The sequence below is a fragment of the Lithobates pipiens genome, unplaced genomic scaffold, assembly GCF_037356315.1.
Source record: "Lithobates pipiens isolate NorthernLeopardFrog02 unplaced genomic scaffold, aLitPip1_a1.2 Scaffold_27, whole genome shotgun sequence".
In the NCBI taxonomy this organism is placed as follows: Eukaryota; Metazoa; Chordata; class Amphibia; order Anura; family Ranidae; genus Lithobates; species Lithobates pipiens.
The window spans coordinates 50,555,976-51,132,691 of NW_027507788.1; positions in this window are offsets into that span (position 1 = coordinate 50,555,976).

The following is a 576,716-nucleotide window of genomic DNA, read 5'->3' on the forward strand; positions in this document are numbered from 1 at the left end:
TATATAGAAAAAAAAACACTTGTTACACTATCCATTGCTGCCATGATTGGACCTTGCCTTACCTTTCTCTCACTTATCGTTGATCTCTCGACTCCACTGATGACGTCATATACGCGGGATGGTCCACGCCTTACATCAAAACTTCCTGATTCCTTTGAGGTTCCAGGGATTGCCTCCCTCCTTCCAACTGAGCAGGTGGAACATTTACTGATGGCATGTACCATGATGAGATCCATACGCTGATGAGCCCATTTACACTGTTATCTTTTAAGTGTTCCGTTTTATTTAACCTCCCTAGCGGTAATCCCGAGTCTGGCTCGGGCTGGTATTTCAGTACCACGAGCGGTAACCCCGAGCCAGACTCGGGATCACATCGCTGGATAGAGGGAGAGGTTACTTACCTTGTCCCCTGGATCCCGCTGTGTGTGCGAGCTCCTTCGCTCTAATCACACAGTGCCCGAGTGCCGCCGAGCTCTGTTCCCTGCAACGTTACGACGCATGGGAGCGAAGATCGGCGCCAAATTCAAAAAAGTAAAAATACACAAAACACATACAGTACTGTAATCTTACAGAATACAGTACTGTATAAAAAATACACACCCCCTTTGTTCCTAGTGGTCTGTGCAGTGCCCTACATGCACTTTTATATTATAAATACTGTTTTATCTGCCTGGAATTTGGAGATTGTCCATAGCAACCAAAAACTGTCCCTATGTCAAAAGTGATTTTAGACCAACTAGAAAACAGCGATAATAAATTAGAATCACTTGCAGAATTGAGCGATAGCGATTTGTGGGGAAATTCGTCATCAAACACTAAATCTAATGACAGCGACAATTCTGCAAATTTCAGTGTTTTTGGATTTGATTACATTATTGAATAATTTTTATTATTATTTATTATCATTATTTATTATATTATAAATTTTATCATACCTGGGATGTCTACTAGACTCTGGTTTGAACAGATTTAAGAGAGTTATTCCTAAGAATTGCAGGACTACAATATAAAACGCCAAATTTCCATGCAAAATAATTGTACCGCTTTCAGCACCTAAAATCAGAAATAATCATACCGCCAGGGAGGTTAATAAACATCTGGAAAACTACACTTAGCTGTCCTGTCCTTCTCTCAGCTCTTGAAACAAAGCTTTGGTGACATGCATGGGCTGTCTCCTGGACCCTCACACACATCATGAGGTTGAAAAAAGAAAGGAAGAATCTAGAAGCCAGTGAAAACATCATGATCTCCGCAAAAAGTATGTTTTTAACAAGTTTTCACATTTTTCACAAAAAAGATATACATCATTGTGAATAGGGAGGTCAAGGGGTTGAAGGAATGCATTTTTTTCATACTTTCGGGTGCATCAGATGCCTGTGTCCAATGATGCACTTAGTGGTTTCACTTACTAGTTGCTACATGACTACAGCTCTGTTTGGACAGAGTAGTGACAAGAAAGAAAGTGAAGGGAAATCTCCTTAATGGGACATAGATATAAAAATAACTGATATGGATTTTATCAATCCCATATTCTATCCTAGACTAAAACGTTTTTTGGAAAAAGATAGACTTTGACACCACCCATGAAATATACAGAAAGCGTATGCAAAATGTAAATTGACCAATTACATTTATCGTTATCCTCTAACCAATTCAGAGAATCCTAATGTTTGCAAAACTGTTTTTAGTTTTGGGTATGTGTGTGGGTCACACGTGTGTGTTAAATGTATGTATGGTAATGTTATGTGTGTGTATGTTGTGTGTATGATGTCAATTTGTATATTATATTTGGTTTCATGTGTTTTTATTTTTACTTTGAATTGCATTGATTTTGTTATTTTTACAAGGGAGCAGATATATACTCATATAACACATTACCTTTACTATGAGAAAAAGTATTTTTCTCAGAGGAGCTACTTGAAATGAGTCAATCATATGACTGTTAAATAAGATGAAAAAGTCTAAATACAACTTTTAAAACAAGAAAATTAAAGGCATCTAAAAATGTTCCTGTATGTTTTTTACGAAAGCTAACCAAAACATTATCATTATATAGAAATAGATTCACTGAATACTGAAGAACAATTTTGTTCTGGGATCACTCATCTTTCCCTGGTCAGCACAAGAAGGGTCTTGAGCCAAAAGCTTATCATTTTCTGAAATGCCCTAATTTACATAATACAAAATCATGGAAAAAAAAGCAAAATATGAACAGTCTATTCTGAAAACGACATAGGAGTTCTAGTGCATGTGAAATATAATAAAAACACAAATAATTGATATCATTAACAGTACACATCATGCATAATACAAAAATGTTATTTTTAAAAACATTTGTAGGTATTTTACAACATTTATAGGTTTCAAGCTTTGAAATTTACAGTGGTTGTCTAGAATAATGACTGTGAATAAATACTGTATATAAACATTTAACAGTTGTGACCAGCATTTTTAAAGCTCTCCTGGCACATCTCCCTGTGTATGAATGCCTCTGAGAAAGCCAGGAAAAATAAACACCAACTTGGGCAACACTACCATAATTGCCTGTACCACAGGCTCAAAAGTAGTGAATTAGTAAGTGAGCATATACTGTATATAACTTAAACAAGCGAAACTATGCATAGAACCTAACTCAGGACTGTTTAATTTCTTAGGAATAGTTTATTCAATAACTTCTATAAACATCAGATGTCTCATTATCACCACAATGGAAATTTAGCAGGCTATTAAATATTTTGTAAACAACAAAAACCCTGGTTCCGAAATCTACCTGACCGATCTCTCTAAAATATCCCCTGGTACTCACTTATCTCTATCCTTCCCATCATATCCAACACATCATATACTGGATTTAACAAAGCCTACTCCACATTAAGCACACATATGGCCAAGCAGTGTAATATAGAAAATTTGGTTAAAAAAATATGGAACAACATCCATATGGATGAACCAATCTTTGTATGCTTTGTGCTAGCTCAAATTTTGAAACATACAATAATAAAAACAATTCCAGTGTTTACTCAGGGTTATGAAAATTTAAAAAAAAAATCATTAAATGACAGATAATGATTGTGAATAAGTTCTAGTATCCAATGTAGATAAAATTATTAATTCCTAAGTGGGCTGCTATATATCGCAGTGTAACCCAGATTAATTGCTTTAATACATTGGGATTTCAATTAAGTCTCAGTGAATTCAAGATAATTATTTTTCCAATGGAAAAATGATAAAGAATATTTCTCTACTGATAGTGTGGGCAGAATTGAAGAAAGCTATGTATACCAATCAAATAATTTCAATGTTCCGAGGAAGTCCGCGGATTGGCAGACGAAACGCAAGCATCGACAGAGTGATGTAATCATACCCGAATGTGTAACCTGGGTGCCCCCATACCACGCTGATACACACACACACAGACAGTCTACTGCATAGATGGCTGGCTTCTACATTTACCCGTGATATGTGAGGATACATCGGCTATCTGTACAAAAGGGAGAGTGCCTGAGCCATTCAATTCTGGCAAAAACATAGCCACCAACCATCAAGCAACTGCTCAGAAGGGACTGGCAATCAGAACTATATCAGAAAAGGTAGAGCAGTAAGTCAATCTTATCATTCCATTTTGACACAAACATCTGCAGGTTGCAGTATTTTTCACTATTTGACTTGCTCCCTTCCTGAATACCTTGTGAAAGGTATCTGAGACATTATAAGTAATGAAGATGGAGCTACATACTGTCACACCTCATAGAGGTAACATTAACACAAATTACTTTGCCAAAATCACCTCATGCCATCTCCTACACCTGTTTCTGCTATTGCCTCTCATTACTAGTGATGGACGAACTTCCGACGGGACGTTTCGCGAACGCGAAACGCGAACGGACACAAACGTTCGCGAAAACGACCGTTCGCCGCGGGCTCCATTGACTTCAATGGGAGGCGAATTTCGCAAACCTTTAGGTCGAATTTGCGGCCACGGGGTAATTATTAGGGGGTAGCACGTAGTCCCACCACCTGGACAATAGCATAATACATGTATGAGGTGAATTTGGGATCGATAACTACAAGCATTTTTTTTTTATTTGGGAAATTGTTCTGACAATTCAGGACTATGGAGCTAATGAAGGCAATGGAGGAGAGGGAAGGTCAGGGACCAGGGTAGGCAAACAAGAGGGTGCAGGAGATACAGAGCACTGACAGCAGCACCGTAATACAGAGCACTGACATCAGCACCGTGACATACAGCGCTGACAGCAGCTCCGTGACATACAGCGCTGACAGCAGCTCCGTGACATACAGCGCTGACAGCAGCTCCGTGACATACAGCGCTGACAGCAGCTCCGTGACATACAGCGCTGACAGCAGCTCCGTGACATACAGCGCTGACAGCAGCACCGTGACATACAGCGCTGACAGCAGCTCCGTGACATACAGCGCTGACAGCAGCTCCGTGACATACAGCGCTGACAGCAGCTCCGTGACATACAGCACTGACAGCAGCTCCGTGACATACAGCGCTGACAGCAGCTCCGTGACATACAGCGCTGACAGCAGCACCGTGACATACAGCGCTGACAGCAGCTCCGTGACATACAGCGCTGACAGCAGCTCCGTGACATACAGCGCTGACAGCAGCACCGTAAGCAGCCCCAGGAGGAAGTCAGCACAGCACAGGGATGGTGTGATCCCCTCATAATAAGAACCCCCAGGAGGAAGTCAGCACAGCACAGGGATGGTGGGAGCCCCTCATAATAAGAACACCCAGGAGGAAGTCAGCACAGCACAGGGATGGTGGGAACCCCTCATAATAAGCAGCCCCAGTAGAAATATGACACCGCTCAACCTCTTCAAAGAGGAGGGTAGGGGCATATAGTACGGTGTGCTTTTTTGGGTCAGGGAAGTGAGCCAAATGAATTAAGAAGGTCTGTGTGCTTGATTCCAAAAATTGTTTATAGACATATACATGGTCTACTGATCACATGTGTTGAATTCCTCCGAGATCCATGCCTCATTCATTTTTAGAAATGTGAGGTAGTTAACACTGTCGTGAGCTAGGCGAGTACGCTTATCGGTCACAATCCCCCCTGCTGCGCTGAACGTCCTTTCGGACAGGACACTGGATGAGGGGCAAGCCAACAGTTCGATTGCAAATTGGGCAAGCTCTGGCCAGAGGTCAAGCCTGCCCACCCAGTAGTCTAGGGGTTCATCACTCCTCAGAGCGTCCACATCGGCCGTTAACCCAATGTAGTCGGACACCTGACGGTCTAGGCGTTCCCTGATGCTGGATCCGGATGACACCTGTCGATGGGTCGGCTGAAAGAATGACCTCATATCCGAAGTCACCAACACATCTTCAAACCGGCCTCTTCTTGCAGGCGCTGTTGGATTGGTACCCGCAAATCCTTCTCTGGGAGTGGGAATTGCTCCTCTGCCAGCGCACGCAAAAGCAGAATGCAGCATTTCTCGAAGCAAGGCCTGGAAGTGCTGCATTCTGACAGCCCTCTGCGACGGCGGTAACATTTCCGCCATTTTGTGTTTGTACCGGGGATCTAAGTACGTTGCCACCCAGTACTGGTCCTTGACCCTCATGCTTTTTATACGGGGGTCCCTATTAAAACACTGGAGCATGAAGGCCCCCATTTGCACTCAAGCGGAAGGTATGTGGTGGTGGTGGTGTTGTTGGTGGTAGTGTCTTTGGGGGTGCACATAGCAGAGAGTGAAGAAGAGGGTGCAGATCGAGAGGATGAGGAGGGTGCAGAAGAATAAGGCTGAGTGAGCCACTCAACCAAGTCTGGTGCGTCCTTTAAAGTAATTGAACGCACCTTCTGCAACTTCCCACTTTGGCTCAAGGCTGTTGCTCCTGCCCTACCCCTACCACCCCTGCGGAAGGGCCTGCCTCTTCCTCTGCCTGTCATTTTTTAAATCACCCTGTGACAAAACTCTTAGTCCCTATACCGCTGAAGGACTGCTGCAGTATAGGGCAGCGGTCAGCAGTAGTGCACGTCAACCCTATGTATTGTGGACCGATAGCGGTCCTTACAGAACAGCAGACTGTACTGCACTCAGGCCTATGTACCGTAGCACCCTATACCAAGTTACCAGTCCTTATAAAAACTTTTGTGGACCAAGCAGGTTGTGTGTTAGTGTTTAGCAGACTGTGCGTCAGTCCCTATACCGCTGAAGGACTGCTGCAGTATAGGGCAGCGGTCAGCAGTAGTGCACGGCAACCCTATGTATTGTGGACCGATAGCGGTCCTTACAGAACAGCAGACTGTAACGCACTCAGGCCTATGTACCGTAGCACCCTATACCAAGTTACCAGTCCTTATAAGAACTTTTGTGGACCAAGCAGGTTGTGTGTTAGTGATTAGCAGACTGTACGTCAGTCCCTATACCAATGAAGGACTGCTGCAGTATAGGGCAGCGGTCAGCAGTAGTGCACGGCAACCCTATGTATTGTGGACCGATAGCGGTCCTTACAGAACAGCAGACTGTACTGCACTCAGGCCTATGTACCGTAGCACCCTATACCAAGTTACCAGTCCTTATAAGAACTTTTGTGGACCAAGCAGGTTGTGTATTAGTGTTTAGCAGACTGTGCGTCAGTCCCTATACCGCTGAAGGACTGCTGCAGTATAGGGCAGCGGTCAGCAGTAGTGCACGGCAACCCTATGTATTGTGGACCGATAGCAGTCCTTACAGAACAGCAGACTGTACTGCACTCAGGCCTATGTACCGTAGCACCCTATACCAAGTTACCAGTCCTTATAAGAACTTTTGTGGACCAAGCAGGTTGTGTGTTAGTGATTAGCAGACTGTACGTCAGTCCCTATACCAATGAAGGACTGCTGCAGTATAGGGCAGCGGTCAGCAGTAGTGCACGGCAACCCTATGTATTGTGGACCGATAGCGGTCCTTACAGAACAGCAGACTGTACTGCACTCAGGCCTATGTACCGTAGCACCCTATACCAAGTTACCAGTCCTTATAAGAACTTTTGTGGACCAAGCAGGTTGTGTATTAGTGTTTAGCAGACTGTGCGTCAGTCCCTATACCGCTGAAGGACTGCTGCAGTATAGGGCAGCGGTCAGCAGTAGTGCACGGCAACCCTATGTATTGTGGACCGATAGCAGTCCTTACAGAACAGCAGACTGTACTGCACTCAGGCCTATGTACCGTAGCACCCTATACCAAGTTACCAGTCCTTATAAGAACTTTTGTGGACCAAGCAGGTTGTGTGTTAGTGATTAGCAGACTGTACGTCAGTCCCTATACCAATGAAGGACTGCTGCAGTATAGGGCAGCGGTCAGCAGTAGTGCACGGCAACCCTATGTATTGTGGACCGATAGCGGTCCTTACAGAACAGCAGACTGTACTGCACTCAGGCCTATGTACCGTAGCACCCTATACCAAGTTACCAGTCCTTATAAGAACTTTTGTGGACCAAGCAGGTTGTGTATTAGTGTTTAGCAGACTGTGCGTCAGTCCCTATACCAATGAAGGACTGCTGCAGTATAGGGCAGCGGTCAGCAGTAGTGCACGGCAACCCTATGTATTGTGGACCGATAGCGGTCCTTACAGAACAGCAGACTGTACTGCACTCAGGCCTATGTACCGTAGCACCCTATACCAAGTTACCAGTCCTTATAAGAACTTTTGTGGACCAAGCAGGTTGTGTATTAGTGTTTAGCAGACTGTGCGTCAGTCCCTATACCGCTGAAGGACTGCTGCAGTATAGGGCAGCGGTCAGCAGTAGTGCACGGCAACCCTATGTATTGTGGACCGATAGCAGTCCTTACAGAACAGCAGACTGTACTGCACTCAGGCCTATGTACCGTAGCACCCTATACCAAGTTACCAGTCCTTATAAGAACTTTTGTGGACCAAGCAGGTTGTGTGTTAGTGATTAGCAGACTGTACGTCAGTCCCTATACCAATGAAGGACTGCTGCAGTATAGGGCAGCGGTCAGCAGTAGTGCACGGCAACCCTATGTATTGTGGACCGATAGCGGTCCTTACAGAACAGCAGACTGTACTGCACTCAGGCCTATGTACCGTAGCACCCTATACCAAGTTACCAGTCCTTATAAGAACTTTTGTGGACCAAGCAGGTTGTGTATTAGTGTTTAGCAGACTGTGCGTCAGTCCCTATACCGCTGAAGGACTGCTGCAGTATAGGGCAGCGGTCAGCAGTAGTGCACGGCAACCCTATGTATTGTGGACCGATAGCAGTCCTTACAGAACAGCAGACTGTACTGCACTCAGGCCTATGTACCGTAGCACCCTATACCAAGTTACCAGTCCTTATAAGAACTTTTGTGGACCAAGCAGGTTGTGTGTTAGTGATTAGCAGACTGTACGTCAGTCCCTATACCAATGAAGGACTGCTGCAGTATAGGGCAGCGGTCAGCAGTAGTGCACGGCAACCCTATGTATTGTGGACCGATAGCGGTCCTTACAGAACAGCAGACTGTACTGCACTCAGGCCTATGTACCGTAGCACCCTATACCAAGTTACCAGTCCTTATAAGAACTTTTGTGGACCAAGCAGGTTGTGTATTAGTGTTTAGCAGACTGTGCGTCAGTCCCTATACCGCTGAAGGACTGCTGCAGTATAGGGCAGCGGTCAGCAGTAGTGCACGGCAACCCTATGTATTGTGGACCGATAGCAGTCCTTACAGAACAGCAGACTGTACTGCACTCAGGCCTATGTACCGTAGCACCCTATACCAAGTTACCAGTCCTTATAAGAACTTTTGTGGACCAAGCAGGTTGTGTGTTAGTGTTTAGCAGACTGTGCGTCAGTCCCTATACCGCTGAAGGACTGCTGCAGTATAGGGCAGCGGTCAGCAGTAGTGCACGTCAACCCTATGTATTGTGGACCGATAGCGGTCCTTACAGAACAGCAGACTGTAACGCACTCAGGCCTATGTACCGTAGCACCCTATACCAAGTTACCAGTCCTTATAAGAACTTTTGTGGACCAAGCAGGTTGTGTATTAGTGTTTAGCAGACTGTGCGTCAGTCCCTATACCGCTGAAGGACTGCTGCAGTATAGGGCAGCGGTCAGCAGTAGTGCACGGCAACCCTATGTATTGTGGACCGATAGCGGTCCTTACAGAACAGCAGACTGTACCGCACCCAAGCCTATGTACCGTAGCACCCTAGACAGACCAAGTTACCAGTCCTGATAAAGAGCTTTGTGGAACAAGTGAGTTGTGAATGATTAGCAGACTGCAGCAGAAGGGCAGCAGTCAAGTATAATATTCTTTCTATATTTGGAAGAAAGAATATTATACGTGTACAAGCCTATTACCGTACCACTGATACCAGTCCTGAAAAGAACCTTTGTGGAACTAATAGTAACAGCAAGTCTTTAAAATTATCCTCACTGCCTGACACACTGCTTCCTGCCTGTCCCTATACAAATTGGCAAAAAAGAGTAGGCTGGAACGATTAGCTGGAACAGCTCTTTTGTGGACCTGATAGTAACAGCTAATGATGATGATGATGATGATGATGAAGAAAGACTAATCTGGCTGAGCTGTCCCTAAAATAGCAGCATACAGCGCTCTGTCCCTTTATCTAAACTGACAAAAGAAACTCAGGCTGCTGACCTAACACCTATACCAGTCCTGAAAAGAACTTTTGTGTACCAAATAGCTAGCGTTTTCTCTGTCCCTACTCCACACAGGATCCTTTCCCTACAGTGACAGAAGAAAGAATGTAAAATGGCCACCGGATCGGGTGTATTTATAGGTTAGGGGGAATGTCCAAGTGTCCATGAGCTGTCATGTCTCAATTGGTTGTCCTGTAACACATGATAAACGTGTCACGAAAGGTTAAAGTTCTTGTATACATTAAACACGTAAGTCCGCCGGGGCGAACGACGGAAAAAGGTGTTCGAACCCGCGGACGGCGAAAGTCGGAAATTCGCCGCGAAACGACCGCCGGGCGAAACGTTCGTCCATCACTACTCATTACTAACAAAGATATTGGCATTAACCAGCACTAGCCCTATTTTTCACCTTAGGCTACAGGAGATTACTCCCATACCAGCTTCCATTCTTTTTCATTTATCTATAATGATTTTCTGGATAAATATTATGTTCTTGAGCAGCACTACAATGTGATTCTTGATAGATACTTATCTCTGAAATTATTTGATTGGATACATAGCTTTCTTCAATTCTACCTACACTATCAGTAGAGATATACTCTCTATCATCTTTCCATTGGAAAGTAATAATCTCGGATTCACTGAGACTGCACTGAAATCCCAATGTATTATAGCAATTAATCTGGGTTACATTGTAATATATAGCAGCCCACATAGGAATTAATTATTTTATCTACATTGAATACCAGAACTTATTCACAATCATTATCTGTCATTTGATGATTTTTGGGGAATTTTCATCACCCCGAGTAACCACCGGGATTGTTTTTTATTTATCTTTTTTTTTTTTTTTTTTTTTATTATTGTATGCTTGCATGTTTTGTGCTATCTCCAATTTTGGAAGATTGGTTCATCCATATGGATGTTATATTTTTTAACTAAAATGTTCAATAAACTTATTTCTATATTATACTGCTTGGTCATATTTGTGCCTAATTTACAGTGTGTACTTCACAGCTGTCCCCTTTTTGTCAATTAATTTCTTGTTTTGGCATAGACCACACCTAATTTGGTGAGTCAGTGAATAGTTAACCCCTCATCTCCCTGGGTTCCACCTACCCACCATATTCTATTCTTCTACTCCATATTAATCTTAATGTTAATTACACACTATTCACCCTCAGCAACTGGGATTCCTTAATCACAAGCACTCTACCCAGGGTATACAAACTAATATTGTAGCTACAGTATAAGAGAAACAATATTTTTTTCTTTGTTTCCCTCCATGATACTTCTAATGCCGCGTACACACAGTCAAACTGTATGGCCGCGTACACACGGGCGGATTGTCTGCCCAACTAAGTTCGTCAGACAATCCGACAGACAGTCCGTCCAACATTTGAATGAACGGACTTGACCACACACGATGAACAGACAGTCCGCTGAAAGCTTGCGCGATGATGTGTACAGCACGTACGACGGGACTAGAAAAACGACATCCAATACACTGCAATGCAACATTCGGCCGTGCAAATCCTTTCTGAGCATGCGCCATACTTAGTCCGTCCAACTTGCCTACACACGAGCGGACTGTCCGCTGAAACTAAGTTTGGACGGACAAAACCAAGTTTGGACGGATAAAATTACGGAAATTCCGAAAGACTTAGTCCGCCAGACTGTCCGCTGAAAAAGTCCGCTGAAGCCCACACACGAGCGGATTGTCCGCTGAAACACGGTTCAGCGGACTAAGTTGGGCAGACAATCCGCCCGTGTGTACGCGGCCTATGACACACTTAGTCTGGCGGAAAAGTACGCCAGACTGTCCGTCGGAATTTCCGAACGGGCTACTTGCCCACACACGGCACTTTTTGAGCGGACTAATACGGCGTACTAAGTCCGCCGTACTATCCGCCCTACTTTTGAAATGAACGGACTCGCCCACACACACGGAGGAAAGTCCGCTCATTTCGCTCATGGCTTTATGGCTTTATGTCACATGGGTTGGTCACATGGGTTGATGTCACATGGGGACTATGACATCGTAAGGGGGCGGGGTCACCATGTGACACCAACCCATGTGACATAAAGCCATGTGACACCGCCCCGTGTCCCTATATAAGTGGCCGCGCAGCACGGCCCTGGCATTGTGGCCGGAGAGAGCGTCGAGTCAACATCTCCTGGAGAAGAAGGAGAAGAAGAAGAAGAAGAAGAGCGGAAGGCGGCGGCGACAGAAGACCGGGCCACCGCCTGTAAAAGAGCTATAAGAAGGCGCGGTGGCCCGGCAGAAGAACCGAAGAGGGGGACAAGACCCCCGAAGTCGGTAGAAGAGGCCGGCAGCGAGGAAGAAAGCCGGACTCCTCCGCTAGCAAAAGAGCTACAAGAAGATAGCGGAGGAGTCCGGCGAGAAGACCCCCGAAGATGGAAGACCCCCGGAGCTGTGCAATAAAGTATTTTATCTCGTGTGTTGTGTTTTTTTTGTACTTTTATTTTACAGGTGAATGGGTAGGGGTATATTGTACCCCATACTCATTCACATAGGGTGGGGGGCCCCCTTATTAAAAGGGGCTCCCGGATTCCGATAAGCCCCCCGCCCGCAGACCCCGACAACCAACAGCCAGGATTGTCGGGAAGAGGCCCTTGTCCTCATCAACATGGGGACAAGGTGCTTTGGGGTGGGGGGGCCGTGCGGCCCCCCCTTCCCCAAGTCACCCCCCCATGTTGAGGGCACCCGGCCTGGTACGGCTCAGGAGGGGGGGGCGCTCGCTCGCCCCCCTTTCCTGGCCGGCCGGGTTGCGTGCTTGGACAAGGGTCTGCTGTGGACTTTGGGGGGACCCCCACGCCGATTTTTTTCGGCGTTGGGGTTCCCCTTTAAGTCCATACCAGGCGGCGGGGCCAGCGACGTCTCCTTCGCGGGCCCCGCCTACCTGGATACCCGCTCGAAATGAGCGGACTTTTCTCCAGGCGGGAAAAGTCCGCTCATTTCAAAAGTACGGCGGACTTGCATACACACGGCCGGATTGTCCGCCGAAATGCGAGTACGACGGACAGAATTTCGAAAAAAAACGAAATTCTTAGTACGCCGGACTGCGCGCTGAAAAAGTCCGCTGAAGCCCACACACGAGCGGACTGTCCGCTGAAATGTGTTTCGGCGGACTAAGTAATAAGTCTTCATAAGTATACTTTTAGGAGGAGCCACCGAGAGTGGACTAAGATATAGTTGCCAGAAATCTCCAAGTGTCAATCCCATGAACCATAGTATATTCATATACTGTATACTGCAAGTGCTACATTTGAAGTAATTGTGTCTTAGAGAATCATAGGGAAAAACCTGAAAACACATCCCTAAAAGGACTAGCAAAAAAATACTTTAAAAAATCATAATCTTGATTATATCTTTCAAGGTGAGTTGGGGGAAGTGTTCCATTCATTTGTTAGGCCCACAATGTGAGACATATATTATTTGGTTGCTATACAAATGGAACCCCCCTGTAAAGGCATTACCCCCTAGGTATATACCAAATCAAAAAATTCCAGTCGACCAATGGAAAATTAATAGTTAAAAAGAATTACAGGTTGGTTTTCATTATTATTTAGCACCTTTGCAATATTGTGATAGAGGAGTATTTTTCATAGTTAAGGTGGTTTTCATTTGAGCACGGCACTTTTGGTTAAAGAAAAAGTAAAGATAGCACAACCCACGCTTTATATACACAAAAAGAATTACAGCTTTATTTGCACATTAAATAGGTCTAAAAGACATATCCACAGAATCACCATATCAAATGTATAATATTCATCATAAAAGACTTGATGGATGCATTTTGAGTGCAGTCTTGCTACCTCAGGGTGAACTTGCTTGTGTAGTCTTAAGATAGGATAGCTAATAGCAAACCTTCAATGAACAAACATTATAATATGTTCGACATAATACAATCCTTTTGAAAACAAGTGTTATTTCTTAACAGTTCATTATGCCAAAGGGGAGAGGGACAGAGAAGAAAAACAGGAAAGAAAAAAAAAAAATCGTTGCCACCTTCAAATGGCCAAAGTCCGGGAACCCAGAAAGAAGACCAAGTGAAAATGGAAGCGCCACGAAGCCATGACAATGCTGCGCCGGAGGGCTTAGTTTGCATTTAAGTCTGTCATAATGTGTTGGTATGTGGTGCATACTAATACATTATGACTAAAACCTGCTGGAGGACCCAACTTTTTTATTTTTGTGGCAGTTTACTACCGCTTTACGACTACACAAGCATGTGGATCCTGAGGAAGCAAGACTGTACACAAAACACGTCCATCCACCAAGTCTTATATGATGTGTATTATACAGTACATTTGATATGGTGATTATGTGGATATTGTTTTTAAGTGTATTTTAATGTACACATAAAGCTGTATTTTTTTTTAACTATTCATTGTTATGTTGGCACACATAGAATCTCCATTTTCCAGTCCTCCTGTTGTTCGAATTGAATTTTTTACTAGAGATATATTATTTATTGCTGCATAGGATTGCTTTCTTAAAAAAAAAAAAAAAAATTATGAATGAATTATCTAAACTGAATTAAAACGAACAATTGCAGATTAATTTAATGAATACATTTATTTTATAACATATCCATTGACGTAAAAGTTAAACTGGATGCAAAAATTGCAAACAAGAATAATTGATATGGGATCTGCCTACAACCTGCTAGCATCTCTGAGATAGGATCCGATTACAATCTATAGCAAAATACATTTTTAAAAATAGGCAAATGTTTTGCTAGGAGGTCACATGAAATTATTTTTTAAGCATGATTGGACAGCAAAAAAAGCTGAAACTACCTCAAACAATCTACAGTAGATGTAAACTAGATGTAGATGTAAACAAAGAACATTGCCCTATATAGGATGCATTTATCCTTTAAAATGTACATCATTTCACTATCGAATGAATAGTAATTTGAAATTAATTAATGCATGAAATTAAAAATTAATATCAAATATGTATTAACGTTTTTTATAATGTGTATTATAATCTGAGGATGATATAGAACATTCGTTAGTCATTTTTACTGCATTAATTTTACCTTTCCAGAATATTTATGAACTTGAACAAGTATTTCAATTTATAGAAGGTCTTTCTCTATAAATATTTCACTATTTGTACAGTATGGCATATAATAGAAGCTTGACATTTTTAAGGCTATATGTTAAAAGTAAGTTTTGTCCAACACACAGGGAATAATATATAATTAGGCTGAATGAAAAATATGATTAATACATCTGGTGTATAGAATATTTCTGAAATCAAGGTTAACTGACAATAATTTATTACACAATATCAAGCAGCAAAGAAAACCATTCTTTATTGTTACAGTGGACTTAAAAAAATGGCCATAAATATTATTAGATAATTAATTATTTAATGATAATTATGTTTACGGAAACTAACACAAAAGTTAAGCGTACATCCAGCCATTTTTCTTAGTATTGGTAAGAGTTGGGAAATATTAGAACCCCTGCTTTGTTTAAATTGCTATGTAGAGACAACATTTACAGAGATTTCCCCTGACGTCCTGCCCTGGTGACAATAGTTTCATAAGTGAAGAAGTGATGCAAAAATCTCTAACAGCAGATATACAGTATATTAATAAAGTAAGGAAAGACACATTTCCTGTCAGCTTTTTATTGCTGTTTTGTATTCATATAGTAATTTTTCCCTCATTTTCTGTCTGGTAAAGTCATTGTTCACTTCGACAGGAATAGGTTGATTTACTAAAGGCAAATAGGCTGATTACTTTGCAAAGGAATTTTTCTTCAGGTCAGAGGTTAGTGAATGTGATAGCATTTCACTTTGCCAAGGATAGCAAATTACATGCAAGGAAAAAAAATAAAAAAAATGATTTTTTTCACATGATTGGATGATGGAGGCCAGCAGAGTTTCATCTCATTCACTAACCTCTGGGGAAAACTCCCTTGCAAAGTACAACTTTCCCTGCAAATTTTTTCACATCTACATTCAATTCACATGACAGGAGAGTATGAATGACTCTCAATGAAGCTGGTTCACAAAGCTCTGGGACGGCCGCCGTCCGCAATTGGAAAGGGTCCAGTGCATCTTTGGTTCTGAGTCAGGTGCGAATTCAGGCAAAAATTCAGACCTGATTTGCACCTGAATCAGTGAACAGCGATGCGCCAGACCCCTTGCTGTAAAACGCGACTGTAGCATGTGTCAGCCTCAAAGTGGTTCTAAAGTTAAAAGTTTTTTTCAGCTGGTATTTTTCAGGCATTTTCAGCTGCAAAATACTAAACCTCTACAAATAATATATTGATAAACTAGACCAGCGTTTCTCAACTTCGGTACTCAAGGGGCCCCAACAGATCATGTTTTCAGGCTTTTCATTATTTTGCACAGGTGATTTGATCAGTTTCACTGCCTTAGTAATTACCACAGCCATATAGTTTTAGGGAAATCCTGAAAATATGACCTGCTGGGGCACCTTGAGGACTGTAGTTGAGAAACACTGAACTAGACAATATATAGGGGTTTATTTTCATTTTTCAAGCACCTAAAATATGTGGTTCTCAAAAATGTATAGCCCCGCTCCTCTATTAAATCAGACTTTTTTTACACACATATACATATATATATATATATATATATATATATATATATTGTATGGTGGCCTGAATTTATGGGAGGAGCCAGGGGCATATATATTCAGCACGCTCACCTGTATCCCTCGTTGGTTCCAGTGTGCGATTTGTTATGTCACTAGGCCGACTCTTCCCAGCTCACTTTGTGGTTGCCGCTCTTCCATTCGGGGAGATCATTAGCGTTTCTCACTCGCTGTCGCAGGTAGGGTTCAAACCTTTTTCGTACCACCCGCTATGTTGCGATTCGTTGTTTTTTCTATCTCGCAAACTTAAAAACTCATCTGTAGTTTTGCAAGCCTGTCAGTCAGTCGTTGTCTATCACGACTCTTCACAGGCTTAGTTGATTCATAGTTTTTCATTTCTGCAGCCTCGTTAGATTACCTATCCTGCAAACGTAAAACTCATTCAGAGTTTCATAAGCTCTGAGTCGTTGTCCGACATGACTCAGCACAGGCTTCGTTGCTTCGTAGTTTGTCATTTCTGCAGACGTTGGTTTACCTATCCCACAAACATAAAACTCATTCATAATTTTGCAAGCCTCTGATTTGTTGTGAGTCACTGTCTGACATTACTCGACACAGGCTTCATTCATAGTTTGTAATTTCTGCAGCCTTGTTTGTTAAATCCACAAATTCATCCATGACAGTCCGATTCGAATCACGGTCAAATCGGCGACACAGCAATTCGAATCCTCGGCAAAAGCTCCCACAGCCTGGCCTCCCCCTTGAGGCACCTGCCAGAATCACCCAGTCACTACTCGTACCACTTATTTGTACGTTCGCAGTCACTCGAAACTCCTACGATGCCCCAGTTCGCAGTTCCTATGCAAGTCGGCATGCTCCCTTCTCACTTTACAAAAATACTATCATGATACACGACTAGCATGGTTTATGGTTCCTCCCCAGTCCCCACACACATTCTGATTTCTCAGCTTTCTTGGCTTTCTGCCTCCCTCATGGGGTTCCTTTTGTGCAATACACTTTTTCAACTCTTCTACCAGTGGCACAAGTTCACAGCTACTCGGATGCTACTCGCATGTCTGTCTTTTCTCTCTTTAGGTCAGTTGAGTGCGGCTTGATCCATCCTGCACAAGATTGGACATTCTCTTACAGGAAAAAAAATATATATATATAAAGTGGATCACATACAGTATAGTATATATACACACACACACACACACGGTGGGGGGGTGTCTAGGGGACACTTCCACGCCAGGTTTAAACCTGGGCCTCCATATCACCTTTTCCACATGTTTCCCAGTCATTTGAGTAGTCTCGGCTACAACCAGGACTTTCGATACCAGGGTTTTGAGTCAGGTGTGTAGTGCACAGGTTTCCACTCTAACAGCACCTTTACAACTCGTTGACTTCATATACACGATTTGGCTGCTTGTCTGGCGTTTAGCTACCGTCACAATCTTTTCTTGCTTTGCTATCTTCTGAAGGTCACCGCCTTTTTCTCATGCAGACATGGGTGTTAAATGGTTTCTTGTAGACAGTACAAGCTTTAGCATTTCTACCATATGTCATGTACTACAGAACGCAACATTCCTACTTAGGCTGCAACCAGACATCAGGATCTCACCCCAGCACACCTTGGGGCTCTGGTTTCACACGTCTGTGCATGACATATCTCCTGGCCAATCTCGGTGGCCCTGCACCCTTGAGTTTTCCAAGTTCCCACTCCATTAACCCCCCTAGCGGTAATCCCGAGTCTGGTTCGGGTTGGGATTTTACTAACAGGAGCGGTAACCCCGAGCCAGACTCGGGATCGCTTCGCTGGATGCAGGGGAGGACACAGGGAGAGTTACTTACCTTGTCCCCTGGATCCAGCGATGTCCCCCGCGCTGTGTGATCGAGCCATCCTCCGCTCGATTCACAGTGCCGAGTGCCGCCGAGCGACGTTACGGCGCACGGGAGCGGAGAACGGCGGCAAATTCAAAAAAGTAAAAAGACACAAAACACACACAGCACTGTAATCTTACAGATTACAGTACTGTATAAAAAAAATTTACACATTCCCTTTTCCCTAGTGGTCTGTGCAGTGCCCTGCATGCACTTTTATATTATAAATACTGTTTTTTCTGCCTGGAATTTGGAGATTGTCCATAGCAACCAAAACGTGTCCCTTTTTCAGTGTTTTAGGATTTGATTACATTATTGAATAATTTTTATTATTCTTTATTATATTATAAACTTTATCATACCCGGGATGTCTACTAGACTCTGGTTTGAACATATTTAAGAGAGTTATTCCTAAGAATTACAGGACTACAAAATAAAATGCCAAATTTCCATTCAAAATAATTGTACTGTTTTCAGCACCTAAAACCAAACTGAATCATGCCGCCAGGGAGGTTAACTGTTCGCCAGAATGCATAATTTCTCCTGTCGTTTTTTTTCTCTGTCTTTCACGACTGTCTTCACTATTCTTGCATATCCCATTCTTCTCTTCTCTCCTTGACTTCTCTCACTCTTCTTAAAACATTCCACCCCCTCCCCCTTTATTTTTTTATAGCCAGGGTCATGTCATGGCAGACAGTGAAGACCTTGCCTCCGCCCCTCTGTTACCCTTTGCGAGTTCAGAGCACAGCAGCACTCAGTCCCAGAGGGGATGGACCATCCCCAAACTTACGGTGGAACTACAGTGCAGATCCATTCGCTTCCTAGCCACAGCCAGGAAAGCCGAGCTGTTCAGGCTGTTGTTCCCACCACCAGCAGCAGCTGCACCCTGAACTCAGCAGGCATCCTTACAGTCCATCTCCTCAGCTCTCTCCCAGTTGCACATCATGGTTCATACCTTGGCCACATTTATCTTCAGTGTCCAGGCAAGAGTGGGAGACCTAGAAGTTTGCCTAATAGCGGTCTCCCCAAGCACGGTTACAGCCCCTACCACAGTACTCCCTCCTTCAGGTACGATAGATGGCAGTCCCACTATCAACCCTGCACATTTCATCCCAGTCGGCATTAGGAAGGACATTTTAGAGCACAAGGATGTGAACTTGGCCTCTCTCCTAATTTCACTGCACGATAAAACCAAGAACAATTCTTACACCTGGGAGGTTGTCTCAGTGGTGGTGAGGTCCAAGGATCCCAGACTCAATCGGAATTTATCCATCCCCGAGTTTGTTCTGGCTTTTGGCATTTTCAGAGATGTCCTATGCTCAGTCACTCCTAGCAGGAGGGTAGAGCTGGACATGTACTTCCATGCCATAGTTGACCTGGGATACGAGTATGGGGGCTTTGCCTTCTATGACTACCATTGCTGGTTCACAGTGAAGGCAGCAGACAAACTCTCCCAGCTTCAAGTCGGCACTAATTGGAGCGTTATGGACACCGAGCTCTTCTGCTGCCACTTTGCAGGCTTACGTTCCCTGCTCTGCTCCATTTGCCAGTCCTTTACACACACGGCAAACTGGTGTTTGAATGCATACCAGAGGCTCCCCGACCCTTCCCTCCACCTCCAATGTGGCCCTTACTCAGCATTCCCAGGTGGACAAACTGGGGCGGCCTGTCCAGTCACTGGAGAAAGCACAGATCTGCAACAACTACAACTATGCTACCTGCATTTTCTGTCAATGCCGGATGCTCCCTATCTGCATCATCTGCCACAGAGTACATCCCAAGACTGCATGCACCCTCAAACACCCCAACGCTTCATGACTAAGATGAGTGGATGTACAGTGGTTGGGGTTTTACCTCTCCTCTCACCAATCTCCTTCGCTCGCACACTTCCTGGAGCACGGATTCACCTTCGGGTTCCACACCGTGCTCATCACCCTGTCTCAAAACCACCCACGAGTGCAGGAACCTTTGGTCGGCCTCCACTTAAGAGCAAGCTATAGACACTCTGCTACAGACTGAATGGGACCAGGGGTTTCATCGTCGCCCTCTTTTCTGTAATGCTATTCAGCACCTGGAGAGTCAGCCCAATTGGGCTTGGTAAGGATAAGTTCTCTAATAAACTCTGCTTGATTTATGATTTGCCCATGCCTTAATTCTTCCCACATTCCTAGTCTAAAATCCTTAATTCCTTCTGAAGAGTTCTCCTTCAAGTACGCGTCTGTTGACCTAGCTATACAGTGCATCATTGGCAAAGGCACGGGCGCATGGCTGTCCAAGGCCAACATTTTGGATGCCTTAAAACAATTGCCTATCAAGTCGTCCTTATGGCAATGGCATGGCATCGAGTGGAAAGGGCCATACTATTTCGCCACTAAACAAACTTTTGGCTCAAAGAGCAGTCCGTGGCTTCTCAACACACACTTTCGCAAAATCCCTCAACTGGATTCTGTCCCATCAAGTGCAGTGCCAGAAAGTCATCCACTACCTTGATGACTCCTTGCTGATCGAATGGCCCGGCAAGTCCATTTTTATTCTTACCACCATCTGATACTGCTGTCCTCTGTTTGTCTCTTCTATCACTCATGTCAAATGTACATTTGTTAGCCTGGTCATTTTATTATTGACAGGAGCACTACTTATGATTCATTTTTCTGATGCTATTTGAGTATTAGGAATATTTATCATATGAGAATATATATATATATATATATATATATATATATATATATATATATTATATATATATATATATATATATATATATATATATATATATATATATATATATATATATATATATATTTATATATATATATTGTTGGGGATCAGGGGGTAAAGAGCTGGCTCAGAGGCAGTCCAGTAAAATAAAATTGGCTTTTATTCAGCAAAGCAACAAAACAAAACATAAGATCTGACAGCCCCTGTACACACGGTCGGAGATTTCGACAACCAAATCAGTCGGATTTTGTCCGTCGGATCTTGTCCGAAACACGGTTGGACTAAGTTGTCGAAAAATCCGATCATTCAGAACGTGATGACGTAGCCAATAGTAGCCAATAGCTTTGATGTCTGAGCATGCGTGGCACTTGGTCCGATCAAAATTCTCTACACATGATCGTATGTATGTCCGATCAAACCAGTTGGTCGGGAAATATTTCCAACATGTTGGAAAATTGGGTCCAATGGATATTCCGACGGAATCCGTCCGATGCATACCCCACACAGTCGGATTATCCGACGACACGGTCCGATAGGACACATTCTGACGGATTCTCCGACCGTGTGTACAAGGGCACAGACTTGTCTTATCAAACGGATGTGCACACAGGTACAGCTCACAGTTCGTCAGCCCACAGGCTTAGAGGTAACAGTTCATAGCTCCAAACACAGCTAAAGTCTTTTTTGTGGTTTAAGCTCACCCAGCAGGTACACCTTCCAGCAATGGATGTTTCCACACAGCGTGCTGCTGTGTCTCTCTCTCCTACTCAACAACTTCCCACTGACACTTTCAGCACACCTGATAATAAGCAGGCCTGAAGGGGAAGTACTTGCCTTCTTCAATTAACCCCCTCTTAACCCTGCCCCAGGTTGACCCTCTACAATATATATAGCTAAACTAAGAATATATGTATATCAGTTGGTACTATACCAACAGAGTAACCATGAAGTATACAATGCAATGAAAAAAAAAAATTAAATATATATATATATATATATATATATATATATATATATATAAATCAATGTTGTTCAAAGCTAGATAGACTTGGAGACAGTGAAATAAATTAGATGAATGTGTAATGGTGTGTGCATGAATGAACCATGTGAGTGAACATACAGTGGGGATCGAAAGTTTGGGCACCCCAGGTAAAAAATGTGTATTAATGTGCATAACAAAGCCAAGGAAAGATGGAAAAATCTGCAAATGGCATCAAATTACAAATTAGACATTCTTATAATATGTCAAAAAAGTTAGATTTTATTTCCATCATTTACACTTTCAAAAATACAGAAAACCAAAAAATGGCATCTGCAAAGGTTTGGGCACCCTACAGAGTTAATATCTTGTACTGCCCCCTTTGGCAAGTATCACAGCTTGTAAACGCTTTTTGTAGCCAACCAAGAGTCTTTCAATTCTTGTTTGAGGTATCTTTGCCCATTCTTCCTTACAAAAGTGTTCCAGTTCTTTGAGATTTCAGGGCTGTCTGTCACGCACTGCTCTTTTAAGGTCTATCCATAGATTTTCAATAATGTTGAGGGCAGGAGATTGTGAAGGCCATGGCAAAACCTTCAAGTTTACGCCTCTTTATGTAATCCCCTGTGGATTTTGAGGTGTGTTTAGGATCATTATCCATTTGTAGAAGCCATCCTCTCTTTAACTTCAGCTTTTTCACAGATGGCATCAAGTTACCATCCAAAATTTGCTGAAATTTTATTGAATCCATTTTTCCTTCTACTCGTGAAATGTTCCCTGTGCCACTGGCTGCAATACAACCCCAAAGCATGATTGATCCACCCCCATGCTTAACAGTTGGACAGAGGTTCTTTTCATTAAATTCTGTGCCCTTTCTTCTCCAAACGTACCTTTGCTCATTCCGGCCAAAAAGCTCTATTTTAACCTCATCGGTCCACAGAACTTGTTTGAAAAATGCTTCAGGCTTGTCTATATGTTCATTTGCAAAGTTCAAACGCTGATTTTTGTGGTGAGGACGTAGAAGAGGTTTTCTTCTGATGTCTCTTCCATGAAGCCCATATTTGTACAAGTAGCTCTTTATAGTGGAATAGTGTACCACAACTCCAGTGTCTGCCAGATCTTTCTGGAGGGATCGAGCAGTCAAACGTGGGTTTTGAATTGCTTTTCTCACAATCCTGCGAGCTGTTCTGTGATATTTTTCTTGGTCTTCCAGATCTTGCTTTAACTTCCACTGTTCCTGATGACTGCCATTTCTTAATTACATTCCGAACAGAGGATATTGACGTCTGAAAACGCTTTGCTATCTTCTTATAGCCTTCTCCAGCTTTGTGAGCATCAACTATTTTCAGTTTCAGTTTTCTAGACAACTGCTTAGAAGAACCCATGGTGCTGAATGTTGGGGCAAGGTCAGATGAGTCTGGCCATTTAAAACCTTTGAGATTGACATCACCTGGTCTTCCCAGACGATGATTGAGAACAATCCATGACACTGGCAGGTCTCAGCTTTGCAAAGGGTGCATGCTATAAATTCTGCAGGATGCCCAAACTTTTGCAGACGCCATTTTTTTGTTTTCTGTAATTTTGAAAGTATAAATGATGGAAATAAAATCTAACTTTTTTGACATATTATAAGAATGTCTAATCTGTAATTTGATGCCATTTGGAGATTTTTCCATCTTTCCTTGGCTTCGTTATGCACATTAACACACATTTTTATCTGGGGTGCCCAAACTTTCGATCCCCACTGTAATAATGTGTGTGACGATGTATATGGCAGACCATGTTAAAGTTAAGTGCTGAAATGTGAAGGGAAGGAATGGATGATTAGCATGCATCAAGGAGTGTGGACTCATCTTGAATGAAGTGAAACTGCTGCATTTGAGTTAAACAGGAAACATGAAGTGACAAACAGATCACAGCCATGACTAGCCCCCAATTTATATCCCCAGAGGTCCCAGTGGACTCTGCCTTCAACGTCATGTGTGCGTGACAAGACACACAAACGTGGATGATGCTCGCCGCCAAAAGGGCTGACATATCACGCAATAGCGAGCCAGCGCCACAGCCATGGATGTCGCCCAGTGGGTGTGGTTGCATGACACCGATGTGTGGGTGACCCCGCTTGTTCAGCACATTCATTCACCTTCTTAGCCATTAATCTCAACACCTGCTCCATGCAGGCCAGCTTACAAGTTGTCACGGATCAGGTCAGTCATCCATGCCTTTACTCATTCACGAATCTGCACCAAGAAACAACTACAGTCCTTGCTAAGGATGCTTAACCACTACAGCCCCGGACCAATAAACACCTTAAGGACCAGAGGTCTTTTTCCAATTTCGCACTGCGCTGCTTTAACTGGTAATTGCGCGGTCATGCAATATTGCACCCAAACGAAATTTGCGTCCCTTTCTTCCCACAAATAGAGCTTTCTTTTGATGGTATTTGATTGCCTCTGCGATTTTTTTTTTTTGCGATATAAATGGAAAAAGAGCGAAAATTTTGAAAAAAAAAGATATTTTCTTCTTTTTGTTATAAGAAAAATCGAATAAACTCAATTTTAGTCATACATTGAGGGCAAAATTTATTCAGCCACATGTCTTTAGTAAAAAAAATGTCAATAAGCGTATATTTTTTGGTTTGCGCAAAAGTTATAGCGTCTACAAACTAGAGTAAATTTTCTGGAATTTACACAGCTTTTAATTTATGACTGCCTATCTCATTTCTTGAGGTGCTAAAATGGCAGGGCAGTACAAACCCCCCCCCCCAAATGACCCCATTTTGGAAAGTAGACACCCCAAGGAAATTGCTGATGGGTATGTTGAGCCCATTGAATATTTATTTTTTTTGTCCTAAGGGATTGAATAATGACAAAAAAAAAAAAAAGTTGTCACTAAATGATATATGCTCACACATGCCATGGTTATATGTGGAATTGCACCCCAAAATATATTCCGCTACTTCTCCCGAGTATGGGGATACCACATATGTGGTATGTTTGGGAGTCTAGTCGCGCACGGCACCCCGAAAACCAATCACCATCTTCAGGATTTCTAAGGGTGCAAATTTTTGATTTAACTCCTCACTACCTATCACAGTTTCGAAGGCCATAAAATGCCAAAATAGCACAAAACCCCCCAAAATGACCCCATTTTGGAAAGAAGACACCCCAAGCTATTTACTGAGAGGCATGTTGAGTCCATGGAATATTTTATATTTTGCCACAAGTTGCGGGAATATTACAAACTTTTTTTTTTTGCACAAAGTTGTCACTAAATGATATATTGCTCACACATGCTATGGGCATATGTGAAATGACACCCCAAAATACATTCTGCTGCTTCTCCTGAGTACGGGGATACCACATGTGTGGGACTTTTTGGGAGCCTAGCCACGTACGAGACCCTGAAATCCAAGCACCGCCTTCAGGATTTCTAAGGGCATACATTTTTTATTTTACTCCACACTACCTATCACTACCTATCACAGTTTTGAAGGCCATAAAATACCAAGATGGCACAAAACCCCCCCAAATGACCCCATTTTGGAAAGTAGACACCCCAAGCTATTTGCTGAGGGCCATGTTGAGACCATTGAATATTTTTTTTTTGTCCCAAGGGATTTAATAATGACAAAAATAAAAAAAAAATTTTTTTTTACAAAAAGTTGTCACTAAATGATATATTGCTCACACATGCCATGGTTATATGTGGAATTGCACCCCAAAATATATTCCGCTACTTCTCCCGAGTATGGGGATACCACATGTGTGGGACTTTTTGGGAGTCTAGTCGCGCACGGCACCCCGAAAACCAATCACCACCTTCAGGATTTCTAAGGGTGCAAATTTTTGATTTAACTCCTCACTACCTAACACAGTTTCGAAGGCCATAAAATGCCAAAATAGCACAAAACCCCCCAAAATGACCCCATTTTGGAAAGTAGACACCCCAAGCTATTTACTGAGAGGCATGTTGAGTCCATGGAATATTTTATATTTTGCCAAAAGTTGCGGGAATATTACAAACTTTTTTTTTTTTGCACAAAGTTGTCACTAAATGATATATTGCTCACACATGCTATGGGCAGAAGTCAAATTACACCCCAAAATAAATTCTGCTTCTTCTCCCGAGTACGGGGATACCACATGTGTGGGACTTTTTGGGAGCCTAGCCACGTACGGGACCCCGAAAACCAAGCACTGCCTTCCGGATTTAAATATAAAATGCTACCAAAAAAACTGTTAGCGATCGCAGGGATCAGGCCTGACTCTGCGATCGCTGCAGTTATGTGTTTAGTGTTTTGTAAGTGACAGTGATCGATCGATACTGCACTTGGGTGGGCTGGGCAGAGGGGCAAAACGCAGGTGCTAGCAGGTATCTGGGCTGATCCCGCTAACAATGCGTTTTTTTGGAACCCTGAACTGCTGGGGACGCTAGTATAGATCTGATCAGATCAGATATTGATCTGTTCAGATTCTATACCACTACGGGAGGTGTATGCTTTGCGCGTGGGTGTTAGCGGTACTGGCACTAACCTAGCGCTGCCTGGGGCGACGCAGACCCTGACCCTAAAACCTAATTGATATCACCCGCCGGGTGATCAGGGGGTTAAACCTTTATTGGGTAATAAATGGTGGGTGCCCTGATGCTATAAAAAGCAAACTAACCAGAGTCACCCGTAACACTTATACGGTGATCAGTGGTGAAAGGGTTAACTAGGGGCAATCAGGGGGTTAACATTTTTATTAGGTAGTATATGGGGGTCCCTGGCGCTATATAAAAACCTGACGGGGAACCTAAATAACTAACTGGCTAACCAGCGTCACCAGTGACACTTATACTGTGATCGCTGGTGAAAGGGTTAACTAGGGGCAATCAGGGGGTTAAAACCATTATTGGGTAGTATATCGGGGTACCTAGCGCTATAAAAACCTGGCAGTGAACCTAAAAAAATAACTAGCTACCTAGCGACAGTAGCGACACTGATGCAGCGATCAGAAAAATGATCGCTTAGTGACACTGGCAAAAGGGGGTGAAAGGGTTAACTAGGGGCAATCAGGATGTTAAAACCATTATTGGGTAGTATATCGGGGTACCTAGCGCTATAAAAACCTGGCGGTGAACCTAAAAAAATAACTAGCTACCTAGCGACAGTAGCGACACTAATGCAGCGATCAGAAAAATGATCGCTTAGTGACAGTGGCAAAAGGGGGTGAAAGGGTTAACTAGGGGCAATCAGGGGGTTAAAACCATTATTGGGTAGTATATCGGGGTACCTAGCGCTATAAAAACCTGGCGGTGAACCTAAAAAAATAACTAGCTACCTAGCGACAGTAGCGACACTGATGCAGCGATCAGAAAAATGATCGCTTGGGGGGGCGTGGCCAGCGCGTAGCGGAATGGACGCCTGACTCGAGAGCCCCGCTCCAGCATAGAGGGAAAAACACATTCCGAGGCAGCGGAATACACCCTAACTCACGGAATCGCATAGCTGAATCACCGCTCGGTCTCCGGAGATGACCCGCAAGCGGAACAACGCTTCACAGCCGAGGAAACTTCAAGATTTCTTCACCACCATAGGCCGCGATGCCCAAGATGGCGCCGGCGGCGAATCCCTGTCTCCCGCGGGCGGATCCCCTTCGGAGACGCCGAGCCCGGGCTCGGATGGAGGCTCGCAGCGGCACTCTCCTGCTGCCTCAACTACTCTTTCCGGCAGTCCGGCAAAATCGAGACCCCGTTTGGCGGCTGATCCACCGGATAATAAGGTCAGTGCACATCAGAGCTCCCTGGACGACACGAGGGAACTGGCTGACACCATTAACTCCTTCCCTACCACGAACCAGCCTATATCAGACACTACCTTAAAAGATATGTTGATTTCTCTCCGTGGATCATTGCACACAGATTTATTGGAGTGTATGAGAAACTTTAAATCAGACGTGAATGAACTGGGGGGTAGGATTGACCACGTGGAAAAAAAGATGGGGGAATATGCGTCCTCTTATAACACTTTGGTGGACTCTCATAATGAACAGGCAGATGAGGTGGCCTGGCTTAAAACTAAACTTGCCGACCTCGAGGACAGATCTCGCAGGAACAATGTTAAGCTAAGGGGAATTCCTGAAAATGTCCTCCCTGCTCACCTTCATCAATACGCTAGAGATCTTATGCTAGCGTTTTTACCCTCAACACCGGACACCGAACTGGTTATCGACCGGATCCACCGTCTGCCTAAACCATCCCATCTCCCAGATAATACCCCCAGAGATGTTCTGATGAGGGTAAATTTTTACCACGTGAAGGAACGTCTCATGGCGGCTTACCGTAAAATCTCCAACCCTCCAGCACAATATTCAATCATTCATTTATATGCGGACCTTTCGCAGTTCACCATGCAAAAGCGCAAGTCCCTCTTATCAATTACCAAAGCGCTTAGAAACCACAACATCTTGTACAGATGGGGGTACCCAACCAATCTTATTATTACAAGAGAAGGCAAGGCAACCGTAATCTCCACCTTGGCCGAAGGTTTGGAATTGCTCCGCACGTGGGACATCCTCCCAGTCCCAGATAATACTCCAGCTGCCTCGGAGTTGAACACTAGTGATGATTGGCAAGTGGTATCTCGCAAGAGACATAACAAAAAACATGACAAATAATTGCCTCGATCATACCATTGCTTACACTTAGCAAGTTGATCAACTAGATCCCTTTTGCTTTGGAGCTCTCAGCCTATGAGTCTCCCTATTACCAATATGTGCAGTTCACCTGCCACCGGATTCCGGACGGAGTCTACTTTTTTACTTCTTTGCCATTTGATTGTTGGCTTTCCTTTGACTTTTGTTTTTCTCTCGTTTACTATCTGTGTTTTCTCCCCCTACCCCTCGGAGATGGATGAGGACGGTTTATCCAAGAACAAGATCGACCTTGTATCTACATTCCCAATCAACACATCTTGGACTGCCTGGAGCAGGTATGGATTCCTTAAGGATCTTTGTTTAATACTTTTTCTTTATGTCGACCCATGTCGTTGACACTAACATCCTTTAATGTCCAGGGCCTGAACCACCCAGCCAAGCGTGCCTCGCTGTGGAAGGAAGCTCTGAGGTTGGGCTCTGATGTATTGTGCGTACAAGAGACACACTGGGCATCTTCATGTGAACCCACTTTTAAACACCACAGATTTCCTCATATTTTCCGGGCCTCTTTTTCCACAAAAAAGAAGGGAGTTTTAATTGCCATAAAAGACTCGGTAACCTTCTCGCTGCAAGAGACGTACGTTGACCCTGATGGTCGATACCTGATCATAGTGGGCACCTTCAACCATAGACTGTATACTTTAGTCAACGTGCATGCTCCTAACACCCACCAATTACGCTTTTTTTAAAAAAACCTTCGTAGAGTTGACCTACTTAAAAAAGGCGACTTGATAGTATGTGGGGATTTCAATATCACACCCAATTCTAAAATGGACACAACTTCGACTTCGAAACGATCCCTGCCTACTTTACAGCCTCTACTCCATATAGAGGAACTGTATGATGTCTGGCGCTGTCAACACTCAACTGAAAGAGACTACTCCTACCACTCTTCCAGACATAACTCGAACTCCCGTATCGATCTAATTCTGACAGATAAACTACTTCTACAGAGACTCTCATCTTCGACCATTCATGACATTACATGGTCGGATCACGCTCCAGTGTCCGTCACTGTGGATGGGAAGCGCCCTCCGACGTGTACAAATATCTGGCGTGCCAACTCCCATCTTCTTCAACAACCACAGCATGTAGCTTATTTATCAAAGCATCTGCAAGAATATTTTGCTTTTAATAACAAATCGGTGTCTAACCCCTTCACTATGTGGTGTGCCCATAAGGCCTATATAAGGGGTATTCTAATCCAACTGAGCTCACGGGTTAAAAGGCAGAGGACACAAAAGATGGATTTCCTTCTGTCTGACATCAGACAGCTAGAGGCCCAAAAATAAAACTAACAAAGACTTTAAAACGATGAATGCATTGAATAGACTTCGTTTGGATCTCAGGCTCCTACTGCTAGAGCAGTATGACAAACATGTCCAGTACTTGAAATTGTCACACTACTCGTCCGGCAATAAGGCCGGTAAACTGTTAGCCCGCAGATTAAAAGAGCACAAAACTAAATCTAACATTCCCTTTTTAATCCGCAACAGTGATAACAGTAATCTGTATAACCCTATGGATATTGCAAATTCTTTTGCGGATTACTACTCCTCCTTATACAATCTTAAAAATGATCCGACCACCCCACAGCCCACCGAAAATGACATTCAAAAATTTTTTGCTGATCTTTCCCTTCCTACCCTGACACAAGATCAATTAGATGTCCTCAACTCACCTATCACGGAGCCTGAGATCCGACGGGTCACTAAGACCCTCCCAAATGGGAAATCCCCTGGCCCTGATGGCCTTCCAAATTGTTATTACAAAGTTTTCTCTCAGATTCTATCCCCGGCCTTGAAGGAGGTTTACTCTGCAGCAGTGTCCTTTGCCTCGTTCCCCTCGGAGATGCTCAAGGCATTTATAGTCACTATTCCAAAACCTGGGAAGGAGCCCACTACCCCGGCCAATTTTCAGCCTATCTCCTTACTAAACACTGATGTGAAATTATATGCCAAGATTTTGTCCTCTAGGCTTCTCCCTATCCTTCCGTCGCTGATCGGACCGGAGCAGACGGGCTTTACGAAGGGACGACAAGCGTCCGATGCCACTAGGAGGGTTGTGAATGTTCTGCAGTTTGCCACATCCTGTCGGATGCCTTCTCTGCTGTTATCTTTAGATGCGGAGAAGGCATTCGACAGGATACACTGGGGATACATGTCCCAGACACTCAGTAGATTTGGGTTTTCGGGACCCATTTTATCTGCAGTTTTAGCCCTATACTCCTCCCCTTGTGCCCAGGTTTACACATCTAGCATGCTTTCCTCCCCTTTCCATATTTCCAATGGGACTAGACAGGGTTGCCCCCTTTCTCCCTCCATTTTCAACCTCCTCATAGAACCCCTTGCAGAAAAAATTAGAAACCATCCTGATATACCGGGCTTTCTATTTGCGGACAAATACCATAACATAAGCCTTTTTGCGGATGACATCATTCTTTTCTTATCCTCCCCGCAATCCTCCCTTCCACAGGCCCACTCTATACTCAATCATTTTAGTTGCATATCTTACTATAAGGTAAATTTTACAAAGTCCCTTATCTTAGGCCTCAATCTTACCCCTCAACTTAAGCTTAGTTTACAAGATAATTTCCCCTACACATGGACGAAGTCTAGTCTCCCCTACTTAGGGCTACAAATTACAGATGATCCACTCAAACTAGCGGACGCTAATTACACGCCCTTAATTGCTAAATTAGAAAAAGAAACACATAGACTTGCTAAAACGGAGCTTACCTGGTCAGGAAGATTAGCGTCCTTCAAAATGTTGCTACTCCCTCAAATATTGTATATATTTCGTACATTGCCTATTCCACTCAAACATACCCATTTAAAGGCGCTTGATGCCATCCTTAGGCGATATATTTGGGGAACTAAACGACCCAGATGTTCCAGACATCTGTTGATCAAACATAGGTCAGTAGGAGGAATGGGATTGATTGACCTCAAGGATTATCATAGAGCGGCCATACTTACCTCACTCAAACACTGGCTCTTTCCTTCGCCAGATATTCTCTGGTGTAGCATAGAGCAGGCCCTTAGCCCGACAAAAGATTTACGTTTACTCTTATTATCGGACATATGGAGACCCTTCTCTCTACACCATTTTCCACTCACCCTGCAGGCCTCGCTGTTAGCGTGGAGGGACTTACACAAATTGTCGGATACATCCTCCGACACCACAGCGGTCCCTGTACCCATAGAAATCTTATCTCAAATAATTCCAGACACAAACTATTTGAGATGGAAAGCGAAAGGTATCTCCTACATCTCTGACCTATACCAAGATGACCATCCTAAAACTTTCGAATTATTGCGAGAAGAATTTGCGCTGCTCCCTAGAGATCACTACGGACATTTGCAAGCAACCCATTTCCTCAAATCACTAGAGCCCTCTCGAGTTCATATTTATATCCTAGAAAAATTATGGAGATATTATACTGCACCCCTCCTACTGCTAAAGGGATTTCCCTTTTTTACTCTGCATTTCAGGATAAATCTACATTCACTAATTCCCGTCCCTACATTAAATGGTCATCTGACTTCAACAAAGTTTTCACCCCTTCTAAGTGGCAAAAAGCATTCCAAGCTATTTACAGATCCTCGAGGTGCGTGAATCACTGGGAGCTCTCACAGAAAATAGCCTTGCGATGGTATTTGACACCATACCTTTTGGCGAAAATCTCGCCATCTAACTTTCCCCTCTGTTGGCGAGGGTGTGGTGAGATTGCCAACATCTCACACATGTTTTGGTTTTGTAAACACCTTTCCAGTTTTTGGGGGAGCATATTCCGGTGTATTTCGCGCATCTCGGGAATCTTAACACCTATGAGTCCCGAACTAGCGGTTTTGAATTTGGGTATTGAAAACTTTCCCCCCCATTGTCGTACAGTGATCACACATCTACTATTAGCGGCCAGATTAGTGATCACCAGAAACTGGAAATCTGACCGTTCTCCTAACATCTCAGAAGCTCTTGATATCACCAGACAAAATTACAAATTAGAGTCCTTATTAGCTGATAAGAATGGGTCTAGAGTGAGTTTTGACAACCAGTGGCGGATTTGGGTTGATTGGTCTACACTGAACTGATGTTAGAACAGATGCTTTCCCTTCTTTTTTTTCTTTTCTTTATGATGCTGATTGCGAATATTGTCAACCTTACCAGTTTATTAACGAATATAGAGATATCACTATCCATTGGTCTCCTCCTTGCTCACCCAATCCCTAGTTTACTAACTCTACTTCACTATTCTCCTCCATCTCATCCCTCCTCTTTCCCAACTCATCTTTTCTTTCTTTTTCCCCCTCTATCCTTGCTGATCATATGGAAATACACTTTGTAGGCAAATTTCTTTTATTTTTGCAATGCAAGATTGGTGCTTTGTCATTTTCATGTACAATGTGTTGAGTTGCTCACTGTATTACTCCTTCTACTATGTGATCATTGTATACTCTCTGTATTCTTACACCTGTTGTAATTTTATTTCTGTTAAAACTCTTAATAAAAACTAATTGAAAAAAAAAAAGAAAAATGATCGCTTAGTGACACTGGCAAAAGGGGGTGAAAGGGTTAACTAGGGGCAATCAGGATGTTAAAACCATTATTGGGTAGTATATCGGGGTACCTAGCGCTATAAAAACCTGGCAGTGAACCTAAAAAAATAACTAGCTACCTAGCGACAGTAGCGACACTGATGCAGCGATCAGAAAAATGATCGCTTAGTGACACTGGCAAAAGGGGGTGAAAGGGTTAACTAGGGGCAATCAGGATGTTAAAACCATTATTGGGTAGTATATCGGGGTACCTAGCGCTATAAAAACCTGGCGGTGAACCTAAAAAAATAACTAGCTACCTAGCGACAGTAGCGACACTGATGCAGCGATCAGAAAAATGATCGCTTAGTGACAGTGGCAAAAGGGGGTGAAAGGGTTAACTAGGGGCAATCAGGATGTTAAAACCATTATTGGGTAGTATATCGGGGTACCTAGCGATATAAAAACCTGGCGGTGAACCTAAAAAAATAACTAGCTACCTAGCGACACTAGCGACACTGATGCAGCGATCAGAAAAATTATCGTTTAGTGACACTGGCAAAAGGGGGTGAAAGGGTTAACTCTAGGGGCAATCAGGGGGTTAAATCTTTATTGGGGGGTGATAGGGGGCTACCCTGGACCTAACACTAACTGCCCTGACAGTTTTTACTTTTACAACTGACACTGAATGCATTGATCAGTAAAGAAATGATCAATGCAATCAGTGACACTGTGACTGGGGGGGGGGGGGGCGGGGGGGGTTTGTGTACCTATGTGTACCTATGTGTCAGTGTAGTGTTTTGGTGCACTTACTTTTAGTCTTCTCCTCGTAGTCCGGTCAAAAAGACCGCCCCGAGGAGAATGACATCACTTCCTCCTTCCTGTGTAAACAATACACAGTGGGAGGAAGTTCGTCATTGGCCAGGAGCGATCGAGAGGGGGTGGCCAGAAACCAACGGCCATCCCCTCATCACGGATCGCTCCTGGAGGGAAACGGACCGCCGTATCCAGCGGGAGGGGGTCCGATCGGACCCCCCACCCGCTGGAAGGCAGGCACGTACATGTACGTGCTTGTGCCTGCCTGTGCCATTGTAATGACGTACATTGGCAATACGGCGGTCCTTAAGTGGTTAATTTCACAATGAAAATTATTCCTCAGGGGCATTCTTTCATTTCACACCTCCTGGTTTTCCTATCACAGGCACAGGACCCTGATCAAATCCTCAGACTGGACCAAGCAGCAAACACTGATCTGGCTATGTGGGACAAGTTCCTGGAAAACTGGAACAGTGTGTCCACGTTTATCCCGGTAGCATCTGCCTCATCACCTCATGTAGTGACAGGCGCTATTTTTGTCCGTCACTGGTTCGCAGGACCATAGATACAAGAGATTCTGCTGATCCTCGGGTTTAGCCAGTCATCCTCATTATTCAAACCCCATTGTTGAAGCAGCTCAGGTTTGGGGACACACCTGGATAGAGCAAACAATAGTCTTCTCCACAAACAATCTGGCCATGGCAGAAATTGTCAACAAGGCAGGTCCATGTCAGTGGCGGCTGGTGAAGTTTTAGAAAGGGGCTTAGCCAGACCCCGCCCTTCCTTTTTGACCACTCCCACTTGGTGAAAATGGGGGTGGTTTCAGAAAAATAGCAGACGTGGCTCTAAGGTGGCGTGGTTAGCATCTGAGATGAACGAGGGATGGAGGGAGAGGGAGAGAGGGATGGAGGGACAACAGGCCCAGATCCTACACAACAATAGAAATGTGTATTCTAGAAAGTTTAACAATCAGCAGATAAAGATGCCCCAAACACCTGGTGTTAGCACTTCAATCACCCCGACACCATGGTTTTTATGGTATCAGGATGTTTGAAGTGCATTATTTCTATTATTACATTGTAATATAAAATGAAATCATTCAACTCACCATAATGCAGAATCAGTGAGAATGTCACTAGCCAAGTAGCCTGCCACCAGATGCCATTAGGTGTCCCCAGCAGAGTCCGTCCTTACATCAGGTGCCCCCAGTGGAGTCCCTCCTTAGATGCAGCCTGTGTCCCACCAAATTCAGCATGTGTCCCACTAAATGCAGCCTGTGTCACATAAAATGCAGCCCCTGTCCCACCAGCCTGTGTCCAAATGCAGTGTGTGTCCAAATGCAGCCTGTGTCCCATTAAATGCATCCTGTGTCCAAATGCAGAGTGTGTCCCATTAAATACAGCGTGTGTCCAAATACAGTGTGTGTCCAAATGCAGTGTGTGTCCCATTAAATGCAGCGTGTGTCCCATTAAATGCATCATGTGTCCCATTGAAATTCAGCCTGTGTCCATATGCAGCATGTGTCCAAATGTAGTGCATGTCCCATTAAATGCAGCCTGTGTCCAAATGCAGCATGTGTCCCCTGGGCAGTCACTAAGCATCCACTTTGTCAGGGCACAGGGAGATGATTTAGTAAAGTTTTGGAACATTATTATGGGAAAACTCAGAGTAAAGAATGTGGCGCTCTCTCTCTCTCACCTTCCTGCAGCTCTGCTCGGGCTGAAGAACGGAGCTTCCGACATCACTTCCGGCTTTGGTCTGTTTCACGAAACACGGAAATGACCTCGAGATTTGAACAACAATGCTCCCACTCATAGATTCACAGTGATTCTGCGGGCGGAAGCTACTCTGTGTTTTGTATTGTGCAGCAAGGTGGTTTAAAAGCATGCAAAGGAAGCGCCATGTCTGCAATCTCGTGATTACATGGCGCTTCCCATAGTGCACTGCGTCTGGTGCCCGAACGCAGTGCACTATGTTAAAGGTTTTTTTTATTATTATTTCTTAAAGGGGCCGTTTAAATTATTATTATTATTATTATTTTTGTGACTACAGGAGAGCAGGCGGCGTCTGGGCACCCCCTATGAACGGGTCACTACTGGTCCAGGTCCTTGGCCATCATGTCCTTCCTATGCAGGCAGATAGGGACATCCCTTCAGTACAAATTCAAAGTGCACTGTACCAATATATCAGGAAAATGCAACCTTGCAGCAGTGCACTGTCCCACCTTAACTTCCTGTTATTTTTACTTCAAAATCCCGGAGCTGACCTCAACGATTCTCCTGTCCTACCTTGGTTGCAGCCAGTGGCGTATCCAGGGTATGGCAGATATGGCAAGTGCCATGGGCTACATGAAGTGGGCTCTCGTGAGTGGCTGGACAGCACAGGGTGTGTCGGGGTTCGGGTGTGCCTGGATGCACACCCTAATCAACCAGGGTGTTATGGCTTTTTTTCTTGCGGAGCTGCCAAAGATCTATTCCAGCATTTCAATGGAAACTCTGGACAGGAGATCCTGCAGGGGAGGAGAAGAGGTACCTGGCGGATACTGAGAGCACCCCAGCCCTGGACGACGTTACTGAGATTTGAGCTTATGCTGAGGAAGAAGCCACTGAAAAAGAGAGATTCTGGCAGTGAACTCGGTCCAGCCCTGCCCTTTAGAGCCTGACCGGTAACCTGTAAGATCACTCTGCACAGTGCTGAGGTGTCAGTGAAGAATTATGGGACATTGGGGCTGGATCAGAGATGGAAGCTCCATGATTGGCTGATGAGCATGATGTTTATGTACAGACGGCCGACCAGGAACAGAACTTGCAAGAGACCTACCACAAAGTCAGCCACAGTAAGAGAAACAACAACCTGAGGAGCAGGAGGAGGGGGACGGGTGAGGGGGGAATTCTGAGCACTCTTTGTGATTACTTTGTGTTGTGTGTGATATGAGGGTCAGCGCCAGAACAAAACACCATGCCCTGCACATGAGAGAGAATTGTGTGGGCACTCCATGTGTCCTTATGTTACTCTGCCCCTCCTCTTGTTATCCCCCCTCCTGTCACACTGCCGAGGTACCTCGCTCCTGGCACACTGCCCAGGTATCCCCCCACCTGTTACACTGCCCAGGTGCCCCCCTCCTGTCACACTGCCTAGGTACCCCCCTCCTGTCACACTGCCCAGATACCCTCTCCTCCTGTCACACTGCCCAGGTACCCCCTACAGCCACACTGCCCAGGTATCCCCCCTGTCACACTGCCCAGTTATCCCCCTCCTGTCACACTACCCAGGTGCCCCCCTCCTGTCACACTGCCCATGTGTCCCCTTCCTGTCACACTGCCCAGTTATCCCCCTCTTGTCACACTGTCCAGGTACCCCCCTCCTGTCACACTGCACAGGTACCCCCCTGCTGTTACACTGCCCAGGCACCCCCTCCTGTCACACTGCCCATGTACCCCCCTCTTGTCACGCTGCCCAGGTACCCCCCTCCTGTCACATTGCCCATGTACCCCCCTCTTGTCACACTGCACAGGTATCCCCCTCCAATCAAAATTCTAGGTCTCCCTCTCCGATTGCCAAGGTGCCATCTATGTCATACCAAAGAGTCACCCCAATTCCTGTGCCCCACCGTTGTAAGCTGTATGTTCAGCTCATACTGCACTGTCTCAAGTAAACAGCACACTGAGCCACTGAACACTGGGATAGAGATCACCTTGCTAATCCTTCTGGCACCCAAAGAGGGAAGAGCAAATGTTTTACACAGGACAGTGCACAGTGTACATATAGCAAGTCTGTTTTGCCTGGCTTTCAAAAAAGTGGACCTTCATATGCTGAGATTAGAGATGAGCTTCGAGTTCAAGTCAAACCCATGTTCGTTTTTAACATAGCCTGTTCAGATGTTCGTTGAATTACGTACGTTATGGGACATTCGTGTCAAATTCGAGTGGCGCGTCACGGCCCATAATTCACTGCGGCATCGCAGTGCATTGCTGGCTGATGATTGGCCAAGCATGCACTATGACTCGCATGCTTGGCCAATCACAGTGCCATCTGTACAGAGAGACGTAATTGGTCAAAGCCAGGGTGACTTTGTCCAATTATGGCTCAGGGGGTTTTAGGTACCTGGGTGGGGAGCCTGACTTGGTGGGAGAAGACTTCTCTTACGACTCTGGTTCAGGGCCCACTGGAGTGAAGACAGTGGTCCCATGAGCGCAGTAGGGTAAGAGTGTCTGAGCCAGAAGCAGCAGCTGGTGCAGGCAGTGGAGATGGTCCACCGGAGGGCTGGAACTGCAAAAACTGGCAGAAGCTGGCAGAGCAGAAGGATGGTCAATCAGCCGGGTTGAAGCAGGCACAGGAACAGTGGCAGCGCATCCTGGATAGAGCTCAGAACACTTGGGACAAGCAGAGGGTTAGTCAAACAGGCCGGGTCGGATCAGATAGGCAATAGGCAGAAGTGGCAGGCAAAGGCAAGGTCACAGGCTAGCAGAGGTTCAGCATCAGAGATAAGCAGTCCATAAAACAGGGTCAGACAGGCCGGGATCAGAGCAGGAGAGATCAGCAGAGTCAGACGTAAGCCGGGTCAGTAATAGCAATCAGATTGGCAGGTAACAGGAGTCTCTGGTACAAGCTGCAGACAAACAGCACTGAACAAATGCAGCTTTCACCTTTAAATAGGGCCACTGGCGCCAAACCGCGCTAGCGCGTGAACGCGCACGTGCGCCTGAGGTGCACACTGGCATGCACACACACTCTGATGCCCAGATTGCCTAACAGCGTGTGTGCGCGCATGCAGATTCGCCCACACAGCACGAGCAGAGCCCTGACAGGGGGTTTAGTACATGCCCCAAACTATATAAGGCCGCCTGCGTGGAGCTAGAGAGACAGTGTCATTTGATTTACGTTAGATAGAGCAGGCATGTGAGTTAGTTAGCTGCAGTTACAGTGTATGGAGGATATATAGGCATCCTAGGTGTTATATATATATAATATATATATATATATATATACACACACACACACACATACATACACATATATATATATATATATATATATATATAGTATTCAGTTTAGCTAGATCCATTCCTGTTATTCTCTTCCTAATATACTGACAGGCAGGAAGGTGATTGTGGTAGTTGTAGTATTTACAGTAAGTGTACTGTGTCCTTTGCATAGTGTGCACCTAAAGCTACCTGAAGCCAAATGCTGGTGTTCTTCTGATCCTATTAATACCACGGGCAGGGAGCTGCAGTATTTACAGTTAGTGTATTGTGTCATCTGCACAGTGTGTACCTAAAGCTACCTGAAGACACTTGCTAGTGTTCTGATCCTATTAATACCACAGGCAGGCAGCTGCATTACTTACAGTTAGAGTACTGTGTCCTCTGCACACTGTGCACCTAAAGCTACCTGAAGACAATTGCTGCTGTTCTTCTGATCCTATTAATACCACAGGCAGACAGCTGCAGCAGTATTTACAGTTAGTGTACTGTGTCTTTTGCACAGCGTGCACCTAAAGCTACCTGAAGGCAATTGCTGGTGTTCTTCTGATCCTATTAATACCACAGGCAGGCAGCTGCAGCAGTATTTAAAGTTAGTGTACTGTGTCCTCTGCACAGTGTGCACCTAAAGCTACCTGAAGACAATTGCTGGTGTTCTTCTGATCCTATTAATAGCACAGGCAGGCAGCTGCAGTATTTACAGTTAGTGTACTGTGTCCTCTCCACAGTGTGCACCTAAAGCTACCTGAAGATAATTGCTGGTGTTCTCCTCCTAATAATACTACAGGCAGGCAGTTGATTCTGCTAGCTGCAGTATAATCAGTATATATATATATATCTATATATATATATATATATATATATATATATACATCCCAGCTTTGTGCAGCTAAATCTCACTGGCCATTAGTATGTCTGGAATGCCAACAAGGAGAGGCAGACAGTCACAAGCCAATAAAAGAGGGCAAGCAGGCTCTGTGTTTAGAGGCAACAGTGCTGGTCGTGGACATGGTGCATCCTCATCAGCACGTGGCTGTGGGACACACTTGTCCTTTTTTTTGCCAGCTGGCCGCGTTGAGCCGCAACATCCTGAAGACTTGGTAGAGTGTATAACCAATCCATCCTCATCCTCCTCATCCTCTCTCACTCAGGCTCAGGGTACTTTGTCTGGCAAAGCAGCTGCCAATGCGGCCACTTCCCTCAGCTCAATGCCATCAGTCACTCCTTCCCTAGCCCCACCATGTCCTCCTGAGGAGTCCCCCAAACTGTTTGACCACAGTGTTGGGTACATGCTCCGGGAGGATGCCCAGCATTTTGAAGGCTACGATGATGGTATCCATCTAGAGAGAGGGGGTGCCCAAGAAGGACAGCAGTCTTGCAGTCATATTTCCTCAGCTGCAGCATACTGCCAGGTTTGCTCCAGTGATGAGGAGGGAGGGGATTATGAGGTCACTGACTCCACGTGGGTGCCTGATAGGAGAGAGAAGGAGGAGGAGGCACATCTCCAATGAGGCAGGATGCCCTCTAGGGGCCAGCTTAAGGGCAACACACCGACTGCATCACACCGCAGAGCTTCACATGTGCAGGGTGCTGCTGTCTCTGCGCGTTATTCCAAAAGATCTTTGGTGTGAGCTTTTTTGAGACGAGTGTATCAGATCGCACCACTGCTATTTGCAACATATGTCTCAAGCGTATCTCGCGTGGCCAAAACATCACCCGCAGTTCATTGGCAAGCGTACCTAAAAGTCCCACACCAAAGAACAAAGCGGACCTCTCCTTGCGCCTCATCAGTTGGGATCTCAAACCCCACTATACCTTCAGTCCTCTCTGAAACCTGCACTGAGAGAAATGAAGGTGTAGAATTAGGTGTGTCACAGCCAAGTACTTGCGGGCAATCTGCTATCGGTACACCAAAGTCAGATTGTACTAGGCAAATTTCCCTGCCCCAGCTGCTGCACCGCCGAAAGAAGTTCACTCCCAGCCATCCACATGCCCAGTGGTTGAATGCTAGCTTGGCTAAACTGCTAGCACTTCAACTGATGCATTTTCATTTGGTAGACTCTGCCCCCTTCCATGAGTTTGTGGAATGTACGTGTCAGAAACCATGAATTAGATCGAGACAGAAGTACAATTAAATCACACTTGTTTATTAATAAAAATAAAAAGGTAAATAGAAAAAGCGTAGTCAAGCATAGCCAGAGTCCAGTAACTGGATCGAGTAGTCAACCAGGCCAGAGTTCAATAACCGGATCGGATAGTCAGCCAGACCAGAGTCAGGGATCCAAGTAGAGCAACAGCAAGAAGGATAAGGAGCCAGAAGGGATGTCAGCAAGCCAGTCTTAAAACAAACTGCAGGAGATGGTTTCTTGTGATGTGACCAAGGCGAAGGCAGAGGTGAAGTGAGCTGGATCACTTTAAGTAGGCAGGTCAGACGAGCATGATCAGGAATAGGGATGAGCTTCGTGTTCGAGTCGAACGTACGTTCGACTCGAACATTGGCTGTTGGTCCGGTCCGTTCGGCGAAACCTGAACATTTTGGTCCGTTTGCGTCAAATTCGTGTGCGATGGCGCAGTGCATTGCTGGCTCATGATTGGCCAAGCATGCACTGTGACCCCGCATGCTTGGCCAATCGCAGCGCCAGCAGCGAGGAGAGCCATGATTGGCCACAGGCAGGATGCCTGTGGCCAATCATAGCTCAGGCTGTGTAGTGCACGCCCCACACTATATAAGGCCGCCATCGCGGCGGCCTCGTGTAGTGTGTTGGCGTCTGAAGCAGTGGGTGTTCTGTGTACCTTCAACACAGTACACACCGATCGTTTTCGGCCGATTTTCTATCTTGCTGTTGTGTAGTGGTTATTGTCTGTGTGCCCTGACCGCAGTATACACCGCTATATTCACCTCACCTATATAGCTAGTGATCTATCTTTTATAATAGAGCTTGCAGTCAGTAGTGTTAGGAGATAGTGCGTGCTGAGTTAGAGTAGGATTTTCCAATATCAATCAATTGGATCGCTCTGCAAATGCTGTCTCATGTACCCCTCAAATGGACAAAGCCTACTTGATCTTTATGCACAGCCACTGTGCCCATCAAGCGCAGCCACTGTGCCTATCAAGCGCAGCCACTGTGTCCATCAAACGCAAGTACTGTGCTCATTAAACGCAGCTACTGGTGCCACTAGCGGCTGGTGCTCAAAATTTTTGGGGAGGCGCAAACAAACTGAAAAAAGAAAATCAATTGCGGCCATTGTGCCATCAAACTAAGCTACTGTGCCCATCAAGCCCAACCACTGTGTCTATCAAACGCAGCCACTGTGCCCATCAAGTGTAGCCCCTGTGCCCAGCAAGTTCAGCCACTGTGCCCATCAAATGCAACCACTGTGCCCATCAACCACAGCCACTGTGCCCATCAATTGCCACCACCGTGCCCATCAAATGCAACCACTGTGTCTATCAAACGCAGCCACTGTGCTCATCAAGCGCAGCCACTGTGCCCATCAAATGCAACCACTGTGCCCATCAAACGCCGCCACTGTGCCCATCAAATGCAGCCACTGTGACATCAAACGCAAGCCACTGTGCCCATCAAATGCTGCCATTATGCCCATGAAACGCAGCCACTGTGCCCATCAAAGGCAGCTACTGTGCCCATCAAGAGCAGCCATTGTGCCAACTACCATACCTATCAATTTCTGCCAGTATGCCCATCAATTTCTGCCAGTGTACCCATCAATTGCCGCTCATGTGCCCCATCAAATTCTGCCAGTGTGCCCATCATTTGCCGCTGCAACTGTGCCCCATCAAATGCTGGCAGTGTGTATCACCCCGGCACTTGCCTGTCTCGCAGCGGGTCAGTGGCGGTGTCCTGCGTGCTCCTTGATGTCTTCTTCCGTCCTCTCTATCAGGCGTCCAATCACAGCGTCTGATGTTTCAGCCAATCAGGTGACAGATAACAGACCCGAGCACCTGATTGGCTGAGAGGTGGTTCAGTGTTAGCAAAGTGAATTCCTTCGCTTTGCTAACAAACAATTGAGTGAGCAGCAAACGCACAGCATTGCACCCGCTGTTCACCTTTTTGGGTGCCTATTAGAGTCTACGGCTCTAATCAGGTGCTTCCAAAAAAAAAAAAAACACCACTATAATTCAGGTGCCCAGCGCCAGAAAAGGGGCCAGACACCTGAATAGGGGGTGTCAGCAGGGACTATAAATAGATTCATGCAAGGCATGAATCTATCTATGGTGATAGAGCGGTGACAGAAGAGAGGGGGCAGCGCTCCTGCGCCCTTTACGGATGCACTGCCACTGTATGTTATACTTTTCATTTAAAGCCCCTCTCAGAGATAAAATCCACACCCCTGCCTGTTGTAGCCACTTCCTATTGGATGGGCTATGGTAAAAAAAAGGTGGACGTCAGCAGAGAGGATTGGAGGAGACTGGTGGTCCCCTGGGTCGGTGGTACTCCTAACAGTGGGGATGTGGGATCTAGTTTGGGGATTTACGTGGGTATATCTGGCTTCACACAGTAAGGGGGAAAAGGCCTAATAGAAAAAGATAGTGGGTATTTAAGTCAAATAATGAAGAGGTAGAGAAAACATTTTGGGAGCCCAATGGATCCAGCAAATTATGCATTCTAATTATTTTCCTATTGCATTCTTCTTTCTTTTCTCCAGTACCACTACATTAAACTCCCACTTAAATTAATATTTTATTGCTTCATAGGCAGAACAAATGTCATTTGTAATTATATGGCAGAGGTTGCAGTGTGGTGGCACCAGCACCAGTGCCTAAGGCCCAATTTTTTTGCCCCTGTTTAACAGGGGCGTTTAAGTACAATTTTTGATGCAATGCTTTGCAGCAGGGCTAATTCCTGCAATAAAACTAGAGTATATGGGAGAGGTTGCAGTGTGGTGGCACCAGCAGCAGTGCCTAAGGCCAAATTTTTCTGCCCCTGTTTAACAGGGACATGTAATTACAATTCTTGATATAATATTTCACAGGAGGGCCCCTTCCTGTGCCCACCCAGAGTAACGGTGAGGACCACAACCACCAAAGGTCAATTTTTATACCACTGTTCAACAATGGCATGTAATTACAATTCTTGATATAATCGTTCACAGCAGGGCGCTCCAGCGCCCACCAAGAGTCACTTTGAGGGCTTACAATGTTGTGGCAAAACCAACACCTTGTTCCGCCATTTCTGCAGAGCATGTAGGGCAGGCCCCTACTTTCAAACATCCAACTTACAAACATCTCCTACTTGCAAACGGAAGGAGACAACAGCAAGTGAGATGAAAAAAGATGGACGACAAAACAAATTATACAGGGGTGATAACCCTTCCCTATGTTTTCCAAAAAGCTTAAAAATAGTTTTTTGGACTGGAGCTACACTTTAAAAATGTACCAGTTGAAAATTACAAACAGATTCAACTTAACACAACAAACCTACACAGTTCCTGTCTTGTTTGCACCGCCTGTATACTGCTGTTCTGAGTATATAGGGCCTGGGGGCCACACGCATTTCCTTTTTTTAATATGGGTACAGGGTTCCCCTTAATATGCGTACAAGACCCAAATAGGCTGGTAATGGGCAGGGAGGGCTACCCATGCCATTTTTCTCAATGATTTTCAACCATATTGCAGGAACCAGATATAACATTAAAACCGCAAGCAGTTTTAAATGGTGTTATTTCCGTTAAATGTCATTTTGTGCAGGGACTGTTCTAAACACGGGAAAGACGTGGCACTTCACAGGCATACTACAGACACCCCTCAGGCACGATATTTAAAGGAATATTTCACTTTTTTTTTCACTTTAATTGTCATTAAAATCAGTGCTCCCGCCAAAACGTCCGTTTTTAAAACTTTTTTTTGCATTGACCCATGTCCCCTGGGGCAGGAGTCAGGTCCCCAAACCCTTTTTAGGACAGTATCTTGCATATTAGCCGTTAAAATTAGCACTTTTCATTTTGAACGTTCGAGTCCCATAGACTTCAATGGGGTTCTAACGTTCGTTCGAATTTGGGGTCCGTTCGAACGTTCTGGTGCGAACCGAACCGGGGGGTGTTCGGCTCATCCCTAATCAGGAACAGCTGGTAACTGTGGAGAGAGAATAGAGCTGGCAATTAGCCAACAGCTGAGCAGCCAGCCCAGAGAAGGAAGGGCTAGGCCAGCCCTGACAGTACGATTCCTCAGTGGCAGGTTCCCAAACTGCACTTTTTCTCACGGAAGCAATTCTGGCTCTCTACCGGCATATGGAAGGCAATGTCTTTGCCTCGCTGGACAGGGCTGTCAGTGGTGAGGTGCATATTACCGCTGACTCATGGTCCAGCAGGCATGGACAGGGATGTTACCTATCTTTCATGGCGCATTGGGTGACTCTGCTGGCAGCTGGGAAGAATGCAGGACAAGATGCAGTAGTGTTGGAGGTTGTTCCGCCACCACGCCTCCAAAATGCTACTACTGGTGATTCTGACACACCTCTCTTCTCCACCCCCTCCTCTTCTTCTTCCTCCATGGCCTCTTCCTGTGCTTTGTCCTCAGGAACCAGCAGTGCTCCGTAGGCGTTCAAGGGGCTATACAAGTACTGAGACAAAAAGATGCCATGAGGGGCTTGAGCTGGTGTGCTTGGGGGACAGGAGCCACACTGGGGCAGAGATTCTGTCAGCTCTGCAGGGGCAGGCTCAGAGGTGGTTGATGCCATGCCAGCTTAAGCCAGGAATGGTGTTTTGCGACAATGGCACCAACCTCCTCTCTGGTCTCAGACAGGGACATTTCACCCATGTTCCCTGTTTGGCTCACATCCTTAACTTGGCTGTGCAGCAGTTCTTGGGCAGGTACCCGGGCTTACAGGATGTCCACTTCCAATGACTGACCTCCAAAAGGAATTTAACCTGCCCAAGAACAGCCTTATCTGTGACATGCCCACCATGTGGAACTCAATGTTGGCCATGCTGCAGCGGCTGCACACGCAGCAGAGAGCCATCAATGAGTACCTGTGCGACTATGGAACCAGGACAGAGTCAGGGGAGCTTGGTTTTTTTCCCCATGACAGTGGGCTATGATCTGGGATGCATGCACTGTCCTGTCACAATTTGAGGAGGCCACGAGGATGGTGAGCAGTGACAGTGCCTGCATCAGTGACACTGTCCCTGTTGTCCACCTGTTGGAGCACACGCTGCATGGAATAATGGACAGGGCACTTGAGGCAGAACAGAGGGAGGAAGAGTAGGACTTCCTTACCTCTCAAGGTCCCCTTTAGCTACACAGTGTTCTTGCTGGCCCGTCGATCACACAGGAAGAGGACGAAGAGGAAGAGGAGGAGGATTGTCTCAGCATGGAGGAGAAGCCTAGCACTCAGCATCAGCAGCAGTCTTCAATGAATCATTTACAGTCCCAAGAAACCTATGGACTTGTACGTGGCTGGGAGGAGGTGGCTGCTGATCATGTCATCCTTAGTGACCCAGAGGACTCCGGACCGAATGCCTCAGCAAACCTATGCTGCATGGCCTCCCTGATCCTGCAAAGCCTGCAGAAGGATCCTCGTATTCATGGTATCAAGGAGAGGGATCATTACTGGCTGGCAACCCTGCTTGATCCACATTACAAGGGTAAGGTTGCGGGCCTTCTCTTGCTGTCGCAGAGGGAGCAGAGAATGAAACCTCTTCGGGAGGCCTTGCAGAAAGGTTTGTGCAACATGTCTCCAGAGCCTGGGAGGTTCCAATTCCTGGTCCTCCTGGACAACATGTTGCTGAGGCTTTGGTCAGTCACAGAAGGAGCGGTGGAGATGGTGGCCATCTGACCGATGCGTTCAGACAATTTTCTAGTCCACAGCCCCAAGGTATGATCGGTTCCAGCAACCATCGCCAGCGTCTGATTTACATGGTGCAGAAATACCTAGGGGCAAGATCAGACCTGGACACCTTTCCCACCAAAAATCGTCTGGGTTACTTGGTCTTGAGGATGGATCACTGGCCAGAGCTTGCACAGTATGCAATTGAGCTACTGGCCTGTCCTGCATCCAGCATTCTTTCGGAACGCACATTCAGTGCTGCTGGAGGCTTTGTAACTGATCACAGGGTTTGCCTGTCCACTGTCTCGTTCAATCGATTGACCTTCATAAAAATGAATCAGTCTTGGATCACCACCAGCTACCAAGCACCTGATGCTGATGTAACCGAATAATTATTTGTCTGAAATGTCAGATCACTTCAAGACCACCTATGCTGATGCTGAGTGACTATCCTCTTCCTCCTCAATGATCATGCTGTTATCTTGTAAGAACATTTTTGGTTCTGGGCGCCGTCCCCAGTGGCTAAGACCCAATTTTTCAGCCCCTGTTTAACAGGGGCGTGTAATTAAAATTTTTGATGCAATACTTTGCAACAGGGCTCATTCCTGCGCTCCAACTACAGTTTCTGTGAGGGGTTGCAGTGTTGTGGGACCAGCACCAGTGGCTAAGACCCAATTTTTCAGTCCCTGTTTAACAGGGGTGTGTAATTACAATTTTTGATGCAATACTTTGTAGCAGGGCTCATTCCTGCGCTCCAACTAGAGTAACTGTGAGGGCTTACAGTATTGTGGCAACACCACCACCAAAGGCCCAATTTTTTTGCCCCTGTTCAACAGGTGCATGTAATTACAATTCTTGATATAATAGTTCACAGCAGGGCGTTCCAGCGCCCACCAAGAGTATCTGTGAGGGCTTACAGTGTTGTGGTAACATCAACATCTAAGGCCAAAATTTCTGCAGAGTATATAGGGCAGGCCCCTACTTTCAAACATCCAACTTACAAAAGACTCCTACTTGCAAACGGAAGGAGACAACAGGAAGTGAGATGAAATCTACCCCTAGGAAGGGAAATTCTTTCCTGTAAGAGTTAATATGGAAAAAATGTGTCTCTTCTCCACTGATGCTTTATCACCAATCCTTGTTTCACTAAAAACCCCAAATTTTCTAAAAATATTTGTCATTGGGACAGAAAGTGAGGTGAAATCTTCTGAAGAGGTGCAAAGACAGCAAAACAAATGTTGCAGGGGTGATAACCCTTCCCTATGTTTTCCAAAAAGCTTAAAAATAGATTTTTTGGCTGGAGCTACACTTTAAAAATGTACCAGTTCAAAATTACAAACAGATTCTACTTAACAACAAACGTATAACAAAAAGTATATAGGGTCTGGGGTCCCACGCCATTCCTTTTTTATTTTGGGTGCGGGGTTCCCCTTAATATCCATACAAGACCCAAAGGGGCTGGTTATGAGCTGGGTGAGGGAGGTACCCATGACATTTTTATCAATGATTTTCCTCCATGTTGCCGGGACCAGACATTACATTAAAGTGGATGTAAGCCCGCCTTTTTTTTTATGTCATAATGTAGAGTATACGATTTCCTATCATTTGAGCCCAGTCTTGCCACAAAGAGTTAATCCAGCTCTGAGCAATCCTCTTTTATTGTTCAGTGAGATATATCTTGACAAACAGAGAAAAACTTTGTCAAATCCTCCCCCTTGCTGTGAGTGACAGGTGATTTACATATCTTGTGCACTGCCCAAAGAGACATGCATTATTTTTTAATTCCTTCCCACTCCTTTCTTCTGCTGCTCTGCCAGGATTAGATGTTCACCACCTCAGCATAATTGGGCATGCTGAAGTCATGTGGTTACTTTCCTGTCTTTTCACTAGATGTTAGAGATCATAGCAGAAGTTCAGTGCAAGAAATACACAGGAGAAAATGCATATTGACAAGGGAAGTGTAGAGGTGGGCGGGGAGTCTACTGACATCACAACTCCACCCACCGAGCTCCAGACAACAGACCCACCCACAGAATCTGCAGTTTTTCGGTTCTCATAACATACAGACGGGAGACATTTGACAGGTAGGGATACATGCAGGAGGCATGTATATCCTTATAGATAACCCCTATGGCAGTAGTTTAGAAAGGATGACATTGGGCTTACATCCACTTTAAAGCCACAAGCAGTTTTAAATTACTTTTTTTTCTGTAGAAATGTCATTTTGTGCAGGGACAGTTCTAAACATGGGAAACACATGCCACTTCACAGGCATACTATATACACCCCCAGGTACAATATTTAAAGGAATATTCACGTTTTTTTTTCACTTTAAGCATCATTAAAATCACTACTCCCGAAAAAACTGCCATTTTTTAAAACCTTTTTTTTGCATTGATACATGTCCCCTGGGGCAGGACCCGAGTCCCCAAACCCTTTTTAGGACAATAACTTGCATATTAGCCTTTAAATTTAGAACTTTTGATTTCGAACGTTCGAGTCCCATAGACTTTAACGGGGTTCTAAAGTCCGCTCAAACTTTCCCTTCCGTTCGCAGGTTCTGGTGCAAACCGAACCGAGGGGTGTTCAGCTCATCCCTAGACCTTATCAGGTTTGTCACATGAACCTATTATGGGACTGGGGACCCAAGTCTCTTTAACCACCTCTGTCTGAGCCTCAGTCAGGATTTCTGCTGTTTTCTGGTCCATGCTCGGCCCTTCCATCTCATATGGTTTGTCCACTGGTGCAGAATACGCCCCCTTTACCATCATCGACAACTGACCAGCACTATCCTGGGCCATAACAGCAGAAATGCTTTCCATCTGTCTGTTAGGAGATGAAACCTGAGCCATTTTTGACTCACTTTCCATTTCTCTAACGCCTCTCTCATATACTACTTTTACCGGAAATAATCCAGCAGCATACCCAGTTTCAACTTTTAGCAAGAGTAATAAATTCAGAAATAAACCATTTTTATCTTGTTTTTCTTGTTCTCCTTTGTTCTGTATTGCCTGCCATTCAGTGCTCCACCTAGTGGTACGCCGCAGTACCAGACCACCTGACTGTGGAGGAGACACCCCAAAATAGATTGGCTGTACAGCCCAAAGTTCAAGCATCTCCTTTATTTAGACTTTAGAGAAGTTGCAAGGTTCAACAGAATCCTCTCCCAGCTTAAGACAACCACAGCCTGATGCTCTAGCAGAGCGCTGCTAGGTGCTGGACTCATACTCAAAAATACCAAGTTGTACCGGCGCTCAACCTCCCTCCTTCTGTGCTTAAGGGTCTGCTGCTGGACTCATACCCAACTTCTCAGGCTCAGCATCATTGAACTGCTCGAGATCATTAACCATCACTTTGAGACTCCACGTCAATATCGCTTGTGTGGGTCACAGACAAAGTCTCTGCTGTGTGCTCACCCTTAACTGGTCCTTCTTTCTCGCGAGGGTTAACCGCTGCATCATCCAGCATAACTTCAGCTACAGGCTGCTCTGCAGTCCTTTCTGCTGGCACAGCAGAAACAGTGTTCACCTTGTTTTTGTGCATAAAAGCCTTATCTATCGGGGAGATTAGATTTTTACCCAAACTATCCCAATTCATTATAAGTGTGCGCCATTCATTGGTACTCCTCAGCACCGATTCATCCGCCCAAGGAGACATATAAGAACAGATGAGCTTACAGTAGTTGAAGACTCATTGTACAAGTCATTGTGAATCATGTCAGACTTTGGTAATACATGTTCTAACATGACAGGTTGCAATACACCACATCCCCCACCTTTCTCGGGTGGCACTTCATAAACCTCACACACATTTGCATTATCCACAGATTGTATTAACCCACTATTTACATGCCATTTTTAGTATTAGCATCTTGCACTAAGACGTTACCATTATAAAGTGCAGTTCCCCTCTGCCCCGCCAGAGTGACATCGCAGTTGTCCAGGGCAACCTCTGGCTCCAATACATGAAGTTTCCTGGAGATTTCTAGGGACAATGGTGCTGCCTTACCACCAGTTGCTATGGGCAAAGGCCCATTTTTGAACCTGGGGTTTTCCCAACAGCAGTACATTTTCCATAATCACCAACATTAACAGCATTTTTAGTTTTTGTGACAGATTTTTTTTTTGTACTAGATGTCCATAGGCACTGAAAACTGGAAAAACAAAGAGCCTCTATGAAAGGAGGATCAGCAGACAGAATTGTGAGAAAGTATTGTTTGAACACCTAACCCCTGAGACATGTACTGTATATAGTGAGATGGCAACTTTTAGTCAAAATACTCCAGACCTATTGCCACATCCTAAATATTTGGAAAGAAAAACAAGAGAATGCCCCTCGGACTTATTGGGCAGTGGTCATAACCAGTGTAAGGGTTAATTCTGTTTAGACCTGGACAATCAGTAGAATTCTTTCAGTTCCCCAGAAGCATTCAATGCTCAAGACAAGATACTCATTAAATGAATGCTTGGCTTTAATGGTAAGACTTGCATCTTTATACTAATTATGGACAAAGAATATTGCACAGCTCACAGAAAAAAGGAGGGAGGAAGGGAGGACAGAGTTCATCACATGACACATAATTCCTATACAAACACCTAGCTTCTCAGACATAGTCTTAAATGAGTATTTTAACTGGCAAGGGATATTACCTGAAAACATCATTTAAACTATTTAATGCTGATGTTCTGACTTTGTCTGAAGACATCATTTCAAAACCAGTTGTTTACCAGACCTTATCTATAACTGTGGTCATTATGAAAATTAAGACCCTAAAGTAAGAAATATTCTTCTGTCAGCTATATTCAAGTTTCAGTCACTCTTTCTCCTTCTTCAACCAGATGAAAGATTAATAAGGTATGATAAAAGTACAATATTTTATTATAAGATAGCTAGATGTAGCCATGAATAGCACAATTGTTTTCTTGAAGAAAATAAAAAAAAGGAAGTCAATAGTATACAATACAGAGCTGTCATCTTAGGCATATGATTGCTCTCTAGGTGGGAGGCCAAACCACACACAATTAAAGAGAAGATTCCAACATGTTTTGGAATATAATGAATTCCTTCTTCAGGGAATAGTCAAAACAAACTGTATATTCTGGTGGTACAATAATAAGATGTCAGTATAAGCATATAATATACAAATTTATAATATAACATTTATAAAGGCAGTAGTATATGGGTGGTGGAAAGCAATATGGCATCATATAGACTACCCTTCGAAAATACAAGATTAATTGGATATTTACCCCATAACATCTAAATTCACCCCAAAGGGAATATGCCCCAATGGCAAAAGGGGTGATGTCCCTAATCCAGGACAAACTCCACATGAGATAAGGGAAGGAAATGTGTGTGGTAGCGCTGCTGCAGTTTGATAGGCACTCACAAGGATTGAAAATGCGAAGACGGCCCTGGCATTAAAAAACATATGCTCTAAGGGCTGGAACACAGAGCCCCATAATCAAAATAGCATTCAAAAGAGTAAGTATTGATTGGACAAAAAAGACCAAGGTTACAAATATTATCGAAGTAAAAAAGACCAAGAGGTTTGCAGAGGAACGAGTGCCTCTGGGGTATACAGTGTAAACAGATATAGCTTATTTACAGTGCACATCCAAAAAAGTAGTTTGTCCTGGTTGTGAGAGTCTCAAGTTGTCCAGCTTATTGGATGATTGGTCCATTTTATATAGGGGTTGAGGTGTAGCAGACATCTACCCACAGTGTATGTGCAGACCAATAAAAAGACACGTTAATCCCTGACCATCACCTGGAACTGGACAGGGCTCATAGAGCCTTACAACCGCCACGTACAGATGGGCTCCCGAGGGACAGCATAGTCAAGCCCCACTTTTATGTGGTGAAAGAAGTAGTGATGAAAAGGTCACGAGCAGCGGAAATGCTTGTCTTCCAAGGTCATCCAATCCAGATCTTCACGGATCTCTCCCCTTGCACCGTACAGAAATGGTGGTCACTAAAACCTCTCCTCCAAATACTGGCACAAAAATAAATCTCCTACAGATGGTCCTTTACATTACATCTGAATTTCTCCTACTGCAACAAAGGCTATGGTTTTTCCTCTTTTCATGAAGGAGAATGTCTGCTTCTACACCTGGGCCTAATATCGCAGGAAATCCATCCTCCATTGACCAGCAGAGGTTCATCCTCATTTAACAAAGAGTCCATCTCCCCCCAGTCCTCTCACCCCAGTCTGGCAGAAGCAACAGCCCAAGAGGTCGAAGGAATCCCAGCCACCATTAAATCATTTCACCAGGCAATGTTGTCGCATTCATGGCTTCATTTTTCTTTGAATGGACAATTTAGAAGTCTGTGCATACTTGTTGACTGCCGCTCCATCTCCACCCTGGATGTCCACTAACTCTCCCCCCTTTTTTTCTAAGAGACAGTTTTATTTGTCTTTTCTCCAAAAGTCTAGTTACATGTTGCTTTAGGTCTGGTTCTCATTAATACTGTATGTGTGACCACACTGAGCTGCCTGGTAGGTTTCAGGGCCTTCTCTTCTTCATGGGGAGTACTGGGCTCGACTATAGGCCACCAGATGTTCTTCAGTTATGCTGGAATGCTACTATGGGCCTGGTGTGGTGGTTTCCTTGTTGCCCTGGATCTCCCGGGGGGACACCGTATGTTGCGGTGGCCATCCCTGATGGGGGCTTTGGGGAGGCAGGGACACCATTACACTAGAAATTGAACCATCAGAAGGACAGCGCATCAGAGAGACTCATAGTCTGATGTAAAAAGCATAAAGACAATTTATTAAATGAGAAAGATTAAAGACTCAATAAAGGACGTTTGATCCTCCTGGGATCTTAAAACCTTTACATCAGTCAATCACGACAATAAAACAACAGTTGCTTGATGACAAATTAGCCCTGGCATCTTCTATTCGTGACTTTGAGATGTTGGTGACTACAAGGCTGTGTTACCAATGTAGTCTATTGTGCACGTAGATAAAAGGACTGTGGGTGATTAACTTCCAGAGGCAGGGGGAACCAGTAGAGTTCATATACAAATGAAAATAAATGATTGGAACTGAGTTCCCAAAGTCACTCACTTTTATGAATGGCTGGACTGTAGGGCTGGGGCGCCGTCATGCTGGGCTGGAGGCTCTCTGATGCGCTGTCCGTCTGATGAGTTCAATTTCTGCTTTCTTCCACCACGTCCAAAGTGGTCTAGCAGCTGCACATTGAGACTATTTACAGGTCCTCCTTGAGACAACAATTAACCTAACATTTGGACAAAGCGTTCTCTACAAAGGGTTTTATTCATTTGTGCGCCAATAACTTTTGTTTTTAACACCATTACACTAGCCAGGCTCTAACCACATTTTTCTAGTTAAAGACTTTCTGTTCTGTTTTTGTTCTGTTTCTGTGTGACCACACGGTTTTAGTCTTAGGATTGTTCTAAGGCCGGGGTGACCGTAGTGGCCTCAGTGTGCCTCCATCTGTCTCTGCAGGACATATGTTTTCCTTTCAGAGACAAATTGATGTTCCCTTTTCCAAGGGTCATCACCCTTTTCAGGTCATGGGCTGGGGAGTGGCAGGTCCCTTCCCAACCTGGGTGGTTTTTTCCAACTCTATCAATCCCTGAAATCCAATGTTCACCTTCTACAGTAGACTCACTTCCCTATATCAAACATCCCCACCTTTATCCACCAGAACTATCTCCAATTCTTCATAGCTAACACAGAGAATAAAACAAAGGGAGTGAAAATATGCTTCTCCAAATGCCTTCATTTTCCCCGTCTAGAGTAACCGCAAATTACCATCCCCACATTACTCCAAGAGCTTGACCATTTCGAAGCAAACAGTAATTTCAAATTGAATCTCACTAAAACTGAGGCCCTGAATACAAGGTATTTGTACATAAATAATTATTTATATGGTGTATCTCTAGTGCCTTCCCCCAAGACGGCCCTCTTATCCATACTACCAGGGTCTACCAGCTCTCACAGGAAAAGCCACATCAGGTTCTTCTTGTCTCTAGCTTGTCATATTTTGGAAAACCAAAACCATTCCCCCTATTACCAGATGGATAGACACCCTTAATGACATCAGGCTTATGGAAGAGATACAAGCAAAGCTGGGAGACCCTTGGGACAAACATAAACAACTATAGTACCCATGGCTTCACCATTCCTCCTCGTACCTCCTTCTTAATAGAGTGTCTATTTGAGGACCAGGCCCCATATATATTAAATACGGAGACAAGGAGAGTTATTAATTACTAAGCATGAGCCGAACACCCCCCCCCGGTTCGGTTCGCACCAGAACCTGTGAACAGACCTAAACTTCGTGTGAACTTTAGAACCCTATTAAAGTCTATGGGACTCGAACGTTCAAAATCAAAAGGGCTAATTTTAAAGGTTAATATGCAAGTTTTTGTCCTAAAAAGGTTTTGGAGACCTGGGTCCTGGCCCAGGGGACATGTATCAATGCAAAAAAAAGTTTTTTCGGTAACAGTGATTTTAATAATGCTTAAAGTGAAACAATAAAAAGGTAATATTCCTTTAAATTTAGTTCCAGGGGGGTGTGTATAGTATGCTTGAGCATGCAACCTGGCAGGTCGCAGGAAAAGGGGGGGTGAGAGAGCGCCCCCCTGATTCATACCAGGCCACATGCCCTCAACATTGGGAGGATGCTTTGGGGGTCTGTGACCCCTCAAAGCACCATGTCCCCATGTTGATGGGGACAAGGGCCTCATTCCCACAACCCTGGCTGGTGGTTGTGGGGGTCTGCAGGCAGGGGGCTTATCAGAATCTGGAAGCTCCCTTTAACAAGGGGACCCCCAGATCCCAGCCCCCCTGTTTGAAATGGTAAGGGGGTACAAAGGTACCCCTACCATTTCACAAATAAAGCGTAATTTAAAAAAAAAACACACACACACACAGCATTGGGAAAAGTCATTAATTAAAAAAAAAAAAAAAAAAAAACGATTCCAGCGGTGGTAATCTACTCTTGCTATCCAGCGATGGATGATCATCTCTCCGGGATGGGTGATCTGATCCAGCGATGGGTGATCTCTCCCTCTAGCGCAGAGCATCCATCCTGTCTCCACCGGTAGGGGTACAATGTACCCATTACCATTTCAAACAGGGAGGGCCGGGATCTGGGGGTCCCCTTGTTAAAGGAGGCTTCCATATTCTGATAAGCCCCCCGCCCTTGGATATTTGGGGGGAACCCCACATCATTTTTTTTTTAAATTTGACACGGGGTTCCCCTTAATATCTATACCAGACCTGAAGGGCCTGGTAACTGAATTTGGGGGAACCCCTCACTTTTTTTTTTATCAATGACTTTCAATGACTGTTATCTGTATTACGGGGAGCCGACAATTCATTATACCCGCGAGTGCTTTTAACCACTTTCAGACCGGACTATTTTGCTGGTCAATGACCAGAGGTCTTTTTACAATTTGGCACTGCGCTGCTTTAACTGGTAATTGCGCGGTCATGCAATGTTGTACCCAAACAAAATTTGCGTCCTTTTTTTCCCACAAATAGAGCTTTCTTTTAAAGGTATTTGACTGACTCTGCGATTTTTATTTTTTGCGATATAAATGTAAAAAGACCGCAAATTTTGAAAAAAAAGGATATTTTCTACTTTTTATTATTAGAAAAATCCAATAAACTCAATTTTAGTCATAAATTTAGGCCAAAATGTATTCAGCCACATGTCTTTGGTAAAAAAAAAGTCAATAACTGTATATTTATTGGTTTGCGCAAAAGTTGTCACATCTACAAACTAAGGTACGTTTTCTGGAATTTACGCAGCTTTTAGTTTACGACTGCCTATCTCATTTCTTGAGGTGCTAAAATGGCAGGGCAGTACAAAACCCCCCCAAATGACCCCATTTTGGAAAGTAGACCCCCTAAGGAAATTGATAAGAGGCATGTTGAGCCCATTGAATATTTTATTTTTTTGCCTCAAGCGATTGAATAATGACAAAAATTTTTTTTTTTTTTTTTTTACACAAAGTTGTCACTAAATGATATATTGCTCACACATGCTATGGGCATATGTGAAATGACACCCCAAAATAAATTCTGCTGCTTCTCCTGAGTACGGGGATACCACATATGTGGGACTTTTTGTGAGCCTAGCCGCGTACGGGGCCCCGAAAACCAAGCACCGCCTTCAGGCTTTCTAAGGGCGTTACAGTTTTGAAGGCCATAAAATGCCAAGATGGCACAAACCCCCCCAAATGACCCCATTTTGGAAAGTAGACACCCCAAGCTATTTGCTGAGAGGCATGTTGAGTCCATGGAATATTTTATATTTTGCCACAAGTTGCGGGAAAATTACAAACTTTTATTTATTTTTATTTATATATATATATATATATATATATATATATATATATATATATATATATTATATATTTACATATGTGGGACTTTTTGGGAGCCTAGCCGCGTACGGGGCCCCGAAATCCAAGCACCGCCTTCAGGCTTTCTAAGGGCGTAAATTTTTGATTTCACTTCTCACTACCTATTACAGTTTTGAAGGCCATAAAATGCCAAGATGGCACAAAACCCCCACAAATGACCCCATTTTAGAAAGTAGACACCCCAAGCTATTTGCTGAGAGGCTTGTTGAGTCCATGGAATATTTTATATTTTGCCACAAGTTGCGGGAAAATTACAAACTTTTTTTTTTTTCACAAAGTTGTCACTAAATTATATATTGCTCACGCATGCCATGGGCATATGTGAAATGACACCCCAAAATAAATTCTGCTGCTTCTCCTGAGTACGGGGATACCACATATGTGGGACTTTTTGGGAGCCTAGCCGCGTACGGGGCGCCGAAAACCAAGCACCGCCTTCAGGCTTTCTAAGGGCGTTACAGTTTTGAAGGCCATAAAATGCCAAGATGGCACAAACCCTCCCCAAATTACCCCATTTTGGAAAGTAGACACCCCTAAATTTAGGGGTACACTAGTGAGACTAGGTAATAAATGGCGGGTGCCCTGAAACTATAAAAAAATAACTAACCAACCAGCGTCACCTGTAACAGTTATATGGTGATCACTGGTGAAAGGGTTAACTAGGGGGCAATCAGGGGGCTTTATGCGGTAGTATATGGGGGTCCCTGGCGCTATAAAAAGCTGCGGCGAACCTAAATACCTACCTGCCTAACTAGCGTCACCTGTGACACTAATACAGCGATCAGAAAAACGATCGCTTATTAGGCTGGGTTCACACTGGAGCGATGCGGGAACGCCACGAATCCGCGGCGGGTTCCCGCATCGCATGCCTCCCGGCGGCAGTTCACACTGCCCTATGCGAACTGCTGGGAGTGTCAGTGAAATGTTAATGACACCCCCAGATCAGTTCGCATATCGCAGTGCGATCTGCAAACTCGGATCGCATGGTGTGAACACCCATGCGATCCGATTCTGCTGCGGACCAAAAAAAGGGTCCTGTGCGAGTTTGCGGCGGGTGCGGTGGGTGCGATGCAAATTCAGCCATACTATCTGTATGGCTGAACTCGAATCGCACAGAGATCGGATGTGAATTGCACTGCAGTACGGTGCGAATCACATCCATTCTCATAAACCGCTGCAATGTGAACCCAGCCTTAGTGACACTGGCGACGGGGTTAAACCTTTATGGGGGGGTTAGGGGGGTACCTTAGAACTAAAGGGGGCTAACCCTAACTGCCCTAACAGTTATTACAGTCACAAATGACACCCGCCGGGTGATCAGGGGGTTAAACCTTTATTAGGTAATAAATGGCGGGTGCCCTGAAACTATAAAAAAATAACTAACCAACCAGCGTCACCTGTAACAGTTATATGGTGATCACTGGTGAAAGGGTTAACTAGGGGGCAATCAGGGGGCTTTATGCGGTAGTATATGGGGGTCCCTGGCGCTATAGAAAGCTGCGGCGAACCTAAATACCTACCTGCCTAACTAGCGTCACCTGTGACACTAATACAGCGATCAGAAAAACGATCGCTTATTAGGCTGGGTTCACACTGGAGCGATGCGGGAACGCCACGAATCCGCGGCGGGTTCCCGCATCGCATGCCTCCCGGCGGCAGTTCACACTGCCCTATGCGAACTGCTGGGAGTGTCAGTGAAATGTTAATGACACCCCCAGATCAGTTCTCATATCGCAGTGCGATCTGCAAACTCGGATCGCATGGTGTGAACACCCATGCGATACGATTCTGCTGCGGACCAAAAAAAGGGTCCCGTGCGAATTTGCGGCGGGTGCGGCGGGTGCGGCGCGAATTCAGCCATACTATCTGTATGGCTGAACTCGAATCGCACAGAGATCGGATGTGATTTGCACTGCAGTGCGGTGCGAATCACATCCGTTCTCATAAACCGCTGCAATGTGAACCTAGCCTTAGTGACACTGGCGACGGGGGGTGATCACGGGGTTAAACCTTTATTGGGGGGGTACATTAGAACTAAAGGGGGCTTACCCTAACTGCCCTAACAGTTATTACAGTCACAAATGACACCAATGCAAAAAAAATAAAAAATGCAATTGGTGTCACTGTGACTGGGGGGGTGAAGGGGGGGGTGAGTGTGCCTGGCATGTTCTACTGTGTAGTGTCGTGTTGGTGCAACTCACCGATCCTCTCTCCTCGGTGCCGGAACGAAAAATACCGACACGGAGGAGAGATTACATCACTTCCTCTGCCTGTGTTTACATTACAGGAGAGGAAGTGATGTCACGGAGCATTTCCATTCGTCGGGTGCGATCGCGAGGGGGTGGCCATGAATGAATGGCCGCCCCCTCATCCCGGATCACTCCCGAACGAATACCGACCGCCGCAGGCACCGGGGGGGGCCCGATCGGGCCCCCCACCCGCGGGAAGGCAGGGACCTACAGGTACGCCCATATGCCTGCCCGTGCCATTCTGTCGACGTATATCGTTGTGCGGCGGTCGGCAAGTGGTTAAATGACTTTTTTTCCTGCCAAAATGACACGAAATGCAGGGACAGTTCTAAGCATGGGAAACATGCACACCTTTACAGGCCTGCTATACACACACCCTAGGTAGGAAACTTAAAGGAATATTACACTTTTATTGTTTCACTTCAAGCATTATTAAAATCACTGCTCCCGAAAAAACTGCAGTTTTTAAAACTTTTTTTTGCATTGATACATGTCCCCTGGGGCAGGACCTAGGTCCCCAAACACTTTTTTATGACAATAACTTGCATATAAGCCTTTAAAATGAGCACTTTAGATCTCTCCCATAGACTTGTACAGGGTGTTCCGCGGCTTTTCAAATTTGCCGCGAACATCGCAAACTGTTCGCTGTTCGGCGAACAGGCAATATTGAAGCTCATCCCTATTAATTACTAATGAAAATGATTTGACGGCCATGTATAGCTTAATCTATGAGTAATTAAAATGCTATTAATCTTTCTGCTGAGCCCCCCCCCCCTCCCCTTCCCAGATCACTCCTCCCTACTTAATCTTCCCTTCCCCATACCCTACTCCATCCAACAGTTTGAACATAAATTGTATATTCCAGACGGTGCCCTTAGACAGATGGTACTGCATGGTTGGGTCTTATATTGTACTGTTCTAAACATTCATATATATGTAAGATATAATGTTCTATATGTTGACCGGTATGTGAGAACTGCTTCCCCCATCCTCACCCCCCCCTTTTCCTTTTTTTTTCTTCTCATTCTGTACCCTCCCCCTTTTTCTATCATTGTTTCATTTGTGTTATTTTTGTATCTTTAAACAATTTTAATAAAAACTATATTCAACCTTAAATTTTTTGAATCCCTGACACAATCACCACAGTCTCACTTTGAGGGCACGGTCATTTTCGGAGGCGATTCCAATATAACCTATGACCTTTCCTTGGATAAATTATGACACGGGAAACCAAAATCCAAACGGCCACCTTGACAAAGCTTAAAAATAGTGCAGCTCTTACATTTTCTTGGATTAGTTGATATATGGAGAGGAACCATAGTTTTTTTTATTGTTTTACCTATATAGTAACAGCCACAGTCGCACTACAGGAGATAGCCAGACCCCCCCCCCCCCCCCCCCCTGAGGTTTGACAGTTGGCAAAATGTTTGGGGGTGAAGATCCAGACATTGGGTAGTATGCACAAGAGCCACGTGCAAAAGTGCATAAAAGTCTAAAAGTGACTGGCCTCGAAGATGTGAGATGATAACCAGAAGCATACTTAAAATAAAAATGAGCTCAATTCATGGAACCCAAAATCTGGGGCTGGTGAATGAGCAAATCAATGCAATTGTGCAGTGAAAATAGCAAAATGGGAGGGGAAAGAAAAGTAAATCCTCCAAAAAAAAAAAACATGAATGGTGCAGATTGCTGCTATGAAAACCATGTGGTGATATGAGAGTGAAAAGAGAGTCAAACATAATATCCCATAGAAAATAAATAAGAGTAAAAATTTGGGGGCGTGGCTACCGCACGCTGGTGGATGGCAGCGTAGGAGAAGAGCTCCGCTCCAGCGACGGGATTTTATCCTCATTGTGGACTACCTGCGCCGGTGAAACCTCACTAACTTACTGCGGAAAGCCTCCTCACTCTCCGGAGATGTCGCCAAAGTGGAGAGGGTCCGGGCAGCCCAAAAAACTCCCGGATTTCTTCCCGCCCGCGGCCCGCGAATCCGGCCAAGATGGCGCCGGCGGCAGCACGCGCTCCTCCCTGGGTCCTTCCTCGGCCTCCTCGGGGAGTCCGGCACCCTCAGACAGACAGGGGAGGAGGTCGCCAGGGACTTCCACGCCGATCAGCAGCAGCCCAGTGAAGTCCAGGCCAAGACTCTCAGGGGATGCATTGCAGGTGAGCGCTGAACAAAACTCCTCTGCTGACACTAGAGAACTGCATGATTACATATCTGAGTTCCCTGCCACTAACCAGCCTGTTTCTGAATTCACCTTGAGAGACATGTTAGTTTCCCTGCGCGCCTCACTTCATACGGACTTTATGCAATGTGTTAGTAATTTTAAAGCTGAAGTGGGAGTACTGGGTGGCAGGTTGGATCATGTGGAGCAGAAAATGGGGGACTTTGCGGTTGCTCATAACACTTTGGTTGATGCACACAATGATCAGTCTGAGGACATTGCGTGGCTTAAATCCAAGATGGCCGACCTGGAAGACAGGTCCAGGCGCAATAACGTCAAAGTCAGAGGGATTCCTGAGACTGTCCTCCCTACCCAGCTGGCCCATTATATTCAGGACCTCATGAAAACCCTGCTGCCCACCCTGTCGGACCAGGATGTGACTATTGACCATATTCACAGACTTCCTAAGCCCTCTCACCTGCCTGACAATATTCCGCGGGATGTTCTCATGCGGATTCATTTCTTCCACACTAAGGAGCAACTTCTTTCGGCGTTCAGGAGGGAGACCCATCTCCCAGAGAGATTCTCCCACCTGCAGCTGTTCGCTGACCTCTCCCAGTTTACCTTACAGAGACGCAAAGCTCTTCTCCCTGTCGCTAAAGCATTGCGGAACCATGGAGTTCCATACCGCTGGGGATATCCTCTGAAGCTTCTTATTACCCATGAAGGTAAATCCTCGGTGGTCTCCACACTACAGGAAGGGCTAGATTTGCTACATTCCCTCGACATCATCCCTGAGGAACCGGCGGCTCCGTCGGCCTCATCTCCTCCTGCCCGGCTGGAGACTCAGGGAGACTGGCAGGGGGTTCAGCGGAGACGCCGGAAGAAAAACAACACAAAGATCCCGTGAGAATTCTGCTGCAACTCAGTGTTTGATTCTGCATTCCCGGTCGCTGGAGGACATCCAGCGCTCTCTTTTTGTACCCCCCAAGTAAATGGGCATCTACAGTGCCTTCGGATCTTACCAGAGATCCCCTTTTTTATTGACTTCTGTTTTGTTCTTTTGTTCCATGTTTTACTGTCTTTTCTTACTGCACTGCGGCAGTTTTACCCTGGTCTGTCATTGCCCGAACGTTCTAGTACCGCCTGGCTCTGACCCACATATATCCTACACTGCCTGCCCTTGGAAGCCTGCCTTACCGGGAACCCTGTGGTTCCACTCTGTATATGGTTGCCTTTTCCCACATTTGCACCTGTTAGCTACCTTCAATGCCACTTAAATTAGTCTCTTTCAATGTTCACGGCCTCAACCATCCAGTTAAGCGGAATTCCCTGTGGAAGGAGGCACAAAAACTGGAGGTGGACGTACTTTGTGTCCAGGAGACTCACTTTCTCAACAAGGCTGCTCCCTATTTCCGGCACAGGAACTATCCGCACATTTTCCTGGCTTCTGCCTCCGAGAAGAAAAGAGGGGTGGCTATTGCTATAAGGGACTCGGTAGCTTTCTCCCTTACTGAAGTTCTTACGGACCCTGATGGGAGGTATTTGATATTACTAGCTGTACTGAATAATAGGCCTTACACCATTGTTAATCTGTATGCCCCCAATGTACATCAGCTGCGATTTTTGAACAGGCTTTTTCGCAAAGTCAATAAGTGTCGTAAGGGGTCTCTAGTGGTCTGTGGGGACTTCAACGTAACGGTCGACTACGCACTGGACACCACATCCAGGGCGAGTCGGCCTTTGCCGAAGCTCGAACCACTACTTGCTGCTGAGGATGTATTTGATGCCTGGAGGTGTCAACATGCGAGTGAAAAAGATTTCACATTTCATTCTGCGAGACACAACACGTACTCTAGGATCGATTTGATCCTAGTAGACAGGTTGCTGCTACAGGCAGTGTCTTCCTCCACCATCCATGACATTTCCTGGTCGGACCATGCTCCTGTTTCCATAGAGGTGGTGGAGGAACACACTCCGCGCTCTGCCTACGTTTGGAGGGCGAACTCTCAACTCTTTCAAAATTCCTCGCATGTTGCCACTATTTCTAAGAATCTGGCAGAATTTTTTAAATTGAATGCTCACTCTGTACAGAGTCCCACTACCCTCTGGTGTGCCCATAAGGCCTTTATGCGGGGCATAATGCTCCAAATCTCCTCCAGGGATAAAAAGGTCAGAACCCAGAAATTGAATGACATTCTGGCGGATATTCAGTCTTTGGAATCCTCTAACAAATCGACGCCAGACTTCAACAGGACTCATAAGTTTACTCAGCTCCGTGTTGAACTTTGCCGCCTATTGTTAGCCAGGTACGACAAATATGTGTATTCACTAAAGTTGTCACACTACTCTTCCAGTAATCGTGCTGGAAAATACCTTGCCAACAGAGTGAGGGCTGCTAGGATCAAAGCCAAGAACGTCAAAATTTACGCTAAGATTCTTGCTCAAAGACTCCTCCCCTTAGTCCCCCAGTTGATCCATCCGGATCAGTCGGGGTTCACACCCGGTAGGCAGGCCTCAGACGCCACTAGACGTGTAATAGGAGTCCTCCAATTTGCAGAGGCCCGTCGATGCCTTCTCTGCTCCTCTCCTTGGATGCGGAGAAGGCGTTCGACCGGATCCATTGGGGATATATGGACAGGGTCCTTCGGAAGTTTGGCTTTGGCTGACCGTTCCTATCAGCCATTCTTGCCTTATACTCGGCCCCCTCAGCACAGGTCTTCACCTCTAATATGCTATCATCTCCCTTCTCCATTTCCAATGGCACTAGGCAAGGGTGCCCACTATCCCCTACAATTTTCAACCTCCTTATTGAACCGCTGGCAGAAAGAATTCGCTCCCACCCCCTAATTACAGGTATCCCCATGCAGGATGGCCCTCATAAAATCAACCTCTTCGCGGATGATATCATCCTTTTTCTGACTTCCCCAACCTCCTCCCTGCCGCAGGCCCATCGGATACTCCAAGAGTTTAGCCTGATCTCCTACTATAAAGTGAATTTTTCCAAGTCAGTAATACTAGATACCGGCCTTAGACCTCCTCTCGGTTGATGTCCATGTTTCCATACAAATGGAGTGACTCCACCATCCCGTACCTGGGCATACACTTAAGCAAATCAGCTCGCCAACTAGCGGAGGCAAACTTCCCCCCTCTTATTGACAGACTCACAGTAGAGGCCAACAGGTTAGCCAAGTATGAACTCTCATGGTCATGGCGACTAGCCTCCTTTAAGATGCTATTACTCCCCCAAATTTTATACATATTTAGAGCATTGCCTGTCTCTCCCTCTAGGAAGCATCTCTTCGGTCTCACTCTCTTGATGAATAAATTCATCTGGAGTTCTAAAAGACCTAGATGTTCTAAATCACTCTTACTGAAGCACAGGTTGGCTGGGGGTATGGGCTTGGTGGATTTAAGAGACTACTACCTTGCATCCAGACTGGCGCAAATCTCCCACTGGTTTAACTCGGCTACAGAACCGAAATGGTGCTGCCTTGAACGAGCCCTTACCCCCACCCAAGACCTAAAACTTCTTCTTCTCACTGATTTAATTAAACGCTGGCCTCTCCAGTCCCTCCCTCTCACAGTTCGGGCTTCCCTGCAAGCCTGGCGAGATCTTCTTAGGTCCACACCTCCGTCCTATAAATTGGTCCCTCTGCCCATTCCCCTACTGTCCTTAGAATTCTTAATTCCTGATCTTTCCGTCAAAGAATGGATTAAGAAGGGGATGCAGTGGTTGCAGGATCTTTTTCAGGGACCCTCCATGATCCCGTACCACTCCCTAAGGACACACTTCCAATTAAAACCTACCGACATATACAAACATTATCAAATAGCCCATTTGCTGCGGGGTGGTGGAGTCACCAGTGTTTTAGTAGCCGAACCTCTTTGGCACTTTCTTAATGCTAATCCCCCCCTACCTAAAGGAATTTCCCTATTGTACAACTTCCTACAGCAAAAACGTGTTTTCAGCAAATCTTGTCCCTTCTTGCGCTGGGAGGAGGACTTAGGCTGCGCCTTCTCTGAGGCACAATGGTGCCAAGCATTCAAGGCTAATTACAAGGCCTCCAGGTGTGTTGGGCACTGGGAACTAGCCCAGAAGATTGCCCTACGATGGTACCTCACTCCCTTTAGGATTTCTAAATTTGGCCTGGCTGAGTCCTCCCCCCTGTGCTGGAGGAACTGCGGAGAGGTTGGTAACTTACTTCATATGTTCTGGTCCTGCAAACATCTTCGAAGCTTTTGGAATACTATTTTTAGAGCTATTTCTGCTATTACAGGTTTCCTCTCTGCCCCTGAACCAGGTCTGGCAATTCTCAACTTAGGTATTGAAAAATACCCGCCTAACTTTAGAATTGTTATTTCCCACATCCTCCTGGTGGCTAGGTCACTGATAGCTAGATTCTGGAAGAATGACCAAGCCCCCAGTGCTTCCGAGGTCTGGTCGACCACCTCCCTACATTACTCCTATGAGCTAGTCCTGGCCCTCAGGATGGGGAAAAAAATTCAGTTTGATAACAATTGGCAAATTTGGAACACATGGTATAAGAATACTCACTTGTTGTAATCTCTCACCCTAGAGTTTAGCTATCCTTGATTTAACGTAACAAATACTTACTGCAGCCCACATTCCTATTCATATAGGCTTTCCCTTTCGGACATGTGACAGACCAACCTTTTCCAGTTATTTGTTGTTTTGTTTACTGTTATGTTTCTTTTTGTTAAGCAGTATGTTCATCAAAATGCTCTCTACTTCTCCCTACTGTCTGATTTGTAATATGCTATGTAATGCTGGGACAGTGTGGGGGAGACACTAATGACTATTTCCTCATTGTACTGTAAATTTCTTGTGAAAACCTTTCAATAAAAACTATTTACAAACAAAAAAAAATATATATAAGAGTAGAAAGAAAATTGAGGAGACTAAGTCTTCCCATGTAGAAACATATAAACCACGTGACACATAAAGGTGAACATAAGCCAATGATCATATACATAGTGAAAATAGGAAGTTAAGCCAGGTAAAAACCAACATAGATATATCATCATACGTAGCATAACACTTACCTTCCAAGATGTGCCACTAGATATGTGCAAAATCAAATTGCCAGAATCCAAGCAGAGAAATGATCAGGCTGACCCTGCATCTGATTACATCTGCTAATTAGTCTATATTTTAAAAAAAAGTGCTTGCACACCTTGGTGAGCTGTTGCACTAATCTGATTGACATGAATCATGGGTCCAACATGAGAGATGTCAGTTGAAACAAAGGAGAGGATTATAAAACTTCTTCAAGAAGGTAAATCACCAGGGAATGTTGAAAAAGATGTTGGTTGTTCCCAGTCAACTGTGTCTAAAATCTGTACCAAGTACAAATCAAATGGGAAGGTTGTTAAAGAGAATCATACTGGTAGACCAAGAAAGACGTCAAAGATAAAAAACTTAAAGCAATATGTCTTGAAAACAGGATATGAACAACAAAACATGAGGAACAAATGGTCAGAAACTGGAGCCAAGGTCTGTGACCGAACTGTGACCGAACTGTAATGCCGCATACACCCAACCAGACTTTCCGGCAGAAAAGGTCAGATGGAATAATTTCATCGGATATCTCGATCGTGTGTGGGCTTCAGCAGACTTTTTTTTCAAAAAGTCTGACGAAGCTAGAAATAGAACATGTCTTAAATCTTTGCAATGGAAGCAATTCCTATCTGGAAAACCGTTTGTCTGTATGCTAGTTTGACGGACCAAATTACGACAGAAGGGCAGCTATTCGCTACTGGCTATTGAACTTCCTTTTCTAGACCCATCGTACGTCATCGCGTTCCAAATGAACATACTTTGCTGTGATCATGTGTAGGCAAGTCCATTCAGTCAGAACTCCATCGGAAACTCAGTCAGAAAGGCCGTCAGAGTTTATTCTAATGGACAATCCGGTCGTGCGTGCATGGCATTAAACATCGCCTAAAGGAAATGGGATTTACATACAGAAAAGCCAAATGGAAACCATCATTAATACCTAAACAAGGTTATAGTGAACTAAAGAAAAACAATCACGGACTGTGAATGACTGGATGAAAGTAATATTCAGTAATGAATCACAAATCTGCATTGGGCAGGGTAATGATGTTGGAACTTTTGTTTAGTGCCATTCCAATGAAATGTATGAAGACAGCTGCCTGAATAAAACATGCACATTTCCACAATCATTGATGATATGGAGTTGCATGTCAGGTAAAAGTAGGGGGGAGATGACTGTCATTAAATCTTCAATAAATGCACATGTTTATATTGAGATTTTGGACACTTCTCTTATTCCATCAATTGAAAGGATGTTTGGTGATGATGACATAATTTTTCAGGATGATAATGCATCTTGCCATAGGGTAAAAGCCATGAAAACCTTCCTTCAAGAAATACATATAATATTAATGGCATGGCCTGCAAATAGTCTGAACCTCAATCCAATTTAAAATCTATGATGGAAATGAAAGAAAATGATCAATGACATGGCTTCAACCTGCAAAGCTGATCTGGCAACTGCAATAAGAGAAAGTTGGAGCCGGATTGATGAAGAATACTGTGTATCGATAGTTAAAGTGATTTATAAACCCTGTACTACCACCTATACCTACAGGTAAGCCTATAATAAGGCGTACTTGTAGGTACTGTGACTATCTCCTAAACTTGCACCATTTAGGAGATATTCACTGTATCCGCATGTGCCAACGCCATCAGCACATGCACACTAAAGAAAAGGCTTGCTTGTGCCATTTCTTCAGAAGCTGTGCTGTGACCAATAATTATATGGTCTAAATTCCAACAGCATTATTGCATTAGTGATCCTAATGTGTATAAGTCAAAATCTTTCCACCACATATACATTTCTCTTTATAAGTTATCCAAGTCTTAAAAAACAAATGTGTTTTAATGTACTTTAGGCAATTGCTTTTGTGCATTTTGGACACACATATTTGTTCAAAAACTGTGCAAAGTTAGGGAGAAATATTCAGTATAAAATTTTCCATGATGCACAACATTATATGATACATGCATGTTTGTGATTTCAAGATGCACAAAAAATTATGAATATAGTTTAAAAATGCTCTAAACTGCAGTGCATTGATGTAAACTAGCCAAATACAAATGGGTGGTATTTTTCCGTGAAATACATTTTCATCAATAAAATGCATACATCTTTCAATAAGAAAACAGCAAGTGTGAATGACTTTAATGCCACGTACACACGATCAAACAATCCGGTGGAAAAGTCCGGCAAACTCAAGTCCACCGGACAATCCGCCCGTGTGTAGCCTCCGGCGGACTTTTTTTACCCAAAAGTCCGGCGGACTAAGAAAGTATTTTTGCACTCCAATCTGTCAACCGGACTCGCTTTTCTGCGGACAGTACGGCCGTGTGTGTGCTAGTCCGCCATACTTTTGAAATGAGCGGACTTTTCCCGCGCGGAGAAAAGTCTGCTCATTTTGAGTGCATCTCCAGGTAGCCGGGGCCAGCGAAGGAGGCGTCGCTGGCCCCGTCACCTGGTATGGAGTTAAAGGGGAATCCCTACACCGAAAAATCGGCGTGGGGGTCCCCCCTAGGTCCACATCAGACCATTATCTGAGCACGCTACCCGGCCGGCCAGGAAAGGGGGTGGGGACAAGCGAGCGCCCCCCCCTGAGCCGTGCCAGGCCACGTGCCCTCAAGATGGGGGGGTGCCTTGGGGAAGGGGGGCCGCACGCCCCCCCCCCACCCCAAAGCACCTTGTCCCCATGTTGATGAGGACAAGAGCCTCTTCCCGACAACCCTGACCGTTGGTTGTTAGGGTCTGCGGGCGGGGGCTTATCGGATTCCGGGAGCCCCCTTTAATAATTGTACCCCATACTCATTCACATAGGGTGGGGGGCCAGTATCCGGGGGCCCCCTTATTAAAGGGGGCTCCCGGATTCCAATAAGCCCCCCGCTCGCAGACCCCGACAACCAACGGCCAGGGTTGTCGGGAAGAGGCCCTTGTCCTCATCAACATGGGGACAAGGTGCTTTGGGGTGGGAGGGCCACGCGCCCCCCCCTTCCCCAAGGCACCCCCCATCTTGAGGGCATGTGGCCTGGCACGGCTCAGGAGGGGGGGGGGGCGCTCACTCGTCCCCACCCCTTTCCTGGCCGGCCGGGTAGTGTGCTCGGATAAGGGTCTGATGTGGACCCAGGGGGGGACCCCCACGCTGATTCCCCTTTAACTCCATACCAGGTGACGGGGCCAGCGACGCCCTTTCGCTGGCCCCGGCTACCTGGAGACGTGCTCAAAATGACTTTCCTCCGCGTGTGTGGGCGAGTCCGTTCATTTCAAAAGTATGGCAGATAGTCCAGCGGACTTAGTACGCCGTATTAGTCTGCTGAAAAAGTGCAGTGTGTGGGCAAGTAGCTTGTTCGGAAAGTCCGGCTGACAGTCCGGCGGGAAGTCCGCCAGACTAAGTCCGTCGGATAGTTGGCTACGTGTGTACGCGGCATTAGACAGCCGAATGTTTTATGGATACTGACTTACTCTTGACATTTCTTAAGTTCCAGTCTCTTAATGTTGAATTTTAAGACTTTAGTATATTAACACACTGTTTAAAGTGAACATGCGGCCATGCCATAGACATTCAATTCACATGCTGTACATACATATTTGTAACAAGCAGCAAATGAGCTTTAACTGAAGTTCTTTCTGACCTCTGTAGCTGCAGGCAATTTGAAACAATTTATTTACAAAGTTTACTGCAAAAGCACTGAAGTCCTTATCTCCAATCAGCTCAGCTCATCCTGCCCACCCCACAATGAACTCCAGCTTTTACATTTCTAATGTACATACAGAGCAAGAGGAACTGATCTCCTAAAAGAACTGTCTTGAATGACTTTAGTGATCCAGTTATGATCTTTAATGGTTTTAGTGGGCTGCACAGTGGTGTAGTGGTTAGCACTCTCACCTAGCAGTAAAAGGGTCGCTGGTTCAAATCCCAACCACGACACTACCTGCCTGGAGTTTGCATGTTCTCCCTGTGCCTGCATGGGTTTCCTCTGGGTACTCCGGTTTCCTCCCACACTCCAAAGACATGCAGGTAGGTTAATTGGCCTCTGACCAAAATTGGCCTTAGTATATGAATGGGGACCTTAGATTGTGGGCTCCTTGAGGGTAGGGACCAATGTGAGTGTGCAATGTACAGGGATAGGGGTAGACACTCACTCAGGTTGAACTGGATGGACTGGTGTCTTTATTCAACCTTACTAACTATGAAACTATGAATGGTGAATTGCTCTGAAGTGTCCACAGCTACAAAGGTAAAGGCTTTTTTCAAATCCCATTAACTGCTTGATACAAATTTGTAAATAGATGTTCATAGTCTGGATACACATTATTTTAAATTGTAGATGCATAAAAAATTTGAACTATTTATGAAAATGCAAAATATCTTATTTAAGATTTTGATTTACCATGCTTAGTATAACTTAATATGACATGAGAATAAATGTGTGATTGTTGGAAAAATTTCACCCTCGGGATGGTATAGTCAGTTATTTAACTTTTGAAAATGTCTTTAGCACATTCCACTTTGTATTCAGTTTCATCAGCCTGAAATTGGCACATTAAGCATCACTAAGAAATGTAAGCAAATGTGTTTATATGAAATAACAGCTGCAAAAATAACAACCAATGGTAGACTTTGGCAAAGTAAGCTTCATAAAATGTTATCTCATGACATTCACTGTGCAACAGCATATTTCATTATTATTTTAAAACTGTTTGTTTCATTCCTATTAAAGTGGTATCCATATGTATATATTTTTCCACTGAGAATTTTATAAGATGTTATGTGCAGCAGGTGTCATTAAAATGATTTACACTTGAAATTCTATAAGCATTCATAAATGTTATCTGTGAATGTTGTTTGATGGAAGTTTTTTATTTTTTTTTAACAGATAGAAATTAAAAAGAAACTGGCTAAATATTAACACATATTACCCACACCCAATGATTCTTTTTGTAGACTAGACTGCATACTTTGCACACCTATTATTTTGGCTAATTCTACTAAGGATACCATTCACCCTTGCCCATGGTTGGATCTCCACGGTACTTCCTTGTCCACCACTAGCCTAGCTGATACACCCTGTTCCTGGGGTGTGAATGACCCCCTCCTCACTGATCCAGCTATATGTCGGGAGATGTCTACCATAATATAAGAATAATTTACAATAAATTCCTTTCCAGAGATGGAACTCACTACACCATGGGTATCTCACAAGGCAGTACTCATTAACATTGCTGCTGCTAAGAATATTTGCACAAAATTGTTTACCCTTTACTAAAGAGCTTGAAGAATTATATAGAGCTCAAGTTAGTAAGCATTTGCCATCCCCTCTTCAAATTGATAACTCAGAAGCTGTTGGAATTGGACACCTTACTATCAAACATAGAAACAGCAGCTTGCTGTTGCTTTCAGTCTGAGTCTCTCCTCTCACTGACATCATCTCCACCTTCAAGTGTGTGCCCCAAGCCAGGTTGAGACTCCTCCAGGATCCCGTCCAGCATCCCCGGCTCTATGCAGCACTGCTGACAGCTGCTTCATTGCTCCAGGTGGACCCGTCAGGACAGATGCTTCCTCACATTATGATAAGCGTGTCTTACATTTTTATCTTGTACATTTTCATAAATGTTGCTACATTAAATTATCTGAACTACTGCACTTAGATGGGGCTTCTTCCTTTCTTACTTTGTTTGTGCCATTAAAGGGGTTGTAAACCCTTGTGTTTTTTCCCCTTAATAGATGCTATGCATTAAGGTGAAAAAGTACCTGGCAGTGACGGCCCCCCAGCCCCCCATTTTACTTTCCTGAGCCCTGGAACTTCATCCGGCGGGGACGCGCTCTTCCTCTGCCTGGGGTTCTCGGCTCTTGATTGGATAGATCGATAGCAGTGCAACCATTGGCTCCTGCTGCTGTCAATCAAATCCAATGACAGGGGTGTCAAGGGGCGGAGCCGAGTCATACGTGTGCGATTTTGAAGCGTGACATGTTAGGTACCTATTTACTCAGCATAACTTCATCGTTCATATTATGTAAAAAAAATTGGACTAACTTTGTTGTTTCGTTTTTTTTCATAGCACACATCAGTTTTTTTTCTAAAAATCGCTAGGCAAATACTATGTGAGATAAAAAGTTGCAAAAACCACCATTGTATTCTCTAAGGTCTTTGCAAAAAAATATATATATATGTTTGGGGGTTCTATGTAATTTTCTAGCAAAAAAAATATGATTTGTACATGTAGGAGAGAAATGTCAGACTTGGCCTGGGTGGCAAGTGATTAAAAACAGTATCTCACAAAAGTGAGTACACCCCTCACATTTTTGTAAATATTTTATTATATCTTTTCATGTGACAACACTGAAGAAATGATACTTTGCTACAATGTAAAGTAGTAAGTGTACAGCTTGTATAACAATGTCAATTTTCTGTCCCCTCAAAATAATTCAACACAGCCATTAATGTCTAAACCGCTGGAAACAAAAGTGAGTGTCAATATTTTGTTTGGCCACCAATATTTTCCAACACTGCCTTAACCCTCTTGTGCATGGAGTTCACCAGAGCTTCACAGGTTGCCACTGGAGTCCTTTTCCACCTCTCCATGACAACATCACGGAGCTGATGGATGTTAGAGACCTTGTGCTGCTCCACCTTCCATTTGAGCATGGCCCACAGATGCTCAATTGGGTTTAGGTCTGGAGACATGCTTGGCCAGTTCATCACCTTTACCCTCGGCTTCTTTAGCAAGGCGGAGGTCACCTTGGAGGTGTGTTTGAGAATGTTACCATGTTAGAATACTGCCCTGCGGCCCAGTATCCGAAGGGAGGGGTTCATGCTCTGCTTCAGTATGTCACAGTACATGTTGGCATTCATGGTTCCCTGTGTCGACAGCACTCATGCAGCCCCAGACCATAACATGCCCACCACCATGCTTGACTGGAGGCAAGACACACTTTTACACACTTTGTTCTCCTCACCTTGTTGCCGCCACATGCTTGACACCATCTGAACCAAATAAATGTATCTGTCTCATCAGAGTACATGACTTGGTTCCAGTAATCCATGTCCTCAGTCTTCTTGTCTTTAGTAAACTGTTTGCAGGTTTTCTTGTGCATCATCTTTACAAGAGGCTTCCTTCTGGGATGACAGCAATGCAGACCAATTTGATGCTTGTAAATTAAAGACATTGTGTAAGAATGTTATTCCACTGCATAGCTTGGTGTCATCTGCAAAGACAGAAGTGGTTCTTTTAATCCCAGACCCTATATTACTTATAAATATATTAAAAAGTAAGGGTCCCAACACTGAACATTGAGGTACACCACTGATAACCTTAGACCATTCCGAGTAAGACTAATTAACCACTACTCTCTGATTTGTTTTTTTTCTAGCCATACTATCCATTTACAAACTGACCTTTCCAAGCCTGTAGACTTGTCAAAAACAGTTTTCTGTGGTTATTACTTTTTGACACTTTTTTGGTGAATGGGTTGGGGTTCGATGTACCCGATACGCATTCATGGGCGGGGGGGGGCAGGATCTGGGGCTCCTTTGCCTGCCTTCCCACAGACCCCAGAAACCACAGCCAAGGGTTGTCTGGAAGAGGCCCTTGTCCTCATCAACATACCAGACCCATGTAGTCCAAATATTAACCTCCCAGTGTCTGCAAAGGTGTTACACATATTTTTCTTCAAGGAGTCCTAAATGTGGATCAAGAAATGTAACAAATAGGTGCAATGCTCAGATACCTCAATATTACTTATGTAGGCACATGCGTGGCTTGTGAGATGGTGGACGTGTAGAAAGCTCCGGTCCCTGTAGCCCCAATAACCCCAGGAGTAACCCCAACACATGCTTGAAGCGCTGGGCAGCTTATGGGCAAAATCGGCTTCCAAAAAGCGATTTACAGAGGCTTTATACCACCGCCATCCTCGATGCCTAACCACGCCATGGAGCGCTTCCTATATAGGCCACAATCCCCGGCCTTGAGTACCGCAGCCGGCCCATTGGACACCGCCGATCCTCATCTAATGGCTGAAACTTCACCTCCAATGGACTACAGATCCAAGCAATCCCTACCATTGGATACTGCAGCTATGGTGACAGTAGCTGCGCTGGACCTAAAGCTACAATCGCTGCTTCAAGACCTGACCCACAACATAGCTAAAGAGGTGGGTAAAATTGCACATGAAATCCGTGGGGGGGGGGGGATAGATCAATTGGGGGAATGCACTGACACTCTGGAGAACAAATTTGATGAGCTGACTCATTATATACATGTCCTAGAGGAAGATAATGCTGAGGATTTGGAGACTAGGAAGAGACAGCAGAACCTCCGGATCTGTGAGGTGCCTGAATCGGTTATTGATGAGGACCTGCGTCCATATCTCCTGGGCCTATTTGTTACTCTGGGCCCCCACATCCTGGACATAGACTGGAGCCTTGACCAGGCTCACAGGTCATTGGCCCATAAACCTCCCCCTGGGTCCAACCCCAGAGACATCATTGTCTGCTTCTACTATTACGAAAGCAAAGAAGCCCTCAAAATCACGACTCATAATAAATCTTGCATTGAATTTAAACAGGCCAAGATTCAGATCTTTAGCGATCTTTCCCCTATTACTCTAGCAAAGAGGCGTAGCTTTTGCACTGTTACCACTCATCTGCAAAATCACCAAGTGCTGACAAACTCTTCCTCCTCTTCCCCCTGTGTGTTTGGCAGCCCCACAAGAATGGTATCTGCATAAAGGGGATGATTGAAAGGAAGTCCTTCTCTTCCTCCCACTGTTCCACCCTGTCAATGATTCCACAAAGCGTGGGTTCCAGCAGGAAGACTAAAGGGATAGTGTGACTGATGTATGCATTGTTGCTGCTCACCATCCTTGTGGCCTTCTCAATTGGTGACAGGACAGTGCATGCATGCTTTATTAACAGCCACTGGCATGGCAAAAAGAAGTCAAGCTCCTCTGAGCTTATCCTGGTGCCATACTCACACAGGTACTCATTGCAGCATTGCCAATGTTAAGTTCCACCTGATCGGCATGTCACAAATGACATGGTTGGTGGACAGGTTGAATTCCCATTGAATGTCAGCCAGCTGAGCACTGTCATTGTATAAAAGCAAGAAACAGCCACAGACTTTCCTGGCCTGCCACAGATCTTGTAAGCCTGGGTACCTATTCAAGAAACACTGCACTACCAAATTCAGGACATGTGCCAAGCATGGAACATGTGTCAAGTCAGACATGGGAGGTTACCATTTCCTGGAAAATGTGTTGCTGAGGCTTTGTTTGGTCAGAGGGAGAGGGGTGGAGAAGGTAGTCGGCTGACCGATGACTGTAAACAATTCTTTAGGGAAGATCACAGTGTCATCCCGGGTGGAATCGTCACCTGCCTCCTAAGTTAAGGAGGCCCTCCACCTTCCCGTCCATTTGTCTCCAACTGGGGGGGGGTGGTGGTGTTGGTGATCGCCGCCTTCATGTCCGTCTCCCGCGAGGGGTAATGGACCCCCTCACATCTTCCACTTGGGGGGTGGCATTGATTTGCCACCAACCCCACAAAAAATATTGAGCACCAGCCGCCTCTGGCTGGGACAGTATTTTTTTTTTATGGTTCAGCAACTGGGTGTAGCGAAATTTGCCTGGTGAAATCAACAGTTGGTGTACTGATAGTAGATTGGGTGCAAGTACCCGTGGAACCCACTGCTATACCAGCATCCCTCTCAGTGGAGTTTTTTTTAGAAGACTTGAGGTATAGTAGGGGTAGTGATTCCAGATGGGGAGCAAGAATTAGTCTGCATTTTTAATGATGTGGGTCTTTCAGGTGCTGTTGCCAATGGACTGCATGGCAGGTCATCACATATCTTGTCAAGCATGTGTTGCCCAAGCGGCTGGTGTTCTGGCCACACTTGATCTTTGACAGAGATTGCAAACAGCAATGATGCTGTCTGCTGTACATGTGTTGAAAAAAGCCCACACCAATAAACTTTTGGAAGTCAGCAGTGAGTCAGCAGCGGTCTGCACCTGTAGAGCTCTCTGGTGTGATGCAATAGGATGGCTGCCCTTAAACTGGCCCCTGAAGGACATCCTCCAACGTTGGAGTTGTGACTTCTCCTCACTTTCCTCCTCTGTTCTCTCAGGCACCTAAGTATAGTCAGTGTCCTCATCATCCCCTCCCTTCTCGTCACTGGAGAACAATTTGCAGTATGCTGCAGCTCGGGGAGCATGACTGCTAGGAAACAGACACCTGCACCAGCAGACTTTACTTTCTGGCCATGATTCCTGTATCAGCAACATGATTGTGATTGCTTGTTTGCTCTGCGAGACTTGCACTCAACTACACTCCGGACACCTGTAGTAATTCAACTAACCACTGACTAGTGCTGTCTAATAACATTATAATAGCCTGTGTACGCTGAATGTAATGATTGCATGGCATGCATTTACTATTTTTTTGTGATGACATTCTAACTTTGTGCGCTGGTTACCAGCCTTCTCCCTCCCCTTGTGTGGTGAACTGCCTAGATAGAGAAATTAAACCTCTTGGTCTTTTTATATACATATACTTACTATTTGTGAAAATATGGATAAGCTCCCGAAAAAGTGTCATATCATGAAACATGTCAAGCTTGTACCTCTAAAAATGGTATTCTGCTCCCACTCTGTTCAGGAAACCCAGGCCCAGGTTAGAGTTGGATATACAGATTACCGCCTATATAAGTGACATAGTTACACAGTTAGTTAGGTTTAAAAAAGACACAAGTCCATCCAGTTCAGCCATAAAAAAAATAAAAAATAAAATAAAAAATGTTGTACAATCGAATATACCCAATTCTATACCCACAGTTGATCCAGAGGAAGCCAAAAAACCCCAGCAGAGCATGTTCCATTTTGCTACAGCAGGGGAAAAATTCCTTTCTGATCCCCCAAGAGGCAATCGGATTTTCCCTGGATCAACTTTACCTATAAATGTTAGTACCCCGTTATATTATGTACATATAGGAAAGTATCTAGGCCTTTCTTAATGCAATCTACTGAGCTAGCCAGAACCACCTCTGGAGGGAGTCTATTTCACATTTTCACAGCTCTTACTGTGAAGAAACCTTTCCATATTTATAGATGAAATCTCTAGATGTAAAGAGTGCCCCCTTGTCCTCTGTGTTGACCGTAAAGTGAATAACTCAACACCAAGTTTTCTAGATGGACCCCTTATATATTTGAACATGTTGATCATATCCCCCCGTATTCCCCTCTTCTCAAGAGTGAATAAATTCAGTTCCTCTAATCTTTCCTCATAGCTAAGTTCCTCCATGCCGCTTATCAGTTTAGTTGCCCTTCTCTGCACTTTCTCCAGTTCCCAATATCATTTTTGAGAACTGGTGCCCAAAACTAAACTTCATATTCCAGATGAGGTCTTACTAATGATTTGAACAGGGGCAAAATGATATCTCTCTCTCTGGATTCCATACCTCTTTTAATACAAGAAAGGACTTTGCTCGCTTTGGAAACCGCAGCTTGGCATTGCATGTTATTATTGAGCTTATTATTTACCAAAACCCCCAGATCCTTCTCCACTATGGATTCCTCCAGTTTTACTCCCCCTAGCATGTATGATGCATGCATATTCTTAGCCCCCAAGTGCACAACTTTACATTTATCAACATTAAACCTCATCTGCCACATAGTCGTCCAATTAGACAGTGCATTGAGGTCGGCTTGTAAATTGGAAACATCCTGTAAGGATGTTATTCCACTGCATAGCTTGGTGTCATCTGCAAACACGGAAATGTTACTTTTGATCCCAGACCCAATATCATTTATAAAGATATTAAAAAGTAAGGGTTCCAGCACTGAACCTTGGGGTACACCACTGATAACCTTAGACCATTCAGAGTAAGAATCATTAACCACTACTGTCTGAATTCCGTCAATTAGCCAGTTTTCTATCCATTTATAAACGGATATTTCCAAGCCTGTAGACATTATCTTACACATGAGCCGTGTGTGTGGAACTGTATCAAATGCTTTTGCAAAATCCAAGTATACCACATCCACCGCCACCCCTCTGTCCAAGGTTTTACTTACCTCTTCATAAAAATAAATCAGGCAATCAGGTTTGTCTGACAACTTCTGTCATTCATGAATCCATGCTGTCTGTTGCTTAAAATTATTTTTTTCCAGCAAGAACTCATCTATGTGGTCTTTTATTAAATGCTCCTGTATCTTCCCAACTATGGAAGCTAAACTAACAGGTCTATAGTTGCTTGGTAAAGACTTTGTTCCATTTTTAAATATAGGCACCACGTTCACCTTGCGCCAATTCAGTGGTACTATTCCCGTCAAAATGAGTCCCTAAAAATTAAATACAATGGCTTTGAAATTACAGAGCTCAATTATTTTAGGATCCATGAATGAATGCCATCAGGTCCAGGTGCTTTATCCACCTATATTCTGTTTAAATATTTCTGGACCATATCACTTTTGAGCCATTGTGGATCATTTGGGTCTGTGTCACTACCACCCCCAGGTACAAGTCTGTACCTTAGTCTGTACCTTATATGTTTTTAACCACTTAAGGACCGCCGCATGGAGATGTACGTCGGCACAATGGCACAGACAGGCACAAGCACGTACCGGTATGTGCTTGCCTTCCAGTGGGTGGGGGGTCCGATCGGACCCCCTCCCGCTGGCTGCGGTGGTCCATTTCGCTTCAGGAGCAATCTGTGATGAGGGGATGGCTGTTGGTTTCTGGCCATTCCCTCTCGATCGCTCCTGGCAAATGAGAAGCTTCCCCCGCCTGTGTAGTGTAAACACAGGCAGGAAGGAAGTAATGTCACTCTCCTCGGGGTGGTCTTTTTGACCGGACTGCGAGGAGAACACATAGTAAGTGCACCAATCACTACACTGACATGTAGGTACACATAGGCACACAAATCACCCCCACCGATTTCTCCATTGGATGATTTACCTTAAACTATAGTTTTGGTAATGACTCTAAAATGTTGTGCTTTCACTCACTTTCGGTTTTAGTGACCATGATAAATCTGCTCAGTGGGGTCATCAACAGCAAAAAATAAATAAAGAAGGTCTAACCATTTCTTATTCTATACAAAACAAAAAAAAATGCTCTTACAAACATTCATCTCCCCACCGTTTGCAAAAATGGGTATATCAATTCTGAGTGGACTTTATAAACAATGCAATGTATGCATAGTAGTATCATATTTAACCTCTTCCCGCCCACCCTATAGCCGAATGACAGCTATAGAGCGGGCGCTTTCATCCGGGAGGCCGTCCCTGGACGTCCTGGTGTTTACTTCCGCAATGTGCGCCGCCACGGGCGCGCATCGGGGAAGTTTTGTGTTTGCCGTGTCCCCCGGAGATAGGCAAACACAGATCGCTGTAAACGGCCAATCACAGCAGCCGTTTACAGCGCGATTGGTGTGTCCAATGCGAGATGATCATCTCTCAGCGCCGCTCTCCCTCCTCACACAGACAGCTTGTGAGAGGGGAGAGATGAACTGCTGCAGCGGCCGTAAGTGGGAAAATAAAAAATAAAATTAAAAAAAGTGCCATCTGCCCCAGTGCCATCCTCCCCCAGTGCCAAGCTCCCCCAGTGCCATCCCACCCCAGTGCCACCCCGCCCCAGTGCCATCCACCCCAGTGCTACCTGCTCCCAGTGCCACCTGTTAGTGCTATCTGTCCCCAGTGCCACCTGTTTGTGATATCTGTCCCCAGTGCCACCTGTTGTCAGTGCCATTTGTCCCCAGTGCCATCTGTCATCAGTGCCACGTATAAGTGCTATCTGCCATCAGTGCCACGTGTCATCAGTGCCATACAGTGCCATCTGTCATCAGTGCCACCTGTCAGTGTCACGTGCCATCTGCTGTCAGTGTCACGTGTCATCAATGCCACTTATCAGTGCCATCTGTCATCGGTGTCACGCATCATCAGTGCCACGTATTAGTGCCATCTGTCATCGGTGCCACATATTAGTGCCACGTATTAGTGCCATCTGTCATCAGTGCCACGTATTAGTGTCATCTGTCATCAGTGCCACGTGTCATCAGTGCCACGTATAAGTGCCATCTGTCATCAGTGCCACATATTAGTGCCATCTGTCATCAGTGCCACATGTCATCAGTGCCAGCTATAAGTGTCATCGTTTCCACGTATCAGTGCCATCTGTCATCAGTGTCACGTGTCATTGTCCTGGTGCTCCAGGGCCTTCAAAAGTGTAATAGGTAGTCAACAAGTTAGATGTGTAATTTATGCTCCTAGAACACCTGATGGTGCTCCCTACATGTTGGGCCTCTCTATGTGGCCAGACTGTGAAAAAGTCCCACATATGTGATATTGTAATACTCAGGAGGAGTAGCAGAATTTTTTTGGGGGTGTCATTTGTGGTATACACATGCCACGTGAGAGAAATAACCTATTACAATGGCAATTTTGTGGAGAAATTAAAAAAATGAAAAATCTTAATTTTGCAAAGAATTGTGGGAAAAAAATGACAACATCAAAAAGCTCACCATGCCTCTTACTAAATACCTTGGAATGTCTACTTTCCAAAAAGGGGTCATTTGGGGGGTATTTGTACTTTCCTGGCTTGTTCGGGTCACAAGAAGCGAGATAGGCCACCAGCACATCAGATGTGATCAATTTTGTGCGATTCGCACCACAGCTTGTAGACTCTCTAACTTTCACAAAGACCAAATAATATCCACTAATTTGGGTTATTTTTTTACCAAAGATATGTAGCAGTATAAATTGTAGCCAAAATTTATGAAGAAAAAATAATAATTTGCATAATTTTGTCACAGAAACAAAGAAATATGCGTTTTTTCAGAATTTTCGGTCTTTTTTCATTTATAGCGCAAAAAATAAAAACCCCAGAGGTGATCAAATAACACCAAAAGAAAGCTCTATTTGTGGGAAAAAAAGGACAAAAAATTAATTTGGGTACAGTGTTGCATGACTGAGTAATTGTCATTCAAAGTGTGAGAGCACCGAAAGCTGAAAATTGGTCTGGGCAGGAAGGGTGTTTAAGTGCCCAGTAAGCAAGTGGTTAAGACAGATTTTGTTTGGTAATTGCACAGTACTCCCACAAGCACTAATTCAAATATGCAAAAAAAAGAAAGGTTTTAGTAGCAAAATACAACATGTAATGTCCAATCTTAGCATATAAACAAGGTCATTTGTATACCATGGAGTTAATTAGTGAAAATGTCTGAGAATGATTGAGCCTGTATGTATCAACATGTGTGATAAATTTGTTGTGAGCACTGGCTAGTGGGAACCCGTCATGATGATAACTGTATTGTGATATGCTCTGAAACATGACAAAAGAATTATTTGAAGGAGGATCTGTACTGTCACTATGTATTACTGCGTTCTTTGACAGTGCTATAAGATGAAGTATGAACATCTGCATAATATTGATTAAAGAGCAGTGCTGTGTTAAGTTAATAAACAGAAATGAGTGTTACATGATTAGGTCTTCGCGAATCAATAGGGGAAGTCGGCATTTTAAAAGCAGCTGTACAATAAATTGCTCTCCTCTCTCAGAGGAAGGCTTGTCCTTGAGTGTACGGTCTGCAAAGTTATTGAGTTGTCCATGGAGGAATTTTAATAGTAATTCTTGAGTTCCAGTTCTCTGAGTTATTTTAACCTGTCTGCAAAAGGTAATTTCTATTGCAATAAAAAAAAAAAAAAAAAAATTAAATGATTATTATATTTTTTTCCTCTGAGCCTGTCCTCATTTGGATATTAGATCATAATTCTTAGTCCATTATTTAGAGCCTAGCTAACCGATTAATTCCAGAATTTTCTGTACAATCTGAAATTTATATTACTTAAGTTTTGAGTCAGCACTATTGTCTTTACTACTCAATAACAGGATATCATTTACAGTGAATAGAATCTACCATGTAACTATAGTAATACAATTATATGTGGATCCAGAAAAGGGCAGTTAAAAAAAATAACACCCACAGAACATAGAAGTGAGCCCTCTGGTGAGGAGTCACTACTGTAATCAGACAAAGTGGGGTTAATTTACTAAAACTGGAGCATGCATAATTATGTGCAGCTCTGAAAATAAACTCAGCTTCCAGGTTTTATTGTCCAATCTTAATTGAACAAGCTGATGTTAAAAGCCAATTGGCTGAGTGGCGTGTCCAGACGTGAAGCAGGGAAGACGTGTTGTTGCTGAGCTCAGCACATTCAGCGAAAATCCACTGCTTATTTCACCGTGGTGAAACTCTAAATTTCTTCCACATGTTCCTGGGCATCCTCTTTCTCAGCTCCAGCTGATATTGTGGAGTTTTGGCCAGCTGTATCCGCACCTGACCTCCAGTTGGCATCACATTGCCGAAACCCGCTGTTATCTTGGGGCCTCTTGCATCCTCCGCTCCTGACTGCCATTATTTGTGGGGTAAACAGACACTACATCCTTGCCGACCAACCACTATTCCTCCAGAGACAGATCCGCAGCAGGAAGAAAACGCTGGAAAAGCCCTGATGGATATATATCCGGTATTCCGAGGCCTGACATCATCCCGCTGCCAGCAGCCTCCCCTCTCAAGCACAGTGAGTATCAGGGCACCCACTCATTCCTTACTTAGCTGATACCCCTGCAGGTAACTGTACATCTAAACACAGGCTGGGACCTGACGCCTATCCTTGGGGGGTAAACTGTGGCCCGAACGGAGCAGAGCTCACTCGTGTTGTTGCCATATTTAGGAAAGACAGTGGCTTCGGCCTACTCCCGGAAGACGACGGCCATTTTGCTACACCCAGCTCCCCTTTCTATAGGGCTTGGTGAACTATTAAGACTTCTACCCTCTTCCCACAGCCACTAACGTAGTCCCCTTTCTAACTGGCAGGTATGTCCTGCAAGTGAATAGCGGCCAGCTTTACTAACATGGAGGATGCCATTTGAATAAGCTCTGGGCCTTGTCTGCTCTCAGAGACCTCCGAGATGCTACTTTAGCCATTTATAGCTCCGGGGGTAAGCCTGACCAACCACTACCCTCCCTGGGCACCTCATGGGCAAAGTTGACCAGCAGCAGCGATACTACAAGCCGCTGTTTGGGCCACGTGAGGGATCAAACATGGAACGCTTTGTCACTAGGTCACAATCCGTGGGCTCGAATAATCATATGGACCCTTTTGGCACGATGGATCCATCCCTGGGAACAGAGAATGCTGCAAACTCTCCACTAGCTAACACTCAGAGTCCAGATCCAGCTCCTTCCTCTCCACATGTGATTTTCACCCCAGACATCTTAGATACCAAGTTGGATGCTAAACTACAACTTTTACTTCAACAAATCACATGCAACGTTTCAGCAGAGGTGAGAAAATTAGCTGCAGAACTGAGAGGAAAAATAAATCAAATTGGGGAGCGTACAGATACTCTTGAATATAAAATGGATGAGATGATAAACTACGTACAGGCTATTGAGGAAGAAAATCATAATTTATGTTTTTCAGTTTCTCAACTACAATTACAACAAGAGGACTTGGAAAACAGGGAAAGAGGGCAGAACTTGTGCTTCAGAGGTATCCCTGAAACAATAGGGGACCCTGATTTACGCACCTATCTTCTGGGTCTTTTCAATGCCCTGGCCCCCACAGTGGTGGATATAGACTGGTGCTTAGATAGAGCCCACCGCTCTCTGAGCCCAAAATCTCCGGCCGGAGCCAGACCCAGAGATGTAATAGTGAGGTTTCACTTTTTTGAAAGCAAGGCGGCACTAACCCTAGCTACACGTAATAAATCCCAACTTATGTATAAAGGGGCAAAACTGTAGATTTTCAGTGACCTTTCCCCATTGCCCTTGCTAAACAGAAGAATCTGCGCCCAATCACGTCCCGTTTACAACATCATAAGACTCAATACTACTGGGGATTTCCCTTCTGCCTTATTGTATCCAAAGATGGAGTTCATTATAACCTGCGCAAAATGCTTGAGGGTGAAGCATTTTTGAAAAATCTCAACCTGCCTCCTCTTCCAGAAGAAGATTTGATCCTTCCTTCTGCCCAGGCTCATCTACCTCCTAATATTCCCGGACGCATCTGGACCCCGGTGACAGTCTGTCCCTGGGTAGGGTTTATCCATGGCTTAACCCCCTCTCTTTCAGCTCCAAAATTTAGTCCATCCAATCAAGGGGAGACTACATACTTTTGATACTCTAAGTGAGAAACATGATATATCCCCCAACTTTTTCACTTCTATTTACAGGTTAGACATTTATTTCACTCCAAGTCTCCAACGCTGACTCTCGATAAACCAACCGAATTTTATGCACCCAGGGTCCTTGCCAACTACATTTAATATCCTCTATCCACCGTATCCTCCAAGTGTCGACCCCTCTTACGAGACCACACATAACTACACAGGGAGATGGTCCAATTTAATAGGTAGACCTATTACAGTCCAGGTATGGTACAGGATCTGGTCCTCTATTTTCAAGCCCTCCAAATGTGTAACCCAAAGGGAAACATCCATTAAGATTCTCCTGTTTTGGTACAAAACCCCTGATGTCATTCACAAATATGATCCCTCTGTCTCGTCACACTGCTGGCACTGCGGAACTGACACAGGTTCTTTATTTCATATTTTTTGAAAATGTTCTATGACCCAACCCTTTTGGTATGAAGTAAGGCTCCTAATACAAAAGGTGGGGGACGTGTCCCTTCCGCTTGATCCTTTAAACTATCTACTGGGCCTCCCTTTTTTAGGCATAACCAAAAAAGCCAACTGGCTAATTTTCCTATATTCTGTTAGCTGCCAAAAGGTTTATTCCACTGTGCTGGTTGTCTAACACAACTCCTCCATGGTCCAGATTTATTCACCTGGTGGCTGAGATTCAGAGGATGGAATATCTAACGGCCTTTGTACATGATTCCATCTTGTAATTTGATAACGTCTGGGAACCTTGGGATCAATCGGGATATGGGACCCCTATGCCAACTGTCACATCATAAATTGTATTAACATTGTATTATCCTTGATCATGTCACCTCCTCCCCCCCCCCCCTTGTTTCTATGTATGCCCTTTGGTACCTTCCTGAGTCTTTTTGTTTCTTATCATATACCCTCTACAAAAACCCTTTGTCATTTTACTTGCTCTTTGTTTTTGATTTCTACTACTTACCTATAAGTTATGCAGATCACCCCTGTGCTCTGAATGTATGGACTCTTTTTAATGTTCCTCATATCTCTTTGCTTGGTGTCATTATGTTTTTCTTGATATTTGTGCATGTAACAATTTTGTATCCATTCTTTTAAAAACCCAATAAAAATACAATTAAAAAAAAGACAATTGGCTACCGCGCACATCTGCACCAGATTTTGCACTTTCTAGTTTTAGTAAATGAACCTCTATGAGCTGCAAAGCAAGATTTATCTGATGTGTTGTCTCTCCAACTCTCCTGAGGAGGCTACTAGTCAGAGGCAGCAGTGCCTTAGGCTTCCCCTTTCACACGGACAATCCGTTCAGGTCAGCCTGTCAGTTTTTTAGCGAACCTGAAAGGACACTCCATAGAGGTCTATGGAGGGATGGATGTTAGCGGTGACATGTCTGCTGACATCCGACCTGCTCCGATCCAAAAAAGTGTGACGGAGCAAAACCTATTTTTCCATCCATCTGCAGATCGGATTGGGTGACGACGGACTCTACGGTCCGTTTTCATCCGAGCAGAGTGGGCTCCATACATGTCAGTGTGAAGGAGCCCTTAAAAAGTCACTGGAAATGAGTCTTGGCTTATCAACATAATTTCATGACTAAATTCATTATACAGTTTGATGAATACAGCTTCAAACCTGGGAATAAAGCACATGATTATCCACAGGCTGGTTATCAATGTGTCTTACTCCCAAAGCAGCACAACAAGGATCTCCAGCACACTTTTAAGCCAGCCAGCAATTAAAACAAATGTGTTTCATTACTCTGGCTCAAAACAGTGATTTTAGCTGCATACATTTGAAAATACTCATTGAAGCCACACTGTTGTGTCAAGGCACCTCCATGAACAAGCTCATCTGGTGGCAGGTCCCCTCATTCTTAAAGGAACAGCAACACACCAGAAGGCCATACAACACCTTTCCAAGGCAACTGCAGACTTTCAATATCTATCTGCTCTTAATCAAAAAAAGCAGCAGGGCAGGCAGCTGTTCTGATAAGGTTGAAGCTAGAAAAAAGGGAAAGGTGCGCATGAGCTTATTTATGGAAAACATTACATGGGCATTATATGCAAAACATTACAAAGGGGGTCCCGACCACACTTTCAAATGTCGGAAGTTTTAGTTACTTACATTTGGATATACTTCATGTGTAACTACTCCCACAGAAATTCCAGCTTCAGGTTCCTTGTGTCCTGGGTATGGAGAAATTGTTTCACTTCACAGTATGCATATATCACTCATTGTTTGGTGATGGTAAGGGTAAAGACACAATAGAGGAGGAGAGTAAGAAAGACTTCTATACCATTTTGCCTTTTCTCTTAGATACCAAAACCAATAGCCCTGTTCAGAATGATATTGCCCCCTTCTGCCTTCTCTAGACATGTCTTGTGCACACCATCATCATTACTGCCTTTGTTACCACCAGTCCCTGCTATTGCATTCACTTACAAAAGTGATATTCATTTCAATTATATACCAAAAGAAAACTGGATTTAGGTCAGAACATTAAAAAAAAATCTCTGTCATGGATAGGAATACTCCAGTAGGATCAATACACTTTTCATCTGATCCTTTAGGATCCTTTCTAGCTCACAGAGTTCAGAAATAACTACACGCCTGTGATCAACAGAAAACGTTTGGCCACAAGAGCTTTGGCTATACTTCTCCTTTAAAGAAAAGCCTGCAGCAAAAAAAAAAAAAAAAGTGTAGTGTAGAGGAGAGGCCAGGTGTGCAGACATCCGGCATCCGGTCAGCACACGAGGAAAGAAATATTTTTGAGACTGGGTAGCAATGGGTAATATGCTGCTTTTTCTGTGTTTTTTCCTATTTTTATTTTCTCCTAGGGGGTGCGGTTGGGTCTTTGGAGGCATTTGGAAGTAAACTGATGCAATTAATGGATTGGGGCACAACTGCGGTATGGGTTCCCAGTGAAAGCCAGTTATGTGGTTAACTGGGAGTGTATGGTATCTGCTGAAGGTGGTTTGTCCCCGAGTCAGTACAATGCGACAGGGACCATGGAAATGGTTAAGCAGATATAAGGTAAAGAGTTGGTAAAGTAGTGCCTCCAAGGATCGGCAACCAAAAAAGTTTATGCCATGTTTTTGTTGATATTGTTAATTATTTTATTTTAATAAAGAGGCCGTTAAATGGCCAATTTTATCCCAAACTTTGGTGTCAGACTATTTGTAGTAGCAATAATAAGGGGCTTCAATATGGGGATGTAAACATGGGTAGTAGAGGGTAAAATAGGACAGGATACATATGGGTTACCTTTTCAAGTGTTTTGTGTATAGGTAGAAGAAATTGCTAGGGCCAGGGCTTTAATGTGCAAGTTCTAGAACTATCTTTTTTACTCTTCCTTCAGTCATTGATGGATCACTATTCTAAAGCATGTTAGGTTTCCCCAACTCACTAAGTAGTGAAGGAAAAGATATGCATGTTTACCCAGAAGCATATGTTTTCAAAAAAAATCAGCAGTTAAACTCCCATATTTTCTGGAAGACGAAATCTTTACTTCTTAAAGGTATATTTGTGTTAAAAAAATAACATTGCTGACAAAATGTAGTTAAAACGTGTTCTTCTCTTGGTCTACACTTCAATAAACTATTGCAAATCATCTTAGCAGAACTTCAGAACATTTTTCTTTCTTCTGATGCATATCTTCTAGAAAAGGAAATGTGTATTGCAGCATCCTAAGTGTCCCCTGCTCTCTATCAAATTAATAAATTTTGTTAATTGTGTTCATTTTTCATTTTTTGGCAACAAATTCCTCCGCTATTGTTGACCCAGAGGAAAGCAAAACAAACCAGTTTTGTTGCACACAGTGGGAAACACAAATCTTCCAGACTCATTTTATGGCACTCGGGTTAATTTCACCAATTGATCAATTACCACACTCAAAAAAATATAAGAATTACAGCTAGAGATACAATTCATTGTATATAAAGCATTTAATCAATTTTAATTAAGTTATTGCCTTTTCCATGACCACTTCCCTGAGGCTTAAGTTTTTGACAGGTCCATCTGCATACATCACATTAAAAAGCTTATTGAATAAAATATTTTACGCTAAATATAAATAAATGTACAGTATACAAGAAAGTGCTAATTAAAAGTTTCCATGAGTTTTACAATCTCTTGTTTCTACAAATAAAGGTTTACTGTCCCTTAAAATCAAACTGAAGTTTCAACTGAAAGTATCATTAAACATAGTTTTAAAAAAAAAAATCATATTCTATAAGAGAATTCTGTGCCTGGTAATATCAGCAACTGTTAGAGCATAAAAAAATATAGTTGTTAAAATTTGTTGCATTGTAAGGGTTGAAACTTGGTCAAACTGTGTTTGGGAGCATTGCCACTCGTCTCAGTGCACTCCAAAAATGACATACTGTAGTTTGTGCTGATGCATCCAGATTCAGCACATACTAACCCTTTGGACCCCTCATTCATTAAAACTCTGCATTCAATGTAAATGAGGGCAAAAGAGAAAGAGCCTTCCATTTGGAGTGCGAGGACAGAAGATTTATAAAAAGGCTTGTTAAAGTAATTTTCAGATTTTAATAAACTGATGTATATTAAGGACAGTATGCTGTTATTACGGAGTTATTTTGATGGAGCATTTAGTGACACTTTACTTTTTAGAAAGCAGCCACAGCCTGAGTAGAAAAACCTTTTGGCACTATGCTAGAGAGTTGGGCTTTGCCTTTTATGTGGAATCTGTAATCTCTCTGCAGAGGTCTGAGATGCTTTCTAGGATATGAGGGCTTGGGCTATCCATTAAGAAAAGTTTATGCACCCTACTCATTGAAGAGCTCTAGTTTTGACTCAGCAATGAGTAAACCCCTGTAAATAAAGGATATCACTGTTTTTTTTCCAAGTATGCTGACAGGGGGCAGACTTTTCTGGATACAGGATGATATCATACACAGCAGGTGCATTCGCCCTGCACCATCTGAAGCCCGGGAACCCGGGACACTAAACATTGAGAAGGAGAGAAGGGGGTGAGCCAAGCCAACCCTGCCCCACCAAGGACCGGCCAGGAACCCACAGTTGACACATATAAATGGAAATATAGAGAAGATAAGTATACCATACAGAAACAAAACAATAAACAAAGAAAAATAAAGACAAAGAAAAGCAATACCAAATAGTGGTAGACAAATCACAACACTGCCACACGCATACCCGCACAATTTACAAAAAAAGACACTATCCATACCGCAAACTAAAGTGAACATTTAAAACAACCCCCAGAGAAAACACCAAGGCAGACATTAATCAGAGCAAAACAACACAAATACAGCAGAATGCAGCAAGCACCACACAAACAACACACAACACCACAAAACAACACAAAAGCACACACAATATAAAAACAAAATTAAATAAAAAGCAAAATAAGACAAACAGAAAAACAGAAATAGGGAACGCCAGGCACCTACAATACAGTCTGACCTTCCCTATGTACCCTCCCTCTGATATACAATAAATATATAACATACTAAGTTAAGTTGTCATATTCTGGGGTCAGGCTCAAAGACCAGTAGCTATAGCAGTAGGGGGACTACCACTGACCAGCAGGATTGGTATACAAGCTGGCTACCCTGGTAAATAACGCAGGCTCACCCAAGATGTGGAGTCTAAGTACTAACTGGAGTTTACTAGACCTCCTGATGGTAGAGATGGGTTTAGCTGCATGTTAGTACCAGGCCACAGTCCTCAGGATCACCCCCACCAGGAGGTGTGCAAGCTGGGGTCCAGTAATGGATATAGCAAGTAAGGATCAAACAAAAGTGTTGTCAGTAAACAAGCCAAAGGTCGGTAACAAGTAGTTGCTGGTTGGGATCAAGCTGAAGCGTAGTCAAGGAACAAGCCAAGGGTCAGTAATGAGTGGTAGCACAATATGGACAGCAGCAAGCAAGACAAAGATGAGATACTAACTGGAGAGAGCACAATGATTTTGCAAACAGGAAGTACAGAGACATGGCTTAAATCAAGAAGTTCATGGGAGGAGCCAGTGGTGTATTTAGGTTTTGTGCTGCCCTTGGTCTGAATAAACTCATGTACCCCCTAATTTAAATATGACCCACTACCTTCCTATTTAAGACACGCCCTGTCATCTGGTGTTTAATGAGCACTGTGGTTTGATGGCACATTGGTGGCAATTGATGGGCACAGTGGCTGTGTTTGATGGGGCACAGTAGCTGCATTTGATGGGGCACAGTGGCTGCAATTGATAGGCACAGTGGCTGCGTTTGATGCGGCACAGTGGCTGCGTTTGATGGGGAACAGTGGCGGCAATTGATGTGCACATTGGCTGCGATTTATGGCACAGTGGTTGTATTTGATGGCACAGTGGCTTGCGTTTGATGGCACAGTGGCTGCGTTTGGGGGCACAGTGGCTGCGTTTGGGGGCACATTGGCTGCGTTTTATGGAGCACAGTGGCTGCGTTTGATGGAGGAAGGTAGATAAGCTTTCCAGACCTCTAACAACTGTAGAACTTGGCACGGGATATCTCATAGGGACTCATCATGTGAAAAGCATAAAAAGGTGCCTCTCATGGTGAAATTCCAAAGGTAATGGTTTATTGAAAATACTTTCTTAAGTAAAAAGCATATATTACATAAAATCACATGATAATTCAATAAAAACAGAAAGGAAGCAAAAAGAAATATGGGGAGCAGGAATATGCTAGCCCTACACGTTTTGACCGCAAAGTCGTCTACTGGGGCATAACCTGAACCCCCTATATTGCCATATTTTATATACTGAGTAATTAAGCAGTAATAGGAGCTTGTAGGAAGTAACCACCCACAAAATTAACCCATGAGTGTGCTAACACAACGTTAAGGACGCATCCAGACAAGGCACTCTGCATCACCGCGTACACATAATCACACATACCTGGCCAACACACTTCTGTGCCAAATGCCGCAGTACGTTATGAGTTCAAGCCCCGAATTACTAGCCCCGGCAAAATATTCAGTTGGAACACAAACAACCACAAAATGTCCGCTCTGCTTGCATACCATCATGGAAACTGGAAGTGGATATATTCTCCATTCATATGCCGGTTTAACTATGTAAAATCTGACCTATAAACCACATGCAGCGCCAAACCCTAATGGATAAACAGTGCACCGCCACACAAACATCAATTAAGTGGCGGCGCAAGTGTAATGCCAACGGCGTCACCGATCTGCGCTTCACGCCTCGGTATGGTAAAAGGAAGTGACGACGTCATCATCATCACATGCCACGGTCATATCCAGAATCGCCCCATTGACTTTATCTGTACTCCAATGACTGGAACGCAAACAGGAAGTGGCGTCACTGGCAAATGAAATTGCTTAAACACACACGTCGCTTACGGAAATGTAACCAATATCTCCTCCTGCATTCCAGAAAAGGAACGCAACACAGAGGGGGCCACCAACGTCATGCACAGCCTGTTGATGGTCCCAGTAATATAAAGAGAAATAAACAATACTAAAATATAAGGGAAAAAAACACAACTCAAAAATGTTATACATTTTATAAACATTTTACAATTACAATAATTAATATGGGACAAAAAGAATAGCATCCAATAAGGATGGGCCATGGCGACACAGCCAATCCCTGTGGAGTGTTTAAGATAGCCATTTTAAAGGCTTATCTATATAAAACATGGAAAAAAAAAAAGAAGAAAGAGGAGGAGGAGGAGAGGTGCCGCTCACCCCCGGTCAATAAAACAGTTGATGTCCCAATCAACATTCATGCCATGGGGCAAGTAGCACCTCAACTCATATATCCAGTATGTTTCAAGTCGGGACACACCCCTGACATTTGGTTCACCCCTCCAATGATGGATGAATTTTTCTATCACTTGAAACATGGTCCCTTTAGGGTCCCTTTGATGATATTCCAGGTAATGGGGGGGTACTGTATGTTTGTCACAGCCTTTCTTAATTTTCGCAATGTGTTCATTAACACGAACAGAAAAAGCCCTTTTAGTGCGACCCACATATTGAATTTTACATGGATGTGTAATTAAATATACAATATATTTTGTGGTGCACGTGGTAAAATGCCTCATTTTGTAAATGTGAGATGTGACGCTCGGCGCAAAAGTGTCAGATATACGCCTCAAAACATTGTGTGAGCACACATTATATTTCTTACAGGGAAAGTAGACCTTACACTCGGAAAAAAATGTGTTTTTTTGGGAGGGTCGATAGTGTTAAGGTCCCCTCTGACGGAGCGGGCACCCCTAAAAATGATGCCCGCTCGAAATCTCAGGAGTTCCATTATAGTGGATATTTTTTCTTGGGACTTTAATTGCTGGTGGACTGTCTCTATTTATACTCTAAGGCCGCGTACACACGGGCGGATTGTCTGCCCAACTTAGTCCGTGTGGGCTTCAGCTGACTTTTTCAGCGGACAGTCTGACGGACTAAGTCTTTCGGAATTTCCGTAATTTTGTCCGTCCAAACTTGGTTTTGTCCGTCCAAACTTGGTTTCAGCGGACAGTCCGCTCGTGTGTAGGCAAGTTGGACAGACTAAGTATGGCGCATGCTCAGAAAGGATTTACGCGGTCGAAGGTTGCATTGCAGTGTATTGGACGTCGTATTTCTAGTCCCGTCGTACGTGCTGTATACGTCATCGCGCAAGCTTTCAGCGGACTGTCTGTTCATCGTGTGTGGTCAAGTCCGTTCATTCAAAAGTTGAACGGACTGTCTGTCGGATTGTCTGACGAACTTAGTTGGCCAGACAATCCGCCCGTGTGTACGCGGCCTAATTTTTGTATTTCACCCACACCAATTTTCACATATAGGTGTACTTTAGCGCTGCACTTTTTTGAATTATTATACTTTGACATTTGGTTTGTCTGCGTGCCAGTGGCTTGACTGTGTTCATTCACAGATGTTTTATTTGAGATATTTTCCTTTTGTTTATATTTGTTGGGTAGTGCGGTGTTTTCCCCTTTACACAGTAATTTTATTTAACCGGGTGTTTCAGAGGGGATGAGGTCATTCTTGGAGTTGAGGCAGAGATCAAAGACTACAAATTCACCAAGCGGCTCCCTCGGGGGTGGCGCCCAAATTCACCAAGCGGCTCCTTCGGGGGTGGCGCTACATAGGTAAAGTTGATCCACTTGCCTCTTGGGGGATCAAGAAGGATTTTTTTCCATTTCTTTCCCTTTCCATTTCCCCTATATCTTCTCCTAGTGGGGGTGGGGGAGACACTGTGTGAGGCTAACAGGGGGAAGCATTGTGGCAGGCTAGTGGGAGGGATGTGAGAACCATGTTTTACCGCACCAGGTGACACCAACCCTAGCGACACCATTGCTTTATCCTCACACTATCACTCTATTCCTCATTAACATACAATGCAGGAGTTCAGTTTCTAAATCCTAAAAACCCTGTTAGGGCAGACAGTGTTCAAATCTAGTTTACAGCTGATAATGAAGATTTAAGAACACAGTATAGGCACAGAGCCTCTCCTAAACATTAAAAAACAGGGAGAGCAAGTAAGAAGTAAGTAAAAAGCACTTAAAAAAGGTAACCGGTAATTTTTAATATTTATTTATGCTATGTTAATGGCAACATGTAACAAATATAGAGTAGGTGTTATTCATAATTTTGCTGCAAAAGTGGAAATACACTTTAAATTATTTCTCCTAAGGGCATATTGGTCAGATAACAGCATCAACATCGTCAACAACTGGAAGTAGGCAGGGGGGATAATGAAGATGTTGAAAATAAAGATAGACAGGCTGGGATGGACTGGTTAGTGATATGACCTGTGCAAATATGGATCCTGAGGTGACAATGGCATGGGTATATAACTGGTCCCAAGCCAAGAGAATCACAAGGACCTTTAAAGCAGAATGACGTGCAGACAATTATCTTGAACTTGAAACCATGAATCAAACTGTTATTCTTGTGACCTTGTAGAAACCATTTGCTGTATTCACATCAAAAAAACGTTTTCTCAGACATCTTACTTGGTTTGAATATGTTAGGGAAGTCATACTGCAGTATCATAGACAACTATTTTATATTTTCCAGAAATAAATACTTCTAATACTGTATGTACAATAAATAAAAATATGCTTTGGCCAACAGTTGGTTGATATGGAGCCCTAAGATAATTGTATCTAGATGGCTACTACTAAAAAAACTTTGATCAGAGGCAGGTACGGTTTATGGTAGTTATTTTAGTTCCATTTGTTATAGAAAAAGATGTGCCTTATACTGTCTGATTAGCTCCATTGGTCCACTAATGCCATATACACATGATCGGAATTTTGGTCGGAAAAAGCTCTTATGGTTTTCCCAAGGGAATTCCGACGGGATTTCGCTCAAGATGTCTTGCATACACACAGTCACACCAAATTCTGACCGTCAAGAACGCGGTGACGTACAACATGTACTGTGCGACTAGAAAAAAGAGGTTCAATACCCAGTGCTCCACCCTTTGGGCTCCTTCTGATAATCTCATGTTAGTGAAGTTTGGTGAGAGACAATTCATGCTTTTCAGACTCGTGCTTATTCCAATTGTTTTACTGCTGTTCAGTTTGTGCTTGTGGGTTTGTATCTGGTTTTCAGTGCATGTAAATTCGTATCTATTTTTCAGTGCGTTCTTGTCTGCTTGTTTCTGATTATGAGATCGCTCTTTACAGGCCTTGCTGTTCTTCAGTGCATTCGGTTAGTTCGTTCTGACCAGCTGACCGCTTTGAAGCCATGTTGGGTTACATACTCATCGTAGAGTTTGTGCTATATGGGGGCTTGGTGTTGGGGTTGTTACTTTGACACAAGCCCAGTCCATGAACAGGGCGAGGAGGAGTTCATGGACCAAGAATTGGTTACTCCAGCATGACCAATTCTCTCATAAGCCTCTGCTGCATGAGATCCAGGAGAATAACCCTGATGATTTCAGGATTTTTCACCATTTGTTGGCTTTGCTCGCCCCTTATATTAGCAGGCAGGAGACCTGCATGCGGCAAGCCATCACTCCGGAGCAGAGGCTAGTCACCACCTTACGGTACTTGGTGACTTGGAGAAGTCTACAGGACCTCAAGTTCTCTACAGGCATCTCCCCCCAGGCTCTGGGGATCATTATTCCATAGACCTATTCTGCCATCATTCAGGTCCTGCAGAAGGACTATATTAGGGTAAGTTTTATCCTTTAACATCACATTCCATGTATTTAATGTTTGCTAATGTTTTGTATTTATTTCATCATTCCATATTAAATTCCATTCATTCCATGTAAAACCTTTTTTTTTTTTAAAGTAACACATTTTGAGTTATCTATTTTTTTTTTTTTTTTAGGTTACATAAACAACCATGTTACAAAACATAACATACACAACTCTGGAACTTACAAAGTTCAACACTGAAAAACTTTTAAGGCAAGATCAGACACTATATTATTCAAAATGTGTGAATCTTGCCTTCAACAGATAGGGTGATGTCACCCCTGTAAAAGCCAAATTTTGAAGATGTACACAAATCGGGAGTCAAACGGGAGATTTCCATCCTGATTTCCCATGCATAATGTCAACATGTGCTATCTCCCATCATGGGGGATCAATGGACGTGTTTTGAGGGTGCAACCACTTCCTCTTTCCTACTTGAGTTACGAGGAAGGGGTTGCAGCCACAAAATGCGTACATTGATATCCCCTGATGGCAGATAGCACATGTTCACACACTGTGTGCATCTTCAAAATTTGCCTTTGATAAAATGTTTCAAAAATTTTAAATTTACAAAAAAAGTGGTGCCAGTTTTTTGGGAAATTAGATTCTTCCGAGGATTGCAATCATGTTCTTAAATTTTTGTTCAATCTCCAGAGTTTTTTGTTTTATCAAGTCTACAGTGGTGTGAAAAAGTGTTTGCCCCCTTCCTCATTTCCTGTTCCTTTGCATGTTTGTCACACTTAAGTGTTTCGGAACATCAAACCAATTTAAACAATAGTCAAGGACAACACAAGTAAACACAAAATGCAATTTGTAAATGAAGGTGTTTATTATTAAAGGTGAAAAAAAATCCAAACCATCATGGCCCTGTGTGAAAAAGTGATTGCCCCCCTTGTTAAAACATACTATAACTGTGGTTGTCCACACCTGAGTTCAATTTCTCTAGCCACACCCAGGCCTGATTATTGCCACACCTGTTCACAATCAAGGCATCACTTAAATAGGAGCTGCTTGACACAGTAAGGTCCACCAGAAGATCCTTAAAAGCTACACATCATGCCGAGACCCAAAGAAATTCAGGAACAATTGAGAAAGAAAGTAATTGAGATCTATCAGTCTGGAAAGGGTTATAAAGCCATTTCCAAAGCTTTGGGAATCCAGCGAACCACAGTGAGAGCCATTATCCACAAATGGCGAAGACATGGAACAGTGGTGAACCTTCCCAGGAGTGGCCGGCCACCCAAAATTACCCCAAAAGCGCAGCGACGACTCATCCAAGAGGTCACAAAAGACCCCACAACAACGTCCAAGGAACTGCAGGCCTCACTTGCCTCAGTTAAGGTCAGCGTTCATGCCTCCACCATCAGGAAAAGACTGGGCAAAAATGGCCTGCATGGCAGAGTTCCAAGGAGAAAACCACTGCTGAGCAAAAAGAACATCAAAGCTCGTCTCAATTTCTCCACAACACATCTTGATGATCCCCAAGACTTTTGGGACAACATTCTGTGGACCGATGAGACAAAAGTGGAACTCTTTGGAAGGTGTGTGTCCAAGTATATCTGGCGTAGAAGGAACACTGCATTTCATAAAAAGAACATTATACCAACCGTAAAATATGGTGGTGGTAGTGTGATGGTCTGGGGCTGTTTTGCTGCTTCAGGACCTGGAAGACTTGCCGTGATAAAATGAACTATGAATTCTGCTGTCTACCAAGAGATCCTGAAGGAGAATGTCCGACCATCTGTTCGTGTACTCAAGCTGAAACGAACTTGGGTTCTGCAGCAGGACAATGATCCTAAACACACCAGCAAGTCCACCACCGAATGGCTGAAGAAAAACAAAATGAAGACTTTGGAGTGGCCTAGCCAAAGTCTTGACCTGAATCCTATTGAGATGTTGTGGTATGACCTTAAAAAGGCCATTCATGCTCGAAAACCCTCTAATGTAACTGAATTAGGACAATTCTGCAAAGATGAGTGGGCCAAAATTCCTCCAGGACGCTGTAAAAGCCTCATTGCACGTTATCGCAAACGCTTGGTTGCAGTTGTTGCTGCTAAGGGAGGCCCAACCAGTTATTAGGTTTAGGGGGCAATCACTTTTTCACACAGGGCCATGATGGTTTGGATTTTTTTTCACCTTTAATAATAAACACCTTCATTTACAAATTGCATTTTGTGTTTACTTGTGTTGTCCTTGACTATTGTTTAAATTGGTTTGATGTTCCGAAACACTTAAGTGTTACAAACATGCAAAGGAACAGGAAATGAGGAAGGGGGCAAACACTTTTTCACACCACTGTAAATCCCGACTACACCACATTATGTCCCGAATTAGCCATTGGGCACTGTCCCTGGTGAAATTATGAGATTATTCTTCCACAACCTGTACATCATCTAAAAATAAAAATACACACCATGTATTATGCATATGCAGGAATACATCTCTTTACTTGAATCTGTGGTGTCAGACACTCACCTGTTGTGGTGTTAATCTCGACCACCTCTCCTTCCTCCACATCCTCAGATTGTGGTCACCTCTGTTGCCCTTCTTCAGGAGGTGGGGGAGGGGGGTCCCTGATGACCTCATATTTCCCCATTCTTTGGTCCCCTTTGAGAATGAAACAAAAGGTATATTAGCACACAGATATTTGAAGCAACAAATATGAATGTGAAACATTGCTTGGAAGTGGGGTACAATTGTCTTTTTGGGCAGAGTTCAAAGCTGAAGACATGATTTATCCCCTTACTAAAGCTGGAATACTTTTTTTCACACCTGGAGACACCCCAAGTGTCCACCTGTGTGGGATACCCTAAAAAGTTTGTTCTTGTGTCCCACACTAGTGCACCTGAGTTCAGATGTGTAAATAGCTGCTGAGTGTCCTCTCCTTACATTACACTGAATCTAGTTTGCTATTTCTTTGAGATTCAAACACATCTAGACAACAATGTCCTAAACTTCTTTGAAAATAAAAATTAGCATGAGCAAATATATTTAATCCTGTATCTGGGAAAAACATTGTATTTATTTGGCAAATGAATGATGTTTACTACGACCGATTACTGTGCCCATGAACATGAAAGTAGCCATTATAAAATGTCCAACAGTAAAGAAAAGCACATGGCGCAGCATGCAAGTAAATAATAATAGGAACACATGACAAATACTTACTTTTTTTAAGAACTTTCTTGACTCTTCTGTATTCATCCTGCTCCCTTAATTTGAGGTCCGACCAGTGTTTCCGCAATTGATCCTTGGATCATCGTACCCCAAAATTCCTGTGCAGACACTCTATTCATGATTTTGGCCTTTCTCAGATTTGGGTTTGGGTATGGACCATAATTCCTGCCATACTCGTTCCTCCTCAAGATGTCGACCATTTGCAACATCTGTACAAGGACATATTTGTGGCCTTTAATCTCCTCTTGGATCATGACATTTCTGACTCTGGGCTTTCCTCCTCCTCGTTATTACTATTATGCACCTGCTGTCTATCCACCATGTTCCTCTCCCACTGTGACAAAAGAAACGAGGCGGGGAATATTCTAAAAAGAACGTCAGGGGCAGGTGACGCGGGTGGAGTTTCATGCATGCGCAGTGTATATAAAGCTAACAAGCGTGTGTCGTCACTACATTCTGTGTGCGGAGGAAGGAGGAACAGAAGTGCCGAATGTTATAATGAAGGTAAGATTTTAACTTGGGACATGAGCGGCCTATACTGAATCTAGATAGGATTACCCTGAGATGAGTGTTTTTGTCTTTTGTTTGGTCTTGCAAAGAAAATGTATCAATTTAAAGATCAAGAATTCCTGGGAGAATTCCTTGATAAATATTGAGATATGAGAAATTTATGGGAGGTGAAAAACCTGTTATATCACAATAAAGCAGTTAGGAAGGTATCACTTGAGAAACTGCTTGATTTGTAAAGACTCGGACCCCCAACGCAGACATGAGGGCTCTGGAAACTAAAATTGGTAGCTTGAGAAGCACCTATAGGAAGGAGTGTCAGAAGGTCCAGAAGTCCGTGAGGTCAGGAGCAGCAGCAGAGGATGTTTATGTACCCAGTCTGTGGTACAACAACAGGATGGGGTTTCTGGATGACCAGATTGAAGCCAGGGAATCGCTTTAGATTCTTCCTGCCCCCCTTCCCTCCACCCTTCCGTCCAGCCTTCCCTCCACCCTTCTCTCAACACCAGCTGAGGCTTCCGAGGACCAACATGGGCCTTCTATTCAGGAAGAAATTGAAGAGCCCAGATGGATCCAGGTATAGTATTTGGAAACATATTTTTGTGGGAAAATTATTGTTGGTAAATAGATGTTGTTATTGATAACAAATGAATGATTTAACAAAAAGTGTTTGACATATCAATAGATAGTAGGAGCCAAAAAAGATTGTGACAAGAATGAAAAATGCTGGACTCAGAATGATAGTCTTTTCTATTTATTAACATTCAGTTTGCAAGTCATGAGCTGAAAATGGTGTGTGATTGATGAGCCAAAAACTAAAACTATGTCCCTTCTTCATACACAGGAAGACCTCAGCCAGGACGAGGCTCTGTAATGTGGCACACAGGTGGAGGCAGAGGCAAGTGTCAGCCAGGAGGTAGCAGGGCCCAGTACACCCAATCCCAGGTCCCTCCCCTCTGCCTTCCACCCAAAAGGCCCAGAAAGGGGAGTAAAATGGAGGTGGCAGCCCTGGCCCTCATTAAGGAGGCTAATCACACCCTGCAATTCCCCCTCAATACTGTAGAGGCCTATGGCATCTACATAGCCTCTAATTTACAGAAAATGGAGGAGGGCCAATGCCTCAACCATGAAAAAATATTTTGGAGACCATCCACAAGGGGTTGAGGGGCCAAATGACGGATGATGTCCACCTGTGTGTGCTCCCCCATCCTCCTCCTACTCCTCCTGCCACAAGTCCACCTCCAGGGAAGGCTGCAGGGAAGATGGCAGAGAAGTTTGCATGGAAGAGCCGAAAGTGATTGCCTGGCTTCAGTCTGGTCTGACACAACACATTGCTTGTTGTAGAACCACAGCCAAAGGCTTCGCAAATTCAAGCAGTTTCTCCAGCGTTGCCTTCCTCTTTATTTTGTTATTATGATGTAAAATAAATTGTGATTTTTGTTTTAGAAAATACTTGCCTATGTGTTTTTCTTCAAATAGCAAATAGCAAATTTTGTTGGTGAGTACAATGTCAAAATTAACAAGGAATACCAACACCAAGCAACCTTCAGCGTGGAGAATCTGCTATCTCCATTATGAAAGATAGTTTTACCAGACAGAGTGGTTCCGTCTCATACTTGATTCTGAGCATGCAGGATTTTTGGAGTTTTGGAATTGCATACACATGATCAGAATTTCCGTCAGAAAATTTGAGAACATGCTCTCAATTTTTTTTTTTCCCGATGAAAAGCTCTCATCAGTCTCTTGCTGGCTGAAATTCCAATCATGTGTACGCGGCATAAGAGGTAGTCAAAACATTTAATGTGTAATTTATGTCCCTAGAATGCCTGATGGTGCTCCCTGCATGTTGGGCCTCTGTATGTGGCCAAGTTGTGTAAAAGTCTCACACATGCGGCATCGTCATACTCAGGAGGAGTAGTAGAATGTGTCACGTGTGGTATGCATAAGCTGTGTGAGAGAAATAACCTGTTAATATGACAATTCTGTGGAAGAAAAAAAAATCTTAATTTTGCAAAGAATTGTGGGAAACAATGACAACTTCAAAAAAATCACAATGCCCCTTACTAAATACATTGGATTGTCTACTTTCCAAAAAGGGGTCATTTGGGGGGTATTTATACTGTCCTGGCTTGTTAGGGTCTCAAGAAATGAGATTGGCCTTCAGTACATCAGATGTGATCAATGTTCAGTGATTGGCACCATAGCTTGTAGACTCTATAACTTTCACAAAGACCAAATAATATACATTGATTTGGGGTTATTTTTTACCAAAGATATGTAGCAGTATACATTTTGGGCAAAATGTATGAAGAAAAATTACTCATTTGCAAAAAAATGTAACAGAAACAAAAAAAACATTTTTTTTTTTACAAAAATGTCGGTCTTTTTTCATTTATAGCGCAAAAAATAAAAAACCCAGTGGTGATCAAATACCACCAAAAGAAAGCTCTATTTGTCTAAAAAAAAAAGGACAAAAAAAATCATATGGTATCAATGTTGCCTGACTGAGTAATTGTCATTCAATATGTGAGAGCACCGAAAGATGAAAATTGGTCTGGCTAGGAAGGGGATTTAAGGGGCCAGTGGGCAAGTGGTTAACAATGTCAGGTAGGGTCAGGGATAGATAGATGAGTGCATGGTCTGATCAGAAAATATTACCTATTTTACATTGTGGTTGTAACATCAAAGCAAACTGGCTCATCAAAAAAACAAAAATCTATGCGCGAGTAAGAGTCATGTGCTGTTGAGTAAAAAGTGTAGTCCCTATCTGTGGGGCAAGGAATCCTCCACACACCCACTAGATTGTATTGTATTAAGAATGTTTTCAGTCTAGTAATTTGGAGATGCGAGATTGAACTATGTCCCGTAGTGGAGTCTAGTGGGTCAAGAACACAATTAAAGTCTCCTGCCATTAGGACAACTGCCTCGGCAAAACCCATGAGGATATGGAGATACATAATACATTGAGTGATTTGGTTCCGATTGGGGATATGCATTTTTTGCCGAATAATGTGATTTTGAGAAGAGGTATCAACCCTCTGGGTCTGAGCAGGTGTCTATGAGTTGATAAGGATGGGATTTGAGAGGCTATGGAGACACTCCTTGACACCCCTTGACTTCGACTGAGCACAAGTACTGTGGTACCAAGAAGGGAAATATTTGTTGCGTAGTACTGATATGTGCTTTGAGTGAAAATTAGTCTTTTTGAGAGATAATATTCTAACCTTAGATTTTTGAAAGCCATAGAGGACTTGTGATCTCTTGGATGGTTCGTTAAGGCCTCTGGCATTGAAGGAACACATCTGGAGTGATGCCATTATGGGATGGTCCCGAAATCAGTAGGTCACAGTGCTTTGGCTCCTGGAAAAAAAAAAAAACTCCCATTGACGCTCTAAAGCAGGAAAAGAAAGAGGATGGCTAAATGTAGCCTACAGATATCTGTCCAGCCCAATATTAGGGAGCTAGAAAGGATCCTTGTCACCTAAAATGGAGGAGAAGTAAGCTAGCACATAAACAGGTGAGCAACAGGTACCGCAGGTTAGCATAATGTGAGAAACAAAAAAAAAATGAGTGAATTGTGCATTGGTTGTAAACGTACTAGTGAAGCACTTTAACCACTTGCTTACTGGGCACTTAAACACCCTTCCTGCCCAGACCAATTTTCAGCATTCGGTGCTCTCACACTTTGAATGACAATTACTCAGTCATGCAACACTACCCAAATTAATTTTTTGTCCTTTTTTTCCCACAAATAGAGATTTCTTTTGGTGGTATTTGATCACCTCTGGGGTTTTTATTTTTTGCGCTATAAATGAAAAAAGACCGAAAATTTTGAAAAAAAACGCATATTTCTTTGTTTCTGTGACAGAATTATGCAAATTATTAATTTTTCTTCATAAATTTTGGCCATAATTTATACTGCTACATATCTTTGGTAAAAATAACCCAAATTAGTGGATATTATTTGGTCTTTGTGAAAGTTAGAGAGTCTACAAGCTGTGGTGCGAATCGCACAAAATTGATCACAACTGATGTACTGGTGGACTATCTCGCTTCTTGTGACCCTAACAAGTCAGGAAAGTACAAATACCCCCCAAATGACCCCTTTTTGGAAAGTAGACATTCCAAGGTATTTAGTAAGAGGCATAGTGAGCTTTTTGATGTTGTCATTTTTTTCCCACAGTTCTTTGCAAAATTAAGACTTTTCATTTTTTTTTTCTCCACAAAATTGTCATTGTAATAGGTTATTTCTCTCACATGGTATGTGTATACCACAAATTACACACCCCAAAAAATTCTGCTACTCCTCCTGAGTATTACAATACCACATGTGTGGGACTTTTTCACAGCCTGGCCACATAGAGAGGCCCAACATGCAGGTAGCGCCATCATGTGTTCTAGGAACATAAATTACACATCTAACTTGTTGACTATTTATTACACTTTTGAAGCACCAGGACAATGACATGTGACACTGATGACAGATGGCACTGATACGTGGCAATGATGACACTTATACGTGGCACTGATGACACGTGGCACTGATGACAGATGGCACTAATATGTGGCACTGATGACAGATGGCACTAACATGTGGCACTGATGACACGTGGCACTTATACGTGGCACTGATGACACGTGGCACTAATACGTGGCACTGAAGACACGTGGCACTAATACGTGGCACTGATGACAGATGGCACTAATACGTGGCACTAATACGTGCCACCGATGACAGATGGCACTAATACATGGCACCGATGACGCGTGACACTGATGACAGATGGCACTGATAAGTGGCATTTATGACACGTGACACTGACAACAGATGGCACGTGACACTGACAGGTGGCACTGATGACAAATGGCACTGATACGTGGCACTGATGACAGATGGCACTAATACGTGGCACTGATGACAGATGGCACTAATACGTGGAACTGATGACAGATGGCACTATGTGGCACTGATGACACGTGGCACTGATGACAGATGGCACTGGGGACAAATGGCACTGACAACAGGTGGCACTGGGGGCAGGTAGCACTGGGGTGGATGGCACTGGGGGCAGGTAGCACTGGGGTGGATGGCACTGGGGCGGATGGCACTGGGGCGGATGGCACTGGGGCAGGATGGTACTGCTGGGGGAGGATGGATGGCACCGCTGGGGGAGGATGGCACTTTTTTTTTTTACTTTTTTTTTTTTTTTTCAAAACACAGCAAAGCAGAACGGCTGCCGCTGCAGCCGTTCATCTCTTCCCTCTCACACTCTGTCTGTGTGAGGAGGGAGAGCGGCGCTGAGAGATGATCTCATATGTTTACATATGAGATCGTCTCCCATTGGACACGCCGATCGCGCTGTAAACGGCTGCTGTGATTGGCCGTTTACAGCGATCTGTGTTTGCCTGTCCCCGGGGGACACGGCGAACACAGAACTTCCGTGATGCGTGCCCGCGGCGGCGCGCATTGCGGAAGTAAACATTAGGACGTCCAGGGACGGCCTCCCGGACAAACGCACCTGCTCTACAGCCGTCATTCGGCTATAGGGCGGGCGCAAGGTGGTTAAAGTACCAATAAAGAAAGGTATTATGTATAAACACCAACCTATAATAAAAGGCTAACATAAGGGGGGGGGCCACGGGAGACCCAGACAGGGCAGCTGCAGGTGTAGGAAATTGACAGATTGCAATACAAGGCAGGTACCATTAGGAAGATGTAATCCGCTGCCCTGTGGTGCAATTAAAAACAAAAGGTGTAAGGGGCAATAAAGAGGTTGCTATTAAAAGGAAGCTGGTTATGCCTAGGTCTCCCATATGGAACTCCTCACCTCTCATTGGGAGATATATTAAAGATATATTAAAGCTCAAAGTGCATCTGGAATGGAGGAGGGAAGGGAGATTAGGAAAAATAAATAAATAAGGGAGTAGAGAAGAAAAAAGAGGGGTGAGGGGTGAAAGGAGAGACAAGTAGGGATAACAAGTACAAGTAGTAGTAGTAGACATTTCCATATACACAGAAGGTCAATATACACAGAAGGTCAATGCATAAAAAAGAGCACCTTGACGTCTGTAAGCTTAAAAGGGCGAGGGTAGCTAAGTGCCCTAGGGAATCAGCCATAACAATCACAGGTCATGTATAAAATGATAGTGTTTTATTCCTGCGCTACCACTGGTGATCTATCAAATGTCAAGGGCTGCTGCTACTACCGGAATGGATCACACCGTATCCACTTAATATGAAACTTAAGATATGTTGGTATTGCGCTGCCCCTATATTAAATAACTCTCCGAGGGTGATAAGTATAATGCCTAGTTACATAAATCAATAGTGTAATATAAATATATATATATGAATGCCTACTGAATAATATCAAAAAGTGCAAAGTGCTACATTAAATAAAATAAAATAAACACACCACAGAGGTGATAGAATCGAAATAAATGAAAATCAAGTGAACAAAGGTAAGTAACTAAAAACAGTCTCTTAAAAATTACTATTTTGATAAAGTGCAGAGAAAATGCAAAAAAAAAGTAAATGCACTACAGAGCCAATTGAAAACCTCCACGGAAACACAACTGCTTCAATTGAGTGCAAAGCCAAAAAACAGCGAATTGATCATAAAGTGCCAAGTGCGTCTTATAAATGTGCAAATAAGTAAACACTCTCCAGAAGTGATATAAGTGAACCACCCTAATAATAAACAAATGATATACAAGAAAATAAGAAAAAGTATACCTAGACCAAAAAGAGGGTACCCTCTCCTGATCACATGGAAATAAACTTTAGAATTAAACAAAAAATATATATAGTAGTAAACGCACTACAGAGCCGGCTGTAACATACGTTATATCAGAATGAATCCGGCCTCTATAGATTAAATATACATATTGCAATCCATCAAAAAGAAAAAAAAGAAAAGATATAAATATTCCAGTCCATAAATAAACAACAGTCTCCTTTAAGTGCAAGTGCTTTGTGCAAACTTGTGCAAATTCAACTGAGGTGTGGATCTCCCAGTGCTTAATCCCGTTGTGATCACACTTTAGTGGGCAGTGGCCCCTTACCTATAGCAAGGAGGGATTCGCATAGAGGTATATAGATTTCTTTATATGTATTCTCCCCTGGTAAATTCGGTCACCTTCTCCTTTAAATTGTATTCTTATTGCTCCATAGGACCCAATAGATTAATAGAGAGGGAATACCATAGTGTAGTATTTCACAAATAGCATTTATTAAAAATTTTTATACACAGGGTACTCACACATTAATAGATATAAAAAAGCCTTTTTCTAGTAATCAGCAGAAAGTGCATCCACAGTCAGCTTCCTTCCCGTCCCTAAGCGTGACATCACATCACGTGACTTCATCAGGGGAATACCCTCTTCACAATGCCATGTCCAGCCACGCCCCCTGCATGCTATTTTGTTTTTTTAAAACACCCTTGCCTATTAGCCAAGAAAAATGCAATAAACGTATATTGATTGGTTTGCACAAAAGTTATAGTCTACAAAATAGGCGATAGATTTATGGCATTTTTTTTATTATATTTTTTATACATTTTTCAAAGAAAAAGGATACAAACAAAACAGAGTAGATATCAAACATGTAGTATATCCTATAAGAATATTGATTTAAAAGGTAGATAACATATGTTAAAACCATATATATGTTGCTACAGTGCTACAAAATTCGCAAGGAGCAAAATATTTCAACTATATAGACCAGGAAGGGGGGAAAGGGGGAAGGGGAGCCAGGGGCATGAGGCATAAACAGGAACAATATTTCACATAAAACTAAAAGTTGCTCTCTGGATCCAGTGTCAGTGGGGTCTCCAGGGCATCCAAACTGAGGAACCAGAATGCCTCAGGAGGAACCCACCTGGGGGGGGGGGGGGGGGGGGGTGGGAAGAAAGGGAGGGAGCACCATGGAATCACAAAAAACATAGAATTTAGAATTTAGCACCTATGTTTAAAAGTGTACTGTATTACTGAGGGAACAGTGAAACGGCACCTGGATTAAGCTTTGACTGATCCCACAAGTTCCAAATCCTGGAAAATTGAGGAAGTGTATCATGGACTGTCGCAGTCATGTGTTCCATCCTGCGAATTTGTTCCAATATTTGTAGAACCTGTGTAAGGGTGGGGGGAGGGGGTCAACCATCTCAAAGGTATTGCCCTCTTTGCTGCCAGGAGAAAAAAGGCAGCTAACTTCTGGGCATGTCTGGAGATACTAGGGAACAGCAAGCGCAAAAGATATTGGATCAAGTCTAGAGGGAGAGTAGTTTCAAAGAGTTCTTGTAGATGGGTTTGGATAGAGCACCAAAAAGTCTGAATAATAGGACATTCCCAGAAGATGTGGAAATGGGAGTCAATATCACTCCAGCATCTCCAGCACACTCGAGAAGCTTTAGGATCGTATCTATGCAAGATTTCCGGGGTCCTATACCAAAAAAGTAGTATCCCTCTGCTCCACACACCTAGAAGACCTGGAAGTGGTCTCCCAAATCTTCTGCCACTGAGGGAGTTGGATAGGTTGTTTAATAATCTGGGACCATTTCTGCATGTAGGGTTTCATGCAAGTATCTATAGATATCTGAAATAAGATGGGCTTGGTATGGGCCCTGGGAACATAATAGTTCAAATGAGGTGGGTTTATCTAAAGTCAAGATAGAGGATTTAGAGGAAAAATTATGTTTGAAATGGAGATAAGTGTAAAATAAATGCTTAGGGATCTGATATTTATGCTCTAGTTCATTAAAGGGTAAAAGTGTGTGAGTAAGTGGGTGTACAAGATTTCTGAGCTGGAAAATTCCTGCTTGTGTCCATGGGAGCATTCGAGTATAAGAAAGGCTATCTGGTACATTGGGGTTGAATAATACATTTAATAGAGGCGAACACGTAGAAGAGAGGGAGACTTGGCGTGAGCACTTCTTCCATATGGAAGGAGTGAATAACATCGGGTGTAAGCACAGTCTTCGGAGTTCAGTCATAGAGGTCTCTAAGTTTGTCCAAACCATAGAACAGAGGTGGAATGGTCTAGTGATACTCATTTCAATCTCTGACCAAATGCTGGATGTCATTCGAGAAGACCAAGTGAAAACTGGCTTGAGGTGGGAGGCAAAGAAATATTTAATAAGGTCTGGGGCCCCCAATCCGCCCCTAGATCTAGGGGCCAATACTACTGAGCTGGCTATTCGGTGGGCCTTATAGTCCCAGATAAAATTAAGAAAAGATCTCTGAGTGGCTTTGAGCTGTGACATAGGGACAGGAATTGTCAAAGTCTCAAATAGATAAAGGAGTCTCGGTAGGATGGACATCTTCAGGACATTGATGCGACCCAAGAGAGAGATCGGTTAAGTGTCCCACTGTCACAGGAGTCGGTCAATGTCACGGAAGAGTGGGGGAAAATTGGCCTAATAGAGTGTTGAGTATGAAGGGCCGAGATGTATCCCCGGGTATTTAAGAGAGTTTGAGCACCAGTGGTTGGAGTAGTTTTGCTGTAGGGTGACAAGGTCCGAAGGTGGGATGAGTATTGGTAGGGCCACTGTTTTGCTTGTGTTGATTTTTTTACCCTGAAAGGAGGCTAAATTCTTTAATTAAGGCATGTAAACTTGGGAGAGAGATGTGAGGTCTGGTCAGAGTCAATAGAATATCGTCTGCAAACAATGATAGTTTGTATTCGTTATGGCGCAGGGAAACCCCCGAATGTCAGGGTGGATGTGGATGGCTGCGGCTAAGGGTTCTAGACAAAGGATAAAAAGTAAAGGGTATAGCGGGCATCCCTGTCAGGTACCATTACTCAGGGAAAAGGATGGGGATAAATAGGAAGACAGTTGGACTTGGGAGGAGGGTTGGGAATATAGAGTATGCAGCGCTGCCATAAAGGGGCTGCTGAAACCATAATTGGAAAGTGTGGCAAACATAAAGGGCCAACTGAGCCTATCAAAGGCTTTCTGCACATCAAGGCTCAGTATTAGAGCTGAACGATTCATTCTGTTCAACAAATCTATAAGATCTATGGTGTGCCTTGTGTTGTCACCTGCGTGTCTGGCAGTTACAAAGCCTACTTGGTCTTTATGCACTAGTCTAGGTATGAATTCTGCATTTTTGTAGATATCTTGTAATCAGAATTAAGTAAAGTAATGGGCCTATAGTTGTCAGAGAGGGAGGGGTCTTTACCAGGTTTTGGAATTATGGAGATATATGCATGAAGGAATTGAGGGTGGGGGACAGTACCGCGAAGTAGGTTGGTAAAAAGAGAAAGTAAATGTGGGCTTAAAATTGGCAAAAAGGTTTTATAGTATGAGTAAGGCAGGCCATCTGGACCAGGGGACTTTTGAGTAGGGAGGTTTTTGACTACTTCAGCTAATTCTTCAGGGGTGATTGCAGAGTTCAGAGAAGAGAGGTGGTCAGGAGAATGTAGTGAATTAAAGAATGAGTCAAATTTCTCTTGTGTAAAATTGTAATTAGGGTCTGTTTGTAGACAGTTATATAATTTGCGGTAAAATTTTACAAAAACTTTGGACATAGTGATAGGGCAATAGGTAGGAGTACCGTCAGTTTGTCTGAGGAAGTCTGGGGATGAGAGAAAGGGGCGGTGTTTCAGCTTATTTACTAGCATTCTGTGGGGTTTATTTAAAGCGGTTTGGTACCTAAAAATTAAACTTCATATTATTAAAATCACAAGATAGAATACTTACCTAAATGAACCCTGAAAAAAAAAAATATTCTTTACTTACCTTTTATTTCAGATGTTTCTGCTGACTTCCTGGTTGTCCTCCCGTGGGAGTAGGCGTGGTTATCGTCCTCGCAATGGTCCATGGGAAATTTCCCAAGAATCCATGGGGGGACAATGAAATTGCGAAATCTCGTGAGATTTCGTTAGGATGCCGGTCACGTGACGAGGGCGTGTCCGAATTTGCCATTTTTAAAGTGGGCAGGCAGCTGTATCTGCCATTACCACCATTGCACACTGAGCATGTGCGAGATGGAGTGGAGCATGCTGGGAGCCGAGCGTCATCGATATACAGGAAGTAAATGCCTGTGGGCTTCAGACGCCCACACTTAAAATGGAAAATGCCAGAGCACTTTTTTAAAAGTCATCCCAAGGAAAAGAATCGTCGCGCCGGGGGTCAAAAAAACGCCGGACGTGGATGCTAAGCGAAGGTAGCAGTCGCCCACCTGTAACACAGGTAAGAAAAAAAAAAAAAAAGAGCGGAATCCCGCTTTAAGTATTCATAGAATTTTTGTTTGGACCACAAAAGGGATTTATCAATCTTTTTCATGTCCAACGACCTGAGTTGATTTTGCAGGAAAGTAACGGCCCGGAGCCCAGCCACCATAGGGGAAGACAGCAAGAGGCTCTCAGCTTTACGCAGTTTGGACAGGATAGAGGAGCATTGAAACCCTGCAACTTTTTTCAGACGAGAGCCAGTAGCAATACAATTTCCTCGAAAGACGGCCTTATGGGCCTCCCACAGAGTGGAGGGCCCAAAAAACAGTATTCTCATTAAGCTGGAAGTATTCAACCAGGCCGCTGGACTGAAGGTCTCTAGTTTCAGGGATATGAAGCAAGGTCTCATTGAGGTGCCAATGACAGGCTCTGGGAGATGAGGAGGAAAGGGAAATATCTAGGTGTACAGAGGAGTGATCTGACCAGGTTATAGGGTTAATTTTAGAGGAGACCGTGGATGTCAAAAGGGGTGAAGAGATGAAGAAATGGTCCAGTCTAGGGTAAAGTTTGTGAGGGTGTGAATAGAAGGTGTATTGTCTGTGCATGGGGTGTTTAATCCTCCAAATGTCCAGAAGATTTTTGGCTCTAATGAGTTTGCGGAAAGATTTGGAGAGGCGGTCAGACGTAGATGAAGTTGTGGGTGGAAATAATATGTGTTTGTCTTTCCTGGGTGACATGGTCATATTAAAATCTCCGCCTATTACCATAAAGGGTTATGAAAATGAATCTAGCGTGTCAAACATGTTGGTGAGGAACTGGACCTGACCATTAACATTAACTATAGTGAGGCATTGAGTGAGAAACGAACAGTTTAAAATAATAAATCTGCCCTGGGGTTCCAGGTGAGAGGATCTGACTCTTAAAGGGCAGGAGCGTTTAATTAAAATCGCTACACCTGCTCTCCTAGATGGGCCAGAGGCCAACCATCTCTTTTGAATAGAGTTTAGAAATAGGTAATGTTCACAGTAACAGAGCACGTAACGTGCGTGCAAAATCAGTACAGTCCAACATACAGTACATATTAAAACATATCACAAATATTATGCGTCCGAGTACAACATATTTCCAGGTTGAGTTTCCGGAGCAGAACCTACTCACACCATGGGAAGGTCTAACCTTCTGCTATCATGTATAAAGTATCTCTTCCCTTTCCATTCAATCAGCTGTCATAGTGTTTTTAACATGTCTCACTGGAATGGTCTAAGTAAAGGGTCTTCTGTCAAGTCTAAGAAGAAAAGTAGGGTTCTGTTCCAAAGCAAGTCAGTCATCTCACGCGAGGTCGTTTGTGGGCAAATTGGTAGACCGTCCAAATTATCATAGTCTACTGGAAGCGAAAAGTGAGTAGTTGAGTAAGCATGAAGGGTTATCTACGTAGGTAGAAGAGGGGAGGGGGGGGGGGGGGTAAAGAGACAGAGGGGTATAAGAGGAGGGGAGGGTGTAGGGAATATGATTGCCTCTCCGGCTTCCGCCGTTCATAGCACGTGGGCCCAGTTTCTCTGGGTCTCTGTGTTGCTTGCGATGCAAATGGGATCGAGTAGATCCCAGTCCGTCTTAGCCTAGGAGGAGGAGGGGTATTGTCCATGTGGTCATCTAAAGATAGTGTGCGGGTCACAAGAAACTGGACTTTAATGTGGCTGATATCTCTCTGAGTTTGTGAAATCTCTCCATTGTCCCCAAGTTCTGGCAAACTTATGTGGGGTATCTTTCACAATGTGGATTAGCTCTTCCATTTCTGCCATCTTCTCGATGCGTTTAAACCATTCTGAAACAGAAGGGGTATCCGGGGAACCCCAGTGAGCTGGTACGCATAATTTGGCTGCGTTAAGCAGGTGCATAGACAGAGAGTTTTTGTAAACTAGAGCAGGTATATCAGAATGGTGCAGAAGAAATCTCTCAGGCGAGTAGTCTAGCTGGGTATTCGTGATTTGGGATATGGTGGTGTGAACTAGCATCCAAAAGGTCTGTAATCTGGGGCAAGACCACCAGACATGAAGGAATGTGCCTCTCTCAATGTTGCATCTCCAGCACCTGTCCGTGATCTCTTTGTTGTATTTTTTTACCAAAGCTGGTGTCCTGTACCACCTTGAGATTGTCTTATAGTTGTTTTCCTGTATTGTGACATTAAGTGATGCTTTGTGGGCGATTAGGAAAATCTTCTCCCAGTGTTCCTCTGTCAATTCCATCTGCAAGTCTCTCTCCCATGCCCTGCATGCTGTCCCCTCTTTCGGTGAGATCGAGGAAAAAAGAAGTGAGTATGTATTTGAGATTACATGCTGTTGCGGCGTGGTTTGGGAGCAAAGACTCTTGAATGGGGTAAGTGAGCGTCCAAGTGAGTTGTCTAAATTTGTCTTTAGGAGGAAGTGACGGATTTGGAAGTAAACCCAATAGGGGAGGGGGTCTGCTTCGGGAGTCTTGGGAATTGCCTCGCGTTCTAATAATTTGCCCCTTTGGAAAAATTGATGGGCCTGTACGTCCGGATATGGCCAGCTGTTCCTGAGAAAGTGGGTGGACATTCCCGGTTGGAAGTCCGGATTTAGCCTAATCGGGGTGAGAGGATCCGGGTTTGAGGAGATCTTGCCTCCTTTGACTGCTTCTCTGAAACTGAATAACGTTGCGCTGATGAGAGGGTGTTCTTTTGAATAGAGTTTAAACCTTTCACATTGCAAGTTAAGAATTTTAATGCCATAGCCTTTCAACCTGGTGGATAAGCATAAGATAAACTTCAAAACATACATTAAATGAAAGATTCCATGGTGCATGGGTCACATAGTAAGTAAAAGAGAACATAACAGTTAGTATAACAGTAGCATTATAGCTGGAAAATAACCAGTGTAGAAAATGTAGCAGCCTCAGTTCAGGAAAAAAAGACCGGAGGAAAACAAAAAACAAAAACCAAAATGAATAGTTGAAAATAAAAAAAACAAAGAAAAAAAAACGAGAAAAAAGAAAAATTGTGCTATATTCAAAAAGAAGCCTGGGAGGCCAAGCGCCTCCAGAAAACCCAGGTCTAAGCCTGGGACTGAGAAAGGGAGCTTGAGGGCCACCAGAAATGGAGAGGATGGTCCCCCGTCGCCTTCCAATGTTTCGAGGCCTGGACCCCAAAAAAAACAGTGGTAACAAACAGATTCTCGGGCCAGGGTGACATTTAAAACAACAGGCAATACGGGCAAGGGGCGACCAAGCCCTCTCGAAAAGAGATGGGCTAGACAGGAAAATCAAAAAAGGAAAAAAATTGGTAACCAAGGCTATAGCTTTGTGTATGTATCTTCAAGTCAAGAATCTGGAAGAAGGGCGCCTCTGCAGTGTAAAGTTAGATTTAGATGTTTTCTGCTGTGCTGGGGTCCAGATGCGGCCTGGAGCTGTCGGTGGTTTAGGAGTAGCAGGAAGCAGCACAGGATCTTCATCAGGGAGAGGCAGCAGGCCTAAGTTACGCAGGAAGTTGTCACTTTCATGGAGGTCATGTAAAGAGTACTGTATGCCGAATGTCAGGGTGGATGTGGATGGCTGCGGCTAAGGGTTCTAGACAAAGGATAAAAAGTAAAGGGTATAGCGGGCATCCCTGTCAGGTACCATTACTCAGGGAAAAGGATGGGGATAAATAGGAAGACAGTTGGACTTGGGAGGAGGGTTGGGAATATAGAGCATGCAGCGCTGCCATAAAGGGGCCGCTGAAACCATAATTGGAAAGTGTGGCAAACATAAAGGGCCAACTGAGCCTATCAAAGGCTTTCTGCACATCAAGGCTCAGTATTAGAGCTGAACGATTCATTCTGTTCAACAAATCTATAAGATCTATGGTGCGCCTTGTGTTGTCACCTGCGTGTCTGGCAGTTACAAAGCCTACTTGGTCTTTATGCACTAGTCTAGGTATGAATTCTGCATTTTTGTAGATATCTTGTAATCAGAATTAAGTAAAGTAATGGGCCTATAGTTGTCAGAGAGGGAGGGGTCTTTACCAGGTTTTGGAATTATGGAGATATATGCATGAAGGAATTGAGGGTGGGGGACAGTACCGCGAAGTAGGTTGGTAAAAAGAGAAAGTAAATGTGGGCTTAAAATTGGCAAAAAGGTTTTATAGTATGAGTAAGGCAGGCCATCTGGACCAGGGGACTTTTGAGTAGGGAGGTTTTTGACTACTTCAGCTAATTCTTCAGGGGTGATTGCAGAGTTCAGAGAAGAGAGGTGGTCAGGAGAATGTAGTGAATTAAAGAATGAGTCAAATTTCTCTTGTGTAAAATTGTAATTAGGGTCTGTTTGTAGACAGTTATATAATTTGCGGTAAAATTTTACAAAAACTTTGGACATAGTGATAGGGCAATAGGTAGGAGTACCGTCAGTTTGTCTGAGGAAGTCTGGGGATGAGAGAAAGGGGCGGTGTTTCAGCTTATTTACTAGCATTCTGTGGGGTTTATTTAAGTATTCATAGAATTTTTGTTTGGACCACAAAAGGGATTTATCAATCTTTTTCATGTCCAACGACCTGAGTTGATTTTGCAGGAAAGTAACGGCCCGGAGCCCAGCCACCATAGGGGAAGACAGCAAGAGGCTCTCAGCTTTACGCAGTTTGGACAGGATAGAGGAGCATTGAAACCCTGCAACTTTTTTCAGACGAGAGCCAGTAGCAATACAATTTCCTCGAAAGACGGCCTTATGGGCCTCCCACAGAGTGGAGGGCCCAAAAAACAGTATTCTCATTAAGCTGGAAGTATTCAACCAGGCCGCTGGACTGAAGGTCTCTAGTTTCAGGGATATGAAGCAAGGTCTCATTGAGGTGCCAATGACAGGCTCTGGGAGATGAGGAGGAAAGGGAAATATCTAGGTGTACAGAGGAGTGATCTGACCAGGTTATAGGGTTAATTTTAGAGGAGACCGTGGATGTCAAAAGGGGTGAAGAGATGAAGAAATGGTCCAGTCTAGGGTAAAGTTTGTGAGGGTGTGAATAGAAGGTGTATTGTCTGTGCATGGGGTGTTTAATCCTCCAAATGTCCAGAAGATTTTTGGCTCTAATGAGTTTGCGGAAAGATTTGGAGAGGCGGTCAGACGTAGATGAAGTTGTGGGTGGAAATAATATGTGTTTGTCTTTCCTGGGTGACATGGTCATATTAAAATCTCCGCCTATTACCATAAAGGGTTATGAAAATGAATCTAGCGTGTCAAACATGTTGGTGAGGAACTGGACCTGACCATTAACATTAACTATAGTGAGGCATTGAGTGAGAAACGAACAGTTTAAAATAATAAATCTTCCCTGGGGGTCCAGGTGAGAGGATCTGACTCTTAAAGGGCAGGAGCGTTTAATTAAAATCGCTACACCTGCTCTCCTAGATGGGCCAGAGGCCATAAAGGATATCGGGAAGTGTTTACTAGCAAATTTAAGGGATCCCCCTTGACAGAAGTGCATCTCTTGGACCAAAATTACATCAGCCCTGGAAGCTTTAAACTCTTTAAAAGCCAACCATCTCTTTTGAATAGAGTTTAGAAATAGGTAATGTTCACAGTAACAGAGCACGTAACGTGCGTGCAAAATCAGTACAGTCCAACATACAGTACATATTAAAACATATCACAAATATTATGCGTCCGAGTACAACATATTTCCAGGTTGAGTTTCCGGAGCAGAACCTACTCACACCATGGGAAGGTCTAACCTTCTGCTATCATGTATAAAGTATCTCTTCCCTTTCCATTCAATCAGCTGTCATAGTGTTTTTAACATGTCTCACTGGAATGGTCTAAGTAAAGGGTCTTCTGTCAAGTCTAAGAAGAAAAGTAGGGTTCTGTTCCAAAGCAAGTCAGTCATCTCACGCGAGGTCGTTTGTGGGCAAATTGGTAGACCGTCCAAATTATCATAGTCTACTGGAAGCGAAAAGTGAGTAGTTGAGTAAGCATGAAGGGTTATCTACGTAGGTAGAAGAGGGGAGGGAGGGGGGGGGGTAAAGAGACAGAGGGGTATAAGAGGAGGGGAGGGTGTAGGGAATATGATTGCCTCTCCGGCTTCCGCCGTTCATAGCACGTGGGCCCAGTTTCTCTGGGTCTCTGTGTTGCTTGCGATGCAAATGGGATCGAGTAGATCCCAGTCCGTCTTAGCCTAGGAGGAGGAGGGGTATTGTCCATGTGGTCATCTAAAGATAGTGTGCGGGTCACAAGAAACTGGACTTTAATGTGGCTGATATCTCTCTGAGTTTGTGAAATCTCTCCATTGTCCCCAAGTTCTGGCAAACTTATGTGGGGTATCTTTCGCAATGTGGATTAGCTCTTCCATTTCTGCCATCTTCTCGATGCGTTTAAACCATTCTGAAACAGAAGGGGTATCCGGGGAACCCCAGTGAGCTGGTACGCATAATTTGGCTGCGTTAAGCAGGTGCATAGACAGAGAGTTTTTGTAAACTAGAGCAGGTATATCAGAATGGTGCAGAAGAAATCTCTCAGGCGAGTAGTCTAGCTGGGTATTCGTGATTTGGGATATGGTGGTGTGAACTAGCATCCAAAAGGTCTGTAATCTGGGGCAAGACCACCAGACATGAAGGAATGTGCCTCTCTCAATGTTGCATCTCCAGCACCTGTCCGTGATCTCTTTGTTGTATTTTTTTACCAAAGCTGGTGTCCTGTACCCCCTTGAGATTGTCTTATAGTTGTTTTCCTGTATTGTGACATTAAGTGATGCTTTGTGGGCGATTAGGAAAATCTTCTCCCAGTGTTCCTCTGTCAATTCCATCTGCAAGTCTCTCTCCCATGCCCTGCATGCTGTCCCCTCTTTCGGTGAGATCGAGGAAAAAAGAAGTGAGTATGTATTTGAGATTACATGCTGTTGCGGCGTGGTTTGGGAGCAAAGACTCTTGAATGGGGTAAGTGAGCGTCCAAGTGAGTTGTCTAAATTTGTCTTTAGGAGGAAGTGACGGATTTGGAAGTAAACCCAATAGGGGAGGGGGTCTGCTTCGGGAGTCTTGGGAATTGCCTCGCGTTCTAATAATTTGCCCCTTTGGAAAAATTGATGGGCCTGTACGTCCGGATATGGCCAGCTGTTCCTGAGAAAGTGGGTGGACATTCCCGGTTGGAAGTCCGGATTTAGCCTAATCGGGGTGAGAGGATCCGGGTTTGAGGAGATCTTGCCTCCTTTGACTGCTTCTCTGAAACTGAATAACGTTGCGCTGATGAGAGGGTGTTCTTTAGAATAGAGTTTAAACCTTTCACATTGCAAGTTAAGAATTTTAATGCCATAGCCTTTCAACCTGGTGGATAAGCATAAGATAAACTTCAAAACATACATTAAATGAAAGATTCCATGGTGCATGGGTCACATAGTAAGTAAAAGAGAACATAACAGTTAGTATAACAGTAGCATTATAGCTGGAAAATAACCAGTGTAGAAAATGTAGCAGCCTCAGTTCAGGAAAAAAAGACCGGAGGAAAACAAAAAACAAAAACCAAAATGAATAGTTGAAAATAAAAAAAACAAAGAAAAAAAAACAAGAGAAAAAAGAAAAATTGTGCTATATTCAAAAAGAAGCCTGGGAGGCCAAGCGCCTCCAGAAAACCCAGGTCTAAGCCTGGGACTGAGAAAGGGAGCTTGAGGGCCACCAGAAATGGAGAGGATGGTCCCCCGTCGCCTTCCAATGTATCGAGGCCTGGACCCCAAAAAAAACAGTGGTAACAAACAGATTCTCGGGCCAGGGTGACATTTAAAACAACAGGCAATACGGGCAAGGGGCGACCAAGCCCTCTCGAAAAGAGATGGGCTAGACAGGAAAATCAAAAAAGGAAAAAAATTGGTAACCAAGGCTATAGCTTTGTGTATGTATCTTCAAGTCAAGAATCTGGAAGAAGGGCACCTCTGCAGTGTAAAGTTAGATTTAGATGTTTTCTGCCGTGCTGGGGTCCAGATGCGGCCTGGAGCTGTCGGTGGTTTAGGAGTAGCAGGAAGCAGCACAGGATCTTCATCAGGGAGAGGCAGCAGGCCTAAGTTACGCAGGAAGTTGTCACTTTCATGGAGGTCATGTAAAGAGTACTGTATGCCGAATGTCAGGGTGGATGTGGATGGCTGCGGCTAAGGGTTCTAGACAAAGGATAAAAAGTAAAGGGTATAGCGGGCATCCCTGTCAGGTACCATTACTCAGGGAAAAGGATGGGGATAAATAGGAAGACAGTTGGACTTGGGAGGAGGGTTGGGAATATAGAGCATGCAGCGCTGCCATAAAGGGGCCGCTGAAACCATAATTGGAAAGTGTGGCAAACATAAAGGGCCAACTGAGCCTATCAAAGGCTTTCTGCACATCAAGGCTCAGTATTAGAGCTGAACGATTCATTCTGTTCAACAAATCTATAAGATCTATGGTGCGCCTTGTGTTGTCACCTGCGTGTCTGGCAGTTACAAAGCCTACTTGGTCTTTATGCACTAGTCTAGGTATGAATTCTGCATTTTTGTAGATATCTTGTAATCAGAATTAAGTAAAGTAATGGGCCTATAGTTGTCAGAGAGGGAGGGGTCTTTACCAGGTTTTGGAATTATGGAGATATATGCATGAAGGAATTGAGGGTGGGGGACAGTACCGCGAAGTAGGTTGGTAAAAAGAGAAAGTGAATGTGGGCTTAAAATTGGCAAAAAGGTTTTATAGTATGAGTAAGGCAGGCCATCTGGACCAGGGGACTTTTGAGTAGGGAGGTTTTTGACTACTTCAGCTAATTCTTCAGGGGTGATTGCAGAGTTCAGAGAAGAGAGGTGGTCAGGAGAATGTAGTGAATTAAAGAATGAGTCAAATTTCTCTTGTGTAAAATTGTAATTAGGGTCTGTTTGTAGACAGTTATATAATTTGCGGTAAAATTTTACAAAAACTTTGGACATAGTGATAGGGCAATAGGTAGGAGTACCGTCAGTTTGTCTGAGGAAGTCTGGGGATGAGAGAAAGGGGCGGTGTTTCAGCTTATTAACTAGCATTCTGTGGGGTTTATTTAAGTATTCATAGAATTTTTGTTTGGACCACAAAAGGGATTTATCAATCTTTTTCATGTCCAACGACCTGAGTTGATTTTGCAGGAAAGTAACGGCCCGGAGCCCAGCCACCATAGGGGAAGACAGCAAGAGGCTCTCAGCTTTACGCAGTTTGGACAGGATAGAGGAGCATTGAAACCCTGCAACTTTTTTCAGACGAGAGCCAGTAGCAATACAATTTCCTCGAAAGACGGCCTTATGGGCCTCCCACAGAGTGGAGGGCCCAAAAAACAGTATTCTCATTAAGCTGGAAGTATTCAACCAGGCCGCTGGACTGAAGGTCTCTAGTTTCAGGGATATGAAGCAAGGTCTCATTGAGGTGCCAATGACAGGCTCTGGGAGATGAGGAGGAAAGGGAAATATCTAGGTGTACAGAGGAGTGATCTGACCAGGTTATAGGGTTAATTTTAGAGGAGACCGTGGATGTCAAAAGGGGTGAAGAGATGAAGAAATGGTCCAGTCTAGGGTAAAGTTTGTGAGGGTGTGAATAGAAGGTGTATTGTCTGTGCATGGGGTGTTTAATCCTCCAAATGTCCAGAAGATTTTTGGCTCTAATGAGTTTGCGGAAAGATTTGGAGAGGCGGTCAGACGTAGATGAAGTTGTGGGTGGAAATAATATGTGTTTGTCTTTCCTGGGTGACATGGTCATATTAAAATCTCCGCCTATTACCATAAAGGGTTATGAAAATGAATCTAGCGTGTCAAACATGTTGGTGAGGAACTGGACCTGACCATTAACATTAACTATAGTGAGGGGGCGTGGCTCGGCACCGCACCAAGATGGACGTGTGAATCCTTAGCTCCCGTCCAGTTGGCCCTGCAAATTCAGCTATCAGCTTGTAAACCACTGATTAACGGCGGAATTATGGAGAGACAGGAGGACAAAACAGCGGGGGCACGATCCCGATCACCGGCGGAACCGGAATCGCGCTCGGCCCGGCACATTCCTGAGATCTTTAAAACGCGGCCTAGAGGCAACTCTCAGGCCTCCATGGAAGCGCCGTCGCGTGCACACCGCTCCCACAGCAGAAGCCCGCACAGGGACAGAGGAGATCCGACGCCTCGCGCACAATCAACCATCAGCATAGAGGATCTCCGGTCGGTGGCGGCGGACATTAAATCCACCCTAGCTGCGGCAATAGCGGACCTCAGGGATGACCTACATTCCATTGCTGAGAGAGTGGAAGACATGGAGATCACACAAGCCCGCCATGATGCCTCCCTCTGCCAGGTCCAGCAATTAACAGAATCCCACGCCATCCACCTGCGGGAGATCAACCGCCATATGGAGGACCTGGATAACAGGGGGAGACGTCGGAATTTGAGGGTGAGGGGTATTCCGGAGTCCGTTGAACCCGCCAACCTTAACCAAACGGTAACTACAATTTTTAATGACATTTTGGAAAGGCCTGCAGAAACACCGATTATCTTTGAGAGATTGCACAGAGCCCTGCGGCCTAGAAACAGAGAAACAGACCCTCCACGTGACATCGTGTGCTGCCTCGTGGAGTTCCCGATCAAAGAAGAGATACTCCGTAAGGCCAGATCAAGAAACCAAGTAATGTTTGAAGGAGTGCAGATAAAGGTATTTCAGGATCTATCCAACATCACGCTGCAGCGCAGAAGAGAACTCAGGCCGCTGCTGGATGCCCTACGAGCCAGAGCGATACAATACAGATGGAAATTTCCCTTCTGCCTATCGGTAAGTCACCAAGGCCGTACGGCGAATTTGAGGGTACCGGAAGACATAGAACACTTCTGCGCTACCATTGATATTCCAGTGGTAAGCTTACCAGACTGGTACAGCGACTTCAGACTCCCAGCACCCGTCAGATCCACCTCAATGGAAGGTCTAGAGGAAGCAGGAAATTTCAGCCTTGGAAGACGCCGCAGGCCACTTCAAACCCCTTCTTTCCGACAACCACACTTGAGGGAAAGAGATATACCAAGGAACGGCAGCCCCTCAGCTTCTCCGGTCCATCGTAGAGCTCGGATCAATTGAGCGCAGGATACGTAAGCTTGCACGAATTATTTTTGCTCCGAAATGTTGTTGACCTCACAGTCCGATTTAGTCTCAACCTTCGTTTAGTTACTATAACTGTGCACATGTCTCTGACTTAGTCTCCTGTCAGATGTAACTATAGCCACTATGCAGTTTTATAGATATTCGAACGTTTCCTGATTTATCCTTCCTTCCCCTATGGCAACCGAGAATTCGACCCTGAAGACGAACCAACGAAGCCCTTGTAACTCTATGCGTACGGATCGACTCCCTATTCTCAGAGGTATCTATCTTTGTTCCGAACGCTTAGACAGTTTCCTCCCACTCGTTGAAGGTGAACGTTTCTACGAACTATGAACAAAACAGAGTTTATGTAAGCCGGTGATCGTTCGTATAATCCAGGTACGATGTATTGTGTCCCACACTTCCAGGTGCATGTCTTACAAATCGTTCAGACGATCAATTATCCTCGATGATCCCCCTCGAAGGAAGAAGAGAAAAGAATAACAAGTTGAGCCGGAACTGCGTTTTTCTCTACAGCCAGCAGGAAAGAAATGGAACTGAAAATGAAGGTCCCCACTTTCCTAGAAATGCTGATCTATTAGAACCTTATTAAGAATCGTGGGAAAGACGATGCTCCCCTCCCTCCCCCCCCCCCCCCTTTTTTTTTTTTTTTTTTTCTTTTTCTTTCCGTTGTTGTGTGTGTTCAACACTCACATAGGGTATATTGACCCCCAGTATTGTTGCTACCCAACCAGGTATATGAACCGTACCTTACCTCTCAATTTGTAGTTCTATTCCTTCGAAATTAGCACTTTTTAGCTTAATAAGAGGGAAGCTTCTCACGAAAGGACTCCAGTCCTTCAAACTAAATTTAGTTCCAATTTGCTGGGGAACATACATCTGATGGCACGTATACTACCTCCCGCTGCCATATTAGATATATACACGCTTGCAGGGGGGTGTGCAATGGGGGAACAGGATTTCTGAAGTTTCTATCGATTAATGCTATGTTAATAGGAAGTCATTGAGAAGCTTTTCTCTTCTTCCACTGACAAGTTAGCGTCAGTGGTTGTCATGGGTGGAAGGAGTAGATCCATAATGGTTTGCGCTTGTTATTATGAAAATGTTTTATGAGGTCCTTTCGATCCACTTATGCAGGTACTCACTCTTCGGTTACTTATTTAACCTACCTACAGGTTGCCGAATGTTGTTATGGCCTGTGAGGTCTCAAATGTTTTGTTTATCACATTCCATGTTCTGTTTTATCGCATATACTAATGTCTTCTCCTCTTTAGTCCTCGTACGGATTACATATATGTTTTCACCAGATAGGTCTGTTTCTTTCTCATCCTTTCTGGTTATTGGGATCTCTCAATTTGTATGTAACTTTTCACCGGATTCCTCAGGGAGTCCTAGCTATCCAAGATTCCACGAGACCCATATTTATGTTTACTGCCTCGTTTGCTATCTTGTTTAATATGTTTGTGCATTTCCCATCAAAAGGCTCATCTAGAGCCCTATGGCTTATAGTCGCACAGGGCTCACCTATACACTCGCATCCTGTCACTTAACTGACGCAAGTTGATCCACTCTGCCTTTTGGCCATTTCTGGACACCAGAGCAAATACATTTTGGTACTTTGCACACCACCCCCACAAGATCGACGCAGGTAGTCACGGTCGACTATCCCGGTATACAGCACATTGTCTCATAGGGACGACTGGTTCGCCCCCATAACCGGTATCACCCTTACCCCCTTCCTCTCTTAGGTTACTAGTTCTCACAACACTTCATTTTTTTTCTACTAATCCCCCCTTTTCCCCCTTTTTATTTCTTCTCTTCTTTTTCTTCTTTCCTCTTCTTTTCTTTGTTTCTCTCTTCCCTCTTTCACTTTATCTTTCTCTTCCCATCCCCCCCCCCTTCACACTTACAGCCTCTCTTTAATATACTTTGCCTCCCGGGATTCCCTAGACTCCCTTATATAGCTGTATCTTCTTTAATTTATCATCAGTCTAATCACCCTGATCATCATGCCCTCTCCGCAATCTCCTAACAAAAACACCTCCCTTAAAATAATTTCATTGAATACAAAAGGTCTGAACTCCCCAGAAAAACGTTCCCAAGTACTGACGAACATGAAAGCTATGAAAGCTGATATTATTTTTTTACAGGAAACGCACTTCCGACAGGATTCCATACCCAAATTACAAAACCAGGCATACCCCCATAGCTTCCACGCAACCTCACTCACCTCCAAGACTAAAGGGGTCTCCATTCTGCTCTCCAAAAATGTATCGATCCAAATTGTGGACACTATCGCAGACACAGAAGGTAGATTCCTCTTCCTGAAAGGGACCATCAATGGTAAACCCGTAACCCTAGCAAACGTTTATAGCCCGAACACGTCTCAAGTCAAATTCTTTCGGGAGACAATCAATCGATTATCCTCCTTTCATGAAGGTCTTTTAATTTTTGGAGGTGATCTAAATGTGCCTCTGGAACCAATTCTAGATACCTCCTCAGGTACTTCCCATCTCCCTTACAGGGCCATTAAACAGATAAGAAAAAGTCTCCAAACTCTCTTACTCCATGACACTTGGAGGACGCTTTTCCCCCAAGAAAGAGACTACACTTTTTACTCTGCACCGCACAATAAATATTCGCGCATAGACGGTATCTTTATCCAACAAGAAACTCTGGACTTCTTATATTCGGCCACAATTGAACCTATGACCTGCTCTGACCACCATCCGGTCTCAGCAACGCTTGTTTTCCCTGATGAGAGATCCGGCAAATATATCTGGAGACTAGATGCAAGCATATTGACTGACCAGATTAACACATCAGACATTAGGGAATGCCTGACGAATTATTTTAGAGAAAATGACACGCCTGATGTTTCCCATTTAACACAATGGGAAGCTCACAAAAGTGTGGTTAGGGGGAAGATTATCGCTATTGCCTCAGCAATTAGGAAGAGGAAAGCAGCTAATCTAGCGACCCTATTCTCCAGACTCAAATCTTTAGAAGCCACACACAAACGCACTCTAGCTCAAAACACACTCACAGAACTTTTGGAGGTACGCTCTCTCATCAGGGAAGACTTAGAGCTCAGAATGAAACGTAAGTTTATTCTCACGAAAAAACTTTTTTATGAATTCGGAAATAAATCGGGACATCTCTTAGCCCAGGCCCTCCACACAAGGAAAGCAAAACACACAATTCACTTACTTCACTCTCCGAAGGGTAAACCTATTACGAAAAATCAAGAAATTGCACGGGAATTTTAGAATTACTATAAATCTTTATACAACCTTGACGGTACCAAACCTGACAACCTCCCCTCCCGACTGAAATCCGACAAATTGCGTTCTCTCCTTGACAATCCGTCTCTAAAAAAGATTTGCCCAACTATAGTAGACACTATAGACGCCCCTATCGCCATTTCGGAATGGAAACAAGCGGTGAAACAACTAAAGCCTGCAAAAAGCCCAGGCCCGGACGGCCTCACGGCGGCCTATTATAAAACATTTACGGACAGCCTACAAAATCCTTTTCTTAAAGCTTTTAATTCGATTGCTTCCACTGGATCACTCCCCACTGGGCTTCTGGAAGCCCACATTGCAGTAATCCCGAAACCAGACAAGGACCCCACTAATACAGGGAACTATAGGCCAATCTCGTTACTGAACGTGGACCTAAAGATTTTCTCAAAGATTTTAGCGAATAGATTGCTCCCTCTGATCCCAGATCTCATCTCAAACGACCAAGTGGGTTTCGTCCCTGGACGCGAAGCTAGAGACAATACTCTCAAGGCCCTTAATCTACATCATCTCATCACTCATTCGGGCCAAAAGGGGTTTTTCTTGTCCCTAGATGCAGAAAAGGCGTTTGACAGAGTGTCATGGGAATATATGGAAGCTGTGCTCCGCGCATTGGGTTTGGGCCCTAACATGTTGAATTTTATCCTAGCATTATACTCTAACCCAATGGCTAGAGTAAAAGTTAATGGCACTCTGTCAGACGCCTTTCACATACGCAACGGCACGCGACAAGGATGCCCGCTGTCCCCCATCCTTTTTATATTAACGCTAGAACCTTTTCTTGAACAGCTAAAAAACAACCCAAACATCAAAGGGATAAGCACCAGATTTAAAGAATTTAAGTATGCCGCCTTCGCGGACGATATCCTACTTTTTTTATCTGAACCTATAACTACCCTCCCGAATCTCCTAGCCGAGTTCCAGTCATTCCAATCTATATCTAATCTCAAAATTAATTTCACGAAGTCATACGCACTAAACATTTCCTTAACGCAGGACACGGTACAACAATGCGAGAGTAACTTTCCTTTCAAATGGAGAACCGACCACATAACATACCTCGGTATTCAAATTCCCCACAAACTAGTGGACCTATATTCCAAGAACCATTTACCCTTACTGAACAAGCTAATCCTAGACCTCCAACGGTGGAATAGGCCGTTTTTTTCCTGGTTCGGCAGGGCGGCCATTCTCAAGATGAACGCTCTTCCGAGACTTCTTTATATCTTACAGGCAGTTCCGATTCGACTCCCAACAACATTTTTCAAAACATATAAATCTGTCTGCTCCAGATTTCTCTGGAATGACCGAAGACCTAGGATTAGCTTCAAATTTCTAACACGCCCAAAAGCTCTAGGTGGCATAGGCCTACCTGACATACTTAACTATTGCTACGCAGTTCACATGTCCCGAATTGCTGATTGGAATATACATGCTACCTCAAAAGATTGGGTTTCCATAGAATCGTCCTTCTCATGTGCACCCCTTGGCTCCACTCCGTGGTTCAACCCGAACAAAATCCCATTGACTATGAAGGGTCATCCATTAATTGGCCCGACTCTACATTATTTTCAACTAATTTGCAAGCGATCACAGATTTCATCTATTCCCGGCCCGTTAACGACATTCAAACTAAACCCAGACTTTCCCCCAGGTTTATCCACCCACTTTCTGAGCCCAGACTGGACACCAACCCAAACCAGAGCAGGCAACTTTTTTTCCAGAGGTGAACTACTATCTATATCAGATATTACAGCTACATTAGAGATGCCCCCCATCCCCCAATGGCCGTATATCCAAATCTCCCATTTCCTCCGCTCACTGAATAAAAATCGTGACTGTTCCCGTACACAAACTCCCTTTGAAAAATTATGTTCCCAACAGTCCCCACAAAGACACCTGATAGCCCTTACGCATGCATTGCTCTTTGACCATTTAAGCCCTAGGGATTACGTCGCTTACAACCGCTGGGAAGAGGACCTAAACCTCTCCTTGACTGACGAACAATGGAGGAACATTTTCTTAACCACACATAAGGGCACATTAAATGTTAATTCCCAAGAGAATAATTACAAAGTCCAAACTAGGTGGTATCATACACCAGCGAAACTAAACAAATTATTCCCGAATTCACAAAATAGATGCTGGAGGTGTCTCTCGGACACCGGCACATTTCTACATATTTGGTGGTCATGTCCCTTGTTGGTCCCTTTCTGGAAAGAAGTTTGTGACATAACTACCCAGGTCACTACATACAATATCGAACCTTCCCCAGCTCAGTGTTTATTGCATGTCTCTTCCGGATCTCATAACACTTACCATAAATCACTAGCTATGTTTATGATAAATGCAGCTAAACAATGTATCCCGACCAAATGGAAATCCACCCAGGTACCCACCATCAAAGAATGGTTTTGCAGAATTGATCACTCGGCAAAGATGGAAGAACTGATCCACATTGCGCGTGATACTCCTTCAAAATTTAGTTCGAAATGGGCCTGCTGGATCCACTTTAAAACCACACCAGCCTACACTACTCTCTTGACTAGTCGTCCTTGATAACTGCAAATACAATAGACACGAAGGATGTTCTACCTTCCCTTGAAACCGTTAGAAACACAACTCCCCTCTTAAGACCAATTGGCTAATTGAAGCAATCCCGGGAGGCGAACCCCCTAACTTAGCCTTTATCTCTTCTATATATGCTATCTTTCCCCCACCCTCTCTACATCCCCTAACTACCCGTTCCTTTATTCCCTACTCTCCTCTTTCTGATCCCACTCTTCTGAACATATGATCACCTCTTTATGCACGTTCATGATCCTCCACAGCCAGCTCCCCTTGTAAGACCCCGAATCCCTTGTTGATTTTCGTTGTAACGTAAGACCCAACTCAATCCAAACTGGGCGATTTCAGTCTTATGTTTCTATATGAGACACAGATAACACTTTCCCTTTAACTTAATAGACACAGGATTCAAGGGTCTTCTGTTTGGTATATGAGAATTTGTATGATTGTTTTCTCCTTGAATCCGCATTGTATATATAAAATGGTATGTACACAAAATTTACTATTCCGATAGGAGATAGCCCTGGGATTGGAGCCTGATTCTCAGGCCCACCTAATTTCATCGGGTCCGATATGTACATCTCACTCTTGCTTTTGCTGGCTATGATATAATAATTTGAACTTGTGAGGTCTATATGTTCGTTTAACTTTCTTGACTGAAGTTCTGGCCTCGCTGTATTAACAATGCTCGATATTTTGTTTAACGCAGAAGAGATCTGTTTGTATGTATCGTTTTTCAATATGTATTGATATAAACTTTAATAAAATTTTCTTTAAAAAAAAAAAACATTAACTATAGTGAGGCATTGAGTGAGAAACGAACAGTTTAAAATAATAAATCTGCCCTGGGGGTCCAGGTGAGAGGATCTGACTCTTAAAGGGCAGGAGCGTTTAATTAAAATCGCTACACCTGCTCTCCTAGATGGGCCAGAGGCCATAAAGGATATCGGGAAGTGTTTACTAGCAAATTTAAGGGATCCCCCTTGACAGAAGTGCATCTCTTGGACCAAAATTACATCAGCCCTGGAAGCTTTAAACTCTTTCAAAGCCAACCATCTCTTTTGAATAGAGTTTAGAAATAGGTAATGTTCACAGTAACAGAGCACGTAACGTGCGTGCAAAATCAGTACAGTCCAACATACAGTACATATTAAAACATATCACAAATATTATGCGTCCGAGTACAACATATTTCCAGGTTGAGTTTCCGGAGCAGAACCTACTCACACCATGGGAAGGTCTAACCTTCTGCTATCATGTATAAAGTATCTCTTCCCTTTCCATTCAATCAGCTGTCATAGTGTTTTTAACATGTCTCACTGGAATGGTCTAAGTAAAGGGTCTTCTGTCAAGTCTAAGAAGAAAAGTAGGGTTCTGTTCCAAAGCAAATCAGTCATCTCACGCGAGGTCGTTTGTGGGCAAATTGGTAGACCGTCCAAATTATCATAGTCTACTGGAAGCGAAAAGTGAGTAGTTGAGTAAGCATGAAGGGTTATCTACGTAGGTAGAAGAGGGGAGGGAGGGGGGGGTAAAGAGACAGAGGGGTATAAGAGGAGGGGAGGGTGTAGGGAATATGATTGCCTCTCCGGCTTCCGCCGTTCATAGCACGTGGGCCCAGTTTCTCTGGGTCTCTGTGTTGCTTGCGATGCAAATGGGATCGAGTAGATCCCAGTCCGTCTTAGCCTAGGAGGAGGAGGGGTATTGTCCATGTGGTCATCTAAAGATAGTGTGCGGGTCACAAGAAACTGGACTTTAATGTGGCTGATATCTCTCTGAGTTTGTGAAATCTCTCCATTGTCCCCAAGTTCTGGCAAACTTATGTGGGGTATCTTTCGCAATGTGGATTAGCTCTTCCATTTCTGCCATCTTCTCGATGCGTTTAAACCATTCTGAAACAGAAGGGGTATCCGGGGAACCCCAATGAGCTGGTACGCATAATTTGGCTGCGTTAAGCAGGTGCATAGACAGAGAGTTTTTGTAAACTAGAGCAGGTATATCAGAATGGTGCAGAAGAAATCTCTCAGGCGAGTAGTCTAGCTGGGTATTCGTGATTTGGGATATGGTGGTGTGAACTAGCATCCAAAAGTTCTGTAATCTGGGGCAAGACCACCAGACATGAAGGAATGTGCCTCTCTCAATGTTGCATCTCCAGCACCTGTCCGTGATCTCTTTGTTGTATTTTTTTACCAAAGCTGGTGTCCTGTACCACCTTGAGATTGTCTTATAGTTGTTTTCCTGTATTGTGACATTAAGTGATGCTTTGTGGGCGATTAGGAAAATCTTCTCCCAGTGTTCCTCTGTCAATTCCATCTGCAAGTCTCTCTCCCATGCCCTGCATGCTGTCCCCTCTTTCGGTGAGATCGAGGAAAAAAGAAGTGAGTATGTATTTGAGATTACATGCTGTTGCGGCGTGGTTTGGGAGCAAAGACTCTCGAATGGGGTAAGTGAGCGTCCAAGTGAGTTGTCTAAATTTGTCTTTAGGAGGAAGTGACGGATTTGGAAGTAAACCCAATAGGGGAGGGGGTCTGCTTCGGGAGTCTTGGGAATTGCCTCGCGTTCTAATAATTTGCCCCTTTGGAAAAATTGATGGGCCTGTACGTCCGGATATGGCCAGCTGTTCCTGAGAAAGTGGGTGGACATTCCCGGTTGGAAGTCCGGATTTAGCCTAATCGGGGTGAGAGGATCCGGGTTTGAGGAGATCTTGCCTCCTTTGACTGCTTCTCTGAAACTGAATAACGTTGCGCTGATGAGAGGGTGTTCTTTTGAATAGAGTTTAAACCTTTCACATTGCAAGTTAAGAATTTTAATGCCATAGCCTTTCAACCTGGTGGATAAGCATAAGATAAACTTCAAAACATACATTAAATGAAAGATTCCATGGTGCATGGGTCACATAGTAAGTAAAAGAGAACATAACAGTTAGTATAACAGTAGCATTATAGCTGGAAAATAACCAGTGTAGAAAATGTAGCAGCCTCAGTTCAGGAAAAAAAGACCGGAGGAAAACAAAAAACAAAAACCAAAATGAATAGTTGAAAATAAAAAAAACAAAGAGAAAAAAACAAGAGAAAAAAGAAAAATTGTGCTATATTCAAAAAGAAGCCTGGGAGGCCAAGCGCCTCCAGAAAACCCAGGTCTAAGCCTGGGACTGAGAAAGGGAGCTTGAGGGTCACCAGAAATGGAGAGGATGGTCCCCCGTCGCCTTCCGATGTATCGAGGCCTGGACCCCAAAAAAAACAGTGGTAACAAACAGATTCTCGGGCCAGGGTGACATTTAAAACAACAGGCAATACGGGCAAGGGGCGACCAAGCCCTCTCGAAAAGAGATGGGCTAGACAGGAAAATCAAAAAAGGAAAAAAATTGGTAACCAAGGCTATAGCTTTGTGTATGTATCTTCAAGTCAAGAATCTGGAAGAAGGGCGCCTCTGCAGTGTAAAGTTAGATTTAGATGTTTTCTGCCGTGCTGGGGTCCAGATGCGGCCTGGAGCTGTCGGTGGTTTAGGAGTAGCAGGAAGCAGCACAGGATCTTCATCAGGGAGAGGCAGCAGGCCTAAGTTACGCAGGAAGTTGTCACTTTCATGGAGGTCATGTAAAGAGTACTGTATGCCGAATGTCAGGGTGGATGTGGATGGCTGCGGCTAAGGGTTCTAGACAAAGGATAAAAAGTAAAGGGTATAGCGGGCATCCCTGTCAGGTACCATTACTCAGGGAAAAGGATGGGGATAAATAGGAAGACAGTTGGACTTGGGAGGAGGGTTGGGAATATAGAGCATGCAGCGCTGCCATAAAGGGGCCGCTGAAACCATAATTGGAAAGTGTGGCAAACATAAAGGGCCAACTGAGCCTATCAAAGGCTTTCTGCACATCAAGGCTCAGTATTAGAGCTGAACGATTCATTCTGTTCAACAAATCTATAAGATCTATGGTGCGCCTTGTGTTGTCACCTGCGTGTCTGGCAGTTACAAAGCCTACTTGGTCTTTATGCACTAGTCTAGGTATGAATTCTGCATTTTTGTAGATATCTTGTAATCAGAATTAAGTAAAGTAATGGGCCTATAGTTGTCAGAGAGGGAGGGGTCTTTACCAGGTTTTGGAATTATGGAGATATATGCATGAAGGAATTGAGGGTGGGGGACAGTACCGCGAAGTAGGTTGGTAAAAAGAGAAAGTAAATGTGGGCTTAAAATTGGCAAAAAGGTTTTATAGTATGAGTAAGGCAGGCCATCTGGACCAGGGGACTTTTGAGTAGGGAGGTTTTTGACTACTTCAGCTAATTCTTCAGGGGTGATTGCAGAGTTCAGAGAAGAGAGGTGGTCAGGAGAATGTAGTGAATTAAAGAATGAGTCAAATTTCTCTTGTGTAAAATTGTAATTAGGGTCTGTTTGTAGACAGTTATATAATTTGCGGTAAAATTTTACAAAAACTTTGGACATAGTGATAGGGCAATAGGTAGGAGTACCGTCAGTTTGTCTGAGGAAGTCTGGGGATGAGAGAAAGGGGCAGTGTTTCAGCTTATTTACTAGCATTCTGTGGGGTTTATTTAACCACTTCCCACCCGGCCAATGCATATATACGGCCGGGTGGGAGCCGTCTACTCCTGATAGGACGTTCAGGAACGTCCTTCAGGAGTAGCGGCGCGATCCCGATGTGCTCGTGTCACCCGGACACGGCACATCTCAGATCGGCAGGAGGGCTCTGTGATTGGCCCTCCTGATCACATGACGGCCGTGTCCAATCACGGCCGTCATGTGATGTAAACAAACAGCCGGTTGCTAGGCAATCGGCTCTCCTCTCCTCACACGGAAGTCACCGCTGAGGAGAGGAGAGCAGAACGCTGCAGCCGGCTGATGATCAGTGAGTATGGGCTGCTTTTTACAGCTTTTTACTCACTGATCATCAGTGTAGTGTAAACACACAACACACCACACAGTACAAACACAGTCCCCACATATGTCCCCAAAACACACATGTCCCCAAAACATACATGTCCCCAAATAATAAAAACACATGTCCCTAATAATAAAAACATGTCCCCCACATATGTCCCACTAAAATCACATGTCCCAATGATTATCTGCAGACATATGTACGTGATCACCTGCACACATATGTACATGATCATTTGCGTACATATGTCCGTGATCACACAAACCAATTATTATACACTTAACGGAATTTTTTTTACCAAAAACATGTAGCAGAATACATTTTGGCTTAAATTTATGACAAAATTTGATTTTATTGGATTTCTTTTCAAATAGAAAAAAGAAAATATTGTTTTTTTTCCAAATTTCCGCAATTTTTGCGCTTATATCGCAAAAAAAAAAACGGAGTCGTGAATAAATAACACCAAAATAAAGCTCTATTTGTGCGAACAAAATGATAACAATTTCATTTGGGTACAGTGAAGCATGACCGCGCAATTGTCACTGAAAGCGCTAGAGCGCTGAAAGCTGAAAATTGGGCTGGGAAGGAAGGGGGTGAAAGTGCCCTGTATTGTAGTGGTTAAGTATTCATAGAATTTTTGTTTGGACCACAAAAGGGATTTATCAATCTTTTTCATGTCCAACGACCTGAGTTGATTTTGCAGGAAAGTAACGGCCCGGAGCCCAGCCACCATAGGGGAAGACAGCAAGAGGCTCTCAGCTTTACGCAGTTTGGACAGGATAGAGGAGCATTGATGCCCTGCAACTTTTTTCAGACGAGAGCCAGTAGCAATACAATTTCCTCGAAAGACGGCCTTATGGGCCTCCCACAGAGTGGAGGGCCCAAAAAACAGTATTCTCATTAAGCTGGAAGTATTCAACCAGGCCGCTGGACTGAAGGTCTCTAGTTTCAGGGATATGAAGCAAGGTCTCATTGAGGTGCCAATGACAGGCTCTGGGAGATGAGGAGGAAAGGGAAATATCTAGGTGTACAGAGGAGTGATCTGACCAGGTTATAGGGTTAATTTTAGAGGAGACCGTGGATGTCAAAAGGGGTGAAGAGATGAAGAAATGGTCCAGTCTAGGGTAAAGTTTGTGAGGGTGTGAATAGAAGGTGTATTGTCTGTGCATGGGGTGTTTAATCCTCCAAATGTCCAGAAGATTTTTGGCTCTAATGAGTTTGCGGAAAGATTTGGAGAGGCGGTCAGACGTAGATGAAGTTGTGGGTGGAAATAATATGTGTTTGTCTTTCCTGGGTGACATGGTCATATTAAAATCTCCGCCTATTACCATAAAGGGTTATGAAAATGAATCTAGCGTGTCAAACATGTTGGTGAGGAACTGGACCTGACCATTAACATTAACTATAGTGAGGCATTGAGTGAGAAACGAACAGTTTAAAATAATAAATCTGCCCTGGGGGTCCAGGTGAGAGGATCTGACTCTTAAAGGGCAGGAGCGTTTAATTAAAATCGCTACACCTGCTCTCCTAGATGGGCCAGAGGCCATAAAGGATATCGGGAAGTGTTTACTAGCAAATTTAAGGGATCCCCCTTGACAGAAGTGCATCTCTTGGACCAAAATTACATCAGCCCTGGAAGCTTTAAACTCTTTCAAAGCCAACCATCTCTTTTGAATAGAGTTTAGAAATAGGTAATGTTCACAGTAACAGAGCACGTAACGTGCATGCAAAATCAGTACAGTCCAACATACAGTACATATTAAAACATATCACAAATATTATGCGTCCGAGTACAACATATTTCCAGGTTGAGTTTCCGGAGCAGAACCTACTCACACCATGGGAAGGTCTAACCTTCTGCTATCATGTATAAAGTATCTCTTCCCTTTCCATTCAATCAGCTGTCATAGTGTTTTTAACATGTCTCACTGGAATGGTCTAAGTAAAGGGTCTTCTGTCAAGTCTAAGAAGAAAAGTAGGGTTCTGTTCCAAAGCAAGTCAGTCATCTCACGCGAGGTCGTTTGTGGGCAAATTGGTAGACCGTCCAAATTATCATAGTCTACTGGAAGCGAAAAGTGAGTAGTTGAGTAAGCATGAAGGGTTATCTACGTAGGTAGAAGAGGGGAGGGAGGGGGGGGGGGGGTAAAGAGACAGAGGGGTATAAGAGGAGGGGAGGGTGTAGGGAATATGATTGCCTCTCCGGCTTCCGCCGTTCATAGCACGTGGGCCCAGTTTCTCTGGGTCTCTGTGTTGCTTGCGATGCAAATGGGATCGAGTAGATCCCAGTCCGTCTTAGCCTAGGAGGAGGAGGGGTATTGTCCATGTGGTCATCTAAAGATAGTGTGCGGGTCACAAGAAACTGGACTTTAATGTGGCTGATATCTCTCTGAGTTTGTGAAATCTCTCCATTGTCCCCAAGTTCTGGCAAACTTATGTGGGGTATCTTTCGCAATGTGGATTAGCTCTTCCATTTCTGCCATCTTCTCGATGCGTTTAAACCATTCTGAAACAGAAGGGGTATCCGGGGAACCCCAGTGAGCTGGTACGCATAATTTGGCTGCGTTAAGAAGGTGCATAGACAGAGAGTTTTTGTAAACTAGAGCAGGTATATCAGAATGGTGCAGAAGAAATCTCTCAGGCGAGTAGTCTAGCTGGGTATTCGTGATTTGGGATATGGTGGTGTGAACTAGCATCCAAAAGGTCTGTAATCTGGGGCAAGACCACCAGACATGAAGGAATGTGCCTCTCTCAATGTTGCATCTCCAGCACCTGTCCGTGATCTCTTTGTTGTATTTTTTTACCAAAGCTGGTGTCCTGTACCCCCTTGAGATTGTCTTATAGTTGTTTTCCTGTATTGTGACATTAAGTGATGCTTTGTGGGCGATTAGGAAAATCTTCTCCCAGTGTTCCTCTGTCAATTCCATCTGCAAGTCTCTCTCCCATGCCCTGCATGCTGTCCCCTCTTTCGGTGAGATCGAGGAAAAAAGAAGTGAGTATGTATTTGAGATTACATGCTGTTGCGGCGTGGTTTGGGAGCAAAGACTCTCGAATGGGGTAAGTGAGCGTCCAAGTGAGTTGTCTAAATTTGTCTTTAGGAGGAAGTGACGGATTTGGAAGTAAACCCAATAGGGGAGGGGGTCTGCTTCGGGAGTCTTGGGAATTGCCTCGCGTTCTAATAATTTGCCCCTTTGGAAAAATTGATGGGCCTGTACGTCCGGATATGGCCAGCTGTTCCTGAGAAAGTGGGTGGACATTCCCGGTTGGAAGTCCGGATTTAGCCTAATCGGGGTGAGAGGATCCGGGTTTGAGGAGATCTTGCCTCCTTTGACTGCTTCTCTGAAACTGAATAACGTTGCGCTGATGAGAGGGTGTTCTTTTGAATAGAGTTTAAACCTTTCACATTGCAAGTTAAGAATTTTAATGCCATAGCCTTTCAACCTGGTGGATAAGCATAAGATAAACTTCAAAACATACATTAAATGAAAGATTCCATGGTGCATGGGTCACATAGTAAGTAAAAGAGAACATAACAGTTAGTATAACAGTAGCATTATAGCTGGAAAATAACCAGTGTAGAAAATGTAGCAGCCTCAGTTCAGGAAAAAAAGACCGGAGGAAAACAAAAAACAAAAACCAAAATGAATAGTTGAAAATAAAAAAAAACAAAGAGAAAAAAACAAGAGAAAAAAGAAAAATTGTGCTATATTCAAAAAGAAGCCTGGGAGGCCAAGCGCCTCCAGAAAACCCAGGTCTAAGCCTGGGACTGAGAAAGGGAGCTTGAGGGTCACCAGAAATGGAGAGGATGGTCCCCCGTCGCCTTCCGATGTATCGAGGCCTGGACCCCAAAAAAAACAGTGGTAACAAACAGATTCTCGGGCCAGGGTGACATTTAAAACAACAGGCAATACGGGCAAGGGGCGACCAAGCCCTCTCGAAAAGAGATGGGCTAGACAGGAAAATCAAAAAAGGAAAAAAATTGGTAACCAAGGCTATAGCTTTGTGTATGTATCTTCAAGTCAAGAATCTGGAAGAAGGGCGCCTCTGCAGTGTAAAGTTAGATTTAGATGTTTTCTGCCGTGCTGGGGTCCAGATGCGGCCTGGAGCTGTCGGTGGTTTAGGAGTAGCAGGAAGCAGCACAGGATCTTCATCAGGGAGAGGCAGCAGGCCTAAGTTACGCAGGAAGTTGTCACTTTCATGGAGGTCATGTAAAGAGTACTGTATGCCGAATGTCAGGGTGGATGTGGATGGCTGCGGCTAAGGGTTCTAGACAAAGGATAAAAAGTAAAGGGTATAGCGGGCATCCCTGTCAGGTACCATTACTCAGGGAAAAGGATGGGGATAAATAGGAAGACAGTTGGACTTGGGAGGAGGGTTGGGAATATAGAGCATGCAGCGCTGCCATAAAGGGGCCGCTGAAACCATAATTGGAAAGTGTGGCAAACATAAAGGGCCAACTGAGCCTATCAAAGGCTTTCTGCACATCAAGGCTCAGTATTAGAGCTGAACGATTCATTCTGTTCAACAAATCTATAAGATCTATGGTGCGCCTTGTGTTGTCACCTGCGTGTCTGGCAGTTACAAAGCCTACTTGGTCTTTATGCACTAGTCTAGGTATGAATTCTGCATTTTTGTAGATATCTTGTAATCAGAATTAAGTAAAGTAATGGGCCTATAGTTGTCAGAGAGGGAGGGGTCTTTACCAGGTTTTGGAATTATGGAGATATATGCATGAAGGAATTGAGGGTGGGGGACAGTACCGCGAAGTAGGTTGGTAAAAAGAGAAAGTAAATGTGGGCTTAAAATTGGCAAAAAGGTTTTATAGTATGAGTAAGGCAGGCCATCTGGACCAGGGAACTTTTGAGTAGGGAGGTTTTTGACTACTTCAGCTAATTCTTCAGGGGTGATTGCAGAGTTCAGAGAAGAGAGGTGGTCAGGAGAATGTAGTGAATTAAAGAATGAGTCAAATTTCTCTTGTGTAAAATTGTAATTAGGGTCTGTTTGTAGACAGTTATATAATTTGCGGTAAAATTTTACAAAAACTTTGGACATAGTGATAGGGCAATAGGTAGGAGTACCGTCAGTTTGTCTGAGGAAGTCTGGGGATGAGAGAAAGGGGCGGTGTTTCAGCTTATTTACTAGCATTCTGTGGGGTTTATTTAACCACTTCCCACCCGGCCAATGCATATATACGGCCGGGTGGGAGCCGTCTACTCCTGATAGGACGTTCAGGAACGTCCTTCAGGAGTAGCGGGATCGCGCGCGCGCGTGCCCGCGCAGCGGCGCGATCCCGATGTGCTCGTGTCACCCGGACACGGCACATCTCAGATCGGCAGGAGGGCTCTGTGATTGGCCCTCCTGATCACATGACGGCCGTGTCCAATCACGGCCGTCATGTGATGTAAACAAACAGCCGGTTGCTAGGCAATCGGCTCTCCTCTCCTCACACGGAAGTCACCGCTGAGGAGAGGAGAGCAGAACGCTGCAGCCGGCTAATGATCAGTGAGTATGGGCTGCTTTTTACAGCTTTTTACTCACTGATCATCAGTGTAGTGTAAACACACAACACACCACACAGTACAAACACAGTCCCCACATATGTCCCCAAAACACACATGTCCCCAAAACATACATGTCCCCAAATAATAAAAACACATGTCCCTAATAATAAAAACATGTCCCCCACATATGTCCCACTAAAATCACATGTCCCAATGATTATCTGCAGACATATGTACGTGATCACCTGCACACATATGTACATGATCATTTGCGTACATATGTCCGTGATCACACAAACCAATTATTATACACTTAACGGAATTTTTTTTACCAAAAACATGTAGCAGAATACATTTTGGCTTAAATTTATGACAAAATTTGATTTTATTGGATTTCTTTTCAAATAGAAAAAAGAAAATATTGTTTTTTTTCCAAATTTCCGCAATTTTTGCGCTTATATCGCAAAAAAAAAAACGGAGTCGTGAATAAATAACACCAAAATAAAGCTCTATTTGTGCGAACAAAATGATAACAATTTCATTTGGGTACAGTGAAGCATGACCGCGCAATTGTCACTGAAAGCGCTAGAGCGCTGAAAGCTGAAAATTGGGCTGGGAAGGAAGGGGGTGAAAGTGCCCTGTATTGTAGTGGTTAAGTATTCATAGAATTTTTGTTTGGACCACAAAAGGGATTTATCAATCTTTTTCATGTCCAACGACCTGAGTTGATTTTGCAGGAAAGTAACGGCCCGGAGCCCAGCCACCATAGGGGAAGACAGCAAGAGGCTCTCAGCTTTACGCAGTTTGGACAGGATAGAGGAGCATTGAAACCCTGCAACTTTTTTCAGACAAGAGCCAGTAGCAATACAATTTCCTCGAAAGACGGCCTTATGGGCCTCCCACAGAGTGGAGGGCCCAAAAAACAGTATTCTCATTAAGCTGGAAGTATTCAACCAGGCCGCTGGACTGAAGGTCTCTAGTTTCAGGGATATGAAGCAAGGTCTCATTGAGGTGCCAATGACAGGCTCTGGGAGATGAGGAGGAAAGGGAAATATCTAGGTGTACAGAGGAGTGATCTGACCAGGTTATAGGGTTAATTTTAGAGGAGACCGTGGATGTCAAAAGGGGTGAAGAGATGAAGAAATGGTCCAGTCTAGGGTAAAGTTTGTGAGGGTGTGAATAGAAGGTGTATTGTCTGTGCATGGGGTGTTTAATCCTCCAAATGTCCAGAAGATTTTTGGCTCTAATGAGTTTGCGGAAAGATTTGGAGAGGCGGTCAGACGTAGATGAAGTTGTGGGTGGAAATAATATGTGTTTGTCTTTCCTGGGTGACATGGTCATATTAAAATCTCCGCCTATTACCATAAAGGGTTATGAAAATGAATCTAGCGTGTCAAACATGTTGGTGAGGAACTGGACCTGACCATTAACATTAACTATAGTGAGGCATTGAGTGAGAAACGAACAGTTTAAAATAATAAATCTGCCCTGGGGGTCCAGGTGAGAGGATCTGACTCTTAAAGGGCAGGAGCGTTTAATTAAAATCGCTACACCTGCTCTCCTAGATGGGCCAGAGGCCATAAAGGATATCGGGAAGTGTTTACTAGCAAATTTAAGGGATCCCCCTTGACAGAAGTGCATCTCTTGGACCAAAATTACATCAGCCCTGGAAGCTTTAAACTCTTTCAAAGCCAACCATCTCTTTTGAATAGAGTTTAGAAATAGGTAATGTTCACAGTAACAGAGCACGTAACGTGCGTGCAAAATCAGTACAGTCCAACATACAGTACATATTAAAACATATCACAAATATTATGCGTCCGAGTACAACATATTTCCAGGTTGAGTTTCCGGAGCAGAACCTACTCACACCATGGGAAGGTCCAACCTTCTGCTATCATGTATAAAGTATCTCTTCCCTTTCCATTCAATCAGCTGTCATAGTGTTTTTAACATGTCTCACTGGAATGGTCTAAGTAAAGGGTCTTCTGTCAAGTCTAAGAAGAAAAGTAGGGTTCTGTTCCAAAGCAAGTCAGTCATCTCACGCGAGGTCGTTTGTGGGCAAATTGGTAGACCGTCCAAATTATCATAGTCTACTGGAAGCAAAAGTAAAAGAGAACATAACAGTTAGTATAACAGTAGCATTATAGCTGGAAAATAACCAGTGTAGAAAATGTTGCAGCCTCAGGTCAGGAAAAAAAGACCGGAGGAAAACAAAAAACAAAAACCAAAATGAATAGTTGAAAATAAAAAAAACAAAGAGAAAAAAACAAGAGAAAAAAGAAAAATTGTGCTATATTCAAAAAGAAGCCTGGGAGGCCAAGCGCCTCCAGAAAACCCAGGTCTAAGCCTGGGACTGAGAAAGGGAGCTTGAGGGCCACCAGAAATGGAGAGGATGGTCCCCCGTCGCCTTCCGATGTATCGAGGCCTGGACCCCAAAAAAACAGTGGTAACAAACAGATTCTCGGGCCAGGGTGACATTTAAAACAACAGGCAATACGGGCAAGGGGCGACCAAGCCCTCTCGAAAAGAGATGGGCTAGACAGGAAAACCAAAAAAGGAAAAAAATTGGTAACCAAGGCTATAGCTTTGTGTATGTATCTTCAAGTAAAGAATCTGGAAGAAGGGCGCCTCTGCAGTGTAAAGTTAGATTTAGATGTTTTCTGCCGTGCTGGGGTCCAGATGCGGCCTGGAGCTGTCGGTGGTTTAGGAGTAGCAGGAAGCAGCACAGGATCTTCATCAGGGAGAGGCAGCAGGCCTAAGTTACGCAGGAAGTTGTCACTTTCATGGAGGTCATCTAAAGAGTACTGTATGCCTTCACGAGATGCAGAGAGGTGAAATGGGAAGTCCCACTGATACATGAAGATGAAGCATCAGTGGGCGTAGATTCCTTCGTCTGGCTAGGGTGATAGGTGAGAGATCATTAAAGATCTGGATCTTGGATCCTTTAAAGTCCAGCCTAGATTGGTTGAGGGTGGCAATAGTGAGTGCCTCTTTACTGTCATAGTAGTGAAATCTGACAATCACATCCCTCGGGTTGGCTCCATTCGGGGGTTTAGGGGCAAGGGATCTGTGGGCTCTGTCCAGGCGCCAGTCAATGTCAGGGATGTTGGGGGGTACCACATTAAACAAGCTTAAAAGATAGGAACGGAGGTCTCTGTCTTCCACTACTTCAGGAATACCTCTGGTTCACAAGTTCTGTCTGCGTTCCGTATTTTTAAGGTCCTCCTGTTGTGCTTGGAGCTGTGTGATTGAGTGTTTCATGGTGGAGTTGTCCTCTTCAATGACCTGGACATACTGTACAAGCTCATCAAATTTAGATTGCAAGGTGTCTGTGCGTTCTCCCAGTTGGCCAATTTCTACCCTCAGTTCTTTGGCAAGTTTACCCACCTCTTGAGCAATGTTATGTGTAATGGCCTGAAGTAGCGATTGTAGTTTGGCATCAAGTATGTCAGCCGTCACTGGGGGAGGTGACCCCTGTATATGTGTAGGAACAGTATCAAAGAGCGTACCTGTCACAGGCACGGAGCATTGTGGAGGGTTCGGCACTACACTCTGGCTATTTGAGGTTGTGGAAGAGAGCCTGTCTTTGGTCTCCAATCTTGCCCATGGGGTGCGCACCCATTTCAGGAGTCTAAGGAGGTAACCCTCAGGGCTAGCAGAGCGTCTGATTAATCAATGGGAGTTCCAGGAAGGCGGCGGGGGACAGAGCAATGGGTTCCCAATTTAAGAAAACATGCCCAATTTAAGAAAATTACCTGTCCATTACTGGGGGGGGGGGGGGGGTGGTCATGGCCCAGGCGTTTAGAGTGGTCTAATCCCCAGGGTTGTCTTACCAGTCATAAAGAATGCAGGAGAGTACCAAGATGGCTGCTGTATGTCGGGTTAATACTCTTTCTGCAGGTTGCTATGGGGGAGTGCCAGTGGAGGATACAGGCAAGTGGTAGCAGATGAATGGCCTGAGGAGGGTATATGGAGGTAGAGTAATGTCCAAGTCAGTCTGAGATTCAGTATTAGTGCTGATCTGGGTGTAGCAAGATGGCCGCCGTATACTAGGCCTGAGTTGGCACACCTCCTGCAGGTCTTTGAGGGGAAGGACCTGTGGGTGGTATGGGTAGTGAGTGGCAGGGAGGGACAGGCTCCAGGGGTTGTAGAATATCCAGGCTTGCCCGGGGGACCCGAATTATGATTGTACTCCGCGGCCAGGTGTAGCAATATGGTCGCCATTTCCAAGGCTAGGCTGGAGCCGCAGCCTGTCCTCCGGGCAGCCGGGGGTGTTGTCTCCGCACAGCCCAGGCCTCTCCCGGGAGTAATCCGCCCTGGTATGGATGAGCTGGTTGCCTTCTGTCCCGCCGATTGCGGAACTCAAGCCCGGGGACGTCGTAGGCCCTATAGGCCACAAGATGGCGCCGGCTTCTGCTTTGTGGAGCCGGCCATGCCTGGGGAGAAGGCTTGATTGGCCGGTCAGGCTCCACAATCTCTCCTGGGGCTGATAAGGAAGGTACCCAGCAGTAGATGTGGAGAGTTTGGAGGCTCACCTGGGTCTCCCTCCCGATGGATGCTGATGGATCCTGGAAGGGACGGCGGAGCTCTCCAAAAACACATCCGTTCCCCTCAACTTCCGGACATGCCCCCCCGATTTATGTCATTTTTATTATTATTTTTTTACTAGTAATGGCAGTGATCTGCGATTTTTATCAGGACTGTGATATTGTGGCGGACAAATTGGACACTTTTGACACATTTAAAAATGCACTGATTACTGCATAAATGTCGCTGGCAGGGAAGGGGTTAACACTAGGGGACGATCAAGGGGTTAAGTGTGTTCCCTAGGTGTGTTCTTGTCAGGGCTGGGCCCAGCCCTTCCTTCTCTGAGCTGTCCGCTCAGCTGTCGGCTAATTGCCAGCTCCTATCTCTCCACAGTTACTCAGCTGATGATGATATCCTGCTCGTCAGTCCTGCCTACTTAAGCTGTTCAGCCCAGAGGAGCTCTGCCGTCACCTTTGTCAACATCACAGAAACTATCTCCTGCGATCCTGTTCAAGACTTGCTTTGCTGACATCCCTTCTGGCTCCAGATCCTGCTTGGTGTTCCACTTAATTCATATGAATTTCCGGAAATTCGTACGAATCCAAAATACAAATTTTTACTTTCAAATATTTTTATTGATAACAAGCAAAGAAAGCGAACAGTCACTGTTACAAGCATATGCTCAATAATACATTTTCCAGTAGAGCATCAAACATAAAGAAATAGGCAGGCTATATTCAGATTTACAAAGTGGACTTCACGTTGAAGCGCAAAGTAGATCTTAAGCCTACGGTTCACAACATTAGTAGTAACACGGGGGCAAAGCCCAGTAAGTACAGCAAAGGAAATAAGTGGGCGGGGCTCTGCCCAGGCTACTGTGGCAACAGTGATCAGAAACGTATTACGCAGATTGAGCTTCATTATCAAGAGTGCATAACGGGTAAAAGGGAAGGGTGAGACAGAAAAAGATAAAAGAGGAAAGGAGAAAGGAAGAACCGAAACTAAAGATAGACCGTAGAGGAAAGAAAGGAAGAAAAGAAAGAGTAGAGTTGGGGACGAAAATAGTACTGACCAGGTGGCTCAAGCTTGTCACAAAGGGGTATGGGCCTCTCCGAACCTCCATGGGTAGAGCTCAGGGCTCCAGGAGATGTCTATCGAATCCAGGGGGAAGGAAATGATCTGACCATGGGCGCCAAATTTTAAGATGTCGGGGGATCCTATCCACTATTGTGGCCTCTATTTTGCTGTGTATCATGGCCTGGGTGACCCTATTCTTAACTTCCGTAATGTGCAGAAACGGGGACTTCCATGCTTTCGCTATAGTCTGCTTGCCAGCTGTAGTAAGTTGCAAAAAGAGACGCAGTTACGACTTAGTAAAGTCTTGTGGTGGGAGGTTAAGTAGGGCAAGATTTGGGTCGGGGGAAAGGGCCACGTTAAACATGGTTGAAACCATTCGAAATATTGTCGCCCAGAAGCGCTGTACCACAGGGCATGTCCACCATATATGGAGGTGGGTGCCACCAGTGTCACAACCACGGAAGCAGTTAGAGGAGTAAGATGGTAAGTATCTAGCGATCCTAGTCGGAACCAGATACCACCTCATGAGGACTTTATAACTGGCTTCTAGTGCGACAACATTCTGTGAGGAAAGTTTGGTAGTTGCCCATATCGTTGACCAATCGCTGATATCTAAGTCCGTGACTAGGTCCTTGGACCAAGCAGAGGCGTACGAGGGAAGTAAGGATGAGGTAGACGTGAGATATGCATAGAGGCTGGAGATTATGCCCGGAGCATGGGGGTCTGAGTCACATATATCCTCAAAAATAGATAACTTGTTCAGCACCCTTTGTGAGCCCAAAAGAGTTTGGACAAAGTGGGAAATTTGGAGGTACCTAAAGCACTCTCGAGAGGGGAGTTGCGATTGGGCTTGTAGGGATGGAAAGGATTTCAGGACACCATTCGAAATATAGTCCCGCACACGTTCCAGGCCGGCACGAGTCCAGGCCAGGAAGGAGGCAGGCTGAGTGAATGCGGGATAGAATAGTGGGTGGCCAAAAAGAGAAAGTAGGGGTAAATGCGGAGAGATCAATTTAAATGGTCTGCATAATTTGTCCCAAATTTTTATAGAGTGTAGGGTTATAGGATTAGAAATAGGGCCCCGGGCAGTGGCGGGGAGCCACAAAAGATTAGTGATAAGTATAGGATGAAGATCTATTGCCTCCAGGGCCACCCAGAGAGGGATCTCCGTTTTCGCGTGGTAGAGAGTTAGTTGAGCTAGCTGAGCGGCCTGAAAGTAACGGAGAAAATTGGGAACACCAAGACCCCTGTTGAGTTTACTGCGAAGTAAAGTCGATCGTGAAATTTGGGGGGCCTTAGTACCCCAAATGTACTTATGCACCCGACTCTGGATCACCCTGTGGAAATAAGGTGGAATCGTGACCGGAAGGACCCTATATAGGTACAGCAACTTCGGCAACAAGGACATTTTCACGGCTGCGATCCGCCCAAGCCATGAGACGTGTAGAGGCAGCCAGGTGTCAAGCAGTGAGGACAGGTGTTTTAACATTGGGAGATAATTAGAGTGGAATAGGTGGGCAGGGTCGTTAGTCAACAAAATACTAATTTTTATGCATATGAATTCCATACGAAATACGAAATTTAATTTACGAATTTCGGATCCAAGTTCATAACGAAAATTCGTAATTAACGAAAAGTTAACAAACCTAAAAGTTAAAAACCCAGGAAGTCAGCACAGGGATGGTGGGAACCCTATGAGAATTTCTATGTTTACGAATTTCATACGAAATATGAAATTTTGTTAACGAATTTCGGAATTTCTGGTCCAAATTAACAGAAACATGACTGGTGTTTGTTCACCAATCAGAGGAAGTCAGCACAGCATAGGGATGGTGGGAACCCCTCATAATGGGCCCAGCGAGTGTACACTCAGACCCGGGAACTCAGCACAGGGATGGTGGGAAGCCTATGGGAATTTCTATGCTTACAAATTTTGGATCCAAATTAACAGAAACATCACTGGTGTTTTGTTCACCAATCAGAGGAAGTCAGCACAGCACAGGGATGGTGGAAACCCCTCATAATGATGAATTCATCATAACGATCTTTCATTATTTTAACGAAAAGTTTACGAAAATTCGTAAATTCGTACGAGTCTGAATTGAATTTTGTACACGAATTACGATACGATACAATTTTTTTTGTACGGAACAAAACTAAACAAACTTTTTGATGGTGCCCATGTCTAGTTCCACTACATTGATCTCTGACTTATGGCTTGGCTGACTATCCATTCCAGTTACTGAACTTTAGCTATGTTTTGAATACGTTTGTTCTTTTTAATTTTATTATTAAACAAGTGTGATTTAATTGTACTTCTGTCTCAGCCTGATTATATCGTTTCTGACAGTAGGCGAAGGCCATAAAGTCAAAAGATGCAGTCAATCCATTTGTTGATAATATTTTTTCCAGATTGGATGAACTGGATCACCGCATGGATCATGGTTTGCCATGGCGTTACAAATGCTCCTGAGTCACATGGCTCATCTGGAATCTTCCACTGTGGCTGCTCCGGTACAACCTATGTTGCAGGCCGACCCTGCTGCTGCTCCAGTCTCTGTGCAGGCACCCATCTCGTGCATTACTCTATAAGAGTTATGTCTGGTTCCGCTTTGCTTCCCCAGCTATTTGGGGGAAAATCAGTCCAATGCAGAGGATTTCTCAACCAGGCTGAGATATACTTTGAGATGCTGCCCAAGGCATTTCCCACGAACAGAAGCAAAGTAGGTTTTGTGATATTTTTCTTTTCTTTTAGAGAGCCTTGGCCTGGGAAAACCCTCTATGGGAGACGCAAATACCTGTTGTCTTGCGCTACCCTGACTTTGTGACTTTGTTTAAAAGAGTATTTGATGTTCCTGTATGCTCCGCTTCTGCTGCTAAGTGTCTCATGTTCATCGAACAGAGTACGAGAACTGTTGCGCAGGTTTCTGTTACATCAGAGGAGGGCGAGGTCACCCGCTCATCATTGGGAAAGCCGGGCTTTCCCCTTGCGTCATTGGGGGTGGGGTCAGGTGATGGTGGCCCCGCCCTCCTCATATAAGAAGTGTCAGGGTGCCGGGATCCCCACAGTGTCTCTGCTGGAGACAGAAGATGGATGCACTGCGCTGGAGGGAGAGATCTCCCATTGCTGGATCAGATCAGCCATCGCTGGACCCTGGAGAGATGATCATCCATCGCTGGATAGCAAGAGTGGATTACCACTGCTGGAATCTTTTTTTTATTATTTTTATTTTTAATTGTAACAAATTTTATTTGTTGCAACAGTGTGTGTGTCTTTTTTAACTATTTTTTACACTTTCTTTGTGAAATGGTAGGGGTACTTTTGTACCCCCTTACCATTTCAAACGGGGGGTGGGATCTGGGGGTCCCCTTGTTAAAGGGGGCTTCCTGATTCTGAAAAGCCCCCCGCACGCAGACCCCCACAACCACCAGCCAGGGTTGTGGGGATGAGGCCCTTGTCCTCATCAACATGGGGACAAGGTGCTTTGGGGGGACCCCAAAGCACCCTCCCAATGTTGAGGGCATGTGGCATGGTACGGTTCAGAAGGGGGGTGCTCTCTCGCCTCCCCTCTTTTCCTGCAGCCTGCCAGGTCGCGTGCTCAGATAAAGGGTCTGGTATGGATCTTTAGGGGGAACTCCATTCCATTATTTTTAATTTGGCATACAGGTCTGGTATGGATATTTGGGGGGAACCCCACAGCATATTTTTTTTTAAATTGACTCGGGGGTTCTCCTTAATATCCGTACCAGAACTGAAGGGCCTGGTAATTCAATTTGGGGGAACCCCACGCTTTTTTTTTTATCAATGACTTTCAATGACTGTTCTCTCTATTATGGGGAGCCAACAATTCATTATAGCCGCGAGTGATTTTAAATAACTTTTTTTCCTGCAGAAAATACACGTTGTGCAGGGACAGTTCTAAGCACGGAAAACATGCGCCCCTTCACAGGCATACTATACACACCCCCCAGGTACGAAATTTAAAGGAATATTACACTTTTATTGTTTCACTTTAAGCATTATTAAAATCAACGCTCCTGAAAAACCATCAGTTTTTAAAACTTTTTTTTTGCATTGATACATGTCCCCTGGGGCAGGACCCAGGTCCACAAACACTTTTCATGACAATAACTTGCATATTAGCCTTTAAAATTAGCACTTTTGATTTTGAACGTCGAGTCCCATAGACTTTAATAGGGTTTATGTATATGAAATGTAGGTCTGTTCACAGGTTCTGGTGCAAATCGAACCGGGGGGTGTTCGGCTCATCCTTATTCTCCAAGCTCGGTCAGTGAAGGTGAACCCTTGCACTTGGGATTCACGCATCTCTCTGCGGATGAGGGAGCCTTTAGGAGGAGGGAGAGATTGTGCCTTTATTGTGGCCAGGCAGGTCACTTTTTAAAGTCTTGTCCTACCCATCCAGGGAACACCCGAACCTTGAGGTCCTGTCACGGACAGACCATAGGTGGCATTGTTTCATCCCCAGTTATCCAGAAGGATAAGCTCTGGTTTCGGTCACCCTTTCTTGGGCTGAGTCGTTCAAGATACAGGCTCTAATTGACTCTGGGGCTGCAGGCCTGTTCATTGATGCTGCCTTTGTATCCCAGCACTCGATTCTGCTGCAGCTGCATGACACTCCACTTGCCATTGAGGCTCTTGATGGGAGACCTCTACAGCCTGCCCATGTGACTCATGAGATGGTTCCATTGTCCATGGCCATAGGGATCTTTACCATGAGATAATCCAATTCCAAGTTACACCTAAGTTTCCACTGGTTATTGGTTATCCTTGGTTACAGAGGCATAACCCCTCTTTTGATTGGCTCTGTGCTGAGGTTCTCTCCTGGTCACCACAATGCAGTGAGACATGCTTCCAGAAGGTAGCCAAGGTCCTGTGCACATCTTCACTCTCCTCCCTGCCGGAGGAGTACCATGATTTTAGCAATGTCTTTGACAAAGGTCAAGCCAGTTTGCCTCCACACCAGCTGTATGATTGCGCAATTGACCAAAGGGCATGAAGGAGTATGTTGTAGATGCACTTTCTCGAGGTTTCATCTGCAAATCCTGGTCTCCTGCTGGTGCTGGTTTCTTCTTTGTGAAGAGGAAAAGTGTTAAACTGAGACCTTGCATTGATTATAGGGGTCGCAATCATTTCACGATTAAGAATGCCTATCCAATTCCGTTGATTACGGAATTATTTGACCACTCAAGGGAGCAATGATTTTCACAAAGCTTGATTTGAGAGGGGCATAAAATCTCATGAGGATTAAGGAGGGTGACGAGTGGAAAACTGTGTTTAATACCAGAACAGGCCATTATGAGTACCCCTTAATGCCTTTTGGCCTTTATAACGCCCCAGCAGTTTTCCAGGAATGTATTAACAACGTCCTCCCAGATTAGTTGCAGTTATGTGTGGCGGTTTATCTTGATGATATCCTCATATTTTCCAAGTCCCTGGAGAGCCACCACACAGATGTCTGTTGTGTGCTTCAGAAACTAAAAGAGAACAATCTCTATGATAAACTGGAGAAGTGTGAGTTCCATCGTGAACAGGTTAAATTCCTGTCATTTCCACTGCAGGTTTTTCGATGGACCCAGAGAAATTTTCGGCAGTTCTACAGTGTCCCCGACATTTGGGTTTACGCCCTCTTATTATCGGAAGTTTATCCATAACTTCTTGTCTCTGGTCAAGCCCCTGACTGATATGACCAGAAAAGACGGTAACCCACAGAGTTGGTCTCCGGAGTCCATTAAGGCCTTTGAGAGTCTCAAGGCTGCCTTTGTTTCTGCTCTTGTGTTGGCACATCCTGATCCTAAGTTACCTTTTATCCTTGAGGTTGATGCTTCTGAGACTGGTGTTAGCGCCCTTCTGTCTCAACGTCCTACCTCTGAGAGCGCTATGCATCCTTGTGGCTACTTTTTCAAGAAATTGTCACCTGCGGAGTGCAATTACGAGATTAGTGACAGAGAGCTGTTGGCAATCATTTTAGCCCTGAACGAATGGAGACATCTCCTTGAAGGTACCACTGTGCCGGTTCTCATTCTTATTGACCCTTATAACATCACATTCTTGTCTGAGGCTAAAAACTTCTCTCCCAGAAGGGTTTAATGGTCTATTTTCTTCTCAAGTTTCAATTACATTGTCTCATTCTTACCCGGTACTAAGAATGTAAGGACTGACGCCTTGTCACAACAATTTTCCTCCACTTCCAAGTTGGAGTCAGTTCCTGTGATTCCTCCAGATCATATTCTGGCTATGGTTCGCACCAGTCTCACTTCTCCTTTGGGTGACAAAATTATTTCCTCTTTAGGTCCCTGTGCCTTTTGAGAAACCTTGTGATCGCTGCTTTGTCCCAGTGAGTCTCCATACTGCCATTCTCCTGACTTACCATTCTCCCAAGGCTGCTGGCCACTCTGGGAGGAATCCACTCTTTTGAGCCATTTCCCAACAATTCTGGTGGCCTAGTATATGTGCTGCTGTAACTGCCTTTGTAGCTGTGCCACATTGTCACCCTGTACAGGTTGTGAACCATGAGGAGTATGAAGTATAGTGCATTGTTGACTCCCGTAGGTTCTGAGGTGCATTAGAAAGGGTATGGTCCGGAGGAGCGCTCTTGGGTCTCATCCTCAGACGTACATGCCCCTGTCTACTCCATGATTTACATAGACGTGATGGCGAACCTTGGCACCCCAGATGTTTTGGAACTGCATTTCCCATGCTGCTCTTGCACTCTGAAGTGAAGTTGAGCATCATGGGAATTCATAGGAAATGTAGTTTCAAAACATCTAGAGTGCCAAGGTTCGCCATCACTGCCATAGACATTTTCCCCTCAAGTTTGGTGGTCCTCTGAGGGGGAGGGGTAATTGAGGAGGGGTTCTGTCAGGGCAGGGCTCAGCCCTTACTTCTCTGAGCTGGCCTCTCAGCTGTCAGCTAATTGCCGGTGAGAGCCTGGAGTGTGGCTTTGTGGGTTCCGTTGCTCCCACTGGGCTCGGTGATGGCAGCTCATGTGCCTTCTTAAGGCAGTTGTCCTTGGTGAGTGTTAGGCTTACCGCGACTTATGCGTTGACTGCAAAGATTGCAGATGGCAACACTAATGTCAGCAGCGGACACGTTAAACCACCTATACCAGTCCTTAAAAGGACCTTTGAGGACCTAATAGTAATAGCTAGTGATTAAACTGACTGTCCCTGCTCCACACAGCGCCTTGTCCCTACACTGACAAAAGACAGCTGCAGAATCGGTCAGCAGTGCGCTCAGCAATCAGCAGCACAGCAGTCAGCAGCAGTGCACCAGAACCCTATATACCAGTGATGGAGAACCTTGGCACCCCAGATGTTTTGGAACTACATTTCCCATGATGCTCAGCTACACTGCAGATTGCATGAGCATCATGGGAAATGTAGTTCCAAAACATCTGGGGTTCCAAGGTTCGCCATCACTGCTATATACTGTACACCTATACCAGTCCTTAAAAGGACCTTTGTGGACCTAGTAGCTAGTGATTTGCAGACTGTCCCTCAGTCCCTACACTGATAAAAGACAGCTGCAGAATTGGTCAGCAGTCAAGTATAATAGGCTTTCTATATTCGAAAGAAAGTATATTATACATGTACAACCCTATATACTGTACACCTATACCAGTCCTTAAAAGGACCTTTGTGGACCTAATAGTAATAGCTAGTGATTAAACTGAATGTCCCTGCTCCACACAGTGTCCTGTCCCTACACTGACAAAAGACAGCTGCAGAATCAGTCAGCAGTGCACTCAGCAATCAGCAGCCTCCTATTCCAGTCCTTAAAAGGACTTTTGTGGACCTAATAGTAATAGCTAGTGATTAAACTGACTGTCCCTGCTCCACACAGCGTCCTGTCCCTACATTGACAAAAGACAGCTGCAGAATCGTCAGCAGTGCACTCAGCAATCAGCAGCACAGCAGTCAGCAGCAGTGCACCAGAGCCCTATATACTATACACCTATACCAATCCTTAAAAGGACTTTTGTGGACCTAATAGCTAGTGATTTGTGTCACTACAGTCTGTCCCTGCTCCACACAGCAACCTCTCCCTACACTGGCAAAAGACAGAATGTAAAATGGCCGCCAGATCAGGTCTATTTATAAGGTAGGGGGAATGTCCAATTGTCCATGAGCAGAGATGTTTCAATTGGCTGTCCTGTACCCCATGATGGATGTATCATCATGGGTCAAAGTTCTTTCACAATGTAAACGCATATGTCCGCCATGCGAACAGTGCCAGAGGTCCGCCGGTTTGGCGAATTGCGAACACGCAATATTTGCCGCAAACCGACCGCTGGGGCAAACCGCAAGGCCATTCCTATGTGGCACCCTCTGCAAAGTGCAGGGTGCACACAGAAAACACAGGTGCAAAAAACAAACTGAAAAATATTAGTCCATGAATACAAAAATAAGCAAAGTGACTTGTGCTCTCTAACAGTGTCTGGTGCTATGCAAGGTTAATGCTGTTTGTAGTGCTGGTGATCTTATCCTTGCTCGTAATGAAATTGCACTCACCAGATGGCCCTACTGCGCAGCCACAGAATATGCCACAGTCTGTAAATTGCTAATGGCCTTCCGCTGGGTTACCACATGGAAGAGAGAGGAATGCCCATAGCATGATTTAGTTTATTTATAAAAAGTTTGGAGACATACTCACATTTTGATTAAAAATGACAGGCAAAGAGTTTAAATGATGTAGGTAAACAAAGTTAACAAACATTTGCAGCCCTGACCAGAAGTGACGCAAAGATGTACTGTAACTTATCCCTACATGTTTCGTCACTCAAGACGTCATCTGATGGTCGGCGGGCGGCAAGCGGTTCCGCTAGATTTTAATTAGGGGTATCAGGGTAAAAGGGGCTGAATACAAATGCACTCCACACTTCAGATATTTATTTGTAAAAAAAGTTGAAAACCATTTATTTATTTCCTTCCACTTCACAATTATGTGCCGCTTTGTATTGGTCTATCACATAAAATCCATACATACATTTACGTTTTTGGTTGCAACGAAAATGTGGAAAAGTTCAAGGGGTGTGAATACTTTTTCAAGGTACACCATGTGATAGAATCACCTGGAGCAGAGGAACAGAAAGTATACTATAGGTTGTTCCAAAAGAAAGGTGACTGAGCTATGTTTATATGAACTCTTACCACAGTTGCAATGTATATAGAAATTTCTGTCACTTCTGAGGATTTTGAACATGCAAAGCTGTTTCCGATATTTTTCTCTTGCTATGTCTGATTGTCCTCTCTGACAAATGCTGATCTTGATATCTGTTTGTACTGATGGATACAATTAGGAAAGAGCAATCACTGATCATGTCTCTGCCTTGAACAGCACATCCTATTAAATTTGCTTCACTGCTCAGATTGAAAGAGGTGACAAGAGGATATGACAGGTAAAGGAACATCAGTCAGAATAAAATTTGTGTATGTGATATGAAGAAAAAGAAATAGTTTGTTTTTCTGATTTGTATATCATCAAATTACCACGGAAGAATGAATTTAAGTGAATAGACTAAACTGAGGAGAGTTAAAAAAGTAAACTATAAGAAGTGGTCACAAGATATATATAGTGCCTTGAAAAAGTATTCATACCCCTTGACATTTTCCACATTTTGTCATGTTACAACCAAAAACGTAAATGTATTTTATTGGGATTTTATGTAATAGACCAATACAAAGCGGCACATAATTGTGAAGTGGAAGGAAAATGATAAATGGATTTCCAAATTGTTTTACAAATATGTGAAAAGTGTAGCATATTCAGTCCCCCTGAGTCAATACTTTGTAGAACCACCGTTCACTGCAATTACAGCTGCAAGTCTTTTTGGGGATGTCTCTACCAGCTTTGTAAATCTAGAGAGTGACTTTTTTGCCCATTCTTTGCAAAATAAGAAGAGGAGAAGAGGTGCCTCTGGGTGCAGATTTTGTACAGGTTTAATATAAAGTAAAGAATAGTGAAATGGTAGTTCACATTTTAGGAGTTAAAACCATACAATGTATTGTCCCAATAACTGGGGTGTCTTCAGTGTAGTCAATCCCTTATTCTCTTGTTAAGACACCCCCGTTGTTGGGACTGTACATTGCCTGTTTTGACTCCTAAAATGTGAGTTGCCATTTCACTATTCTTTACTTTATATTATACCTGTACAAAATCTGCACCCAGGGGCACCTCTTCAACTCTTCTTGTTTTTTCAGTGTACTGGGAACATGGTTTCTACTCCCCCTGGGTGGCTGCCATGAGCGTGGATGATTCCCCCCCCCTTTTTTCCTCCCCATCCTACTTTTATTACTATTTCGTTTGACTTATAGACTTCCTCTAATACAATCATATAGATTGTGGGCTTGGGGGCTTTATTGCGTGCAAATATTACTATACTCACCTAGCACATTGATTAAATATTTAAGGGATATAAAATGTTTTTGTTTTTTGCGCCTTGTATATTCTTTGCAAAATAGCTCAAGCTCTGTCAGATTGGATGGAGAGCGTGATTTTCAAGTCTTACCACAGACTCTCAATTGGATTTAGGTCTGGACTTTGACTGGGCGATTCTAACACATGAATATGCTTTGATCTAAACCATTTCATTGTAGCTCTGGCTGTATGTTTAGGGCCATTGTCCTACTGGAAGGTGAACCTCCACCCCAGTCTCAAGTATTTTGCAAACTCTAAGCCCTTGTACACACAGTCGGAGATTCTGACAGGATATTCCGACTGTGTGTAGTCTACATCGGACTGTTTCCATCGAAGTATCCGACGGACCAAGTTTTCCAACTTGTTGGTAAAATTTTCCGACAAAATGCTCCGATCGGATATACCTCTTCTAAAGATGATGCACAAGAAAGCCTGCAAACAGTTTGCTGAAGAAAAGCAGACTAAGGACATGGATTACTGGAACCATATCCTGAGACCAAGATAAACGTATTTGGTTCAGATGGTGTCAAGCATGTGTGGCGGCAACCAGGTGAGGAGTACAAAGACAAGTGTATCTTGCCTACAGTCAAGCATGGTGGTGGGAGTGTCATGGTCTGGGGCTGCATGAGCGCTGCCAACACTGGGGAGCTACTGTTCATTGATGGAACTATGAATGCCAACATGTACTGTGACATACTGAAGCAGAGCATGATCCCCTCCTTTCGGAGACTGGGCCACAGAGCAGTATTCCAACATAATAACGACCCCAAACACACCACCAATACTACCACTGCCTTGCTAAAGAAGCTGAGGGTAAAGGTAATGGACTGGCTAAGCATGTCTCCAGACCTAAACCCTATTGAGAATCTGTGAGGCATCCTCAAATGGAAGGTGGAGGAGTGGAAGGTCTCTAACATCTACCAGCTCAGTGATGTTGTCATGGAGGAGTGGAAGAGGAATCCAGTGGCAACCTGTGAAGCTCTGGTGAACTCCATTCCCAAATGTCAAGGCAGTGCTGGAAAATAATGGTGGACACACAAAATATTGACACTTTAGGTGCAATTTGGAGATTTTCACTGCCCTGTTAAACTGCTGTATGGTCTTGGCCACTGTGCTGCAGCTCAGATTTAGACATGTGCACCATCAATAAATTTGTTTCATTTCGTTCCATCACGTTTCGTATTAACCGTTAATTCATATTTCGGAATTTGTGTTCGAAATTCAATTTGGATTTGTACGAAATACACATTTTTGTTAGGTTTATTAACTTTTCATAAAAATTACGGACGTTCGTTATGATGAATTTAAAAAGCAAAAAATATCTTTCTCAATATGGCAGTCGTCGACTCATTATGCTCATCATGAGGGGCTCCCACCATCCCTGTGCTGTGCTGACTTCCTCCTGGGGCTGTACCCCTGCTGTGCTCATTATGAGAGGCTCCCACCACCCCTGTGCTGTGCTGACTTCCTGGGTTTGTACCCCTGCTGTGCTCATTATGAGGGGCTCCCACCATTCCTGTGCTGACTTCCTCCTGGGGCTGTACCCCTGCTGTGCTCATTATGAGGGGCTCCCACCATCCCTGTGCTGTGCTCATTATGAGGGGCTCCCACCATCCCCATGCTGTGCTGACTTTCTGGGTTTTTAACTTCATCATAATGAATAATCGTAATTATTATGACAATAATAAAACAATCAAAAGCAAGAATCAAAAGCAAGAGAGGGAATTAGGGATTTTGACGGTGCAAATAGTGACTAGATAATAGACATTATTGAGTAGGATACAAAATTATGATACACATATTTATTAAATTCAAAGTTAAAATTCATGAACAATTATTAATGAAATATAAAAACACAGGCCAATACAATGTAATGGTTGTTCTCATTAAACACACGTGATCCCAACATGTTTCCCTAATTCCCTCTCTTGCTTTTGATTCATGTTTCAATTCCCAGGGATGTGGTGCCTTATCTATTAGGTGTTTTGTGATGTTGAACCACTAAAATTGTTCCAATAATAAAACAATATTAACTATAATTCTTATTTTGTCAGATTCTGAATCTCCCATCGACTACCAATACCAGTCTCCCACTCCCATATTAAAAAAGGTAATTTTCCCAACCCTCACTTAGCAGCAGAAGAAAACCTCTGATTGGTCAACAAAACACCAGTCAAGTTTCCGTTGTAATGGAATTTGGATCCGAAATTAGTCAATGAAATTTCATATTTCGTATACAATTTAGAAGCATAGAAATTCGTATTTCGGATGCTTCCAAATGTACGAATTGTTGGAAGTTCGTGCGAATTTTCGATTCATACAAAACGAACCGCACATATCTACTCAGTTTCAGGGTCTTGTCAATCTTCTTATAGCCTAGGCCATCTTTATGTAGAGCAACAATACTTTTTTTTAGATCCCCAGAGTTCTTTGCTGTGAGGTGCCATGTTGACCTTCCAGTGACCAGTATGAGAGAGAGTGAGAGTGAAAAATACCAAATTTAACACACTGTATTCACACCTTGTAACACTAACAAGTCACATGACACCAGGGAGACAAAATGGCTAATTGGGCCCAATTTAGTTGACATTTTCACTTAGGGGTGTACTCACTTTTGTTGCCAGCGGTTTAGACATTAATGGCTGTGTGTTGAGTTATTTTGAGGAGACAGCACATTTTCACTGTTATACAAGCTGTACACTCACTGCTTTACATTATAGCAAGGTGTAATTTCTTCAGTGTTGTCACATGAAAATATATAATAAAATATTTACAAAAATGTGAGGGGTGCACTCACTTTTATGAGATACTGTGTATATACAGTATCTCACAAAAGTGAGTGCACACCTCGCATTTTTGTAAATATATATATATATATATATATATATATATATATATATATATATATAGTACTGTGCAAAAGTTTTAGGCAGGTATGAAGAAACACTGTAAAGTAAGAATGTTTGGGGGCGTGGCCAAGATGTGAGCAGGGCTGGTTCCATTTCTCCAGAGCCCTAATTCATCCTGAGTTTCATCTGGATTGCTGCCTATCAATACCCTGTGATCCTGCTCTCTCAGCTTTCTACTGAATCCTAGTTTCCCAAGGCTCTTAAATATAACATTGAAAGGCAGAGCAAAGGTGCCAGCAGACCCCCAGTCCCAAAGATCTAGAAGGGGCCATAACATAGAATCCTCCTCTTCCATCTTGGTGCCTGCGTCTTCCACCCCTTACTCTGCTTGGCATGCCATGCAAATGGAGTCAGCTGTCCTTGATCTATCAACTTGCCCGAGTGTCTCAGCGCCTCAGCAGCGTCTTTAACAGGAACACAGCAGAGAGTCTCCAGATATGTTTGACCAAGACAAAGGCATGGAAGAAATGAACCAGGCAGTTTAAATAGCCAGGAGGGGCTGGCTGTAGGCTGGGCTGACGAGCAGGAAATTATCACCAGGTAAACCACTGTGGAACGATGATTGCTGGCAGTTAACCAACAGCTGAGAACTGAAAAGGGAGGGCTTAGAGCCCCATGGAACCTATGGGAGTCAAGGATCAATTGTATCTTATACCCTTCATGGTTCTCAACCTGAACCGAGGGGATGGTACAGAGGTGGTGAAATGGTTGCAAATCTAAAGTTTTACTGATACATGGAATATATTTGTAATAAGCATGTTAGAAGGAAGGTCTATTGTGTAAGCCACTGAGTTGATCCTACAGAGAATACGGAAAGGCCCAATAAACTGAGGTGCCAATCTCAGTGAGGGAACATGGAGTCGAGGTTATGAGAGACCCTCTCCCCAACCTGGCACAGGTAGGCGTCTGAGGTAAGCATGGAGTCTGTACTTCTTACTGGCACACTGCAAGGACTCTTGGACCTTCACCCAATTGTAACAGAGATCATGGAGAGGCTCCTCCAATTCAGGAATTCTTTGAGGAACAAAAAGCTTCAATTCATGTTCTAGCATGCCTCCAGAGGAACCGAAAAAAGAAACAAAAATGCAACAGCTCTGCCTCTGTCGGAGGCTCCCACTGAGTGATGCTTCTACTTGGTGACAGCTCTTATATAGCTAAGGGCAGGGCTACTCGGTGACGTAAATGGGTGACCCTGCCTTCCTCTGATGTCACAAGGCATCAGGGGGGGTGGGGTCACCCATTTATGTGGCTTTCGAATTTGCCATGAACACCGCATATTGTTCGGTGTTCGCCAAATGTCCAAACAAACAAAGTTTGGCCCAAGCTTGTGCTTGGGCTGAACCATTTGCCCATCACTATTGGGTAACTCCACAATATAATCGACAGGTGGGTCCAAGGCCTCTCTCCATTGGGTATGGGTTGTAGGAGGCCCACTATAAGTTGTGTTGTGGTGTCTTACGAAGGCGGTCACATCAGCGCTAGGAGACTAGGCCACCAGAATTGTTGAAAAATAGCCCAAATGAGTTGATTATTCTCTGGGTGGCCAGCTGCCTTTGGATAATGCTAAGTCTGGAGCAAAGCAGTGCAGAGATTTCGGGTACAAAGCAGCAGTAACCAGGTTTCTCGGGAGGAGCATGGATCTGAGCAGCAAGAATTCTCTTACCCAAAGGTGAAGTTAGACTAGTACGAACAGTGGCCAGAATATGATCGGGAGGTATCACAGGAGCAGGAACCGACTCCATATTGGGAGCGGAAGAAAACTGTTGTGACAATGCGCCAGCCCTTACATTCTCAGTACCAGGTAAGAATAATGTAATTGAAGCTTGACAGAAAAAGAGCCCATCACACCCTTCTGGGAGTTAAGTGTTTAGCCTCAGACAAGAATGTGAGATTGTTATGGTCAGTCAAAATGAGGACCAGCACAGTGGTAACATCAAGGAGATGCCTCCATTCTTTCAAAGCTAAAATGATAGCTAACAATTATCTGTCCCCAATCTCATATTTGCACTCTGCAGGAGACAATTACTTAGAAAATTAGCCGCAAAAATGCATAGCGCTCTCAGAGGTAGGACGTTGAGATAGAAGAGCACCTACTCCATTCTCAGATTCACCAACCTCAAGGATGAAAGGTAACATAGGATCAGGATGTGCCAGCATGAGAGCTGAAACAAAGGCAGCCTTAAGAGACTCAAAGGCTTTAATGGAATCCGGAGACCAATCCTGTGGGTTACCGTCCTTTCTGATCATATCAGTCAGGAGTTTGACCAGACAAGAGAAGTTCTGAATAAACTTCCGATTAATAATTGGCAAAGCCAAAAAACGCTGTATCGGGCGTAGACCTATGGGTCGAGGTCATTGTAGAACTGCAGATAGTTTCTTTGGGTGCCTTGAAAAACCAGCAGTAGAAATGTAACCTGTTCACAATGGAACTCGCACTTCTCCAACTTACAATACAGATTATTATCTCTCAGCCTCTGTAGCACACGGAAGACATCTGTGTGGTGGCTCTCTAGGGGTTTAGAATATAGGAGGATATCATCAAGGTAAACCACCACACATTGCTGCAACATATCTTGGAGGACATCGTTGATGAATTCCTGAAAAACTGCAGGAATGTTGCAAAGACCAAACGGCATTATGAGGTATTTGTAATGTCCTGTCATGGTATTAAACACAGTTTTTGATTCAACGCCCTCCTTGATCCTCATGAGATTGTATGCCCCTCTCAGATCGAGCTTTGTAAAAACTGTTGCTCCCTTGAGGCGGTCAAAAAATTCCATAATCAACGGAATCGGATACGCATTCTTAATCGTGAAGCAATTGAGACCCCTATAACCAATACAAGGTCTCAGTTCACCAACACTTTTTAACAAAAAAGAAGTCAGCATCAGCAGGAGATGAGGATTTGTGGATGAACCCTTGAGAAAGTGCATCAGCAACATACTCCTCCATGACTTTATCCTCCGAGACAGACAAAGGGTAAATTCGGCCACGAGGGGGCATGGCACCAGGTTGAAGGTCAATTGTACAATCATGCGACCGGTGTGAAGAAAAACGACTGGCTTGACCTTTATCAAAGACATCTCTAAATTTGTGGTACTCCTCTGGCAAAGAGTATAAAGTACAGTCTATTGTTGACTCCCAGAGGTTCCATGGGCGCATACAGTACCTGGTGCATTGGAAAGGTTAAGGTCTGGAGGAACGTTCTTGGGTCTTGTTCATAGACGCACATGTTCCCTCCTTTTCTGTGATTTCCATAGACATTTTCCCCTCAAGCCAGGTGTTCCACCAAGGGGGAGGAGTCGTTGAGGAGGGGGTACTGTCAGGGCTGGGCTCAGCTCTTCCTTCTCAAAGCTGGCCACCCAGCTATTGGCTAATTGCCAGCTCCTCTCTCTCCATAGTGACTCACTTGTTGATGATATCTTGCTCGCCAGTACTGCCTACTTAAGCCATCCAGCCCAGATGATCTTTGCCTTCGCCTTGGTCACATCTCTAGGGGCACTCTCCTGTGTTTGTTAAAGACTTGCTTGGCTGACATTCCTTCTGGCTCCAGATCCTGCTTGCTGTTCTACTACGCTCATCTCTGGCTTCCTGATGTTTTGGCTTGTCTGACTATCTGTACTGGCTCCTGAACTTTGGCTATGTTTTTGACTACATTTACTCTGTTTATCTTTTTATTATTATTATTAGTAAACAAGTGTGATTTAACTGTAGTTCTGTCTGATTCATGGTTTCCTTACTCCTTTTTTTTCTCTGTGGAGAGAGCTCATAGGATGCCACCCGGGCACCGCCACCAGGGGACAACAACAGATCATTTTTGCTGAAGCTCCTAAATTGCAAGGATAAGGACATTATCCCTAGACTGGCTAAACAACATCCCAATATGGAAATACAACGCACAAAAATTTATATTCACCCAGACTTCTCAGCACCATTCAAAAAAAGAGAGCAACGAGGGGCGTGGCTACCGCGCGCTGGTGCATGGACGCTTAGGCAGTGAGCTCCGTTCCAGCGTAGGTTCCTCAGCGACATAGCAGCGACGGACAGCATTCCCGCCTGTGTTCCCGGTGACCGGAGACTCCACAGACTCGGCCGGCATGTCTCGCAAGCGGAAAGACGCGGCCAAACCGAAGAAATTAGCGGATTTCTTCAAGCCGGCGGAGCGAGGCCTGCGGCAAGATGGCGCCGGCGGAGCTGACTCGCCTCCGCCTCCCTCGTGTAGCTCCAGGTCGGACGAATCCAGCCCTGAAGCGACAAGTGCTCAGCGAGGACGTTTGCCAGCCGCATCCACTCCAAACTCATGCAGCCCTGTGAAGTCCAAACCCAGGCTGGAGGAAGACTGCAGACAGGTGAGCACGGAGCAGGACTCTTTGGAGGACACAAGGGAGTTAGCAGACCCCTTTAGTGCTTTTCCTACTACTGACAGACCTGTCTCAGACACCATGCTCAAGGAGATGCTGCTCTCCCTCCGCACCTCCATGCATGCAGACATGTTGAAATGTGTCAGTTCTTTTAAAACAGAGGTGGGGGAGGTGAGTGGCAGAGTTGATCATATTGAATCAAAAATGGGGGAATTTGCAACTTCCCACAACACCCTGATTGACGCTTTTCATGAGCAGGCAGATGAAATCTCCTGGCTAAAGAGCAAAATCGCAGACCTTGAGGACAGGTCGAGAAGAAATAACATCAAAATAAGGGGAGTCCCTGAAACCGTCCTCCCTGCGCATCTACAACAATATGCCAGAGAACTCATGTGTGCGTTCCTTCCCTCCACTGATGAAGCGGAGATGCAGGTAGATCGAATACACAGGCTGCCTAAACCATCCCATCTGCCAGATAACATCCCTAGGGATGTGTTAATGCGAGTACACTTTTTCCAAACCAAAGAGAAGCTCATGATGGCGTTTCGGAAACAGCAGGTCCCCCCTGAAAAATTTACTCACATTCAATTGTTTGCGGACCTCTCGCAGTATACGATGCTAAAAAGAAAATCGTTGGTTTCAGTGACCAAAGCCTTGAGGAATCACAATATTCCGTACAGGTGGGGCTACCCCGTGAAATTGACTGTCACTCACGAAGACAACACCACTGTTGTGACCAACATAACAGAGGGCTTGGCCCTGCTACGCTCCCTAGCCATCCTACCGGTACAGACGGATGACGAGCCTGCTTCCGCAAGGGTGGCACATTCTCCGGATGGTTGGCATACAGTGTCGCATAAGAAGAAGAAAAACTCCAAGAAAAGTAATCCTTGACATGCTTTTATCCCTTGCCGTGACACGGGCGGATACACATTGGGACCTTGCCGCACTAGGGAGCATTAGTGCGTTCTTTTTCCCCCCCCCGCAATAATGGACGGTTTTTCCGCCCTCTGGTTCTTGTTGAAACCTACCTTTTTACTACTGTTTTGTTTTTCTTACATAGACACTACTTTCTCCCCCCTTTTCCCCCTTTTCCATTTACGTTCTCCAGGGTCCGGTGATTCTCTTCTTTTTTCAAGATCAGAAAGTCTGTTGAAAAGACTCATTTGTCCGTGTGGTCGCAGTAGAAGTCTGTGGGTCGTCGCTGGTATCTCCCCCAGATACCGTGAGTATCATCAAATACCTGTTAAATTATGTCTTTCAAAGTAGTTTCATTTAATGCTAACGGGTTGAATCATCCTGCAAAGCGCTCTTCGGCCTGGAGAGAAGCTCTCAAACTTAAAGCAGATGTCTTATACATACAGGAGACGCATTTCGAAGCGGGCAATGCACCAAAATTCCAACATAAAAGTTTTCCATCCCTTTTCATGTCCTGTGCACCGAAGAAACACAGAGGGGTCCTTATTGCTATTAGGGACTCGGTATCTTTTGTCCTGAAGGAGTTACATACGGACCCATTGGGTAGATACCTGATTGTTCAAGGAGAGCTTAATAACAAGCCGTATACCCTGGTCAATCTCTACGCTCCCAACACCCACCAAATTCGGTTTTTGCAAAGACTGTATAGGAAGATTGAAAATATGAAATGGGGTTCCCTAATTATCTGTGGAGATCACAATATTACTCCTGATTTTGATCTGGACTCCACTACAATCCCCAAACGGCTCCCTCCCAAGTTGCAACCTCTTTTACATGCGTCGGATGTGTATGATGTCTGGAGGTGCCAACATAGTGAAGAGCGAGACTATACATTTTATTCTCCCAGACATAACTCGTATTCCCGAATTGACTTGATACTTGTGGATAAACAGCTGTTACAGTTAATCTCTACATCTACTATTCATGACATTACGTGGTCTGACCACGCCCCGGTCTCCATGGTGGTGATGGAGGGCCGTGGTCCTGGTCCAGCCTACATTTGGAGAGCCAACTCCCGTATCTTTCAGATGCCAGAACATGTTACTAGTATTAGAGCACATTTGAAGGACTACTTTGCTTGTAACGAAGGTTCGGTAGATGACCCGATGGTTTTATGGTGTGCCCATAAGGCATACATTAGAGGGGTGTTGATTAAGATATGTGCAGGGGAGAGGAGGCGGAGGACACAGAAGGTTGACCAACTGCTTGCCACCATAAAAACTCTTGAATCCCTCAATAAAGCCAATACTGATTCCCAATTAGCTCAACAACTTTCTAGAGCCCGCTCGGATCTCAGACTTTTGCTCATAGACCAAAGTGATAAATATATACGTTCCCTGCGTATGTCCTTTTATGCCTCAGGGAATAGAGCGGGCAAATTTCTAGCTCAAAGGCTTAGGGGCATTAGGACGAAATCTAAAATACCATATCTCTTAGGATCTCCAGACAACAGAAAATTAATTAATCCACAGGAGATAGCAGAATCATTTGCCGAATATTATGCGGCACTTTATAATCTAGATAGAGACCCAAACACCCCCAACCCTACCGACGATGCTATTCAATCGTTCCTGGCCAAAATTCGGTTGCCAAAGCTCACGGAGGAGCAGTTAACTCTCCTCAACTCCCCAATAACGAGGTCTGAGATTGAAAAAGTCATCGGCACGCTCCCATTAGGAAAGTCTCCGGGTCCGGATGGCCTATCAAATGACTATTATAAGGTTTTTGGTGAGCAGTTGTCCCCGACGCTCCAACAGGTATTTGCAGCGGCAGTGTCCTCCGCCTCCTTCCCCAGGGAGATGCTTAAAGCATATGTTGTCACGATCCCGAAGCCGGGTAAGGAGCCTACAACTCCGGCCAATTTTAGGCCGATATCTTTACTTAATACCGATGTTAAGGTCTATGCAAAAATTTTAGCGCTCAGATTACTCCCGATACTTCCATCCATCATTAACCCTGATCAATCGGGCTTCACTGCGGGCAGGCAGGCCTCGGATGCTACCAGACGGGTCATCAACGTGGTCCAGTATGCAAAGACCTGTCGGACGCCTTCTCTGCTCCTATCTTTGGATGCGGAGAAGGCGTTCGACAGGATCCACTGGGGATACATGAAGCGGGTTTTGATGCAGTTTGGCTTCTCGGGCCCTATACTTTCGGCAGTCCTTGCCCTGTATTCTTCCCCCTGCGCACAGGTTTACACATCTAATATGTTGTCATCAGTTTTTGATATATCGAATGGAACGAGACAGGGGTGTCCGCTGTCCCCCTCCATCTTCAACCTCCTCATTGAGCCACTGGCGGAGAGGGTGAGATCCGACCCCTCCATCACTGGCTTTAAAGTCCAGGGCAGGGAGCACGTGCTGAATTTATTTGCAGATGACATTATCCTATTTTTAACCACCCCAGCCATCTCTCTTAGACAGGTACATCAGACCCTGAAGGAGTTTGGAGATATCTCTTTTTATAAGGTTAATTCAACTAAATCCTTAATCCTGGGACTAGACATTCCCCCCCCCTTAGAGACCGCATTGAAACAGGAATTCCCTTATAGCTGGTGCAAGGAACACATTACCTACCTGGGTATCAAAGTAACGAAAGAACTGAAACAACTAGCCCCTTCTAATTTCTCCTCCTTGTTGACAAAACTTAAAACTGAAACCGCTCAACTGAATAAAACTGAACTGACCTGGACAGGTCGGCTAGCTACCTTTAAAATGATTATCCTGCCACAGATTTTGTACATGTTTCGAACCCTTCCGATCCCCCTAGGGGAGGTTCATTTTGGTCCCTTTAATGCACTACTCAAACAGTTTATTTGGAGAGGCAAAAAACCGAGATGTGCCAAATCACTACTGGTAAAGCATAGACAGGCGGGAGGAATGGGACTGGTGGACCTCCGGGATTACTATAGGGCCTCACTTCTTACACAACTCAAACACTGGTTTAGTCCTTCCTGCGAAAATCCTTGGGTAGCACTGGAGAAGGCCCTATGCCCGACAGATGACCTAAAACTATTGCTTTTCTTAGACACTTTGAAACCTCACCCTGTGCATACCCTTCCTCTTACTGTCCGGGCCTCCTTGATGGCCTGGAGAACTCTTCTGAAACTTGCTTCGGAGGGTCGGGAAATTCTGGAATTACCTGTGCCGTTGGAGGTGGTTTCTTATATAGTTCCCAACCTTTCCATGGTTAAATGGCATAACAAAGGAATTAAATTTATTGCTGACTTATACACTGACTCAGGTCCCATTAAATTTGATATGCTTCAGAAACAGTATGGTCTTCCCCCGGCAGACAGATATACCCACTACCGAGTGATACATTGCTTGGGTTCCATAAAATCACGCCAAGTGCTTGTTCCTAAGGCGGCTTGGAAGTTCTACAACTCCAGTTTCCTAGCTAGAGGTGGAATTTCCCTTTTTTATAATCTGTACCAAAACAAGTTAGAATTTATTAAATCCCGCCCCTACCAATTGTGGGAACGGGATATGAATACTACCTTTACGCTTCAGCAATGGAAAGAAGCTTTCCGAGCTATCTATACCTCTTCCAAGTCCGTTAACCACTGGGAACTATCTCAAAAGATTGCCCTTAGATGGTATCTTACCCCCTACAAAATATCTAAGTTTGGTGGTGGAGGGTCCCCGTTGTGCTGGAGGGGGTGCGGAGACATTGGGAATTTATACCACGTGTTTTGGAGCTGTAGGAGCCTGACGAGCTTCTGGAATTCCTTGTTCCGCGTTGTCTCCAGCGTATCGGGGATCATAACTAGACCTAACCCCTCCTTAGCTATACTGAATATAGGTATAAACAACTTCCCCTTGGAATCTAGAGTAGTGATAACACACATTCTTTTGGTGGCCCGTACATTGATAGCGAAATATTGGAAATCCGACTGTGCCCCGAAAGTATCCGAAGTCCTGGTTACTACCCAAACCCACTGTGCATATGAAACCTTAATTGCTAGCAGGCAGGGAAACAGAATGAGGATGGTTAGTAGATGGCAAGTGTGGTCAGATTGGTACAAACCTGCTTGACCCTACTAAGGGATACTAAGTGATACTAATTGATACTAAGTGATAAAGATGTACTGTTTAGGGGGGATCACTAGACCCTGGACCCTTTACCCCCCCTTAACCCCCCTTTATTCTTCTCTTTCTCTTTCTCTTTTACCCCGTTTCCTCTCCCTCCCTCCTTTCCCCTTACCTTCACTTTGACTATCCACGACCATATATCATACCAGAGAGAATAGTACTTATTATCGAGAAAACATTGGAAAGCATGATATATAGTATATAATAGCGTATAAATGAGGTTCTGATATCATATTTGTGCTATACCAATTGATATGTGTACTTTTTTCAATTTAAAAGAATTGTACATTTTCTTGCCAACACTACTATTGGTCATATTCATTTGTTTGAGCTTTTTTTATTCATTCTTTCCTGTATATGTTATATGAAAAATCTCAATAAAAAATAATTGAAAAAAAAAAAAAAAGAGAGCAACATTTACAGAAGTTAAATATCTGTGTGCTATACCAGTAGTTTATTCAATGCTTTTATCCTGAAAAACTATGCGTAGCAGCAGATGGTTCTGCTCACTTCCTTGAAAACCCTGTTATGGCAGGCTGGATGGATTGGCTGGATCACCAGGAGAGACAACTACGGACGGCTACCTACTAAAGTGTTGCAGCCTGAATTGAATTAAATTGCCTGTTTACACTGCTGCTTTCTCACCTTTACAAATGATGGAGCCCAGAGAGAAACACAAGAGGATTTGCTGTCTTTACTTCCATCGTTTATTGGCAACCTTTGTGATTGACTCTGAGGACACAAGGACCTAGCCCTCGCTAACCCCCCCTTTAACTAGCTCTGTGGGACATGCCCTGGTTGTTTGGGTACTACCTCTGCAAATCACCATATTGTTATGGACAAACATACACTTCTATTTTTCAAAGATGGATGACTAGTATGTGTTGTTTCATATATTTACTGTGCCCTGATAGGTCCGGTAGGCTGTTTGACACGGTATTATATGGAGAACTAACACTGGATTTGTTGTTTCCTAATTATATGGATACATATAGAGTAGACAGACTGAATCGATCCTCTCTTGGAATGTAAGAGGCTTGCATTGGTGCTAAAAAGAGGACTGCTATTTTTAAAATCAACAGGCTCCAACTATCATTTGTCTACATCTAACTAAAGATACCACTAGTTTATTGCATTACTCGAAATATCCTGTGCAGTGCCATAATGTGCATACACAGTATTCTAGGGGTGAGGGCATTCTGTTCTCAAGGAATGCTTAATTTAAGGCACTGGATCAAATAGATTCTGAGGGAAGGTTTATTTTTTGTTGGATACTCTGGATACTCTGGACTCTCCTACATGTATAATTGCAAATGTCTATATATCTCTGCCTTTTGGCATGGAGGTGGTACAGTGTCTGTCTGTGTTAACAATGTTCTTGACATGTCCCTGGATGTACACAGTAAACACTGTCCTTAGGGACCCAGAGTACTTACATTGTTTGCCAAATACATACATTATAGAGCTTGGGCTAATAGATCTCAGGCGATGTAAGTTTCCTCTTAAAGTCCAGTTTTCATGCCATTCACTCTACCAGTGCCAGGACAAGGTCATCCAGTGCCCAGGGCGAAAATGGAAAACTGCACCCCCCTCCCCTCTGTGTAAAGAGGTTCCATTCAGTGCAATGGAACCGTTCTAATCAGAGCAACTCCAGTCACTCCAATTTAGAAAAAGGTTTCTGCACTACTTGGGGCTGACTTTGGAGCAACTTGCATTGACTTATATTAAAGAAGTTGTTTGCAAGCTGCTCAGAAGTCACGCTGTGCGAGGCGGCTTCAAAGTTGGGTGGCACTGGCTGGCAAGGGCTTAACTGTGTGTCTAACAATGTGTGATTCTTTTTACTATCAATTTTATTATTTTCCCAGCTTTTCATGGAAAATAAAAAAAATAATTGTTCCCTCTGTCCAGAGCCCTGTGTTGATTGTCAACACAGAGCTCTGGCCTGTGATCGGACATAGCCAATCCGCAGGTCCCAGCCATGAATCAGTGGTTGGGATCTGCCGACAGACCCCCGCTGTGTACAATCACAGGGGAGTTGGCGGGAGGAGCATGCGCCCGAAACAGGCAGCGATGTGTGGGTACCTCCCGATGCTTGTAGCTGCCACTTGCGGCAGGTTGGCAAGTGCTTCATTTTAATTTTATTTGTAATATGTAGCATGAAGGTTGCCTAATGTACTGTCACTGATGCATTAGTGACCAGTGGCAGTTAATTAACCCCTTTGTGCAGCATTAGTGGCACCAGTGTCAGTGTTAATTAACCCACTGGTGTCACTAATGCAGCACAAAGAGGTTAATTAACTACCACTGGTCACTAACGCATCAGTAACAATACATTAACCCCCTCCTGCTGCATATTACAAATAACATTGCTATTTAAACAACCTCCCCTCAGCAGCTGACCCCCACTATTCAAAGTTAATCATCTGCAGATAGCAATCTGCTTACTTGGGTGATACCCTGCTTGGTTCCTCCTCCTCAATTACACTTGCAGGTCTGGCAGGCGGCAGCTCTCTATACTCCTTTATCATATCTCGTCTCCCGGCCTGCCTCTCGGTGATGTCACGCCAGCTGGGACTAGGAAGTTGCTGTTGGGCGGAGATTACTACACCTGACAGGGAAGTGAGCGTGGCTGGTTTTAGGCTTGTTTTCAGCCCTTTTCTGTTTTTAGGCACGTTTCAGCTATTGTCTATGTAGCACGGCTGGTGTGTACAGCACACTGCCTGCAGTTCTCCAGCGCCCCCCTTCCTGCAGCAAATGGTCCTGCCCAGGGCTCCTTCTGCCCCCCTCTTGTACTGGCCCTGCACTCTACTCTGTCACACAATTCTTGCATTAGGTACTGAGTTGACCCCCTCTTTTGAACCCCAGGTCTCCTATCTGTGATCACTCCCCCATCCAACTAACTTTAAAGTTACATACAGTTAAACTAACTGTTCATTGGAAATTAAACAATTTTTTGGCTCTCTTACTAATACAGACCATATGTGGTTGGTGTTATATGGGATACTTTAAAAGCAATTATTAGAGAATTATGCATTCAAGAGATATCAATTATTAAGACCAAGAGTAAGCAATGGGTGATGGATGCCAGTACAGCAGTAGATAAGGCAGAAGAGGAATTTTTACAGGCACCTACCGCTGATAATGAGAGAAAATGAATAGCTGCACAAAGATTTTACCTCACTATACAACACTGACAGGCAGAATAATATTTTTTTTTACCTCTCAAACATATTTTGAAGAGGGGGAGAAAACTGGACATATGCTATCTATGATAGCCAGGTCACAACAGCCCCCCTTGGTTATACATAGAATAGCCATATCCTCAACTCAGGTTGTCATGAATACTCCTTCAATTATAATCTTTTTGTATGGATTTTTATTCCTCAAAGGTTTTCTATACTGCAGAGTTTTGGTACCCAACTCCCAAAGCTTAAGGGAAAAAAAACTGAAGAATGCGCCCATTACTCTAGAGGAGTTACAAACTGCAACTGCAATTCTAAAGCCCTGGGAAATAATAAACTCCCAATAGAGCTGTATAAATGTTTGGAGATATACTGTTACCAAAACGATTCCATACAATTATTGATGCACATGAATGGGGTACTCATTGTCCATGTATGAAGCAGTGGTGGTTGTCTTTTTGAAGCATGGGAAGAATACTGATCAACCTGAGTCCTATAGACGCATCTCACTTCTGACCACTGACCTGAAGTTGTTTACTAAGGTCATAGCCATGAGGTTCTCAAAAGTTAGAGCCAAAATCATCCAACAAGACCAGTCGGGATTCATACCTATCTGATCCGTGGCAAATAATCTTTTCAAAAAGGGGGTATGGTGGCCCCCCTTGGAGGGGGAGAGGCCAATATCCCAAAGGGAGGGGGAGAGACCAATATCATCAGTCGAACAGAGGGGGGGATTGGAAACCTTGGTACCCCATGGCACCCCTCAGACCACACAGGGCAGAACCAAGCATGGAAAACAGAGAGGTTGTAGAGGAGGCAAAAGGAAAAAGAAAGAGAGAGACCTAATGCAGGGCATTTTAAAATTTAAGTGATGCTACTTTTATGTTAGATAAGCTGGTCCTTAAGTTCGCTCCTGACAAGGAACTCAACAAATTTGATCTTCTTTGACTTTCAGAAGTTCATGAGGAAAATAAATATTTAGAAACATTTTAGTAAGAATTTACCTCAGGCAGGACAGAAAGTCCCTTATTAAAGTCATACCAATTTGAGAAATAATTCGGTGTTTAACCCTAAAAAGGGTCTTCAGGTCTCTGGTTCAACAGGACCTAGTAGATCTACCCATCAAATCTAGTAGGCACAAAACAAACCTTGAAAGAGGTATCAAATCTCTAGAAAAAAATAAACAGATTTTGATTATGAGTGCAGACAAAGGGGGGGTCTGGTTATTCTCAATAAATCTAATTATCTGGCGGAACTTAATAGACTTGTGTATGATGCCGAAACCTATGAAAAATTGGGGGGTAATCCCACCAAAAAATTCAAACCTAAGCTGAGACGTTTGGTAAAAAATGCTCAGGATGAGGGTATTGTTACCAAGAAAGAGGCCAGATATTTGGTACCTGATGCTCCGAGAGTATCGGTAATCTACTAATTACTAGGGATGAGCTTCGTGTTCGAGTCGAACATACGTTCGACTCGAACATCGGCTGTTCGCCCATTCGACGAATTCCGAACATTATGGGCCGTTCGCGCTAAATTCGTGTGTCGCTCACGGCCCACAATGCACTGCGTCATCGCAGTGCATTGCTGGCTCATGATTGGCCAAGCATGCACTGTGACCCCGCATGCTTGGCCAATCACAGCGCCAGCAGCGAGGAGAGCCATGATTGGCCACAGGCAGGATGCCTGTGGCCAATCATAGCTCAGGCTGTGTAGTACACGCCCCACACTATATAAGACCGCCAGCGCGGCGGCCTTGTGTAGTGTGTTGGCGTCTGAAGCAGTTAGTGGGTGTTCTCTGTACCTTCAACACAGTATACACCGATCGTTATCGGCCGATTTTCGATCTTGCTCTTCTGTAGTGGTTATTGTCTGCTTGCCCTGACCGCAGTATACACCGCTATATTCACCTCACCTATATAGCTAGTGATCTATCTTTTATAATAGAGCTTGCAGTCAGTAGTGTTAGAAGCTTGTGCGTGCTGTTTGCGTTCTCTGTACCCAGTACACACCGCTATATCCACCTACATGGCTCTTCTCTATTTGAGCCCACTTGCCATCTGCAGGAGTTATTGAAAGTTGTGTGTGCCTCCAGCACAGCACAATATACATCTGTATATACCCCTTTATCTCTGGTGTTCTATTAAAAAGGCATCTGCAGGAGTTAGTGGGTGTTTTGTGCCTCCAGCACAATATACACCTGTATCTACCCTTTATTGCTGTTCTCTAATAGAGCCATCTGCAGAGCTTAGTGGGTGTTGTGTGACTCCATTACAGTATACCCCTTTATCTCTGGTGTTCTATAATAAAGGCATCTGCAGGAGTTAGTGGGTGTTGTGTGCCTCCAGCACAATATACACTACCCAACTGCTGTTTTACCCAACTCCCTTCAGGCCATTACCATGTCTGGAAGGCCAGCAAGGAGAGGCAGACAGGCGCGAGCCGATAAAAGAGGGCAAGCAGGCTCTGTGTCTATAGACAACAGTGCTGGTCGTGGACGCGGTGCATTGTCATCAGCACGTGGCCATGGGACACGCTTGTCCTTCTTTTCGGCAGCTGGACATGTTGAACCGCAACATGCCAATGACTTGGTAGAGTGGATGACCAAGCCCTCTTCATCCTCCTCATCCTCTCTCACCCAGTCTCAGGGTACTAGCAAAGCAGCTGCCAATGCATTGTCTTCCCTTGTCTCAATGTCATCATCAGTGGCTCCTTCCGTAGACCCACCACGTCCTCCTGAGGAGTCTCCTAAACTCTTTGAGCACAGTGTTGGGTACATGCTCCAGGAGGATGCCCAGTGTTTTGTAGGCTCTGATGATGACACTCAGCTAGAGGAAGGCAGTAGCGTGAATGCAGAGAGAGGGGATGCTCAAGAAGGACAGCAATCTGGCAGTCATGTTCCACAAGCTGCAGCATATTGCCAGGTTTGCTACAGCGATGAAGAGGGAGGGGATGGTGAGGGCACTGACTCCACATGGGTGCCTGGTAGGAGAGAGGAGGAGGAGGAGGAGGAGGCACATGTCCAACGAGGCAGGATGCCCTCCGGGGGCCAGCTTAGGGGCAGCACACCGACTGAATCACACCGCAGAGCTCCGCCTCTGCAGGGTGCTGCCTCTGCGTGTTATTCTAAAAGTTCTTTGGTGTGGGCCTTTTTTGAGACGAGTGCATCAGATCGCACCGCTGCTATTTGCAACATATGTCTCAAGCGTATCTCGCGTGGCCAAAACATCAGCCGCTTGGGCACCACATGCTTGACCAGACATATGTTGACCTGCCATGCAGCTCGTTGGCAAGCGTACCTCAAAGACCCACACCAAAGAACAAAGCGGATCTCTCCTTGCTCCTCCTCAGCTGGCATCTCCAACCCCACTAGACCTTCAGTCCTCTCTGAAACCTGCTCTGAGAGGAATGAAGGTGTAGAATTAGGTGTGTCACAGCCAAGTTCTTCCGGGCACTCTGCTAGCAGTACACCCACGTCCGATTATAGCAGGCAAATGTCCCTGCCCTAGCTGCTGGACCGGCGAAAGAAGTTCACTCCCAGCCATCCACATGCCCAGCGGTTGAATGCTAGCTTGGCTCTCTACCGGCATGTGGAAGGCAATGTCCTTGCCTCGCTGGACAGGGCGGTCAGCGGTAAGGTGCATATTACCGCTGACTCATGGTCCAGCAGGCATGGACAGGGACGTTACCTGTCTTTCACGGCCCATTGGGTCACTCTTCTGGCAGCTGGGAAGGATTCAGGACAAGGTGCAGTAGTGTTGGAGGTTGTTCCGCCACCACGCCTCCAAAATGCTACTATTGGTTGTGACACACCTCTCTCCTCCACCCCCTCCTCTTCTTCTTCCTCCATGGCCTCTTCCAGTGCTCTGTCCTCGGAACCAGCGGTGCTCCGTAGGCGTTCCAGGGGCTATGCAAGTACGCAGGCAAAACGATGCCATGCCGTGCTTGCGCTGGTTTGTTTGGGGGACAGGAGCGACACTTGGGCGGATGTTTTGTCAGCTCTGCAGGGACAGGCCGAGAGGTGGTTGATGCCATGCCAGCTTAAGCCAGGAATGGTGGTTTGCGACAATGGCACCAACCTCCTCTCCGCCCTCCGACAGGGACAACTGACCCATGTGCCCTGTGTAGCTCACGTCCTTAACCTGGTGGTGCAGCGGTTCTTGGGCAGGTACCCGGGCTTACAGGATGTCCTGAAGCAGGCCAGGAAAGTCTGTGTGCATTTCCGCCAATCATTTAATGCCTGTGCTCGGCTGGCTGAGCTCCAAAAGGAGTTGAACCTGCCCAAGAACCGCCTTATATGTGACATGCCCACCAGGTGGAACTCAACGTTGGCCATGCTGCAGCGGCTGCACACGCAGCAGAGGGCAATCAATGAGTACCTGTGCGACTACGGCACCAGGACAGGGTCAGGGGAGCTTGTTTTTTTCTCACCACGCCAGTGGGGCATGATCAGGGATGCATGCACTGTCCTGTCACCGTTTGAGGAGGCCAAAAGGATGGTGAGCAGTGACAGTGCATGGATCAGTGACACTGTACCTCTTGTCCACCTCCTGAAGCATACGCTGCGTGGAATAATGGACAGGGCACTTGAGGCAGAACAGAGGCAGGAAGAGGAGGACTTCCTTGCCTCTCAAGGCCCCCTTTATCCAGACAGTGTTCCTGCTGTGCCACCCATCACACAGGAAGAGGATGAGGAGGAGGAAGAGGAGGAGGAGGATGATTGTGTCAGCATGGAGATGGAGGCTGGCACTCAGCATCAGCAGCAGCAGCAGCTTTTTACTCCGCAGCCCCAAGGTATGATCGGTTCCAGCAACCATCGCCAGCATCTGATTTACATGGTGCAGGAATACCTAGGGGCAAGGTCAGACTTGGACACCTTTCCCACTGAAAATCCTCTGGCTTACTGGGTCTTGAGGATGGATCACTGGCCAGAGCTTGCACAGTATGCAATTGAGCTACTGGCCTGTCCTGCATCCAACGTTCTTTCGGAACGCACCTTCAGTGCTGCTGGTGGCTTTGTTACCGATCACAGGGTGCGCCTGTCCACCGAATCAGTTGATCGACTGACCTTCATCAAGATGAATCAGTCTTGGATCACCCACAGCTACCAAGCACCTGAAATATCACATTCCTTCAAGACTGCCTATGCTGATGCTGAGTGACTGTCCTGTTATGTTGATTGTCTATCCTCTTCCTCCTCTGCTGATATGTTGGAAAAACATTTCTGGTTCTGGGTGATGCCATCAGCCCAATTTTTCTGCCCCTGTTTAACAGGGGCGTTTAATTAAAAGTTTTGATGCAATGCTTTGCAGCAGGGCTAATTCCTGCAATAAAAATAGAGTATATGGGAGAGGTTGCAGTGTGGTGGCACCAGCACCAGTCCCTAAGGCCCAATTTTTCTGCCCCTGTTTAACAGGGGCGTTTAATTAAAATTTTTGATGCAATGCTTTGCAGCAGGGCTAATTCCTGAAATAAAAATAGAGTATATGGGAGAGGTTGCAGTGTGGTGGCACCAGCACCAGTGCCTAAGGCCTAATTTTTCTGCCCCTGTTTAACAGGGGCGTTTAAGTACAATTTTTGATGCAATGCTTTGCAGCAGGGCTAATTCCTGCAATAAAACTAGAGTATATGGGAGAGGTTGCAGTGTGGTGGCACCAGCACCAGTGCCTAAGGCCCAATTTTTCTGCCCCTGTTTAACAGGGGCGTTTAAGTACAATTTTTGATGCAATGCTTTGCAGCAGGGCTAATTCCTGCAATAAAACTAGAGTATATGGGAGAGGTTGCAGTGTGGTGGCACCAGCACCAGTGCCTAAGGCCCAATTTTTCTGCCCCTGTTTAACAGGGGCGTTTAACTACAATTTTTGATGCAATGATTTGCAGCAGGGCTAATTCCTGCAATAAAACTAGAGTATATGGGAGAGGTTGCAGTGTGGTGGCACCAGCACCAGTGCCTAAGGCCCAATTTTTCTGCCCCTGTTTAACAGGGACATGTAATTACAATTCTTGATATAATATTTCACAGGAGGGCCCGTTCCTGTGCCCACCCAGAGTAACTGTGAGGACTTATAGTGTTGTGGCACCAGCACCACAACCACCAAAGGTCAACTTTTCTACCACTGTTCAACAATGGCATGTAATTACAATTCTTGATATAATCGTTCACAGCAGGGCGCTCCAGCGCTCCCACCAAGAGTCACTTTGAGGGCTTACAATGTTGTGGCAAAACCAACACCTTGTTCCGCCATTTCTGCAGAGCATATAGGGCAGGCCCCTACTTTCAAACATTCAACTTACAAACATCTCCTACTTGCAAATGGAAGGAGACAACAGCAAGTGAGATGAAAAAAGATGGACGACAAAACAAATTATACAGGGGTGATAACCCTTCCCTATGTTTTCCAAAAAGCTTAAAAATAGTTTTTTTGACTGGAGCTACACTTTAAAAATGTACCAGTTGAAAATTACAAACAGATTCAACTTAACACAACAAACCTACACAGTCCCTGTCTTGTTTGCACCGCCTGTATACTGCTGTTCTGAGTGTATAGGGCCTGGGGGCCACATGCATATCCTTTTTTTAATATGGGTACAGGGTTCCCCTTAATATGCGTACAAGACCCAAATAGGCTGGTAATGGGCAGGAAGGGCTACCTATGCCATTATTCTCAATGATTTTCAACCATATTGCAGGAACCAGATATAACATTAAAACCGCAAGCAGTTTTAAATGATGTTATTTCCGTTTAATGTCATTTTGTGCAGGGACTGTTCTAAACATGGGAAACATGTGGCACTTCACAGGCATACTACAGACACCCCCCAGGCACCATATTTAAAGGAATATTTCACTTTTTTTTTCACTTTAATCGTCATTAAAATCAGTGCTCCCGCCAAAACGGCCATTTTTAAAAACATTTTAGGCATTGATCCATGTCCCCTGGGGCAGGAGCCAGGTCCCCAAACCCTTTTTAGGACAGTATCTTGCATATTAGCCGTTAAAATTAGCACTTTTAATTTTGAACGTTCGAGTCCCATAGACTTCAATGGGGTTCTAAAGTTCGTACGAATTTGGGGTCCGTTTGAAAGTTCTGGTGCGAACCGAACCGGGGAGTGTTCGGCTCATCCCTACTAATTACCAAAAATTCATAAAAATCCATCCAAACCACCTGGGAGACCCATCGTAAGTGGGGTGGACTCTTTGTTTGCTAGGATTGGTGAATACTTAGACAGCTTTTTACAGCCATAGGCACAGAGCTAACCAGCTTATCTTAAAGATAGTAGGGATCTCATGCAGTTATTACGGGGGTCGAGGACGATGAGGGGCATATATTGGCCAGTATTGACGTCGACTCCATGTATGCTAATATTTAATTGTATGGGCCTTGAATAATACTAAAATGAAAAACAAACAAAATGGCTTTTTTGTACATGCCTTAGATCTGGCCAGATCTGGCCATAACTTTTTCTGGCATGACAAACAGTTTTTTAGGCAAAAAAGAGGGGTGGCCATGGGGGCCAAATATGCCCCCTCAGTGGCCAATTTATTAATCCACTGGGAAAAAGATGCTATTTTTGTGCTAACATACCTCAGCTTAAGTTTTACAAGTGTTATTTCAATGACATTGTTATTATTTGGGCAGGATCAAATGAGTAGTTTTTACGTTTTGGCAGTTTTGGCATCTCTTTCTCTGCAGCTTCTATCAGACTATTTCTTGATCTTGTCATTTTGAAAGATAACCACCAATTGTCCACAAAAACTTATTTCAAAGAGGTGGACTGTAATGGCTATATTCCCTTGGGGAGTTGCCATCACCCTGATGGCTTAGCTCAATTCCCAAAAGCCAAGAGAGAAAGACATTGGATTTTACATCCTATTCCTATGGTGAGCCCTTTAAAATTAACAAATGTATTATGTGTGGCACTACCCACGTTACCTATCTTTTGTCCTGCCCATGTGGACTCCAATACTTGGGAAGGACCACCAGAGCATTGGCAGTTCATTTATGTGAGCATGTCAACTGGATAAAAAAGGGTTTTAAACATCACAGCTTGTCCAACTACTTCAGGTTATGCCATGGAAGGGACCTGAGTGGTCTCACTTTTTGTGGTATAGATAGAGTTGAGGGCCATTGGAGAGGAGGTAACCTCAAGAGAGCCATCTCTCACAATGAGACCCAATGGATTCATTGTTTGAGGATGATGAGTCCCTTGGGGTTAAACATCAAATTACATTTAAATCGTTTTTTGTCCAACTTTAATACACAAATGTTTATATTGGTGTTTTTAGGTATGGTCAAGATAGAGATAAAGGAAAAGGTCTGGTGTCCCCAGTGACACACTTCCATCCCTGTAACATATAACAAACAACAAAGGATTCACCCTGGGACTTTAAATGAAGTGGGTACTGTTTCCGCCAGTAAACATAACAGTAGTAAATATAGTATATGGTTTATTCAAATACAATTGTTTACATGGATAAATAACACCAACGGTTGCCAATTAATTAGGTATGGTCAAGATGTCTGGTTTTGTTCAGATTTATTACATTGTTGGTGTTTTTTATTTTCATTATCTTCCATTTTTATTTTCATCTTTATTTTCATTATATTCATTTTTTACATTTTTATTTTTTTATTTTATTTTTTTTCATTTTTATTTTGTTATATATATTTTTTCACATTTTCCTATTTTTTCTTTATTTTATTTTTATTATTATTTTTTATCATTTTAATTTTTACAATTTTTTCTATTTATTTGTATCATTTTACTATTTTTATTTTTAATTTTACTTTTTATTTATTATTTTTCTTTATTTTTATTTTTATTGCTACTATTTTTCCATTTTACTGTATCCTTTTCAATTTCTTTATTTTTTCGTTTTTTAGGTTTTATGTAATTTTTGGCTTATTTTCATTGTTAGTCCACTATGCTACTGGAATTGACATCAAGTTGTGTCTAGTAATCTCTGTTGGATTTTATCCAACCAACAAGATGACGTTTTAGTCTCCCCAGTGGATTGTGCTCTATCCACAGGAGCGACGCGTTTTTCCTACCAAGAAAATTACTGCCTTGTCATTACTGATTGGTGGGTCAAATGGGAGTTTTTTTTTTTCTCCTAGTATTTAAAGCTAGTCAGATCAAACCAGAAATTAGGTCCTTTGATGACTCCCTGTAGGAGGGCGAAATGCATTGACGCAGCTTCCGGTAGGATTGACGTCACTTCCGGTCTCATGGAAAAGAACGCCAGGAAGGGTGTTTGCTGTATTACTGTTTCCATTTTATGCCTGTTTTTAACTTATGCCTGTAAGTATGCATTTTCATGCGCAATAAAACTGGTTCTTAGCTGTACTTCCCTATCAGTTCATCTTCTTTCATTCTGGGTATTAGGGACATAATGGGCTGTCTGTTCTATGCCATTTATGTAATTTATAGGGGGTAAGATATGTGCAGTGAATGATACATAGTTGGGTTAGTTTTTAAGCTGAAAAAAGTGACACTTTAAGTACATTATCCCATATACTGGACCATTCCTCATCAGAAATTTGACCTATATCTTCTGACCACCTGGCTAGTTGGATACACCTCACACATATGTCGCTATTCTTAGTGTCCTATTTATTGCTGGAAAGCTCATAGCACATAAATGGCTCTCTGCATTACCTCCTACATATATGCAGAGTGGGTTACTTCCATAAATTAAGGAAACAACTAACTTACAAACATAGAGGTAACCTGACAAAATTCAAACATCTGTGATGCCTGGATAGATGTTCCCAGGTTAGCTCCTTTACAGTTAGTTCACAATAGAATTATTGGTGGCAGAGGGGCATGGCCTAGCACCGGACCAAGATTGCGGCTTGATCAGCGTGCTCCGACATCTAGGGAGAACACAACAGCCCTCATCAGCAGAACAGCAACGTTCCACAGGCAAGGAGATGGCAGAGAGAAGCGGCCCGCTGCCCGCTCCCAGGCGGATCAAGCCACACAGTTGAGCATGGCAAACCTGCAGTTAGTGGCGCTTGACATGAGAAACAAATTATTGGTGGCAGAGGGGCATGGCCTAGCACCAGACCAAGTGCCATGTGGGCAATCTGCAATACCCTCCTTGGCAGACCCCCAGATTCCCCCATAGAAATGGAGAGATGCCACAGGGCCCTTAGACCCAGAGGCTGAGACAGGGACTCCCCCAGGGACACAGTGTGCTGCCTAGTCAGTTTCACTCAAAAGGAGGACATATTACGCATAGCCCGTAACTATGGGAAACTGCAGCATGAAGGCTCTACCATACAGAGCTTCCAGGATTTATCGGCCATCACACTACAACACAGAAGAGAGCTCCGCCCCTTCTCAACATTTTGCGAGACAGAAACAATATGTATCTCTGGAAATACCCATTCTGTCTGGCAGTGACAATGGGAAACTGTACAGCTCTCCTATGCACACCGATGGACCTGTGTGCATTCTGTGACACCCTGGATATCCCGGTGGTTGCCGTCCCTGAACGGCACAGTTCGTTCATGCAACCTGAACCCTGGATCTCCACACATCCAGGAGCAACCCCTCGCTCACAACGCTCTCACCGGAGACGTCACAGATATTCCTCCAACTCACAGAGGAGACACGCAGATGACATTAAGGATCGCAACCAGAGATCCTCAGCGTGGAAGACAGCACGCTGAGCCCACACCAGCTGAATCTGTGAGTAGCCCTGCACTTTGAACCCTCCCACACCCCTTGTTGGCATGTTTGCGGCTGCCTACAGTTTCTGTGTTCTACCTGGATCCCCTATGTTACCCCTCACTGAGACTCCTGCGAATGCTTAAATGCCTATGCTGTTTTGCGGACAGCTTTCAAGCTGTCTTCTGAAGCTATGCACAAGGAGTTACATGTGGAACTACCGTCCATGACTCATACGGCTACCTCCTGAAAAATGTCTACCTCTCATTAGCCGCTAATACTGTCTTAGCCTCGAGAGGCCCTTATGCCATTGACACTATGCGGCTTTGTATTGTTATTCTCTTGTTTCTTTCCCCCCCGTTTTGCTCTCCCTCAGGCCTGGACTGCTATCTGAAGAACCACATAAGAAACCTCCTTGGCCTAACGGATAGAACTAAGGCACATGGGCCTTACTCAGGTTTATTAAGTTTATCTGTAACCCTTTTACAAGTTGCACCCAAACTAAATACCTGTAAGTAAGCTAACATTTTTGTGATGGATGTTATGTTCAACAGCTATTCCTCATCAATATTTAGATATGATTTGTAGCAATTGAGCCCCTCGCAACACTATCACATACCATACATTTTGCTATGTTTGACAATGAGGCAATGAGGTTATCTGCATAGGGTTTTGCAACTACTGGCTGCTTCCCATGGCCTGTGACAAATCGCAGGGTACTGGAATCAAACAATGGAAGGAAAGGTACTCTGTGCAGACTGCCGATCTGTCTGGGCTCTGCAGGGGGAGATGTCACGACCCCACATAAAGACCGTTTAGGGCCCTAAAATACCCACCCTTGATCACAAGGAGTTAGATAGTGGGAAGGACAGTTGACCTACTGTGCCCATATGGGCTTGACATCTCGGACTGCAGCGTCCTCACAGCAAAACTTCAGACAGCCAGAGGATCATGCGCTCTGACCGGGGCCTAAGGGTGTAGAGGTCATGGTGTTCTATCACACTCCTCTCGTTTCGGGTACCACATTGGGACACTGATTCTAATGTAGCCCAAAAATCTAGTTTATGCTATTTTCCGAGTGCCCCTTTAGCCCTCAAATCCCCCCTCCTTTTTTTTTATCTTTCTCTTCTCCTCCCTTTTTTCCTCCCTCCCATCCCTCATTCATTACCCTCTCCAGCTCCACGTAACCCTGGTTATCCACTGATACAATTATCCCAATATATCCACCACACAACTAGACCATGTCGCTCAACCCAACATGCTCAGCTCCCTTTTCTCTTAAAATGTATTCTCTAAATGCAAAAGTATTAAATATCCTGTAAAAACCAAGTAGTGTGCTGGCGAAGGCATGCTGACTTAGGGCTCAGATCCTTTTTATCCAAGAAACACACTTTACATCCAAGGCCACGCCACGATTCCATAACAACCAATATTCCACTGCCTACCATGCCACCTGCCCTGACTCCAAGACTAAAGGAGTCTCCATTCTGCTCTCTAAAACATTAACCTTTGACCAGATGATAGACCTGGAAGGCAGTTTCATCTTCCTGAAGGGTTTATGGAGAAACAGACCGGTGACGTTAGCCAATATATACTGCCTCACCTCCAGACAAGTCACATTTATTCGGGACGTCGTTGCGAAACTCACACTTTTCCACACGGGCCTGCTAATCTTAAGAGGCGATTTCAATGGACTGCTGGACCTTCTAATACCTCTACTGGCTCTTCCTCCCTTCCATATTCTGCCCCAAGCCAAATTAAGCTCCAACTCGCATCCCTGACATTGCATGACACCTGGAGAACCCTCTACCTCCAAGACAGACTACACCTTCTTTTCCCCCACACAATATGTATTCAAAATTTGATTATATCTTTGTGACACAGGCAGACCTATCATATCTTCATAGCGCCACTATAGAGAGCATGACATTATTTGATCATCACTCTATCACCACCACTTTACGATTTCCCGAGGTAGTCACCTCCACCAAAATTTGGAGAATAGATCCGTCCCATCTTGCGGATCCTGGAGACGTGGTGAATCTTAGCCCTTGTACACACAGTCAGAGATTCCGACAACCAAATCTGTCGGAGTAATTACGATGGATTAATTTCCGGAAGAGGTCCGGAAGTGATGTTACAAGTTGTCGGAATTTCCGGTTGCCAAGAACGCGGTGACGTAAGCCGTGTACGGTGGCACTAGAAAAAGGAAGTTCAGCACCACGTCCGGCACCCTTTGGGCTCCTTCTGCTGATCTTGTGTGTATCGCGTGTTAGTAGAAGTTTGGTGAGAGACGATTCACGCTTTTCAGATTTGTGATTCAGTCCGCTACTGCTCTTCAGTTTCTGCTTGTCTTTGCGCATCTGATAATCAGTGCGTGTGGTCAGTAAGCATTTGTTTCTCATTGTGGACTATATCTTGGTATAGTACGCTTTGATTTGCATTGCTTATTGTCTACTTGTTTCTGCTATTCAGGTCGTTCTTTCAGGCCGTGCTGTTTATCAGTGCTTTCTGTTCTGACCAGCCGACCGTTTTCAAACCATGTTTTGTCTACGTACTCATCATGCTGTGCAGGGGCTTCATGTTGGGGTTCTTACTTTGACACAAGCCCGGTCCATGAACAGGGAGGGGAGGCGTTTGTGGACCAAGAATTGGTTGCGCCAGCGTGACCAGTTCTCGCACATGCCTTTGCTCCGTGAGATCCGGGAGAATAATCCTGATGATTTTAGGAATTATCTCCGGATGACGGACCCCGTTTTTCACCGTCTGCTGGCTTTGCTGTCCCCTTATATCACCAGCCAGGATACCTGCATGCGGCAAGCCATCACTCCGGAGCAGAGGCTCATCGCCACGTTGCGCTACTTGGCGACAGGGAGAAGCCTTCAGGACCTCAAGTTCTCCACAGGCATCTCCCCCCAGGCTCTGGGGATCATTATTCCAGAGACCTGTTCTGCCATCATTCAGGTCCTGCAGAAGGACTATATGAAGGTAAGTTTTATCCTTTAAAATCACATTCTATGTATTTAATGATTGCTAATGTATTGCATTTCTTTCCTCATTCCCTAATTACCATCATTGCAATATGCTCTAATTCATATGCTCTGCCCCTTTGTTCTCACTAACTTCCCCACCATGCTCTTCTTGGCCCATAAAACTATAGTCTAGTCACTTACCAATGTCTTTTGTCAGCTTCATAGTATTGCTTTCCCCTAAACACCCCCTAAAATGTCTACAAATGTTATGTGTGTGCTTCAATTCATGCAGAGTGACTTTTTTTTTTTGGGTTGTGCGAAACTCATTAGGAACCTCCCTCCCCCCCCAACTGCTAGGTCAGCTGATAGCAATCCTCTATCTGCTGACTTTACCAAACCCAATACACACTCTACCTACCTTTTGATGGTCACATTTATGGACGAGTTCACCAAAGCATGTAGTGCAAGGGCCTGCCTCAATACTTTCAAATGCTATCATTTTTTCCCCCCTATTATCTTGATATGTAATAGGAGAATGTCAAAATATGCTTCCATTTTTTAAAATTTTTGGTATTATGACACTTCTTACCTGTCCGGAGGGCTGCCAATATTGTAAGTAAGGAGGGACTTTCCAAAGTATCACACATTATTTAGGCATTCAGCTCTCAATCAAGTGGAGATGGTTACCTGTCCAAAACATCCCCCTCTCATTTTTAGCAAGGGCCCATCAGATGGGTGGGGGGATGGGGGGTGATGACTCTGATAAGGGGACCTTATACTTTAGGCTTTAAATACTCAGTTCCCAAAATGTTATACTGATCTTGGCCAAAAATTGGTGTTTAATCTGCTTGCAATGTTGATTTGCAAAATTACTAATTTTTGGTCTTGTTTCACTCCACGGTTTCCTTCAACGCCACAGGAATGGCAGACTGTGGCCTCCCACTTTGCCAGTCGTTGGGACTTTCCCAATTGTGGAGGTGCAATTGATGGAAAACACGTCCGCATCATCCCACCACCCAACTCGGGGTCTTACTATTATAACTACAAGGGGTTTCATAGTATCGTGATGTTGGCGGTGGTGTCTGCGACCTATGACTTCTTGTATGTGGACGTGGGGCAAAATGGCCGGATGTCGGATGGTGGAGTGTTCGCACGGACAGAGTTCTACTAGCGTCTCCAGAGTGGCAGTCTGGGCTTGCCACCCCCAGAAGAGAATCAGGAAGGACTCCCATTCGTCTTCTTCGCGGATGAGGCGTTTGTCCTGGCAAACCATCTGATGCGGCCTTTCCCGATGAGGATCCTCACCCCGGACCAGAGGATCTTTAATTTCCGGCTGGCCAGAGCCAGAAGAGTGGTGGAGAACACTTTTTGAATCCTGGCCAGCCAGTTCCGCCTTTTTTTAATGCCTATCCACATGGCGGAATATAAAATAAATCACATAGTGCTTGCCTGCTGTGTTCTGCAGAATTTCTTAAAAAGACATTCAGCTAACTATGCGGTCTCAGTTGGACAAGATGCAGACTTGCTTGAAAATAAAAACCTCACGGCCATAGAAGCTGCTCGTCCTGGCTTGCCCCCCCAAAGCGCCCGTGAGGTCCGAACCCAATACATGGAGTACTTTGTGGGTAGGGGGGCCATTGATATGCCAGACAATGTCTGAGCGGCATTTTTGTAATACATTTTTCTTTGAAACTCCAATAATCTTTGTTTTCATTTACTGCTTGGCTTGGTTTTAGGTGTCTCCTAGGTAAATTTTTGTTTTTTGTTGTTGTGCCTTTTTCTACAACAGTGCAAACACAAGTTCTGAGCGAGATGAGAGGACAGTCTCTTCTTCAGATAATCTTATTATGTTGTGGGTCTGCTATACACACACACCTTGTTTTTGTTAAATAATGTATGTAGTGCATTACTGACCAAAATCTTGCTAATTTTCAGCACCATGTCAGAAATATGTGGGGTCAGGAAAATGGCATGATTGTGAAAATTAACACATCACTGTGGGTGTTATTTACTAAAGGCACATCCACTATGCACTACAAGTGCACTGCATAAGTGCACCTGAAACTGCACTTGGAGTGCAAAGTGGAGTTGCCATTAGTAAATAACACCCATTTTCACCGAAAACAACAATTTTACTCCAAATACTGCTTTTGCACATTCAAAAAGGAAGCCACACATTGTTGATAATTTCACTTTTTAATCAAAGCACATTCACATGTGCATTTAGAAAAGGGTTTTTACAACAAACCAACATATTGGGTGTATCAAAAACAGTTCAACTTTGAAAAGTGAAGACAATATCAGACATTATATGTACAAACTGGGCTGATATTGCCTTCATCACATTGGGTGTCACCCCTGGAAAATACAAATTTGGAAGATGCACACAGTGTGTCCACATGTGCTATCTCCTATCATGGGGGATCAATGTACATGTTTTGGGGCTGCAACCCCTTCATCTCAGCCACTTTCCACAAAACACGTACATTGATCCCCCATGATGGGAGATAGGGCATGTTGACACACTGTGTGCATCTTCCAAATTTGGCTTTTTGTAAAAGACAAAAGTTGTTGTTTAAAAACAAAAAAATAAAACCCTAGCTAGTTTTGGGTGTTTCACACTCTCCCCAAAACATCAATGATGTTCTTCATTTTATTTTGAACATCATTGATGTTTTGCTGTATATTTTCTAAATCACGATTGCACCCCATTATCTCCCCAATCAGGATCTGGGCACTTTCACTGGTAAAATGTGATTCTTCTTCCACATCACCTACAAAACAAAGCAAAAAAACACACCATGTATTATAAATATGCCGAAACACATTAATGAGCTTACCGGAAGCTGTGGTCTCCGACACTCACCTGTTGTGGTGGCAATTTGTCCAACTTCAACGATCTCTCCTTCCTCCTCCTCCTCCTGCTCCTCTGCTTCTGGTGTTGGAATTTTGCCTTCTTTGTGAGGTGTGGGGTCCCTGGTGTCCTCAGATTTCCCAAGTCGTCTCTCCCTTATGAGAATGTAAAAAGGGAAATAGGAATATGAAACATTGCTAGGAAGTGTTGTACAATTGTGTATGTGGGCCGAGTTCAAAGGTGAGAACATTATTGTGGACACTTTCTAAAGCTGGAATACTTACCTGCAGAACAATGTTTCTTAGGAACGAATGAAACCATGAACTTGAAAGTGGCCATTTTAAACTGCACAACATGAAATCAAAGCACATGGAGCAGTATGCAAGCAAGAATAATCATATGAACACACGACAACTACTTACTTTTTTGAAGAACACGCTTGATCCTTCTGTACTGATCGTGCTCCCTCACTTTCAAGTCTGACCAGCATTTTCTCAGTTGATCCTTGGATCGGCGTACCCCAAAATTCTGCAGAAGACTCTTCACAACTTTAGTCATGATCTTGGCCTTTCTGATATTTGGGTTTGGGTAAGGTCCATACTTCCCATCATAGTCAGTCCTGTTCAGTATGTTCACCATCTCCAACATCTCTCCAAAAGACATATTTGAGGCCTTAAATCTTCTCTTCCTGGATGGGAACGTTTTAGGCTCCGGGCTTTCCTCACCCTCCTCCTCGTTAGTGGAACTCTGATTGCGCACCTGTGCTCTCCCCACTGCGCCGAAAGCGAAGGGGCGGGAATAGTCTAGAAAGAACGTCAGGGGCGGGCGGAATTTCACGCATGCGCACTGTATATAAAACGCAACACGTGTGGGTCGTCCATACGATCTGTGGACAGAGTGAGGAGCTGACACGACGATCGTGCAAACGAAGGTAACATTTTGAACTTGGTATATAACTAGACTAGACTGCTTCTATCTAGGCCTATGTTGGGACAAGATTAGGAGGGTTTATCATGGCATTATTAGTATTTTAGGGTTTGTCTTGTTTTGTGTCTTGCAGACAAGATGGATCCCTTCAAAAACGCCAATTTTATGGGGCTATTCCTTGAAGTGTACAGGGAGCTGCCCTGCCTGTGGCAGATCAACAACCCCTTTTATCATGACTGAAGAAAGAGAAAGGCAGTGCTGGAGAAACTTCTTTCTTTGGTGAGGATCATGGTCCCCACGGCAGACATGGCCTAAGTGAAGTTGAAAATTGGTGCCATGAAGATTACATATCTCAGGGAGAGAAAGAAGCACCTGGAGTCCCTGAGATCAGGAGATCCAGATGCCATTTATTACCCCAGGATGTTGTACTTCGAGAGGCTGCATTTTCTGTTAGACCAGGGGGTACCCAGGCCACCACTCGACCATCTTCCTTCAAGGCTTCCTTCACCCCCAGCTGAGTGCCCAACGCCCAACCTGGGCCTTCCAGGCAACAACATGTGGAGGGGCCCAGCTTGAGACAGGTATTGCATTGTTGAACATATTTCTTGTCGTACATTTAATGATGTTAACTAGATGTTCTTATTGATCAGTAAGTTGCGATTTAACAAAGTGGTTTACATCTCAATAGACAGTAGTGAGCAAAAATGATTGGTACAAAAATGAAAAATGCTGGGCTCAGAATGATAGTCTGTTCTATTTGGTAACATTCAATTTTCAACAGACATGAGCACCAAATTGTGTGATTGATGAGCAAAAAACTAAAACTATGTCCCATTTTCATACACAGGAAGACCTCAGCCGGAGGAGGCTGTGGCAAGTGGCAGCCAGGAGGTCGACCATCGCCCTCCTCCTCCTGCCACAACTACAGGAGCCCAGCCACAGCCTGGAAGGATGCCTGGCGGGAAGTGCCTAAGGAAGACGAGAGAGTGATGGCCTGGGTTCAGTCTGGTCTGACAGAAGATGCAGCCTCTTGAAGAACCACATCCTGGGGACATAGATGGCATCTGCTTTTCCTGATCTCTAGGACTTCTGGACCAGACTTCTCTCCCTGAGATATGTACTCCTCAGGCCACCAATTTTTCTTTTTCAAATTAGTTCATGTCTGCCTTGGGGGCCAAAGGCTTCGCCAAATTGCCAAGTTTCTCCAGCGCTGCCTTCCTCTTTTTAGTTGTTTGAGACCTAAATAAAGGTTTGTTTTGTTTGAAGAAATACTTGCGTATGTGTTTTACTTCAAAAAGGACAGTTTATTTGTGAGCAGGCAGGTACATTTCAAAAATACAAAGTGACATGAATAACAAAGAGCACCAACACCAAACAACCTCCTGTAGATTAAAAAATAAAAATAAAATACAAAAAAGATAATAATGGTGTTGTGGTAAGTTGACACACAAAACACACCCCAAAAAATGCAAAGGTGAGCAAACTGTCAAAAAAGCAGATGTTTATGAAAAAAAACAAACACAAAATTCCCCCCAAAAATAAATAAATGTTTAGATGTGACAATTTAAAATATTGTATTGCTGAAATGAGTAAAAAAGACTGAAGAAATACGTTCGGGAGAAGTGTGTGTGAATATGAGCATCAAAAGAAGTTCATTCTTGCAGCAATGTAAAGAACAAGAGAATGCGCTTCATGAAAGAATTTTTAACATTGCAGCGTGGCGAATGTGCTAGATCGATTACGAGCAGTAGTTTTACCTGAGTGAGCGCTTCCGTGTCCGAATTTGATTGTGAGCATGCATGGCACCTTGTCTGTCGGAGTAGGCTACACATGATCGGAGTATGTCCGATCGGAGCATTTTGTCGGAAAATTTTACCGGCAAGTTGGAAAAATTGGTTCCGACGGAAACAGTCCGATGCAGACCACACACAGTCGAAATATCCGACAAAACCGTCCGATAGGAAACATTCCGACGGAATCTCCGACCGCGTGTACAAGGGCTTACACTCAGAACGTGCCTACTGGGAATCTGCCCTTGGATCTGAGATAGACGAGAAGAGCTGGGGCCGCATCCATCTATACATCCATAAAGGGTCCCTGAATGTTTCTGTTCAAGAGAATGGATATAAACTGAAAACTCGTTGGTACAGAATGCCAGACCTGATACATAAATTCTCCCCCTCTGTCTCTGATCGCTGCTGGCAATGTGGTACAGAACCAAGCACATTCCTTCATATTTGGTGGAATTGCCTGATTCTCCAACCATTCTGGTGTAAAGTACACAGACGAATTAAACAAGTGACACTGCTTCCGCTAGACTTTTGTCCAGCGCAATATCTCTTACATTATGCTAAACTCCCTAAAAAACGATATTACAAGTCGGGTTGCCATGCACATGATGATCAATGCTGCAAGGATGTGTATACCGATCCACTGGCGATCCACATCCCCACCTTCCACCCCTGAATGGCTTAACAGAATAAATCATGTTGCTGAGATGGAGGAGCTGATTTATACTACCTTGGATAATGTCTCCAAATTCACAGACACCTGAGAAGCATGGATAACCTTCAAAATAACTCAATCGTATCAGGATCTTAGGAACGTCTCAAACTAACTCCTAACTGGGGTGATTCCACCCCTGCCCTTGAAGCCAAATTCAGACTCAAGCCCACCTGTGATACTTTAAGGGTACTGAGCACTAGAAGCTGGAGAGGGTAACTGGTGCAGAAGGCACGCAGTGACGCCACCACGTTGTAGGAGAGGAGGACGGGCTCCTGTTTGCCGGCCGGCTTTTTACATTGCTCCTATATGCTGTGTTTTATCTACGTACTTGTAAGTGCAATACTTTTATTTATTAAACTGTTCCTACGTTATTACGCTATGTCAGTCCCTTTCTTTTCCGTGGGCCTCTGAGTGCTTTTTATCGAGACCACTGAACAGATTACTATCTTGGAAATATCGCTAAGAGATGGAGTGCTGACCCAGCTGAGGAAGGTTAACCTGGATGTTATCCACCGACCATTCATATATGCTTCATTTCTTATATTTTCTGGTAAGCGCATTCAACATATGGTGACGGGCACTTCACGCGCTTTGGAAAGTGTTGAACCACTGTGGTGCTGTCATTTAAGAACACTAACGTCCGTTATTTGGATTCACTTATGAACTCTTCTTAGATTGGACTTTTTTCTCTCTTTTTGCCATTTTGTTGGCCCTTTTTGTTATTTACACATTATTTGAGGTTTTTTTTTGCATAATTGTATCAGTCTTATTTTATTATTTATTATTTATTTCACATTGTATCTATTAGAGTGTTGGCGCAGCTTTATATATACCTGTAACTGGTGCAGACTTTACCCCCTCTCTTCAGCAGCACTCCTTCCTTGCTCTTCACTTCAGTGCCTTCCCTCCCCCTTCTCTTTCTCTGCCCCCCCCCCCCCCCCACCACTTTTTTTTTTCTCTTTCTCCCCATCTTGTCCTCATGTAGCCCTCTTTCTCCACTTAGATCCTCTTTTCCCCACTTATATCACCGTTTGAAGATATATACAAGTAGACATCATAACCACCTCTGACTCTCTGCTCATAATCTAAAGATGTTTAATCCTGGTTCAGAATGCTTCTGAATGAATTGTAATCATATATGTATTGATAAGACAGGCTCACTGAGCCATAGATGTTTATGCTAAGTTTATATTTTCTCAAGAAAATGTTTATGCAAAAAAAACAATTATTGGTGGCAGGATTTCATCTACCTAACTGAGCAGATACTAATTGGGTAGGAAGTAGCTGTAGCAAGGGTGGGAAAATATTGGCATTCTCTCTACAGCTCTGTTCAAAGCAATACATCTGACAAGGTAGTACTTTGACGTGCAGAGGTCAACTGCTTTGTTTTTGTTCCTATGTTTATTGTGTTTTTTTTTTTTTGTTTTTATTTTACCCGTTTGGTAAATGTTTGAATTGTATGAATCACGCCCAGTTTCTAGGGGTAAGTGGTTCCCTTGCCCCGCTCTTTGGACCTATAAGAGTTCTTGGAACCAAGTTGGGGTAAAAGATAAGCAGGAGACACAAAGCTTCTGTTGTAACTCAAAAATAATAGACTCAGCTATCACTTTATAATATGTTCCTTTATTTCACATGGATTGTTTTCTTATATACAGTGATAATGTAATTACTCTAATGCCGGATGGCTACGCAAATGAATAAGATTGTGTCTCCACAACATTGTGTTTTGTATGTTGAAAAATGTTTTCTTTTCTCTCAATAAAAGCTATATGATTAAAAAAAAGGACTTCTTACTTATAAGGTTGAAGGCTTAAACTCGGTTCAAAAAAGATGGTTGGCATTGAAGGAGTTTAAATCCTTGGCAGCTGATGATCCAGGAAACTCACTTTCGCCACAGAGGGTCCTTTAAATTTGCTAGCAAATATTTTCCAACTGTCTACATGGCCACCAACTCTTTGGGAAAAGCAGATGTGGCAATTTTAGTTAGACACACATGTCCCCTGTGAATTAAGTCCTCGTACCTGGACCCCAATGGCAGGTTTATTTTCCTTGATTGTGACTATTTAAAGCAATCTGTTACGTTAGTCAATGTATATACTCCTAATTCTGGTAAAAATGAAAGTCCTTACTGATATGTACCTTGGTGTATTTGAACCAGGATGTTCCTGGCCCCACAGCTGCAGTCTTACTTGTGCCACAGAAGAGCTCTGGCTTATGGCTATGTTCTCTCAGTTTGATGCATTACCTTGGATTCACTAGCCCCACCTGCTGCCAGCTTTGGACAATCTACAAAGCAGCCCATAAATAGCAGCACTTCCTATCTCTCAGTGCCATTTGTGTTGACTAGCTCCCTGGGTGTTGAGACTGCTTTGTGACTCTGAATACCGTATATGAACTTCTGCCTGAATTCCTGACTACTCTCTAGTCTGCTGATTTTGTACTTCACCGCAAGCTCATGCATGACCTTTGCCTGCCTGACCACTCTCTGGATTTCAATTGTGTACCGCTTTGCCTGATCTGTTGCCATCCTGATCTGCCTAAGTTTTCACCTGAATCCTCAGCACACATGCTCCACTTCGGACACTACCTATCACAAGTACCTTACATTACAAACAGGCCACAATGGCAGTGGACCCTGCTGAGATTGTTACGGTGATTTTAAATCAGGGAAAATTGGCTGGAGCTCATGAACAGCATATTTCTTCCCTGGACGCCAAGTTAGATGAACTTTATACTATGCTTAAATCTTCCATTCCTGGTACTTCTGCAACGGTCCAGACTCCTGCTACAATCCAACCTACCTCATCTGTACCACCCAAACTTCCCCTGCCTGAAAAATTTGGTGGTGATACTGAGGAATGCAGAGGCTTTTTAAATGTTTGCTGTTTGCATTTCCAAGACAATCCAGGGACTTTTAACACTTTGTCTGACAAGGTGACTTTTGTAATTGCCTTGTTAAAAGAGGAAGGCCCTGGCCTGGATCTCTCCTTACCTGGAATGCAATGATCCAATGCTGCAAGACGCTGACACATTTCTGGCTTCTTTCCAGACTGTATTTGGCAAGCAAGATAGAGCTTCATCAGCTGAGTACTCACTTTTGGACATACAACAAGGTACCAGGTCTGTGGCACAATATGTTATTGAATTCTGTACCCTGGCTGCTAAGACTAATTGGCACTCAAGGGCATTACGTGCAACCTTCCAAAAAGGTCTTACAGATCGTATCAAGGACGAATTAGTCTATAAGGATTCCCCAGAAGACCTTGAGAAATCCATAGAGCTGTGTGTTCGTCTGGATGTCCAATATCATGAAAGGTGCCAAGAGAAACTTAGAACTCACAAGTTTCCTAGACCTGTTTACTGTTTGGCCCCTAACTTCCAAACACCACTTCAGCCAGAACCTGAAATCTCAGTTGAACCCCAGGCACCTGTGGAACCCATGGAAGTAAGCCGTATTTACCTGAGTCAGGGGAAACAAAGGAGGCGTGCATTAGGCCTATGCCTGTAGTGCGGACTTAAAGGACATTTATTATCTGTCTGCCCTTCCCGTCCAGTAAAAGGCAGGGTCTAACCAGTGTTGGAGGAGCTGGGTTAGACCTTACAGGTATATCCTCTAAGACCAAGATTAACGTCCCCGTAATTATCAATTTACCCTCTAAACTTGTCTCCTGTGAGGCTTTTGTGGATTCTGGAGCAGCTGGCATATTATTGGACTACACTTTTGCTAAAGAAAATAAAATCCCATTTGTTCCAAAGTCTAGACCCCTGAACATCACCACCCTGAATGGACAACCCTTGGGAGATGGCATTTTAAAATTTGAGACTACTACAATCACCCTTCAGGTAGGTGTACTAAACAAAGAGTGTCTTGTCTCTTATTGATTCTCCACTTCTGCCCATTATTCTTGGATACCCATGGTTACAACAACATAACTCTTCTTTTGATTGGGAAAATAGAGAACTAACCTCTTGGGGGTCATTCTGTCATCTAAACTGTTTGTCTTAACCCAAAAGACTTTCTGGTTATCTGTTGGCTTTCGTGGCCATCCCACCTACCTTGCCTCATGAATACCATGAGTTTGCAGACATATTTTGCAAGCAAAAGGCAGAGAATTTAGCTCCACATCTTCACATCTGCGCAATTAATTTGATTCCTGGAGCACCTCTTCCCAAAGGAAGGACCTATCCCCTGTCTTTGCCTGAACAAAAATCCATGGAGGAATACGTAAAAGACAACTTGGAAAGACATTTTATCCGACCCTCTTCTTCTCCAGTAGGGGTAGCTTTTTCATTTGTTGAAAAAAAATATGGGGTCTTCCACCATGCATAGACTATCGTGGGTTAAATCAAATCACTGTAGAAGACTCCTGCCCTTTGCCTCTCATTCTTGAACTGTTTGGTGTACTTAAGGGAGCCATTATCTTCTCTAAGCTGGACCTATGAGGGGGTAATAATCTGATTAGAATTAAAGACAGGGATGAATGGAAGACCACATTCAACACTCGCAATGGACATTTTGAATATCTGGTTATGCCATTTGGGTTATGTAACGCCCCTGCTGTCTTCCAACGTTTCACGAATGGCATTTTTCACGATTTCAACAACAGTTTTGTGATCATCTACTTGGATGACATTTTAATCTTTTCCAAGACTCATCTAGAGCACATCTCACATGTAAAGCAGGTATTACAATGACTGAGAGAAAACCATCTTTACGCGAAGATTGAGAAATGCAGTTTTGATCACAGCTGTATTTCTTTCCTTGGATACATTATAAGTGCTGTCGGTTTCCAAATGGACCCTCAAAAACTTTCCTCTGTCTTGCAATGGCACCAAGTGACTACTTTAAGAGGGCTCCAAAGGTTTCTAGGGTTTGCAAATTACTACAGACGCTTCATCAAAGGTTTTGCCTCCATTGCGGCCCCCCTTACTGCTATAACTAAGAAAGGTACAAATCGAAAGGTGTGGCCCTCAGAAGCGGAATCAGCTTTCCAGCAATTACAAGACATATTCAACAAGTCTCCAATTCTTCAGCATCCAAATCCCGATCTCCAGTATATAGTTGAGGTTGATGCCTCTGAGGTAGGAGCAGGTGCCATGCTGTCCCAGAGACAGCCTAAGTGCGGTAGAATACATCCAGTAGTGTTTTTTTCTAGAAAGTTTTCTCCAGCGGAGATAAATTACGATGTTGGCAATCGAGAACTACTGGCTATCAAATTGGCATTGTCTGACTGACAACATCTTCTGGAAGGGGCTCCCAAACCTTTTTCTATCCTCACTGACCATTAAAATCTGCTGTATCTTCAGACTGCAAGACGTTTGAACTCACGTCAGGCTTGATGGGCTCTGTTTTAAGTTTGTTCTTTCTTATGTTCCTGGACATAAAAACAAGAAATCCAATGCTTTTTCGAGACAGTTCACTACCTCTGAAGAAGATCAACCTACTGAGCAGTATATTATCCCCCCTCACAAAATTGTCACACAGATCTCTACAGCTCTTTTCCAACAGTTACAAGAAACCCAGAATTGTGTTCCCCAAGGCTTGAAGATACCACCAGGTCGCCTGTTCATAGCCCCTAGCCTCAGAAAACCTGTACTCCTCTGGGCACATGATGGTGTGTTATCCGGTCATCCTGGTGCCACCATCACTCTTAAGACCTTGCAGCATCATGTCTGGTGGCCTCATATAATAAAGGGATGTTACTGACTATGTGGCTGCCTGTCCAACTTGTGCTGCTAATAAAGTACCCCACACATTGCCTACTGGACTGTTACAACCACCTCGCCAGCCTTGGACCCATTTGACTATGGACTTGATTACAGACTTACCCAAGTCCCAGGGCATGACTGCTATATGGGTCATAGTGGATCGCTTTTCCAAATTGTCTCATTTTATGCCACTCCCGGATTACCTACAGCGGAAGCACTGTCTACCCTCTTCCTTTCCCATAATGTGAGATATCATGGCATACCTACCAATGTCTCAATGTCTTCTCAGACCACACATCCCAGTTTGTTTCCAGATTCTGGAGAGCGTTATCCAAGAAATTGGGAGTAACGCTCTCACTCTCTACCTCACATCACCCTCAAACAGATGGTCAAATTGAATGCATAAACCAGACTCTGGAAACCTATCCTCAACATTATTTCAATGCCTTACACTCTAACTGGTCTGAGTATTTGCCTTTGACTGAATTCGCCATTAATTCCTGTTGGCACAGTGCCCTTCATACCACACTGTTCTACGCAGCCCTAGGCTATCACCCTCAGACTTTTCCCCTACTTCAGCTGCCTTCTTGTGTACCAGCAGCAGATCAGCGGGTGAAAAATATTCTGGTACACTGGAGAAAATGTGCTTATTACTACGGAAGTCAGCAGGCAAGTATGCGCTTTTTTCCAACAAACAAAGACACCATATACCTCCATATGTGGTGGGGGAACAGAGTTTGGCTATCAACCAAATATGTGAGACTGAACCAACCTTCTACCAAATTGGGCCCTTGATTCTTCGGTCCTTACAGAATTATTGCTCGAGTCGGGTCTCCTATCGGTTGAAATTGCCCTCCTCTCTTCTGATACACCCTGTATTCCACGTTTCCCTCCTCAAAAAGGCAACTTTCAACCGCTACTCCAGAATGCAACAGCTACCTCCTCCTGTTCTTGTTGATGGACAAAATGAGTTTGAAGTCTCTAAGATTATTGATTCCAGAAGAAAGGGGTTGTGGCCTATGGTATCTGGTTCATTGGAAGGGACATCCCGTCACAGACCGTTCCTCGTTTCCAGCCCTGCTCTTATTTGAGACTTCCATGCCTCCTTTCCCACCAAGCCCCACTAGCCCCCTGGAGGGGGCCCTGTCATGTACCTGGGTGTATTCAAACTGGGGTGTTCCTGGTCCCACAGCTGCAGTCTTACTTGTTGTGCCACAGAAGAGCTCTGGAGTTATGGCTATGTTTTCTCAGTTTGATGCATTGCCTTTGACTCACTAGCCCCACCTGCTGCCAGCTGTGGACAATCTACAATCAAAGCAGGCCATAAATAGCAGAGCTTCCTATCTCTCAGTGCCATTTGTGTTGACTAGCTCCCTGGGTGTTGTGACTGCTTTGTGACTCTGAATACCGTATATGAACTTCTGCCTGAATTCCTGACTACTCTCTAGCCTGCTGATTTTGTATTTCACCACAAGCTTGTGTATGACCTTTGCCTGCCTGACCACTCTATGGATTTCGATTGTGTACCTCTTTGCCTGATCAGTCGCCAACCTGATCTGCCTGACTAAATTTTCACCTGAATCCTGAGCACACAAGCTCCACTTCAGACACTACCTATCACAGGTACCTTACAATAGGAGGTGATTTCAATATGACTATGTCACCTGGTAAGCATAGATGAGTATTATTTCCATCCACCATGGTTGCCAAAGTAAGCCACCTGTCCACATCCTTTCATAGACTTATTAGAGCACATAACCTTCTTGATATCTGGTGAATTAAGCACCCTAATCATAGACAATATACATTCTATTCACCTCCCCATAAATTGTACTCCAGATTAGACCATTTCTTTAGAACTTCTCCTTTGTTGACAATGACAGCTGCCATGGAAATGAATCCCATACCATGGTCAAATTACTCATCTGTCCCTGGGGCCTGCCAGGTTGCGTACTCGGATAAAGGGTCTGATTGGATTTTTAGGGGGACCCCCACGTCATTTTTTTTTTATTTGATGCGGGGTTCCCCTTAATATCCATATCAGACCTGAAGGGTCTGGTATGGATATTTAGGGGGACCCCCACGTCAATTTTTTTTTATTTGACACGGGGTTCCCCTTAATATCCATGTCAGACCTGAAGGGCCTGGTAATTGAATTTAGGGGAACCCCCACGCTTTTTTTTTTTTATCAATGAATGAATGAATTGTCGGCTAATACAGAGAACACTCATTGAGTGTTCTCTGTATTACGGGACCCGACAATATAGCCGCAAGTGATTTTAAAAGACTTTTTTTCCTGCACAAATGACACTTTGTGCAGGGACAGTTTTAAGCACCAGAAACATGCGCCCCTTCACAGGCATACTATAGATACCCCCCAGCTACGAAATTTAAAGGAATATTACACTTTTATTGTTTCACTTTAATCATTATTAAAATCACTGCTCCTGAAAAAACTGCCGTTTTTAAAACTTTTTTTTGCATTGATCCATTGACCCAGGTCCCCAAACACTTTTTAGGACAGTAACCTGCATATTACCCTTTAAAATTAGCACTTTATATTTCTCCCATAGACTTGTATAGGGTGTTCCGGCTTTTTGAATTTGCTGCGAACAGCCCAAATTGTTCACTGTTCACTGAACAGGCGAACAGGCAATGTTCGAGTCGAACATGAGTTCGACTCGAACTCGAAGCTCATCCATAATTATGAATATACTCAACTCTGATTACAAAATAGTCACTTAAATCTTGGCTAATTGACTTACTCAAATTCTCCCTAGACTCAAGCATAAAGACCAGGTGGGCTTTGTGCCAACCAGACATGATAGTGACAACACAAGGCATACCGTCAACCTCATTTGACTTGCTTAGGACCACTCGCTTGACTCTTATTTTGAGCCTAGATGCCTAGAAAACCTTTGCTATGCTTAGCTGGCCCTTTCAAAATACGGATTTTCCAGGCCATTCATAGCACCTGTACCCCCGACCGCATTCCCAAGTATGGCTGTCTTCTTTTCTGTTGCTATCATTCCCCCTGAGCAATGGCATGAGACAGAAATGTCCCTTGTCTCCTCTGCTTTTTATTCTATGCTTAGAACCCTTGGCCAAAGCCATTCACTCTCATCTTAATATCTGTGGGGGGTTTTTTGCGACAGAGGGAATATAAGCTGTCTCTTTTCGCTGCCGATATTCTTCTGACATTGACTAGTCCTAGTCATGGGCGTTCTCAGGTAGGGGCAAGGGGGGTCAAGTGCCCCCTCCGGAATCAGGGATCAAATCTTAAATTCAGCACTGTTGCATCATTATTGGGGTGTGGGCAGCCCACACCCAGGTGCCACCTGCCAGTGGGGTGACACCATCAAGGTGCTGTCAAGCCCCCCATCAGTGTAGTGTGACTTTGAATCTTTTCCCTGCTCAGATTAGCAGAGAACTCACCAGTTCCCTGCCCAGGTTCCTACATGCTCCTTTCCTTCCCTATTGGCCATAACTGAGGGACAATCAAAGGAGACTAGGAGAGGAGAGCATCATGGGACATGTAGTCCCAAAGATTGGTGGCCCTATTTTCCACAGGGAGGAGGCTACAGCTTGATCAAGAGAGGGATTGAGAGACTGCAACCTGGAAAAAAGCTGAAGGAGAGAGTGCTACAGGACAAAAGAACGAGGAGTGTGCTGGGCAGCAGCCAGAGAGAGCCACACTGCCCAGTGCCACCAGAGAGAGAGCCACGCTGCCCAGCACCACCAGAGAAAGAAAGACTGAGCCACTACCAGGGTACAGACCTGCTACACTACTGACCAGAGTCGTCCCCGGGGAACCCAGAATGAGCGATCGTCCAGCCGGAGGGATCACTGCTGTAGTTTCTCTGGGTCTGGTAAGAGGGCCTGTTGGCCATTATCCATTACTTATCTTAGGGACTATACTACGTCTGCAGTCTATGACCATGATAATGTGATAATGACATTGTTGAAAAGGGCCGATGCATGAGTGACCCTAAAATGATGCCCCCCTGAAAAAAGTTCTGCGGATGGCCATGGTCCCCATACTTCCCTCCCAAACTTTCATGACTTACTAATGACCTTTTGGTTATAAGATTAACATGAGCAAAACAGAGGCTCTACCATTACATATCCTCCTCTTTTTAGGAATATTGATCACCTCCTACGCCAATGGGATACCTACCCTCTCTCCCTTCTGAGATAGATCAATGTCCTTAAGATGTCTATTTTGCCTAAACATCTGTATTTATTTGAAACATTACCAGTCCCCAAACTGATGAAACAGCTGAAAGTTACGCAGTGGCTATTCCTTATTTTTCTTTGGCATAACTGAGCTCACTGCATAGCTAGCTCAGTGGTATTTGCTCCTCGTTCTAGAGGTGGTCTGGGCACCCCAGATCTTATTAAATATTACTATGCAACTCACCTCAGGGAGACTATTTCATGACCAAATGTGTAGAAACAGAAAAAAACTCTGGATAGCCGCACTCCGGATTGGGTAAAGATTAGGTGCCTTTATTTCTTCAAATGCAAGTGCAAAACTCCATTGAACAACACATCACAGCAAAGGGAAACAAAAAAAGATTTTTGAACAAGGTTTCTGACGCGTTTCACGCTACAAACAGCGCTTACTCATAGCTCATTTCATGACCAAACAGAATGGCATTCAGTAAATGGTTGGAGATTGAAATGAGTGTTACTTGCCCAGTACACCCCCTTTCCACGTTGTGGTCAACCCTATATATGTCCATTACCCAATTAAGAAGCTTATGTTTATACCCAATGTTGTTCACTCTCTATATATGGGAAAAAATGCTCAACGGTTATCACTCTTTTCTCCATGCCCAGCCCTGCTAAATGTGTTTTTAACCTAGACATCTCTGACAGCCTATTCTATAGCCTAATGTACCCTTGTTTGCAAGCTGGCATCTCAAAGTTTCGTAATATGGTACACCCACTTACATGTAGACTTTATTCATTTGCAGAGATTCAACACAAATATCAGGTCCCTAAGCAACTTTTTACTCCTACCTTCAATTTAAACATTATCTTCCAAATAACCAGCCCTAACCTTAGATAAACCCCTAACAACCTAATCTTTTATCTTCTATTTACAAATTCCTCCATGATGCTTCTCCTCTTAATGACTCTTACCGTTTATATGTGCAAAAATGGTCCCAAATCATCCAATGACCTATCTCTCTCCCACGATGGCAGAAAATATGTGAGTTTCTAGAGCCTGAAGATGCCTGGAGCAGAGAGACGGCTTATAAGATATTGTTTTTTTGGTATAGAACCCCAGAGGTTCTCCACAGATATGATCCTAAGGTTTCTCGGGTGTGCTGGAGGGGTCATGGTGACGTGGGTTCACAGTAATACATCTTTTGGGAATGTCCTCAATTCAAACCCTCCTACAAAGCCTTTTTGAGATAATGCTTCCTCCCAATTCATTATCTTTTGGACCTTCCTATCCCTGGCATCTCCAAGCATGCCCAAAAGCTGATTGCATTTATTTTTTTTAGCAGCTAAACAGGTAATTCTCTTAGGGTGGTTATTTACCTCTCCATCCACATTATTCCAACTACAACTGCAGATCATAGCTCACATACATAGAATGGAACATCTTACTGCTGTGGTAACTGACTCCCTACCCCAATTTTCCAAAATTTGGGAGTTATGGGATAATTCTGAGCTTAACTCTGACTCATTGCCTCTAATATCAGAATAACAGTTTTTCTCCCCACCTATGTATTTAATTGAACTGACTTTTGTCCCTTCATTTCCATCTTCCATGGTATATCTCTTCCACTTTCCCCTCTCAGTTTACAGGTGACAACTCCCTCCTTTGTCTTAACCCACACTAGGAATTTTCTAAGAGGTTTAATCCATGGAGCTGTAATAAATGTTATGTGTTGGATTTGCCCTGCCTTTAATGCCTGCTCTAATGGGTCGCCATTTCTACAAAGTTTTGCTTTGTTTCTTTGTTTTTTTCTTGCAGTTTGTCAAAATCTTGTTTTCTTAGTTATACTGTTATATTTTTCAATGACTCTTCTTCTGTATATGTATTCCTTTGGAAATTTTCAATAAATATACAATTTATAAAAAAAACATACCTTTTACTAGAATGGTAAAAATTTTACAAATAGTAGATGTAGACAAAACATAGCCAGGGTACGTTAGCCAAAGCGGGTTGTCAGGAGTCCAGTTTGAGGTCAAGGTGCTGAGAGGGTTCCCCTTGCAATACCTCTTGAAACACTGAAGGGGAAACAGGGAATGTAATGTCCAGAGAAGCATGGTTTGCCAGTGGCCGTGGTTTGAAGACTTGATGACTGGAACAAGTGAGGTGCACTGTATGGCAGGTGTGCATGTGGAGTACCAGGTCCAGGGGCCTGGAGTGCCAGGCCAGGGGTCATACACAGCAAGATCAGTCAGTAGCAGATTCAGGATTCAGGCAGTAATACTGGAACAAGCCAGGGTTGTTAATGGTGAGACAGGCAGAAGTAGAGTCACTAAGCCAAGCTGGGATTGAGCAGGGGAGCAGGCAGAAGCAGTCAGGATACAAGCCAGGGGTCAAACCAGGAGAACTGGATAAGCAGGAGAAGGAAGCTGGGTCAGTAGTGGGAAGTCCAAGATCGGCATACATCAAGCTGACGATAATCCAGCAACTCAGGGATCACAGTAGTAGGATTATATAGGGCAGTGAGCGCCAACATCTATCACAACCTGTGTAAGTTTGCGCCATTGCACCTCGGTGTGCACCAATTTGCGTCATCTCACATCTAATTAACCGACAGCTGAGCAACCTGACATTAGCATAGGTAAGAGAGTTGAGCTGTTGTCCAAATTGTTGCCTAATTAGTGTTGTATTTAAGAAGGGTTGAATCTCTGTAGAGGTTTACTCTGTAGACTTTGCTCTTTCAAATTGCAGCAGTACAGAAGTACAGCAGGGCAAAAGTGCTTTTCTTAAATTGTTTACTTTGTTAAAACCTTGGTATTTTGGCTGTGTTGCTATTGGTGATTGTCTTTTACTGAGTTGTTGAGTACTGGGTGTTATCAATTAGCATATGTAAGAGAGGTAAGCTGTTGTTCAAATTGGTGCCTAATTAGTGTTGTATTTAAGAAGGGTTGCAGCTCTGTAGAGTTTTACACTGTAGACTTTGCTCTTTCGAATTGCAACAGTACAGAATGAATAGATTTGAACAGCAGTAGTTTGAAAACAGCAGGAGTTTGCAGACAGCCAACTTCTTTGGTTGGTACATGTGTTTGAATGTAAGTAAATATTTTTAAGATTTCTGGTTTAGTTTCAATGCAATACTTGTTAGGCATATGTTTTTGTGGTACTTTTTGGAAGTTGGGATGCTGTCCCATTTGTATTCAGATTTCTAGTCTACATGATAGCATCACTTGTCTAAATTCCTTGGTTTGTTCCATTCAGTCTGAGATCAGAAGGTTGTCTAAGCCAATTTGTTCTGTTGAGCTGCCCTGCAAAAGGCCGTGTCTTCCTCAAAGACTGTGTAGGAGAAGGGCAATGTGGACAATGGTTGGGTCTGGAAGAGTGAGGCCTGTGGACCATAAACACGTAGCTTTTGGTGTAACACTGCATAACCCCTATAGTGTTCTTTTTGAGCTGGAAGAAGATACAAAGCTTGCAAACATAGCTACTTGAGAGATTGGCAACCCTTCACTGCAAAGGAAGGAGGAGATTGAGAAAAAAAATAGCAATTCCAAAATTAACTGTTTTATCTGAGGTTGCAAACCAAGCGAGTGTTGTGGATAAGGCTTCTAAAGGGAAAAGTAATATTCTTGTTGGTGATTTAATTGCAAGAGGAGTTTCTTTAGGAAATCACGAGGAAGTGTCAAAGGAAGTTAGATGTGTGCCTAATGGTATTGTAATTCAATTTCTTACTGTGTAGTATACAGAAATTTCTTCACATCTGTGATCTTGTGTTATGTTAGGTCCTCATTGTATGCCGTTTATGGTTTTAACAAGTTGTTATACAATAAACAACAAAATGGATGGATACCATTTAGAGTCGGTTCACACAGGGGCAACCCGGCTTACAGCGTGACTTTGCAAGCCGATTTGGAGGCAACTTCAGTGTGACTTCATTGCGACTTTAAGTAACTTACAACGCGACCTAAAGTTGCCTCCAGGTCAGGTGACTTTGGCTGTGGCCAATCAGAGAATAATCAGCCCTCTGGGAGGAAGGGGTTTGCCTGGGTAAACTAATTTCTTTTCCTGTAAAGTCGCTATAATATAGATCGAGATCTGACTTGGAGGCGACTTCCATTGAATTCTATGGGTACAAGTCACCTAGAAGTCGCCTTGAAGTAGTATAGGAACCTTTTCTGAAGTCGGAGCGACTTCAGTAGTGTACATTAAGCCAGTTCTCATTCACTTCAATGGATTTTCTTATGTCCAGCGACTTGGGGTGACTTGAGGTCTGACAAGTCGGATCCCAAGTCGCTGTAGTGTGAACCGGCACTTAAAGTCCTTTGTTGGTTTTTTGTGCATTTTTTTTTTTTTACATACTGTCACCAGTGCAGTGCAACCTCATCATATAACTGGTGTGGTGGTGATAAGGGACACTGACTGGTGACATAATAAAAGAAAAAAAAAAGTTGTTAAAAAAAAATTCTTTTCTTTTTTTTATAACTTTTTTTGTTCATTTTTTTAATTTTCTAACACACTGTGCCCAGAGCAATATAATGTTACCATAGTAACATTGTACTACTCTAGGGAAGTGATCAGGATTTATTTTTTATTTTCACATGATTGCTTGAAGCAGTGAATAACAAAAGATTTACTAAAAGCAAGCATTCTACTGAATTAAACTTATTCAAACTTATTCATTCAGTTTTTGTTGTGATTAGCTGTGATGACAGATGGGCTGTGATTGGCCTTGTCTGTACCATGTGATCACATTGACCAGTCACAGCAAGTAACGGGCTCGAACATCAGCTGGTCGTTTGTTTGTAGAACAAATTAACATATGGGTCACTCGCGGCAAGTTTGCCCGCCACAGAGACGTAGTGTACATATAATACAGTCCAGAGTCTTTAGTGCAGTCCATGTAGTACATATAATACAGTTCAGAGTATATAATGCAGTCTGTATAGTACAGAGATATGCAACTAGCGGACCTCCAGATGTTGCAGAACTACAAGTCCCATGATGCATAGCAAGACTCTGACAGGCACAAACTTGACACCAAGAGATAGAGGCATGATGGGACTTATAGTTTTGCAAAAGCTGGAGGTTTGCTAATTGCATATCCCTGGTATATTATATATATATAATATGGTAAATAGTGCAGTCTGAACTGTATTATATATAGTACACAGAGTATATAGTGCAGTCCGTGTAATATATATAATACAGTTCAGAGTATATAGTGCAGTCCGTGTAGTATATATAACACAGTTCAGAGTATAAAGTGCAGTCAGTGTAGTATTTATAATACAGTGCAGAGTATATATGCAAAAGATTTAAATAGATGGGGTTTGATCAAAAAAATAAAATGGTACCACATCCCTAATTATGAATTTTTAAAGATAAAGGGAAGAAACAAACAGGGGACTGGAGGGTGACCAACCCCCGGGACTTTTAAGACGGTACCCAATATCAAGACAGAAAGTAAAATCAATATAATTTTATTGAAAATACAGATATGTAAAACATTTCCGGAAAAGGAAAATATATAAATAGAAGTAACAAGTCCTTCAATACAGGAACTAGTGCAAAATCATACAGAACTACACATGTTACCGAATTTGTACATTATATGTGCTGCATTTTTCTCTACATGTTTCGCTCGTCTGAGCTTCTTCAGGACATTGCAGCGTGTACATTTACACAGAGAAACTGAAAAAATATACAAAATAATCAATAAATTTGTTAAATGCATCCCAAAAATTTGAAACACATATTTTTCTGTTTAAATAGGTATCTGCTCTGACCAACCACAGTTGACCAAGGCAGACACCTACCGCATTAGTTAAATATTCAAGCAAGGACATTAATGCAGAATACCATAGAATAAGTACAGATTGATATATCATAGAATTATATGTACATAAACTTCAACATTAGAATAACATAGGACAGTTTCAAAACGTATCCAATTGGAGATTTAAATTAAACTATCCAAAATGGCCACCTTACCCAATGGGTCTTTAAATTCATGCTTTTCAAAGGGTTAATAAGATCAAATGTTGATGTCTGGAGAGGATCACAATATGAAAATAATATATAATGAAAACACCGCTAAGGATCCCCGATATTCCCCGGCAGTCTGTAGAGGCACGAGAAATAAGATAGAAAGTAAGATAAGTATAAGTCTATAAATTTAGGATTGAGGAAAGGCAAAAAATCATCAGATAAAAACGTACCTGAGAAATGTCTAAAGAAATAAATATATATTGAGCCAATTCTAAATGTGGAGACCACAGTGTCTCAAAAAAGCCAGAGTGTTGTCAGACGGTATTAGAAATTCAATACCTTTGCAGAAAACGTTTGCCTGCAAGGGTTTAAAACAGAAAACAATTCCTTATAAATAAATTGCTATCAGTTGAATTAGGACCAACGGAAAGCTCCCCAGCAAATGCCAAGCAAAGTCTTCCATGTCCCAGGGAGCTCACATACAGACCAAAGCCCATAAAATTTATCCGAAGAGTTAGCATCAGAGCGTTACATAGGTCCTTCTCCATCAATTGCCAAAACGGCAATGACAGAGAAGGTGTTTTAAGCTCGTGGCTCCAGCCCGGCGGTGTCTGACGTCACCGCCAGGCTGCGGGCGTGTCTCTAAAGAGGATTTCCCTTACTGGCGAGATGGAGTTGGTGCGCATCTAGGAGGAAGTGATTCACGTCACTCCAACGCAACGGCCATTCTCAAAAAGGGCAAACGTAAGTGACTGCCCGCCTCAGTCTGTTGCGCCTGCGCGAGCGACGAACGGGACATCTTTCACACGCAGGCAGCCATGATGGAAAATGGCACTATGCCCATTTGTATGACAGACAGAAAGCAAGCTGAACACCAAGGGAAAGGAGTGACAGAATGACACGGCCACCATCCAAAAATTCCCAGGCTCCAAGAAATAACAAAAGGAGAGGCAGCAAGTGGGCAAATTAATCATCTAGTAACGAATGGGGGCAAGCTGGTGAAACTTTTAATTGGCTAAACAAGTTATAAGCAAATCTTGCCCCGGGGGGCCCGTACAGACTGCCTTAAAGGGGAAACAGAGAAATTCACCATAGCGGTTCCAAAATTGAATCATCATTCATTCAAGGTTAGTATTCGATAAACACAATTTCATTTTAAACATTGGTATATATTGAATTAAATCCATAGAAAGGATTGAAAGCATGATAATACCCAGTAGGGCAGCGCGGCAAATAGTAAATGAAGCAAAACTGAAAAAATACGAAATGTTAAAACTAAAACAAAAACACAACAGAAACAAAACAGAAACAAAGCAAAAACAAACCAATATACAAAAAAATCAGGTTTAAATGATGCATTCAGTTTCAAACCCTTTCTCTAGAATGAGCCATGACTCTGAAACAGGGTCTTTTTCTTTCTTCTTTCCTTTTTTCTTTTTCTTTTCTTTTTTTGTATATTGGTTTGTTTTTGCTTTGTTTCTGTTTTGGTTCTGTTGTGATTTTGTTTTAGTTTTAACATTTCGTATTTTTTCAGTTTTGCTTCATTTATTATTTGCCGCGCTGCCCTACTGGGTATTATCATGCTTTCAATCCTTTCTATGGATTTAATTCAATATATACCAATGTTTAAAATGAAATTGTGTTTATCGAATACTAACCTTGAATGAATGATGATTCAATTTTGGAACCGCTATGGTGAATTTCTCTGTTTCCCTTTTAAGGCAGTCTGTATGGGCGCCCCGGGGCAAGATTTGCTTATAACTTGTTTAGCCAATTAAAAGTTTTGCTAGCATGCCCCCATTCGTTACTAGATGATTAATTTGCCCACTTGCTGCCTCTCCTTTTGTTATTTCTTGGAGCCTGGGAATTTTTGGATGGTGGCTGTGTCATTCTGTCACTCCTTTCCCTTGGTGTTCAGCTTGCTTTCTGTCTGTCATACAAATGGGCATAGTGCCATTTTCCATCATGGCCGCCTGCGTGTGAAAGACGTCCCGTTCGTCGCTCGCGCAGGCGCAACAGACTGAGGCGGGCAATCCCTTACGTTTGCCCTTTTTGAGAATGGCCGTTGCGTTGGAGTGACATGAATCACGTCCTCCGTGCATGCGCACCAACTCCATCTCGCCAGTAAGGGAAATCCTCTTTAGAGACACGCCCGCAGCCCGGCGGTGACGTCAGACGCCGCCGGGCTGGAGCCACGAGCTTAAAACACCTTCTCTGTCATTGCCGTTTTGGCAATTGATGGAGAAGGACCTATGTAACGCTCTGATGCATTTGAAATGTCCAGAAACTTTTTCCTTAGGAAAGGTATAGTCTGCTAACTCTTCGGATACATTTTATGGGCTTTGGTCTGTATGTGAGCTCCCTGGGACATGGAAGACTTTGCTTGGCATTTGCTGGGGAGCTTTCCGTTGGTCCCAATTCAACTGATAGCAATTTATTTATAAGAAATTGTTTTCTGTTTTAAACCCTTGCAGGTGAACGTTTTCTGCAAAGGTATTGCATTTCTAATACCGTCTGACAACACTCTGGCTTTTTCGAGACACTGTGGTCTCCACATTTAAAATTGGCTCAATATATATTTATTTCTTTAGACATTTCTCAGGTACGTTTTTATCTGATGATTTTTTGCCTTTCCTCAATCCTAAATTTATAGACTTATACTTATCTTACTTTCTATCTTATTTCTCGTGCCTCTACAGACTGCCGGGGAATATCGGGGCTCCTTAGTGGTGTTTTCATTATATATTATTTTCATATTGTGATCCTCTCCAGACATCAACATTTGATCTTATTAACCCTTTGAAAAGCATGAATTTAAAGACCCATTGGGTAAGGCTTGGATAGTTTAATTTAAATCTCCAATTGGATACGTTTTTAAACTGTCCGATGTTATTCTAATGTTGAAGTTTATGTACATATAATTCTATGATATATCAATATGTCCTTATTCTATGTTATTCTGCATTAATGTCCTTGCTTGAATATTTAACTAATGAGGTAGGTGTCTGCCTTGGTCAACTGTGGTTGGTCAGAGCAGATACCTATTTAAACAGAAAAATATGTGTAACAAATTTTTGGGATGCATTTAACAAATTTATTGATTATTTTGTATATTTTTTCAGTTTCTCTGTGTAAATGTACACGCTGCAATGTCCTGAAGAAGCTCAGAAGAGCGAAACATGTAGAGAAAAATGCAGCACATATAATGTACAAATTCGGTAACGTGTAGTTCTGTATGATTTTGCACTAGTTCCTGTATTGAAGGACTTGTTACTTCTATTTATATATTTTCCTTTTCCGGAAATGTTTTACATATCTGTATTTTCAATAAAATTATATTGATTTTACTTTCTGTCTTGATATTGGGTACCGTCTTAAAAGTCCCGGGGGTTGGTCACCCTCCAGTCCCCTGTTTGTTTCTTCCCTGTATCTTTAAAAATGCAGAGTATATAGTGGCATCAGTGTAGTGTATATATAATATGTAGTGCAGTGCAGAGTATATAACACAGCGGGGGTTATTTACTATAGAGAAATCCACTTTGCACTACAAGGTCACTACAAGGGCACTCGAAAGTGCACTTAAAGTGCACTTGGAATAAAGTCAGAGGGGGACATACAAGGAAAATAAAAACAGCATTTTAGCTTGCACGTGATTGGATGAAAAAATCAGCAGAGCTTCTACTAATTTCAGATCTACCCCTTAGATTTAGAGTGACTGCACATCCAAGTGCACTTGCAGTGCAAAGTGGATTTGCCTTACGTAAATAACCCCCAGTGTATCAAAGTGGTTAAGGGAAACCCTATGACATAATTAAGAAAAAAAATGGCGTGGGGTCCCCCACAAAATCCATATCAGGCCCTTTGGGTCTGGCATAGGTTTTAAGGGGAATTCCATGCCAAAATGTTTTTTAAAAATGGTGTGGGGTCCCCCAAAATCCATACCAGACCCTTATCCAAGCATGCAGCCTGGCAGGCCAGGAAAGGGAGGGGACAAGTGTGTGCCCTCCTCCTGATCCATACCAGGCCACATGTCCTCAAAATGGGGAGGGTGCTTTGGGGTGCCCCCAAAGCACCTGGTCCCCGTGTTGATGGAAACAAAGGCCTCTTCCCAACAACCCTGGCTGATGGTTGTTGGGGTCTGCAGGCAGGGGGTTTATCGGTATATATAAGCCCCCTTTAACAAGGGATAAGACAAGTATTTGGCGCAAATCAAAGATATTAGGTTCCCACTAGAAAAAAAGTCTATAAAATTACATATAGTAGTGAGTGCAGGGAATGCACTACTTTGTCAAGTCCAAAAAAGGAAAATTAAATGTTCTTTAGTTCGTGAGGAGAGGGGGGGGGGAGAGGGATGGAGAGGGGGGATGGATCCGCATGCAGGGCTGCCACCTTAAAAGAGCTGAAACTTAAGCTCCTGGATTGCTGCAGATAAAGGAGAAAAAAGAGAGAGAGGGGCGCCTCTGGGTGCAGATTTTTCAAAAGGTTTTATTTTCAGTGTAAAAACATAAAATTTTGCACTCACATTTAGTAGGCAAAAAGTAAGCATTAAACACAGGGGGTCATCTGGTATATCTGATTATGGGACGTCAGCCAGTGATCCGGTCCACATCTGTCATCTCGTTGTTCCTGTTCCTCTCACATGAGGTCCACTACAGGTGTTTTTTATGAAGCAGCCGGCTTATGGTGGACACGAGATGTGCGGTCTTCAGAACGAGGCTTGGGAGGCAGAGATGACCAGGGCGCGGGGCTGTGACGTCAGAGGGTGTGCGAAGCGTTTCTTGAGCGTGCGGGTCGAGATTGTCGGACGACCGCGCTCTTTCATCAGGCAGAATCAGAATAAAGTGAAGGGGACTCAGGATTTAAATAGGGGCAGGCTAAGGACAGTAGGCATGGCTGGAGGTGGACTAGGAGCAAGTGAAGGGGCGTGGCTACGGCCGAATATGGGGAAGGAAACAATGAGTAATGAGGGGGGGAGGGAAATGGGAGAGAGGGAGAGCAGCAGCGGCTTGGTATAAGGAGGAAGAAAACGTCTATGGGGAAATCTTATGTACATATCGGTAAAAATGTCTATGGAATAAAATTCTATGGGAAAAAAAATCAAAAATAAGTGGGAAAATGAGTAAAAAAGGGGATGGAAAAAATTATAAAAAAATATATATATAAAAAAAGGATAAAAAAGCTTAAAAAAGCTTAAAGGGAGGGGAGTAAAAAAGGAGGTAAAAAGAGGCAATGAGCATAACATGAAGTGTGTAGATATAATTGTATTGGGGATTGGACATGCAGGACATATGTGTGCAAGGGGATAAAAATAGTGTATGTGTATACACACATATATAAATACACATATAGATACGTACGCTTACCCATGTTTAAATGAAAAAAAACGGGATGTATAAAATGAAGATGAGAATAAAAACAGAAGTAAAATCAAAAACGTACACCCGCACACATATGCCTACATGGACACATGTGTGTATGTGTGTACGCACATACATGAGTGTGGGGAGCGGGGAGAGGAAAAGGAGTACGAGGGAGTAGATTACGAGGGGGGGGGGGGAGGAAAAAAGGAAAGGAAAGGGGGGGGGGGCTTGGGGGGGTGGGCAGGGGGGGAGGGATAGGAAGTATTACACTAATACAAAATGATAAGAATTATTTTCTAAATATGCATGGGTACATATACAAGCCAATATCAATACATCATTCTTTGAAAGGAGAAAAGAGAATATAATCGCTTGAGAAATGCAGTAATGGTAAAACAGTATGCATAATAATATATTTGCCATAAATATCGGTAACTAGAACGAGCGGATAGATTGAGAGGATATCTATATAGGTGAGGGGATGTTTTTTTGTAGAGTCATGTTGTGTGATAAGGACGGCACCATGGACGAGGGGTGTCGTATGGGGCAGTTCGAGCTCTGCGACAGATGATAACGGGTGGGTTATAAGGTAGTGGTACATCAGAGGATGGTGGCAATTTCGATACACTCGTTGATTCCCCCTGGGGAGAGTGTGTCGAGGGTATAGATCCAGAAGGTTTTGCGAGAGCATAATTTTTTAAACCTTTCCGCTGGAGGGAGATGGTTGGGGATCTGCTCGATAACCCAGACCTTGAGGCCTGATGTGGACCCCTTATGAGAGAGGGTGAAGTGTCTAGGCACGCTATGGGGGTCTGTGCCTCCTTCTATTAATCTACGATGCTCACCGAAACGTTGTCTGAGTGTCCTAATGGTTCTCCCTACATATATGAGACCACAGGGACAACTCAGACCATATATTACGAAATCGGATGAGCAGTTATAAAATTCTTTTAGTTCATAGGTTTTGCCCTTGGTGGTGAATTCTTTTTGTCCGTGATTGACAAATTTACATGTTTTACAAAGTGCTTTGTGGCATTGATACATCCCAGTTAGGGGTATCAGTTGGAGGGTTTTGGGAAAACTGGATTGGGTTTTTAATTTACTGGGTGCGATTTTGTTTCTCAAGTTTGGGGCCCTACGGTAAGTGACAGATGGTCGGGCTGGGAGTTCAGTTTTCAGGTGGGGGTCCTGCTGTAGGATACTCCAGTGTTTTTTTTAAATTCTTTCCATAGTTTTGTGTTCATTATGAAAGGTGGTGATGAATCTACTAGAGAAATTCTGTGGGGAGCGGTCTGTTTTTGTCGCAGTTTTTTCTGAGAGGCACTGTTTGAAAGCGTTTTCTATAAGAGGTGCAGGATAGTTTTTTTCTTTAAATTTAGTTTTCAGGGTGTTACTGGATTCGATATAGTCAATTTGTTTGGTGCAGTTTTTGCCTTAGGTGCCAAAATTGTCCATTTGGGATATTTTTAATCCATTTTGGGTAGTGACAGCTATTAAAGTGCAGGTAGGAGTTCCCCGCGGTTGGTTTCGTATAATTTTTTGAGATAATAGCATGACCTTCGTGTCCCAGTTCTAGGTCTAAAAATGCTATGGTCTCGGAGTTGGTATTAGACGTAAAGGATAGGCCATAGGGGTTATTGTTGCAATGTTGAACAAAGGGGGGGATTGAGTCAACTGCTCCATCCCAGATGAGGATAAGGTCATCTATGTATCTACCGAAAAAGATTATGTTTTCTGAAAAAGGATTATTTTTGTAGATGTAGTGGGACTCCCAGAGGCCCATCGCAAGGTTCGCATATGAGGGCGCAAAATTGGCGCCCTTAGCTGTACCTTGGATCTGTTGGTAGAAGTCACCGTTGAAGGTAAAATAGTTATGTGTCAAACAAAAATTAACGGCCTTTAGCACAAAGTCAGCTTGCCTCATATTCATTAGGGGCTCATTGATTAAGGAGTCTTCAATGGCTTTTAGGCCAAAGTCATGTGGGATAGAGGTATACAGTGAGCTGACATCCAGTTATATGACGTTTCCCATCTGTAAGGGGCCAGGAGTTCTAGGAGGTGATGACCATCGCGAATATAGGATTGCAGTTGTGTCACCAAGGGCTGTAGGAATTGATCAATGTATAAACTGAAGCCTGTGGTGACACTATCCATAGCAGCCACAATTGGTCGGCCGGGAGGGTGGTGGAGATTTTTATGTACTTTGGGTAGATGGTAGAAGTAGGGGATTTGGTAGAATTTTTTTTGTAGGAAGGCGGCTTCTGTTTTTGTGAGGATCCCTTCTTGGAGGGCAGATTTGGTTAAAGCCTCGGCTTCATTTGCAAATGTATTGGTTGGGTCATAAGTCAGTTTTTTGTAAGTGGAATCATCTGCAAGGAGGCGGAGAGACTCCGCCACATAGTCGGATCTGTCTAGGAGGACTATTCCTCCCCCTTTGTCAGCAGGCTTGATTACTATGTCTTCTTTATGTATTAGCTTGTCTAAAGCTAAGATTTCGGAGCGGGTTAGATTGTTTTTATATTTTTGATTTTTTGGGGATTTTGAAGTGGTGGTACATAATTTGATCATGTCCGCATAGACCACTCGATAGAAGCTTTCAATGTATGGGCCTTTTGAATGAGTGGGAAAAAAGATGGATTTAGGTTTCAGTGATGTATGGATAATGGGGGGGGGATGAGATGAGATGTTGAGTGAGTAATTGTGATGTCATTTCATCGTCATTAGAGATTTCTAGAGTGTCGATGTCAATAAAAGATGAGTTGGAAATGGATCCTGTATGGTCATGAAGTGGAGATGTGATCGGTCCAAGGGGGTCCCCAGATCCTATCCTCCCTTATGTGAATGGGTATCAGGTACATTGTACCCCTACTCATTCACCAAAAAATCAAAATGTAAAAACCACAACAAACTGTTTTTGGCAATTCCTTTATAAAAAAAAATGTCCCGTGTACCCAAAAAATAGAATTTTTTTTTAAAAGCTCCACCTCTATGGGAGGCCTCCCGGCAACTGCTGTCTCTTGGCTTGATAGCTGTTATATAGGTGAGGACGGGGGCCACCCAGTGCCATAACCGAGTGACCCTGCCCTCTTCTGATATAATGTGGCATCAGAGGGGGATGGGGTCATCCATTTACATCAGTGGGTGGCCCCTTGCCTGTATAAGAGCAGTAAAAGGTTAAGACAGCAGTCTCCGGGAGGCCTCCCATGGAGGCAGAGTTTTTTTATTTTTCGCCTCTGTCGAGCGGCGTGATTGACGATAGATTTACATCTGGGGACATTTTTTTTGTAACCACTTGAGGACCAGAAGAATTTCCCCCTTAATGACCAGGCCATTTTTTATACTGCACTCTGTCGCTTTAACTGACAATTGCGCAGTCATGCGACACTGTACCCCAACAAGATATATATCCCTTTTTCCCACAAATAGAGCTTTCTTTTGGAAGTATTTGATCACCTCTGTGGTTTTTTTTTCTGCGCTATAAACAAAAAAAGACTGACAAGTTGTATTTGTAGGAGGAGCCTGAGAGGGCTATTTAAACCTCCTCCTCTGTCAGGGCCAGTGTTGTTAGGATTTCTGGGTGGAGGCAGCTGGGGCTCATGGGGGGAGGGCGGTCTATCTATCCTCCACCACTTTATTCTCTGCGTCCATGGCGGCTTCCAATTTGGGGGGCGATTCTTCCGGTATGGGAGGAGGGGAAGGGGTGATCGACTACCCCTAACTCCTCTCTCTCCCATGTGTATAGCTCCGTCCGCCCACCGTTTCTGCCGGTGTGGGGGGAGAGGAGGGGGGGTGATTGGCCACCCCCAGCTCCTCTCTCCCTCATGTGCATTGCGCTGTCATGGCTCCTCTTTCTCTCCCCGCCCGCCCTCTCCCCATGTTCATGGCTCCACATGGTTTTCTCCCTTTGTGGGGGGAGGGGGGTCGGCTGGCTCCAGCTCCTCTTCCTCCCAATTGTGCTTTTGCTCCACCCGCCGATTTTCCTGGTGAGGGGAGGGGGAGGTAGTCGGCGGCTGCCGCTGGTGTTCTGGCAGATAGTGTCCTGCCATCATATAGTGTCCGCCCCGTACTGCGCATGCACAGTACGGGGCAGAAGAAGCTTCGGAAAATCTCCGAAACTGAACGGCGCCTGCGCCGTGAGTGAAGGTGGTAGCCCCACCATCCAAGCGGACATAGGGTTCGGAAAATCAGAGGGCCCCACGTGGGCGAGCTTAGCTCGCCACGCTTTTGGCTCGGCCTCGCTGAGCTGGGCTCTTTTTTATTCCTACTCTATGTCCACTTGGATGGTGGGGCTAGAACCTGGACTCACGGCGCAGGCGCCGTTAATCCTCGGCTATTTTCGGAATCTGTGTTGCTGTGTACTGCACATGCACAGTACACAGCGGACACTATCTGATGGGGACCTTATATGATGGGACACCGGCTCCCCTTCTTTCCTCGCAGGTTCGGGCGCCCGCCTTTTCTCCTGGCGGGGGGAGGGGGAGGTGGTCGGCCGCCGCCGGCTCCCCTCTCCCCTCGCACATGCAGAGCGCCCACCGGTTCTCCTGGCGGGGGGAGGGAGAGGTGATCGGCCGCCGCCGGCTCCCCCTCTCCCCGCACACGTGTTCCAGCCTGGGCCATGCCTGCCGCCCACAGTCTCCCCTCTGCTCTCCTGCAGGGGGAAGGGGGCGAGCGGTCGTCATCCTCCTTACGATCTCCCCTCAGCTCCGGGTGGCCAGTGTGTAGCCGCCGGGCGCTCATGGGGGTTGGTCATCCACCTCCACGCACCTACTTCATGGGCTCAGTTTCATGGATGTCTATGGAGGGTTCTGTCTAAACAAATTATTAGGTTGATATTTGGTTTTAATAACTTGCATATGCTACCTCATTGGATGGTATGGTTTAGAGAGCAACCTTCCAAAGGGGTATAGAGAGATAAACGCGGGGGGGGGGTATGTCCGGGGTTGTTGGGATTTCCCCTAAGACGCCTAGAGTAAATGTACAAACGCACTATCAGCAAATTAAATCTGTACTTATTTTCAGTCAACATTTTCCGTCATAGACAGTAGTCCGCCCAGCTTTCTCCGTCATTCGGTCCAGGATTTCTGTCATAGAGCTCAGTCCAGCATTTCTGTCACAGCGTTCTGTCCAGCATTTCTGTCACAGTGTCCTGTCCAGCATTTCTGTCACAGTGTCCTGTCCAGCATTTCTGTCACAGCGCTCAGTCCAGCATTTCTGTCACAGCGCTCAGCCCAGCATTTCTGTCACAGCGCTCAGTCCAGCATTTCTGTCATAGCGCTTAGTCCAGCATTTCCGTCATAGCGCTCAGTCCAGCATTTCTGTCACAGCGTTCTGTCCAGCATTTCTGTCACAGTGCTCAGTGCAGCATTTCTGTCATAGCGCTCATCCAGCATTTCTGTCATAGCGCTCAGTCTAGCATTTCTGTCACAGCGTTCTGTCCAGCATTTCTGTCACAGCGTTCTGTCCAGCATTTCTGTCACAGCGTTCTGTCCAGCAGTTCCGTCACAGCGTTCTGTCCAGCAGTTCCGTCACAGCGTTCTGTCCAGCAGTTCTGTCTAGCTTTTCCATCATAGCGTTCTGTCCAGCATTTCCGCCATAGCGTTCTGTCAAGCATTTCCGTTACAGCGTTCTGTGCAGCATTTCCGTCACAGCGTTCTGTGCAGCATTTCCATCACATTGTTCTGTCCAGTTTTTCCTGTCATAGCGTTCTGTCCAGTTTTTCCTGTCACAGCGGTCTGTCCAGCATTACTGTCATAGTGGTCTGTCCAGCATTACTGTCATATCGTTCTGTCCAGCATGTCTGGCATAGCGTTTCTGCCCCTGGATGCCTGTCATAACGTTCTGCCCCGGCATGTCTGTCATAGCGTTCTGCCCCTGGACTGCTGTCATAGAGTTCTGCCCCTGGACTACTGTCATGGCGTTGTGCCCCTGGACTGCTGTCATGGCGTTCTGAACCAGGATTTCTATCATGGCGTTCTGAACCAGGATTTTTGTCATGGCGTTCTGAACCAGGGTTTCTGTCATGGCATTCTGAAGCAGGATTTCTGTCATGGAGTTCTGAACCAGGATTTCTGTCATGGCGTTCTGCCCCAGGACTTGTCATGGCGTTCTGAACCAGGACTTGTCATGGCGTTCTGAACCAGGATTTCTGTCAGTGTTTCACCCCCAGGATTTCTGTCACAGTAGTCCGCCCAGCATTTCTGTCACAGGGGTCCTTCCGAGCATTTCTGTCATAGCGTTATGCCCAAGGTTTTCTGTCTTTGCGTCTCTACCCCAATGTTTCTGTCATAGTGTTCTGTGCCAGTTTTTTCTGGCTCAGCGTTCAGTCTCAGTGTTCTGGCTCGGCATTCAGTCTTAGCATTTCGGTCATAGCGTTTCTGCCTCACGATTTCTGTCTTTGCATTTCTGTCTCAGCGTTCAGTCTCAGCGTGTTTTTGGGCTTTGCATTCCTGGCCAGGATTCTGCTGTTGCGTCGCTGTCTCAGTTTTCCTGTTATAGCATTTCTGCCCCAGGATTTCTGGCATTTCATTTATGCCTCAGAGTTTCAGTCTTGGTTTTTGCTGTCATTGCGTTTGGCCCCTGGTTCTGTCACTACGTTTCTGCATCAGCATTAAGTTTCAGCGTTTTCTGTCATGGTGTTTTTCATCATGGCGTGTTGTGTTTCTGTCTCAGCGTTTCTGTCTGTGTTGCTGCCAGCATGTCTGTCATAGTATTTCAGCCTTGGTGTTCAGTCTCAGAGTTTCTCAGGGGGGCGTCGTTCACTCAGGGCATACTCTGGTAGTCTTTCGTCTTTCTTGATTGTCATGTCCCATCGTGTCTGTGTCATGTTTTGTACCTGGGTCAGGTAGCTAGGGATCACACGTCAGGATCTGTCACGTCTATAGATCCATACGGGCTGAGGTTTTGTTTGTTAGTTGATTGTAGTTCACAATCTTGTCGCCCGTATACCATACGTCACACGTTGCATGTTCATTCACCACATCTATACGACTACCCACCATTGCCTGTGGGTACACTAGCCCTGAGTTTTCAGTTAATTACCTGTCTCTGCACTGCAGGTTACTCAGGCTCACTTACCACTTACATGTGGGTGGGGGGGGGGGGGGTTCGTCCATCAGGTTTTTTTACGCACAGTGGTCTTGACGTTTCTGCTCATGTTTCATTCTTAGTTAGGCAGGGGGGTATTGTTGTTCTCATGTCTGGTTGTCTGTCATTTCTCTAGTTTGTGTTTCAGGTTGGGCCGTCTTGGCAACCATACCAAGATCAGCTTGCTATCGCTTCCATCAGCCCGGCCGTTGTTGGGGGCTAGTTGATTGGTGCTGATGTAATTTCACCACTGGGCTCACCCTTGGGTCAGAAGCAATCGCAAATATTTCTTCAGTTGATGTCCTGTTGTGTTGAGGCCCTGGTTACCACCCAGGGATGTATAGTCTCTCTCAGGGTGTTTGCTAAGCCATGTCCCCATGTCGGTCCTTGGGGGGTAGATTGGGCAGATGTCATAATGGTTTTGGATTCCACTCTTGGCTCTGATCTTGTTTAAACTTATTGCCTGGAGTTCTACTTAGGGACATCAGTCCAGTCGTCTTTTCCGATCCCCAGCTTGTTCCATGTAGGGGGGGGGGCTTGGGTATGTCTGTATCATGCCATGGGACTATTTCCCCGGGAGGGAGTCTGGCCCTCCTTGGTTCAGAATTCTGACCCAGCTGTTCAGCGGTTCAGGCTGTAGCATGACCTGATCGTATCCGGTGGGACCTGGGTCCTGCGTCCGGCATGGTTTCTCCATGTTGACAATATTATTGCCATGGTGCATGGGCCTTATCCGCTTACTCCATCACATCCATCAGGTATCCAGCTTTTCGCACTCCTGGTCTTTTTGCCACTCACCCTCTTGGGCTATTTCACTGGTGTTCATTGAGGTATTTCGCCATCATTTGCAGGGGTTCCTCGGGCCAGGCCTTGTTCCTTTCCCCTCACGTATCCTCTCATTTCACAAGCAGTTCATTCTCGGGTCTGGGTGTCGCAGGCATCGGGCTCAATTCAATCTTTCGGGGGATGTTCAGTTGGGTTCAGGGTAGTGTCACAGGTTCGATAGGGGGTTCCTTCTCATCACCAAGTCAGGAGTCGGTGTGTTCTTTTGCCACAGCGAACACTTTCCGGTTACTTGCTGGATACTTACTGTTGCCGTCCGGGAGCATACCTTTATCCGTGATGGTTCATTACTTCCCTTCTTCACCTAAATTTTGTGTCTTTTTGCCCTCTTTTCAGGCATACTGACCAGCTAGGCCAAGGCACACCTCAGGCCTTGGTTCTTAGGAGTATCGCATTTCCCGCTTGAAGACTCTGACTACAATTTTGAAAAAAAAATATAAAAAATATTTTTTACTTTTTGCTATAATAAATATCCCCAAAAAATGTAAGAAGACATTTTCTTTATCAGTTTAGGCTGATATGTATTCTTCTACACATTTTTGGTAAGAAAAATCACAATAAGCGTATATTGATCAGTTTGTGCAAAAGTTATAGCGTCTACAAAATAGGGATATATTTATGGCATTTTTTATTACTACTATCATTTTTTTTACTAATAATGGCGTGGTCAGCAATTTTTAGCAGGATTGCGACAGACAGATCTGACACTTTTGACACTTTTTTGGGACCATTGACATTTATACAGCGATCAGAACTAAAGCCACTGATTACTGTATAAATGTCATTGGCAGGGAAGAGGTTAAAGGGAAGGTGGCGATCAAGGGGTTAAACGGATGTCCTAGTGAGTGTTTCTAACCATGGGGGATGGGACTGCCTGGGGGAGGAGACTGATTGTTGTTCCTAAACATTAGGAACAACTGATCAGTCTCCTCACCCCTGACATAATGAAGATCTGTCTATTTACATTGACAGATCTCTGTTCTGTCTCTGTGTGGATCGATCGTGGCTGCCCGGCAGACATCGCGACCGCCGGGCACATGCCTCAGCTCAGTCATTATGCCATGGATGCATGCACCCTCTAGTGTTCTCAAAGCAGCCGAAATACAGCTAAGTCGGCTCACCAAGGGGGAGCCAGTATAACTGCCGGGGCTGGTCGGGAAGCAGTTTAACAGTTTTATTTAAGGAGTCCTGCAATAATAACAAAGTTCTCCCATGTGCATATTAAGTTCGATATGTTCATAATAGAATTCCACGTGCAGTGATTAGCCTAAACTTCCATAAAGATCTCAAATAAAAAACCAAAGGCAGAACAAAATAATAGGAATGGATGTTTCATTTTTACTTAAAGGGGTTGTAAAGGCAGAACTTTTTTTATCTTAATGCATTCCATGCATTAAGACAAAAAGCCTTCTGTGTGCACAGCCCCCCTAATACTCATCTGACCCCATCTCTGTCCAGCAATGTCAATGAGTCCCTCGGTCATCCGGGACTCTCCCTCCTGATTGGCTGAGACACAGCAGCAGAGCCATTGGCTCCTACTGCTATCAATCAAAGTCAGTTAGCCAATCAGGAGAGAGAGGGGGTAAGGCTGAATCACAGCTCCATGTCTGAATGGACACAGAGCTGCAGCTCCAATCGGGTGCTCCCATAGCAAGCTGCTTGCTGTGGGGGCATTCGACAGGAGGGAGGGCCAGGAGCAGCAAAGAGGGACCTGAAAAGAGGAGGATCCAGGTTGCCCTGTGCAAATCTACTGCACAGAGCAGGTAAGTATAACATGTTTTTTTTTTTTTTTTTTTTTTAAATGAGATTTTACAATCACTTTAATTACAATATGTAACTAAACCATTTATATAGCCAAGTTAATTATTTAAAGGTTTAACCACTTGCCGCCCGCCATATAGCAAAGTGGTTTTAATATCCTGACCGGACGTCATATGATGTGATCAGGATATTAAGCCGCTGCGCGCCCCGGGGGCGTGCATCGCGGTGATCGTTGTTGTGGTGTGTCAGTCTGACACCCCGCAACTACGATCTCGGTAAAGAGTCTCTGACGGAGACTCTTTACCATGTGATCAGCCGTGTCCAATCACGGCTGATCACAGTGTAAATGGGAAGAGCCGGTGATCGGCATTTCCTCACTTGTGTCTGTCAGACGCGAGTAGAGGAGAGCCGATCGGCTGATCCTCTGACAGGGGGGGTCTGTGCTGATCGATTATCAGCACAGCCCCCCAGGATGCCCTCACTGGACCACCAGGGATGCCAGTCAATGCCCACAATGGATGCCAATCAATGCCCATAATGGATGCCAATCAGTACCCACAATGGGCATCACTGATTTCCATGTATTATTGTTTGGCACTGATTGGCATCCATCCCTACAATACTGTACACTACAATGCCCATCTATGCTGCCTATCAGTGCCCATCCGTGCCACCTATCATTGCCCATCTGTGCCGCCTATCAATGCCCATCCATGCCACCTATCAGTGCCCATCTATGCTGCCTATCAGTGCCCATCCATGCCCATCCATGCCGCCTATCAGTGCCCATCCATGCTGCCTATCAGTGCCCATCCATGCACATCCGTGCCACCTATCCATGCCCATCCATACTGCCTATCAGTGCCCATCCATGCACATCCGTGCCACCTATCCATGCCCATCCATGCCACCTATCCATTAAATTCCGTGCCACCTATCAGTACCTATTTTTGCCACCTATCAGTGTCTATCTTTGTCGCATATCAGTGCCATCTATCAGTGCCGCCTATCAGTGCCACTTTATTGATGCCACATCATTGGCGCCCATCAGTGCTGCCTTATCAGTGCCAGTCATTGCGGCCCCATCAGTGCCCATCAGTGAAGGAGAAAATTTATTTATTTACAAAGTTTTGTAACTGAAACAAAAAAAAAAATTTCAAAATTTTCGGCCTTTTTTTATTTGTTTAGCAGAAAATAAAAATCCCAGAGGTGATCAAATACCACCAAAAGAAAGCTCTATTTGTGGGAACAAAATGATAAAAATTTAGCTTGGGTAAGGTGTAGCATGACCGCGCAATTGTCATTCAAAGTGCGACAGAGTTGAAAGCTCAAAATTCGTCTGGGCAGGAAGGTGTATAAGTGCCCAGTATTGAAGTGGTTAAGTGATAATTTAAAGGCTGGTAAGTAAAGCTGTAATATGTGTGCTTCTTTATATGATAATGGTACAACATAAGCTGCATTCCCTAGCATGAGTTTTGCACAGGTTTTCTCTATGTGGCTGCATGCGGCAGAACCCCCACTCAGACCTTCTGAATTATTACTACAGAGAGGAGAGTCCTGGCTGCAGTTTCTCACTTACCTGAGACCAAATAAATGGGCACTGTGTGATCCGCTTCTATTAACATTTAAAAACAATTACACTCTGGGAGAGGCAGCTTGTGCCAACACTGAGAGCTGTCATTATGCAGCAGAGTGAGGAAATAAAGCCATTACACTTGCAAAATAATGAGTAGTATTTTCATTGCTCTTAAATGATTTTGCTTTTTGGCTAATGTCTTCCACCTGTAGTGCTGGAACTTAAGTTACACTGCTTGGGGCCATCCAAAAATACTATTCACTCTGTGTATCTTGGCTAAACAAATATGACTTTAATGGTTTGGTTTCAATATCAGAAAATGTTATTCCATTCTGAAATACATGTGACACCTGTCTAGAGCTACGACAAAATAATATCCAGCTTTATAAAGAGTCAGACCCTAAATAGTGAACTGCAAGTTGACTGCCCCTGAAATGGGCAGGAGGATTTTTCAGTGGGCCCTGTTGTTTGCAAGTATAGTATTGGGATGGGCTATCATGCATTTTTGTCTCTTCTCTGCACAGAAGGGTCTACCCCAGCTAATCCTCTGATTGGCTGTTATGCCCCGTACACACGAGAGGGATTAAGTCTGACAGACCTCCAAAGGAGTTCCGACGGAGTTCCGACGGAGTTCTGGCGGACTTTTCGACCGAACGGACTTGACCACACACCATCACACCAAACTCCGACGGAGTCGAACGTGATGACGTACGACTGGATTCGACGTAGGAAGTTCATAGACAGTAGCCAATAGCTGCCCTAGCGTCGGTTTTAGTCCGTCGGAGTAGCACACACACGAGCGAATTTTTCGAAGGGGACCGGGTCCGGCGGAGTTCCGTCGGGAAAATTTGAAGCATGCTTCATTTCTAAAGTCCGTCAGACTTTTGCGAAGCTAAAGTCCGTTGCAGCCCACACACGATCGGATAGTCTGACGGACTCGGTCTGACGGACTTTGGATGTTGAAAAGTCCGCTCGTGTGTACGGGGCTTTAGACAAACTTCCATGCAGATCAATCCTTCCTATTCTAATCTTCAGAATTTGATAGAAGTGGCTGATATGAAAAATAGCCCCAGGCACTGACTGCAAGGGAGAAGCTTAGAAAGGAGGCTACATCTGTAAGTTTTTTCTATACAACAGAGTATTTATAAGTTGGATGTTTAATTTTAATAAGGTCCTGTTCTGGGACTTTACATCAAGAGGGCCGAGCCATTCTGTTTTATGCTCACCGTTTGATACAAACAGGACACTTGAGCTCTCTTAATCTGAGACTTTCGGACTCTTGTTATGATGTTAAATGGAACTCAGAAACCCTGTAATCCTCTTGATTTATCCTTTTATTGGGATCTTTTTTTTTTCTTCGTTTTTATTATATACAGTGTAACTGTCTCATTGATTTCTTCTCTTTTACCTGTTTGAATTTCTTTGCAAATGAAATCTTTTATAAAACAGAATGTTTTCAAGTTTATATGTGGGAAATCTATCTGCATTTGTTTCTCAAACTGTTTTGAGAATCTTGCTCAGAGTTCAAAGGTAAGAAAACTTTGCAGTGTACCTGTCTGAAGTCTATGCAAGCAGGGCCGTCTTTAAGACAGGGCAAAAGGGGTAGCTGCCCTGGGCCCTGGCATTGTTGTGGGGCCCAAAGCAGCTGCCTCATACTTGCCAACTATCCCAGTTTACATTCCCTTGTCCCTTGAGGTTTAGTCCTGTGCTGTCTCCTGATATCTCAGTGTGAAGTGCTGCCCAGCTCTGCCCTATTGTTGTGTACAGATGACTCACCTGCATACCCTGTGTTTACATGCAAATAACCGGCATTCATATGTAAATAGCAGTGACATGCATATGTAAATAGCTGAGGCCAACGGCATTGATATGTAAATAATGCAGCATTCATATGTATATCATGCCCCCCTGCAATGAGGAGATGATGTGCTGTAACCTATAGCAACCAGTGAGCAGTATTACTGTACAGTAATCTCTAGAAGCCAATCAACAAGCAGAAATGTGCTGTAACCTCTAGCAACTAATCAGTGAGCCTTAAGGAGTGCTGTAACCTCTAGCAACCAGTCAGTGAGCAGTAATGATATTCTGTAACCTCTGGCAACTAATCGCAATCGCTGCATGATCTGATACAGTAAACTGATTTTAAGTCTAGCTGCTATTTATTGTATGTCTCAGAGAAGGTGGAGAGCAAAATTGCATGGGGGGAGGGGGGCCCTAAGAAAAATTTTGCCCAGGGCCCAATCAATATTAAAGATGGCCCTGTATGCAAGTCAAATCTCAACATTCCTATCTGCCCAATTATAGAGATAATAAGCAAGCTATTATCAAACAAAATGTATCTGAAAACAGGCACAGCTATGAGGGCCATGGATCAAAGAGAAAATTAAAACAAATTTAAATATGAAAAAACAATATCTCTCACTACAAAGAATAACCATCTCTCGCTAACAGCTCCTACTTTGTCTAGGTTAAAGCACCAGTCAAAAACTCTTACATATGGAAGCAAACAAAGGTAAACAACTACCTAGCATGTCTTTTTAAAGTCTGGTTAACTTTGTCATACGTTCATACATTTTGCATTTAAGAAAAAGCATTTTTTTTTTGAGTAAACACCAATTAAAGCACCATTTAATTATGTACTATTATATATATATATATATATATATATATATATATATATATATATATATATATATATATATATATAATTTCACAAAATGGAAGTGAAATTATTAATTTCCCATGTAGAATGGCAAAGTGATATTTGCTGAACACCACAATCATTATTTTTCAGAGTGAAGTCCAATAACAGATCCCCTTAACTTGTTGTACCGCTGTTCTAGAATAAAAGGCAAAAGTAGTGAAGCAAGGAAAAAATTCTATATTTAGGATGTGTTTCAGAAACCTTTTTCTTCCAGGATAATATCAGGGACCGCAGGTTCTGGGGAATTGTGAATTTCTGTCATCTGTAAACTAGGTGAGTAGCAAAATGGCTGAAGTCATTTCAAAGATTCCAAAGTCTACAGTCATTAAAATGAGTGATTCTTTTGAATTTGCAGTCAGCAACAAACTAAAAGCAGAAAAAGAGGAAAATGGAAAGAAAAGCAACCACAAGAAAATGTGTGAATTTAACAAAAAGATAATGCATACCCCATTCTGGGAAGAGGGATTGCAAAGTTAACTCTTTTCAATTTTCAATTGTTACAATTTTACAAAAGAATTGTGCTGCCTGATGAAATTTAAAGGAATAAATATAAATTAACCAATTGTTTGCCAGAGATTGGTATGGACATAGTAAACATTATTCTCATTTCCCATTAAAAAAATAAGCGTGCAGAACAAAGATAAGATATGAAGAGGAATGCCAGCAAAGAATAATTTTGTATTTTAGCATAACCCTGAGTCAAAAGTCTTAAATTTGGTTCTCAAAGCTAAGCACTAAGCACAATGAATAGTACTGGCTCCCTTCCTTACTCTAAGGCCGCGTACACACGGGCGGACTGTTCGCCCAACCTTGTCCGCTGAACAGTGTTTGGACGGACAGTCTGCCCGTGTGTGGGCTTTCAGCGGACAGTTTCAGCGGACAGTTGGACGGACAAAGTCTTTCGGAAATTCCGAAAAACTGTCCGCTGAAACTGTGTTTGAGCGAACAGTCCGCCCGTGTGTAGGCTACTTTCGAAATGAGCAAACTGTTCCCGCTCGGAAAGTCCGCCCATTTCGAGCGCGTGTACAGGTAGGCGGGGCCCGCGAAGGAGACGTCGCGGGCTCCGCCGCCTGGAATGGGCTTAAAGGGGAACCCCAACGCCGAAAAAAATCGGCGTGGGGGTTCCCCCAAAGTCCACACCAGACCCTTGTCCGAGCACGCTACCCGGCCGGCCAGGAAAGGAGGGCGAGCGAGCGCGCCCCCCTCCTGAGCCGTACCAGGCCGCGTGCCCTCAACATGGGGGGTGCCTTGGGGAAGGGGGGGCCGCGCGGCCCCCCCACCCCAAAGCACCTTGTCCCCATGTTGATGAGGACAAGGGCCTCTTCCCGACAACCCTGGCCGTTGGTTGTCGGGGTCTGCGGGCGGGGGGCTTATCGGAATCCGGGAGCCCCCTTTAAGAAGGGGGCCCCGGATACCGGCCCCCCACCCTATGTGAATGAGTATGGGGTACAATGTACCCCTACCCATTCACCTGTGAAATAAAGTACAAAAAAAAACACAACACAGGGAAAAAATATTTTATTGCACAGCTCCGGGGGTCTTCCGTATTCGGGGGTCTTCTCGCCGGACTCCTCCGCTATCTGTGTGTAGCTCTTTTACTAGCGGAGGATTCCGGCTTTCTTCCTCCCCGCCGCCGGCCTCTTCTCCCGACTTCGGGGGTCTTGTCCCCCTCTTCGGTTCTTCTGCCGGGCCACCGCGCCTTCTTGTAGCTCTTTTGCAGGCGGTGGCCCGGTCTTCTGTCGCCGCTGCCTTCCGTTCTTCTGTCGCCGCCTTCGGTTCTTCTGCCGGGCCACCGCGCCTTCTTGTAGCTCTTTTACAGGCGGTGGCCCGGTCTTCTGTCGCCGCTGTCGCTGTCGCCGTCGCCGCCTTCCGTTCTTGTTCTTCTTCTTGTTCTTCTTGTTCTTCTCCAGGAGATGTTGACACGTCGCTCTCTCCGGCCGGAATGCCAGAGCCGCGCTGTGCGGTCACTTATATAGTGACAATGGGGCGGTGTCACATGGTATATGTCACATGGGTTGGTCACATGGGTTGATGTCACATGGGGACTATGACATCGTAAGGGGCGGGGTCACCATGTGACCAACCCATGTGACATATACCATGTGACACCGCCCCATTGTCACTATATAAGTGGCAGCGGAGCGTGTCCCTGGCATTCCGGCCGGAGAGCTCGTCGAGTCAACATCTCCAGGAGAAGAAGAAGAAGAAGAACAAGAAGAAGAACAAGAACGGAAGGCGGCGGTGGCGGCGACGACAGCGGCGACAGAAGACCGGGCCACCGCCTGTAAAAGAGCTACAAGAAGGCGCGGTGGCCCGGCAGAAGAACCGAAGGCGGCGACAGAAGAACGGAAGGCAGCGGCGACAGAAGACCGGGCCACCGCCTGCAAAAGAGCTACAAGGAGGCGCGGTGGCCCGGCAGAAGAACCGAAGAGGGGGACAAGACCCCCGAAGTCGGGAGAAGAGGCCGGCGGCGGGGAGGAAGAAAGCCGGACTCCTCCGCTAGTAAAAGAGCTACACACAGATAGCGGAGGAGTCCGGCGAGAAGACCCCCGAAGACGGAAGACCCCCGGAGCTGTGCAATAAAATATTTTTTCCCTGTGTTGTGTTTTTTTTGTACTTTATTTCACAGGTGAATGGGTAGGGGTACATTGTACCCCATACTCATTCACATAGGGTGGGGGGCCGGTATCCGGGGCCCCCTTCTTAAAGGGGGCTCCCGGATTCCGATAAGCCCCCCGCCCGCAGACCCCGACAACCAACGGCCAGGGTTGTCGGGAAGAGGCCCTTGTCCTCATCAACATGGGGACAAGGTGCTTTGGGGTGGGGGGGCCGCGCGGCCCCCCCTTCCCCAAGGCACCCCCCATGTTGAGGGCACGCGGCCTGGTACGGCTCAGGAGGGGGGGCGCGCTCGCTCGCCCCCCTTTCCTGGCCGGCCGGGTAGCGTGCTCGGACAAGGGTCTGGTGTGGACTTTGGGGGAACCCCCACGCCGATTTTTTTCGGCGTTGGGGTTCCCCTTTAAGCCCATTCCAGGCGGCGGAGCCCGCGACGTCTCCTTCGCGGGCCCCGCCTACCTGTACACGCGCTCGAAATGGGCGGATTTGCCTCCGCCTTACGTGGGCGAGTCCGTTCATTTCAAAAGTTGAGCGGACTGTTTGGCAAACAGTTCGCTGAAACAGTCCGCTCGTGTGTGGGCAAGTCCGCTCATGCAAATTTTGAGCGGACTGTTTGCCGAAACTGTTTGACGAACAAGGTTGGGCAAACAGTCCGCGCGTGTGTACGCGGCCTTAGCCTCTACAGATGCATCCAACTTTATTTATCAAATCCTCAAAGACTACATAAAATATTTCCAGGTATATATTTCCTACAGAACTAGTGTTGGAACCTTGTTATGTAGGTATCGCCTGCAAATTAAGTAAATCTCAATAAATAGAAATGTATTTTCAAAGTGAAATAAATGAAACAGAAAAATGGCTTAGAACAGAATAACAACGTTTTTATTTAAAAAGTATTAAAGTTTGTGCTGCCTGTTATTAAAGCCTGGGTAAACAGCAGTTAAAAGAATCCATAGTGTTTTATGTATTTTCTTTTTTATGTTCAGTGCTAAAAATATATCTTTTTTTCATTTTAGGAAGGTAAATAAGAAATATTGTTTATGAAGTTATCATGTTTAGAACTTGAAGCTGACAGGTGGAACTCTTTGCCAAAGTTGCATGCTCTATAAAATTTTACAGAAAATTGTGGCTCTACAAATGAAAGGCCTAAAAAACTGATATTTTCCTTTCTAAAAAAAAAAAAAAAAAAGTAGAGTTGTAAAAGCATACAGTAATGGCAAAATCATGGTACCCTTGTAGAAGCCATCCATAACACGTGTGCATTTGTAGTCTGCATAGTTCCAGGTCACTGAATGAAAATGTATTAAAGCCAGTGGGACATCAGGGGGCATGACAGTATGTTGTGAGGCCACCCAGCCTCTTTGTGAAGCCATACCCCTTTCTTGGAATGCTGGTCTATTTATGCTCAAGTTTGATTAAGAAGCACAGTGGGAATAAATAAATGTGGCTTGTAGCAAAATTATGCGGTGTGGTCCTAATGGCTTTGTGCTATAAACAACTAGTCTAAAAGACCATATAAGAACAAAGAATTATTGAAATTAGAAGAATAGGTGGAAATGAGGAGGGACAGACACGACTTAAACAATATTGTGTGGTGCTATATAGGCAAGATATGAGTAAAATTGGAAACATTGCATAGCACTACTAACTTTGAGGCACAACACACACTTTACCAACAAACCTTAAATATTTTTTAGCTGAGGTTGAGCTGCAGAAACATTGTGTGCCACCTTTACAGCACTAGGGCACCAGAATAAGCTGTAAAGTTTGAGACAGAACACAGAATTTACAATGCAGCATATATTTACAGGGCCAAAGCACCAGAATAGAGAAAGAGAGGTAGCAGGAAATGGTAATGTTGACAGTTGTGAAATAAATATATAAACAAAAAACTTCCAAAAAAGATAGATGATAGACTCATGAGTAAATAAACCAAATAATTGCTAGCAATTAACAGTGAATAAATAATACAAATACATCAAATTCAATATATCATAATTCGCATGAAAGTCGATAGTCAAATCTTCTTAACCACTTCAAAACAGGACATTTATACACCCTTCCTTCCCAGACCAATTTTTAGCTTTCAGTGCTCTCACACTTTGAACGCCAATTACTAAGTCATGCAACACTGTAACACTGTACCCAAACAACACTTTTATTTCATTTTTTCATATAAATAGAGCTTTCTTTTGGTGGTATTTAATCACCACTGTTTTTTTTTTTTTTTGTGTCATAAGTGAAAAAAGAGCAAACATTTTGAAAAAAACACAATTTTTTTTAGTTTATATGTTAAAATTTTGCAAATAAGTCATTTTTGTTCAACAATTTGGACCACAATTTATACGGCTACATCTCTTTGGTAAAAATAACCCAAATTAGTGGATATTATTTAGTCTCTGTGAAAGTTATAGAGTCTACAAGCTATGGTGCAAATCATTGGAAATTGATCATGCCTGATCACACCAGATGCACTGATGCCATTCTCATTTCTTGAGGCCCTGAAATGTCAGGAAATGTCATGAAAGTACAAATACCCCCCAAATGTCCCCTTTTTGAAAAGTAGACAGTAAAAGGTATTTAGCAAGAGGCATGGTGAGTTTTTTGAAGTTGTAATTTTTTCCCACAATTCTTGGGAAAATTAAGATTTTTTTTCACAACATTTTCAAAATAACAAGTTATTTCTCACACACAGCATATGCATACTTCCAATTACACCCCAAAATACATTCTGCTACTCCTCCCGAGAATGGTGATACCACATGTGTGTGACTTTTACACAGTTTGGCCACACAGAGAGGTACAACATGCAGGGAGCACCATCAGGGGTTCTAGGAGCATAAAATTACACTTCTAATTTCCTAACCACCATTACATTTGTGAAGGCCCTGGAGCCCCAGGACAGTGGAATTACACACAAAAATTACCCAATTTTGGAAAGCAGATACCCCAACGTCTGTTCTATGAGGCATAATTAGTCTTTTGAATGGTTCATTTTTTTCCATAAGTCTTTGGAAAACCTGGAAAGAAAATTAAAACATGTTTTTTTTTTTTTACATAAAGTTTATAAGATATTTCTAACTCAAAGCATTATATAGCAAAAATGACACCTCAAAATACATTCTGCCACCCTCCTGAGTATGGTGATACCATGGCACCAGTTCTCAAAAAGGATATGGGGGAACTGGAACTGATCTCATTTCATTCCCACCCATCGCACTTTTGAAGGTCCTAGTGCACCAGGACAGTGGAATTACCCACAAAATGACCCCATTTTGCACTGGTGATGGATTGCATGAGCACCTGCTCTTGATTAATTGTGATTGTTGAACACAGAAGTGGCAAGAATATTCGATCTAAAGCCTCATACACATGATCCGATTGTTGGCCAACCGAGTCTGAATTTTGTCCAATTTTCGGCTAACAAACATAAACGTAGTGACATACTAGACATACTACAAGAATACGAAGAGGAAGTTCATTTCTCAAGTGCCACCCTTTGGGCTCCTTCTGCTAATTTCATGTTAGTAGAAGTTTGGTGGGTGTTGATTTGCGATTTTTAGTTCATGCTTTTCAGTTTGTTTCTGAACGGCCGTTCATCAACCAGCCATGTTGCGAATCAGAGGAGAGAATGTGGTATAATTGGGCTTGGAGTTATTGCTTTGACCTAAGTCCAGTCCAGGAATAGACGGACGAGGAGTTCTTGGGCCAAAAATTGATTGCTTAATCGTGACCAATTATGTCATATGTCATTGCTGCAGGAGCTCCAAGAGAATAATACGGATAATTTTTGGAATTATCTCCAGATGATAGACCCCTGCTTTCACGAACTCTTGGCATTGGGGACCCCCTATATTAAAAAACAGGACACATGCATGAGGATTGCCATCACTCCAGAGCAAAGGCTCAATAGCCACCTTGTAGTACTTGGTGACGGGGAGAGTTTACAACAGGGATCTCCCCCCAGGCTCTGGGACTCATTATTACTGAGACCTGCTCAGCCATTATTCAAGTGCTGCAGAAGGACTATATTAGGGTAAGTTTTTACCTTTTAAGATCGCATTCTACATATTAATGTTTGCTAATGTATTGTATTAATTTGTTGATTACATAATTATCAATATTGTAATATGCTGTGAATGCTCTTTGTCCTCATGAATGCTGAAACCTTTACCTGCTCCTTTTTCAACCTACATGCATATTTTCCATAACTAACTTCCCCAGCATGCTATCTTGGGCCCATACACACCTAGCCAAGTAACTTAACAATGATTTTTGTCAGCTACATTTTGGGGCTTACCCTAAAAACCCCTAAAATGTGTACACATGTTATTGTTGTCCTAAAATGTAAAAGACCATTTTTTGGGACCCAAACTCATTTTGAACCCTCCCTCCCCCCCAAAAAAGTCAACAGATACAAATACGCTATCTGCTGACTTTGCAAAACCCATACACATTATCCCTCTTTTGTGTTGATATTTCTGTATAAATTCACAAAACAATGTAGTGCAAGGGCCTGCCTGATTACCTACAAATTATAACGTAGAAAGTTTTTGTCTCCTATTATATTGATAGTTTTTTTTCAGAATGTCAAAATGGGGGGCGGAGCCGGCAGCCGGAGCGCATGGTGGTGTGAGGAGAGAGCTCCGTATCAGCGGATCGATTTAAGCGGCCCACAGCGACCTTTTTGGCCCACATTCGGTATCCTCCGGTAGAGGAATACCTCAGGCACACGCCGAACAGCATGGCTAAACGAAAGGAGAGAGAGGGGCCCCGTCGGCTGACCGATTTCTTTCCGCCGGCGGCGGACAAAGAGGCCCAAGATGGCGCCCGTGCAGCACACAATGCGGCGGCCTCCTCGGGACGCGCTGCCCCTGCTGATCGAACGGAACAGGAGAAAGGTAAGGAGCTCCTCAGAAAATGGCGCCTCCTCCCTACCAATGGAGAAGCGGCGGACCCGGACCCTCTTCCTGACAGAAGAAGTTATCATCGACTCAACAGAAGAAACAGATACGTGCCAGCCTGATACCAATGTGCCTTTTTATTGTGTCTCCGGGCTACACTACTCTATTGCCCCTCAATTTGGTCATCGCCCAAGTGCCTTATTTGCAGCAGTTAATTACTCGGGCTTAGGTTCAACTAAGCACCCGCTGAACGGCCACTGTTCTACGTTTCTTTCCCCCAGGAAATTTTGCAGGATGAACCCTGCACACTGTTCATTGGATTTTCCTATGTCTATTCTCCCCAAGTTCACTGTTGGCCGTTGGAGGCCCAACTCCCGGTTTCTGGTTTTCCAACCACAACTATTGATGTCACTGACATGTAACACCCTCCTGAGAGTTATGCTCGCTTCTTGGGCTCTACTTCTTCAACTTATAATTGGATGGCAACTAACGGCTGTACTGTTTATGAATGAACATTAAAGTTATGTCTCACAATGTGAGAGGCCTCAACAGCCCCTACAAACGTAGATCACTTTGGAAGTCTGCTATGGATATGCACTGTGACATCCTGTGCATACAAGAAACTCACTTCCCCAGTGCTAATCCACCTAGATGCACACATGGGAAATTCCCCCATGTTTTTACTGCCAATGACTTGAAGAAAAAAAATGGGGTTTTAATAGCTGTAAGAGACACTGTCACCTTTTCTTTGTTGCAAGATTATATTGACCCTCATGGTCGGTATATTATTCTGATTGCTGAAATTAATCACTCTATATATACGTTAGTGAATTTATATGCTCCAAATGTTAGACCTGCACGATTTGTCCGCAAAGTTGTACGCAAAGCGAAATCTATGCAAAAGGGTAATCTGATTTTGTGTGGTGATTTTAATATAGTATTGAATGCTGATCTGGATTCCTCCTCTGTGGCCCTCAGGCAGCGCCCCTGTCTAGGTAGCTTCTGTCATGAAGAAAGGCTTTTTGATCCTTGGCGCTGCACCAGGGCTACGGAGAGGGACTATACGTATTTCTCTGCAATACATAACAGCTATTCGAGGATTGATTATTTCCTCACGGATATGCATTTGCTGCAAAATGTGATTAAATCAGAGGTTCATAGTATCACTTGGTCAGATCACGCACCTATAACACTGGAAATTGTAGATTTTAACAAGACTAATAGTAGGCCACTTTGGCGCAACAACACCTTCCTACTGTCTCGCCCCGCTATTAGGGATGAAGTGGCAGCGAAGGTCAAAGAATTTTTCCACTTAAATGACAATGGAGAATCCTCTCCTGCAATGGTATGGTGCGCTCACAAGGCCTTCACCCGAGGTGTCCTCATACAAATAGCCTCGAGGGAACGCAAAAATAAAACCCGCCGCTTAACGCAACTCCAAAATAAAATCATTGAATTAGAGGGAATGCATAAAAATCCGACCCTCACTTCCCCCGCCATACTCCAACAGCTCAATCAATGTCGGGAAGACCTACGGCAGGAGATCAAAACTGACCATGACCTGTACTTCAAAAGACTGCAATTGTCATACTACTCTCAAAGTAATAAGGCTGGTAAACTATTAGCCTCCCAACTTAAAAAACGACAGACTAAAGCTAACCTACCTTTCATCAAGCACCATCAGTCACATTTGACTTTCCGTAATCCTAAAGACATAGCGAATACCTTTAAAGACTACTACCACTCCTTGTATAACCTTAACCAGGACCAGGACACTCACCAACCCTCTGACACGGAAATTGATCGTTTCCTTGGCACTTTGAAACTACCTAAAATAGATATCCCTACATTGAATGCTTTAAACTCCCCCATCACTTGTGAGGAAGTGACCGCAGTGATTAAGTCGTTGCCCATGCATAAGTCCCCAGGGGCGGATGGCTTCTCAGCTGAATACTATAAAGCATTTTCGACTATCCTGACACCTCAACTTGAGACAGTTTTCAATTCTGCCATATCCGCAGGCTCCTTTCCCAAAGAAATGCTACAAGCTATCATAGTCACGATCCCTAAACCAGGAAAAGACAACTCTCTCCCCCAGAACTTTAGGCCGATATCACTCTTGAACTCCGATTTAAAAATATATGCTAAGATACTGGCAAATAGATTGATGAATGTTACCCCTACCCTGCTAGGTTTAGATCAAGTAGGCTTTGTTAAGGGTAGGCAAGCACCTGACGGAACAAGACGCATGATCGATCTCCTGCGATATTCTGAAATTAATAAAATTCCTAGTGTATTTTTAGCATTAGATGCAGAAAAGGCCTTTGATAGGGTACACTGGCCATATCTATCTAAAACCCTTCAAAAATTTGGATTGTCGGGCCAAATTCATACAGCTATCATGTCCCTGTACTCTAACCCATCAGCAAGTGTCTATACTTCAGGCCTTCTCTCAGACCCCTTTAATCTGACTAATGGTACAAGACAAGGGTGCCCACTGTCTCCCATAATTTTCTCACTTGTCATAGAACCGCTAGCAGAAAGTATCAGAGAAGCGACGGAAGTGAAAGGTATTCGGATAGGTGCAGAAACCCATAAAATAGGACTTTTTGCTGATGACGTCATCCTCACAGTTACTGACCCTGTCACGTCCCTTGCTAAAATTCAAGAGCTGATTAACAACTTCGGGAGGGTATCCTATTATAAGGTTAATACTAATAAATGCTATGCCCTAGGGTTGCACTTGACATCAAGTACACTAACCAAACTAAAAAGTGTCTTCCAGTGTAACTGGAATCCTCCCTCGATCACATACTTGGGAGTACAACTTTCCCCCTCTGCCTCTGCTATATACTTGCACAACTATCCTCCCTTGTTAGATAAACTGACTGAAGAAATGAATCAAATAGCTAAACTACACCTCTCCTGGGTAGGCAGAATAGCGGCGTATCAAATGCAAGTACTGCCTAAACTACTGTACCACTTCAGGACGTTACCAATCCCTATACCGTGCAAATTCTTTACTCAGCTATCCACACATCTGAATAAATTCATATGGGCAGGTAAAAAACCTAGACTAGCCTTAGCGAAACTCTATAAGCCAAAATACCTTGGTGGTATGGGTCTCCCTAACGCCCAGGATTACTATCACGCAGCCATATTGGACCAAATGAAGTACTGGTTCTCCTGTCAATCCGACAATAAGTGGTCAAACATAGAACGTACGGTCACCCCTGGGCATGACCTCCCTGCTCTAGCTATGGCGGCTAGCATTCATCACAAACCAATTGTCCCTGAGTACCCTACTATACAAGCCTCAATTAGGGCATGGTCGGGCCTGACTCACAGTAAAGTCACTGACGTACCGCTAAGCAGACTACAAATCCCATTAGCAACCTACCAATACCTAATACCCGACTTCTCCACACAGAAATGGAAGCAAACAGGCAATCATTACACTGCGCCCCTCGGCGAACACATAGACCTAGCTGACCGGTATAAGCTACACCAAATTCAGCACCTCAATGTGACCAGCACTCCTAATCCGATTGAAATCCCACAAGCACTATGGGATTTCCTACTAAACAAGAGCTCTAATGGTAGAAAGGGGATCTCACTTTTCTATAGACTAGCAAACCCTCTGTATCTAAACACTAAACTGCCCTGTATGTTACACTGGGAAAGAGAATTGAAGAAGGACTACTCACTTTCGCAGTGGCATATGGCGCTAAAATATAATGGGAAATCCTCAGCGTGTATAGATCACTGGGACAATGCCCAGAAGATATTACACAGATGGTACCTCACCCCGTTACGCCTCCACAAAATGCATACAGATATAGGCCCTATGTGCTGGAGAAACTGCCAGCACATGGGGAATCTTTATCATATCTTATAGAGTTGTGAAATTATTGCCCCATATTGGAAAAAAGTGGAATCCCTGATCAGAGACATCACAAAGTCTAACTGTACGATAGAGCCAGGTTTGGCTCTTCTTAGCCTTTCGATAGAACACTTCCCTCCAGTAATGCGGAAAATAGTGATTAATATCCTCTTTGCTGCCAGAATTTCGCTGACAAGACATTGGAAGACCCCCATACCCCCCTCTCTAGAGGAGGTTGTTACCAGAGTAAACAACATATACCTTATGGAAAGGATGTTGGCTTATAAAGAAGGGGCAATCCTGAGTTTCCATAAATACTGGGAGGCTTGGGACTCTTCCAAACATGTCTCTCCACATTTGTGATCTAATTCATGGATATTCATGTTGAATTGTATCTTGACTTTAAGTTGCCTGAACCTGAAATGCGTAACATCCAATTGAAGTATGAATAGAGGTAATAGCATTCATGTTAACCCAGGAGTAGTGCCCAAGGAGGACTAGGTATCTTTGTTTGTGTTGAAGTTCCCTGGTTACCGTTTTCCCTATGCTGTATGGACAAGTTTTGCCGTCCATTATGTGCACACAAATGAGCTAAGTACTTACATGTATCGCCGCCCTTGACCCTCGGTAAGGTCAAAGGATACTAATACTCAAGTAATCCTACTCCAGCCCTAAGCCTGCTCACAGTGTGTACCCGTTTGGGGTGACAGGCTAGGCCTACTAGTGGGCCATCTGTGGTTATCAATCTATTGTAGCTCTAATAGGATACTATTATTTATGTTTTTTTTTTTTCTTTCATGTAAGTATATGGAACACTGCTTTCAATATGTATAACAACGTTACACATATCTTTGTCAAATGCTGTATACTTGTTTAATGCAAAACCTAATAAAAATCTTTGGTTAAAAAAGAATGTCAAAATGTGCTGCAATTTGGACAGTGTGTATCCAGGTTTTGATTATGACACTTCTTATCTGTCCACTGGGCTGCCAGTAGTGTAAGTAAGGAGGGGTTGGCTAAAATATCACAGATTATTTATGCAAGCAGCTCTCATGGAAATTGAGAGGGTTACCTGTCCAAAACATCTACCCTTTACATCCCCCCATCCTAAAATTTTGCTAATGAGCCATCAGAGGTGGCGATGAATCAGATAAGTTAAACTTACACTTTTGTCTTTAAATACTCATTTAAATGTTATCCTAAGGTTGGCTAAGCGTGTTTGTGTCAAATCTTCTTGCAATGTTATGTGCAGCAGTAGTAATTTCTTTTTTAATCCACAGTTTCCTTTCAACCCAGAGCAATGGCAGGAAGTTGCAGCCCAATTCCACCATCAGTGGAATTTTCCCAACTGTGGTGGTGCTATTGATGGCAAGCAATATCCGGATTGTCCCACCACCCAACTCTGGCTCATATTATTTTAATTATAAGGGCTTTTGTAGCATAGTCATGCTAGCTGTAGTGTCTGTCAACCTATGAGTTTTTGTATCTGGATGTTGGGAAGAACGGCCGCAACTCTGATGAAGGAGTAATTATGCGGACGGAGTTCTACAAGTGGTTCCAGAATGTCACCTTAAACTTGCCACTTGCTGAGAAAAATATTGAGGGCCTCAATTTTGTTTTTGTTGCAGATGAGGCCTTTGCTCTGGAGGAATATCTGATGAACCCATTTCCTATGAGGACCTCACCCCAGAGCAAAGAATATTCAATTACAGGCACTCTCATGCCAGAAGAGGGTTGAAAATGCCTTTGGAATCCTAGCGAGTCCTTTCAGGTTGTTTTTGACTCCAATCAACCTGGCACACTATAAGATCAACCATGTGGTCCTGTGCTGTTGTATTTTACATAGTTTAAGGAGGAATACTACCAGCTACCTTGCCTCACTGCCAAGTGACGTGGACCCTGCAGTGGCAGGCCCAGCTGAAGAGGCTGCAGCTTGGCCATCTGTGGGCCCGTGCTGGATTGAACTCACAAATTGCCAGAGATTTACAGCAGAAATACCTTGATTATGTTGTGGGTGGAAGGGCAGTGGCTTGACAGCAAATTGTAGCTGATTATGCCTAATATAATTTTGAGATCATAAACTAATACTTCATTTGAACTACTATTGCCTATGTGTGGGTTTAATCCCGCCTCCACTACCCTATGGGACTATACTCCCATAAATCTTTACTTCCTGCAAGAGGCTGTGTTTGGTAACTAGCCTACTCCAGCTATTTGTGAGGGAACTCCTGCTGCCATGGAGTCCATCAGGAAAGGAAAATTACGGTAAGTATTTTGATAGGAATTTTCTGTTTTCCTGACAGAATCCATGGCAGCCTACATGTGGGAAATAACTTGTCGTACAAACCCAGGTGGGAAAAATGTAGAACAAACAAAGATTTATTTAATACTATCAACCGACAATACTTTAACACCAAAGTCAACTGAGGAGAAAGGCGCTGGCTCATCACAATAATGAGTCATAAAGGTATGAATCGATGACCAAGATGCTGCTCTGCAGATCACTTCAGGAGCCACATGGCGAGACGCTGCCCATGAGGTTGAAAGACTTCTAGTTGAGTGCGCTGTTACTGCCTCAGGAGGAGCTAAGCCCATTTTATATGCCCACTGGATTGCTTGTACGATCCACGCAGCAATTGATCAGACGGATGCCCGAAGGCCCTTGTTTTTCCAATAAAACAGAACAAAAAGATAATCCGACTGACGGAAAGAAGCTGTTACTTCAAATATTGCTTCAGGGAGCCACCAACATCAAGAGGGTGAACATTTGAGATTCCGGTGGATTTAAAGGTGGGGAGCGAGATTTCTTGGTTCTCATGAAAAATGTAAGTGACCTTAGGGTTTGACCCTAACATAGTGACCAGAACTACCATGTCCAGGAAAAAGGTAAGGAAATGTTCTTTGGCTCCTAGAACCTGAATTTCAGACACTCTCTTCACTGAGGTGATGGCCATCAAAAAGGCAGTTTTAATAGTAAGCTCTCTGATGGATAGTGGCTTAGCGAGATGTGAGAAAAAAATCCAAAACTAGAGGCAGATCCCATTTGGGAAACCTGGGTTTCCTTTGAGGTCTTAATCTAACTGCTCCTTTGAAGAATTGTTGAATAAGAGCGTGCCTGGCCCACGACACCCCAGTAAAGGCTGAGATAGCTGACACCTGTACGTGAAGGGAACTAACAGATAAGGGTAAATCCAGACCTGACTGCAGGAAACTCAAAATGTCTTGAACTGTAGGTGTACCACATGAACTGGTTCTGGAAGACATATGAGACAAGAATTTTGCCCAAATTCGTTTATACACTCTGTTAGTACTCCGTCTTCTTGCATTCAGGAGAGTGGGAATAACTTCCTTGGGACATCCTAATGCTTCTAACCTTCCCCTCTCAAAAACAAAGCCCTCAACTGTAGGTGAGCTGGGCACGGGGAGAGAATTGTATCTTGGGAGAACAGATCCCCTCTGACCGGAAGAGGAACAGGCTCTCGGAAGCTGAGAAGATAAAGGAGAGGAAACCAGGCCCTGTTGGGCCAATGAGGAATCACGGCTATTAATTCCACCTCCTCCCATATGAGTCTCCTCGGGAAATGAAAGACAATGGGAATTGGAGGGAAGGCATATGCTCTGTGGAACCACCAACTCTCTGCCATCCCATAGGCTTGAGGGTCCTGGAAACTCGAGTAGTACTTCTTCAGCTTCCTGTTGAACTGGGAGGCAAAGAGATCTACTTCTGGAGAGATCCCCAAGGTTAGGATCCATTTGAAAACATCCTCGTGTAGAGACCACTCGTTGTTGTCTAAGTGGACTCGCGACAGGAAGTCCGCTTGTACATTGAGAGTTCCAGGAACATAAGTTCCCGTTAGGTTGGCCAAATTCTTCTGCGCCCAAGACATGATCGGTTCCACCTCTTGTAGTAGGGACCGACTTCTGGTGCCCCCCGATTTCCTTATACAGGCAACGGCTGTCGTATTGTCCAATCTGAAAACTACAGATGCCCCGGTTATCAGATGATGAAATGCCAACAGCTCTTGGAAGGCTGCACGCAACTTTAGGATGTTTGACACTATTCCCCGAGAGGGGAAATCCCAAGTGACCTGAGACACTTCTGTTAGACAATGAGCCCCCCAGCCTCTGTTGCTGGCATCCGATGTTACTGTGATACACGTAGTTGGCAGAATTGAATGACACTTTTGAAGATTCTCCTGTTGAAGCCACCAGAAGAGGGAACTCCTCATAACCTGAGTGATGCGAATAAGTTGGGCTTTGTCTCCTGACTACTGGTGAAGAAACCCATTCTGAAAGGGACGCATCCTCCATTGCGCCCACTTCATAATTGGTATTGTGGACACCATGGTGCCTATGATCCTTAGATAATGAAGTGCATTAAGATAAGGAGACGAGAGAGCCAGACGAATCCTGTCCCAAACTATTACAATCTTTTCCCCTCGAGTAGAGAGATGGTACCTCTTACCGTGTTGAAGAGAGCTCCGAGGAACACAAGTGACTGAGAAGGATCTAATTGATTCTTCTCCAGGTTCAGGAGCCAGCCGAATTCCCTGGGAGTTGAGATAGCTTGATCTCTGTGTTCCAAGAGACGATCTCTGTCCTGAGCCAGAAGGAGTAGATCCTCTAGGTAATGATGGATATGTATCCCTCTGACCCTTAACAGGGCAACAATCACCAATAGGACCTTTGAGAAGACACGTGGTGAAGTCGACAGACGGAAGGGAAGGCATGTAAATTGTAAGTGAAAATGGCCTACGGAGAATCGCAGGAATTGTTGGAAGTTTGTTGCCACGGGAACATGGAAGTAAGCGTCTTTGAGGTCTATGGAGACAAGCCAATCTCCCGGCTGAACTGACTGTTGGATCGTGGACAGAGTCTCCATCTTGAACCTTTCTTATTTGATGAAGCAATTCAGATGTGTCAAATCTATTACCAGTCTCCAAGCCCCATTCTTCTTTTGGACAATGAAAAGAGGAGCATACATTACCATACCGTGTTGATCGGCTGGAACGGGAATAGCAGTGCCTTGATCCCATAAAGATCTTACGTAGGCTGATAGGATTTGCCTTTTTTCCTCTGAAGCTGGATGAGACGTGGGGACACAACTGAGTTTGGGAGCACTGCTGAAGGTCCAGGTGTGGCCTGAAGAAACCTTTCTGACGGTCCAGAAGTCCTGGATCCAGGACGCCCAGACGTGCCGAAAGTGGAGAAGATGAGCCCCCACCCCAATTTCAAAAGGACTTGGTCGATTTATTCTCTCCCATCGAAATGCTCTTTGCTGACTTCTTGAAAGATGACTGCCTGGACTTCCATGACCTGGAAAATTCATATCCAGGCCTATAACTATGCGCCTCTCTGGCACGATCTTGATTCTGTCTCCTTGGAAAGGATCTTCTTTGGCCTTGTAGATGCCTGTCTTGAGGAAGAAATCCTTGCCCCCAGTGGCCCTAGTTATGGCACTGTCTAACTTATTGCCGAAAAGAGACGATCCATCAAAAGGGATCCGGCACCAAACCTGTTTTGAAGCAGGATCAGCCAACCAAGGATGAAGCCACAGGGCATGCTTGGCAGTGACAGAAGACAACATAACTCAAGCCACCAGGCAGATTATATCAATCAAGGCCTCCCCCAAGAAGGCCGAAGCCAACCTCAACTTTTGATAGGGTGAGCTCTTGGCCAGGTCTTCCGAGACATTTCTGAGTGTCTCATTCACATTGTCAGACCAAATCTCCATCGCTCTAGACAATGTGGCAAGAGCCAAGGCAGGTTTGCAAGCCATGCCTGCCATAAGATAGACCAGTTTTAAGTCAGAATCTATCCTTCTATCCAGGGCATCCTTGAGTGAAACCGTGTCTTCTAGAGGAAGGGTCACATGCTTGACCAGCCTCATTACTGCTGCATCCACTATGGGAGTTGACTCCAACTGCTTGACCTCATCCTCTTTGAAGGGGTAAAGCCTCTAATTTTAGAGAGGAGGGATTTCTTCTCCACCTTCTCCCATTCGTCTGTGATAGCTTCACCCAATTCAGAAAGAAAAGCTGATATGTTCCTTCTTTAATTGCTTGAAAAATGTCCTCTGTTTTGCAGGAGCCCTCTGGAGTCAAGGAGAATACATCACCCACTATTTGACACATCTCCTAATTAGCCACCCCTCTCCATGTATATCTTCCACATAAAGACTTTCTTTTACTTTCCAAGGCTCTGATGAAGAGTGAACACCTTGAAATGTGTTAGCCTACCTTGATCATTTGCCCTTGTATGGGCATAACTAATTTTTTATGAATATCTTGTAACCTAGTTTGTATGAATTTGTTGTAATTTCCTTGTACTCATCTATTTTGTTTATGAATAAACAATATCACTTTGATTCATGCGTTAGGTCACATGCCTTCCATCTCTCATTTCCATACAGAAATACAACTCCTTTGGCAGGTAATACAGCTCCCATATTTGTATTTGATTTTAGCTGTTTGTATTTGGTTCAGCTAATGGGTCACCATAACATCTAGTTATTTTCAGAAAAAAATTCTCCATTTGCAACCCTCATTTTCTTCTCATACCATGTTTACTCATCGTTTCTTTAACACATTATTGTAATTTCAAAAGTCATTTTCAGCACTTTTGGATCTGCAGATTTTAATAAAATAATACCTGGTGATCCTACCATGAAAGTGCTCATTCTTGTTATAGGGTTTCAAAATTGTCACTATCTTACAACTTCATGGAGTTATCACATGTGCTTCCAAAGGGGTTTGGCCAATGATGTTATAAAGAACTTCATCCCAAATTACTATGGGCACAGAAAACCATGTCTAGCATTGGAAATACTAATCAAACATTTCCTGCATGAGCAGGGCCACCATCAGGAGGGTACAGCCCATACACTTGTAAGGGTCCCCAGTGTCTGGACGGGCCCAGTTGACTGGCAGGGAATGTAAGAAGGCAGGGTTGGGTGCAGAGGAGCTCTGTGGATGCTCCTGTATGTGTGTGAGTTGGCAGGGTCCTGCTTTTTCATTGAGCTGACAATGGGCTCTTTGCTGCTACCTTTGGCCATTTCCTGCATGTGCACCCCTCTGCTTGTGGAAACAAGAGCTGGGACTATTAACACCTTACAAGTAAGGGCTGTTGTGCAGGGGGAGAGGGGTGTGTGTGTGCATGTCTGTGTGTGTGTGTACATGTCTGTGAGTGTGTACACATGCCTGTGTATGTGTACATGCATGTCATATATACACATAAGTGGTGCTGGAAGCGTACAGGTGTGAGGGGGGCTGAGAGCGTACAGGTGTGAGGGGGGCTGATAGCGTACAGGTGTGATGGGGGCTGAGAGCGTACAGGTGTGAGGGGTGCTGAGAGCGTACAGATGTGAGGGAGGCTGAGAGCATACAGATGTGAGGGAGGCTGAGAGCATACAGGTGTGAGGGGGGGGGGGGGCTGGGAGCATACAAGTGTAGGGGGGCTGAGAGTGTACAGGTGTGAGGGGGGCCAAGAGCATACATGTATGAGGCGGGCTAAGGCACTGAAGGACTTGGTGGGATGGTCAGTGGGTGGGACCCTAGGGAATGTTGGTGGTCAGGTTTGGGAAGGGGCTCCACAATTTCTGATGGCTGCCCTGTGCATGAGTGTTATAGAGCTGCAATACCTCTAATGCCCTGTACACACGGTTAGACATTCCGACGACAAAATCCGTCAGATTTTTTCTGACGGATTTTGCCCCAAATTCATCTTGCATACACACGGTCGCACAAAGTTGTCGGAAAATCCGATCATTCAGAACGAGGTAACGTAAACCATGTATGACGGGACTATAAAGAGGCCAGTAGCCGATAGCTTTTGTCTAATAATTTACTCTGAGCATGCGTGGCACTTTGTGCGTTGGAATTTAAACGATCAGATTTTGTTGTCGGAAAATTTTATATTCAGATCTCAAACTTTGTGTGTCGGAAATTCCGACGGAAAAAGTCAGATGGAGCCCACACATGATCGGAATTTCCGACAACACAGTCCGATCGTACGTTTTCCATCGGAAAGTCCGATCATGTGTACAGGGCATAAGTGTTTGTATTAATTTATCTAGTGCACCAGGTTATAATTTTTAAGAGGACGGTCCTCAAAATAATTCTGAGGGGCATTTTTATCTGTTGCCAGGGATTGCATTTATCATGATTTCTGGATCATCTATGGGGATAGGATAGGACATAATATGAAAGTTTTCTGTTTTTTTTTTTCTGGCTAGGACTAGTCTTTTTTTCAACCTGGCTAACTGTGTAACTACATAAGAATTCATGTGGAACTACATCATTGATCAACGTGATTGACGTATTTATATTGTGGGGCTTTTTAGCACAATAAAGGGCTTGTAAAAGTGTATCTGTGTGTTGATTTACTTTACATTTTTTTGTGAACGAGTACCCCTTAGCCTTTGTACACACGGTCAGACATTCCGACAACAAAATCCGTCAGATTTTTTCCGACGGATTTTGTCCGAAACTTGTGTTGCATACACACGGTCAGACAAAGTTGTCGGAAAATCCGATCGTACGTAACGTGATGATGTTATTTCGTTACAACGGGACTACGTTCAGGCTAGTAGCCAATAGCTTTGGTCTAGGAATTTGATCTGAGCATGCCTGCCACTTTGTCCGATCGGAATTCTCTACACACAATCAGACAAAGTCCGATCAGATCATGTTGTCGGAAAGTTTTATAGCCCAGCTCTAAAACTTTGTCGGTCAGATATTCGGACGGAAACAGTCAGATGGAGCCCACACACAGTCGGATTATCTGACAACACGGTCCGATCGGACATTTTCTGTCGGAATGTCTGACCGTGTGTACAAGGGCTTACACATTCACATGGGGGGGGATATTATGTGGGATTTCCTTAATTAAGGGTGCTTCCAGATTATAATATGCCCCCCCCCCACCCAATGGCTTCCATAAACAGCAAGACTTTTTTGTTAAAAAGAGACCATTGTCTTCCATGTTGAGGGCATGGGACCTGGTATGGTTCAGGAGGGGGAAGCTCACTCATTGGTCCCCTTTCTTAGGCTGCAAGTTTGCATGCTTAGGGAAGAGGGGAAGAGTCTGATATAGATTTTTGGGAGTACCCATGATTTTATTCCCGCTTAAAACCTATATCAGATGCCAATGTTTTTGTTTTTTGCATCGGGTCCCTCTTGCTATCCATACCATACCCTCATCTAGGATAAAGGTCTGGTATTGATAAAGGGAACCCCCTGCCACTCTGTTTACAAATAGGGATGAGCTGAACTTTCTATCTGAACTTGTGAGCATCCCAGTGACATCATTGACCAAATATTGTCATGTCAATATATGGTCAATGGTGTCACCCAGGAGACCAGGAATGCATCCCTTTGTATATATGACCTGTCATTCTGTGGAAGTAAAGCAAGGGGATGAGATGTGCATCAATAGGCAGAGTGTTTTCTTTTAGCTGTCATTATAAATGGCATGGATCTACATCACTGGATGACATGATTGATAAAGAATGTACATTGTGGAACTTTTTTTTTGGGGGGGGGTCCTAAAAAACTGTGTGTGTTTGTGTTGTTATAGTTTACATTTCTTTGTGAATAAGTACTAGTAACCCCTTACTCATTCACATGGGAGCCGTATCTGGGAGACCCTCTTATTGTAAAGGGGGCTTCCAGATTTTGATAAGCCCACCTGCACTACAACAGAAGACATCCAAGCCAATCTAGAAAGTCACGTGTCTATATGCAAGTTTTGATACAGATGTTCCCTGAAAAACAGTGCATTAGCAAGGAGAAGTTATGGGAATCATTGACTGTCATTGGTATACCTCACCACCTAGAGCAAGTTCCCCCAGCTGAATCTACATTACAGCTTTTGTTCTCCTACCGGGAAGCAGACTTCTTCCATACAGACAACTTGCTTTTTTTGTCTTCCTACTGTAAGTGTAATTACCTGCAGTAAGGTTTGGTCCAAAGTGGAGCTTTGGCTGAGGGTTGAGGTGTCAGCATAGTCAGGCAAGTTGAGTCAACAACAAGTATTGGCAGTACATTACAAAATCAGGATCCAAAAGAGTAGTTAGAGGCAAGCAAGGGTCATACATAGACTGGCAGCAAAATGTAGAATCGTCAGGAAAAGGCATAGTCAGAGAATCAGGCAAAACTCCAGAAATCCAGTAGTTCAGCAGCAAAGCATACTTCCAGGGAATTAATCCACAAATGGGCACAGTGCACAGGAAGTGCAAATTACAAGTAGAACTGATTGCAGATTGACTGCAGCTGGAAGGCAGGTGGAGCTAAGAAATCCAAGGGGCAAAAGCAATGAGCAGAGTATTTGCTGCACTGATTCGGATCCTCCAGTGGCAGAGTGGACAGAGCTTCAGCATGGAACCAGAGGGGTCCAAGTTCAAATCACACAGACACATGGCACTAAGCCCTGTTGGTTCTGTTATACTATTGATGGTTAAGGTTCTAGCATTTAAAATTCCCAGGAATTCCCAGTCCGCACACTGTCATAGGTCTTAGTACTTATTATTGCTCCTGTTGGGCTTCAGAGACATTGCCAATCTCATGCACTATTCTTTGTTAGCCCTATGCTTTAGTAGTGCTAGCACCAATCAATATCCGGAGATATAATTTTAATACATTGTAGAGATTTTAAATGCAATAGGCCATATTGCCTTGATGCACTTATAACTGCTCTATTGATTAAGACACAGATGACATTCTATCTTTTCATTACTATGAAGAAAAAAAATGTAACTGCGCTGGTAAAACCAAAAAAGAAAGATTAAAAAACAGCAGTAATACAGTGCGATAACTCAGAAAATACTAGTACAATCAAAAAAAAATGCGCTACTGATTAAAACCTTGCAGTTACCATGAGCACCTCTTTAAAATACTTGGGATATATTGTGTACACTTCCTGCTTCTAGTCCATTCTTCAGACTCCAATGTATGTAGAATATATAGGTTGAACGCTATGTCTCTTCAACTGAAGAAGCTTCGCCTCATACATTTGCCATGTCGTTTTTCAGTGTGTAGATTCTTTGCAGAGAATTGTGCAGCTCAGCTGACAAAACCCTTTCTTTGAAATTAGGGATGAGCATGTTGTTCGAGTCCAATGTAATCATCGGGTGTTCGCCCGTTCACCAAACAGTTAACATTATGGGGCGTTCACGGGAAAGTCAGGTGCCGTGGAATACCCCATGATGCACTGTGAGTTGTGCATCGCTGTATGATGATTGGCCAAAGCATGCACCTGACCTGCATGCTTTGGCCAATCACAGCAGGCTCTGCTGTGAGAGGCATAATTGGCCAAAAGCAGGGTGCCTTTGGTCAATCATGGCTCAGGGGGACTAAGTCCATGCCCCACATTATATAAGGCTATATAGTGGCCGCATGTAGTGTTAGTGGACACGGCGGCCTTGCATAGTGTGTTACATCACTAACAGAGAGAGAGAGATAGATGGAGAGACAGTGTCTGAATTTCCTTTTAAGCTATTGCAGTTACAGTCGGTGTATTGTGTCACCTGCACAGTATAAACCTGAAGCTACCCCAATTGCTGGTGTTCTTCTGGTCCTATACCACAGGAAGCTGTAGCAGTTATAGTCGGTGTATTGTGCCACCTGTACAGAGTATGCCTAAAGCTACCCCAATTGCTAGTGTTCTGCTGATTCTATCCACAGGCAGCTGTAGCAATTACAGTCAGTGTATTGTGCCACCTGCACAGTGTACACCTGAAGCTACCCCAATTGCTGGTGTTCTGCTAATCCTATACCGCAGGCAGCTCCAGTAATCACAGTTGGTGCATTGTGCCATCTGCACAGTGTACACCTAAAGCTACCCCAATTGCTGGTGTTCTGCTGATTCTATCTGCAGGCAGCTGTAGCAATTACAGTCGGTGTACTGTGTCATCTGCACAGTTTGCACCTAAAGCTACCCCAATTGCTGGTGTCCTGCTGATCCTATACTGCAGGCAGCTCCAGTAATTACAGTTGGTGTATTGTGTCATCTGCACAGTGTGCACCTAAAGTGACCCCAATTGATGATGTCCTGCTGATCCTATACCACAGACAGGCAGCTGCAGTAATTACAGTTGGTGTACTGTGTCATCTGCTCAGTGTGCACCTAAAGCTACCCCAATTGCTGGTGTTCTTATAGTAATAATACTAAAGGCACGCAGTATATAAGTCACAGCTTTGTGCAGCTTCATCTCCCTGCAGGCCATTAGTATATCTGGAAGGCCGAGAAGGAGAGGCAGAGAGTCACGAGCCAATAAAAGAGGACAAGCAGGCTCTGTGTTTAGAGGCAACAGTGCTGGTCGTGGATGTGATGCATCCTCATCAGCATGTGGCCATGGGACACGCTTGTCTTTATTTTCGGCAGCTGGACATGTTGAGCCGCAACATGCTGAAGACTTGGTAGAGTGGATGACCAAGCCATCTTCATCCTCCTCATCCTCTCGCACCAAGGCTCAGGGTACTGGCAAAGCAGCTGCCAACGTGGCCTCTTCCCTCCTCTCAATGGCATCAGTCACTCCTTCCCTAGCCCCACCATGTCCTCCTCCTGAGGAGTCCCCCGAACTGTTTGAGCACAGTGTTGGGTACATTCTCCAGGAGGATGTTCAGCATTTTGAAGGCTCTGATTATGATACCCAGCTAGAGGAAGGCAGTAACGTGAGCCCAGAGAGAGAGAGGGGATGCCCAAGAAGCACAGCAGTCTGTCATGTTGCAGCATACTGGCAGGTTTTCTCCAGTGATGAGGGGGGGGATGATGAGGTCACTGAATCCACGTGGGTGCCTGATAGGAGAGAGGAGGAGGGTGAGGAGTAGGAGGAGTAGGAGGAGGAAGCGTATATCCATGAGGCAGGATGCCCTCCAGGGGCCAGCTTAAGGGCAGCACACCAACTGAATCACACCGCAGAGCTCTGCCTGTGCAGGGCGCTGGCTCTGCGCGTTATTCCAAAAGTTCTTTGGTGTGGGCCTTTTTTGAGACCAGTGCATCAGATCACACCTCTGCTATTTGCAACATATGTTTTAAGGGTATCCTGCATGGCCAAAACATCAGCTGCTTGGGCACCACATGCTTGACCAGACATATGTCGACCTGCCATGCAGTTTGTTGGCAAGCGTACATAAAAGACCCACACCAAAGAACAAAGCGAACCTCTCCTTGCTCCTCATCAGCTGGGATCTCCAACCCCACTATACCTTCAGTACTCTCTGAAACCTGCACTGAGAGGAATGAAGGTGTAGAATTAGGTGTGTCACAGCCAAGTACTTGTGGGCAATCTGCTAGCAGTACACCCACGTCTGATTGTAGCAGGCAAATTTCCCTGCCCCAGCTGCTGGTCCGTCAAAAGAAGTTTACTCCCAGCCATCCACATGCCCAGCGGTTGAATGCTAGCTTGGCTAAATTGCTAGCAATTAAACTGCTGCCTTTTCAGTTGGTATTTTCGGCCCCCTTCCATGAGTTTGTGCAGTGTGCGGTTCCTTAGTGGCAGTTTCCCAAACGCCACTTTTTCTCACGAAAGGCGATTACGGCTCTCTACCGGCATGGGGAAGGCAATGTCCATGCCTCGTTGGACAGGGAGGTCAGCAGTAAGGTGCATATTACCGCTGACTCATGGTCCAGCAGGCATGGACAGGGACATTACCTATCTTTCACCGCGCATTGGGTGACTCTTCTGGCAACTGGGAAGTATGCAGGACAAGGTGAGGTAGTGTTGGAGATTGTTCCACCACCACACCTCCAAAATACTACTACTGGTGATTGTGACACACCTCTCTCCTCCACCCCCTCCTCCTCTTCTTCCTCCATGGCCTCTTCCTGTGCTTTGTCCTTGGAACCAGCGGTGCTCTGTAGGCATTCAAGGGGCTACGCAAGTATGCAGGCAAAAAGATGCCATGCTGTGCTTGTGCTGGTGTGCTTGGGGGACAGGAGCCACACTGGGGCAGATATTCTGTCAGCTCTGCAGGGGCAGGCTGAAAGGTGGTTGACGCCATGCCAGCTTAAGCCAGAAATGGTGGTTTGCGACAATGGCACCAACCTCCTCTCTGCCCTTTGACAGGGACAACTGACCCATATGCCCTGCATTGCTCACGTCCTTAACTTGGTGGTGCAAAGGTTCTTGGGCAGGTACCCAGGCTTACAGGATGTCCTGAGGCAGGTCAGGAGAGTCTGTGTGCATTTCCGCTGGTCATATAATGCCAGTGCTCGGCTGGATGACTTCCAAAAGAAATTGAACCTGCCCAAGAACCGCCTAATCTGTGACATGCCCACAAGGTGGAACTCAAAGTTGGCCATGCTGCAGCGGCTGCACACGCAGCAGAGGGCCATCAATGAGTATCTGTGCGACTACGGCACCAGGACAGGGTCAGGGGAGCTTGTTTTTTTCCCCACACCAGTGGGTCATGATCAGGGATGCATACACTGTCCTGTCACCATTTGAGGAGGCCATGAGGATGGTGAGCAGTGACAGTGCATGCATCAGTGATGCTGTACCAACTGTTGGAGCACACGCTGCGTGGAATAATGGACAGGGCACTTGAGGCAGAACAGAGGCAGGAAGAGGAGGACTTCCTTGCCTCTCTAGGCCTTCTTTATCCAGACAGTGTGCCTGCTGGCCTACCGATCACACAGGAAGAGAACGAGGAGGATTGTGTCATCATGGAGGTGGAGCCTGGCACTCAGCATCAATAGGAGTCTTTTAGGGATGATTTACAGTCTCAAGAAACCCGTGGACTTGTACATGGCTGGGAGGAGGTGGCTGCGGATCATGTCGTCCTTAGTGACCCAGGACTCCGGGCCGAATGCCTCAGCTAACCTACGCTGCATGGCCTCCCTGATGCTGATGCTGAGTGACTATCCTGTTATGCTGACTGACTAACCTCTTCCTCAATGATCCTGCTGATAGCTTGGAAGAACATTTTCAGTTCTAGGCGCCACCACCCATGGCTAAGGCCCAATTTTTCAGCCCCTGTTTAACAGGGGCATGTAATTACAATTTTTGATGCAATACTTTGCAGCAAGGTTCATTCGTGTGCTCAATCTAAAGTATCTGTGAGGTGTTGCAGTGTTGTGGCACCAGCAACAGTGCCTAAGGCCCAAGTTTATAGCCCCAGGGGCATGTAATTACAATTTTTGATGCAATACTTTGCAGCAGGGCTCATTCCTGCTCTCCAACTAGAGTTTCTGTGAGGTGTTGCAGTGTTGTGGCACCAGTGCCTAAGGCCCAATTTTTCTGCCCCTGTTTAACAGGGGCGTGTAATTACAATTTTTGATGCAAGACTTTGTAGCAGAGCTCTTTCCTGCTCTCCAACTAGAGTTTCTGTGAGGTGTTGCAGTGTTGTGGCACTAGTGCCTAAGGCCCAATTTTTCTGCCCCTGTTTAACAGGGGCGTGTAATTACAATTTTTGATGCAAGACTTTGTAGCAGAGCTCTTTCCTGCTCTCCAACTAGAGTTTCTGTGAGGTGTTGCAATGTCGTGGCACCAGTGCCTAAAGCCCACTTTTTCTGCCCCTGTTTAACAAGTGCATGTAATTACAATTCTTGATATAATATTTCACAGCAAAGCCCATTCCAGCGCCCAACAAGAGTAACTGTGAGGACTTACAGTGTTATGGCACCAGCCCCACCACCACCACCAAAGGCCCAATTTTTCTATCACTGTCAACAATAGCATGTAATTACAATTCTTGATATAATAGTTCACAGCAGGGCGTTCCAGCACGCACCAAGAGTCACTTTGAGGGCTTATAGTGTTGTGGCAACACCAACACCATTTCTGCAGAGCATACTTTCAAACGTCCAACTTACAAACGTCTCCTACTTGCAAACAGAAGGAGACAACAGGAAGTGAGATGAAAAAAGACAGACGACCAAAAAAATTATACAGGGGTGATAACCATTCTCTATGTTTTCCAAAAAGCTTAAAAATAGATTTTTTGACTAGAGCTACACTTTAAAAATGTACCAGTTAAAAATTACAAACATATTCTACTTAACACAACAAACCTACACAGTAGACATGTGCAGACTGAAATATTTTGTTTTTGTCTGAAAAATAAATTTATTTAGTTACTCCCGAAATTCGTTTCTATTTATTTAGTTTTTCGTAAAAAAAATTGCATTCGTCTGAAAATCCAAATGAATTACGGTTGAATATGTCATTGAAGGCTTATGGTGTCTGTCGAATGTTTAAAGAAGATTCGACGGAGCAGCGAAACTCACTTGTGATTCTGCAATCATACATTCCCAGTCGAATATTTCGACTACAAGCTATAGTAGGATTCTAATGTTGAACTTCTTCTATGGGGTTTATTTTTAAGGCTATTTGCATTGCACACAGGTCATTAGCATTAAGAAAAAAAATTAAGAAATTAAGAAATTTTGGGGGTTCCCCAAAATTCCATACCAGGCCCTTTGGGTCTGGTATGGATATTAAGGGGAACCTCGCGCCAAAAAAATGCAGTGGGGGTCCCCCTCAAAATCCATACCAGGCCCTTCAGGTCTGCCATGGATTTTAAGGGGAACACCGCTCCAAAAAAAAATGCTGTGGGGGTCCCCCTCAAAATCCATACCAGACCCATATCAGAGCACGCAACCTGGCAGGCTGCAGGAAAAGGGGGGGTGAGAGAGCACCCCCCCTCCTGAACTGGACCACACCACATGCCCTCAACATTGGGAGGATGCTTTAGGGGTAGCCCCTCAAAGCACCTTGTCCCCATGTTGATGAGGGCAAGGGCCTCATCCCCACAACCCTGGCCAGTGTTTGTGGGGGTTTGCGGGCGGGGGGCTTATCGGAATCTGGAAGCTCCCTTTAACAAGGTGACCCCCAGATCCCGGCCTCCCCCCTGTGTGAAATGGTAAGGGGGTACAAAAGTACCCCTACCATTTCACCAAAAAAGTGACAATAAAGTGTTAAAAATGACAGGAGACGGTCTTTGACAAGTCCTTTATTAATATCTTCTTTCATCCTCTTTCTTCTGGTCTTCTTCCTTCTTCCTTTCTGCATCCTTTGGTTTTTTCCTCCATCTTCTTCTTCCTCCGATCCTCTTCTACCTCGGATCCGCTTCTTCTTTCTCCGGTGTTCTCGTCCGGCATCTTCCTCCATGGCATCTCTTCTTCGTTTTCGGCCCGCTCTGCACAATGGGAGGCTCCCGCTATGTGACGCTTCTCTTCTTCTGACAGTTCTTTTATAACACAGGGTGGGGCCATCCGGTGACTCCACCCCCTCTGACGCACGGTTCCATGCATCAGAGGGGGCGGAGGCCTGCCAGGTTGCGTGCTCGGATAAGGGTCTGGTATGGATTTTGAGGGGGACCCCCACTCCATTTTTTTTTTGCTCGTGGGTACCCCTTAATATCCATGCCAGACCTGAGGGGCCTAGTATGGATTTTGAGGGGGACCCCCACAGCTTTTTTTTGGTGCGGGGTTCCCCTTAATATCCATACCAGACCTGAAGGGCCTGGTATGCTCTTGAAGGGGAACCCATGCCGTTTTTTTTTTTTTCTTTTTTTATATTAAAGTTGTGTTGTAAGTCGCCCTGTGATTCACACTCAAGTCGTGTCCAAGTTGCCTCCCAAAGTCATGCTGGAAGTCATGTTGCCCCTGTGTGAATGAATGGACTGTTATGATACAAGTTCAATAGACACAGATTGTTATTATCAGAGTCACGTCGAATCTCCTATCTGTATCGAACTGTGTCAAAACGAAAATGAAAATAAAGCATTTATTTATGTTGAATCTTTTGTTTTTCAGATTCTGTGCTTTCGTTATCGTTTGTCAAAACAATAACAGAAATACCTGAAATTCGAACAAAAACAAATGCACATGTCTACTACACAGTCCCTGTCTTGCACCGCCTGTATACTGCTGTTCTTAGTATTTAGGGCCTGGGGGCCCCACGCCTTTCCTTTTTTTAATTAGGTTCCTCTTAATATCCGTACAAGACCCAAAGGGGCTGGTAATGGGCAGGGGGGCTACCCATGCCATTTTTCTCAATGATTTTCATCCATATTGTCGAGACCAGACATTACATTAAAACTGCAAGCAGTTTTAAATGACTTTTTTTCCATTAGAAATGTCATTTTGTGCAGGGACTGTTCTAAACACGGAAAACACGTGCCACTTCACAGGCATACTATAGGCACCCCCCAGGCATGATATTTAAAGGAATATTTCACTTTTTTTTCACTTTAAACATCATTAAAATCAGTGCTCCCGAAAAAACATCCATTTTTAAAACTTTTTTTGCATTGATACATATCCCCTGTGGCAGGAGCTGGGTCCCCAAACCCTTTTAGCACAAGAACTTGCATATTAGCCTTTAAAATGAACACTTTTGATTTTGAACGTTCGAGTCCCATAGACTTTAATAGGGTTCTAAATTTTCGTGCAAATTTTCAGTCCGTTCACAGGTTCTGGTTTGAACCAAATGGGGTGGGTGCTCGGCTTATCCCTACCGAGCAAGTGAAGCTTTTTATAATCGACATAATTCACTTGGGTACTATGGTCCGTCGCATCAATTATTTTACTCCTGATAATGCGTGTGTGCGGAAAACAGCTGTAGAGGTTTACTTTTATATACCCCCTGAGGTACTGCAGCCATTCTGTTCCAGACTGTTAGCATATTATGTAAGTGTTTTCAACCATTTATGCACATTGTTTGACTTTTAAGGTCTTTCCACCATTCTCTGTGTGGATTGGTGGCTGTATATAGACAGTCCTCTGGATTGGGAATCGCTTGAAGCTTTGTGGAAAGAACAACAGTCTACATCTTATGACCTATACCTTGTAATATGCAAGATTTGCTGTTCTTTATCCTAGAGAGAAACTACATCTTGTGAGTGTGGATTTCTACTTATGGTGGAGGAAACACTGGGTGTTATGCCCTGTACACACGACCGGTTTTCCCAACGTAATAAACTCTGAAGGTTATTCCGATGGAGTTCCGACAGATTTCCACTGAAACTTTCTTGCGTACACATGATCACACTAAAGTCCGACAGTCAAGAACGCGGTGACGTACAGCATGTATGACGGGACTAGAAAAAGGAAGTTCAATAGTCACTGTGCCACCCTTTGGGCTCCTTCTGCTAATCTCGTGTTAGTAGAAGTTTGGTTAGAGATGATTCGCACTTTTCAAACTCCTGCTTTTTTAGATCGTTTTACTCTTCAGTTTGTGCTTATGGGTTTGTATCTGGTTTTCAGTGCATACAGTCAGTTCGTATCTGTTTTTCAATGTGTTCTTGTCCGCTCGTTGCTGATTTTCAGCTCACTCTTCACAGGCCTTGCTGTTCTTCAGTGCATTCTGTTAAGTTCGTTCTGACCAGCCAACCGTTTTGAAACCATGTTGCGGGTACATACTCATCGTACAGTTCATGCTGTGTGGGGGTTTGGTATTGGGGTTTATACTTTGACCCAAGCTCAGTCCATTAACAGGGCGAGGAGGAATTCATGAATTGGTTACTCCAGCGTGACCAATTCTCGCACATGCCTCTGCTTCATGAGATCCAGAATAATCCTGATGACTTCAAGAACTTTCTCCAGATGACAGACCCCATTTTTTACCATCTGTTGGCTTTGCTCACCCCTTATATTATGAAGCAGGACACCTGCATGCGGCAAGCCATCACTTCAGAGCAGAGGCTAGTCGCCACCTTGTGGTACTTGGCGACTGGGAGAAGTCTACAGGACCTCAAGTTCTTTACAGGCATCTCCCCCAGGCTCTGGGGATCATTATTCCAGAGACCTGTTCTGCCATCATTCAGGTCCTGCAAAAGGACTATATTAGGGTAAGTTCTATCCTTTAACATCACATTATATGTATTTAATGTTTGCTAATGTATTGTATTTATTTCATCGTTCCCTAATTACCATGATTAGAATATGTTTTGAATGTCTCCTTTATCCTCATGCATGCTGCAATATTTTTAAATGCTCCTTTTTTGACCTACATGCATATTTGCTTTCACTAACCTCCCCAGCATGCTATCCTGGGCCCATATAAACCTATAGCCTAGTCCCTTAACAATGTATTTTGTCAGCTCCATTGTAGTGCATTACGCAAAACACCCCCTAAAATGTGTACAAATGCTATGTGTGTCCTTAAATTCAGGCAGAGTGCTGGAGGCTTTTTTTTGGCTCCCGAAGTCACCTCAACCCCCCCTAAAATGTTTACAATGGGCCATCAGAGGGGGGGGGGAGGAATATTATATAAGTGGACTCTAGATTTTTGTCTTGAAATACTCCTTTAAACAGATGTTATACTGATGTCGGCCAAGAATGTTTTTGTTTAATCTGCTTGCAATGTTATGTGCAAAAGTACTTTTTTTTCTGTTTTGACTCCACAGTTTCCTTCAACACCACAGGAATGGCAGACTTTCCCAACTGTGGATGGGCTATAGATGGGAAGCATGTCCACGCCATGCCACCACTACTTACTATTATAATTATAAGGGGTTTAATAGTATAGTTTTAATGGAGGTGGTGTCGGCATAATATGAGTTCCTCTATGTGGACGTGGGGAAGAATGGCATGAGGAGTCTTTGATGGAGGAGTCTTTGCCCAGATGGAGTTTTACCAACAATTCCAGACTGGTGGCCTGGCATTGGCACCTGGTGCGGACAACGTGGAATGACTCCCCTTCGTCTTTCTTGCTGATGAAGCATTTGGTCTGGGCGAGCACCTGATGAGGCCATTCCCCCAAAGGATCCTCACCCTGGAGAGGAGGGTTTTTAACTACCGGCTGGCAAGAGCGAGAAGAGTTGTTGAGAATACTTTTGGGATAATGGCCAGCCTGTTCCACCTGTTTCTGACAGAAATCCATATGATGGACTATAAAATCAACTATAACGTGCTATCCTGCTGCATATTGCACAATTCTTTAAGGAAAAATGCCCAAAATGTTATTGCCTCAGTTGGGCATGAGGCCGGACGTCCTATTAATCCCCTGATGGGCCTGAATACTGGCCGTACTGGCTTAGCCCCCCAAAAGCACCCATGAAGTTCACGCAGAAATATGTAAATTATTTTATGGGTAGGGGGGCCATTGCTATGTCAGACAATGTCTAAAAAAAAATTGTAATAAAAAAAAATCTGATAAATTCTTGATTTTTCTTTATTGCTTGAGTTCATTTTTGGCTGTCTCCTAGGTTCTCCTAGTGCACTTGTAGTGCCAAGTGGATTCCCTTTAGTAAATAAGACCCATTGTCATTTAAACACAAAATGACTTAAAAAAATGGTATTGACCATTGAAATAAGAAGCTACACATTCTTGATGAGCAAAGTTTTTACTCCGTGCACATTCACACATGCTGCATGCATCATTACTGCTTACCGACTGGTTGCTAGAGGTTACAGCACTGATTAGTTGCTAGAGGTTACAGCACATCATCTCCCCCTTGCAGGGGAGCATGATATACATATGAATGCTGCCTTTATTTACATATCATTGCCGCTGGCCACAGCTATTTACTTAGTAATACCGCCCCTATTTACACATGAATGCCAGTTATTTACATGTAAACACAGGATCTGCAGGTGAGTCATCTGTACACAACAATAGGGCAGAGCTGGGCAGCATTAGTACCAGCACTTCACATTGAGATATCAGGACACTGCACAGGAATAAAACTTCAAGGGTCAAGGGAATTTAAACTGGGATAGTTGGCAAGTAGGATGCATCTGCTTTGGGCCCCACAACAATGACAGGGCCCAGGGCAGCTGCCCCTTTTGCCCTGCCTTAAAGACGGCCCTGCATGTTGATATACTGTGCGCAGCTTTAAAATTTGGCTTTTACCAATTACTAAAAAAGTTGGTTTAGAACAATAATGAAAATGTTTGCATTTTCAAGAACTTTTAAATTCTCCCCAACACATCAATTGTGTTCTTCATTTGTTGTTCAAGAAAATGTAGTTTGTTTCTTATGATGTCGATTTCATGATTCGATGTCCTGGATTAGAAGTTGTACACTTGTACTTGTGAATTTTGGAGCTTGCTCTTCCACAACCAGCAAATCACCCACAAATTTTGGGAAAAATGTGCATTATAAATATGCAGGAATACATATATTACCTGAAGCTGGGGTGTCAGACACTCACCTGTTGTGGTGACAAGTTTGCCCATTTCCTCCACCTCTCCTTCCTCCAGATACTTGGGGTGTGTTTTTTTTGGGGAGTGCCCCTTCTTTGTCAGGTCGGGGGTTCCTGGTGTCCTCTGTTGAGAGGTGTCCTCCAAGTCTTTGGTCATCTATGAGAATGAAACAAAAGGTATACTTTAGCACACAGATATTTAGGCATGACCAAATGTATTTAACCTGTATCTGCCAAAAAGCATTGCATTAAATGAACAAACAATGTTTCCTATGACCAATTACTGTGCCCACTAACCTGAAACTTGCCATTTTAAAATGTCCTACAGTAAAGAAAATCACATGGCGCAACATGCAAATAATAATAAAGAATCGGAACACACAACAACTACCTACTTTTTCTAAGCACTCTCTTGATCCTTTTATACTGATTCAGGTCTGACCAGCGTTTCCTTATTTGCTCCTTTGTTCGTCATATCCCAAAATTTGTATGCAGACTCTTTACAACTTTGATCATAATTTTGGCCTTTCTCACATTTGGGTTGGTGTACGGTCCATTCTTGCCATCATAGTTGTTCCTCCTCGAGATGTCCACCATCTCCAGCATCTCAAGAAAGGACATATTTGTAGCCTTAAATCATGGCCTCTGGGATTGGGACATTTCGGCCTCTAGGCTTTCCTCCTCCTCGTTACTCCAATCACACATCTGCTGTGTCTCCACCATGTCACTCCTACTGCGCGCCAAAGAGAAGGGGCAGGGAATACACTAGAAAGAACGTCGGGGCGGGCGACGCATTCGCAGTGTATATAAAGTAACACGTGCATGTCGTACGTACGATTGTTGTGCCGAGGAAGGAGGGTGAACGTTCTAACACAAATCTTAACTTTGGTACATCAGTGGCCTATACTGCTTCAAGATTGAGGCCTATATTGAGATAAGATTATGAGAGTTTAGGCAGACATTAGTGTTTTTGTCTTGTGTATTGTCTTGCAGAAAATATGAATCACTTTAAGGACCTGAATTTATTGCCACTTTCATTGACAAATACAGGGAGATGAGGAATATGTGGGAGATGAAACACAGCTTATATTATAATAAACAAGCTAGGAGGTCAACGCTGAAGAAACTTCTGGAATTTGTGAAGACTCGGGTCCCTGATGCAATCATCTTGTTCTTGGAAAAGTAGAAGTATAAGAAGGAGCATAATAAGATCCAGAAATAACTCCAATCAGGATCATCAGCAGCACAAGTGTATGTCCCCAGGCTGTGGTACTTCAACAAACTGCAGTTTCTGGATGACCAGACTGAAGGCTTTCTACCCTTCCCTGCAGCCTTCCCTCTACCCTTCCATCAACCCCAGCAGAGGCTGGCGAGGAACAACCTGGGCCTTACATTCTGGAAGAAGTGGATGTGCCCGGCTGGAGCAAGGTATATTATTTTTATACATATTTATTGCCCTAATATTAATTATGTTAACTAGATGTTATAATTGATAGCAAATTAATGATTTAAAAAAGTGATGTATACATATCAATAGATAGTAGTGGCCAAAAATGTTTGTGACAAGAATGAAAAATGCTGGGGCCATTATGATAGTCTTTTCTTTTTATTAACATTTAATTTGCAAGTCATGAGCTGAAAATTGTGTGTGATTGATGATGCAAAAACTAAAACTATGTCCCTTTTTATTAAGGATGAGCCGAACACCCCCCAGTTCGGTTCGCACCAGAACCTGCAAACAAACCTAAACTTCGTGTGAACTTTAGGACCCTATTAAAGTCTATGGGACTCGAATGTTCAAAATCTAAAGTGTTAGTTTTAAAGGCTAATATACAAGTTATTGTCCTAAAAAGTGTTTGGGGACCTGGGTCCTGCCCCAGGGGACATGTATCAATGCAAAAAAAGTTTTAAAAACTAACGTTTTTTCAGGAGCAGCGATTTTAATAATGCTTAAAGTGAAACAATAAAAGTATAATATTTCTTTAAATTTCCTACCTGGGGGTTGTGTATAGTTTTCATTTGAAGGGGCGCATGTTTCCCGTGCTTAGAACTGTCCCTGCACAAAGTCTAATTTCTGCAGGAAAAAAGTCATTTAAAATCATTTGCGGCTATAATGAATTGTCGGCTGCCCGTAATACAGAGAACAGTCATTGAAAGTCATTGATAAAAAGAAAAAGCGTGGGGTTCCCCCAAATTCAATTACCAGGCCCTTCAGGTCTGGTATGGATATTCAGGGTAACCCCGTGTCAAATTTAAAAAAAAATGACGTGGGGGTTCCCCCTAAATATCCATACCAGACCCTTCAGGTCTGGTATGGATTTTAAGGGGAACTCTACGCCAAATTTGAAAAAAAAATGGCGTGGAGTTCCACCTAAAAATCCATACCAGACCCTTTATCCAAGCACGCAATCTGGCAGGCCGCAGGAAAAGAGGGGGGGGGGGGCGAGAGAGCACCCCCCCTGAACTGTACCAGGCCACATGCCCTCAACATTGGGAGGATGCTTTGGGGATCTGTGACCCCTCAAAGCACCTTGTCCTCATGTTGATGAGGACAAGGGCCTCATCCCCACAACCCTGACCAGTGGGGATGAGGCCCTTGTCATTTTTTTCATCACTGACTTTCAATGACTGTTCTCCGTATTATGGGGAGCCGACAATTCATTATAGCCGCGAGTGATTTTAAATTACTTTTTTCCTGCAGAAATTAGACTTTGTGCAGGGACAGTTCTAAGCATGGGAAACATGCACCCCTTCACAGGCATACTATACACACCCCCCAGGTACGAATTTTAAAGGAATATTAAACTTTTATTGTTTCACTTTAAACATTATTAAAATCACTGCTCCCAAAAAAACTTCAGTTTTTAAAACTTTTTTTGCATTGATACATGTCCCCTGGGGCAGGACCCAGGTCCCCAAATACTTTTTAGGACAATAACTTGCATATTAGCCTTTAAAATTTGCACTTTAGATTTCTCCCATAGACTTGTACAGGGTGTTCTGCGGCTTTTCAAATTTGCTGCGAACACCCCAAATTGTTCACTGTTCACCTAACAGGCAAACAGGCAATGTTCGAGACGAACATGAGTTCGACTCCAACTCGAAGCTCATCCCTACTTTTTATACATGAGATGAGCTCAGCCAGGAGGAGGGTCTGGAAAATGTCAGCCAGGAGGAGGCTGTGCCCAGTGTCAGCCAGGAGGAGGCTGTGCCCAGTGGCAGCCAGGAGAAGGCCATGCCTATTGGCAGCCAGGAGGAGGCCATGCCCAGTGGCAGCCAGGAGGAGGACAGGCCCAGTAGGAGCCTCAGCCAATCCCAGGTGCCTCCCCTCTGCCTTACAACCAAAAGGCCCAGGAAGGGGATGATGACGGAGGAGGCAGCGCTTGGCTTCATTATGGAAGCAAGCAATGTCCCCAGGAGCCCCCCCAATGCTGAAGAGGCCTAAGGCTGCTATCTAGCCACAAGATTGCTTGAGGGGCCAGTTGACTGAGAATAGCCACATATATGAGCAAGCCCATCCTCCTCCTCCTCCTGCCACAAGTCCACCACCAGAGCCACAACCTCCAAGGAAGGCTGCATGGAAAGGGACAAGGAAGGCTGCAAAGAAGCATGGAGTGAAGGCTGCTATGAAGAGAAGAAAATGATGGCCTGAGTTTAGTCTGGTCTGATAGAAGATGCAGGCTGGTGTAGTACCACAGCCGGGGAACAGATATGTCATCTGTTGCTGGTCCTAATCTCTGGGAGTCCTGGACCAGATTGTGCTCCTCAAGCTACCAATTTTCTTTTCCACAGACTTGATGTGTGCCCTGAGGGCAAAACGGCTTTGCAAACTCCAAAAGTTTCTCCAGCATTGCCTCACTCCTTTATTTTGTTACCCAGAATAATGGAGATTTTATTTTCTGAAAATATTTTTCTATGTGTTTTTCTTCAAATAGGACAGTTTGTGAGTAGGCAGGTGCATTTCTAAAAGACAATGTCTAATTAACAAGGAACACCAAACTCCTTGTGATTAATAATAAATACAAGCTAATAATGTTATTGTGGTAACTTGACACACACAAAAAAATATATTTATATATGGAGATCACTAGAAAATAATTTTTCAATAATCCAAAAAAAAGGAGATCTTGATGAACTTAAAACAAATAAAAGATGACTATAAAAGTGAACTGTAAGCATTATTATGGAGATTGTGACTTCAAAAAATAGATTATTATTCATGAGATGAGGAGAAATAATTCTCCTAGCATTAAAATAAGAAAAGAATGAGCTGCATTAAAAGATCACAGAATTTGCTGCACGAGGAATGTGCTAGCTCCATTACGAACGCTAGTTTTACCACACGCAGCGCTTCTGTCTTGTACTTGCTTCAGAGCATGCATAGTTTTTTGGTCCATTGGAACAGCATACGGACAAGCGGTTTTCCCGATAGGAATTGGTTCCGCCGGAAATATTTAAAACATGTTCTATTTCTAGGTCCATCAGTTTTTTCGACATAAAAAGTCCAATGGGGCATACACACGATTGGACTATACTATGAAAAGCTCCTGTCTGACTTTTTCTGTCAGACATTCCGCTTGTGTGTATGCGACATTAGGAGCACTTTGGTGGGGGATCTCCCTTGGATCACTTTTCACAAGATTCACTTTTTACTGCTTTAATAGTTGAATTTTGGACTTGTTTCTAATCACTTCAGGTGGTATCCTGCTACTCATAACCTTGAGAATTTACATTGTGCTTATATGTGTTTTTAACCCCAAAACACTTATTGTGCTTATATGTGTGATGGCTGCAGACTTGATCAGTGTTCGTTCTACTAGTTGGTTGTATTGCATTATCAATACATTTAAAATGTATTGATAAAAAAAGGAATAATGGCATGAAAAAAATAAAATGAACAATGAAAAGTATTTAATATTTGACAGAGAGAAAATCATATGATATACTAAAATATTTTTTTTATTTTTCAAACACTTAAACATAAAGATTTACACCTAGACACCGTCCCGTATTACTATTATCTGTAGGCTAATATAGCATGAACACAAAAGTGCATATTATTAAGTGTTTAACGCTAATCATATGCCAAAACAGCACAACTTTTAGCAATAAATAAAAGCAAAGTTAAGGCAATTTTATTTGGCTTGCCTTTTAGCAAATAGTAGATCATGTTCCCAACAGGGCATGCCACTCACTTCTGTCAAATGCCTGTCTTTTATGCAATTGTGCTATTTTACAATTGCTTGACCTTTTTTCAGATTCCTACTTGGGCTTAGACATCTTGCTGTCTGTGTTTAATATTTTTTATTTGCTGTGCTTCAGCAAATATTTTTTTCCAAATGTACATTTTATAAAGCAATGTTTACCATAAATTTTTTGCAGTGAAATATATTTGAAGTTATATTTAGAGCCACTGTGTTGCAAGTGCCATTTTAAAGATTAAAACATTTTAATTTGCAAACAAAATCAGTCTATCTGGGCTACTAATCAGTGCAAAACGGTTTGTTAGGCATTTCAGTAGTCAAGACTGCTTTGTGTTTGAAGACGACAATTGTAGTTATAGAAGAAAATATAATTACAATTCATGGAGTAGCTTTAAAGGTAAATTAGTACACATTTTGGTTTTGGGATAAATTATCCATTTCATTTAATCTGCAGCTTGTATTGGCCATTAGGGACTAGCAAACTGATTTCATCTACATTTTTTTTTCTTATTTCACTTTTTGTTATACAATGAGCAAACGTAGATTGTCCTTCACACACCTGAGAAATCAAGGCTGTCTTACTAAAGGAGTTAGGGATGCTCACTCAATAAATTAAGTGAATAATCTCTTCAGTTTTTTAATGTGGAATGCAAATTCCTGTTCACATTGAATGCTCAAATATATGCAGATGAAATAGGTAAACAGAAATTTGCTGTTCATATTGTTAGATTACTGAAGTAAATATTCACTCAATTTATTCTTAACTCACTTTTCTCTCAAAATTTTCACCTCTGATGAACATAGGACATAAATGAGTATAGTACTGTACCATAAACTCATTAGCATTTATTCTGAAGGGAATACCAGCACTAAATGCCTGATGTGGAAAAGGAATGAGGCTACTTGATACTAAATAGCGGGCTCTTGGCCACATACTGAAATATTGGCACACCACTTCTTCCGCGATATCACTCTCTTATACCACAACACTCTGTCAACAAGTCTAAACAACAATCCCTTCCCCTACTGGATCTACTTTCAGGTCCGCCATTTCCTTCAAAACATTAACTGCAACTCCTCAGTGTCTCGTTCCTTTACTCTATTAGAAACTCTCTGCACCCACACCTCACCGCAACAACACATGATTTCTAATATGCATACCATGTTCTTTGAATCAGCTTCCCCTAAATCTGGGAAAGCATGCCAGACCTGGGAAAGGGAAATGCAAGTAGACTTATTTGAGGAGCAGTGGGAGCGTATTTTCACTATAGCCCATGAAGCTCACCCAATGTCACGACCGAAGAGAACAATTATAAGACCCTCACTCAATGGTACCGAATGCTGGCATTGCTCAACAAATTTAATCCAGACATTTCAGACAGATGCTGGAGTAGCCCCAGGGAACCAGGCACACTTATGAACATCTGATGGTCACGCCCAATAATACAACCATTTTGGACACAAGTTCATGAAATAACATCACAAATTTTCACATACTCCCTAGAACACATCCCAGTTCATTCTTCACCATTCCACTACATATGTTCACTCATACTGGAATTTCCTAGCCGTATACATAATCAACGCAGCCAAGTTATGTATTCCACTTTATTTGAGAACACTCCATGTTCCAACTATCCCTGAATGGCTTAACTGTATTAGTAAAATCGCAGAAATGGAGAAACTTGGATTCCCCATCCAACTTCTCTCTAATTTGGGCCTGTTGGACACACTTCTGCCCCACAGAGAGATATTTAACCCTGATATGATTAAACCATGCTGACCCCCGATAGCTTGTTGACTACCTCCACTGATACTTGTAACTAGGTAATTCCTTTGACCTGACACAAAGAACCTCCTGCCCCCACCCAAGGGATGAGCCTGGGAGGACCCCCTTTAAAGGAGATCCCTCTTGAACAGATCCAAGTACTGATATTTACCCATATGCTGCCCTCTGTGGAGACTGAGGAGATGACACCCTCATACTGCCTTCACCCCCACTCCCCTACACCCCCTCCTTTTTTATTTTTTTCCTTTTCTCTTAAAACATCTTCACATGTACTTTAGCTCAGGTAGTGAGACAGTAAGCCATCATCTTTACATCCAACACCAATAATCTGACAAGCTTAGAATGCCTCCCTTACAGTTACAACCCATTTCCAGGGCTCAACCCTTCCATACCCAGCTAGACAACTAAATATGTATATCAGCCCTCTTGGGCTAGTCTTACAGTAGCTCAAGGACTAAGAAGTATCATTCCAACGTGCACCGCACTTTATAAGTTATGGTTTGGTTGAATCCCTTGTCTTAATTAATGCATAGGCTCCTGTTGAGTGTTAGGACTAATGGTTACTTTAACTGTTCTGATATGCTCCAATGATTAATGCTACACCCACTATATATAACTTTCTGATGTTCAATTAACCTTTGTATGTTTGACATTGTATATTTTCTACTTTTTACAATAAAACGTGTTTGGAACAATAAATAAATAAATAAATAAAATTCTGCCTTTACAATCACTTTCATTGAGAGGATCAGAGTTCCTCAAAATTCATTATTTGCAGTTCTTATCATTAAGTTAAAGGTTTTTTTTTTGCCTACTCTTAAGATGCCAGCCCCGAGCTGGTGGGCAAGGCATACAAGGGAGTATTAGTACAGAAGGGAGTCGCATACTTTTTTTAAGGGATTATCAGACTATATGTTTGGTGTGCTAGGATAGTATTGTTGCAGTAATGTTGCTACCATACTGCCACTAATATGTGATTAATGCGGGTAAAAACAAAATCTGCTGTCACCGATATGACTCTCAGCCTCATCCTGCACTGAGATTTTCCAACTTGCGGGATCCACAAGCTATGTGTCAGGAGACTGAGAGTGATTGTTACTGGGGCTCAGCTAACTCTGTAATTTACCCTTTACATGCATCAATTGCAGCCACTGTGTTTTTTTGGGGAAACATGAATCTTTCAGAATAATCACTGTAATGCCGCGTACACACGGTCAGACTTTCCGACGTAAATTGTGCGATCGGAACATGTTGTCAAAAATTCCAACTGTGTGTAGGCTCCATTAGGCAGTTTCCATTGGAATTTCAGTCGCACAAAATTTGAGATCTGGTTCCCAAATTTTCCAACAACAAATCCGTTCGCGTAAATTACGATTGTGTGTACACAATTCCGATGCGCAAAGTGGCACGCATGCTCAGAATAAATTACGAGACAGAATCGATTGGTCTGGTAAAACTAGCGCTCGTAATGGACATAGCACATTCGTCAAGCTGCAAATTTTGAAATCTTTGTTGTTTTGCTGCTCGTATTCACATAGAATTCTAACAAACTTATTTATTTATAATTTCTCGTGATCTCATGAATAATATTATTATTATTTTTTTCGTCAGATCTCCATAATACTTTTTTTTTGTTTTTTTTATCAAGATCTGCATTTTTTTTCTAGTACTCTCCATAACATTTACATGTTACATACAGTTTCCTGTTTTTTTTACTTTCAAACTATTTTTTATTTTGTGAAAAAGGCACTTGCAAGAACATACGTACAATAACAAACAGACTCCAGCAGGGTAGGCCTGCTGCCATAGTGCAAGTAAGAATACAAATAGACAGTGTTATAAACAAGATAATGACGAAAAGGAACAGACATCATACCCCTTCAAGGCGAAGGGCCAAGTGAGAAACCAAAGGGTAGCGCCCCGTGAGAAGCCCGCCAATAACATCTATCCAGGGGAGCAGCCAGGAGACCCCCCCTCCCCGACACCCCTAAGAGGGAACTTGCTGTGTCAGGGTAGGGGTGCAATCTCCCGGATCCCCCCCTCCCACAGGGAGGAAGAACTCAATGGGCAACTCACAGGGAGCCACCCAAAAAAAAAAAAACAATCTGTCTGTGTGGTAAACCTGTCATCTATTGCTCTGTTGATGTAATCATAAGAACAGATGATCGAAAGGGACAGAAAAGAAAAGAGAGGAAGGAGAGATTAGGACAGAGGGGCAAAGGGGAAGGCTACTTCCGAAAAAGGGTGGAAGGCGTGGGGCTAGGTTGTCAACCGCTCAGTTAGGAAGAGTGAATTCTAAGGTTTAGGTCTTGTCGATGGAGAAAAGCCTGGGGGCACTCCCGGCAGTAAGGATATTCCCATGTAACGGGCCCAAGGATCCCACACCTTTCTAAATTTAGGCGTGGTATCCAACAGGATGCCCGACAGTTTTTCTTGGGACATAATCCAGGATATCTTCCTCTTAACTGTGAGGAGGGAGGGTCTGGGTTGTTTCCAAGCGGAGGCAATCGCAATTTTGGCACCTAAGAGGATAAAGTGGGTTAGTTTCTGAATGTTTACAGGTAACGAAGGAACAGGGGCATTGAGCAACGCAACCTCAGGATTGCTTGGAACCCGGCAGCCTGTTACCCTGTGATGATAAATATTTTAGACCAGAATGATCGCAGCCTAGGGCATTCCCACCATATGTGGATCATGGAGCCACGGAGTTGACACCCTCTAAAACATAGGGGGTTTGCCGTGGGATAAATTTTGGCCAACTTGGCAGGAGTGAGGTACCACCTAGTGATCAATTTAATGCTAGCTTCCATAAGTGATATGTTTTGGATCCCCCGAAAGGATCTGGCTAGGGCTGTCTGCCAGGTTTCAAGACTGCCGGAGGTCATTTTCCAATGCTATCATGTATGGGGATTTGCACGTTGGGGCAGTGAGAGCCGAGTAGATTACTGATATGCCACCCCTCTGCTCCCCAATCCTACCGCACCAGGTTTTGTATTTAGTAAAGGGGGGAGGAAGGGGCTTGTTCTTCCAAAGCGAGTGTAAAAAAATGAGATATTTGCTGGAAGCGGAATCTCTCTGAATCAGGTAGCTCTAAGTGTTCAATACAATAGGCAAGGGAGACTGGACCCTTTGAGGTGAAATAGTGTCCTATCCGGTATAGTCCCTTGTCCAACCACCATTTGAAGGCGACAATAATAAGGCCAGGGGGAAAATCATGATTGCGAAAGATGTGAGCAAGGGGCCTTAGTGTGGAGACCAGTGAAGGCTCCCTGCATAGGCCGTCCCATAGGGCGCAGGAGTGAGAGAGGGTGGGAGAGAGGATGGGCGGCCTAGCTTTTGATGGGCACCACAAAAGATAGTCTAGCGTGAATGAGGGTACGGAACAGCGTTCAATGGACATCCAGTCTGGTTTCTCGTCTTCGGAGTAGATCATGGATAGTTGGGCCAGGCGGGCTGCCAGGTAATATTTGTGGAGATTAGGGAGACCCAACCCACCCCTGCGCCTGTGAAGGAATAGCGTGTTTTGCGGGAGGGGATACCCCTTGTTACCCCATATGTATTTCAATATCTTGCTTCGCAGCGAACGAAGATGGTCCTTACGGACAGGTATGGGGAGAACTCGGAAATAATATAAGATTTTGGGGAGAAGGGTCATTTTTATGGAATTAATCCGGCCAAGCCAAGATAATTCATGTTTAGACCATAAACAGAGGTCAGCTTCCAAATGTCTGTATAGTTTAGGATAATTTTGATTATACAACATCTCAGTCCTAGACGTAAGGGAGATACCCAAGTATTTGATGGCATTGTCACTCCATTGAAACGGGAAGGATTGCTTGAGTGAGTTGACTAGATGGGTGGGGAGAGATATATTAAGCGCCACCGACTTAGAGTAGTTAACTTGTAAGCCTGAGATCTTGGCAAAATCGTCTAGAACTCGGGACAAATTGGGCAAGGTGGTGTGGGGGGAGGTAAGGAATAACAATATGTCGTCAGCAAAGAGCCCACATTTGTGTGTTTGGATGCCACACTGGACTCCTCTGATGTCCGTATTGTGACGGACTGCTATTGCTAGCGTTTCAATCGCTATTGCGAAAATTAGGGGTGAAAGGGGGCATCCTTGCCTGGTCCCTCTAGTGATGGGAATGGGAGTGGAGTGGTAGCCCTGAAGTCTAATTTGGGCCCTCGGATGAGAGTATAAGGCCTGTAATAAGCCAAGGAAGCGAGCCCCAAATCCCCACCTTTCAAAGAGCTGGAAGATGTACTGCCAGGAGACCGAGTCAAAGGCCTTCTGGATATCTAAGGAAATGAGAAAGCCAGATTGTTTGGGTCCCCCCTCCCAATTAGACTGCAATATGGAGATAATGTCAACCGCCCTCCGTATTTGGTCTGGACCCTGCCTGCCAGGGATAAATCCGACTTGGTCCTTGTGGATGTATCGCCCGATAAAGGAAGCCAGCCTGTTGGCCATTACTTTCGTGAGAATTTTGAGATCATTGTTAATGAGAGATATCGGTCTGTAGTTACTGACATCCTCCAAGTTCTTATCAAGTTTGGGAATAACCATGATGTACGCTGTATTCAGGTGGGGATCTAGGGGGCTTACATTAGCTTTGTGATTGCCGAGATTGGCTAGGTGGGGGGCAAGCGTGTTAGCAAAAGCTTTATAATAGGGGATCGAGAGTCCGTCAGGACCTGGGGCTGAGCTTTTTTTGAGTTCCTTTATGACTCCCAGGATCTCCTCTGTCTGAATGGGGGATTCCATTATTTGTTTGTGGGTATCCGATAAGACGGGAATGGGGAGTCCCTCCAAAAACTGTGGAAGAAGATTTGTGTTGGGAGATGGAGCGCTACTGTAAAGAGAGGTGTAAAAGTCCCGAAAGGCATTCAGAATTGTGATCGGGTTGGAGGTGGGCGGGTGGCCCGCACATCTGATTCTAGGAAGGGTGCTTAACTTGGTTCTAGGGGAGAGTCTATTGGCTAGTAGTGTGCCTATTTTGTCAGCCTGTGTATAAAACTTGTGACCGGACCGCCTGACTGATTTTTCAGCTTTCGTGGTTAGGATTAGATTGAGTTCTAGTCGAGTCTTGTCAAGCAAGGCGGTGGGGACTCGGAGAGGGTCCCGTTTGCGTAGAGCTCTGAGATTAGAGTATTCCTTTTCTAGCTTAAGGATATCTGATTGCCGTTCACGTTTGATTTGAGTGCCTAGCTGTATGAGTTTTCCCCTGATAAATGCTTTGTGTGCCGCCCACAGGGTTTCGGGGGAGACGTCAGGTGTCACATTGACAGAAAAATATTCCTGTAGTGCTTTGTCAAGTTCCACTAATCTTGTTGGCTCAGACAGAAGAGATTCGTTTAACCTCCAGTGTCTGGGGTGTCTCCCACTCGATCCCTCGAGGACCGTCACAATTACCAGTGAATGGTCCGAGACCACCGTGTCAGTGATGGATGCTTTGACGACCCGGGGCAGGAGCGAAGAGGGAACAAGAATGTGGTCAATCCTCGCATAGGACTGGTGTGGTGCTGAAAAGTGAGTGTAGTCTCTCTTTGAGGGGTTTAATTCCCACCAAGTGTCGGACAAGCCATATGCGTGGAGCAACTTGGCAATCCGCAAGCTTGCTTTAGTGGGCCGGGTCAATCGGGAGTGTAAGGTAGAGGATTTGTCGAGGCCTTGATCAAAGGCGACGTTAGAATCCCCTCCGACAATAACTGACCCTTCTAAATGAGGTGCAAGGGTGCGCAGCAGGGACTCAAAAAATTTGACTTGGCCCGTGTTCGGGGCATAGTAGGAGACCAGGGCGTAAAGGTGGTCCCCCACAGTGCCCTTTAGAAGTAAAATTCCTCCCTCCGGGTCCACCAGCTCAAAGCTTTTGTTAAATTTACACGTTTTGGCTATCAGTATGGCTACCCCCTTGGTTTTAGATTCTGCGTTGGCGAGGAAGAACTGAAGGAAGTGGGCATGAAGGAACTTGGGACTATACCGGACAGGAAGGTGCGTTTCCTGAAGTAGGACCATATGCAGTTTCAGGGACTTATAGTAGTCAAGAACTTTTCTGCGTTTAATGGGGGAATTGAGGCCCTGAATGTTGTGAGAGGCTATCTTGAGCCTAACATCCTGTTGGTCAGTCATGGAGCAGAGGGGGAACCCAGCATCTAAAGACGGCCCCACTTACCCAGTCAGTGACGAAGTTCCCGGCAGCGGAAGTGGGATCAACAGCCTGTGATGTTCTCAAGGAGTGTAGTGCAGACTGGGTGTGCCAAGACATACCTGAAAAATATGACAGTGTCAAGCAAACAGTACATAGGAGTAGCTTATTATCTAGGGGGAAGACAGGAAGGGATAGAGCAAGGAAAGAGACCGTTCCTTGGAAAAGAAAGAGGAGATCAGGGCAGGAGACACCCCCCGAAATCCTAAGAAAGGTCAATGATAACAACTGACCCATAGGTCATATGTCCCAACCCTCAGGCACCCGAGAGAGACCGAGGGTGGGGGAGTTGCGCAAGTGGTCCCTCGCAGAACCCGGGACCCCTAATCGGGAAACGTCCCGATCTGTTAACTTAAAATCAAACAAACAAAGATAAAAATTCAACAATAGGAAACAACTTGAGGCACGGCCAAACATTGCGTGTAGGGGGTGCGGGGATAGGCCAGTAGAAATGAAGCAAAATCCATGAAGTGAGTCTCCATATCTGGGGCAGATGCTGTAGTCTGCAGCCCTCTGTAGTGGTTGTTCAGCGATCTGCAGGGCTCAACAAGAGGGGGCGCGGGACATGAGTGGAGTCATGGACAGACCAGAAGGGGGTATGGGAGGCTGCAAAGCGTCCGGGGGTATTAAGAGTAAGGGGAAATGGGGTCCGCGTAGGTCCGAGGAAGGAACAGGGCAACAATGGTGGAGAACCAATCTCCCAATGGTTGGAGAAAAGTCCTCTGGCCCTCTCCTGGACCTCGGACGGTCAGTCACACAATGGAGAGTGGAAATTGAGGCCTGGATGTGTCTCAGGTGGGTGCATTGTCCTTGACCTTCTTGGATCTTGGAGGTCCACAGCGGCAATTGTGGGCTGTTGGGTGTGGGCCGTTTGTGTGAGCCTTGCCCAGAATTAGAAATGTCCATGTCAGCTTCTTGAGAAATAATTTTCAGCCTGGTGAGGAGCTTCTCCCCCTCAGGAAATGTGGAGAAAGCGTATGTTTTTCCTTTGTCAGTGAACCGGACAGCGAATGGGAAAGCCCATTTGTATTTTATGTCTCTTTGCATCAGTGCAATCAAGAGGGGTTTCAGTGCTCTTCGTCTCTGTATGGTGGAGGGGGAGAGGTCCGCGAATATCTGAACCTGGTGACCCTGACAAGTGACGTGTTGCAGGGATCTGGCTCTCTTCATGACTTCTTCTTTCACAGAAAAATGGTGGGGCTTGGCAATCACATCATGTGGAGTGCCGTCCTTCCTAGGGGGGGCAAGGGTTCTGTGGACCCTGTCAAGTTCCAGTTTTGGAGCTGGGATGTCAGGGATAAGCTGTGTTATTAGGTCTTGGACTGCTTTGGAGACATCAATTATCGATTCCGGAAGCCCGCGGATTCTGATGTTGTATCTGCGTGACCTATTTTCAAGGTCATCTATGCGGGCCATGGCCAGGTCCAGTTGCTCCTGCACCGAGTAAATGTGCCTGGAGTTTTGGTTGAATCTAGCAATAGTGTCCTCCATTTTGTGTTCGATCGTTTCAATCCGGGAACCCAGGTTAATAAAGTCAGCTTTCAATTCCCCTGTGATTTTCAGGGCAGTTTGGGAGAGTCCCCTTTCCAGCAGTTCAGAGAACTTACAGAACAGGGCATCCATGTGGGATACTGGGTCTGCAGGAGCAGCCTCATGGGAGGCCATGGCTGCCTGGGATGCCATGTGTGTCCCTGAGGGGGATGGGGAAAATTCCTGAAGGGTGCGTTCCAGCAGGGAAACCGTGGAAGCCGGGGACGGCGTGGTATCCTTGGGAGGGCCCCTGAGATTACTAGGGGTGGCATGGAGAGGTGGAAAGTCTGTTTCTGACCTGTAGTCTGCCAAGCCTGTGGAGCGGTGTTCCTGGGATAGGAGCTGTGCTGCGGTGGCCATCTTGGATTTCTCCCTCACATCCAGCGATGCGAACAGCGGGCCCAGACTTCGTTTTGCCGGTCCCCCGAGCATTTGGCGGTGTGCCTCAACTCTCAGGGAAGCTATCCCTGCTGCTCGGTAAGCGGAAGGGTGGCCGTGCCGTGCGGTAGGGGTCCCGTTGTTCCGCGAGGCAGTGGGGCTCTAGATGATCGCGGCCATCTTGGAAGCCTCGCGCATGCGCACTCCCAGTTTCCTGTTTTAAATACTGTTTTCTCTTTTAATGATTTTTATTAAATGTGAGTACCCATCCGTATTATCAATACATTTTTGGATATTTGTATGGTAACATACTATGGAGTCTCTTTCCTCTCTACATGTGGGCAACATCTAAGAGGTTAACAGTAAGGAGACCACTTACATCGCAGACAAGGAGACACTTGGAGAACACAGGACAGGAAGTTTCCTTCCACTCTACAGGCTGCACAGTGGCTCATACTGTGAAGGTGAAATACCTCCTTGTGGGGTGAATAATAGCGGTGAGTGAGTTTCTTATGGGGCACTGTTTTCCAAGAAGCACAGAACAATTTGAAGCAGCAACAATATACACCAGTCATATATGTTGGATTTGTTTGCACAGAAATGTCATTTTGAATTGCAGGTTTTGCACAGGATTGTGTTTATTATCTATTTATTTTATTTCTGTTTGAACATAACAATATGCATTAAATATAAGTGGTTAGGAAGTTTACACGGTAGGATTTTTTTGTGGATTTTTGTGAATATACACATACCGTATTTGTTTTCTGCGCTTTTAGTCACTTTTTTCACTAAATGCACCCGTGACACACACCCTCAAGTATTTCGAGGTTGTAGGTCACCTCTTAATAAGAACGGCGCCATACCTATCTCCTCCTTTTCACATCTATGTCCCAGGCTGTGGTCATACCACAACCTGCAACTTTTGTCAGACCAGACTGAACCCAGGTCATTACCCTCTGGTCTTCCTTACACTCTCCCTTCCAGGCTGTGGCTCTGGTGTTGGAGGTGTGGCAGGAGGTGGAGGAGAAGGAATAGGAGGAGGAGGAGAAGGACCTCGAGGAGGAAGAGGAGGGCCATGGTTCAACTCACAAATGTGGCTTTGGCTTGTGAGTTCGCCCCTTAACCCCTTATTTAGGGCTTGCAAGATCACTTCCTCACATAAGAGGCGTTGGCCCTCCTCCATTTCCAGCATTTTGCAAGCTGTCATGTAGGCATAGTCCTCTTGAACACTGGGGGGGGGGGGGTTCTGAGGGCTGCAGTAGCCACCTCCTGGCTGTCACTTTCCATGGACTCCTTCTGGCTGAGGCTTTCCCGTGTATGAAAAAGTGACAAGTTTTTGGTTCATCAATCACACACAATTTTCTGCTCCTGACTGTTGCAAATTGAATTTAATAAATAGAAAAGACTACCATTCTGACCCCAGCATTTTTCATTCTTGTCACAATCATTTGTGGCCACTACTGTCTATTGATATGTAAAACACTTTGGGAAATAAGAAATTAGTTATCAAAACTAACATATATTTACCATCATTAATTTGATAACCAGAAATATTTTTGAAGAATGCTATACCTGACTCAAGCCGGAGCCCTGAACCTCCTGATCCCGGAAGAGATTGAAGGCCTCAATTATGGCCTTTAATCAGATGGTGGAGATGGTGGACATCTTCAAGAGGGCTGACTATGATGGGAAGTATGGACCTTACCCAAAGCCAAATGTGAGAAAGGCCAAGATCATGCCTAAAGTTGTGAAGAGTCTGCACAGGAATTTTGGGGTATGGCGATCCAAGGATCAACTGAGGAAACGATGGTCAGACCTCAAATTGAGGGAGCACGATCAGTACAGAAGAATCAAGAGAGTGCTGCAAAAAGTAAGTATTTTGTCATGTTGTCCTATTCTTCTTCTTAACGTTCGTGCTGCTCCATGTGCTTTTCTTTACTGTTGTGAATTTTAAAATGACAACTTTCATGTTCATGGGCACAGTAATCGGTCATAGGAAACATCTGTTCACACTTATTTGTATCAAAATAAGTTTGTTGTCTAGATGGGTATGTGTAACTATAATAAAATGCACACTCGATTCAGTGTAAGGAGAGGAAATTCAGCAGCTGTCCACACATCTGGATGCAGGAGCACTAGTGTGGGACACCAGAATCAAACTTTTTAGGGTGTCCCACACAGGTGCTCCAATGGGTACTAGGGGTGTCTCCATATGTGAAACTTGTAAAAAAAAAAGGGAAGTATTCCAGCTTTGGAAATTAAATAAAAATATCTTCAGCTTGGAACTCTGCCAAAACAGACAATTGTACGACACTTCCAAGCAATGTTTCATATTCCTATTTCTGCCCTACAATATCTGTGTTCTAAGTATACCTTTTTTTTCACATAGGGGAGAATAAACTCAGGACGTCTGAGGTCACCAGGGACCCCCACCTCCGAAAGAAGGGGAAGTTACCAAAACACAAGCAGAGGATGAGGAGGGAGAGGTTTTGGAAGTGTGCAAAATTGCCACCACAACAGGTGAGTGTATAAGACCACAGCATCAGGTAAGATATCTGTTCCTGCATATTTATAATACATGGTGTGTTTTTTTTTTGTTTGTTTTTAGGTGATGTGGATGTTGTGGAAGAAGAATCTCATTTCACCAGTGAAAGTGCACAGATTCTCATCAGGGAGAAAAAAGGGTGCAATCGCGATTTAGAAAATCTAAAGCAAAACATCAATGATGTTCAACAAAAAATGAAGAACATCATTGATGTTTTATGGAGAATCTAAAACATACAAAAATGTAACCTTTTTTCGTGTATTTTTTGGTTTAAAAAAAGTTTTAAAGTATTTTAAAAGCCAAATTTTGAAGATGCACACAGTGGGGGTTATTTACGAAAGGCAAATCCACTTTGCACTACAAGTGCACTTGAAATTGCACTGAAAGTGCACTTGGAAGTGCAGTCGCTGTAAATCTGAGATGTAGATCTGAAATGAGGGGAAGCTCTGCTGATTTTATCATCCAATCATGTGCAAGCTAAAATGCTGCTTTTAATTTCCTTGCGTGCCCCCTCGGATCTACAGTGACTACACTTCCAAGTGCACTTTCAGTGCAATTTCAAGTGCACTTTGCACTTGTAGTTTGCACTTGTAGTGCAAAGTGGATTTGTCTTTCGTAAATAACCCCCAGTGTGTCAACATGTGCTATCTGCCATCAGGGAATATCAATGTACATGTTTTGCGGATGTAACCCCTTCCTCGGAGGGGAGCGAAGAGGAAGGGGTTGCACCCCCAAAACACATCCATTGATCCCCCATGATGGGAGCTAGCACATGCTAACATTAGCGAACATAAGGGTAATCCCCATTTTGAATCACAATTTGTCTGCATCTTTAAAATTTGGCTTTTACAGGGGTGACATCACCCCATCTGATGAAGGCAATATCAACACAGTTTGGACATACTCATGTCTGATATTACCTTCATTTTGTCAAAGTTGAACTTTGTAAGTTCCTGAGTTGTGTATGTTACATTTTGAAACATGCCTGTTTAACCAAAAAAGGATATTTCTAATTAATGTGACAAAAAATAATGTTATACACCAAAGATGTTGGTTTGTTCAAAAAAACTTTTCTAAACACACATGTGAATGTGCTTTGAGTAAAAATGTTCTACTCAACAATGTGTGGCTTCTTCTTTCAATGATCAAAAGTAGTTTTTGGAGTAAAAGTTGGTGTTTACAGTAACAATGGGGGTTATTTACTAAAGGCAAATCCACTTTGCACTACAAGTGCAGTTTCATATGCACGTTTAAGTGCACTTGGAGTGCAAAGTGGAATTTCCTTTAGGAAATAACTTTGTGCTTTCTAATTTGACTCAATCATGCCATTTTCATGACTCCACAAAATTCATGGTGCTGAAAATGATGAATATTTTTGTCAGCAATGCATTACATACATTAACAATAAAAACAAGGTGTGTGTAGCAGACCCACAACATAATAATAGTTCGCTGTAGAAGAGATTGTCACCTCATGTATCAAATAAATTACATTTGCACGATTGAAGAAAATGTCCAAAAAGAAAAGCCCATTGGAGAACCTAGGAGACAGCTAAAAGAAACCCAGGCAGTAAATCAAAGGAAATATTCTTTCAGTTTAAGTTCAACAATTTAGGATAAAATGTTTCTTAATCAGTTTCTGGCATATCAATGGCCCCCCTACCTGCAAAGTACTGGACATACTTCTGTCTTACTTCGCAGGTGCTTTGGGGGGACAAGCCAGGATGGCCAGCTTCAAGTGCCGTCAGGGTTTCTTGTTGAAGTCCGGCCTCAGGCCCAAATGAGGCCACATAGTTCATTGAATTTCTCCTTAAAGAGTTGTAGAATGCAGCATGCAGGGATTACCCGGTTAGGTTTATATTCCGCCATGTTGATTGGTGCAAGAAATAGGTGGAAATGGCTGGCCATTATCCCAAAAGCATTCTCCACCACTCTTCTGGCTCTGGCCAAATGGTAGGTATAACCCTCTGGTCCGGGGTGAGGGTCCTCGTCGCTTCAAAATGGCCGGCTGGTCAGAATGAACTAACAGAAATCACTGAAAAACAGAAAGGCCGGAGCTGAAAATCAGATACGAGCAGACAAGAATGCACTAAAAATCAAATACATAATAGAAATACAAACCCACAAGCACAAACTGAAGAGCAGTAATGATCGTAAAAGCAGGAGCCTGAAAAGCGCAAATCGTCTGTCACCAAACCTCTACTGAACTTCCTCTGTCTAGTGCCGTTGTATGTGTTGTACATCACCGCGTTCTTGACGTCCAGAAATTCTGACAACTTTGTGTGACCATGTGTATGCAAGACAAGTTTGAGCCAACATCCGTCAGAAAAAATCCATGGATTTTGTTGTCGAAATGTCCAATCAATGTCCAGTTGTGTGTAAGGGGCATAAGGCTTAATGTACACTGGACGTTTTTTCTTACAACCTCTCCTAAATTATTTAACTTGACATACATTAGTAACCCACATTTAAAACGTCCATTTTGCAGCATTTACATACCATGTCTAGTGGGGGGGTTTTTGCTGTGTTTTGCCACGTTTGCGTTTAGAAGTGTTTGAATTTTTTTTATTTTATTAATTTTTTTCAAAATAGCCAAAAATGAAAAATGCCTGTAAACGAAATGCGGCTAAATGTGAGTTACCACATTTAGCTGCGTTTAGAAGCGTTTGGCTCTTGAAATGTCTCTAAACTCAGTGTCTGAATTCATTTTTTTACTTTCCAAAAAAAGCCTCTAAACTCAACTGCCTAGAAATGACTATAAACAAACCTGTGTGAATGTACTGATAAGATAACATAGAGGAGAGTTCAGGAGCAGTTGAAAAAAATGCTCAACTGCTCCTTAAATGTCAGTTTAGCAGCAGCAGTGTACATGAGGCCTAATAAATCAAGCCATTAAGAAATGTAATACCCAATGTCCTGCTTAGGCTGCTTTCACACTGGGGCGGGAGCGGCGTCGGCGGTAAAGTGCCGCTATTTTTAGCGGCGCTTTACCGTCGTTTTAGCGGCGGTCTGCGGTCGATAGCGGGGTGGTTTTAACCCCCGCTAGCGGCCGAAAAAGAGTTCAACCCGTCCGCAAAGCGCCGCAAAGCGCCGCTGCAGCGGCGCTTTGCCGGAGGTATTGCCGCGGTGTCCCATTGATTTCAATGGGTAGGAGCGGTTTAGGAGCAGTGAATACACCGCTCCTTCACCGCTCCAAAGATGCGACTAGCAGGACTTTTTTCACCGTCCTGCCAGCGCATCGCTCCAGTGTGAAAGCCCTCCGGCTTTCACACTGGAGTGAAAGGGGACGTTTTTTTTCAGGCGCTACACAGGCGCTATTTTTAGCGCTGTAACGCCTGAATACCGCCCCAGTGTGAAAGCAGCCTTACTGTAGTGCTTTTTGAGGACAATTTCCCGCACAACATTTACTAAGTAATTTTTAACGAAGATATTTTTAAGATACAGAATCAGTCTATATGACACTGTCTATACATGTGAAACTTATTCACGGAGATGAGTGATCATACAAAATAGTTACATTTATTGGTTGACAAAAGACAAATATTTACATGAATTATTAAAATACAGATTGCATTACTTGATCATATTGAAAATTACTGGAAACACCCTCAAACTGGGCGTAGTAGTACCTTGGACACAATTATCACCATTATCACTTCTCGGTAGAATCAATAACCTTTTGATAATTGACAATTAAACAGAATGTCTGCATTTCACGCGTCCAACCGTTACTATACTGCAGGTAAGTAAGTGGTTAACAATGTGAAATAAATTAGACATTTGTTTGTCAATAAAATAGGCATCTATGCAAAAAGAAATGTATAATGAAAAATTTAATTTAGAGAAAAATCTAAAAGGCGGTTATTGATTCGGGAGAAATATTTTCAATAATAGAATATTCAAAAAAAATCTATATTTAAGAGAACATAGAATAGATGATAAACATATATTTACCCATTTCCAATATGGCTATTAGTGTGGAGTGTTGGTTACCAGGAATTTTAAGATGGCTACCGTGGCTTTCAACATGGATTCTCTTGCAGAGGAATTACTTTGTGTGACCTCTGAGTTCCAAGGGGCAGGGATCTTCATGAATGTAAGAATGTGTATTCATGCATGTCTTCCAGTGTCCCTTCTCAGGGGGGGTCCCTAAGCTTCCCCCTGACTCTCTCCCCCCAGCTCTCCTCCGAGCTTCCTTCTCTTTCTCTCTCCCATGGCTATCTTTCTAGTTTCTTAAATATCCTCTTAAACAAAAAGATCATAAAATTATACTAAGTTGGCGCATGCGCGGCGGGAAACGAGGCAGCAGCTAGGTCTCTGAGCTCCCGGGGCTACGGAGAAGTTATATCACTCCCCAGGACGATTGGGCCCGACTTTTGGTCCACAAATAACGGGAATCGCCTGCGGGACCACTTGTGCATGCCGACATCTAAGAAAAGCAAGCGGAAGACCGCTCAACGCTCTCTTACGGCCTACCTTCTACGGACCTCGGACGGACCAGACATGTCCCAAGATGGCGCCCATTCCCCCAAGGCCGATGCAGCCTCGCGTCCAGCGGGCCCGCTCCACGGCATGGGCGACGCTCTCACTAAAGCGGATTTGGAGGACAGCCTGTCCTCTATGTACGATAGGCTGGTGAAGAAATTCCAAGCGGAGCTGCATAAATCCACGAGCTTGATTTCTCAGGAAATGGCGGCCCTGGGCAATAGGACAGACCTCCTGGAAGTTAAGCACGACGAACTGCACCTTGCCTATTCGGACTTACGAAGGGATCATGAGCTGCTCGGTGACACGGTCGTTCAACTTCAAAACCACTTAGAGGACCTTGACAACCGCAACAGGAGGAATAACGTTCGTGTGCGAGGTATCCCCGAGTCGGTGACCGACCTCCCGGCCACGATCGTTCGTCTGTTTCAACTTCTACTTCCGAACCAGTCTACCGAAGCCTTTACATGCGATCGTCTACATCGCGCTCTGAGACCCAAACCTCCTCCCGATAAGCCGCCCAGAGATATAGTAATGTGTCTCAAGGACTACCTTATAAAGGAGGAAATCCTTCGTGCCTCACGAAACATGCCTCGGATCCAACTGGACGGAGCTTCTGTCCAGATCTACCCGGATATTTCACCGGCAACACTAGAGAAGCGAAGGAAGATGAAGGAGATTACCTCCTCCTTGCAGTCTGCCCACATACGGTACCGCTGGGGTTTCCCGTTCAAACTGATTGTGCCTCATAACGGTTCTACCTACATAGCCTCTACGATATCCGAAGGCAAAGATATTTTGGTGAAGCTGGGTCTTCTGGAACGACAACATTCGCCTCGCCACCCACCGACCCCGCGACCATCCCCTATCTGGGCTACACCATCGCCTCAAAGGGACAGAAGGTCTCGCAGACTCCAGCCACTTCCGGATGTTTGAGGTCTGTTTCTCCATACCGTGACCTCTTCAGAATTCCTCCCTTCGTCTGTCCTTGTATCTCCCAATGCCCCCATTTTCTAATGCTCAACAGGTGCTCGGCTACTACATCATCTGTTTTCTCCATGTCCCGGGAGGCTGAGGAAATTGACTTTGTTTTTTCGTTACCTCCCTGTGGCCTCACCCTCTCTGACATTCGTAGCTGCGCTTCCCCCCTTCCATACCTGCACACCATTCCTCACGTATCCTTAGTCCCAGAGACCTGAGTATCAGGCTTTTTGGACACACTCATCTTGTTATAGTCTCCCAGTTGACTAACGATTTTCACCCACTGTGGGACATGTGTGTAGCAGGTGGCAGTTGGGCCGTAAGGCCTAGTATTTACACAATTTTCTTGGTCCGGCTGGACTTTCCAACCAGACCCCATAGAGTGTTAAGTTTTATTTTTATGTTTATGTTTATTTGCTTTGCTGACTTCACAACGGAATGTATTTTCTTTGCCTATAAACTCGGGGCTGATGGATCTCCGATTCATGTCGGACCTCCTGATGGCCCCATAGGTACTAGATTGGGCCTGATATTGGCTCATGCGGGCCCCTCTGGTTTTGGACTCAACCATTTTAACCCCAATTCTCCCCGCGGATCACCCGCACCTTTGCGGTTGAACACTGGCTGATATGGGTCTCCGTGTTATCTCACATAATGTGAGAGGTTTTAACTCCCCTCACAAACGGAGGAAAGCCTTCCGATACTATAAACGTATTGGGGCGGATATCATCTTACTACAGGAGACGCACTTCTCCTCGGGGGCCTGCCCCACATTTTTTGATAAGTCATATAAATTACATTACACTACTACATTTGATTCCAGGACCAGAGGAGTGGCAATTTATATTCGTAATTCTGTTTCATTTGAACCCTCACATGTGTTTAAAGATCAGGATAGCAGGTTTCTAATTGTTCAGGGTACATTGCAGGGTAAGGAGGTAACGATTGCTAATCTGTACGCCCCTAATAATGCACAGAGTGCCTTCTATCACCTTTTCCTACGTACTCTCGACAGATACATCTCCCCCCACCTGATAGTAGGTGGAGACTTCAACTTAGTGGCTAATCATGCGGAGGATAGAAGCCGAACGTCACATAGTGCTAGGGTTTTCCCTAAATTTCTCTCTAAAGCATTGGATGGTTTGCAGCTTATTGACACCTGGAGGGCCCTTAATATTGGAGCTCGTGAATATACACACTACTCTCACCCTCACGATAGCTACGCTAGGCTTGATTATATTTTTGCTTCCCCGGTTCTTTTGGCCAATTCCACACACACTACTATCCACCCGTGCCCATGGTCTGACCATCAGATTGTAGCATTTCATACCTCCCACGTGGGCCTCTCCCCCTCTCTTGCCTCCTGGCGATTGAATGATTCCTTACTCTCGGACCCCACTACCCATACTCAGATTGAGAGCCACCTAGCAGACTACTTCGCGATCAATGACACCCCGGACATCTCACCCCAGGTTCTTTGGACCGCTCATAAAGCGGTTCTCCGTGGTCGTTTGATTGAAATAGCAGTCACTAGGAAGAAACAATGTAATGCTAAGATTCAGGCCCTCACACGTGAGCTGCGTGCCCTCTACCAGTCCCACGTACAGGCACATTCCCCTGATGTCCTTCTGTTGATTAATCAAAAGCGTACCGAACTAGACAATATCCTCTCGGAACGTACCGAGAAATCACTTCGGTGGTCAAAAGCTAGATTTCTGCTACATAGTAACACGGCTTCCAAGATGTTTTCGCGTAAACTACACCAATCTTTACAACCTACTCATGTTTATAAATTGAAAAATGACAAAGGTACTCTGGTTTCACACCCTAATGAGGTGCTCAAAATTTTCTCATCCTTCTACCGAGATCTTTTATCTTCCCCCTCGCATCCAATGCCGGATAATGTAGATGAGTGGCTGAACTCGCTCCCCCTTCCATCCCTTTCCGATGCACAGCGGGCCACACTTAACGCCCCCTGCACCGAACAGGAGGTGTTGGACACTATTAAGACACTCAAATCCTCTACAGCCCCTGGCCCGGATGGCTACACCTCCACGTATTACAAGAAATTTTCACAGATCCTGGCCCCTAAATTGTCCAGACTCATTAATCAGACGCTGCAAGGACAGACTCTCCCTGACGAGATGTTGCATGCTAATATGACCCTGATCCCCAAACCCCATAAAGACCACTCCCTACCCCAGAATTTTAGGCCCATTTCGGTGTTAAATAATGACATTAAAATACTAGGAAAGATATTGGCAAATAGATTGGCCCCTATTGTAGGTGCCCTTGTGTCACCGGAGCAGACTGGTTTTATCCCCAATAGGCAGATCACTGATAACATTCGTTTGGCAACGAATATCATTCAAGATGCGAACCTTTTCTCCCGTAAAGTTTTGATTTTCGGGTTGGATATCCAAAAAGCGTTCGACAGTGTCCTCTGGCCCTATCTAGACCGGGTCTTGGCCAGGTTTGGATTTGGGGGCGAATTCATTAATGGTTTTAAAGCACTGTATCATAGACCCCATACTAGGATCAAACTCCCCGGTAGTTCCTCCGAATTTTTCCCTATAAGTCGGGGCACCCGCCAGGGCTGTCCCCTGTCCCCACTTATATTTGCCTTGGCTCTGGAGCCCCTTGCCAGGGCCATTGTTACTAATCCAAACATAGGTGGTTACTTGAAAGAGGAAGGGGAGTACAAGCTTAGCCTTTACGCGGACGATGTCCTATTGTTTTTACCCAATCCTTTGATAGCTCTTCCCAATCTTCTGGAGCTCTTGGGCACCTTTCACAAGCTTTCGGGCTTGGGGGTGAATATAGCTAAGTGTGCTGCCCTTCCTATCAACTTTACCCCTGCAGAAGTTTCTAATTTGCGCTCATATTTTGGTCTCTCTCTCTCTAAAAACACCATTTTATACCTAGGGGTCCAGCTAGCTCCTTCCTTACCAGAAATCTATAGCGCCAACTATCCTCCGGCCTTTACAATGGTTCGGAGGTGGCTACGTTTGTGGTCAACTTTTCGTATCCCTTTGATTGGGAGGGTGGTAGCGGTTAAAATGTCTATTGTGCCGAAACTTTTATATTACTTCAGGGCTCTCCCTATCTATGTGTCACGCCAAGCCCTCACCTCGCTACAACGCGATATTAACACTTTTCTATGGCTGGGAAAGAGGCCCAGGCTAGGGAGACATCTGACGCATCGCTCACTTTTACAGGGCGGCTTGGGACTCCCAGATGTATGGCTATATTACTTAGCGGCCAGGTTGGCCCAGACAGCTCAATGGCATGCTCCAACGGTTGGTATACCGTGGTTGCAATTTGAAACTCAGTCTTTGCGACCTTATTTCCTCCCGGGTGTCCTGTGGCAGGAGAATCTCCGTCCAAGGGACTTAGCCCCTCTCAATAACATAGTGAGCAGCTCCTTATACCTCTGGTCACTGTATAAGACTAAATTTCGACTGCGACCTAACAGGCCTACTTTGGCATCGTTTTTGGGCGATAGGAGATTCCCCCTGGCGTTTGGGTCTCCTGTTGCCTTCAGATGGTGGATCCAAAGGTCTTTGGTCACTCTGCGGGACCTTTCTGGTAGACGAGGTGCCTTCACCTCCTTTTCACAACTCCAATCACAACATGAGGTGCCAAGGGCCGAATTCTACAAATATCTCCAGATTAGACATTTTTTTCAGACACATTATAGTTCTTTAGGTGACATCTCTAATACCCAATTTGAATCTTTATGCTATAGACACTCCAGAGACAGGGGTATTATTTCTACGGTGTACAAACACCTTCTGGAATCCCAAATGCCAGAGAAAACTAGGGCGATGTGCCTCTGGGAGGCTGATTTAGACACAGAGTTCACGCCTGAGGAATGGAGTGTGATGCTTGTGAATATGCATAAGTGTGCTAGATCTATGGCGGTGAAGGACACCGTTGTGAAGCTTCATACTCGGTGGTACCTCACCCCGGATAGGATTCACAGGTTTTACCCCACGGTTCCTGATCGCTGTTTTAGGGGTTGCCCGGATACAGGCTCTCTGGTCCATATTTTCTGGAGCTGTCCCCAGCTCCAGGGGGTTTGGGATCAGGTACGCACCACGGTGTCCTCGATTGTGGGATCCGTGGTTGATTTGTCACCTGCACACTGTCTGTTGTTCGCTCCTATAGCAGGGGTTTCCCGCCCCACCCAAAGGTTGATCAATACACTGTTCTGTGCTGTCCACTGGACGATAGCGCTACATTGGCGCTCGCAAGTTACCTCCTGGTCGGGGGTTCTTGGTAGGATGGACGCTATCCGTCTAATGGAACGGGTACATCACACCATTATGGACACCATGCATATCCATACTGCCAAATGGTTCGAATGGCCGGAGTGTTCCGGTCCTATGGGGGTTCCCTCCCCGCATATCCCTTAGTAGGGGTTGCACCGGTGTCCGGGCGATTCCATTGCATTTGTATATTGATACCTTTTTGTTGGTTTATTCTCCTATATCTTTGATCCGGACCTGAGACTAGCGCCAGCTTGTAAACAGTACTGTAGTGTATTAGCTATCTGTCGGTGAAGTCAATAGCAATGATTATTGCAAGGTTAACTTTTTGTTTATGTTTCTTTTATTTCCCCTTGTTTTACTAACTCTCTATTATGTACATCTTTGCACTTGATAAGCATCGTCTGGTGCATACGTTCCAGGCTGTGTACGTTAATCACTTTTTTAAATGTTCCTTGTTGGGCTTGGACCGCTGCTGTGCCAGCAACATTTGTATGATGTGTATATCCATTATGCTCTCCATTGATGCTGTCATGTACTTGTGTCTGTTGATCTAATTATGCTTCTTTTACCACCAATAAAAACGTTTGTAATCAAAAAAATTATACTAAGTTCTGCCCAGAGGGTATGTGTTCCCTCCTCATTGGCCGGCAACATGTAATGGTTAGCTTTCCCGGGAGTCTCGTGATTTTAAGGTAATAGCACCTTCCACCACCAGGTGTCTCACATGTGTTTGGTGTTTTATTTCTTTAAGTTAATATTTTTTTATTTCTGTAATATACGTTCGTTGTTTATATATGTTCTAACGAATATATCTTGAGTGTTCAAGAATTATGGCATAATATAAAATACGCTTTAACATAATTTTCAATAATCACTTGCATAAAATGGTGATAAATATGTATATCAATGTATATCTGTTAATCTTTAGTCCATTTAGAAAGGACCCAGGTTAGATATATATCAAACAATCTCACATACAATTATTATCTATATGGATACATGTATAATTTGGGTATCCAATCAATATTTGTTTATCTAAACATAGGTTCAATTCTTATACAGTTATAATCATGATTATATGTCTTTCATAATACTAATTTGTTGCTAAAACACTTCTACTTATAATCACACTTTCATATATAATTTCTTTATGACAAAGTTCTTTAGATCATTAGATACCAAACCACAATATCTCCTTGTTGACCCATGTATAATTTGAATGGCTTAGAAAAATATGGATGATACTGGTATATGAATCTTACAGCATGTTTTGAGATGAACTCTGAGCTTCCAATAAATGATTAAATGGGTTAGTTGTGTCCTTCAATAGATTTTTTTTTGGATAAGGTGTCGCTATTTGCATGGTTGTATATTGTCCAAATAGTCTTTATACTTACACACAATGGGGTTTTCTAGTTAAGGGTTATTTCTATGTGATAAATACTTATGCAAGTTGATCTTCTCACTCTAACCAACAAAATAAGTAAACAGCTTTTTGTTTGGTGACAGAAACTACCATTGTTTCAGTCTCTTTTTTTTTTAACACAGGTTTTGTAAAAGTTTAAAAAGAACTAATCCTTTTAACATTTGGAAAAAAAAACCTGCAAGATCTTTTACTTTGCTTTAAAGGTCTCCAAGAGGGTAATAGTTCAATGATAGCAAAATCATGGTCCATCTGTTCTTGAGGCCTAAAAAAATCTCACCTCTCTGACAGTAAATATTAAATGTATTATTTTTATTTTTTTTTTCTTAATGAATTCACAACATTACAGTTATATTTAATTTATTAAACTACAGTACATTTCTTCAAGGACACAAGAATCATTCATTTCCTGGCTTAGTGCATTAGAGATAAGCTTAATGATTTTAACTACTTTAAGTCTGGACACTTTCACCCCCTTCCGGTCCAGGCCAATTTTCAGCTTTTAGCGCTGTCATACTTTGAATGACAATTACTCTTGCATGCAACACTGTATCTAAATTAAATATGTATATTTCTTTGAGACAGACAGAGCGTTCTTTTTATGGCATGTATTCACCACTGTGTTTCTTATTTTTTGCTATAAAAAAAAAAAATACTGAACATTTTGCAAAAAAAGTTTTCTTCGTTTTCGTTATTACATTTTGCAAATAAATATACTTTCCTAATAAATGTAAGCCAAAATGTATCGTGCTACCTTTTTTTGGTAAAAATAACTTATATCAGTGTATATTATTTAGCCTGTGTGAAAGTTATAGAGTCCACAAACCATTTGAAAGTTGATCAATTCTAACGTACTGACTACCTGTATCATTTCTTGGGGCCCTAAAATGGCAGGACAGTGCATATATCCCCAAAATGATCCCTTTTTGAAAATTAGAAAGTCTGAGGGATTTAATAAGAGGCATGGTAACTTTTTAAAGTTGTAATTTTTGCAAACATTTTATGGAAAATGATGAAGTAATTAAAATTAGTTTTGTTTTTCACAAAGTTGTCAAAGTTATTTCTCTCACACAGCACAGGCATACTTACAAATACACACCAAAACACATTTTGCTACTCCTCCTGATACCACATGTGTGAAACTTTTTCACAGCCTAGCCACACAGAGGGGTCCCACATCCAATAAGCACCTTCAGATGCTCTAGGGGCAAAAATTACAAAGCTAATTTCTTGGCTACCTATGTTTCTTTGGAGGTCCTGAAGAACCATGTCAGTGGAAACACCCACAAAATGACCAAATTTTGAGAAAGCAAACACCCCAAGGTATGTTTAAGGGCTATGGGGGAGTCTTCTGAAGACTTTATTATTTGCTTGCTACACATTTTTGGAAAATGTGGAAAGAAAATGAAAATGTATTTATTTTATGCAAAGTTGTCAATCTATTAGATATTTCTAATACACACACTATAGACATACTTAAAATTATACCTCGAATCATACTCTCTAACTCCTCCCTAGTAGAGTTAGGTGAACATTTTGAGACAATCAAGAGTTCAGCCCGATCATTTGTTTGCCTATTCAATGAACACTTGAATTTTTGGGGCTCTTGGTAGGATGTTTGCCCACCGAGCACCCCACAATGCACTGCCTGCTGCGCAGTACATTCTAAGCCCTGATTGGGCACAGTTTTGCCCAATCAGGGCATAGTGAATAGCTGGTTTTAAGGAGTGGGGCCGGGAAGCCGGCCAATGAGCCCTTAACAACGGATGAGTCATCAGCTGTCAAAGGACTTCCCCACTGATAGCTGAATGAAAAAAAAAAACATTGCTGGCAATAGAAAAATATGAAAAAAAGCGGTGTTGGCCCCCCAAAATCCATACTAGACCCTTATCCAAGCATGCAGCAGGCAAAGGAAATGGGGTGGGACGAGTAAGCCACACAAGGGCCTCTTTCCCACAACCCTGGGTTGTGGTTGTGGGGGTCAGGAGGCCTCATGCATTGTGGCATGCACTGTATTACCCCTACCCATTCACCAAAAAAGTGTCAAAAATAAATAAAAACACACACAGTTTTTTGACAATTCTTTTATTAAAAAATAAAAAACCATGTCCCTCAATGTAGATCCATTATTAATCAAGCTGCCGCTGCCACCACCGAGGTGGCCCCACCCCTTACCTATCTAAGAACTGTCGGATGGGGGAGCAGGCAGATGACGGTTAGCCTTCATTATGAAGAGCAAAATTGGGAACCTGAAGAGTACATTTAAAAGGGAGCACAAGAATGTCCTGGACTCCGAGCGATCGGGAGCAGCAGCAGATGACTGGTATGTCCCCAGCCTGCGGTTTTTGAAAGACCAGACCAAATCCAGGTCATCGCTGTCAATGCTCCCTTCCACATCAGCTGAGGCCATTTTGGTTCTTGTGAATTATTCCAAAAATAAACTCAAATAAATTAGACTATCTGCCATCAAAATCAAAATTCAATAACTTAAACAAAAATGCATTCTCTGCATTCAAAAATAAATAAAGTATAACAACTAAAATCATAATTTAAAAAACAAAAAAAGGAGATTAATAATTGTATGGCTGAAAATCACAAGCCCAGCGGGCTTGTTGGGGGTATTGGGGCTGGAACTGCCAATGTCCGGCATGCTGCTGTGGTGGGTGGGGTTGCTGTGGTGGCTGTGGAGGTGGTAGAGGTGGGGCATCCAAATCTGAGATATGTAGGCATCCAAATTTGAGGAAATTTGTCTCCTCCCTTGAGGATCTGCATAATTAATTCCTCGCACATCCTCCTTTGCTCCCCATCCGTGCCTCTTAACTTATTAGCTGTCAGACAGCCAAATGCCTCAGCTGCATCTGGGGCCATACTAATGGCTTGCATGGCTGAGGAAGGCAGCTGTGGCCTCATCTAGATTCCTGCTCTTCCTGGCCTTTTTAATAGGAGGGCGTAGGGGAGGGTTCAGGGACTCTGTGTGGCTGCTGGCCACTGGCTCCTCCAAAATGCCACTTTCCTGTGTATGAAAATGGGATATCATTAGTATTATTTTTTTGTTCACCAATCACACACAATTTTGAGCTCACAACTGTTGCAAATTGAATGTGGAGAAATAGAAAAGAGTATCATTCTGACCCCAGCATTTTTCCTTCTTGTCCCAATCATTTTTGGCCACTACTGTCTATTGATATGGAAATCACTTTGTTAAGGCAGACATTTTTGAAAAATAACATCTAGTTATCATCATTCTATTTTTGGATACAAATATGTTCAACAATGCCATACCTGGGTCAAGCTGGGCTCCTCCACATCTTCATCCTGTGTCAAAGGACCAGGGTGGACCTCAGGAGCTGTGGCCTCATCCGATGTGGAAGAGAGTGCTGAGAGTGATGGCTTGGGTTGGGTTTGGTCAGACAAAAAAGTAGCACCACAGCCTGGGGATATATGTCATCTGCTGATACTCCTGATCTCTGTGATTCCTGGACCTTCTTGTGCTCCCTATTAAATATATTCCTCAGGTTCCCAATTTTACTCTTCACACAATTGATGTATGCCTTGGGTACAGAAGCTTCACCAATTCCAGAAGTTTCTCCATTGCTGCGTTCCTCTTGATTTTATTGGAGTATTCCCTACTTTTCACCTTCCACAGACAGATCAGCTCCCGGGATTGGTCGATAAATTGAGGCAAAAAGTTGGGCGCAGTGAATTTATCCACCATGATCAATTATTTATCTGATGCCTGCAAGACAGAACACAATACAAACCATAAGGTCGGGCTTAACGCATAATCTGGTCCTAATATAGGCCTCAATCTAAGCAGTATAGGCCACTAACTACAGATGCCCCATTTTACAATTGTATTTTCATTTTACAGCTCTTTTTGTTTGTTAATGATGGTGACCGCTCAGCCTCCACTGCCAGATTGTTCCTACGGCCGTTTGTGCATTATGGCTTTATATACACTGTGCATGTGTGAAACTCTGCCCCTGTCCTTCTTTCTAGTGTATTCCCCACCTCTTCTAATTCGGGGCAGTGGGAGAGCAAATGGCGCCAAGAAAGCAGGTGTGTGGTGAGAGCAGCAATGATGAAAACCCACAGAAAGCGACTTCCAGATCCAAGAGGAGCTATAAGGCCACAAATATGTAATTTGAAAAAATGGTGGAGATGGTGGACATCTTAGTGAGGACAGACTATGATGGGAAGCATGGACCTTACAGAAACCCAAATGCCAGAAAGGCCAAGATCATGGCTAAAGTTGTGAGAAGTCTGCACAGGAACTTTGGGGTACGACGAAACAAGGATCAGTTGAAAAAACAATGGTTAGACCTTAAATTGAGAGAGGAAGATCAGTATAGAAAGATTAGGAAAGTGCTGCGAAAAAGTAAGTATTTGTCCTGTGTTCCTAATATTACTTTCTTGCTGGTCCATGTTCTTTTCTTTACTGTTCTACAGTTTAAAATACCAAGTTTTAGTTTCATGGACCTAGGAACCTTTCATGGGACATGAAACATCATTTTGAACGACCACTAATATTTCGTTATTGGAAGATGGACATTAAATGCATCTGTTATGGGCTATTTTGATGTAACATAAGTTCATTAGATTGTTGTCTAGATGTGTTTGTAACTAATGAAATGTCAACTTTATTCATTGTCAGTAAAGGACACTCAGCATCTGTTACACAGCTGGATGCAGGAGCACCAGTGTGGGACACAATACCACCCTTGTTATGGTGTCCCACACAGGTGCTCCAGTGGATACTAGGGGCATCTCCATATGTGAAACTTGGAAAGGGAAAGAAATCATGCATTCAGTTTGGATCTCTGTCAAAACAGACAATTGAAAGACACTTCCAAACAGTGATGTAAGTAACTCAGTTAAAATAAACAGAGTTACGTAACGCAGTTACTTTAGAGGGTAACGAGTAATCTAACTGATTACTCGTCCCCTCATGGTAACTCAGTTCCCATTACTTGGGCAGAGTTACCGCAATTACATTTACCACCCAGGAAGCCCCGTCGTGGTCGCACTGCCTGGCCGTTCATTCAGCCAAGGGTAGGGGAGCTTTCGCCCGCTGAGCTGAGAAGAGGCTGAGACTCAGAGAGTCTGTCTGTATCGCCCCATCCCGCCCCGCCTATCCAGAGAGAGAGAGAGAATGTAGGGAGGCGGGGCGGACATGGAAAAATGAAGTCAGCTGACCAGCTGACACCAATCGAGTGAAGGGGAGGGTCTTACTCTCTCTCCCCATGAGGAAAGGCATCCCTGGAGGCATTCAAGTAAGTGACTGATGATTTGAATTGCAGTGCAATCGATCCATCCCAAGTCCTCCACCACCTCTGCTTCTTACTGATCCCATCCACCATCATTTCTACAACAGAGGTGATGGGGGATAGGTTAGGGTTGAGATCAGTGGGGGTGGGGGATGGGATCAGTAAGAGGCAGAGGTGGTGGTGGTGGGAGAGGATGGCACCACCACCGCTACCCCCCCCCCAAGTCCCACGCTGCCTGCCACCCCCCCTCCCAAGTACCACACTACCTGCCACACCCCAAGTACCACCGCTGCCGCCCCCTCATTTACCACTGCTGTCACCCCTCGAGTACCACCGCTGCCACCCCCTCAACATTTGGGTTCAAATAAATACCAAATGTTCTAAAATACTGTATATAGAGTTTTTATTCTTCAGTTAATATAAGCATCTTTGATATTAAAGATGTTATAGAACATAATTGCATTATAGAATATTTAAAAAAAGTCACAGTTACTTTGCTGAGTAACTACTTTCTTTTCCAATGTAGTAATTGAGTTACTAATGCAATTACTTTTTGGGAGAAGTAATTTGTAACTTAACTAATTACTTTTTTAAAGTAAGATGACCAACACTGCTTCCAAACAATGTTTCATATTACTATTTCTAACCTAACATATCTGCCTGCTAAGTATACCTTTTTTGTATTCACATAGAGGAGAAAGGAAGAGGAACATCTGAGCTGTGTGTACACCAGTAACCCTGTACCTCCTGAAGATCCAGGAAGTCAACTCACCACATAACCTGAATACGATGTTGATGCTGATGTGCAGGACGTACTGTGTGAAGTTCTTAAAAATTTGTTGACTACAGGTCAGTGTCTGAGACCACAACTTCAAGTAATAGATGGATGCCTGCATATTTCTAATACATGGTGTGTTTTATATTTTTTAGGTGATGAGTATGACAAAACTCACTTCAGCAGTGCACAAATACTTATCAGTGAGCTCTTGGTTTGCAATAGGGAACTGGAGAAAATGAAAGAAAACATGCAAACAATATACAGAATTCCTAAAGAAGCAAGGACAGACATAGAGTTGGTTCCTACTTTTTGTAACTTGGCTAAAATGTAACTTGGCTAACAGCCACATTTCTTATAAGGCTAGGTTCACACTATTGCGATGCGGGAACGCCGCGAATCCGCGGCGTTTTCCCGCATCGCTCACCTCCCGCCGGCAGTTCACACTGCCCTATGCGGACGGCTGGGGGTGTCAATGTTATGTTAATGACACCCCCAGATCCGTCGGCATATCGCAGTGCGATCTGCCGACTCGCACAGGAATCGGATCGCATGGTGTGAACCCCCATGCGATCCGATTCCGTTGCGGACCCAAAAAAGGGTCCTGTGCGAGTTTGCTGCGGGACAGCTGCGAGTTCAGCCATACTATCTGTATGGCTGAACTCGCAGTGCTACGGAGATCGGATGTGATTTGCTGTGCGAATCACATCCGGTTCTCCCCCCGCAGCGGTGTGAACCCAGCCTAAATGTTTCTTAGAAAACTACAAAAATTACAGATAAATGTGTAGCTAAAACTCTCCAAACAAGAGTTATCGACATCATTGATATTTTATCTAAAATTTAACCACCTCGCGCTCGCCCTATAGCCGAATGACGGCTGTAGAGCAGGCGCTTTCGTCCGGGAGGCCATCCCTGGATGTCCTGTTGTTTACTTCCGCAATGCGCGCCGCCGCGGGCACGTATCGGGGAAGTTCTGTGTTTGCTGTGTCCCCCGGAGACAGGCAAACACAGATCGCTGTAAACGCCCAATCACAGTGGCCGTTTACAGCGCGATCGGCGTGTCCAATGTGAGATGATCTCATATGTAAACATATGAGATCATCTCTCAGCACCACTCTCCCTCCTCACACAGACAGCGTGTGAGAGGGGAGAGATGAACGGCTGCAGCGGTCGTAAGTGTAAAAAAAAAAAAGTTAAAAAAGTGCCATCCTCCCTCAGTGCCATCCTCCCCCAGTGCCATCCTGCCCCAGTGCCATCCTGCCCCAGTGCCATCCACCCCAGTGCTACCTGCCCTCAGTGCCACCTGTTAGTGCCATCTGTCCCCAGTGCCACCTGTTGTCAGTGCCATTTTTCCCCAGTGCCATCTGTCATCAGTGCCACGTATAAGTGCCATCTATCATCAGTACCACGTGTCATCAGTGCCACATAGTGCCATCTGTCATCAGTGCCACATATTAGTGCCATCTGTCATCAGTACCACGTATCAGTGCCATTTGTCATCAGTGCCACCTGTCAGTGTCACGCGCCATCTGTTGTCAGTGTCACGTGTCATCAATGCCACTTATCAGTACCATCTGTCATCAGTGTCACGTGTCATCGATGGCACGTATTAGTGCCACATATTAGTGCCATCTGTCATCAGTGCCACGTATTAGTGCCACGTGTCATCAGTGCCACCTATAAGTGCCATCTGTCATCAGTGCCACATATTAGTGCCATCTGTCATCAGTGCCACGTATGAGTGTCATCATTGCCACGTATCAGTGCCATCTGTCATCAGTGTCGCGTGTCATTGTCCTGGTGCTCTAGGGCCTTCAAAAGTGTAATAAGTAGTCAACAAGTTAGATGTGTAATTTATGCTCCTAGAACACGTGATGGCGCTCCCTGCATGTTGGGCCTCTCTATGTGGCCAGGCTGTGAAAAAGTTCCACACATGTGGTATTGTAATACTCAGGAGGAGTAGCAGATTTTTTTTGGGGGTGTCATTTGTGGTATACACGTGCCATGTGAGAGAAATAACCTATTACAATGACAATTTTGTGGAAAAAAAAAAATCTTAATTTTGCAAAGATTAGTGCCACATATTAGTGCCATCTGTCATCAGTGCCACGTATTAGTGCCACGTGTCATCAGTGCCACGTATAAGTGCCATCTGTCATCAGTGCCACATATTAGTGCCATCTGTCATCAGTGCCACGTATGAGTGTCATCATTGCCACGTATCAGTGCCATCTGTCATCAGTGTCGCGTGTCATTGTCCTGGTGCTCTAGGGCCTTCAAAAGTGTAATAAGTAGTCAACAAGTTAGATGTGTAATTTATGCTCCTAGAACACGTGATGGCGCTCCCTGCATGTTGGGCCTCTCTATGTGGCCAGGCTGTGAAAAAGTTCCACACATGTGGTATTGTAATACTCAGGAGGAGTAGCAGATTTTTTTGGGGGGTGTCATTTGTGGTATACACGTGCCATGTGAGAGAAATAACCTATTACAATGACAATTTTGTGGAAAAAAAAAAATCTTAATTTTGCAAAGATTAGTGCCACATATTAGTGCCATCTGTCATCAGTGCCACATATTAGTGCCACGTGTCATCAGTGCCACGTATAAGTGCCATCTGTCATCAGTGCCACATATTAGTGCCATCTGTCATCAGTGCCACGTATGAGTGTCATCATTGCCACGTATCAGTGCCATCTGTCATCAGTGTCGCGTGTCATTGTCCTGGTGCTCTAGGGCCTTCAAAAGTGTAATAAGTAGTCAACAAGTTAGATGTGTAATTTATGCTCCTAGAACACGTGATGACGCTCCCTGCATGTTGGGCCTCTCTATGTGGCCAGGCTGTGAAAAAGTTCCACACATGTGGTATTGTAATACTCAGGAGGAGTAGCAGATTTTTTTTGGGGGTGTCATTTGTGGTATACACGTGCCATGTGAGAGAAATAACCTATTACAATGACAATTTTGTGGAAAAAAAAAATCTTAATTTTGCAAAGAATTGTGGGAAAAAAATGACAACATCAAAAAGCTCACCATGCCTCTTACTAAATACCTTGGAATGTCTACTTTCCAAAAAGGGGTCATTTGGGGGGTATTTGTACTTTCCTGACTTGTTCGGGTCACAAGAAATGAGATCGGCCACCAGTACATCAGATGTGATCAATTTTGTGCGATTCGCACCACAGCTTGTAGACTCTCTAACTTTCACAAAGACCAAATAATATCCACTAATTTGGGTTATTTTTACCAAAGATATGTAGCAGTATAAATTGTGGCCAAAATTTATGAAGAAAAATTAATAATTTGCATAATTCTGTTACAGAAACAAAGAAATATGTTTTTTTTTTCAAAATGTTTGGTCTTTTTTCATTTATAGTGCAAAAAATAAAAACCCCAGAGGTGATCAAATACCACCAAAAGAAAGCTCTATTTGTGGGAAAAAAAGGACAAAAAATTCATTTGGGTACAGTGTTGCATGACTGAGTAATTGTCATTCAAAGTGTGAGAGCACCGAAAGCTGAAAATTGGTCTGGGCAGGAAGGGTGTTTAAGTGCCCAGTAAGCAAGTGGTTAAAAAAGAAAACATGTTTTGTTTTTTTCGTTCTGTTGTACATGTGTTTGTACAGTTAGAAATTGACTAACCTTTGCGCATTTTTGTAATGGTTGCAACTGTAATATTTGAATATACGATTTCACCTTGGCAAAAGATTGACATATGAACCTGCAACTCCATGACTTGTCATTATCTTTTTTTGTTGCCAAATCATGTTAAACAGGATCAAACCAATGCGTTTCAGAACTTGCAGCCTTCCTCAGATAAGTAATTATGTTTTCGATCCAACACATCAGCTTGTTTCCTGTTTATATTTTTGGTGAGAAAATGGGAAATCATTGAGTTTTAACAACTTTCAGACTGGACCATTTTGCTGGCTTAAGACCAGACCACTTTTTGCGATTCGGCACTGCGTCGCTTTAACTGACAATTGCGCAGTCGTGCGACGTGGCTCCCAAACAAAATTGACGTCCTTTTTTTCCCACAAACAGAGCTTTCTTTTGGTGGTATTTGATCACCCCTGTGATTCTAGTTTTTGTGCTATAAACAAAAAAAGAGCGACAATTTTGAAAAAAACGTTTTATTTTTTACTTTTTACTATAATAAATATCCCCTAAAAATATATAAAAAAATGTTTTTTCCCTCAGTTTAGGCCGATACGTCTTCTTCTACATATTTTTGGTAAAAAAAATGCAATAAACTATTATTGATTTGTTTGCGCAAAATTTATAGCGTTTACAAAATAGGGGATAGTTTTATGGCATTTATTTTTTTTTACTAGTAATGGTGGCGATCAGCGATTTTTATTGTGACTGCGACATTGTGGCGGACACATCAGACATTTTTGACACGTTTTTGGGACCATTGTCATTTATACAGCAATCGGTGCTATACAAATGCACTGATTCCTGTGTAAATGACACTGGCAGTGAAGGGGTTAACCAGGGGATGGCAGTGTAGGGGTTAAGTGTGTCCTAGGGGTGTGTTACTGACTGTGGGGGGCGTGACTATGTGTTAGTGAACACTGATCTCTGCTCCTATCACAGGGGCAGAGATCAGTGTCACTTGTTGCAAGGCAGAACGGGGAGATGCTGTTTACTTCTGCATTTCCCCATTCAGCCTCCCCGTGAGACGATCGCGGGTATCCCTGCAGTGATCAAGTCCGAGGGGCCTGCGAACGGACTCATGGGGGCCCCGACCGGCACGTGCATGTGCTGCCGGCGGAATGCACGCAATGCCACGGCGGCAATTTCAAATGGACTTACCTGTATGCCAATTTGCCTGCCCGTGCCATTCTACCAACGTACATCGTCATGCGCCAGTCGGGAAGTGGTTAACTTTGCCCATTTCTCAGGGTGGTTCACTCCCCCAACTACAGCACCAAATTGGACACAGCACATTGCTGGATATAGTGGGGTAGCTTGTTCAAAAGTATTGTCATGTATAAAAATCTTGAAGGTGTGCTTTCACACATTGTACAAATATCTATGTTTTGTATATTACTATTTCACTCAAAAACGTGAATACTTTCACCAGTTTTAGCTACACATTTATCTGTAATTTTTGTAGTTTTCTAAGAAACATTTATAAGAAATGTGGCTGTTAGCCAAGTTACATTTTAGCCAAGGTACAAAAAGTAGGAACCAACTCTGTGTCTGTCCTTGCTTCTTTAGGAATGCTGTATATTGTTTGCAGTAAAGTACACATATTTTGTTAATTTAGGATGCAAATCGGTTTGGACAACAAAGCCTTATGTGGCGAGTGCAAAAATCAATGTAAGCCCTAGTGCACATTGATGCTACTTTGAAATTTCTAAGTAGCAAGGTCAGTGCAATTTCAGGTGCTACTTAATAGACATTTGTGTGGATTTATGCCCAGATGTCTATTGAAGTCGTACCTGAAATCAGCAAAAGTAGTGCAGGAACTACTTTTGCAAATTGGTGCAGTAACGCTAATAGTGTGTTGGACTGATTGGAAAAGTGTCATTGCCCCCAATAGGTTGCGACTTGTCATGCAATTTTATCTCAAATGGCATGACAAATTTCTCCAATGTGAACCTAGGCTTTAGTGTCTGAGGTCAGTGTTTCTCCACTCCACTTCTCTAGGTGCACCACCAGGTCCTGTTTTCTGTATTTTCCTCAGTATAAAAATGACTGTGTGAATTACTAACCTTGAAAATGACATCATCATCTGTGACAAAAGCAAAAAAATATAGAAAACATGACCTGGGTATGGATCTGGAGAAGGAGAGTTGGGAAACACTGCACTAAGTAATGTCAATTGTGATCTTTATGTGTGTTTTTAAGAATTGCAAAGACAAAAATTTGAAGATGCCCACAAATGGTGCCAAAAGATTCTTATTTCCCTCATGATCCCATACCTAAAATGTGTATCTTTTCCTACATAGAGTTTGCTAAAGCCACAAAACACACAGTGTGTCAACATGTGCTAGCTCCCATCATGGGATATCAATAGATGCATTTTGGGGGTGCAACCCCTTCCTCTTACCTACTTTAGTTATGAGGAAGGGGTTTCACCCCCAAAATGCATCCATTGATACCCTGTGATGGGAGATAGCACATGTTAACAATGGATGCGTTTTGGGAGTGCAACCCCTTTCTCTTACCTACGTTAGTTAGGAGGAAGGGGTTGCACCCCTAAAACGCGTCCATTTATACCCTGTGATGAGAGATAGCACATGTTGGCACACTGTGCGTTTTGGGACTTTAGAAACGAACCTGTTTGTACCTACATACATTTTAGGCAGGAGGTCACAAGGGACACTTAACAGTTATGCCTCTACGTGGACATGGCTTTAAATTTTGGATTTTAGAGGGGTGAGATCACCCCATCTGAGGAAGGCAACATCAACACAGTCTTGGGATACTAATGTCCCATATGGACTTCACTTTAACAAACTCGAACTTTGTAAGTTGAGTGGGGTATGTGTATCTTATGTTTTCAAACATGCCCGTTTAGCACCAAAAAAGGCAAAATAATGGCAAACATACATGTTTATACACCAAGATGTTTTTTTTTTTATAAAACTTTAAAAACACACATGTGAATGTGCTTTGAGTAAAATGTTTTTTCCTAAACAATGTGTGACTTATTACTTCAATGCTCAATACCAGTGTATTTGTTAAGTTGGTGTAGTTACAGTGACAATGTGCTCTAAAATGTGACCAACTCAAAGCCTCAAAGAAATTAAAGGAGTTGAAAAGGCATACTGTTTTCGAACTTAATGCACTAGATACATTAAAAACAAAAACATTGTGTGTGTAACAGACCCACAGCACAATGTTATGGTGGGGGGGGGGGGGGGTAATGGGTAGATGTTTTGGACAGGTAACCCTCTCCACTTCCATGAGAGCTGAAAGCATAAGTAATTGGTGATACTTTGACCAGCCCCTCCTTACTTACACTATTGGCAGCCCAGTGGACAGGTAAGAAGTGTCCTAATCTAAAAATATAGATACATACTGTCCAAATTGAAGCACATTTTGTTCATTAATTACCTATCAAGATAATAGCAGATGAAAACTTTCTATGCTACAATCTGAAGTTAATCCAGCAGGCCCTTGCACTACATGCTTTCGTGAATTCAACCAGAAATATGACCACCAAAGAGGTATAGTGTGTATGAGTTTGGCAAAGTCAGCAGATAGAGTAATTGTATTGGTTGACTTAGCATTTTAGGGGGGTTCCAAATGCATTTGAGTCCCAACAAATTGGCCTCTTGCTTTAGGGTTAGCACAAAAATGTAGGTGCCAAAATACATTGTTAAGTTACTAGGCTAGGTGTGTATGGGTCCTTGGATAACATGCTGGGGAGGTTAGTGAAGGAAAATATGCATGAAGGACAAAAAAAGGAGCATAAAAGGCATACAGCATGCATGAGGACAAAGAGGACATTTGCAGCACATTACAAAAATGGTAATTATGGAATCAAGAAATGAATACATTAGCAAACATTAAATACATAGAATGTGATATTAAAGGATAAAACGTACCCGAATATAGTCCTTCTGCAGGACTTGAATAATGGCAGAACAGGTCTCTGAAATAATGAGTCCCAGAGCCTGGGAGGAGATCCCAGTCATAAACTTGAAGTCCTGGAGAATTCTCCCCGTCGCCAAGTAACACAAGGTGGCTATGAGCCTTTGTTTGGGAGTAATGACAAGCCACATGCATGTGTCCTGCTTCTTAATATATGGAGTCAACAATGCCAAGAGACAGTGAAAGCAGGGGTCATTCTGGAGATAATTTCTAAAATCATCAGGATTATTCCCTTGGAGCTCCCGCAGCAAAGGCATATGACAGATTAAGCAAACAATTCTTGGTCCAAGAACTCCTCCTTCTGTTCCTGGACTGGACTTGGGCCAAAGCATTAACTCCAAGCCCAATGGTAGCAAGATCTCTCTTCTGATAATGCAACATGACTGGTTGACGAATGGCCATTTAGAAACTAACTGACAAGCACGAACTAAAAAGCGCGTATCGACACTCACCAAACTTCTACTAACATGAAATTAGCAGAAGGAGCCCAAAGGGTGACACATGACAATTGAACTTCCTCTTTATTGGCTCATAGTACGTCACTATGTTCGGGTTTGTTGGCCGACAATTGCGTTTGTATGCAAGACAAGTTTGGGGCCAACGCCCTTCAGACAAAAGTCTGCAGTTTTGTTGGCGGAAAATCCAATTGTGTGTATGAGGCTTAAAGGCAAGAATTACGCATCAAATTTTTTGACTGCCTATCACATTTTTGGAGGCCCTGGAGCACCAGGACAGTGGAAACATTCACAAAATTATCCCATTTTGACTTCATTTTTTGCCACACGTTTTTGGAAAATGTAGAAAATGAAAATGTATTTTTTGTTGTCAATAAGATATTTCTAATACATGTTATGGGCATACTTAAAATGACACCTCAAAACACATTCTCTAACTCCTCCTGAGTGTGACGATACACCATGTGTGGGCCATTTTGACAGTCTAGCCACACAGAGGGGCCACACATCCAATAAGCAGCTTTAGGCTTTCTAGGGGCAAAAAATAAACATCTAATTTTTTGACTACCTATCACATTTTTGGAGGCCCTTGAAAACCAGGACAGGGGAAACACCAACAAAATGATCCCATTTTGGGAAGCAAACACCCCAATGTATTATCTAAGAGGCATTAGGAGTCTTTTGAAAATGTAATTTTGTTGCCAAAAGCTTTTGGAAAATGTAGGGCAAAAATGTAAATGTATTTTTATTTTTATGCAATATTGCCAATTATTAAGACATTTCTTACACACTGTATAAACATTCTTAGAATAACACCTCAACACAAACTCAGTTATTCTTCCCCACATGAGTAAGACCTTTTTAATGTTTTGAATAATTATATACCGAACATTGTAACCTTTGTGTCACAAAAATCAGTCAACAATATATATCAATCTAGTGTAGCTTCACCTACAGCAGTCCCTGTTCCTAAAAGCCTATCCTATTGGTATGTGACTGCCCCCATAGCACTATGTTAACTTGTCAGGAAGTAAAGGAGGGTGAACAAAGAGTACCTGTGATTTCAGTAGTGCAGTTGTCCACAGAGGATGGGTGGTACCAGTGTTCTGCAGGAACATAGCCAGTGGGATGTACAGATGGGTCAGTACTGGTGCGAAGCAGAGGCATGGTCAGCAAATAGGCAAAGCAGTTGTCCAGGTCCATGGTCCATAAAGAGGCCACAGTCAGTACAGACAGCAGGCACGGTAAAACGATTGGTCCAAGCAAAAACATTAGGCTTAAAGCCTTGGTTAGTAAGACTGGAAAAAGGGGTAGTTGCTGCTTCCCATCCAATTTTCTTTTAAGTCTCTGGTCCCAAGACACTGAAAACCAAAAGAAAACCAAAAACTTAGTTTTCTGCACTTGGAAACACTATTCTGTATCCTCTCACATATGTGAAACCCCATGCTGTCTTAAATCCCACTACTACAGTAGGAGGGTAAAAGATCAGTCCAGGAGGTAGGCAAAAAAAAATGATCAGTTAAATAGCCGAGGTCAGTTCTGGAGTAAGGAAGAAACTTGGTGGATAAACAGTGGACAAGCGGCAGGCAGAGGCATAGTTGATGAACAGGCTGGGGTCAGATCAATTGGCAGGCAAATGGGTCCAGGCAGCAGGCGGAAATGTGGCAGGCAAAAAGCAGGTAATAACAAGGGAAATATCATCACCATTATCAATTTGAAGTGTGGTAGTGGCTAAAGCACTCTCCTATACAGAGGGCAGGTTGTTCAGGACATTGGGGACAATAGTATAGGGTTACAGCAAATTTATTCAAGTACGGGGCTCTCCGGATAGATGAGGGATTTGAAAAGCTCTTCCTGATAGTGTAAGAAAGTGACGGTCTTTGTGTGGACTTTGTAGGGATTGTATAGGGCCAGATGAAAAAAGGTAGATGGATACTTTTCTATACCAGTGGATCAATTTTCTAGGGGCAAAGTAGAGCTGTAACATCTGATTATTTAAATCCATTCACCCCATGAACTGGTTGTAATCGTGTATGCACTGGGGTTCTTGGATGGGAAATGCCTTGTTTGAATTTCCAATGAGCTGCTGTTGTGGATAGAGGAAAGGATGTACATATCTTTTTTGTCTCACCACTTAAGGGACAAGATCTCAACATTCCTCAACCTGGCTGACTCACTCTTGTTCACCTAGTTGTTGTCGGACTCTCTTTCAACCGGGTCAAACTGTACCACATGTAACATTGTCCTTGTAAAGGTGGTACCTCTTCTTGAAGAGAGGGAATAGAAGGTCCTGGACAATTTTACCACTGGTCACTGTAGAGGTTGGTTAAGCTTGCTGTCCTTTACTTCATAAACCCAGAAATTGTGCACATGCCCTGTAGCCCTTTTGCAAAATTTGTATATCTTCACCATGTATCTGGTCCATTTGCTTTGGGACGTATTGTTTTATGCCCAACCTCCCGGTGAAGTGGATGAGGGACTCTTCGACACAAATGTTTTTTGTCAGGACTATATATTTCAGGAAATTTTTGGTTACAATAATTGATTAGTTGCCAAATTTTTCAAAGTTTGTCATACTCGGGGGGATTTCTTGGAGGGCACTGGTAATTAAAGCTGAAGTGTAAAAATTGCATAATTATTTTATTGCAGGTTCTGGACATAGTGGCAGAAAAGATTGGCATATGTTGTATGGGATATGTGGACCAATAAGCTAGCAGTTTGTTTTTTTGTTAGTCCCATTTTTAGCGTGAGGCCAAGAAACTATTTCAAATTTTGAATTGTCAGGGGTTTCCACTTAAATGGATGGGCATAAATGGAACTAGGATTTTGGTTGATATACTTCTGGGCATAAAGGTTCTGTGAAAAATAAATAAAAAAATCAATACAATTTTGGGTTTCTTTCTGAATGCCTGGCAGGGCTATGAATGGAGGGGTTATAGGTGCTCTTGAATCTGAAGGTTGTCACACAGGGTTTAAAAGTGCTTCTGGGACAGCAGTATGGGCTCAAATTCTTGGTGGCTGACATTGGTGTGGTGGATGAACTGCATCGCTAGTGCTAGCCATATCACAGGGAGGTATTGAGCTTCTTGTGGTTACTTGCTGCTTCTCAGAGTGCCACATTCTTTTTGTTGGAAGCTGTTCTTCTTCTGAATCAGATGCTGAACCGCTGCCGGTTCATATTCAAAATCTGAGTCTAACAGTGAGAGTTCCCCATTACTCTCAATCGCAATACATGGAATTTTGAATGCCTCCTCACTGGTGTAGGTTTTTTTTTTTACATGGTGCTAACACCAGTGTTGCGGTGATTAGAACCCACTGGTATGGCAGTAATCAGGACCCACTGGTATGGCAGTGATCAGGACCTACTGGTATGGTTCATACTAGACACTGTTGGGCAGAGATTGTGGTCACCATAATCTGGCTGGCAATGTTTTGTGTGTGCATGTGTAAACTGTATGATTACTCACAATTAGCTGTAATCACTCTCTCTTGTCACAGACAATGATGGTGATCAGGAATTGTATGGTGGTGATCAGGGACACAGTGAGCTAGCTGGCAATGTTTAGTGTGTATAAACTCTGTGCAGAGGCTGAAAATTGCTGTAACAGCTCACAGATGATGGTGGCGCTGAAGACCTACTAGTGTGATCAGGACCCAATTGGTGTGGCGGTGATCAAGTACCAGCTGGCATGAAGGTGATGAGGAACCAAACTGGCATGGCAGTGATCCGGAACCAAACTGTTGTGGTCGTTATCAGGAACACGCTTGTGTGGAGGTGTATAAACTGTGTGAAGATGCTGAAAATGGCTTTAATAGCTCACAGATGATGGTGGTGGTCGGGACCCAATGGTGTGGTGATCAGGACCCAACTGGTGTAGTGATCAGAACACAACTGGTGTAGTGATCAAAACCCAACTGGTGTCTCGTGATCAGGAACCAACTGGTGTGGCAGTGATCAGGTACCAGCTGGCATGGAGGTGATCAGGAACTACACTGGCGTGGCAGTGATCAGGGACCAAACTGGTGTGGCGGTGATCAGGAACCAAATGGTATGGCAGTGATCAGGAACAAAACAGTATGGTCGCATTTAGTGCTTACTGGTTTGGTGATTAGGGCACACTAGATTGAGAGTGAACAAGGACCCACTGCTATCAAGGACACTGGCAGCATTGGTGACAGGTGACAGCTAGACAGTGATCAGGGACACTGTGAAGCGACTGGTGGTATAAAGACTTTACAATGCTCCCACAGTATAGCGCTACTGGAATGTCTTCTTCTTCAGATTGGACACAGTGATCACATGGTATAGGATCGATTTATTTGGTCCTATACAATATCACGTGATCCTCTGTGTCCAAGTGAAACAATGTTCATCAGGCTCGAGAATGCGTGCTCTAGGAGCCTCAGATGCAGGTTGATGTACTGGTACATTAGCCCGCATCAGCACTGCTCTCATCCTGCCTTCTACATGTTTTTGGCAGTTAAAGCATCATTTTAAAAAAAGACTAGGAAAACAAACAGTGCAGAAAAATACTTACAGGTAAAAAAAAAAAGATATTACAAAAGAGAAGAGACAATAATACAACAACACAACAAAAAGGGTCAAGAATGAAAAATACTTAACAAAGTCGTAGGTTTTTTGGGTTCTACCAGAGTTCAGTCAATGGGAAAATAAAACTAGAGGGTTCAAGGTATTTGGGTCCCAAGAAATAAGACTCTTGGTAGATGCTCTCGTTTTCCTTTTAGGGATAAAACTTTTCTGCGAGAGGGCATTTAAAAAGACTCACGGTCATTCACTAAAATTAGAGGAGAAGCGATTTAACAGGAAACTGAGTACAGAGGGGGTTATGTACAAAAGGCAAATTCATTTAGCACTACAAGTGCACTTGAAATTGCATTGAAAGAGCACTTGGAAGTGTAGATGCTGTGGATCCGAGGTACACATGCAAGGAAATTAAAAAAACAGAATGTTAGCTTGCACATTGGATGATAAAATCAGCAGAGCTTCCCCTCATTTCAGATCTTCCCCTCAGATTTACAGTGACTGCACTTCCAAGTGCACTTGCAGTGCAATTTCAAGTGCACTTTGCACTTGTAGGTTGCCCTTGTAGAGCTAAATGAATTTGTAAATAACCCCCAGAGTTCTTTAATGTAAGAGAGGTAAGTAGTGATGGCCAAACGGTTCGCCCGGCGGTCGTTTCGCGGCGAATTTCGGCTGTTCGCGGTCCGCCCGGCAGACTTCCGTGTTTACTGTGTAAAAGAACTTTGACCTATGATGACACATCCATCATGGGGTACAGCACAACCAATTGAGACATTACAGCACATGGACACTTGGACATTCCCCTTAACTTATAAATAGACCCGATCCGGCGACCATTTTACATTCTTTCTTCTGTCACTGTAGGAAGAGGTTGCTGTGTGGAGCAGGGAGAGATTGCAGTGACACAAATCGCTAGCTATTTGGTACACAAAAGTTATTTTCAGGACTGGTATAGGTGTTAGGTGTATATAGGTTTGCTGTGCTACTGATTGTTGCAGCAGCCTGAGTGTCTTTTGTCAATTTAGAGAAAGGGACAGGACGGTGTGTCTGCTGTAGGGACAGTCACTTTAGTCATTAGCTGTTACTATCAGGTCCACAAAAGTGCTATTCCAGTTATTGTTCCAGTAGCCTCTGTTTTGTCAGTTTATTTTTTTTTTTTCCATAAAGATTTTATTGAGGATTACAAAATTAACAGGAACAGGTCGTCACAAATGAACAGGTACAGAGCATGAGATAATCCGTACAAAAGAAAAAACACTGTGAAGGAGGAGCCAAAAGGAGCCTCCTAAAGGTACCAGGCAAAAGAATGGGTGAAAAGACTGTTCCAACCACTATATCGGAATTACGCTAAGTCTAACTATAATGGCTTCACATCGGCGGGAGGGGAGATGGCTCGGGTGGCTACCAGCGCCCACCCGAGATACTCCAGAGTAGACAACCGGGCAAAAGGCTAGGGCAAAACTAGGCGTCAGAAACCGGGCAATAGACGCGCCAACAGGGGAGGGGCGATGGGGTAAGGAGGGGGGGGAGGGAGCAAGGATGGGAGGGAGAAGGAAAAGGAGAGAAAAGGGAGAGGGAAAGCGAAAGGAAAAGAGGAAGGAGGGGGGAAAGGAGAAAGAACGAAGAAGAAGAAAAGGAGAGAGGGGGGGACGTGGCCCCCCACCCCAGAGACCCATGGGGTAGTTGTGAAGTGAGACCAACAGGCCCACTTAAAGGAGTATTTCTCAAATCTCTCCTGGGAAATGTGAATCAACTCTTCCATGCCAGCAATCCTGGAAATGGTCGCAAACCATTCGCCCAAAGTAGGGGCGCGGGCGGTCCGCCAATGTCTAGGAACACACAACCTTGCAGCGTTGACCATGTGCATGGCCAGGGATTTGAAATAGGCTCTCCGAGAAAGGGACGTGTGATGGAGGAGAAATTGTGCCGGTGTGTAGTCAAGATCAAAAGTGGTAACGGCTAGGATGAGTCTGTGGACTTCCCTCCAGAAAGGTTGGATGCCCGGACACGCCCACCAAATATGAAGCATTGTCCCAACATCAGCGTTGCATCTCCAACAAACATTTGGGATGGTAGGGGAGAATTTATGAAGGCGGGATGGAGTCCTATACCATCTGGTTAGGATTTTATAACCGTTCTCCTGGATGGCTACATTCAGCGAGCCACCATGAGCGTATTCATGGACTCTAGTCCATTCCGCCGGAGTTAGAGGAGTCGGCAGATCCCTGTGCCAGGAGGATTGCGAAGGGGAAAGGGTCAGGACACCCGGGTCCGAGATAAGGGCATATAGGAGGGAGACGAGGTGCTTTTGGGGCGTCTTACGGTTGCATAAGTCCTCGAACGGGGTGAGTGGTCTTATCCAATCCTCCAAGGGGGCCCGGGTAGAGAGGAAATGGCGAACCTGACGGTACGTCCAAAACGAGAAGGAGGAAGAGTTCGAGAGGCTACGAAGAGTATCCAAGGAGGCGATTTTACCCCCCGGGAAAAAGTGTAGGACCAGGACATCCTCAAAGGGCCAGTCCTGTTGAAGAAAGGTGGGCGAATTTCCAGGAGGAAAGTCAGGGTTGGATCGCAGTGTGGTTAAGGGGCCTGGGGATGGCGCAATAGGAACGGAGGCGGAAATTTTCCTGCATAGCATCAAGGAAGTGTGGATAAATGGGTGTGTGGCAAGGGAGTGGGGCCATTGTTTCGGGAGCAACCAGGGAAGGAGATGAATGGGGACAGGAGAGAAGGCGTTTTCTAAAGACACCCACAATTTGTCAAGAGAATGGATATTCCAGTCCGCTATCCTAGTAAGGTGACAGGCTACATAGTACTTGTATAGGTCCGGGAGGGCAATCCCCCCTTTAGGTTTGGGCAGCGTGAGTCTGGAGTACTTGATCCTCGGGGGGGAGTCTCTCCATAGAAAGGTCGAGCAGACCCTCCGATAGGAAGAAAAAAAACTGCAGGGCAAGGCCATAGGGATGGTTTGGATCAGGTATAAGAAGCGAGGCAAGACGATCATTTTAAGAAGGGCTGCTCGTCCGAACCAGGACACGTTAAGGTGATTCCAATCCTTAAGATAGGTTTGGGTGTGGGCCAGAGCCGCGTGGAAGTTAAGGGAAAAGAGGTCAGAGAGGTGGTGAGGTATTTTAATGCCCAGGTACGAGATAGCGGTACGTTCCCAATGGAAGGGAAACGCTGCTTGACAGTGGGCCACTTCCTGTTGGGGCAGGGTGACATTCAGGGCTTGGGACTTGGAGTAGTTGATCTTGAGGTTGGAAATCTTACCAAAAGCCTCCAAGTCTTGAAGTAGTGATGGGAGAGAAATGCGCGGCGCGGTCAGAGAGAGCAAAATGTCATCTGCAAAGGCCGAAACCTTAAACTCCCTCTCCTTCACCAAGATCCCCCTGATGTCCGGGTTCGTTCTAAGTTTATTCAAAAGGGGCTCCAGAGTGAGGATGTATATCAGTGGGGAGAGGGGGCAACCCTGACGGGTGCCGTTGCTGATAGGGAAGGCGTCCGATAGGTGGCCGTTGACTCTCACCGCCGCAGTAGGGCCGGCATACAAGGCCATTATAGAGGCAAGCATGCGGTCGCCTAGGCCCACCGCTGCTAAGACTGCGCGCATGTAGTCCCAGGCCACTCTATCGAACGCCTTCTCGGCGTCTAGGGAGAGAAAAAAGCCAGGAGTTTTAGAAGAAGTGAGCCAATGGTGAAGGTTCAAGGCGCGGATGGTGTTGTCCCGGGCCTCCCTGCCCGGGACAAAGCCCACCTGGTCATTGGGAATTAGACTAGGGATCAGGGGGAGCAATCTGTTGGCTAAAATTTTGGCATAAATTTTAATATCGACATTCAACAGTGAAATTGGCCTATAGTTTGCTGCCAGGAGCGGATCCTTGCCCTCCTTGGGTATTACGGCGATGTGGGCCTTTAACATCTGATCTGGTTGCACTTGAGGATCAGCAAGAGCATTGAATGTGAGTAGGAGGTGAGGGGAGAGGGTGTCCAGGAAAGATTTGTAATATTGGAGGGAAAACCCATCCGGCCCCGGGCTTTTACCGACCTTCATCTGCTTCAGCGCGGTGTCTAGCTCAAGGGGGGAGAACCGTGCCTCCAGGGATTGAGCACACAGGGAGGAGATGGGCCTGGGACTGTGTGATGAGAGAAAATCCGCGATGAGGGCATCACGGGCCGCTCGTGCGGTTTGGGAGTGGGGGGGAGGCTGGAGGTTGTATAGTTTGGTATAAAAGTTTTCGAATTCCTTCGCAATGTCTTCATTTTTGGTAAGTAAGGAGCCCGAAGGACGCCGCAAGTTATGAACGGTGGGAGATAACTTAGCTGATTGAACCGAGCGAGCCAGGAGGCGGCCACACTTGTTGCCGTGTTCGTAGAAGACCCTTTGGCCTAAGACATAGCGCCTTTTAGTACGTTTGCCCAGCTCGTCTGTGAGCAAAGTACGGGTGTGTATCAGATCTTGGAGGGTAGCCTGGGCCTGTGACAGTTTGTGAGACATTTCCAACGTCTTCAGCCTTGTCAAAAGGGAAGACACGCACTCCTGGTGTAGTTTTTTGGCTTGTGAGGAGAGAGCCATCAGCTCCCCCCTAATCACACACTTGTGGGCCTCCCAGAGAGAAACCGGGGAAGCAACGGACCCCGAGTTCTCCTGGAAGAACAGCCGGATACTCGAGCGAATACGCTCCAGGGCGAGGGAGTCATTGAGCAGGGATGGGTTAAAGCGCCATATTTTAGTTTTGGGACAGGAATCGGGGAAGGAGAGTGTGACGGTGATAGGGTGATGGTCAGAGAGGAACATGGGCTCAATGGATGAGTGCTGAAGGAGAGGGAGGTCTCTCTGGGACAAAAAGAAAAAATCTATTCTGGAATATTTTTGGTGGGGGGCCGAGTAGAAGGTATAATCTTTGGAGGAGGGGTAGAGAGTACGCCAAGCGTCGTGAAGTGATAAAGCTTGGAGCTGTGATTTAATCTGACGAAGGGCTTTGTAAGTCAGCGAGGACGTCCCAGTGGACATGTCTAGTAGAGGATTCAGAGGGACATTGAAGTCCCCGGCTAGAAGAAGCAGACTGCTCTGGAAGGAGGACAAAAGGGCACAGGTTGTGCGGAAAAAGGTTACCTGATGTTCGTTTGGGCAATAAATGTTGGCCAACGTAATCGGTGGGGGGGAGGTGGGAGGGAGGGGAGGGAAGAACATGGAAAGGAAGGGAAGAGCAGCAGATGCAAATAAGAACAGCCTCGGGGGCAAGTTATCAGCGCAAAAAAAAATGTTTCCACACATCTAGACAATGACATACAGTGACAGATAAAAAAAAAAGCGAGCAGTGCAATCATAAGTCCGTGTCAACCCCCCACCCATCCAAATGATAAGGGGGCCTTCAGGTGGGCAATTCGGCAGCGGGGGGGGGCGAGGACTTACCCCCCGCATAGCGTGGGGCCGGTCAAGTTCCAAAAAGCCCCTCTCGGAACAAGGAGGGTAACAATCACCGGGGGTTAGAAGCAAATATCGGTAGAGAAGGCACTGGGAAAAGAAAGGAGATAAAAAAAAAATTTGAGGAGTCGGGTGCAGGGCAGTAATGGAGTAAAGAAAGTCTCATAAAAATAGGTATCCTCCCGGAGTGCGAGGGTATTTCCTCAAAGAAAGTTCGGTGAATTCCAGGCAGGGAGAGTCCGCATCCGGACGATAGTGGGGTTAGGGGGAGTCTTATCAAAGCGGAAGCCCCTCACTCCGGGGGTGAGGAGTGCTGTAACAGTGAGGTGTGGGGCGACCGGGGTAACACATGAGGGCCTTGAAGATCACAAAAGAGCATGGTGGATGGCTGCAGAAGGTGGACAGTCATGGCCAGCGGTACAGGGAAGGAGAGGAGGCGAGGCAGGCAAAGAAGTCTCAGGGGGGGGGCAGGAGGGAAGCAGGGAGAAGTACTCACTCACAGCTCCTCTCAGTCCTCCAGGGCCCCACCCCGTATTAGCGGGGGTGAGGGGCTTCGTTGGCGCAGTTCTCGGCGCAACGGGCGAGCGTTAGGAGACATCGGATCAGGACGACGATGGCGAGATCGTTGACGAGCGGCTTTCGGCGATGGGTTGAGAGAGACAGGACGCCAGGGTTCCGTCGGGAAGAAGGTCACATACCAGTCTGGGAGCTCGATGTGTGGCAGGTCGAGTTGGTCGCAAAAGGCCGGAAGATCCTCTGGGGTGCGGAGAAGGGCAGAGCGCCCTCTGGCGGAGGCAGATAGGCCGAAAGGAAACCTCCAGCGGTATTGTATATTTCTAGAGCGTAGGGCCTCCAGCAGCGGACGGAGCGCCTTCCTGTTTTGGAGAGTGATCTGTGAGAGATCCTGGAAGAGTTTCACTTCTGCCCCATTAAACACAATACGACCCTTCATGCGCGCCTTTCGAAGAATTTCTTCCTTGAGAGGAAAGTTCACAATCACGCAGATGATGTCCCTGGGTGGCTCAGAGTCCCTGGGTGGGGGGCGGAGGGCGCGATGAGCCCTTTCCATGTCAATGGGGGAGTCCGCAGGGCGCTCCATGAGGTCATTAAAAATGGCACACAGGGTCGGTTGAATGGCATCCGGCTCGATGGTTTCGGGGACACCCCGGACCCGTATGTTGTGCCGCCGTCCGCGGTTGTCCAGGTCCTCGATGTGCCTATGCAGCTCAAATACCTGAGAGAGCTGGGAGTCATACGCAGATTGCACCTGGCGAATGGCCGCTGCGTGAGTCTGGGTGGTCTGCTCCACGCTGTCCATGTGGTGGGCAACTGCCAACAGATCCGCCTTGAGGTCTGCGATTGCAGCAGTCACCGTACATTTGATATCCTGAGCGACTTTTTCCAGGTCAAGGAGGCTCGGAGGATGGGCTCCCCCAGAGCCGGGCACGGAAGCCCCAGGCATGTGGGCTGGTGAGGATCCGTCAGGCGAGGCCAGGGATTGGGCCTGCGAAGGCTCGTGGGCCTGATGTCTCTGCGACCGGAATATGTCCGGGATGTGCCTCCCCTGTACGGTCTTGGACTCCTTAGGGGTGCGGGAGGTAGACGAGCTCCTGGTAGACCTGTGCATAGCAGGGAAAGGAGGTAGGCTCCCGTATGAGCAGGTAAAATATCCCCGGAATGCGGGAGCTCACCAGTTAGGCATCCATCACGGTCTCCGTCCAGGCCACGCCCCCGTTTTGTCAGTTTATATAGGGACAGGCAGGAAGCAGTGTGTGAGGCAGTGAGGGTCAGTTTAATCAGTAGCTGTTACTATATTAGGTCCACAAAGGTTCTTTTCAGGACTGGTATCAGTGGTATGGTAATAGGCTTGTACACGTATAATATTCTTTCTTTCAAATATAGAAAGAATATTATACTTGACTGCTGCCCTTCTGATGCAGTCTGCTAATCATTCACAACCTACTTGTTCCACAAAGCTCCTTATAAGGACTGGTAATAACCTGGTGTAGGGTGCTATAGTACATAGGGTTGAGTGAGGTACAGTCTGCCATTCTATAAGGACTGGTATAGGTCCACAATACATAGGGTTGAGGTGCACTACTGCTGACCACTGCCCTATACTGCAGCAGTCCTTCATCGGTATAGGGACTGACGTACAGTCTGCTAATCACTCACACACAACCTACTTGTTCCACAAAGGTCCTTATAAGGACTGGTAACTTGGTCTGTCTAGGGTGCTACAGTACATAGGGTTGAGTGAGGTACAACCTTACATTCTATAAGGACTTGTATAGGTCCACAATACATAGGGTTGAGGTGCACTACTGCTGACCGCTGCCCTATACTGCAGCAGTCCTTCATCGGTATAGGGACTGACGTACAGTCTGCTAATCACTCACACACAACCTACTTGTTCCACAAAGGTCCTTATAAGGACTGGTAAGGTATAGGGTACTACAGTACATAGGGTTGAGTGAGGTACAGTCGGCCATTCTATAAGGACTGGTATAGGTCCACAATACATAGGGTTGAGGTGCACTACTGCTGACCGCTGCCCTATACTGCAGCAGTCCTTCATCGGTATAGGGACTGAGAGTTTTGTCACAGGGTCATTTAAAAAATGACAGGCAGAGGAAGAGGCAGGCCCTTCCGCAGGGGTGGTAGGGGTAGGGCAGGAGCAACAGGCTTGAGCCAAAGTGGGAAGTTGCAGAAGGTGCGTTCATTTACTTTAAAGGACGCACCAGACTTGATTGAGTGGCTCACTCAGCCTTACTCTTCTGCACCCTCCTCATCCTCTCGATCTGCACCCTCTTCTTCACTCTCTACTATGTGCACCCCCAAAGACACTACCACCAACAACACCACCACCACCACCACATACCTTTCGCTTGAGTCACAGGAATTATTTTCCGATCCATATCAAGACATTTCTGATGCGCAGCCACTCTTGGTATTGGATCAGGAAGAGGAGGTAGCAATAACCGCTACTCAGCAGTCTGACGACAGTACCCAGATCAGCCCAAGGAGAAGGTTGGTCCCCGGTGTTGCTGCCTACTCCGAGATCTCTACTTATAGCGGTGGAGAAGGTGACGTCGACGATGACGTGTCTAGTGATGTCACGTGGGTGCCCACAAGAGAGGAAGAGGAGGGGAGTTCAGAGGGAGATATGGACCAGCAGATAGGGAGGAGAAGCAGGAATAACTTACATTACACAGGAGGGACAAAGCAGACTGCAAATGTATCAGGAGCGAGTCATCGACCATGTATGGTCACATCTGGCGCTCCCAGGACACCGGCACATGGCTCCGCAGTGTGGGCTTTTTTTAACGTGTCCGCTGCTGACTATAGCGTTGCCATCTGCAATCTTTGCAGTCAACGCATTAGTCGCGGTAAGCCCAACACTCACCTATGGACAACCGCCTTAAGAAGGCACATGAGCAGCCATCACCGAGCCGAGTGGGAGCAATGGAACACACAAAGCCGCACTCCAGGCTCTCACCGTCCAGCCTCGTCTTCTACTTCTCCTTCTCCTCTCTCCTCACAATTGTCCTCCACTCCACCTTCCATCACGCCAAGCTCACGTTTTTCTGCAAAAAGGCAGGCTTCCGTGGGCCTAATGTTCGAGCGTACAAAAATGATGACGCCGGATAACCCTCTTGCCCAACGGTTGACGGCTGGCTTGTCAGAACTCATAGATCGCCAACTACTGCCATATAAACTGGTGGACTCGCTAATTTGTGGCCATTGGAACACCACAATGGAAGGTCCCAGGAAGGAAGTATTTCTTAGAGAAGGGCATCCCAGAGCTATATGGCCATGTTCAGCAGCAAGTGAATGTATCTCTGGCACACAGTGTCAGTGCCAAGATACATCTGACCACAGACACGTGGTCTAGCAAACACGGGCAGGGAAGGTATGTCACTTTTACTGCCCACTGGGTGAACCTTCTGACGGCCATCAAGCATGTAACCCGTGGCACCCGTGTAGATTTGGTTTTACCGCCACGGATTGCATGCAGGCCTGACTCTTCTTCTTCTCCTCCTCCTCCTACTCCATCCTCCTCCCTCTCCTCCTCGGCTGACTCTTCCTTTTCCGCTGCTAGCGTCTCTTCCGCTGCGCCGCCCAAGCTCCCCAGAACCTATTCGACATGCCAGGTGAGACGTTGCCATGCCGTGCTGCGTCTGTTGTGCCTGGAAGCCAAGAGCCACAATGGCCCGGCGCTCCTTTCAGCTTTGCGTTCACAGGCAGATCAGTGGCTAACATTGCTCAATTTGACAGTTGGTAAAGTGGTGTGTGACAATGGTGCCAATCTGCTTAGCGCATTGAAACAGGGCAAAATCACGCACGTGTCATGCATGGCACACATCTTAAACTTGGTCGTGCAGCGATTCCTTGTCAAATACCCTGGGGTCCAGGACATCTTGCGGCAGGCAAGGAAAATCTCGGCCCATTTCAGAAGATCTTACACGGCCATGGCTCGCCTTGCTGACATTCAGCGGTGACACAATCTGCCGGTCAGACGTCTTATTTGCGATTGCCCGACGCGATGGAACTCAACCTTCTATATGCTTGATAGGCTGCTCCAGCAGAAACGTGCAGTTAACGACTACCTGTATGAACTCTGCGGCAGAACAGGTTCTGGGGAGCTGGGTTTTTTTTCACTGGGCCAGTGGCTGCTCATGCGCGGCACATGCAGACTTCTGCAGCCATTTGAGGAGATCACCAAACTGGTCAGTCGCAGCCATGGCGCCATCAGTGACATGGTACCTTATGCCTTCTTTATGGAGCGTGCATTGCGTTGTGTCATTGATCAAGCTGTGGAGGAGCAGGAGCGGGAAGATGAGGAAGTCGCAATGCTGGATGAATTCCCAGGGGGGGCTACTCTATCTGAGACAAGTCAACAACAGGAGTCTGAAGAGGAGTCAGAGGAGGATGGTGCCGGGGCAGATGAGGAGGAGCAATAAGAGCATGCTTTAAACCTTTCTGGGACTACTGTTGTTGTGCGTGGATGGGGAGAGGCGAATGAAGAGGACGACATTATCCTGGATGATGAGCAGGAGCCAGGCCACCACACCACTTCCAGTTTAGTGCAAATGGGGGCCTTCATGCTCCAGTCTTTTAATAGGGACCCCCATGTAAAAAACATAAGGGTGAAGGACCAGTACTGGGTGGCAACGTACTTAGACCCCCGGTACAAACACAAAATGGCGGAAATGAGGGCTGTCAGAATGGAGCACTTCCAGGCCTTGCTTCGAGAAATGCTGCATTCTGCCTTTGCGTGCGCTGGCAGAGGAGCAATTCCCACTCCCAGAGAAGGAGTTGCGGGTACGAATCCAACAGCGCCTGCAAGAAGAGGCTGATTTGAAGATGTGTTGGTGACTTCGGATATGAGGTCATTCTTTCAGCTGACCCATCGACAGGTGTCATCTGGATCCAGCATCAGGGAATGCCTAGACCGTCAGGTGGCCGACTACATCGGGTTAACGGCCAATGTGGACGCTCTGAGGAGTGATGAACCCCTGGACTACTGGGTGGGCAGGCTTGACCTCTGGCCAGAGCTTGCCCAATTTGCAATCGAACTGTTGGCTTGCCCCTCATCCAGTGTCCTGTCCGAAAGGACGTTCAGCTCAGCAGGGGGGATCGTGACCGATAAGCGTACTCGCCTAGCTCATGACAGTGTTAACTACCTCACATTTCTAAAAATGAATGAGGCATGGATCTCGGAGGAATTCAACACATGTGACCAGTAGACCATGTATATGTCTATAAACAATTTTTTTAATCGAGCACAGAGACCTTCTTTCTTCATTTGGCTCACTTCCTTGTCCAAAAAAAGCACACTGTACTATATGCCCGTACCCTCCTCCTTTGAAGAGGTTGAGCGGTGTCATATTTCTACTGGGGCTGCTTATTATGAGGGGCTCCCACCATCCCTGTGCTGTGCTGACATCCTCCTGGGGCTGTACCTCTACTGTGCATATTATGAGGGGCTCCCACCATCCCTGTGCTGTGCTGACTTCCTCCTGGGGCTGTACCTCTGCTGTGCATATTTTGAGATGCTCCCACCATCCCTGTGCTATGCTCATTATGAGGGGCTCCCACCATCCCTGTGCTGACTTCCTCCTGGGGCTGCTTATTATGAGGGGCTCCCACCATCCCTGTGCTATGCTGACATCCTCCTGGGGCTGCTTATTATGAGGGGCTCCCACCATCCCTGTGCTATGCTGACATCCTCCTGGGGCTGCTTATTATGAGGGGCTCCCACCATCCCTGTGCTATGCTCATTATGAGGGGCTCCCACCATCCCTGTGCTATGCTCATTATGAGGGGCTCCCACCATCCCTGTGCTATGCTGACTTCCTCCTGGGGCTGCTTACGGTGCAGGTGTCAGTGCTGTATATCACGGTGCTGCTGTCAGTGCTGTATATCACAGTGCTGGTGTTAGTGCTTTATGTCACGCTGCTGATGTCAGTGCTCTCTATCACAGTGCTGCTGTCAGTGCTGTATATCACGGTGCTGGTGTTAGTGCTTTATGTCACGCTGCTGATGTCAGTGCTCTCTATCACGGTGCTGTTGTCAGATGACTCTATCACGGTGCAGGTGTCATTGCTGTATGTCACGCTGCTGGTGATCATCTCCTGCACCCTCTTTACCTACCCTGACCTTCCCTCTCCTCCATTGCCTTCATGCGCTCCACAGTACTGAATTGTCGCAACAATTTCCCATATAAAAAAAGAATGCTTGTAGTTGTCGATCCCAGATTCACCTCATACATGTGTTATGCCATTGGCCATGTGGTGGGACTATGTTTGCACAGATATTAATTATTTTGTGGCTGCAAATTTGACCTGTAGGTTTGCGAAGTTCGCCTCCTATTGAAGTCAATGGGGCCCGCCGTGAACGTTCCGGTTTGCGAACTATCGGCCGCGTTCGCGGTCCGCGTTCGCAAAACGTCCCGTCGGAAGTTCATCCATCACTAGAGGTAAGCATGTAGAATTCTCTTCCACGAGCAGTGGTTTTAGCAGGGAGCATAGATAATTTCAAAAAAACTATTGGATAGGCACCTAAACAACCACAACATACAGTGATATACTATATAATGTAATATTGACATAATAGCACACACACACAGGTTGGACTCAATGGACTTGTGTCTTTTTTCAATCTTACCAACTATGTAACTATGGGGGTTATTTACAAAAGGCAAAGCCACTTTGCACTGCAAGTGCACTTGAAAGTGCAGTCATTCTAAATCTAAGGGGTAAACCTGAAATGAGTGGAAGCTCTTCTGATTTTATCCTCCAATCATGTGCAAGCTAAAATGCTGTTTTTTTATTTTCCTTGCATGTCCCCCTTGGATCTACAGAGACTTTACTTCCAAGTGCACTTGCAGTGCAAAGTGGATTTTCCTTTAGTAAATAAGCCCCATGTATTGTAGATGAGAGCTGTCAAGCTGGATTTGCAACAGAATTTATGGAGCCCACCCCCACCCAAACACAAAGGTTAAGCGGTAGGACATAGAAGTACTGAAATGCCTTATAATTGTAGATGCCTTGCCAGCTGGAGAAGTGGGCCGTGCGCTCCTGTGCCGACTCTCTTCCTTCAGCCCCTGTCATTGGGCTCTGTGTGTACAGAGTGACTGTGCAGTAGGCTGCGTGCAATCCCCTGCTCCCCTCCCCCCTCCTGGCAGCAGCGGTGAGCCTCAGGGTGACAGGGCTTGTGCATGCAGATGCAAAGGCTACTGGGACTGAAAACTACAGGAACCAGGAGTCCTTGCACACAGAGGAGGAGAACAGTGTTAGTTTTCCTGGGCAGTACAGTGTGGCCAAGGAGAGAGTGCAGACCTGTTGTCTGTAAATAGCGCCAGGGAGACTGAGCCTGTGCAGAGACCAAGGTGCCGTTGACATGTTCTGTGTGCCTAGAGAGCTGGTGGGCTTTGCCAATGAAATGTCATGTGCTGTGCTCGGACCATAGCTAAAGGGACCTGTTGTGTGTGTTAGTCATGAGTAGTTTGCTCAGAAGGGGTGATGTGCTCCCTTAGCTTGTGGTGCATCAAAAGATGTGGGTGTGTAATCTTGATCATTATTTTATTATACAGTATTGCAGACATATTTTAAAATGATATCTCAGTTATAGCAGAAGTTATGAAAAGTGTGCATTTTTTAGAACTTGGCTGCATAAAAAAGGCAGTTTGGGGGTCACAGAAATTTAGACTTAAAGCGGTAGTAAACCCGCAAATTTTTTTTTTTTTTTTTTTAAACCTGCAAAGCAAAAGGCATAATGAGCTAGTATGCACCGCATACTAGCTCATTATGAAATACTTACCTTAGAACGAGGCCCCGACATCTGGCCCGATCCACGCCGAGGGAGCTGACATGCTCCCTCGGCGTCTCTTCCGGGTATCGCAGCTCCGGCGCTGTGAGTGGCCGGAGCCACGATATCGTCACTCCCGCGCATGCGCGCGGGAGATTTCAGTCCGGCCGGACGAGCGCTGCCAGATTTTCACGGCGAGAACCCCCTTGTGCGCATGCGCCGCTGCAGTCAGCGGCGCATACCGAGGGGAATATCTCCTAAACCGTACAGGTTTAGGAGATATTTTTTTTACCTACAGGTAAGACTTATTATAGGTTTTCCTGTAGGTAAAAGTTAAAAAATTGACCATACAACCACTTTAAAGGAGAAGTTCAACCAGAGCTCATTTGGCTGGGCTTCTCCTCGGTGTCACAGAAGTTCAGCTAGTTTTGCACTCCTGTGACCCGCTCTCTGCTGATGTCTGTTGGTACCACATCATCCTGACTTCCGAAGTCTGGATCCGCCAGATGCCTGGACTGATGGCAGTCTCAGCCTCTCAGGGAGCCACTGAAAAGGCCGCTCCCTGCCCCTCTACAGCTCAGCTCTCCAGTGAGCATGGAGGAGCAGAGCAGGAGAGATGCTGATTGACAGTCAGCAGCTCTCTGTTCAAGGAGGTGAGAGAACTGAGCTATCAGCAACGTTTGGTGGCTTGGTTCTCGGTGAAGAGGCGGTGGGGGACAGATGTAGCATTGCAGCAATGCTGCATCCACCTAAGTAAGTATGAATGGGCAATAAAAAAAAACATACTTCTCTTTTATCGGTTTAAATGCTTTTTTTTTCCATTGGTCAATTATGGCATTTAGGCCTGTTAGGTTTTCTAAAGTTTTTATGACATAGCCTAATTACAAGTCTCTGGTTAAATTCTGTTTATAACACCATTAGGGCTCTGGTTGCCAGATTTCTACTAAGACCTGATTCACACCGATGCATTTTTTTGTGCGTTTTCAGATTTGCAGAAACATACTGACAAATGAGGTTTAATGTGGAAAAATGTAAAGTAATGCACTTTGGGGCAAAAAACATAAATGCAAACTACTCCCTAGGGGGGAGAACCGCTGGAGGAATCAAGGATGGAGAAAGACCTGGGTGTCCTAGTAGATGACAGATAGAGCAATAGCATGCAGTGTCAAGCTGCAGCTACCAAAGATAGCAGAATATTAGCATGCATAAAAAAGGGTATATATTCCAGGGATAAAGCTATAATCCTCCCACTTTATAAAACTCTGGTTAGACCACATCTGTAGTATTCTGTCCAGTTCTAGGCACCGGTCCTCAGAAGGGATGTGTTGGAACTGGAGAGAGTGCAAGGAAGGACAGCAAAACGAATAGGGGACTGGAGGACCTAGATTACAAGAAACGACTACAAATACTAAATCTATTCTTGCTGGAGAAGCGACAATTGAGAGGCGATATGATAGCGATTTACAAATACCTCAATAGCGATCCCAGCATAGAAAATAAACTAGTCTCACTGAGTTTTAGAGGACACAGGGACACACAATGATACTGGAGGAGAAGCTGTTTAACCTTAAACTGCGCAGAGGTTTTTTCACTGTCAGGGCAATAAGGATGTGGAACTTTCTTCCATAATTGGTGGAGTATGGTTATTTTAAGAGACTCTTGGATGTGCATCTTAAAGAACACAACATACAGGGATATGGGAAATGGGAAAAATGTATAGACACTGACACGTGCACCTACACAGGTTGAACTGGATGGACTATTGTCTTTATTCAATCTTAACTACTATGTAACTATGTAATTATACTACAGTCAATTTAACATGAATTCCTATGGGTCACATTCACATCTGTGCATTTTATGGAAAGGGCCAGAATGCACCTGGAAAATGCAAACTGCAGCCTGCATAGGTGTGAAACAGGCCTAAGAGGCTTTCCAAAACCTAAATTCTACTATGATACTGCTGATTAGGGATGAGCCGAACACCTCCCGGTTCGGTTCGCACCAGAACTTTCGAACGGACCCAAAATTCGTACGAACGTTAGAACCCCATTGAAGTCTATGGGACTCGAACGGTCGAAATTAAAAGTGCTAATTTTAACGGCTAATATGCAAGATACTGTCCTAAAAAGGGTTTGGGGACCTGGCTCCTGCCCCAGGGGACATGGGTCAATGCAAAAAAAACTTTTAAAAACTGCAGTTTTTTCGGGAGCACTGATTTTAATGACGATTAAAGTGAAAAAAAAAAAGTGAAATATTCCTTTAAATATCGTGCCTGGGGGGGTGTCTGTAGTATGCCTGTGAAGTGCCACGTGTTTCCCGTGTTTAGAACAGTCCCTGCACAAAATGACATTTAACGGAAATAACGTAATTTAAAACTGCTTGCGGTTTTAATGTTATATCTGGTTCCTGCAATATGGTTGAAAATCATTGAGAAAAATGGCATGGGTAGCCCTCCCTGCCCATTACCAGCCCCTTTGGGTCTTGTATGCATATTAAGGGGAACCCTGTACCCATATTAAAAAAAGGAAATGCGTGTGGCCCCCAGGCCCTATATACTCAGAACAGCAGTATACAGGCGGTGCAAACAAGACAGGGACTGTGTAGGTTTGTTGTGTTAAGTTGAATCTGTTTGTAATTTTCAACTGGTACATTTTTAAAGTGTAGCTCCAGTCAAAAAAACTATTTTTAAGCTTTTTGGAAAACATAGGGAAGGGTTATCACCCCTGTATAATTTGTTTTGCCGTCCATCTTTTTCAGAGCACGCAGACAGCACGCACAATCTCCTACCACTGACTGCAAGCTCTATTTAAAACGAGCAAGATATTTAGCTATATAGGTGGATATAGCGGTGTATACTGCGTTCAGAGCACACAGACAGCACGCACAATCTCCTAACACTGACTGACAGCTCTATTATAAAAGATAGATATATGGCTAGATGTAGAGGTGAATATAGCGGTGTATACTGCGGTCAGGGCACGCAGACAACAACCACTACAGAAGAACAAGAATGAAAAATCAGCCGATAGCGATCGGTGTATACTGTGTTGAAGGTACACAGAACACCCACTAACTGCTACAGATGTCAACACACTACACAAGGCCGTCGCGCTGGCTGCCTTATATAGTGTGGGGCATGTACTACACAGCCTGAGCTATGATTGGCCACAGGCATCCTGCCTGTGGCCAATCATGGCTCTCCTCGCTGCCGGCGCTGTGATTGGCCAAGCATGCGGGGTCACAGTGCATGCTTGGCCAATCATGAGCCAGCAATGCACTGCGCCATCGCAGTGCATTGTGGGCCGTGAGCGCCACACGAATTTGGTGCGAACGGTCCATAACGTTCGGAATTCGCCGAACGGGCGAACAGCCGATGTTCGAGTCGAACGTATGTTCGACTCGAACACGAAGCTCATCCCTACTGCTGATACTGTTCAGTATCTGTATCTTCTCAGAAAAATCCTTTGAGCTTGAAGTAGAATTTCAGGATACAACTAGTTGAACTTATGACTGCCAGCACCCTCTCTTTTAACATCTATACTAACTGTCCTGTTAACTGCCCTGTGGATGAGATATGTATTTTGCAAGCCACTCTAGTCCAGTTTTCTGATCCAGCTTCAGGGAAAAGGAGAGAGCATTGGCAACGGATGGCCCATAGTAAGCCCATAGGTAAAATCACCACTCAGGCATTCTGACCATTGTCTGAGCTTTCTTTCCTCTGTGCTGTTATCAATCTATCCAATCAGGACGCGAGACACTGGCCAGAGCTGGTGTGCTCATCCCCAATGCAGGAATTATGGGGCTAAGGTAAGTATAAGAGGGGCTCTGGGGCGCTGCTGCACTAGAGAAGGTTTTTCCTCTTAATGTATAGATTGGACAACCCCTTTAAAGAGGGGCACCCCACATTTCCAAACATGGTACCCAGCTATGCTTTGCATTCACACAAGATGTATACTCTTTTTAAAATGGACATCACATGACGTGGCTCTCCCAAACTATATTTTTTTCCTTCCGGAACTTAAGTTGCCATTTGTTAACTGCCACGTGTTGTTTATCATAAGAGGAACGGGACTTCTTACAATTATACAGGTTCCAAGTATACAGCTATATATTTATATGTAAATAATATTAAAGTGATTGTAAAGTCTTGTTTTTTTTCTATAAAAATAATAAACGTTTTATACTTACCAGCCCTGTGCAGTGGATTTGCACAGAGAAGCCCAGATCCTCCTCTTGTCGGGTCCCTTTTCTGCCTCTCCCTCCTGGTAAGTGCCCCCACTGCAAGCAGCTTGCTATGGGGGCACCCAAGCCGAGTCACAGATCCCTGTGTCCGTTCAGACATGGAGCTGTGGGCGTGGCCCAGCCCCTGCTCTTTTTTCTGATTGGCTGACTGATTTTGATTGACATCAGTGGGAGCTAATGACACAGCTGCTGGGTCTCAGCCAATCAGGAGGGAGAGTCTCGGATGGCCGAGGGACTCATGGATATTGCTGGACAGAGATGGACCTCAGATAAGTATTAGGGGGGCTGCTGCACACAGAGAGCTTTTTATCTTAATTCATAGAATGCATTAAGATAAGAAACCTTCTGCCTTTACAAACCCTTTAAGGTTGTTTCAGTTGTCGGTATGCTAATTATATTTGTTATAATTAGCTTAAAAGAATTTAGTCTTTCCAAAAAGCTACATAAATTATTATAATGATTATTATTATTATTATTATTATTATTATTATTATTATTATTATAATAACTGTAGTAGTAGTAAATCATTTCCATAGTTATGTTGTTTTTATATTATTATAAGGCAATACATTTTACTATATTTAAAATAAATATGGTAATATTTAAATTATTGATGCAATGTAATGTGATCTTATCAAGTTATTGCATCAGCAATAGAGTGATTTGAATATAACAATACTTTGTCTGTCAGCAGGTCAGCAGTGGACAGATTGAGTGGCAGGTTAAAGCAACCTGTGTTAGAATATTGTGAAAATGGGCAGTGTTAATTGCTGCCATTGTTTAGCCTTTGGCTTGCAGTTTTCCATTTGCAAATTGCTTCAGGTCTTATCTCTTTTCATATTGCAAGGTGAGAGAGGGTTGAATGACAGATTCATATCTGGAGCTAAATATCACTATCAGAATGAAACGTGTGCTCAGACATTTATGGCAGTGAGCATTAAGCTTTTACTGATTACTTGTTAAAATATTTTTTTTATATTTCCCTAGACAAGTCGCTGGTCTGGAAGAATACTTCTGCAAATTGGTTTGATTGTTGTGATAACAGAAGCGCTACATATTAAACTCTACTTAATTTTTCTAGAATTAAAAAAAAATAAAAAATTTGCTTTTCTTCAGAGATTCCCCATTTCTTGACACCTGAAACAGATGCTGCTCCAACCCATACCTTGAAAATGTCATTAGGTTTCAAGTCTCACCAGTTGGAAATGCTATTTCTATTTAGGTAGGTTGGATTGGTGTAAAGAACAAAATGAACAAAAAAAGAACAAAAGATGCCACTTACCCATTTCATTTACATGCTATCATTACAAAAAAAAAAAAAGAAGGGTTTTCTTTTTCTAGAAAATTTAGTAAAAATTAGGAGATTTCGGTCCCAACTCCCTTATACTCACTTTACCAGCATTTTGCCTCTGCTCCTTCCTCCTTTGCAATCATTCATAATACTTGGCTTCCACATATTAAGAGAGCATGTGGTCTTCTCCACTGTGACTATGCTCAGGTTGTTAATGGCAATTGCTAGGCCTGAACAATTTCACTATATCTTGGGAAGCAACATTCTTGCTCCCCAGGTCGCTGACACTGGTGGGTATACAGCCACCCGGTCACTTTTAGCCCTTGAACACACGGTCGGAGATTCCGACGGAATGTGTCCGATCGGACCGTTTTGTCGGATATTCCGACTGTGTGTGGTCTACATCGGACTCCGACGGACCAAGTTTTCCAACTTGTTGGTAAAATTTTCCTCCAAAATGCTTCGATCGGGCATACTCAGATCATGTGTAGAGAATTCCGATCGGACAAAGTGCCACGCATGCTCAGATCAAATTCCTACACCAAAGCTATTGGCTACTAGCGTGAACGTAGTCCCGTCATAACGAAATAACGCCATCACGTCGGATTTTCCGACAACTTTGTCCGACCGTGTGTATACAACAGTTTCGGACAAAATCCGACGGACAAAATCCGACGGATTTGGTTGTCGGAATCTCCGACCGTGTGTACAAGGGCTTACAGTGCTTGGAAGGGCCCACCCTCCACTGCTGTTCCAAGGCAGTTGTTCTGTTCCTCTGTGGAGCCCAGGACTTCTGCAGGTGGTTGAGTCAGCTGCTCAGAGAGGAGAGGGAGGAAAAACATTCCCTGATCTCCTCTAAGATGAATGAATCCAGAAGGGATAAGGATTTAGTCAATTTCAGTTCAGTAACAGCCAGGAAAGCAGCTGGTCAAACCAATCTCAGTTTGATTGGCTGTCTTGTAGGGCTAAGGGTATATCAGGGGTCTCTCAATGAAAAACACCTGTCACTGCCCAAACTATCGCAAGGAGTGTTGTTAAATGATTGTGATAGCAATCAAGTTAAATAAAAAAAATTAAGAAGTGTACATTTTATTTTATTTTTTATTAAAAAAGAAAGCACTTCCATCCACTTGCGCAAATGCAAACATGCATGTAAGTCCTGCATGCATGTGTAAATGGTGATTGCATCACACATGTGCAGTTCAATATGTGGTGAACGGCCGAGTGAGAACAGTAATTCTAATGCTAGAATTCATGTTTAACTTTAAACTGATAACCTGTAAATGCTTTTACAGTGTCATCTATGGAGATTTCTTTTTTTTTTTTTTTTCCATTAAAATTTTTATTAGCAATAATAGAAAAAGAGAACAGATATAGCAGTGAAAAGTGTAAGTTGAGTAAACCAAAAACGTGCGCAGTCGCGCTCTAATACAGAAAACATCTAATTGAACATGTGGTACAAACAAGTCACAATAAGAATCAAACAGTAGGCTGTGGCTCCAATGATTGCGAGCGTATACAACCGCGCATAATATGCGAGCATGTCAGGCCCTATCTTGCAAGATAGGGGATTAACGGTAGTAAGAGTAATAATCACATATATGCTAAGGAGCTTGACCTTCAGTGTCTGTGGTCTGGATCGCTATATCTGGGGTCTTGAGAAGATAGGTGTTATTATCTGTCTCAATGGGTTCAAGGGGCAAGGAAGGATATCAGTCGGAATCTGAGGGGAGGGGGATTCAGTCTTCTAGGGGGGGGGTATGGGGCATGTGGGGAGGGTCGGTAGGGGGGTGGGGGTGAGGGAGGATGGGAGTTATCCAGGGTCATCGCCTTCTCGGCCCCCCCCACCGCTGCGGTAAGGGGGAGGGTTTCTCCTGGGGTCCCCGGCCTGCGGGAGCGCCCTCTGAGACCCCGTGAGGGGTATTCTCAAGGTATCCGATAATAATGGCTGGATTAGTCTATCCAGGAGGGATTAGGTAAACCAACTTAATCAGCTAGTGGAACAAGGAGGAATGTTAGGGTTCATCAAGGAGGAATATCTGTCCGTGGATCGAAAGTAGGTCCAACAGGCCCATGTCTGAGCAAATTTGGATGGTGAATCTCGTGCTATGTAGATCAACTCTTCCATTTCGGCTATCCTTCCCACGCGTGTAAGCCATTCAGACACCGTCGGGGCATGAGATGTGCCCCAGTGTGCAGAGATACATAGTTTGGCTCCATTTATCATATGGATCCCCAGGGATCTTTTGTAAGATTGGGTTGAGATAGAGGCGTGGTGAAGGATAAGCCGAGCTGGTGTAAGTTCTAAAGGGTATGTAGTTATTTGAGAAGTTATGTCAGCGACCTGCGACCAGAATGGTTGAAGCAACGGGCAATCCCACCAGATGTGGAGAAGTGTACCTTTATCAGCAGAGCATCTCCAACATTTGTCCGATGTTTCAGGTTTGAATTTGTTCAAAAGCTCTGGAGTGCGATACCACCTGGTGAGTGTTTTGTAGTTATTTTCCTGTATTGCTACATTAAGTGAGCCTTTATGAGCTATTGTGAAGATCCGTTCCCAGTCTGCCTCAGACAGATCAAGCCGCAAGTCTCTTTCCCAAGCTTGACATGTCTTCCCGTCTTTAGGGGAGGCAGTTGTGAAAAGAAATGAGTGAGTGTAGGAGATCATATGTTGCTGTGTTGAGGACTGGGAGCATAACTTTTCAAATGGGGTTAATTCCCGAGATAGACATGCAGCATGGTTATTAGTAGATAGAAAATGTCTGATCTGAAAGTAAGTCCAGCGTGGGAAGGGAGGGCTATTTGGGAGACTGGGAATTGCAGTACATTCCAGCAGTTTGCCCGCAAGGAAGAAGTGGTGGGCTAGGATTGTATCATGTGGCCATGTGTTTTTTAAAAAGTTGCTGGACATACCCGGAGTAAACGCCGGATTTAGGCGGACAGGAGTTAGGGGACCCGGGCTTGAGGAAATACAGAATCTCTTGCAGGCCTCCCTGAAGCAGCCTAGGGTTGCTCCTATGAGAGGATGATTCTTTAGTGTATGTGGGATAAGGGAGGCTGGAATCCATGGTCAGTAAGTCTGAGAAGGATTCTTCCAAGGATATCCAGTCTTTACTACCTTTGTGGAGTGACCAGTCGGCTATCCTGCCAAGATGGCAAGCCCTGTAATAATTTTGGACATCGGGGAGGCCGATCCCTCCCTTACTTTTAGGTCTGGATAGTTGAACAAAGCTAATCCTCGGTCTTTTGTGTTTCCAAAGGAACTGTAGTGATAGATGTCTAACTGTCCGGAAAAATGTTTGTGGGAGTTTTATGGGAAGCGCTTGTAATAAATATAAGATACGTGGGAGGACATTCATTTTTAGAATGGCTGCACGGCCAAACCAGGAGAAGTGTGGTCTATCCCACCTCCGTAGATCTTCGGAAATGGCACGGACCAACGGGGCAAAGTTCTTGGCGTATAGATCTGACAGTTTAGTGGTGAGTTGGGTACCTAGGTAAGTAATGGCATCTTTTTTCCAAACGAAGGGGAAATTGTTCTGACATTGGGTAACTACATCATCGGGTAGGGAAATATTGAGGGCGTGGGATTTAGAGAAATTAATCTTTAAGTTAGAGATGCTACGGAATAAATCGAAATCCTTTAGTAGAGAGGGGATTGACGTCAATGGTTCGGTCAGGAATAATAGGACATCGTCAGCGAAGGCTGCTAGCTTGTATGTGTGTCCTGCTACTAGGATCCCTTTTATGTTGTCATTAGAACGTATGCATTGGAGGAAGGGTTCTAGGGTCAAGATAAAGAGGAGGGGGGATAGGGGGCATCCCTGTCTCGTACCATTTCGGATGGGGAAGGCATCTGACAGGTGGCCGTTGACTCTGACTCTTGCCATAGGTGTGGCATATAGGGACATAATGAGGTTATACATTCGAGTCCGTATTCCAAAGTGGCGCAGGACTGCTCCCAGATAGTCCCAGGCCAGCCTGTCAAATGCCTTCTCCGCATCCAGTGATAAAAAGAAACCTCTGCGGTTTTGGGTGGTAAGCAAGTGGTGTAGGTTAATAGCTTTGATGGTATTGTCCCTGGCTTCCCTGCCAGGGACAAAGCCCACCTGGTCGTTCAGTATCGCAGAGGGTAAAAAGGGCAATAATCGGTTCGCTAAAATTTTGGCAAATATTTTAAGGTCTACATTAAGTAGGGAAATTGGCCTATAGTTGGCTACTGAGGTGGTGTCTTTGTTTTCTTTCGGTATGACCGTGATATGAGCTTCTAATAACCTATGAAAAGGAGTAGAGGATGGTGTAAGGGAGTTAAAGGCTTTAAGAAACGGGGATGATAGGAGATCCGTGAAGGTTTTGAAGTATGGCGCAGAGAGGCCATCTGGGCCCGGACTCTTGCCAGGCTTTAGTTGTTTGATGGCCTTTTTAAATTCCTCATCGGATAGGGGGTTGTCAAGATCGCGAGCCTCTTCTTCCGGAATAGGGTTGGGGCTGTATTTGTTGAGAAAGTCTGTGATTAGCGTTTGTCTTTTAAGTTTACTCAATGGGGTGTCAGTTTGTTGGGGGAGATTGTATAATCCTTTGAAGTATTGTACGAATTGTGTTGCTATGTCAGTTGTGGCTGAGTAAGATTTACCCTTAGGGTCTTTTATTGTGTGGACGTTAGCGGTGGCCTTTTTGGTTTGGAGTGCTTTTGCTAACAACTTCCCACATTTGTTTCCTTGTTCATAGAAAAGTTTATGGGTCAGGGTAAATTTGCGCTGGGTCTTGTGGTTGAGAATGTCTAAAAGTGACTTCCTGGCCTGCGTAAGTTCCATATAGGTATTTTGGGCATGTGTTTGCTTGTGGGCCTTTTCTAGCTTCTGAATTTTGGTGGTCAGTTCTACGAGTATAGCCTGCTGTTCTCTCTTCCGGGCAGCTTTAAGGGTTATGAGTTTGCCACGAATTACGCATTTGTGCGCTTCCCACAAGGTAATGGGAGACGTCTCCGGGTTGGCATTTTCTTGGAAATACGCATTAATGGCTTCCCGTATATCTGTAATATCCCTTTCTGAGGTGAGGAGAGAGGAGTCAAGTCTCCACGTTTTGGTGGCTGTGCAGCGCTCAGGGAGTGTTAAAGTAAGAGTCACGGGGTGGTGGTCTGCTAATAGCAGTGGTTCAATTGTGGCTGATGTCATGAGGGGTAAATCTTTCTGCGAGAGGAATATGTAATCAATTCTAGAATATTTATTGTGGGGGGCGGAAAAGAAAGTGTAGTCCTTTTCAGCAGGGTGCAGCGTACGCCAAGTGTCATGTAAGAGGAGTTCTTGTAATTGCAGCTTAATCTGTCTGAGCGCTCTATACGGCAGGAATGAAGACCCCGATGATGAATCTAGGAGGGGTTGTAGAGGCACATTAAGGTCACCCCCCAGAAGTAGGATTCCAGACTGGAAACCTATCAGGGCAGAAACTATGGATCGGACAAAACTGACCTGGGCTGTGTTAGGGCTGTACACATTAGCTAAAGTAACAGTTCTGTTGTGTATGGTTCCTTTCAGAAAGAGAAAGCGCCCCTCTGGGTCTATAAGGGTGTCAATCGTATGCCACTTCACATTTTTTGACAATAAGATTGAGACCCCTTTCGTTTTCGCTATAGGATTCGGTGCATGGAAAGCTGTCGGGTACAAATGGTTTGAAAATTTTGGTATGTTTTTTGCATGAAAGTGGGTTTCTTGCAGGAAGACTATGTCCGCCTTCAATTTGGCCATCATATCTAAGACTTGGCTACGCTTCTCAGGGATGTTCAGGCCCTTAACATTTTGTGAAACCACCTTAATTTTGGTCAGTGGCATGGTATTATGTATTCCAGTCATGGTTGACTGCTATCGAAGGGAGGGTCCCAAGAGGAGTTGTCTGGGGTAGAAGTTAGCTTCCGTGTGCGTTTCGGTTTGAGAGGGAGGATCGGAAGGGACCGAGAAGGCGAGGCCCAGGCTTGAAAGGAAAGGGGGAAGGGTTGGAGGGGTAGGAGATCTACAGGGAGTGGGGGTGAGGAAGGAGGGAAGAGGGTAAGTAAGGTGGGGTTGGTGTGAGGGGTAAGGAACTTACCGGGGGTACGTGTAGACCAGCTACCTTACCCTGTCACAGAGGGGTACGTCCGGTATGGGTCAACGGAGATATTCACTTTCCCGTTGTGTGGGGGGGTGAAAGACGTCCGAGAATCAGTCAGTGGTGTTGCTGGTCCACGGGAGGTCCGGGCTAAAGTCATAAGACGCAGGAGCATATGCCTAGTTCATACATTAGGGGAGGAGAAGAAAAAGATTAGAGACACTGGATCACAGAGCACAGTATGAGGTCCGTAAGATGCATCACAGCATAAACATGCACATAAAACATATTATAAACCCACAAATTTATAAGTAAAACCAATAGTAACTTCAGGGGGTCAGCTTTGGATAGGGCTTCATGGTGGAAAATGCCCTTCGGAAGTTGGAAACAACATGTAACTGTGGTGAGCTGAAGGACTAGTGCTATCCTGACTGTTGGGTTTCACAGGGTGTTAAGCTACACTCTGGATGGGGGGATAAGGTGCGCCAATCTCTCGTTCGCTCTGAGGGTTAAAATTAAAAGTGTAGGAAGGTTGTAGAGTGTAGACATCTAGAGTTTCAGCTGCGTCAGTTTTGGGTTCTAGCAGTGGTCGAGGTGCTCTAAGTACGTCAGCTTCTTAAGAAGTAGAGTGTAGGGTGATCAGATTCCTACTATCTGAGAGGCAGTAATGGGGGATGTCTCGACCAAGTGCATCTCAGGGTAGGTTAAGGAACTAGAGTCGTAAGGTGTACCATAAAATAAAGCTTCTGAGGAAGTATTGTCACAGCTCGTCATGAAGTCGTGTGTTAGATAAAGAGGCGTATCTATATCAGGCCTGGCGATTGTTTCTAGAGTAAATATTAACGTGTGGGGACCCCGGTGAAGAGAGGGCTAAGCAGAAAACTTGATAACTTACTAAATTGCAGCAACAAAATCTAAGCGTTTCAAGTACCTTGAGTGCGACCCCATCCCTCGCCGCCCACCTTCAAATACTTTATCTCCATAACACAGTGCACAAAATCATAAATGCAGAATCTTAGCCCAGTGAGAAAAAGAGAAGAAGGAGGGGCAAGTGTATAGAGATGAAGAGGGTGTTGGGGAAAGAGTAAAATGCATCTCCGCAGGCAGAATAGGACCATTACAGTGTGTACGTGAGACGCATGCTGACCAAGTTGGGTCTTCCGGTGTCAGTTATGTGTCAAGGAATGAGTGGGCACTGGTCCTGGCGGTGGTCACGGCAGTGGGAAGAAATAAAATGAAAAAGAAAAAAAAAAAAGGGGAGAGGGGCAAGAGAAATTTCCCCTTCCACAGAAGACAAAAAGTTTCGGTATCTTCCCCAACTCCCTGTACTGAATTGTTGTTCCATAAGGACCGCCCCCCCGAATCCTGGTCGCTGGTCCATAGAGAGAATTTCAAGCAAGGGGGAGTAGGTATGTTCAGGGTGACCGGGCACATTGTTTCGTGAAACGTAGAGGGCTGTTGACCTGTGGAAATTCTTGAGAGGAGAGCGTAGATATAATGAGATTCCCAACAGTCAGGGCGAAAAACAAAACAAAAAAGGGGGAAAGTTCTGGAGAAGATAAAGGACAGTTCTGGGCCGGAATGTTCCTGAAGATGGACAATGATATGAAGTCCAGACCCTCAGGGCCTATCTGGCCTTGCTCTCCTATGGGCGGGAGAAGCAGTGGGGCTCTGGCGTTCTCTCGGATCCCTCTGAGTCAGCGGCCTAGGGGACAGCGATCTGCGTCTCCGGATGTGGAAATCGTCCCGCACCGGTATGGCTTCCATCGAATTGGTTCTTGGCAATGGAGGGTTGCGATAGGCTCTGTACCAGTCTGGGAGATCCACTAGAGGAATTTGTAGAATATTGCAGAATTCCCTGAGGTCCTCCGGGACTCTCAGATTAGCCGTTCTTCCTGCTGACGCGGCCGATAAGCAGAATGGGAACTTCCAGCGGTATGGGATCCCTTTGTGGCGGAGGACGTCCAGAAGTGGACGTAAATCTCTCCTATTTTGTAGGGTTATGGGGGATAGGTCTTGAAATATTTTAACCTCTGCCCCTTGGTAGTTTAGGTTACGGCGATCTCTGGCTCTGCGCAGTATGTCCTCCTTCATTCTAAAGCTTGTCAGGCAGCAGATCACATCCCTGGGGGGATCTGTATCCCTACCCCTGGGTTTAAGCGCTCTATGCAGTCTTTCCCATTCTATAGGGGATTCAGGGGGTCTTCCCAGCAAGTCATTAAAAATCTGTACTGTCACTTGGGCTAGGTGAGCCTGATCCACAGATTCGGGGATGCCTCTTACCCGGAGATTATGGCGGCGTCCACGGTTGTCCAGATCTTCCACGTGTCTGTGGATATCTCTGAGCTGGCTGCTGTGGGTATGTGAGGCATGTTGCAGGTGCTGCATGGTGGTGTCATGGCGGGCCGTCGTTTCTTCCAGCTCCTCCATCCTTACGTGGAGAGACTGAATGTCCCTCCTGAGGTCAGTGATCACCGCTGTAAGGGATTCTTTGATATCCGCTGCCACCGCCCTGAGATCCTGCATATTAAGCGGGCGGGCAGCGGTAGCACTGGCTGTGGGAGAAGCTTCTCTGCTGTGTGATGGGCTGAGGCTAGGCGCTCGTTGTTCCGAGTAGGCCCGAGGCGAAGCCGCGGCCTCGCGTGATCGGGCCCGGAATATCTCCGGTATATTGCGTTCCGTCGGCGGGTCCGTGCCTCTCGGGGAGCGGGACCGCGACTGCGGGGACTTCCCCTTCAGTTTCCCCATGCTGTCGCTGATGTTAGCTCCTTATTGCGAACGTTGTAGCCTCCGGTGGAGAGAGCCCGAGGATCAGGCAGCCATCTCCATACGGCGTCAAGCCACGCCCCCTGGAGATTTCTAGATACCATAGTTTGTCACCATTTAATAAGAATGCATACATTTTAAATCTTGACACGTTTGGTATCTAGTTACTTTACACAATGGGGTTTAAAGCTGGAGAGTGGATATTCTGGTGCAGCTGTGAATGGTAGCCAATAAACTTCTTGCTCAATTAAGCTTTGACAAAATAACCTGGAAGCTGATTGGTTTTCATGCAGAGCTGCACCAGATTTTCCACTCTCCAGTTTTAGTAAATCAACCCCAATGTCCTTTTCCACAGTTTACCAAAAAAATTATATTATATTGTGTTTATTAGCACTAAAAGACATTTAAGTATATTTTTTCATGAAAATTTGCATTTGAGAAAAGGCTATGCAAATACATAAAGAATTTCAATAACTACCATTTTTTTCTCCAGGGCCTCTGCATTCAGAAAATAAATTTTTTTAAAATTGTATAAGTAATTTTCTAGCAAAAATGCTGATTTTAACATGTATGTGATACATGTCAAATTTGGCCTGGGCAAAAAAAAAAAAAAAACATGACAAGGGCTCTAATAATAATTCATTCTAATTACAAACTCCAAAAGTCAAAAAAAGTTTTGTGTAGAAATATACTTTAATATCATGCTATGAGAAAATTTAAACATTTCTGACATCCATATGTATTTTCAAGATATCATAATTTCTGCTACCTACCTCTATAATTTTCTTACATGCTTTCAGGCAGCCACATTTACACTGCTGCGAAATATAAGTGCACCAACAGCTTGAAATGGTTCATTATCTTCCTGCAACATTCTGATTGGACTGCAGATGACCACAGGAGTTCTTAATGGCAAGGTGAATAGCAATTCATTTAATAAAAGGTATCGCTTTTTTGCCTTTTCTTGTACTTTCAAAATTGCACTTTTCATGGGGAATTAGGCATCTGTCCTTTCTCCATTTAATGTATATGTCCCCCTATACCTTTTCAGTACACCAATCTGTATTTTCTATTTAATTTTTCTTCAAAAAGTAAACCATTTCACTTACATTCATACTGAAAAAAGACTCACTGTTCTTCATAAAAGTAGCATGATCATTGATAATAGTTTATTATATACTGTCTATTATAATACTGATTTTGACTGCATTTGCGTTGCACTTTAGATTTATTGAAAAAAAAAAAAAAAAAAGTATAAATATTCTGTTTCAAAAGAGAATGACAGATTGCAAAAGATAGTAGGACACCCCCCCCCAAAAAAAAAACCAACATGAAGAAAAAACCTTTAAATATAGTAATAGTAAAAAGGCCAGGTCTGAGCATGTAGGCCCCATGACAAAATAATCTAGAGTGGATGACTGGGAACATAGAGAAGGCAACTTTATTAAATACCTTCTTCAGCTCTGTGTATACAAAGAAGCATGGGGGAACTTGTGCCTATAATGGTTTGATATTGAAACAGCTCCAAATGATCCACAACGGCTCAAAAATGATATGGTCCCGAAATATTTAAAAAAGAATAAAGGTGGATAAAGCACCTGGACCAGATGGCATCCACCCATGGATCCTAAAAAAAATTAGCTCTGCCATTTCAAAGCCATTGTTTCACATTTTTAGGGACTCTTTAACCACTTCAATACAGGGAATTTTCACCCCCTTCCTGCCCAGACCAATTTTCAGCTTTCAGCGCTGTAACATTTTGAATGACAATTGCGTGGTCATGCAACACTGTACCCATATTAAATTTTGTTACTTTTTTCCCCCCACAAATAGATTTCTTTTGGTGGTATTTGATCACCTCTGCGGTCTTTATTTTTTGTGCTATAAACAAAAAAAAAAAAAAAAAAAGAGGGCCAATTTTGAAAAAAACACAGTTTATAAAACAAAACTTCTTCCTCAGTTTAGGCCGATATGTATTCTTCTACATATTTTTAGTAAAAAAGATCGCAATAAGCTTATATTGATTGGTTTGCACAAAAGTTATAGCGCCTACCATATAGGGGATAGATTTATGGCATTTTTATTATTTTTTTTACTAGTAATGGTGGTGATCTGTGATTTTTATTGGGACTGTGATATATTCACAAATCGGACACTTTTGACACATTCTTGGGACCATTGACAATTATACAGAGATCAGTGCTATAAAAATGCACTGATTACTGTATATATATATATATCACTGCCAGGGAAGGGGTTAACACTAGGGGGCCATCAAGGGGTTAAATGTGTTACCTAGGAAGGCATTCTAACTGTTAGGGGAGGGGACTGACTGGGGGAGGAGACCAATCGGTGTCCCTATATACAAGGGACACACAATCATTCTCCCCCTGACAGGAAGTGGATCTGTGTGTTTACACACATAGATCCACGTCCATGCTCTGTGGCAAGCAATTGCGGGTGTCCCGCGGACATTGCAGCCGCCCAGCATGCGCATCAGCTCCGAGTGTGATGCGGCGGGAGCGCACATGCCCCCTAGATAGCCGGGAAGCTGAGAACGTCATATGCCGGCCGCCAAGGATGAGAGAGCCACCTTGCAGCCGTCATATGTCTATACACAAGATGGGAAGTGGTTAATGACTGGAATAATACCACTGGATTGGCATAAGGTCAATGTGGTGCCTATGTGTTAAAGAGGAAGTAAACCCTGATGAGTTTACTTCTTCTTTCATTCCCTGCAAAGTAAAGCATAATGGACTACTATGCAGCGCATAGTAGTCCATTATGTGTCACTTACCTGACAAAGGAGCCAGCGATGTCACCGCTGTCCCCTGTAGTCCGGCGCATCCATCTTCTCGGTGGGTCTCGCCGCTCCGACACTGTCATTCAGCGAAGCCCCGATGACGTCACTCCCGCGCATGCGCACGGGAGCCGCCACGTGCAGCATATCACCATTGACGGCGGCACACTCAGTGCGCCTGTGCGCCGCTGTCTACGGCACATGCGCCATAGACAGCCGTGCCTGTCTTTCGGTAAATATCTCCTAAACCATGTAGGTTTAGGAGATGTTTCTTGGACCTACAGGTAAGCCTTAATCTAGGCTTACCTGTAGGTCAAAGTGTGTTGTAAGGGTTTACAACCACTTTAACAAGGGATCAAAGTCTTTACAGAGTAACTATAAACCTGTTAGTTTAACTTCTATAGTTGGGAATATACTGGATAGTTTAATAAAAGACCACTCAGGGAGTGTTAAAGTAAGAGTCACGGGGTGGTGGTCTGCTAATAGCAGTGGTTCAATTGTGGCTGATGTCATGAGGGGTAAGTCTTTCTGCGAGAGGAATATGTAATCAATTCTAGAATATTTATTGTGGGGGGCGGAAAAGAAAGTGTAGTCCTTTTCAGCAGGGTGCAGCGTACGCCAAGTGTCATGTAAGAGGAGTTCTTGTAATTGCAGCTTAATCTGTCTGAGCGCTCTATACGGCAGGAATGAAGACCCCGATGATGAATCTAGGAGGGGTTGTAGAGGCACATTAAGGTCACCCCCCAGAAGTAGGATTCCAGACTGGAAACCTATCAGGGCAGAAACTATGGATCGGACAAAACTGACCTGGGCTGTGTTAGGGCTGTACACATTAGCTAAAGTAACAGTTCTGTTGTGTATGGTTCCTTTCAGAAAGAGAAAGCGCCCCTCTGGGTCTATAAGGGTGTCAATCGTATGCCACTTCACATTTTTTGACAATAAGATTGAGACCCCTTTCGTTTTCGCTATAGGATTCGGTGCATGGAAAGCTGTCGGGTACAAATGGTTTGAAAATTTTGGTATGTTTTTTGCATGAAAGTGGGTTTCTTGCAGGAAGACTATGTCCGCCTTCAATTTGGCCATCATATCTAAGACTTGGCTACGCTTCTCAGGGATGTTCAGGCCCTTAACATTTTGTGAAACCACCTTAATTTTGGTCAGTGGCATGGTATTATGTATTCCAGTCATGGTTGACTGCTATCGAAGGGAGGGTCCCAAGAGGAGTTGTCTGGGGTAGAAGTTAGCTTCCGTGTGCGTTTCGGTTTGAGAGGGAGGATCGGAAGGGACCGAGAAGGCGAGGCCCAGGCTTGAAAGGAAAGGGGGAAGGGTTGGAGGGGTAGGAGATCTACAGGGAGTGGGGGTGAGGAAGGAGGGAAGAGGGTAAGTAAGGTGGGGTTGGTGTGAGGGGTAAGGAACTTACCGGGGGTACGTGTAGACCAGCTACCTTACCCTGTCACAGAGGGGTACGTCCGGTATGGGTCAACGGAGATATTCACTTTCCCGTTGTGTGGGGGGGTGAAAGACGTCCGAGAATCAGTCAGTGGTGTTGCTGGTCCACGGGAGGTCCGGGCTAAAGTCATAAGACGCAGGAGCATATGCCTAGTTCATACATTAGGGGAGGAGAAGAAAAAGATTAGAGACACTGGATCACAGAGCACAGTATGAGGTCCGTAAGATGCATCACAGCATAAACATGCACATAAAACATATTATAAACCCACAAATTTATAAGTAAAACCAATAGTAACTTCAGGGGGTCAGCTTTGGATAGGGCTTCATGGTGGAAAATGCCCTTCGGAAGTTGGAAACAACATGTAACTGTGGTGAGCTGAAGGACTAGTGCTATCCTGACTGTTGGGTTTCACAGGGTGTTAAGCTACACTCTGGATGGGGGGATAAGGTGCGCCAATCTCTCGTTCGCTCTGAGGGTTAAAATTAAAAGTGTAGGAAGGTTGTAGAGTGTAGACATCTAGAGTTTCAGCTGCGTCAGTTTTGGGTTCTAGCAGTGGTCGAGGTGCTCTAAGTACGTCAGCTTCTTAAGAAGTAGAGTGTAGGGTGATCAGATTCCTACTATCTGAGAGGCAGTAATGGGGGATGTCTCGACCAAGTGCATCTCAGGGTAGGTTAAGGAACTAGAGTCGTAAGGTGTACCATAAAATAAAGCTTCTGAGGAAGTATTGTCACAGCTCGTCATGAAGTCGTGTGTTAGATAAAGAGGCGTATCTATATCAGGCCTGGCGATTGTTTCTAGAGTAAATATTAACGTGTGGGGACCCCGGTGAAGAGAGGGCTAAGCAGAAAACTTGATAACTTACTAAATTGCAGCAACAAAATCTAAGCGTTTCAAGTACCTTGAGTGCGACCCCATCCCTCGCCGCCCACCTTCAAATACTTTATCTCCATAACACAGTGCACAAAATCATAAATGCAGAATCTTAGCCCAGTGAGAAAAAGAGAAGAAGGAGGGGCAAGTGTATAGAGATGAAGAGGGTGTTGGGGAAAGAGTAAAATGCATCTCCGCAGGCAGAATAGGACCATTACAGTGTGTACGTGAGACGCATGCTGACCAAGTTGGGTCTTCCGGTGTCAGTTATGTGTCAAGGAATGAGTGGGCACTGGTCCTGGCGGTGGTCACGGCAGTGGGAAGAAATAAAATGAAAAAAAAAAAAAAAAAAGGGGAGAGGGGCAAGAGAAATTTCCCCTTCCACAGAAGACAAAAAGTTTCGGTATCTTCCCCAACTCCCTGTACTGAATTGTTGTTCCATAAGGACCGCCCCCCCGAATCCTGGTCGCTGGTCCATAGAGAGAATTTCAAGCAAGGGGGAGTAGGTATGTTCAGGGTGACCGGGCACATTGTTTCGTGAAACGTAGAGGGCTGTTGACCTGTGGAAATTCTTGAGAGGAGAGCGTAGATATAATGAGATTCCCAACAGTCAGGGCGAAAAACAAAACAAAAAAGGGGGAAAGTTCTGGAGAAGATAAAGGACAGTTCTGGGCCGGAATGTTCCTGAAGATGGACAATGATATGAAGTCCAGACCCTCAGGGCCTATCTGGCCTTGCTCTCCTATGGGCGGGAGAAGCAGTGGGGCTCTGGCGTTCTCTCGGATCCCTCTGAGTCAGCGGCCTAGGGGACAGCGATCTGCGTCTCCGGATGTGGAAATCGTCCCGCACCGGTATGGCTTCCATCGAATTGGTTCTTGGCAATGGAGGGTTGCGATAGGCTCTGTACCAGTCTGGGAGATCCACTAGAGGAATTTGTAGAATATTGCAGAATTCCCTGAGGTCCTCCGGGACTCTCAGATTAGCCGTTCTTCCTGCTGACGCGGCCGATAAGCAGAATGGGAACTTCCAGCGGTATGGGATCCCTTTGTGGCGGAGGACGTCCAGAAGTGGACGTAAATCTCTCCTATTTTGTAGGGTTATGGGGGATAGGTCTTGAAATATTTTAACCTCTGCCCCTTGGTAGTTTAGGTTACGGCGATCTCTGGCTCTGCGCAGTATGTCCTCCTTCATTCTAAAGCTTGTCAGGCAGCAGATCACATCCCTGGGGGGATCTGTATCCCTACCCCTGGGTTTAAGCGCTCTATGCAGTCTTTCCCATTCTATAGGGGATTCAGGGGGTCTTCCCAGCAAGTCATTAAAAATCTGTACTGTCACTTGGGCTAGGTGAGCCTGATCCACAGATTCGGGGATGCCTCTTACCCGGAGATTATGGCGGCGTCCACGGTTGTCCAGATCTTCCACGTGTCTGTGGATATCTCTGAGCTGGCTGCTGTGGGTATGTGAGGCATGTTGCAGGTGCTGCATGGTGGTGTCATGGCGGGCCGTCGTTTCTTCCAGCTCCTCCATCCTTACGTGGAGAGACTGAATGTCCCTCCTGAGGTCAGTGATCACCGCTGTAAGGGATTCTTTGATATCCGCTGCCACCGCCCTGAGATCCTGCATATTAAGCGGGCGGGCAGCGGTAGCACTGGCTGTGGGAGAAGCTTCTCTGCTGTGTGATGGGCTGAGGCTAGGCGCTCGTTGCTCCGAGTAGGCCCGAGGCGAAGCCGCGGCCTCGCGTGATCAGGCCCGGAATATCTCCGGTATATTGCGTTCCGTCGGCGGGTCCGTGCCTCTCGGGGAGCGGGACCGCGACTGTGGGGACTTCCCCTTCAGTTTCCCCATGCTGTCGCTGATGTTAGCTCCTTATTGCGAACGTTGTAGCCTCCGGTGGAGAGAGCCCGAGGATCAGGCAGCCATCTCCATACGGCGTCAAGCCACGCCCCCTGGAGATTTCTAGATACCATAGTTTGTCACCATTTAATAAGAATGCATACATTTTAAATCTTGACACGTTTGGTATCTAGTTACTTTACACAATGGGGTTTAAAGCTGGAGAGTGGATATTCTGGTGCAGCTGTGAATGGTAGCCAATAAACTTCTTGCTCAATTAAGCTTTGACAAAATAACCTGGAAGCTGATTGGTTTTCATGCAGAGCTGCACCAGATTTTCCACTCTCCAGTTTTAGTAAATCAACCCCAATGTCCTTTTCCACAGTTTACCAAAAAAATTATATTATATTGTGTTTATTAGCACTAAAAGACATTTAAGTATATTTTTTCATGAAAATTTGCATTTGAGAAAAGGCTATGCAAATACATAAAGAATTTCAATAACTACCATTTTTTTCTCCAGGGCCTCTGCATTCAGAAAATAAATTTTTTTAAAATTGTATAAGTAATTTTCTAGCAAAAATGCTGATTTTAACATGTATGTGATACATGTCAAATTTGGCCTGGGCAAAAAAAAAAAAAAAACATGACAAGGGCTCTAATAATAATTCATTCTAATTACAAACTCCAAAAGTCAAAAAAAGTTTTGTGTAGAAATATACTTTAATATCATGCTATGAGAAAATTTAAACATTTCTGACATCCATATGTATTTTCAAGATATCATAATTTCTGCTACCTACCTCTATAATTTTCTTACATGCTTTCAGGCAGCCACATTTACACTGCTGCGAAATATAAGTGCACCAACAGCTTGAAATGGTTCATTATCTTCCTGCAACATTCTGATTGGACTGCAGATGACCACAGGAGTTCTTAATGGCAAGGTGAATAGCAATTCATTTAATAAAAGGTATCGCTTTTTTGCCTTTTCTTGTACTTTCAAAATTGCACTTTTCATGGGGAATTAGGCATCTGTCCTTTCTCCATTTAATGTATATGTCCCCCTATACCTTTTCAGTACACCAATCTGTATTTTCTATTTAATTTTTCTTCAAAAAGTAAACCATTTCACTTACATTCATACTGAAAAAAGACTCACTGTTCTTCATAAAAGTAGCATGATCATTGATAATAGTTTATTATATACTGTCTATTATAATACTGATTTTGACTGCATTTGCGTTGCACTTTAGATTTATTGAAAAAAAAAAAAAAATAAAGTATAAATATTCTGTTTCAAAAGAGAATGACAGATTGCAAAAGATAGTAGGACACCCCCCCCCCAAAAAAAAAACCAACATGAAGAAAAAACCTTTAAATATAGTAATAGTAAAAAGGCCAGGTCTGAGCATGTAGGCCCCATGACAAAATAATCTAGAGTGGATGACTGGGAACATAGAGAAGGCAACTTTATTAAATACCTTCTTCAGCTCTGTGTATACAAAGAAGCATGGGGGAACTTGTGCCTATAATGGTTTGATATTGAAACAGCTCCAAATGATCCACAACGGCTCAAAAATGATATGGTCCCGAAATATTTAAAAAAGAATAAAGGTGGATAAAGCACCTGGACCAGATGGCATCCACCCATGGATCCTAAAAAAAATTAGCTCTGCCATTTCAAAGCCATTGTTTCACATTTTTAGGGACTCTTTAACCACTTCAATACAGGGAATTTTCACCCCCTTCCTGCCCAGACCAATTTTCAGCTTTCAGCGCTGTAACATTTTGAATGACAATTGCGTGGTCATGCAACACTGTACCCATATTAAATTTTGTTACTTTTTTCCCCCCACAAATAGATTTCTTTTGGTGGTATTTGATCACCTCTGCGGTCTTTATTTTTTGTGCTATAAACAAAAAAAAAAAAAAAAAAAGAGGGCCAATTTTGAAAAAAACACAGTTTATAAAACAAAACTTCTTCCTCAGTTTAGGCCGATATGTATTCTTCTACATATTTTTAGTAAAAAAGATCGCAATAAGCTTATATTGATTGGTTTGCACAAAAGTTATAGCGCCTACCATATAGGGGATAGATTTATGGCATTTTTATTATTTTTTTTACTAGTAATGGTGGTGATCTGTGATTTTTATTGGGACTGTGATATATTCACAAATCGGACACTTTTGACACATTCTTGGGACCATTGACAATTATACAGAGATCAGTGCTATAAAAATGCACTGATTACTGTATATATATATATCACTGCCAGGGAAGGGGTTAACACTAGGGGGCCATCAAGGGGTTAAATGTGTTACCTAGGAAGGCATTCTAACTGTTAGGGGAGGGGACTGACTGGGGGAGGAGACCAATCGGTGTCCCTATATACAAGGGACACACAATCATTCTCCCCCTGACAGGAAGTGGATCTGTGTGTTTACACACATAGATCCACGTCCATGCTCTGTGGCAAGCAATTGCGGGTGTCCCGCGGACATTGCAGCCGCCCAGCATGCGCATCAGCTCCGAGTGTGATGCGGCGGGAGCGCACATGCCCCCTAGATAGCCGGGAAGCTGAGAACGTCATATGCCGGCCGCCAAGGATGAGAGAGCCACCTTGCAGCCGTCATATGTCTATACACAAGATGGGAAGTGGTTAATGACTGGAATAATACCACTGGATTGGCATAAGGTCAATGTGGTGCCTATGTGTTAAAGAGGAAGTAAACCCTGATGAGTTTACTTCTTCTTTCATTCCCTGCAAAGTAAAGCATAATGGACTACTATGCAGCGCATAGTAGTCCATTATGTGTCACTTACCTGACACAGGAGCCAGCGATGTCACCGCTGTCCCCTGTAGTCCGGCGCATCCATCTTCTCGGTGGGTCTCGCCGCTCCGACACTGTCATTCAGCGAAGCCCCGATGACGTCACTCCCGCGCATGCGCACGGGAGCCGCCACGTGCAGCATATCACCATTGACGGCGGCACACTCAGTGCGCCTGTGCGCCGCTGTCTACGGCACATGCGCCATAGACAGCCGTGCCTGTCTTTCGGTAAATATCTCCTAAACCATGTGGGTTTAGGAGATGTTTCTTGGACCTACAGGTAAGCCTTAATCTAGGCTTACCTGTAGGTCAAAGTGTGTTGTAAGGGTTTACAACCACTTTAACAAGGGATCAAAGTCTTTACAGAGTAACTATAAACCTGTTAGTTTAACTTCTATAGTTGGGAATATACTGGATAGTTTAATAAAAGACCACATAGATGAGTTCTTTCTGGAAAAAAATATTAAGAAAGCAACAGACAACATGAATTAATGAAAAACAAAAGTTGTTAGACAAATCTGATTTCTTTTTAAGAGGAGGTAAGAAAAAAGGAGTGGCTGTGGTTGTGGTATACTTGGATTTTGCAAAAGCGTTTGACACAGTTCCCCACACATTGCTAATGTGTAAGGTTAAGTCTACAGGCTTGGGAAAATCAGTCTGTAAATGAATAGAAAACTGACTAAAAGATCATATTCAGAATTTAACAGAATATGTAAAAAGGAAATCAAGGATGCAAAAATTCAAAACGAACGACAGATTGCAAAAGATAGTAGGACAAACCCCAAAAAATTCTTCAAATATATTAATAGTAAAAAGGTCAAGTCTGAGCATGTAGGCCCTTTACAAAATAATCTAGAGTGGGTGACTGGGGACAAAGAGAAGGCTAATTTATTAAATACTTTCTTCAGCTCTGTGTACACAAAAGAGCATGGGGGAGCGCATGTCCATAATGGGGGTGATAGTGACACAGCCCCAAATGATCCACAATGGCTCAAAAGTGATATGGTCCAGAAATATTTAGACAGAATAAAGGTGGATAAAGCACCTGGCCCTGATGGCATCCACCCACGGATCCTAAAAGAATTGAGCTCTGTAATTTCAGAGCCATTGTATCTAATTTTTAGGGACTCATTAATGATCAAAGTCTTTACCAAGTAACTATAGACCTGTTAGCTTAACTTCTATAGCTGGGAAGATACTGGAGCGTTTAATAAAAGACCACATCGACAAGTTCTTGCTGAACAAAAACACTTTAAGCAACAGACAGCATGGATTCATGAAAGACAGAAGTTGTCAGACAAATCTGATTTCTTTTTATGAGGAGGTAAGTAAAACCTTGGACAGAGGGGTGGCGGTGGACGTGGTATACTTGGATTTTGCAAAAGCGTTCGATACAGTTCCCCACACATGGCTCATGTGTAAGGTAAAGTCTACAGGTTTGGAAATATCAGTTTGTAAATGGATAGAAAATTGGCTAAAAGACAGAATTCAGAGAGTAGTGGTTAATGATTCATACTCTTAATGGTCTAGAGTTGTTAGTGGTGTACCCCAAGGTTCAGTGTTGGGACCCTTACTTTTAATATATTTATAAAAGATATAGAAACTGGAATTAAAAAGTAGAATTTCTCTTGCAGATGGTAAAAGGCTATGCAGTGGAATAAAGTTCTTACATGATGTCTCCAACTTACAAGCTGACCTCAATTCTCTGTTTAATTGGGCAACTGTGGCAAATGAGGTTTAATATTAATAAATGTAAAGTTATGCACTTGGGGCTAAGAATATATATGCATCATGCATACTAGAGAGAGTACAACTAGGGGAATCATTGGTGGAGAAGGATCTGGTAAATAATAAACTTAATAATAATAATCCCGTATAAGAATAATATTAGCACGCAACACAATGCCAAGCAGCAGTTTCCAAAGAGAGCAAAATCCTTTCTTGTATTAAGAGAAGTATAGACTCCAAAGAGAGAGACATTTTGCCCCTGTACACATCATTAGTAAGACCTCATTTGGAATACGCAGTTCAGTTTGGGTACCTGTTCACAAAAAGGATTTCAGGGAACTGAAGAAAGTGCAGAGAAGAGAGCAACCAAACTGATAAGAGGCATCGAGGAGCTCAGCTATGAGGAAAGATCAGAGGAACTGAATTTATTCTCTCAAGAAGAGGAGATTAAAGGGGATATGATCGACATGTATAAATACATAAGTGGTACATATAGTGAACTTGGTGTTGAGTTATTCGCTTTAACCACTTCAGCCCCGAAAGGATTTACCCCCTTCCTGACCAGAGCACTTTTTGCGATTCGCCACTGCGTCACTTTAACTGACAATTGCGCGGTCGTGCGACATGGTTCCCAAACAAAATCAGTGTCCTTTTTTCCCCACAAATAGAGCTTTCTTTTGGTGGTATTTGATCACCTCTGCGGTTTTATTTTTTGCGCTATAAACAAAAAAAGCGTACATTTTGAAAAAAAACGCATTATTTTTTACTTTTTGCTATAATAAATATCCCCCAAAAATATATAAACAAACATTTTTTCCTCAGGTTAGGACGATACGTATTCTTCTACATATTTTCGGTAAAAAAAATTGCAATAAACGTAATTGATTGGTTTGCGCAAAAGTTATAGCGTCTACAAAATAGGGGATAGTTTTATGGCATTTTTATTAATATTTTTTTTTTACTAGTAATGGCGGTGATCAGAGATTTTTATTGCGTCTGCGACTTTATGGCGGACAATTTTGACACATTTTTGGGACCATTGGCATTAATACAGCGATCAATGCTATAAAATTGCATTGATTACTGTAAAAATGTCACTGGCAGTGAAGGGGATAACCACTAGGGGGTAGGGAGGTGTTAAGTGTGTCCTAAGGGAGTGTTTCTAACTGTCTGGGGGATGGGCTGCGTGATGTGGATACTGATCGCTGCTCCCGATGACAGGGAGCAGACGATCAGTGTCCTGTTATTAGGCAGAATGGGGAGATGCTGTCTACATCGGCATCTCCCCGTTCCTGAGCTCCGTGACACGATCGCGGGTATCCCCGTGGCAATTGAGTCCGCGGGTCCCGTGGGCACGCTCATGAAGCGCGCGTGCATGGTGGGAAATTCAAAGTAACGTACGGGTACGTTACTTTGCCCAGCCGTGCCATTCTGCCGATTTATATATGTCGACATCGGTCGGTAAGTGGTTAAGGGCATCAGAGAGGACAAGGGGACACTCGTTACGTCTGGAGGAAAAGAGATTTCATCTCCAAATATGGAAAGGCTTCTTCAGAGTAAAGCATTGGACACACTGCTAGTTTTTTTTCTTGTTTAACCCAGCAGGCTGAACTAAATAAAACTTAAAACTCAGGTTGAAGCCACTGTACTAACCATGCAATGTTAGTAAAGCGATCTCCCCTGCCAGAACACTCCGGTCAACACTCTTAGCCATTGACTGAGAGCACCGATCGGAGCTGGTCGGCAGACCTCTTTCGGTCATACCCCTTCGACAGAAGATGGCCAAATGGCCTGTGTATAGTGTTTAACCTCCTTGGCGGTATCCCCAAGCGTGACTTGGGTTTGATTTTTTCTAGCAGGAGCGGTAATCCCGAGTCACGCTTCTCCTGGCGCTCCAGCGATGTTCTCTGCTGTCCTCCGCTGTCCTCTCCTGTGATCGCTGACGCGATCGCCAGCAAAATCACCGGCATCTCACTTCCTGGTTCCGTTCCCTGCGAGCAGCAGCGGCGCATGGGAGCGGAACTGGGCGGGAATTTCAAAAAAGTTAATATAACACAAACACATAAAAAGAGGTGATACACTGTAATCTGAGAGGATTGCACTGTATCATCTCTTTATCTGACTGATAACTATCACATCCCTTCAAGACTGCCTATGCTGACGCTGAGTGACTGTCCTGTTATGTTGACTGTCTATCCTCTTCCTCCTCCGCTGATATTTTGGAAGGACATTTTTGGTTCTGGGTGATGCCACCAGCCCAATTTTTCAGCCCCTGTTTAACAGGGGCATATAATTACAATTTTTGATGCAATGCTTTGCAGCAGGGCTCATTCCTGCACTCCAAATAGAGCATGTGGGAGAGGTTGCAGTGTCGTGGCACCAGTGCCTTAGGCCCAATTTTTCAGCCCCTGTTTAACAGGGGCATGTAATACAATTTTTGATGCAATGCTTTGCAGCAGGGCTCATTCCTGCACTACAAATAGAGTATCTTGGAGAGATTGCAGTGTTGTAACACCAGCAAGCAGTGCCTAAGGCCCAATTTTCAGCCCCTGTTTAACAGGGGCATGTAATTACAATTCTTGATAGAATATTTCACAGCAGGACCCGTCCCTGTGCCCACCGAGATTAACTGTGAGGACTTATAGTGTTGTGGCACCAACACCACCACCACAACCACCAAAGACCAATTTTTCTACCACTGTTCAACAATGGCATGTAATTATAATTTTTGATATAATCGTTCACAGCAGGGCGCTCCAGCGCCCACCAAGAGCCACCTTGTTCCGCCATTTCTGCAGAGCATATCGGGCAAGCCCCTACTTTCAAACATCCAACTTACAAACGTCTCCTACTTGCAAACGGAAGGAGACAACAGGAAGTGAGATGAAAAAATGCGGACAGCCAAAACAATTATACAGGGGTGATAACAGTTAAAAATTACAAACAGATTCTACTTAACACAACAAACCTACACAGTCCCTATCTTGTTTGCACCGCCTGTATACTCCTGTTCTGAGTATATAGGGCTTGGGGGCCCCACGCCTTTCCTTTTTTTAATATGGGTATGGGGTTCCCCTTAATATACGTACAAGACACAAAGTGGCTGGTAATGGGCAGGGGGGGCCATTTTTCTCAATGATTTTCATCCATATTGCCGGTGTTCTGCCTAATAGAGTCCGGCCATCGATATGTGTCCGTTCCGTACTGCGCATGCGCAGTACGGAGCAGACGAAGCTTCGGAAAATCTCCGAAGCTGAACGGCGCCTGCGCCGTGAGTGGAGGAGGTAGCCCCACTATCCAAGCGGACATAGGGTTTAGAATTTTAGAGGGCCCCTCGCGGGCGAGCTTCGCTCGCCACGCTTCGGGCTCGGCCTCGCTGCGCTCGGCTCTTTTTTATTCTAACTCTATGTCCACTTGGATAGTGGAGATAGAACCTGGACTCACGGCGCAGGCGCCGTTCGTCCTCGGCAATTTTCGGAATCTGTGCTCCTGTGTACTGCGCATGCGCAGTACGCAGAGGACAGCATCTGATGGAGGACCCTATTTGACAAGACACCGGAACCAGATATTACATTAAAACCGCAAGCAATTTTAAATTACTTTTTTCTGTTAAATGTCATTTTGTGCAGGGGCTGTTCTAAACACGGGAAACACGTGCCACTTTACAGGCATACTATAGACACCCCCAGGGCATGATATTTAAAGGAATATTTCACTTTTTTCACTTTAATTGTCATTAAAATCAGTGCTCCTGAAAAAACTGACGTTTTTAGAAACATTTTAGGCATTGGCCCATGTCCCCTGGGGCAGGAGCCAGGTCCCAAAACCCTTTTTAGGACAATATCTTGCATATTAGCCATTAAAATTAGCACTTTTTATTTCGAACGTTCGAGTCCCATAGACTTCAATGGGGTTCTAAAGTTTGCACGAATTTTCAGTCCGTTCAAAAGTTCTGGTGCGAACCGAACCGGGGGGTGTTCGGCTCATCCCTAATCTGGACCACTGCAATCCAACAATTTAGGAGCCGTGCTGCCCTGATACCATCAGCACTGCATTCTCACAGAGCTAACAGCCGGAGGCAGGAAAGCTCTGGACAGAGGACAGGGGCTGCCCAGGTTGATGAGACCTTGTTTGGTTGCTAGGATGCAGGGTGATCCTAGCAATTAATCACCAGCTTGCAGCTTCTGCCCTCCACCATGTCTATGTAATGAGGGGGGATGCTGAGAAAGATGCACTCACAAGAGTAATTAGGAGACAGATAGAAGTGACAAAATTTGCAGCACCGGGGCTCAGCATCTGATGATGAGGGCAGCTGACAGTGACAGCCAAAGAGATGGTGTAGGGTTTTGGCTGTCGCTGTATAGAAGCTGGGACTCATCCGTCCAAGCGGAAAATGGCTGCAATGACAGGGACCACCCCCCACTGCCTGGTGCCGACGTCACTCAAGGAGCATGCACAGTCAATGAACATGTTTACAGGTGTATCTGCATAAATAGGGGACAGTCCTGCAGACCTTGTATGGTGTTTATGGTAATCCGGTTTGGCATTATAACATCAGATTGATCTTTAATTTGATTTCACATATATGTCCATTTTTATCCAGGCCCTTGGTCTGGTGTACTTGTGGGTTCAGCTTTATGCCTTTTTACAGCTCTACAAGTACAGTATACTTCTATTTTGACATCACATATTATTCAACTGGTTTTACCATTTTGTTTTCAGCTAACCATTATGGGGCTTTTGTGGAGCACTGTGGTCCCATTGGATTTCAACTGGGCAATTATTTTTGTGACATAGAAATGTGAGGGGGGCTTAGAACAGTAATGGGGGGCTGAGGACAGAAATGTAAGGGGTACCAGGAACAGTGGGGAGGAGGAAACTGTGGACAGTAATTGGGGTTCTGAGGACAGTAATGTCTAGAACAGTAATGGGGGGGGCAGTAATGTGAGGGGTACCTAGAACTGGGGGGCTGTGCACAGTAATGGGGATTCTGTGGACACTAATATGGACAGTAATGTGAGTAGCTGAGTACAGTAATAGGGGGGCTAAGGACTGTAATGTGAGAGGAAGCCGAGAACAGTAATTGAGGTTGCTCAGGGCAGTAATGTGAATAGGGGATTTTAATGTGAAGGAGCTTCAATTGTGATGTACATTTGTGAAGATGTGAAGAGGGGACTGTGGACACTGATGTATGAACAGGATTGAGATGTGAGGCTCGGATCAGATCTTCATCATTTGCAGGCGCGTGTTGAGAATGGGGCAGCCCATTCATTTTAATTGGCTGCCCTACCCATGAGAAAAGCAGGAAAATAGTTCCTGACCCTTTTTTTGTAAATCACGCCACACCAAGACATATGGTACTGCAGTACCATGTGGTTTGACTTAATTTTTATGACACTCCTGCACATCCGTTAAAGTGCAGTGTGTTTCTCTGCAAGCCAGGAACACATGCAATTCTGCACATGTTCCGCAGCCACAGAGATGTGAACCTAGCCTATAAAAAGTGGGGGGCTGTGATGTAAAGGATCTGAATCATCACATACACATGAGATTTGGACCTCTGCTGGAAGAATATTTTACTGACTGGACCTCTGTGAAATTAAATTTCATACCCCAATATACAATATATATAAATAACACATGCCTTAAGCAAAACTAAAGCAGCAAAATGTAATAAACTGTTTTGATAAGGGCATACAGATAATGAAAGATTTATGGATGGGGTAAGTTATGCATTATTATAACTGTATACAAAGCTTAATCATCTATATTTCTTTGTCACTGCTACTAGAACTAATAAAATGAGATTTGTTGCTGTAACTTTTGTAGGGCTTTGCTGAAATTTGTATTCAGGAGGCCATTGATATGAGTCACAAAGCTAAGCCCTTAAAGTAAACAATAAGGTAAACATTATACAGACCATATCTCTTTCTGACTAAAAAAAACAGGGATACAGAAGCAAGATAAATACACTTGCCTATGTATATTTTTTCATATGATATGAAGTATGCATGGTACAGGCAGAGCACCAATGAGTTTAATTAACTTTTAAGGCACTGCTGTAGCTTTTACTGTTTAGCAAATGGAAAGTTTAGCTTTAATTTCATCAGGTTTTTTTTTTTCAAATAACGTTTTATTAACTATCAGTGAAAGCATGGGTATATAAACAGTACAGAAGTACAATGAAAGGCAAACAATGGTAGAGCTGTGCCAAAGTAAATATAGATATGCGACTGGCAGCAACAGATCACAGGCATGTGTAATAGAATCCAGTAGTTCGGGCGACAGAGTGCTAGGGGGCGGAGGACACCAGAAGTCCGCCGCCCACCCCACAACCCCCATGGCCCAGTGTGAGCTGCCATGTGGCCCATGCAAAACACAAAATGCATAGCAGATAAGATCCGCTATAAAAACAGAAGAGGTGAGAAGGGAAAAGAGAGAGGAGAGAAAGAAAAGAAAGTGCCAGAGATCCAGGTCGCCATACCTTAACCACTTCGCCCCTAGTCTTCCCGCAGCCGCCATCTCTCCCATACTCGGTCAAATTCCTCCAGCCTGTCCCTCACTCTGGCCGTCATCTTCTCCATTAATTCCACGTCTTTAATCCTGGAGTAGAGGGCCTCCATAGATGGGGCCAGTGGACTCTTCCAGTTAAGGGCTATTAGGCAGCGGGCTGCGGTAAGAATATGCCGCAGGAGCTGCCGGGACGGCTTAGCCATCCGCGGTTAGGATAGGCCAAATAGAAAGAACTTGGGCGCAAACGGGACAGGCACCTCAAATACCCGGACAAGGAGCTGTTGGATTGATGTCCAGAATGGGGCAATCAAAGGGCAAGTCCAGTATATATGGAATAAGGTACCCCTGTCCTGTAGACAGCGCCAGCATCGATCAGAGGCGGAGGGATAAATTTTTTGGAGCACAGCTGGGGTCTGGTACCAGTGGTAGAGAATTTTATAAAAGTTTTCTTTATACAGGGTGCACAGGGAGGATTTGGCCGCCTGCCTCCATATCCCCTGCCAAGCTTCCAGTGGAAGTTCCTCACCCAACTCTCTCTCCCATCGCAGCATATACTTGTGCTTGCCCTTTGCGTGAAAGTGGTGCGAGTTAAGGATGCGGTAGAGGTCTGATATCATTCCCCTGCGGTTCCGTCCCTCGAGTATAATCAGTTCGAAGGGGGTGGGCGGGGAGAATTGAAGTCTCGGTGCTATTGTTTGCGCAAAATGTCTGATCTGTAGGTAGCTGTAGAGCATCCGCTGGGGGAGGTCGTGTTTAGTCTGCAGCTCCGAGAAAGACAACAGTTTTCTCGATCTGGGGTCCACTAGGTGTCCCAGATGAAATAAACCCCAGGACGCCCAGGGCCAAGACATCTGGTGGGTAAGGCCGTCCGGGAGTTTTGGGTTACAAAGAAACGAGGTTAGCAAGGATGCCTCCGAGTGGAGCCTGTGTTCCCGGGAGAGTTTCCTCCAGAGCTGATTAAGCTGAGCCATCGGCCCCAGTAAGCGGTTCGTATCAATCTGTGTTTCTGTGCCCCAGAGCAGGCTATTCGGTGCACCGGTGCCAACCATAGCTTTTCTATCTCTGACCACTTGTTGTACGACCGCTGCGTGAACCATGAGACTATAGCCCGTAATTGCGTCGCTTGGTAGTACCTAACCAGGTCGGGAAACGCCAGGCCCCCGTCCGAGCGCAAGGCAGTCATAACGGAGGCAGGAACCCGATGTTTTTTGTGGTTCCACAGGAACTTCAGCAAGTCCCTCTGGAGCATACGGAGGTGCGCGTAAGGGATCGGGATCGGGAGCATTTGGAACAAGTAAAGGAGTTTGGGGAGAATTACCATTTTGATAGACGCGAGCCACCCTAAGAGCGATATTTGGTGAGCCTTCCATTTATGGAGAAGTGCCCTGATCTCCCTATAGAGGGGGGGAAGTTGGCCTGGTAGAGGGTATGGTAGGACGGGGTAATGAAAACCCCCAAGTATTTAAGAGAGGAGTTCACCCATCTGTAGGGAAACACCGAACGTAGGTGAGTTGCCTCCGCCACCGGTATATTAATCGGGAGGGCCACTGATTTGGAGGCATTAATTTTGTAGCCCGAGATCTCCCCGTATCGCCGCAGCTCCGCACTCAGGTTGGGCAAGGACGTCCTAGGCTGAGTCAGGGTGAGGATAACATCGTCCGCGAATAAAGATATTTTAAATTCCCTATCCCGAACCAAAATTCCCTTGACATCCTGATTGCTTCTAATGGCCTCCGCCAGGGGCTCCACACAGAGAGCAAACAGCAAGGGAGATAGGGGGCAGCCCTGGCGGGTGCCATTGGCAATAGAGAAGATCGGAGATGCAGCATAAGGGGTTTTAACTTGCGAGGTGGGGGTGGTATAGAGGTGTTGTATTGCTTGCATGAAGGGACCCTGAAATCCCATGTGGCGTAGAGTCGCCGTCATGAATGGCCAGCTCAGGCGGTCAAATGCCTTTTCTGCGTCTAGACTCAGGACCAGGGAGGGGAGAGCAGTCTTGTTAGCTACGTCAATAAGGTCAATGACTTTCCTGGTGTTATCGCCCGCCTGTCTGTAAGGTACAAAGCCCACCTGGTCCTTATGGATCAGGGCCGGAAGAATCGCGTTGAGGCGGTTCGCTAAGATTTTTGTAAAAAAATTTAAATCTGAGTTCAATAGAGCAATAGGCCTATAGCTGGCACAGAGAGTCGGGTCTTTATCCGGTTTCGGGATGACAGAAATAAAGGAGGCCAGCATCTCAGTCGGGTCCGGGGATAGTGTAAGGAAGGAGTTGAACAGCTTGGTCATGTAGGGACTCAGAATAGGTAGAAATGTCTTATAATACTCGTACGGGAATCCGTCAGGTCCCGGGGATTTGTGAGCTGGGAGTGCTTTCACAGTCACTAGCAGTTCCTCATCTGTAATTTGGGCGTTAAGGTCTAGGAGGTCCGAGTCCTTCAGTCGGGGCAGTGTCACGCTGTCCAGATACCTATTAATGTGGGCAGTCAATGCGGGGGATGGTGGATTGTGGGGTATATCCTGCTTATTATAGAGATCAGTGTAAAAGGCTGCAAACGTGTCCGCGATGGCCTGCGGGTGAGACAAAAGGTCTCCTTTATTGGTTTTGATTTGGGAAGGCGTAGAAGCTTGTGTTTGATCAGCCAGTTTCCGAGCCAACAGGGTCTGCGCTTTATTCCCCTTATCATAATATAGCTGTCGCAGACGGATAAGCGCCTTCTCCACTGATCCCAGAGCAAGATCCCTTAGAGTCATTCTCATCTGTACAATTTCCTTAATCAGTGTCAGGGAAGGGGCTCCCTGAAGCCTAGCCTCAAGGGTTTTCAATCGACCCTCGGCCAGCCACTTGGCGGCCTGTGCGTCTCTCTTCAGTGCCGAGGAGAGGGCAAGGCAGCGGCCCCGTATAACGGCTTTGTGGGCAGCCCACAAGGTGGGGAGAGTAACGTCTGGAGTATCATTTTCAGCGAAATACAGTTGGAGCGAAGATTCCAGCTCCGCTTTGGAGGGGAGATGTTGCAATAGGTAGCTATTCAGTCGCCAGTTACAGGGCTTGCGAAGTGGGACCCCAATGTCTAGCGTCATGGTTATCGGGGCGTGGTCAGACCAGGAGTTAGGCAGAATGTGTGCGGAGCGGACAGCCCTCAACGTGTTATTGTTTACAAAAAAGTGATCAATGCGCGAGTGAGTGCGGTGGGGGGCCGAGTAGAACGTATATTGGCGATCCTGGGGGTGCAGGGTTCGCCAAACGTCAAACAAAGCCCGTCTTCTGGTGATCTGGCGGAACAACTTAGAGTCCCTCAGGACTCTGGGCTGGAGCGCCTGCGGGTTCCCCACATGGCGATCCTGTGTGACTGACTGAGCAAGGTTAAAGTCCCCCCCTATCACCAGAAGCTCGGAGGGTGTCCTAAAGAGGCGGGACAAGACACTGGACAGAAAATGGTGCTGGCGTGCGTTAGGGGCATAAAGGGCACAAAGGGTAAGGGCCTGCGTGTGCCAGGTACCTCGGAGTATAACATAGTGGCCCTGAGGATCTAGGTATGTTGATGTGCACATAAAGGGAGAACCCTTCCGGACAAGTATGGCCACCCCCGCCCGCTTGCGTGTGCTAAAGGCCTGAAATGCCTGAGGAAAATGTCTAGAGGCAAACTTAAAGGAATCACCCCGGTTGAAGTGAGTTTCCTGGACCATCACTATGTCTGCCCCGGATTGCCGGAATTCCCGAAGCGCAAGATGGCGTTTTTTGTTGGAATTTAGACCATGGACATTGAGCGACAGTATCTTAGCCATAATCGGGGGGATGGTCGGGGATAGTCATACTTAACTGAAACCGATGGAGAGAAGCATGTCCCGGGGAGAGAGGCGACTGTCGGAGAAGGACTGGCGACCTAGACGACCTCTTAGCGATATCCACACAGAGGGCGGGGTAGAGAGAGAATCTAGAAAAGAGAGAAAAGAGAGAAACATAGACAAAAAACATAACTAGTAATAACTGTAACATGCGCTAGGTCCGGATGCCCTATAGGGACACCGAGCCTGAACAGTTCCGGTAGGTCTCCTGGCCCAGGAAAAAAAAGCCGGGCAGGTAGACACCAACAGTTTATAGTCTCTGAAGGAACCAAGGGGTGGAATGAACCACAGGGGGGGTCAGTAACCTGGGAGTCGATCTGTCCTCGGACTCTACCTAGGCCAGCCCTGGGTAAAAGACAGTTCAAAGTAGAAACCTTGTAAAGCTCAGGCCCTCGGGGGAGGGAAGGGGGAGCAAACCCCATAATGGGGAAAAAAAAACGAGAGAGAGCACTCCGGGGAGAGCAAAAAAAAAAAAAAGAAAAGAGAAAGGAGAAAACTGGGTCAAAAATAAACTGCAGGGAGTTCCACCGGTGGAGGTATCCATGTCAGTTGTGCGTAGGCGGTCTGCGGTCCGGATCCGGTCCTCTGTGTCTCTTGGCCGAGGGTACCTTCTGCCAGAGCACCGGCGGAGGTGGCGGGGAGGCTATCAAATCCCAGGCAGGGAGTTTAGGGACAGGTATGCCCAGAGTGTCACAAAAGGAGTCGAGATCCTCCGGGTAGCGAAGGGAGGCCGATTTCCCTTGATGTCTGGCCGTGAGGCAGAAGGGGAAACCCCAACGGTAGGGCATATTTCTGTCTTGCAGGGTGCGGAGGAGAGGCTGCAACATACGACGTTTTTGGAGGGTTATCCAGGAGAGGTCCGGATACACCTGGACCGGGGCGTTATCAAACATAAGGTTGCGAATAGAGCGGGATTTAGTCATAATATCTTCCTTAAGGGGGAAGGAGTGTATCCTGCAGACAACGTCCCTTGGTTTGGAAGCAGGGCCTTTGGGACGGAGGGCCCGATGTGCTCTGTCCATCTCAATATGTTTGGCCGGGTCCTCTCCTAGCATTTCGTTAAATAGCGCTTGCAATGAGGCCTGTAGGTCCTCGGGTCCATCCGTCTCCGGGAGGCCCCGAACACGAATGTTGTTCCTCCGACCTCTATTATCGAGGTCATCTACATGGCGCTGCATGTCCCGCAGAAGGAGGCGGTGATCCGAGTTCTCCAGTTGAGTGCGGTGTACTGCCAGCTTAGTCTCCTGAATCTCCTCCTCCGCCATCTCGACCCTTTCAGCTAGGTGTTTGAGGCCAGCATGCAGAGTCTGGATTTCAGCTCGGCAGGTGGCTTTCACATCCGCCACCAGTTGTTTAAAGTCATCTTTAGTTGGGATAGCGGTCAGATATGCGTGCCAAGGAGGGTGACCATCCCCATGTTGCTCTGTGGGGGAGTGAGGGTCCGAAGGACGGTGGGGGGAGCCTCCCTGCGGGGGTCCAGTGGCCTTGGAGGGGGGCCAAGAGGACACGGGGTGCCCGTGGTCCGGCCAAGACGTGACATGGGGAGAGTGGGTCAAAGGGTCCGGAGAGGCCCCCTGGGATCGCGGGGAGCGAGGGTGGGCTACCTGGGCGTAAGAGAGACGGCCGGCCTCCTGGCCTCTGGAAGTGCTGGCTTCCCGGGAGCGGGGCTGTCTCTGGTCCTTGGGAGGTGCGAGTGGTCTCCAGACATCTTGGGCCCTCATATCAGACAGGGGGAGAGCCGCTCCCTCCGCTCGGCTGGGGAGGCTTTGGGGGTCTCCTGGGGCGCCTAACAAGGTGGGGATAGGGGACCCACCTAACGCCGGGTCTGAGGCCGTCCGCAGCAATCGGGGAAATGCGTCCGAGCATTGTGTGGAGGGCAGAAGGGGCTTCAGAGTGACGGTTTGAGTCCCTGGAAAGGTGGGGGGCGAAGCGGGGGGGGGAGATTGGTCACTCACCCCCGTGCTGATCCGGCATGCAGATGCTCCTGTTGGGATCTCCGTCCATCCCAGGATCCGGTGTGGTCCGGGAAGTGTAGCTGCTCCGTGTGTCTGCGCTGGGCCTCCAGGCCTGCAGGCTCCATACTGTCCATGCGGCCTAGGCCGGATCGCGGCCCGCGCCCGGAATCATGCGGCTCACACGGGGGGCAGCCCAAATCCTCCACCCCTCGGAGGGGCTCCACGGCTGACGGGTGCGGGTGCTCCGCTCAGCGGTCGCACATCAGCAGCGGTGGCGGAGGGAGGTCCAGCGGCAACGCGGTCGGACTGTCCGGCGCCATCTTGCGGCCTTCGCCCGGCGGAATCACGGGCGGCTGGAAGTAGGACTTGAGCGAGGAGGACGAGCCCGATGGCGGCTGAGATGATTCCCGGGTGGACGAGGACCTGGTGGCTCGTGATCTCCCCATCGTACGGTGCTGTAAACCCCCGAATCAGGCCGTTGTAGTGCTGGGCTGGAGGAGAGCTCTCACTCACAGCGTCCTTCCAGCTTGGCTTCCGGTCACGCCCCCATTTCATCAGGTTTTTAAAGCCTGACTATCTTGCTCTGCATATATTTATAGAAAATACATAAATAAGCATGTAAAGGGGCTTAACAGAAAGAGTTAATTTATTTGAAGAGCATGGCTTTCCTCATGATTAGAAGGGTTGATTTACTAAAACTGGAGAGTAAAACTCTGGGCCAGCTCTGCATAGAATTAGCTTCTAGATTTTTTTGGCATAGCTTAAAGGAATTGTAAGTCTTCGTGTTTTTTCACCTTAATGCAGCCTATGCATTAAGGTGAAAAAACACCTAGCAGTCACCTGCCCCCCAGCCCCCCTGTTTTACTTACCTGATCCCTGGAACACTGAGAAACACTCTGTATCTCTGCCCGGTGTTCTCGACTCTTGGATAGATTGATAGCTGGGCAGTCATTGGCTCCCCCTGCTGTAAATCAAATCCAATGATGCGGCTGGCGGGGCTGAGTCTTACATTTGGCGGCTATGGACTCCAAATGCTGGACTCGGGAGCACGCCCGAAAAGGCAACCCCCTCGGGAGAGTGCTTCTCCTAGAGGGTTATCTGATGTGGGGAGGAGCCATGAGAGCCGCCGAGGGACCCCAGAAGACAAGGTTCGGGGCCACTCTGTGGAGGTAAGTATGATATGTTTGTTTTTTTAAAAACCTTACACTTTAATTGAACAAGCTGAAGCTAGAAGCTGACTGGCTACCATGCACGGCTGCACCATATTGTGCCCTCTTCAGTTTTAGTAAATCAATCCCATTGTGTTGTTGGGTGTGATACTGGAATGGCTCCTTTCAGGGTATCCCAGGAAAGCTGATTGGAGGCAGATAACCATACCTCCCAACTTTTTGAGATGAGGGACACCTATTACCAAAAGTATGTAGGCATAGGGCACACCCCCTGCCACACCCTTTTAAAGGAGAATTATATTTTAAAAAAGATTCAGTAAACCCACCAGCATTTTTTTTTTTACCACTACTATTCCTTTATACTGGCTTTTGAAATTTACAAATGCAACAGTTTAGAAATTGGATAAAGGGTTTAGCATTGGGAACTACTTTTTGAAAGATAAATTTTTTTTTATACAACTATATAGATCAAGACCAAAATGAGGGACAAATGAAGAGGAAATAAGGACAGAGGGACATTGTTTCAAATCAGGAACAGTCCCACGAAATCAGGGACAGTTGGGAGCTAAGGGTAAGCGATGTGAGCTAGAGTTGTCAGTTGATTTTGTAAGGTCAGCTCACCTGAGCAACACAAAGGGGTTGACTAAGGCCCCTTTCACACGTGTGGCAAGTTGTACCCCATGATTTCCAATTAGTACCGTTCATATCTGTGTTCTAACTTCAAAGTAATCCCTGCACTTTGGTCCAACTTTGATGGGACTTGAGGTCAGATTACATAGACCTCAAGATTACACAGGTATTGCTTCAAGTCGCACAAGTGTGAAAGGGGTCTTACTAAAACTGGAGAGTGCAAAATCTGGTGCAGCTGTGCATGGTAGCCAATCAGCTTTTAACTTCAAGTATACACTCACCTTTTTTAAAAAAACAAATGGATAAATGCAGATTTTTTCGCTGGTAAAAAAAATGTGCATGTATTATTTTCTTTTGACTTGGAGCCAGTAAAACATTACACCCATGATCAGCAGATCACAGGTGCCATATTTGACTCCTACAGACTTGTCAGTGTATCTGTCTGCTCGTACCTCATACGGGCAGGCAGATACACACTGACAGGAAAAAAGAATGAACTAATACAGTGCTCCAGAAGGTCCCTGTTCACTGTCAAAACAGGGAGTTGGGGTGGGGGATGCGGTGGCCAGTGCAGTTGTAACATTTTACACCCTGAATATGGGTGTAACAAGTAACATGTTAGAAAAAGCAAACTTATACTTTCAGCTTGTTCAATTAATCTTTGAGAAAAGGCTACACCAGATTTTGCACTCTCCTGTTTTTGGAAAATCAACCAAAAAAAGCCTCCTCCTCCTTATGTAAATTGAAAGTAGGATTGTTTTATGCAGAGAAATATTTAAACCTGAGATTGCTGCTGTTGTCACTTATGTGCTTCCATGGAAAAACAGTAAATAAAATGTAAATGAGACAGTGCTGCATAGGTATACAAACACACAAAAATAAAAACAAATCAAAACTAGTGTGCAAGTGTGCAATAAGTGTTCAAACAAAAGTCCAATGATATTATATAAAGTGATACTTTCTTTTCCGCTGAGATGCAGGAAGATGTGAAGTGTTTCTTTGCTTCGAACAACCTCCATATAAATAGTGCTCCCGCTACCACATGCAATGCTTGCTCACCTCCTTAGAAGACCCTGCTAGGGGTCAAACACACCTTGGTCACGCCTTACTGGTCATTGGTAACCTCTGTTGGACTCTCAAGAAACAAGTAATGATCTATATCTGATAAAGATTCCTTCCACTGTGCTACTGGAATCCAGTGAAATCCACATTAGCTGCCAGTAGTTTCAAAAAATACATGGAAAAAACAGAAAGTGCCTTCAATAGTGCAGTACCCGAGAGATTAAAAATGAACTGCTCTACCCCAGCTAATATACAACTCATATTTATTAAAACGTTTTCTTCTTCAAAAAATGTTTATTAAAAAAGGATGGTACATGACAAAGAAAATACTGTAATAAGAACAAAGAGATTTTTTGAAGAGGAAGCATGAGTCGAATACAAGCAGTCACATGACATTTAAATGCATTGTGAACATAGTACCCTTTACAGGAAATGGAAGCCAAACCAATCTCCCTCGAAAGAAGGAGAAGGGGGTGGCCTCAACTGGATGGATCTGCGAACAGTATGGCACCTTGGTATCCTTCAGAGGAGCCAAGGTCGTACATGAAACATGCATAAAGATATAACAGACGACTGGAGGGAAGGGGGGAGAAAAGGGGGGGGGGGGACTTGCTGAGTCTGGTATAGCAGTCCGCACATGGGGGGAGGAGCCTAACCAGTAATGGAGGTGAGGTGTTGAAGAAAAGAAGGTGCATTGTTTTGTAAACTGTATACTAAAGTTTCACGATATAGTAAAGTTCACTGGTAGCAGGGGGTCCTTGTGAATGAAAGAATGATCTTCAAGGTGGGTCCGTTCCTGAGGAGGGAGTTTGGAGGCAATGTACAGGTCCCATCTGTTATGGAAACGCAGTGTGGCTTTTGGTTGGTGTAGGTTTGTATTAAGTTTGTCCCGGAAAAGAAGGTGCATGAGGTCTCTGTTGACTTGGGAAACTGAAGGTGTGGCAGTGGAGGTCCAATTTGCTAGAATGGCTCTCCTGGCAAGTAACAGGCAAATCAGGGCCCATTCCTTGCCCAGGGGTGAGGAAGTAGCTGACCATGGGAGCAGTTTGGGGTCCCAGTGCCCAAAGATGAGGAGTAACGGATCCTTGGGAAGTTTCAGAAGTGTAATCTCAAAGATAAAGGCCAATATTTGATCCCAGAACGATGAGATGACCAAGCAGGACCAGTAACGGTGGGCAAGGGGAGGTCTTAAGTGTTGGCAGAGAGGGCACAGTGAAGCAGAAGATTCATGTAGTGTCCCTGATGGCAGGAACGGTATGTGTGCTCAGTGGGAAATTTTTAACTGGGTTTCCCTCCATGATTCATTCGGAACTAGGTTGTACACCGAGTTGAGGCCGTGCAGAATCTTTTCCACTATGTCATCGTCCGGAAAGTCTTTCGCCCAGTTAGAGACTGAGGATGAATTAAGAGGAGGCGTTGTTTTAAGAAGTAAAGGTTTGTAAATGTCAGAGATTTTGTAGGAGTCTTTGCATAGAAGTGTGTCAATGAAAGAAGGTTTGAACCTTGAATGCTCTACCCTGCAGGACTTCTGAAGAAAGCTGAGGCATTGGCCGTGGTGAAAGGCAGATGAATCCAGCAAGGAATATTCTTGGGCCAAGGACCGGAAAGATAATGCACGACCAGAGTCCAAATCACATAAGGATGAGAAGTTAAAGCGGTAGTAAACCCGCAATTTTTTTTTTTTTTTTTTTAAACCTGCAAAGCAAAAGGCATAATGAGCTAGTATGCACCGCATACTAGCTCATTATGAAATACTTACCTTAGAACGAGGCCCCGACATCTCGCCCGATCCACGCCGAGGAAGCCGACATGCTCCCTCGGCTTCTCTTCCGGGTATCGCGGCTCCGGCGCTGTGAGTGGCCGGAGCCGCGATATCGTCACTTAATATCTTGATATCGAGATTTAAATCCGGCCGGACGAGCGCTGCCGGATTTTCACGGAGAGAACCCCCTTGTGCGCATGCGCCGCTGCAGTCAGCGGCGCATACCGAGGGGAATATCTCCTAAACCGTACAGGTTTAGGAGATATTTTTTTTACCTACAGGTAAGCCTTATTATAGGCTTTCCTGTAGGTAAAAGTTAAAAAAGTGGGTATACAACCACTTTAATAAGACCCTTCTGTTGCCATGTTGCGTAAGGATGGTGATCCAGACCTGGGGTAAAGTTTGGATGACCCTGTATCGGGAGGTGTCTGGACATGAACGGAGATAGCTTGAGACCTTTTCTGGCCTCTCTCCAGGCGATGGCTGTATCTCTCAGGAGGAGATTGTGTTGGAGTGTCGGCTCGAGACGTTTCCACTGACAGTGGAGAAGGGCAGTAAGTGAATAGGGACGTGTCATTTCAGCCTCCAGTTGATAATTTGAGCAACGGGATTTCTGGGTTATCCAGTCCATGCCTACCCTCAACAGACAGGCTAGGTTGTAGGTTCTCAGATTAGGGAGACTAATACCTCCCTCGGTTCTAGGAAGGTGGAGTTTGGAAAATGCTATGTGTGGTCTCTTGTTTCGCCATATAAATTTGGAGATTGCGGCGTTCAGGAGTTTTATGTCCTTGTGCCGAAGAAGTAGTGGGATCGTCTGAAGGGGGTATAATAAGCATGCAAAACTGACCATTTTAACTAGATGACACCTTCCCAGAAGTGAAAGAGGCAGATCCATCCAGTTTTCAAATTCATGTATAATTTTGGCAAAGAGGGGAGGGTAGTTCAGGTGGTAGAGAGAAGAAGGTAGTTTCCCTATTTTAATGCCCAGGTATGTAATTTGCGTTTTTGCTATTGTAAAAATGGAGTGTTGTGCCCATATTGGATGTGGGCGGGAGCCTAAGGGGAGTATCTCGCTCTTGGAGTAATTTATACGTAATCCCGAGCATTTTCTGAATTGGTCAAAAGTATCTTTGATCGTGGGCATTTCAGCAGACGGGTTGGCAGAGAAAATAAGAACATCATCTGCAAAGAGAGACGTTCTTAGTTCGTGTGACCCTATTTTGATCCCATGAAGTGGGGCTACAGTTGATAAGTACCTAGAAAGTGGCTCAATAGCAATGTTAAAAAGGAGAGGGGATAGAGGGCAGCAAGCGAAATTCATCTGATAGGAGGCCTGCGGCAACAAGCCTAGCTGCTGGGGAGATGTACATAGAGCTGATTAAGTGAAGAAATGGGCCAGAGAAGCCCATCTCGCCCAAAACCATGGACAGCCATTCAAAATTGACGTTGTCGAAAGCCTTTTCGGCATCCAGAGTAACAATGGACAAATCACTATCAGGGTTACATCTGGCGTGTTCCAGTGCTATCATCACCTTCCTGATATTAATGGTTGCTGTTCTGCCCTTAACAAAACCTGATTGGGTGGAATGTATCAGAAAGGGGATGATGTTGGCCAGGCGGTTGGCTACTATTTTAGAAAGGATCTTGACATCAAGATCTAGGAGCGAAATGGGTCTGTACGACCCAGGTTCTTGTGGGTCTTTCCCTTTTTTTTCTAGCAGTTTGATAATCGCTTGGTTGCCTGAAGGTATATAGGTGCCGCCAGACCATATGTGTTGGTAGACTGTAGTAAGAGTCGGAGTCAGCAAATGACCTAAAGATTTATAAAATGTGCCTGTCAGGCCGTCAGGGCCGGGGGCTTTGGAGGAGGCTAGGGTCCGAATTGTGGAGGATATTTCCGAAGGGGAGATGGGGGCATTTAAATCATTGAGTTGGTCGGAGGATATTCGGGTCAACTCGACTTTACCGAGGAAGTCTCCGTGCGCTGGTCAATAGGGTCTGCCGAGTAGAGGGCAGAGTAGTAGCATAGCATTGCCGCGTTTATGCCTTTCTGGGTGGTTGTAACATGACCGTCTGAGTCGCGAATGGATGGAATGACCGTCGGGCGGTAGGGACCTTTGCAAAGTCTGGCAAGGAGTTTGCCAGCTTTGTTGCCAAATTTATGTAAAGTAGCGTCAAGGTATGTTTTTTTGGTAATTTCCAAGGTTTCAGCCCATGCGTCAAAAGACTGTTTGGCTGAGTGCCAAGCCGTTCGATTTTCGGGAGAGTCATTAGTGTAGAGTGCTCGTTGGGCTAGATGCAATCTGGAGCTGGAAGTTTTGTAGTTATGAAGGGCATGTTTTTTAAATGAGGATGCATGGGAGATAATGCGTCCCCGGAGAAACGCTTTGCCAGCATCCCAAAACAAGTTGGGGTTATCAGTGTGTGTCGCATTCGTTTGTGTGTAAATTGCCCACTCCTTCTCCATGTATGACTGAAAGTCTGAGTTATGTTGAAGGTAGGATGGAAAGCGCCATATTTTGGGGTTGGGGTGTACATCTGGGGTTTCTAGGTTCACCAAGATGGGTGCGTGGTCTGATATAGCTATGTCATGAATGTCCGCTCCTGGGAGCAAGGATATCAGGTCGTTTGTACAAAATATGTAGTTGATTCTGGTGAAGACATTGTGTGGGTGGGAGTAAAAAGAAAACTCACGGTCGGTCAGGTGGTGTAGTCGCCAGATGTCATGAAGGTGGAGGGAACCCATCGTCGACACAAGGCTCATGGGGTTATTAGAGGCTGGGGGTACGGCTGGGCGCGGAGACGAGGACCTATCGTCGAGAAGGTGGAAAGCGGAGTTGAAATCGCCCCCTACAATTTGTGGAAGGTGAGGGGAACGCAGGAGCCAGCTAGTTAACGTGCTAAAAAAATGTTTTGTAGGATTGTTCGGGGTGTATACATTAGATATAGCAAGCTCTTTGGACCCTATTCGGACCCTAATAGAAAGGAGTCTGCCCTGTTGATCTGCGTCTGTAGATAAGATCTTACAGGGAAGAGTCTTGCTGATGAGGATAAGTACTCCCGCCTTTCGGCCAACGGCTTCAGGGCCAACTACATCACCCACCCATAGCTTCTTCATCCGGACAAAGTCGGCTGAGGAGAGATGGGTTTCCTGTAGTAACGCTATATCTGTTTTAAGCCTTTTAAGGTGCCTCAATACCTTCAATCTTTTAGAGGGGGAACGAAGCCCTTTCACATTCCATGAGACTATCTGAAGCATAATGGACTGTTAAAGGGGACATAACAGTCACGTAGTAAAATCATTAGTCTGGTCAGCCTAGTGAGCTGTAAAAGTGAGGACGGTAAATCATGGAGGGCCGACATGCCCTTCTGAGCAATAACAGTGAGTGGGGACTGCTTGTGAGTAGGCATAGTGAGGAGGAGGAGGGGGTGGAGTAGGAAGGGGGGGTGAGGGTGTGAATGCCAGGTACAAAAATAGAGGGAGTTAACATAAACAATCATCAACTTCACTTTTTTCCGCATGGGGGTCACTGTGCAGATCAGCTCCCATAACCAAGCCCCATGGTTGATGCAGGTTGATGCCCTACATAGGGGGAATGGGGGTGCGCCATCAATCCAGGCTGGGTCCAGGGTGCGCAAGAAGATCTGCACATATGAAACCCTAGGGGAAAAGCAGTTGTAAATTCGTAGGCAACAATTCAAATAATAGTAAATGAGAACAGTTCAAAACAAAGAAAAAACTAAGAACCAAGAGAACATGGAAACATTCATCTGAGATGAGGAACAGTATAAATTGCATAGGATAACAAGGTATAGAGCAGGATGGCTCAGAGGGCCCTTACTTTACCCCAATACTACCTGAGAAGTGTGAACGGCCCAGGGGGGGAACGGTTCAGAACGGGTCACTTCATCCAGGCGAGAAAAGGGTTGGCATAAGGCCTAAAGTCTGGGAGAGAAGTGAGAAAACCTGAAGGGAATCAAAGCCCTTCAACGTGAGGTGTGAGTGAGCTGGGCCGGGCCTGCAGCCCTGAAGCGCTTGGGAGAGTCTTTCCATGGGCTTCTTTGGTCCAGGGCTCGGTTGACTGGTGCAGCCTTGGGTGTGGGGCTGAGATGAGGGCCCGAGCGTAATGATTTCAGGAAGCGGGTCGCCTCATCAGGGTCATGAAACGAAAGTTGTTCACCGTTAGGCGCTTTGATCCGCAGAACCGCCGGGAATGCCAGGGTGAATTTCAGTTGTCGTTGGTGGAGTTCCATGCAGATATGTTGGAAGGCCTTTCGTTTCTTGGAAACATCCACCGAGTAGTCGGCAAAAATTAAGATTTTGGCCCCATCAATCTGAAGAGACCTGGATTGTCGATACTGCTGCAAAATGGAGGTCTTGTCAGAGTAATTGAGATATTTAGCTATTATCGGGCACGGGGATTTGCGTTCTGAGTTGAAAGCTCCCACGCGGTGTGCACGTTCCACTGTGAAGGGCCCCCAGAGCCTCAGGGATGCGGCGTGAGCAGAGTTCCGACAAGGTAGATTGGGGAAGCGATTCAGGAATGCCTACAAATCGCAGGTTGCTCCTCCTGGACCTATTTTCGAGGTCATCAAGCTTTTCCAGAATATATTTATTGGTTCTATCCTGGGCTTGTTCCAGGGACTGCATCTGATAGAGTTCTTCCTCCAAGTTGGAGATGCGATTTTCAGCCTCATTTAACCTAGAAGTGTGTTCCCCTAGTTGGGCTTGAAATTTCTGCATGCCTGTACTGATGGCTTTTTCTACTGAGGCAGCTATCATAGAGAGAGGAGAGCAGCCACAGCCTGTGCCAGTAGTTCTGTGTTACAGTCCTGCAATGATGGAGGTAGCAGGGATTGCTGCATGTGGAGAGGTGAAACGTGGCCAGCCAGACATGGATGGGCAGGAGGCTGTGGGGATGGTGTGTCCCTTGATGCTGTCTGGCCTGCTGTGTGTTCGCCTACCTCCATATTATGTGCTGTCTCCTCCAGTGGGGCCGCGCAGGCCGGAGCTGAGTAGGCCGAAGCCGGGGCCTCGATTTGCGGCGAGGCCTGCCGTGTGGTGGCGGCCGCGTACGATCGCGGCCTGGTTTTTTCCACAAACCGGTCCATCGTGGAGCCGGTGTGACAGGGGAGGCTGCCGGTCGGTTTTGCGGGCGAAATCACTGCCAGGCTTCACCTCTACTAGAGTTACCACCTCACATGTGGCTTCATCTGGAGGAATGAGCCAAGCTGCTATGGTGGGGTCAATTTATAGTATACATAATTTAGAAATTGGTTATCGTGTATGTACTTAGCTGCGCATGCGCAGTTGTAATACATCGTGTCAACAAGACACAATGTGTTTGAATGGCGTGCTATGATGACAGGCTTCCAGAATAAAACCGAAAGTCGATGCTTTGTGAAAAGTAAACAGAGGACTTCAATAAAATGGCCGAAAAACTGAGACATATTACCCTAATGCAGAGCTAGAACCATAGCGGAAGCGATATCTCACCAGATATCTAACATACAGCATAAAAATACTGTGAAATCTCACTAGAAATTGTCAATATTAAAAACACCTATAAGTGATTTATATCAAGGATATATAGCAATAAAAAAAAAGAATTATACTAGCAAACATAAAATGATTTCACTATGACTCTAAGTGAGTTACTATAGAGTCATCCGTTATTAATGCTCATAAAGTGCCATTTATCTCACCTAGGAAGATAATGGTAGTGATTAATTAGATATGATGAGGGAATTACATGTTATTTAAAAACATAATTTAATACTAAGAAGTATTAAGATAAGGGAATGATACAGTAAGAAATATGACGTTTAGAAATAAATGAAAAATCATTTATGAAACAATTAATATCAAACTGAATATTATGTCCCAACGGGTGTGAAGTTTACATTTCATGTATCCAGAAGGATTCACGCTGGCTCAAAGTATTAACCTTATTGGTGCCTCTCCATTAGGGATGGTATTTTTCTATCCCCCAAAACAAAAGAGAGGAGGGGTCTTTTCCACATTGGTTGTTTAGTGTGGCCAATGTACTGAATTTGGCAAGGGCACTAAAGGGCATAAACTAGCCCCTCTGTTCTACATGTAATGCAATCCCTTATTTGGTATTCTTTTCCCTTTGCAGTAACTAAAAATGTGTCCCTTTGGTGTTCTTTCTCTTTGTCCTAGTAAAAGCATAGCATTGTCTGCATGGAAAAAACCTTTTCCTGAAAAAAATGTAAAATCTGGTGTTTTTGGAGGGTCTACTATATTTTTAGTGATTTTATCCCTTAATATTGGGGCTCGTCTATACGTGAACTTTGGATAAGATGGCAATACCTGCGTAGCACTACAACCGAAGGAGCTGCTAATGAATGTTTGATCCTGCATCCTGCCCCCCAACCCCGAGAACGGTCTCAACCCCTCTGGCACACCTGTTTGGTAATATTAGTATGGGACCCAGCAATGGGGAGAAACACAGTAATGACAACCCATAAAATATATTCACCATAACCCTGCATTCCATCCCTTCACCAGTTGTAGTAGTAATAGAGACACACAACGAATATCAATTAACCACTCGGAAAGTTTACTGAAGTGACTATTAAACACAAAGAACAATGGGTTAAAAAAATCTAAACAGTAAATGTCCGTTGATAACAATTAGTACAGATATGAAAAGAACTATAGATATAATAATCAACATAGAAAATATATGTATATAGACATGGGTACAATGGGAGACAAATTGTCAATAGTCTCCAAGATCTATATTGTACACCTTCCAACTGAAGCCTTAGCACACAAACCAAATTGCAAGGTAATGTTTCTCACATATAATGGCACAATGCAGTAATTAGCTGTACTTAAGGGCTCCCCCTAGGCTGTGATTCAATGTCCCAACTTCAAAGTAGAACCATGACACTTTGTAAAATGATGATAAAAGTTCCTTGCCTCCAGATATCTTCAGCTAGCCTGTAGTTTTAAACTGCAGTATTTGTAATACAAACAGGGAAACAGAGAGAAAGCAAACTGTCGAATAAGTGATACGCTGGTAGCTGTTAACTGAAGAAATAGGGCACTTGTAACACTTGCTCCTTATCAGTGGGTTTAATACAGTTAATCACCGCTTTTGTTACAGATAACACCCGCCCGTTAGCTGAACAATACCAGGCGCTTGCACTAAATAGCGTGCTTTTTATCTGGGGGCTGTGGAATGTTTTAATAATATGTTCCTAAATAGCAGCTGTATTAAAAGGCTTTAAACTTAAAACCCCCCACAGATATAAAACAATCTACAAAATGAATGAATATATCATAAGATAAATCAATCCACCAATAGACAAAACAGCGCGTATTACTCCGTTTGCAATAAAAAATGTTGTTATAGTGCAGTCTTCTATTTTAGATTTAACATATATGTATACGATAGTCACAAATAAATCATTAGTGTGCAATTCATTCATAAGAACTGTCCTTGCATCCAATTTGTGGTTTCGCTACAATGTTCATCAGCTCTCTCTCAATGGTTAAGCCAAACAAGTGAAAAAGTTCTCTGCCATAGTTCATTAGATGTGTACTATGTGGTCTTTTCTATCGAGAATACACCTCCACACGTGCATTAATGTGCCCACAAATCACACTGGGGGATATGTGCAAAACAGGAAAACCCCCCTTTGGTACTGTTCTTACCAGATACAACTGGTTTCACAGGCCTTTAGAGATCACTCTTGTCGGTTCCTGAAGCCGGGTCCCATCCACATAATAGACTCCAGGTGTTCAGAATCTCGGAGAAGGGTAATTACAAAAAGCACACATAGCGTAATTCCATCTCACACCAAAATTTTATTTAAATAAAAAAAATATTGCACTCACAAACGTAAAAATCTTTAAAAGCGTTGGTTCATTCTGCATGCATAGCTCATTGAAATGATCAAGATCAGGAAGATTTTTATCACCCGCCGCTACAAGTGGTTACTATAAAATAGCTCACGGTTTAACTTAACGTCTTTCTTCCCTCCTGTCAGTCTCACTATGCCCGTGTTGTATGCTTCCAACCTGACGCGTTTCGTCGTATTGACATCATCTGAGGGTGGAGTCATACAGTCCTATCACCTTTTTATGTGTGTCTGAGGTCAATATTATTAACCCTTCGTAAGCTTTTATTGTTACTTATTTTTTACACCCCTCTGCTCTATATTCAGCCCTCTTCACAAACTACCCACCACAGGACCTTACAAACTTCACTTAAAACCTGCAACCTCATTTATTCATTAAACCCGATCTTCTACCCTCACACACTCGCCGTTGCGAGTGTGTCGGATCGCACATTTTACACTATCGTTCATACTGCTGGTTGTGTCGGGTGAAAATAATTATGCAAGGAAGATATTCTACGTATCAGAAGGTGGAGGAGAGCATTCACTTCAAAGAACTTATTTGTAACTATATGCATATAAAGAACTATGCGCATATAATAACCACATGGATACATATTAACTTCATGGATACATATTAACTTTCCATATAATCACTGCACTTGTCTTCTATATAAAACAAGGATTAACTGCAATCTCAGCCTCAGCGCACACTCACCCCAGGTAAGAGTCTTCACAGGGAGGACAGACCAGAACCCGATCGTATCCAGCCTCTCATCCAACCCCGCGCGCGGGACGAGACTGCAGCCACTCATTATAATCAATGAATAGTTCATGTCTCACTCCTTCTCACTGGAAAGTAAATCCTTAGCTTCCACCGGATCACTTCTATTGAGCGCATCGTCATCCTAAGAGATGGGCCATACATTGCTCGATCGCCAAGTGGTAAAAAAAGTGCTAAACCCCCCCAAAAAACTGGAAACTTTTTGGGATAGATATGGGTTTTTTTCATGTAGAAGATGTCAACCTTGTATGAAACAGAATAATCCGATTAGAGGCCTAATGGAGTTTATATCCACAGGCAATAATAGAAAACTTGAAATTAAAGAATTTATTACTTGCAGCTCCACGCATGTGGTATATGTGTTACAGTGCCCATGCGGTCTCATATATGTGGGAAGAACAAAAAGGACTCTGAGGAAGCGCATATCTGAACATATGTACAACATAGAAATCGGAAATCTAAAATAGAAGACTGCACTATAACAACATTTTTTATTGCAAACGGAGTAATAAGCGCTGTTTTGTCTATTGGTGGATTGATTTATCTTATGATATATTCATTCATTTTGTAGATTGTTTTATATCTGTGGGAGTTTAATACAGTACTGACTTTATAGCACAGGAAACAACAAATCCCAGAATTCAGGTGTATGTGGCCCGTGGGTAAGTGGAATCACTTCTGTGGGACTACAAGTCTCACCAGTAGTCTGTACATAACTCACTCAGCAATTAGTGTACTTTACTGAAATGGACAGGAGCCCTCTCACCACAATAGACCCAGAGGCTGTAAGGCTCCATCCGGAATCCCCGCCTGATATCTCAGTCTGATGAAGGAAGGCGCTGCCGCACTGTACTGCTCCTCTGGATAACTGAAATGCAGGAGACTGCACACCGATCCACTTGCTGAGCTGGTGAGGCTGTACTTTGAAGTGCCTCAGAGGATGGCGATCCTGCTCAGCGCCATGTAGGCCACAGGCTTTTTGACCACACACACACAGACCACCCTGCTGGTTGTTGAATGATGTCCCGAGAGGATGAAAAATGGACACGCTGTTCCTTTTATCTGTTTACCCAGCAGGCTGTTCTGTGACTTGGCATTGTGGGTCTAGTAGTTCCCAGACTGATTTAACAACATGAGTCACTTCTTCATCAAACTATATATCCCACAATGCGTAACTGTTTGTACTCTTATGCCCCCTACACACGGTCGGACTTTGACAGAAAATGCTTGTTGTTGGAAATTCTGACCGTGTGTAGGCTCCATCTGACTTTTTACATCTGAATTTCCGACACAGAAAGTTTGAGAGCTGGATCTAAAATTTTCCGACAACAAATCCGATCATGCAAATTCTGATCGTGTGTAGACAAGTCCGACGCACAAAGTGCCACGCATGCTCAGAATAAATTATGATACAGAAGCGCTCAGTCTGGTAAAACTAGCATTCGTAATGGATATAGCACATTCGTCACGCTGCAATTTTAAAAATTGTTTAATGCAACCCATTCTCTTTTTCTTTATAATGCTAGAAGAATGAAGTTGTTTTGCTGCTCATATTCACACAGACTTATCCAAAATGTATCTCTTTATTCTTTCTCCTGATTTCATGAATATAATATTTTTATTCGACAGATCTCCCAAATCGTTTTTTATTTTTATGTTTTAATATTTAAAAAAAAAAATATTTTATTGTTTTATTTTTTAATCTCGAGGAGGTTGTTTGGTGTTGGTGTCCCTTGTTAATTTGGCTTTGTATTTTTGAAATGTACCTGCTTACTCACAAATAAGCTGTCCTTTTTTAAGTAAAAGACATAGGCAAGTGTTTCTTTAACAAAAAAACCTTTATTAGGGGTCATAACCAAATAAAGAGGAAGGCAACGCTGGAGAAACTGCAGAAATTGGCGAAGCCTTTGGCCCCCAGGGCACACATCAATTATTTAAAGGCAAAATTGGTGGCCTGAGGAGTTCATATATAAGGGAGTACAATCTGGTCCAGAAGTCCAAGAGATCAGGAATAGCAGCAGATGACATATCTGTCCCCAGGCTGTGATCATACAAAGCCTGCATCTTTTGTCAGACCAGACTGAACCTAGGCCATCACTCTCTGGTCTTCCTTCCACGCTTCCTTCCAGGCTGCGGCTGTGGTGATGGAGGTGTGGAAATTTCACCTCCACAGTTGGGAAAGTCCTAATGGGTGGCAAAGTGGGAGGCCACAGTCTGCCATTCCTGTGGCGTTGAAGGAAACCGTGGAGTCAAACAGGAAAAAAAAAAATTGTAATTTTGCACATATACATTGCAAGCAGATTAGACACAAACATGTTTGGCCAAGATCAGTGTGACATTTATTAAAATGAGTAATTAAAGACAAAAGTATAAGGTCCACTTATCAGATTCCTCACCCCATCTGATGGCCCTTTGCAAAAATTTAGGGGGGGGGGGTGTATTGGACAGGTAACCCTCTCCACTTCATTGAGAGCTGAATGCATAATTGTTAATGTGTTAACTTTGGCCAGCCTCTCCTTACTTACACTATTGGCAGCCCACTGGACAGGTAAGAAGTGGCATAATAATAAAAAAAAGCTACACACTGAACAAATGCTATTACCTATTAAGATAATAATAGGAGAAACAAACTTCAAACAGTGTCATTTGAAAGTATTCATGCAGGCCCTTGCACTACATGGTGAAGTCATCCATAAATCTGAGCACAAAAGAGGTAGGTTTAGTGTGTATAGGTTTCCAAAGTCAGCAGATAGAGGGTTGCTATCAAATGACTTACGGTTGGGGGGAGGGGGGTTCCAAATGCGTTTTGACCACCAAAAAAAAGCCGTTGGCACGCTGCATGAATTTAAACACAAATAACATTTTTGCACATTTTAGGGGAGTTAAGGGGAAAGCACTACTATGGAACTGACAAAATACAAAGTATTAAGTACAAAGCTAAGTGACTAGGTGGTACTGGACTTCCCTTTTATAGTCCTGTCGTATGTGTTGTATGTCACTGCATCCTTGACGATAGGAAATTCTGACAACTTTGTGTGACCGTGTGTATGCAAGACAAGTTTGAGCCAACATTCGTCGGAAAAAATCCAATGGATTTTGTTATCAGAATGTCCGATCGTGTGTACAGGGCATACATGAATGAAAAGGTCCTGACAAAGTTTTAGCGGTCACTACAGGGAGCCAAACCCTTGCTTAAGAAACAGTACATTACTTAGCATGATGACTATTGGTAGCAAACCCCTGCGCTATACCTGCCTAAGAGGTTTATCACCAGTTAGTATGGGCCAATGATTTTTAAGCACCCTTTCTATCTTTCTGCGTTGTACTCCATAATTGAGAATGGCAGGCATGGAATCTTGAAAGGAATTCTGTTTTTGGTTGTCTTCTATTAAGGATGGTCTGTCTATTGCAGTCACCATTTCTATTTGTTGTTTAATGTGATCTTCTTGGTAGCCTTTTTCGAGAAATCTCTGACTAATTAGATCAACCTGCTCTCTGTAAACCCCTTCGTCAGTACAGTTTCTCTTCAGCCTCATAAATTGGCCTTTTGACAAATTTAGCAGCCAAGGAGCGAAATTACAGCTTTTCATAGGTATGTAACCATTCCTGTTTACCGTTTTAAAAGAAGTTTTGGTTTTGAATTTTCCTTCTATCACTGAAATGGTGATGTACAAAAAGTGTATTTGTTTTGGAACATGTTCCCATTTAAACGATATACTCTGGTCATTCTGGTTGAGCTTGTTTAAATAATAGATAAATGCAGTTTCAGTGCCTTCCCAGACAAAGAACACATCATCAATATACTGCTTCTATAGTGCTTCCCATTGAGCCATAAAAATATCAGTCACGCTTGGGGCAAACTTTGCCCCCATGGCAATATCCTTAATTTGTTTGAAAAAGTTGCTATTGTGCCAAAAGTAATTATGTGACAGACGGTACTCCAAACTCTCCATCAAAAAAGCCTGCTGTTTCCTTGGTAGTTTACTTAGGTATTTCAATGCTCATTGTGTTGCTTTAATTGCTTCCTGGTGACCAATGATTGTATATAGGGAATTGACATCCATTGTAGCTAATATACAAGAGCCATCTGCTTTGGTTTCTTCTAAAAGTTGTATGAGGTGCTTAGTCTCCCTCAAATCTGCTTTGGTTTTCTGTGCTAATGGTTGTAAATGGTAGTCCAAGTATTGATCCATCCTTGCCCCAACTGATTGGATTCCATTAACAATGGGACATCCGAGCGGATTCATGTCGTCCTTATGCAGTTTTGGAACAGTGTATATAATCGGGATCCTGCAGGTATTAGACACCAAATATCAACTTTCTTTTTTGTTCAGTATGCCTTTCTTAATGCCCTTGTCCAATAGATTCTCCAATAAATTTTTATAACTCCTTGTAGAATTGCTTTTGAATGGAATATATGTTGGGGGCGCATGCGCGCAGCTCGACGTGATGGACGTCTGCCACTAGAGCTCCGCACTCCCCGCAACGGTCCCGGGACTTTATAAAGCTACCGACATCACCACAGCCTGGTAATCCGCTGGTACGGCTCGCCGATACCGCCGAGCACCCCCCGGGATGGTCCTGACAGGCCATCGGGGTAAATCGAAGCCGAAGCCGATCAAAGAGGCACTCGCGCGGGCCTCGTCCAAGATGGCCGCGAAAGCACAAGCACAAGCTCAGGCCCTCTCGCAGCGCTCCAGCTCCCCCGCTGACACAGCGGATCCCCACAGCGATGAATCTGATGAGGAAGGTGGGCGCAATAAGGAGGACTTCCCTGTACTTCAAAAGCCAGGTATGCCACAAGCTGACCTCCTTGCACACTTTGAGAAAATGCTGCACAGGGCCCTGAAAGTGACCTCAGAGCAAATAACCACCAAACTGACACACGAGATACGAGAATTAGGACAGCGCACCGCTGACCTTGAGACCCGAGCAGATGATATGGAATTAACCCTTAAAGAACACGACCAAGAGCATTTAGCACTTCGCGATGAAAACGCAATGCTTCTTTCCCGGCTGGAAGATGCCGAGAATCGCTCCAGGAGGGCGAATCTGCGCCTCCGTGGCATTCCGGAAACGGTGCAAGATATACAATCCTTTACTACAGCCCTATTCCAAGAGCTTTCCCCATCGATTCCGATTGAGCGTCTGGAATTTGACCGGATTCACAGGGCCCTGACGCGCCGACAACCCGACGGTCCCCCACGGGATATTATTGTGAAACTTCATTTTTTCAGATCCAAGGAACAACTTCTAGCTGCTGCCCGTAGCAAAGAAGACACCCTTACATTCCAAGGGCATGCATACCAGTTATTTACTGATTTGGCCCCCCTCACAATTGCTAAACGGAGAGCCATGAAGCCACAGCTACAAGTACTTATCCACCACCAAATTAAATATATGTGGCGTTTTCCTTTCGCCCTGCATTTCACCTATAACGGGCAACAATACACCTGTACCTCTCCGGAAGCTCTCCAGCGCCTCCTTGAGTCTCTCCATCTAACAACACCAGAACAACCAGCTGAGACTTCACTCCCACGCACCCCTGCTCGTCTCACCCCTTATCCCCACGCGATGACCCCTAAACGAGACCCTAGGGACATACGCTCCCCGAGATCCATCCGGAAGGGCACACCCGCGAGAGCCTCTGCAGCAAATCTCAACAGCCCTAGAGTGTTTGTACCTCGCTGACCAGACTCTATCACCCTATTGTTTGCCATCCTGTTCTCACCCACACTACGGGCACTTTGAGCCTTAACCTGGTGGTTCACTTTACCTGTTATGGTTACTGGTCACCTACATGTTTTAAAGTCTTGTTTTTTGATTTTTGATGCCTTGTTCCTTGATTTTTGATTTTTGATTTGTCGATTTTTGACCTTTGATTCTCGATCATTTGCTTTTAATTTTCGAGGTGCTTTTACACGCTATGACAGGTCCCTTCTCCCCCTACTGTTTTGCACCCGTGGACCCCTCTGTTTGCCATGTTGACTTTTTATTTTATCATAGGGGTCCATGGAATTTGACTTTCCGTTAGCCAGGGAGAAGACGCCTGCTAAGCCTACTGCCCTTCCTCAATGTCTCTTTTGAAGTTGACCTACCCCTACTCCCTTCCCTCCCTTCCCTTCCCCCTCCTTACCCCCCCCCCCCTCCTTGCCCCTCCTTCTTCCCCCTCCCCCCCCCCTCTTTCCCCTGTACAATGGTTCTACCAATCATACAGTTATCTGTATTCTTACATTGCTCTATGTCCTATGCAGTTTATGGTTAATGTATGTTTTTTTTTTTTTTTTTGACCTTATTTGAATGATCTTCGGCTGTTATGGCATGTTTATTGTTATTACTTGCAATGCTTTTCCCTGTCCCGGTATGTTGCGGGGAACGGCCACTGCTTCCCCCCACCTAAGTGCGCTCTCCCCATGGCGGATTTTTCTGCTGTCGGGACCATGCACTTTAGAGTCGGGCGATTCAGTCTCTTCCGACTCCCACTGGTTTACCTAAGTTTCGCCTTACATACCTACTCTGATGTCTCTCTATCCTTCTTTCTCTTAACTCTTTTATTTTCCAACTCACTCTCTTTTCAAGCTCCTCTTACTACTTCTGGTCGGTGGGCCTGGGATGACCCCGGGTCTTGTTATAGGGCCTGTCCATGTCCTGACCCATGGCCCCCTTAAATATACTGTCACTTAACGTTAAAGGTCTCAACTCTCCTATCAAAAGGGTAAAGGCATTCCGATCTTTTGTGTCTTTAAAAGCGGGTATAGTAGCATTACAGGAAACGCATTTTTCCACACATAATACTCCTAAATTCTTCAGTAGCAGTTACCCCTTAGTGTATACAGCCTCTGCGGCTACAAAGCAGCGAGGGGTCCTCTTGGCGCTCCATCGTTCCCTCCCGTTTACCTTTACCTCGGTTATCCAAGATCCTGAGGGACGTTATGTTATCTTGTCGGGCCATCTTCAAGAATCTGAAGTAACTTTAGTTTCCTACTATGCGCCCAATTCTAACCCCATCCCCTTTTTTTCTCACCTTTTTCAGGTATATAAGTCACACCTTAAAGGCACCTTAATTATGTGTGGGGACTCAAATTTAGTCATTCACCCGTCTATTGATAAATCTCCCTATGTGCCGGACCACCATTCACTATCGGTTAAGTTCCGATCACTACTCCAGCAATACTATCTGTTGGATACGTGGAGGGAATGCAACCCCGCAAAGAAAAATTACTCCTTTTTCTCTAACCCTCACAACTCATTTTCCAGAATTGACCACATATTTATCCCAGTAGCTTCCTCTCCCGTCCTGCTCCAATCTCTCATTCACCCAATTACCTGGTCCGACCATTGTGCAGTGATCACCACTATCTCCTCATTTGTGCCGCAGCCTAGCGAGAGGTTCTGGCGTATGAACGACAAATATCTCACGAACGAATCCTTTCGACTTGACATTGAAGTTGCATTACGTGATTATCTCGTGCACAATGCCGTCCCAGGTACCTCTCCTGTTCTTCTATGGGAAGCCCATAAACCTGTAATACGAGGTAAATGTATTTCTACTGCTTCTTTCCTTAAAAAAGATAGACTTAATCGTATACAACATTTAGAGTCCGAATACCAACGCCAGTTCCTGCTATTCCAAACTGCACCTTCTGAGGCGAACAGGTCTAAGCTGGACAGCGTCCGTCTCGAATTGGACTTGCTCTTCTCTGAAGCAGCTGACAAATCTTTGCGTAGGGCCTTTCACTCTATCTACACAAAATCTAACAAGCCTGATACATTTTTGGCCCTTCGCCTTAGGCAACCAGAGCGTGTTCACAAGCCAATTAGGCTTAAACTCCACAATGGGACCCATACCAGCAACCCAGCCAGAATAGTGAACGAGTTTTCTAAACGTCTCGCTAACCTATACGGATCCCCTACCCCCTTTTCACATGATAAAGCTGAGGCTTTATTTCGTAATTTACCGATTCCCTCCCTTCCGTCCCTTGCCCGCAGTTCCTTTGAGGAAGAGATTTCGCCATCTGAGGTGTCTCAAGCTATCAAATTACTCAAACCTAACAAACAACCCGGCCCTGACGGTTTCACTGGGTTGTACTATAAGAAATTTATAGAAGTCTTATCCCCTCTCTTGGCGAACTCTTTTAATGCTCTGCTGAAGGGGGAAAACTTAGGTACTGAGACGCTTACAGCCTCAGTCTCTATGATACCCAAACCTGATGCTGATCATTCTGTATGGTCTAACTATAGACCAATATCACTCTTGAATTTAGACGTGAAGCTTTTAGCAAAAATCCTATCCACACGGTTAAACCCACACATTGGAGGACTGATACATAAGGATCAGGTGGGATTTATTCCCAAACGTCAAGCTAGTGATAACGTGTGTCGGGTTATTCTACTGCAACATTTGGCTAGAGCCCGGGGTGTCCCTATGCACCTCCTGTCTCTCGATATTCGGAAAGCATTCGATACCGTCTCTTGGCCCTATCTTACATATATTTTGGCTAAATGGGGCTTCGGCCCTCATTTCCTACGTTGGATTGAGGCACTATACACCAATCCCCAAGCGTTAGTCAGATACTCTGGCTTTAGCTCTGTTAGATTTCCGATCCAACGTGGCACTCGGCAGGGGTGCCCTTTGTCCCCCCTGCTCTTTGCCCTGGCTATTGAGCCCCTCGCAGCTTTGATCAGATCTAACCCTGACATTCGGGGATTAGAATTAGCCTCCACGACACATAAGCTTTGTCTCTTTGCAGACGATGCCTTATTGTTTATAACCTCGCCCCATACTACTCTGCCTAATCTGTTTAAACTCCTTGATTTGTTTGCGCAAATCTCAGGCCTTGAGGTGAACCAGACTAAATCTAAGGCTCTAGCTGTATCCCTTCCACCAGATACACTTCAAACTCTACGCACGAACTATCCCTTTCAGTGGTCTACTTCTTATATTCCCTATTTAGGAGTGAAATTAACTAGCAACCCGTCCCAACTATACCAAGCTAATTATTTACCCATGCTCCGCAATCTATCATCCCTCCTTAATTCCTGGCAGCCCTTGTGTGTTTCCTGGCTTGGTCGCATTGCGGCTGTCAAGATGTCCCTGTTACCTAAGTTGTTGTACTTATATCGAACTCTTCCAGTTATGGTCCCGTTATACTTTCATAAAGCCATACAAAGTCAAACCTTTAGATACATATGGGGTAACATTAGACCTAGGGTCTCTAGGGCCGTCCTTTTTCGTCACAAACTCCGCGGGGGTCTGGGTATTCCATGCTTTAGAAATTACTATTATGCAGCGCAGGTGGCACAATTGACCTTATATCATGCCAAATCTGAAATCCCGCTATGGGTCAGTCTAGAAGCAGTGAAGGCACATCCAATCTCTGTCTCTAACTTACTTTGGCTTACTCCACAGGCCTGTAGATCACTCACGAACCCTATTACCAGCCACTCCCTTAAGATTTGGCATAAGGTGCGTACTCCCTTTAAGTTGCTATCCCCACATCTCCCTCTGCTCTCATATTTGGGTCATCCGAATTTTTATCCGGCCCTTGTGGAACCGAATACTTTCTCAGCCTGGTCCCAAGCAAACCTTACTAGAGTCTGTGACTTCTCATCGAGAAGATCCCTCGCAACATTTCCAATCCTACAGTCAAAAGCCCACCTGCCCCCTACAGAATATTTCCATTACCTACAAATAATCCACTTCTTTCGAGCGCATATTACCCCTGAATCTAATCTTAACTCCATGACCCCATTTGAATCAATATGCTCCTCTGACCCCCATGCCCCGGGCATCATTTCATGTCTATACTCTTGCTTCTCTAATATAGCTGAGGATCTCCCGCCCTATGCTACCGCATGGACCAGGGATTTGTCGCTTAACCTTGACGCGGAATCATGGTCTGATATTTGGACCAACACTAAAAATTCATCGCAAAATGTTGTGGCGTCTGAGGAAAATTACAAGGTCCTGATGCGATGGTATCTGGTACCCTCTAGAATCTCTAAATTTGTTCCTGGCTATTCGCCTGATTGCTTCAGGGGCTGCAACGAGCGGGGCACCCACCTCCATATTTGGTGGACCTGTCCCATTGTGGCAAGTTTCTGGTCCTCGGTCTATCATTTGTTATCCACATTGTTGCAATATCCTGTGACACCAGACCCAGTATCAGCATTGTTAAACTACCTGCCCCAAGATCTTACTAAAGCCCGCAATAGACTTTTTCTTCAGGTGCTGACTGCTGCCAAACAAACGATTGCGAAGGCCTGGAGGACCCCATCACTGAATATAACTGAGACCAAGCATAGAATCACTCAAGCGATGATACACGCTAAAATTGAAGCGATAGTATTGGATAGGATCCCCTTATTTAATAGAATTTGGCAACCTTGGGTAGACCATTTCCTACCAAAAGATTTTGATACGCGTCTTATGGCCCCCTAACTCACGCTGATTATTAGTCTGGACTCTGTGGGTCGCCCGGGCCCCCCGACCTTACCTTTTTCTCCTCTTTCTTTGTTTCCCATCTTCTTCTATGTACTTCCTTTTATTTTATTTTCTCCTTTTCCTTCTATTTTTCCCTCTGTTCTTTTCTCTCTCTCTTGGTTACGAATGTAAAATTCTTCCTGCGGAACACTACTCTGCAAACTCACCTGCAGTGAGTGCTGCCACCACAATATTGTATGTAACATGTTTCCTTACCAATGGATCTGGTTAACTCTCTTTTTCTTTTGTATTCTGTAAAGACCCCCTATTGGGATGCTTCATGTTTGCTTACTCTAGTATATGGCGGGTTCACGAGTGTGCTTTAGTACTATTTGGTCTATATCCGTTGGCGGACAATGGTGGCAACCTGTTATACTATAATCTGTATCAGTTGTTAATGTAAATTGTTCTGCTTACTTCTGTATACCTTGATTGACTTTTCAATAAAATATTTGAAACGAATGGAATATATGTTTCGCTATCTTCCAATTGTCTTTTCAGTTCGGCCTGATATCTTTCGTTTGTATGACCAATCCCCCCGTATCCGCTGGTCTAATGAATAGATTTTTTTCTATTCTCTAACTTTTTGATTCCTATTTCTATGTTCTAGGCTTCCTTTTTTTCAATTCCACACTCTTTAAATCTTGCACCACCATTTTTTTAAAGACTTCAATGTGACCATTATCACGGACCGGTGGGTTAAATAAACATTTGTTCTTCAGTGACGTGTGTTGGAAGGTTTCTTTTTTAGATACCACCCTTATCTCCAGGGGTTGAGACATCATATATTTTTTGATGTTTAGTTTTCTTACGATATCCTTGATTGTGATTTGCATAATTATTAGCTCCTCTATAGGGATAATATGGTCTTCCTCCTCTACCTTGATTTTCACCTCTGTGATAATCTTGATCTTGCCTTTGTCTCCACAGTCCCCTCTGTGTTTGTTAATTGCCCTGTTGTTGATTAGGTTGAGGTGCAGGACGTCTTGTGTCTAGACATGTGCATTTCGTTTCGTTCTGAATTGAAATTCGGACGAATTTTCATTATTCGGTCATTCGGATGCATCCGAATTACTGAATTGCAATGCAAACGAAATTTGAAATCAAATTTGCGAGCCGAATTTGGGGCCATGTATCTCGGGGCCAATTAAAGCTAGCAACCCTAAATTTTAATAGCACTACAACATATCCAAATTTGGGGTTTCTAGCTCCAAGTGACCCCGAGTTATGGGGCCCCAAAGTCGATCGCAAAATGTCATTATCTGCTTCAGAAAAGTGCTTGACATTTTGCGACCCGACTTTGGGGCCCCATAACTCGGGGTCACTTGGAGCTAGAAACCCCAAATTTGGATATGTTGTAGTGCTAGTTCTACTGTGTTTGCATAGCTAGCTATAAGTGGCCCGAGATACGTGGCCCCAAAGTCGGGTTGCAAAATTTTATTCTCTTCTGTAGAAAAGTAATATAAATGAAATAAGATGTGTGTGTTTTTTTGCACTGGTACACTGCAAGTATGAGAAGTTGATGTGACAGATGTATATAAGTAAGTAACTAACCATCTTCCAAAATTTCTAATTCAAATAGAAAAGATTAGAAAAAAATATAATTTAATAGAATAAATAGAAATAATATACAACCATCTTCTGAAATTCAAATTTCAATTAGAATAAATTTGAATTTCGAATAGTATGAATTCAAAATTTTTAATTAATTTTAAATTTGGATAGAAAAGATTATAATAAAATAGAAAATAGACTAGAAAAATAATAGAACAGAACAGAATAGAATATATTATATTTTATTCTGTTCTGTTCTATTGTTTTTCTAGTCTATTCTTTTATATTCTATTAAAATCTTTTCTATTAAAATCAAAATCATTATATACTAAATTCGAATTTCGGAAGATGGTGGTTTTATAATATATATATATTTCTTTCCGACATTCGAATTTCGTATAGAATGAATTCGAATTTGAATAGAAAAGATTAGAATGGAAATAGATAGTATCTATATTCTATTCTGTTCTATTGTTTTTCTAGTCTATTCTCTATTTCATTTTCAATTTCTTTTGCAGATTACTATTTGTTTCCATAAGATCTCCTGCAGACTATTAGCATCTATTTAAATTTTTTGCAGATCTCCTGCAGACTATTAATATCTATTTTGTTTTCTAACCAGATCTCCTGCAGACCATTAGCATCAATTTTTTTAGCAGATCTCCTGTAGACTATTAACAGCCATTTCACTTTTTTTTTTTTGCAGCTCTCCTGCAGACTGTTAGAATCAATTTCATTTTTTTTTTTGGAGATTACTATTTATTTCCATCAGATTTCCTGCAGTATAATAACATATATTTCATTGTTTGTAGATCTTCTGCAGACTATTAGCATCTATATCTAAAGGAAATGGCTGTTCTAATGCAAACAAATAAAAATAAAAATGAAATAGATGCTAATAGTCTGCAGGAGATCTGCAAAAATGAAATAGATGTTAATATACTGCAGGAGATCTGATGGAAATAAATAGTAATCTGCAAAAAAAAGAAAAATGAAATTGATTCTAACAGTCTGCAGGAGATCTGCAAAAAAAGAAGTGAAATGGCTGTTAATTGTCTACATGAGATCTGCTAAAAAAATAGAAGCTAATAGTCTGCAGGAGATCTGCAAAATAAATGAAATAGATGCTAATAGTCTGCAGGAGATCTTATTAAAACAAATGGTAATCTGCAAAAAAATTAAAAATTAAATAGATAGTATCTATATTCTATTCTGTTCTATTGTTCTAGTCTATTCTCTATTTCTATTCTAATCTTTATATATATAAAACCATCTTCCAAAATTCGAATTTAGTATATAATGATTTCGATTTTAATAGAAAAGATTTTAATAGAATATAAAGGAATAGACTAGAAAAACAATAGAACAGAACAGAATAACATATAATATATTCTATTCTGTTCTATCGTTTTTCTAGTCTATTTCCTATTTTATTATAATCTTTTCTATCCAAATTTAAAATTAATTAATTTAAAAATTTGAATTCATACTATTTGAAATTCAAATTTTTTCTATTCAAATTTGAATTTCAGAAGATGGTTGTATATTCTATTTTATTCTATTAAATTATTTTTTTTCTATTCTTTTCTAATCTTTTCGAATTGAATTAGAAATTTTGGAAGATGGTTAGTTACTTATACTTACTTATATATATATCTGTCACATCAACTTTTCATACTTGCAGTGTACCAGTGCAAAAAAAAAACACACACATCTTATTTAATTTATATTTATGGTATCAATGAAGTTGTCAGCATGCCTGATTGAAGAAGTCACAGATGTCGATCGCAAGGCAAGTGTATATGCTGTATGTCATTGTCCACTTGCCAAAAGTTGTGTATTGTATTTGTCCACTTGCCACATCACCTGCCACAAGTTGTGTATTGTCCACTTGCCACGTCACCTGCCACAAGTTGTGTATTGTCCACTTGCCATGACACCTGCCAGGAGTGCTACGTGACCTGCCACGAATGCCACGTGACTTGACACGAGTGCAACGTGGTCTGACACGAGTGCCACGTGACCGGCCACGAGTGCCACGTGACTTAACACGAGTGCCATGTGACCAAGTTGTGGATTGTCCACTTGCCACGTCACCTGCCACCAAGCGACCCCAGATATGGGCAATATGAAAGTACTTTTCTGTAGCAGAGAACGACATTTTGTGACCCGAATTTGGGGCCACATATCTCGGGGTAACTTATAGCTAGAAACACCTAATTTGGTATGCAAACACAATAGAACTAGCATGCCCTATAACATATCCAAATTTGGGGTTTCTAGCACCAAGTGACCCCGAGATACATGGTCCTAAAGTTGGGTCGCAAAATATTTTCGAATCCGGTGGAAATAGTTTTTCGAATGCGGTTGAAATAATTTCGAATCATGTTGAAATCATTTCGAATTCAGTAGAAATATTTTCGAATTTGGTTGAAATATTTTCGAATGTGAGCGATTTTTCGAATTCGGTAGAAAACTAAACGAAATACAAAAACGAATTTAAGAAATTTAACGAATATAACTAAACGAAATTAATTAACGAATTAAAATGAAACGAAACTAAACAAATTTTTTCCTTTTGCACATGTCTTCTTGTGTCTTGTGTATTTGTTCCATTTGCACCATTTGAAGATATTCTTACTTCCTTTTCTGGCGTTCAGCTCACTGAGGGTAATTCTCCTTCCTTCAGTTTATTCTGCCATTTGAAAACTGAATTGGTACTATAGTCATTTGTATCCCTTTAATATTTTTTATTTTTACGATTCTTGATCTCCTGATCTTTAAACTACAAATCATTATTTAGCTGATTAGCTAGACCTGTAAACTCCAGATCTTTAAAGGTTCCAATGTGGCTTTATGTTCAGCTATCTGCTGATCTAATTTTCAAATTTTTTGGTTTTCTTTTTAATAGCAATTTGAGTACATCTATTCCTTTATTGACGAGTGGTTCCAATTCTTCAATAGTAGATTCCTGGTCTAGGATACTAGGAAATCTCAATAGAAATTGTCAATATTAAATAAAAAACATCAATAAGTGATTTGATAGATTGAATCGGAGCAGAAAGCTGATAAAGGAAAACTGCACGGATGGCCTAAAAATGATGACGACACTTGAGTCCAATAAGTTCCCTTCTGGCTAGGGGCCAAACGGATGGAGTAAAAAATATCTGCGCCAATGGATCACTGCGCGTTTTCGCAAATTGCTTCTTCAGGGGATTCTATTCGTGCTGAGGGGTACATTATAATTACTATAGTTCATGTATTTGCTATATATAATCATAATGAGTTATTACACATTGTAAGTCCATTATTCAGATAATAAATACAATACATTCTAGTTGGTTTATACATAATATAGAAATTATTATTAATTAGAATTATTATTATTAGAATTAAAAGTATTAAGAGAAGTACAGTATTAAGAGAAGTTCTTTATTTAAAAAAAGCTTATCCCTGGCTGTGATGTGTGACAACACCGTATGTCTTGATCATCCAGTTCTGAGATGCATATAATGTCTATAATTATTTATAATAGTTATCAGATCCTTAATTTCTTACATTTACATTGAATTCTTGAATTCAAGTGGATCTCCTGATATCAGGGATTGGTTAATTACAGTTATTTTTATACATTGAAGCTGAAGACTTTGCATATTTTTATACCAATGACCATCATTTCATTCTTCTTTTTACAAAAGAACTTGGTCTGCAGTAATGAATGACAAGGAACCTTTTGTGTGTTAGTGTTGTATTTAACATGTAATATGTTGTTGGTTTGTATATGGCTTTTCCTTTTTTTCAGTATTTTCCAGGTTTTACTTTGTTTATGTAATACCAAAAATATAAAATGTATATACATTATCTCACAAAAGTGAGTAGACCCCTCACATTTTTGTAAATATTTTATTCTAACTTTTCATGTGACATTACTGAGGAAATTACTCAGTAAATCACTGGCAACAAAGGTGAGTACACCCCTAAGTGAAAATGTTCAAATTGGGCCCAAAGTGTCAATATTTTGTTTGGCCACCATTATTTTCCAGCATTGCCTTAACCCTCTTGGGCATGGAGTTCACCAGAGCTTCACAGGTTGCCACTGGAGTCCTCATTCACTCCTCCATGATGACATCACAGAGCTGGTGGATCTTAGAGACCTTGCGCTCCTCCACTTTCCATTTGAGGATGCCTCACAGAGGCTCAATAGGGTTTAGGTCTGGAGATATGCTTGGCTAGTCCATCACTTTTACCCTCAACTTCTTTAGCAAGGCAATAGTCGTCTTGGAGGTGTGTTTGGGGTCTTTATGTTGGAATACTGCCCTGCGGCCCAGTCTCCAAAGGGAGGGGATCATGCTTGGCTTCAGTATGTCACAGTACATGATGGCATTCATGGTTTTCTCAATGAACGGTAGCTGCCCAGTGCCAACAGTACTCATGCAGCTCCAGACCAAGACACTCCCACCACCATGCTTGACTGCAGGCAAGGTGTCATTTCTTTGGTGTTACATGAAAAGGTATAATAAAATATTTACAAAAATGTGAGGGGTGTACTCACTTTTGTGAGATATTGTGTGTGTGTGTATATATATATATATATATATATATATATATATATATATATATATATATATACATACATGCACATATATACATACATACATATATATATATATATATATATATATATATATATATATATATATATATATATATATATATATATATATATATATATATATATATATATATATATATATATATACACACACACACATATACATACATACATACATACATACATATACATACATACATACATACATACATATACATATATATATACACACACACACAATGGACAGCCTGAAATACAACTCCTTTGGCAAATAAAACAACCTTATTTGTATGTCATCTGTGCTTTAGCTGTTTGCCTGGAGTTCAGCTTTAATGTGCTTGATTCATTTTACCTCAATTATAGCTAAAATTGAATTTGAAAAGTAAAATAAATGATTGAACCAAATTTAAAAAAACAAAGTTGAAAACGTTTTTGTTATTGTAAAGAGGAATGAGTGATGTTCTTCTTGAAAATCTAGAAATAATGAAGGTGGAAAAAAGGAATGACTACTGCAGAAAGGTATAGTATGAGTGAGGAGATAAGTGGTGAGTGCTGAAAAACGCAAGTGACTTTTAGACCCCTTTCACACCACACCGCCCATTGCGTCGGCGGTAAAACCTTTTACCGCCGGATTTGCGGCGCATTTCGGCTGCTAACAGGGCACTTTTACCCCCCGCTAGTGGCCGCGAAAGGGTTAAAACCGCCGGCAATACGCCGCAATAGTGGCGTTTTGCCGGCGGTATTACAGCGCTGCCCCATTGATTTCCAAATTTATACTTTATTCAAAGGGCAGGGAAATATGGAGCAAAACATGTAAATGGTACAGTGAACAAATAAGCATACAAATAGATCAATGCGGTAACGGGTGAGCTATACAACATGCACAAGTGGTACTGTAACCTACGGAGCAGAGAAATAGGAACATCTCGGCCCCGTCTAAGCAATTCCCTCCATAGCTCCACAGTAAAGAGCCTGTCCCGTCATGGCGTCTCCAGTTCCGTACCGTAAAGGCCAAAGGCCTTTACCAAGATTATTCCAGAAGCACCAGTCAGCACCATAAACCCCCCCCCCCCCCCCCCGATTTTCAAACTTATATATAGAGAGGATAGTTTGGCCGTGGAGGACACTCTATCGTTCTCTCCAAGCCCAAACCCTTAAAAAAGAACAGAGAGAAATGTTAGAAAGGAAGACAAGAATTAGCGAGGAAATTTGACACAGGGAGATGGGGGATGAAGGGTGTGAGAATGAGAGAGGGGGGAGGGGGGGTGGGAAGAAAAGGGGATAGCGAAAAAAAAAAGGGGGGGTAGGATGGGGGTGGGGTCCACGGAGGCAGGACAACCCCCCTGTATCGATCACCAAATGCCGGGCTCCAAGCTCTCCGTGGTGGTATGTGCGTTCTGTCAGTGATTCATACCCGGGGAATATGCTCAACTGCTCAAGGCATCCCCATCCAGAAGGGCCCTGCCCTCCCTTGAGAATATAAATATGTTCCACCCTGACCGTGTCTTAGTGAATTTCTCGTTCTGTCCCCTGTTTGTCAGGATTAAATCTTCCATTTTCTTGATGTCCTCTACCCTTCTCAGCCACATACCAATTGTCGGTAGGTGCGTGTTCTTCCATCTCAGTGGGATGCACGCTTTGGCGGCATCCAGTAGATGCCGAAGCAAGGAAGTCTTATATTTCCTGCGGGAAATATTCGTGGCATGAAGGAGAAAAAAGGCAGGGTCATCCGGAACAGGAATATCAGTAAACTTTGAAATCGTTTCCCCAACCGTCTTCCAGAACCGCTCCAAAAGAGGGCAGGACCAGAAGATGTGGAGAATCGTACCCTCTTCTCTCCGACATCTCCAACATCTGTCTGACGACGTCGGAAAAATCCGGTGCAGCTTTGTCGGGGTATTATACCATCTGGTTACAATTTTAAAGTTAGTCTCCTGTGTTCTTGAGCAGATGGAAGATTTGTGTGTGAAATGTAAGATATTTTGTTTTTGGCGTGTCGAAAATCTGCACCGCATATCTCTCTCCCAGGCCCCCAGACAACTCGGACCACTGTCATCCGGTGACGCAATCAATATTTGATATGTGGCAGATAGGGCATGGGGCATGGCACCTCCCTCCGAGCAATAAGCTTCATAGGTGGTCAAACTTCGGTTGAAACTGTCAGGGGGAGCCAGGGACTGCCCCATTGATTTCAATGGGGAGCAGCGGTAGAGGAGTGGTAAACACACCGCTCCAAAGAAGCTGCTGGCAGGACTTTTTTATGACGTCCTGCCAGCGCACCGCTGTAGTGTGAAAGCCCTCGGGCCTTTCACACTACACACAATGGTGCAGCTTCTTTAGGGCGGATTGCAGGCGCTATTTCTAACGCTATAGCGCCTGCAAAACGCCCTGGTGTGAAAGGGATGTTAGAGTGAGATGTATGAGCATGACAATGGGGAGTGGGATGTTTTAGGGTGAAAGAGAAGTGCATGCAGAGGCAAGGGAATACACAATTAAAGAATTGTACATGAAGGGATGGGAAGTAATGACAGATACAGATAAAAAAATGTAATATACTGGTAAATATAACAAGAATACTTGTTATAAAACGATAGATGCCTTTTCTGCCACTGGTCCCTCCATCTTACATGGCATGGTACAGATGATCACAATCAGACACATGCACGATAGCAGCTCTAAGGCGAGACATTTCAAGTCTTAGCTGTAGTATATTAATAAGGAAATATGAAATATGCAATTTCCCCATCAAACACCAACGTTATACATCTTAAAATTATATTTTACTTGTTCTTTTCTAGATACCCAAAACCTGAAGTTTTTCTGCCATGAAGAGGGCACTCGAAGGGTAATGTTTACCATAATTAGCCCCTTCTGTATTGTCCTAGCAAATCTCATTATCATGTGTTAACTGCCAAAGGGTTAGAGATCTAGAACAGTGATGGCGAACCTTGGCACCCCAGATGTTTTGGAACTACATTTCCCATGATGCTTCTGCACTTTGCAGTGTAGTGGAGCATCATGGGAAATGTAGTTCCAAAACATCTGGGGTGCCAAGGTTCGCCATCACTGATCTAGAAGATGGGATTCTGCATTATATGTTAATGAGAGAAACTCACCGTGTCACCCTTGGATGATGCGGAAAGGTTGAGATTCCTCTCATTTCAAATTGTTCAGAGTAATTTGTACTCAGCCTAAGGCCTGTTTCAAAAAAACGCCTAGAAAAGTAAGACATTGGTCATCTTGCAAAAAATTATGTTTTAACTAGGAAGTGGAAAGAGCTCTACCTCCCTTCTACTGATAGATGCTACTTGTGTGAGTTACATGTCCTCTTTTTGGAGACATTAGGGGTCTATTAGACTTCCAACATCAACTCTTCCCTTTACTGCAGCTAATAAAAGCACAACATGCACTTGGTTAGCTGCTTCCCTGGCTACAGTAATTGATGTTCCTCGAGATCCCCTCACACAACATGCTGAGGCATTCCCCTGTGGTTCCGGGCACCCCAGAGGAAAAAGGGAGCCTGGGAACCAAATGGCCGGGAGCAGCACTAGAGATGGGGAGTGGCCCATTCTCGGTACAGTAAAAGTGAATGGGTGATTGGGTAGCTCTACAGCTGTCCCGTTCACTTTTACATGAGCTCGTTCAAACCTTTTCAATACCAAGACATTGTATAAATGTAATTTGGTAGACAAACAGTTAAAGTGGTTGTAAACGCTTATATATTCTCAGTGAAGTGACTGTCCTCAGCTGATACACAAAGATTAAACAAATCCTCCAACGTAAGTTGTACCTGTTCATCTGCAGTCTTCTGTTCTATACAGCTGTTCAAACTCCAGAATTTATAAAGATTGTCTGAACTGTCAGAAAAAGGGGGCAGAGAGTTGAATTTATACTGTGCAAAGCTCAGTGAGGAGAGCTCTGAGAGCTAACTGGAGGGAGAGGACACGCCCTTCACATAGTAACAGAGCTGAAGCTTCCAATCAGCTGGAGATCTCTCCCTTGTCATCTTTTTTTTCCGGGTGTCCAGGGTGACTCATACAGATAGCAGAGGAACAAGACTATATATGCTTTGTTCTTATTTCATGTCTGAGGTTTACAACCACTTTAAGTCCAACTGCAATTTAACAAGGGATTTTAAAGCCATTGGCCTGCAAGTGTGAAAATTAACTGTCACTGCAATACTTACCCTATCTCCAGCATTGTACCCTAGAAAACTCTTCATTGTGATCTAGTGATGATCCTCTTCCTGGTTAAATGGCAATCACTTCCTGTAAGCTTAGGGCAGCAAGGACCCATTCCCTGGGTGTAAGATATCAAGTTATCCCTGTCTGACAGGAGAATTCTGCAAAGAACTGCATGATGTAGTCATGTGGAACAGTTCTCCACAGTGTTTATGACCCACCTAGCATTGGAGGACATGGAGGAAAATTTGTAAAAAATCATGCAGCCAGACTGAATAGCTGCATAAAAAATATAGCAATTAAAAATAAATAAATGTAGCGAGGGCGTAAAAGAAACAAATAGGGTGGAACCCAAAATGTGCGTTTAAGCCTGGAATTCCTAATCTTCATGGAAAGCATACTGACAGGATTGGAACCAGCTGATTGACGAAAAGCCCACATGGTACCAATATTCAAAAAAGAGTAGAGATATATTCCTGGGTACTATAGGCCTGTCAGTCTAACGTTGGTAGTTTGTAAACTATTTGAGAGGATGATAAGGGACCATATCCAAGAATTTGCTGATGAAAACAGTATAATTAGCAGTAATCAGCATGGTTTTAGGAAAGGTCGTTCTTGCCAAACCAACCTATTAGCATTCTACGAGGAAGTGAGCTGCCATTTGGACAAAGGTAGGCCAGTGGATGTGGCGTATCTGTATTTTGCAAAATCATTTGATACAGTCCCCCACAAACGCTTATTTTACAAGGTATGTACAGTAGGCATGGACCATAAGGTTTGGGGGAGTGTCCAAAGGGTTATGATGAATAGTATATACTCAGACCGTTCTAGAGTGTTTAGTGGGATAACTCAAGGCTCTGCCTTGGGATCAATTCTGTTTTATTTATAAATGATATAGAGGGTGGGATAAGTAGCTCAATGTTTACTGACAACACAAGATATGTAGAGCAATGACAACACAGCAAGATATGCAAACTTTACAAGAGGACCTGAATAAATTAATGGAGTGGAATACTGCATGACAAATGAAGTTTAACATTAAAAATGTAAGGTAATGCACTTGGGGAGGTAAAAATATAAAAGCAAGTTACTCATTAGGGGTAGAACTCCTAGGGGCTTCCAGGATGGAGAAAGATCTAGAGGCTCTAATAGAAGACAGACTGAGCAATAGCATGCAGTGTCAAGCTGTGGCTACCAAAGCCAGCAAAATAATAGCATGCATTACAAAGAGAATTTACTCCAGAGATAAAAATAATTTCTCTGCCACTTTATAAAACTCTGGTTTGGCCGCATCCTGTTCTCATCACCAGTCCTCAGAAGGGATGTGCTAGAGCTGAAGAGAGCCCAGAGAAGGGCAACTAAATTAAAATGGGGCTGGAGGACCTCAAATGCAACAACAAGCGCTAAATTCTGTTCTCCTTGGAGAAGAGATGCTTGAGAGGAGATATGATAGCGATATACAAATATCTCAATGGTGATCCCAGCGTAAGTATGACAAGCCAATCTGTACCTATACTGCGGAGGAGATGGCCACTTCTTACGCAATTGTCCTGTGAGACCCAGTAAGTCACACCAACAGCATTCCATGAACTTTCAAATCGCTGGTCCTTCTCTGTCTCACTTTGTCCTCCCTGTTTCCTTACAGGTGGTGGAAGAGGAAATCTGGATGCTGGCCATCATTAATTCGGGGGCATGCAGTTGCTTCCTGGATTTGTCTCTGGCCCAAAGACTGCACATTCCTCTTCAGGACAAAAAGCAAAGCCTCCAGATACATTTGGCTGATGGTTCCTTACCCTGTACGGGACCTGTTACTTGAGAAACCAGACCTATCCTTACTATTACAGACTCTGGCCACCAAGAGTTCATGTGCTTTGACATCATATGTTCACCCATGTTCCCCATCATTCTTCATTGACTTCAGTGGTTACAGGCCCATAATCTGCAAAGAAAATGGAGCAAGAAAGAGATATCCTTCTCCTCTACCTTCTGCTCACAGCATTGCTTTATTCCAGTCTCCAGTAACTCAGCCTCCTGTCTGACTGTACAGCTTATACCCGATAACCTTTCGATTGTTCCCCCAGTTTACCACAAACTCATGGACATTTTTGATAAAAAGAAAGCTGATAGGACAGTCATAAGGGCCATGAGGTGGCAGTCTATTGAATTGTTACCTGGCTCTGAAATTCCCTTTAAATTCAATATAATAGTGTAGCGCTAAAAATCTAGGCAAAGTGACCTTATGTGCCACCAATCAATGTTCTTTAGTGTTCCTCATAGTATTACAAAAACACCAGGAATAAAGATTGTATTACATACATGTGAAAAATAACACAAATTAGTGTATACACAATTGTGTAAACAAAATTAAAGTGATTCAAAAGTCCTAAAATCTACAAAGTCTCTGGTATAAGATGATCCAATCCCACGTGTATTATCAAAATCACCGTCCACCTTCTTTAGATATAAGAGACATGCAGACACCACGTGACAATCCCACCACCATTCACGATGCGGGCTTACCAGATGTATTGGATCCAAACGAATAAATATTCGAAGGATCACAAAGGCTTGTGTAGTTTACACAGATTCGCCCGGATAAACTCTCCAGGGAAATTTCAAACACAACCGTTCCACTCGTATACTGAACAATAGATTATCTCCAGCTATACAATCCAGCTCAAATTGTTGGATACATGCAAGAAGAAAATGGGGCCAAATAGCGTAATTCCATTTAAAAAAAACTTTTAATAAAAAAAGTAATAAACTCACATTTATACAGCGAATCAAGCGCTTTTTCAATAAAATTCGGCTGCAGTAGAGTCCCGACGCGTTTTGTCCTCATAGACATCGTCTGGGCTGAAATTCCCTTTGGCTGTATATTTTAGCTATCTGAAACTGAGCTGGAAGCCCTACAGTCCTACATCGATGAGAATACTCAAAGGGCTTCATGCGCCCTCCCTATTCTCCTTCTTTTCCAAACAATCCCCATCAAACTGCCCAACTCATTCTTACAATCTATCAGAAAAATAAACAGAACTTATATTTGGAATCAAAAACACTCCAGAATCAGCTACGAGCAACTAATAAAACCCAAAACCAAAAGGGGGAATAGGATTACCCGACATACACGTTACTATTGGTTGTGTCATATTTAACAAATTGTAGATTGGCATACCCACCAACAGACAAAAGAATGGGTTACCTTAGAGAACTCATTCTCCTCCCCCATCACATTAGTGGGACCCCTTGGATCAGAAAAAATCTCTTACCAGAAACCCTCACGAGACACCCAACCATAGGCCCCACATTGGAATGCTTCAAACAAGTTAATCGCAAATTCAAACTCTCCAAAGTCCCAGGACCACTCTCACCAATTCTGCTTAATCCACAGTTCCCCATGGGGATGGAACAATACCCGCTATCTAAAAAGCAACCTGGAACAGGCCTACGCATACAACATCTACTAAAAGATGGTAGACTGCTGCCTCAAGACCATATAAACTCAACATGGGCCATACCGAACCTGAGCTTGTTGGAGTACTGGCAACTCAGCCACTATGTAAAGAGTATTCAAAATAAAACAGACCTAACTGAGGCCCTAACCGATTTTGAAAAGCCACAACCCACAACGACATGTTATCTCCATACTCCAAAATATGTTATGGGACAACATCCAAAACAGCGAAGGAATAGCGTGTAAGGCCTGTGAAAGAGACCTAAACATAGTAATGACAGACAGAATGTGGGAGGAAATATACCCAAATGCACATAAGAGCTCTATAAACGTCTCTATACAAGAGACAAACTATAACACAATGGTACCGCACCCCCTCCATTTTACACAGATTTAATACATCACATGTGCCAAAACACACCAGGTGACCTTTTACACATCTGGTGGTCCTGTCTGATCATCCAAGTTTTCTGGAAACAAGTCCATGCATTAATGGAAAAAATTACTACAGTTGTGCTAGAATACTCACCTGCACAACTCCTTTTACATCTCCAAAAAGCAAACAATACAGCGTACCACAAATCCCTAGCAATACTGCTAATCAACGCAGTGAAAATGTGCATACCCCCTATATGGGGCTCACCTAGAGCCCCGTCCTTGTCAGATTGTTTCAGAAGAATAAACAAGATTGCAGAAATGGAGGAACTAATCGCAATTTCCAGAAACCACCAACATAAATTCTCTAAAACTTTGGGCATGCTGGAACCACTTTACAAAGGTATTTGAGGAATACCTTTGAGAAACACACTCTTGAACACCTTCCCCCCAATCATGCAACATACCATACAACACATACCTTGATATAAACTACCAAGGGCCATCGAACAAACCAAGAAAACCATAAAGCAAACAATACACAAACCTCCCCTGGGAGAAACATATGAGGCTCCCCATATGGAACAATACACAAAAGTAACAATTATGGTATCACAAAAGCAACACACATAACGCGGTACCAGATTATCTGATCCCCTTCTCAACACCTGAACCCTACATCTCCCTACCCCCACTGAGCATCCCCACTCTCCCACCCCCTATTACCATATAAACCAAAACAAAGCTGTATGGTGTGCAGGACACACACATACTCCCAAGAGCAAATAAATGCAGTGCACAATATAAGACCCTTGGTCACTACACATCAAAAATATCTCTCAACAAACATAGTAGAGGGGGTAAAAGAAGAAGCAATGACAAAAATTGAATTTTAAAACTTGTCACAAGTCATCCATCTGAACTATAACCCCCTACCCAATCTGCAAAGCACCTAACTAATAAATAAATATTTCAAAAATCCCAAATACAATATACTTATGCTCATAAGATAAACGCCAAAGATCATATCAACATTTTTTTATATGTTTGTAGAAAGCGACTTAGCTGTCTGTTTATAACTGCACTGTAACACTCAATAAAAAGAAGTTTGGAAAAAAAATATATATCACTACCCATTTCCCCTCATCCCTGAATTATTTCATTGTCACAGTCATTGGCTGACAGCTGATCATGTAAGGGGCCTTGATCGACCCCTTACACCAATCTGTGATCACCCAAGTCTCATTGGGGAGTGTGCAAAGGGGAGGACGTCTATTGACGGCCATCAATAGACATCCTCCCGGCAAAGTAGGTCCGCGCTGCAGCCGTCATTCGGCTATAACACGGATCTGAAGGGGTTAAGGAGCCTCCATCTGCTGGCATCCAAACAATGTTGAGTCATCCCTGCTGTTAGTAGAGAATCAAAACAAACAAGCCCTTATGGCAGGGGTAGGGAACCTTGGCTCTCCAGCTGTTTTGAAACTACAACTCCCATGAGACATTGCAAGACCCTAGCATGACTGCTAGAGGCAGAGGCATGATGGGATTTGTAGTTTCAAAACAGCTGGAGAGCCGAGGTTCCCTACCCCTGCCTTAGGCCGCGTACACACGCGGGGACTGTTCGCCCAACTTTGTCCGTCAAACAGTTTCGGCAAACAGTCCGCTCAAAATTAGCATGGACGGACATGGCCACACACGACGAACAAACAGTCCGCTGAAACCGTGCGCGATGACGTACGTCACGTACGACGGGACTAGAAACAGGAAGTACAAGACACAGCAAAAGCACCCTTTGGGCTCCTTCTGCTGACTTTGCGTTAGTAGAAGTTTGGTTAGAGACGATTAGCGATTTTTAGACTTCAGCTTAATTTGTCCGTTCACTGCGGCGCAGTCTACCTGTGAGGTTTATATCTGCCTTTCGGTACGCGTGGATCAGTTGTACCTGTTATTAGGCGCTTCTGGTCCGCTCGTTTCTGTGTTTCAGGTCGTTCTTCATAGGTCTGGCTGTTCTTCAGTGCGTTCAGTTGAGCTTGTCTGTCCAGCCGACCGTTTTAAAGCCATGGAGAGTGGACGTACTCGGGAACGAGTTCGTGCTATATTGGGGCTTGGTGTTTTAGTTGTTATGAATTGTTTTTATTTAATGACTATTTTTTTTTTTCCCCTGTGTTTGACTCCCCAGTGTCCTTCCACGCCACAGGAATGGCAGACTGTGGCTTCCCAATTCGCTGCCCGTTGGGACTTCCCCAACTGCGGAGGGGCGATCGGCGGGAAACGTGAGGATTGTGCCCCCACCACATTCGGGGTCCTACTATTGGAATTATAAGGGGTTCCATAGTGTGGTGCTAATGGCGGTGGTGTCGGCACAATGTGACTTTCTTTATGTGGATGTGGGGAAAAACGGCCGGATGTCTGACGGAGGAGTCTTTAGGCAGACCGAGTTCTGCCACCGTCTCATCACTGGTGGCCTGGACTTGCTACCAGATGCCGAGAATGTGGAGGGTCTACCGTTTGTGTTTCTGGCTGATGAAGCGCTCGGTCTGAGTGAACATCTTATGAAACCCTTCCCCCAAAGGACCCTCACCCCGGAGAGGAGGGTTTTTAATTACCGGCTGGCCAGAGCAAGAAGGGTTGTGGAGAGTGCCTTTGGCATTATGGCCAGCCGGTTCCGTCTGTTACTGACAGCGATCAACCTTGCAGAATATAAACTGAACTATGTGATTCTGTGCTGCTGCATTCTGCACAATTTTCTACGTAAATTTTCAGGTAACCAGTACCTGCAGCCTATTGGGCCTGAGGCCGGACTCATATTTCCAGAACTGACAGGGCTGGATCATGCCCTTCCTGGCTTAGCCCCCCAAACAGCACGTGAGGTGTGTGACCGCTATGTCAGCTATTTTAATGGTAGGGGGGCTATTCCAATGCCAGCTGAGCAATAAAAATGTATTTTTCTTGAAATATGTCTTGTCTGTTCAAATTTTTAAGTTTGGTTCTTGTTTGCTTTTCACGTTGCTTGTCTCCTACATTGTCCTAATTCAGGGATATGCAATTGGCCAACCTCCAGCTGGTGCAAAACTACAAGTCAATCATGCCTCTGGGTCTCATGCTTGTGGCTGTCAGTCTTGCTATGCTTCATGGGACTTGTAGTTCTGCAACAGCTGGATTTCCACTAATTGCATATTCCTGTCCTAATGCATTTGTATTGCAAAGTGGTTTTTGACAATAGGAAATAAGGCCCTTTGTGACAGAAAACACAAAATGACTTCCCAAACTGGTATTGAGTATTGAAAGAAGTAGACACACACACACACACATCTTTTTTTTGATTTTTTAATAGTGCACATGCCAACTAGTGCCTCTGTTTTAGATATTTTTTTGGTGTTTTTTTTTTTTTTTTTTTAATTGTTTTTTTTTGTTTTTTTTTGGGGAATTTTTTTTTTTTATTTATTTTTTTTATTTTTTTTGTAAACATAGAACAATTATCACAAAAATAAAAAAATAAAATCAGATTTTTAACTATTTACATAAAACAAGGGGTAAAGCCAAATTTTGAAGATGCACACCAAAAAATGGTAATGTCAACATGTGCTATGTACCATCATGAGTGATCAATGGACGTGTTTGGTGTGTGCAATCCCTTCCTCTCACATACTAGAATGAGGAAGGGTTTGCAAACACCAAATGCGTCCATTGCGATCCTCTGATGGCACATAGCACATGTTGACACACCGTGTGCATCTTCAAAATTTGGCCTCTAAAAACTATGTTTTGAAAACATTAAAAACGTTGTTCCAAGGGAATGAAGAACATGATCGATTGGGTTTTAGGGAAAAGGGGCTTAGATTCTCCCTAAAACATCGATCATGTTCTTCATTCCCTGCCTCATAGTAATCAGTTCTCTTTGTATGTTGAGAATCTGGTTCTCCATACGGTCAATCTGCCCATTCCAGGCCATGATGTCACCAATCATCCTCTGGGCACTATCACTGGTAAATGGGTCCGTGACTTGTTCTACCACAACCAGATCACCTAAAAACATGTGTAGATAAAAAATTGGTTAAAATATACAGCCATTAATTGTTTACCTTAAGCTGGGTTGTCAGACACTCACTTTGTGGGGTGTGTAACTCCACCTGCTCTTCCTCCTCCACATCTAGCCCTGGGCTCGGCTCATCCAGTGGAGCTACGGAGCTTGGTCCAGCGGAGGATACGGAGCTTGGCTGCTCCCTCGCAGACACAGGACTGGGCAGCTCCAATACCGACGCAGGGCTGGGGCTAAGTGCCCAATCAGGCTGGCGAGGTCGGGGGGTCATGGGCTGCTCCGCCTCTTGTCTGAGTCTTTGTTCCCCTATGAGAATGAAAAGAAAAAAAAAAAAAAAAAAAAAAAATAAAAGATACTTTTAAGCATAGTGATATTTGAGTTCCGAAATGTGAATATGAAACATTGGTTTGAAGTGGTGTACAATTATTAGCTGGTTATTACAAGATCCTAGTTTAATACATCCTTAAAATGACTTTTTTTTTAGTTAGGCTGTGTTCAGACTGGTGCGATGTGCGAACGCAGCAAATCTACTGTGGTTTCACGCATCGCATGTGCAGTTCGACTGCCCTATGTGACCTGCTGGGAGTATCAGTGTAAAGTTTTATTGACACCTCCAAATTAGTTCTCATTTCACAGTGCAATCTTTAAACTCGGACAGGAATCGGACCACATGGTGTGAATACCCATGTGATCCGATTCGGCTGTGGACTAAAAAAAGGGCCATGTACAAGTTTGGGCCGGATGCGATGCAAATTCAGCCATACTATATGTATGGCTGAAATCGCATCACACAGAGATCACATGTGATTTGCACTGCAGTGCGTTGCAAATCACATTTGATCTCGTACATTGCAGCAATGTGAACCTAGCCTTTAACCAAACTGTGATACTTTATATCTTTTGTCCAAGTTTCACAGACGGACACACTCGAATCATCCCCTGGAGTACCTGTGTGTGATTATGTCAAAAAATGTTCTATGATGTCCCAAACTACACTAAATGATTCCCAGTCCAGATGTTGAACCAGCATTCTATCTATCTATCTATCTATCTATCTATCTATCTTTTTTTTTTTTTTTTTGATTGAGTCTACATTGCACTGAATAAATTTAGGAAACTTTAGTAAAAATTAATTTCCTATAAACTGAGCGTGACAATTCAGTTTATCATGAACAATACCAAAAAAATAATAACTAATTAAAATCTAATCCAACACCAGATAAATTTACACCATATACAAATTCATGCTATTTACGCCCACATATACGAACAACCATATGAGCTCATTACATGAACTATTAACTACACGAACGATCAAATCCGCCGGATTCACATACGGTACCTACACGAAAGATTAGGATCAAATCCGCCAGATTCACATACGGTATGTACACGAACGATTAGGATCAAATCCGCCAGTTTCACAAACGGTACCTACACGAACGATTGAGATAGAATCCGCCAGATTCACCTACGGTATGATCACGAACGATTAGGATAAAACCCGCCGGATTCACATAAGGTACCTACACGAATGATTAGGATCAAATCCGCCGGATTCAGATACGGTATGTACACGAACGATTATGTCCGACAGTTACGGAAAAAACGCAGTTTACTCACTTTTTTTCAGGGCCTTCATGATCCGATGATATTGCTCCGGCTCCCTGGACTTGATGTCCGACCATCGTTTACGCAGCTGGTCCTTGCTTCTTCGTACCCCAAATTTGTGGAATAAAGTTGTGACAACCTCATCCAAGATGCCGCTTTTCCTGACATTGGGCTTGGGGTACGGGCCATTTTCCCCATCGTAGTCCTCCCTTCTTAATATAGCCACCATCTCCACCATCTCTTCAAAGGCCATATTGGTGGCCTTGTATCTCCTCCTTGCTCCAGAAGCATGGGGTCCATGGCTTCCCTCTGCACTGCTCACGCTGCTAATTGAATTAGCGTCCGCCATCTTCTCCTATCATTCACCCACAGCGGAACGAGGGTAAAAGGGGCGGGGGAAATACGGTCACAAGGAACGTCAGGGGCGGGTGACGCAGGCGGAGCCTGAGCGCATGTACTGTATATGAAGCGTTACCGCAAAACCGTACGCTTATCCGAACGGAATCAGCGAGTGCTACACGCGACGGTAAGATAGTTGTCGTTTTATTTTTGTTTAATTTAAAGTCTGCATTAGGAATGTGTATATTGAAATTTAGTCTTATTGATGTTTAATTGATTTTTATGTGGGTTGGTGGTTGAGTGGGATTGGTGTTTTGTGTGGGGGTGGAGGTGGGTGTATAGGGGGGGGTGGGGGGTAGTGTGTGTGGGGGGGTAGCGTGTGTGGTAGTGTGTGTCTCGCCTACATTGTCACAATATAGTGTGCATTTGGTCTGACTTTTTTTTTTTGTCCAGAAAATGCAAAGGTATACCCCAGACCCCTTTAAGGAGGAGGCCTTCCTCTCAACATTTCTGGACTTAATTGAGTCGCACAGTAGTCTTTGGGATTCAAAACACCCCCAATATTCAAGCCGTGCTGCCCGGAAAAAGACACTGGAGACAGTTTTGGCGTTTGTGAAAACCCGACTCCCCCAGGCAGACACTGACTTTGTGAACGCCAAAATTAAGAACCTGCGTAGCGTGTATAGGCGGGAGCGCAGAAAGATCCTAGAGTCCCAAACATGAGGATCAGCAGCAGGTCAGGTCTATGTACCTAAGCTGTGGTATTATGACAGGCTGCGTTTTCTGGATGACACAACAGAAGCCAGGCAGTCACTTTCGACTCTTCCGTCTACCCGTCCCTCCACCCTTCCCTCCGCCTCAGGTGAGCCATCCCTGGAAGATCCAGACCCTTCCTTGCTGGAAGAAGTTGATGCACCCAGCTGGAGCCAGGTATATTTTCGTTTCTAAAGTTTGGATTGCTCAAATATTAATGCTGTAAAGTTCAATGTTTGAATTGCTTCCAAATCTAGGATTTCATCACAAATTAAATTAGATAGAAGGATACAGTAGTTTACACAAATGTGGCTCAAATCTTGGTGAACTGATGGAAAAATGGTGGTGTCAAAATGATAGCCTTTTGTATTTCAAGACAAATGTATTTGCAAGTGAGAACTGTAAAATTGTTAGTGATTGATGATTTCAAAATATAGACATATTTTATTTATTGATTTCTTTGTTTTTTACACAGGATGAGCTCACCCAGGAGGAGGCCGGGACCAGCCCCACACAAGAGCTAGCTGGGCCCAGCAGGAGTCGGACTGAAAGCCAGGTCCCTCCCCTCCGCCTAGCCAGCAAAAGGCCCAGGAGGATGACCCGTATAGAGGAGGAGTCCTTGGCGCTTATACACCAAGCCACACAAGTTCTGTCCAAACCCCCCAATCCGGAGGAGGCCTATGCCACTTATCTGGCTAGTAAGCTACTTGAAATGGAAAAACCACAGCAAAACTTGTGTGAAGCAATATTTTTTGATGCCATCCAACGGGGTCTGAAGGGTGAGCTCACACCCACCACTAAGCTTTACAACACAGACCCTACTGCTCCTCCTCCTCCTCCTCCTCCTCCTACCACATGTCCACCACCAGAGACACAGCATCCAGCGACGCGTGGAGGGAAGGCTGGACGGAAGAGTCGCAAGTGACTGCCTGGCTTCAGTCTGCTCTGAAAGAAGACGCAGGCTGTTGTAGTACCACAGTCTGGGGACATAGATCTCATCTGCTGCTGTTCCTGGTCTTTGGGATTCTAGGACCTGGTTGTGCTCCCTATTTACATGCTACACAGGTTCGGAATTTTGGTGGCCACTCACTTGATGTGTGCCTGGGGGACAAAAGGCTTCACAAACGTCAAAATTGTCTCCAGTGTTGCCTCCCTCTTGATTTATTTTTGTTCTGAGGAAAAATAAAAATGTATTATTTCAAAAAAATATTGTATGTTTTTTTTTTTTGGCTTAAAAAACAAAGTTTATTTGTGAGTAGGCAGATACACGTCAAAAGACTCTGGGGGTTATTTACAAAACACACGTTCATGTTAATATAAATATGCTAACTTCAAGTGCAATTTTTAAAGCACTGCAAGTGCACTTGGAAGTGCAGTCGCTGTAAATTTGAGGCTTAACATTTGAAATGAGGGGAAGCTCTGCTGATTTTGAACATGCAATCATGTGTAAGCTAAAATGCTGGTTTGGGTATCTATCTATCTATCTATCTATCTCTACTTGCATAGTCCTGCTTGGCCCAAAAAAAAATGCAAGTCCATCTTGTTTCAAACCCCCCACAAAAAAAAAAAAAAAAAATATATATGACAATAGTAGTTCCAAAAATATATAGTAATAGATAAATTCTATTTTTTTTTTCAGAAATAAAAATATATATATAAATTTTTATTTTATATATATATATATATATTTTTTTTTAAGATAGACACACACACACACAGACACACACACACACACACACACATATATATATATATATATATATATATATATATAATTTTTTTGTCTTTTTTTTTTTTTTTTTTTTGGAGGGTTTTTTTATGTTTTGTTTTTTTAATTTGGAATATATTGTTTCTATAATTGGAAGATTAATCATAGGATGAGGATGAATAAAAACATGTAGTATAACTCTGTGTGAATATAAGCAGCAATGCTACTTCACTTTTCTTGCATTACGAAGAAGAAAAGAACGGGCTATATTAAAAAAACACAAAATTAGCAGCATGACGAATATGCTAGCTTCAATGCGAACACTAGTTTTACAAGACCGAGCGCTTCCGCCCTGTAAATTCTTTCTGAGTATGCGCGGAACTTAGTTTGACGAACAAGCCTACACACGGGCGGACTGTCCGCTCAAACAAAGTTTCAGCGGACAGTTTTTCGGAATTTCCGAAAAACCTTGTTCAGCGGACTGTTCGCTGAAACTGTCCGCTGAAAGCCCACACACGAGCGGACTGTCCGCCGAAACACTGTTCAGCGGACAAAGTTGGGCGAACAGTCCCCGCGTGTGTACGCGGCCTTAGGGTCTAGTGTGGATTCTGAAAGGGACTCCATGCCAAAAAAGAAAACAAAAAAATGCATGTGGTCCACCCCAACATCCATACTAGGCCCTTTGGTCTGGTATGATTTTTAAGGGGAACTCTGTGTCAAAACATAAAAAGGTGCCCCCCCTCCCCAAATCCATAAATCCATACCAGTCCCTTATTGGAGAATTCAGTCTGGCAGGCCAGGAAAGGGGGGGACAAGTGAGCGACCCACCTCTTGAACCATATCAGGCCACATGCCCTCAACTTGGGAGGAGCTCTGGGAGGAAATTCCCCTTCAAAGCACCTTACCCCCATTTCGATGAGGACAGAGGCCTGACTTGGTGGGTGGGGGGGGGGGGGGACTTTAACAAAGGACTCCTATATTCTAGCCCCCCTTTCATTCACCAAAAAAGTCAAAGCAAAAAAAAAACACAAGACAGTTTTTGACAAGTACTTTATTTAAAAAAAAAAAGTCCTCTGATTTATCATCTATCATAAATCACAATGGATGCTGGCAACCAACCTGCTCAAAAAAAAAAAAATGCCTCCCATCAAACATGACTGCTGCAGTCCCTTGACATTTGCGATACGACATTGGGACAGCTTCCCTCCGCCACTATGTAAACAAAGGAGGCAGGGCCACCTGATGACTCAGAGTCCAGACGACCTTGTAAAGGAGGGTTACAGATTTCAATGTCACCCCAGCACCCCCACAACCATTAGACCAAGGTTGTTGGGGAGAGGCCCTTGTCTTCATAAACATGGGGGTAAGGTGCTTTGAGGGTGAATGTTCCCCCAAAGCAACCCCCTGCATGGCTGGATAATAGTCTTGAATGGAATTGGGTGATAATTTGTGGCTGTATGCACCAAATGTAACGTTAGCGTATTTTTGATTGAAAATATGGGTTTGATCAATCATTGTGCTAATAATGTGTAGCATAAAACATTACAACTACCATTATTAAATTTTTCAGGATGTCTGCTTTCATAAAAAATATACTGTTTGGGGGTTTTAACTAATCTGTGGGCCTTAAATGTGCATTTTAACATGAAAAAAATGAAAATAAAACTCTGGAAGCACAAGGGTTAAAAGTCACACAGTTCACATTGCTTTTTATGATAACAGCAGTTTAATGGTGTTGTAAGTATTTGGATATATTGACTATCACAGTGCCTTTGAACAGACATGAGTTTGTAAAACTACACACTGTCACTATGCATGTGTTGTACATATAACACTTAAAAAGCTTACATTATGCATTCTTTTCATGCTACTAATATTCAGACTATTCTTCATTATGTCACATTGGTCAGTCACATCAAAACGGTTTTTGAAATGACACGTGGACTGATCGTCACCTCTGCTGTTATTATATGTGATGGCTGATGTGCATGAAAAGTGACATTCCCGAGGCTAATGTGACAAAAAGTCACAGAGCAAAAACCTTTCAGTCTTCTGCCTGCAGAAAAATAAATTGGGAATGCTCTGCAAAGACAATATCACATATGTATGCCTTTTTATGGATCTGCATTTATTCTCAGGGCATATTTTTTCACAACTTCACAAGCAAATTGAACAAATACAGGCAGGTCTCTTTGCAGATGGGCAACATAATGCCAAACCAGACTGATTTTATCTGGCTTTTAGGTCCCATATTATGTCCTCAGGCAGCACTCCTTCTGCCGTGTTATTTTTTTCTGTCAGTTCCAGTGAATCAGTACACTGCATACGACAGATCTCTACATCAATGACCTAAACTTCAGAAAAAAAAAGTGCCATTGCAAGGATGAAATAAATAAGGTGCGTCAACGTGTAATTGTTGCCTGAAACTGCTGCAGGGTATTCGTGCACCCCCAAGAAAAAATGAACATAACAGAAAGAACATGTGCATAAAAAATGCATATTGTCCAGAAGCTTTCCCAGCATTCTGCTGCAAGATAAAAGAAAAGAAAGCTCCTGAGTCATGTATCACTTCTGTAAAGATGATACTTTATGTTGAGTTCTAGGCTTGAGCAAATGTTCAATCTGTGGTCACCTGGTGGAGAAAGATAAAAGTAGAATCACCTTGCTGTTCTGCAGGTGGGATATGAATCATACTGCATCAGTGGATAATAAAATAATATAAAAAATACATGAGAAGGAAATAACTTTTTAACAGTTCTGGCACAGACACATAAGAATGGTTCTATAAATCTTTACTTTCACATGTATTGCGAGAACCTAAAGGCACTCAATTGCAAATGAGGTGTTTTTCAAAGCACCCATTTATTTTTTCAATAGTTTTTATTGAGTTCATATATGAAAGAACATACAAATACAGCCAACGAGCATATGTGTAGAGCTAGTACCCGCCAAATAGTGAACAACCAACATGAAAAAGTGGAGTACCAAAGCAATATCAATAATAAGTCAAATGATGGATAGGATGAGGCTAGAGAGATAATCAGGAAGAAGGAATCCCGCACTCACTTACTGGCACCCCAATGGGATCACACTGGGCCAGCAAGGGTGGAGACCCCCTTCCCTGTCAAAAACGGTACATAAACCATAACAGTGAAAGGGAGGAACATACACAAAAAGAGGATAAGTGAGGGGGGAGGGGGGGAGGGATAGGTCACCATTTGTAACACGAAGAACATGTTTAGAATAAATATTCCAACAGGGCATAAACTGGATTGCATTCATAAACCGAGTTATCAACCTTTGAACTCAATCTTTAACCGAACAGCTGGGGTGGGTTAGCAAGCTACTCCATTTAAGCCTATACGACGTGGCTTTGGAATGTATAAAGGCTAAGAGTCTCTCCATCTCGCACTGATGGTTGAGGGTGAGAACAGCATCAGAGGGAGATGGAGAATCCCTCGAATTCCATAATCGTGTGATAGTGAGTTTGGCCGCAAGTAATATTTGTGTAAAAAGCACCCATTTTTTTTTTTTTTTTTTTTTTTAGGTACAATGTTTTTTTCTTGTTTTTTATTTTTTTTTAATTGCCTATCATTTTAACAGCTGATAGTGGATATTCTTTCTACATCCAAATCAATCTGGTTTGCTACTACAGGAAACATACAATAATTTATTGCAGAGACCAAGAAAAAAGGATACCAAAATGTGATTCATACTGCCAAAAAGCTGGAACTATTAGCAGTTAATGGAGGAGCTTTTTAATTGATTCTTTGTCCGGAGTATAGACATTGAATTTAAAACAACACTTAACCAACCTCTATAGCTGCAGACTAGGGATGAGCCGAACACCCCCCGGTTCGGTTCGCACCAGAACTTGCGAACGACCCCCGCGTTCGGTACGAACGTTAGAACCCCATTGAAGTCTATGGGACTCGAACGTTCGAATTGGAAAGTGCTCATTTTAACGGCTAATATGCAAGATAGTGTCCTAAAAAGGGTTTGGCGACCTGCCTCCTGCCTCAGGGGACATGGGTCACTGCAAAAAAAAAGTTTTAAAAACTACCGTTTTGGCGGGAGCACTGATTTTAATGACGATTAAAGTGAAAAAAAAAAAGTGAAATATTCCTTTAAATATGGTGCCTGGGGGGTGTCTGTAGTATGCCTGTGAAGTGCCACGTGTTTCCCGTGTTTAGAACAGTCCCTGCACAAAATGACATTAAACGGAAATAACACCATTTAAAACTGCTTGCGGTTTTAATGTTATATCTGGTTCCTGCAATATGGTTGAAAATCATTGAGAAACATGGCATGGGTAGCCCTCCCTGCCCATTACCAGCCTATTTGGGTCTTGTACGCATATTAAGGGGAACCCCGTACCCATATTAAAAAAAGGAAATGCGTGTGGCCCCCAGGCCCTATATACTCAGAACAGCAGTATACAGGCGGTGCAAACAAGACAGGGACTGTGTAGGTTTGTTGTGTTAAGTTGAATCTTTTTGTCATTTTCAACCGGTACATTTTTAAAGTGTAGCTCCAGTCAAAAAAACTATCTTTAAGCTTTTTGGAAAACATAGGGAAGGGTTATCACCCCTGTATAATTTGTTTTGTCGTCCATCTTTTTTCATCTCACTTGCTGCTGTCTCCTTGCGTTTGCAAGTAGGAGATGTTTGTAAGTTGGATGTTTGAAAGTAGGGGCCTGCCCTATATTATAGCGGTATGTACTGGGTACAGAGCACGCAGACAGCACGCACTCCTAACACTACTGACTGCAAGCTCTATTATTAACCACTTGTTAGCCCAATGTTTGCATAAAGTGAAAGATTAAGTTATGCTGAGTAAATAGATATCAAACATGTCACTCTTCAAAATTGCACATGCCCGTGGAATGGCGCCAAACGTCGCTACTTAAAAAATCCCCATAGGCGACGCTTTAAATATTTTTTTACTGGTTACATGTTTTGAGTTGCAGAGGAGGTCTAGGACTAGAATTATTGCTCTCGCTCTAACATTCTCGGCGATACCTCACATGTGTGGCACATGCGAGCACATGGGGACATGGGCGCTTTAATTTTTATTTTATTTTTTTATTGTTCATTTTACTTTTAGTTTGACATTTTTTTTCCCAAAAATATATTTTTGATCACTTTTATTCCTATTACAAGAAATGTAAACATCCCTTGTAATAGGAATATGGGGTGACAGGTCCTCTTTACAGTGAAATCTGGGGGGTCAATATGACCCCACATCTCACCTCTAGGCTGGGAAGCCTGAAATAAAAAATAAAAAAAAAGATTCTGGCTTTGATCGTACTGGCGAGTTGGTAGAAGCACCGGAGGGTGGTGAGGGGTGGGGGGCGTCTATGGCTGGGTATTTCAGGGTATCACCGAGTATGGCTGGGTATCTCTGAGTATGGCTGGGTATGGCAATTTATGGCAGGGTATTACAGAGTATTGGCGGGGTATTGGCGGGGTACTACACAGTAATAGCAGGGTACTGCACTTCAGAGTAATGGCAGGGTACTGCACTTCAGAGTAATGGCGGGGTACTGCACTGCAGAGTAATGGCGGGGTACTGCACTGCAGAGTAATGGCGGGGTACTGCAGAGTAATGGCGGGGTACTGCACTGCAGAGTAATGGCAGGGTACTGCACTGCAGAGTAATGGCGGGGTACTGCACTGCAGAGTAATGGCGGGGTACTACAGAGTAATGGCAGGGTACTGCACTGCAGAGTAATGGCGGGGTACTACAGAGTAATGGCAGGGTACTGCACTGCAGAGTAATGGCAGGGTACTGCACTGCAGAGTAATGGCAGGGTACTGCACTGCAGAGTAATGGCAGGGTACTGCACTGCAGAGTAATGGCAGGGTACTGCACTGCAGAGTAATGGCGGGGTACTGCACTGCAGAGTAATGGCGGGGTACTGCACTGCAGAGTAATGGCGGGGTACTGCACTGCAGAGTAACGGCGGGGTACTGCACTGCAGAGTAACGGCGGGGTACTGCAGAGTAATGGCGGGGTACTGCAGAGTATGCACTGGTATTGCAGAGTATTGGCAGGGAATTGAGGGGTTAAATTCGGTGAGCAGCGATGTGGGCACTGCAGATGCAGCCCACATCGCTGCTGACACCGATCTCTTTCCCCTCTGCTGTACCGATCGGTACAGAAAGGGGAGGTAGGAACAGGCGTCATAACATGACGCCGGTTTGTTTCCAAGTGATCACTCCGTCATTTGACGGAGCAATCACGTGGTAAACGGCCGCTATGAGCAGCCGTTTACCGTGATGCGCCGGGTCCTATGGACCCGGCGGTCACGGATGCTCTCGAGTGCGCACACCTCGGGGCACGCGAGAGCAGAATTCTGGGAGGCCGTTAATTAACGGCCTCTCTGAGTTAAACAACCGCCCTGAAGCCGTTAATCGGCAATGGGCAGTTGTTAAGTGGTTAAAGCTAGATCACTAGCTATATAGGTGAGGTGAATATAGTGGTGTATACTGCAGTCAGGGCACAGACAACAACCACTACACAGCAGCAAGATAGGAAATCAGCCAAAAATGATTGGTGTGTACTGTGTTGAAGGTACACAGAACACCCACTGCTTCAGATGCAAAGTAACACACTACAGGAGGCCGCCTTAAAGGCGGCCTTATATAGTGTGGGGCGTGCACTACACAGCCTGAGCTATGATTGGCCACAGGCAGGATGCCTGTGGCCAATCATGGCTCTCCTCGCTGCCGGCGCTGCGATTGGCCAAGCATGCGGGGTCACAGTGCATGCTTGGCCAATCATCGGGCAGCAATGCACTGCGCCAACGCAGTGCATTGTGGTCCGCGCGCGCGTCACTCGAATTTTGACGCGAACGGCCAAAACGTTCGGAATTCGCCGAACGGCCAATGTTCGAGTCGAACGTACGTTCGACTCGAACACGAAGCTCATCCCTACTGCAGACACTGTAATAAAATGCATTCTCAAAATTCACAGCAGAGGCACTAAAGTCAGGTGCTTTTTTTCAGCAGCTCAGCCCCCTACTCCCCTTTCCAATAGCACCTGGTTTACCTGTTTGCATTAGAAATTAGGATGCTGCTTTGAGTGGAGGAATGAGCAAGCTGAGCTGCTCAGAGCATGACTTGAACAACTTTGGTGCTTTTGCTGTGAACTCTGAGGGTGAATTTACCTACAGTGCCTGCTGCTACAGAGATCAGTAAAACCTTTTATAAAGCATAGGTACTTATTAAGAATGTGGTAATACTTCAAAGTCCATAGCCTAAAACTATGTCCATGTTAAAGCTGAGATAAAATGAAATCTTCAAATATGTCCAACCTCCTATGCAATTACCTTACACCAATTTTCACAAAATGTATATCTTTAACTACCATTAAAAAACTGCCATTAAAAAAAAAAAAAAAAAAAAGAAAAGAAATAAGTACTTTCACCTTTTTTCATCCTTAGTTCTATCTTAGAACAGCTAATATCCTGCAACCTCTTTACAGCAACTATTTGTCTACATGCATACACTCCAATGATGTTTGTTGATGGTGACAACAATGGATCAGATCTGTGTAATGTGTTTTGAAATGGTCACTTGTAGTCAAAAGCACATTTGACAGGGTGAATGGAGCACCAGGTAATATTTAAATGAAAGCAGTAGATAAAAAATTTAAACTGACACATAATAAACAAAGAGATTTTCCCCCAAAATGTGGGTTGTTTAGGTTTACATATAATTTAGCTTTACTATTTTTACAAAAGCTAAAATCTAGTATTGGATGCACCGGTGATCAAATGGGTGGCTCTAGATTAGAAAGAGTATTCTAATGTATTGCTAATTACTTAATTAATTATGCCTGTCAGGCATATACTAGTTGGGATCACTCAGCTGGGGCTGACCATCTCCTTGGCAGATAGACATGGCAAGTGAGACCATTTTTAAGTTGGCCACACTTGACCTGCAGAAAATTAACCTGGAGAAATTAATTTGATGAGGGGAAGTTCTGATAATCCTGGAACAATATTTTAAATCCTTTTCTCATCTGGCTGATTTTTTTGGAGTAATAGACCCAAGGGGGTCTTTCTTTGAGGTGAGCAGGCATTGCACACTGGAGGTGGTGGTGATTATTTTCAGCATATATATCCTGGAGAGGCTGAAATGGATAATGGAGTGATTTCTATTCACATTTTGTCAGCATTCAAGAGATTTATGTAATTTTATGCATGTGGAATTGTTGTATATGTTTATATTTATAATTGGTCACTATTATATTCATTTATTCACTGGAGTTTATTAACTAATTATATATATATGAGGTTTATTGCACTGTTATTTGTTATACTATCATTATTTGTGGTGTCAGAACACAGTATGAATAGTTGCAGCTGTTCCCTATATTATATATCAATAAAAGGTTTTTCACATTTTGAGTTTAATCTGTATCAGTGCTTCAGTATCTTTATATTTTTCCTATGCAAGAATGCATTTAAAAATCATACCCCCACCAAAAGAGCTAACATCTTAAGAGAAATGAAGAATCTTAATGTCGATATAATTTTACTCCAAGAGACGCACATTGCCCAGGATTCCAATTTGAAAATCTGGTCTAGTGATTATCCACTATGGTTCTATGGGAACTCCCCAACTAAAGAGCTAGGGGAGTCACTATAGGATTCTCTAGAGGGATAAGGTTTATACCTAAAGGAAGAAGGGCGGACCCCCAAGGGCGCTACTTAGGGGAAGAATAAATGAAGTAAAATACTCCATAGCAAATGGACCCAATAGAAACCCAATAAGGTTCTTCTTGGGGGTAGCGGAAAAGTTTATGGAGTTTAAAAGTGGCTGGGCAATAATGGCCGGAGACTTTAATTTTTGTATAGATGTTGAGGTGGATCAATATCAACATCAGTTAATGGACGTTTGGAGAATACAACATGCCAAAATACGGGATTATTCGTACTGCTCCACTGTGCACGGGACGTACTCAAGAATTTACCTATTTTTGGTAGAGCATAGGATGCTGAACAAGGTGCTAGGCTCAACTATAGAGATTGGGATCTTCTTTTTTTTTATACAGTACTGTAATCTGTAAGATTACGGTACTGTATGTGCATTGTGTGTTTTTACTTTTTTGAATTTGGCACCGATCTCCGCTCCCGTGTGTCATAACGTCGCAGGGAACGGAGCTCAGCAGCACTCGGGCACTATGTGAATCGAGAGGAGGCCGGCTCACACACACAGCGGGGAGGACATCACAGGATCCAGGGGACAAGGTAAGTAACTCTCCCTGTATCCTGCAACGCGATCCCGAGTCTGGCTCGGGATTACCGCTTATGATACTGAAATTCCACCCCGAGCCAGACTTGGGAATACTGCCAGGGGGGTTAAGAGAGAGGAATTAAAAGACCTTATTGAACATGAAAACAGAGCCCCTTTTTACCGGCTCAAGAAAGAAAGGTGCCAATGGGGCGATATGTCGAGTAAATATTTATCTAAAATGCTAAAAAATAAAATTAGGGCCAATTTCATTGAGAGTATACAGTCAGGGAAAGGGAAAAGGTTTTCTCAACCCCAGAGATTGCACAGGCTTTTCAAGAATACTACAGGAATTTATACTCGATAAATCAGTTGTGATCTAGTCAACGGCCCATCTCCCTACTGAATGCGGACGTGAAGTTGTTTGCTAAGATACTAGCAAGTAGAATGAGGACTGTAATGAACGACTTGGTTCATACAGATCAAGTGGTATTTATTCCTGGTAGGGAGAGTAGGGATAACGGCATCAGAACACTCCTAGTCGTACAAAAACTGAAAGAGTAAATCCCCGGGACTACTACTGTCTATAGATGTCCAAAAAGCGTTTGACTGGGAATTTATGCAGAATACTTTAGAGGCATTTGGAGTAGGTCCCATGATGTTAAGTTGGATAGATGCCTTATATAAGCACCCTACACCGAGGGTCAAAATAAATGGGACATTATCGGGGTCCTTTGAAATGTTTAATAGGACTCAGCAGGGTCGCCCCCTGTCCCCTTTATTGTTTTTTCTTTCAATAGAGCCATTATTGGCAAGGGTAAGATTAAATCCCAATATTAAGGGGTTACAGAACGATAACGAGGTACATAAAATAGCGGCATATGCCGACAATGTTTTGTTTTACATCACCAGTCCTAGGACAACCATCCCCAACTTATTGAAAACCTTAAAAGCATACGGAAAAGTATCAAACTTCAAAATGAACCCTTCAAAATCAGAAATATTAAATGTAAGCCTGCCACAGGAAGAACAAATCTATAAACAGGATGTCCCATTTATTTGGAGGGACACCGAGATAAAGAATTTAGGAGTTAAAATAACACCTACATACGAAACTTTGCACCAACATAACTTTATCCCGTTGCTGAATGACATTAAAATGGATCTAAACAATATAGCCCTTAGACAAGATGATAATCCTTCCTAAAATATTATATAAAATGCAAATATTACTAATCTCAATACCAGATATATACTTTAAAAAAATTCAACTTGTTATTGCGTAGGTTTATCTGGAGGAATAAAAAGTCACAAATAAGCCTCGCTATACTTGCAAGAGATAAAGCACAAGGGGGCTTGGGGGTACCGGATATTAAAACGTATTATAATTCAATCCTTTTGGCATGAGTGGTAGAATGGGTAAAAGAAAACAAAGAAAAAAGCTGTGTTAAACTGCAAAGTATGATTAGAAAAGTTTCTTTAGGGAAAGTGATATGGATCCTGATACACATAAGGGATTTAGATGCACATACGCACACGATTACACGGATAGGGTACACCAAAGGGAAAAGTGGGAATATAATTCTCCACTGATACCACTATGCGACACTTGCAGTTTTGCACCTGGGAAAGAGAGGTTTTTTGTTAGGTGGATCAAGAAAAAATACACACAATTAAAAGACATTACCCAACCCCACTCCGCAACAATACCCCTAAAAAGGTTGGTCGGAGTCCCCCCTTGTCTTTGTTGCTCATATGGGTTAGACACATATCTCGTTGGTGTCCTCTCCTCCCCATATTTGCCCGGGGGCTCACACCAGTGACTCTCCAAGGACCTCCTCCCTCCCCCCTTCCCCCGCACCTCCCCCCGCGTCTTTATTCACTTTAGCACTCCTCTACTCCCCTTTATTTTATGTTTTCTGGGCCTATTTTTACCTTATCTTTGGGCACCCCCCTCTGCATTAAGCTCCGCTCCTCTCCCTCTCCTCCATCTTAACTTCCTTTGTTTGGGTCTAGTTTCCTTCTCTTCTTCCCCCCACCCTGGTAACTGGGGAGGAGGTATATCCAACCTTTTACAAAACCCTTTCAAATCCTCGGGGAATTGCAGGACTGCAGAGTGTCCGTCCTTTTTCCCTTTCAAGCAGACTGGAAAACCCCATTGATAGGATACTCCTGATGCCAGCATCCGTTGTGTGAGGGGCTTTAATAGTCTCCTTCTCGTCAACGTTTCTATTGCTAGGTCCGGGAACACCTGCAGTTCTGCGCCCTCAAAGGTCACCCCTGCTGATGTCCTCAATTTCTCCATTATTAAGCCTCTCTCTTCTATATAATGAAACCTCACTATCACATCTCTAGGGGACTCCTCCCTTGCTGCCATCCGCCTTGCAATCCTGTGGACTCTGTCTATCTTAAGGGTTTCAGTATGCTCTCTTTCCAGTAACGGGTTAAATATCTGCTGTACTATGTTCCCCAGTTCCCCACTACTGTATTTCTCTGGGAGGCCTTTAATGCGTACATTCTTCCTTCGCCCCCAATTCTCTTGGTCCTCCAGTTTGTACTGGAGGTTTCTATTCACTATCTGCAGAGAAGAAATTTGTTCTGTTATCTCATCCAGCCTTAGATCCTGGGTGTCTAATCTTTCCTCTATCTCTTCCACCCTCCCAAGGACCAAGCCTATGTCCGCCCTTACTCCAGCTATTTCCTCTTTTAAGGCCTCCTCCATTTTGGCGAACATCTCCGCCAACATCTCCTTTATTAGGGGGGCTTCCCCCCTGAGATGTAAGATGCGCATTACCTGCCCCCCTAGTGTCCTCTTCTCCCGCTCTTCTCTCTTCCCTTTCCTGATGGGCTTTAAGGCTGCAGTGAACAGGGTTACTTACTTCCTTCAGACCCCCATCTTAGCTCCATTTTCCTTTCCGCCTTTACTGTCTTCTATTATCTTCTGCCTATTTAGACCTGACCTCCGCGTTGTTCCTAACTTGGGGCTGCTTGGGCCCTCCTCTATTATACTAGAGTTGCATGCCATGTACCGCTGAATACCCCCAGGGCTGGGTGCCAGCGGCGCATTTTTACCTGTTTTAGCTTTCCCTCTCATTCTTCCCTTTAGGTCCCCCCAATTCTTTACTACTCCTCACTCCCACGTCTCACCCTCTGTCTCCTCCTACCGCCTCCCTCCCAGCTTTTCTCTATTTCCGGTGGGGGCCCAGAACTTCTCACTTCATCCCTCCACACTCTCTCTCCCCGTCCGTCCACCAGGTAGGCTCGAGGAATATCGGGTCGCCAGTGGGGAGCGCGTGGGCAAAATCACACACCCCAGTCAACCCACACACCCACAGGGCCCTTTGGACAATACATGAGTGTGCCTAGAACAGATAAACATTCAGCCTATAAGTTTTGACAGTTGTTCTACAATGCCTTAATCCGTTTATCTTTTATCGCAGGATTGTCCTTTATCTTCCTCCTTCCTTACGAACAACACTTCTCCTTGTGCTGCCCCAGAACCTGCTGTGGTCTCTCTTTTTAGATCTGCTGCCCGCCTTCAGGGTGCACTCAAGGTGGTAAATATCTGGCCCCAATTGTTGCAGAGTAAAACTGAAAGAACAATGTTGTTATGAGCCCATTTGCGGGTCCCCGGTTGATCTAGTTGATGACCGCAGCACTTTAGACCCCTGACATTCACCTTCTCTGGGTTCGAGCTTTGGAATACCCGTATACTTTTACGAAGTGGGTTCTAGATTAAACTCACTTTCCCTGCTTCCAAACCTCCACTAGCCTTCTGCCGGAGTCTCTGGAGTCCTGGGTTTAAAACTTTCTATTGGTGCCCCCTGCCTGGGTCCCTCCAATCCAAAGTCTATATGGTGCAGCGGGGCCTCTAACTTGACCGTAACCGCCCCTCCCCCCTGATTCGCCTGCTTCCTTCCGTGACTCCTCTAGGCAAGCCCCCCCACTCTGGGTTTCACCCCCGGGTTAACTGTTTTCAGAACTCCAAGGGTTGGGGTCACCGACGGCTGTATGGTGGAGCTAAGGCGGCTTATTCAGTTTACCCAGCTACTTCTCCAAAGTACTGTCCCTCACAGTGGGCGTCCAGCCAGACATATAGGCAGCGATGTTATTGTGGCCTTAATAATGCATACAAGTTCTTTGGAAGAAGGAAAGTTTAACGTTCTCTGGCCACCATTCTACCGCTGCTTTCACACTTTTCCTTTTTGTATGATCTTGCTTCAAAAGTCATTAAGCCTGCTTAGTAGAGGGTCTATTTATCACAGATATTAACGCAGGTGTTATAATTGTGATTATTAAGCAGCTCTACATGCGACACAGTTCACTGCTCAGGGAGCTCACACACTTCTGCCAGTCCTCTTACAGATCCAATCTCCTCCATCCTAACATTAACTCACGTTTTGTTGATTGAAGCATTCCAGACCAGGTACTAGCGGCATCACGCGCCGGGTCCTCTCCCTCTCTTACCGGGGGTGGGTGTCTCTCTCCTAGCTGAGTGGGACCAGTGAGATGTTCTCCGTTATGCAGATAGATGAGGCAGACCTGCAACAAGGTAGACCCAGGTTTCCACTCGTCTATGCATGTAGGGTGCGCGGGATACTCAGCCCCCCTGTCGCCTGAACCCTCGGAACGGCATCCGGCGCCTGGTCTCCAAGACAGGAAAATGACCGCCTTCAGTCCCAGCGCTGCTCGCCCTACTCCCCGTGAGGGCCGAGAGAGCGGTACGAGTGGTGACAGGCTCTCCTCCGCCAGGTCCTTCAGCGAGGCTTAGCGAGGCTTAGCGCGGTTAGCGCGGTTGTCCGGTCCTCTCTCCACTCGGCATACCTGGCTTACACAGCGTGACGGGGGTGGGAGCGCTGTTACGCGGGAATTCCAGGGGGCGGGGAGGGGTGAGGACGCCCAAAGTGCGCCTACCTCATGGTGCTCCGCCCCCCATGACTAGCTGGAGGGGTTGTGTTATGAAGATTTTTTTTGGTGGGGAAGGGGGGTGTGTTTTTTCTCTCTCTCTCTCTCTCTCTCTCTCTCTCTCCCTCCCTCTCTAGCCCAAAAGATGCGTACCTCTGGGTCAGCCTACGTGAAGCTCCGTCCCTCGGTAAAAGCAACCGATGGTGGTAATTAATGTAATATCATATAATGTGAGGGGATTAAATACGAAGGAAAAAAGGTATAAAATAAATAAAGAACTCCAATTTTTGGGAGGGAGTGTAGCATGTCTTCAAGACACACACATTACCAACGTATCAATGTCAAAATTGACATCATTTCAATTCCCACTTTGGTTTTATGGGGACACGCCATCAGCCCACTCAAGAGGTGTGGCCACGGGGTTTGACAGATCAACTAGATTTGAAATAGAGGAGCGCTTGGCTGACCCGGAAGGTAGGTATTTATTTTTAAAGTTTAAATTGTTTGATATGAAATGTACAATAGTGAACGTATATGCCCCCAATAGAAACCCGGATAAATTCTTAAAGAAGGTACTAGAAAGGCTGGAGGAATTTAGAGTAGGTAAACTGATTATAGCAGGGGATTTGAATTGGACCCTAAACCCCATACTGGACAACTCGGGGGGCTGCACCTGGGCGTCAGAGCGCAGATATAGAGCTTTAAGGAAAACTTTGGCCAATGCGCAGTTACTAGATGCATGGAGAATCTCCCATTTAACCACTTCAATACAGGGCACTTTCGCCCCCTTCCTTCCCAGCCCAATTTTCAGCTTTCATCGCTCTAGCGCTTTCAGTGACAATTGCGCGGTCATGCTACACTGTACCCAAATGAAATTTTTATAATTTTGTTCGCACAAATAGAGCTTTATTTTGGTGGTAGTAATTCACGACTCAGTTTTTTATTTTTTGCGATATAAGCGCAAAAAAGCGGAAATTTGGAAAAAAAACTATATTTTCTTTTTTCTATTTTAAAAGAAATCCAATAAAATCAAATTTTGTCATAAATTTAAGCCAAAATGTATTCTGCTACATGTTTTTGGTAAAAAAAATTCCGTTAAGTGTATAATAATTGGTTTGTGTGATCACGGACATATGTACGCAAATGATCATGTACATATGTGTGCAGGTGATCACGTACATATGTGTGCAGATAATCATTGGAACATGTGATTTTAGTGGGACATATGTGGGGGACATGTTTTTATTATTAGGGACATGTGTTTTTATTATTTGGGGACATGTATGTTTTGGGGACATGTATGTTTTGGGGACATATGTGGGGACTGTGTTTATACTGTGTGGTGTGTGTTATGTATTACACTAGACTGGTGATCAGTGAGTAAAAAGCTGTAAAAAACAGCTCATACTCACTGATCATCAGCCGGCTGCAGCGATCTGCTCTCCTCAGCGATGACTTCTGTGTGAGGAGAGGAGGAGCCGATTGCCTAGCAACCGGCTGTTTGGACACGGCCGTCATGTGATCAGGAGGGCCAATCAGAGAGCCCTCCTGCCGATCTGAGATGCGCCGTGTCTGGGTGACACAAACGCATCGGGATCGCGCCGCTGCGCGGGCACGCGCGCGCGCGATCCCGCTCCTTCTGATGGACGTTCCTGAACGTCCTATCAGAAGTAGACGGCTCCCACCTGGCCTTATATGTGCATTGGCCGGGTGGGAAGTAGTTAAAAGAGAGGGATTATACTCACTTCTCAGCACCACATAATTCCTTTGCAAGATTGGACTATATTTTGGTAGAGCACCAACTAGTGACAAATCTTAAAAAAACAGAAATAAAACCAATCACTTTATCAGACCATGCCCCAGTAGTAATACAGCTCGAGGTGCAGGGAGAAAGGGGAATAGGGAGAACATGGAAATTAAATGATTCACTAATACAGGATCAGGAAGTCATTGGCAAGATTGAACAGGAGTTGTTGTGCTTCTTTGAGTTAACCACTTTCAGACCGGACCATTTTGCTGGTAAATGACCAGAGGTCTTTTTACAATTTGGCACTGCGCTGCTTTAACTGGTAATTGCGCGGTCATGCAATGTTGTACCCAAACGAAATTTGCGACCTTTTCTTCCCACAAATAGAGCTTTTCTTTTAAAGGTATTTGACTGACTCTGCGATTTTTATTTTTTGCGATATAAATGTAAAAAGACCGCAAATTTTGAAAAAAAATGATATTTTCTACTTTTTGTTATTAGAAAAATCCAATAAACTCAATTTTAGTCATACATTTAGGCCAAAATGTATTCAGCCACATGTCTTTGGTAAAAAAAAGTCAATAACTGTATATTTATTGGTTTGCGCAAAAGTTGTCACATCTACAAACTAAGGTACATTTTCTGGAATTTACACAGCTTTTAGTTTATGACTGCCTATCTCATTTCTTGAGGTGCTAAAATGGCAGGGCAGTACAAAACCCCCGCAAATGACCCCATTTTGGAAAGTAGACACCCTAAGGAAATTGATAAGAGGCATGTTGAGCCCATTGAATATTTAATTTTTTTTTTTTTACACAAAGTTGTCACTAAATGATATATTGCTCACACATGCCATGGTTATATGTGGAATTGTACCCCAAAATACATTCTGCTGCTTCTCCTGAGTACGGGGATACCACATGTGGTCAACTTTTTGGAAGCCTAGCCGCGCACGGGGCCCCGAAAGCCAAGCACCGCCTTCAGGATTTCTAAGGGCATACATATGTCATTTTACTCCTCACTACCTATCACAGTTTTTAAGGCCATAAAATGCCAAGATGGCACAAAACCCCCACAAATGACCCCATTTTACAAAGTAGACACCCCAAGCTATTTGCTGAGAGGCATGTTGAGTCCATGGAATATTTTATATTTTGCCACAAGTTGCGGGAAAATTACAAACTTTTATTTTTTTTTATTTTTTTTTCACAAAGTTGTCACTAAATGATATATTGCTCACACATGCCAGGGGCATATGTGAAATAACACCCCAAAATAAATTCTGCTGCTTCTCCTGAGTACAGGGATACCACATGTGTGGGACTTTTTGGGAGCCTAGTCGCGTACGGGGCCCCGAAAACCAAGAACCGCCTTCAGGATTTCTAAGGGTGTAAATTTTTGATTTCACACCTCACTATCTATCACAGTTTTGAAGGCCATAAAATGCCAAAATAGCACAAAACCCCCCAAAATGACCCCATTTTGGAAAGTAGACACCCCAAGCTATTTGCCGAGAGGCATGGTGAGTATTTTGCAGCTCTCATTTGTTTTTGAAAATGAAGAAAAAAAATAAATAATGTATATTTTTTTTCTTTTTTTCAATTTTCAAAACTGTGACAAAAATGAAGGTCTGCAAAATACTCACCATACCTCTCGGCAAATAGCTTGGGGTGTCTCCTTTCCAAAATGGGGTCACTTGGGGGGATTTTGGGCTATCTGGGCATTCCATGGCCTCTGAAACTGTGATAGGCAGTGAGGAATGAAATCAAAAATTTACACCCTTAGAAATCCTGAAGGTGGTGCTTGGATTTTGGGGTACCGTACGCGGTTAGGCTCCCAAAAGGTCTCACACTTGTGGTATCCCCGTACTCAGGAGAAGCAACAGAATGTATTTTGGGGTGTAATTTTACATATAACCATGGCATGTTTGAGCAATATATCATTTAATGACAACTTTGTGCAAAAAAAAAATAAATAATAATAATAATAATGTCTTTCTTCCACAACTTTTGTCAAAATATAAAATATTCCATGGACTCGACATGCCTCTCAGCAAATAGCTTGGGGTGTCTACTTTCTAAAATGGGGTCATTTGGGGAGGTTTTGAACTGTCCTGGCATTTTATACACAACATTTAGAAGCTTATGTCACACATCACCCACTCTTCTAACCACTTGAAGAAAAAGCGGGGGGGCGTGGCTTGGTGCCTGAGGAAGATGGACGCTTGCTTCTAAGCTCTCTCTCCCAGAGGTCCAGCTATCTATTCATCGGGTATCTATCTCACCGAAAAACATGGGGAGCACACCGCAAAACCCTTCTGGTTTACCCTCCCGTTCGTCCAGGAGCCAAGACGCCCTTATAAACCAACACACACCGGAGATATTCCGTGCGCGGCCTAGAGGAGCGGCGTCTGACTCGCACGCAGCACCGCGCGACGATTCACCTCATGGCAGAGGGCCTAACAGATCCAGAAGCCGGAGCCCACAATCTCAACCCACGGACCCACCGTCGTCTCAATCGCTCAGTCTTGCAGATTTGAAAGCTATGACGGCGGATATCAAAGGAGCACTCGCGGCTGCGGTCTCCGAACTACGCGCGGACTTTCAGTCGATGATCCTGAGAGTGGAAGACATAGAAGACACACAATCCCGCCATGACACTACTCTTTGCCGATTGCAACAAGTCTCGGAATCCCACGCGGTCCACTTCAGGGACATTAATCGCCACCTGGAAGACCTTGACAACCGTGGAAGAAGACACAACGTACGAGTACGAGGCCTTCCAGAGTCTGTGGAACCTACACAGCTTGCCCGCTCTGTCACGGCCATTTTCAATGGCCTCTTAGAGAGGCCTCCCGATACGCCTATTGTCCTAGAGCGCATTCATCGAGCCCTACGACCCAGGGGAAGGGATGCTGATCCCCCTAGGGATGTCATATGCTGCATAGCCGATTATATCCTTAACCACTTCAGCTCCGGACCAATAAACACCTTAAGGACCAGAGGTCTTTTTGCAATTTCGCACTGCGCTGCTTTAACTGGTAATTGCGCGGTCATGCAATATTGCACCCAAACGAAATTTGCGTCCTTTTCTTCCCACAAATAGAGCTTTCTTTTGATGGTATTTGATTGCCTCTGCGATTTATTTTTTTTGCGATATAAATGGAAAAAGAGCGAAAATTTTGAAAAAAAAAGATATTTTCTTCTTTTTGTTATAAGAAAAATCGAATAAACTAAATTTTAGTCATACATTGAGGGCAAAATTTATTCAGCCACATGTCTTTAGTAAAAAAAATGTCAATAAGCGTATATTTTTTGGTTTGCGCAAAAGTTATAGCGTCTACAAACTAGAGTACATTTTCTGGAATTTACACAGCTTTTAATTTATGACTGCCTATCTCATTTCTTGAGGTGCTAAAATGGCAGGGCAGTACAAATCCCCCCCAAATGACCCCATTTTGGAAAGTAGACACCCCAAGGAAATTGCTGATGGGTATGTTGAGCCCATTGAATATTTATTTTTTTTGCCCTAAGGGATTGAATAATGACAAAAAAAAAAAACAAATTTTTACAAAAAGTTGTCACTAAATGATATATTGTTCACACATGCCATGGTTATATGTGGAATTGCACCCCAAAATATATTCCGCTACTTCTCCCGAGTATGGGGATACCACATGTGTGGGACTTTTTGGGAGTCTAGTCGCGCACGGCACCCCGAAAACCAATCACCACCTTCAGGATTTCTAAGGGTGCAAATTTTTGATTTAACTCCTCACTACCTATCACATTTTCATAGGCCATAAAATGCCAAAATAGCACAAAACCCCCCAAAATGACCCCATTTTGGAAAGAAGACACCCCAAGCTATTTACTGAGAGGCATGTTGAGTCCATGGAATATTTTATATTTTGCCACAAGTTGCGGGAATATTACAAACTTTTTTTTTTTTGCACAAAGTTGTCACTAAATGATATATTGCTCACACATGCTATGGGCATATGTGAAATGATACCCCAAAATACATTCTGCTGCTTCTCCTGAGTACGGGGATACCACATGTGTGGGACTTTTTGGGAGTCTAGTCGCGCACAGCACCCCGAAAACCAATCACCACCTTCAGGATTTCTAAGGGTGTAAATTTTTGATTTAACTCCTCACTACCTATCACAGTTTCGAAGGCCATAAAATGCCAAAATAGCACAAAACCCCCCCAAATGACCCCATTTTGGAAAGTAGACACCCCAAGCTATTTACTGAGAGGCATGTTGAGTCCATGGAATATTTTATATTTTGCCAAAAGTTGCGGGAATATTACAAACTTTTTTTTTTTTTGCACAAAGTTGTCACTAAATGATATATTGCTCACACATGCTATGGGCAGAAGTCAAATTACACCCCAAAATAAATTCTGCTGCTTCTCCTGAGTACGGGTATACCACATGTGGGGGACTTTTTGGGAGCCTAGCCACGTACGGGACCCCGAAAACCAAGCACTGCCTTCCGGATTTAAATATAAAATGCTACCAAAAAACCTGTTCGCGATGGCAGGGATCAGGCCTGACTCTGCGATCGCTGCAGTTATGTGTTTAGTGTTTTGTAAGTGACAGTGATCGATCGATACTGCACTTGGGTGGGCTGGGCAGAGGGGCAAAACGCAGGTGCTAGCAGGTATCTGGGCTGATCCTGCTAACAATGCGTTTTTTTGGAACCCAAAACTGCTGGGGACGCTAGTATAGATCTGATCAGATCAGATATTGATCTGTTCAGATTCTATAGCACTACGGGAGGTGTATGCTTTGCGTGTGGGTGTTAGCGGTACTGGCACTAACCTAGCGCTGCCTGGGGCGACGCAGACCCTGACCCTAAAACCTAATTGATATCACCCGACGGGTGATCAGGGGGTTAAACTTTTATTGGGTAATAAATAGTGGGTGCCCTGATGCTATAAAAAACAAACTAACCAGAGTCACCCGTAACACTTATACGGTGATCAGTGGTGAAAGGGGTAACTAGGGGCAATCAGGGGGTTCAAATTTTTATTAGGTAGTATATGGGGGTCCCTGGCGCTATATAAAAACCTGACGGGGAACCTAAATAACTAACTGGCTAACCAGCGTCACCAGTGACACTTATACTGTGATCGCTGGTGAAAGGGGGTGAAAGGGTTAACTAGCAGCAATCAGGGGGTTAAAACCATTATTGGGTAGTATATCGGGGTACCTAGCGCTATAAAAACCTGGCGGTGAACCTAAAAAAATAACTAGCTACCTAGCGACACTAGCGACACTGATGCAGCGATCAGAAAAATTATCGCTTAGTGACACTGGCAAAAGGGGGTGAAAGGGTTAACTAGCGGCAATCAGGGGGTTAAAACCATTATTGGGTAGTATATCGGGGTACCTAGCGATATAAAAACCTGGCGGTGAACCTAAAAAAATAACTAGCTACCTAGCGACACATGCAGCGATCAGAAAAATGATCGCTTAGTGACACTGACAAAAGGGGGTGAAAGGGTTAACTCTAGGGGCAATCAGGGGGTTAAATCTTTATTGGGGGGTGATAGGGGGCTACCCTGGACCTAACACTGACTGTCCTGACAGTTTTTACTGTCACAACTGACACTGAATGCATTGATCAGTAAAGAAATGATCAATGCAATCAGTGACACTGTGACTGGGGGGGGGGGCGGGGGGGATCGGGGGGCGATCGGGGGGGTTTTGTGTGCCTGTGTGTACCTACATGTCAGTGTAGTGTTGGTGCACACTTACTATTAGTCTTCTCCTCGTAGTCCGGTCAAAAAGACCGCCCCGAGGAGAATGACATCACTTCCTCCTTCCTGTGTAAACAATACACAGTGGGAGGAAGCTTCTCATTGGCCAGGAGCGATCCAGAGGGGGTGGCCGAAAACCAACGGCCATCCCCTCATCACGGAGCGCTCCTGGAGCGAACCGGACCGTCGTATCCAACGGGAGGGTGTCCGATCGGACCCCCCACCCGCTGGAAGGCAGGCACGTACATTTACGTGATTGTGCCTGCCTGTGCCATTGTGTTGACGTACATTAGCAATACGGCGGTCCTTAAGTGGTTAAGGAAGAAATTATGCGGAGGGAGAGGAATGGAGGGCGGATGCTTCATCAAGGCGCTGAAATTAAACTTTTCCAGGACCTGTCGGCCATTACTCTACAGAGAAGAAGAGAGCTAAAACCGGTCCTAGATCTCTTGAGAGCCCGCGCTATTCCATACAGATGGAAATTCCCTCTTTGTCTCTCAGTCAACTATAATGGTCACTCGGTTAATCTCAGAGTTCCTGAAGATCTTGACATTTTTGTAGTACTCTCAATTTGCCCCACGTTGAAGTGCCTGACTGGTACAGTGATTTTCGTCTCCCCGTGTTACGGAGAGCTGACTCTATGGAAGGCATTGCAGAGGCAGGCAACTTTAACATCGGCAGACGCAGGAGGAGCCATCCCCCTGCCTCATCACCGAGAGCTCGAGGCAACGTGCGCAATCTCAGCCCTACAGCCTCACCGGACCACCGAAAGCCCAGGAGATCGTAAAGTCTCTTCTTCCTAGAAATCCGTCTCGTTGACACACAACCCCACGAACCTTGTTCTCTGTTTTCCCGGTTACCTGAGTTAAGTGCAGTCCCACATGAAACCTAGAACCAATACTGCTCTGAGGATTTCTACTTCCTTTTTCATTCGACAACCACTATAGATGTTTGAGAAATTTTGCGGTTTACTGACCTAGAATGTACCCCGGATACACTCAATTGGAGTCTTTTACCACGAATGTTCTTCTGCATCCTCAATGCACCACCTACAGACTCTACTGCACTGCATTGGATTTCGTACGTCAAACCTGTAGGTAAGCTTTCTGGCTGGACAATACCTATATCCACGATGCGATCCCTAATAGTTGGTGAACTTACACTTAGACTTTGTCATCATCTCCTGCTTAATTTTTTCCTTTTTCTTTTTTCTTTTTGGTGGTGCAGTGCTATCTTGCTTTTCCTTTTCTAATTATTGGTATATTATTTTTCTGTTTTTTCCTAAGTTTTCTTGGATCTCTGTATACCTGATAAACCAGCGGCATGATGAGTGTATCCGTTCAGTTTGACATGCTTTATAGATTTTCGTTTATTGTTGTTTGCTTAATAACCTTCTCGTTCGATTTCTGCATGAATACCGCATAACACTGTATATTCACTGAATATCTGGCTACGATCACTTGTTCTCTATGAGGCAGCCCTCGCGAGGAGAATCGATCCCACTTCATTCATTGAATATACAGTTAACTTGCACCTCAGTATGTATGCTCCCAGACCCTGATTACTCGCTCCAAGAGTTGTTATAAAGATTGCCTTCGGTTTTCATGCTTATGTTCTAGTTTGGATTTTTAGAGTACGGTATTAAGAACTCACATCCGACCCCCCATAGTTGTATCGTGCATCTTCCTGATCAGAAGTGCCTCTCTTCATGATCTCTTTGTAGAATCTACCCACTCCCCATACCTTTACATAACAATATCTCCATTTTCTTCCATGTTTGTGTATTTCCTCTCATGATATCTTTGTCGCCACAAACGAACCGATACCCCTCCTTCTCTCTTCTCGACCTCAAGGGACATAGAGCATATCCCATCTTTGTCGGGTTACCGAACACTATCCACCACAGGAATCTCTATGAGATCCACCTGACCTTTACTGGTATTATTTACTGTCGGGAAGTTTCTAATAATACTTCCGGACCCCAGTTGTATTTACACCCCAAAAACCCACCTTTTCTGTCACATACTATCTACAATACACTTACCTTTGATCAGTCCTCCTACTGTCGTATCTGATCCCTCACCTCCCCCCTTCTTTTTTTCTTTCTTTTTTCTTTCCTGTAGTTTATTATCCTGCCCTTCGCATTTCCTTTCCCAACCCCTTAGGTTTTCTGCTACTCGCCGTCTACTTTTCTGCTGTTCACTTACGATTTCGTTCATCATGCCCTCCCAGCACTCGATACGCACACCACTATTTAGATCTCTCAAGATAGTATCTCTAAATGCCAAAGGTCTCAACACGCCCGAAAAAAGATCTCAACTTCTGGCTCATATGAAATCTATGAAAGCTGATATCATTTTTATTCAGGAAAACCCATTTTAGCTCTCAGGCCACGCCTAACTTCTCCAACTTACACTACCCTCAGGGTTATCACTCCACCACTCCGAATTCTAAAACGAAGAGTGTATCCATTCTCATATCCAAGCGGACTCCCTTACAAATTACTGATACCAAGATCGATGATCATGGTAGGTACATTTTTCTTAAGGGCTCTGTACACGACAAACCGATTACATTAGCAAATATATATAGCCCTAATTCGGCACAAGTCCCCTTCTTTAGGTTAATCTCGAATCAACTGGCTACTTTTCAATCAGGTATGTTGATTCTAGGGGGCGACTTTAATGTCCCCCTAGATCCTCTGATTGACACCTCGACCGGTTCCTCTACTCTCCCTTACAGGGCCCTAAAACAAATTAGACTGACGCTACAAGATCTACTTCTCCACGATACTTGCAGAACCCTTCATACGACCGAAAAAGACTTCACCTTCTATTCTAACCCTCACGACAAATACTCTAGACTTGACTACCTTTTCTTAACCCAGACTGATCTATCCTATCTCAAACAGGCGACTATAGAACCTATGGTTCTGTCGGATCATCACCCTATTTCGATCACTCTGACATTCCCTGAGACTCATGACCGCACATATATCTGGAAATTGGATCCAAGTATCCTGACTGACACTATTCACACTTCTCAACTCCGACAATGTCTCACAGATTATTTCACTGAAAACACTACCCCAGATACCTCTTCTGTCACTCAATAGGCAGCTCACAAAAGTGTTATCAGAGGGAAACTCATATCCATTTCTGCTGAGATCAATAGAGAACGAAAACGTCGCCTATCCGATCTTTTCATGCGTCTTAGAAAGTTAGAGACAGCACACAAATGTACGCTGGCTGAGCAGACCCTCCACGATTTACAAGCAATTCGTTCCTCCATTCGTGAGGAATTGGGGAAATCTATCCGGAAAAAATATATGCTCTCTCAGAAACTCTTTTACCAGTTCGGCAATAAAAGTGGTCATCTTCTAGCCCAAGCCTTGAAAGCCAAACGGTCGAAGACGATTGTACATTCCTTACATACTTCCACAGGTAAAAAACTCACATCGAACGAAGAGATAGCCAAAGAATTCGAATGCTTCTACTCTAATTTATACAATCTTAAAAACTCTGATGTACCCCCCTTAGCTAAACTTCACAGACAACGAACGATGGAGGGATTTTTACACCAATTCTGTCCCAAAATTCAAAACCCAGACATCATATCCTCTTTAGAGGACCCGATTACCCCTCTAGAATGGAAGACCGCCCTTAAGCAGACCAAAACTGGAAAGAGCCCAGGCCCAGATGGACTGCCCGCGGTTTATTACAAAACCTTTTCGGACGTTCTCTTAGATCCCTTCTGTAGAGCCCTCAACTCCATTTCAGACACTACCCCCCTTCATCAGGATATGCTAGAAGCACATATAGTGGTAATTCCGAAGGGTGACAAAGATCCAACCAAAGCTGAAAATTATAGACCTATCTCACTACTCAATGTTGATTTGAAACTTTTCTCTAAAATTCTTGCTAACAGAATTCTTCCTCTTGTCCCTAAATTGATCTCTTGTGACCAAGTCGGATTCGTCCCTGGCCGTGAGGCCCGGGACAATACGATTAAAGCCATTAACTTGCATCACTTAATCAAAACCTCTGGACAAAAAGGTTTTTTCCTTTCCCTTGATGCGGAGAAGGCATTCGATAGGGTAGCATGGGATTACATGCACTGTGTTTTGAAAACCATCGGATTAGGACCGCGCTTTCTCCGCTTTATTGATGCCCTATACATTAACCCGAAAGCGAAAATCAGAGTGAATAATACCTTATCGAATGCCTTCTCCATACGAAACGGGACCAGACAGGGATGTCCCCTGTCCCCTATTCTATATATTCTCACCTTGGAACCTTTCTTAAATAGCTATAATAGATATCACTGGAATTAAATCTAAAATAAAAGAATACAAAATCGCAGCGTACGCTGACGACATCTTACTATTTCTCACCAATCCCCTTATAACGATTCCATCCCTCTTAAAAGCATTTGGCTCATTTAATACCTTGTCCAACCTAAAAATTAACTTTAGTAAATCCTATGCCCTCAATATCTCTCTACCCCACGAATTGGCCGAACAATGTAAACTTAACTTCCCATTCCGATGGACAAATGAGACTATTACCTATCTGGGCATACAACTCCCAAAAAATTTAGACGACCTATACGCTAAAAACTACCTACCCATCCTACATAAGATATTGATGGACTTAAAACTATGGAACAAACCAATCTTTTCATGGTTCGGTAGGGCTTCTATTCTCAAAATGAACATCCTCCCTCGCATCCTGTATCTTTTACAAGCCGTCCCGATTAAACTCCCCATAGCTTTTTTTAAATCGTACAAACGAGCGTGTACGAATTACTTGTGGAATACGCACAGACCCAGAATTAGCTATCACCAACTCTCCCTACCCAAAGCCAAAGGTGGCATAGGTCTCCCTGACATCGCAAACTACTACAAAGCCACTCATATGACGAGGATAATTGACTGGAACATCCACTCACCTTACAAAGATTGGGTTGCTCCAGAAGCTTCGTTCGTGGACTCCCCTCTTCGACATCTTCCATGGGTACAGCGCTCACTCATGTTCGCTTCGACTAAATCCCATCCCTTAATAGCCCCAACTTTACAATGCTTCTCTACTATATGCGCTCAAAGGGAAATTTCATCTAATCCTGGACCAATGACTCCACTGAAACAGAACCCACTCTTCCCGCCAGGCATGCACGAATCCTTCCTTGTTAAACATTGGACTAACGATCCGATTCTCATTAACTCCTTTTACAACAAAGGAAGACTGCTTTCGGCACAACAAATCGCAGAGAACTTACAAATGCCCCCAATCCCCATGTGGACCTACCAACAAATTAGACATTACCTGCAATTCACGAATAAACAAAATGACTGCACTAGATCCCTGACTCCCTTTGAGAAACGCTGCTCCTCACAGACCCCCCTGACTCACCTCGTTTCTTCGACTCATTCACTTCTATTTCAAAATTACAATCCGGGCACCTCGTTGGCTTGCAAGGCTTGGGAGAAAGACCTGGAATCTTCCTTTTCACAGGAAGAATGGGAACGTATCTTTCTACATATTCATAAAGGTTCGCTGAACGTATCAACGCAGGAAAATGGATATAAACTACAATGCCGCTAGGTACCGTACTCCTGCTCTGATCCACTCCTGGGATGCAAAGACTCCGGATACATGCTGGAGATGTCACAATCCGGGTGGCACCCTCCTACACTTGTGGTGGCTTTGCTCAGCCATACGTCCTTTCTGGCAGATAATACATAGGAAAATTGAAAAAATTACGAGCTCGACAATACTCTTCTCTCCAGCGCTTTTCTTGCTACATCATGATGCCCACTCTAGCACGTCTTACCGAAAATCTCTCACACTCCACTTAATCAGTGCAGCGAAGCAATGCATCCCGATCTATTGGAAGTCTCCTACCATCCCTTCCATTGCAGAATGGCTTCGTAGAGTTGATAAGATAGCAAACATAGAAGAACTGATCCACATTCATGCTGACACTCCGACGAAGTTTAGCTCCAAATGGGCGCCTTAGATCCACTTTCGGACTACTGCTGACTTTCACGACCTGATTCAAAATCCCTCCTGACTAACCATCGCATATTTAGATACCCGTAATTAACACCGAGTACCCCCTGGGTTTCCTACCACACGACACCACAACCGTCCACCCTAAAAGGGTGTTAGTTCGTGGACGGCGAGTAGCAGATCTCCTGAACCCCTGTCTGATTCTTTTACCTAAAGACACAACCTCCCCCCTCTCTGTCCTTTCTCACTCGTTCTTTATCCCGTCTCTCTTTTACATAGTTCCCTCTCCCCTCCCTTCTCCCTACAAGGATACGCATCTCCAGAATAGAAGGTGTAAACCTATAACATCCCCCCTTACCTCCTTCTCGATCTTTCCTTACCTCGACACGTTCTTTGTTGTTGCGGTCGGGCAATCCAACTTTAGACCTGTTGATCATAGTACAACTCTACACCTACGCAATCAAACGCTCTGATTTTACCTGCATTTGGAATCTCTTCCATAGATTTCTACATGTTGTTAACTGTTTACTTAGACCTAAGGTTCCATTCTACATCTACTGTATAACCATATCCAATTTGTTTGTATTATTCCTGCTCAACATGGATTGCTTGTTCTATATATATATATATATATATATATATATATATATATATATATATATATATGTGTTATTATTCTTCTGTATGATGTATTTTGAAAACCAATAAAAACCTTTGGAAAGAAAAAAAAAGAAAAAGCCCTTTCTGACACTTTTTGTTTACATGAAAAAATATTTTTTTTTGCAAGAAAATTACTTTGAACCCCCAAACATGAAGTGTTTTTTTAAAGCAAAAGCCCTACTGATTAAAATGGTGGGTGTTTCATTTTTTTTTTTCACACGGTATTTGCGCAGCGATTTTTCAAACGCATTTTTTGGGGAAAAAACACACTTTTTTTATTTTAATGCACTAAAAATCACTATATTGCCCAAATGTTTGATGAAATAAAAAATATGATCTTAGGCCGAGTACATGGATACCAAACACGACATGCTTTAAAATTGCGCAGAAACGTGCAGTGGCGACAAACTACGTACATTTTTAAAAGCCTTTAAATGCCTTTACAGGTGACCACTTTAGATTTACGGAGGAGGTCTACTGCTAAAATTAGTACCCTCGATCTGACCTTCGTGGTGATACCTCACATGCATGGTGCAATTGCTGTTTACATATGACACCAGACCAACGCTTGCGTTCGACGTTGCGCCTTAGCAGGGGGGGACAGGGGTGTTTTTTTTTTTTTTATTATTTATTTTGCTTTTTTATTTTATTTTTAAACTGTTCCTTTCATTTATATATATTTTTTTATGATTTTTATTGTTATCTCAGGGAATGTAAATATCCCCTATGATTGCAATAGGTAGTGACAGGTACTCTTTTTTGAAAAAATTAGGGTCTATCAGACCCTAGATCTCTCCTCTGTCCTCAAAGCATCTGACCACACCAAGATCGGTGTGATAAAATGCTTTCCCAATTTCCCAATGGCGCTGTTTACATCCAGCAAAATCTAAGTCATGAAATGCTCATAGCTTCCGGTGTCTTAGGCCATAGAGATGATTGGAGCCATTCTGGTCTCTGATCAGCTCTATGGTCAGCTGGCGGAACCACCGGCTGCATTCTCAGGTTCCCTGTTGGGACAGGAGAGCCTGAGAAAACCATGGAAGATGGTGCGGGGGGGGGGGGGCATTCCCTCCCACTGCTTGTAAAAGTAGTCTAGAGGCTAATTAGCCGCTAGGATTGCTTTTACATAAAAGCCGACCGCTGGCTGAAAAGAATGATACCAAGATGATACCTAAACCTGCAGGCATCATTCTGGTATAAGCACTCAAAGTCCAGCAACATACTAGTATGTTGCTGGAACTGGTTGGGCATATATTGTCATTTTTTTTTCATGCAGCCTGTGGGCTGAACGAAAAAAAAATATTGATCGGTGGGTATGCCCACTATTAGATACCTCCCTTCATCCACCCACTTCTAATGATGGGCATACATGCACCATTTATATATGCCGAAGCATGGGGGCATCCTCCCGCAAAAGGTAGGAGCAGATCGCTCCTCCACCCCTTATGCCCCCATGCTTCGGCATATATGCTCTTTTTTAACTGTGGTGGTGAAATCACCCCCGACAGTGCTGGAGTCGCGGCTTTATGTATCGTGGGAGCAAACGCTGTTGCTGTCAAAATAAATAAATCCACGCTGCAACTGAATGGCGTACCTGCTAAGCAAATGATGGTTAACAATAAAACAAAGTAACATTACAGTATAACAGTAAGACGTACCATACCTGCAAAGCAAATACAAAAAAAAAATAGCAAAAAATAACACATTTAACACAATCTGTGCCTAAAATATATATATGCCGAAGCATGGGGGCATCCTCCCACAAAAGGTAGGAGCAGTGCTGGACGTATCGTGGGAGCAAACGCTGTTGCTGTCAAGATAAATAAATCCACGCTACAGCTGAATGGCGTACCTGAAAACAAAAAAATGGTTAACAATAAAACATTGCAGAATAGAATACAGTACAAAGGAGCAGAACAATAGAGAGAGAATAGAGAGAGAGAGAACAATAAAACGACAACTATTTTTGGTTTTTTTATTTTATATTTTTTTTTTTTTTTACTTTTTTTTTTTTTAAACACTTTTTTATGTAACTTTAACACTTCTGTTGTAACGGTTCCAGCGGTTTGGGTCTCTCAAAATGCGATGGCATCTTGGGAGACCCTGTGAACGTGTGCCTAGCCTGTGCAATGCTGTACCCTACTCTAAAACTCAACTAGTTCATGGTAGCGTTCAAAACATTCACCAATGCAAAGACCAGGATTGTCAGGACAGCGGGGACAACAATAACGGGTGTCACGCCTATATCCGCGCTTTCTGCAGACACAATATTTTCTTTGGGGGGCTTGTTGGGTAGGGGTACTCGGGAGGACATAAGGATAATGCCTCTCATGCAGCCGGCTTACTGCATCTGGTTGGGGAACGTGAGGTGGAGCACCGCCTGGATACAGAAGGGCTCTGACGATATCCTCCTGGAATTTAAGGAAGGATCCAGTCCGTCCTGAAGCTTTGTGTAGTACATAAGCATTCAGTATAGCCAATTGGAATAAATAAACAGACACTTTTTTGTACCAGCGTCTGGCCTTACGGGCAACTAGATACGGCGCCAACAACTGGTCATTGAGGTCCACCCCTCCCATGTTAAGGTTATATTTGTGGACACAGAGGGGTTTCTCCACAATACCAGTCGCCGTAAGAATTTGGACCGTCGTGTCTGCATGAAGGGAGGTAAGAACGAAAACATTCTTATTATCCCTCCACTTCATAGCGAGCAAATTATTACTGCGTAAGCAGGCTCTCTCCCCCAGCCTAAGACGGGACTCTACAAGCCGCTGGGGAAAGCCCCGGTGATTAGGTCGCACGGTGCCACATGCTCCAATCTGCTGATCAAACAAGTGACTAAACAGTGGCACGCTTGTGTAATAATTGTCCACGTACAAGTGGTACCCCTTTCTGAATAAGGGTGACACCATGTCCCACACTATCTTGCCAGCGCTTCCTATGTAGTCAGGGCAGTTCTCCGGCTCTACGTGACTATCTTTACCCTCATAAACCATAAAACTACGTGTATAGCCTGTGGCCCTGTCACAGAGCTTATACATCTTGACCCCGTATCTGGAACGCTTGTTGGGGACATATTGTTTGAATGACAAGCGACCAGAAAACTTAATCAGGGACTCATCAACGCATTCAGGGTCTCCACGAGGATGACAGAGTTCATTGTCGCTGAAGTGCATGAACCGCAAAATCTGCTCGTATCGTGCCCTGGACATGGAAGCAGAGAACACGCGCATATGGTGAATTGGGTCAGTGGACCAATATGACCGCAACTCACTCTTTTTGGTTATGCCCATGTTGAGGGAGAGGCCCAGAAAGATTTTAAATTCGGAAACCGTAACTGGTTTCCATTGTCTGGCAAGGGCGGACTGGGGAATAGTGGCGATGTGTTGACCAGCGTACAAATTGGTTTGGTCCACAATAGATCTATAGAGATCTTCAGTGAAAAACAGTGAGTAAAAGTCAAGTGTTGTAAAATCAACTGTTTCCACGTTAATGCCAGGTTGGCCAGTGAATGGGGGAAGTACGGGTTCTGCAGAAGTGGTGGGCACCCAATTAGGATTGGCGAATTCTGCAGGAAGGGCACTATGGGGGAAGGATGAGCGGCTCTAGTACGTCTCTGCTCCATATGAGTGACCTGCGGTTCCTGCACCTGAACAACAGTATACATTCGGGATCGGGCACACCTGTCCTTAACAGGGACCTCATCTCCGTCGTCAGAGCTATCTGCCATGGAGCCGCTGTCCTCTACAGGATCATATTCTGAGCCTGAATCTGACAGATGAGTGACGTCCTCTTCACTATCTGTCATGCTCAGAAACGTGTAGGCCTCTTCACTAGTGTACCTTCGCTTTGCCATTTTGGGCTCTAAATTTAGGGGTACACTAGTGAGACTCACAGGTAAAAAAGCACCTAGCCTGTCAGCGACTGTTTCAAAACGCTACAAAAAAAACTGTTAGCGATCGCAGGGATCAAGCCTGACTCTGCGAACGCTGCAGTTATGTGTGTTGTGTTTTGTAAGTGACAGTGATCGATCGATACTGCACTTGGCTGGGCTGGGCTTGGCGGAGGGGCTAAACGCAGGTGCTAGCAGGTATCTGGGCTGATCCCGCTAACAATGCGTTTTGGGAAACCTAAAATGCTGGCAACGCTAATATAGATCTGATCAGATACTATATTACTAAGGGAGGTGTATGCTTTGCGCGTAGGTGTTAGCGGTACTGGCACTAACCTGACGCTGGGGCGACGCAGACCTTATCTGACCCTCAAACTTATATCACCCGCCGGGTGATCAGGGGGTTAAACCTTTATTAGGTAATAAATGGCGGGTGCCCTGAAACAAAAAAAAAATAACTAACCAACCAGCGTCACCTCTAACAGTTATATGGTGATCACTGGTGAAAGGGTTAACTGGGGGGCAATCAGGGGGCTTTATGCGGTAGTATATGGGGTCCCTGACGCTATAAAAAGCTGCGGCGAACCTAAATACTTACCTGCCTAACTAGCGTCACCTGTGACACTAATACAGCGATCAGAAAAACGATCGCTTATTAGTGACACTGGCGACGGGGGGTGATCACGGGGTTAAACCTTTATTGGGGGGGGTAGGGGGGTACCCTAGAGCTAAAGGGGGCTAACCCTAACTGCCCTAACAGTTATTACAGTCACAAATGACACCAATGCAAAAAAAAAATGCAATTGGTGTCACTGTGACTGGGGGTGCGGGGGTGCAGGGGTGATTGGGGGGGTGATCGGGGGGTGAAGGGGGGGGTGAAAAGTGTGCCTGGCGTGTTCTACTGTTAGTGTAGTGTTAGGTACAACTCACAGTTCCTCTCTCCTCGGTGCCGGAACGAAAAAGACCGACACGAGGAGAGATTACATCACTTCCTCTGCCTGTGTTTACATTACAGGAGAGGAAGTGATGTCACAGAGCATTTCCATTCGTCGGGAGCGATCGCGAGGGGGTGGCCATGAATGAATGGCCACCCCCTCATTCCGGAACGAATACCGACCGCCGCAGGCACCGGGGGGGGCCCGATCGGGCCCCCCACCCGCGGGAAGGCAGGGACGTATATATACGCCCATATGCCTGCCCGTGCCATTCTGTCGACGTATATCGTCGTGCGGCGGTCGGCAAGTGGTTAAACGACACACCAGATATTTCTAGAGCCACCTTGTGGGAAACACACAAGGCAGTAATAAGAGGGATCCTGATTGGGATTGGATCTGGGAAAAAGAAAGAGTGGGAGAAACAAAAAGTCCAACTATATAGGGAACTAGAGCAGAAAACTAGACCAATGGGAGTACGTGAAAGACAGGAGTTAATAGAGAAAAAGATGATGACTATTTATTATATTTCAGTAATCTTTCCTTTCGATGCACTGTATGTTACCAATTGATCCTTTTAAGATATGCCTGCTTAGAAAAAGAGGTCCATCCGATACTTACCCAAACAACTACCTACCAATCATCTCCATCCTCCCTTGCTTACCCTTCTCTCTCTTCTTTCCATCTTCCTTCTTCCTGTCTTCCTTCTCTCCCCCTATTACATACGTTGGAACTTCTACAATCCTAAGTGTAAATTGTTATAGTGAACTTGCAATAGATAATGTTCCATTCTACTTTAATACTACTGTTAACAATGCTGATGCTGAGTTACTTGTCCAAATCCTCATTCGACTGCTACATGTTGTATACTTTTTCCTTGCCAAAGCATTTTCTGATGTATGTATTATCCTTGTTCTGTTAACTAAAATTCTTTTCAATAAAAATTATTGTGAAAAAAAAAAAAATAGAGAAAAAGAGAGAACTGGAAGAAACCATAGAACAAGAAAGAGAGTCAGCATTTCACAAAATAAATAAAGAAAGATACCAATGGGGAAATAGGTCCGGTAAATGGATGTCAAATAGAGTGAAAGAATATAAAAATAGGACCCATATTCCAATGATTAGGGACAGAGGGGGGCAGAGATGCAGTTCGCCACTCCAGAAATTGCAGAGAATTTTCACGCCTATTATAGTGAGTTGTATAATATAGGGGGGAAAGGGGGTGACAAGGGAAAAAGGAAAGGAGTAATAGAGGATTACCTGCGGGGTTTGGACTTCCCAAGAGGGGAGAAGGAGGAGATGGAGGCTTTAGAGGCCCCCATAACAATTGAGGAATTGGAGAGAATAATTAAAAACACAGCCCTCGGGGGCAGTCCGGGCCCCGACGGATATTCTATCTTGTATTACAAAAAATTCCTGAGATATTTAGCGCCGAAACTCTGCGAATATTTCAATGCAGTAGGAGTAGAGGAGAAGTTTAGGGATGAGGCCCTCTGCGCCCACATAGCATTGATTCTGAAAGAGGGTAAGGACCCAGTAGCTCTAGAGAGTTATTGTCCGATCTCTCTACTAAATACGGATATAAAGATTTTCGCGAAAATAATAGCGAACATCAAAAAAACCCCATTAAAAAAACTCCTCCCGAAATGGATCCACCCAGATCAAGTAGGGTTTGTTCAGGGGCGAGAGGGGAGGGACAATTCCCTGAAGTCCATAGCTCTGATCCAGGAAGTTATTAGGAGAGAGATCCCCGCAGTACTGTTATCGGTAGATGCCGAAAAGGCCTTCGATAGAGTTGATTGGGAGTTCATATATGAGACGTTAAAATACATGGATCTGGGAGAGAAGATAATGAGATGGCTCGAATCTCTATATTTACACCCGACAGCTAGAATCCCAGTGAATGGATCCCTGTCTCGCTCCCTGGAGTTGTTCAACGGGACGAGGCAGGGATGCCCCCTCTCGCCGATTCTGTTTGCGATTGCCTTGGAACCTCTCCTGGTGGCAATTCGGAGGAACCGGGATGTCAGGGGTATCCGGGTGGGCAAGAGGGAATACAAAGTCTCTGCATTCGCAGACGATGTCTTGCTATATATAGTCAACCCAAGAACATCAATTCCGTCCCTCTTAAAAGAGTTAGAGCAGTACGGGCGATTGTCCAACTTCAAAATAATGTCCAAGTCGGAGATCTTAAACTTGAATTTAACAGGAGGAAGAATAGACAGCATTGGCCACCCATCTCCCATTTAAGTGGTGCAAAGGAGAACTGACCTACCTGGGTATAAAATTGACGGCACAAATGTCCAATTTATATAGTGTTAATTACCTACCCTTGTTGAATAAAATTAAAGACAATATAAATAAAATGAGATATAAAGCACTCACGTGGATGGGGAGAATAAATGCAATTAAAATATTCATATTGCCATTGGTAATCTATACGTTTCAAATGATCCCAGTCCCCTTACCCCTACGTTATTTCAGAAAGTTAAAATTGATGATAACGTCGTTCGTATGGGCACGTAAAAATCTGCGTATAGCCTACAACGTCCTAGTGAAGGAGAAAGATAGAGGAGGTGTAGCATTGCCAGACTTTAAAAAATATTACGAAGCGATAGTGATCTCAAGGGTAGCTGATTGGAGCCAAAATAAGCAAGAGAAGAGTTGGGCAGAGTTGGAAGTTACACTAAGCAGCACGGAGTTAGTAAAGATGATATGGATACCTCCCTATTATAGGGATTTAGGGACTAGCACGAGCACTTTAACAAGGCACACTTTAAAAATTTGGGATACAATTAATATGAGGCACAACTGGCACTATAATTCCCCTTTAATGTCACTTCTAGACACAAATTATTTTCTTCCAGGGAAAGAAGAACGTTTATATTTTAGTAGGTGGGCAAAGAGAGGAAATAACACTAGCAGCCATTAAGAGGAAAGACACTACTTAGACCACTAGAGAAATTATTTAAAGAAGCACAATGTTTAGAGAAAAGGGTTTCTAAAATTTACAAAATACTAAGGCAAGAGGCAGACTCTGAGTTTCCAGCTTATTTGGGGAAATGGGAGGAGGAGATTGGGCCATTAAGAAATGAAGAGCATAGGGGAAAAATAATTAAAATGACCCACTCACTTCCAAGGGATGTTCAAACGATTGAAATGTCTTTCAAATTATTAGCAAGGTGGTACTTGACCCCCCAAAGAGTACAGAGGTTTGGAGAAGAAAACCGGGTTTCTTGTTGGAGGGAGTGTAATGCACCAGGGACTTTTAAGCACATATGGTGGGACTGTCCCAAAATAGTGCCTTTCTGGGAAAAAATAATAGAAATTATATTTTTAGTGACAGGGGAAAGGATTGGAAAATTCCCATGAGAATGTTTGTTCCACGACACAGAGAAAGGGATCACGCAATATAGAAGTACATTGACTCCAGACCTGTTGAATGCAGCTAAATCTTTGATTCCACGCCATTGGAAAACTGCGCAGGTCCCGTCAATACCAGAATGGGTGCGGAAAGTAGAATACATAAGGGTAATAGTGTCTATACAGAAACTAGAGGAAACAGGGCAAAAATATCAAAGGAAATGGCAACAATGGGGAACATTCTTGAATAAGGTATATCTTGAAAGATCTGAGGGTAATGGGGTTGGAGAGGGAGAGGAATAGAAGGGGGAGATGAGAGATGAGGGGTGGGGGTTTTTTTTTGTCGTTTGAAGGGGGGGGGGGGGGGTATGGATAACGGGTGCAAAATACAATTGTAAGTTGTGATAGTAATTTATTGGTATAATCTGTATTGGTATTTATTACATGTTTGTTAAAACGGAAAAATAAAGAATATATAATAAAAAAAAATTAAAAGACATTATTAGCAATGGTAAAATATGCACCCTACAGGAATTAATAAATAAAAAAGAGTTTTTAGATATAAATTGGTGGAGGTATGCACAGTTGAAACATTTTGCGGAGTCCCTTCCCCAGCCGATCAGATCGGAAAACTGCTTGCTTCCATTAGAACGGCTGTGCGTGACGACTGATGGGAGGAGAGGGATTTTGAGGATTTATAAAATTTTGAACGGATTAAAAACACTGGAGCCCCCGCAAATATATTTAAAAAATGGGATGAAGAAATGGGAACAGGAGGTACAGAGGTAGAGCTTTATAAAATACTACAAATGATGCATGCAATATCACCAGATTGCAGGTCATTGGAAATAAACTATAAGTGTTTGGCACAATGGTACATAACCCCAGACAGATTACATCAATTTCAAAGAGAGGCCTCTAACTTATGCTGGAGGGGATGTGCAGAAATTGGATCTATGTTCCATATTTGGTGGACATGTCAGAAAATAAAAATATATTGGAGAGATATAATACTATCAATTGAAGAAATCACTGGTTTTAAAATACCTGAGGAGCCAAGGGTCTTTTGCTCCATGGGGTTAGCATGTCTATCAAAAAATATAAGATATCATTGCTACCTTGTCTAATAAATGCAGCAAAAAGTTTAATTCCCCTCCGGTGGAAGGACAGTGAAAGCCCCTCTCTGAAGAGCTGGTTATGTAAAATTGATAAAATTTACAACCTGGAGCTCCTAAAGTATAGCGGAGAAACAGGAGAAGATGGGTTTGAAAAGAGATGGAAAGACTGGGTGAAATATAAGCAATCATCGAGATATGCAAAAAGGATGGCAGAAGGAAAGTAGTATGAGTGTAGGTCAAGGGGACAGGACTATAGATATTCAGAGAGACCTAAGGGATGGGGGAGGGGAGGGGATGGGTGTATGGGGATGAGGGCGATAATATTTCATGAACATATGTATAATGCAAACTGTTTTGTACGAAGCTTAAAGGAACCAAAATTATTGAAATAAAGAATTAAAATATTACACATCAATAAAAAAAGAAGTATAAGAGTAATAAGATAAATGCTACAATGATTTGGAATTGAGAAGGGACAAAGATGAAAGGCAGAGTTGATTTAAGTCTCTCCAAAGAGTTTGCTGAAGTGGCATAAGAAAAAAATCATACTATAAATGTACACTACAACATATTAAACACATACAACATACAGATCTGTAAGCTACCTTGAAAATTCTAACGATGTTTATAATTTTAAATTAAAGTTCTACGTTTCGTACCAAGTGTTTCTAAATTAGTAGTAACCTACAGCCATAAATGTGCTCCCAGATGTAAATTCAAATAGGTCTGGATAACATATTCTAAAAAAAATTGCTTCTTGTTATGCTGTTCTATAGTACATGCAAACATTTATTCATTTGCCTTCATAGGTAAATTCCAAGTAGTCCCTGTAAAAAATGGTATTTCAGAAAAAACTCTTGAGTGCTATTGTGTTGACAAATGTACGGTTTGCGCTTATCTTCACTTATAAATATTTATGTTTATTTTGACAATAGATATATTATTTGGAAAAGCTTGACATAAAATAAAATATTAGTACCTTGCCCATCAAAAATGTCTGAGTACAATATTACATTTTTGTTAACGCAGAAAACAATTTTCTTACACTTTGCATTTTTTCCCTTTGAGTATGTTTAAAGTAGCAACAAACAGCGATTATTTCTTCATTTCCTGTTTTGCTTGCATAAGAATTCTCATCCAAGAAATTTATTTTTAATCATTTTTGTTGTTAAAACTTGCGTGCTGGCTGAGTAGTTACTCTCAGACATATAAAAGTTCAAGAATAGCTTGTTACACAGTAAACAAAGTTTGAAGAACTGGATTTTCTCGTGGTTTGGGTTGCTGCCTGGACAAAAGGGTGTTCCAACTTGCAATACTTGGCAGTGCACTGAATTTAAATTGATACCCTTCCAGTATGATGTGCAATATGGTGGCCTATATGATGCAACTGCTTAAATAACATAAATGATGAATAGTTTCAAGAAACATTTTCCTGAACACAAATACAAAGAAATATAATTATTTCCACTGAAAAGTTTGGTATTTGATGTCTTTTCTTTTTTTAGTTTGCTAGTTCCAATGTCAGCAGGAGGATATTGAAGCATATATCTGAGAATAAGACATTTAAACCTATCCAACAAGTACAACTAAATCCTTGAATAATATATATATATATATATATATATATATATATATATATATATATATATATATATATATATATATATATATATATATATATATATATATATATCTATATCTATATATATCTATATATATATATATCTATATATCTCTATATATATCTATATATATCTATATATATCTATATATATCTATATATATCTATATATATCTATATATATCTATATATATATATATATATATATATATATATATATATATATATATATATATATATATATAGTAAATAAAACATGGTAGATATTTGTGCTTTTGCCTTTTTTTTTTAAGGGAATAGGTTTTAAAATATACTCTTTTTAACACAATGTGGCTAACAGCCATGCTCAGTTCAGAGGCTGGAGCGCACAGCTTCCATGCAAGAGTGCACAATGTAGCTGCAAATGAATGGCCTTCAGACCCACTGTCAGTCACAGCTGCATGGGCATTTCACAAGGTGTGGCTGGTTCTCAATGCAATGTTAAATGTGCTGTGTGCCTTTGCGTCAAGTTCTCAGAAGTAGGTAGCTCAGCTGACAACATTGCTCCCACAATCATTTACTGCAAGAGAAGTGTTGTCATTCTATGACAGCAAACACCTTTGCTGCCAGGGCCACCAGATAAAATTGGACAAAAAAAGACTGCACACAAAATTGATAATGGAAAGCCAGCGATAATAGTCAAGCTTTTATTTTGCCTTTTACATACTACAACCTTCTGTTTTGTGCTGTTTGTGTTGTTTCTCTGAGATGGACATGAATATTTCAGTAAATTCTGTATAACAGACAAAATTACACAAATAACGGATCAAAATAAACACTTTGCACAACTCCCATTAGATGTCTATATTACACTACTAGTAATTATTATTATTATTATTCAGGATTTATATAGCGCCAACAGTTTATGCAGTGCTTTACAATATAAACGGGAGACAATACAGTTATAATACAATAAAATACAAGAGGATTAAGAGGGCCCTGCTCAGAAGAGCTTACAATCTAATATGGTTGGACAGGTAATACAAAAGATTGTAACTGTGGGGAATGAGCTGATGGAAGTGGTAAAAGATTAGTTAGAGATGTGATAGGCTTCCCTGAAGAGATGAGTTTTCAGGGTTCGCCTGATGGTAGCGAGAATAGGGGATATCCAGACAGGTGGAGGTAGCAAGTTCGATAGGATGGGAGAGGCTCCGAAGAAACCCTGGAGATGAGCATGAGAGGAGGAGACAAGAGAGCTTGAAAGTAGGAGGTCTTGAGAAGAGCAGAGAGGACGATTTGGGTGATATTTGGAGACAAGATTGGTGATGTAGCTCGGGGCAAAGTTGTGAATGGCTTTGTTGTGGTTAGCATTTTGAATTTAATTTGCTGGGTGATTGGGAACCAGTGTAGGGATTGGAGGAGAGTGTTGGCAGACGCTGAGCGATTGGTAAGGTGGATAAGTCTGGCAGCAGCATTCATGATAGACTGAAGAGGGGATAGCCTATGGAGAGGCAGGCCAATAAGAAGGGAGTTGCAATAGTCAAGGCGAGAGATAACGAGGGAGTGAATGAGGAGCTTGGTGGTTTCATTTGTTAAAAAGGGGTGAATTTTAGAGATGTTACGGAGGTGAATCTCGCCATCCTGGGGATATTACTGCAGAAAAGGAGAGTCATTTTTTTTGGATGTAAATATTTTTCTGATAGCCAACTGTTCCCTAATATTACTGCAATTCACAGACCATGTACAGCTGTAATGTAAATTCTTTATTTCAAGGTGAAATTATTTATGCAGATGGAATAGTAAGTTACAAACTAGTAAGCTAAATATATATAAGTTACTTATGGAAGAAGTGTTTCTTGAAGTGGCTGTACACTGTACAACCACTTTTAAATACAGGTAAGCCTATACTAAGGCTTAACTGTAGGTGCTTGAAATATCTCCTAAACCTCCACGGTTTAGGAGATATTTACTAAAAAGACAAGCGCCAATATCATCAGCGCATGCGCCCTTTAGAAAGTGCACATTGTGCTGTTTCTAATAGGGGTCGACGACGACAGGTCAGGCTTTGGTGTCAGGTAAGTGACACATAATGGGCTACTACCTTTACCTTTTTTACCTTTTCAGGGAAATGAAGAGGAAGTAAAACCCACCATGGTTTACTTTCTCTTTAAGTTGACACTCACTGAATGAAATGTTATGCAAAATAGACACTGGTTTTACTCCCTGCAAGTGTGCAGAGCTGTCACCTGCAATGATGCCAAGATCTTTTGCAAGGGTGCAGAAGGGTTTAGGGTCTAGAATAAAAAAAAAAGAAAAACCAGGAGCACTCGAAAGGGGAAGGGGGGCAAAGGCAAATGATGTGCTGCTTAAAGCACCTAAAATTTAAGGTTAAAAAAAAAAAAAGATAGATAAATGTGTGCTAAAGTGGCACAAATCAGTAGCACAACTGGTAGACATGAACAGACAGTCCTTGTTGCACTCTATAACAGGAAACAACATAACACGGGTCTTCATGAAAGGAACACCTAGTGCTATTTTAATAAAAGCTGCAGATTTCAAATAATTTTAAATTACTTTTGAATGTACATGAAAATGTTAAAGAATAATTCCAAGTATCTGCAAATTTTACATAGTTTCATTGGTCCAGCTTGGCATATGGCATTCCTGCCAATGCCTGGAATTATCCTTTAAAGCTTATAAGAGAATTTATTGATTGGGTTTACATATGTATGAGCTAATTTGAGCACAATAACTTGGAATCTAACTGGCTGCCAGAGTTTATGGCATTTTTGTAGGAATATTCTACAACTTTATTTATCATTATTAATTTCTATGTTGCCATACTGAAGTGGACATCTCAGTAACTTCATGTTGAGTTAAATAATTTTGCTTAGACTAAGATGATGTCATCAATCTCCTGAGGGTAGGATGTTTTTCCCCAGACTGCTTCCTCCTCCCACAACTGAACACTATGAAAAAACTCACTGACAACAGGTATTAAGTGGTTATAAGAAGGAATATGGTTATCTCTGTAAGGGGCAATAAGTACCTGAAAGTGTTATATTTGCTTTATTTAGCAAGCCTACATAATATGAAACAAGTTATCTGATACTAGGTCTATTTTAAATAAACACAATATTAATAATTGCAAAATAGATACAATAATATAGCAAAAGCAATATTTTGAAAATAAAAGAAAATAGTTTGCTTTTTTCAAATTTTAAACTGCGGCAGGTCAGCACGATCCCACGAGCCGACGGAGCTGTATGTCGCTCGATTAAACAACTTCCGGACCGCCCACCGTCGTTATACGTTGGTACATTGAAGGAGGATATTTTTGTTATGGCAGCAGCTAGCTGCCATAGCCCCTGGTATCCTCTTCTTCAGTGAGCGGTCCGGTTTAAAATAAAAGTGGTCTCTGTGCTGGATTCACTGTGAGATCACTTTTATCGGCGGTGGAAGAGGGCCCCCCACCGCGATCAGTGTCCTCCACCACTTACCGGAGCTGCCGGCGGAGGCGATCGGATCCTTCCTGTGGCCTGACATGGAGACGAGTGAGGGGAAGATGGCTCCCACCCATCTCCATATCATTACAGGGCAGAAGTGAAGTCAAAACGTCACTTCCTCCCATAGCTCTTAAAGGTCAATTTTTTTTTTTTAAATGACAACATTTTTTTTTATTATTGCATTTTAGTGTAAATATGAGATCTGAGGTCTTTTTGACCCCAGATCTCATATTTAAGAGGTCCTGTCGTGCATTTTTTTCTTTTATTCCTACTACAAGGAATGTTTACATTCCTTGTAATAGGAATAAAAGTGACACCATTTTTTTTTTTTTTAAAGTATAAAAATAAAAGGTAAAATAAATAATTATAAAAAAATAATAATAATTTAAACGTGCCCCGTCCCGACAAGCTCACGTACAAAAGCGAATGCATTCGTGAGTAGCGCCCGCATATGAAAATGGTGTTCAAACCACACATGTGAGGTATCACCGCGATTAGTAAAGCGTAAGGAATAATACGCCCTAGACCTACTCTGTAACTTAAAACATGCAATCTGTAGAATTTTTTAAATGGCGCTTGGAGATTGGAGATTTTTAAGGGTAAAAGTTTGTCGCCATTCCATGAGCGGGCACAATTTTGAAGCATGACATGTTGGGTATCAATTTACTCAATTTACTATTATCTTTCACAATATAAAAAAAAATTGGGCTAACTTTACTCTTATTTTGTAATTCAAAAAAGTGTATTTTTTCCAAAAAAAGGTATAAAATGTTGTAAGGCCGCTGCTCAAATACGGTGTAACAGAAAGTATTGCAATGACCGCCATTTTATTTTCTAGGGTGTTAGAAAAAATGTATAATTTTTGGGGGTTCTAAGTAATTTTCTAGCAAAAAAACTTGTTTTTAACTTGTAAACAACAAATCTCAGAAAGAGGCTTGGTCCTTAAGTGGGATAGCAGGCGCGTTGCAGAGCAGGGGTGCCAATGCTCATGACAGGCGGTTGTGATGACGCCAGCCACAAGCAATTGTGGGCACAAGAGGCAGAAGAGGGACGTGTGTGTATAAACACACACATCCCAGTTCTATGAGGAGAGAGAGATTGTGAGTTCCTACCAGCTGGGAACCACGATCTCTCATCTCCTATAGTCAGTCCCCATCCCCCACAGTTAGAACACACACATAGGGAACACAGTTAACCCCTTGATCGCCCCCTAGTGTCAACCCCTTCCCTGCCAGAGACATTTACACAGCAATTAATGCATTTTTATAGCACTGATCACTGTATAAATGCCAATGGTCCCAAAAATGTGTCAAAAGTGTCCAAAATGTCCGCCATAATGTCCCAGTCCCAATAAAAATCACAGATCGCTGCCATTACTATTAAAATAATAATAATAATAATATAAATGCCATAAATCTATTCCCTATTTTGTAGACGCTATAACTTTTGCACAAACCAATCAATGTGCTTTTTGCGATTTTTTATTAACAAAAATATGTAGAAGACTACATATTGGCCTAAACTGAGGAACAAAAAAAAAAAAAAAGGCCTATTTTTAACAGCAAAAAGTATAAAATATTGTGTTGTTTTTTTTAAAAAATTGATGCTCTCTTTTTGTTTATAGTGCAAAAAATAAAAACTGCAGAGATGATCAAATATCCACCAAAATAAAGTTCTATTGTGGGAAAAAAAAGGATGTCAATTTTGTTTGGGCACAGCGTGGCAGTGCCGTATCGAAAAAATAGCCTGGTCATTGAGCAGCCAATTCTGCCGGGGCTGAAGTGGTTAAGTTGTCTGTTTGTTCACCTCCTTTCACCTTTCCTTGTCTTTTCCTCTCACTCTATAGCCTGTGTTTCTTGCTACTCTGTCTTTCAGTGCAATCACCCTGTGTGTCCAACATTTTCATCTTTTGAAATGAAGGGTTTGATTAGAGGCTGTGTCTATAAATATTATTCAGCCCATCCTTTGCTATCTCCCGCAGCTACCAAGAGAATAAACTTAACCTTGGTATAAAGGTTAGATTAAATTTGCAGTAAAGGGCAGAGTATGTTAATAAGAGTGACACACAAATACTTATCTAAGCTGTGAATTGTGTTGCTTCATATCTACTGAGGACAGAAAAGAAACCTGTATAATAAACACTTATGTACTGCACTCAACGTGCACTGACTCATAGGCATATGAAAGCAAGGTGTGAAATTAAAGAACATAATGTCTATGTTGCAGAATTGTGTATGAATCTATGAGACGTAATAATAAAGATCTAAAAACTCTACCTCACCAGAATTTTGCAGCACAGGATCAATATTGTTTACATAAATTATAAAAAGCTGAAGAGAAAGACAAATAAAGTTTTAAAAAAAAATGCCCCATGTTGGAATTAGCTCAAGTGTAGCACTTCCATGGATGCAGAGCGCTTGTAGATGTTACATAGTTACATAGTTAGTAAGGTTGAATAAAGACACCAGTCCATCCAGTTCAACCTGAGCGAGTGTCTACAATTGTCCCTATCCATGTACATTGCACACTCACATCAGTCCCTACCCTCGAGGAGCCCACAATCCAAGGTCCCCATTTATATACTAGGGCCAATTTGTTTGGACAGAAGCCAATTAACCTACCTGCATGTCTTTGGGGTGTGGGAGGAAACCGGAGTACCCGGAGGAAACCCATGCAGGCTTTCCTGTTCCTGTTCTTTTGAAGGCTTTCCTTTTCCACATACCATTTTAAAAGAACTTTCCAAAATACATGGGTTACCCTTGCAGGGGTTATTTAGAATTCCACTTCCAATGTCGCAAAGCACAAACACTCATCAGTCTCCTAGCTTTCACTCCTCTGGCCTCAATCTTCAGGCCCTTGTCTGTGTCCTCCAGACAATCTTCTCACACAAGCTCTGTGTTCACATGCACATTCTTTATACCTAGCGGCTCCATGATACACTGGCCCAGACCCTGAATTCTGGATGGAGTCATCTCTCTGCCTCAGGTGGAGCCTTGAACTGTTACCAACACCTAAAAGGCTAAGCACACCTGTACAATCAGTGTGCTGGTTGTTGGTAAAACATGGACCCAGAATTGGAGACTTCTTCCCTCCCAAGTCTCAATAAAGCTTCTGGGTTCCAGGTCCCATACCAGGACATACTAATTCCAGAGGACACTGAACAGTCAGCTCGCTGTGTACCAAGCATGCACCCTGGAGCCCCTAAATCTGTTTGGATGAGGGCCATGAGCATCATTTAAATCTTTTCGTACCATAACAGGGAGTCATACTTTCACACTAGAAACAAGGTTTTTCAATGGAGTATTTGCAGTGGATTTACTCTGGGTTAATTATTTGCACAATTGTGTGATGTTACATCAACTTTGTATCTCAGGCCCCATTCACATCAAGCTATTTGGGATTGCGGGCAGAATCTCCACAATTCTGTCCGTGACTTCAAATCACACTGTAATGCTGGCAAAAAGCAGTGTGCATGTTTGTGTGCTATTCATTTTTAATGACGCCTATAACTCAGTGCTGTTTTGCCATGATTGGCATGTGACAATTGTAGTAAACCGCATCGTATGAAGCTTGTTGCCCAAAAGAAGCTCCTACTCCTTTTTGGGCAATAATGTAATGTAATATGGTTTGCCATGCGATACATTGCAAAACTGCAATGCATTTTAGGTGGCATTAAAAATGAATGGCACACAAACATGCATGCTGCGTTTTTCCATCTTGACAATTCTGAAACCCCTAATCATCTCTATACATTCATAAATAAAGTAAAAACGCTTAAGCCCCGGTTCACACATGTGCGTTGCAAATTGAAGCTCCGGCTTCACTGCGAAGATAAAAATCAGTTGTTCAGAGGTTCCTCTGTGTTTTAGCTGCGCATTAGTGAGCAGGGAGGGGGGGGGGGGGGGGGGGACGGAAGGCATCTGCAAAACAGATGCATTCCCATAGAAGATAATGGGCTTGTAATTCGCACCACAATGCCCAGAAAACGCACACATTTTCTGTGCAATGCGTAGTGTGAATGCAACACACATATGTGAACCAGATGCATTCAAATTAATGTATTTTAAAATGTCCTGCGAATTGGATGCGGTGTAATCCGCATCTAATTCGCATAGGTGTGAACGGGGGATAAAGCACCAGTCAAGCCACCCTACACAGTGCTCTTTTTAGGAGTGAAGACAAATAATCCATTGTTGATAAATGTCCAAGTCTACAGGCCAAAGCATGGGCACTTTAGGAAGGACCCTCCAACTCTGCAATCCAGAAGAAAGAAGACTTGTGACCCACATGACTATGAATGCAGGTAAAAGGTTGAGCCATTAAGTTTAGGTCTTTTGTTTTGTTTTGTTTACTCTATGGGGAGCTACCTAAAGAGGTTCAAAGATAAAGCTTAATGAGGAGGAGAAGGAGTCCTTGACCAAAGTTTAGGTTAAAGGAAGCATACCCCTCAAATTAAAAAAAAAGTGCTACTCTCAAGGTGCCAGATCAGTAATGACATTAGAATTGTGTGAACTCAAGGGTTGTGCATGTATTGTGGAGGGTATATGTGGACTGTATCTGCTACATACAAAAACATTGAAAATGCCATGCTCTGACTGGTTACAAAGAATTTTAATTAAAACCTTTGTTACAGTATCTCTTCTCTTCTTTAAAGTAAGTATTCCAATTGACTAGTTCCTTTTTTTAATATTGCTCAGACATGTAATATTCATTTAGCTTGAAATGCATCCCTTACCTTGCTAGTAACAAGGTGTCTCTAATACCAGCATGCATAAGCATTTATTCCCATGAAGTTTCCACTTTACTTACACATCATGCAGGAACTTCTGGGATGCAAATACTCACTGGAGCATGTGCAGGTAATCACCGCAAGCAGTGGGTCTCCAAACTCAGAAAGGCACTGAAGGATGCCATCGGCTGCAGCCAAAGTAAGAGAAACGAGAAAATCCCTATGGTTTTGGATAGAGTGGGGAAGTGGTATAACCTTTGTCAGTTGTTTATAGCTTAATTAAATGGAGTAATAACATGTTAAGCCTCAAGTATCGTCCAGAAAAAAATACCAAAATTAATCCACAAAAAGTGTTATTTTCCATTTCATTCTAATCTATTCTTTTCTATTCAATTAAAATTCAAATTGATTCTATTTGAATTTTGGGAAATGGTTATATTATTTCTATTCTACTGTTTTTTTTTAATTATAAATGTAGTCCGTTCTATTATATATTTTTTCTATTCTTTTATTTTCTATTTTGTTCTGTTTTACTCTATTATATTCGATTCTTTTAATTTCTGTTATATTCCTTTCTATTCTATTTTTTCTATTATATTCCTTTATTTTCTATTCTATTTTCTTTGGAAATTGGAAAACTATTCAAATTTGGAAACTATGCAAAGTGATTTGAAAACTATTTGAATCTATTTGAAATTCTGTAATTTTTTTGTGACCTCCAGGTTTTCTCGTCACTTTACATGCTTTGCATCCTAGCAGCTTCCCTCCCCCCTAGAACAAAATTCCTATATAGAAGGGACTCGGGGTTGAGGAATAGAATAGCTCAGAATGTACCTGACCCACCAGAGAGAAAATTTACTTTCCTAGACAGATCAGGATTTCATTACCGTACACAATGCAAAGCATGTAAAGTGAGGAGAAAACTGGGAGGTCACAAAAAAATTACAGAATTTCAATCCTTGGTAACTGGAGAAAATGTTTTAATTAAGCCACTCATAACATGCAACTTGGAGTATGTAACCTACGTGCTGCAGTGTCCATGTTCACTCCGTGGGTCGTACTACGAGAAAATTGAGGGTTAGACTAAACGAACATCTAACTAATATAAAAAAAAGTGTTTCCAGGGGCGTGGCTTGGCGGAGCTCGATGGCGGACGTGTAATCTGTGAGCTCCGGCACCTCAGGACACGAAACACTCAATCGGCAGGTACTATCGCATACTTACCGAACCCAGAGATGGGCACAGCTTCCCGCACGTCCTCGGCATCTCGTTCCCGTTCCCCGAGGGGACATTCCACAGGACAATCGCAAGGAAACATCCCGGAGATGTTTCGTGCTCAGCGGGGGAACATGACGCCTTCCCGCCATAACACATCACAGGCCGCAGACCTCAGATCCTCGCCTCATGCCGAAATCCTACTGACGGAAACCCTCCCGATCAGTAACCCTGCGAACAGTGGTGATGGCCACCGCGTACAGCACACACCGCCTTCCCAGCAAACCATCAGCATGCTGGATCTTCGCACAACTGCCACTGACATAAAGGACACCTTGTCAGCAGCCATTGCCGAGCTACGGGTAGACATCAGGGCCCTGACTGACCGAGTCCACACGGTTGAGAAAACCACTGCCCAACACGATCTTTCCATCCGCAAAACTACAAGGAAGCTCGATGGACATACATTGCAACTCAGGGACATGCAGAGGCACATGGAGGATTTGGACAACAGGGGCAGACGGCGTAACCTAAGAATCAGAGGCCTCCCGGAATCTGTTGATGGTGAACACATCCCCTCAGCGATCTCATCCATTTTCAACGATGTATTGGATAGACCCCTGCAAACTGCTGTGGAATTTGAATGGATCCACCGCGCGCTGCGCCCTAAGGGTCGCGATGCAGACCCGCCGAGGGATATCATCTGCTGCCTTGTTAACTATCGTCTTAAGGAAGATATTTTGAAAGCAGCCAGGTCCAAACCCCAGCTATCCTATGAGTCTGCTCCTATACAGATTTTTCAAGATCTTTCGGGCATCACGCTTCAGCATCGCAGAGATCTGCGCCCCCTGCTTGAAACACTGAAGACCCGTGGTATTATGTATAAATGGAAATTTCCTTTTTGCCTCGCTGCTTCTCATCAAGGGCGCACGGCCTACCTTAAGGTTCCCGAAGATCTCCCTAACTTTTGTGCCACATTAAACGTGCCCCTAATGGAAGTCCCAAACTGGTATGCTAACTTCCGCCCCATGGCCTACAAACCGATCGCATACCACATGGAACCCATGGATACTCATGATGCTCCTCATCGCAGACGGAGATCCCCGTCCGGATACAGGGGACAACGCCCTCCCGACACCATCCGAAGGGATTACAGCCCGTCGTCCTCACCACACTCACGGAGAGCTCGGAGGGACTACTAGATCCCAAGCATTCAAGTAATCTATACGGTTAGTTTAACTGCTGGAAACAAGCTGTTACACTCGAGTTTGACTCCACTATCATCCGTTCACGTGTTCCACAAAGTTTTTTACTGCGGTCTACACTCCACAATATGTTACGTCTACTTAAGAGTTGTTGGTAATGACTTTCCGCTCGATTTCTAGTTAACTTGTTTTTCCGTTCATACCTGACTTACATCCGAGTCCTCCCTCCGGTCATGTTTTCACATCGTTCGGACGGACTGAGAGGCACTTGACCTCCGAATCGGACTTATCCTCCCCTACCTTGGAAAGTCACGTTTGGCTTCCACCGTTGATGGCATCTATCTCTAGCGGATTACCTCCGAGACCAGGTTTCTTTGGCGCTGTGCCGCTAGTTCCACTGCTGCCGGACGAACGTGAGCTCGGGATACGGAATTTCACAGCCTCTCTATAGAGCTTCGTCCTATCATCCGGGCGGACTTAACCTCTTTGCAATACCCACGAACGAATTATACCTCATCCGGACGTCACCACGCAACTCGGCAGTACGAAGTTTTTCCAACTTTGCTTTCCACGTCTCTTGACTGCAACCGACCCTTACGACCTTCCCATGGTGTCTGCTAAGATTTCATCCGGACCATGCACCCTACAGCAGACGCTCGCCTCTTTCATTACTAGACATGTGCATTCGTTTTCGTCCGAATGCATTTTCGTCCGAATTTCAGCTATTTTCGTTTTCGTTTTGACAAACGATAACGAAAGCACAAAATCCGAAAAACGAAAGATCCGACATAAATAAATGCTTTATTTTCGTTTTCATTGTTACAACAGTTCGATATAGAATAGGAGATTCGACATGACTCTGACGATAACAATCTGTCTATAGAACCTGTGGTCGAATGTGCTTAACCTTACCTCTATTAGTCCAAGATTATATAGAGAAAATATTCGACAGAGAAAAAAGATTTGACAGAGAGAAAAGATTCTGCAAGTTACTGTCCTAAAAAGTGTTTGGGGACCCGGGTCCTGCCCCAGGGGACATGTATCAATGCAAAAAAAAGTTTTAAAAACGGCCGTTTTTTCGGGAGCAGTGATTTTAATAATGATTAAAGTGAAACAATAAAAGTGTAATATTCCTTTAAATTTCGTAGGGGGGGGGGGTTGTCTATAGTATGCCTGTGAAGGGGCACATGTTTCCCGTGCTTAGAATTGTCCCTGCACAAAGTGTCATTTATGCAGGAAAAAAAGTCCTTTAAAATCACTCGCAGCTATAATGAATTGTCGGCTCCCGTAATACAGAGAACACTCATTGAAAGTCATTGATAAAAAAATAAAAAAATAAATAAATAAAAAAGCGTGGGGGTCCCCCAAATTCAATTTCCAGGCCCTTCAGGTCTGGTATGGATATTAAGGGGAACCCTGCCTCAAATTTAAGAAAAAATTTGACGTGGGGTTCCCCCTAAATATCCATAACCAGACCCTTCAGGTCTGGTATGGATATTAAGGGGAACCCTGCATCAAATTTAAAAAAAATTTGACATGGGGTTCCCCCTAAAAATCCATACCAGACCCTTTATCCGAGCACGCAAACTGGCAGGCCGCAGGAAAAGAGGGGGGGACGAGAGAGCGGCCCCCCCTCCCTCCTGAACCGTACCAGGCCACATGCCCTCAACATTGGGAGGATGCTTTGGGGGTCCGTGACCCCTCAAAGCACCTTGTCCCCATGTTGATGAGGACAAGGGCCTCATCCCCACAACCCTGGCCGGTGGTTGTGGAGGTCTGCGGGCGGGGGGCTTATCAGAATCTGGAAGCCCCCTTTAACAAGGGGACCCCCAGATCCCGCCCCCCCCCCTGTTTGAAATGGTAAGGGGGTACAAAAGTACCCCTACCATTTCACAAAGAAAGTGTAAAAAATGGTTAAATAAAACAAACACACTTTTGAAAAATTCCTTTATTAAAAATAAAAAAAAGATTCCAGCGGCGGTAATCCACTCTTGCTATCCAGCGACGGACGGTCAGCTCTCCATCGATGTCTAATGTCATCCAGCGCAGCGCAGCATCTTTCTTCTGTCTCCGTGGAGGAGACACTACAGACATTCCGGCGGCTTGACGTTTCTTATATAGGGTGGGCGGGGCCACCCGTCACCTGACCCCGCCCCCCTCTGACGCAAGGGGAAACCCGGGGTTCCCTGTGACGTAGGGGTGACCCGCACCCCTCTGATGTAACACAGGCAGGTTTCCGTTACATCAGAGGGGGGCGGGGTCACCCATACGTCACGGGGAACCCCGGGTTTCCCCTTGCGTCAGAGGGGGGCGGGGTCAGGTGACGGGTGGCCCCGCCCTCCGTATATAAGAAACGTCAGCGCCGGAATGCCTCCAGTGTCTCCGTGGAGGAGACAGAAGAAGGATGCTGCGCTGCGCTGGATGACATTAGACATCGATGGAGAGCTGACCGTCCGTCGCTGGATAGCAAGAGTGGATTACCGCCGCTGGAATCTTTTTTTATTTTTAATAAAGGAATTTTTAAAAAGTGTGTTTGTTTTATTTAAACATTTTTTACACTTTCTTTGTGAAATGGTAGGGGTACTTTTGTACCCCCTTACCATTTCAAACAGGGGGGGGGCCGGGATCTGGGGGTCCCCTTGTTAAAGGGGGCTTCCAGATTCTGATAAGCCCCCCGCCCGCAGACCTCCACAACCACCGGCCAGGGTTGTGGGGATGAGGCCCTTGTCCTCATCAACATGGGGACAAGGTGCTTTGAGGGGTCACGGACCCCCAAAGCATCCTCCCAATGTTGAGGGCATGTGGCCTGGTACGGTTCAGGAGGGAGGGGGGCCGCTTTCTCGTCCCCCCCTCTTTTCCTGCGGCCTGCCAGGTTGCGTGCTCGGATAAAGGGTCTGGTATGGATTTTTAGGGGGAACCCCACGTCAATTTTTTTTTTAATTTGACGCGGGGTTCCCCTTAATATCCATACCAGACCTGAAGGGTCTGGTTATGGATATTTAGGGGGAACCCCACGTCAAATTTTTTCTTAAATTTGAGGCAGGGTTCTCCTTAATATCCATACCAGACCTGAAGGGCCTGGTAATTGAATTTGGGGGACCCCCACGCTTTTTTTTTATTTATTTATTTATTTATTTTTTTATCAATGACTTTCAATGAGTGTTCTCTGTATTACGGGAGCCGACAATTCATTATAGCTGCGAGTGATTTTAAAGGACTTTTTTTCCTGCATAAATGACACTTTGTGCAGGGACAATTCTAAGCACGGGAAACATGCGCCCCTTCACAGGCATACTATAGACAACCCCCCCCCCTACGAAATTTAAAGGAATATTACACTTTTATTGTTTCACTTTAATCATTATTAAAATCACTGCTCCCGAAAAAACGGCCGTTTTTAAAACTTTTTTTTGCATTGATACATGTCCCCTGGGGCAGGACCCGGGTCCCCAAACACTTTTTAGGACAGTAACTTGCAAATTAGCCTTTAAAATTAGCACTTTAGATTTTGAACGTTGGAGTCCCATAGACTTTAATAGGGTTCTAAAGTATGCTATATAGTTAGCTCCGTCGAATCTTCTTTATACATTCGACAGACACCATAAGCCTTCCAAGACAGATTCGACCGTAATTCATGTGGATTTTCGGACGAATGCAATTTTTGAACGAAAAACGAAATAAATAAAAACGAATTTCGGGAGTAACTAAATAAATTAAGTTTTCAGACGAAAACGAAATTCCGAAACGAAATATTTTACTCTGCACATGTCTATTCATTACACAGTAATTGGTTTTGACTCACTCATGTATAATGACGAAGCTTTATGTTGAACTGCATCTGGCACATTCTTTCGTTTATACGATATATATGTTCCTGGACTTTCAACGAAAGACAAGCTTTCAATAGGATTGTACCGAGCCGAATGCTGGCTCCCAAATGTGTATCCTCCATCCCGGCGGATAAGTATGCCTCGTACAACGAATGCTATATATCCCTCATCTGTTGAAGATGTTACCGTGCTCTAGAGCAATACACGTTATTTAGTATAATTTCATACTAGATCTTGTAGTCTACCTATATCTTTGTGCATATCCGCAGGCCATGACACAGCAATGTTCGATAGTAGATAGTAGTTGGTTCTGCTCTGTTATAATTACAGTTCTTTTACCTAGCCCGGGAGTCAAGTTCCTTGAGGCTCTTTCTTTCTGTGCTAAGAGTGTTTACTACTTATGTTTAATTGTTATGATTACCGCTATCTACTCTCTTCCCCAGGCTAATACTGTTTTGTTTAAACATTCACCTTTCAGATACAGGCACGTATACATTGTCCTGAATAGCCGCACACTCACCTTCACCTAGGTACTTCTCTTCACTAACCCTCACGCCCTCATCGGACTTCGCCCTTGTCGACCCCGAAGAGGGGTGGTATATACCCACTCCACATCTCACGAATTTCTACACCACTAGAGAACGTGGTAAATACCCTTTCTCCCCTTCCCCCATTAGCCCTGTTTCTTGAAAGCCTTATATTGTCTTGGAGCTATTGTAACCCGCCCTCCTCCCTATCCCCTGTTCCCCCCCGGGTCACCTCCACCTCACTTAACACCAGTCATGGCTTCTTCCGCCTCTACTACACCCCATCCTCAACCCCAAGATGATTTGATTAACGCTACTAAATTTTACTCAATCAACGCTCGTGGCTTGAATATTCCCGAAAAGAGATCCCACTTGCTGCATACCATACACAAATCGAGAGCCCATATTGCCCTGATACAGGAAACCCACTTCCGGACGGATACAGTTCCGAAACTACATAACTATCATTACCCAATAGCCTACCATGCGACGAATGATGAGGCTAAATCTAAAGGGGTCTCGATCCTCATTTCACGGCATTGCCCCATCACTATCTCTGAGGTTCAACGAGATCCAAAAGGTCGTTTTCTTTTTCTCAAGGGTCATATACATAATCGACCGATCACGATTGCCAATCTATATGCCCCGAACACCCAACAAGTGCCATTTTTCCTGGAAACCATGTCCCAACTGATAGCCTTCCACCAGGGACTTTTGGTCCTTGGAGGAGATTTTAATGTTCCTCTGTCCCCATCAATTGACACATCTAATGGTTCCTCCAGCCTCACATACAGGGCACTTAAAGACATTAAATCCCAATTGCGGCTGCTAGCTCTCCATGACACATGGCGTACCCTACACCCGTCTGTGCGGGACTATACATACTATTCCTTTCCCCATCAGAAGTATTCCCGATTAGACCATTTCTTTCTCTCACAAGATGATTTTCCCAGCCTGCAAAAGGCCACGATTGAGCCTGCGTTAATCTCCGATCACAATCCGATTACGATGGTCCTCCATTTGACACAAACACCCTCCCGATCTCCTGTTTGGCGACTGGAATCCTTATTAACCGATATCGCCAATAAAGCTTCTATCACGGATTGTCTTCAAAATTATTTTACAGACAACAGGTCGGCCGACATCTCTAAGGGATCCATATGGGCAGCACATAAATGTGTTGTCCGAGGGTTGTTTATCTCCCTCAAAGCGACCCACACGAAATTACGTAAAGCTCATATGGACTCCTTATATAAACGTATTCATTTTCTGGAGCAAGCTCACAAACGTACACTTGCAGATAAGCACTTGCCTGAACTCATTCAAACTAGACAAAAATTGTTGGAGGAATTGCAGAAAACCATTAAGCACAAATTTATTCTGACACAAAAGCTTTTTTATGAATATGGCAATAAAGCCGGTAAAATGCTTGCACGAGCTCTCCAGAAAAAGAAAATGCAACACACTATTCATAAAATTTCTACGCCAACCGGAGACTCAATTATTGACTCGGATATGATAGCACAACATTTTGCGGATTATTTTCAAGCACTATACAATTTGCCTCCACATTCCCCGCTACCTACCGATCCCAATAGACAGTCACTCATCCAGACTTTCCTTGATACCTACTCCCCACCCCCCTTAGACCCCGAGGCTCTTTCTTTACTGGATGTCCCACTTACATCCACTGAAACCTTACTAGCCCTTAAGCAACTCAAGGCAGGTAAAAGCCCTGGCCCTGATGGCTTATCAGCTGCTTATTACAAGGCCTTTTCAGACGTGCTCATACCCCATTTCATGGAAACTTTTAATGATCTCCCCACATCCAACAGGTCTAATATAGATATATTAGAAGCTCACGTCACTCTTATACCAAAACCCGGCAAAGATACCTCTCTAATTCCCAATTATCGCCCCATTTCATTACTGAACGTGGACCTCAAATTATACGCCAAAATTATAGCGAATCGCATATCTCCCTTACTCACGACTTTAATTGCAACCGACCAAGTGGGCTTTGTGCCTGGCCGTGAAGCCAGAGATAACACCACAAAGGCATTAAACATCCACCATTGGCTGACCTCTACAAAAACAGAAGGGTTCTTTCTCTCATTGGACGCGGAGAAGGCGTTCGACAGGGTGGCATGGGACTATATGGCTGCTGTCCTGACCCACTTGGGCTTCCCACCACGCCTGCTTCAAATGATCATGCTCTTGTATTCCACCCCTACGGCCAAAATAAGAGTGAACGGCCGCCTGTCGAACGCCTTCTCCATCGCTAATGGTACCCGTCAAGGTTGCCCCCTTTCTCCACTTATCTTTATTTTGACATTAGAACCCCTCCTTCGAATGTTATGAGGTAACACAAACATTAAAGGAATTGAGATCAAACACAACACTTATAAACTGGCTGCTTACGCAGACGACATATTACTTTTTCTATCAGACCCCGTTACGACCATCCCCAACTTACTTAGCGACTTGACTCTATTTCACAATATTTCCAATCTGAAAATTAACTTTGATAAATCCAGGGCCTTGAACATAACCACACCTGAGCCGATAATACTCCAATGCAAACTCAACTTTCCCTTCCAATGGGAGCGCAATGCTTTGTTGTACCTAGGTATTTACATCCCCACTAATCTATTGACTTTATACGACCACAACTTTAGCCCAACACTTCTGAAAATAAAAGATGACTTACTAAATTGGCATAAGAATTCTTTCTCTTGGTTTGGGAGAATAGCCATTGTCAAAATGACCGTACTTCCTAAACTGCTATATTTATTTCAAGCTATTCCCATCACTCTCCCGAAAATCTTCTTCCAGACTTACAAAAAAATCTGTAGAGACTTTATATGGTCCCACAGGTCCCCCAGAATAAGCTGGGCCAAACTTGTTCTCCCCAAATCCAGAGGGGGCCTAGGTATGCCCGACCTCCATACTTATAACAATGCCTCATTGCTTACCAGGATTGTTGACTGGCATATCCACCATAGAGAAAAGGCATGGATCCAATTAGAACAAGATATGACCCACTTACCTCTGGTGAACCTCCCGTGGCTGTCCACACATGCCATTCCTGACTCTTGCAAGACTCATCCCCTGATTAACTCTTCCCTATTAGCGCTACGTCAAACACAACGTTCCCTTAACCTTACGCCATCATGCGGTCCCATGACCCCCATTTCAAACAATCCAGATTTTCCCCCTGACATTACCAGACATGATCTACAAAAACCACTGATTCAATACCGTGCTCATCAATTCTTCGAACACGGCAACCTGCTATCACACTCAGCCCTAGTTGGGAAATTTCCTGAACTCCGAATACCCTTTTTCAAGTTTTTACAACTCTGGCACTTTTTCAATTCGCACAACCCACCCTCCCAATGGTCTAAACAACTTACCCCATTTGAGACATTATGCAACAGTGATACGCCGCAAAGACATCTGATATCCAACATAGTACCTCTTTTAAATTCTGAAGTAACTGCCCACTCTCCATCTCAATTGAGATGGGAGGCCGATCTCCCCGTCAGCTTGTCTGACGAAGACTGGTCTAGGATTTACACCCACACCCATAAAGGCACCGTTAATGTTTCGGTACAAGAAAACAGATATAAACTTTGTTCACGGTGGTACCGCACCCCAGATAAAATACACAAACTGTTCCCTGATGTCCAACCCACATGCTGGAGATGTGGGGCCGATGTTGGATCTTTTCTACACATATGGTGGGATTGTCCCCTACTTCAACCGTTTTGGACAGAGATCCATGACAAAATAGTACAAATAACGACGCACCCGCTGACCTTTTCTCCAGCACAATATTTACTGCATCACACACCCATAGCACAACGCACTTATCACAAATCATTATCCCTACATCTGATAAACTCAGCCACGTTATGCATTCCCAGACATTGGAAATCTTCCACACCTCCCACTCTCGACGAATGGTACCACCAAGTCGATAGGACTGCGGAAATGGAGAGACTTATCCACCAAGCCCAAGATAGACACTCCAAATTTTCGGCTACCTGGGCCTGTTGGCTTCACTTCCGCTCCTCCACTCAATCTACTACTCCTATGTCCCGTCCCCCCTAATATAATATGGTACTTTTGAATTTTAAAGAATAAACATTGTATCTCCATATTTACGACTTAGGTCTGTTCATACCCTTTAGTTCTGCTTATCGACTAGTTAGTCCTTTCATCCCCATACCTTGCTAGGAGGTGACCTACTCCTGAAACTTCTTTACCCCTGGTAGAATAGCGACTTTTACCACTATATTGTTCCACCCATACTTTCTCCCCTTTTAACTGATCCCGGCTTCAGAACGGCGATACTTCCACACTACAATTGCTACTTGCTTCGCTGGTTGCTCTCCCCCACTCACAGATTGCTCCCCAAAAGGGTGAGTGATCGGGGACCAACCCCCCTACAACACCTTTATATAAGACATGTTTTGAATTAATTTCTATATAACTCTCCTATCTGGTTGAGTTCAAAACTGCATCTGTTTACTTATCTATAAACTGTTATATATATTCGTCTGATGTTCTTTTACGTTTTGATTGATTATTAATTCAATGCATTGAAGATGTATATTGCTTTGCCTCATGCTTGAATTATATTCTGTATTTTGTTATATGCATACCTATATATTATCCCAATAAAAATATTTGAAACAAAAAAAAAAAGTGTTTCCAAATCATAGCACGTCGAGGCACTTTAAAATGTACCATAACAGTGACCCCTCACTTTGTACCTTCTATGGAATAGATAGGATCTCAAAACATTGGAGGGGTACACACATGAAAAGAGACATTTCTAAAAATGAAACCAAGTGGCTATATAAATTAAGAACAATGTAACCATATGGTATGAACATTGAACTAGATTTAAATTGTTTCTTGTCTGATGTTTAAAATAAAATGAGATGGGGAAAGTTGAAGGTAAAAAGAGGAGAATTTCTTAGCAAAACGACTGATATATAAAGAAAACAGGGTGGTTCAATAGGAGTTTTTTAGGAACCCCTCTAGATACAAATTATTCTAAACAAGCATGTAAATAATTTTATTAAAAAAATTCTTTAAAAGTTCTAAGTAAATTTCCTATTAGTAGTCTATGATTCTGTTCACACGAGCGTCAGTGTGCGGCAGCGCGCTGTGTTTGTAGATCAGACTCATGGATGAACTAAACCAAAGGCATTTGTACTGCCAACTAGTGGATATTAATGAGGGGAGTTCCAAAAAGAGGAGAATAAGATTCAAATATAAAATAGAGCATTATAATATATTGGGAAATAAATAGTTTTTAGATAGAAGCGCGTTCATAGAAGCTTTTCATTAATAAATGTAACTGTCGTTCGGAGAGAATAGCAGTAAAGCAGAATGCATCAAGAAGTAGTAGTTTTTTAAGAACAAGAGAAGTGATAAAATGTATATAGTATTGCATATTGTATGAGGGTTTTAAAGAATGCATTGATTAAGATCACTGTTTTAATAATGTAAGTGATTGTGTAGAATGAATTGTGATTGTTGTACTAAGTGTCATTCGAACGGCACTGAGGCTGCGCATTATAATTAGGCAAATTAGAGGCAGATCTATTCAAGTATAAAACGTGTGACGCTGAGTGACCAGGCACACCCCCCTGAAGACGTTATACTAACGAAACGTACATTGGAGGCACTGCAAGGTCACGCAGGATATCCGGTTCTCCTTGCTAACAGCGCGAGGGTGTGGAATGCACACCATCTGCAGTGGATAGTGTGGACACTCTCTGTATTACAGCTCACCCTAGAACTACGCCAGCAGCCCCAGAGCCGGGGGAAAGGCACTTTTACAGGTAAGGAGCCATTTAGCTGAGTACTATTTAAAATTTTTTAATAAAATTGAATTACGCTATGAAGGCTCTCTATTTGTTTTCTATATACCGCACTTACCATACTTGTATGTGAGGAGGAAGGTTCAAACTATCTACAGGTTAAAAGCATGTGAGCAGGCACAACCCTGCAGAGGCAATTTTTATTGACTAACTTTTTCAATAAAGTGGTCAATAAAATCTGGTAAACTGAATCATATTACAATCACTTATTGGATTATCGAGGCTGTAGTGAAGGATCACGTGGAAGGGTGTAGCTATATTTTTCTACACGAAGGTTCTGTCATCATCTTGTGTGTGGCAAAGACATCACGTTATAAAGGAACTTTTAACTGGAGCAGTTTGGATCACAAGGACTTTTATAGTATAGTTGTTGCAGTAATTGCTGTCACTCGGGTGTTATCACATGATATGTGTGATGTGCTGTAATTTTTTTTTTATATATATGGTGAATTTATTGTGGGTAGAGGCACATTTGATATCTGTTGAAAAGTGGCACAAATATTGATTGTTGATGAGAGGGAAATTAATCACGTTGATCATTTTTGCTAACCAGCGCCCCCTACATGTTATCTAAATCATGGTCTTATGTATTGTCTTACAGCAAATATGAATCACTTTAAGAACCCAGAATTCATGGCCAGTTTCATAGACAAATACAGGGAGACAAGGAATTTGTGGGAGGTGAAACACAGCTTATATTATAATAAACAAGCTAGGAGGTCAACGCTGGAGAAACTTCTGGAATTTGTGAAGACTCGGGTCCCCGATGCAACCATCGTGTTCTTGGAACAGAAAATTGGGATCTTGAGCAACACGTATAAGAAGGAGCTTAATAAGATCCAGAAATTACTCTGATCAGGAGCATCAGCAGCACAAGTTTATGTACCCAGGCTGCGGTACTTCCACAAACTGCAGTTTCTGGACGACCAGACTGAAGCCAGGGAATCCCTTTCTACCCTTCCCTGCAGCCTTCCCTCCTTCCTTCCCTCAACCCCAGCACTGGCTGACGAGGAACAACCTGGGCCTTTCATCCTGGAAGAAGTGGATGTGCCCAGCTGGAGCCAGGCATATTCATTTTAGACATATTTATTGTCCTAATATTAATGATGTTAACTAGATGTTATAATTAATAACAAATTAATGATTTAAAACAAAGAGATTTTCATATCAATAGACAGTAGTGGCCAAAAATGTTTGTGACAAGAATGAAAAATGTTGGGGTCAGGATGATAGTCTTTTCTATTTATTAACATTCAATTTGCAAGTCATGAGCTTAAAATTGTGTGTGATTGATGAAGCAAAAACTAAAACTATGTCCCTTTTTTATACACAGGATGAGCTCAGCAAGGAGAAGGGTCTGGAAAGCATCAGCCAGGAGGAGGCCCTTCCCAGTGTCAGCCAGGAGGAGGCCGAGCGCAGTGTCAGCCAGGAGGAGGCCGTGCCCAGTGTCAGCCAGGAGGAGGCCGGGCCCAGTAGGAGCCTCACCCAATCCCAAGTGCCTCCCCTCCACCTTACAGCAAAAAGGCCCAGGAAGGAGACGATGATGGCGGAGGCAGCACTGGGCCTCATTAGGGAAGCAAGTGATGTCCTCATAAGCCCCTCAATGCTGAAGAGGCCTATGGCTGCTATTTAGCCACAAGATTGCTGAAATTGGAGGAGGGCCAATGCTTCCTCTGTGAGGGAATTATTGGTGAGGCCCTTCAGAAGGGGTTGAGGGGCCAGCTGACTGAGAACAGCCACATATATGAGATCGCTCATCCTCCTCTTCCTCCTGCCACAAATCCACCACCAGAGGCACAGCCTCCAAGGAAGGCTGCATGAAAGGCTGCAGGGAAGCGTGGAGGAAAGGCTGCAGCAAAGAGAAGAAAGAGATGACCTAGCTTCAGTCTGGTCTCATAGAAGACGCAGGCTGGTGTAGTACCACAGCCTGGGGACAGATATGTAATCTGCTGCTGGTCCTAATCTCTGTGATTCCTGGACCAGATTGTGCTCCAAATTATATGGACTTCTCAAGCTACCAATTTTATTTTCCACAGACTTGATGTGTGCCCTGGGGGCCAAAAGGCTTTGCAAATTCCAAAGGTTTCTCCAGTGTTGCCTTTGTTTGTGACTAGGCAGGTACATTTCTAAAAGACAATGTCAAATTAACAAGGGACACCAACTTCATTGAGGTTAATAAAAAATACAAGATAATAATGTTGTTGTGATAACTTGACACACAAAAATAAAAAATGATATATGGAGATCACTAGAGAATAATTTTTCAATAATCCAAGAAAAGGAGATCTTGATGAAAAAAAAAAAAAAAAGACTATAAAAATTTATTCTAAACATTATTATGGAGGTCGGGCTTTTAAAAAATGAAAAGATTATTCATGAGATCAGGAGAAATAATCAAGAAATTGTTTGTGAGAACTCTGTGTGAATATGAGCAGCAAAACAACTTCATTATTCTGCATTAAAAGATCACAGAATTTGCTGCGTGAGGAATGTGCTACAGTAGGTGCCGCCGATATTGTGTTTCCAGCGTGATCCCGTCGCACTGGTTCTCGGTGACAAGCTTCTCTAACCAGCACGATCCTGTTGCACTGGCTGCAATAGGAAAACATCATATTTTCCTATAGCAGCGAGCGTGAGAAATTGCCACTCTAATAAGCCCTGCATGCCTTCAGGGGCATACCAGGCCCTTAGGTCTGGTAGGGATTTTAAGGGGTTCCCCTTACGCCAAAAAAAGGTGTGGGGGTCTCCACTCAAAAAATACTTGCATGTCGTCTCTAAAAAAGAGATCATGTTCCCACCCCCCCCAGATACAGGTTGGCGTATGAGGGAGCACATTTGATCCCCATAGCCATCCCCTGTATCTGGAGACTGGAGGTAGTGGGAGCCACCAAACAAAAAAATTGTTAGAATAAATTTGAGCAGCTACAAAATAAATTTGTTGTACAGCTTGGGCGCATCATTGTTTTCAAAAATGAAGCTCCACAACTTTCGCCCCCAGTTCATGGGGGATGGAGTTGTAGAGGGCCTCTGCATCAAGGGTAACCAGCCAGGATCCTTTTGGAATGGTAATTCCACCCAGGATCCTGAGGAGATTACTGGTGTCTTGAAGATAGGACACCAGGCCTTCTATATGGGTTTGGAGGAAATCATCAATAAGTTGACTAGCTGTTTCTGTGAGACAGCCGTTGCCTGAAACTATGGGGCATGTGGGCGGATTGAGAGGACTCTAATGAATCCTAGGAAGGGTCCTGCTATGTGCGTTGCTCTCCATCCTGGCACCTGTGCACTGTTTGATGTGACGCAATTGACGTTCCTTGACACTCTCCCTGCTTTCTGATTTTGCACATGTGCATGGGCATCCTCACTGTGCATCCTCCTTCCGGCAGTGACGTCAGATGCTGCTGGGATGGGAGGACTATTAGAAGGAAGCGATTTGCCATGATCTTTTGTCAGAGGCCGCTGCAGAGAGAGAGTGTGAACATCTCTCCAATCGCTCTCTGCACTCCTGCTGTGTTCTTTATTGTGGTAAGTCCCCTGTTCGCCTCTGTGCTGAACAGTGAGCAGTCCTAATTTATGACCATATACTGACCTAGGCCATTTTTTGTTTATTACATTATTACAGATGTTACTCTGAGAGTGCACATGGTGAATTCAATACCACATAAATACCAAGCTAATCCTACCCTGCATGTAATCTCTTATGCTCAAGCGGCATATCATGTTTCTTTGCGTCCAGTCTTTTTCTGGATTTATTTTCGAAACTAGCTGGATATTCATTGATTCCACCTCTTGACATTTACCAGGTAAAAATTGTGCTATCCTCTCATTAGTTGTTTATGGCTCTGGTTGCTCTATTTGACACTGATGACCTGTATTTAATCCCTTCTCTAGGGACATATAATTCTTGTCGTCCTGCGATCACTTTGAATAAGACACACGAATGGGGTACTCTGAATGTATATGGGATGTATCATTTTTCTATTTTTGAACCAGGTTCATATCCAACTTTTTGGTAGCCTAGGTGAGATTTGCTTTCTTCCCACATTCATATGTTTGTATTTGTATTGTTATCTACATGATTATGTATTTGTATTGACTGTGTACTGATTGGCAATTTTGCCAACATGTATCTACCCCAAATTTGAATAATTTTGTTTATCTTAACCAAACAAATCAACATGAGAACTCATCCTTGTCTAGTATAATTTACCTCTTGCCAGAAATTCCTGAAGAAGCTCTAAAAGAGAAGCATGTTGTGTGGTATTGGTGTTATCTATGCCACAAAGTGGAATTCGTAACCTTCTCATGGATGGTCAAATTTCCTCATGTTTTTTATTTGTATAGTAAAACATTCAACTTTTATTGATGCTATTGTGTCCTTATCTTGTCCTTATACTGAACACTGTTAAAATCCCGGGGCTTGTTACCCCTTCTTCCACTCAATTAATTATACATATATTGGGATGTGGTGTTCTGATTTTGTCTGCCTTAAATTTAAATTTTTGTCTTCTACCTGGGTGTTACTACCCGTCACTATTTTTAAGGCATAAATCATATCAGACTATTTGCATTAATTTAATCTATAAATCAAGAAATGTACATGCTTGTAGTTACCTTATGTTGTGATCTACGCTGAATTCTTTATTCTCTACACATCGTATTTATTACTATATTATATTTTTCTGTTTTTGGTTTGTTATTTTCTGTTCTTCATTTATTCATTTTTTTCTATCTTTTCTTTTTTTCTCTTTCTTTGTGACTTTGAATCTGTTGCGATTATGACAAATTACTGTGGGAATGCCTTCGATGGACTCATGGAAAAAATTCATAAGTCACAGAATGCAGCCAGCAGTGGGCTTTCTACGGACAGATTTTTCTTAAGGCTTCAATGTATGTTGGAGAAAAAAAAATCAAGGTTATACTGGAACAAGTGGTATTTTGCAAAGTATATAGAGGACACTGTCTTCCCATGGGGCCTTAGGATACAAATCTCCCCCACAATAATTAAACTTGATCCCGATTTAAAACTAGATTGGGAAGACAACCTCCAGTCATGTTCCATCAAGATAAAGGATTTACTCTGTAAACCCTATACCACTGAACTGATATCCCTTGATCAGGAGATTGAAAAACTCTATGAGGAAAATGAATTAATTACCTTGGATGGACTCTTTCCTTCTCTGGAGAGTACATTGAAAGCTAATTTAGAACTATATGTTGCTAAAATACTTAAGACTAAATAAAAAAAGTTCATTTTCCTATGACAATAATCAAGCCTACAATTGGGCCCAGACAAAGAATAGAAAGTGCTATAATAAAATGCACAATCCCAAAGAGTCCATCAATGAACCAAATGATTCTGATTCCTCTGTTTCTTCTGCTTCCTCCTCACAGGCACAGGATTATGCTTGGAATGCCAGAACTCAGGGTTCCTTCACACCCAACAAAGGCAAAGACACTAGACCAGCTGGCACCACAAAACACACTCCTGGTATAAAATCACCTATGAGCACGCGGGCCACCACTGCTAAATCCTCTTCTTTATCGGTTAACGCACCGGGTCACTCTGAAGATATCTAGCACTGGCACTTTAAGCTCTTCAAAAACGCTTTCTTCCAATGCCCAGGTAAGCAATGCTACCCTTACTATGTCTCAATCGGATTTTTGGCCGGCACCAATTTTTTCCCACCCGGTGCCCAACTAAAAGAAAACAGGGAATGCAGAATCACTAAATCTGAAATTATTAAAAACGAATTTGAGGTAATGAACTTATGCTCTTCTCCACTCTCAAAACATCAAATCTTGGCCTAACCTTCTGTCCAACACAGCCTAGGCCTAAGCCCTCCACTCAAACCCCAACATTGGATAACCCCCTTTGGAAACAAATGACCATTAGTGACATCGGAGTCATGGTGGAACTCATGGAATTATGGGAGGAGGGTAACAGACGAGATCGAAAACTGGGAGGCTGAATGTATTTGGTCAGACTATGATAACTCATGTCCATCTGCCCCTCCACCTCCAATAATATCTATTCCCATGGACTATAAACCCAAATCCAGAGTTTTCCCAACACTCCAGGGAAATCAAAATGTTTGGGCCTTTACCAACCAAGTAACTAGCAAAATTCATCAAACTAAATGGAAAGCTTTATCCCAATCTAACCTAACTCCAACTCAAAAAAATGTCTTACTTTCATTACAACAAACAAGTGATTATAAAACCTTTGGATAAGGGAGGCAATTTGGTGGTAATGGATAACCATCAATATGAGTCGATGGTTATGACTATCCTGCAGAATTGTGAATGGTACCGTAAAGTTTTGGAAAGTCATTTGAAACAAACCACAATTCGATACCAGCAACTCATTGGTTCGGCCTATCAGCAAGGCCTAATCAATAAGAAAACTTGTGAATATTTGAATATATCATCACCACGAACGCCAACTCTGTATGCACTTCCTAAGATTCATAAGAATCCTCTCAATCCGCCTGGACACCCCATAGTTTCAGGCAACGGCTGTCTAAAGCCCCATACACACGATCAGAAATTCTGAGAGCAAAAGACAGATGTGAGCTTTAGTCATGTGTATGCTCCATTGGACTTTTGTTGGCAGAATACCAGCCAGCAAAAGATTGAGAGCAGGTTCTCTATTTTTCGGTTGGAGAAAGTTTCGTTTGGAAATTCTGATCGTCTGTACAAACTCCGACGTGTAAAATTCCTACGCATGCTTGGAAACAGTTATACGCATGCTCGGAAGCATTGAACTTCATTTTCTCGGCTCGTCGTAGTGTTGTACATCACCGCGTTCTTGGCGGTTTTGTGTGACCGTGTGTATGCAAGCCACACTAGAGGGGAATTCTGTCGGAAAAACCATCCAAGTTTTTTCCAAAGGAAAATACGCTTGTGTGTACTGGGCAACACAGAAACAGCTATCAACTTATTAATGATTTCCTCAGACCCCATGTAGAAGGCCTGGTGCCCTATCTTCAAGATACCAGTGATCTCCTCAAGATCCTGGATGGAATTACCATTCCAAAAGAATCCTGGCTGGTTGCCCTTGATGTAGAGGCCCTCTATTAACTAGGGGTGAACGTTGTGGAGGGCTTAATTTCTGAAAACAATGATGCGCCCAAGCTGCACAACAAATTTAATTTGGATCTGCTCAAATTACCCCTTCTTCTTCTCAATTCATTATACATATATTGGGATGTGGTGTTCTTTCTGATTTTGTCTGCCTTAAATTTTCATTTTTACACTTGTATGATGATTTAGAACTTTTATTCAATATTAATTATGTATTTTCCCTCTGCATTCTGAAGGTTTTTTTGTTTGTGCTTGTTTGAACATGTGGCTAATGACAGAGGACTAGGAGCTCTTCTGTCTGAGAAAGAGCTGGGTAACATGACAGCTGCATATTGATTATGGAAAAGGGTACTTTTTTTTTAAATTAAAATAAGTATAGTGCCATTCTCCACATGCATAAAGAGAAGGGATAATGTAAATGAAACAGTGTTTGTTTAGTTTTACTTTAACATATTCCACTGGAGACAGGATTTAAATTACAAAAGCAGATGGAGTTAGGTTACCACCCATGCTAGGACATATAAATTGTATTAGCGGCCCTAACTATTTAGAGCATTATTTTGAATCTAATACTCTGTATTGTGTTGCTCTCCCTGCAAGCAGCTCTCCTTGCATGTGTGTGTAATAAAAACCTACTTTTCATTTCAGCTTCAGTAGTCAAAATGTTACCGAAACCTTATGAGTTTGTGTTTCCCTGAAAAATCCTTGGAATGCTTATACATTGTAGTATGGACATAGCTAGATTGAGACACTGGGCCTAATTCACTAAGAATAAGGAGAAAAAGTAGTCATTCTACATCTACGGTGTGTATATGCGCAGTGTATAATGGAAAAGATCAAATGTCCAAGTCTCTGGCCATGATCAGTGATACCAAAAACAAAACAATTCAAGATGTAAGTTGTTGGACATGTGGAGGGTACAAAGCAGGAAATGTCAACTTTGTAAGGATGGCTTCACACAAATTGTTGACAAGCACATGCGTCATCAGCATTCAACATTTAAATATGGAAGCAGAATCACACCATACTTCCATATAATCCATATCTGACCAAAAAAAAACAGTTATAGATTTGGTGAAAAAAACCCACACTTGCGTTATTTATAATGTAATTTCTTTTGTTTCCATCATGTGAAACCCATCAGAAATATAATACCTTGAATAAAGAAATAATAATACCTGAAAAAGAAGCTATAACACCACAACAGAGGAAGAGCATACATACCTCCAACCAGATAGGGACATGTTTGGGATTCAAACCAATGTCCCTGTTGCTGCAAGGCAGAAGTGCTAGCCAGTTAGCCACTGTGCTGCCACATACATTGAGATTCATCTCTGTGGTGTTAAACAGCTCTAAATCCCTATGGTGCAAAAAGTTAACCAATGCAGATGTACACTGGAAGTCCTGAGTGCCATTGACCAGCCTGTTTCTGTGATATGCCAGCTGGTTACAAGGCTGGATATGGCTGATTACTGTCAGCATGCTGCTATAGGTCCGTCTCTAATTTTGGGGATTTTTGCTTGATAATAGGCTACAATTGGTGCTGGCGTGGAATTCACAAGGTCAGTGGCAGCCCATCCATAGAAAAAGGTGTCCTTTAAGAGTGTCCTGGCGCTGGACATATGGAAGCTTCCCAGCTTGCAATCAGCTGATTGCAAGCTGGGAAGCTGATTTGCCCATGTTTAAGGAGAATTTGGGGTGCAAGCAATGTGCCCGTAAACACTCCCACTCTTCCCTGAGTTGTCTCTGGCCTCCTTTCCTGTATTTTATTTGGCAGGGATCCCCAGCGTCACTTCCGGTTTCCCAGCTCTGTTCGTGTGGAGTGGACCCGGATCTACCGACTGAGACTGCCAGCAGGATGGCCTGAGCGGTGTGTCTCCTTAACAGTAGGTAAGCTCCTTTGCAGAGCAGATACAAAGCATGGGCGAAAGGGACACATCCTCTGGGAGAAGCAGCTCTGTATAGATGCAGGGGCGGCACACTTGGAGTTGGAGCAGCTCGTCCTCTCTTCTTCAACAGAAGCAACAACTAAATGCAGGGAAGTAAATCTTTTACTCACATGATAACAGCTCACTACACACTAGGCTCAGCATTATTTATTGATGGACACTGACAGACACAGATCTTCCCCTGTGACAGGTTGCCAGAGCACTGCTATCTTCAGCTATCACTGCACTGTTTGTTGAAATAGTCTCCAGTTACAGAGTTATGCCGTGTACACACGATCAAACAAACGGGTGGAAAAGTCCGGCAAACTGAAGTCCGCCAGACAATCCCCCCGTGTGTAACCTCCGGCATACTTTTTTGACCCGAAAGTACGGCGGACTTAGAAAGTAGTTTTGCACTCCAATCTTCCCGCCGGACTCGCATTTCGGCAGACAATCCGGCCGTGTGTGTGCCAGTCCGCCGTACTTTTGAAATGAACGGACTTTTCCCGCCCAGAGAAAAGTGCGCTCATTTCGAGCGGGTCTCCAGGTAGGCGGGGCCCGCGAAGGAGATGTCGCTGGCCCCGCCACCTGGTATGGACTTAAAGGGGAACCCCAACGCCGAAAAAAATCGGCGTGGGGGTCCCCCCCAAGTCCACAACAGACCCTTGTCCGAGCACGCTACCCGGCCAGCCAGGAAAGGAGGGGCGAGCAAGCGCTCCCCCTCCTGAGCCGTACCAGGCCGCGTGCCCTCAACATGGGGGATGCCTTGGGGAAGGGGGCCAAGCGGCCCCCCCACCCCAAAGCACCTTGTCCCCATGTTGATGACGACAAGGCCTCTTCCAGACAACCCTGGCCGTTGGTTGTCGGGGTCTGCGGGCAAGGGGCTTATCAGAATCTGGGAGCCCCCTTTAATAAGGGGGCCCCCGGATACCGGACCCCCACCCTATGTGAATGAGTATGGGGTACAATGTACCCCTACCCATTCACCTGTAAAATAAAGTACAAAAAAAACACAACACACAAGATAAAATAATTTATTGCACAGCTCCGGGGGTCTTCCATCTTCGGGGGTCTTCTCGCCGGACTCCTCCGCTATCTTCTTGTAGCTCTTTTGCTAGCAGAGGAGCCCGACATTCTTCTTCGTCGCTGCGGCCTCTTCCGACTTCGGGGGTCTTGTCCCCCTCTTCGGTTCTTCTGCCGCCGCCGCCACCTTCCGCTCTTCTTCTCCTTCTTCTCCTGGAGATGTTGACTCGAAGCTCTCTCCGGCCGCAGTGCCAGGGACGCGCTGCGCGGTGACTTATATAGGGACAAGGGGCGGGGTCATCGGTTGATGTCACATGGGTTGATGTCACATGGGTTGATGTCACATGGCGACAGTCCCAGCATCCTCTGGGAATGTGATATCATAAGGGGGCAGGGTCACCATGTGACATCAACCCACGTGACATCAACTGATGACCCCGCCCCTTGTCCCTATATAAGTCACCGCGCAGCGCGTCCCTGGCATTGCGGCCGGAGAGAGCTTCGAGTCAACATCTCCAGGAGAAGAAGAAGAAGAAGAAGAACGGAAGGCGGCGGCGACAGAAGACCGGGCCACCGCCTGTAAAAGAGCTATAAGATGGCGCGGTGGCCCGGCAGAAGAACCGAAGAGGGGGACAAGACCCCCGAAGTCGGAAGAGGCCGCGGCGATGAAGAAGAATGCCAGGCTCCTCCGCTAGCAAAAGAGCTACAAGAAGATAGCGGAGGAGTCCGGCGAGAAGACCCCCGAAGACGGAAGACCCCCGGAGCTGTGCAATAAATTATTTTATCTTGTGTGTTGTGTTTTTTTTTGTACTTTATTTTACAGGTGAATGGGTAGGGGTACATTGTACCCCATACTCATTCACATAGGGTGGGGGTCCGGTATCCGGGGGCCCCCTTATTAAAGGGGGCTCCCGGATTCCGATAAGCCCCTCGCCCGCAGACCCCGACAACCAACGGCCGGGGTTGTCGGGAAGAGGCCCTTATCCTCATCACCATGGGGACAAGGTGCTTTGGGGTGGGGGAGCCGCGCGGCCCCCCTTCCCCAAGGCACCCCCCATGTTGAGGGCACGCGGCCTGGTACGTCTCAGTAGGGGGAGCGCTCGCTCGCCCCTCCTTTCCTGGCCGGCCGGGTAGCATGCTCGGACAAGGGTCTGTTGTGGACTTGGGGGGGACCCCCACGCCAATTTTTTTCGGCGTTGGGGTTCCCCTTTAAGTTCATACCAGGTGGCGGGGCCAGCGGCGTCTCCTTCGCGGCCCCCCCTACCTGGAGACGCGCTGGAAATGAGCGGACTTTCCTCCGCGTGTGTGGGCGAGTCCGTTCATTTCAAAAGTAGGGCGGATAGTACGGCGGACTTAGTACGCCGTATTAGACCGCTGAAAAAGTGCCGTGTGTGGGCAAGTAGCCCGTTCGGAAAGTCCGACGGACAGTCTGGCGGGAAGTCCGCCAGTCTAAGTCCGTCGGATAGTCGGCTACGTGTGTACGCGGCATTATACTGTCTGTCCCACAGTAAATAAGGCTGAGCCTGAGTGTGCAGTGAATGTTCTATTATCAGGTGAGGGGGTTAACCCATTACTTCCCTGCATTGTTGCGTTCTCTTATTACCTACTGGAGGTAGGGTTTAAAGGAGAAGGATCATCTCATAAAACCAGGGCTCGTGCTCCGTTTCTAGATTAGAAGCACCTACTATTTTAGAATTTGGAATTCAACTGTTTGTTGAACCCTGGTGTATTACAAGGATGAGGATAATGATGGGTGTATTCTACAATGATGAGGATAGCGATGACGGGTGTATTATACAATGAGGAGGATGATGATGATGGGTGTATTATACAATGATGAGCATGATGATGACGCGTGTATTATACAATGATGAGGATAGTGATGACGGGTGTATTATTCAATAATGATGACGGTTGTATTATACAATGGTGATGACGGGTATATTATAAAATGATGAGGATAGCGATAATGGGTGTATTATAAATGATGATGATGGGTGTATTATAAATGATGATGACAGGTGTATTATACAATGCTGATGATGGGTGTATTATACAATGATAAGGATGATGATGGTGATGATGATGATGGGTGTATTATACAATGATAGGGATAGTGATGATGGGTGTATTATACTATGATGAGGATAGTGATGACAGGTGTATTATACAATGATATGGATAGCAATGACAGTGTATTATACAATGATGAGTATAGCGATGATGGGTGTATTAAACAATGGTGATTGTGGATGTATTATACAATGATAAGGATGATTATGATGGGTGTATTATACAATTATGAAGATAGTGATGACAGGTATATTACAAGTATGAGGATGATGATGGGTTTATGATACAATGATGAGGATGATGATAATAGCTATATTATACAATTATGAGGATAGCGATGACAGGTGTATTCTGTAATGATGTGGATAGCGATGATGAGTGTATTACAAGGATGAGGATGATGATGGGTGTATTACACAATGATGAGGATAGTGATGATGGGTGTATTATACAATGATGAGCACAGCAATGATGGATGCATTATACAATGATGAGGATAGCGATGACGGGTGTATTACAAGGATGAGGATGATGGATGGACTAGTGTCTTTATTCAACCTTACTAACTATGAAACTATGAAACTATGAAACTATGATGAGTGTATTATACAACGATGAGGATGATGATGATGGGTATACAATATGGGGATAAGGATAGTGATGATGGGTGTATAATATGGGGATGATGATGATGGGTGAATTATACAATGACTGGAGCATCAGGGTGTCAGACAGTGTCAGTGAGTGTGCTACTCACTGGTGCCACATCATGTCTCTCTGGCTGCTTTGCAATACATGATTTTGGGGATTTCTTCCATGCCATGTACTGACTACTTTAAAAAACATAATAGTCACAAATTGTGAGTACAACTGTCCTGCAATGTATACAGCTATATACACCCACCTTCTTCCTTGCTGTATATAGAGACTTTCTGCCATCATCACTGACTGCAGATATATATCATCTGTCCTGTTGCATTATATATAGCTGTATACAGGACAGATGATGTATATCTTCAGTGATGATGGCGGAAGGTCTCTATATACAGGAAGGAAGGTGTATATAGCTAGCTGTATACAGGAAACATGCTATATACCTGTATACCCTGATCTGTGAGGCTGAGTTATATATCCCGATCTGTGAGGCTGAGCTGTATACTCTGTCCTATGATGCTAGGGCTGTATACACCTGTCCTGTGATTCTGGGGCTGTATACTCTGTCCTGTGATGCTGAGCTGTATACTCCTGACACTATGGGTGGAATACAGGGAACAGAGTGGGTGAATTATATAAGGGGTTGGGCTTATGAGAAGTGGGAAGGGCCAAAAATGAAGGGCGGAGTCTGGCACCCCCATAATAAAATGTCACCAGCAGCCACTGCACAAGGCTGCTAATTGTCCTTACCCATGGAACACATATGGCAAGATTTGCAATGGTGGTGGAACTCTCCTACACCTAAATACAACATTTCTGTAGGCATTTCCCTATAGGTGGTGGAATTACATCAGGCAGGAGTTCTGTTTCTTGATTTATTTTGCGATATGTGGTGCTTATTGATGTGTGAGTGTAGAATAGTGGTGTTACCCTCTGAGTTTTGGTAATGACATTTTGATTTGGATTAATGATGTTGTTACACATCTTACATTTCTGTGGTGAAAATTATGATCATTTGGAAATACTAAACAACACACAAAATTGTTACTCAATTTAACTTTCCATCAGCCATGGTATTGTGTGTGGTTTGTGAAGACAGCTGTGGGAGTTTTGGTTTAGATTTATGTGAGATGGAGAACAAGTGCATTATCTACCATTTACTTATCAGATGTCAAACAGCTAAGTCTCTGAGATATGGCTCATATATAAATAAATATATGTACTGCAGAGAATGTATATTATATATATATATATATATATATATATATATATATATATATATATATATATATATACATACACATATACACACACATACTGTATAGATAAATAGATAGAGAGTAATATATGTTCCAAAAACATGAAAACATTACACATTACTAGCATTGTAAAAGAAAAAAAAATGACTAAGAAGCAAATCAGGATCAGGAAGTATGGGGAACTCATTCTACTAGAGCCCTGGAAAGCAGTAAAAACATAACACTGGTTCTAAACTGCACTGAGTTCCCAGTTCTGTATACCTGCTGTGTCCCTTATGGAGGGGGGGACTTTAAATGAGGCAGTGACCTGATAGGGTCTCATGCCTTCATTCCTATCTATATGAAAAAAAGAAGAGGAGGAAGGGGGATTTTAAATGAAGCATGCAGTCATATGAAGAGTCAAAAAAGTGGGTGTTTATATGTGTCAGAATAAAAATAGCAATACATAGTACTGATTAATATCACAATAATGAATCTATATAAATACATATAAAAACATAATGACACATGTCAATGTAGAAAGATTATGGGTACAACACCTCTTGACTTCCCATCAATTGCTGGAATGAATATCATAATTTGCAAAAAATGCATATATGATTACAAAAGATACAGGATTACGATAAAACGTGATGATAAACACATGGTCGATATACACATGATAAGTACAAAAGCTCCACACGTTTAATGCAATGTATGCACTCTTCAGGAGCAAATGTGTACATTTGTAATAAAATGTAAAAAATCTTAAATAACTATCTTTTGGAAGAGAAAGTCAAAAGGGGGGAAATACCCCCATTAGATATACAGTAGAGTACTCACAAAAACACTGTATATAGAGAGTGCGTCACTGAGAACTGGAAGCCACCCTGAAAGGACATCATGTCCACGAGCTGTGGCTGCGTGCATCACATGCATAGCCCATGCAAGGCGACATCCGGGGATGCAGATATCCCTGTAAGGGCAATTTTCTGCGTGTGACCGTAGGTGTTTCCCATAAATGTATTGATGGACTTGTATAAAAAAATGTGAATGTGTATATTAGCATGTATAACAAGGTCCTTTACTCAATTTGAGAGCAGGATAAGTGAAAGGATAAGTGAAAATATAAGTGAAGCCCAAACAAGAAGGACTGGGGAATAGGGAAATATAGTAACAATTGGCAAAAAACTGCAAAAACAAACATCAGAATGGGAACCCAAATGGAACCAGTGTCAATGTGCAAAATGGGGCTAAGAGTGAATGATGAGATACCTGGTGCTGGAACCTGAGGAACCGTGATTGAAAGTGATGAGGATTGTCTGGAAACACCAACAGGGCAGATCGGCCACCCCAGGTTTATATCGATCATGTGTTTATCATCATCTTTAATCAGAATCATGTATCTTTTGTAATTATATATGATTTTTTTTGTCAATTATGGTATTCATTCCTACAATTAATGGGAAGTCAAGAGGTGTTGTACCCATAATCTCTCTACATTGACATGTATCATTATGTTTTTATATGTATGTATATAGATGAATTATTGCAATATTAATCATTACCATGTATTACTATTTTTATTCTGACACATATAAACACCCACTTTTTTTTTACTCTTTTGACTTTTGTTATAACTACATGCTTCAGTTAAAGTCCCACCTTGCTCTTCTTCTTTTACTCATTGTGATGGGTTCCCACCATCCCTGTGTTGAGTTCCCAGGTCTATATACCTGGTGTGTCCATTATGAGGGATTCTCACCATCCTTGTGCATTCCAATGACCCACAACAGAAGTATGGCTAAAAAAGCTTTGGCCATACTTCTATTTGAATCTGCTTATATTTTGTCTTCCCTGGTTCCTCCCTCCCCCTCATGAGCATGAAAACACAGCAAGGACAATTTATTTTAGGAATTAAAGAGTGCATCTCAAAACTAAAAATGATGTTTGTGGAAGTAACAGTTATACAGGAAGAATCAATGGTTGACACTTGCATTTTATATAAATAGCACATAGTTTGCTCAACCTGCACATTTGACCCTTACCAGTCAAGATGGTGCTGGTCACACGGCTAAGTCTCCTTGTTTTGTAAGAAACAATAGGAAAACAGACAAGAAATTGCATTATAAACATGAAGTTCCAATAGGAAGAACAATATATTACACAATAATTAAACATGTTCTACTACCCGGTGACAGAACTAATACTATAGTACTACTACAATTTAATATTTAGGAATAGTTGTTGCACCTATGTCTGTATAAACAGAATGCTAACCTTTCACACGTGAAATTTTCTGCAAACAGAACCTCAAATGCCTTGTTTCGCCATTCAAGGTTCTAAAGTCTCATTCAGTCAGTATGAGAAACATATACATAGGTAGCATTATTCATGAGTAGTATTCTCACCACCAGTGAAACGAAATAGGTTTTTTTGTCAGATACCTGTGACAGCCAAGGTGAAGAGAACTTTAATTGGGAACTACCACTGATCATCAGTTTAAATGGGGCCCTTGTCAAAGGCATAGTATAGGCCACAAGATGGGTACAGATTACTGGTACTGGTTATTGTGGGGAGTGGTGAGTTAAGGAACCCTACCAATATGTTTGCATGGGGTCCTATGATTTGTATCCCAGAACAGGAAATGCACTTAGTATTTTTACCTTTGGTTTGAGTCCTCTTGTACTGCTCTCTAGCAGTCTCACTGTCATAGGTGTCATATTGACTCTTAAACCCCTGGATTATTGGCTCTGCAGAATGGACCAGTGGCCCACTAGGCTAATATGACTTAGGTGTTCTGCTATCCTTCCTCCACAGTTACAAAAAAATCCAAAATGCCATAACATATTAGTGAGCTGAACTACCAATTTGTGGGGTGGGTATGGGATATTTGTATAATAATATTCTTGGTTTTGCCCATAAAGGCCAACTCTAGACATTGTTTTTTATTATTATTATGCATTGACTTGACCCTTTAAAGACGATTCTTAGGTTAAAAAAAAGAACTCCTTTCTTGCAACATTCTATGACAGAGACCATAACTTGCATCTCCTAGGAAACAAAAATGAATTTAAACCTTTCCTAATGATAGCCAAAACCAGTTCATTGACATTCAACACTTTAAAAATGTTCCTTAGAAGCAAAATTTCTCGTGAGGTGAATGTAGACAATCAAGCTTAATTACTAAATACTTTGCAGCTATTGCATTGAATATGTACAATTAAAGATATTCCGTTTATTATCCAATAACTGGCACACAGTTAAATTATGACAGTGCCCTCAGGCATGCCAACTTTTTATGGTACATCAACTAAAATACAGGGCTACTGAGTAAAAAAGGAGAGCTTTTTGAATACATTTAGAACATCATATCCATTTCCACTTTGTCTAAGTCATTCATTTCATACCAAAGTTCATAGATCTCAGATTCTTTGTCCAGCACATTTCCATCACAAAGCTCAGTGGCATGACCTTTGCTTAATATTTCCAAAACAATGTGCAAACATTTATTTCTTTTTTAAACATAGATCAGTCTGGGATGACAGGTAAAATATCATCATCTGCAGTATTTTGGATGTGTCATATTTTTAACAAAAGCATTCTGGCAAACAAATGCATATCAGTAATGACTTAATGTTTGTCCATATGTTTTTGTGGACAAAACATCAATCTTTTCTTTAATAAAGATATGTAAAGAAGAGAGCAAAAGGCAACAGAGATTAATGACATTGAGTTCACTTTGTCAGAGTATCTTCTTGAATGAAAAAAACAAAACAAAAAATCTTGATTAATTTCATTGATCTTTCCCTCCCCACTTTTCCCCTTGTCTGTCTATTTTTTTAGATTATCAGCTATTTCAATTACTTTTGTCTGCATTCCATTTAGAGATGTTCCCTGCTTTTATATGCACATTGCTAAAGCTTTAAAGTGTCCTGTTTCCTAAAAAAGAAAGGTGGGGGGTATATAGTGCAGGGATGTGTTTTCCAACAGCCTTGCTGTGTTTTGATTTATTCTACATGTTTTTAGGTTTTCTTGAAGAGTATTGCAATTACCTGTAGGTAATTCTATTGAGAAGGTTCCAAAGTGCTGTATCAAGAGTATCTGTAGGGAGTCCTGTCTGTTTGGTCATCTGGCCAACCACTAGTGAGGTTTGCAGTTGTTGGTTGGCTCAGCATTGACACAGCAGGGAGGCACTGTCTTGGAAAGGCCTTCCCCTCCCCCCACCCACCCCCCTTTCCTCCTTGGGAAAGATCTTTCAGCCCATCTCTTGCTAGGAAAAGGGTGGCGAAAGTCCAAAGGTTGGAAGATGGTCTTAGAGGCTATTACCTTTTGTGTAAACAAGCTATATACCTGGATGCAATGTGGGCCTAAGAGATTCTGAGAGGCGACACTAGACACAATGTTTTGTTGAGCTCCAGAGAAAGCCATGTAATGCTTCTGAATGCTGAGACCTACCAAGTGGCTCCTAGCCTAGGAGTTGTAGAAGTACCTCTGGAGTTTTGAGTATTCCATTTCTTGTGTCATACTAAGTTGATATAAAGCACCGAAAATCATATCTATAGCTGTAGAACTACTTTTATTCATTGATCAAGTGTTATATTCAAGAGACTATAAATATACTTATGGGAGTACCTCAACAAGATCACTTTTGGTGGTTAGAGACTGTCATGAAATGGTGCGACCAGAACTATGTGGACTGCAACAAAGTGAGCCAAACACTTGTAAAGTAAAAAATAATATAATTTATTATAAGAAAAGTAAATAAAAAAAAGTAAATGCACCTCCAGTATGACAAACAGTGACTAACCAGCAACCAACCCCAGTGACACACAATAAATAACTGCCTAAACCAAAAGCATATACAGGAGTGAGAGGCAATCATAATCATAAACATGCCAGGGTCATACATGGGAGATCAAGCAGAGTGGGCTGGGAACAAGACAGAACAGGGAGAGGGTAACAGGATACAGGGGGGGGGGGGGGACAGGAGGAAGGGATCAGGCTGCAGGGCAGGGGTCCAGGAATGGATACAAGGTCCCAGGATAACAGGATAGCAGGATAACAGGATACAGGGTCCGGGTCAGGATCAGGATACACGATAACAGGCTAGCGAACAAAGGTCAGGGTGCAAGGAACAATACCAAGGCAAATGTGTGCAGCATCTGCCGGGTATATATACACTTCCTACAATCAGTCCCAGGTGATACCCGATTGCAGGATATGATGTTGGCTCCAGAATGCTGGGAGACACCCGCTAGTGGACACCAGTACTGCGGCCCATAGATCTGACAGTGCCACCAGCAGGTGACATCTTTCCTGACAGTACCCCCTCCCCCCGAAGGACTGACCTCCGGATGCTTCAACTAGTCGTAGCTGCAAAAAGTCCATGACATCAAGCCGATCTTTGGTTAAAGGGTCATCAGAGGCAGGCTGGAATGCAGGCATTGGATTATCAGGCTGGGCAGTGGGCAGAGGCACATCAAGCTGGGCAGCGGGCATAGGCACATCAAGCTGGGCAGCGGGTAGAGGCACATCAAGCTGGGTAGCAGGCAGAGGCACATCAAGTTGGGCAGCAGGTAGAGGCACATCAAGCTGGGCCAAGGGTTATGGCCGCTACATGTGGGGGCTCACAGTCCAGGATTTGCAGTTACCTCACAGGGCCTTGGAACAGAGGATGAAGAGTTTTTTGGAAAACTTTCACTGAGGAGCATAAATATGGGAGGAGCCTATACTGAAAGCCATCGCCAAGTGGGGGGAGTCTAGGCTGATCTTTTCTCTGCATGAGGCACCACATGAGAGTGTGTTGCGGAAGGAAGAGGCAAGTCCGTTTTTCTCAGAGTCCGGAGAGAAAGTTTTTGAAAATGCACCGACTTCCGCACATGCAACCAGCACCTGGACCCAGGATGCCTACAGTGAATGGTCCAGTGAGTGTACAAACGCCCGGTACAGTAATCGTGGATACGGGCATTCGGTTGCTGCTGCAGCGGCGGTTTGCTCTGTACAACATCGGGGATGTCGAGGCCCTTGGGATGTTGTGCGGGAGATGTGATGGGTTGGTCGCAAACCCCCGGCCGTTCTCAAGGTGTCGGAAGTGCGACGAGTATGTATTCAGGGTCGAACAGCCCGTTGTACAACCCCGGGCCTTCCGGTATGATTGGACCACAGGTGTCTCCATGGAGGAGTCCGTTGGGTATGCCCCGGCATCGTCCTTTGGGGCTCAGACTGCCAGGAGGGATCCTACCCCTCCTAAGGTTTCAGAGACTTTCACAGAGGTTGCGGACGTGACCCCACGGAAGAAGGCCGTTACTGCAGCGTCAGTCCTCCAAACAGAGGAGCAGCTCAGCAAACCTTGTCACCGCAGAGGCAGGCCTGCCTCCTGCACCCCTAGGCCAGATATCTGGGGGAAAGGGTTCAAATGCAAACCACGGGGAGCTGTAAGTGCCTCTACAGGGAATTATTTGCCTGCGGGAGATTCTTCGCCTGACTCACCAGTTGAGACCGGATCTGATGAGGGAGACGACTGGTATTTTGAACCGAGATTGCCATGAGTAAAGGTTTTAAACTTTTTAAAGCTTTTAGCTTAACCACTTGACCACTGGGCACTTAAACACCCTTAATAACCAGACCAATTTTCAGCTTTTGGTGCTCTCACATTTTGAATGACAATTACTCAGTCATGCAACACTGTACCCATATGAAATTTTTGTCCTTTTTTTCACATAAATAGAGCTTTCTTTTGGTGGTATTTAATCACCTCTCAGTTTTTTCTTTTTTGTGCTATAAAAGAAAAAAGACCGAAAATTCTGTGAAAAAATTAGTAATTTTTTCTTCATAAATGTTGGCCAAAATTTATACTACTACATATCTTTGGTAAAAATAAGTACAAATTGGTGGATATTATTTGGTCTTTGTGAAAGTTAGAGAGTCCACAAGCTATGGTGCAAATATCTGAAAATTGATCACACCTGGAGTACTGACGGCCTATTTCAATTCTTGAGACCCTAACATGCCAGAAAAGTACAAATACCCCCCAAATGACCCCTTTTTGGAAAGAAGACATTCCAATGTATTTAGTAAGAGGCATGATGAGTTTTTTGAAGTTGTCGTTTTTTCCCACAATTCTTTGCAAAATCAAGATTTTTTTTAACTTTTTTTTTTCCACAAAATTGTCATATTATCAGGTTATTTCTCACACACAGCATATGCATACCACAAATTACACCCCAAAACACATTCTGCTATTACTCCCGAGTACGGCGATACCACATGTGTGAGACTTTTACACATCATGGCCACATACAGAGGCCCAGCATGCAGGGAGCGCCATCAGGCGTTCTGGAGCACCCAGGACAATTCTGACATTTCTCTCCTACATGTAAAAATCATCATTTATTTGCTAGAAAATTGCACAGAACCCGAAAACATTATATATATATATTTTTTTTAGCAAAGACCCTGGAGAATACAATGGTGGTCGTTGCAAATTTTTATCTCATACGGTATTTGCGCAGCAATTTTTGGAACGCATTTTTTGGGGGGGAAAAAGTTTTGTGCTTAAAAAAAAGAACAGTAAAGTTAGCCCAATTTTTGCATAAAGTGAAAGATGAAGTTATGCTGAGTAAATAGATATCGAACATGTCACTCTTCAAAATTGCACATGCCCGTGGAATGGCGCCAAACGTCGCTACTTAAAAATCCCCATAGGTGAAGCTTTAAATTTTTTTTTACTGGTTACATGTTTTGAGTTACAGAGGAGGTCTAGGGCTAGAATTATTGCTCTTGCTCTAACGTTCATGGCGATACCTCACATGTGTGGTTTGAAGACCGTTTTCATATGTGGGCGGGGCTTACGTATGCGTTCGCTTCTGCATGCGAGCACATGGGGACAGGGGAGCTTTAAATTATTATTTTTTTTTCATTTTACTTTATTTATTTTAGTTTGACATTTTTTTCCCCAAAAATAATTTTTTGATCACTTTTATTCCTATTACAAGGAATGTAAACATCCCTTGTAATAGGAATATGGCATGACAGGTCCTCTTTACAGTGAAATCTGGGGGTCAATATGACCCCACAATCTCACCTCTAGGCTGGGAAGCCTGAAATAAAAAAAATAAAATTTATGGCAGGGTATTGCAGAGTATTGGCGGGGAATTGGCAGGTATTGGCGGGTATTGGTGGGGTATTGCAGAGTATTGGTGGGTATTGCAAAGTATTGGGGGTATTGAAGAGTATTGGGGGTATTGCAGGGTATTGGGGGGTATTGCGGGGTATTGGGGGGTATTGCAGAGTATTGGGGGGTATTGCCGGGTATCGGGGGGTATTGCAGAGTATTGGGGGGTACTGCAGAGTAATGGCAGGGTACTGCAGAGTATTGGGGGTACTGCAGAGTAATGGCAGGGTACTGCAGAGTAATGGTAGGGTATTGCAGAGTAATGGCAGGGTACTGCAGAGTATTGCAGGGTACTGCAGAGTATTGGGGGGTACTGCAGAGTAATGGCAGGGTACTGCAGAGTAATGGTAGGGTATTGCAGAGTAATGGCAGGGTACTGCAGAGTATTGCAGGGTATTGCAGAGTAATGGCAGGGTATTGCAGAGTAATGGGGGGTACTGCAGAGTATTGGGGGGTACTGCAGAGTAATGGCAGGGTATTGCAGAGTAATGGGGGGTACTGCAGAGTAATGGCAGAGTATTGCAGAGTAATGGCAGGGAATTGAGGGGTTAAATTCGGTGAGCAGCGATGTGGGCACTGCAGATGCAGCCCACAGCGCTTCTAACACCGATCTCTTTCGCCTCCGCTGTACCGATCGGTACAGAGAGGGGGAGGGAGGAATCGGCGTCATAACATGACGCCGGTTTGTTTACAAGTGATCACTCCGTCATTTGATGGAGCAATCACGTGGTAAACGGCCGCGACGAGCGGCTGTTTACCGTGATCCGTGATGCGCCGGGTCCACTAGACCCGGCGGTCATGGATGATCTCGTGTGTGCGCCCCAGGGGGCGCGCAAGAGCAGAATTCTGGGAGGCCGTTAATTAACGGCCTCTCAGAGTTAAACAACCGCCCTGAAGCCGTCAATCGCAATGGGCGGTTCTTAAGTGGTTAAACTGTACTGTTGCCTGTGCATGGACACTACCCAAGCATGACGGGGTTGTTTGGCCCCTGAGACTTTTATAGGCGGGTGGCAACAGATTATGGACTTGATCTCCCCTATGTGCGTGGGGAAGTCATGGACATTGTGGAAGAAGTGACACGCGGAGGATGTTCAAGGACCCCCCTAAGGTCTCAAAGTCACTACAGAAGATATATTTCACCCGAGAAATGTTTAACTGATTCCTGGGATGTTTGTTGCATTGGAGCTATGGCCGGCATATCTGTTGTGACAAAGTTGTAATATGCAGACCGGATAAAGAAAGTGCCATATATTTCATCACTACCATAGATGCACAAAGAAAAGACCTAACTTTACCCGATCCGAGATTTTATTGGTGAACTGTCTCTGGAGTCAAGTCTTTGGATTTTGTGCAGAAAAGAAAAAAAGAGAGACCTTCAGTTTTCCAGTGTTTTCTGCAAAGTTACAAGGACTGTGGGGTAGTTAGGCAGGTGGTTACTACAAGGAAATACAAGTAAAGTTCTACAGGCTTTTAGCCCTCCTCTGGTTACTGAGAGACTTGTAGTTACAGCGGCTCTGACCACCAGGTAGCGCAAGTCGGCAGGAAAGGAGCAGTAATCAGCAAGAATTTCCTTTTCACAGCTGTTAGAAAATGTTAGGAAAAATTTTATGTGTCTTTGAAGGAGGAGTTCCATTGAATTAACAGTGGAATTTTGCTCTTCAAGACGAAATGTATAGTGTACAGTGTTGTCTTGTATATTGTGTTCTTCTCTTTCAGGATGCACCGAGATCGACTGTCAAGCTCATTGGAGATTGGGTGGGTTAGTCAGTTTAGCTGGGTGGTATATGTACAGCATTGAATGTGTTGTGAAAACGCTAATGTTTGAACATGTTTCCTTTCTTTTCCTTTCCCAACACCCATAAAAAAAAAGAAAAGAAATTCAGGCACCGTATAGTTTTAAAGAAAAAATAAGATGGGATTTTTGCCCTGGTTGTTGCCTAGATGATGAGGACATTGTCAAAATAACTGGGGGGGATGTGTAGCGATGACACTTTGGACAAGGTGTCTGTCATGCATAAATGTAGTTTTTGCCTCAGAACAGTAATGGGGTTCTGAGGGTTAATTGTGTAGGTTAACTTTAACATCAGTTTGGCTGGGCTGTGTTAGAGTCCTGCCTGGTCATGTGTACAGTTAGGTGCACATGACAGGCTCAGAACTAGGCCTGGTTGGACGCTTTGGGTATCAGTGGGTGTGGCGGGCCCCGCTGAGGAGTCTGGGGAAGGATACTTAAGATGTTGAAGTCACATATTCAGGGTTCGTTCGTGAGGCCATAGCGGCCTGTTCCTGATACTGGACCGGGGTAGCCCCGCGAGGGGTCCCGGTCACGGGAGCATATGTCGCTCCGCAACATGCTTCAGTTAGTTAGCCCCAATAGACCCGCCTGGTCTGGGGTGAGGATCTCGGCTTGGAGGGGCACCGCAGCTCATGCAAGTGATCGGAGGAGGACTCTTCGGAGGAGCACCGACAAGCTAGCATCCTGAGAAGTGCCTGGTTGCTGAGTTGTGAAGGACACTGATGAATTCACGCTTTTTCCAGTACTGCCAAGGAGACAGAGAACGCTCCAGGTACTGAGGAAAAAGGTTCCTGTTCACTTCTGTTACAAGTTACTCAAGGTCCAAGGTTTCACAAGTTCTGGATCAAGTTCTGGATCAAAGTGCTGACTACCATAATCTCTGGCTAGAGATTTGTTCAGCTTTGAAGCGCCCAGCTGCACGTGGCTACTCTCTGGGTGGTATTAGAGACTTTCTTATATTAGCAGTTCAAGGTCCCTGAGTTCTTTCACCCTTGCCCTCCATTCCCACACGAGACTGTGTTTTTTGGATGTTACCCCTGCAAATAAAAAACCTTTTCTAAAGGACTTTTATGGTGTCAGCGTCCAAAGTTGTTGGGTACTAACCCTGGGAACCCCCAGACATGGAAGAACCAGCTAAGCGGAGGTAACCGGTAAGCCCAGAAGTTAAGGTTTATGGCCGCTACACAGGGTTAGAATAGGTTTTCTACATTTGCTGGCTATCTATTTGCAGCATCTTTTACAAAATATGTAGATCCTGCATATGCTGTTGCAGGCTGTTTCTCTATTCATGAAGATCTGTCGCATGATTTTTTTGTGAAGTACATACCACAATTTTGTAAACTATAGCTCCTGAAGAAGCGTTTATAGACGCTCAACATGTTGAGTTATCTATTTTGATATATTATCGTGTCGCTGCCTCTCAACCACAGTCTTGGACTTCTTTTCAGATGATGGAATGTTATATCTGCATCCTCAGTTCCACTGACAATATTGGTTGTATTTAGTATCTGTAGTATTGTATCATATTTATATTGATTAATTGTGCTAAACTTGTTTTAAAACAATTGTAATAATTTTCTATGTTTTTTATAACAATAAAAATTAGTTTAACATTTAATGTATACCTTGTCAAATTGTGCCTAAAAAGTCCAAAGTCCCCCTATTTTTTGTTTCTTCCTAACTGATATTCAGGATGTGGCACATTTTTATTTCTATGTATCCACATTATCACCACATGTGTTGATACAATAACAAATTGAGGGTTAATATAAATAGCAACAGTATTCAGCCTGCTCTAATCACTTTGGGTTGGGCAAGTGCATTTTGTCACCCATACTTCCTAAGAATGTTCCCATTATTACCTTTCTTCTGGACTATTCAACCCTGTGGAGCACTCTTCTTTTTTGACTTGATGACTCTACTCTATGGGCTCAGCTTATAGCCATGACCATAGGGTGTGTCTATTTATGGCCATAGAGCAGTGGTCATCAAGCCTGTCCTCAGGGCCCACTAACAGGCCAGGTTTTTTGTATTACCTTGTTGAGGTGCAGACTAGAATACTGCAATCACTGAGCAACAAATGATATCACCTGTAATGTATTTAAGTTATCTTGCAGACCAGGCCTGTTAGTGGGTCCTGGGGACAGGGTTGATGACCGCTGTCATAGAGCATGCCTGGAGGTATAAAAAACTCAAGCCAGCCATAGATGAAGTGATTTTCTTTCCTGCAATTGCTTGACTCTCCTATCAACACAGTCAGTGTTAGACCGGAAATTCTTCCCACTGAGCCATTGTGTTCTCCCAGTGGGAAGGGGGTGGGAGAACACAGTAATTACTGCTAGTGGCTATAATTAGCTGCTAGCCATAATCATATGTAAAATCTGACAGGCTGGTTGTACCCAAGTTGATCGATCCCTGCTGAACTGGTTGAAATTTAAACAGTCAATGGCCAGTTTAACCATTTCAATACAGGGCACTTGTATCCCCTTCCTGCCCAGGCCAATTTTCAGCTTTTATCACTGTCACACTTTGAATGACAATTGCGCCGTCATGCAATGCTGTGCCCAAATGATTTTTATCCTTTTTTCACACAAATAGAGTTTTCTTTTGGTGGTATTTAATCACCACTGGGTTTTTTATTTTTTGCTAAAAAAAATTAAAAAAAAATCTTAGTTTCTGTCAGTAAAGTTTGTACTGATAGGTTGCACTGATAGGCATTGATGAGGCGGCACTTATGGCCACTGATGAGGTGGCACTGAAGGGCACTGATTAGGTGGTACTGATGAGGAGGCACTAATATGCAGCACTGATAGGTGGCACCAATGGGCATCACTGATTGAAACTGATTGGTGTCATTGATGGGCACTGATTGGTGTCTCTGATGGGGCTGCACTGAACATCAGGGCAATGATCAGTGCCCTGATTATCTGTACAGGTCTCCCCTGTGAGGAGATGATAATCCTCGATAATGGGCACTTCCGTGTTTGCCCATGTAATCAGCTTTGTCCAATCACAGCTGGTTACATGTAAAGAGCAGCGTCATTGGTTCTGTACTGAGATCAGGGTCGCGCCATGTCCTAGGAACATGGCGCGATCATGCTGAGACTAGGCGACGTCATATGAATGAGAGGGAATCCATCCTGCCATCATTTTACTATACGGCAGACGGGAGGTGGTTAAATGAAATGAAGCTGTGCTCACTTTGAATACTCGATCAACCAAGAAAATAAAAACAGGATTGGATATATTGAGTGAGCACAGCTTCACCCTATTTATTAACCACTTGAGTACCAGCCTGTAACATCCTTTTACCAGGCTATTTTTCAGTGCTATTACAGTTTGCCTGACAATTATTCATGCAATTCTATAGCTAAATTAAGAGACATGCTGGAGATGAGATTTATACGGCGGGGGGTGAGGGGGGGGTTAAAAACAATCTCAAAATCAACTGCAACCCAGATGACAGTCAATAACAGGCACAGTGAGCCCCCATGGCTCGTTTCTGCAATGCCATTTATAAACAGCACTGCAGAAATACACGCACACCACTCTGTCATTCACTGTGCTAAGTGAACAGCCTTTACTCCTTTAGCATATCAACCCCAGAGTGTCTCAGCAGCTTTCATGCAGAGAACATCAAGTATGTCTCAGGCAGTAAGTTGACAAATTATCATTATGCAATGTTATATTTATTGATTCTTAACATGTTGTCATTTAGAGCCTTTTGTAGGCTCCGCTTTTGTTACAACAAAACAATTTCCTTATATGATTAAACAAAAAAATGTGTTGTTCCTTCAAATTAAAAGAAAATATATTAACCGTAAAGCAGTAACCTGCACGGCTGGGGAATCCCTTTTTCTTTACACTTAATTTGACCTGACTGACAAATAGAATCAGCATTAAGCATTAAAGCCTAACACATTAGACAACTAAATACTGTCATATTCATTGATGCCATTTCATTGCTTTACTGAATTCTGAGTGGCACTAATTCATAATGCATTGGTGAATTGTCTTTAAAAAAATTAAAACAATCTTTAAAATGAGACTAGATGCTAAATATTTGTCAGCAGAGAAGAATAAGTGCCCAAAATAGGCTTAAATAAATTGTGACAGCCTAACAATTCCTAAACTGATTACAAATGTGGCAAGAACTAAAGCACTTTTATTAAAGCAGTATGTGTCTCCACACTCATATTTGAGAAGCTGCATCTTATGAAGTTCATGGAATGGCATTTTTTGAGTTTGCAACATTTACTGAGACATGCTGTAATGTGCATGCTTTACAGTGTAAAATCTCTGCAATCATTAAAATCGAATAAAAAGAAATACAAGATATAAAAATAAATTAAAAACAACAAAATCAGAGTGTATCTGCAAATAAATCTGACAGCAACATTTTATAAAGTTATTGGAGCACCATTGTTTTGATTTTAAAATAACCTGACAAGGTGCATATTTTTGTCTTAAAGTGTATGCAAATCCAAAACCTATTTTTAAGTATGATTTGCATCATTCCTCACTGTATTTGGTTGTTGTTGTTATTATTCAGGATTTATATAGTACTAACAGTTTGCACAGTGCTTTACAATATAAAGGAGATCGTTTTTCTAAGCAACTCATTTTGTGAATTTATTTCAAACTTTTTTACCTGATGACTGGCAGGACTACCAGGATCACAAAAGGCCCTGGTGTTCTGCCACTGAGGCCTAGTTGCCCAGACTGTGGGTTGACAGCAGGGTTGCTGGCTGTAGGGCTCTGAGCTGAGAGCATCTCTGTCACACAGTCCAGAGCTAGCACCAGGCCCGGACTGGGACAAGAATCAGGCCCAGGCATTTTAAACTGGGCAGCCCAGTCCCTGGGGGGGAGTAGGTCAGAGATGTGGGGCAGGCATTCGCGGGGGTGGTTGGTGACCAGATATTCATCCCAAGAACCATCCTCAATTCTACAAAGAGACATCCCCAAACCAGCAAAGATGACTCCAGACCAGCAAAGAGACATCTCCAGACCAGCAAAGAGACATCACCAGACCAGCAAGGAGACATCACCAGACCAGCAAAGAGACGGCCCCAGACCAGCAAAGAGACGGCCCCAGACCAGCAAAGAGACGGCCTCAGGCAAGCAAAGAGACGGCCTCAGGCAAGCAAAGAGACAGCATCAGGCAAGCAAAGAGACAGCCTCAGGCAAGCAAAGAGACGGCCTCAGGCAAGCAAAGAGACATCCCCAGACCAGCAAAGAGACGGCCCCAGACCAGCAAAGAGACGGCCCCAGACCAGCAAAGAGATGGCCCCAGACCAGTAAAGAGAGGGCCGCATACCAGTAAAGAGACAGCCCCATACCAGTGAAGAGACAGCCCCATACCAGTAAAGAGACAGCCCCATACCAGTGAAGAGACAGCCCCATACCAGTGAAGAGACAGCCCCATACCAGTGAAGAGACAGCCCCATACAGACAGCCCCATACCAGTGAAGAGACAGCCCCATAGTAGTAAAGAAACAGCACCATACAGACAGCCCCATACCAGTGAAGAGACAGCCCCATACCAGTGAAGAGACAGCCCCATACTAGTAAAGAGACAGCCCCATACTAGTAAAGAGACAGCCCCATACAGAAAGTCCCATATTAGTAAAGAGGCAGCCCCATACTAGTAAAGAGGCAGCCCCATACCAGTGAAGAGACAACCCCATACAGACAGCTCCATACCAGTAAAGAGGCAGCCCCAATTCACTCCCTTTCCCCGCCACTCACCCTCCTCCTCCCTGTGCAGCCATCACAGTGTCCCGACCAATGTTAGGAGAGAGGCTGCTGCCTGTTTCCTTCAGTGTAGCTACAATGCCAGCACGGACAGCCCGCACGGTGTCTGTCCCCTGCATGCACTTTCTGGATGTCACAGGACAGGAGCCTTCTCTTCCAGATTTAGGAATGCCCGTATAGCGGGAGGTGAGCGGCGGCCGCAGTCTGTGTTAACCCCGTCCTGACCGCGGTCGCCACTTACCTCCCGCTGTGCGGCCCAGTCATCAAGAGGCCACTCTTGCTACAACATGCAGCCCAGGGACTGCGGCCCACCTGGCAAACGCCCGGTATGCCCTATGGCCAGTCCGGGCCTGGCTAGCACTGACAGTCTACCCCCCCCCCCACACACACACACACACACACACACACACACACACACACACACACACACACACACACACACACACAAGCTGGGTTTGCTCCTCCTACTTCTATACCAAGTTTGAAGCCCATCTTTTCAAATGATGAAAAAGGTTGACTACTAATGCCCGAGCCTCCATCCAGTGGTGAGTGAGCTTAGCACACCATCCATCCACTGTGAGTGAAGTATCCCCCCTTCCTCCCTTCTCTTTCTTGCCACTGAGTGAGTACATTAATGTAAGGGGGACTTAGATGAGAGGGAAAGAAGAGCAGCACCATCTAAGTATAGCAATGTGAAGGCTTTACATAAGTGAAAGATGAAACACAAGATTAAAAATAGAAAGCGCTGAGGTAATGGTAATCATACACTCAGCTCTGGGATCTGTGTCGCTGAGTGAGTGATGTCAATCATTCTGGCAGTGCTAGTGGCTCCCAGCGCTTCTAGACTCTGATGTGGACTTTTTGGACTCTGATGTGAGTGGGGCTTTGGTGAGCAGAGACCCCCTTACATCAGAGTCTACAGAGTTCCCCCTTACATCAGAGCTTACCTTAAGTCAGGGTTCCCAGAGCACCCCTTACAGCAGAGTTCCCCTTCACATTAGTCCACAGAGCTCCCCTTTAAAGTGCAAGTGAAAATTATGTAGACCCTGATGTAAGGGGGAACTCTGTGGACTCTGATGTAAGGGGGGCTCTCTGTAATCTGATTTGAAGGGGCTCTGGGAACCCTGATTAAAGGGGAATGCTGGGACCTCTGATGTAATTGAGGGCTCTGGTTACCAGAAACCCCCTATATTAGAGTTCCCTTTTACACAGAGTCTGCAGCATTCCCCCTTACATCAGAGTTCCCTCTGTACATCAGAGTTCTCAGTCTTCTCCTTAAATTAGAGTCCCCAGAGTTCTCCCTTACATCAGTGTAACAGTGTAAGAGAATTCTGTGAGTTCATACATAAAGGAAACTCTGTGGATTCAGATGTAAAGGGGAACTCTGTGAATTCAGATGTAAAGAGGGACTCGGCAGATTCGGATGTAAAGGGAAAAATCTGAAGATTCATATGTAAAGAGGAAATCTGCCAATTCAGATGTTAAAGTGAATGCGGATTCAGATGTAATGGTAAACTCTGCGGATTCAGATTTAAAGGGGGACGCTACAGATTCAGATGTAAAAGGGAACTGTACAGATTCAGATGTAAATGGGAAACCTTGTGGATTAAGATGTAAGGGAAAACTCTACCAATTAAGATGTAAATGGGAATCTCTGCAGATTAAGATGTAAAAGGGAATTCTACAGGTTCAGATGTAAAGGGGAATTCTGCAGGTTCAGATGGGGGACTCTTGTGATTAAACTCATATGATTAGAAAATATATATGTAATCAAAAAAATAGATGTATTGTGTAGACAAAGAAAACGATTGCTGTGTGCTGCTAAACTGGTCGAGTTTGGCTTGAAGAAAAGGTGGCAACCCTACCCAAGATGGCAGGAAGGGGGCCAGCTGCAGAACATGTGAAAGGGTCATGCAATGGGAGAAAGGGCCCTGGGTTCAGAGGGAAGGGGGTCAGTGAGGCCCTTATTGCTTTTTTGCACCTGGTCCTGAAGGTTTTAGTTATGCCTCTGAGTGGAGATACTGTGGAAACAGCGCAAGAAGGAGATAAATACTGATAACTTAATTAGATTCCAGTAAATAATTTTCATTAATGTAGGGTTTTTTTGGGGGGGGGGGGGTCAGCTTTAATAAAACTGTATAGAGTGAGGTCCATATAATCAACTCATTCTTGATTTGCTTCTGTTTGTCTTGTTATGTTTGGGCGCTCCCATTATCTCCAGGTGCAGGATATTGCAATGGGGACATGGTGTGCCCCATTGTATGCAAACCTGTACTTGGAAGGGTGGGAGCATGGTTTGTTCTCCAGAGAAGACCTTCAGGAAAGTCTGAGTAAGGTGCTAATTTGGCATATTATTATTGATGATTTTTTTTATTTATTTGGACTGGATTCTTATGGATTATATTCATACAGATTATATGCCTTTTTGACAATTCTGAAGTGTAATGATTTTATTCTCAGTTTCACAATGAATTGCCACCAGCAATTGATCAATTTTTTGGATATTCAGATTTCTGTTAATGTAGATGGTAGTCTAGGCTCCATCCTGTATAGGAAACCTTCTTCCAGGAATACTATCCTACATGCTGCTAGCTCCCATCTAGCACCTTTGGTGTCTAGTATCCCTTCCAGCCAGTACCTCTGCATTAAAAGAAATTGAGACAGGATAATTTTGAGACGTTGGCCAACGCATTTCAGAGATGCCTGATCGAGCAAGGCTACAGCGTATCGTGTCTCAAATAAGCCTACCACCGGGCTAAAAGTCAAGATAGAGATGCTCTGATCCATGGTAAAAAAAAAACTAAATCCAGCACACATGCACAAGGTTAATAACACGTTACCCTGGTCAGCAAAAACAGGTTCGCCAGATTATGGAGAAAGATTGGTATCTACTTTTGGCAAATTATGTAGTTTCCAAATATGTCAATAGCTATTCAGAAATCACATTTAGGAGGTCCTAGTAATTGAAAGATCAACTTGTTCACAGCCACTATTTAGTTAAAACTGGACTGCTCCTTGTTGCAAAAAAAAGTCCTGTAGGTTAATTTTTGAAAGAACAATGGATAACCCTACCAAATTGCCTGTTTGGTCCCAATTGTTAAAAGATGGGTGTAGTTTACCTTATGAGATGTAACTGCAGGGTTCTCCACATTGGAAAAACGAAATGAGCATTTTTTCAACGTATCCGTGATCATGTCAAGGTTACATCTAAGAAGAAATTAGAAACCCCAATTAGTCGCCATGTCAGGTTGTATAAGTTTGATCTAAGATTCTTTTTTTTCCCTAGAGTACATATCCTCCATTAAAGGGGAGGAGACATTGATAAGTTGCTATTAAAGCGTGAAATTAAATGGATTTACAATTTGGCAACTTCACAATTTCCAGGTTTAAATGATGCCATGAGATTCAAAACTTTTATTTACTGTGTTCTCCCTCATAGATGTTCTCAGATTTATTATTATAACATAGCTTTTACAGTGCCTTGAAAAAGTATTCATACCCCTTGAAATTTTCCACATTTTGTCATGTTACAACCAAAAACTTAAATGTATTTTATTGTGATTTTATGTGATAGACCAACACAAAGTGGCACATAATTGTGAAGTGGAAGGAAAATGAGAAATGGTTTTCAATTTTCTTTACAAATAAATATATGAAAAGTGTGGCGCGCATTTGTATTCAGCCCTCCTGAGTCAATACTTTGTAGAACCACCTTTCGCTGCAATTACAGCTGCAAATCTTTTTGAGGATGGCTCTACTAGCTTTGCACATCTAGAGAGTGACATTTTTGCCCATTCTTCTGTATATTGTAAGGGCTCTTATTTAACCACTTCAGCCCCGGACCAATAAACACCTTAAGGACCAGAGGTCTTTTTCCAATTTCGCACTGCGCTGCTTTAACTGGTAATTGCGCGGTCATGCAATATTGCACCCAAACGAAATTTGCGTCCTTTTCTTCCCACAAATAGAGCTTTCTTTTGATGGTATTTGATTGCCTCTGCGATTTTTATTTTTTGCGATATAAATGGAAAAAGAAAAATCGAAAAAAAAAAAAAAAGATATTTTCTTCGTTTTGTTATAAGTAAAATCGAATAAACTAAATTTTAGTCATACATTGAGGGCAAAATGTATTCAGCCACATGTCTTTAGTAAAAAAAATGTCAATAAGCGTATATTTTTTGGTTTGCGCAAAAGTTATAGCGTCTACAAACTAGAGTACATTTTCTGGAATTTACACAGCTTTTAATTTATGACTGCCTATCTCATTTCTTGAGGTGGTAAAATGGCAGGGCAGTACAACCCCCCCCCCCCCCTAAATGACCCCATTTTGGAAAGTAGACACCCCAAGGAAATTGCTGATGGGTATGTTGAGCCCATTGAATATTTTTTTTTTTGTCCCAACGGATTGAATAATGACAAAAACAATTACAAAAAGTTGTCACTAAATGATATATTGCTCACACATGCCATGGTTATATGTGGAATTGCACCCCAAAATATATTCCGCTACTTCTCCTGAGTATGGGGATACCACATGTGTGGGACTTTTTGGGATTCTAGTCGTGCACGGCACCCCGAAAACCAATCACCACCTTCAGGATTTCTAAGGGTGCAAATTTTTGATTTCACTCCTCACTACCTATCACAGTTTCGAAGGCCATGAAATGCCAAAATAGCACAAAACCCCCCAAAATGACCCCATTTTGGAAAGTAGACACCCCAAGCTATTTACTGAGAGGCATGTTGAGTCCATGGAATATTTTATATTTTGCCACAAGTTGCGGGAATATTACAAACTTTTTTTTTTTTTGCACAAAGTTGTCACTAAATGATATATTGCTCACACATGCTATGGGCATAAGTCAAATTACACCCCAAAATAAATTCTGCTGCTTCTCCCGAGTACGGGGATACCACATGTGGGGGACTTTTTGGGAGTCTAGCCACGTACGGGACCCCGAAAATCAAGCACTGCCTTCCGGATTTAAATAAAAAATGCTACCAAAAAAACTGTTAGCGATCGCAGGGATCAGGCCTGACTCTGCGATCGCTGCAGTTATGTGTTTAGTGTTTTGTAAGTGACAGTGATCGATCGATACTGCACTTGGATGGGCTGGGCAGAGGGGCAAAACCCAGGTGCTAGCAGGTATCTGGGCTGATCCCGCTAACAATGCGTTTTTTGGAACCCTAAACTGCTAGGGACGCTAGTATAGATCTGATCAGATCAGATATTGATCTGTTCAGATTCTATACCACTACGGGAGGTTTATGCTTTGCGTGTGGGTGTTAGCGGTACTGGCACTAACCTAGCGCTGCCTGGGGTGACGCAGACCCTGACCCTAAAACCTAATTGATATCACCCGCCGGGTGATCAGGGGGTTAAACCTTTATTGGGTAATAAATGGTGGGTGCCCTGATGCTATAAAAAGCAAACTAACCAGAGTCACCCGTAACACTTATACGGTGATCAGTGGTGAAAGGGGTAACTAGGGGCAATCAGGGGGTTCAAATTTTTATTAGGTAGTATATGGGGGTTCCTGGCGCTATATAAAAACCTGACGGGGAACCTAAATAACTAACTGGCTAACCAGCGTCACCAGTGACACTTATACTGTGATCGCTGGTGAAAGGGTTAACTAGGGGCAATCAGGGGGTTAAAAACATTATTGGGTAGTATATGGGGGTACCTAACGCTATAAAAACCTGGCTGTGAACCTAAAAAAATAACTAGCTACCTAACGACACTAGTGACACTAATGCAGCGATCAGAAAAACGATCGCTTAGTGACACTGGCAAAAGGGGGTGAAAGGGTTAACTAGGGGCAATCAGGGGGTTAAAACCATTATTGGGTAGTATATCGGGGTACCTAGCGCTATAAAAACCTGGCGGTGAACCTAAAAAAAAAACTAGCTACCTAGTGGCACTAGCGGCACTAATGCAGTGATCAGAAAAATGATCGCTTAGTGACACTGGCAAAAGGGGGTGAAAGGGTTAACTAGGGGCAATCAGGGGGTTAAAACCATTATTCGGTAGTATATCGGGGTACCTAGCGCTATAAAAACCTGGCGGTGAACCTAAAAAAATAACTAGCTACCTAGCGACACTAATGCTGCGATCAGAAAAACGATCGCTTAGTGACACTGGCAAAAGGGGGTGAAAGGGTTAACTAGGGGCAATCAGGGGGTTAAAACCATTATTGGGTAGTATATCGGGGTACCTAGCGCTATAAAAACCAGGCGGTGAACCTAAAAAAATAACTAGCTACCTAGCGACACTAGCGACACTAATGCAGCGATCAGAAAAATGATCGCTTAGTGACATTGGCAAAAGGGGGTGAAAGGGTTAACTAGGGGCAATCAGGGGGTTAAAACCATTATTGGGTAGTATATCGGGGTACCTAGCGATATAAAAACCTGGCGGTGAACCTAAAAAAATAACTAGCTACCTAGCGACAGTAGCGACACTAATGCAGCGATCAGAAAAATTATCGCTTAGTGACACTGGCAAAAGGGGGTGAAAGGGTTAACTCTAGGGGCAATCAGGGGGTTAAACCTTTATTGGGGGGGTAGGGGGCTACCCTGGACCTAACACTAACTGCTGCCCTGACAGTTTTTACTGTTACAACTGACACTGAATGCAGTGATCAGTAAATAAATGATCAATGCAATCAGTGACACTGTAACTGGGGGGGGGGTCGGGGGGGCGATCAGGGGGGATCGGGGGGGGGGTTTGTGTACCTATGTGTACCTATGTGTTAGAGTAGTGTTTTGGTGCACTTACTTTTAGTCTTCTCCTCGTAGTCCGGTCAAAAAGACCGCCCGAGGAGAATGACATCACTTCCTCCTTCCTGTGTATACAATACACAGTGGGAGGAAGCTTCTCATTGGCCAGGAGCGATCCAGAGGGGGTGGCCAGAAACCAACGGCCATCCCCTCATCACGGATCGCTCCTGAAGCGAACCGGACCGCCGCATCCAGCGGGAGGGGGTCCAATCGAACCCCCCACCCGCTGGAAGGCAGGCACGTACATGTACGTGCTTGTGCCTGCCTGTGCCATTGCGATGACGTACAATGGCAATACGGCGGTCCTTAAGTGGATAAATATTGAGAAAGTAATTTTTTATAATGATGGTGTATTTATTTTTTTCTTGATAAGAGTATGCTGCTTTTTTCCCTTCTCATTGGATGGGTGGCTATATGGACACCTAGGGCACCACTGGCTGTCGGAGTCCACCTTGGCAATGGTGCCCCTCTAGGTGACAACTTAGGTGGCATCTGCATTTTTCTCACACTGCCTTTGATAATAATACATCTTCCCTGATCAATGGGTGCCTCTTTTACCATCTAGGAGCACCTTCTCCTTTTCTTGAGACTTTAGTGCTGTAGGAGGTGGTCGGGTGTGTTTACCTGCACTCACTTCAGCTCCAGATTGCTAGAGCTGAACATTACAATATGCCGCCTATGGTGCCGTCGCACATGCACGTGACATCATTAGGCATCCACATCCTGCTGGAGACATTAGACACTGACAGGGTGGGAGGGTTACATAAGGAGGAAAAAGTGGCAAGTGTTTCCGTTGAGGCTTCTGCCCCTGCAACAGCATCCCTTGGGTCTGACTTTTGCTTGCTTGTTATTGGTAGGTACGATATCATCCGGAACCAGTGTTTGATTTTTGTGCCTCCTCTGCCTCCTTTCTCTGCTTTTACCTTTTATACAAGACATAAATCTCTTGCCCTGTGCGTTTTCTTTTCACACAGTGTCTCTATGCATATTTGGTGGGATTCCCTCCCCTAATTTGTGGAAAGGTCTACATTTTGAAACCCTTTTTGGATGCGCTGTGACCACTCCTGTTCCTGTTATTGATTGGTAAGTTTATTATAAGTGCTTTCACCTGTAAAAAATATACTTGGGGAGCTCTACCTTAAACTATGGGGTATATGATTCAACCCTGTTTTATTAGTTCATATTTGTGTTTGATTATTTTTATGGTGGTTCCTGTGTGGTTTGTATCCCCTTCTATGGCCTTCCAATATCCCCTATGGGTGATCCTATGGGTGCATGATATTGCATTCTTTTAAGTACCATCTGCTAAACAGTTTTGAATATTTCTGTTAAGATACCCTCCAAATGTGACACACACATTATATATATATATATATATGTGCAATCATCATGCCTATCTTTTTTATTTTTTTATTTTAAAAGGTTTTATTGAAGGATCAAAATCATAACAGAGACAGATCTCCCTCACAGAGGAGTTCTGGGAGCTTATTACAGAACAGGCAAAACAGAGAAAAATTCCCGATAAGGATAAGCTCTGATATATAACAGCAGAGAAATCTTAATTCTGGTATAACTCAGGATTATAGATCAATGTACAATGCCAGGTAAACAAGATAACAATCCATAAAGGAGAAAAATAAAAATAAAATAAAAAAGACAAATAAGAATACCCTCCGGGGGACGGAAACCACGACACCCCGACTGGGAACAAACTGAGTCAGGGTCTCAAGGCCCCCTCGGACCTGAGAAACATTGAGATGCAATGTGCACCAAACCAGGCATAGAGTATCGTGGATAGGTAAGAGTCCAGAGAATGATTAGATATAAGTGGCAAAGTCCCTTAAGAGTCCTGAGTAAAGGCATAGTCCGAAGCAAAATGAGAGCTCTAGCCCGAGGAGTGGCTGAAAAAATATTACCAAGCTATCGAAGATTAAGCCTTGGGGCTACTAGTATTCAAAAGCCTGTTCTGAGAGTTGATATTGCGCCATCTTTCTAACCAGCAGGTGCTGGAGGGAGGAGTGGAAAGAGGCGAAAGAAGAAAAGTGGGAAGAAGAAGCGAAAGGGTTAGAGGAGAAGAGGAGTGGTAGGTTCATAGTAAGGGGTGCCTAAGTCAAGGAGAGTCTGTGGAGGCCAGGAGGGAGTTTGGCTCCGGGAGCTGCATCATGCCTATCTTTGCAAAAACCAGGCTGAAGATGTTAATATACACCATGACCTGGGGTCGCCTCTCCACAATATACATATATAACAGTTGTATGTTAAGCCTATTTAATGTGTCAAAAAACAATAAAGAAAAATTCCAAGCTCATTTATTGTTGGTAAATTGCTGTGGGGGCGCAATGGATGCCTTTGCTGTCATTCTGCTATTGCTGGATGTCCAGTGCATCCATGTGCCTTTAAGGAGGGCTGGGATCCCTCCCAGGTATACCTGCCCTCAATTTGTTTATTATTATATATGTGCCCCAACTTTGGAGATTCACACACACACTCTAGGTCCTGTTTCCAACATGACCCCAAATGTGGTGTTGATAATCTTTAATATCTCCGTCCAGTATCTAAACAGCCTTGGACATCTCCAAACCATGTGGATGAAGTCCCCCTTCTGAACACATCTAGGACACTTGTCATCCAATCGACGACCAAATCTATACAATTTCGTGGGGGTTTAATAAACTCTGTGCTAAAGGAACAGGTGCGACACTTTTTACGATGGGGAGTCCGACACTCGCTGTCCTAGTTCTAAGATCCTTGCCCATTGCTCTGCCGTAATTTTTTCCCACATCTTCTTCCCAGCTTACTTTATTTTTGAGGGACCTTTCCTTATCCTTATATTCACCCATTATTTGCACATACGTTTCTGATATTAAACCCTTAGAAGTGTCCGCTTATACAAATTTTTTCAAGAAGGGGGATGTCGCTCCATTCTGGAATATTATCAGCGAACTGGTTACCGAAGGCATGTCTAATCTGCAAGTAACTATAAAATGGTTTATCAGATATCCCGTATTCCAATCTCAACTCTGTAAATGATTTTAAAATATTGCCCTCATATCATTGGGTTAACCTGGTTATTCCCTGCCTCTCCCAGTCCATATTCTTCCCGATGGTAATTAATTCCTGCAGATTTTTATTATACCAGATGGGTGAGTATGTGGTAACTCCCCTATACCCCATTCTTCTCTTAACTGTTTGTCAAATGTTTATTAATAATTTTAGAGTCGGTCTCTCTCTGATGAGGGAACCTGCCTCCAGTGCTTCCACTACCGTCCTATGTGGGGAGCCCTGTAGCATCAATTTAACACTGGAGTTCCCCTCGTTCGTATTAATACATCCCCCCAACTGCTGTAATTGGGATGCTAAATAGTAACTGTATGGTTGAGGAAAGGCCAGTCCTCCTTCATCTGTTGAGTACTGCAGTGTTTGTGGGCTGATCCTGGCCTGACCTTTCTTCCAAAACAGTTCCCTGAAAAGTGTCTGTATTTTTTAACCATTTTTCCCCAATCGAAATTGGAGAATTATGGAACAAATACAACAACAACTGTGGCATCCAGATCATTTTGATCAAATTAGCACGACCTGCCACCGACAGGGGCAGTCTGCTCCAAATGTCACACTTTTGCTTATGTTTTGCCAACAAGGGGGCTAAATTATCTAATATAAAATGATTCGGGTCTTTTGATGGCACTATCCCCAGATACTGCATTTTGTCTACTACTTTTAACTGGGGTATTCCTATTAAAGTAGAGTTGTCATTTAAATCGATTGGCAGAAGAAAAGACTTCTCCCAATTGACAGTTAAGCCCAAATACCTCCCAAAATCCTCAACCAAGTGCATCAGTTAAGTTAGTGGGGACTCTGTATCCCCCAAGAAAAATAAGACATCATCTGCATAGAGTGCTATTCTTTCTTCTCCACATTTCCTTTGGAACCCCTGTATCTTAGTTGATGATCTAATTACACTCGCTAGGGACTCTATCGCTAATGCGAACAACAGGGGTGAAAGAGGGCAGCCCTGTCTTGTCCCTCTCTTGGATCCTTTCAGATTTCCCAATGTTAATTTTTACTTTAGCTTTTAGGAGATTATACAACATTGTCAGCAGTCTTATAAAGCTTTGACCGAATCCGAACTTCTCCAGGATCTGCCAGAGAAAACCCCACTCGAGGCTGTTGAAAGCCTTGGCTGTATCCAAGGACAGGACAGCTCTCGAGCCCATGATCTGCATCGGGACATGGAGATTCAGGTATAACCTTCTTATGTTGATACTTGTGGACCTACCAGGGATAAACCCTGATTGGTCTGGATGGACGAGTTTTGATATACATTTATTCAATCTGGATGCCATCACTTTTGCCACGATTTTAACGTCGGAGCACAATAGGGATATTGGTCTGTAAGAGGCTGCCTCGAGTGGGTCCTTCCCTTCCTTCTGTATAACAACTATAGTAGCTTCCTTCATCGAGGGAGGCAAGCTTCCCATCTCAAGTCTTTAAAAGTTCTGGGAACATCACCTCCCCATAGTGTTTGTAGATTTCTGGGGCTTTTTGATTAGCCATGTCTGACACTGCTTGAAGCAGCTCATCCATGGTTATCGGGGAATCTAGTATATTCCTGTCCCTCTCCGAGAGAAAAGGTATATCCCTTGCCTTGACTTATACAATTCCATGTAAAACTCAGAGAATGTGTCCATAATCACTGCTGGTTCAGATGAAATTTCTCCACCTGATGTCCTAATAAGTGTTATAACCGAGGAGGGGGAATTAGTCTTTGCTAGAAGCGCCAACATGCGCCCCATTTTTTCCCCTTCTTCGAAGGAGATCTGTTTTTGGAACAGTCTCTTATTTTCAGTTTTCCTCTTTTTTACAAGCCATTTCCTCTGATTCTCTATGGTTGGATCTAGCACGTACTGATTTTCTGCTTCTATCGCCTCATTTCTGATTTTTTCCTCCCATTCTCTTGACCTCTTCTTTATTTTTGACACCTGTTGTATTAACAACCCCTAAGGAAGACCTTAAGGGTGTCTCATACCACCCCGCTGGTGCTGTTCCTACTATTGATTGCTATAAACTCTTTTAATCTCGTGGTCATTTCTGCTGGTTTCACCATTAATTCCATCCATAGAGGGTTTATTGCCCATGTTGTTGGGGTGTTACATTCTTTTAATTTAATCGTTAAGATCAGAGGTGAATGATCTGAAACCTCCCTTGGCCAATACCCTATTTTTTTTTATTAATCAAGATGCCTCGTTGTTACCCACTGCCATGTCTATTTGGGAGAGTTGGGAATATGTACCAGAAAAACAGAAGTATTGCCGACTGGTTGGATTTTGTGTCCTCCAAAAATCTCACCAACCGACTTGTTCCAGGAATTGACCAAAACTGCCCTCTGAAGACCTATTTGTCCGGAACCCTGATGGAAATCTATCCAGACCACTATTAAGTACTGTATTAAAGTCCCCGACAACAATTACTGGTATATAAAATTTGTAGAAGACAAGATGGATATAATAGTTTTTATTGAAAATTTCCACAAGTATTGTAAAGAGATGAATTATCAACATGGATCAACTTACAAGATATGGTATAACAGAGTGCGTATAGCATGCAACAATCTCCATCTATTGTGATGGTCTATTAAGCTAAGGTTTATATGAGCCAAGGTCCGCCATTTACCTCTCAAGAATTCTAGTTGTTTACATTACATGCAAAAAAAGAAAAAAAAAGTAACACGTAATCAACTAAGTTTCAACTATGATTCTGGGTGTGGGTTTTCTTTGGGTCGGGAGTCCAGATCTCACCGCCAGACGCCCCGCTTGGGAACTATCTGCATCTTTGGCAGATGAGATTGGGCCCCTTTCCCAAAATTATTTGCGTTGTCTCATCCAACCCCTTAGTCTTATGATACATTAGCTTGTCTAGTTTAAGCAATTATGTTATTAACAGCATTAATGTGTAGAGAGATCGGATGAGGTCAACCACCAAATAAGCAGAAAGATGTAGTAGTCAGATTTTATTTCCTGTATACCAGTCCATCCGCAGTTTCCTGTCTTGATAAGATTCCCGGTATTTGCCCTGTGTTGTGGCAAACATCAATTCATATGTGATATGTAACTGTGACGTCCTTAGGACCTCTGTAGTTGTTGGAGCTGCCACTTTTCTCCACCCTCTGGCTATTTCTAGTCTGGCACATAGAAGGATATGGGATACAATTTTCCTTAATCGGAGAGGAATGTTATCTATTCTCAGGGCACTATTCACCCAGGGACTAGGCAGTGAATTTTGACCGTCCGGCCCTTTTCACATATGGGATTTAGCATTTCTAGTGGTGACTTCTTTCCACTCCCGATCCACCTGTCTTGATGTGCTGGTGGCAGGGAACATCTCATCTGTTTCAGGGAGAATGTTCCAATCTTTTAAGAGAGCAATCCCGTTGTCTAGGAATGTGATTGTGTAGGTGCGATTCTCTCTAGTCACAGTCAATTTTGTATCCCCACTTGTATGCAATCTTATGATTCCTAAGTACTTTGTTCACAGTATTCAAGTTCTTCCTTTTTTGCAGTGTATATTGTGACAAGTCAGCAAAAAATGTTAAGTTTTGATATTGTGGAGGTATAGTATCCTGCCTCCTCATGCACAACATGAGATTTTCTTTCACGTGGAAGAAGTGTAGGCGGAGAAGTACATCCCTAGGGATATGATCCGATAGATGGGACGGTTTTGGTAACCGATGAATTCTATCAATGGTTACATGTAGGTCAGTAAGTTCAGGAATGAGATTTTTGAAAAGTGTTGTTGCATAGGAGCCTAGGTCGGATTGTTGCACCGATTTGGGGATCCCCCTAATTTTCAGGTTGTTTCTCCTCGACCTGTCTTCCATGTTAGCTAACTTTGCCTTGACCCATTCATTTTCGCTTTCTTTTTCTTCATATACGTCAACCAGATCATTGATAGTATCTGCGTATTCTCCCATCTTTACTTCTATGTGATCCACCCTGTCTCCCATTGCTTGTATGTCTCTATTAAATTTGTTCATGCAAGAGGCTATATCTGTTTGGATAGTACTTCTCAGGGACAAGAGCATGTCCTTTAACATAGTATCCAGCACAGGCTGGTTCTGTGTAGGGAAGGATTCAATCAATTCCGGCATGTCTCTTGTGTCATCCCCTGAATCTGGTGAAGGACTGTCTGCCGTGTTCAATCCATTGCCATCCAACCTACAATCCAAAGACATGCAGGTAGGTAAATTGGCTTCTGTTCAAAATTGGCCCTAGTATTTGAATGGGGACCTTGGATTGTGGGCTCCTTGAGGGTAGGGACCAACATGAGTGTGCAATGTACAGGGATGGGGACAATTGTAGACACTCACACAGGTTGAACTGGATGGACTGGTGTCTTTATTAAACCTAACTAACTATGAAACTATGAAACTATGAAACCTAGGCCTGGACTTTGCAGGTGTGCTGGCTATTGTAGAATGGATATCCTTTTTAACCATTTTTTTCCGCTCTGCGGCTGCCGGAGTGGTGTAGGCCTCAGCACCATTTTGCTTACCGTCATTGGCTTTAATAGATAAGAAATCCATTAATCGATGGGGGCGCCTTGCATTACACCGCTTAGAAGGCATGGTCCCGAAGGTTGCCTGGTCAGAATCATCATTGAATGGATGGTCCACTATGAGCTGCTGAGTCCCTGAATCGGTGGAGCTCTGGTTCTATGCAACTGTCCAGCTCCGGAATGGCTAAAATAAGTGGTTTATTCTCTAATAAGCAATGCAAAAAAATATAACAGCCTAATGTGTCTATACTATCCTCCTAGCAAGTGAATAGAACACCCCTCTTAACCAGGATACTCACTCCTCTGAAATAGGTAGAGAAAACTGAGTGATACTGGGTTTCAAAATTTGTTAAATTGTAGTTTACAAGCATTTGTGAGATGAGTCTCCTGCAGGCATATCAGTCCGATCATTTCCAATACAGATAGATAGGTAATAGAAAACTCTAAATTTGTATGCACCTCTTTGACCAAAGCAAAAAAGGACATAAAAACATACCCCTATACCTGAGTGCGATAAAATGATAATAGAAGTAAGACCAAAAATATAGAACCCTATTTGCTTACTTATTATCACTTCCCACTCCTTCTCCCGTGTTCTCCTTATCAGTTTATTTGTGACCCTACGTGAAGAAATTAATAAAAAATTTGTACTAAAATCTATATTATGTCGCCAAAAAAACAAAAAAAAAAAAAAAAAAACAGTGAGCATCATTTATACTCCTTACAGTAACAATTAGGAGAATATTTTCTACAAGACCTTTGCAATGTATATGTAAGTTTCTTATCTGACTTTCCCTTGTTAATGTAATTACAGTGATATTATCCCCTTTCCTCCCCCTCCCTTCCTTATTATCTACCACCCTCCCCTTTACCCCCCTACATAAATCACCTCCCCTCCCCCTGTGCCTATCTAGGCTAGCCCTAGGGGCTTTGAGAGTGACCATTTCATTCATTCCATCCCCATTCCTCCCTTCCACCCCAACTCAGTGTATATAAGCCTTATTTTTGAATTCATACTTTTTACTTGTTTGCCACGCTCCCACAACCCACTCCAATATTACCCAAACTAACACCATTATACTCAAAATTCTCCATTCTCTCATTTAAATTTTTCAACTACCAAACTCCTCCCCCCCCAACTCCTTCCTTAACTTCAATAGAGGGAGAAAGAAGAAAAAAATAAAAAAATAAACTCCTCCTTATGAATTTTTCCCACCCATGACTAGAACTTATTTGCCTACTATCACTAGCTCTATAAGTTCTTTTTGTTATCGTCCAACAAAATCCAGTCAAAAAAATAAGTTGTACCAAAGGCCATTATGCGTAGGTGCGCTGGATAAAGTAATGCGTATATCATTTTATGGTTCCGTAAACTCCGCTTGATTCCTGTAAATTCCGCCCTCCGCTTTTGTAAGTCCGGTGAGTAATACGGATATAATGAAATCCTAGCTCCATTATAAAAAACGTCCCCCATTTCTCTAGCTTTTTGCAGCAAGACCACCTTGTCCATATAGTTAAGCAATTTCATTATCACTGATCTAGGGTGACCTCCTGGTGGGGGTACTCTGGTGGGTACTCTATGAGCTCGCTCAATTGTGAACTGGTGAGAAAATGTCTCTACCCCAAATATTTCCCTGAGCCATTTTTCCATAAACTCTGTGGGTTGGGTACCTTCACTCCACTCCGGGAGACCTACCACCCCTACGTTATTTCTACGGAGCCTATTTTCCATTTCGTCCACTTTTGCTTTAGAAGTACCCATTTGCTCTTGAAAACATTGGATACACGCTATCCTCCAACTGGCTTAACCTCTCCTCCAATGTGGTGGTTCTCTCCATTGTTTTCTGTAATTCTTGGCTCATTAACGATAGCTCTTCCTTAATGTCTTTTAATCGGCCACACAAACCATTCAATGATCCTTTACAAACATTAACTGCCGTTAATAAATCTATTAATGTTGGTTCAACTTCAATGGATGCATTTCAAGGAGGAACATTTTCAACTGCTATCCTTGGATTGACCCCCTCAGGGTTTTTTTTACTTACAGTTTTTGTTGTAGTTGATGCAAGCGGTGCTTGCCCCTGACTTTTTCTATCTCCAGACCCCCCTGACTGGGGTTTCATCTGGGGTTGCTGAGCACCCTTGGCCAGCGTTTGCTTAGGAGTATGAGCATATTTCTCCAGTTTGGACGCTGCTAATAATGCCTGGCAGTTTGGACACTGCTACTAATCCCTTTTGCTGAGCGGGTATTTTGGAGACTTGGATTCTCCTGATGCGGCTTCTTCTCAGCTCTTTTTCTTGTCATTACTCAAGGAGAAAGAAGGTGATGTACAAGAAAACAGAACCCAAAGGGGACCACTTATTGCTGCTAAGCTGGTAAAGACTGTAAAGTTATGTACTGATTTGGCTGTTCACTCTGCAAGGTAGGTATAGCTAGCGCTGATCTACTTGCCTTGTTTTTTTTTTTTTTATATTTGTTCTTATGTCTTTGTATCTTATTTATTATATTTATGAATGTGTCCTACTGTCAGGGCTGGCTTAGCCCTTCCTCCTCTGGGCTGGCCACTCAGCTGTCAGTTAATTGCCAGCTCTCTTCTCTTTCCACAGTTACCAGCTGTTCCCGGTGATGCTCGCCTGACCTGCCTATTTAAAGCCTTCCAGCTCACTCTTTCCTTTGCCTTCACGTTGGTCAGATCACAAGGAACCATCTCCTGCTGTTTTTTTTAAAGACTGGCTTGCTGACATCCCTCCTGGCTTCTTATCCTGCTTGCAGTTGCTCTCCTTGGATCCCTGACTTCTGGAATGGCTGATTACCCGATCTGGCTTATGAACTTTGGATATGGCCGATCTGGCTACTGGCTATGCTTGACTACACTTTTTTCTATTTACCCTTTTATTTTTATTAATAAACAAGTGTGGTTTGATTGTACTTCTGTCTCAGTCTGTTTCATGGTTCCTGACACCTACCTTGTGTATTATAGGTCCCCACCGGGGTCAGTCAACCTTAATGTGCCTCAGTCCGCTTAACGACCCGCTGGCTCAAACCCCTCACCGGGACTTGCTGGGCTTCCTGAGGTATCCATCTAGCGGCTAACGCTGCTCGCGTGCCATAGAGACAAGCAAACAGCCCCTCTCCGGGAACAGTCGGGATTGGCGTAGCTCCAGTGTCCTATCATATAGAGTCCCCCATCGGATAGTGTTCGCTGTGTACTGTGCATGCGCAGTACACAGCAACACAGATTCCGAAAATAGCTGAGGATGAATGGCGCCTGCGCCGTGAGTCCAGGTTCTAGCCCCACCATCCAAGTGGACATAGAGTAGGAATATAAAAGAGCCGAGCGCAGCGAGGCCGAGCCCGAAGCGTGGCGAGCGAAGCTCGCCCGCGAGGAGCCCTCTAATTTTCCGAACCCTATGTCCACTTGGATGGTGGGGCTACCACCTCCACTCACGGCACAGGCGCCGTTCATCTTAGGAGATTTTCCGAAGCTTCTTCTGCCCCGTACAGCGGACACTATATGATGGCAGGACACTATCTGCCAGAACACCGGCCACTGAAATTTCCCCACCTCTCGCGGAAACTCACAAGATCTTACCAGGACGCCTGGGTTATCACGGCAGCGGCAGATGCTGCTCTCGATATCCTACGGCGGGACTGCCAGTACTCGCACTCCGCCGCTCAAGAGATTGTGGGACTCGGCTTCACAGCTTCTCAATTTCTCCACTCCAATCCGCATCAGGGACCAAAAGAGAAAGGTCCCGTCAGATGAAACAGGTACTCTGTCAGAAGCGGGCAGCCACGGGGTCTAAAACACAATGCTCCGTAGCTTGGTAGAGCTTTTCCATGGAAGGAGCTGGGAGAGACCTCACACACCTCCGATCACACCAGCATCCAGTTACGGCCCCCATACTGTATATATTTAACCATCATTAGTTACCTATTGTTCAATTGTGGACTGTAATATCCATAGCTTTACATGTGTACTGTACATTAGTGTTCTCCCTGCTAGTGTTTTCTCCCTTCTCATTGCTGCCCCTCCATACTTGCCCCCAGGGCAAATGGACAAGCCTGCATAATTTGTGCAGATGAGACAACCCAATAATGTTGAACATAACTGAATTGGTTAGTACCTTAATGGTATATTTTTATATACAATATTTATTTTACTGTATTTTGGATATAATCATACAGTGTTTGTATTGCTTCAAGTGACTCCCCTTTTCCCTCTCCTGATAAAACTGTAAATTCTGCGAAATGCATTGAGAACTGAAAGTTTCCTCCTTTTCTCCATTTGGACACTGGAAACTGTTTATGGATTGTAATATCAACATGTTGCTCTATAATTCTATTTAAATATATGGAGATAGGGGGAGCTTCTACATGGAACAGTTAATTTATTTTATCATGTTTTTAGGATTGATCATGTCAAATAAAGTGATTATTTAAAAGTGTTTGAGCCAATTGCCTATGTTGAACTACAGAAAATCTTTGTTGCTCCAATTTTATTCTTTCCTTTATAATAAACCACTTTAGTAGTTTTAATGATCAGTGCCCAATTTGAAATTCTTTTGGATAAAGGCATTTTACCTCCCAATAGTGTGGACTGTCATCCTGACTTTCTCTTTCATTTGTGCACATTATTCCTTTTTTTTACTAATATAAATGTTTTCTGTTTGACAGGACCACCAAGCATGGGGTTCTTTTTTTTCATCCAGTGGTAGTTCATCAAGGGGGCACATTGCACTGTAGGTCCCTTTAAAAGGGCCAAAACATTTGTTAGCAATTCGAAGTGTGGCAGCAGCAATGATAAACACTGACCGACCTTTTGTACAGGAGCATGTAATGAAAACTACCTTCAGGTCCCACTTGTCTCTTTGCTGTTATGGCCAATGCACTAAGGCAGCCGGTCAGAAGGGATTGAACATATAATCACATACATGGGTTGGACCTGATGGACTTGTCTTTTTTCAACCTCACCTACTATGTAACTATGTAACAGTTAGGAGGCTTGTCATTATGTTCATCCTCATTATACAGTATGTGTAAGGAGGAGGTGAAGTATTTGGATGTGTAGTAGAAAGTGTCACAGAACCAATATTTAAGAGGTGAGGCTGACCTTATGGCTATTAAATGATAGGGCGGCACAGATGCAGACAGGTAAGCTGACAGGCAAACAGGCCACATACTTACTTCTTCTAGAACTTACAAAATTATCACAGATATAAAATGGATGTCAGGATTTCTGGGTAGCTAAACCATTTGACTCTTGTTGTAGGGGCAAAATAGGGTAATACTAGCAGCAGCTTTTATCACAACATCTGTGGACTATACCCATATATGCTCTTACTTGTGTCTCTACCAAATCCTTGAAAACATCAGTGCTAGCAACTTGTTTAATATGTTCATAAAAGACAAAAGAGCAGTGCCAATCTGAGTGTAGTTATTATATATGTAATTATAATACTATACGATTACTACACTTCAGTGGTGGCTGGAAGTTTTAGGATGGGGAGCACCAGACCCCGCCCTTCCTTTTTGACCCCTCCCACTTGGTGAAAATTGGCGTTGTTTCAGAAGAATAGTGGGCATGGCTCTAAGGTGGTGTGGTTAGCATCTGAGATTAACGAGGGATAGAGGGAGAGGGAGAGGGGGATGGAGGGACAGCAGGCCTAGATCCTACCCAGCAATAGAAATATGTGTATTCTAGAAAGTTTAACAATCAGCAGATAAAAATATTCCAAATACCTGGTGTTAGCACTTCAATCATCCCGGCACCATGGTTGTTATGGTGTCAGGATGATTGAATCTCACTATTTCTATTATTACATTGAAATATAAAAGGAAATCATTCAACTCACCATAATGCAGAATCAGTGGGAGCCCTGAGCATGTCATTAGCCATGTTGCCTGCTACCAGATGCCATGAGGTGCCCCCAGCACCTCATGGTGTCCCTCCTTACATGCAGCCTGTGTCACATCAAATGCAGCCTGCGTCACATCAAATGCAGCCTGCCTGTGTCCCACCAAATGCAACCTGCCTGTGTCCCACCAAATGCAGCCTGTGTCCCATTAAACCCCCCCTTCTCGTACTTACCTTGCTGTGTTGTCCTCTCCTCTCCTGTGGTGTCTTCTTCCACAGGCAGCAGCAGCGATGGAGGAGTCTGCTCCTCATACTTCCGGGTTTCTCTCTCTCAGGCGTAATGGGAGAGAGAATACACGAAGTGACATCTAACTCAGATGTCAATCAAACCACCTGGCCTTAGTAAAAGATACTACGATCGCTGGGCAGAAGCTACTCAGTGCTTCGGAAAGGGCTGCAAGGCGGTACAAAAACCGACAAATTAAGCGCCGCATCTGCAATTTCATAATTGCATAGACGTGGTGCTTCCCATATTGCACTGTGTCCGGCGTCCAAACACAGTGCACTTAAGGACCTTTTTTTGTATTTTTAAAAACATTTTGTTTGTGACTGCCTGGAGGGGGGAGGCGATACCCGTGCTCCCCCTATGGATGGGCCACCACTGCTACACTCAGATAGGAACATAAAAGACAAAAGAGCAGTGCCAATCACCAGAGTAACTTCTGCTCTTCAGCTAGCTGCCTTTCCAGAGTGGATCTTCAGACTTTCACTATCCCTGAGGTTATCACCCAGGACAAATGGACTTTTAAACTTCGGATTACCCACATATATTATTAACCATTTTATCACTTGTTCATTTAAAAAAAAATTCCCATCCATGCTATATAACTGTGTATGGTTAGAAGGTTGACTTGCTCTTATATCCCAGCTTGTGCCTGGGAGTGCCCTGGCATGAGAAACATTGTTGACTTTTCAGCTGTAAAGCCACCATGAAGTTTTAGGCCAAGGCCACAGGTAGCAAACAGTAAGGCTTGAAACAGTTGCTACCTGTGGCTTTGCTCTTTGCAAATATACTAACCAATGGCCCCACTGACTACTGTTTTGAACCAATAGTTAAAACTAGCCCATTTTGCAATTCAACCACTTTCCAGTATCCTTTACAAGAGCGTATGCATCAGTACAGTGGACAGCAACATCATTAACAGACACACAATATTGCTGCAATCATGGAAAGCTAAAGCAATTAGGACTGAGGCATCCAAAGGTTGCAATCACCTTCCCCAATACCAGTAAAAATTTCACACCCCATTATCATTGCCAAAGTGATCAAAATTCTCCCACTAAGCAGGTTGTAGTTTGGGAGGGATGGGGGTTATAGCAGACTTACTTCCAAGGAATGCAAGGGCCATACAAGGTGCCACAATAATACTGATGAATAGTAGGGTTGCACTGATACCCTTTTTTTAAGGCAGAGTACAAGTACTACCGATACTGATACTTTTTTTTATGTCATGTGACAGTAGCACTGTTGGGCACTGATAGGTGGCACTGACTGATGGGCACTGATGAGCACTGATAGGTGACACTGACTGATAGGCACTGATAGGTAGGTGACGCTGATATGCAGCACTGATAGGTGGCACTGACTGATGGACACTGATATTCAGCACTGATGGCTGGCACTGATAGGTGGCACTGACTGATGGGCACTGATTAGCAGCACTGATGAGAACTGATAGGTGGCACTGGCTGATGGGCAATAACATGCAGCACTGATGGCTGGCACTGAGAGATGGCACTTATTGGCAATGATAGGTGGAACTGATGGGCAAGCAGTGGCATTGAAATGCAGCACTGAATGCATTGGCAATTGCTGGCATGATAAATGAATGATTAGGGACAATAACAGTTCAAATTTAGAGGATTTTGCAACTCAAGTATACAAGTGCTGCGGCACCCATCTTGGTACACAGGCCGCAGAAAGTCTACAGTCAGAAGGCAGCAGCGGACATCTTGTTACACCCAGCCCATATAGTTAGTGAACTATACAGTGGTGTGAAAAAGTGTTTGCCCCCTTCCTCATTTCCTGTTCCTTTGCATGTTTGTCACACTTAAGTGTTTCGGAACATCAAACCAATTTAAACAATAGTCAAGGACAACACAAGTAAACACAAAATGCAATTTGTAAATGAAGGTGTTTATTATTAAAGGTGAATAAAAATCCAAACCATCATGGCCCTGTGTGAAAAAGTGATTGCCCCCCTTGTTAAAACATACTATAACTGTGGTTGTCCACACCTGAGTTCAATTTCTCTAGCCACACCCAGGCCTGATTATTGCCACACCTGTTCACAATCAAGGCATCACTTAAATAGGAGCTGCTTGACACAGTAAGGTCCACCAGAAGATCCTTAAAAGCTACACATCATGCCGAGATCCAAAGAAATTCAGGAACAATTGAGAAAGAAAGTAATTGAGATCTATCAGTCTGGAAAGGGTTATAAAGCCATTTCCAAAGCTTTGGGAATCCAGCGAACCACAGTGAGAGCCATTATCCACAAATGGCGAAGACATGGAACAGTGGTGAACCTTCCCAGGAGTGGCCGGCCGCCCAAAATTACCCCAAGAGCGCAGCGACGACTCATCCAAGAGGTCACAAAAGACCCCACAACAACGTCCAAGGAACTGCAGGCCTCACTTGCCTCAGTTAAGGTCAGCGTTCATGCCTCCACCATCAGGAAAAGACTGGGCAAAAATGGCCTGCATGGCAGAGTTCCAAGGAGAAAACTGCTGAGCAAAAAGAACATCAAAGCTCGTCTCAATTTCTCCACAACACATCTTGATGATCCCCAAGACTTTTGGGACAACATTCTGTGGACCGATGAGACAAAAGTGGAACTCTTTGGAAGGTGTGTGTCCAAGTATATCTGGTGTAGAAGGAACACTGCATTTCATAAAAAGAACATTATACCAACAGTAAAATATGGTGGTGGTAGTGTGATGGTCTGGGGCTGTTTTGCTGCTTCAGGACCTGGAAGACTTGCCGTGATAAAAGGAACTATGAATTCTGCTGTCTACCAAGAGATCCTGAAGGAGAATGTCCGACCATCTGTTCGTGTACTCAAGCTGAAACGAACTTGGGTTCTGCAGCAGGACAATGATCCTAAACACACCAGCAAGTCCACCACCGAATGGCTGAAGAAAAACAAAATGAAGACTTTGGAGTGGCCTAGCCAAAGTCCTGACCTGAATCCTATTGAGATGTTGTGGTATGACCTTAAAAAGGCCGTTCATGCTCGAAAACCCTCTAATGTAACTGAATTAGGACAATTCTGCAAAGATGAGTGGGCCAAAATTCCTTCAGGACGCTGTAAAAGCCCCATTGCACGTTATCGCACACGCTTGGTTGCAGTTGTTGCTGCTAAGGGTGGCCCAACCAGTTATTAGGTTTAGGGGGCAATCACTTTTTCACACAGGGCCATGATGGTTTGGATTTTTTTTCACCTTTAATAATAAACACCTTCATTTACAAATTGCATTTTGTGTTTACTTGTGTTGTCCTTGACTATTGTTTAAATTGGTTTGATGTTCCGAAACACTTAAGTGTGACAAACATGCAAAGGAACAGGAAATGAGGAAGGGGGCAAACACTTTTTCACACCACTGTATGTGCTGGGTGTAACAAGATGTCCTCTGCTGCCTTGTGACTGCAGGCTTACTGCGGCCGAGGGCAGGGTGTACCAAGATGGGTGTTCAATATCTAACGGAGACACGAACCATCACTTCCATTCCGACCTGGCCTGGGTCACCAATTCTGACAGCACACGTCGCTACGACCCACAAGTACTCGAGCAAATACTCATTATCAGCACAACCCTAATGAATAGTGAAACAAAAGGCCTCCTTCACACAGCAGTTTAGATGCAGCCACTGGATTCCATAATCAGTGGATTCCTATGGCTGGAATGATTGAGGCATACTAATAGCAGCAGCTGCTCAGCTCATACAAAGAAGTTACCCACAATTAGGGATGGATGACCAAGCCTGGACAGTCAGCTGTGTCCAGGCTTGGACATCTGTCCCTAATGCCAGGTAACTGCTTTTTGTGTGGGTACATGTGAGCATTGGCCATCGCTGTCAGCCTGTCAGTTTATATAGGCTGAGCTGCCACTGCTATTCGCATGCCCCGGTCATTCCAGATGCAAAAATCCACTGATTCTTGCCGCTGGAATCCTGTGGCTGTATCTAAACTGGTGTGTGAAGGAGACCTAATTGTGTAGAAATTTTTAACATGCTAGAGAGCTCTCAAAACTTTAAGCTATCCACTAAATGCTCTGTTTCCAGTCAGAGCTCTGCCTTCATAAAAAGGGAATTTATGGGCTACTTGTGTTGTTAGAGTAACATGGTTTCAATACATTTTAATGCCATATGATGCATTGAAGAATCTAGGACAGACTAGGACATAGTTAGCGAATATGCAAGCTAAAAGCACAAATCACCCACAATAACCTTCAAAATGACTGCAGGGAAATCAAGATAAGAGAACTGTGTATGATTTGTGTCATTCCAGCGGACAGTTTATACATGTGCCTGAGTATGTATTTATACAGCTCTTTCAAGCATTGCACAGTGAATGACAGGTTAAATGATTAATCTGCCTTCATTAACCCCCCTGAGGTTTGGATAAAATGCACATTATTTGCAGTGTAAATACCCTAATTGCAATCTTATTAATGTGCTAAAAACCCATGAGTTGGGGACAGATTGCCACATAGTCCCTTTCCAATTAGTCTGTGGCTTTGTTAGGCTAGCTCCTGCATACAGATACTATTCCTCTACATGATCAGGTAATTAACAACTTAGTGTATACCTGCAGACTAAAGCCCCGCACTGTCTGGTTTGTGTCTCATCACAAAGGTGGCTGGAGTGATTCAATTGATGATACAGTAATAAAGTGCACTGAGCCAAAGGATCTCATCTGCACTTCTTTGCTTTCAGTAGTATGATTTTTATGTTTGAATGCTGAACAAATACTATATTACAATAGAACGTGTTTGCATTTATACTATGAGGGGGGTGGGGTAAAAGATTCTTAGCCAATGTGATCAAAGGGCCCAGTCAAGACTACTACTGTTTTAATTGACCAACTATATTTCACACTAATCTGTACAAAATAAGACAGTAGCTTCAACTAACACCTTTTTCTTTGCAATCCAAGTGTAGTGAGTCACTTTCTGGTAAACAGGTACACTTCGCTTGATAACCGCAGGTTAGGGTCCAAGACAGCTGAGAGAAGAAACTAATAGACAAAATAACCTGCACTGGAACAAAAAAGTAGTATCATTGAAACAGACTGACTTCTTAACAGATGTCAAATAGTTCTTCACTCACCTTTAAGGGTAAAGCAGTAGAGCTTCAAAGTACTGTAAATATATTAGAGGATGTTCAACTTGGACTTTTTTGAAAAATGTCCACAGAGAATAAAAAAGCCTTGCATGCCACAGCCAGGGCCATATTTAAACCCATTGCTGCCCAAAGCATAACTAAGTGATTACAAGGCCCCCTCACCTTACATAACAAGACTGCAAAAAAATGCAAAACACAATAAATATATTTTGTCCTGTAGTCTGGGGGGCAGAATAGTTACAGAGTGAAGACATTATAAAACACATGCATCCAAATATATGATAGTTACATAGTTAGTCTGGTTGAAAAAAAAGACACATCTAGTTAAACCAATAGAAAGAAAAAATTGGATTTTTATAACAGCTTACCTGTAAAATCATTTTCATGACGTACATCATGGGACACAGAGCATAGTAGTTACTATGTGGGTTACGTAGGCCACCTTTAGGTGATGGACACTGGCACACCCTAAGACAGGAAGTTCACTCCCTATATAACCCCTCTCATTACTGGGAGTACCTCAGTTTTTGTAGCAAAGCAATATACGTGTATCAAAAGGTATATGTGTCCCATGATATACTCCAAAAAAGGTTTTTACAGGTAAGCTGTTATAAAAATACTATTTTTTCTTTCTATTGGTTGAACTAGATGTGTCTTTGTTCAACCAGACCAACTATGTAACGATCATATATTTGGCTGCATGTGTTTTCTTTCTATTTTCTTTATTGTAAATCAGGGGACACAAAGCCATAGTAGTTAATATGTGGGATGTCCCAGAGCAATGCTATCTGAAGTTAGGGAGACACAAACAAAAGTAGGGTGCAATCAGACCTAAGGACCTATACTGCTGCCTGCAGCACACTGCATCCAAATTCAATATCCTCGTGCCTTCTCACATCCACCTGATAGAATCTGGTGAATGTATGGACTGAAAACCAAGTTTCAGCCTTGTAGATTTGAGCCACAAAGGTCTGGTGATGCACTGCCCATGAAGCACTAACAGCCCGGGTGGAGTGTGCTTTTATTTGAAAAGGTGGAACTTTCCTCTTCAAACCCTAAGCTGAATAATTACTTGCCAAATCCAATTAGCAATAGTAGATTTCAACGCTGATTGTCCTTTTCTAGGACCTTCAGGCAACACAAACAAAACATCTGGTTTCCAAACCTGAGCAGTCGCCTCCAAATAGATTTTAACCACTCTCACTACATCCAGAGAATGTAGTGACTTTTCTTTCGTAGAACAGGGCTCTGGAAAAAATGAAGGCAGAACAATATCCTGGTTTAGATGAAAACCTGAAACCACCTTTGGTAAAAAGCTAGGATGAGGATGCAATACTACTCTATCCTTGTGAATGATAAAATATGGCTCTTTACAAGAAAGAGCTGCCAATACGAATACCCTTCTTGCAGAGGAAATGGCTACCTGAAAAACTAGCTTCCTTGTCAAAAAGACTGAGGGAATATGTCGAATTGGCTCAAAAGGCTGTTTCTGTAATGCCAACAGAACAAAATTTAAGTCCGAAGGGTTCAATGGTGCTCTAATCGGTGGATTAAGCCACGTTACCCCCTGTATAATGCTTCGGACCAAAGAATGCGAAGCAAGCAGACGTTGAAATAATACCTATAAGGCTGAGACCTGGCCCTTGATAGAACTCAAGGCCAGTTTAATCTCTAACCCCATTTGCAGAAAATCAAGGATTCTACCTATGACATACTTTTTGGGATGCCAACCCCTGGATTCACACCAGGAAACATATGCCTTCCAGACTCGCATTAATCAAGGTAGATATCACTGAGCCTGAAAGCCCGCAATTCTTCAGAATGTGTGTTTCAATAGCCAAACTGTTAAATTTAGCATTTGTAAGGTAGGATGGAACACTGGTCCATGCGATAGCAGGTCTGGACATGGTGGTAGAGACCATGGGGGCCCTACCGCCATCCTTACTATTTCTGCATACCAAGATCTTCCAGGCCACGTTGGGGCTACCAGAAGCACCAACTTATTTTCCTGCTTGATCCTGTAAAGAAGCAGTGGAAGCAGCAGAATAGGAGGGCATGCATAAATCAGTGAGAACTGATCCCACAGGGTCACCAACGCATCTATCCCGTATGCAAGTTGATCCTTTGTTCTTGACATAAAGTTGTCGATCTTGTTGTTGAGCCTGGATGCAAACAGATCTACGTCCGGGATCCCCCATCTTGGGCATATAGCCAGGAAGATGATGTCAGGGTGAAGACCATTCCCCTGGGAACAACTGCTGGCGACTTAAGTAGTTCACCCGCCAGTTCTCTACCCCTGGAATGAAGATTGCCGATATGCACAGCACATGCTTTTCTGCCCAGGTTAGGATCTGGTTTACCTCTCCCTGGGCTTCACAACTTCTGGTGCCCCTTGATGATTGATATAAGCCACTGCTGTGGCATTGTCGGATTGGATCCTGACAGGACAACCCTGCAACCTGAATGTCCAGGCCTTTAGGGCTAGGTACACTGCTTGAATCTCTAGAATGTTGATGGGTAAGGTCCTCTCGGTTCTGGACCATTTCACTTGGACAGTTGTCTCTTCCAGAACTGCTCCCCAACCTGAAAGGCTGGCATCTGTTGTAACCACTTTTCAGGTAACTGGTAAGAAGGATTTCCCTTTCTGCAGATTCTCATGTATTAACCACCAACTGAGACTCTGACTCACTATTGTCAAAGAAAAAAATTCTAAAACATTAGCAGCACCAGTGCAAAAATAGAAAATATTTAAAAATATCAATGAAATTACTTAAGAGTCCACTTAAACAAAGTATCAAATGGTGATTCACTCAGTGAAAGTCCATTAAGAAAAGGCAGGGGAGTATAAACTAGACGATCATGGAAGAAAATATTATCAGCGATCCCAAGTCTCCATCACCAGACCACTTGTGCCACAGCCCTGTAGGTAATCCACTTACCAGACCCTACTGATTAACATGCTTATCAATCAAAGAGATAATCGCTGTTCACTGGACATTTTTGTTTTTGTATTTTGCTCATTGCAAGAAATACATAAAAAAAATCCACATAGCATAATCCAGTAAAACAATTATTTATTAATTTAAAATTATCTCACAAAAAAGCACTCACAATGTTTGCATAATATAAGGACATGTAACAGCAATACTATGTCAGTCGTGCATTCCCCTCTAACCTCTCACCGCCCCCACGGTGTTCCCAGGAAGGAATAAAGGAATAATAGATTTTATTTATAATGCACTTTACATCAAAAAGACGAAGATAAGCCGACTCTGTAGATAACTGCGTAGCAACCACTGACGCGTTTCTGTCATCACTTTTGTCAGAGGGTGTACTGGCTTAGGCTATGTGGAATTTTTTTTATCTATTGCTTGCAATGAGCAAAATACAAACGAAAAGTGTTCTGTGAACAGAGATTATCACTTGATTGATAAACGTGTTAATCAGCAGGGTCTGATAAGTGGATTACCTACAGGACTGTGGCACAAGTGGTGTGGTGATGGAGACTTGGGATCGCTGCTTATATTTTCTTCCATGATCGTCTAGTTTATACTCACCTGTCTTTTCTTAATGGACTTTCACTAAGTGGATAACCATTTGATATATTTCATTGATATTTGCTATTTTTGTACTAGCGCTGCTAATGTTTTAGAAATTTTTCTTTTTTCTTTTTTCTTTGACATATATTTGATGCATCTCATTTTAGCTGATCATCGTTTTATCAATATTTTTTCTGTGTGTGCTGAGTGAGGGATACTGAACATAGTTTTTTTTATCTCTCATTCGTTGATATCTGACACACTATTGGCAATAAACTCATCAGAAAATTTAGCGCCTGGACTTTCTTGTACCAGGCAGACAGGATACTATTTTGCAGCAGTCTGGAATGAATAGGGAACCACTTTGAATGAAGCCACCATCTTTCCCAACAACCTCATATAAAGGCGAATAGAAGGACACTTCTTCTCCCTGACTACCTGAACCAGCTCCTTTATGTCACAAATTTTTGCCTGGGGTAAAAACACCCTCTTCTGGGTTGTAGCTATAACCAGACCCAAGTACTCTAGTCTTATTACTGGTTTTAAAGAAGACTTCTCTAGGTTGAGGACCCAACCTAGGTATTCCAAGTAGTTGACTGTGGCGACCAAGCTTTGGTCTAAGTGGGCAACCGACCAGTCTATTAAGAGCAGGTCGTCTAGACAAGCTATAATTGCTATATCCTGGGCAGAAGTTCTCTTCCATGTAGGATGGAGACTATTGATTGGATTGATTCCATGTGAAAAGATCTAATTTCTAGGAACTGGTTTAGATCTTTGAGCTCTAAAATGGGTCTGACATCTCCATTTGGTTTTAACAACATGAAAATGTTTGAATAAAACCCCAACCCCTGCTCTTCCATGGGAACCACTATGATTACTTTTTGGCACAAAAAGTCACTCCAACGCTTGAAGGAGAGACTTTTTTTTCTCTGGGTCTTTGGGAACATTGATCTGAGGAAACGAGGAAATGGGAATTCTCGGAACTCTAGCTTGTAACCTAGAGTTATTGTGGAGACCACCCATCTGTCCTGAAAATCCTCCTGCCAGACCTTTGAGAAATGTAGCAGTCTTCCCCCAACTTGAAAGAGTGGGGGAGCCCCTTCATAAAGAGGCTTTAGCATTCTGTCTTGTAGGCTTCCTCCTCATGACTTCTTTTCTCCCTAGGGTTGACTCTGAGTTTTACCTCTTGAATCTGACGGTGGAGGCCGTTGCGACTGCCTGGAGGCTGATGCCCTTGGCACTGGAGAAAGAGCCTGTTTAAATAATGAATGTTCTTAACTGGCAAAGGGGTATTTTTCCCACTTGAAATCTTTTGGAAATAATTGTCCAAATCATCCCCAAACAGCCTTACACCAAGAAAGGGAAAACCAGCCAGGAGCTTTTTGCATGGCACTTTGGCTGACCAATGTTTCAACCATAAGATTCTACGCATATGCACCAACCCAAGCATAAGGTGAGCAGTCTAAAGGATAGAATCTCTGATTGCTTCAACTGCAAAACACAAAATCGCTGGCAGCTCGGCTAACTCCTGGGCCTGCTGTTCAGGGAAAATCTTGAGAACCTGTTTCAAGTGGTCTCTCAAGGATATACCCCAATTGTCGCCACTGCAAGTTGAGCTACTGAACCTGTCAAGGAAAAAATGTTTTTTAACAGTAATTCTAACTTTTTATCAGCTGGATCCCTAAGCATTTTAGCGTTGTCAACAGGACAAGTCAAACTTTTATTCACGGAGGATATAGCAGTGTCAATTGCTGGTATACCCCACATCTTTGTAAATTTTTCCTCCATAGGATAAAGTGTTGAAAACTTTTTAAGAGGGAAACATTTTTTATCTGGGTGATCCCACTCAGAATAAATAAGCTTTTCCAGCAGTGAATGAACAGGAAAAGCATGCACAGCTTTAGGAGGCTTCAGTGAACCTAAACAAGAAGTTGGCTTTTCAATCGACTCAGTTACGCGTAAATTAAATGTGGAGCGGACCATTTCAGTAAGAGAATGCACCAGCAATTTCTCAGCCCGTGAAGCTGAAGAGGGTCCTTCCCCACTTGATTCCTCAGAAGAGGAGTCATCAGCTTCTCAGAAGAGGGGTCATCAGCTTCCCATTCCCCTGAGGGGGATTTGTCTCCCCTTTCCCAGAGTTCCTCTGTTTCAGGGTCCTGGGTGGTAGAAGGGGACCTAACGCGTTTTCTTCCACTTTGTGAAGATGCGATTAAAGGCCACTAATCTTTCCTCCAAGCCACTCATGGCTGAGGAAAAAACCTCCTGAGTAATATATACAGGGGCTGAAATGTCAGTAGCAGTTGCAGCCCCTAACCCCCGACAGCTCACTCTGACCAGCCACCCTAGGTCTTTCAGGGGGAGATGGCGTTGCAGAGGGGGGTCCTCAGAGCCTGAGGGAGATCCCTTCTGAGCCCCTATTTTTAGGGGTATTTGTACCTCCCCTTCTGCCCATAGTGCTAAGCATGAATGCAGAGGTACTACCATAAATGCACCTACTGCTGAGCAAAATAGTTCAGCAACTGCCATTGCTATCAATGCTCAGTTTGATGCTACGTAAACCTGGGAAGGCCTGTGTCACCTACACTCACATGCCATCCATCTGCTCTGTGTCCCTCCTTTAGCAGTGTGCACCTGCAAAAAGTGCACCTTTATAGCTATGCATAGCCCGTGTTGTGAGCGTTGAACCAGGCCGACGCCGTGCTGATGCATTTTCCCCCCTCATCTTTTTTCAAAAAATACAATTTTCCCACAGAAGCAGGGGTCTGATCTGACCGGATCGCACGTAGAGGTGGGGGGGGGCTGGGGTAGAGGAGAGCGGAGGGCAGCTGGATGGGGAGCTGCCATAATGGTAGCGGCAGCTAGAGCAGTGTGGCATACCGCAGACTGACCCATGGCCTCTAGCCTGGAAAGAAGCTGTGAGGGGACATTCCTGAGAGGAAAAAACCCCCCCTTCCCACGTCCTACCTGGAGCCTGGGCTCAGAGGAAGCATGCAGCTTGTGACACAGAGCAAGACTGACAAGCATGGAACAGGTACGTGCTCTTCACAGCCCCCGGTGGTGACTTTAGGCATAGCAACATTTACTTAAAGGAGAAAACCCACAATAATTAGAAATATTGCTTAGGAATCTCCCTTACCTTATCCGGCTGCAGGGTTCTGTGGTAAACCAAACAGACCCAATCTACACCACTCACGATGGGCTCCATTAAAAAACCTTCAGGAACTGGAGCACCTTGTTATCAGGGGATCCAGGAAAATATGGCTGAAAAAACCAAACACTGGTTCCCCGAGTCCAGCTCTCTAAAAAGAGAAGCGATACAGACAGAACCTCGTTTCTTCCAACACGAGGCCTGGGATCCTGTTGCATGGCTTGCCCCAGCAAAGATTTTTCCAGCAGAACTCAGCACAGCACATCTTTACTCATGGCCAACACCTTAGACACTGGTGAAAAAAACTAAGGTACTCCCAGCAATGGGAGGGGTTATATAGGGAATGAACTTTCTGTCTTAGGGTGTGCCAGTATCCATCACCTAAAGGTGGCCTATATAAACTCCCATAGTAACTACTATAGTAACTACTATGGCTCTGTGTCCCGTGATGTCCCACAAAGAAAAATATATACAATCCTATACCCACAGTCGATCCAGAGGAAGGCTCCAGCAGGGGAAAAAGTTCCTTCTGATCCTCCAAGAGGCAATTGGATATTCCCTGGATCAACTTTACCTATAAATATTAGTATCCAGTTATATTATGTGTATCTAGGAAAGAATCCAGGCCTTTCTTAAAACAATCTACTAAGCTGATCAGAACCACCTCTTGACAGGAAAAGGTAATCAAACTAACTTGCCCAGAGTGTGAAAAATGTTATGCGTGTGTGAACTGTAAATAGTGACATTCACAGGCAATAAGTTTGGAACCCACAGATTGCATTGATCTTCTGTGGCTAAAATACATTTGCATTAGAGTTATTTGTTAAAATTAGTTTTTATTTGTATTCAGTGGTAATTGAAATAATATTTTGTCTTTGTTTTTGATGTAGTGCACAGACACAGTGCCAGAGTGTTTCAGATACTTTTTTTTAATTGTGTAATGCTTCTGTTTCTACAGTGTTTCTGTATGGAACAGGTACATGAATTTTTTTTTTGTGCATGGAGGTATGGGGAGGTGGCACTGAGGTTGAACTGTCCATACCATTTTTAATTTCAGGATTAGAGATGGGCCGAACACCCCCCCCCCCCTCGGTTCACTTCGCACCAGAACCTTTGAACAGACCTAAAATTCGTACGAACTTTAGAACCCTATTAAAGTCTATGGGACTCCAACGTTCAAAATAAAAAGTGCTAATTTTAAAGGCTAACATGCAAGATATGCAACAGACAACACCAGCAATAAGGGGTATCTTCAGGTGTATACTGTGCTGGAGGCACACAACACCCACTTTAACTCCTGCAGATGCCTGTATTAAAGAACATCAGCAATAAAGGGTAGATACAGGTGTATATTGTGCTGGAGGCACACAACACCCACTAATTCCTGCAGATGCCTTTATTATAGAACACCAGCAATAAAGGGTAGATACAGGTGTATACTGAGCTGGAGGCACACAACACCCACTAACTCCTGCAAATGCCTTAATTAGAGTAAAACAGCAATAAAGGGTAGATACAGGTGTATACTGTGCTGGAGGCACACAACACCAGTTTAACTTTAAGATGCCTGAGAAAAGAACACACTGTCCCTGCCTATCTAGCTCTTTCCCTGCACGCCGAAACACACTACACAAGGCCGCCGCGCTGGCAGTCTTATATAGTGTGGGGCGTGTACTAAACCCCCTGAGTTATAATCGGCCACAGGCATCCTGCCTGTGGCCAATTATGGCTCTCCTAGCTGCCAGCGCTGTGATTGGCCAAGCATGCGGGATCACAGTGCACACTTGGCCAATCATGAGCCAGCAATGCACTGCGATGGCGTAGTGAATTGTGGGCTGTTCGTGTCACACAAATTTGGTGCGAACGGTCCAGAAAGTTCTGAATTCGCCGAACAGATGAACGGCCGATGTTCGAGTCGAACATGCCTTTGAGTCGAACACCAAGGTCATCCCTATTCAGGATTACAAATCTGAACTTATGGTACACATCAAAAGCTACACTTTGCATGAAATTGCCTCAGTAAAGTCTTATGCATCAAATCACCACAACTTTAGTGCCCCAAAGCACCACATTCTCATTTTCTCTATTGTCATAGCTGACACTAAAGTTAACCAATGCCTTGTAAGCTAGACTGTACATACCAGGGGGTGTTGTTGGCTGTGGACATCTGAGCAGCTCCCTCTTTAACTCCAACAGCACCACTGCTTCTCCTGAGTTTAAGTGTTTATATCTTGATTATAAACACCTTCTCAATCTCTCATAAATTGTGGTCTGCCCAAACAGGCATTTTATCTGTGGTACAAACCTGTATGCTAATTCAAATTCTAATATTCAAAAAAGACACTAATATTGATTTTTTATTTTATTTACAGATGATAAATGCATGCTCAGTCTCTTTGAAATTACAAGCTATTCAAAAAGGCGTTTAGCTGTGATGCAAACCTGTCTGCTATTTCTATCATATCACTAAGTGAAATGTCTGCTTAATCTTTCCGAAATTTCAGCCTTTCCAAGTAGGCTTTTAGCTGTGGTAGAAACCTGTATGCTATTTCCATTTTCAGGGTTCAAAAAAAGATACTAATATTGATTTATGAATGATACATGCTGTCTCAGTTTCTCTGAAACTACAGGCTGTTCAAAAAGTCTTTTAGCTGTCTTGCAACCCTATATGCTATTGCCATAATCAGTGTTTAAAAAAGTCACATCTTTTTTTCAGAAGCCTGTTTAACCACTTCAATACCAGGCTCTTATGCACCTTCCTGCCCAGACCAATTTTCAGCTTTGAGCGCTCTCATACTTTGAATGACAATTACTCGGTCATGCTACACTGTATCCAAACACAATTTTTATAATTTTTTTTCTCACAAATAGATCTTTCTGTTGGTGGTATTTAATCGCCGCTGTTTTTTTTTATTTTTTGCAATATAAGTGATAATTAAAAAAAAAACACTTTTTGTTTATTTGTATTGTAAAATTTTGCAAATAAGTAAATTTTTTTTCCATACATTTTGGCCAAAAATTATACTGTTACATATCTTTGGTAAAAATAACCTAAATTAGTGGATATTATTTAGTCTGTGGTAAAGTTATAGAGTCTACAAGCTATGGTGCCAATCACTGAAAATTGATCACATCTGATGTACTGGTGGCCTATCTCATTTCTTGAGAACCTAACAAACCAGGAAAGTACAAATGACCCCCAAATTACCACTTTTTGGAAATTAGACAGTCCAAGGTATTTAGTAAGAGGTATGGCAAATTTTTTGACGATGTCATTTTTTCCCACAATTCTTGGGAATATTAAGAAATGTTTTTATTTTTTCACAAACTTGTCATATTAACAGGTTATTTCTCACACAGAGCATTTGCATACTTGCAACTACACCCCAAAATACATTCTGCTACTCCTTCTGAGCATGGCGATACCACATGTGTGGGACTTTTACACAGCCAAGCTGTGGAGCACCAGGACAATAGAATTGCCCACAAAATGACCCCATTTTGGAAAGTCAGCACCCCAAAGTATAATCTATGAGGCATAATGAGTCTTTTGAATGGTTAATTTTTTTTTCAGAAGTTTTTGGAAAATGTGTAAAAAAAAATGAAAGCGCTTTTTTTTTTTTCTTTTTTTTTTTTACACAAAGTTGTCCATTTATAAGATATTTCTTATACATATCATGTACAAAGCAAAAATTACACCCTAAAATACATTCTGCTACTCCTCCTGAGTATGGGAATACCACATGTGTGGGACTTTTGCACAGCCTGGCCACATACAGAGGCCCAAAATCAAAGTAGCACCTCCAGGTGTTCTTGGAGCATAAATTACACATATCATTTTCAGACTATTGATCACATTTTTGAAGGCCCTTTATATTTCTAACACATAGCAGGTACATAACAAATAACAAAAGATTATTGGTTTTAGAAGTGCAGTGGTCCACAGAGGAGAGCATTGGTCCAGGTAGCAGGCATGGATTTGGTCAGCGACCGCAAAAACTATTGTCCAGGCAGCAGGCAGGAATACTGTCCATAGTTCGTACAGGCAGAGATACTGTCAGCACAGCCACAGCACAGCCAATGCATTGGTCAGGCAGAAAAACTGTCCATAGTCTGTAGAGGCAGCAGGCAGATATATGGTCAACACAGCCAAAGTATTGGTCCAAGCAGCAGGAAGAAACATGGTCCATAATGTCCTGGGTCATCACAGGCAGCGGTATTGGTCCAGGCAACAAGAAGGACCATCAAGCTTAGGGCCAGGGGCACAGTGGTAGAAGCTTCTCCCAGCTAAATCTCTTCAAGGCCTCCGGGCAACCAGACCCTGTTCTGGGAGCACAGAAAACCAAAAACGGTTTTTCTCTACTCAGAACGCTATTCTGAAGTCCCTCACATATGTGAGACCCCTGTGTAGTAAGTGGCAGGCAAAAACATGGCCAATTAACAGGCCGAGGTTGGTGCACGTGGAAGTCAGAAATGTGGTTTAAAGTCAGGCAGAGGCATCATCGGTAAACACACTAAGGTTGGTGCACCTGGATGTATCATAATTTGTGACGCAATCTCCGATGCAGAGGCCAGGTTGGGAGGGACATTTGGGACAATAATAGCTGGTATCTCTTCTAACTCCTCCTCTGCTGCATACATGGCATTTCTTTTGGTGTCTTCTTGCAGATTCTGTGGGGGAATGAAATAGGGAAAATGTTGCTCACAAAGTTGACTCACACTATCAGAACGAATGCATCCTGGGGCAGGTTCTCATTGGTAAATCAGGGCAGTGACAATGTCTTCAATATACTTGAGGTAGGTGATTTGTTGTTTTTCAGTTGATTTTTGGAAGCAGACAAACTAATTAAACAGGACCATATGAAATAGATAAAATGCAACTTTCTTATACCAATAATTGGATTTTGGGGTTTACAAATAAGGTTGTAGCATCTGATCATTTAAATCCACCCCCCCCATGTACAGATTGTAGTCGTGGACACATTCAGGCTTTACAATGGGGCCGCATCTTCTCTGGATGTCCACCAAGGTGTCATTGTGGACGGTAGAGAGAATATGAACATTATGGACATCTTTCTTGTCCCTTCACTTCATAGCAAACACCTTCTCATTTCTCATGAATACCGATTCTCTGTTTTGCAATTTTTTGTTAATAGATCTTGTGGGAAGCTGGATGGCAGTGCTAGTAGAGGGCCTGTGTGGCAGTACCGATGGTGATACTAGTGGTGGGCCTGAGGCGATACCAATGGCGGTACTGGTGGTGGTAGGCCTGTGACAGATGGGCTATGTGACAGGTGGACTGTGCGACTGACAGATCCAGATGAACAGAAGTTCTGACAGGTCCTCCTTATTCGGGGGGGGGGGGGGGGTGTGTTGTGCACAGTAATACAGTAGTAGACAGACACTGATTTCACTCATTGATCCCTGCTCTCTCCTCACAAAATAAGTGTCTGAGGAGAGAGCAGGGATCAGATAGTAACCGCTCCTCAACGTATACATTTGTGACCGGTTGTGATTGGACACAGCCGGTGACATGGTAAACAGCCAATTTCCATCGGACACAGTGCCTTTCCAAACAGGTTTTTTAGTTGTGGTGCAAACCTGTATGCTATTTCCATCTTCAGTAACCAAAAATCACACTATTTTTTATGGGTGGGAAAAGCCTGCTCAATCTCTCTGTTCAAAAGGGCTTTATGTCTGCTGTGCAAATCTGTATGATATTTTCATCATGTCAAAAAAAAACAAAAAAACACTTATTTCAGAAGCTAAATACTCGCTCAAGCTGTTAGAAATTGTGGCTTGTCCAAAACGTTTTTTGGTGCAAACCTGTATGCTATATTATCCTCAGTGTCCAAAAAAGTAGAATATTTTGTTTCTGGATGCTAAATGCCTTCACAGTCTCTCAGAAACTGCAACCCGATCCATGTTTTCTTGATGCCCGTTAAATCTCTCAGAAATTGTAGCCTGTTCACAAAGGCTTCCTAACTGTGGTGCAAACCTGTATGCTATTTCTGTTGTAAAAAAAAAAAAAAAAAAATATGCCCGTTTAATCGCTTATAAAATCGTAGGCTGTCCCAGACAGGCTTTATAGCTGTGCAGCAAAAGTGTCACATTTTTTCCATATAGGTTTACAAGACAGCTAAATGCCGCCATCTAATATATATATTTTAGGATCAAGCCTGCCTAGTCTTTCTTGCATTGCAGTCTAGTAAAATCTTTTACATGGCATGCGGTGTGCCGTACAATATTTCTTGACTGTGACATAGTAAACTGATTTTTTTTTTTATCTAAATAAAATATGCTTCATCTCTGACATAGTGGCTAAGGAAATATGTTTACTTAAAGGGCAGCAAGTCTCCAAAACATGTTTATAATAACTTCCTTAATTGGACATTAAAATAACGTTATAAAATGCCAGTAGCTTTGCAGTGAGTCTTTCAACAGTTTTTAATGTTTTTGTAATAGAGTTTATTAGCGTTTTTCCGCATTATTGTTTTTTAGCTTTTTTTTTTTTCAATGGATCAAAAATTTTAAAAAACAGTGGCAAGCCACGTTTTGAGCGTTTATCAACATTAATAAATGTTATGAGCTTTTGGCGTTTGTGGTCAGAAAAACTACTCCTGAATGCGATTTTATGGCATTCAGAAAATAGCCCATAAACTCCACTGCTGATAAAAGTTCAAAAACGTCCATGTGTGCATGGACACATAGTATAATAGAGTGGAGTTTATGGGCTGTTAAAAAAAAACACCCAAACACCAAAAAACCTCTGTTTATGAGCTCCAGTGTGCATGGAGCCTAATAGTTGTTTTTTTCTTGGAAACAATTACTCATCTTTCCCCATTACAATGCTACACTAACACTACACTGACAAGCTACACTCAGGCCGCGTACACACGGGCGGACTGTTCGCCCAACTTTGTTTGTCAAACAGTTTCGGCAAACAGTCCGCTCAAAATTTGCATGAGCGGACTTGCCCACACACGAGCGGACTGTTTCAGCGAACTGTTTGCCAAACAGTTCGCTCAACTTTTGAAATGAACGGACTCGCCCACGTAAGGAGGAGGCAAATCCGCCCATTTCGAGCGCGTGTACAGGTAGGCGGGGCCCACGAAGGAGACGTCGCGGGCTCCGCCGCCTGGAATGGGCTTAAAGGGGAACCCCAACGCCGAAAAAAATCGGCGTGGGGGTTCCCCCAAAGTCCACACCATACCCTTGTCCGAGCACGCTACCCGGCCGGCCAGGAAAGGGGGGCGAGCGAGCGCGCCCCCCCTCCTGAGCCGTACCAGGCCGCGTGCCCTCAACATGGGGGGGTGCCTTGGGGAAGGGGGGGCCGCGCGGCCCCCCCACCCCAAAGCACCTTGTCCCCATGTTGATGAGGACAAGGGCCTCTTCCCGACAACCCTGGCCGTTGGTTGTCGGGGTCTGCGGGCGGGGGGCTTATCGGAATCCGGGAGCCCCCTTTAAGAAGGGGGCCCCCGGATACCGGCCCCCCACCCTATGTGAATGAGTATGGGGTACAATGTACCCCTACCAATTCACCTGTGAAATAAAGTACAAAAAAAAACACAACACAGGGAAAAAATATTTTATTGCACAGCTCCGGGGGTCTTCCGTCTTCGGGGGTCTTCTCGCCGGACTCCTCCGCTCGCTATCTGTGTGTAGCTCTTTTACTAGCGGAGGAGTCCGGCTTTCTTCCTCCCCGCCGCCGGCCTCTTCTCCCGACTTCGGGGGTCTTGTCCCCCTCTTCGGTTCTTCTGCCGGGCCACCGCGCCTTCTTGTAGCTCTTTTACAGGCGGTGGCCCGGTCTTCTGTCGCCGCTGTCGTCGCCGCCGCCTTCCGTTCTTGTTCTTGTTCTTCTTCTTGTTCTTCTTCTTCCCCAGGAGATGTTGACTCGACGAGCTCTCCGGCCGGAATGCCAGAGCCGCGCTGTGCGGTCACTTATATAGTGACAATGGGGCGGTGTCACATGGTATATGTCACATGGGTTGGTCACATGGTGACCCCGCCCCCTTACGATGTCATAGTCCCCATGTGACATCAACCCATGTGACCAACCCATGTGACATATACCATGTGACACCGCCCCATTGTCACTATATAAGTGACCGCACAGCGCGGCTCTGGCATTCCGGCCGGAGAGCTCGTCGAGTCAACATCTCCTGGGGAAGAAGAAGAAGAACAAGAAGAAGAACAAGAACAAGAACGGAAGGCGGCGGCGACGACAGCGGCGACAGAAGACCGGGCCACCGCCTGTAAAAGAGCTACAAGAAGGCGCGGTGGCCCGGCAGAAGAACCGAAGGCGGCGACAGAAGAACGGAAGGCAGCGGCGACAGAAGACCGGGCCACCGCCTGCAAAAGAGCTACAAGAAGGCGCGGTGGCCCGGCAGAAGAACCGAAGAGGGGGACAAGACCCCCGAAGTCGGGAGAAGAGGCCGGCGGCGGGGAGGAAGAAAGCCGGACTCCTCCGCTAGTAAAAGAGCTACACACAGATAGCGGAGGAGTCCGGCGAGAAGACCCCCGAAGACGGAAGACCCCCGGAGCTGTGCAATAAAATATTTTTTCCCTGTGTTGTGTTTTTTTTTGTACTTTATTTCACAGGTGAATGGGTAGGGGTACATTGTACCCCATACTCATTCACATAGGGTGGGGGGCCGGTATCCGGGGGCCCCCTTCTTAAAGGGGGCTCCCGGATTCCGATAAGCCCCCCGCCCGCAGACCCCGACAACCAACGGCCAGGGTTGTCGGGAAGAGGCCCTTGTCCTCATCAACATGGGGACAAGGTGCTTTGGGGTGGGGGGGCCGCGCGGCCCCCCTTCCCCAAGGCACCCCCCCATGTTGAGGGCACGCGGCCTGGTACGGCTCAGGAGGGGGGGCGCGCTCGCTCGCCCCCTTTCCTCGCCGGCCGGGTAGCGTGCTCGGACAAGGGTCTGGTGTGGACTTTGGGGGAACCCCCACGCCGATTTTTTTCGGCGTTGGGGTTCCCCTTTAAGCCCATTCCAGGCGGCGGAGCCCGCGACGTCTCCCTCGCGGGCCCCGCCTACCTGTACACGCGCTCGAAATGGGCGGACTTTCCGAGCGGGAACAGTTTGCTCATTTCGAAAGTAGCCTACACACGGGCGGACTGTTCGCTCAAACACAGTTTCAGCGGACAGTTTTTCGGAATTTCCGAAAGACTTTGTCCGTCCAACTGTCCGCTGAAACTGTCCGCTGAAAGCCCACACACGGGCGGACTGTCCGCCCAAACACTGTTCAGCGGACAAGGTTGGGCGAACAGTCCGCCCGTGTGTACGCGGCCTCAGAGTCACAAAAACACACTTAGGGCTCATGTACACAAGGCAGTTGAAAACCTTTTCTGAAGGCTGGAACCCTAACAGCTGAAAACCGAAGGTGAAAAACTTCAATTTTTTTAGCTTTTATGTTTATGCGAGTTAACCACTTCAGGACCGCCGTATTGCCATTGTACGTCAGCACAATGGCACAGGCAGGCAGAATCACGTACATCTACGTGATTGCCTTCCAGCGGGTGGGGGGTCCCATCGGACCCCCTCCCGCTGGTTACGGCGGTCCGATTCGGTCCAGGAGCGCTCCGTGATGAGGGGATGGCCGTTCGTTTTCGGCCACCCCCTCTGGATCGCTCCTGGCCAATGAGAAGCTTCCTCCCCTGTGTATTGTTTACACAGGAAGGAGGAAGTGATGTCATTCTCCTCGGGGCGGTCTTTTTGACCGGACTACGAGGAGAAGAGTAAAAGTAAGTCTGCACGAACACTACACTGACATGTAGGTACACACAGGCACACAAACCCCCCCCGATCCCCCCCCGATCGCCCCCCGATCCCCCCCCGCCCCCCCTCCCCCCCCAGTCACAGTGTCACTGATTGCATTGATCATTTCTTTACTGATCAATGCATTCAGTGTCAGTTGTGACAGTAAAAACTGTCAGGACAGTTAGTGTTAGGTCCAGGGTAGCCCCCTATCACCCCCCAATAAAGATTTAACCCCCTGATTGCCCCTAGAGTTAACCCTTTCACCCCCTTTTGCCAGTGTCACTAAGCGATCATTTTTCTGATCGCTGCATGTGTCGCTAGTGTCGCTAGGTAGCTAGTTATTTTTTTAGGTTCACCGCCAGGTTTTTATATCGCTAGGTACCCCGATATACTACCCAATAATGTTTTTAACCCCCTGATTGCCGCTAGTTAACCCTTTCACCCCCTTTTGCCAGTGTCACTAAGCGATCGTTTTTCTGATCGCTGCATTAGTGTCGCTACAGTCGCTAGGTAGCTAGTTATTTTTTTAGGTTCACCGCCAGGTTTTTATAGCGCTAGGTACCCCGATATACTACCCAATAATGTTTTTAACCCCCTGATTGCCGCTAGTTAACCCTTTCACCCCCTTTTGCCAGTGTCACTAAGCGATCATTTTTCTGATCGCTGCATGTGTCGCTAGGTAGCTAGTTATTTTTTTAGGTTCACCGCCAGGTTTTTATATCGCTAGGTACCCCGATATACTACCCAATAATGTTTTTAACCCCCTGATTGCCGCTAGTTAACCCTTTCACCCCCTTTTGCCAGTGTCACTAAGCGATCGTTTTTCTGATCGCTGCATTAGTGTCGCTACAGTCGCTAGGTAGCTAGTTATTTTTTTAGGTTCACCGCCAGGTTTTTATAGCGCTAGGTACCCCGATATACTACCCAATAATGGTTTTAACCCCCTGATTTCCGCTAGTTAACCCTTTCACCCCCTTTTGCCAGTGTCACTAAGCGATAATTTTTCTGAACGCTGCATCAGTGTCGCTAGTGTCGCTAGGTAGCTAGTTAACTAGGCTCCCAAAAAGTCCCCCACATGTGGTATCCCCGTACTCGGGAGAAGCAGCAGAATTTATTTTGGGGTGTAATTTGACTTCTGCCCATAGCATGTGTGAGCAATATATCATTTAGTGACAACTTTGTGCAAAAAAAAAAAAGTTTGTAATATTCCCGCAACTTTTGGCAAAATATAAAATATTCCATGGACTCAACATGCCTCTCAGTAAATAGCTTGGGGTGTCTACTTTCCAAAATGGGGTCATTTGGGGGGGTTTTGTGCTATTTTGGCATTTTATGGCCTTCGAAACTGTGATAGGTAGTGAGGAGTTAAATCAAAAATTTGCACCCTTAGAAATCCTGAAGGTGGTGATTGGTTTTCGGGGTGCCGTGCGCGACTAGACTCCCAAAAAGTCCCACACATGTGGTATCCCCGTACTCGGGAGAAGCAGCAGAATGTATTTTGGGGTGTCATTTCACATATAACCATGGCATGTGTGAGCAATATATCATTTAGTGACAACTTTTTGTAAAAAAAATTTTTTATTTTTTTTTTTGTCATTATTCAATCCCTTAGGACAAAAAAAATAAATATTCAATGGGCTCAACATACCCATCAGCAATTTCCTTGGGGTGTCTACTTTCCAAAATGGGGTCATTTGGGGGGGATTTGTACTGCCCTGCCATTTTAGCACCTCAAGAAATGAGATCGGCAGTCATAAATTAAAAGCTGTGTAAATTCCAGAAAATGTACTCTAGTTTGTAGACGCTATAACTTTTGCGCAAACCAAAAAATATACGCTTATTGACATTTTTTTTACTAAAGACATGTGGCTGAATAAATTTTGCCCTCAATGTATGACTAAAATTTAGTTTATTCGATTTTTCTTATAACAAAAAGAAGAAAATATCTTTTTTTTTCAAAATTTTCGCTCTTTTTTCATTTATATCGCAAAAAAAAAAATCGCAGAGGCAATCAAATACCATCAAAAGAAAGCTCTATTTGTGGGAAGAAAAGGACGCAAATTTCGTTTGGGTGCAATATTGCATGACCGCGCAATTACCAGTTAAAGCAGCGCAGTGCGAAATTGCAAAAAGACCTCTGGTCCTTAAGGTGTTTATTGGTCCGGAACTGAAGTGGTTAAGCAGCAGATGAACATTTGAGGGTAGAAGCACAATGCATGGAAAACAAATGAATTAGTAACTATTTCAGCCATTCTGGGAGAGAAAAGCAGCAGCAGAGAGATCAGTGTGCTTGTAGATAGCTGTCTTATTTTTTGTTATTTTTACTATGGATTCCATCATGAGTATGAAAAGGCTCCTGATGTTGCTGTGGCTCCGAAGACGTAGAAAATTTCATGAGAGGACCAGAGTTCATTGCTGCTGGACTCATCCATTGATGCAGCACATGATGAAATTTGTGCTTTTTTCAACATTTTTATATGCTCAAAAAGTATCAGAAATGTTTTCCCCTTTAAAAACGCTTATAAACACAGTTTACAGTGGTTACACGCAGTAACAAGCATTTCGTGTTTGAAATGATGGTAAACTACAGTCATGAATGTGATTTTTCTGCTTTTAAAAAAAATGCTGGTAACCTCAACTGCCTCTAAACTACTAAAAACTCTTTCATGACTAAGCCTATTTCTGACATTTGGTGTTTACAAATTAAAATCCGTATTTTTTGCTAGAAAATTGCTTAGAGCTCCCAAACATTATATTATATATATATTTTTATTTTATTTTTTTTGTGCCGTGGTATTTTAAATGCAACTTTTTGGGAAGAGAGACACTTTTATGAATAATAAAAAAAAAAAACAGCAAAGTTAGCCCATTTTTTTGTATAATGTGAAAGATGATGTTATGCCGCATAAATAGATACCAAACATCACACTGTATAATTGCACGCACTAGTGGAACGGCGACAAACTACGGTACGTAAAAATCTCCATAGGCGATGCTTTAAATTTTTGTTATGGTTACCAGTTTAGAGGTACAGAGGAGGTCTAGTGCTAGAATTATTGTTCTCACTCTGACGATCGTGGCAATACCTCACATGTGTGATTTGGACACCGTTTACAAATGCTGGCGCAACTTCCGTATGCATTTTTTTTGCTGCCCGAGCTCACAGGGACAGGGACTATTTAAAAAAAAATAATTTTTTTATTTTATTTATTTTTATATTAAGTTGTGTTTAAAAAAATAATTATCACTTTTATTGCTGTCACAAGGAATGTAAACATCCCTTGTGACAGTAATAGGTGATGACAGGTACTCTTTATGGAGGGATCGGGGGTCTAAAAGACCTCCAATCCCTCCTTTGCACTTCACATTATTCAGACTGCCCTTTTCGGTGATTCTGAATACTGTATACTTTTTATTTAAACCGGCGCCATTGGCTGTGACGTCACTTCTGTGTGTACAATCAGGAGTCTGGAATAAAGCCTTTTCCGGATTCGTTCCAGTCTGTCCCTAGCTGCCAGAAGCGGCGGATCGTCTGTTGGGCTTCCCGGACGTACGGGAGGCCAGTTCAGAGTGGTGGGAGGCGGCGGGAGGGTGGGACGTCCCGTCTCGCTCCTCCGGGATAACAGCCGAGTGGCTTTTACCCGCATCGGTTGTTATCCCTGGATAGCCGATCTCTCCCACTCTAAACAGTACCGGGATGATGCCTGCAGCTGCGGGCAGCATCCCGGTATAAGCCCCGAAAGCAGAGTACGCACATCTGCATACGCTCGGTGGGAAGGGGATAAAATACTGAGTGTACATGTACACATTAGATAACCTAGAGGAGAGTTCAGGGGCTGCTGAAAAAAATTACCAACTGCTCCTAAACTTCAGTTTAGCAGCTGTAGTGTATATGAGGCAGCACTAGCACACAGAGCCCTGCTCTATCTCCATTCCAATAACATACTGCAAAATGTTCCTGTGGGAAGGAACATTTTATATTGTGGGCTGGGACTATGAGCACTGAGCTATGATTGGGCAAAGTCATCATGACGTTGTCCAATCCTGGCTCAGAATATGCTTTGTGTCCTCATTGGGCAAAGCCTTGTACCTAGAAGGTAGAGAAGGAAGTGCCACCTAATTGGATGAAGCAATACAACAATACAGCAATACAGATGAGCCTTTTATTTCCTGTTTCCTGCAAGTGTGACCTTATACTGTGTCATTAAAGCTTTCTTTAATGCTACACTCAGGTGGCGCTTCCTTCTCAACCTTCTTCTTGCCTATTACAGAGCCAGCTCTCTGAGGATAGCAGCCACCATTGATCAGCCATGATATTTGTTTAACCCTTGAACTGCCAGATATTTTTATGGACTAATTGCCTGTCCAGTTAATATCCCAACTATTGTGTGCACTCACGCATTTGCACTTACAGTTACCATTACCTCTTAAAGCCTTGCACTGGCATTGCTTCATCCAATTAGGGCCCTAGAATGCACATGCAGTGTGCAGTGCATTGTAGGGTGCTCGGCGGGCGAACATCCCTCTGAGCACCAACAAATTTGGGTGTTCACCAAACAAGTGAACAGGTGATGTTCAGGCTGAACTTTTGCTCGACTCAAACTGTTTACATTATACATTGAATACATTTGTCACTGTGATGTAGATGTTTAGAAATAAGCAATCAATGTTTGCCCAACTCTCCCTAGCAATACTTTTCTTGAACCAAAGCAGGAATTGAGAGATAATCCCTCCTAAGTGAGGGGAATCCCCAGTTGTCACCAGGGTCACAAGAACTACTGTGCCCATTGGAAGCTTTCCTCTCTATTCCAAAGCAAAAAGCGGAATAAGCATTACAGTATATTGTATTAAAATATGTGAACATAGTATTTACTATACATCCAAGTTTTCCACATTTCGTTGTATAGTGTACGCTTGGAGATCATACGCGAGTACATTTTTTCATATGCAAATTGTGTATTAGTTAGATCTACAACCTCTGAGGGGTTGGGTACCAGGTTGTTAGTCCATTGCCTAACTATAACTGTTTTTGCTGCCACTAAAATATGAAGTACAACAGTCTTTAGACTAAGATGGAAGCTATTTATGACCAAGTGTAGGAATGCAAGAGCAGGGTTAGGGTTAGTTGATACACCTGTGGTCTCTGAAAGAATGGAGACAATTTTCCTCCAAAAGCTAGTAAGGTATTTGCATGACCAAAAAGTGTGAATGAGATTGCCCACCTGTCCGCACCCTCTCCAACATAGAGGAAAGTGGGTCTTGGAGAATTTCTACATTTGGAATGGTGTTAGGTACCATCGGGTGAGTATCTTTTGTGATTGTTCCCCGTGGGCTACACAGTGTGTCAATGAGTAGTTGCAGGGAATGGCTCCATTGGGTCTCAGGGAAAGATGTGTGGAGATACTCTTCCCACTTAAGCATAAAGGGAGTTTTAGAGAAGATCAGTTTGTGCTGTAAAGAATTGTAAAAGAGGAAAATGCCCTTTTGGGTGGGAGACAGAGAGGAAAGGATTTGCCAGACTTTACCAGATATTTGCAGGCAGGGAAGGGGATTTTTGGCTAGGAAGCTAGATACTCTCATGTACAAGTAATAGGCAGATCTGGAGAGGTCATACTCTGCTCATAGGGATTCAAAGGTTTTAAAAGCCTGTGAGAGGGAAAGGAGCAGAAGCAGGCATTCAGAGACAGCGGGAAGAAGATGGAGAGAATGATTCTACTATATGCAGCCACCCCAACCGCTCCCCCTATCCAGGTTACAGGGGGGTGTAATCACGTTCTCCCTGATCCAGCTCCATGGTGTCTGCAGCAAGTGTCTCCTCTAGCCCGCCCTTCATGGCCACGCCCCCTGGTACAGACAGCTGAACTGGCACTGGTGGCCATGGAGAGACCAAAGGTGTCTCCTCTAGCTCCTCCCCTTTCATGTTTCCATCCCCCTGGTTCAGATGGCTGAGCTCACTCACTATAGGCAGCCCAGGAGCCTTGGGCTCCACAAGGAAATGTGGCCCTATGGCCAATCCGGGCCTGGCAGTGATTGACAGCAACCCCTGATCGAATGCTGGTTACCATCATAACCATTCAACTCAACCAGCTTGTTGAACACACATATTGAAGGTTGGCCAGTTCCTACCTAGCCTGGCTACATTTTGGTATGTGTTGTGACAGAGCTAGACCCTGTAACTGTGAAATTGGAGGAGAATCTGACACAGGATTTGCATTAAGGGTTGGACTTTCTGAGTGGAGAAAGCTGTGTTTTTGGTTCTCTCCGGATTCTGTAGCTTTGGATTGGAAACCTTCAATCCTGTGTCCAGATTTTACCAGGTGCTTGAAATCTGTCTGAGTACAAAGGTGATCAGGGTCGTTATATTCTCAAACACAAGGATAGCGCAGAGCTCCCAGTTTTCAGACATCAAAGCTGAGGATAGTTCAGAGCTCCCAATTTGGAGGTAGCTGCCAGTTTGGGAGACAAAAGATCTCACCCAGGGGTCAGAAGAGCCCCAGCCAGGAGGTCTCATCCAGGGGTCAGGTTCCCTAGCCAGCAGCCAGAAGGTCTTGTTCCAGGAGTAATGAGAACCTCTATCCAGAGGCGAGGATTGGGTCATGCAGCAGGGCACTGCGACTAAAGATTTTCCAAAGGGAAATGTTGGAGGTCAGGCTGTTGGCAGAAAATCCGACCATGTGTATGCTCCATCGGACAATTGTTGTGGGACTGTCCGCCAACAAATGTTGGCTAGCATGTCTTCAAATTTTCCTTCAACAAATGTGTGTACACAAGTCCATTGGACAAAAGTCCAAAGTACAAACACGCATGCTCGGAAGCAAGGACGATTCTGTTCTCTTTAACGGGATAATAATGAAGCTGCTTTGCTGGCGATACTGATGGAGTTATTGCAAATCCATTTTCAAAGGCTTTTTGTTTTTTTAACGATATCAAGAATAATATTATTATGTTTTTTTTATTTGGGTTACCCCAACATCATCATCCTATAGTTTTTAAGATCAAAGATACAACTATGTTGGTGTTCCTTGTTATTTTACATTTTATTGTAAAACTGCCTACTCCCAAAATGTAATTTGACGTAAAACACATAGCCAAGTATTATTATCCACAATTTTTTTATTATGCATTAAAAAAAGAAAAAACAAACAAAATTATACACGCTATCTGCTAATAGAACTTACCCAAAAAGTGCATCCAAAAATATAGAAAATATACCAAATCAAATCATTATTCAACCAAAAAAATAATGTCAAGGCAATAACTCCAAGGCCAATAGTAAATAACAAGTTATCTCCTCCGATTTCACAACATGGCTGGTTGACAAATGGCCGTTTAGAAAAGAACTGAAAAGTGCAAAATGAAAAGTGCGAATCAACACTCATCAAACTTCTACTAACACGAAATTAGCAGAAGGAGCCCAAAGGGTAGCGCTAAAGGGCTGACAAACAACATAGCACGTCACTATGTTTGCATTTGTTGGCCAACAATTGTGTGGCCGCTTCTGTGCAAGACAAGTTTGATCCAACATCCTTTGGACAAAATTTCATGGTTTTGTTGTCAGAAAGTCATTGGAAAAGCACCTACTACATGAGTAGGTGTACTATATATATCATATTGTTATGGCTGCAATGGAGTAAATTGAAAAAACTGTATCCTACAATGTATCTATACCTCTTTGATGCACAAATGTATTCACATATGTTGCGTGCATGTACATATACTAGAGTAATTTAAAGAAAAAGAAAATTGCATAACATTCAAAAAGGAAAGATATTTGCTAAAATGCATGTGGAGGGTGCACAACAGGGTCCTTACCTCTTTATTTTGAATGTCAAACTATCCAAAGACACATTCACATATTTTGGTGTAACATATATTGTGTATTATCTACTTGAAGCCTCCTTTATCCTTCACAGTTTGCCACAGCAAACATTTGCTTCTAGTATGTTTTACATGTAAGAAAATAGTTACTCATGCAGGGGACGGAACATAAGAAATCTTATCATCTAACTCTACGTGTATCCATTCTATCACCCTAACACAATCTTCCATTTTACTACTATATATTTATATAAGCCTACAGTACACTCTATCTATGGTGAATACATTTGTCACATTTGTCACTGTGATGTAGATGTTTAGAAATAAGCAATCAATAGTAATGCTTTGCAATGGCCTCAAGGACAGGTTATTAAAAGGTCAAAAAGGAATATGTTTATATGTATACAATATATCTCAGACTATCAATGTAACTATAGAGATAAAAACAAGTAAAGGCGCAAAAGCTTAGAACCATCAATATCCCAGATACAATTTAAAGTCTGTTGTGGGACACACAGTCTATATTAGTCCATGTAAAAATTCAGTAATAAGTGGGGAATATAAAGTCCAGAGCACTCGGGGCTGCCATCACATAGGAACAGAAAAGGTTCCAAAACACACTGCAAAAGACAAGAAAAGAGGCACATAGACATTTCTTTAAAAGCTTTAATAACAAATTAGAATGGCGACTCACTTTTAAGTGGTAAGTAAAAGCACATGGGTCCCAGCAAGGGTAAATCCAGATGGTGACGATCCTGCTTCCTTGGTTCTTTACAAGCAAGTGCTGTCTGCTAGGGATGAGCCCAATGTTCAACTGTTCGCCAAACAGCGAACAATATGCGGTGTTTGCTGCAAATTCGAAAGCTGCTGGAACACTGTTAAAGTCTATGGGACACTAACATGAAAAAGTGCTAATTTTAAAGGCTTATATGCAAGTTATTTTCACAAAAAGTGTTTGGGGACCCGGGTCCTACCCCAGGGGACATGTATCAATGCAAAAAAAAATAAAAAACAGCTGTTTTTTCGGGAGCAGTGATTTTTTTAATGCTTAATGTGAAACAATAAAAATGAAATATGCCTTCAGTGGCCAAACCTCCCTATGCGTTAGCCTGGGAAAATGATCTTAATATTTCATGGGATAGCGACTTATGGTACTCCTGTTTCCAAAGATCCTTCACTGGGATCCTCAACGTTTCCCTGATTGAAACTAGCCTTAAACTTATCACTAGGTGGTACAGGGTTCCCGCTCGACTGACCCAGATCTTTCCCGAAGCGTCCCCACTTTGTTTCCGTGGCTGCGGACATATAGGATCTTTAATCCACACGTGGTGGACTTGCCCACATATTAGGGGCCTTTGGAATAGGGTATTTGCCCTAATCCGTAAGATAGTACCAATTCAGGTACCCCAAAGCCCGGAGGTGGCGCTGCTCAACCTCAAAGTGGAAAAAGCCAATAAACCATCCCAGGCGCTCATATTTTTTATCCTTCTGGGTACCAAAATCACCATAGCAGCACACTGGAAACAACGTACAGTCCCATTCGCGGCAGTTAAACAAAAGATCTCCTGGATTATGACACAAGAGAAGTTGGTCAGTCGCATACAGGACAGAGCCTGCTTCTTTGAGAGAGTTTGGGAACCCTGGGCCACCTTCCACAAAATCCCCCTCTTCCCGGGTTTATAGCTTTGATTTTTGCCCCAAAACCCTGGTAGACCCCCCCTTCCCCTCATGATTCCTCCTTGCCTTCCTCCCCCTCCCCCTCTCTTTCTCCTCTTTATCTGTCTGATCTTTGTTAAGCTTCGAGTTGCCTGATCTCATATCTTCCATGATACATGCATAGTCGGAAGATCTTCTCATCCACCTCTTAGTTAGCATGGTCTTTCAGTTTTAATGGCCGGACCATAGCGCAACCATAGATCCTGTCGGTTATAGGTGCTGAGCACATAGTGTGTCCAGCTCCGCTTTGGATCACCGGGTTTTTCAGAGGAATTCAGTCTTACATACCATTAGTGCATAAAGAGTTTGGCCTCGGTTATTCTTCAACTCGTCCAGACTCAGTCTGACTATCGAGGTCTGGGTCGGGTGGGGGGCGGACACCTACCACAGCAAGTGCCATTTTCGGGGTGGTGGGGGTCCTTCAGTCACTCCTCCCGGAATAGGGATGTAGGTGTGAGATGCACCCCCAACAACATTAGTGAGCGGTGACGAATAATTATTTACACCATCTCTACCGAGCCGACTTACCTGGATAGCTGGGATCCACACCCGGTAGTTTGCCTCAAAGTTTTTCTTTTTGGGGCTCTTTTGTTTTCGGCTGCGACCTATTCAGATCCCGGCCTCATTTTTAAAACATGTTAGGTTCTGTTCCTCTTTTTTCAGTTGATATATTGCCTAAATTTTCTGACACCATATGTCTCTCACTTGCAGGTTATAGACTGTAAGCTCTTATCTACTGTAATACTGCTTGATGTTGTAAGATTGATGTGTCTTGTTTTTCTTACTGGCTGCATAAAACCAATAAAAATATTGAAAAAAAAAAATGAAATATGCCTTTAAATATTGGGCCTGGGGGGTGTCTATAGTATACCTGCAAAGTGGCGCATTGTTCCTTTGTTTAAAACAGTAAAGCCTCTCTATCACACCGATCCTCCCACTCTCCCTTCCTTCACTTTCTCCTGTTTGCTCTCCCCTGGCATATATCTTCACTGCTCCCATCATGCAGCCTCCTGTGTCAGACCATTCCAATCACTGCCTGACATCCTTTCCATCCCACATTACTTTTCCAAACTATTCAGCAGCTCAATACATTCTCTGCACTAATTTAAGGTAGCCATAGTAGGAATGAAATTAAAAAGGAATCATCTATTCTATGACTACCTTAAATGAGTGCAGAGAATGTACTGAGCTGCTGAACAGTTTGGATAAAAAAACAGTAATGTGGGATGTTAAGGGTGTCCGGCAGACAGTCAAGGATTAAACCCCTAGAGATGAATGCCCAGATTTGAGACCACAATTGTAAAGAAGAACCCGGAACAGGGAAGGTGAGAAACCATCATTATGGGCACAGCAGGTGTACAGACCCGGGAACTCAGCACAGGGATGGTGGGAACCTCTCATAAGGAGCCCAGTAGGTGTACAGGCCCAGAAATTTGGCACAGGGATGGTGGGATCCCCTCATAATGTGCACAGCAGGTGTACAAACCTGGGAACACAGTACAGGGATGGTGGGATAATGGGCAGAGTGAGGCTGCAATTGATTAGAACAGTTTTACCTAGCAGTAATGATACATAATCACTTGATAAATGGCTACTTGCTTTGCATTACTAACAGTTTAATTTTTCAGTTTGCCCCCCCCCCCCCCCAAAAAAATAAAAATAAAATTGAGCACCAGCCGCCACTGCTTTCAGTTATATGTGAACCAACAGCATCAGTGAATTTAAATCTTGATATTATACTAAGAAACCCATGTATGTGTGATAGCTGCAGGTATATTTATATGGGGTAGTGCTGCGCAATGTAAGAGAGGGAGAAAAAGACAAGAGAGAAAGGGGGGGAGGAAAGGGGGGAATGGTAGGGTTAGATAAGGGGAAAGGGGGGTGAAGAAAAGGAGGGGAGAGAAGGAGGGGTGAGTATGGTAATACACAGTTGAGACAATTTCAGATCAATGTGACATAAACCTGTGAATGTACTATTTAGCAATAATCCAATCACACTCTATCCTGTAATATAAACTCCTTCTAATAAAAAATTCAATTAAATGTGACATATCAGTGAATATTCATACGGAGCTATACCAGGTATAAAAACATAATTTTAAGATCTTAAAAAATTCCCTTACAGGCTATTGCCATATAAAGTGCATATCATGTGATGATCCAGAAAATATTATATAAAGAGTGCAAGTGCCAAATATAAATAATGTCCATGCAATCACTGCAAACAATGTGTAAACTTCACAATAAATGCAATATACAAAGTGTCCGTGCAATACATATAAATAAAATGTGCAAACTGCAAATGACCAGAGGTATCCCAGGTAAAGTGCTAGTGCTCCTAGGTAGTGCGGAAATAAAGAAGAGGTGATTCTCTTTTCCTTTACTCCATTCAGTAAGTAGATGGGTGTCCCCTTACCTTACTGTTGTAAGGTTACAGCATAAACATAGGTTTTTAACCACTTGCCGCCCGCCCTATAGCAAATAGACGGAGGCAAAGTGGTTGCATAATCCTGACCGGACGTCATATGACGTGATCAGGATTATGAGCCGCTGCGCGCCCCCGGGGGCGCGCATCGCGGCGATCGTTGTTGCGGGGTGTCAGTCTGACACCCGGCAACTACGATCTCGGTAAAGAGTCTCCGACGGAGACTCTTTACCACGTGATCAGCCGTGTCCAATCACGGCTGATCACAGTGTAAATAGGAAAAGCCGGTGATCGGCTTTTCCTCACTCGCGTCTGTCAGACGCGAGTAGAGGAGAGCCGATCGGCTGCTCCTCTGACAGGGGGGGTCTGTGCTGATCGATTATCAGCACAGCCCCCCCGAGGATGCTCACACTGGACCACCAGGGACGCCACCAGACCACCAGGGATGCCAAGGACAAGGTATGCCACCCTAGACCACCAGGGATTCCAGTCAGTGCCACAATGGATGCCAATCAGTGCCCATAATGGATGCCAATCAGTGCCCACAATGGGCATTACTGATTGGCATGCATTATTGATTTGCACTGATTGGCTTCTATTAGTACAATATATTATAATACAATGCCACCTATCAGTTCCCATCTGTGCCACCTATCAGTGCCTACCCACGCCCACCTGTGCCGCCTACCCATGCCCACCTGTGCCGCCTACCCATGCCCACCTGTGCCACCTACCCATGCCCACCTGTGCCACCTAACCCATGCCCACCTGTGCCGCCTAACCCATGCCCACCTGTGCCACCTATCCATGCCCATCCATGCCAATCCGTGCCAATTTGTGCCACCTATCAGTGCCCATCCGCGTCGCCCATCAGTGCCACCCATCAGTGCCGCCTATCAGTGCCACATATCGGTGTCCATCAATGCCACCTCATCAGTGCCACTTCATTGGTGTCACCTCATCGGTGCCCATCAGTGCCGCCTTATCATTGCCCATCAGTGTAACCCCATCAGTGCCCATCAGTGAAGGAGAAAACTTACTTATTTGCAAAGTTTTGAAACTGAAACAAAAAAAAAACATTTTTTTTTTCAAAATTTTCGGTATTTTTTTATTTGTTTAGCAAAAAATAAAAACCGCAAAGGTGATCAAATACCACCAAAAGAAAGCTCTATTTGTGGGAAAAAAATGATAAAAATTTCATTTGGGTACAGTGTAGCATGACCGCGCAATTGTCATTCAAATTGCGACAGCGCTGAAAGCTCAAAATTGGTCTGGGCAGGAAGGTGTTTAAGTGCCCGGTATTGATGTGGTTAAAGCCTTTATTTGTCCCCAAGCGGGGTGTCCCTGGGATGGTTTCACTAGATGCACTTGAAATGTATATGTGGTTTCTTTTTCCTCATCAAATGCAGTGGATGTACCTCGCAAACAGCAAGAGGGATGCTTGATAGTGCAGTATTGTTTAAAACTGAATATTTTATTTAGTTTTTTTATTTTTATTTAAGTAACTGAGCAGAGAACAAAAATGAGCAGCGAGTTCGTATACGTCACTTCCGGTATCTCGTTTTTCCCGACCCGTGTTCGTCACAGTCACGTGACTTCATCAGGGAATGATAGGTGTCATAGGAGCTTTTTACTATTCTGAATTACTGTAAAACAGACCTGGAATATAATTTTACAGATCATTTTATTTTGTATAGTTTCTTTTCTGCACTAGTGGGGAGTCTCTAGATGAACATATAAAAGAGGTATCTGTGTTTTTGTTTTCTATGAAGTAATTCACTCTTATAACTAATCACATGGTAACGAGCCTACGTCAAAGACTCTTTACAGAGATCAGTGATATGGTGCATCAGGCTAACACACCGCACCAACGATCACCGCGCTGCGTGCTCTCATGGGCATGCGTGATCGCGGCTTATCCTGCTCGATGTCATATCATGTCCATTCAGGATACCTTAACCAGTTTGCGAACGTTATTCTGTTATATGGTGGGTGGGAAGTGGTTAATCATTGTTGTTGTCCAACTGTATCTGACAACATATCTCTGTGTAGACTGCATACTCGCTCTTATACATTTAATATGTTTTAGTAGTATCTAATTCTTTTTACGGGATACATCCATCTTATGTTCCCTTGTACATCTGAAATGAAAAAATTAAAATAAAATGAGAAGCTCAACATAAACATTTTAAGAAGTTCCCATTTGTCTACAAGAAAGTTATACTTCACCATATTGAACACATTGGAAAATTCTTCTACGAAAACAAAGATTACAGTTAATAGCACATACACTGTATATACCCTATTAAAGGATTACTAAACCCTTGTTGTTTAAAAAAAATAACAAACATGTCATACTTACCTCCTCTGTGCAGTTGGTTTTCCACTGAGTGGCTCCGATCCTCCTCTTCTGGGGTCCCTCAGCAGCGCCGGTGGCTCCTCTTCTTCTCAAGCGCCCCATCGAATAAGCACTCTCCTTTGGGACACTCGTGCGGGTGCACTCCCGAGTCCTGCTGCTCCATCTATTGACACAGACAGCAGGACTCGGCCCCGCCCCCTGGCGTCCGTCATTGGATTTGTTTGACAGCAGCGGGAGCCAGTAGCTGAGCTGCTATCAATATATCTAATCAGGACACCAGACACCAGCCGGAGCTGGTGTGCTCATTCCCGTTGTGGGAATTACAGGGCTCAGGTAAGTAAAAGGGGGGCTCGAGGGGGGGGCTGATGCATGGCATGGAATGCCTTAAGGTGAAAAGCCTTGAGAGTTTACAACCCCTTTAGGGAGTATTTTACTTTCCTTTTAAAGTTCACTCAGCTCAGGCAAGTTGCATGACAATACAGCTGTTCACACTCACAAACCCTGCAATTAACCTGTTTCAAAGTAAGGGGATGTCAGTACATTAGACTATGAGACAGCACTCTTAATTTTTAAACTTTAAGTAACATCAGTGAAAAGGCTTTTTTACATGTCACTAATCCTTTAACATTTCACTTTACTTTTTCTGTCAATTTTAATAATTGCACTGGATGTGGCTCCAAAGGCCACATAATTAGCAACCCCATCAAGTGCTTATATTTAGAATTTTTGGCTAATGCAGCATACACACAATCGGAATTCCGGCCAGAAAAAGACCGATGAGAGCTTTTCAATCGGAAAATGCGACCGTGTGTATGCTCCATCGGAATTTAGATGTCCGAATTCCCACCAGCCAAAAATTGATAGCATGTTCTCAATTTTCCAGATGGAAAAACGTTCTATCGGTAATTCCGTTCGTGTGTATGCAATTCCAACACGCCAAAAATCACGCATGCTCAGATTCAACTATGAGACAGAAGCTATTGGCTACTGGCTATTGAACTTCCTTTTTCTAGTCGTGTCGTAGGTGTTGTACGTCACCGCGTTATAAATGATCGGAATTTGGTGTGACCGTGTGCAGGCAAGACAGCTTGAGCCAAATTCCGTTGGGAAAACCATCAGAGCTTTTTCTGACGAGAATTACGATCGTGTGTATGCGGCATTACAGTTTTATTAGATTTACTTTTTTCAGAATAAGCAATATAATATATTTTTTTTTTCCATTTTAAATTTACCACATTCCTAAATTGGAAAGTGCAAAATGAATACACGTTGCACATGAGTTTACCACGCTCGAGCAGTGTGAAGAATCAATAGTTACCCCATTTATATAGTTCATATAGTTTAATTTTTCTCTCTTTTCCTCTCTCTCTCTTTTTTTTCTGGTATACACGTTTACAATAGGGTCTAATCCATGCCTCTACTAAGGTCATTTTAAGTGGGTCAGGTAGTAGTTTAGGGTATAATGTGCTTTCACATTGATAATCTGAATCACTGAATAATGATTTTGATTGAACATTGGGTGTTCACCTGTTCGCGGAACAGCGAACATTATGCGGTGTTCGAGGAAAATTCAAAATACCATTAAAGTCTATGGGATGCTAACATGAAAAATCAAAAGTGCTAATTTTAAAGGCTCATATGCAAGTTATTGTCATTAAAAATGTGTTTGTGGACCCGAGTCCCGCCTGGACATGTATCAATGCAAAAAAAAGTTTTAAAAACGGCCAATAAAAAACATTGAAAAAAAGTTAGAAGAACATAGCTAGCGGGACTTTTCCATGAAGCACACGGGAGCAATGAAACAGATTGGATGAAAGTAGTTTTTAATTATTCGAATTGTTTATGAAATATTTGTATCAATTGGTTCCATACATTTTACTATATATTAATATTTTTATATTTTTTACACATATACAATTCTTAAAAATTTTTCTTTTAGTTTTTTCACCTAGCTCTTCGACATAGGGGTTTTTCCACCCATCATATCGTTAGTACACATCTCGATTCACATGAGGTGCTGTCCAGTTTGGGTTGCCGCCTGCTGCACTACATCCCCTCAGCTCCCGGACGGGGCCCTGTTTGGTTGGTCTGGGGATCTCACTGTCTGTGCCACCACTGCAAGGACCCTCATGTAAGTAACAGGGCTAACTAAGTTCAGGGGTATTTTCCCCTGTCCATGGTTGGCCCTTTTTAATAATTTGTTATAGTAAAACATTATTCATTCCCCTCTTAATATTTTTTCTATAGATCCCTACCACGGTTTTGCTCCTGATGATAGGCTATAAGGCCTTGAAACGCGTAGAGCTAACAACAACCGCGTGTATATACGTATGAATTCCTCTGATCTCCGTTCCTTCTTTATTTGTTCTTCGCTATTTGTTTCTTTTTTATTTTCAATTTTTTTTTTTTTTTTTTTTTATGGCTCCTCTGTGACATCTGTATAGTCATAAATTCTATTGTATTAAATCATGTCTCAATTACTGTTTGTATCTTGTAATAGAAGTATCAACTTCTTGTTGGAAATTGTAATCAATGTGGAATAATAATTTTTAAGAATTGTATATGTGTAAAAAATATAAAAATATTAATATATAGTAAAATGTATGGAACCAATTGATACAAATATTTCATAAACAATTCGAATAATTAAAAACTACTTTTATCCAATCTGTTTCATTGCTCCCATGTGCTTCATGGAAAAGTCCCGCTAGCTATGTTCTTCTAATTTTTTTTATATATTGAACCGGGATGGAGGAGGGGACTCGAATGGCCCCTGTATACCTCATTTAAAGTCCCAACTAACTCTCTTTCTTTCTTTGCTTTTTATAATAAAAATGAGGGATGGAGGCACACGGATTGCACTAACAATAATTATCAAACGCTTTTTTCTTATAGTCGTCTTTATGAAATTTCTTTATTTTTTCTAATAATGTAAATTGGATTTTTGATTTTTTTCTCCTTTCTTTCTTAATTATTTTAAGCTCTTTTGTTTTAGTTTTGCTTGCATGTGTGCAGTGTTGGTTCTGGCTGTGTCTTTCGCTGGACCTTGCCTCATGTGTTCCTTTCGGGAGCTGCGACGCACACTGTGGATCCTCCCCCCGCCCTACTCTGACGCTGGGCGGGTGGGGGGTTTCCTCACTGCGCGTCGACGTCACGCATGCCACACCGGCTGTTCGGCCCTTTGACGCTACATGACCGGCAGTGTGTTTACTACCTTCTGACCCACCGGGGAATGGTTTGTTCCATCCCCCAAGCGGTCTGACGCGTGACGTTGGGGGCGTGGTTGCGGTGGTGCTTATATGGGCCCCTTCCTCATTCGCACCAAACACTTAGCACTGACCACATCGGCCATATCAGTCACCATAGATGCACAGAGGCACCCTGCCCTCAATTGCGGTCACTCTGGTAATTGTTTTTTATTTTCTTACCTTCACCCCCCATACTGATCACCTTCCTCTGTTGTTTTCTCAACCCTGCCCAATTTTTCACATTTTTTTTTTTTTTTTATTTTTTTTTAGCATTTTTTCTTTTTGTTTTTTCACCTAGCTCTTCAACATAGGGGTTTTTCCACCCATCATATCGTTAGTACACATCTCGATTCACATGAGGTGCTGTCCAGTTTGGGTTGCCGCCTGCTGCACTACATCCCCTCAGCTCCCGGACGGGGCCCTGTTTGGTTGGTCTGGGGATCTCACTGTCTGTGCCACCACTGCAAGGACCCTCATGTAAGTAACAGGGCTAACTAAGTTCAGGGGTATTTTCCCCTGTCCGTGGTTGGCCCTTTTTAATAATTTGTTATAGTAAAACATTATTCATTCCCCTCTTAATATTTTTTCTATAGATCCCTACCACGGTTTTGCTCCTGATGATAGGCTATAAGGCCTTGAAACACGTAGAGCTAACAACAACCGCGTGTATATACGTATGAATTCCTCTGATCTCCGTTCCTTCTTTATTTGTTCTTCGCTATTTGTTTCTTTTTTATTTTCAATTTTTTTTTTTTGTTTTTTTTATGGCTCCTCTGTGACATCTGTATAGTCATAAATTCTATTGTATTAAATCATGTCTCAATTACTGTTTGTATCTTGTAATAGAAGTATCAACTTCTTGTTGGAAATTGTAATCAATGTGGAATAATAATTTTTAAGAATTGTATATGTGTAAAAAATATAAAAATATTAATATATAGTAAAATGTATGGAACCAATTGATACAAATATTTCATAAACAATTCGAATAATTAAAAACTACTTTTATCCAATCTGTTTCATTGCTCCCGTGTGCTTCATGGAAAAGTCCCGCTAGCTATGTTCTTCTAATTTTTTTTATATATTGAACCGGGATGGAGGAGGGGACTCGAACGGCCCCTGTATACCTCATTTAAAGTCCCAACTAACTCTCTTTCTTTCTTTGCTTTTTATAATTGAAAAAAAGTGTTTGGGGACCTGGGTCCTGCCCCAGGAGATATGTATCAATGCAACAAAATTTTTTAAAAACAGCCGTTTTCTGGAAGCAGTGATTTTATTGGTTAAAATGAAATAATAAAAATGTTCCTTCAAATGTCGTGCCTGGTGGGTGTCCTCAGTATGTCTTTAAAGTTTTCTGTGTTTAGAACAATACCATAGCAAAATTACATTTCTAAAAGGAAAAAAAGTTATTTAAAACTGCTCGCAGCTGTAATGAATTGTCAGTCCCTGGCAATATAGATAAAATTCATTTAAAAAAAAAATGCATGGGGGTCCCCCCAATATCCATACTGTTCACAGGACGCGGTGCAACACGGATTGCGGTCGTTTCGCGGCAAATTTCAGCTGTTCGCGGTCCGCCCGATCGTCGGACTATTGCCGCCGTTCGCCCAGCGGACTTCCGTGTTTACTGTGTAAAAGAACTTTGACCTATGATGACACATCCATCATGGGGTACAGGACAGCCAATTGAGACATTACAGCACATGGACACTTGGACATTCCCCCTAACTTATAAATAGACCCGATCCGGCAGCCATTTTACATTCTTTAGTATGTCACTATAGGGAGAGGTTGCTGTGTGGAGCAGGGAGAGACTGCAGTGACCCAAATCACTAGCTATTAGGTCCACAAAAGTTCTTTTAAGGACTGGTATCATGGTATAGGTGTTAGGTGTAGTTCAGGATATAGGTTTGAGGCCCTGCTGTGCTAGTGATTGTTGCAGCAGCCGTCTTTTGTCAGTGTAGAGAGAGGGGCAGGACGCTGTGTGCAGCAGGGACAGTCAGTTTAATCATTAGCTGTTACTATTAGGTCCACAAAAGTCCTTTTCAGGACTGGTATGGTAAAGTAGTAAAGGATATAGTTTTGCGTGCTATTCAAGTTATTGTTCCAGCAGCCTGTGTTTTGTCAGTTTAAATAGGGACAGGCAGGAAGCTGTGTGTGGCAGTGAGGGACAGTCAGTTTAATCAGTAGCTGTTACTATTAGGTCCACAAAGGTTCTTTTCAGGACTGGTATGGTAATAGGCTTGTACATGTATAATATTCTTTCTTCCACATATAGAAAGAATATTATACTTGACTGCTGCCCTTCTGCTGCAGTAGTCCTTTATGAGTATAGGGACTGAGGTAAAGTCTGCTAATCATTCACAACCTACTAGTTCCACAAAGGTCCTTATAAGGACTGGTAAGGTATAGGGTACTACAGTACATAGGGTTGAGTGAGGTATAGTCTGCTATTCCTTATGGACTGGTATAGGTCCACAATATATAGGGTTGAGGGGCACTACTGCTGACTGCTGCCCTATACTGCAGCAGTCCTTTATCAGTATAGGGACTGAGAGTTTTGTCACAGGGTCATTTAAAAAATGACAGGCAGAGGAAGAGACAGGCCCTTCCGCAGGGGTCGTAGGGGTAGGGCAGGAGCAACAGGCTTGAGCCAAAGTGGGAAGTTGCAGAAGGTGCGTTCAATTACTTTAAAGGATGCACCAGACTTGGTTGAGTGGCTCAGCCTTACTCTTCTGCACCCTCCTCATCCTCTCGATCTTCACCCTCTTCTTCACTCTCTGCTATGTGCACCTCCAAAGACACTACCACCAACAACACCACCACCACCACCACCACATACCTTCCGCTTGAGTCACAGGAATTATTTTCCGATCCATATCAAGACATTTCTGATGCGCAGCCACTCTTGGCATTGGATCAGGAAGAGGAGGTAGCAAGAACCGCCACTCAGCAGTCTGACGACAGTACCCAGATCAGCCCAAGGAGGAGGTTGGTCCCCGGTGTTGCTGCCTACTCCGAGATCTCTACTTATAGCGGTGGGGAAGGTGACGTCGATGATAACGTGTCTAGTGATGTCACGTGGGTGCCCACAAGAGAGGAAGAGGAGGGGAGTTCAGAGGGAGATATGGACCAGCAGATAGGGAGGAGAAGCAGAAATAACTTACATTGCACAGGAGGGACAAAGCAGACTGCTAATGTATCAGGAGCGAGTCATCGACCATGTACGGTCACATCTGGCGCTCCCAGGATGCCGGCACTTGGCCCCGCAGTGTGGGCTTTTTTTAACATGTCCGCTGCTGACAATAGCGTTGCCATCTGCAATCTTTGCAGTCAACGCTTTAGTCGCGGTAAGCCCAACACTCACCTAGGGACGACCGCCTTAAGAAGGCACATGAGTATCCATCACCGAGCCCAGTGGGAGCAACGGAACACACAAAGCCACACTCCAGGCTCTCACCACCCAGCCTCGTCTTCTACTTCTCCTTCTCCTCTCTCCTCACAATTGTCCTCCACTCCACCTTCCATCACGCCAAGCTCACGTTTTTCTGCAAAAAGGCATTCTTCCGTGGGCCTAATGTTCGAGCGTAAAAAAATGATGACGCCGGATAACCCTCTTGCCCAAGGGTTGACGGCTGGCTTGTCAGAACTGATAGCCCGCCAACTACTGCCATATAAACTGGTGGACTTGGAGGCCTTTCAAAAATTTGTGGCCATTGGAACACCACAATGGAAGGTCCCAGGAAGGAAGTATTTCTCACAGAAGGGCATCCCAGAGCTATATGGCCATGTTCAGTGACAAGTGAATGTATCTCTGGCACACAGTGTCGGTGCCAAGATACATCTGACCACAAACACGTGGTCTAGCAAACACGGGCAGGGAAGGTATATCACTTTTACTGCCCACTGGGAGAACCTTCTGACGGCCGTCAAGCATGTAACCCGTGGCACCCGTGTAGATTTGGTTTTACCGCCACGGATTGCATGCAGGCTTGGCTCTTATTCTCCTCCTCCTCCTACTCCATCCTCCTCCCTCTCCTCCTCGGCTGACTCCTCCTTTTCCGCTGCTAGCGTCTCTTCCACTGCGCCGCCCAAGCTCCCCAGAACCTATTCGACATGCCAGATGAGATGTTGCCATGCCGTGCTGCATCTGTTGTGCCTGGAAGCCAAGAGCCACACTGGCCCGGCACTCCTTTCAGCTTTGCGTTCACAGGCAGATCAGTGGCTAACACCGCTCAGTTTGACAGTTGGTAAATTGGTGTGTGACAACGGTGCCAATCTGCTTAGCGCATTGAAACAGGGCAAAATCACGCACGTGCCATGCATGGCACATGTCTTAAACTTGGTCGTGCAGCGATTCGTTGTCAAATACCCTGGGGTCCAGGACATCTTGCTGCAGGCTAGGAAAATCTCGGCCCATTTCAGAAGATCTTACACGGCCATGGCTCGCCTTGCTAACATTCAGCGGCGACACAATCTGCAGGTCAGACGTCTTATTTGCGATTGCCCGACGCGATGGAACTCAACCTTCTATATGCTTGATAGGCTGCTCCAGCAGAAATGTGCAGTTAACGTCTACCTGTATGAACTCTGCGGTAGAACAGGTTCTGGGGAGCTGGGTTTTTTTTATCCGCACCAGTGGCTGCTCATGCGCGACGCATGCAGACTTCTGCGGCCATTTGAGGAGATCACCAAACTGGTCAGTCGCAGCCATGGCGCCATCAGTGACATGGTACCTTATGCCTTCTTTATGGAGCGTGCATTGCGACGTGTCATTGATCAAGCTGTGGAGGAGCAGGAGCGGGAAGATGAGGAAGTCGCAATGCTGGATGATTTCCCGGGGGGCTACTCTATCTGAGACAAGTCAACAACAGGAGTCTGAAGAGGAGTCAGAGGAGGATGGTGCCGGGGCGGATGAGGAGGAGCAAGAAGAGCATGCTTTAAACCTTTCTGGGATCCCTGTTGTGCGTGGATGGGGAGAGGAGAATGAAGAGGACGACATTATCCTGGATGATGAGCAGGAGCCAGGCCACCAAACTGCTTCCAGTTTAGTGCAAATGCTCCAGTGTTTTAATAGGGACCCCCGTATAAAAAGCATAAGGGTCAAGGACCAGTACTGGGTGGCAACGTACTTAGACCCCCGGTACAAACACAAAATGGCGGAAATGTTACCGCCGTCACAGAGGGCTGTCAGAATGGAGCACTTCCAGGCCTTGCTTCGAGAAATGCTGCATTCTGCTTTTGCGTGCGCTGGCAGAGGAGCAATTCCCACTCCCAGAAGTAGTTGCGGGTACAAATCCAACAGCGCCTGCAAGAAGAGGCCGGTTTGAAGATGTGTTGGTGACTTCTGATATGAGGTCATTCTTTCAGCCGACTCATCGACAGGTGTCACCCGGATCCAGCATCAGGGGAGGCCTAGACCGTCAGGTGTCCGACTACATCGGGTTAACGGCCGATGTGGACGCTCTGTGGAGTGATGAACGCCTGGACTACTGGGTGGGCAGGCTTGACCTCTGGCCAGAGCTTGCCCAATTTGCAATCAAACTGTTGGCTTGCCACCCGTCCAGTGTCCTGTCCGAAAGGACGTTCAGCGCAGCAGGGGGATCGTGACCGATAAGCGTACTCGCCTAGCTCATGACAGTGTTAACTACCTCACATTTCTAAAAATGAATGAGGCATGGATCTCGGAGGAATTCAACACATGTGATCAGTAGACCATGTATATGTCTATCAACAATTTTTTTATTCGAGCACACAGACCTTCTTTCTTCATTTGGCTCACTTCCTTGTCCAAAAAAAGCACACCGTACTATATGCCCGTACCCTCCTGTTTGAAGAGGTTGAGCGGTGTCATATTTACACTGGGGCTGCTTATTATGAGGGGCTCCCACCATCCCTGTGCTGTGCTGACTTCCTCCTGGGGCTTCTTATTATGAGGGGCTCCCACCATCCCTGTGTTGTGCTGACTTCCTCCTGGGGCTGTACCTCTGCTGTGCATATTATGAGGGGCTTCCACCATCCCTGTGCTATGCTCATTATGAGGGGCTCCCACCATCCCTGTGCTATGCTCATTATGAGGGGCTCCCACCATCCCTGTGCTATGCTGACATCCTCCTGGGGCTGCTTATTATGAGGGGCTCCCACCATCCCTGTGCTGTGCTGACTTCCTCCTGGGGCTTCTTATTATGAGGGGCTCCCACCATCCCTGTGTTGTGCTGACTTCCTCCTGGGGCTGTACCTCTGCTGTGCATATTATGAGGGGCTTCCACCATCCCTGTGCTATGCTCATTATGAGGGGCTCCCACCATCCCTGTGCTATGCTCATTATGAGGGGCTCCCACCATCCCTGTGCTATGCTGACATCCTCCTGGGGCTGCTTATTATGAGGGGCTCCCACCATCCCTGTGCTGTGCTGACTTCCTCCTGTGGCTGTACCTCTGCTGTGCATATTATGAGGGGCTCCCACCATCCCTGTGCTATGCTCATTATGAGGGGCTCCCACCATCCCTGTGCTATGCTGACTTCCTCCTGGGGCTGCTTACGGTGCAGGTGTCAGTGCTGTATATCACGATGCTGGTGTCAGTGCTGTATATCACGGTGCTGGTGTCAGTGCTTTATGTCACGCTGCTGATGTCAGTACTCTCTATCACAGTGCAGGTGTCATTGCTGTATGTCACGCTGCTGATGTCAGTGCTCTCTATCACGGTGCTGGTGTCAGTGCTTTATGTCACGCTGCTGATGTCAGTGCTCTCTATCACGGTGCTGGTGTCAGATCACTCTATCACAGTGCAGGTGTCATTGCTGTATGTCACGCTGCTGGTGATCATCTCCTGCGCCCTCTTCTTTGCCTACCCTGACCTTCCCTCCATTGCCTTCATGCGCTCCACAGTCCTGAATTGTCACAACAATTTCACATATAAAAAAAGAATGCTTGTAGTTGTCGATCCCAGATTCACCTCATACATGTGTTATGTCATTGGCCATGTGGTGGGACTATGTTTGCACAGCTAGTAATTATTTTGTGGCTGCAAATTTGACCTGTAGGTTTGCAAAGTTCGCCTCCCATTGAAGTCAATGGGGCCCGCCGCGAACGTTACGGTTCGCCAAATATCGGCCGCGTTCGCAAAACGTCCCATTGGAAGTTCGTCCATCACTACCCAGGACAATGGAATTGCCGAAAAATTACCTCATTTTGGTAAGAAAACATATCCTAGGAGGCATACTGAGTCTTTTGAACATGTCGAGTTTTTGGAAAATGTTTAGAGAAAATGAAAACACATTTTTTTACTTTCAAAGTATTTTATTTTCAGGAAACAGAATACAGAGATACCGAAACATCATGTTTGACAAATAATACTCGAGTAACAACAATGTGATATTGAAAGTCAAGATAGGTATAAAGTCAACCTTCTTATCCGTTTAAGGGAGAAGAGAATTTGTAGAGAAAAAAAAAACGCCTATAGAGAGACGGCTCTAACGGGCCTGAGCTTGCGTCCCTTCAACCGAGGTGTGGGGGAGATATCCGGGAGATCCGCTAGGACTAAGGTGATAACGCACTAAACAAAAGCTGGAAGATCTCGAGTTCCCAGGATGAGCCCAACCTGGGCCAGTTGCAGGAGGAGATCCTGTCCCTGTGCCCCTCTCGGGATCACACTGCACAGGAAGAGGGCCCCCCACTTAAAGAGCGAGAGCTCCTGGACACCCCCCATAATAACCAAGATCGACTCAGGGGGATTGTTGTAGAGGTCAATCAGTATCCCTGAGGGGGAGGGAGGATAGCCCTCCGAAGAGTCAAGAAGAGAAGAGGAAAGATGGAAAAGCAAAGAAGAGTAAAGAGGAAGTAGTCAATAGATTCTCAGTGGTCACTCTAGTTTAGTGTTTGAGCCAAGGGGATGCCAGGGATAAGGGAGATCCACACATAGTGGGCCCATGGCTCCCAGGTTAGTTCGAATTTTTGCGTAGTGTCCATGAGGGAGCTCGCTAGTTTTTCTTGGGACATAATCCATGAAATTTTTCTTATAGCTAGCCTAACGGAGACCCCAGGTTGTTTCCAAGCTTTAGCTAAGGTCATTTTCGCCCCTAGTAGAATAAAGTGGATCAAATTCCGCTTATATTTGGAGATGAGAGGAAGATGTGCATTCAGTAAGGCAATTTCTGGGAGCCTGGAGAGCTCGTGTCCTCCAAACATTTTTTGATAATGTTGAATATTTTTTTCCAATAATGTCTGATTCTAAGGCACTCCCACCACACATGTGCAATTGTGCCCAACAGATGACAACCCCTGAAACACAAGGGGTCAGCCGATGGGTATATCTTAGCTAGTCTCGCTGGGGTAAGATACCATCTGGTGACTACTTTTAAATTTGCTTCCATTAGGGAGGTATTTATTATTCCTTTAAAGGCCATAGAAAAGGCAGATTGCCAAGACTCAAGACTCCACTGAAACTGAAGATCTTCCTCCCAGGTTATCATGTAAGAGGACTTCCCCGAGGGTTGTAGGAGTGAAGCGTAGATGATGGAGATCCCCCCCCCCTTTGCTCCACCGCTTGACCACACCAGAGCTCATAGTTAGAGAAACGAGGAGGGTTTGGTTTGTCTAGCCATAGGCCATGTAGGAAATGACTGATTTGTCCGAATCTAAACCTTTCCGTTCTCGGGAGGTCTAGCTTGCTAATGCATTGTGCAAGAGAGAGTGGCCCATTGGTAGAAAAGAAGTGGCCTATTCGGTACAGCCCTTTGTCTAGCCACCATTGGAAGGCCTGGATATCTAGTCCTGGGGGGAATTTGGGATTCCGGAAGATGTGGGACAGAGGAGTCATGCCTGAGGTGATGTTTGGGTTCAGCTTTAATTTGTCCCATAGAAAGAAGGAGTGGGAGAGTGTGGGAGCCAAGATTGGAGGTCTGCATTTAGGTAAAGTCCAGAGTAAGAAGTCTAGAGTATTATGCGGGACTGCACATCTTTCTATTTGTAGCCAGTCAGGTTTCTCCCCATTAAAATATATCACTGAGAGTTGCGCGAGTCTGGCCGCTTGATAATATTTATGTAGATGCGGGAGGCCAAGACCCCCTTTTTTGCGTGTTAAGTAAAGCGTCTGTTGGGGAAATCTATAACCCGCGCCTCCCCAGACAAATTTCAGGACCTTACTTTGGAAAGATCGAAGGTGATCTGTCCGTATCGGGATTGGGAGAGCTCTGAAGAGGTACAATAGTCTTGGCATCAAGGTCATCTTTACGGCGTTAATTTTACCCAGCCAGGAGATATTTTGTGTGGACCAGAATTTTAGATCTTGTTCCAGTTTGCGATACATGGGGGGATAGTTTTTCTCATATAGAGTTTTGAATTTGGGAGTAAGGTTTATGCCTAGATATTTAATGGCCTGATCATTCCAGTCAAAATGGAAATTTAATTTAAGTAAATCCACCATAGCTGGGGGAAGGGAGACATTGAGGGCTTGGGATTTGGAAAAATTTACTTCCAGGCCGGAGACTTTCGCAAAGGAGGACAACGTATTACATAAATTCGGGAGGGAAATAAGGGGGGAGGTGATGAAGAGTATTAAATCGTCAGCGAACAATCCGCATTTGTGTTCCTGCGGCCCACAGAGTACCCCTTTAATGTCTGGGTTCGTCCTGATTGCAATTGCTAGTGTCTCGATCGCTATTGCGAAGAGTAATGGGGATAAGGGGCAACCCTGCCTAGTGCCTCTAGCTATCTTGATAGGAGTGGATAGGTATCCCTGTGATTTGATAATAGCTGAGGGTGTAGAATATAAAGCTTTTACAAGTCCCATAAAGCGTTCTCCAAACCCCCACCGTTCCAGAAGCGTAAAAAGGTATTGCCAAGAGACTGAGTCGAAGGCCTTTTGTATGTCTAATGAAAGTAACATACCCTGTTGTTTGGGACCCCCCGGCCAGTTCGATTGGAGAATGGAGATCACATCTATGGTGCGTCTAGTCTGGTCAGGTCCCTGTCTACCTGGAATAAAGCCGACCTGGTCTTTGTGGATATACGCTCAATTAAAGGAGTTCAGCCTATTTGCGAGAATTTTGGTGAGAATTTTGAGGTCGTTATTTATCAATGAAATGGGTCTGTAATTACTTACTTCTTCTGGATTTTTGTCTGGTTTTGGGAGCACTGTTAAGAAAGCTGAGTTTAAATCAGGGTTTAGAGGAGAGCCAATCACCTTTTCGTTGAAGAAATTTGTCATGTAAGGGGCTAAGGTCTCTGCAAAGGACTTATAATAGGGCACCGACAGACCATCCTGTCCGGGGGCTGAGCCCTTCTTTAAATTCTTTATTACCTCTAAGGTTTCTACTACGGAGATCCTCTCTTCCATGATGGCCTTGTGTTCATCTGAAAGGGATGGGATGGGTAAAGAGTCCAGAAATTTCGAGATAAGACTGGGGGGACCCTGACGGTCTTCTTTGTACAGTTTGGCATAAAATTCTCGAAAAGCAGATATAATTTTAGTAGGGTCAGAAGTGGTTATGTGATCATGAGTCCTGATTTTGGGGATAGTCCTGATCCTCGTCTTAGGGGAGATCTTATTGGCTAGCATGCGCCCTAATTTTTCTGTATGTGAATAAAATTTGGCCCCGCTCCATCTCAAATGTTTCTCAGCCCTCGCTGTCAAGGCGAGGTTTAACTCAAGCCTAGCTGAGTCCAGATGAGAAGTGGGAATTCTGTGGGGATCTCTTTTGTGTTGGGCCTTGAGGTCAGCATATGTGTTTTCGAGCCTGCAAATGTCAGCCTCTCTTTCACGTTTGATCTGTGATGCTATTTGAATGAATTTCCCCCTTATTGAAACTTTGTGGGCTGCCCATAAGGTTTCTGCTGAGATCCCCTCTGTCCTGTTGAGATCAAAATATTCAAGAAGCACTTTATTGATGTCGGTCACCCTAGTGGGCTCTGTTAAAATAGACTCATTAAGTCTCCAGTGGAAATGCTTAGCTTTATGGAGGGAGTTATGCATAGTGATAGTTACTATAGAGTGATCTGAGAGGGCAGTGTCTATAATTTTGGAGTTGTCAAGATTGGGCAGTAAGTATGTGGGCAGTAGCATGTGGTCTATCCTAGCATAGGATTGGTGCGGATTGGAAAAGTGGGTGAAATCCCCTTTTGTCGGATTGGCTTCACGCCATGCATCTGCCAGTCCGTGAGTATGAACTCATTTAGCGAATTTAAGGCTGGTGTTAGAGGGACAAATGAGCTTACTTTTGGACGGATTCGATTTATCCAGACCTTGATCCAGAGCAACATTAGAATCTCCTCCAAGGACCGAGCTGCCCTCCAGGAGGGGAACAAGAGTGGCCATCATGGATTGGAAAAATTTGTGTTGTCCCTTATTAGGAGCGTAATAAGACACAAAGGAGTAAACTTGGCCATCTATTGTCCCTTTAACGAGGATAAATCTCCCTTTTGGGTCCTTGAAATCCGCCTGCCAGACAAAATTGCTAGATTTAGCGAATAAGATCGCCACTCCTTTTGTTTTGTTTTCAGATTTTGCTAGATAAAACTGGGGGAAATTATGGTGTAAGAAGTTTGGGCTGTACCGATTAGGAAAGTGGGTTTCTTGGATCAGTACTACATCCAATTTCAGGGATTTGTAACTGTCAAACAGCTTTCTCCTCTTAATAGGGGAGTTCAGGCCCTGAACGTTATGTGAAGCTATTCTGAGTTTAGAGCCCGGGTGGTCAGCCATGGAAACAAAGAGAGGGGATGCTTACCAGTCCTTCGTCACGAGCCTCTAGAGAGTCACGGGGGCCTGTCGTCCCATTATGTAGTCCATCGAGCGGGGTCGTAGCTCTAGGAGAAACAACTGTGTGGGCCTGGAGGGAGAGAAAATAGTGAGCGACCACTGAGAATCCCAGAGATAGATCAAGATGAAGAGCTAAAGGATCAGAGATAGAGGAAAGGAAGAGAGAGTAGAGAGAAGAAGAGGCAGAGGCCTGAGGAGACCTCCTCTGGTGGTTCGGGCAAGCCCCTGGGGACCAAACCATCTCCCGGAGGTTACCCCTACAGAAAACGCCTGCTCCTCTAGGGGCAGACACCCTAGCCCACAAAACATTGGAGGTTCGTGGGGTAGGTGGAGGCACATGTACCAAGTCCAGCGCCCCGGCACTTCAGTAAACAAATTACGATTGTAAAGTAAGCACCAGGTGCAGTAAGTATATAGTTGAAGCCAATGACAGAGTCTAACACTCTGCTAAGTTACATAACCAAAGTTATTGAACAATGAACCAAACCGTAAAACAAACATGTAAGAAAAGGAGGTACTATGAAGGGGACATTGCCCCACTGCGGACACTCTAGGTAGATCATGGGTCATGACAGGATTGTCTTGGAAAGGCTTAGGTAAGTTTCCTGCCCAAAAAAAAAAGGGGGGGGGGAGAAAGAGGGAGGGGGGGGAGAAGGGGGAAAGGGGTCAGGGGGGTGGAGGGGAAGGGAGGGACAGAAAGCTGGAGGCAGGATGGAGATCAGGCATCTGTAATGAAGATTAAAGAAGAATGTCCATCATGGAACAGATCTGACTTGCGGGAAGTCCCTGCGCCGTCCGATGAGGACAAAAAAACTTTGTAGAGACCAGAAGCTAGGCAAAGTCCAGACCGTGCTCCCTGGCTTTAAGCAGGAAATGTCCATCGTGTGAGCAGGTCAGCCGGAAGGGGGACCAGAGATGGGTCCCACAGTTAGGGGAAGAACGTTCAAGAAGAGTCAAAGGAGCCAGAGCTCCCGCCAGGTGGGGGAAGAGTTCCCCCGGTACACTCCATCCTGAAGTGAAATTAGGGTTAGAGAAGTTGGAAAGTGTAGAAGGAGTCGAGTCTCAGGTCTGGTTGTGGTCCTTTGTTCTTTTTGACAGCTGCTTGTTCCACAGGGGTGTAAGTGGGCTGGTTGGGGGGTGGACGCTTAGCTGGGTTGTAATTCGGGTTTGAAGTGTCCATGTCCGCTTCCAATGTGATGAGCCTCAGGGATAGAAGGATCTTTTCTCCATCTTGTAAACTGGTGAAGGAATGAAGCTTGCCCTTGTGCTGGAACTTGACAGCAAAGGGGAATGTCCACCAGTATTTTATTTCTTTTTGTGCGAGCACCAGTAGAAGGGGTTTTAGAGCTCTTCTTCTCTGAATTGTAGAGGGGGAGAGGTCGGCAAAGACTTGGATAGAATGGCCTTGATAGGAGAGTTGTTTTGTCGCTCTGGACTGTTTCATGATCTCTTCTTTTACCAGGTAAAAGTGCGGCTTGGCAATGATGTCTCTGGGGGATCCATCTTTTCTAGGGGGTCCTAGGGCTCTGTGGACCCTATCTAGCTCCAAGCGATGTTGCGGTATATTTGGGATCAAAGATTTGATGATATCTTGGGTAGCTTGTGCCACATCAGAGATGGATTCCGGTATTCCCCTGATCCGGAAATTATATCGTCTGGATCTGTTTTCGAGTTCATCGATTCTGAGTATGGCGGTATCCAGCCTATCTTGCAGAGTCTGGATTTGCTCTGAATTTTGATTGGTTACCGAGACTGTCATGTCAAGTTTGTGTTCTATCGCTTCCATCCTGGCACCCAGGTTTTGAAAATCAGTTTTTATGTCCCCCGTAATTTTAGCAGCAGTAGAGGCTAAGCCCCTTTCCAGGAGAGCTGACATTTTTAGGAGAAGATCATCTGTATGAGTGCCAGACTCTGATAGGGAGAAAGATGGAGAGGATCCCCCTGGTGGTGGGTTAAGGGTAGGGCCCGCTGGGGAATATGGTGGATCCCCGAAGCTTCTGCTGAGCAAAGATTCAGTGGAGGCTGGAGATGGGGTGTGGGGTTGCATGGATCCACTTTGATGAGGTGGGGTATAGGTGAGTGAGGCAGGGGCAATTACTTGCCTTAGCTCTGGGTGTGCTTCTCTCCCTGAGGCGTGTTGCTGGGCCGCGGCGGCCATCTTGGTACACCCTGTCGGCAGAGTCCTGTCGAATTGCGGTACCAGGTCTCTGCGTACCATTTTTCCGGGCATACGGAGGGCTTCCCCGGGATGAAGAGGTGTCGGATCGCCCGTTGTCGGTCTTGGATGGGATGGCTGCGGTGCGCTGTAAGAGTCGTGGGCGCTGGACTCGGCGGAGCTCTGGCTCAAGCGGTCATCTTGGATACTCCGCGCATGCGCACTTTCGAAAACACATTTTTTTACACAAAGTTGTCAGTTTATACAATATTTTTAACATATAGCATGTACATAACAAAAATTACACCCAAAATATATTCTGTTACTCCTTTCAAGTGTAATAATACCACATGTGTGAGACTTTTACACAGCCAGGCCACATACAGAGGCCCAACACGCAGGGATCGCCATCACGTGTTCTAGGGGTATAAATGTCAAATCTAATTTGACAACCTATTACACTTTTGTGATACACTGTAGTGACACTGATGGGCACTGTAGTGGCATGAATGTGGCATGGAGGAAAACTGATGTGGCACGGATGAAGAAAGGCTAAGCACGAAGGAGGCATAAATGAGCCGTGGATGGGGATGGATGAGCCATAAATGTGGATGGATGAGCCGTGGATGGGGATGGATGAGCATAGGTGTGGATGGCTGAGCATGAATGGGGATGGCTGAGTATGGATGGATGGATGAGTGCAGGCATTAGCACAGAGCAGCACTGTGGGCACTAAAGATCCAGCCCACAGCACTGCTGCCCCCGATCTCTCCCCTTGCACTGTACCATTCTGTACGGAGAGTGGGAGAGCTGAATTGGGCATGTGCCGGCTTGTTTATTACTGATCGCTCCATCATTTGAAATGCGTTATTTTACGGAGGGATTATGTGGTAAAGGGCTGCGGTCACCGGGCCTTTACCGTGATCCATGATGTAACACATATTCCTGAGGGCACGTGGGAGATTCTGGGAGGATGTCATAGTACTCCTTCCCAGAGTTATCTGACCACAAGGCAGCCATTTTTCAGCTATGGCCCGGTCAGCAACAGGTCAAAGATTTTTCTAATAATATTTTGATAGATTGAGGAAGGATTAGAACCCCTGTCAGGTTCTTCTGTTATCCGGAACTTCTTTAGAGAAATATATTCTCACTTCCTGTCCTGCTGAGAACATGCAACCATACATGAAGTTAAAGTAACTGTCCAACATCAACACAAACAGACTTCCAGATTTAGAGTGCCAAAGACCTCCTTAGAGCGGATCTTTATTCCACTACTCCTCCTCTCCCCTACATGTATAACAAGATTTTTTTCTCCTTTATTTACTTTTTTTTTTTTTATGTGCATCTCACCCGCCCCTCCCAACCCAGCATGGCATTCTCCTAGGTGAATTATGTGCAACATGCTCGGTTGCCTTCTGGGATAAGCACATCATATATTTCAGGAGGCATTGAGGAAGGAGGAGGTGGGGGGGGGGGGGGGGTGATCAGCTTGTCATAAAGAGAAGAGGTTTTCAGCTGGATAGCACTGGAACCACTGGGTGAGTGAGTATCTAAAATGGGCTAAACACACCACTAGGTAAGTAGGGGTTGTTACAAAAAATATGGTGTGGAGGATGAAAATCGACTTTAAGAAAAATATGTAAATTAAAGAAATGTTTACCCTACAAAATTATTACACTCTGAATGCAAACATACACCACATCTACTACTAGCCCTTGTACCATCTATTTGTCAAAAGATTTTATTAATTGTATGTTCAATGACATGAATAATACCAGTATATAGTATAGAATATTAACAACATAAGAAAGCCCATTAATATATAAACTGTGAATAAAAAGATATGCATGTAATAATTATACAAACATTTAATTATTCAAATAAGTCTGGGGGTTTAGTATGGGTTTAAATACCCCCAAAAAAATGCACTCTGTAATATTGAGTAAAACCCTTTATATATTTATATTATAGTATAATATATATATATATATATATATATATATATATATATATATATATATATATATATATATATATATATATTATAGTTTAATGGGAAATAATATTTATATTTGATAGAATAATGAGTTTTAAAAGAAAGATAAAGTATGAAAAGTGAAGAAAGAAAGAGGAGAAAAAAGGTGAAGAAGTCCACAGGGTCGACCAAAAAACAGCTCATGTTACATTCTAGCTGTATGGATATTCAAGTATCCATGAATTAAAATATATTGTCTCCTCAGCAATTAGACACTCAAATAACTAAGTATACGAGTATCTAATACATAAATCAGCTACCATGGCAGAAGAATGGATTCATTAAATATTGGTGGGAAGTGATATTTTATCCAGGGGTACCATATTTTTTCAAATATGGTGAGTTGGTCTCTTTCAATCGCTATCATTTTAGCATGAGACATGAAAGTGTTCAATCTGTTTTTTGTCTCAGTCATCACCAGGACAGGGGACCTCCATGCCATTGCAATCGTTTGTTTTGCAGCTGTGAGAAGTTGAACAAATAGTTTAAATTGATTGTGTGTTATGAAATTTGGTTTCAGATTGAGTATTGCCGTGGTTGGATCTGGTTATATTTTTTGTTTAAACATTTTGGATGCAATTTAAAAAAATTCTATCCAATAAGTTTGAGCTATTGGACAGGACCACCATATGTGTAGATGTGTACCTGATCAAAGCAACCTCTGAAGCATTGAGCTGAATGGTTAGGTGATTTGGCTACTCGAGGGTACCAGGTACCAAAGAGTTAAAACTTTATAGTTAGCTTCTATTTCTAGGACATTAGGTGAAGATGATTTGGTTATAGACCAGATTTCCAACCAGTCGGCAATATCATTTGCCCTAGGTCTTCTTCCCATTTCTGTGCATAAGATGGTTTTTCCATTTCAGGATTGATAGAAAGTTGGGTGTATAGGGTTGAGATCATTCCTCTGGAGTGGGGATCTTTCATATATATAGATTCAATGTTGGTAAATTGGCACATAGAGGTATTGGTATTAGTAAAGGGTGTGTAGAAGTTTTTTTTTATTTGGAGATATCTAAACAATTCAGAATGTGGTAAGCTATATTTATCACATAAGTTTGGAAAAGGGAGAAAAGAGTTGGAAGTGACAAATTTATGTAACCTAAAAATGTCTAATGATACCCAGGCTTTGAATGATTTAGGGGCGACCCATGCTGGATAAAAAGCCGGATTTTTAAGGATTCATAGTAAAGTATTATGTGGAGATTGTAGGTTATGTTTAAATTTAAGTTTATCCCATAAGGCTATATGATATTTGGTGATAGGATTGCGCCAACCCCATCCGTCTTTGGGATGAAGCCATAACAGGTTTGGGATTGAGAGAGGGTCACACTCTGATGCCTCTATGATCACCCATAAAGGGATTTCCTGTGCTGCGTGGTATTTGGCAAGACTGGCAATATGTGCTGCTTCATAATAATTTGCATAATTGGGGAAGCTAAGGCCTTCTTTTATTTTAGGGAGATATAAAGTATTTAGGGGAACACGTGGTTTGGAGGAACCCTGAACAAATGTTGTTGTTCTTTTCTGGATTATTCTTAGATAGTAGGAAGGAATTTGGATTGGTAGGACTCTAAACAGGTATAACAGTTTTGGTAAAACTGTAATTTTTATTGCATTGATTTTACCTAACCATGACAATGGGAGGTTAGACCACTGTCCTAGTAAGGTTGTTATCTGTTTCAATATAGAGGGATAATTAGTCGAGAAGAGGTCAGAATAAGAGGCTGTCAAATGGATACCAAGGTAAGGTATTGATTTTTCTGCCCAAGTGAATGGAAGCACATTTTTTGGTGAAATTATTTCCACCTTAGAGAGGGATATATTAAGGGCCAGGCATTTCTTAGGATTGATTGAGAGGCCAGAAAATGGTGCAAATTTATTGAGAGTGGGCAAGGGATTAGGACCTGATACTTGTGGTGATGACAGGAATAACAAAATATCATCTGCAAACATACAAATCTTGTGTTGATGTCCCCCTGTCTCTGTACCCGTTATTGTTGGGTTTGTTCTAATATGCTGGGCTAAGGGTTCTATTAAAAGGGCGAATAACAGGGCCCTTGTACCATCTTAAGCTGTTAACTTTTTATTATTTTGTATAAATGCAATGGCTATCAATATACAGTAAATAATCTAGGGATCCTATACCACTATGTTACATTCATTACCATTTATATTGTAAGTGGACATATTTATTTTTTTATAACTTAAGTCATCATTTAAAAATAATTATTTTTATCTAAGATAGAATTTTTTTTTCCCATTTCATGTTCAGTAAACATAGCTCCAAAAACATTTTTGTTTAAACTGACACTAGCAACTTGTTCCAGGGATCTTTACTGCCATAACTCATTACCTAGCTGGCACCATGACTAACAGTTTCACTCAGTGCCCTCTTCATTCTGCCAAGTATAGTTGTCTGACTACGATTACTTCTGTGCTTTCAGCTAACAGATAGATGTAATTAAAGGCTTCTGTTTATTTTTTAGTTCTTTAAAAACAGCTTTTTTGACAAAAGGCTAAAAAAGTGCTTCTGACACTCTTTTACAAAGCCAGTCTACACTCCCCATGATTCAAACGCAGATCACAAAGGTTTCAGTGAAACAAAATAACACAAATGAAAACTAACAGATCTGGTTTATTGATTTAGTCCAGTATTTCTACATAAAACTTTCTCAGAATCTTCTAGTTTAAGCTGAACTGGGAGCTGGAGAAAAGGCCCAGCCATTCAGTGAGGCCCCCTCCATACTGTAAATGCTTTTTGTCTAGGGGGATAGGAATAATATGAGGCACTTAACTTATTTCTTGCTCTCAGTCTTCCTCTTCTCTTCAAGACTGATCGCTTCTCCTTTTTGCCATCTGATGGCCTGCAACGTCCATGATATACAATGCAGGACCTGCAATCTATTATGATACATGATGTCACCGAAGGCCCGTCCACATCCAGGGAGCATCATGAAGTGGAAGAAAAGGACAGGTTTCTGGGGTAATGAAGCATATTGTGCTTATTTCTATCCAAAACATGCATTTAAACCTTGCAGTGCAGAGGGGGTTCATTACAAGGTTTCCTTTTTTATTCCAGTCCAGAGAAAGCTTTAGGAAATTTGTGACAAACAAATTAGCCTGTACAAGGAAGAAAATAATCAGTAATTTTTCTTAGCCAGCAGAAATTATGCACTTAAAGAAAAAACAAAACAAATAATATGTATTCATGCCTTAAAAGCTAGTAAAAACCAATTGATAAAAACTGAAGACTAGTTAAAAATAAGTAGAATTTATACTATTTCTAATTCCTTTTTTGTGAGTTTTATCTCATGCTTAAATTTTGTTTTTCAAACTAGGCTTTTAGGGGGTTAATATAAGCTTTGGAGAGCTTTTGTTTTTTTTGGATTCTCAATTGTGGACAATGGGAGCGGAAAGTAAAGTGAAACCTTATATACCCTTATAAATTTATAACTGTTAATACTAAAACTAAAACTTCAATCAAAAAACAGGCGAAGTAAGTGTTTTTATTTTTCATTTACCATGTGCTATGTAGAAAGAAAATATACAGCACCTGCGGATATTGATGGGAAGGGAAAATAGGTTCACTGACTGCTGCCACTCAAATAATGGTGTTGTACCAATAAAAAGTTATTAAAAATAGAGAGTTGCTGCGCTGGTCTATAATCCCTTATTTTTTTTAGTCTAGTCTAATCTCAATAGTGACTTATGTGATTAACATTAACAAGCCTGATATATCATAAACATGCGCAACAAAGCACGATCATGAGTAAACAATTAAATCCAAAGTGGGTCTCAAATAAGATACACAGAATAAAATGCAAATGTGAAAAATATGCAAAGTAAATATAAATAAATAAAGTGCAAACTACGAAAGAAGAAAATGTGAAAAACAAAACAAAACAATAAAGGGCTGAAAAATGGGAAAAATGTGCATCATGCTCAAATGTATAGATGAATAAATGTCCAATCCAGGAACAAAGTGCATATGTGCTCCGAGAACAAAAGAAAAAGTCCCTCAAAAATCACCAACTCTTTTCCAATAAATGAAGATCCAAATGGCTCCATATATCACCCAATGTGAGTCCTTGACCAGCTACACCAAACAAATTCACTAGATGTAATGGTCGATCCAGTTATAGACCAGCTAACGTGCTCTGCAAAACACCCAAAGGAATAAATATCCACCATCCAAGTACTCCATATGGTTCCTCGCATGTTTATTGTTTACATATTTTTTGCACATTTTCTTCTTCTGTAGTTTGCACTTTAATGCATATTTTGCACAGCATTTGCACTTTATTTTAGCAGAAATGTTTATATATTGCCGTTAGGAAGTCACTGTGTATATTATTTGAGACCCACTTTGGATTTAATTGTTTACACATGATCATGTTTTGTTGCACATATTTATGATATATCAGGTTTATATTTAAATCACATATGTCTCTATTGAGATTAGACTAAAAAAAAATAAGGGATTATAGAGCAGCGCCGCAACTCTCGCTTTCTAATAACTATGTGCTATGTGCCTCTTCCTCCCATTTCAGAGGCAATTGTTTTGGCTTTCAACCCTGCCATCACACAATGAATTAACATCAGCTTTTCAATGCATATTGCGATGTGATGGTTCATTGTAGCAAATGTCCAATTCGGGGTAAAAGCTTTGAGATTTATACAACATGTACCCAAGGTATCCACAGAAATGAATCCTTATGCCCCATACACATGGTTGGACATTCCGACCACAAAATTCGTCAGATTTTTTCCAATGGATTTTGGCCAAAACTTGTCTTGCATACACATGGTCGCATGTTCCAAGTTGTTGGAAAATCCGATTGTTCGGAACGAGGGGACGTACAAAACGTACAATGGGACTATGAAGAGGCCAGTAGCCAATAGCTTTCATCTCCAAATTGTTTCTAAACATGCGTGGCACTTTGTGCGTCAGAATTCTCTACACACGATTGGAAAAAGTCTGATCGGATTTTGTTGTCGGAAAAGTTTAGATCCAGCTTTCAAACTTTTTCCATCGGAAATTCCGACAGAAAAAGTTCGATAGAGCCCACCCACAATCGGATTTTCTGACAACATAATTCCAAAAGGACTTTCTCTGTCAGAATTTCTGACCGCGTGTATGAGGCATTATGGTGTACCCTTAGCAGTGCCGGGACAAGTTTATCCAGCACCCAGGGCAAAGATGCCAAACTGCACCCCTCTTTCCCTTAGAGTTAGGCTCAGGGTGCCCCCTACCCCTACAATATACCATTGCGCCAGGGGCAGCCGCCCCTCCTGCCCACCCCTTGTCCCAGCCCTGACCCTTAGGTCATGTTAATTAACAAATTTATGGGGGCTAAAAATATTTCCTTTACAAAAAATGTTTTTCTTTTGAGTGGAAACAAAGCATATCAAACGTATAGCAGTTTTACAAGTCCTTAGTTGTGAAGACTACACAATTTTTTTTCAATAATATTTTCCTTATTTTCACATGGTGATTTTGCCAGTAACATGCTTCCATGCTTGACAGTGCTCTTTCACCTTTTTATATTGGGACAACAGAAAAAAGATAGGACTATAGAAACCAGCTCTTCTCCTATTATCCATAGCATAGAGAATTGTGGTACTGTAGTCCTCAGAGCTAATTGACTACATTGTCAGCACAGGTAGAGAGCACAGGAGGTATTCAGATCACAAGATTTCTGGCAAGAGCAATGGGTATTTTTTCGAACATATCAAACAAACATAAGACAAGATTTTCAATGGTATATTTAACAGAACAAAAGGCATCATATTGTTAGGTTATAGATTCACTTAAAGATTAGGAATGGCCGAACGGTTCGCCCGATGGTCGGTTCGTGGCGAATTTCGGCTGGTCGCGGTCTGCCCGATCGGCGGACTATTGCCGCTGTTCGTCCGGCGGACTTACGTGTTTACTGTGTAAAAAAACTGTGACCTATGATGACACATCCATCATGTGGTACAGGACAGCCAATTGAGACATTACAGCACATGGACACTTGGACATTCCCCCTAACTTATAAATAGACCCGATCCGGCGGCCATTTTACATTCTTTCATATGTCACTATAGGGAGAGGTTGCTGTGTGGAGCAGGGAGAGACTGCAGTGACCCAAATCTCTAGCTATTAGGTCCACAAAAGTCCTTTTAAGGACTGGCATGGCATAGGTGTAGTTCAGGATATAGGTTTGAGGCACTGCTATTCAAGTCATTGTTGCAGCAGATTGTCTTTTCTCAGTGCAGTTGGGACAGACAGGACGCTGTGTGTTGCAGAGAGGGACAGTCAGTTTAATCATTAGCTGTTACTATTAGGTCCACAAAGATCCTTTTCAGGACTGGTATGGTGTAGTAGTACAGGATATAGTTTTGAGTGCTATTCAAGTTATTGTTGCAGCAGCCTGTGTTTTGTCAGTTTAAATAGGGACAGACAGGAAGCTGTGTGTAGCAGTGAGGGACAGTCAGTTTAATCAATAGCTGTTACTATTAGGCCCACAAAGGTCCTTTTCAGGACTGGTATGGTAATAGGGTTGTACACGTATAATATTCTTTCTTCCAAATATAGAAAGAATATTATACTTGACTGCTGCAGTAGTCCTTTATGAGTATAGGGACTGAGGTACAGTCTGCTAATCACAACCTACTAGTTCCACAAAGGTCCTTCTAAGGACTGGTAAGGTATAGCGTACTAGAGTATATAGGGTTGAGTGAGGTACAGTCTGCTAATCCTTAAGGACTGGTATAGGTCCACAATATATAAGGTTGAGGTGCACTACTGCTGACTGCTGCCCTATTCTGCAGCAGTCCTTTATCAGTATAGGGACTGAGGTACAGTCTGCTAATCACAACCTACTAGTTCCACAAAGGTCCTTATAAGGGCTGGTAAGGTATAGCGTAGTACAGTATATAGGGTTGAGTGTGGTTCAGTCTGCTATTCCCTAGCTACTAGTTCCACAAAGGTCCTTAAGGACTGGTATAGGTGTACTATTTGGTGTGCAGTATATAATTGTGTAATACACGTATAAAATACTTGCACATACTTGACTTCCTCCTGAGGCTGCTTGTTGTGAGGGGCTCCCGCCATCCCTGTGCTGTGCTGACTTCCTCCTGGGGCTGTACCTCTGCTGTGTATATTATGAGGGGCTCCCACCATCCCTGTGCTATGCTCATTATGAGGGGCTCCCACCATCCCTGTGCTATGCT